Raw genomic sequence first — 507,571 nt, forward strand, 5'->3', positions numbered from 1 at the left:
GATGAATATGATTTGTTGTAAAAGAGTCCAGATGGTTTTTGTAAAGGAAAATCATGCCTCCCCAATCTACTAGAATTCTTTGAGAAGGTCAACAAGCATGTGGACAAGGGTGATCCACTGGATATAGTGTACTTAGATTTTCAGAAAGCCTTTGACTAGGTCCCTCACCAAAGGCTCTTAACCAAAGTAAGCAGCCATGGGATAAGAGGGCAGGTTCTCTCCTGCATCAGTAACTGGTTAAAAGATAGGAACTAAAGGGTAGGAATAAATGGTCAGTTTTCAGAATGGAGAGAGGTAAATAGTGGTGTCCCCCAGGTGTCTGTATGGGGACCAGTACTGTTCAACATACTCATAAATCATCTCGAAAAAGGGGTAAACAATGAGGTGTCAAAATTTGCAGATGATACAAAACTACTCAAGATAGTTAAGTCCAAAGTAGACTATGAAGAGTTACAAAGGGATCTCACAAAATTGGGTGACTGGGCAACAAAATGGCAGATGAAATTCAATGTTGATAAATGCAAAGTAGTTCACATGGGAAAACATGATCCCAACTATATATATAAAATGATGGGGTCTAAATTAGCTGTTACAACTCAAGAAAGAAATCTTGGAGTCATTGTGGATAGTTCTCTGAAAATATCTACTCACTATTCAGTAGCATTCAAAAAAACTAACAGAATGTTGGGAATCATTAGGAAAGGGATGGATAATAAGACAGAAAATATCACAATGCCTCTCTATAAATCCATGGTACACCCACGTCTTGAATACTGCTTGCAGTTCTGTTCACCCCATCTCAAAAAAGATATATTGGAATTGGAAAAGGTACAGAAAAGGGCAACTAAAATGATTAGGGTTATAGAAAAGCTTCCATAGAGAGATTAATAAGACTGGGACTTTTCAGCTTGGAAAAGAGACAGCTAAGGGAGGGATATGATGGAGGTCTATAAAATCATGACTGATGTAGAAAAAGTAAATAAGGAAGTGTTATATATTCCTTCTCATAACACAAAAACTAGGGGTTACCAAATGAAATTAATAGGCAGCAGGTTTAAAAGAAACAATAGGAAAGTATTTCTTCACACAATGCACAATCAACCTGTGGAACTCCTTGCCAGAGGATGTTATGAAGGCCAAGATTATAATGGGGTTCAAAAAAGAACTAGACAAGTTCATGAAGAATAGGTCCCTCATTGACTATTAACCAGGATAGGAATTGCTGTTTGCCAGAGGCTGGGAATGGCCGCTGGGATGAATCACTGGATGATTATATAAATTCATTCCCTCTGAAGCACCTGGCATTGGCCACTTTCGGAAGACAGGATACTGGGCTAGATGGACCATTGGTCTGACCCAGTATGGCTGTTCTTACGTTTTAGTAAATGTTTTCAGAATTGTGTACACTTCAGAGTAAGGACCTGTCTTATTTACTATCTGTAAGGCAACCTAGCAGAATTTTGGTGTTATATACATAATAATAGCACTCAAATAAAAATTCAGTAGCCACGTCCTATACACAACCCCCTTCCTCCCTCTCCCCCCCACTCCCCCCAAAAGTGGCACTAACATGACATTTGCCACTATCACAGTGTTCTCTCTGGTTTTGTGTGTTACACCTCTTTCCCTTTATCTTATGTCTGTCTTATCTATTTGATTGTAAGCTTCTTGGGGCAAGAACTGCTTGATCCTTACACAGGTTTTAACAGTACCTCACACAAAGGGGGCCGTGTTCTTAGCCAGTCCATAGCCACAACTGTGATAAACCTGATTATTAATAATAATGAGGCACTGTACACACAGCATTGCTATTTCTAAGTATAAGCGAAGTGCTCCTTTTTTATTGCTCATTAACAATTACACAAGCATACGTTGTTAAATATAATATTAATGCCTAACTGCTTTGCATTTCATTTGAATATGAGCTCTGAATGCATTTGATTTTTTTTAATCAGGAAAAACTTCTCTAATGTTACATAGAAATGTTTGGAAAGCTGAAGCCAATCTATTGATCATTTAGCAGAGCTTATTAAATGAGAGCCTTGGTGTTTGTTCCTCTATTCCAGGGGGGGTTTAAAAATGTTTTCCAAATATTATTGTGTGCCATAAGGTCTTTTCCCAGTGCCAGTTGCTTCTGTGGTTCTTGGATGAAAATAATGAATTCCTTGGCAGGCTGAATATGGAACAACCATTTCTCTCTCCTGCCACCCAACAATTGTCCTGTGTTATAAGGGAAATTGCACATGGCTTATTTGTCATTGTGACAGTAGTGCTAGCAGGCCCCAGGCAAGATGGAGGCCTCACTGTGCATACACCACCCAGCGCCACAAGAGGCAGTCCTTGCCCTGAAGAGCTCTCAGTCTGAACTGAGACTCAAGTTTATCTTCATCCCACAAAGAGCTGAGCTTGTTTCATTTTTCTCCTCCGATTATTTACAACTATAATGCTCACTCAGGAAGTTGTAGTAATAGAAAATATTATTTTTATTAAAGAAATGTCTTTAAAACATTCACTTTTTTTCTTGTGCTCTCCATTTTCAATCACTTGTCCACATTTGGGCCTATGTACATGAAGAGCCTCTCTTCCATCTCCTATACCAGTGCATTTACTTACCTTGCTACAGCTTTTCATTCTTATAATATAATTCTTCTCTTGCCAGACCATCTCCCACATCCATCTAAATATTTCCTGGGATGATACGCATTTGAGCCATATCTGTATTCTGTACAAAATTAAAAGCTTTCCCTTAGACATGTGATTTATTAATTTAACAACGAATACTTCACTCTGTTGACTGACTTCCAGTTACAAAGGGCATTAGAAGTCCTTACCTGTTTTTTTTGTTGTTGTTTTTTTTTTTTTAAAGAAATGTTGGAAATGCTCCATTGCGAGAGGAAGGATGGTCTACTGTTAAGGAGATCTGGGATCATTTGCTGGCTCAGCTCCAGACTTCCTGTGTGATGTTGGGCAAGTTTCAATCTCTCTGTGTCCCAGGTCCCAACCTGGGATTGTAACTTTCTCACCTTGGGAGTAGAGAAAAGAATTGTGAGGATAATTTAATTGTACAAATGTGATTTGCTCATCTCCAACAATGATGAGTGTCATAGAAACCCCCATAAAATCAATAATCCTTCAGCACATGAGGCGAGACTCTTTCAATATTCAGTCCTAGTGGTAGACACATGTTCCTGGGGTTTTTTTGTTTTTTGAGGAAGTGTTTGTGCTGTTAGGGGACTAGGACCATGATTCCTAGCTCCTAACTCTAGATTTGCTATTGAAGTGCTGTGGGATTCTTCCAGTTTCCCAAAGATCAGCCACCTTCTGCAGACATTATGCCCAAAGGGCCAGACCCAAAGCCCAGTCAGGTCAGTGGAAAGGTTATTGATTTGAATGATCTTAGACTCAGGCCCAGATCAAACAGTGCCCAAAGAGTTTCAGAAAATTGTGAAACCATTGATGCCAAACCCTCAGAATATTTTCCCTTCAACTCTCTTTTATCTAGACTATTGACTGGCTCCAATGCCATAGTCTTTCTACCTCCAATTATCCCTCAATTATCTTGCCTACATTCACCTCTTTTCCATGAGATGCTGTTATCACTGTGAGCTGCTCTTGCATCCCACCCTTCTGTTTTTATCCAGTTTTCACCTGCTGTAGCTTGTCTTTATTAACCTGTCATAAGTAAAGATCCCTCCTTAACCCACTTCTCCCGGTTTATTTTCTTTGGCCTGATCACTGCTCTTATGGTTGCTGACAAAGTTTCTTTGCAAATATCCGACAGCCTCTGTGTGTCTCCTTCTCTGGACTGGTCAGCAAGCCAGGCTATCAGTAGTGTGTGTCATTCACCAAAGCAAAATTACATGTGTACCAAAAAAGGACAGCATGCAGACAAATTACAGCACAAAGCAAATTGCTTAATTGTATAAAAAAACAAATAAAGCTTACAGTTTTTCTCCTCTTCCAAGGTAAGTGTTGAATTCAACGTTAGGACTAAGAAATCTAATTATAACTAAGCGGGGTAGGGGGGATGAAGTGTAGCTGCAAAGAGTAGGTAATTATTGCCCTGGATCCTGAGGTATAGTGCAGCATAATTAGGTGTGTATGAACAATTAGACACAGATGTATGTGCACAATTAGACACAGATCTGGCATAACTGGCCCTAGGAGGATCAAACCAGTGAAGGGAGAGCCTCCATAGGGCCAGCAGAACAAGCAGCTCATTTTGCTTCCCTGCTTCCAATGTATGTATACATATGATAGCCCATATACGTTAGAGCAGCCCTCATCTTGTGCTGAATTACGCCGCCAGCCAGCCCAAGGCTATAAGTGAGAAAAGGCCAACAACACATTTCAGGAGGAAGGGTTTAGATTTTTTTTTTAATTTCACATTGGTTGAACAATTATGTATTTGTCTACTGCTGCTACAATGTTCTTGGAAGTCCAAAGCCAGCCCTTTGGGCACTGTTGCCATTCCCTCGGCAAGTGACTCGCTAACTAAAGAGCCGTGACAATTCTAGAATAATGGTGACTCACTCCATGGTCCAGATCATAAGACTTTGGGACCAAAAGGGGTAAAAAGCAGCTGGTAGAGCCCGTTGACATAAGGGAATCACTGGGGTACCACAAAGCAATGCTAGCTAGCTGGCACTATATTACACCAGTTCAACTTTCCTACCCACTTAGGGGACATGCTGGGGAAGAATGCAGCAGTGTAAATTAAAGCAGCCTTGAGGATGCTCTAACTTATATAGGACCAAAATCTTACACACACATCCCTAACAAATCCCAGGAAACAGAGAGCCCCAAACTGACTTTAAGCCATCTTTGTTCCCCACCTGGGATCCCGTTCCAAGAGCAGTTTGGCATGGATCTAGCCCCATGTTTTTAGCTTTCAAGTTGCAAAAACTCCCTCTTACATAGCTAATAGCTTTTAAATAATCACAACTTCTTCATCTACTATGCTCTTCACTATTTTACCAATGTAATCTGACATCTTATTTATAGAGGTCCAAATTTAACCTTCCTTCAGTGTTTGTTTAAACATGTATTCATGTATGTTTGTGGCACATGCATTTTTATACATGGATTTCTACTTTTGGCAAGTAAACCACCCTATTGTTTTACATGTAGATGGGCTGGTTTGTGGATATGGAAGAGCACAAATGCCCAGAGGGTTATATCATTACTCCAGTTTAATAGCACCTTGCTCATAAGTGACCAGTGACCTCGGCGCTATTTGTGGAATAAGGTACTATTCATTGCTAGGGAAGAATTGTCCAGTGATTGGGGAACTAGCCTGGGTGTCAGATAATATGGGTTCAGTTCCTAGCTCTGACACAAACTTCCTTGTGAGCATTTTGTGCCCCAGTTCCTGCACAGGGAAATAGCATAAGTCCTATTTTACAATCTTACAGATTGCTTAAATACTATGGTAATGTGAGGCATATTAGTGCCATAGATAGAATACAGGTATCAGGCTTTGGCTATATAAGTACAGTATAACACATGAACTTTGTTCATCACCATCCATATTGCATGATCAAACATACAACAGCTATCTCCAGAAACAGGGTTTTTGTGTTCCTGAAACAATAGTGGACCCAACATTGGCATTTTTTCTCTTCATAGGGGAGAGTGTGTTATACTGCTGAGTACACGAGAAACAAAGCTCTGTGTCTCACGCTGTATCCAAGATTTATTACCATTTATAAAGCATCATGCAAAGAGCAAGGGTTATTCTATAGTGGTTTATATTTATTTTCATTAAAATTACAGATGGACTGAGGCAGTCCGGAAAACCTTGTCTAGCTGAACACTGGGGCATCCAAACGCATATCTGAGTATAGACCAAGCATTCCACTGGTAGTACTTGAGTGAAAACAAAAACATCACATAGCAGTTAGGCATGCCATTCATTCTGATAACAATGCAAGAGATAACAGCAGCACAGCTTTCCAGTAAGACCCTTGAAGCACTTTAATTATGTTAGCCTCAGAACACCCCCAGCATCCTGACTCCCAGATGTCCGCTCTGACCATTCAGACCACACTAAAGACTTAAAGGAAAAAAGTCAGAACCTAAAATAACCTTCATTGAATAACTGACAGAAATGGTTGCTGTCGCTTTTATACTTTCTGTGTACAATCATAGAATCATAGAATATTAGAGTTGGAAGGGACCTCAGGAGGTCATCTAGTCCAACCCCCTGCTCAAAGCAGGACTAACCTCAGCTATATCATCCCAACCAGGGCTTTGTCAAGCCTCACCTTAAAAACCTCTAAGGATGGAGATTCCACCACCTCCCTAGGTAACCCATTCCAGTGCTTCACCACCCTCCTAGTAAAAAACTTAGACCAACCTAGACCTCCCGCCCTGCAACTTGAGACCGTTGCTCCTTGTTCTGTCATCTGCCACCACCGAGAACAGCCTAGCCCCATCCTCCCTGGAACCCCCTTTCAGGTAGTTAAAGGCCGCTATCAAATCCCCCCTCACTCTTCTCTTTTGCAGACTAAACAAGCCCAGTTCCCTCAGCCGCTCCTCAAAACTCCTGTGCTCCGGCCCCCTAATCATTTTGGTTGCCCTCCGCTGGACTCTCTCCAACTTGTCCACATCCTTTTTGTAGTGGGGGGCCCAAAACTGGACACAATATTCTAAATGCGGCCTCACCAATGCCGAATAGAGGGGAATAATCACTTCCCGTGACCTGCTGGCAATGCCCCTCCTAATGCAGCCCAATATGCTATTAGCCTTCTTGACAACCAGGGCACACTGCTGACTCATATCCAGCTTTTTATCCACTGTTACCCCCAGGTCCTTTTCTGCAGAGCTGCTGCCCAGCTCGTCAGTCCCCAGTCTATAGCTGTGCATGGGATTCTTCCTTCCTAAGTGGAGGACTCTGCACTTATCTTTGTTGAACCTCATTAGATTTCTTTTGGCCCAATCCTCCAGTTTGTTTAGGTCACTCTGTATCCTATCCCTACCTTCCAGGGTATCTACCACTCCCCCCAGCTTAGTGTCATCCGCAAACTTGCTGAGGGTGCAATCTACCCCATCCTCCAGATCATTAATAAAGATGTTGAACAAAACTGGCCCCAGGACCAACCCCTGGGGAACTCCGCTTGTGACTGGTTGCCAGCTAGACATGGAGCCATTGATCACTACTCGTTGAGCCCTATGCTGTAGCCAGTTCTCTATCCATTTTATAGTCCATTCATCCAACCCATACTTCTTTAACTTGCTGATAAGAATACTGTGAGAGACAGTATCAAAAGCTTTGCTAAAGTCAAGGTATATCACATCCACCGCCTTGCCTACATCCACAGAGCCAGTCACCTCATCAATGCTCACCTGTTTTAGCTCGAACAGAAGCTAACCAGTGGAGCACACACTATGAGTGAAATTCTTGCTGGAATTTGTGTCCCTGCTTATTCCAGAACAATTTCAGATGGTAAAGTGCAACATAGAATGCTCTCCTCCCTCTCCCTCCTGGCCAAGCCTCCGTCCTTTTCAAGCCCTTCCAAAGACTGCCAACTAGAATTGGTTGGAAAATGAATTTCCCATCCCATGAAAAATACTGAGATGTAGGTGAGAAAAAAGCCCCAAATTGTGACAAAAAGCCACAATTCTGAAATATTTCATAAAACTAAATTCTGAAACAGCTTTAGTTCCAGGCCACCTGAAACATTTCATTGAGATGAATTAGAAATGTTTCATTTTGATTTTTGACCTTTTTTATTTTTACATACACTTCCTGTAAAATAAATTCAAAATGAAACCTTTTCATTCCATATATGCTGAAATGGGCCAGTCTGAGGCTATCAAAATGTCTTGCAGACTTTTTCAAAATGAAAGTTTGTTGAAATCGATATGATTCTATTAAAAACTTTGGTTCCACTGGCATGGCATTTTCGGAAGCAATTTTCAACCAGCGTTATAGCTGAGAAGTTGCTGTTTAGGCCCTATATCACTAATGTATAGGTTAAGCCTTGGAGATGTATTGTACACATCTCTTAGCATAATATCTACATGCTTCAGCATCAATGTGCTCTATGTATTCTTGAAGGAGGATCAGAAAATGCACCTGGTACCTATCCTACTTTAGAAAATGTGCCCTCAATAGAATTATTAAAAATATTTCCTATGTCATGTAAGGATCTTGTCACCGATTTGTTGCCTAAAAGTAACAGCCACATTCTCTGACCTGTTCTGCATCTGTTTTATTTTGTTAAATAGCCTCATGATAATGTATGGTTTTCTAGTCTCGCTGAATAGATGGATTCATTGAATCCACTGGTCTTTACCCATCCGGTAAATAAAATCATCATTCTGGAAACCACTAATCATCAAGTGTGTAATTTACTTGCCTAACAGGCTGACCAAGACTGAATTTGCACATTTACTATAACTATTTTTCGCATATATCCTACTAGGTCATATAAGTCACTTTCAGTTAAGTATACCAGGACAACAGCGTTTATTGAATATTCATAAATCATAAAGCCACAAGGCACCATTATGATCATCTAATTTTTTTTCAGTCAAGTTTCATGCACCACAGCCAATTGGTTCCAATGGAGAAAGAGGAAGATCCACCCTCAGAGGAAGATTCTAGTGGGCATCCAAGTCCACTCTGACCAGCCTGGGGACCATGGGAGCAGTGGCAAACTAGACTGGGTCTGAGAACAAGTGGCTTCTTCCTCTGCTCTAGTGGCTGTTTCTCCTCCCCTGGCTGGAGACTGTCTGCAGACTCAGGCAGACGTGAGTGCAACACTTCTATTCAGTTCACATCTTCAAGTTTTTCTTGCAAGCAAGAGGGGGTAGAAACATTTTTATTAAAAGAAAGCTGAGATTCTGATACCATCACTGTACCAAAAAACTGGAGAGCAGAGCATGCATTGCAGAAGGAAAAAGTTTGAAGGAGACACCAGAAGGTTACCAGACAGTTAGGAAAATGCTAAGGTGTAAGAAGAGCAGCTCTGTCAATAGTTGCCTTAATAAGGAGCCAGTTTTGTTTAATACACATGTAATGTTAATACCCAGCACTCAGTACATGACACAATCACGTCTTCAAGCTCATACCCAAGCCTTTATCCAGCTCTACCTTTGAGGGTGTCTAAACCTCACTGCGGGGAGCCCAGCAGAGCACACATACTGTGGACACCTAGTATGAGTAACTTCTCTTTTTATGTCTCTCAGGTAGGTACAGATTTGTGGGTGGAGTTGAGAATACCACTCTCTTTTTTCCCAATTCAAGCTCTGCTTTTGTGTCTACATTTGTCTACCCTTGTCTTATGTCTCATGGTCTTATTAAGCTTGACTACAGTATATAATAAGTATATAATACATTAATACCTATAAAGACAAAATCCTGAAAGAAAATGGTCATCTTTTAAAGATTTTGACTTTAGCTTCTTAGGCACACAAAATAATCCATTATTTTTTATTATCTATTGGTGGAACTTTTTATCAGGAATACATTCCTGATGTTTTTTGAGTGCCTCTGAAAAATAACCAGTTGTAAAGGGATACTTCCCTTTTCATAAAATGTTAGACACAACAATTAATATATCTCCTGCATCTTGTATTTCAGTTATCCCTTCCTCCTCTTTTTGAACACTAAGCATTAAGCACCTTATTCACCCACCACTGAAATAACATAAAGGTTCAAGAACCTTCAAGAACATGTTCATCACCAGGAATAAAAAACACCGCTCTTACAAGGGCCTTGCATAACTCTTAGAAAAATAATTATTGGCGTTCCAACATCTTTGAAAGCTATTGACGTGCAACAAGAAGAGACACTCACTATCCCAGCTACAATATACTGCATGTCCTTCAGATGATAAAGTAAAAATGAGGAAGTGAGAATTTTGACTTTGATGTGATCTAGCACTAGGGGTTTTCTCACCTTATTGCTCTCCTGAAAAGAAAAAAAAACCCAGAAGTATGGAGAATTGAATTATATCAAACCCTTGAATCAGTGAATAAGCATGTTCCATTGCAAACATTAATAAGTTTATCCTCACAACACAATCATGTAAGGTGGAGACGTTTTTATTAGATCAGATCTATGTATTACCTATTGTAATTTGTTACAGTGTAAACAGCTTGGTGTTTAAGAAAATACATTCCCATGGTTACAAAGAAAATCTTCCAAGTGTGACCCTAATATAACAAATATCTCCTTGAGTGTGTTGACAGCCTGAAACAATAGTGTGGAGTGGTGTGAACTCCCTGTCCCCCGTTAATCTTATTAGGATGTTAACTCTAATGCCTAGGGATGATACTTCAAATGTCAACATTAACTCTCACTGCTGATCATTTTACTGAGCAGGATAGGGTAGGTGAAGCCCACTGAAGTGGGAGCTGCTGGAGGGAAGGACTTATCTTTGTTTTTGTTTGTTGGTGCTACTCTTAGTGCTACTGCACTCTGTTGGTGCTACTGCAGTAATCTGAGCTTGGCGAGGCCATGCTAACTGTGAGGAGAGGCAGAGGCAAACCAACATTAAAGCGATAATGTAAAATTTTTAGAACTTTGTAAGGGAGAACCCAAAAATTGTAGCAGGAGCATAAATACTATGGACTATTACCAAGCACTGATTACTTATGAGAATAAACTATAAACTGACACCTCATTAACCTTTGCAAGCATGAGCACAGTACTCTTTGTGCAGTTTCCACTAGAGGCATCATTATTAACAAGAACAAAATTGCTCAATGGTATACTGTATAACTTCAGAGAAAAATCAGCTTTTCCTCTCCTTGATTGTAAGTCCAACTCCACTCTTGCTGTCCTATCCTTTGGTTCTCTTCGGCTTGTGGTGCTCCTTAGAGTCAACGTTTCCTTGGCTCTGCTTCTTTTCACCAAGTTCATCCATGAGCAAGATTTCTTCACCTAGTGGCCCTCACTTTTCCATTAAGTGCCTTCGAACAGTATTCCTTCAATAGATGTTCAGTCATTTGCTCTGCTCATATTCCATAGGTCCTTTTGCGGATGGGCTTCTTATTTACTCTTTTCAGGACCTGTTTGCCTGGAACGCAGCTTTTTGGTCAATTCCCTTTTTCACCAATTACATTTCCTTTCAGATTTTTCCCTTGATACTCTCCGGTATGTATGTAGATTTTGTCTCCCTCTACTTTGCTCTCTAACAGTGTCTACTAACATACCCAGGTCTACTCTTTCTGCTTCTTCTGACCTGGAACCATATCTATTTTTCTTCCTTTCACTTCCCAGTCCCCTACTTTTATTCTCCTATTCTTCTCTTATCATCTCACTTCCCACCCCACCTCTTGTTCATCCAGTAACTCAGCATCTCCATTTTTCTCCTTCTTCTCTAACAATTTTTTTTCAACTGCTCCACCTTGTCTCTCCTTCCCATGTCATTTGAGCCCTTCCCCGGCTTGAACTATTCTCCCATTGGCTACTCTCTTCACAGGACAGCATTCCATGCTGCTGGATCACAGTTGCAAGCCCTAATAGCACCTCAGCAACTCAAAACTGCAGCAGGTGTTTGTGCGAGGGCAGAGCTGCCACACAATATTTGTAGCAGCCCAATGCTGCGCTGCTGGGGTGCTAATGCATCAAGAAAAAAATTATTTCAGAAGCAAAAGATTGTTTTCACTAACATTTTTAATCGAATTTAATTTAAACGTTTCTAAGGTTAGTAAAACTTTTTTATAAAATCTATATTTTGGGCCAAAATCAACCCTCAAGAAAAACTCTGTTTAGGTGCAGCCTACAGCTAATGATTATTTTCAGACTTTGTTCAATCATTTAACTTATGAGTTCAAGCACTACCTGAAAACTTGGGACCCAATCCTGCACTTGGAAAGTGAACCTGCAAACACTTAAAGAACCTTAGAAACTTTACCAGCCTGAGTTGCTAAGTGTTTGCAAGAATGACATTTTATTGTGGCAAAGGGAATCTCGCTATTGACTTCATTGAGCCTCAGGTTTTAGGCAGAAATATATGGGCCTAAATTTTCAAAAGTGGCCTCAATTTGGAGTGGCTAACTTAAGACATCTTAAAAGGGAGTGATTTTCCAAAAATGCCGAGACCCCCCCCATTTTTACGGCTTTGAAAAATTAAGACATATATTCACAAGAGCAACAAATCATTCAGCTTTGTAAGTGCTATTAACAACCTAAATTTTCACATGCTGTTCAAAGAAAAAAGTTGCATACAACTGAATAAGCGTTTTTCTCAAATATGTGCAGAAATTTATTTAAAAAGTAAATCATGAAGCTTTCTCCCTCTACATAAAATGCATTTATACAATAACACACTAAAGAATGCAACTGTAAGAGTCACCAAGAGAATGGAAGCTGATGGTGGCTCATGAGTGCCCCCTAAAGTCCTTGTCAAATACAATGCATTTAGAAGGCTGACAGAGCCAAGCTTGAAAGCACATCAATTCAGGCAATAATAAAAGACTGGCCGGTGGCCAAACAGTAAAGATGACTGGATAGTGAAAACTGAATGTAAAATACCTTAGCTTAGAAAATGTCACCAAAGTGATTTTTAAAGGCAAAGATAAGGAAAGGCAAAAGGCTGTTTACCAGTTAAAAACAAACAGATAAAAAAGACACTTCCCATACCACTGAGGTTACAGTAAATAAAACTTCTGCATACGTTTTTATTCCACTCAGTAAGGATGAAACATTTGTCAGTAAAGTCTGATTTAGTCCTCTGACGTTCACTGAATCAATTAAAACAAAACTGCATGAAAAGTGCCAGTACTTACTGAGACGGAATAGTCTGCGTGGCATAAAGACACCAAAGACCTGTGCTTCATGCTACTGGGATCAACATTATTTGATAGGCCATAGTTGCAGATGAGCAGGAAACTGAAGTTAAAAGAATGACACTCACCGTTGGATCAAAAATCATAGTCACATCACATTAAAATTTAGCATGATGACATTTTTCAGACTGTTAGATGAGTGCTTAGGAACATATCTCTGCACTAACCTTAGTATAGTGGCATAAACCTACCAGAACTAGGCAATTCAGAGTTAAAGCTAAAATTCGGTGTTGATTGGCACCAATTTTTCCCCACAATGTTGCTATGTGCTATAGTGTTAGCTTTCCTTTTGAAATTCATGATTTGTAACACAGTATAAATATTATTTAACCATGTTTTTTTGTCTATAGATTTCTTCTCTTGTAATGTTTTCTTTTTAAACTGTACATTGTAAATGATGGCTATTAAGGCACAATATTTACTGTATCCAAGAAACGGGGGAAAGCTCCTTTAAAGTAATTTCAGTCTCTCAGGTGGTCATGTACAGACAAATCAATTTTATTCAAACCTCAACTATCCAAAATATTCATTCATTAGAAATGAAGTCATTTCCCCTGGCCTGTATCAAATCTGAGAAAGCCCCCCCACATACATGCATGCCTGCACACTACACATATTCAAAATCCAGATCATTCATCTGATTTCTTTTTGTCCTCCCACATATATATATACTTTAAGTATGACTATATTTAGCATTAGTTTAGATCAGTAAAACAGATATGTGTGTGTATGTGTGTGTGTGTCTCTTTCTCTCTAGATATATATAAAATTAAAATGATATATTTTGCCCCACAGTTTACTGTATATTTTTGTGTATGGACATTATTCACCTGAAAGTCTAATTATTCTGTTTGGCTAACTCTATATTTTGTACATTTTCAATTTAGAACTTGTTTGGTACTTATCCATTTTATGCTAATTTAGTAATTTTTTTGTTCCCTTACTATCACATTATCTACGCAATAGGTTATAATGGCTCTTTTGGAATTGTTAGCTTCACAGAAACAAATGCATGTTTTACACTTTATAAAGCAGATATTTAACCTGGTAAGTAGTAATAGTAAAATCTCTTGAAGAAGCACGTATGGTCTATCATTTCATTTCTTCTATTGGACTTAATAAATGATATCCCATGTTTACCACATATATTTAGATGCTAAAATACTTAAGATATTTTTGTTGCAAAATGAGTGTATAATAAAGCACGCTAATACATCAAACAAAGTTCTCAATAAAATAACCTGGCTGGTTATAAGAACTTGGATAGATAGAGAAATCCAAATTTTGGGGAGCATTAACTCGCATTACAGAACAATACATTGCAAAAAAAAATTAAAATAATAGTGTTTTGGTAAATCACCTAATTAAAGCATCTCAGATCCTTTTATTGGTCACTGTATGTATCTCAAAGATGTAAATGAGTTATTTGGTTAAACAATACACCTACACTGAAATCTCCAATGAAAAATTTCTGTCTAGCGCAAGCTTTAAAGGCCAAATGATAAAATTGGGTGGGGAGGGTTAGGGAAGAAGGGTTATAATGGTAGAGCTATATCAAAACCCTAACTACAGTTGTGGTGTGAATTGTGCTGTCATGTTAGAGTGTGAGGTGCTAAGCAATTGATGTCAGTTGGAATTGTGAGCACGTTTCAGGATTGGATATCTAGGGGCAAATCTTGGCCCCACTGAAATCAACAGCAAATATCTGACATCAGGTGGGATTAGTGTCACATTTTTAATGAATTATGAAGTAAAGAAGATGAAGACTACCTTAAAGAAACACATATTTTTGGTTGATGTACATTATAGGAAAGAAAATTATTAATTATATTTTTTTTCTGTGTGGAATATTTCATAGGTTATTTTGATTATCCAAAAATGCCAACATACAGAAAAAGCCCACACTTCTATAATACGTCTGTAATTCCAGTGCTACCTTTTTTTGTTCTCTTATAAAGAAAACTGAAACCACCTCATAAATTAGCAGGAAAACCATAAATACTTTCTTCTTTAACCACAAATGGCTCTTTTCACAAAGAAATAGCTCACATATGTCCTAAATATGTTCAGTTTCATTAGACAGTGAAGGCACTGTGGATTTGATAGTTTATTCAAAAAGAAAACAAAGTATACATATGCACAGTGTAAGTTTACAAGAATGGGTAGAGCTGAGACATTTGCAGATTGCAAAAAAAGAGATACTTGGGCATGCCAATTTAATGTAGTAACTTCATATATCGTTTCCACCAGAATTAATAATACCTAGTTAGTATATATCTCTTTTCTTCCATAAATCTCAAAGCACTTTACAAAACAAGTTAGTAGCATTATCCCCATTTTAAAAGCGAGGAAACTGAGGTACAGAGAGATGAAATGACTTGCCTGAAGTCACCCCTTGTGCTACAATTAGCCAGATTAATGTAAATTTTGGTCTCACCATGGAGTGCCCATCCTTCACACATAAAGGAGAGTTTTCTCCCTAGAGCAAAGGACAGGCTAGTATATTTTAAAAAAATATTGTTACAGCAACTTCATTAAATAAAATAACTTGAGTTGATAGATTTCTGCAAAATGAATGTTCATTTCAGTACCAAACATCTTGACCCACTTTTTATCCACTCTGGTGAAAATTCATCTCTGAACAGAGGTCCAGTACAAAGCTTGTGTATCACTTATGTCCACATAATAGCGTGTAGGTAGCACGTAAGTGGTGGGTAGACCTTGAATAGTCTATCTATGTAAACTCAAAAGCTTGTCTCTCTCACCACCAGAAGCTGGTCCAATAAAAGATATTACCTCACCCACCTTGTCTCTCTGATATTTGCTTTAGTGTCAATTTCACCCTCTATAAACATGGGTTTTGGTCACAAAAACATTTAGTGACTGGCTGTTCTTTGTACCAATGCCCATCTTTGCATGCAAACAAAGGTATTCCTGGAAACTAGTCAAAAAGTGTGAAATTTCAAAATTCCTCCCAAAATTGGGGTGGGGGGAAACACAGTGAATCTTTTGCAAACTTCCCCCATTTATAGAGCTGGTTGAAATGTTTCAATTGTTTGAAAATTCATGTTTTTGAATGTTGAGACATTTTTTACAAAACATTTGACCTTTCTTTTGAGCAGGTCTAGTGTTCATTATTGACTCTGTGGTGGTGTTTAAAATGTTTCAGTCATCTGAGCAGAAACAATACCATATGATGTAGCTGACACACCAGCCCCACCCTGCAGAGATTTTTAAACACTACACCTGTCCCCAGTGCAATGGCCTTGGCTTGGAGATCTAAAACAAAACTTTTAGTCCATGCTAAAAGATATTCTCAGCGAGTGAAATCCTTACAATTAACAGATCGATTTCAGTGAGGCCAAGATTTCACCCATTAGAACTAAGTTGTAGGAAAACTTTTTAGTGATCTGAAATACATTAGGCTTATTTTAATTAAATAACTGGTAGAGGTTGTGTTGTTGCTCAATTCCTGTCACTTTTCTTAAAAGACAGGTAGCATTTAGAAAATTCATACAATGATAAATGTTTGATTTCTTGCCACATACGTACTAATGATTGCATTTGAAAATACCTATATAAACTTGGTTTTTCTGCGCTACCGCCTACCATACTGCTGGAAATTGGCTGCATCTACTGGTAGCAAAGTGCGATAGTCAATATTTGATTCAAAATGCTAACGATTCAAAAATTTGCTCAATTTTGAGTACACAATTCTTCCATAAAAATGCAGCATTTCTCTTACATTTTTTATACGTGTGAATATTTTAAAGCTTTGCCAAAAAAAAAAGTTTTTGTATTATCCTGATTCCAGCAAAAAATATTAATGCAGCTTTTGGAGGTGCATTCCTGAGCTGGCCTAACTGGGTTTCCTCACATGATTGAAGTCAAATGGTATTTCTTTGGCAGCTTACATTGTAGCAGTTTGAATCTCAGCTTTGCAGCTTGAGTCCTTTTCAATGCTGAGTTGTCCTGCAATTTATTCCAGGACACATTCCATTTTACCATTTAGGATGCACTCAATATAAGTGACATTCTGAGATCAAATGCACAGCCCATGCAAGGAAATAGGTGGCACAGAGACCTTCAAGTGAGGCCCTTACAGGTCAATATTTTTAAAAGAGACGTGCTAAATTGGGCATAAAAGAATATCAAGCACATGGGTAAAATTTACATAGCAAAGTAGCCTTTCTGAATAAGGCTGGAATAATCATTTAATGGTAGTTATAATTACAGGAAGGAATCTCTTTATGAAAATATTCACGACAGTTTTTTTCGGATTATCTGTAGCATAAGTTCCTTAGTACAGAAAAGGAAACCCATTTGGAAGGATGAATAATAGGGAAATGTATTATATGGCTAAAATGTAACCAGTGAAGTATAGCAAAGAATCTTGAATCCACTATAGCTTTTTATACTGTATTATCAATAAGTTTTAATAGTGGTCGCTGAACTGTATAAATACACCCGTTGATCAAGACTGAGACACCCCACAGCTGGAGACTGGACCACTCCCACCAGCCCAATGGTCTCTAAGAAGGGGCATCCACGTCCCTACTCTTGACCAAGACTTTCAGTCTCCAACCTGAAGGAGAGAAGATCCTCAAATGCTTCATGTGGTGGAGGAACTGAGCCTGCAAGTATTCTAAGTAACACAGGGGAGTAGTTATTAAAACAATAAACTTCTTTAGCAGCGCTGGAGCACCCGTTGATCAAGACTGAGACACCCCACAGCTGGAGACTGGACCACTCCCACCAGCCCAATGGTCTCTAAGAAGGGGCATCCACGTCCCTACTCTTGACCAAGACTTTCAGTCTCCAACCTGAAGGAGAGAAGATCCTCAAATGCTTCATGTGGTGGAGGAACTGAGCCTGCAAGTATTCTAAGTAACACAGGGGAGTAGTTATTAAAACAATAAACTTCTTTAGCAGCGCTGGAGCCAGCACTCAGGGACTACATGGGGGGGTCGTAGAATTATCTACCCAGATAGACAATGTGCAGAGCCCCAATGAGTCTTTAATTGCCGGCATGATTCTGCTGATTCGCACTCATGGCACGCTGTAGGAGCTGACATGCAGGGTCAGTAGATTTGCGGAACTGGCATGTAGAGAGCTACCCACAAGAAGCCATTTGGGATGCACACCAAGAAGTTTCATTGGTCCTACAAAACACAGGAACAACATTGCATATTCTTGAATGCCATCTACTGGCACCTTATCTGTTAACTATTTATTATATGCATGAGTCTCTTTTGTAGTGAACCATGGTAAAAGACATCTGACCCACTCCAGCAACTTGCATGATACAGTAACATACTGGGTGTTATGACATGCTACATACATGTCATACTGCCGCTGTGAATTAAAAAAAACCCACATTCTTATTTAAATTTAGTATTGGGGCAAGGATTGTCCTTTCATTGTGTGTGTGTACAGTAAACACAATGGGGCTCTGATCCCCAACTGGGGCTTGTGGGTACTATACCACAATACAAATAGCATATAATATTAATGAAGCATGTCAATAGGGGAAAAGCAATTACAAAATCACATCAAAGTGCAATCCATTAAAAATCTCTTGGACACTGTTGTGAAACTAATCAACAGCGTTTGCATATTCCTGGTGACTGCTACTGAAATCAAAGGCCCCCACACCTATCCCAAATTTATTTAATTAAAAATTTTATTTAAAAGAACCTTACAGTGTGTTTTACAGTAATGTTGCAGTGCCTTTTGTCTCCACAACTTCATCGCCTCTTTAGGCCTGCAGAGACAGCCCACCAAAGCTAATGCTGCATGGGTCAGCATCAACTTAGGCAAGTTTTCTCCCCGAAGGCAAAACACCCCTGATAAAGGAGACGAGATGTGAGGTTAGCAACCAGTGGGGGCAGGGTCAAACTGCCAGAGAAGCAGGAGAAGACTGAGAGCATTGCAGAGACGCAGGACTTTAATGTAGCTGGTCTTGGCTTCCAGTGCACCCCCTGAGGTCTGTGCAGCAACCCCCCTGCCATTGCCATAGGGTAGGATAAGCCTCTCACTTCTCCCTCCCACACCTATACTCCCATCCTCTGATAAACACTTTCCAGGAAAACTCAGAGTGCAAACACATGGGATTTCTGTACACAGTCATGACAGGGTGAATACTGCCCACGGTCAACCCCAGCTGTCACATGTAGTAGATTCTTCCACAATCATAAAAACAGTGTTTTAATTTTTCTTATGAAAAATACCATTCTCTTCATACACAGTATATAATTCCAGTTTGCTTTAGTTACTGAAAGTCTCTAGTCTATTGATGTGGTCCTTCAGTTTAAGGGGAAGTACCATACATTGATGCGTCTCCCTAACATCCAGTCACAACCCCATACATTTTCAGTATGGCTGAGGGTTTAGTTCCATGACATGCTAAAGTAGGCTGACCAGACGTCCCAATTTCATAGGGCCAGTCCCGATATTCAGGGCTTTGTGATATATACATGCCTATTACCCTCCACCCCCTGTCTTGATTTTTTTCATACTTGCTATCTGGTCATCCTACACTAAAGTCAGTGGGAATTTATTAGATTGCACCCCCCGCGCACATACCCCATAAGACTTTAAAGATGTATCCTGCGTCATACATGAAACTATTCAGGTGTGACAGGGAGGAGAATTACATATCACATGCATAGAGTCTTTTTGGTTTAGTTTGGGTTTTTTGCTTTATTTTGCAAGTCAAGGGCTTATGTTGTGGTCATATTGGGCCAAATTCCTCAAGATTTACCAGGAGAACACTACCTATCTCTGGAGTTCTGAATTATGCCAAGTATGAAAAAACTGTGGAAAAAAATGTTCATCATTGTTGGTAGAGCTGTACCAGGAATTAATGTGGCCCCTGGAGTTCACGGTTTGTTTAGGCAAAGAGCTTGCTGAGTTTAGTGCTGTTGAACACATAGAAAGTTTGACTAGGACAATGCTAAAGCAGCCTGTTTATCAAATGACTTTTATCTTATGGCTTGAAGTTCTATGAATACTTTGCTGATGGTTGCTGTAGGAAGCCCTACAATAGGCAGATAGATGCTGACAAAGATATTACCGTTATATTACCTGGCTGCAAGCAAAGAAAAAAGGACTAATTATGAGTTATTCATCACAAAAGGTGGTTTCATAGACTGCATTTATTTTTAAAATGAGCATTTCAGAGGAATTAAAGCATTCCAAGAGCAGACTTACCATGAGTTGCCTTAGTTAAATCACTTATATGGAGCACATTTTTTAGAAATAAAGAAAGCGCATTCCTAAAACATACATGGAACAGTTTTCCAAAGGGCCCCAGTGAAAGGATTTGTACGAAATGAATCCATTATTATTTGTTGATAGTATAAACCCATTTATGTTTTAGACAGTTCGGAGGTTTGTGTTTAAACAGCTGATTTGTGGCAGAAAAGCAGTTGTAAAACAGAAAAGCAAATGCAATGCATAGAAATACCTCTACAAAAATAACCAAAGATCAATAACAATCACAATATATACAGCAACTCATTTTTTCTAAAAACCAGCATTATATTAACAATGCTTTTAGATGTGCATGGTTTGTCTCATAATCTTTGTGAAATGTTTCTGAGCATTCTTACCATACCAAAGAGAGTCTCAGAAAATCCAGTTCCTACTAATAAGAATTCAGGAAGCATGGAGTTAAATAAGTTTGCCATTTTCTATATCTAAACAATTGGAATCAGCAGTTTGCATTATTTTAAAAATGAATGCTTAGAATCAGCAATTTTCTTTTTCGTTTTTTTTTTTTTTTTAAAGATCTTGAGGGTTTTTTTTATTTAAAGTGGAAAACTACATTAAGTGCAAGGCACTCAACAAAGAAGCAGTCATAAAGCCTAAGTATTCTTAGAGTTATAAAATATGTCCGTTGTGGCAATTCTACTGCCAACAATGAAGTTTTAAGCATTAATATGCCTTCATTGCAGTTTTAATGCCTTAATATTGACTCTATAGCTCTTTTGGGTAATTTTGCTTTCTCTGGTACTTGAAAGGTGATGATGTCAGCGTTCTTCATACTGATTCATATGCAGGTTGATGAAGCTGAGTTATTTATTGAGTTCCATTATATTTTCTATAAACATTAGTTCTCAATAAACAGAGACATTTAGCCGAGGGTTTATTTATTAAATAGGTACTGTACAGATGGTTTTGCCACACATGATGTGCTGCAGAGGATATTACTCAGGAATAATCAGCTGTGTTATAGCTTGGCTAAATTAATAAGATGATAATGATGAAATTGATGCTTTTGAGCTAGGCTTGGTAAATGGTTTTTGCATAAACAAACTGATAAATTTGAGAAGCAATTACTTGCTTGTCAAAGATAAAAACACAACAGGGCCCATTTATAGTTAGGTCCTATTTATTTTTAAAGATTGTACCAGATTTTATGTTTAATACGCTGCAATTAAAAAATAATACTTAAATGAAGAATAATAAAAAAAAACCTAACTTTCTGAGTTCTCCTTCAAATTTGAAGATGCAGCATTGCTCGGTTAGACATCAAGTAAACTTTTTCAAGGCTTTCACTGCATCTTGAGAAAAAATAATTTGTTTATGAAAAATGCTGTCTTGAGTTGTGCTACATGTACTATAAAAATGTTTTCTTTACCAGTATGTGTTCCAAAAATAGGCTTATTTCATACAAAGAAACCCCATCTCCTATTATGTGAATTTCATTGTTGTGATCACACATGCACTTTTCACAGCAAGTCCCAGTAAAATAATTCTAATTAAATGCACATATTCTTTATGACAAGGAAGAGAGAGAATTTTACATGTCTCCTAGCAAATGAATACATTTAGTACAGCTTTATATATGGGACAGAACTGAATTGGCCCTGAGCAAACATGTTTATTCATTAAAAAGCAAGTGGACCAATTAAACATAAACATACCGTTTCCACACAGGAGACAGTAGCCCAAAGTTGTGAAAAAAATGGTTTTCTACAGCGGATAATAGTACTTTACAGTTACAGTGTATAGTAGATTCCATCTGAGGATTTAAAATCCCTTAACAAACATGAATTTAGCCTCACAACATCCCTGTGAGCTAAGTATTATTATTCTAATCTTACAGATGGGGGAAAGAAGAGCCAGAGAGAAGCTAAGCAAGTTACCTGAGGTTACACAGTCAGTCAACTGCACAGAATCTAGATCTAGAATCTAGATCAGTCCCATTTTCTAACCAAAGGTATGTATACACTGCTCTCAGAGGTGTGATTGCAGCTCGCGTAGGCATACCTGCACTAGCTCTAATGTAGCTAGTGTGAGTAAAAATAACAGTGCAGATGCAGCAGTACGGGCATCAGCATGGGCTGTACAAGCTCCCCCCCATGAATCCTGGGTGTGTGCTCAAGTTGCTAGCCCCTGCAGGAGTCTGTGCCACCATGTCTTCACCATTTTTAGCTGCACTAGCCAGATTAAAGCTCACACAGGCACGCCTGCCTACCCAGCTGCAATTCCCTCCGACTGCAGTGGAGATGTAGCCCAAGAGACTCCTTCCAGGGACGTTTTTAATTGACTCTAACCCTGTGTGGGACTGCAGTTTTCTCATTGTCACAGGCATGTCACCACTATTATATCAGTGGGAATTACACTTACACAGCAAGGCAGATGGAAGCCTGTGTGAGCTGCACACACACACACACACACACACACACACTAATGTGGAAGTATACATACATAAGGGGTAATGACATATTCTTCCACAGTGAAAGAAAGGGCCCAGCTCTTTGAGGCGGAGACTCTTCTGTGAGATGCAGCATTCCCTTAACTCCATTCAATGCAGTGAAAGGTGAGAGCACTCAGTACCTCCAAAGGGCCCAATCATGCTTACACCAAATGCCAGGCACGGTGCTTACTACCGTAAGTAGTCCTGTGGGGCTGACCCCAGTGGAACTACTGATGGTTATAAGCACTATGGCCCTGATCCAGCAAAGTACTTACGCACATGCTTACCTGGAAGCATGTGAGTAGTCCCACTCACATAAATGAGTTTACTTGCACGCTGAAAGATGTACACATACATAAGTGAGTTTCTGGATCAGAGTCTCTGCCCTCTAGCAAGTGTTTGCAGACTCGGATGCTACAAAGACCTACACATATTTAACCTGATACATGCAAGTTGTCTCCCTTCAGTGGGACTATTCACATGCATAAATGTAAGACAAGTACATGTCTTTGCAGAACTGAGGGGTGAGGTGAGGGGGTTGCGCTATTCCAATTGGGGGGTTTTTTGGATAAGCAAGAATAGATTTACTACCATTCAATTTTTTTAATATATAACTACTGTCATCTTTTGGTGAACCTGGCAGTGAAATATTAGCATCATGTATTACATTACCTTACTTATCTTGGATGAATAATTTCTCATGTTTCCCAGAGCAATCTAAAAAGAATTTAAAAAATAAAGCTGACTTCAAACTCCCATTATGCAAAGGTATCCACACTTCCCTCTGATATACTGATGTCACTGACAATGATATAATAGAAAAATGCGTAAAAAATCATAATCTGTTCAGGTGACATTGGTAATATTCACTTTTATCAATCAGACTGGTTAGTGATTTTATTTAAATTAACAGTTGCCCAAGGGATTAATTGCAGCCACAGCCTGACAAAAGTAACAAGTAGGTCTTTGGGTGACCTGCAAAATTAGAAAGCAAAGTCCCATAGAATGTTTTCACAAAATGAATTTTTGCAGTTGTATTCAATGTTGTGGTGAGATTTAATAAAATAATTCTTAGGTTTCTGCTAATATCACCTGGGAGATGGAAGAGATTAAGATACTTTTGGCTGCAATCTGGCAAAGCATTTATGCATGTAAATAATCTGTCTGCAAATGATGGAATTACACATAGGAAACACAGGAAGATAAGACCATCTAGCACACAGTCCCAATTCTGACAGTAGCCAGCAACAGATGCTTCTATGGAAGTTGCAAGCAATAAGTAGTATGAACATGCTTTAACGAGTCTACCATTGTTCACAAATGTTTGCTGGATTGGGGCCCTAGTTACTTCACCCTATCTTCTACAAAGTAACCGTCATTCATATATATACTCATTTGGTCCATAATATCACCTGCTTTACTGAAAATTACTGAATGAAATAGGTAGACAACAGTTTCTGCTGTAGTAAGATCAAATTATTTGACTGTAATTTTGGCAAATATCATGTATATATCACGAACACCTTGTCTTATGTGACTGAAAGCTCATCTTTCTCATGCACATAAGTTGGTCCAATAAAAGATATTACCTCACCCACCTTGTCTCTAACATCCCGGAACCAACACGGCTACACCCTCACTGCATAAAATTACTCACATCCGTGCTTGCAGGAGAGGGTTCCCATTTTCCATGTTGTGTGTATACAGAACTAAATGACACTGAAAAAATCTGAGGATCTTTTGTTTCCTGTTTCTTCAGTTTGAAACTTGGGCCTCTCTGTAGGTGTGCTAACAGAGCAGCCAATTGTGAATGTAATTTCTGTCACACAGAGAGCTCTCCACTGGACCGTGTCCACCAAACTGATTCACATCAGCCACCAACCAGCCATCAGATGGTAGCAGGTTCCAGTTAGCGCTCAGATGAATCAGATTAGACTAGAGCCATTCTCAGACCGAGCTATTTCAGAGTCTTGGTGACAAATGAAATTGTGTCCCTTCTGCCCCCTCATAGCTCCCCATTTTTTAAGAAATCACATATTGTAGTTCTATAGCTGTGTTCTCCTTTTCCTCTCTCTCTCCTTTTTAACTTCTTATCATTCACCCAAGAGTGGAGTGGTTTTATTGTCTACTTGCATGGACTGAAGAACAACACTAATTTGATGGCAGAAAGTGAAAGTAAACACATTCTATTTTCTATTGCACGTAGGAAAGAAAGCAGCACTCCTGTGTATATGTTCCACTCCAGCAGGCAGAAAAAATTATTTAGACATTAGGAGCCAATAAGTGCTACTTAGGTGGCTAAAAAGAAGGATTTGTACAATTAAAGGTGACTAGATACCTACCAGAGAATGTTCCTGGGATAATTCTCTTGCATCGTAAAGAAAAGAAAGCAAAAAGGGGTTAAGTGGATATTGAGAGTCGTTTTTTTGTTCACGTGCAAAATAAGTATATGCACAGTTTGAAATCTGAAAAATTCATGAGTACTAATATTACAGTAACACCTAGAGACACCAACAATGATCGGGACTCCAATGTGCTAGGCACTGTACATACACTGAGTAAGAGACAGATCCTGCCCCAAGTACTTAGAGTCTAAATAAACATGAAAGAGAGAGAGTGGGGAAAATGGAATATTATTGTCTCTATTTTTCCAATGGAGAATAGAAGCACATAGAGATTAAGTGATTTGCCTGCGATCATAAAGGAAGTCTGTGGCAGGACTGGGAATTGAACTCACAGCTCCTGAGTTTAATTCATTGTCTTAACCAGCAGCCCACCCTTTTGGAGTCTGTTTAAATCAACAACTTACAGTATATAGAGAAATTATTTGTTACTAGCAAAAAGCCTTGGCTACATTTTTGAATGTTCACAAACATTTGTGAAATGTGTTTGTTGGTTGGTGGCCATATTTGAAAATGTGTAAATACATGAAAGTCCAGATAATTATAAAATAGCATCTATCAACCTGCAGAATAATTTCCCTCATTTGGGAGACTATACAGGGGAATGGTTACTTTATTGGTTTACTTTATTTAGTCTCCTGAAGAATCCATTTAGTCTCATTAGTGTGAATTGCAAAGGCTACTGCTTAATCAATATATCATTTGCCAAAATTCTGTTTAACAGTGAAGCATTCAGCAGCTATGTTGTGTTTAACCATGTTGTAGTTAAGTGTGAAAGTCTGAGTTTAAGATAAGTTCCAGAGGGGTAGCCGTGTTAGTCTGTATACTGCAAAAACAACCAGAGTTCTGTAGCACTTTAAAGACTAACAAATTTAATTTCTTCAGGCATAAGCTTTTGTGGGCTGTAACTCACTTTGTTAGATGCAAGAAATAGAAATCAAATGGCAGGTATATACATACATCCAAGTTTAAGGAACAGCAGTGGGGAAGTAGTTGAGGCCTATTCACAACCATTATTAGGAGGTGAGAATTACTTCTTGTAATAAGATAGCCAACTGGGTTTAAACAGGGATTTGGAATGGCTATCTCATTACAAGAAGTAATTCTCACCTCCTAATAATGGTTGTGAATAGGCCTCAACTACTTCCCCATTGTTGTTCCTTAAACTTGGATGTATACCTGCCATTTGATTTCTATTTCTTGGATCTGACGAAGTGAGTTACAGCCCACGAAAGCTTATGTCTGCAGAAATTAAATTTGTTAGTCTTTAAAGTGCTACAGAACTCTGGTTGTTTTTGAGTTTAAGATAGCCACTTGTGAAAATCCTAAATGATTTAAGAATATGCATCCTATTGAAAGTCAATGGGACTTTTACTCCTAAAACATTCAGGCACTTTTGGCAATCCCACCCTTTATACTTAAGTTATCACTAGTATGGCAATAGTGAAGCTTTATTCAATAGAGATTAAGGGTAGGATTGTTCAAAGGCACTCAGCATTGGCTTAGTCTGCTCCAGTCAAAGTCAATGTTAAAACGTCTATTGACTTCAACAGGAGGAGAGTTAGTTTTGTAAGGCATTGGAGATGAGCCTGCTCAAAATTAAACTGCATATATAGAAATCTGAGTCAGTAACTACGCCCTGGTCTACACTTACCTGGAGATTCGGCGGCAGTCGATGGGAGTTACGCAAACTACGCAGAGTAGCTTGCATAACTCACGTCAACTGCTCTGCTTCCTTTCTGCGTGCTGTCTACACTGCGCTGTGCCTGTCGACGCAGCGTTACGCTACTTGAGGGGGTGGTTTACCTGCATCGACTTCCTGATCAATTGAGAGGGTCTACACTGACCGCTCAATCGATCCAGAAAGATCGATCTGGCAGCGGCGAATTTGCTGCTGTCAGTATAGACATGGCCTAAGTAAAATTTCTAGTGAAGATGCATTTGTACAGCATTTAGGCTTGGATTATTGAAGAAGTTAAGTGTACAATTCCCATTGAATTTCCCTTTGAAAATCCCATCGTTAAACTCTGAAAAATTACTTAGCAAAAGTAAATCAGACATGACTATGTTTAAAGGAAGAATCAATTTAACAATACTTGGTGAAACATAGATAAATATATTCTGAGACAGCCATGCATCAGTCACACATCAGCTAAAATTCTGTAAATCTTAAAAAAAAATGTGGTAACACTGAAACAATAAACTAGTTCATTATTAATTAATTAAAATAGAAATCCTAACAATGCACTTTGATAGATATATATCCACATCAATACCAAATAAATTCATCATAAATAATGTGATGGTAATTAATACCAAAGAAATAAGCAATTATTAGGCTTTGACAGACTGACAATAACCTGTATTATCCTGAATTGATTTTACTGAATTAAGTTAAACTTTACTGAAGCAAGGTTAATATTTGGGGTACATTGCATTGGAAATGTAAATGTTTATGTACTATTGTGAGATTGTACAGAACTTGATTAGCAAGAAAACACGATTAATGCAATCTCTGGAAGGGATGAAGAAATTCAAAGGTCTTTTTGGAACAATATGTGTGAAGTGGATTTCCTTAGGAAAAGCCTTGAAGTGAGGAGAATACAAATTCTCCCCCTCCAGAGACAACCTTTTGACAATATGACCTGGGGAGAGAAACCCTTTGTATACTAATTACCTGCTTCTGGAAACTCCAGATCAGAGACACCTGGATTTGTCTAAAAGGGTGAGCTAAACTTGTTCTGAACGGAAGCTGAGATAAACTTGTAACCACAAGGATTTCCCTAGGGTGGTTGGGGGAAGGAGGGAAGGTTTGCAGGACTTCACTGCCGGAACCCGTTAGAATTGGGGGGATCTCTGGTAAGTGTATTAGCTTGTCTGTAGGGTCTTTTATTGTTTTTATATGTTTTCTCTGTAATGCTTTTTACCTTAAAAAAACTGTGTGCTAAGTTATATCTGTAGCAATCACTCTGTTCTCTGTCTCTGGAGAGATAACAAGCAGGTCGGTTTAGATGGACTCTCTGTGCTGGGAAATACACAGTGAAGGCAGGGGAACTGGAAAAACCCATCAGGAGGTAGTAAGACGCAAGTCTCCACCCAAGAAAGGCACAAATGATGAGTCAGAAGCCTAGAGTGGATACCCTTGCTGGATCCCTGAGGGGAAATATAGGTTCAGTGCCCTGAGTGGTGACATAAGCCATTGCTGTAAAGCAGGGGTGGGGAACATCTAAGGCCCGCAAAATCATTTGGTCCGGCCCACGGGCCGTATAAGGCCCGCAAAATCATTCGGCGGCGGGGGGGAATTCGGCGGTGGCGCAGTTTCACGGCGGCGGCGCGGTTCCATGGGGGGGGGCAGTGCCCGCCGCCGAAACCCTGCCGCCGTTTGCCCCTTTTCAGCGGCGGGAGGGAATTCGGCGGCGGACACTCAGCCGTCTTCCGCAGGCCCTTGGAACAAAAAAGGTTCCCCACCCCTGCTGTAAAGTGTTAGCCTGAATTTCAGTGTGCAGCTGAATGCCCATCTCAAAGACAAAACTGTGCACCCACAGGGAAGAAAGGGTTTGCACCCGTAGTGCAATGTAGTCATAGAGAATACAATCTGTTTCCTAACCAGCTCTGGAGCTGCCATGGCTATGCACAAGATTAGCATGTGAGTTCAAGGGACACCTTACAAGTACTCTTAGTCCATCACTGAGGCTGCCACTATTAGAATACGTCAATGCAGTCACTCTGCACTGACCATCCCAACCATTAATTAGAACGAATACCAAATACACATCAGCAAATGTAAGGTTAAAAACTAAGTTAATCTTTAATGGATAATAAAAATTCAAAGGCAAAGACTTTTCCTGAAAAGAACCAAGGAGAGCCTTTCCTCACAAGTAGAGAAAAAGTTTTCCTTGCTTTATATTGAAATTTATGTAAAAGAGAAACTACTATTTCTTGCATCTGACGAAGTGGGTTGCAGCCCACGAAAGCTTATGTCTGCAGAAATTAAATTTGTTAGTCTTTAAAGTGCTACAGGACTCTCGTTGTTTTAGAAAAAATGAGACTTTCCTGAATGGCAAAAATCTCACTCTAGAGATATGCTGTCTATCACTACAGGGGTGCATGTGCCTCCCTGGGATGGGACACTTGGGATAGAGCGCTCCTCCTGTTTAATTACCAACTGTTGCCGGATATAAGAAATACATAGTTTTTGTGCTGGCTGGCTGCACAAGGGTGAATTTGACCTTTAGGAAATCATTGTAGTGGCATGCTAACGTTGCTTTACTGGGCAGATTGCTACATTGTTGTTACCCATGTACAAGTAGGGCATTATGGTATGCAATAAGTGGTTTATCCTGCTTGCTGTAATAAAATGTTCGCCTTGCTAGAGATGCCAATGCGGTTAATATTTGGGAAGGGAGTTGGTGTTGCCAATATTAAAAATACAGTATCTTTGGTTGTTCTTATTTAACATTATGAAGGAGTATTATTCCTTTATAAACACAAACAAAAGCCACAGATTATTTACTTACTGTACATGCAATATAGTACAGCTCTCAAAGTGGTTCTTGATGGGGCCCAACATAGACGTCCTCTGACAGCAAACCCAAAATCAAAGCTCAGGCAGAGATGCTGTATAACACCAGAGTTTCAAAAGAGCGCCGGACCAAATTTCCAAGTACTCAGTGCCCACAGTTGCAAACAAATTTTCAAATTAGTCAGTGCACAGTGTCTAAATGAGAGCTGAGCCCTTCAGATAATTCTGGCCATAATGTACCTGTCCAGTTGAGGGAGAGCAATTCAGAACTTCTTTATAAACAAGGCATTGGATAACAAGGAAGCTGTGTGTGATGTTATTTTTGCATCTCATGCTCTAATATATAATCAGAGCTTTTGTTCCGTGGCTTGCACATCCAAATGAATTAGAAATTGATATGACCAGAAGTTCAGTTCAGCTTGCATTTAAAGATAGAGGCCATTATTTGTCATGTATTTGCTCTCTTCATCACGGAACAATTATCTGCCCATTTAGAAAATGCAAAATTTGTTTCTATTTTAAGAGACTCTTCAAACCATAAAAATGTCAAACTGCTTCTGAGTGTAGTCTGCTTAAAAACGTCCTAGAGGAAACTAAAAAAACACAGTTCCCCACATAGTTGGAGTGACACTGTTGATTGACTTTCCAGAAGGCTACGTGGCAAGCATTAGTTTAGTTTTGCCTGCCCACACTGTCCCTAGTCTGTCACTTTTCACTAACATGGTGCTGGAAGCAACAGCATCTTTACCTGGAGTTCGAGGGCTACTTGGGACAGACAGGCACCCAGGGAACAAGAGCGAAAGTAAAAATCAAACTACTGATTATTTCTTTTTCTTTAAATTATTATTATTCATTTATATTAATGGTTCTATGCTCATGTCAGTTGGGTTCAGCTATATTTTGTTAAGGATGACTGGATGGCTTTAACCATATCCACACAGCATCCAGTGAATTCTTAACTATGTTTGCAGTTTTATTGGCTTCCTAAATTGAAAGTCAATACCATAGGCAATCTGTAGCAATGGTGATGCGTTTCTGTATTTCCTGCCAGGCCCTACAGAGGGTCAAGGACAAGGTTTTTAGTCATACAAGATCATGGCAGTCCATGTAGTTTATCGGTGACTGTTGCAGTCAAATTAGCCATCACCTTTACATCTAATACAGCCTATTCCAGCCATTCATACTGCCGCGGGGCAGAGAGGAGACTCAGTTCAGATGTGAATTTGCTTGCCAGAATTGGGCTGAGGTGTGACTGCAGGTAAAGGGGCGGTGTGTAGCCTCAGGAGCAGCCCCAGGATGGGAGGCACTATGATCGAGAGGCACATCTCTGAGTCACAATTCCCACCTGGCTTCCTTCTTGCTACCAGGGCAGTAGTAATTTGTTACACTAGCTACACATGCACCTGGCCAGAAAACAAGAGAGTGGGAGGGGTGGAGCCACGGCTATGTCCAGCCCCTGCCACTCCCCACCTACCTGCATTGGGGAGGGAGCAAGCAGCCCCACTCACTTATAGGTACTTGGACTCAAAGCCTGCGGGGGGCGGGTAGAGGGAGGATTTTCTCTCGCACACACGCCCATGCACAGGGACATAGGTTAAATCACAACCTCAGCCATGGAGCCTATAAGCCAGCTCTGGGATTTGCCCTCTTTTTTCAATATGCGTAGGCTGTTTCTTTAGTCCTAGGCCTCAATCTGTAGCCAGTTTAGTGTGTCAAGCATACCATATTGTCCTTGATTTACTAGAGGGCATTTTGTGTGCAACACAGCGCATGTGCTGCCAGATGTGAACTTACCACTGAACACCTGGACTAAAAAACTGATTTAAACTTCAAACATCCATACAGCCCCTGAGACAATGGTTCAATTCACTACTGGAACCCACACAACTCTAATATTTAATCAAACTATAAACTTTTGTACCTCATGCGCTTATGTTTATGCCAGCCCACTGTGTATATGTTTATAACAACTGTACTTCATGGCAAGATGCATTTTTTTTAAATGTATGTCATTTTCATGGCAGGATGGTGTGTAGTGATGAACATGTCCTCTTACAACCACAGGGTGACATGTGTATAAAAAAATAATGTAAACCAGGCAGACACATTTTACAGCTGGGAAACTGAGGCACAACAGTTAAGATCATTTTGGGTGCCCTGTCTGAGATGCCTGAGACCCGGTTTTCAGCATTCTTACCATTAACGAGCACATTGACGTCAGCTGGAGCTGTAAGCGCCCAGCACTGCTGCAGAGCAGCCCTTGTCAAGTCAGGCACCCAGAAAAGAAATGACAACTGTAAAATTAGTGGACACTGCGAAATAATTGGTTGAAGTGACTTGCCCAGCATCACATAGAACTCTGTGGCACAGACAGGTGTAAACTAATTCTATAGGGCAGCATTCAACTGCACTAGCCATGAGACCATGCCATCACTTCCTGCAGCCCCCCGCCTCAGTCACGACAGACTTTCCATCTTTTGTAACAAATGAAGCAGGTGGTCCTACAGACAACAGTCGGCTTCACTGCATAACTGATTCAGCCCACAGAGCTGTCCCATGCACTGAATGAGGCAGGGGGGAGGGTCCTAAGGAAAATACAGTATATGAGAAAGTAATTAAAGACTGTAACATAATGCATACACATGGTGGGGGGGGGGAGCAAGGAGGCAATTCCTGACTTAAGCTTACAAAGGCAATCTTAATTCTGGTATTTCTTAACAATTGAGTGTGTGACTTTGCAATCTTAATAACATACTTTTAATATAAGGTTTTTTCCTGTGTAATGTCCTAGGTTTTTAAAAAAGCTAACTAAAACAAAGGGGGTGGGGGGGCGGGGGGCTTTCTAACATGTGGCATCATGTTGTGGCCCACACGGGTCAGCAGCAACAGCATTGGAATTTATATCTACCACATAGACCTCGGCCACTTGAGCTAATGCAGTAATTTTGTAGCAGTAGTAGGTTGTCATCCATTGCGGGAACTAGAGGGGGCTGAGACCCTATGCTAGTGGGGTTCACAGCTGACTGCAGAGGAATGGAGACGCTCAGGAATTCCAGACTTTTCTGTCCTTTCTCCCCTCGTGTAACCCCTTCTTTCTCCCAGTCCTATCTCTTACGCACTCCAGCTCCTTGTTCCAGTCCCATTCTCACCTAGCCAGCAGCAGGCTCCACTCCATAAGCTTCTCATCCTAGTTCCAATCTCCTTGCCCAGCAAGTCATCATCTCACCCCCTCAACTACTCTTTTGATCTCTCTCTTTCTTTCTCCCCGACCCTGGCCTCAAGTCCCCACCTCCACATTCCCCATCTCCACTGGCTCCTACACTGGGAATCTCTGACCCTAGACTCCCCATCCAATCTTGGCATCTCTCTGGCTTCTTTTCCCAGTCTCTTTCTTCAGTTAGTCCCAGGTCTCCCCCTGCACCAGAACTCATCATGATCCATCTCCCCTCCCCCTTCAACTTCTTACCCCCACGCCAGTAGTTTTCATTCCCAGTCTCTTTGTCCAGCTGGTCTCAGTCTCCCCTAGCTACTCCTCCAATCTCAGTCCCGCCCCTCATCCTGCACCACCAACTGGCTACCAATTCCTCAAATGTCCCTCTCTGGTTTCCAGTCCCAGTCTCTTTGCCCAGCTAGTTTCAGTGTCCCGCCCACACCTCCCACTCCTAGTCATTTCCCCACCCACCACCACCGTAAGTCTGGCTCCGTCCTCTTTGCATTTGAACCAGGCAGCTTTCTCTGCCATGCAGCCTGGGCCCATCGGGATGGGGCGTGTTATTGAAAGGACAAAAGTGATAGGATGCCCGGATCTGGCACAACCTGCAGCAGTCATAAACTGAAATTGTTGGAAAGTCCTGCTCAATCCTGGACTGGAACATCCCCGGTATGGACATGGGGAATCTAGCTTTTAAAATAAAAAAATCTCTACTGAGCATGTGCAAGCTGTGCTTTTTCAAAGACTTGGGGCCGTTTTCACAAGGATGCCAAAAGGCGCATCTCTGACACATAGGTCACGCTCCTGCCAAATTTCAGGTCCCTGCTCCAGAGCATTGAAGTGCTGAAGCTTTTCAAAGAAAAGAGTGCCATAATTTTTAACATAGGCAAAAAACACACATTTCCCTAGTCTTGTTCTCAGAAACAGCTGAACAGATTTGGCGGAAAACCGTTTTTAAAATGTTCATCATGAAGCAGGCACCTGCCTTTAAAATGTCAGCCCAAACGGTTACAATTTGGCAAAGTTTAAGCTACTGAAAAAAGGGTTTTAAAATGGGAAGTGACCGGCAACCTTAATAGGTGGCGTTGCAGATAACACGTACGGGAAGGGAATACAAATCTGTATGAGAGGAAAACAAACTGATGGGCAAACTGAGAAGAAAATGGAGCAATGGATTAATCTCATCGCAATATGAGGAGATGGGAAACAGATATTATCCTTGGCAGAAAGGAGATCCCATATGTACAGCAACAGGGAGCCTTGGGGAGCCCTGGGTGGTCGTGTTGGCCCAGGATAGCGATGCTTAGTGATACTAATGGAGCCTTCCTCCTGCTGATGGGCACTGATGTGGATCCCTGAAAGCTTGCTCCCCATACCACGCCATGCTGTAGAACGTCCTTTAACCCTTTCGGATGAATCCGTAAGACCGGTTTTTTTCCCCTGAATGGCAGCTACTGGCTTTGTAAGATGAAGGCTTTCTCTGACTGACTTGGCAGAGCTGCTGCTATAGCTCCTCATCCAGCTAACCTGCTCCAGTGTCTCCAGAAGGTTTGGAAAACCTTACCTAAAAACACATGCATGTGACCCATCCAACCTGAGGAGAAGGCAGCACTGCACTGCAACCATACAGAGAGTGTGGAGAAAACCAATTTCACAGCTTTTGCTCGCATGTTAACCTTCTGTCAGAACTCCTTCCAGGCAATCCCTGCTGAACTAACTGAGGGAGAAAATCTGGTGGGGTATATATGTGCCAAACTTGTCTCACAGTAGAAATATTGTTTTACATTGCTCATTTTGGGCTTGGTCCCACAAGACGTTGTTTATTTGTAGGCTTCCCTATAATGCTCTTCATCAGAGTTTTTGAGTTTCACATCAATATTAATCAAACGCCTATCGTTTTATATCTCTCTTTCTGAGGTACCGGCATGGTCCCCAGGACTGAGCTACTGAACCACCTCACAATCTTTAATGTAGTCATCCTCACAACACCCCTGCAAGGTAAGGATGCATTATTATCCCTATTGTCCAGATGGATAAAGTAAAGCATAGGTGGACTAAGTGACTTGCCCAAGATGGCACAGGAAGTCTGTGGCGGAACCAAAAAAATGCCCTACGTCTCTTGAATCTCAGCCCAGTTCCTTTACCATATGTCCATCTCTTCCTAACTGATGGGTCTACTCATATGTGCAAGGAATAATTACTTGAGTAAGGGCTGCAGGATCCAGCCTCTTTGATCAGGATTTCTGTTATTTAACTTCTGGTTACCATTTGCAATGTGCAAACTAGTTAAGACCCTGATCCGCAAACACTACATGTGTGAATATGTTCAGTTCAATGGGATTATAAACATACATGAGTGTTTGCAAGGTCAGGGCCTACCTCCCTAAATTAAATATCCCAATAGAGATGCATTGTTTAAAAAAAAAGATTTCTCTCTTTTTGAAAAATGAGATAGACGTTTCCTTAGGCATTTCCCCAAAAAAGGATAATTTATGAAAAGAAATTGACTGTCCAAAAATAAAACTATTGACACCAGGATCTGGGAACTTACAATGACAGTTCCTAACCCTGCAGCTACTGCATTTATGCATGTCATCAGGAAATCACAACTTCCAGGAACAAAGAGTTAATAAAATAAAAAGCAACTCTACTTTGCATTATTAAACCTAGAAAATTAACAAAAGGGGACCTCAGACAGACATTTATTAATATGTAAATAGACTGAGTCAGCAATTAGTCAGCATGCAGTGTAATTGAATAGAATATACTAATTAGGTTGCCATTTAATTATTGCCATTTAGTTTAAGGTAAATATTTACTATCACTATATTTTTCATTTAACTTTCAAATGGAACAAGAATGTTTCCATGTAGGTTCTGGATCAGAGTTTTCCAACAGCTTTCAGAAAGTATGTTTCCACCATTATTCATCTATATTACATTTTTAAGTGAATCAGTCAAAGATAACCTTCCCTGTCTGACAGCTATATGAGGTCAGAATTGGACAAAATATATATTTTAACAATGTACATAAAAATGCACACTTTATTCCAAACGTAGCCTTGTTAAACGCCTTCATGTGTCCTATTTTATTTAATTTGTTCTACTGCTCTCAGGCACAACGGATATGTGTAATATTTTGGTTTTATAGTTTATTATGTCACATCCTTCGCTCTTTTTTCCCTCTGTTGCCTAATTCCCTTGCATTTGTTTACACTATTTTGAATCATATAAACTCCTTATCTGACCAGGCTTCTAGACTATACAGGTCTTTCTCAATTGTATTACTCAGCTCCTGACTCTATTGAACTCCACCCCAACATAGCATCACGACAAAATATTAATATCTCCATTGTACACTATGCTATTCAGACTCATGCCAGGTGAGGTGTAAATATTTAAACTGAACAAATCAGCACTAATTAGTCTAATCTTTGAAGCATTCTGTTTGTCACCTCACCACTACATCCTAAACTGTTTCCAGTTGCAGGAACAGGCGCACTCTCAGATATCCAAGGCAGCCCTTTATCCTGTCAGTTAGCACCCCCTCCTCCTAATACACACATGATGCTTACTGCCCATATAGATTAGTCTTTGTTCTTGTTGATGATTACTGTGCAGACAACACACTCATCTGGCTGCGTAAAGAAATTGCGTACAAACGAAGCTATGTGCAGATAAGTAAAATACTTTTGAATAGAGCCTTAGGAGATAGAAAAACATTATTTTAAATTATCTAGAACATAAAAACTAAGTGAGGATTTGGTGACCTTGCAGCAAAAACCTCAAAACCAGTTATTTCTTTTAAATAAAAACAAAAATGAGAAACAGTAACTATTAGAAATCCCACCTGGTGCTTTTTCTGTGTTAATGATGCTTCTTAAATTGCATGTGGGTAAATGGTAATTTTGTCTCACACCATTAAAAACTAATGGAACCCTTGATGATAAGAAATGCCATAGCTAGCTTGTTGGAAAACGTTTAATTAATAAAGTAATAAAATTATTGTAAACTAGTGCAGTTTCACAGAGAATTCAATGGGATATAAAACAGATAAAACATCCTTGAGAGTTGGTACAAGAAATAAATGCTACTATATAAAAAGATACAATATAAAGTTAAGCTGGTACATAATTCTTTCACTAGAAATTTTAGGGAAATGAATCCAGGAGTATACATCTATTACCAAAAGAAAAGTAATTTTTAAAATTTAACTTTTGATAGATGGGAAGGTAGGTGGTGTTAAGTTTACAGGAATTACCGTGCTGTAAACATATGCAAAAAGATTTATTATTATTTTATTCAGTGGGAGTCTTTCCATTACCTCAGTGGGCTTTGGATCAGGTGCTATCCACATTGGATGTTAAACAAAGCCTTTTGACTGTGGAATGTAGCATTACCTTCCATAATATAAAAGAATCAGACAAATAAGTGTTGACAGGTCTAATATAGGCCATTCCTTGCTCTGTTAGCTACAGTATGTTGCATCCAGTTCAGTTTTAAATTACACCAGGGATGGCCTGGCTTGTATCACAGTCCTTGCTATTGCTATTATTATTACTTAACGTTTGTATTCTGGTAGCGCCAAGAGGCCTCAGCCAGGTTGGGATTCATACACTTTAAGCAATGTACAAACAGCTAGAAAGAAACAGAACCTGTCCCAAAGCGTTTACTAATCCACAGTCTAACAGAGTTCACTGTGTAAGAAATGTTTACCTTATAGTTCCCCTACATTTTCCCTTGACCATTTTTATTCCGTACTTCCTAACATATACTCTTATGACCATCCTAAACAGTTCTTCTCCCTTTTTGGTCTTTATACCCTTTGAATTACTAGTAGACTTGACTTTTGATCAAACTATATGTATGTAGTACTTTTTATCTCCCCTCTATTTAATGAATAAACATTATTAATCTCTCCACACGCGCACACACGCCTCATCTCTTTAATTTGTTGGCATCTTGATGGTATTGAGGTGCCTAGCTCTGAACACACTAATTTAAGTGTTGTCTCATCAGTACTATATACAGAGAACCTATCAGCTCCAGAGAGTGGGAGGGTATGCAACAAAAACATTACATTTTGAGTTCTTTGGCCACCATTTTGAATTGTAAACTTATACCTAATTTGCTCTCCATTATGTTTCTTTTGTCATTACTGCTTTCCCAGTATCTCTTTCCGATTGAATATTTATGTTTCAGATTCTTTTCCTCCCAGATACATTTTAAGTTGAATGAACTATTGTTTCCTACCCATTACCTCTATATCTGTTTGTATTATTTCTCAGTCCCATGCTATTTTTTAATTTCGGAGTATAACAAGCATGCTCTTTACCACTCTTCCAGATCATTTATACAGCTGTTGATTAAGAACAGTCCTAACAGAGATCTTTTGTGGAATTGTTCTTGCCCATATCCATTTGTTACTATCCCTTTATTTTTTTAACAAGAGTCCTTAGCTAGATTTCAATCCCTATGACAGTGCTCAGGCCCCAGACTATTTGAATTACTTTTTCAAGTCAGAATTCACAAGATACTATGCTTTACAAATGACTTGATCCATTCCACCTACCACACTGCAAGTCAGTCAAAAATAGTGATCGGTTTTCTCTAGTGTATACGTGCACGCACACACACATTATATTAATATATTTACATAATTTCATAGATGTTAAGGCCAGAAGGGACCATTAGATCATCTAGTCTGATTCTGTGTTTAACAGACTATAGACAAAATTTCACACTGCTACCCCTGCATTGAGCCCAATAACGTGTATTTCACTAAAGCATATTGTTCATACAAAACATTTTAAAATTCCTCTGTATTGGGAAGCGATCTATAGAAATTAATGGCATAGGCTAAATTTGTACATACAGTAACTCCAGTGATTTATAAACTGAAATGAAATGATTCATATGGTAATTGTATTACCCATCAATACAACATCTGTTTAGCTGCAGCATTATCATTGTATCAGATTCCTCTTTCCATAAAATCATTTCTATTGATATTAAGTATATACTGTCCCAAATTTGTCCATGGTGTACATCCATTGAAGTCAATAGCTCCTGCAATGTATTTAATGACAATGAACTCAATGAAATTATGGTACGCCGTGGATGAATTTGGCCCAATATATCCAAAATGCAGATAAAACTTAGCTCTAATTCAACTCCTATGTTTATAGTTGATATGGTTCTCACTTTTCTGTTGGGCAGTAACCAAACCCAAGAGTGTAGTGAGGGGTGTACAGAGCATCAGTGTATATTCCCTTTTTCATTTTGGAAACATGGGTCTGTGCATAGACACTGCAGGGCAGCTGTGATTGCTGAACAAACATCCTCAGATAACAAATTCCTGCCTCCCAGATATGCAGAGATCAAAAGTGTCTTCAAAGCCATACACTGAATAGTTCACAAAATGAGTGCAATGTGCTCCCATGCAGTAAGTTACATGCCCAGAGTGTAGACAGGACCAGTATAGTATAGGTCCACTTCTGAAATGGCTGCACCACAAGCAGAGTCCAAGGTGGAATCAAACAGGTATTAATCAGTTTAGTATCAGGTTCTCCTGGTCTGGCTTCCCTGGCGAGTCATTCACTCCCTATTCTCTTTTCTTATGTTATTTCTCTGCTGTGCCTCCCCACCATGATATTTTTCCTTCTCTATTTTGTTCACTTCCACCCATGCCTTATCCTTCTCCTCTACTCTCCTTCCTCCTCTTCCCTTTTGCTCTCTGCCCTTTCTTCAGTGCTTTCCCCTTTTACTGTCTCATTTTATGACATTCTGTCCTTCTGTCTAGCCACCAACCCCCCACCACCATGACAGTCATTTGCCTCCACTTTCAGACCATCTTGTGGAAGCACCAATGGTCCAACTCCTCTGCAGAGCATGCTGCTCTGTGTATCAGGCAGTTCAGGGCATGTTTCTCTAACATTCTGCTCTGATCACTGATCTAGGCACTGAACTAGAGGACCCAGACACAACAGGTCACTATAAAGTACAATGACTGGCTCTTCCTGGCCCCACAAAACTAGAGATTGGAGGACTAAAGCAAGAGGTTAAAAAAAATCAGGCCAGTGCTTATTTTACTATTTTACATTAAGGTCCCAATCCCACATTTAGCTGCAATATGGCAGATACTTACACCCAAGCAGTGACCCATTGCAGCCACACCAATGTGTCTATGTACAGAAGCAAGGCGCAAAAAGCAACTCCTCCCAGGTAGTTACTGATTCCTAAGAAGTGCCCTGGGCCTTAGTCACTATTTCTTATGTACTACAAAATATTACTGAAACAAACAAAATGAAAGACTTCTTCAATTAGATACTTAGGGAGAACGCTGGAATTACCTTATTTTAATTACAATAGCAGCATTATGTTCTAGAAAAGAAATGCATCAAGACATTGGTAGCTGACATTAATATTCACCATATCTAGATGGCAGGTCCAGCTACATTGACCTTTTTGGTGGAAATTATTCCTTTTCTTCTCTTGACAATCCTCCCTAGTAATCAGGCTGTACATGTGTGTATGTCTGCAAGCAAGAGTTACTGACACAGGGCCAAATTCCTATCTTGTGTAAATTGGCCTAGCTCAATTGACTTCAGCAGAGTTACACCCATTTATATCATGTGGAGATGTAGCCCATACTTTTTTTTGTAAATTAAAACTTAGGTCTCTAGCCATCTTTTGACACTTTTAATGAATCTGTAAACTTGGGTTATCTGGGAAACTACAGGCTTGTTAGTTTGACCTCAATTGTATGCAAGGTCATGGAACAAACTTTGAAAGAAAACATGGTTAAAAACATAGCAGTTAATGATAATTGGGATAAAATACAACATGGTTTTACAAAAGGTAGCTTGTGCCAGACCAACCTGATCTCCTTCTTTGAGAAGATAATTGATTTTTTTAGACAAAGGAAATGCAGTATATCTAACCTACCTGGATTTCAGTAAAGCATTTGCTACAGTTCCTCATGGGAAATTATTAGTTAAATTGGAAAAGATGGGGATGAATATGAGAATGGAAAGGTAGCTAAGGGACTGTTTAAAAGGAGAGACAACAATGGGTCATACTGAAAGGTGAACTGTCAGGTTGGAGGGAAGCTACTAATGGAGTGACTCAGGGATCGGTTTTGGGACCAATCTTATTTAACATTTTTGTTACTGACCATGGCACAAAAGGTGGACATGTGCTAATAAAATCTGCAGATGACATGAAGTTCAGAGGCATTGCTAATACAGAGAAGGACTGGAATATCATACAGAAAGATCTGAATGATCTTGTAAACTGGAGTAATAGAAATTGGATGAAATTTAATAGCACAAAGTGCAAGGTTATGCATTTAGGGACTAACAACAATAATTTTTGCTCTAAGCAGGGGTTGTATCAGAAGTGATAGGGAAGGAGAAAGACTTGAGTGTATTGGTTGATCACAGGATGACTACGAGCTGCTAATGTGATGCGGCTGTGAAAAAGACTAATGCATCAGGATTTGTATTTCCAGTAGAGAGAGGGACATGTTAGTACCATTATACAAGGAACAGGGAGACCTCATCTGAAATACTGTGTGCAGTTCTGGTCTCCCATGTTTAAGAAAGATGAATTCAAACTGGAATAGGTGCAGAGAAGGACTACTAGGATGATCCGAGAAATGAAAAAGCTATCTTAGGAGAGGAGACTTAAAGAGCTTGGCTTGTTCAGCCTAACCAAAAGAAGGCTGAGGGGAGATATGATTGCTATAAATACAATAGCGGGATAGATACCGGGGAGGGAAAGGAGTTATTTGAGGTAAGCACCAATGTGACACAAGAACAAATGGATATAAACTGGCCATCAACAAGTTTAGGCTTGAAATTAGATGAAGGTTTCTAACCATCAGAGGCGTGAAATTCTGAAACAGCCTTCCAAGGGGAGCGGTGCAGGCAAAAAAACCTAAAACCTAACTGGTTTCAAAACTGAGCTTGATAATTTTATGGAGGGAATGGTATGATGAGACTGCCTACAATGGCATGTAGCTGATCTGCGACTGCTAGCAGCAAATATTCCCAATGGCTGGTGATGGGACACTAGATGGGGAGGGCTCTGAGTTACTACAGAGCGTTCTTTCCAAGGTGTCTGGCTGGTGGGTCTTGCCCACATGATCAGCGTCTATATAATCACCCTATTTGGGGTCAGGAAGGAATATCCCCAGGGTCAAACTGGCAGACACCCTGCAGATTTTTCACCTTCCTCTGCAGCACAGGTCACTTGTAGGTTTAAACTAGTGTAACTGATGGATTCTCTGTAACTTGATGTCTTTAAACCATGATTTAAGGACTTCAGTAACTCATCCAGAGGTTAGGGGTCTATTAGAGGTGGGAGAGGTTCTGTGGCCTGCAATGTACAGGAGGTCAGACTAGATGATCATGATGGTCCCTTCTGGCCTTAAAGTTTATGAGCCATCCTGCACTAAACTGGCTAGAATCCGATGTACCCTAGGAACATTACTAAAGCAAATGTCATTAATTTTGGTAAGCTGATTTTAGTTTGCTACATTTTAGTCCCAACACTATGTTTCTGCTGAGAGAGTCCAGCGAAGTAAGCATCTTCTTCCTATTTCTTTCCATAGATTTTCTGCAAAATTGCAACAAAATTTGAGAACTACATTTGGAACTTTGTTTAGCGGTTCTGTTTTTAGGATATCCTAATTAGCTATCCCCTTGTCTTACTCACTTAAAGATTTAAAGAAGAATTCTATCTTGTCCCAACATCAAACCTACTAATTTTAGGTCCAATATGACTTTGGGATGTGCATGGGGGGAGGGGAGGAGGCAAAATCAGGCTTCTAATGAAAATTCAGATGCAATCTTTGATACGGAGATACTTCTAGCACCCCAAAATAATAGCAACTGGAGGTAGTATGACATTTTGTATGTAGAATTGCAAAGTTATTTCTGCTCATGTACAATTCTTACCAAATTTGGAATGAAATAGGGGGCAAATACTGCCAGAGAATTAACGGATGAGCTGTGGACAAAAGGATCAACCAGACAGAGAGAAACAAGAGTAGGACTTTAAAAATAACAATGTGCTAAAGTTAATAAGCCATGTGGAATGACACGTAAAGTGCTTGTTTCAAAGGCAGTCTCACTCTTGAAACTTGTAGCCTGAATGAGGTGCAAGCAAAGGGCTTCATCTTAAGAATATACTCCTGTCTGTCAAAGTTATTTTATAAAAAAAATGACACGTTTTCTTTTGGCAGATGGGAACAAGGCTTGGAGAACACATTTTTGGAGGCAGACAAATTGGCTGCTTGGAAATATGTACACAGAAAGAGAGAGAGAGAGGGAGTTATAAAGAACCTGTTGAGTATCTGCATGTGCTAGCAGAAAGTGAAATGAGACTACTATACTGCCAGCACCTTGCCTCAAATACCCTTGCTCCAATCTAGCATTCAGACTCCATAGCCAATACAGCTCCCTAGCCTACATCTACTTGGTAGGAGCCAAACAACAATTCTGACCTAAGATTTATTTTCGATATCATTGAAATTGTTTTGTCTTCACCTTATAAAAGTTCCCTGGTGGCTATTTTCCAGCCATGGGCTTTTACCAAAATGGATGGCTTCACCTCCTTCCTCTTGGCTGCCAAAAACTAACTTGCTTGTAAGTGGAAATGATCATTACACTGTAGGCTCCAATTGACCAAAATCTTAATGCTCTTTACAAAGATGGGCAAATATAATTATCCCCCACGTTACAGATGGGAAAACTGAAGTGTAGAACTGTTAAGTGATTTGCCTGAGGTCACACAGTGAGTAAAGAATAGCTCACAGATCTCCTCACCCTTAAGTCAATGCCCTATCTTTTGGACAATGTTGCATTCCTTTAGACTCCTAGTTATTCCTGGTCTAGGGGATGAAAAAAATGCTAGACTCCAGCCCCATCTGTGCAACAGTTTGGGATTCTAGCCCTGTCAACTCCCCTCCACCCTCAGCTCTCTCTGTCTCTTCTCCACTCAGCAAGAAAGAATAGGTATGGGACAAACTAACTGTGCACAATGTAGCATGTAGCGCAGCTACTGCCACATTGAAAGGTAAGTGTAACTGCTCCACAGAAACACATTCTTCATCTATTTCTGAAAATCCGCCAAAAAGCAAAATTTGGCAACATGGTTTGACATGTGACATTTTTCATGCAGCTCTAGCAGAACTTTATCTCAGAGATCATGCCCCATTACTTTCACAACTGAAACTGTCAATCAGGGATGAAAAGCAACAAAACAGTCACTTGATCCCTTGTGTGCCAAGCATCAGTTCAGGTCTAGGTCATGTTATAATTCCAAAAGAAGCAACAGGATTCAAAGCATATTTCCCTGAATGAGTACAAGGTTCCCTGATATATGCTGCCCGATACATTTAAGACACTGAAGTGGTAACAGCAACTTACAGAAATACAGAGTTGAAGTCCTCCTGATACAGGAGTGCTCTCTAGATGAGATGTCTCTCTGTATACATAAATAATTAATAGATAGTCTGCCAGTAGATGGTGCTTGAGACTACATAGCATAGTTCCTGGGTTTTGAAGGACCAAACTTCTTGTTCACTGCAAATGTCTTCATCATTACCTGGAGTTCTTAGCACCTTCCTTCATTGTCAAACTAAAATATTGACCACAAAAATTCTTTATTCTATCTCTTTTCATCTTTTTTGGGGGGGGGGCCTTTGAAATTTTACTTGAGGAGAAATATCTTCTATTTTCCTTTGCATAAAGAGCCTTAATTGTAAATATTTATAAAAAGCCATAGAAAATGAAAGACAAGTGTTAGAAAATATTCATATGAAAACTTAATGTGCCCAAGCCCTCAAATACCTAATCATGACTTTGATGCAATATTTGCCTTACTGGAAAATGATAACTGGCAGTATTCCAAAGCAAACCTTTAAGAACGGAGCAATAAAACAGGAAAAATGCTAGCTGGCATTTAAAGAGAGAGGACACAAAGAGAGAACTGCCACCTGGGATAATACATAATTATCCACAAACCTTTTTCTATTATGCAAAAAAAAAAAAAAAAAAAAAAACTATATTAAAATAACCTAACTTTCCTAAATATTTAAAGAGTGGTGTCATGTTTTAGCTATGCCACATCCATGAGTGTCATTTGGAATCATACTGCTAAAGCCCCATGTAATCAGCCTTCCAAAATATATCCTGTAAGGTAAGAATGGCCCAGCTGCGCTAAGAGTCACAAAACCTGTCCACTCACGAGCCCTACAGCAGCTAGATACATGCATTGTTTTACCTGAATGAGTGCAAAGTCCTTACCCGTGCTGCAGAAGTGTGCTGGAAAAGGAAGCGCACACACACAGGTAGCTTCTCACAACACACATGGTACTGTCCACAAAAGAGCAAGGAACGCCTCCTGACTAATATTAGAGGGCTTAGAAGAGGCAAGGTCTGCTTTTTAGAGCGCATTTCCCGCATCTCGCATATGTCTGCTGCATTTGGCAGCAAGTGTGTGTCAGCAAGGAAGGCATGTCACACCTCAGCCCCCACGAGCCATCCTCCCACACAGCCAGTTCTGCTCCCCTCCTCCTCAGTGTAGCACACAAATGCAAAGGACCTATGCCTGTCCCCATTTCCCTTTGGAACTGGCAGCCACACCATGATGGTGTCTGATTGCTCAGATTTGTCAGGTGGGTGAAGGAGCGTCAAGGAAAAGCTGGCATGCTGAATAGCCGATGGGCTTCATCCTGCACTCACCAGTGGCAAAAGTCCTATGACTTTGCTGGTGCGGGATCAGGCCTAAGAGAGTTGAAGACTCTCCTCAAAACAACCTGAAAAATTAAAGGAAAGTCCTGGAAATTCCTCAGGGGATGATTTTCGGAGGGGCTGAGTACCAACAACTGCATTTGCAGTCAGTGGAAGATGCAGGTGATCAGCACCTCTATAAATTAGGCCTACAGAATCTGAAAAAAAAAACCACCCAGATCTAAGACCCCTGTAACAGGCTGTTGGTAAGACTGGCTATAAAAATAGGTTTTTGATGATGACTAACATTCATTTTTTGGTTAAAAAACCATTTCCCCCATATATACCAAGTGCTTTTCCTACTGTGATGATGTGTACATAGCTCAACTCTTGTTTCTGTAAAGCCCTCTGGGAGTCCTGCACATAGTCAGCCCATAGAACCTTATGTTAGACCTAAGAATTACTTATTTTGTAATTTTCTCTCACCTTGTGCCTGCAGTTTAAGCCTATAGGAGGGCAAGAAGGAGTCTAACATGACTGCCCTCAAACCATGCAACATTATCAAGGGGGATCATTAAGACAAACTGAGTATTGTATACACACGAAATATGAGTTATTTGGTGACAACATAATTTATTATTTTTCCCTCTAAAAAGTAAAATACCTAATTTTCCTTTTATGGATGGCCTATAGGTCTGCAGGAGCTGGCTGTGATGATACACCCCAATTGGTATTACCTCATTCCTGACTTTCATAAGCCAAGAAATTCAGAACATTGTGCCCTCAACTCATCTTGTGAGTCTTGGTATGCAAGCTGCATACATACATATACATATAATTTACTATTCTGCATGATGGATTTTTTTCACTTTAATAACCAGCAAGCCACAGACACAGTGCCATCCGTTAAGTATAGAGTAAGACTTACACTCAGTTTTCAGGTTTTAGAGGCAGAATAGCTGCACTTTTATGGTCAGATTCTTAATATGATTTTAATTATTTTGTATTTTTCCCCCGTCACTTACATAATAAATGCTCGGGAGAGCATAACTTCTGGTACCTCTACCCACGCTAGGTGGATTTGTCCAGTCATATTCAGTTTTTGGTAAATGACATAGTAGAACTGTAGGGCTGGAAAAGACCTCAAGAGCTCAGCTAGTCCATTCTCCTGCACTAAAGCTAGATCATCATGACTGAGTTCATTGAACTCTAACGTGCTTTAGAGCCAATTTTTTTTTTCTAGGGCTGCAACCATATATCTCTCTGATGAACCTTTATGAAGAACTCTCCCAGGGTCTTATGAATAAACATGGTACCTGCCAATTCTGGAAGTAAAATGCCACCTAGTACTGATGACTGGACTGATCAGGTTTGGAATACTTTTTCTATGGACAAATTAACTCTTTACCTGACAGACAAATAGAAATATATAGGTACATGGATTCTCTTCTATAACCACTATGTAAGTCTCAATACAAGAAGGCCTAGAGACTCTGGGCTTGATGCAAATCCACTGAAATCAACAGCAGTATTGAGAGCTGGATTGGAGCCTATATAATGGTTCTTTCAGTTTGATGTTGGCAAGCTTTTGCTTGTAAAGCATTTTCTAGAAACATACATATGAAAGAATTGTCCTAAGGTGTTTGTTAATATTGTGTAAAATGAAGATCACTCAGCTGTGTTGAATCTTACAACTTTCTGGTTTGTGAGATATAGAATACGAGGAACAGAATTAATTATTTAAATTTATTTTTATTATGCTGTGGTTTTTATTTTGAAAGTGTAAGTTTAAGACTTGAATACATAAAATTCAGTGCATGGTAAAATATTTAAATTCTATATTTTTAAAATTGATGTTTATAAGAGCAAAATAGAGAGAAAGAGATTGTTATACTCTAATGATGCATTTGCTGTAGTTGTTTCCTGGTAAGTCAGAGAAGCCTTTTGTTAATTTCCTCATATATGTTTTGAAATATAACAATGAACATTTAAAAAAAAATCTGGCATTGAAATAGCAATACATCTCACCCAGCTATTGTAATCTCTACTGAATTTAATATGATACTACTTCAGGCGCGAAGTACAGTCAGAATTGATCCCGGCTGCCATTAATCTTCAATCCTGGAAACGGTAGATGATGAAATCTATTATGTCAATTCATGTTTGGTGACAGTTATCCATGAACCAGTGACACAGCAAACTGCAAGGTTCTTAGAACCATAACATCTCCTTTGTTATTTCTCATACAGGGGATGAAACTGAGTCCAAAGCTGCTGGTGGGAGAACATGAGGGAATTGGAAACACAAAATAGGGATTGTACTGTAATATGAGGCATCATCGGGGGCAATATTACAGATAGTCGTATACATTCTGTTTAACTGAATGTATAGACAGTTAGATTCTGGAGAAATTCTGGTTGTGAGTTCTGATACAGTTCTTTTTAGCAGATATATTTATCATTAGTGAACGATTTTTCTATCTTCTCCAAAATGTTCCTGACTGCTCTCGAGGTTCAAAGGGCTACCCTTCAGGATATAAGTATACAAAGCAAGCAAAAACACTGCATGGTATCAAACATATTTCTGAAGTTAATGACAACTGTGAGGATTAATTTAGATTTTGTCTTCAGTGTTGAAAAAAAAAAAGGTGTGTTTTTTACCATGGGATAACCAACATGCATGAGCTACCTCACTATAAAATCCTATTGGGGACAAGACATCATTTTTATCATGATGGCAGATCAACCACAGGTGGAGGATGTAGTGTTGACCTCACATAGCTATCTTCAGGTAAAAGCTACAGGTGCCTTGTCTCCATTGGGATTTTACATTGAGAGAACTGTCGTGCATTAATCATCTCACTATTAAAACACCCTTCTTTAGGACAGTGAAGATTTAACAAGCTCCTGCCCTCTGATAGCAGAATATCTTCCATGGAGTGTGGTAGAACCAGGCACACACGCTTTAATTGGTTCAAGAATGCTGGTATTGTGGCTTGCCCATGAGTCATGTGGCCATGGGACATAGTGGACACAGGAAGCTCCTCAGAGGATCTGAACCATCATGCAGAAGAACTTGTCTTTTGAGGATGCCTCAAGAGCCACATGATTTTTACATGGCTCTCATGGCAACCATGGATTAAAAGGATCAAGCCTTTTGCCCAATTCGTGGGTGACCAAACCCCATCCTCTGAGTCTCATGATATAACAGAAACTCTGCAGCCTCTTGCCCACTGATATTTTCACCTCAATTAAATTGCACATTTCACTATGGCAATGTAGAATCTAAAAGGAGAATCTTAATCCACAAATTATGGACCCAATAGACAGACATTGCTCCTTTACTTTAAGTCAATGAGACTTTAAATCGTCTTATATTTAGAAGGTATTCTGACCTAACTTTGTTCATTAGCACAGAGGGAGATATTAATCACTTATACAGAGTAATATAATGTAACAATGCCTTTGATACTTTCTTATTATCAAGACCTTTAATACTCAGTTTGACAAGATTAAATTATAACTGCTCTGAAGGAGCTTTTATAGTTTATTGAGTCAGTGCTCATTTGTGAATTAGTAATTCGCTAAGTATCAATCAACATGCTAAACCAGAAAGGTGTCCATGTAGTAAAATAACAGATATTTTATTTTAATATGCAATTGTATTTACACATTGGGCCAATCATTCATGTTAATGAGAGCTTATTTTTAAAAAACTGGGTACAATACATATAATACACTGCACATGCCCTGTAAGCATGTGTATTATAAATCCTTAGTGAAAAATAGCAACTGCATGTGCAAGTCAAATATGGCACATTTACACCTAAATTTCTCTGTCCTTTAAACATTTTTAAAAATAAACACACAAGAACTCTACTCCACAATATTATGAACTAAGAGCCTGCAAAAGCTTTCATCTAAAATCAAAGCTGCTTTTTGAGCTATGCCAGTGCAAAATAGGAGTGTAAACACCAGCACCTTTCCCTTGATATCCTAAATTTAAAAATCCCTAAACAGAGTTAAACTAAATATTGTATAGCTGAACTCCAGCATAAGACCTTCCATGCCAAGTACCACTCAGCTCAATTTTTAAGATGATTAAAAAAATAAATAAGGATATTTTTAATAATTATTATAAGGTATAAGCCCAGATCTTTAACACATGTTGTGAACAGAGATAAACTTATATTTGGATCACATGCTCCTAAAAACTATAGTGTCATAAAAGGGGGAAAAAGAGCACTACGAATTCTGAGCTACTAAAGAATGCTAACACTTATCTTCACATTTAAATCAAATTAAATCCCTGTTCCAGTCAGGTTTATTGCTGAATTATACGTTCTTATTTGATTTATTAATCACAGTTCACATGCACATTAGAAAATATTATTTTTCTTGTGATTATTTAAAGTATCTCAAAATACTTTTAGTCTTATAGCTCTTACTGGTCTTTTCTTCATTATATTTTTTGCAGCAATTTTCCAGCAATATATTTTTCAAGACCTTACTTCCTGACTGTTATTGTAGGCTCACTTTAGCCTAGAATGAGGGCTTATGCTTGGAGGACACTATTAGTATTAGTCTCACAGTTGATCAGTAGAGAGCACGTGCACCACAGAATCATCAAAATTATCCCCTGGGTAGAAACTGTTGTTCTACTGCTTCAGATGGTGGAGATGCTTAGAGTAGTTTCCTAATTTGACTTCTTTGTACAGTTGAATGAATAATTCCCAATGAATTATTTGATTAATTTTGCAATATTTTTCTGTCTGTGAATTGTCCACAAACAGATCATCCAGCTCTTTAATTTATGTAATGTCTGAAAATATTCTGAAGTAAATCATTCTTGGCCCACAGATGTTTTGTGAAAAGTTAGTTGCAAACATATGCAATTCAAAATTCATGTTGTGTTGGCTAGTTATACAAATCATCCAATCAGGAGACAAACAATACCACATGACTTGTATACCCAGCTAATGCACTGCAGATTGAGACTTTTTTTAACAATGAAAGATATCATTTGGAATAGCTGCTGACTGCAAATGTGCTTCTCTTGAGTATTTCCAGTAGTAAAGCTTAAGTGGTTAAATATTCAGACAGATCCAGTTTCTTCACTGTACATAGACATCAAGGTTTTCACAACAGTGACAGCATAACAGTTAGAGCTGGTCAAAACTATTGTTGAATGAATAACCTGATCAGAAAATTGATTGAACAAAGTATAGGGAAAAAATGCATACAATCACTGCATTTCACCAACTCTAATTATAATTACAGACAATGACATCCAGACTCATCACTCCATATTGCCAAATGACACATTTCCATGTATATGACACACTGGATGCATCTACACTAGCCTTTTTTCCTCTGAACTTCTCACCATTGCTACCACCAGTTCAGCTCCACTAGCACATCTGAGAGCTAGCATACAGAAGATTTCTGCAGCTTCCAGCATTTTTACCACTATGTTTTCTGACCCTTTTCAGTGCAGAACTATGCAACATGAGAATCAAAATAACAGCAGCTCCCATGGATGGAGTTGAACAGTTGTAGCAACATTAGAAAATTTGAGGGAAAAGGGTAGCGAAGACAAGGTCAGAGAGTGTCAAATTCTGGTCCCATTCAAGTTTTACCATTGATTTTAAGAGGTCCAGGGTTTAGCCCAGAGGAGGGTAAAAAGGCATGGAAGAGAAAAATGTCAGAGTAGTGATGTAATGGCTGACTGCCCCTCCACTCTCCACTCAATCTATAGAAGACCACCCTATTGAATCAGATGTATCAGCACATAAAGCTTCAATGTGTGTGTGTCATCCTGTGCATACAAGCGTATGCATGCTACACTAGCCTTATGCTACCTGGAAAGGTGGGAGAAAAGTGTTAGTTTCCTTTTCTCACAAACACAATTACAGATGAAAATCCAAATGTATGAACAAAATTTAAATGCATTGAGAAATCAATCTGTACAAAGAAGCAAAAGCATTGTAACAAGTAGCGTATGTTTCTTTTAGAAAAATGTTCTGTATCTCACAGACAGAATGAAGTGTGTAGCATTCATATGGTAAGATTTTTACACACTTTCATAAAATACTAAAGAGAAAAGGAAGAAGAAAAAAGCCCATGTCACTTCTCTGGTTATGACTGCTTATGAGCTACCATAACATATGCACTTTCCCTTTTGAAAATGTATCAACGTTGTTATTTTGGAGGTGGGATAAACTTTTATTCATGCATAGCTTATGTTTTAAAGCCAAAGAATGCCTGAGATTCTACTCTGGATCTGCACATCAGATGCATAAGTGATTAGTGACAAGTGACACAGAAACAGAAAATGTTCTGTGTTATGATGAATAATAAACACACACAATTTATGCAGAAAGAGTCTGGAGATGGCATCATGTACTTTTTCTATCTAAGTAATGTGAATCTCTTAGAAATGGCTCTGGGTTGAAAGAGGACTTCTTTTAGAAAGTAGACTTTAGGAGTTACCAATTATTGGTTTAGGGTTATATTATTGATAAAACAACAGAGCTGTGAGCGAGACAGAGCTGTGGGCTCATGATTTATTTATGAACATTCTATCCTCTACTTGGTTCTCTCAGTTTTTGTTAGAAAAAAAATAATAGTAATGAATCTTCTCCTTTAGATTAAACTAAAATCAGCAGAAAAAAACAATGACTAGATTGGGTCAGAATTTTTCATTTAAATTTTTTTCTGACAAAAAAGGCTCTATTTTCAAAATGAAAATAAATTACTGAAAATGTTCATTTATTTCTAAATTTTCCGGGGTTTATGACAAGAAAAACTCTATAAACTTTTTTTGGTTTTGGTTTTTCCTTTGAAAACTGAAAAAAGTCTTATTAAAACTTTTTTAAAAAATTAAAAATGTTTTTTTCAAATTTTTCACAGAAAATACTTACCATTTTCCAACCAGCTCTAACAATGAGATGACAGAATTATTTCACCAGAGTTCCATGAGTAATCTCTGACATTTGTGACCCCTTTGGAGATGCTGCTCCTGAAATACCACACTGAGCCTCTAGGGGACTCACCCCTGGACTATAGCAGTAATGGCTACAGAGGCTCAGAATTCCATTTCCTGAATTGCCTATGGGCATGATGGAGATAGAACAGGCTCGCAACGCTATCAGGACCAATCATAGCCAGAACTTGGAGACAAAGGTTTGGTTTTACTTTCGTTTTGCCTGTAGCAGGGAGAGAAGCATCACAGCCAAGAAGGACCCGTCTATACCATCCAATTTCCTACCCAAGGGAAGACTTTGAGTCCTTTTAGGATTTCTGGGAACTGGAGCAGTGTCATTTTAGCAGATCCATAAACCCAGGAGACTGAGGAGAGTCACAGTCTCCAAGAGCCAGCCTAACTGCACATTGGAATCCAGAACAGAAAGCCACAAGGAGGAGCCTACCATCCTTGGTGTGAATACTTTGTAAGAACACCCCTTCATTTATTTTGCTATTTTGTTTTAACCCGACCACCGACTTCAGTGCTGAACCACCCATCAAAGACTGAGCCTAAATTCCCTATTTGCCAAGGCAGATGCTGGGAGGAAGCACAGGGTAGTTTGTACTGGCTATAAATGTTGAAAGGGGTAGAGTTTATGTATTGTTGTTTTTGTCTTTTATTATCTTAATCCCTTTTCCTTTATCTTTGTCCTTTATCTTGAGTTACCCATATCTAATAAAGCCCTGGTTACTATTTTATTACCCTGGTAGTTGTGATAGATATTTTATTTTGTGTGCTCTCACTGATACTCCATGATATGAGATTGTGTGTTAAATATTTTCCCAAGGGACAAGCTTTCTGTGTTCACCGCACTAGGAGGATTTTCCTTGGGTGGAGACATCAGGCGCCCTTATAGGTGAACCCAGGACCATACTCTAAGGAGAAAAGGGCGAAGGCCAAAGCCAGGCCTCAGGGTTGGGGTTACATGTTTAAAGTACAAGCTTTTAGCCCCAGATCATCAAAGGTATTTAGGCACTGATTTCAGTGGGAGTTAGGGTTAGGTGCCTAAATACCTATAAAATCTAGGCCTTACTCCATAACCAGAAATATGAAAAAAGAAGAATTTCTTACTTCATTAATGAAGGCCACAGCCAACCAAAGCTAATCCCAAATACAGAACTGCTTAAATATATTTGTATGTAATGACCAAAGCTTTATGGGATATGACCCCCTCCCATGGCTCTTCCTGCTGCTCTCCCCACCGTCCATAAGGTTTTCAGGGTCCTTTCTATGGGCAGCTCCTAGGGGAACAACCTCCTTCCCGTGTTATTGTTCTTGTGTCTGAAGGGATTTTTCTAGCACACACAGTCCTCTCTCATTTCCCAAAGCTGAAGAGAATGTTTTCTGTACCAGACTACTGTTATATGACGTTGAGAAATAAAATGATCATGAATTTGGAACTAATGAAGCCTCCTGAGTCTCCCCTAGTCTAGAAGGGAAAATAGAGGTAGCTGCAGTGCATCCAAATTGTTCTGGAAGCAAATGGCATTAAAGGAAAAGAGATAGCAACTAGTGGATCCAATCAGGATCATGGTCCCATAGAGAAAGGTCTGAGAAGAACTGAGGAAGTCGCTCAGAATTATGCTCTATAAAATATAATCTATGTAACCAGCTTTAACTGGATATATTAATTTTCCATAAATAATCCATTATGTTCAATGTAACAAATGTACCCTAAGAAAAAGTCAAGTTTTAAGTTCAGTAAACTTCCTCACCTACCCCATTCTCCTGATTCTAATCAATTCCCCCTCCCCCCATTTCTTACAGCACCTAGACTGTACACAATTCAAAGAGGGACATTTCAAGAAATTGACATATTTGGATAAAAGTTGAGCTAAGAGAGGAAAAATACATATGCTGTAAAAAGTTTGTAAAGTTTCTAAAAGATGGATGTATAAAACAATCACATTCCTACTTTAACTCCTGCACCAAGCTATATAAATTGTACTGTTGCAATTACCAAGATCTACAAGATTAATAAACAATTACCATAGAAACTGCACCATCGTCTGAAAACTATGCTCATACATTTTTAAAGGATAAATGGAAATACAAGGCGATTTGAAAAAGTCTCCTACTTATTTTATTCCTAGAAGACAAGAAAGATAGATCCATTAAAGAATCCCTTGAAGTAATTTTTTTCCTTCACCGGTTTCCACAACCATACTTAGTACATAATATATATAAGTTGTCCAAACTAGTAAGGTCCATTATTTAAAGTGCGGTTCTACTCCAGAAAACATCTGTGCAAAAATCACACCTTTTTACTCAACACTCTGCTTCCTGTGTGCATTTCGAGTCTGACCAGTTTACTATTGTGACATTTTTTTAACTCCTTTTCATTCCAGCAAGCACGGCAGAGCCACAGTGAGTGACAGTCTATATCTCCTTGTGCATCCTCAACAGACCTGTTTGTAAGTTCTAATGGTTATACTGTGCAAACCCTTTGAGGACAACCTCGGGATGAGAGGTGCATAATTTGCTGGTAGACCATTTTTATTGGCCACAACGTGTGAGAAAAGCCCCCCAGGAGATGTTTGCATGACTATAAGTTGGGCAGAGTCTTTTATTTGTGTTCTGGGTACATTTGAGAGCAAAACCGAAACCCTCCCATGCCATTTTAACCTATCACTCAGTATTATTTTCTGATCGTATTTTGACCATTTTTACTTCATAATGTATAGTAGATTCCTCTACTGCTAAAAAATATTGCTGTGTATACCACAACACATTTTCCACAAGTATTGATTTGAATTTATAAACAAATTCCCTTCAGTTATCTTTGTGTCCTTTTCCTTTCCACTTTCCATAAACATTAAAGAGGCTGACTTGTAGTTACACAAATGACCTACCTTTTCAAAAGTCACTAGTAATACTGGGTGACTATTTCTAGGAGCCTGCCCCTGAAACACCTTAACAGGGCCTGATTATCTGAAAGTGCAAAGCACTTGCCCTCTGAAAATCAGGTTCCTTTAAGGTATAGCAACGTGGGCACCAAAAGGACTAGTCATTTCTGAAAATCTGATTGTAAAGCAAATCTTAATTTCCAGCATGTCTGAGAATTCACACTAAAAGTGATGAATGATATGGGAACTTGATTTAACCCAGAAGAGGAAAAAAACCATTTGCCAGGGCCCTGACACAGAAGTACTTAAATGAGAAAGAGAAGGACCTGGCTGCCTCTTTTCAGCTAGGATCACACATGCTTATGCAGTTATCGATTGTCAACAGCTTAGTGATGGCAAAAATTAGTAAACAATCAATGCAGCTTATACATTCATAGATTGTAAATGCAGAAGGGATTAGTGTGTGATTGTCTAGTCTGACTTCCTGTATCAGACTTCCTGGAACTAATTCCTGTTTGAACTAAAATATATCTTTTAGAAAAGCATCAGATCTTGATTTAAAAATTGTTAGTGATGGAGAATTGACCACAACACTTGGTAAGTTATTTCAATGGTTAATTATTCTCACTGCTAAAAGTTTGCACATAATTGAGTTGGAATTTCTATCTTCTGCTTCCAACAATTGTATCTTATTATACCTTTGTCTGCTAAATTGAAGAGCCCTCTATTATCAAATTTTTATTCCCATGTAGATACTTACAGAGTTTGAGTAAGTCTCCCGTTAATCTATTTAGTTTACCAAACAGAAGGTTGAGCTCCTTGAGTCCACCCCGTAAGGTGTGTTTTCTAATCCTGTAATCATTCTCGTGGTTCTTCTCTGAACCCTCCCCAAGTTTTCAACATTGAATTCTGGACAGCAGAACTGGAAAAAGTATTCCAGTCACTCTTGCAATGTATTTGGTGGATTCTATGTGCTTAATTCAATTGGAATTTGCCAACTTCTTATGCTGATCTCCAACAGCCTTGTAAGAAAAAAAAAAAAAAAAAAAGGAAAAACAGAGCATAATCTTGGAGCAATATTTCTGTTCTCACACCAAACTTGTCTAACTTGTGCATGCAGTACATACCAAAACATGCCATTAGTTGCTCTCAAAAGACATAATCTATTAATTGTAAGGTATAGAGATACATTCCAAACTCATCAAACAAGAAATGGGAAAACTGTGCACTTCCCGCCAGTCACCATCAGCTCACATATTTTACTCTCTCAGTTGAAGATCTTGCTTAAAAGGTGAAGCCTTAATTTTAAGTCTTAATCTAGATCAGAACTGTACTGACTGCATCTTGCAATTGTTCCTAACTTTAAAAAAAAAATCAAATTCAAAACAACAATATTATATATCAACCTGTTGACAATTTTGACAGGAAAACTACTAAAAAAGGCACTAAGTTAAAAAAAGAGTGATATCTAACATTTGGGGCAATATTCTAAAACATTAGGTGAGCCGTCTAACTTTAAGTATGATCCACTTTTAATAATTTTCATGATCTGAAATAAATATTCCTTCTTACACTGAAGCGTTCCTTAAAGCACTCTAATACATAGGAAAGCTATTAAATTCTTGTAGATTAAAGGTAGAAAAATAAATTGTGTATATTTTAGGCCATGAATGATCTTCCTACACCAATTTTAGAAAAAAAACTATGAAGAATTCTGCAATTTTAATCTCCTCAGTAGCTTCCTATTACTAAACAAGCAGAACGCCACAGTACAAATGTAGATGTTACATGTCATCTTGATCTGCTGCTTTTTTCTTTCATTAAAGCTTTAATGCAGCAATTATGGCTACGTTACCCTATAAAAAAAAAGGAAGAGGCAGTTTACTTTAAAAAGTGAAATTGCATAGCCTACTATTTAATTATACACAAATGTAAATGGCCTATTTTTCCATAACTGGTTATTACAGCACTGTTTTACTTTCTGAGTTTTCACAATCTCTAAAACCTACAACGCTTCCTGCTATATAATTGTTTTGCTACATTATTGTTTTCATCTTATTTTTTCCTTTAATGTGAGTTCAGCAGGATAAATCTTGGTTTTAAGCCAGCCAGTACTTCATCTACTTAAGCTTTTATAGATGAAGATTGCTGTAATTATCAGAATACCCGCTTATTTCTGAAGTATTATCTTGGCAACCTGCTGGCATTTACAACCAATTAACAAGCTTTGCCCATTAGTTGCATAAGGGGTATCACAGAGTAAACCCATTGTGTGCTAATTTTCTATTTTAGATAATCAGTTTGGCCATCCAAAATGGAAAAGGGAAGAAAAGAAAGGTTGACACTCAGTGGCAGACATGTAGAAATTATTACATGCCTCCTAGAGACAAAGGTATCCAGCAACTCCATGATTGCTTCACTGTCGTCACCACTGGGCCTTAAGTATTTATTTCCTTTGTCTCTTTGGAAATATAAAATATGAAGTACAGCTTCAGCAAAGTAATCATGTCTTCTTTTTATTTTTTAAACAGACTGGCTTCTCCTCCTGTCCTCTTGTGCCTGTCATTTCACCAAATTGTACAAGTGTTACACATGATTTAAAAAAAAAAAAAAAGAAAAGAACACTGCCCCCTAGTAGGAAAGGTAGCTTTCAGTGTCCTCCTTTTGTAATTAAAGGAAATTAATAGGATGGATCCCCTCAAAATATAGCCCCTCTAAGTCATCCTACACATACAGCATTTGGTTGAATGTGTTTTGTGGAGCTTTATTATTCACATCAGTATTTTTAACTAGTCTCTGATATTCACATATAGCCATTCTGATTCGACTCTATTCTCTTCAGGTTTTCAGTCCATGTCCATCACCATGGTTTCTGATCACCTTCCAGAATTGTCTTCAGCAAAACAACTAGCATCTTTCACATGCGGATCTTTCATTTCTCCAATCCTCATCCCAGGGGGGAGGTATGTGAGGAATTTTTTTCAAATCCTTTATTGTATTTTATTTATTTATTGTATTTTATCTTGAGGTGATTGGGATTTTTCATTTGGAATTATTTTCCAATGGTAAACTTATTTTCTGCAAAATAAAAACTTTTGGTGGGAAAATTTCAGTTTTCTATTGAAAAATCATGCCCAGCTCCACCGCTCCATCACTCCTCGGCAGCTGCTGGTATTCCCAGGGCTTTACGACTCTTCACAGCCCATAAGTCCTGATGCCCTGCTACCTTAGCTGCCTGGCTCCCAGCTGGTGGGCTACGGGGGCTCCAGGCAACTTGGGGAGCCTCCTAGATATTTTGAAAAGATTGCTATGAAAATGTCATGTCAACTTTTTCCAAATTCCCATGTGGTGGGAAAGTTAGGGTGCGTGGTGATCCAGAAGGCTCTATGGGAGATAGCAGCACGCCTCATGGAACACCAGGTGAGAAGGTTCTGGCTCAGACTCTGTGGAATGGTATTCTCTGTAATAGTGAGGATTCCCCAGGAAGAAGAGTGGATGCTAGGACAGCACTGAGAGAGGTGGGGTTTATGGTTTGTAGTGGGACTCCTGGGTACTGCATGCACTGGAGTTACAGGTGAATTCCATGTGGATTCCAGGGATATTGCACATATTGGGAATGAGACCCCAGGGTTATGGAAGCTGCTAGAGCTTTTACTAGGTTGTGATTCCACAGGCAGCCTACAACCTGCCACCTACATGCACTGGTCTGGGTCCCAGGAATTGCTGCTCTAAAATAACCCTGCTATGTTAACTGATTTTCCATTCTCTTTTATTTGGGCAGAGGAAGAAAGTTACAATTTTTTAATCTCAGTCCACAATTAAGAAGGAAATACCTCACTGTTATAACATTGCTGGTCCTTCATTTTCTGCCTCGGAATATTCACTTGTGCGAGACTTTCTTACATAGCCTGCAAGACTATTCTTTTCTCAGAGCAGGGCAAGGGGTTGTGACATGGCATGTCCTATTTCCCTACTGCAAAAAATGCTCAGAGCCTACACATTTGGCCTTATCAATTTCATGTCCATTCTTTCCCAGTGTCCCATCTCAAGCATGCCTTCCATGACAGAGCCTACCAACTACCCCAACTGATCACTCAGCACCCATTCACCCCAGCAATCTAATCCCTTCTTTAATTTCCCTCCATCTCATCATCCACCCCTCCACAAATCAGAGGGCATCACACAGCCATTTCTTCTCTCCCCTTCTCAAACACACCCTTCCATAACTCCCCCAGTATCACTGTGGCCAAGTGGGTAGGGCACTGGACTGGGAGTCAAGACCCCTGTGACATATCCTGTCCGCCAACAATCTGCTGTGTGATGTTGGTGAGTCACTTCACATCTTTCTCTACTTAGACTGTAAACTCTCTATGCCACATGTTGTCTTTTGTGCGTGCGTGTGTGAAGTGCTGAACAAAATGAGCACCTCTACATAAACAACAACAACAAAATGATTATGCCAGAGACAGCAGGGCTTACAAATTTACATGTAAATAGAATTAGATTTTAGACCTGGCTACAGACTCCTCTGCTTTGTAATATGGATAGTACCTAATCAGTTTAAAGAGTTCAGCACAATCCTTAAAGCATGGTTAGATCCCATCTACGCTGCAGATTGGAATGGTTGAATGGTTCCCTCTGTAAAATGACAGGAAATGTATTTTATAAAATGTAGCCAAGTGTACAATGACGTGTTTTATTTTCCTCCTGTGGTTTGGATTCATATTTTGCCTTAGCGTAAGTTAAACACAATTAAGACTATGATTATGCTTAGAGGATGCAGCCATTAAAGGAAAAGACAGAAAATGTTGAACTCCTCAAAGTCATAAAGAATTATTAACTGTGCAATAAATAAAGACAGAGCATACACACTGAAATCTATTAAGTCATAAATGAAGGAGAAAAATGTTGTGCTTGGCAATTTGATGTGTATATTTGGTTTAATTATTTTAAATTAATTGCCATTGGCTACAATCATTAGAAAATTAAAGATTGAAGGTATGGCAATAAACCCACTCCTATAAAATGGATCTGGTTATACGGCCAAAATGTTTGTTTAATTATTTAGAATACTAAAAAGGAAATGGAATAAGGGTTGCCCAGCAGAACAGTTCAGGAGAGTGAAGACTGATCCAGCCACACTTTGGCTCTCTTGATTCAGAATCAGTGCTTGACTACTTTGAGGAATGTTAATTCTCTGCAAGGAACATTAGTCATCTCAGAACAATTCTCAGTCCCACCAGGAAAACACATGCCAGTCCAGCAGTGCCGGATACCTTGACCCCCACTGACGGCTCAGCATCTCTTCCTTCTTCTCCCCACTTTTCAAAATACTCCAGTGGATCACTGTGCTATGGTATCAGTATTTGCAGTACATAGTCAAGAATCAAGCAAAACATTTTCAGTGAAGTGCTCTCAATTTAAGGCCCTTAGCTGCTTCCTTCACTGTGGCTGGGAGAAAATTATTGTTGAAATGAGAAAACACATGATAAAATTCCTCAGTTCCTCATCCCTCCTGCACAGCACATGCACCCTTGGGAGATGGTGTTTCATCAGAGGGAGAACACTTTTTGTGAGAGTAACTCACTAGTGCATCTGTTCACCTAAGTGGTGGCTAGAGAGTTCTGTAAGTATCTGGGCACACAATGGCTGACACAGCCTGGGAGAACATGCCCTCACTTCTACCACTATTTAGGATACGTTCAGGCCCTTAATTATTCTTTCTTCCTCTATTTGACTGACCTCTGGAATGGGGATGCTCACAACTGAAGATCAACATCGTGTTGCATTAGGACATGGTCAGTCTGAGTATGGTCAGTATGGTACTTCCCAATATCATTACCAAAAACCTGATTAGTGGTAATTGGAGTGGGTGAACAGAGAGACTTTACTCTTGGGAAATAAGCAGTGCAGGAAGGCCCATTACACATTCTGCAGTTACTAGAGAGGAGGCATTTCCTTCCAAGATTCTACGCACCATGACTAGCATTATTAATTATTATTAAGTATTTACATATCACCATAATTTTGTATGACACTTTACAAAAGAATAAAAGACTCTGTCCCTGCACCAAAAAAGCTTATAACCTACATCAGACCAACAAAGAAATGGAAGATAACTGAGAGAAGAAAGGATCAAGGCTTAAAACATTTGTATAATGCTAATGACTCTTAAGCCCTGATAATATTTAAAATGAAGCATTTGGTAGGGGTAGAGCAGAAGAAGACTAGTGGAACACATTTTTGAAAGTTCAGGCCTTCAATTTGCTGTAGTGGTGTCTTAGCCACACAACCACTATTCACGACCAGGATGTTCATTGGTGCAAGTTTCCCGTCAACTTTAATCCAGTACAAATGAAATAGTGGAATAATGTATATTCCTTTAAAAAAAAAAAAAAAAAAAAGACTTCTTAAAAGAATCAGTTGCTGCTGGGACAATACAAATGCTGCTCTTTTCAACACTAGACAGACATTAGAAAGGACATCCTAATGCACTACAGGGAGGGAAATGGAAATAAGACATTGCTCTATCTTTCAATTTGGGTCAGCTCCGTTTTGCTCAATTGCTTAGTTTCATTTATTTTTTTTGACAGTACAAGTAAGGACCCTTGATTTTCTCATCTAAAATACACACCATTAGGGTATATTCTGCCTTAGAATTTGCTTTGGATATTGGCAATCCTGGCAGATGCCTGATGGCACAGAAGCAGATAGAGAAGAGTGGGAAAATGAAAAGAACTAATGCAAACCAACAAGTTTCAAGTTAACAGAGTGTTTCACTCTCTCAAACTGTTAGAATCCTACCAAAAAATTGAGGGACATGTTAAAGCATCCCATAGACAGCATCAGCTTGCCAGACTAGATCTGTCTGCAGTAGATCCCATTTGTTTGTCATTTGGCAGGTCTCATGGAATTGTCACACTGTCTGAAGTGGCTTACAGCTGTGTCTATCTTAGGACAGAGTGTCAGAAAACAAGGGCACAAACTGGTGATATATTCTATTAGACTTCATCAAGCCAGTAACAAATGTGCACTCCCGGATCACTATACCAGTCTTACCATGGACTCACAGACAGTGTCCTTAGATACTCCAGCCTATCTTGCCACCCAGACAAACTGGAGTTAGTGATAATAGTCACAAAAATCACACAACATAGTTATTCCCAATCCCAAAAGATCAGTGACTCACCCCAGATCTGTTGGTACGCTGGATCTCACACCAAAGACAATGCTGGCAGCTAATTCTCTAGTAAATAAAAGATGTACTACATAAGAAAAAAATGAGAGTTATTGAGAGGTGAAAGCAGGTAAAATAGAATAACAGGTGAGTCAAAGTTTATAAATCCAAAATGACAGAAGAGATGTAGTAATCTGCCAATTTCCTAAAAGTCTTTTCAGGGCTACCCAAAATAACTCTGGGGATCTCCATCTTCTTCTCCAGTTATTCTACCCTGTGAGAATCCAAACAGTCTGGAGATAAAGGATCATTTCTTGAAATGCATTTTATAGCTTCTTCTTACAGATAAACTGGCAAGTGTTTTCACTCACTCCCTGGCCACTTGCTTTGAAATTAGAAGTCTACTTCCTTTGTATTCACAAGATGTCTTTGATGAGTAATTTAATTACACTGATATACATAATGTAAATGCCCGCCATTACATTATACTAGAAATAGATATCTGAAAACAATACAAGTAACATTCTATTAGTTTTCATGAAGTTTTAACACCTGAATACACTCTGATATTAACACACCTTTGATTTAGGGCTATTTAATTACTGGGGCATATATAATGTAAATGTAATGTCATAGTAACAACAGGACATAGACAAGCAAACAGTACAATTAATATCTCTTTTGATCTCTATCAATGCAATTGAGTTGGCCTGAATACATATCAATACACTTAACACTTTGATATTCATACATAAGTGAATTGGCCTATGGCTTTGACTTGAGCTTATCTGTCAGCGTCACACTCGGCATATATCAGTAAGTATCATTGTATATTTGTCAATATTTGTATGTAGATTAACAATTTAATAATTCTTTCAAAATTCTCTATTAGTGCCCAATCCTGCAAATACTTGATCACATGATTAACTTTCCTCAGGTGCTTATATATTTATAAGTTTGGGCCTGTAAATATTCATTCTTAGCAAACTAGTGGGTTCCTCCAGAAACTGGCTAATTTTCTAGCTAACAACTGCTATGCCATGAAAGGAAGAAGGCTTCTTGCTATCCTTTACGGGAAAAACCCTTATAGAATTTAATATGAATGAAACCAATAGGTTTCTGTAGAAATTATTCTAAACCCCCATTACATAATACCAGAGAATGCTGGGGATAGAGGAACTCCTAGCAGGAGCGCTGGGTTTGGGAGCCAGGGTAGCTGGGCAAGATGAGGGACACTTTTTCATTTTGCGATAAGATATTGTGGGGATTGGCGGATGGGCTAGGCAGATGGGAGTATAATCATCCAGGTGCTCCAAAGTTAAAGATTTTTTTCTTCACAAAGACAGGTAGGAATGAAGAATATAAGGAAAAACTTATTTTTTGTGGTTAATTTTAAAATATACTTTTTAAAATGATGCATGGCTTTGAGCCACCACAGCAAGTAACCATGTGCCTGGGCCCAAACAATAAATATCTTTATATAGAAAACTAAAAGATTCTGATGACACAAACAATTAAGCATGCTCTACCTTAGATATTTGTACAGATCTCCTATGGAAGCAGCATGAGTGGTGGACAGAGGGCAATATATGGCTTTTATATATATGTATTCAGCTAAATTAATTTACCTTGTCTACATTAGGCTTTTACTATAGACTTTGTATAATACTTATGTACAAGGATCGGGTTAAGCATTCTGCATTAGATATGCATATTCTTACCTCAACATGGGTGCCGTGACACTTAATTAATGTTTGTAAGGTCTTTTCAGATCTGCAGAAGAAAGGTGCTATAGAAGTACAAGTATGATTATTTCACTACATACAAAGGAGGAGGTGAAAAGAAATGTCTCCTCCTTACACATAAAACTACTGACCCCAACACCTGCATTAAAAAACAAAATGTTAAGAAAGAAAAGAATTATGACCATGAACCTACTTCAGTCTTCCACTGTGCTTTTTTCCCTCTAATTTCTGGGTAAGTGAAATAATAAACTACGGCATTGCTGTAAACTCTTTGTAAGTAGATTTGACTAAGACAACTGAGTTCAGTGCCAACAGCTACTCCAATCATTCTTTTAAATGGAAATTTACCGTCTGCTGCTTCACATGGAAAATATACAGAACTATTTTTCACAGCTTGTTCACTGAACAGATTAGCAGAGGGAAGAAAAAATAAAAAGGCTTCATTTTCTACAGATCCCAAAATTTCAGTGAAGAAAATCTTGGCAATTTTCTTTTGAAGTTAGACAGATTTTAGTTTCACGTTGATATAGGTCATATAGTAATGGTATCAGCTTCCAAACGAAGGGCCCAATTCTGCAAACAGTTCTGCATATAAGTAGCTTTACTCCCATGGCTAGCCACATTTGATTCAAGGGGCTTATCCACGTGAGTAAAGCATAAGTGTTTATAAGATCTGCTCCTAATATAGAAACACTTCTTCAATTTAATACAATTTTTAAGGCATCTCTAACCACTTTTATTTTATTTAGCATGTCCTCCAAAAGCTACAGATAAAAGCTCATGAACCTAAACCTATACAATAATGAATGATAAAACAATGTTATACCAATTATGCAGGTTTGCTAAACACTACCTTGACACAATTTATATATGGATTTTACCTCAGAACTTCTGCACTCTTTTAAATTTATCAAGTGCCTATAAAATATTCAGGAAGAGCTGCCTGAGTGCAATATAAAAAAGAAAGAAACAACGTGCTGGATAAGCTAAGTCTCTTCCATACCTCTCTTCAGATGGTCTTTCCTCCTTGACTTTGCATCAGTCCTCAAGTAGAGATGCTACTTAGCTTTCCTAAAATACAAGAAGCATCATATCTCTTTCTTATCCCAACAAGATCCTGATCTGAGCATTATCATGGAAGACAGAGGGAAAAATCAGAATTCAGGATCCTGCAGGTATTTTAAACCCAAAGGGAGGTTAAAAAAAATGAAGAAAATGGTTATGTATCTAATTTACCAGCTAACTTATCTAGGGCTAGGGAGGTCCTGTGCTGAAGGCAGCGCAGAGTTTAGTATCCATGTACCTGAGCAGGTCCATGGTCTGACATTTAGAGGGGAATAGAGCCATGGCTCTGCCTCTTCCCCACCCTCAGCGGTCTTGAGAAGGCAATAAAGGGGAGGAATATTGGAGAAGCAAGCCTGACTGCCTTTTTTGAGGGCCCAAGACTGGAGTTCCCAGGTGTGGGATGGGTGGGAACGCTGCTCCCCACTCAACAGTGAGGCACTGACATGGGAAGTCCCTACCACAGCCATCCCGAGTGAATGACGACAGGAAACAAAAAGAGTGAATACAATCAATGAGTTGATTTTTAACCCTATCACCAGAAAGAAATGATGACATCAGAAAAAACGCACAGCGCGGCGGAGAAGTAATGGCAATAAGAGAAGTAGAAATGCTTCTACATAAAGTGTAGTGCATAAATGGCATAATGTGGGAGGGAACAAAATTATGTACACTGTTTGTTTTTCCTGAGTATCCAGTACAATACCTCTAGAACAACTTAACAAAATAATACAAGTAACTGCTGGCTTTTAGAAAAGTCGTCCAAAAAAAAAAAAAAAAAAAAAAATTTTCAAAGGGTTCTTGACTAGGAAAAGTGATGGAAATTAAATCAGGCTTAAGTAACACATGCTAGCAAAGCCCAACCTCAGCTCATCCTTTCTCTTAGTCTAGATCCAGGGTAACACCTTCAAGTCGAGTTTAGCTGGTAGTGTTAGCTAGAGTTCTAGCTTAAAGTAAAAAATATCTAGTTTAGGAATAAACTGTTTTAGTTTCAGGTAACACAACCAGCTAAAGTAGAGCTAAAAGCGTTACTCTGCACTTATGCTAAGGACAAGGTCAAGTTCAGGCCAGGCTTAGCTGGTATGTGTTGGCTAAATGTGACCTAAACTCAGCCACTCTTCCTAGTCTAGACAATCCCTAAGGAGCCTGATTGTGGATTCCTTATTTATAGAGAGCACACAAGTAATAAAATAATAATAATCAATAATACCTAGATCTTATATATCACTTTTCATTAGTAGATCTCAAAGCATCCACTTGAGTTTAGTGTGACTACTCATGTGAGAAATTGATCACCGGCATGAATAAGGCTTGCATAATCAGACTTGCGCTATTTGTTTAAGTGAGGTTCACTTAGCTGTGAACAACTCCCATCACTGCAGAGGAATAATGAGATCTTACCAGTGAAGCTGCTGGTAAAAGCAGTTCACTATAAGCAGTGACTGAATCTGTTGGTCATTATTCTTTGAATCTTTAGCAGGCCATTCATGGTTGCACTGCGAAACACGGAATGGGGGGAAAAAAACTTTGATGTTGTGTAACACAAACCCTGTATTATAAAACTAAAATCCAGGAGGAAAAAGCTTCTTCTGATTAAGTTGAAAAGATTCTTCAACAGAACACTTAGCTGATATCAAATTAAATTGAAATTTCCTTGATTATGAAGGTTAGTGAGCAGCAGCTAAAGAATCAGCCTGCATGTCTTCGGTAGATGATGGACTAGACTCAGGCAAGAAAGATGTCTCAGGAGTCTGACTTTCCCAACAGTCCTTGGGATTTTTTTGAGACCAAAGCAATATATCATACACACTGAAAACCCACATCGTTGAGAGTCTGAGATTCTCTCCAGCAGATAATTAAGTTCCAAAATTCGACCATCATCACCAGAAGGGAACTCAATTTTAGTGACAACGTCCCTGCCCCCTGGATATGGATGGGAATCAGAGTGTGTGCTTTTGGTAATCACTTTCCGGACAGGAAATGCTTCTGCTGTGTTTGCCAGAATATTCCTGGGGTAGAAATTCTGCCTCCAGGAGGTGACTGACAGATAATATAAGTATGTTTCAAGGTTTGATTGAGTTTGTATGTATAGTTGTTCATGGAAGAAGGCCCATCAGAAGGGGAGCAAATCAGCAAGTTTAAAGGACTATCAAGATGTCTTCCAAACCGTAGGAAAGCTAGAGTTTAACCTATGAGGCCTTGTGGTAGAGTTTTGCTAAATGCAAAAGATAAAACTGTTAGGTCGTTATCCAATGGTAATGTTTATTGCATGGTCAAATTGATCTTTTCAATGGAGCATTTAATTTCATCCCCATTTGGTTAGAATGTGTATAGTAAGGAGAAATTAGATGGGGCTATTGTCACAGGCTTCTCATTGTCATCACAGACATTTGAATACTGCTTTAAACTGACTTTGTCTATCAAACATTGCACTCCATATCTAGGAACTATTGCATTCGCTAGCTTATCAGCTGCTGCTTTTGCAGTTGTTTTGCTTCATAAGGATATAACCCTTCTGCCAGACCAAGTCGGCAGCAGCAAGGGCCGGCTTCTATATTGTCAATGATACCACACCAAACTGGCTCGAGCCCCCACCCAGTCACCTGGGAAATCACACACTATCCCCTGGGCGCCCCAAAGGGCAATACTTCTCCCCTCTCTCAAGCACAGAATCTGAGTGTAGAAAGTAAACTTTTTAATAACAGAAGGGAAGTAACACAGTGCTGGTTTGGGAAACAGAGCAAACAGAATTCATGAACTCAGTGAGCCAAACCCATCCCAGAGTACATGGGCGTGTCCTTCGCCTCTCTCTTCTTTCCGCTGTACTGACCATCGTAGTTGCAATGTCCATCTCTCGGTTGGGGCTTAGCCAGTCCTCCTCTGCAGGCTCCTGCTGGACGCAGGCTTGACCAGGCCTCCTCCGCTGCTGCCTCCTGCCACCTCTGGGCCTCACTGAGTCCCTGCTGCTGGCGCCAACCACTCCTGGCTCCCGCCGTCTGCTGGCGCCAACAGATCCCACCATCTGCTGGCATTGACCGCTGTTGCTCCTGCCATCTACTGCCACGGACCAATCCTGCTGTCTGCAGGTGCTGCCCACTGCTGGCACCTCTCTGGTGGTTGTCAGTCAAGGTTTCCCAGTCTCTCTAGTGATTCAGCTCTTAGTGAATTTCAGCTCATGAAAAAACCTTCCACTGACACAGAAGCACTGTCCCTGCTTTTAACAAACAAAAGGCTCCAAGGAGAACCCTTAATTCTACCTTTTAACAGTGGAAGGAGATCAATCTATGCCGGAGGGTAGCCCTTCGCCAGGGCTAGTCAGTCTCAACAGAAGACTTCTCACCACTCCCTCTCCCCTTGCACTGCTGAAACATCTGTCCACCACCCTTTTTGGGCTCTGTTTGGGTGAGAGTGAATTTTTTAATCAGAACAGGCTAAACTCAGACCTAATGCCATTTGTTCATATAATCGAAGGACAACATTTCATTACCCCTGCAGTTAACCCAAAAGTGACTTGTAACACAATACCAGACACATTGACCATTTCCCATCACCTAGTGTGCTTATGCAATATGCTGAGTACTTAATTGTACTCATGCAAATACAAAGTCCATGTAAATAACATGCCCCCCTTTCGGCTGCTGAGCAGGGAGAGTGCCACTCAGACCTTGCTTACAAGGAAATATAGTGGAGATCCGGGGGGGGCAGGGCACCCGTGTTTTATTCATCCAGCACAGAACAGAAGTAATTTATATCACCCAAATCAAACTTTTCTTTTTATCTGATGGTAAGCAGGGAAAATATTCTACAGTTATTTAATAGATGTACATAGAACAAATACTGCACCAGGATTTGTTTGAAACATAAGATTTCAAGGACGCGTACATGGAAGTTCTATTTTCCACCAAATAAACATGCAGGGCTAGTCTTGACACTCCACGTTATTTAGTAGCAAAGATGCAGCTACTTGGAATTTTGTAGTTTGGCAGGAATGTCTGCCTGTGCACTCTCCCTGAACAGCGTCACTTTGGATGCCGTAAATCAGACACTTGTATCTGCTTATGTTCGGAATGTATTACTCCAAGAGTCTTCTCATGACGAGATCTGGGAGAAGAACTGGTCAAAGGAAGAGACCTGTCAGAGCATTCTAAAAATCAATGGGATTACACAGGATTTCAGTCAGTACAGAATTTGGCAATCTATACTCGGACATATTGGGCAAATTTTGCTACTCACACCAAACAGAATTTAGGCTGTTGCTGTTAGCTTTCATTTCCCCCAAGTTCCCTCCAACCCTATAAAATAATATAACCACAAGAAGATTTTTGTTCAACAGAGGATGCATGGTTTTATTTGTGTATTTACCCTGATTGTTGCTAATGTCTCCATATGTGGTGGATCAATAAGTTCTAATCAGTGGGTCAGAAAACACAGGAACTAGGGTCCTCAGAACTGAGTGTATTAATCATATTGCGTACTTTGATGCCTACTTGTCAACAGACTGAGGCTGGAATTCTCCTTCGTACAGTGCATATAAAGCCTTCCATGGTTTTACATTATCCTATATGTTTATGCTTCTCTAAATATATTCCGTAGCCAACTCTTTACATTCTTACATTAATTCCTGAGGCTAGACATCAATCTGTTGCTGATCAGGTCTTTTCACATGATCATAGAATCATAGAATCATAGAATCATAGAATATTAGAGTTGGAAGGGACCTCAGGAGGTCATCTAGTCCAACCCCCTGCTCAAAGCAGGACTAACCTCAGCTATATCATCCCAACCAGGGCTTTGTCAAGCCTCAGCTTAAAAACCTGTAAGGATGGAGATTCCACCACCTCCCTAGGTAACCCATTCCAATGCTTCACCACCCTCCTAGTAAAAAACTTTTTCCTAATGTCCAACCTAGACCTCCCCCTGCAACTTGAGACCGTTGCTCCTTGTTCTGTCATCTGCCACCACCGAGAACAGCCTAGCCCCATCCTCCCTAGAACCCCCTTTCAGGTAGTTAAAAGCCGCTATCAAATCCCCCCTCACTCTTCTCTTTTGCAGACTAAACAAGCCCAGTTCCCTCAGCCTCTCCTCATAAGTCCTGTGCTCCAGCCCCCTAATCATTTTGGTTGCCCTCCGCTGCACTCTCTCCAAATTGTCCACATCTTTTTTGTAGTGGGGGGCCCAAAACTGGACACAGTATTCTAAATGCGGCCTCACCAATGCCGAATAGAGGGGAATAATCACTTCCCGTGACCTGCTGGCAATGCCCCTCCTAATGCAGCCCAATATTCCATTAGCCTTCTTGACAACCAGGGCACACTGCTGACTCATATCCAGCTTTTTATCCACCGTTACCCCCAGGTCCTTTTCTGCAGAGCTGCTGCCCAGCTCGTCGGTCCCCAGTCTATAGCTGTGCATGGGATTCTTCCTTCCTAAGTGGAGGACTCTGCACTTGTCCTTGTTGAACCTCATTAGATTTCTTTTGGCCCAATCCTCCAGTTTGTTTAGGTCACTCTGTATCCTATCCCTACCTTGCAGGGTATCTACCACTCCCCCCAGCTTAGTGTCGTCCGCAAACTTGCTGAGGGTGCAATCTACCCCATCCTCCAGATCATTAATAAAGATGTTGAACAAAACCGGCCCCAGGACCGACCCCTGGGGAACTCCGCTTGTGACCGGTTGCCAGCTAGACATGGAGCCATTGATCACTACTCGTTGAGCCCTATGCTCTAGCCAGTTCACTATCCATTTTATAGTCCATTCATCCAACCCATACTTCTTTAACTTGCTGATAAGAATACTGTGAGAAACCGTATCAAAAGCTTTGCTAAAGTCAAGGTATGCTGCTTTTATCTGGAATGCTGTTTTAGATGCTTTCAGGGAAACGCTTTCTTGGTATTTTTAAGAATGTTGGGGTTTTTTTCATTTAAGATGTCACTTGAGCACTGCTTATCTTTAAATGTATTGCTTTTTATTATAAGATCTTAGCTAGTAGTTGAGGCAAAAAAATGCTAATGCGTTGGGGCAAAAAGAAACCCCAATTTGCATCTTTGTCCTTGGATCCTGTATGAGAAGCAGAGGGGTCCTCAAGGGCAGATTGATTTTCTTTTTATTGTCCACAATAAAAAGTTTCTTCAAAGGGGAAGAAAGAGGTGCAAAAAGAAGTCCTGCATGCTTAATGAAGAAGAAAAGCCTGCTCGCACTTGATACACTGGAGACATTTCTCAAGAACACTTCATCCTCATGCAGCCATTGCCTGCACTTCTGCCAAGGTTGAATACGATGCACTGGTAACGCGTTCAACTGACTGCTTAGAAGTTTTTTCCTTTATTATTATTTCTTTTTTTCCTCTTGTGAATAAGATGCATCTTAGTAATTTGGGGCTGATTCTGGAAATGCTCAGTAAATAGAACTCCCGTATTATACACATTGCATGGTGCTTATAGAACTGGGCCCTTTGATTGTAGTCCCCTCTCCTCCCCAATCTTTTTCTGGATTTCCACAGTTATTAATTTACTCGTACTGCACTCAAACTTTAGGCTTTTTACAGAACACAGAGTGATAGCGGGGTTCCCGCCCCGTGGAGCTAACAATCCCAGCTAAAATCTGGCATGCTGGTGAGAGTGACTAAAAGATAAAGTCCAGTTCTCCAACCTTATTCACTTGGAGTAATACCTTAAAATTATCAATATTCCTGTTGATTGCAATAGGACTACTTGCGATTTAAGCTGTTACTCAACACAAGCAATGAGGGCAGAATACGGCCTTTTTTTGTCTTGGGTATTTGCTGAGAGCCAAAATGCAGGTAGTTTTTAAGAGAGATGTGCAAGCGACATCATCCGACTTTTTCCTTTAAAAAATATATGTCCGGAGTGCATGAAAATGTCCAGAATGCAAAAATGCATTGGGTCAGATCCTCAGATGGTATAAATTAGTGTTACTCCATGGACTTTGGTGGCGCAATAACAGTTTCCACCAGCGGAGAATCTGGCCCAAGTTATAAGGGCTGAAGGAAACAATGCCATTCTGGAGCTCGTTAAATATATTTGACTGAGAAAGCCAACAATGAATACTTGGCCCTTTTATTCCAGAAAGTAAGGGAGGGAAGGAAATATATCAAATACAGATACAGGCAGGAGAGACCAGATGTAAGTGTCTCCTCTGCTGGATCCCTCAGCAACCCTTGTAATAAAGATATGGCACACAGAAGGGCTGTCAGGAAAAGGGACACTATTTCCTGGCCTCAGTCATATGACCCAGGTCACAGTTCCAAAGGCAAATGCCCCTGTCACATGACAGGTGTCAATATCAACTGAATCCTCTAATCCCACTCCTCCTCCTCCGTACAGATGGGAGGTGGGAGACGTAGAGATGGGATGAAGAGAATGTAGGGAAAAGCAGGGACTTGAGAGCCCCAGCAGACAAGGGAGTATGGTCCCCGCTCCAGCCAAGACCTCCTATAAGGGAATGAGTCAGAGGCTGCTCAGAAAAATACTGCCCTGGCAACCTCTGCCAATCTGTCCAGACAAAGACCTTTCTTTTTTTTAGGGGGAGAGTCACATGAGCTAGTGAGATGCTAGTGAGTTCCTTCTTCAGGTGGACAAGGAGGAGACTCTGACCCCATCAAGCTCCAGACTGAGGAGGGACTAGTCACCCAACAACCAATGCCAGCCAGCCTCTCCAATGCATTCCTTTCCCATCACCACACACAACCTACTCTCACTTCTACTGCTAAGCCCCGCCACCACCAACCTCCAGTACATTGGCCCTTCTCCTTGAATCCTCCCTCCCCAGAAAACCTTTCCTCAGGCCTTATTGCAGCCAAATCATAATGTCAGATAGGCTCAGTCTCCATTCCCATTCCTGTCGGCCTGAGGAGGAGAAATATTAGAGAAAACAGAAGAACAATGAGTTCAATCACAATGAAACTATAACGACACTTTAACATTAAACAGAAAAAAATATGGGGCATTGTTTCTCCTGCTCCCTGTAAAAACCGGCATCACAACCAAAGGCCCAACGTATTAACGCTCCTTACCACCGCTATACCTGGCGTCAGGCTGGCATAATGCTTCAGGAGCTGTTGCAGCAGCAATTCCCACACTGACATGATGTGAAAGGAAAAGAGAAATAAACAAACTCCCAGGAATGTTACCAATTCACTAACACTGCAAGCTTCAACATTAAATCTCCATACTACCATCCCCTGATGTTCCCCAGCCCGTTCTCTCAAGGGACCACTCCTATAGGTGGGTAATGGCAGATGAAGTGGGGATCAGGTTGGTCCAGAAAGCCCTATCCCAGAGACCCACACCCTCATCTGTGTCACTGACCACTCCTTGCCCACCCTATAGCCCCATATTTTTGACTTCTTCCCCACCCCACCCCTCATCTCTCTGTATTTTGTAGTGCTGGGACTGGAATCAGGGAGGACCTTTGGGGAACTGGTCACCCCCACCTCTCACACTTCCCCAACCCCAATACCTGAAGCACTGAGGTGGGCAGGAATGGGGGGAGGGGTGCTGTTCAGCACAAAGTGGGGCAAATGGGAAGCCAGTGAACATCTCATTCTGACCCCCTTTCCAATCCCTGCTTGGGTACTAGTCTCTGGTCTGCAGAGCAGAGGAGCTTGTGCAGGGTGTGGTAGAGTCAGCCACAGGACTCCCAACCACTGTCCTCTATAACCCCTGCTGGTGGGAGGGAAATATAAGCACAGTCAGCTGCGTGGGAGCTTGTCCAGGACTTTGCAGACTGAGTTGCCAAATTTATGACAATCCTGAGCAAAAAACCAACAGCTGGCAAGTATTGACAATGGCCAAGAGCTACCATTGACCCTTTGCAGTCTCGCAAGTCTGTAACACCAGTATAAAGTCTGTGAACTAGCCTCCGCTTCATTTAACAGTGTTGCCAACTTCTGTGACTCTTGCTAATGTATTTCTTAAAGCCCCATGTCCCTGAGTCAAAGGATTAGAAGAGAATGCCATCTTTCACTTGAAACAAATTAAAAACAGCAAATTTCTGGCCCTCATAATTATGGAGAAAAGCTAGAAAACATGAAGCGAGTGTGACTAAAGCCTCAGAAACCAAAAGGCAATTAGAAAGCACACAAATGTATTATGTTTTTTTAAAAAAAAACCTCCTGATTTTTAAACTAATCTCATGATTTTTTAATCCTTGAGGTAAGCAATACCACCATTAACAATACCACCATTAACAATCACAAAGCTATATTGTTATTTTGGTGGGCAAAGAGGAGACTTGTCCCGGCTGAGCAGGGACTATTCAACCAATCACCAACGCTAGCCAGCTTCTCCAATGCATTCCTTTCCCACTTTCCTTTTTAAGGCAATGTCATGATTTTTTAATCCTTGAGGTTAGCAATACCATCACTAACAATCACAAAGGATTTAGGAAACTTTGTGGTTTCTTGCAAGGAGTTTTCCCTGATGCTTTCCTTAGAATGGAAGGAGCTTTGGAGGGTCATAGATGGGGCAGGTGGTGTGACACCGAAACCCAGTGAACTACATGGACTTCGGCTCCCATCTCCACGGATCTTTTCCAGAGGCCCAAAGGCCCTGTCTCCACGAAAAACACAGCTCCAGAACTAGAACTGCGCAAGCAGAGGCCGTTGAGATGGCTTGCCGCCAATTTGGAATGCTTGAATTCATGGTATTGTGAGGGGAGCTGGTTCCAGGGTGCCGCTGTTCTCAAGCTCCATTTTCCCCACCTCTGGCACAACAATGCAGCCTCACAAATGGGTGCAGAGGGGCCTAGCTGGGCTCCAGGAGAATACCCTGGTGTCAACATTTTCCATCTAATGTGCCTAAAGATAGGCACTTAATTCTGTATTCACTGTATTGTTAATCTGCAAAGCTGCACCCATGAACTCTTAAAAAGTGAGTTGGCTATAGCTTTCTCCCCTCAAAAACAAAAAAAACCACCAAAAAACCATAAAACAAAAAACAAAACAAACTCCTTCACCTTGTGCCAAATGAAAAAAATCTCCAGCGGTTACAAACAAAATGCCAATCAATTTTCTTCCGATAAAGCACACTATCTTTGGCACGCTCTCACCTATTCATCAAAATTCTCGTCATGAAAAGTCCACTTTTAATTTAAGGAATATTTGAATGTTGCTCATTTCGCTGTAGATTTCTAACTTGAATTTTGTTAAACTTTACCATAAATATCCGGGAATAGCTGCTGACTAGGAATTACAATGATTTCACAGTTTTAAAAATTCTTTTAGAAAAGCAGGATTTTCCCCCTTCATATATATCCTGTTTGAAAGCACAAAATCTAAGGGCTTGATCCAGAGCCCATTAAAATCAATGGAAAGGCTCATGTTGACTTCTGTGGACTAAAAGAATAGTTAGTTGTAGCTTATTAAACACATGCCAGTTATTTTTAAGCCCTCTCTATTTTAAATGTTGTCATTCCCAAATGTTTTTATTTAACTTGGAGGGAAAAAAAAGGGGGGCAGAGAAATGGAAACTATTGTATCATAAGCAGCTTATATGGCAACCAACAATATACCAAGAATAAAAAAAAAAAAACTAACTTTTTCACATTTTAGCAAACTTTTCAATTAGGATTTCTTCCTGGCTATTTAAATATGTTTAAAGTAATGATTTTCTGTAATTTGTACTTTTCCTTTGGAAACATACCATGCTATTGTCAGCTTTAAAAAAGAAGCAATTTCCTGACTTTTGAGATTGAGCAGGTCAGGGAAAAATTACTACTGTGGGAACCCTATAATTAAATAGAAAAATGCAGCTGCACTTATGAGAAACTAAAATTAAGTTTATTCTATTAATACTTGATTCTGGAATGGTATTTGGATTTTCAGGCAGAGGTTTCATTTAAAGCCACACCTCACCTGCAGCATGTTACCAGCCGCATGACTATTTTCCAAAGCAACAACATGTATGCATGATAATGGTGCATCAGAAATATTGCTAATTGCTTGCTGTCCAAGAAAATTAGATTAACTGCAGCAGGGTGGTTTATTTTTTGGGTCCTATTATTGGTATTGTCACTTTTTTTCTGTATATTTTTTAATGAAAAAAAATCTGAACAGGAATAAAATTGAAAAAGACATACATGTGAATCTAGCAATGTTTATAATAAGTGAACAAGAAAAGAGTATAAGCAATGTATAAGAAAAGAATCTAGCAATGTTTAAAATAAATGAACAAGAAAAGAACAAAATTAGACTGTACATCTGAATCAGATGAAGATTGTTTTCCAGCATTCAACAAAACTTGACATGTTGACAAAATTTTATATCATACTACAACCCAACAATGCTCAGGATGTGTATAAAACAATCATCTAAATCTGTTTGTATGTTTACAGATTAACAGAAACAGATTTTGAACAAAATCCCATTTGATCTAAGATCTAAGGAATATTTTCCTGTTCCCCAAATTAGATTAAATTAAAAAAATCTAACATATTTAGAATGAACAAAAGTATCATAAACAGAATGGATCCACTTTGAACAATTTGTGAAGTTGTAATATTAACTAGTCATTTTAATGAGATATTTTCAAAAACGGAGAGGTCTTCTAGAAAATCCATGCTTAAAAAATTTAAATAAAATGTATATAAAATTATAAAGAATTGAAAAGGATCAAATAATTTTTTAAAATGCAATATTTATCTTATTTTAATAACAGTAATAACTCACTATCTTATTTTTAAAATTGCAGCTGGATAATGGTATTTCAGGACAGCTCTTTTAAGTCTTTCCCAGTTTTGCAGAGGAAATAATGTAATATTCCACAACATTTTCTACTGCATGATATTACACAAATTATTTAATACAAATAAACCTAATATGGTATAATATGCAATTTGCAAATTTATATTTCTCCTAAAACTTCACAAATTCCTCAAGCAGCTTTTTTTTTTTTTTTTTTTTTTTTTTTTTTTTTAAAGGAACTGGATTTTTTTTTTAATTCCTTTTAGTAGTCAGTTTTCGCTTCCCACCTATTACAGAGAAAGTAAGTATACACACACGTTATATAAATATGTATATACATTACGTGTTATATATAAAGAAGCTCAACCCTAACTTTAAGAGCAAACTCAACTCAACCTTAATTAATTGTGTGTGTGTGTGCATATATATATTGTTTGTAGGCACATATATAATATCCACATACAGTATGAAGAGGTTCATGCAGCAACATTGCACAGAAAATGGAGAAGGGCTTTTCCTTTCAGAAATGAATTGTGAACTATGATACAGTTGGAGAAAGCCCACTGAATTTGAATCGTCATGTACACATCTTGAGTGATAAGACGTATGCAAGGGAGCTAAAACGGTTAGCATAATTATTTTGAATTCAGATCTACATCTTGCTTTCTCTTCTGCTTGTTTTGTCAGTGGTATGCTTATTTTTTGATGCATGCTAGAATTCTATTTTCCAGCTACATTTATTACACGGAGAAAAGGAAAACTGATCCATGAAGTTCCTATTTGCATAAAATGCAGAAACATCTGTCGCAAGCTCCTTGTTGAGGGAGTTAGGCATCAGGAGATCTTGCAGTCGATCATCTGCTCTTAATAATATTAGATTCTGTTGCTGTCAATAGGCACTTATAGTGAGTGTGTGGGGAGGTCCAGGGATACGTTTGCGCATAGATGAAATATTTACTATTATTATTTGAAATGGGCGATTACTTATCTTTCACTGCCATACACAAGCACATCAGTTCTACCCCTGAATCAGCAAATGCACTATTCTGTCTGATATACTTTCTTTGTAGATGTGGTTCTTGTAAAGGTAATAACGATCAGGCCTCCAGAACATAGCAGTTTTTTGTTAAACCTCAGTTAATGAGTGATCTGTGGCACTAGAGCTAATGTTAGGAAACATGCCTTTGCATTGCTAGATCAAGTTTTAATTTCAGTTACAGATCAAGTAAAAATGCTAAAAATGGTTTATCTGGGTTTCGAATCAGGAAATCTTTTGTTCTGTTTTTCTGTATATTATACATGTCTGTAATCATCAATATCACGTGGAGCAGCCAATCATTTATATAAATAGAATATAAACTCAATGAAAAGTAACTTCAGAAACAGAATATTTTAAAACCAGAATAACTATGTTAGCTGAATTGCCATTTTCAGAACCTACTAAAATTACTTAAGTAATACACAAGATTCATATTTCTGATGATACTATGCTCCTTTTTATATACGACATTGTTAATGATCTAACTTTGTATGATTTTTAAAAGGTAGAGCATGGGCTGAATTCTGTTCCTACTTGCACCACTGTAAATCTGAAGTAATTGTCAAAAATTAAACCAATCTATCAAGCTGCAGTATGTATTTCTAACAAGGCTCTTGTATAATCTATACTATGTAATGAAATTATATGAGTGTATGCCCAGTTTAAGGGAAAGGAGAATCAGGGCCGATATGTTTAATTGTTATCTAATTATGTCAGAGATATCTTTGAGATGATCCACTTGGCAAGATCCATTCCATCACCACCATCTACAAGAGTTCAGGCTTAATAACAATGTCATTAATATCTCATTTATTATTGTCCTTGAATGTATACTGTGCTCGTAGCTAATCTGTGGGACCAGGCGTGCCTGTTACTTTCCCTATCCCTTTCCCACTCCCTCCATCTGTTGGTTTTCACACACTTGGTATGTCTGCCATAATTCAGGGAATGTCTGACTGTGTGTTTGTAGTGTCTAGCTCAATGAGACCCCACTCCAATTAGAGCCTCTGGGTGGTACTGTGACACAAATACAAAACAATAACAGCAACAGAGGTTCTCAAGAAAATAAAATTGTATAAAAAGTTTCTCTGGCGCTGGTTCATCAGCAAGCAATAATCAGCTAAGATACTACTTTGTGATTTTTCTGTTTCATAAATAATATAGGAGTTCACTAACAGGAAGTTTGTGGGAAGCAACAGTAAACAGTCTAGTGATCCATCTGTTATTATAGAATCCAAGAAAGCTGAATCAGGATCTTTGGAAGTGGACTATTTTAGTTGTTTATGAAATCAAAGATGTTTGGGAAATGGGTATTTAAATCATTATTAACAAAAAACTATCAGAGGCCTTTTATTTCCTTGACTAGATCAGGGTTGGACCATTGTCTGTGATTTTACTCAGCAGCCCAAGTGTTTCAGTGGTTATAGAGGGTTTGTAATTAAACCAAATCCAAAACGCAGTGCGCTTTTAGCAAATATTAAATATTCAGATGATGATAAAAAAAGAGACTCTTCCTTCTTAAATATAAACACTATAAAGAACTGCTCCTAAATTTAAAAATCCCACACCTGTTAGCATATTTGTTGGAGATTTAATATTTATCAGAGAGTTGAAGGTGGGTTTTTTTGGCTGGGGAAGAAAGAGTGTGATGGGGCGAGGTTATACTGACAGTGCTTCTGTGCCACAGATAGAACAGACTCAGGGAGCTTGAAAAAGAAATATCTTTCCCAGGGACAGACTGTTATATTGGCATTCTTTTGAAATGCCTTTCTTTCACTCTTAATATGTTACTTAGAACAGAAGGCTAGAAAGAGAATGCAGGCATGTGTGTAAATCAGTCACCATTATTACAAAAGCAAGATTTCTTATGGGGAGGGAGAATAATTTGATTTCACATCTACGATTATTTATCTGTAGCATTAAAGGTATGATACACGGTAGAAGACTGTTCAAACAAGTTAACTTTTCAAAATCCAAATACGTGGCTCTATCCTCTGTCTAGGAGAAATAGTTGTGGGTTTTTTTTAACATTCTAAGAAGAAAACGCAGTTTTCTGTTTTTCAGCATTATTTTTCTGTTATTTTTCAGCATGTTCTAAGTATTATTAAAATCTACACACCACTTGGTTTGGGAAAACTATGAATTTATTGAAATACTCTATCAAAAGCAGATCAAGTAGAAAAACAGCCTGTCATTAAGAAAAATGAGATCACTTTTTAACAGAATTTATTAGCTAACCAGGTAGTAGAATGAATAAAACCATAGCCTGTAATGTAAAGAACTCCTGCTATAACAAATAACTTACAGCTCTGATACTCTTTCTTTCCATTTCATAGTCCTGCTTAAAGTCTTTACAATAATAGTATCAACTCAGATATGTTTTGAATAAATTTTGAAGAGCAGAAAAATGCTCATGTGGAGCCTGATACCAAGACACTTATGCACATTAATAGGTTTGACTTCTGTGGCTCTACTCCTGTGAGTAAGGGGACTCCATTTACATCGGCAGGATAGAGCTCACGGTTATTGCCGTTCAACCTTCTCCCCAGTGTTAGTGGTATAACTTTGAATTCTTGTCCCCTAGCCCTTACAAGAGTGCCATCTTCTGGCTGTCCATATTAAAATCACCCTGCATTTAATTGAAATTTTGTTTTACAGGAGTAAAAGTGAAAAATAGTAAATCAAAATGTGCTCAGACTGAAAAAAATCAATAAAAATTCAATAGTAGACTAATAAGGCCACAAATCAGAAAACCATCCCCATTCAGGACAGCACTTAAGCACATGCTTGAATGCTTTTCTGAACAGGGGCCTTGGTTGAATTGTTGCAAGGTTTTTTTTCTGCAGCCATAGAACTATGATGCAATGACTTGAATGTCATTATGGCAATGCTCGGAGGGTATAAAATTGTTCATCCCTCACTCCCTCAGAGACTACAAAAATGATTGTGGAATACAACAAGAAAGTTCTCTATGCTGTGCATCAGTCCAAGAGAAAATAAATAAAAAATGGGCTTGCCGCTCCCCAAAACATTACCTTTAGCAGGATCATAAAGGAGTGCCAATATTTAAACATTAAAAACATGAAGCTCAAAGTGATGTAATATCAGTATCTCAGGTTTACAAGTCTCAGTTTTCCCCTTTCTTGAAATTGTTCTCAATAGAAAGGAAACATGCCTTACTGCCATGGGAAGCTGTATGCTATACAGTGCTGTGCAAAATGTGGCTGCCATGACAATGAAACACGAGAGACAGGACAGAGGTAAATTAAATGATCTTTAAAGTCATATATAGATGGGGTCCTGGTTACCTGGGTATCTTTCTATTCCTCTGATATCTCAGTTTTTGAGATCAGCTGAGATCTTCCAGCTATTAGTCCACTGGTTTAGCTGGTATGGCGGTTTCAAGCAGGGGCCCTCAGACCTAGTACTTTCCCTCCTTCTAGATCCAGCAAATCTGGAGTCAATTGATCTTCCTGGCACACTGAAAGGTCTAGGGGGAAAGTGAAAGTGGTCTGGATAGTGGGGAGAGGATTCATAAATCCTGGCTTGTAGATGGAGTGAAAAATCCAGATTTATAATTGGATTATATTTTGATGTGTTTGGTTTTTAATGTACATGCATCTGGGGTAAAGGACTATGTACATGTTTTAAGAATGGAAACATTCTGCAGAAATCAACAGGCTGTATTGCATCTAGACTGGTGCGTTTAATAAAAGCCAGGGCATATGCAAAAATGGGAATCCTATCAAGAGATATGTACACATCCTCATCTACATGTTCCTCACTATAGCCTGCCACTGTGCCAACCACTCTGCTAGCAAACTTTGGTTATCAAGATTGATGATATCAGAGTGATGATTCCAACCATCTTCAAGGAAGCCAGGTCGGTTGCATGGCAGGTCACACACTCTTCAGTCCCTAAAAGGAATTTAGTTATTTCTACCGCAGTCTGTTTTTAAAAGCCAAACAAGTTTACTACAGGCACATCTTTAGAATAAACATAAAGTTCTTCGCAGAGAGATTTGGTGCTCTCTGGTGGCTATCTGCAGATATTACCGATCTTTGTTGGTATTTATACCACAATGTGTGTCTCACAAAAAATTCCACCAAAATAGAAAAAGTCACTAAGAAACAGATAAATCAGTAGCCTAGAACTGCCTTCCCCTGTTTTTAAAGTGTTAGGAAAAACAACCATTTTAAATTTACACATGGAGTTTTGAAAGGTCTATATGACATTCCATATTCCAGCTTCATTTTCTTTCTAAAGTAACATAGAACACAGGAAGATCTTTGTCCTTAAATTTCTCTTTTTTTAGTGAGACTTCTTTGGGAGGCACTATACTAACTAAAGGACAAAATGTGTTTTTATTATTGTATTCTATGATAATTTGTCAATCTTTAACATATTACCACAGAAAGAGATAAAGACCATAGACACAGATACTAAAAGATCTGCCACAAAGGTGACAAATAGGCTCTCACATATGAGCCTTTGTGGTTTTCCTAATTTCTTGCTAAGTGAAATAAAGAATATATCTGACCATTCTTAAAGACACAGCATAATAGCACAATATAATATTACATTATTTGAATACTTCCAAATCTATTTTTAATGAGACTACAGTACTTTAGTGACCAGATGCTTATGAGATTTAGATATATTCGACATTATTTCTTCAAGCAATAGAGGCAGCTTACCAAAAATCTATGCAATATTTTTAAATGCTCAGAATCTTCTATGGAAATGATACATAGACAAAGGGGATTTGACTAATCCACATCCTGCTAATCTGCACTCATCATTTAGGAGAAAAGTCTGAAAACATACTTCTGAATCATATATATGTGCTAACCTTTGGAATATGTAATGTCAGCTACTAGACAGAAGCTATGCTCCCCACATACATTAGAGAAAATGTGCCAATGGCACTGCCACTCTTCTTGAGGATAGTTCAGGCCTATGTGCTGGGATTGTAATGTTTATACAAATAGTCTACAAAATGGTCACCATGCAAGTTAATGTGATTAGGCATTTTCTGTTGGCTTTCTGCATTCATAGTCCTGCTGGGTGCTGTGAGTGATGTCTCCACTAGAAAAAGTGATCCCTTTCTTTGCTTTATTTTGATAGCTGTGTGTTTTGTGATTGCTACCAAAAGGTCTAATTTTGTGAGTACTTGGTTCAAAGAAGCATGGGACAGCCTTAAAGTGGAGAAAGGAATTAGAAATAGTCACATCATCTTAGTCCCTAAACAGCATTCACTGCTTTTGCCAACACTAATGTACATGTCTCGAAACCAGAAAGTCTATTGTGTTTTGATCCATATTAATGTGCGGTGTTTTTATCTGTGTGGGAATTGTTATTGTAGACCATTATCTTTGTGTCTGCGGGGAGAGGGGTCTATTTCAATTTCCTATTTACTTGTGTATCACTCTGTATTTATTTTAATACTCAATGCGATTCACTAGCTCCTCAAAAAAACCAGTCATTTCCAATCTCGGTTGATTTTATTTCCCAGTAAGGAAAACAGCCAACAACAAACCAACATAAAGTCTCCATGTGACAGAGTGAGTGAGTGAGTGCACAGTGAAATATTCACATACTGCTCACAGCCTGGTCCATCCAGTAGAAAGGCAAGGAATTAACTTGCATTTAAAGCTGCAGTTCACAGAGAGGAAAACATCATCTCCCTTATATTTACACCAGAGGAAGGGCGGATTGAGACAATGCAGTAGAATCTCATTGTGACCCCTTCAGATATCTCTCTGTCCAGAATTTCAGATGAGTTATGGGCCTGAGCTCTTAACTCTGAGGTATAGCTTATTGCTCATAAAATGTTGGTCACTCCCATACTCAGTCACAAGAAGTTTTTTGTGCATTCTCATTAGTTGATTCTGGCATATTTACCATCCTTTATTCATGGGAACCAAAAATCATGTAAAAGAAGAAAAGAAATATATTTGGTGAATTTGAAATTTGAGAAACTAATACAAATATTATTGTATTATAATACAAATATTATAAAAAGTTATTCAAACAATAATATTAAATAGGCTGGGAAATGCTGCATTTCACTACTTGATAAGAATCAACCAATGAGAAGGAAATATTATTAAGACTAGTTGGCATCATAAAGGGGACAAGGACTGGATACCTACAGGGAATGCAATTCACTTTGGCAAAAACCCACCAAATGAATCTAGAAATCAACCAGTGTGAGCTCTCATGAGTGTAAAAAGGTTGACAACCCCTGCACTGGGCCATCCAATCTCTCAGCTGTATCAGTCAACATCTTTATTAATGATCTGGAGGATGGAGTAGATTGTACCCTCAGCAAGTTTGCGGACGACACTAAGCTGGGGGGAGTGGTAGATACCCTGGAGGGTAGGGATAGGATACAGAGTGACCTAAACAAACTGGAGGATTGGGCCAAAAGAAACCTAATGAGGTTCAACAAGGACAAGTGCAGAGTCCTCCACTTAGGAAGGAAGAATCCCATGCACAGCTATAGCCTGGGGACCAACGAGCTGGGCAGCAGCTCTGCAGAAAAGGACCTGGAGGTAACAGTGGATAAAAAGCTGGATATGAGTCAGCAGTGTGCCCTGGTTGTCAAGAAGGCTAATGGCATATTGGGCTGCATTAGGAGGGGCATTGCCAGCAGGTCACGGGAAGTGATTATTCCCCTCTATTCGGCATTGGTGAGGCCGCATTTAGAATATTGTGTCCAGTTTTGGGCTCCCCACTACAAAAAGGATGCGGACAAGTTAGAGAGAGTCCAGCGGAGGGCAACAAAAATGATTAGGGGGCTGGAGCACAGGACTTATGAGGAGAGGCTGAGGGAACTGGGCTTGTTTAGTCTGCAAAAGAGAAGAATGAGGGGGGATTTGATAGCGGCCTTTAACTACCTGAAAGGGGGTTCCAGGGAGGATGGGGCTAGGCTGTTCTCGGTGGTGGCAGATGACCGAACAAGGAGCAACGGTCTCAAGTTGCAGGGCGGGAGGTCTAGGTTGGACATTAGGAAAAAGTTTTTTACTAGGAGGGTGGTGAAGCACTGGAATGGGTTACCTAGGGAGGTGGTGGAATCTCCATCCTTAGAGGTTTTTAAGGTGAGGCTTGACAAAGCCCTGGTTGGGATGATATAGCTGAGATTAGTCCTGCTTTGAGCAGGGGGTTGGACTAGATGACCTCCTGAGGTCCCTTCCAACTCTAATATTCTATGATTCTATGATTCTATGAAAATAAAATGAATTGAAATGAGAAAGTCAAAAGTATTTGTTTCAACTTTTTCACATAGAAACTTTTGTAAAAATCAATACATGCCCGCAAAACATTTTGATTTTGATTAAACCACATTTTCTGATAAAAAATTGTTCTGTCAAAAAATGTTCAGCCAGCTCTAGTTGGGATGTGCTGGCTCTAGGTCACTAATTAGCCGTTTTTAAAGATGTAAGCAAACTTGAAACCAGGTTTGATAAATAAAGGAAAAGCCATACAAATACTACAGCTGGTTTTACCTTCTGATCAGCTGGGGATCTCCAGACACAGTGTCTCACCCTAAATCTAGTGCTCAGGAGCTCAGAGGAAGGATTCACCCAGCTGTAACAGATCCATAGCTGCAGACAACAGACACAATTATTATATAAATAGCAAGCACAGGGGGAAACATGGATGAGAACTCTTTTGCTTCAGCTCCAAATCTTAATGCCAATACTACCTGGGTACATCTATTCAGACAGATGCAGCACTGCTATTTGCTGAAAGCGCTTTCCTGACTCCCATCAGCGAGCTACCACTGTCACTCTTAGGGGCCGTGGTTTTCAATCTAGTCTATTGAGTTCAGATTTAAAGGAACAAAACAAAACAGAAAAAACTAGAGGCATAAAGGGAGGTCAGTTTCAGTGACCCCCTTCAGCCCCTAGCATCTCTGGTGAGGTTGCCCATGAAGGGGCCAATGTCTGTCTCAGCTGGGATGGTAACTGAGCCCCTGGAACCTGCAGTCCATTTGAACACACTCCCAACCTCCAAGTCTTTCAGTGGGTTATGCCCATGGTGAACAAAGGTCACCACAGACTGCATCGGCTGGGGATCTATAATGGGCTATAGACAAGGGAACCCCCAAACAACCCCAGAATTCAACTAATCCATGTAAATCTGAGTCAAAGTCTTGGTTGTGGATTGCAGGCAGGGATAGGTACCTCCCTACTGCCTGAATTTAGGTGCTGAAATCCTAGAGTGGTGCTCTGGACACAATCCTGGGCTATTCACTCTGCATTAAAGCTTGATTATTACCCCTGTATTGATTGCTGTCTCCTACCATATTAATCTCTCCCAGTCGCTCCAGGTTTTGTGCCCATTCTCATTATTTGATTGAGCCTTGCTAATTCATCATCGTCTGCTTATGGCAACCAGACAGTTTGAAAATAGGAAGAAAAAAGGTGCTTGGTGGATTTGAAATTGATGAAATGGGCTGGAAAATACATCATTGCTAAGAGTCAGAATAATGACCAGCAGGTGGCAAATGTGAAACCTTGGCACTATCATTAGGATGAACAGGTGTTGCGGGGGTGTGGGCTGGAGGCCTGCTTAGGGCAAAATTTACCCTGGCTCCACATAGTCAATGAATCTGGAATCCACCAGCCAAACTGACACAGCTTCAGGAAAGTCATTCATTGCACAAGGCTGAAAAATCTTCCATATTCTCCCAATGAGATCCTGTGGCCTCCCCAGAACAACGCCTCAAGAGCTAGTGGTCAGGGGAAAATTCTCCCCCTGGACAAGACTCCAGAACACATATGTTGCCAGCTCTTCATGTTGACCCTGACAAAACAGGTGCTAGTACAGGGAAATGGGGACTTGAGGTCTTTTAGAACTTTATAGGATTGGACCCCAACTTTCAGAGAGGTCAATGGGAGTTGAAGGAACTCAGGCACTTCACAGGGTTAGGTCAGTAGAGAACCAATCTGCTCGTAATCCCAAACGGGACGGACCAGAGGGTGTCGCTTACCAAGCAGAGAGTGAGTGATAACGAAGACTGAGACATTGTGGTTGAGAAAGAAACTGACCCATTATACAGCTATGCATTTTCTCAGGCATAAGACTGATGACTTGGGGAAATGATGCAGCTGCTCAGATGTCTGCCATGTCAGCACCTGAGGACGGATGGGAAAAATCTGAAGGAGTCTGTCTAGAACCTGACCTCTGTGTGAATTTCCCACATCCAGGTATTGTATGAAGTAGAACTGCACTGGCTTCCATTGTCTGATGAACTTCATTCAACCTGAGACCAGCATGAGACAGGATCTGTTTCCCATAACAGACTCTAACCATGTCTCTGACTTGCTTTTGATTACTCTGGACTTTAGGAGTAGGAGCAAATTGTTCACTGCCCTGAATCTTGATGATTTCTTCCCCATCCAGGCTCTAATGTAGCCTTCACACACTGACCTCTGCTTTTCTCCTTTTTCACACTCCACCCTCTAACCATAGGCAAAACTTGCTAACTAATCCAAACTGAAAGGTTGTAGTATCTAAATATACAATTCCCAAGAGCATTATCACAGAGGAGATTGTTGCTGTGTTCTAAATTCCCATGATGCCTCAATCTAATACCTCTCCTTGGTTCAAAAGAAGCAACAAAATAATTAACGGTTCTAGCCTAGCTGACACATGGAAAGATCATAAGTGGAGTCACACCAGGGAAGAATTCTACCCTGCAACTTTTTTTTCCTGCAGGATATAAAGTGTGTTTCTGATGGACCCTCACCCTTTCTGATAAAGCAACTGCTAAATATAATTTAAAATGCACCAATCACCACATTAATTCTCACCTTTCTTTTTTCACTCTTTCGGGTTTTGTGTGCAAATTTAAGGCCAGTCAGTTTAGATTGTAAGGAAATGAGCTGTCCTTTCAGGAAAAATGGGTTCTTGATCCTCCAATGATGATTCCATGGGAGCACTGGCAGTTGGGAAATCAATTCCCTGAATCCAGAGGATTACATAAAACAGCAAACAGAGGCAAATTCAGAGTCTCTTCTTCAAAAACAATTTTTAAAAAATCTCTTAAAAAAAAACTCAGTTTGGCAAATTAAATTCTAGATTTAAAAAAAAAAAAAAAACCTGGTGATCTGTATATACAAGAAAATTGTACCTCTGAGAGATTGATTAGTGGAACAAAAACCTTTTAAACCGCACACAGCTCAGATCTTTCATAGATTTTATATGGAATTAAAATTATAACAGAATAACCCTACCCTAGCCAATTGAACAGGATTGGCCTAAAACTGCTGATTCATCTATTGAGGTAAATGACCTTTCAACAACAGCACTGTCTTGACCCTCTCCACAACAAGCTCCCCACAGTCATTCTTGGTGGGGCCAAGGTTTTCATATTTCATCTACTGAGCTCAGAGTTAAAACAACAAAGCTTTATTGTGATTTGTGAGACTGTCTCTAGGGTCATGAGCTCAATCTGAGGGCCCATTCAGACCTTGACCCCTGGGCTGAGGCTGACACTGAAGAGTATCAGTGAATGGAATGGCTTTTTTTGTGAGGCTGACCCTGGTCTACTAGGGCAATTGTGTTCAATGCCACTTTGCACCACTGTCCTGATGGGTTAGTGACTGGGCACAATGGCAACTTGCCCTCCCTGTCCATGGAGAGGAGAATGGGGACTGTGTGTTTTAGTCCACCGCCAGAACCAAGTTCTCCTCCCTGTCTCCAGAGTGCCTGAGAAGAGCAGGATCCGGCCCTGTGAGTTGATTTCAGCTCATTACAGAATCAGATCTTAAACTGATGATTCCACTAGCATGTATCTGGGGTTGCTGCTGACTCCCTAGTAGCAGAAAGCCCACAGAGTTACATAGCTGAAGCCGTGAAACTTCTGCTCCTTCCCAGTCATCCTCCTGCCACCGGGGAGGGGGCTGAGGATGGGGACTTTGCAGGTTACTTCTGCTAGAAATTTCCAATGTTCTCAGGTCCTTGGATGTTGGGAGCAAAGGGAGGCCTCATTCGTCTCACCAGGAAGTCCTCCCAGAAGAGCCCTGGAAATCAACCAGGTAAGTTTCCCATCTCCTTTTAGTATGTCATTATTTGTGGAGTAAAGGACTCAATACTTTAGCCGCACACAGAAAATGCATGGTCCCTGCACCAGAGAGTCCATTTCAGGATAATGTCATTCAGTGGGAAGTAATACAGACAGAAGATGGGGAAGCAGAGGAAGTCAGCAGGAACAGAGGAATGGAGAGTGGTCTGGAAGGTAGACCACAGGAGTGTGGGTCGGGTTCCTGGGTTCCTTCTGTCCCAGATCTAAGAGAGTATACAGCCCAGTGCCTATCTCTTCACAGTATGGCCTGCATCTTAATAGGGAGATTGACTCAGAGGGCATGGTCCCATCTCATCTGCTATTGCATGCATCATACCCCTTTCCTTTTGCAACCACATACCATCCCCGTGGCACTGACAGCAATTGCTTATTTAGAATAGGAATGTTAAGAAAGGACTTAGCGAATTGTCAGCTTCTTCTAATGCAAGTTAGGAGCTGGAAACAAGGAGCGAAGCAAGCACCAAACGACCTGCCTACTCTCCATGGTCCACCAGCAAGTGCAGCACGGCTTGGGAACCTTTGGGAATGTCGTGGCTAGAGCAGAGGCATGAGAGTCAGGATTCCAGGGTTCTATTCCCTGCTATGTGAGGGAGTGGTGTCTAGTGGTTAGAGCAAGGAGCTGTGCTCTGCTCCTAGCTCTCCTGCTGACTTGCTGTGTGACCATCGGCAGGTCACCTCCACTCCTCAGGTCTCAGTTTCCATCTCTATGAAATAGGGATAACAGCAACCCATCCCGACTCGAGGCTTGTGAGGCTTGATTAACGAGTGTCTGCAAAGTGCTCTGAGTACCTGGAGTGGAGGGTGCTCCACTAGGCTAAAGACTATTATCAAATGGGGCTGAAGGAAAGATTTGAAACAGAGGGGGAGGGGTCTGGGCAGATAAGAACCTGGATGCAAGAGTAGGGCAGCATGAAAGTGAGAAAGCATCGAGGTAAGAGAGGGACAGAGCAGGGGGGCTTAAGTGGCATGTAAGGAGCAATGTGAGGGGGAGGAAACCAGAGCTGGGAGGGAGGGACATGCAGTGAGGATCGTAGGAAGGGATAGTTAACATTTACCTAAATCCCATCCCGTGGCTACATACCTGGAAGAAGCAATGGCTCTTCATCTCCTCAGCATCCTGCTCCCGCCACCCCAACGCTGCTGCACGTCTCTTGTAAACATTGTGGAGAAGGTCAGGAAAAGTGCCTCCCCCAGCACAGACGATCCATCTACTGCCCCAGCCCCCACACGTGTCCCAGACTCAACAGCACAGATCATGTGGGGCGGGGAGACAGAGAAACGGCCTGATTCCAGCTGGAGAAGAAGGAGCCGTGAGACTGCAGGTCCACACACCCCAGCCTCAGTCACTGACCTCTTACATGCATCATGGCTGCAGGGCCTAGCACCAACACAACCAGTCTCCTGCTCCCCAAAAGAAAGGAGCAATTTCTGCAGCAGTGAGCAAGTAGCCGGATGTTTGAGTCATAGTGGCTCACAGGAGGGAGACCTGCCCCTGGCAACCTATCAGACTCACTTAGAAACGCCACACTCTACACCAGCCCTGGCTGGCTCCCGTGCCTCTATTTCCCCCTCCTGTTGTACTCCCCCACCTTCTCCTCAGGCCATGTTTTACAGCAATCATCCCCTGGCCAAGGAAGGGGAGCTCATCGCATACTTTGCAAATGTAAACCCAAGAGCTTACCTTGGCTCCTGGCTCTCTGTGGGCTGGTAACTTAGGGGCCAAGAGGTATTCTGTCCCTGCAAGAAGCGGGGCCCAAGGGAGACTCAGAGTGCACTAGGCAACCCTGGCGAAGAGAGAAGAGACACTATTTTGAGCTCATGGGAGCATACAGCAGGTGAGCCTAAATGGCCACCAGCACCCCTGTTCAGGGGATGAGCAGTGTCTGAGCGAAAGGAAGGGGGTAGAGTCAGCTGACTGACCAGTAAAAGCCCTGGCAGCAGAGCAGCCTGACAATAAGGAAGATCCTCAGGGAGATGCCTGTTATCAGGAGCGCTGGGCAAGGGAAAAAGCCATTTTGGAAGAGTCACGAGCAAGCCACTGAAAGGCAGAACTGGCTGCGGGTAAGCTTAAGAGTCCCAGGCCTGCATGCAGGGTCCTGCTGAGAACTGGCCTCTGGGTGCCTGGAATATCCCTAAGCTTGGTCATTTCTCTGCTCAAGGTGATTCCCAGTTTGCAAAATTTTGTTGGGAAAACATCAAGCTGAGTTAATCCTTCAGCTCCTTGGATAAATCAGTCGCCACATGGCATGTACCGCTCTGCCTGCTAGTTTAGCAGCCTGCTCTGATTGTATCTGAGCTCTAGGGCAGGAGGTTAAGAGTTGCAGGATAGTTGTAATTTGCACCTGATCTCTGCATTCCTTTATGGGGAGGGGTCATCTTGGAACAGAAGCAGCCTGATTCCTGTATGAAGAGGACACCTGCCAACTGAGATGGTCAGCCCGTCTGCAGTCACTGAGGAGTCCAGATTCATCTGTGAACCTGTCAATCGCTCAGAGTGAGTCCACCACCTTTTAGTTAGCTAGTCAGGAGAATTGTTTGGGAGACCTCCTATTCCCCGAACTGTGTCCTCAGGCTAGGGGGTAAGGGTTTGGGGATTATATTATCTAGTCTATTAAAACTATGGAGGGACTTACCATCTAATCCTACCTGAGCGTCTTTTGGGCTGTACGGAACCAAATCAGGGAAGTTGCTAATTGCTGCAAAGAAGATATTGCATCACAGATCTTCCAGGAATCCTACGAAGTACACTTACAACCAAATTTTACTCTTGCTATATCAGGTCATGTGACTGGGGAAATTCATGGGTATTATCAGTGTGGGGAGGGCACCGGTGACCCTGAGAGCTCAGTTTTACCCTGTTCTATTTCCTTCCTATTTAATACAATTACTCTGTTGAATGTTTGTGTTATTTCTTGGGAGTCTACAACTATCTGGCAAGTAACTGGGTTAGAATTTTCCATCCAAGCTGCCCTGGTGATTCTGCCAGGAAGGAACAAGGGGAGTGGTGGAACTGCCAAGTAAATTCATATGGGAAGAGAACGAGGAAGTTACCACTGCTGAACTGGAGGTGGGATCCAGATGAACCCAGGCCTGTCCATTAAAATCCGTAAGGAAATCGGCACTGAAGGAGGTAACCAGGAGATATGGAACGCTATATAAACGTAAGAAGCTAGGAAACAGACTCAGTAACACGCTCTAATGAGATTTTCAAAGCACTGAAGTGACTGAGGAGCAGAAGTGCCTCTGAAAATCATTAGCACTGAAGTTGGGGGGACTTCTCCTAGGCAACATCAATCTCACTCTTAACCCACTCTCTAGAAAACCCCTTTCTGGATTCAATATGCACTATCAAGGCACCAGAAAGCCTTCATGTAGCAGAAATTCAGATCTGATTTGAAATGAAATACACTCCCTTCCTGCGCGACTCTGTATTGTAGAGAAGTACTAAATTCCACACACGAAGTTAGTGCACTCCCACATCAGATGCAAATTTCACTCTTTTTCCACCTGAAGAAGAATAGCGCCTGTAGTTACCTCTCCAACTACAAGCTAGCGGAGAATTTCTTCAAGACCCCACTAGTCCATGACCCTGGAGCATGGTTCCTCTCTGAGGACCTCTAGAGTAATAATGTCTGGGGTGCCACAGATGCTGTTCATAGTGTTCTCAAAACCAATACCTGAAGGAATGAGAACATCCACGACAGTCGGTCATGCCCCCGGTCCATCCTCTCCCCAGAGCATTGTGCACTGGGGCTACGCTAAATGTTAAAGTTCCAGCTCCCAACTTTGAGGATGTCAGGATTACACAGAGTTCCATCATGTTTAGCTAGCGTCCTATGATCTGTGACAAAGCAACATAACCACTTGACCCCATTACAGAGGTTGCGTAGGCTGATGAGATCTAAGCAAGGGGAGGCAATACTGATACACAGAGGCATCTTCTGAGGCAATGAATCTCTGTGGGTAAATATCACGCTGTCTTTGAGACCTGAGGGAGAACTCTGAGTTGCTCAAAAGCTCCTCTTTCATCAACAGAAGTTGGTCCAATAAAAGATGTTACCTCACCCACCTTATCACACTGTATCTGACTCATTTAGTTGTCCTGCTTCATTTGGTATTTTCAAAACCTTTCCATTAGTGTCATAAGTTGAAAATGCCCAACTGGATTTTCAGCCACAATAGTGGCAAAAACAACAACATTAACTGATTGATAAAGAGGATATTTAAAGTCACACTGCAAGGCATAAATACCAAGGATTCCCCAGAGAGCAGCACCTGCCCAGAGGCTGCTGGGGGTATCTTCTTCGCCTCAGGGACCATTTTTAAAAATACTCACTAGTAGGTGCATTCCAAAGGCATGATTATTGCTCTCTCGGAGAATCTTTAGGAGACAGGAATAAAAGTCATCAGACAGGTGGCTGAAATGCATCTGCAAAGTGTCCAAGCTCTGAGAAGGCAGCTGGGTGAACCACATGAATAGTCAGCTCTCTTTGCTGAGGCCAAAATTGGTTATCTTCATGAACCCATCTATGCCCAGCAGGAAGCTGGATAATTTGAGGTCCCTGAAAACATTGTGAAATGGAACAGGACCAAGTGGGAGGTCTGCAGGAGGGTCACATCGGAGCCCAGCCCCAGAATAGAAAGATGTTGCTGTAACTGGTAGGGAAACAGTATAAGGTCCTGTCCTCAGATGGGATATTCTCCTTAAATTTGCTCCCTGACTGTTCCCAGGCCTCTGCTTCCCACCATCTGGGCAGACTGGTTTTCTTGGTGCCACAGCAAGAAGAAAGGAATCTGAAGCCTCCATGAGGTCTCCCACCTCTCCAAATTCCTTCTCTTTGATGGTGTCAGACAAGGAAATTCACATCAGAATCCTGCACTCAGCCTGCCTGTCTCACAGGACTCCCCTGTGGCTGGGACACCATATGCTCCAGCACGGAGCAGAGGGATCTGTCAAAATTCAGTCAGAAAGGGACACAGGAATTGTTTCCCCTATTTTTCATGTTCTTTTAAAGTCCCACCCCCCCAAGAAGGATAGGTCAGCCCCACACTCTGCACCCGTAGATGATCCAGTGCTTGTGAAGGTATTGGAGGCCCTGGCCCACACACGCTGCACAAAACCTGTGCAACGGGATCACAGAAAAACTGTCTTTCTAGACCCCATCCTGTTCCCACTGCTGTCAATGGCCCAGCAATAGGAGATTGGTCAATGGTATTCCTACAAGAGCAGAATCATGCCCTACAGTTTATGTAGGGGAAAGTTTGTGGCTCTGTCAAAGCCTCTCATCCTTGGAGGATCTGACATTGCCCATGGCTCACAAATGGAGATTTCATCTCAAATAGTATCTCAAGACACTCACAAGCAACTTCATATTTTAAAGAAATTCACATGAGCCAGTCAATGGCATGTTCTGTCTGCGTGTGTAAGTAAATCTCCCTTTGAAGTCAATGGGGACTATGTGAGCAGAACAACTGCCCTATGCTGATGTTATGGTATAGTCACAAAAGATATTGTGGTATAAGTGATACAATGTATTATTTTCAAACCACAACCAGGCCAATCTAGTTTCACACAGTGGTGTTATTACATATCCATCCTTTGAATAGAATAAAGCATATGACGTGTCAGCTCACATGCTCTAAAGGTCACAGATTATATTGTAGTCATAGTCCCTTCCCTGACAGTCTATGTCTCTGTCCTGGTAGAAGGGTAACAGATCCCACCAGGAGCGTATTCTAGAGAAAGCAGATATGGTTCATGGTTTGGAAGCACCCAGCGAGCTGCACCAAATACAGGTGCCTTCTCTTGACTGACCAAACTCCAGTACCTACTTGTCTGACATCAGAGCAAAATAAGATCAGAGCCAGTGCTATAGTCAAGAGTAAATTCTCTCCAGCCTTTTCCTACTCTGTGCAAATGTCAAAGCCCAGAGAAATGGATTCAAGCACTCAGGTGCTAGGGGCATCAGGAGTCACTTAAAGTTTCTGTTACACCTTGTAAAATTAGCCTTAGAAATGCCAAGCTGGGTCCTTCTGCTGCACTCATGCAACAGGAAATGTCAGACCTGTAGACTCTTTCATTAGCCATTTCTGAGAGAGCTGGAAGCTCCATTGGGCCCTATCCAATGCTCCTTTAGTGCCTAAAAATGGCATTGCCCTGAAGCCTCTGGTTTCTATTTAAGGGAAATGCCAGCACTTTTGTGCCTCACATCCCCTGCCTTGTTTCCCATTCACCTTTCCGTGAGGTCCCCATCCAGTAGCTCTGCCTTCTTCATGGTTTTCAGAGCTACCATTTTCTTCAGAGGCTTGTATCCCGCCAGGAACACCTGAAGGAGGGGATGGGCAGGGAAGATAATCCCACAGTTGAGTGACTCCTGAGTGTCTCTAGTTATGTACCTTTCTAAACCAGCCTTTTCCCAGGACAGCAGAGAAGCAGCTGAAGGGAGACACACTGAGATCTGCAAGACACAGAGTTAGCAACTAAGGGTTTAGAGGTGAGAGGGGCCAGCAATGCCAGGCAGCTCGGGGAGGGAGAGCCACCTCCATCTCCTGACTCACCTCAGTGGACCACCCAGCCTATGTGGTTTGGGGGGGCACCACAAAAAAATTGGGGGGACACGTGACCCTGAGTTCCCCCTCCCATGTGTTGCCTCTAGTAGGGGACATAAATATGCTTGCTCACCCACTCTAAAATGCCTAGTTACAGCTGTGCATTGCAGCAAACTGCAAACTGGGAAGAGAAACCATGGACCTAGCCAGAAAATCCTGCATTTCTTGTGACCGTCCATTCTGCTCAGACTCCTGGCCTAACTCTAGGGATGGTGGCTGCTCCAATGCTGCTGGAGATGGGAGAGCAAGTCACTTTGGTTCCTTACTGCCTAGGATTTGCTCTATTCCTTATAGCTGTTGGTTTGGCTCATGTGGAAGTATCTCTACTCTCAGGGTGCAGCAGGAGGGAGAAACTGGCTGCAAGCATTTCCTTATTAGACAGCTCTGGTTTGATTTTTCCAATTATAGTGATAAATGAAACAGTTCTCCCATTCTGTACATTTTAATTGGAATCTGGATACCCCCCAGTTAAACCTAGGACTCAATTCTAATTTCTCAGTGCAGCAGTTCCACCTCCAGGGGGCAGGAGAGTGATAAACTTTCTTAACAAATCCATTTCTGACATTGGCTTCCAAAATAAAGGGCAACTGGACGTTAAAGGTGAAAAGAATAACACTAAGAAAAATAACCTGTCTACTGACCCAAAGATAGACTAATCACATTTTAAGTACCAGACTCCAATCCTGCAAAGATTTATGTATGAGCTTAACTTTGAACTCAAGTGGACTACTTAAATGCATCAAGTTAAGCATGTAAATAACTCTTTGCAGATTCATGACCTATATTTGACAAAGCAGTTCCTCCTTTAAATTTAAGCTAAGAAAATACAGTTGGGATTCCACCTTTACCCTGCTATAGTTGATAATATGAGTATAAGATAGCATAAGGAGAGCAGCTCTCTCTCTGAAGGAGCAGAACTGAGAACAGTTTGCACTTTATCATCATGATATTTAAACACTGGATTACCATGTAAAAATTGCTCATAGCAATGACTAATAGTATGCAAGCATTTGATTGGCAGACACAGGGAAGGGTTGTTTAGATTTTTTTTTTCCCCTTTTTCTTTTGTTTTTGTTCTCTGTCTTCCTATCTCTTCCTCCCCGAAAGATCATTTGTGAGCAGTAAAATGTAGGAAAACATGAATGGATTAAAAATAAATAAGATACTATCATCTTTTTGTTACTATAAATAAGAGAAAATGTGCACAATATAATGAATTGCCTCACTGCTACAGGATCTTTAACCCTGCTGTTTAAGTTGGCACTCAAGTGCCAGAGAATTCCAAAGGGCCCATTTCTAGGAATGGTGGATTTAAAGAAATGGAGAAGCTTGGTTATCCTTTCAGCAGAAAGTGAGAGAGGTTGGGATCTATACCCAATGCTCTTCAATTTATTAACTCTGCTGAGGTTGGAAATATAGAATCTTTCACCTGAACTGCTATAATACAGATCCCAGAAGGAGTCATTATAACAACATGACAGAATTACTGAAAATTCTGAGGCTTGCTGGCCTGAATTTGCAAAAATGACTTGTGATTTTGGGTATCAACTTTCAGAGAGCGAGTGCTTACTTTGTGAAAATCTGGTCTCTTTCAAATGTGTCAAGCTGAGCACCTAAAACTAAAGCAGCCAAAATCACTGTATCTTTCAAGAACTACAGGTCAATCTTGGCTATATATCTATGAACTTATTTTAAACTTTCAATTTTTCCATTTATCATTAATTACAATTTACACTGCCAGTCCACCTACAAATTTTAGTTCATATAAATAAATGTTTTCCAACTAAGAAGACTGGTGCTAGCTAAGTCTCCAGACCTCTTGAAATTTAAATCTATATTATTTCCTATGAAAATAGATGGCAATAAATATATTGTAGCTTACATTTATCAGGGTATACATTTGCCTTTTCCACACACATCAATTCTCTAAAGAGATTAAAGAATTCTAAAACAGAAAGCTGTGCTGGTTATAGACTTCATAAGAACAACATATCAAATACATCTAATTAGTCCTGTTTATCACAAGGTACTCGAGAACTTTTAACCTGGTGTAAAATGCCACTTTTCAATGGTTACAATTTTTACCATGGCAACCAATTCATTAGTGAGCAGTACACTAGTGTATAATATTAGAAATAAGTTTTGGGAACTTAGGATATCAAACCATTTGAATCAGAGATTCTGTTGCTTTTATGTTTTGCTCATAAAAGTATATCTGGTGTAATTGCTCAGTTTTCAATATAGCAATAATGATGTACATTTTCTTGATAGACAGAAAATGCAGAATCAGGGTTTCCTAGTGTTATGTTTTAAGAGAAGTAACAATATTTTCTCATACACTATAGGTTTCATGGAGTCAACATAAAATTGCATCTTGTGGCAATAAAGATCATTTAAGATGGAGACATATAGAATGATTATCCCTGAACCAATACATCCGTGGACCCGCCAAGGAAAATGGTTGGTATGCTGAAGTTAGTCATACAGTATAACAATAAGGGAGCCAGACTTCCTAAGGCATGCTGAGGATTTCCCATTCGTTGTTGTCCATGGGGCTTGTTACCGGGCTGCCCTCTTTGGCCCAGCTGCTGGGGTCCTCCCTTGGGCTCTGTCTCCGGGGGAGGCCACAGCGGCTTCCTACACAAAGGGGAAATAGCTCGCTCTTGGCAAGAAAGTAGTCTATTGCTCGACCCTCAGGCAGGGCAAGCGAGAAAATAGTCAATGGCTCCAACGCTTAGGCAGGGTGAGCCAACAGTTTATCGCTCTGGCCCTCAGGCAAGGCGAGCGAGCAAGTCAGCAGTGGGTTTGCTCTCTCTGGTGCAGAAGTGCGCAGGAGGCTCTCTTCGGGGTGGCTAGGGAAAAAGGGGGAGGGGTGAGGGACGCAGGTCCACCCGTCTCCACTGTGTCCCAGCCCAGGGCCCTAGCAGTGGTGAAGGCGTTTGCCACTGTGTCAGCAGGGCTCCCACCACAACACGCAAACTAGGCCTCCGACTCAGCCACAGGCTCTGGCTGCCCCTGCGCTACTTCCTCCCAGTATCCCCTGGTACCTGCCTCCTCAGTGTCGCTGGCATACTCCGTCCAGAGTAGGCCCGTCAGTCCCTCTTCATCCACAGGCGGCAAGGTGGGGAGCTCCTCTTCAAGAGGTAGCTCCTCTAGGTCGTTTAGTGCAGGGAGGGGTCCGACTTCCGGCAGCTCCTCCAGGTCCTCTCCCAGCTCAGGGGGCCCAGCGGCCAGCAGCTCCTCCAGGTCCTGTCCGGCCTCAGGCGGCATCCTCCACCTGGGCTGCTCTGGGGCCTCTGTCCAGTCCCGGGGCTCCGGTGACTTGGTCCAGTCCCGGGGTCCGGGTACCTCGGCCCAGTCTCTCTGCCCGGGTTGCCTGGTCCAGCTCCGGGAAGGCCCTACCCAGTCTTCAGGCCTGGTTGGGCCTCGGCCGGCCGGCCGGGCAGCACTTCTGTCTCTGGCAGCAGTCTGTCCCTGACTGAGCTCTGGGGCCGGGCTTTTATACCGCCTCGTCCTGTGGGGGCTCCACCCCACTGCCACCGATTGGGCTGGCCGAGCGGTCCTATCACGACCTGTTTCCCTTGTTGCCGGGCAGACATAGCTGCTGGGCCTGATTGGGTCCATTCTGGCTGCTCGCGTCCTCCCTGGGGCTCTGACTCCGGGGGAGGCCACAGCGCCTTTCTACAGGGCTATTAACTACGTCAATGAAGGAAAATCTGACATGATTTTGAAATCACTTGAGTGACTGAGGAATAGAATTTAAAATGGGAGTGACACGGGTCAACTTCTTAGAGAGACTTCTGAGGAAAAATTTCATAGATTTTAAAAGGCCAGAAGGGACCATTATGATCACCTAGTCTGACCTCATCCTGCATAACACAGGCCATAGCATTCCAACCAGTGATTCTGGCAGTGGAATGCACTATTCTTTCCTGCTACATAAAAGATAGAGATGACAGACCGGCCATAATTATCCATTATAATCCCCTGTTTTTAGGTGCTCTGGGGATGAATCAGGCTGTGTAGTGAATGAGGCTGTCGTCTGTAGGGTCTCTATAACATTAGTTGCAGAAGCTGGAAGCTGTCTAGTGAATGAGGCATGTAATGGAAGGAAGAGAGGGGTTGGTCTCAGGATTATGGCAACTGAATGACACTATGGAGAACTGGATTCTATTCCTGCCTCTGCACAGAGTTCCTATGTGAGGTTGAAGAAGTCACTTAAACCTAACTTTTCACAGGTGGTCACTAATTGTATGTTCCTTGTTTTTCAGGTGCACAACTTGAGATCCTTTCTTGGGGGCTGATCTCCAGCAGTGCTGAGCACTCACAGCTGCAACTGAAGTCTATGGAGCTATGCTTTGAACATATAAAGGGGAAAAATGCAAAATACTCTGAAAAAATCAAACCCTTGGTGCCTCAAATTGAGCATCCAAAATTAGTGAACACTAATGTGACTCAAGATGAGCACTACTGCAGACCTTGGCTGAGTGCCTTGCATTCCCAGGACATTAGAAATAGAATTGGGCCAACTCCTCACAGCTTCCAGTTTCTATCTCAGTTCAATCTAGGCCAATTATGCATAGGCTTCATCCCCAATGAGGAGAAAGCTTATTGCAAATCACATCAGCCACCACACTACAATGAAGTACCAAAGGATTAAAATGGCTACTAGGAGCTGTAATGTACTCCCTTCTGAGCAGCTACCAGGGCTAGTTACATACTGAATAGATGGATAATTGTCACACATACCTGCCCCCAGCAGGGCCACCGTCTCTTCCACGGCACACAATAGCCTCTAGTAACACACCAGGTGTATCACTACTCAGGAAAGCTTTAAGGTGCTTCAGCTGCTCCCAGTAAGTGCTCTTCCAACTGCCTTGAATGCCACACTTTTTCCAGGGCCCCCCGACACCTTACCTCATGGTCCAACTCCACACCAACCAGCCTTCCATCTGCCTAGGATGTTCCCCTTCCCACTGCCTGATCATCCTCCCATTAGGAGATGAAGCAGCATATTCACTCCTAGCAGATCCCTCACCTGCCCTGTGATCCGCTGATTCATCAGAAACAAAATAGGAGCGGAGAGGGGAGGAAGGATGTGATATAAACACCAGCCCAGGAGAGGATGGGCGGAAATGAATCTTTTCTGACCAGGCAACCAAGAAATCAGCACTGGGGGGGTAGGGGAGGCATAGGCCTGTCTAGGCCTTTAAGCCACACTCCTCCCTATAGTATCCCAGTGCTTCTAGATGCAAGGATGGACTAAGAGAAGGAATGACATTGAGGGCCCCCCTACTACAATTCCCTTCTGTTGTGATTGAGCTGCACAGCCTGCAACCCCTAGGCCTGGCTTAGATTTTTGCACAGTAAAGGCAGTTTCCACTGTATTTACAAAAGAAAACTATGAAGTTTGTTTGTATAACTCTTCCCCCTCCCCCAGTCTTCAACAAAGCTGGAATGTAAGACTTTTATAAAAGTAAAAGCATGAGCTACATGAGCTAAAGTTGGAATTCGTTTAGCTGGCAGTGGTAGTAGAGGTTTATCCCACTATGTGGATCTGCTACTCAAGGGAAACAAAGAACTTCTCCTAACATAGGTTATATTTGCCCAACCTTATGAGCTAAAATCCCGTGTTGGGGTGTATCCTTTTAAGGATCCAAATACAAAGCTTTTTGCTGTTTACTATGTTAATCAACTTACAAACCTTCAGCCCTTTGAGTGTTCCAGTATGTTCCTGTCCTTTCAAAGCCCGAGAACAGCAGCCTGTCACAGAATGGTTGCAAGTTTTAAATTCGTAAAATTTACTACCTGAAATCTGAAACCCCATTTATAGTATTTAGATGAAATTAGAATAAGTCTGGTCAATCCTCCAACCCAAAAAACACTCAACACTTTCTGATTGAGGAGTTAAATTTTTATTCATTCCAGCACTTGGCAACGAAGCATAAAGCTCAAGTCAATAGCTGTGAGTGAGTGTATTGTGCTTACAGTGCCATTAATGAGCTCCCAAAGCCTTTCCTTTTAAAAGGCACTTTGCTTGTGGGTTACTCCCAGTCAGGGATAGCTTTAGTGTGGGTTCATAGGTTCAGTTGCACCCACTGAAATCATGAAACCAAGAACACCACACCTCAGTGGCGCTGCAGATCTATGGGTCAGGTCGCAATGCATGGAGTGGGCAGCCAGGCCTAGCCCTGAGGGACAGAAGCCACCATTGCAGGGTGAGTGAAGGGTGGGCTCACTCTCCAGGCACCCCATCCCTCTCCCAGGGCCTCCCCTGGGCTGGGATTAGGGTTGTAGTGCCAGGGAAGAAGGTGCTGCTAGAGGTGGTCTTTGCCCCCCTTGACTACAACTCAAAATCATGTCCCAAAAAGAGTGTAGTATGGTGCACCCACTCCGATGGGAGGCTACATCCCCCCCTGCTCGCACTATGGATGAGAAGTACCTCTTTTCTAGTGCAACGGGAATGCCCAAAAGAAAAAGAAATAGTGATGAAAATGATAGAAGTCCAGCGTCACATTCACAAGTTCTCTCTTCCCAATTCAGCTACTGAACTCATTTATTATAAAAATCCTATTTCCTTCTTGGCCAGTTGTCGATCCTCAGAGGCATATCGCCCCGACTTCAGGAATGACAGGTGTCACCTGCATGAACTCCACTGCCACAGTGATACACTCTGCATGACAAAAAGCTGTGAATTGCATTGAAATTTCTACGTATGTGAGTTAAAGAAGACACAGGCTAAAGCCCTGAACCATCAAGCTGAAGAACCCTGTACCTGCATGGAGCCACAATGAGGTTTAAATGATGATGAACATCAGTTCCGGAGCACTACCCACCAATAGCACACTCCACCGTGCCAGGGACTTCCTCAGCATGGGAGATGCAGTCAGTTTCTATCCCTCTGAGCCTCCAGATCCATGCACAGGAAAAAAAAAAAAAAGCAGGCGAGAGAACCTGATCACAGAGTTTCACACACACAGAGCTGCTTGCAGGAAAATATATATTATTGCGGTATATTGTATTGTATTGGGGTATATTCTACCAATCCCAAAAGACTGGATATATTGCCCACCAGGTCAATGAATACTTTCAGATCCCACCCAAATACATGCTTACAACCAATCCTTATTAAATAAATCTAGGATTTATTAATACAAAGAAAAGAGAAAGAAGAGTTAGATATGTTTAAGAGATCAATATATATACAGATATGAGTAAAATTCTAAGGTCAGTTTCATAGCAAAGATGGTGAGGGGGCTGATTTGCAAAGTCTTTCTGGAATCAGTTTAAAAGGTTATAGTCCAATAGGCAGTCCAAGTGCAGAGTTTGTTCAAATTCTTCCATGAGAATTCCAGGGTGAATCCAGAGTCACCAGGAGACCTCAGTTTTGTGGCTTAGACTTTCCCTGTCAAAGTTTACACAGATCTGAGATAAAAAAGGCTTCTCTTGTAGTTGAGCCAGCCATCTTCACAGCAGGGCCTTTCTTGGATGAAGAAAAGGTAATGTATATTATTGCTTTAAAGTTAATCTCTGTTTCCTATGCATACACAGGTAACTAGTGGTATTCATTAGCATAAGGCAATTAACCATTTAGACAGTTCACAGGTAGTTTACTCTGTGGACAATAATATTATTACACCACAAGTTCCATCTAAGTGATAACATCCCCTTAGGATCTTGAATCAATAGAATACAGTAATGCATCATTAAAGACAGAAACAGAATTTTAGCATCTACGAGCTAATTAGATCACATTGTAAAACTTCTAACAAGTTATAGGAAACAGACAAAATATATTTAGTATCTGCTCTTCGATTCTCTAACAATATAAGCAAACATATTAAACATATTAAAGTTTCTAGTCTACTTAATATGGCTTTGATAACTACCAGCAATTGCCCTGTTTACCATTTCATTTTCTCCTGTAGAGAAAGTAGACTAGAGCTTTGATATGCAAGTATATTGTTGGTAGTTATTTGATGTTGTTTACACATCTCTTGTTAGAGGTTAGCCGTGTAGATAAACTGCTTTCCTGTCTATCATTGGTCTATTGATTAAGAGTTCAATAGGAACATATGAACATTTAAATGGAACTTTGAATGTAACAATACTAGTGTTTGTATTTCTCTTTGACATTTAAGTAGTAACTACCTGTAAATGGTTGTAAATGGCCTATTACCTTGTGCCAATGTAACTAGTCACCGGTGTGCACAGGACATAGAAGATGATACTTCAGAGTCCCAAGCAATCATCTATTAATTGTTCAAGGAGGCTGTCAAGAAAAATATCAGTCAGCCTGCATGGAACTATAAAAGACTCTAGTGGACTGATCCTTTTTATCTCAAATCTGTCCAAGCTTGTCAGGGAAAGTTTGGATCTCATGATTGAGATCCCAGCACCAATGTGGAATCACCCTGCTAATTCTCATGGGAGAATTTGAACAAACTCTGCACATGGATTATTTAGTCTTCATTTCTCTGGACTGGATTTCTAACAAGGAAGCTCTAAACAAGGACTGATGACCCCCAACCTGTTTGGGTAATTTCAGAAACTTTGCAATTTAAGAACTTTACAATTCAGTTATTTCTACTTTGAAACTGACCTAAGAGCTTTATTTTCATGTGTGTATGTATACTGACCTTTTAACCATTACTCTCTTTCCTTTTTTTTAATAAATATTAGTTAAGTTAATAAGCATTGGCTTTAAGCTTATATTTGGGTAAGATCTGAACTATTCATTGACCTGTTTGGTAATGTGTCCATCCTTTGGGATTGGAAGAACTTTTTTACATACGATGGATAAAGATTTTCGGTAATCCACATCATGTTTGACTTGGCTGTCTGGGTGCTAACCTAAGGGCTGGATAGTTTTAAAGGAACTGTATTTTGTCTACTGAATGACCACTGAGGTCATCAGAACCTGTTTGTTGCTGGCTTGGTATATCTTATGGAAGAAAAAACACCAGTATTTAAGGCTTTGCCTGCCCCATTCTTTGCGGTTTGCCCTGTTTAAACTGTCTCAGCATGGCTCCCCTGGAGGCTAACGTTACACAAGGAGTTATGGAGACACTGTTATAATAACAATAACAAGTTGTCTCTACTCAGCAAGCCTTTAAAAGGACACGATCAAGTTAAATTTGTGTCAATAAAAATGTTAAAAAACTATAAAACCAATAGGAATGTGTACACAATTTTTAAAAATTGCAGTGAAGACTGTAGTTGTTAAATCAACATCCCTCTGTAGTATTTGAAACCCATACATTACAGCACTAGTAGCGTAAAAAAATAACTGACTATAAACATATCAAAACACTTTATTTTCATTTCTCTCTGTTGTGACACTAAAATATGAAGAAAAAAATAAATAGCGATGACTGAATTTCTGAAATTCTTGCACTTATAATAATCTAATGCACTATTAGTAAAGAGATGTGTTTACAACATATGGGGCTAGATCCTCGGCTGGTGTAAAGTGATGGAGCTGTGTTGATTTTTCCATCAAGGATCTGCCCTGTGACATGTTAATTGGCAGGTTCTTGTCATTTTTAGATTGTAAATTGTTCAGGGCAGGGAACTTGAGTTAAATCCTGGCCCCACTGAAGTCAATGATAAAACTTCTCTTGACTTCAGTGGGGCCAGGATTTCACCTCTTTTCTTCCTGTCTGGAAAATGACTAGCACACTTAGAATTCCATTGTATATATAATGCCATGTAGTGAGATGACTGGTCTTTCCAAGCATGCAAAAGTGCTTTTTAAGAGCAGATGACTGAGTGTTTTCTTAAGATGGAGAATTTCATCAGGGTAGCCGAGACCTGGCTGCCTCAGCCCAGCATGGGTGCTTGCTCATTTTGAAAGACACCAGGATAGCACAGATGGCCTAAGAATTAAGAATGTCTCTAATTCATTAAGGATAGGGCTGAAAATGTGGTTCTGCTCTGAAATGGGATTCTAAAAATGATACTGTGGTCTTGTTGTTACTCTCCTTTTTGAGATCAAAATTGCAAGTGGAATTATATTTCTACACTAATGGCCAGCCCATTGGAGTTTGAAAGTTAATCTGGGTTCCTTCTGACTAATGCATCAGCAACAGTAATATCCATTTGAAAAATGAAGCCATGATAACAATTCCGTTGATTGTATACACGCGGGAACAGAATCAAGTTTGGTCTCGCCTAGCAGTACTGGCTCAGCCATATTAATAGACTTGTAAAAACTTATTTTGACCCATAAAATCAGCAAATAGGATTCAAAATATACCCAGGGAACAGATCAGTGGAGTCAGAAGGTGCCATTTTTACAGTATCACTTTCTGCCCATAGCCACAACTTGGATTTTCGGAATCAGGTTACCTTTCCTTAACCATCTTTCCCGGTCTGGAATGAGTCAAAAGTAATATAGAGAAACAGGCCTGCTTCCATTTGTGGTTACTGGCATACCAACACAGTCCCAGTGAATATGTGAGCCAGATGCAATTATTTATTGCACAGATTCTTGCGCTGGGTCCCCATGCACACGAAGCCCATAGATGCATGTATAGTTTTGGTGGCCCCAGTTGCTCAGGACTCTCAGCAGTAGGTATCCAAATTGATCTGCATTTGCATCCTGAGGGAGGGAAAGAACAAAGCATGTCAGCGCTAGCTTGTTTGTTCTGTAAGGGGATTTTTCACTGTATCTGTTCTCTCCCCCTTATGTTTGTATAAATGGGCACAGGGTGTAATGGGTCTGACTGGAGGAGAGGTTTAAGAAGTATCCCACCTCTTCTGCTTTCCCCATTTACCCTATCAAACTGCTGCCAAGCCCACTCCACCACACATGTGAAGAGAGCATCGTGACAAACATGGAGCTGCCCTGTAATAATGTATTGGTACTCTCTGTTGGCTTGGTTAGTGGGATGGTTTTTCTATGGCTAGCTTGGGTTGACTCACCAAGGCAGGAAGGAAAAGAATAGCTCTGGCCTGCTCTCATCAAATACAAGAGAACAAAAAAAAGTAGCAGGGTTTAAAGAGGGCCACTCTCAAGGAGAGGGAGAGCCCACAAGGGAATGACACTGAAATCAGATCCAGATCCATAAGCACACTGGGGGGGCGGAGGGGGTCTGGAGAATTGAGGCCTGCCTAGGTTGCCGTTATGGGACAGTCGGATTCTAGGGAAGATAGACATGTGTAGGCTGGCTTTTTAAATCCTTTTCCTCTAATGCTTTGTTCCTACTGCTAAATAAATACGTTTGTTTTAAGAAGGTTGTTTGGTGTGACGTCCCTCCGCCCTGCAATCTGGACTAGTGTGTAGCTGTGTCACTCCAATTCTTCACTCTTGGGCCCCGACTTACTCCGCTTTGCTGTGTGAACCACCCACTGGGTGAACCACTCCTGGGTCAGCCCACGCTCAGCCTCCTGTGAGCAATCGGTCCCTGGCCCAGTGAAGGAGCGCTTCTGGCCAGCCACTCATGAAACTGACCCTCAGCAACACCCCCAGCCCCAGATGGCAGGAACTGCCATCTTGCAGGGTTTAGTGCTGTACACTGCACCCTGCAAGCTCATTTATATTTGTCCGTCAATGTATCAAAGAAATTGATATGCACCAGTTCTGTCACTCCAAGCGGAGTCTTTACACACACTCAATCCACATGCACTGTTTTAGATAAAACAAACAAATAAGTTTATTGATTACAGAAAGATTTTAAGTGAATATAAATCAGATTAATATAAATCAAGAGATTAATAATGCGTCAAGGAGTTGGTCACAATCAACTAAAAGGTAATTCACCTCCTAAACTTAGATTAATATTTTCGCAGTTTTTCAGTCTGCCATGTTAGCTTACCCATAGCTGGCTGCAATGCCTCTAGCAACCAGGCTCTTTCCCCCCGCCCCCCGTGTGAATAGGTGCCAGTCTTTGAAATTGCTTAGAGGATGGATTCCAAAGGAGAGCCAAGAGACAAAGACACCTCAAGTCTTAACAAGTTTCCCCAACACCCCCTGGAGTCAGGTGATTGGCCAAGTCTGGTAATGGGCATGGTTTCTTCCACTTGAGCCAAACTGCTCAAAGGTGCTTAGGCCAGTCCATTGTTCCTGTATGCATGCCTCTGTGAGGTGTGGGGTGGAACCTCAGCTTTGTGTTTGCCTGCATCTATTCAAGCCATGTGAGACACACGTTTGGGGACATGACATCACAGAGTTTCATATGCGTGACATTACAGGAAACATGCTACCACAACAATAATGTTCAGTGTGTCATGAGCATTCCAAAAACACCTGACAGGACATACTTTGCATCAGACAACACACAGTTACACTAGATGGGTGAACATGAATGATGCACAAATCACACTCTATGGGTGTACATGCAGCGTGTCACACTTGGTCACTAAATACCTCTGGGCACTGGTTTCCAAGGACAAGAACTGCAGGTGCCCAAATTCAGTCAGCCCCTCAGGGTAATAACTGTGGATCCACAGGGTACTGTAGGGTGGGATAATTGCAAAATCCCACTCTGGGATAGGTAAAGGCACGAGGCCTGACACCAGAAAGGGTGCACTCGGAGAGACCAGAGAGGGAACAAATACTTTTCAGCATCGTGACTGGATCAGATGAAGCAATACATTATTCTTCCAGTTTGAACTCTAAAGCATACCTCCAGCTTGAATGTTTGGACAGGGAGCCCATCCTGATCATAAATAAACTCCCCTAAGAAAGCTCCTCCTTTCTCTTCAAAGCCTTCTTTTAGTCCCTAAAAGAAGAAACAGGAAGGGGATGGAATTTCAACAATTCCAGGGCCAACGAGACAAACATGCTCACCAAAGGCTGCTGTAGTGTGTCACAAATCCTACCCTGTGATCCGCCCACAGTACCAGCCAGCTCTGCCATGTGAGTGAGCAGCAAGCACGCCGGGATCAGTTTCATTACAAAGGTAAGAAAGTTACTCACATAGATAGCAAAATTCTTGGGCGCACTGGATATTTCTTCTGTCTGAGAATCTTTCTTGGAAATATGATCCAGCGTGACAGCAAGTGGACGGATGACATTGGATAATTTTACCACTACGTAGCCACAAGATCCACGCAGAGCCCAGCAATGCCCTGGAGTGTTATCCCGCTGGAACCCAAACACAATATAAAACCATGAACAGCATTTCAGATATGAATGACCTGGTGACCCCTTCTAACATTAGTTTGTGGCTCTATAGTTGCATGACCCCATATAAAGAGCAAAATACTCTTTTGGCAAAGAAATTCCCGGATGTCAACATCCCTATCAAAATATTAAAATGGGGAACAGAAAGAGGGTGGGTGGGTGGGTGTGTGTGTGTGTGTGTGACAAATCAGAGTAGATGGACTGCTGGCATTTTTAATATCATGTTTTAATATCATTAGAGCTTTTCTGAAAGAGCGATGTGACAATGTTGAAAATGCCAAATCCTATGCACACCACGGCTCCCAGCACTGCTAACACTGATGGACCTGTGTTATATTCTGATACAGCCCAGAACAGCAAAGTAAACACACACACAAATGAAGCAAGACATGCAGACAGGCTATCAATCAAAATATGTAATAACCACGAACTGGTTAGCTCAGCGAAAGTCTGAACAAAACCTGGTAACAGTTCAAATATCAGGTATGTAGCAGTGGGTCCCATGTAGCTGCATACCCCCTATGCTGTTCTAACATACACAGCCTTAATCAGGAACAGGAACACTGAGTTCAGGAAGCAGGATCCAGGAATAGGAACAGGGACCAGGATGGCAACACACGCACCAATCACCACAATCTCCTTCCCTTATCCCCAAAAGTTCAGCAGTATCTGGCCAGAGGCACCAGCCATAGGTTATAGCTCTGATTCACTTCAACGGGTGGATGCTTTTTCTGTGGCACAACTTCTCCAATTAGCCACATGACACAGAAAGAGCATCTTCTTCCCAATCTGTTCCCCTTTCAGCAAGCAGTACCTCTTGGTGATTGACGCGGCTTTCTTCCCGTGGTAAAAGCATTCATTGCACTCCAGACCCTCGAGCCACATCACAAGTCTGAAAAACGCTTCCAGGCCCTCGCCTAACAGACACCGCTTGTCCAGGATAGAACACCTGGAATCTTGCATGGGTTCCACTTGTGGGAAACTCTCATATTTCCTAGTCACATCAGTCGGCGAAGGGGTGGGGTGTACCTTTTCCATCAGCATAGACACCTTGGTCCTCAGAGGCTGGCTGAAGAGCCATTGGAATGGGGTTTCTCCAACACTTTCACAAGGTGTTCTCCAAATATCATATAAAGCACAAGTTAATGCAGTATGGAAAGGTGTATCTCAACCCTCCCCCAGTAAGCAAGTTACATGTTTATCAGAGTCCCGTGCAGTCTCCCTACTCTCCCATTTCCTTGCAGATGGCGCACAGCTGATTTATAACATGTTGTACCAATACTTGTCAGAAAGCCTTCAAACTCTCTTGATGTGAAAGGTATCCCATTAACTGAAACAAGGCTCTCTGGCAGGTCAATCAAAGAGTTAGGCAAGAAATGAGCTTTTTGATGCCTGGTGAAATTTTGAATGCAAAGGATTAACATGAATAATATTCTATAATCGTCAACAGTGTGTAAGCATGCGGTGTAATTCAGGAGCCAGTAACATCCACTGCCATTTTCTGCCATGGTCTGTCTACAGCTACAGGTTTCAAAGAGGCTGAAGGAACAGTAGTTCTGTGCTGATTATTTGCCTGTTCCAAGTGCATCAGAGCATAACAACCTGAACCACTATTAGCAATGCTGGAAATTTTTAAAGCCATTTCCTTAGTGCAGATAGGCAGGGCCCAAGCATAATTTTTTCAGGCCCAGTAAAACTTGTAACACAGGCCTCCTCCCATCCACATACCACAATCCTTCATTCCATATATATAATCTTATGAGCCGTGAAAATTTTTTTCCTCATGGTAATGGGGGTTGCAGTCTGGGCCTCAGAAAGGACCTAAGGGAGTAGATCCACGTCTCTCCCCTCCCCCACCTCTCAAGGACTATCATACAAATTCCCTCAGATGTGCTGTACCTAGTGAGGTCCACTATAAAATAGAAATAATAAAAATGCTTATCCATATTTGTGATTGCTTTGAGATCTGCAGATGGAAATGCACTAAGTATTATTGGCCACATTCTCAGAGGAATTAATCAAAGCAGAGTAACATTCAGTGTTTTGGCTGGGGCAATTTAAAACCTGAGTTCCATTCTTATGTCTGATACTTAATTTTCTATGACTGTCAATGCTTTTCCCCAGCCTTCATAGTAAAGATAGTCATAAATTTACAGGTACCACAGCCTAACTCACACTATATTGAATATGGATATCTTGTGTAACATGAACTGATTGGAACAGGTCAATGCAAGGGCCCTAATTAACTTGCCCTCACCCACTCACTATTTTAATTGAATAATATGGTTGCCCATCCATCCATTTATCTAAATGATATATTATAAATGATGTAATATGATATATGATAAATGAAATATTTATTTAAATAAGTGACATCTAGCGCAATTCACAAATCAAAAGACTTCATTTACAAAACCATTAAGGTTGCTAAGTAACAAAAATGTAGCATCCATCACTTTGCAAAACTCAAGCATCTAAAAGCCAGGAAATGCATAGATAAGGACATCGCTGCCCACATACCAGTCACATTCTCACCAAACATAAAGGAACACATACTTCATCACTACAACCTTAATTCATACCCATAATAATGGAAGCGTGCCTGCATAATTTTATAATAAATCAGTCTTACAAACTTTTTTTTGTTATGCTACACATACTAAGATTCTAAACAAACTTATAACCTTGCATTACTTTGTACTTAATTAGAGCGTGTTCCTATCTGTTTTCTCACAGTAAGATTTATGACGCCCTGAACTAGAAATCTGCTGGCTTTTTAACAATTGACTTTTGTTACTGATACAATAAGTAATCATATTATCATTTTAACAACCTAAATCTTTTTTTAAAAAATGCAGGATTTGTTTTTGTTTGTTTTGGAATAAAGTAAAATATTCTTCTAAATTATTCTGATTTGATTCAACACTGGTCTAGGGTTTAAAATTTGGAATTATGTTAACTTCCTTTTGATCCCTATAAAGCAAAATATTTGAAAAGGGCCTCAACTGCTTGTCCCTTCCCTCATTCCTCTTCTGCCTTGCTGCCAAGACCTGAGTTTGTGAATTCTGTGTTTCCTTGGCAACTATGAATGACATCAAATACCCAAAGCGGTACAGAGAGATATTACATTCAGTGCTGCAGTGATATTCTAGGAGAGTTGACTGGCTGCCCCATTACAAAAGCATCTCTCCTCCTAGAAGATCTGGGATAAATTTGGAAACACTCATCTCTGCTTAAAGGTGGGTAGAGATAATTTCTGTCTTTTTTCTAATGTCCCAGTCTTGAGACAATTGTGAGCCTGGTATCTTGAGATTTTTATTTTTTTAAGAGTAATATCCTCATCTGAAACATCAGCCTTTAGCTTTGCATTTGGCGCTGCGATAGCTGACAACCTGTTTAGACCTCACAGAAGGTCTTGCTTCCATTCACATTGCTGTTGGTAATGAAGACAGCTGATCTAATCTGCAGGGGTCAATGCACTCTGCTAGAGGCTTGATATTGTGTCACAATATCATCCGAGGGCTGGTTGAGGTGGTGAGGGAAGGGAGGATCAAGCCACTAAAAGAGAACGAACAAAGCTGTCGTTTCATGGGATTCCTACCTGTAGGATCACATCTGGAGATCGTGAATATTTCCAGCAGAGTCCAAACATACAGATATGTGCACTTGTCTTGTAGCTTTCACTGTATTTCACAACAGAGGCACCTGCAGACATTACAGTGGTGTGAGAAAGTTTTACATCCAGACATGTTGCATCCAGACGGTACCATATGTGCACCAGACAGATACGCAATTCCCTCGTGTATACAGGGAATAGACTTTGAAGTCTATTCTTGTGATATAACTCTTGGCAATGCTAATAGGAAGTAGGCTTGGGCATTTATCTTCCAGTGGAATATGCAGACATCTTTCCCTATTCACCCAATTAAGAGCATCCCTCGCTGTGGAAGAGAAGAGAGACCATATTACTTGAGTTTGGCTTACCTAATGACTTCAGAGCAAAGTCCTTTCTCTGGATGTGGTCATTATCGCCCTGCACCCAACTGTCGTCTGACCCTAATGGATGCTGTAAAGGAGGCACCGAGTGAGGGAATACTGCACAGAACATCACCTAGAGATACCTGGACAAACACATCCCATCTGGGCTTAAACAGTTGTTTTCCCAGGTCTGTGCTAATGAATCAGCAACGATGCCTGCAGTCCACAAACTGTGGCACCGTGCACAAATGTGGCATTCATCAGCCATCCACAAAAGGATTCTTTGTCTTAGTCCTAGTGCACGTCTCCTAGACACCATGACTATCAGCATAATTGTGAACAGCCTCCTTGTGAACAGTTGGAGTTTTGACTGGACTTTCTTTGTCCTGGGCTGATTGGCTGTTTGTTCCAACCCTCTCCCACCCCTTTGCTTACAGTCTCTTCACCTCAGCTTCATTCCACACATGTCCCTTCTTCCCCAGCCTTGTCCCCTTTTAGCCACCTTTCCTTTCATGTCCCCTCTCCCTTTACTCGCTTTTTCCATTTCGTTTATCTCCTAACTAAAACCACCTTCCAAAAAGTAAAATAAAATTTGGCACTAACATGCCATTTGCCACCATCACATCATTCTCTCTGATTGGGTGTTCTTCCCCTTCTCCCACACTGCTGTTTATTAGCCTGTAAACTCCTTGGGGAAGGGATGGTCTACTCCTCTGTTTGTACAGGACCTAGCACAATGGGGCCCTATTCTTGGGCAGTCCTAAGGCACCACCGTAATAAACACGATTACTAATTCATAACAACAAAGAAGTACAAGACTGAATTAATCATGTAAACTACACTCCTCTGTCCAACACAGAGATCTTCTCCAATAAAAGGGTGAATTGGAAGGGTACATGTGGGGTGGATAGCACGGTCATTGCCCAGGCTATACCTCTTCTGTGGATAAATAGGACTCCAGCCTTCAGGATCTGCCCTCATGCAAAGGCCCTCTAGAATTTAACAAAGGTGAAACCAATATGGTTCTATAGAAATTATTCTAAAAACCTAGAACATTGAATAGAAAATTATATCCTTTCTATCATTGTTTGAGCCATCCTATAGAATTCAATAGCAGGGATATAATACACTATTAAATTCTATAGAATGACTCAAAGAAGCCCTAGCAATCGTATTGTTTCCTAGAGGGTAGGTCTGGTACCTTCACTTCTAAAATAAACGTAACTTAGATGAAAGCTATCGTGCAGCAGTAGGTGAAGTTATGACACTAATACAAAGAAGCTCAAAGCAGTGACATTTTGGCTGACATGAATGGGCTCTGGCTGTCCCCAGACAGTTTCCATGGGCCTAAAAGGCCTCCAACCCTCAAAGCCAGTGTAAATGTATTACCCACCTGGACTTAGGTTCATTTTCTAAGACTAAAACAAAAAGCAACTACACAGTGTCTGGTCCTCACTTTCTTTGTCCCCCGATGCTGCTGCCTGTGGATCTTTGCTAGAGTCTCTACTTGAATCTGCAGCTCAGCAACCTGCCCTTGGAAGTGGTCAATTTTCTGCTGGAGGTGTTGCTGTAGAATCTCATTCTGGTGTCTTTATAAACAGCAACAGACAGACATCAGGAAATGCCATTTCAGACTAAGCTGTAGCACAGTGAGTGTGTGAACTATCCCCACCACTGGCACAGGGAGGGGGCAGGAAGCAGATGTGGAGGCAGAGAGAGAAGGTAAGCCTCAAAGATCAGGATTTTATGTCTGAGGTTTCAGAGTTTTCTTCTTTTATTTGGAAAGTATTCCAAGGCATCTGAGCAAGAGTATCCTCTCTATGCTGCCCATCATGACAACAATGATCATAGACCCAGGGGTCCATCAAAGCTGGATAGGACAACAAAGAATGCTCTTTTGCCTTCCAGACCTCTCTGCCCCTCCCAGGCTGTTTTCTTCAATATAGACTTATGGGAAGAGCTGCCCCAATAAGGGTGTAAACCTGCTTTCTCCAGGGCTCTCATTCTAGTCCCTGAAGTGAGGGGCACAAGTAATGACCTAGTCAGCCCCATGGCAGGCAGCAGAGTATGCTTCAGAAGCTCATGGGCTCTGAAGCCTGCAACTGCACCAGATGATCCAAAGGGATACTCTTCCTGGGTCAAGCAACACAGAAGAAGAGAAGAGAGCTGGCCTCAGCTGGAGCTTACCTCTCCCAGATCTCAGCCAGAGCATATAGCTCCCCCACTGCGGAGCTTCCAGCCCGCACTCCACAGGTTAAGTATTTGAGAATTCAGAAGAGAAACTTGAACTAGGGTCTGTTGTGTTAACCTCACCACAGCACAAGCTGCCAGGAGACCAGTCTGAACACCAGTTCCTGGGACTGAAGTAACTACGTCACTGCATAACTCCTTTCCATGTTATCCCAGGTTCCAGTGAGCAAAGATCACTTCAGAGAATCCTTTTTACCTGAGCTTCAACTGCATCTGCTGTTTGCAGGTCTCAGAGGGCAAGCGAAAGCCTTGCACAAATGTTAGAGAGGAAATAGCTAGGTTAATGATTTTCTGCATGTTTCAGCAGGTTTATATATGGTGCAGGATTATATAGCTGTACATAGCACTGTTCGTGTTCTAAACAATTTACAAATATCATTACAAGACAAACAATATACATTTCATCTTTTAGATTTATAAAAGTGCTCTGAAAAATCAAATGCACGCACAGATTTTAGCTGACAGTTTCCCCCACCCTCTTCTTCTTTTCCAGGAAAACAAAAAGACTCCTCAAATAACAGCAACCCTTAGAGTCAATATAGTTCTCTCTTACAGCACAACTAAAGAATTTTAAGTTAAAAGTAAATGCCAGAGCTGCCTGAACCAGGTACTTTTGGGATGATGTTGGCCAAAGGGGAGCATTCATATTGTCTAAGGCCAGAAGGAACAATCCTGATCATCTAGTCCTGCATAAACATCAGCCATAGAATTTCATCCTGTCATCAAGCTCTTATCTTGTACATTTTTTAGAAAGACATCCAATCTTGATTTAAAGACCTCACATGATGAATATGACACAACATCCCTTGATAAATTGTTCCAATGATTAATTACCCTCAGTGTTAAAAATCTGTGCCTTATTTCTAGCTTGAATTTATCTGACTTCAGCTTCCAGCCACTGGATCTCGTTATGCCTTTGTCTGCTAAATTAAAGAGCCTTCTACTATCAGAAATCTTTTCCCCGTGTTGGCACTTACAATAAACTAAACTACTACAATAAACAATAAACTACTACAATAAACTAAATAGATTGAAATTCCTAAATCCCTCACTGGAAGGCAGGTTTTCTAAACCTTGAATTGTGCTTCTAGCTCTTTTCTGAACACTTTCCCACATCCTTTTTGAAGTGTGTACATCAGAACTAAGCACCGTATTCCAGTAATGGTCTTGCTAGTGCTGCATACATAAAGGAAGAGTCATAGTCTCTGTTTATAAATCCTAGGATAGTTTGCATTCTTAGCCAAACCATTGAGCTGTGTGCTCATGTTCAACTGGTTATCCACCACGACACCTGAGTCCTTCTCAGAGTCCCTTCTTTCCAGGATACATGGCCCATCTGTGCTCCTCGTGCTTCACTGATACCCTCCTGACTTGGATACCAGACTTACAGAAAAAGGAAAGAGGACTGGATTGCTAGTGGGTTTAGGAGAGTCTTTCACAACTAGTTTGCTCTTTTACATGTAGGTTTACCCCTATCTATAGGTTTACCATCTATCAGCTATTTGGTGGTTGGCCAGCTTCTAGTGGATAAACATATACATCACAAATACACACTCAGTAAGGAGCCAAGAACTGAACTGAACTGGCCCAGGAGACTGAAGTACCCTCTCACTTACAGAGGCAGCTCCTTTGGGTAGGTGAGGCATTTTGGAAAGACAATCTACATCACAGCTGCTGAATCTACTTTCCCTGATCTGCGGGTTAGGGGGAAAGCGGAAGAGTGCATTTTCCAGGTCTTTCATCGGCACCAAGTCCAATATACTAAAAATATTTTGAAAGCTGAGCACCCCAAAGACTCCTATTGCTAATGGCCTCAGCCAAGGGCCATGTTTTGGCATGAAACTAAAAAAAGTCCCTTGACAGATAAGAGGAATTCTGACTATAGCAAAAAAAGTTTAACCCTGACCTGAAATACTTTCAAGCACTCACCAGAAAAGATGCCCAGCAGGAATATTGTTGCTAGAAAAGCAACCATCTTCATCACTAGCCTGGACTGCTCCTCTGGGGGGGAAAATAGTCACAAATGGAAATTGGTGCAATGCATTCTTTATTAATCTTTGTCATTAAAACTGGAAACCTTAAAAACCAACCATTAATAGAAGACTGATCAGAGTGATTGTGCAGGACACCATGCCTCTTGCTTTGGTGCAGGAGAGCCATTCCTGGCATCAGAGAGGAGCCGGGGGACTCTTTTGGCATTGGTCTGGTAGCTGGGGCTGGAAGAATGGATTTCACAGTTGCTAGTGGTTGCCCAGTAGTATCTGAACAGAATAGTGCAGAACTGAATCTCAGTGTTCAGTTGCCTTAGTGGCTGCACAGCAGTATTGTCATGTTGATAATGGGACAGATGCAGCCAGACACAAAGGATAGCTACTATTCCTTGCCATTATGAGGGAAGAACAGTGTGGGGATGTCAGAGCAATGCTATGAAGAGGGTAGGGAGAAATAAAGCTTCAAAAGGAAGCCAGTAGATTTAATATTTAAGCTGACTGCTCAGACTGGGTAACTCTGAAATTAGGACTACTCAGTGATTTTGTGACGGTCCCCTTGAAACACAAGAAATATCTTACTGGAACTGATATACTGCACATACCTAAGGGGATCTGCCCTGGGTTGTGGAACACGGGGGGATTGCTGGCAGTGTCCACCAATGCGCTGGTTTCAGGAAGACATTTGCTAGAGCAGCTGCTTCCTTCATGCAACTCTGTACCTGTCAATTAGATAAATGTCACCCAAAGGGAGGTGGGAATTTAGATTGCAAACCCCTTTGGGGCATGGTCCTTGTGGTATTGTTCTGCACTCTGAAGTGCCTAGCACACTTAGGGTAATATTAAATATGTAATAGTGATAAAATAATTAATAGCTGGAAAATCCAGGGAGAGAACATGGCAAGGTACCTGGGTTATGCTATTGCTAGACACAAAATCCCAGATGCCATGTGAAGGATTAGAAACTCTGCCCCCACTTTACACCTCAGACATGTATTTAGAACTAGCAAGAAACAACTTTCCAAAGCAGGACATGTTCTACTTGAAAGGGCTTTTGTTTGCATCCACCAGATACATACTTGCATGCTGTACAGATGTTATAGCTGCTAGGGCCCTTAGCAAAGAAACAAACCCATTTGTCCACATACTTGACAAGATCTGCCCCTGGTTCTGACACATCAGGGCCCTGGCATTAGTGCCTACCAGCGTCTTGGTTTGAAGAGAATATTGGCTGATGGAGCTGTTTCCCTGCTTCATTCACTCTGCGCTTATCATTGAAACATCACTTCATTACTCAGCCTCCACTCCTGTATTTTCTTCTACATTATAGCTAGGGCTACAGGTAGCACTGGCACATCTGGCCTGCTATCTTACTTACTGCCCATAGTTTTGTTAAAAGTGCTATGTAATGGGCCAGATCCTGGAAACCAATTGTTCTACATCTGGGTTAGTTTGAGTTGAGGCACAGTTGCAAGCCATTTTGTGGCTACCTGATCCATGGCAGAGTCAGGGAGCCTGAGAACTTAATGGGGAACATCCAAGCATCTCAATGCCACTTCAGGTTAACATGCCTTTCATCTGCAAAACACCCTTGCTCTGGTTTGCCACTGGAGAGAGAGAGATGTACAAACTAACTGCATGTATGCTTCTCCGTTGAGTCTTCTGAATCACTGTCACTATGTGGGCAATTGTCCTGCTCAGGGCTGCAGTCTCGTTTCAATCGTATGGCACTAGAAGAGAGCTTACTCTTGTACGGTCTTTTGAAAACCCTAAGGAAGAGAGAAGACCATGATGACAGAGATCCTGTCCAAGGAAGGTGCAGACTGTGAAAAACTTTGCATTTTCCCTCCTTAAAGGTCAGGACTCTTTATCCATTCACACTCCTCAAGGGGAATTCTCTGAAGGAAGACATGTCACTGAGATCCCATTTATACGGTTGAATGTTGCTGCATCTGAGAGTCCATTTACCTTGCTACAGAAGTTCTAGGTCTATCCCAGCTAATACACGTCTCCTTTACTGCCCAGAATTTCAGGTGCATACTAGTTTTCCATTGATCACGATGGTATATCAGTGTATGGTACTCGGCTGTCACACTGGTCTAGCTCACCAGTAGTTTTTCTGTTACTAAATAAAAGGCCTTCAAGATGATATATAGTGATTATCATCGGCAGAAGATCTAAAATACTACAGTTAATTCCTAGTTTAAGCATAAAAACAGCGATATCTCTGGGACCACTGTATAATAACCGAGTGAATGTTGACTTTTTAATAGCAACCACTGTAAAACAAATGTAAAGCCCTTGTCGAATTGGTGCAGTGAAGTTATCCTTTTTGCCACATCCAAAAATTTCTTCCACACCAGGGAAATGGGATATAACCCTTGCTAAGAGGAGTTCAGTTTATACACAGTGATCACACTTAAAACCTATGCTGTTTTGCCTTTGGCAGCTTCACCACTATATTTGCAATACTCCTTTGGGAAGATCTAGAGAACACAGAAAATATTAAGGTAAAGTTATCTAAAAGCAAAACAAGATTTTAAACATTGCCCCTTTGGCAGCTGTGAGTATCAACACCATAGCTCTGTCTGAGTACTGCAAATGCAATAGAATTTCACTAATGATTTTCAGAAGAATTCCAAATTAGTGGGTCCTGTATGTGAACAAAAAAAGGATAATGCATCACAAAGTGCACTAATAGTAGAATCCACTAGAAAGTTAACATTTGCCAACTGTTGCTATTGGTATAGGGGGAAATCTGTGGCTCTCAGCTAGTAGCCCTCTTTGCTAACTGTTGACAGTTTTATTTATGATCATTCATGACATACTTGAAAACAGTATATTTTGTAAACATAACCAAGTCTTAGTAATATGAGATCTCACTATATCACTCTGCTATTCAGTCTGTGATAGAGGTCCAGCTTTTTGTGTGCAATATAAAGTATCACATCCTAGGCTAGCTGGCTGAATGCACTATGGCCCTTGGCTAACTGCATTAAAGGTCATGGGTTCCAGTACTGACAGGAAAATTATAATTTGGTCTAGTCTCCCACTCTATCTATACCCATCAGACTGTCTTTAAAATGTTACTGTCGTGACACTAGGATAGGTGGGGATAAGATAGAAAAGGAAATTCCTTCTCCTGGATAGGCAAGAGAAGAAAAAGTAAATGAAGTTTCAAATCCTATAAAAATCAGGGACCCAGCAAGTTGAATGCCAATGACTTTCCTTGTACATCGCATCCCCTTTCCCCTTCTCTGCACCTTGGCTTTATAGGTTGTACTCTGTCTGGCAGGGACTGTGTCTTCCTATTTGTGTCTGTATAGTGCTGAGCACTTTTGGTGTGCTACTGCACTATAAATCATAAGTGCATAGTCTATGGAGGAGGGGTTGCACAGCGTCTGCAAGACCAGTAATAGCAATGTCCTGGACTGAAATACTGAGTGCTTATGTTGAAACATTTTCTAATACTGTTCTTAAAAAACAACATATGCTGACAGCCACAAGGCCCCTCTCATACCTCCGCACCCCAGTTTCTCGGTATATATTGGGCTTCTGCTTTTGAAGGCCAGCTAGTCTTCCACTGCGTCTTTCCATTGCGTTTCCTCCAAAGAAACTGCCCACAGGAACCGCTGTGCTCAGCCTTGGAGAGAAAGATCAGGACATTTTAATTAGTTCAGTTTTCAAAGTGATCAGTAGAAACGGGCTTGGATCTATGAGGCCTGCAAAAAAATGAAGGATGACAAGAAACAGTGTTAAATGTAATCCAAATGCTATTGAGGAGGTGATAACAAATCCATTTCAAGTTAAGGAACAAAATGAGAACACTTCATCTCTACCTCAAATATTACAAGGCTCCTGGCACAGGTTAATTGTTTTACTAGTGGGTTGTGAAAAGAATCATTAACAGGTAGTGTCTGAAACAGAGCACAGGGTAGCAATGAATACTAACACACCTTTATTTATGTTCCAACAGCTGTACCCACACCAGCACTGTTGCAGGAACTTCAGTCCAGACTCTGACACTACTGAATGAAGTAAAGTAACATACTCCATAGGTAGCTCCTTTGATTTCACTGGGACTGCTCATGTTGAATAGCACCTTACACCAGGAGTAAGGACATCATGAGCTGGCCCTTTTGGGTGTATGGTGATGAATCTGGATACAGCATAAACATTAAGCACTGAGCCACGTAATTAAACAACAGATTTGTCCCTCCCAGGGAACTCCAAAGAGCACGTTCGCTTTGGGGCATCCAGGAAAATAAAGCCAAATTAACTAAAAGTATAAAGTTAAATTGCATTAGTTAAACTGCATTAAGGCCCTTGTGTGAAAGTTCTCATTCAGAAGTAAAGTGACCTTAGTTTGCTTTAGCTTAATTCAGTGAGTGCCCCTTTAGACATGTCCAAAGTTTTAAAAGGTATTAGACACTAAAGTGATAGGCCGTACAAAAAAGCCTAAGACAGATAGGTGGGAGGGTCCAATCTGATACCCACAGAGGTGAATGGGAGTCTTTCCACTGATTTCAATGGATTTGGGACCAGGCCCTGAGTGAAGCAAGTCTCTGCTGCCAATAAATTTCATTTCCTTCTGGGGACACAGTAAAAAGACTGACTTCATCCCAGAAACCTCAGGCTGGGATTTCCCAAGGAGACTAAGGGAGGGAGGCTCCCCACTCTGATTGGATTTCGATGGGACTCAGGACATTGTCCCATTACGTCTCTCTCATTACAGTCCTCAGGGACAGCTCATTTAAATTTTAAACAGTTCCCTGTCAGCAGCTCTGAAAGATCTCCAATACTGGCTTGCAGGAGACGCCTCCTCAGTGCTCTTGCCATCTGCCTTTGAAAGGCATCCCATAGGCACTGTCAGCAATAATGAATGTCACGTTGCATTACAGGGCCAGATTCCGACATCATTTACACTAATGTAAATCCAATCATTCCATTCCAGTCAAGTCCAGGAAGGCTGAAAAATCAGGCCATTTTTATTTAGATGCCTAAATAGAGATTTAACTCTCTCAATTTTGATTAATGTTTCAAGGGTTTTTGGCCTCCAGTCCAGTAAGTGTCGGATGAGAGTGTAGTCCTGACCTCTACAAATGTGCTTTCTCCTTTGGATTTTGTTCCTTGTATCTGCACCCCAAATATTTCACAACCCTCCTTTTCATCATCACAGCTGGAGTTTTGGAAATAGTGCCGCTCTCTGTCACTCTCTCTCATGTATTATCGTACTGGAAAGCAATGGAAGAGAGCAGTACCATCAGCTCTGCAATTATGCCCTCCTCTATCTTGCTCTTTATCCCGCTCCTTCCAGCTTTGTACAATTCAGTAAATTAAATAACTATTTTACATAACAATGTTGCAATGTTCTTACCTCAGAAGGCGCCCAACCCTGCTCCCACTGAGACTGGGAGTTAAACTTCCATTGAGTTCAGTGGGGCAGGATCAAGCCCTTTGGCCTTTAGATATTTCACGGTTCTTTGAGAGAAGTTATTGCATGTATTGTATGCTGTTGTAACACACTGTGCTCATTGCATGCTTAGTAGTAGTATCAGTCACTAATGAAATGGCTCAACAGTAAGAACAACTCAATGCTCTGTATGACCCATGACCTCACAAAGACTCACTAGTGTAATGACAAGCCAGTCATGAGGTCACACAGCAGCCGATCAGTTTCTAGCCCAAAGCACAATAGTAATGAGATACTGATTACAGAGATATAATTTTAAACAAAGATTTCCAGTTGTTCCGCTACAGATAGTGGTATCTTCATTCCCCAGTAGGTCTCTAGCTTATCAGAGAAGCTGTGTATATGTGATATGAGTCCGTATTGCCAATTGTGCATATTTGTTATACCTTCTTTCCAACATAGTGTTGTTAGCACCTACTAACTTGTGTAAACCCTACATAGATCAGTTTTGTAAAGCCCTTTAGAGGAAAGTTGGATGATTCTGCATTAGATACCATGTGCACCGCCTGTCATCCACCTGTCATTGAAAACCCCACTACCTCTGTGCCTACTGCCCCCAAAGAAATAGATGCATGTGGGAAGCTTGCAATCAACACTGGATCTAGAACAAGAAGTGACATTTTATGAGCTTACAAACAAATGGGGGGGCAGAAATGCCTACGGTGCACAGCTACAGCCTTTTACCCTGGAGAGAATCCGATTTTTATTTACAATGAGATAACTTGGTTATCAGGAAATCACAGTTATCAAAGTACAGTAAAATTTTCACCAATTCTCATTAATGACTGGGAAACTGAATGTTGTGAATTCGCAAGTGAAAAAACAGTTGAAATGAATAATAATACTTCATCATGCTCTAGTAAATGATTTGCAGTGTATTTTATAAAAGCTATTAAGTCTCAGTAATGTGAGACCTCATTAAAGAACTCTGGGAGGTGACTCACCACAATGTATGTCTCTGCGTATCCAGCCTTATTATCAGGTGCCAGCAGAACCCATTGTTACTCTGTCTGGGGTTATACAGGATAATAAATCTATATGGCAACAACTTTCCAGTCACATGAGTTATAAGTAGCCATCAACAATATGTGTAGCATTTTGTGCAACACTTTGCTTCCACTGAACCAGCACAAGAAGCAATGTACTCTAATACTGTACATAATGAAAGAGCCCTGTTTCTCAAAGCCCCAAGCAACAAGAGCAGAGGGACTTATACAATGCTGCAGTACAGGATTGAAGTGGAGCAAAGAGTATTATTAGGGGCTGAACACTGTGGTACGGGTCTGGCCAGATCCTCACACTAATTAGTCTTCCCTTTACTACCTCTTTTAAATCATATTTCTTTTAATCTTCCATTTAATTCTCTCAACAACAACAAAAAAGTTCTGCAATGCATCCTGTGTGAATACAGCCTGGCAGAAACTTTAAATTAGACTACATTGCTATCAACGTTTCAACCACATTAGACCTCATTTCAAGGTAAGGCACAGAAGCCTTGTACACATCTTGCACCAGTTTTACATCAAGTATGTCTGATTTACACCAATTTATGTGACAGTTGAATCAGGATCAAGCTCACCGATTTGAGTGCTTTTCCAAGCTACATGAGGAAGTCATGTGATTTCCTTGATTGTTCACCACTGATTTTGATTTTGCAGCCAAGTGTTTTTGCAGCTAAGGCCTGTACGCTGTTAACTGTCAGAAACAACCCATCACTCCACTGAGCAAAAGTTTTATACTGCTTCACTTTCAGTTAAAAGTTACTTATATGGTTTCTATAAGGATTTTGTGCACAAAACCCTTAACACTTTCTCCAGCCTTCACCATTTTTCTTCAAGTACAGCAGCAATAAGCTTTTTTATTTAGAAGTGCTAGTAATCAGCTACTGTATTCCAGATGGGGGGAAAATTCCAACAAAACAAACACTGCTGACTGAAAAACATAGATAACTCTTACCCAATGAGGAGTTGCCATGATGTACTGCCAAATTTAAAATATAATCATCCTTTACTGATATACACGCAAGTCATGAAGTATTACCTCTGGACGTATATTAAATAAGATCTGAGCAAGCCGCCCAACCATTCTGTAATGTAATCTAAACTGTAATGCTTTTATGATGTGTGTGTAGCTTTCCATTAGTGTTTTGCATGCTGAAGAAGGTAGAATGTGAAAGGGAAAACTGGGGAAGGGAATCCTCTCTAATAAATGGTTGGGGAAAATAAATTGAACTGGTCTACACTCTTCCCTACCATCCCACACAAAGCTATGTGTTGAGGTTCTTGAATACCTTATCCAGTCCTGACAAGACAGTGGTCCAGCTCACCCTTAATGATGGGAGTCATCCCTTTCTGTAAGGCAAGGCTTACACTAAGTAATGAGCAATTTTTTCTGAAGTTTCAATAACACTTCTGCCAAAATGGATTGGTTTGCACCACCTTAATAGGGTGTTTGCAAAACAGTCAGCTCACATCAATCACTTAGATTCTGTTCTTGAAGGGTTGGGCTTGTGACTGATTTTTGGCAAGACACAAACTTTTTCTTCAAAATCTCTTGCCACTCTTAGCTGCTGATTTGAATGCAGGAATGATACCAATAGTTTCCTGAACTTGTTTCAGGCTCCCAGACCATTTGTCAAAACTCTGACTGAGCTGGAGAGGCACTAAGTCTTCTCAAAATTGAGTTTCATGCTTTTGCTGGGAAACATCAAGCCAGAGGTCACATGGGAGATCTCCAGGTCCCTTTAGGTGACTCCATGTGGGAGGTTGTCAGAGACAGTTGTGTAGTTGCCTGCCACTCACCAGAATACACCCAGATTTAAAAGTGCTATAACATAACAAGAAAGAAAGAAATTTCACTCTTCAGCCAATTAATATGGAGGTATTTTAGCTCTATTTTGTATTTGGCAGGCAGAGGGCACATACAGCATAAGCCTAAAGATAGTACTTCAGTCTGCCTGGGTATTATTTATGCTATCCATCTTATGACTCTGGCACACTCAAAACTCTGTTTAAGCAGTTTGGCAGATGCTGCCTTCATACAATAATATACAACCCATTCCTGAGAAAATGGCAGTATTTCCAAGGAACCGGCCATGGGCTTAGTTCTGTAACAATGCTGATATCCACTTCCGAACAAGACAGCTTAGGTACCCTCAAAAAATCTCCAACTATGTCAGCAACATGCAACTTGGATTTGAAATCACTGACCAGGATAGACACCTGGAAACAAAATGCAAGACTAGATTTAGGGTCAGGCAACCCAGGCGACTGCCTGGGTGACGGGCTTGGGAGGCGCCATTGTTGTTAGCGACACAGGGAAAATAGAATGTTTGAAGTAAAATGTTTCAGGTATTCCATACGTGGATTCATTTTCACTAACCTCCTAGAATGTTCTGGACCTTTGTAGAATTCCGTGGAAACTTCCAGCCTTTCTGAGAACTACATTTTCCTCAAACCTCCCAGAATCTTATCAGCCAGGCCCTCACAGGTATATTTCCTTATCTATGGCATGAATAAATACAGATTTACCGATCCTAGCATGCAAATTTATCATCTTATATGACCAGGATAAATCATGCATGAAAATCATGCATCACAGTCATGAAATGAGCTACAAGTGCAATAAAAAAAAAGGTATTCAAAAATTTAACAAATGGGGGGAGGGGACACTGAAGACACTCCTTGCCTACGGCGTCATTTGATCTAGGGCCAGCCCTGACAAAATGTAAAGAGATTTGCCAATACTAATTCAGGTGATGTTACTGTGATACCTGGTGACAGTGATCAAAAAGGGACATACATTTACAATAGCTTTTTGTTTGCTATGGAAGGCCTCACAGTGCAGAACCTGAAACCCTGAGACTGTGGATTTACCCACTGAGTCATTGCATAGTTATTCTCAGCTACTTCCATTCACTGCACATGCCAACAAGCCGCATGACAAAATGCTACAACACACATTATAATGAACAAATTCTGTACCATGTCACTCAGGGAATATATTAACAACCATGCAGCCATTAGTTATTAGATCTTGCTTGCAAATCACCAAATACAAACAGTTGATCTTTGCATGTATATTAAGATTACTAGCTATGGAAATTTTTGATGAAAAACAGTTATTTTCCATGTAGAGTTTCTTCTTTCAGTGAAATATCTTAACAGCCTTATGCTCATATCATGTACTCAAAGGAGTTTCATTATATACTAAATAGGACAGAACATGTCTCATTTAATAATTATTCATCTGACTGATGGAGAATTATAAATCTTGGATTGACTACATTTAATTATTTCATACATAAGCTCTATAGCCCGTTGCTAGTACAAAAACCTCTCTTAATGGATACAGTGAAGTTAATATAAATAAACACTGTACATGACAAACACAAACATGATTTGATACTGAAGCTGGTATTCAATTAATCTCATTTTTGATTTGCAGTATGAAACTTTTCCCTCCGAATTTTAAAATAAACTTTTTCCCCCCATCAAAAAATTGATGGAAATTTTTAACCAGACTAAAGTTCATGTAAGACCCCAAAATATAACACCAGTGGCACATTGGCCTTGTGCAGGACCGCTGACATAAGCGCCTCCCTTTCAGTTTTATGATGTTCACTGTACAAAGATCTACTGGTACTCATGGCAGTCAGGAGAATGAAACATCCATTTCACTTGCTGTCTCATGACAGGGCTATAACAATCAGAATCTATTACTGGTATGAGTTCTACTGTTCCTTAATCTTTTATGGTGCAGATTTTCTGATAGCTCAGTTTACGTTCGCACAGTATAGCAGAGAATTTGCTCCATAAATAGCAAACTTTGTCTTTGTGGTCCATTTGGCTCTCTCCTCAGCCCTCAATTGTTGTAATATGTCTGTGTCCTCCTTATGAGCACTTCAAGATTTACTGATCCATGTATAAATGAGACTCTCAAGTTTCAGATTGCACAAGTCATTCAGCTAGAGTCACACTGTTTATTGCATTGCTGCTAACAGCCCCCTTATGTTACCGCTGAATGTTGTAACAGAAACTCTGTTATATGCACAAGATGCTACATGTTTCAAAGTCAGGTGAGTAATACACTCTTGGTGCACTGAAGGATCTAGCAATGGCCTTGTGGTTAAAGCACACAATAGGAGCCAGGAGAAGGAAGTTCCATTTCCAACTCAGCCAGATAGGTGTGTGGTCCATGGGCAAATTCCTGAATGGCTCTATTTTTCATCTTCCTCCTGGGCATAACAAAAAGGGTAATACCACTGCCCTCTCAGGAGTATTGCAAGCTAAATCCATGAATATCCATAAAGCACTTTGAGATCCTCACATTGAAGGTACTATATAAATGCAAAATATTATGATTCATCAGCATAATTGCTGAGTGACAGATGATTCCCTACACAGTGTATTTACAATTCCTCCACTGTGTAACTTCACAGGGTTAGAAAAATATTGTGTGTACAGGATTCACTTAATAGGCTAAGTTCCAGAAGGGATTAATCTGTCCCTGACCTTTATTTTCAACACATTTGTCCTCTAGTTATGAACATAAGTAAAATGATTTTATGACACAAGGTATCAAGGAGTCATTAGCTCTGTGTTTGATCCCTTGTTTTAGTTTTTAACTTCTAGGACAGCTACAAAGCTACAGAGCCAGTTTTTAGCTATATTCCTTTCTGAAACAGGTTGCCTACAGAGGATCTCTCATTGGCTTGTCAGCAAATCACTTTGCGAATAATGAGCTGTCTAGACAGTCATTTACAAAGTATTAGAACTCTAATACTCTAAGTAATGGAGTATTATTACAGAATGGACTAATGAACAAATGCTTGGAGGTCTTGCTAAAATGCCAAGAAAGATGCAGGATAGCACATCTGAGGTAATTTCTTTAATTAAAAGCACACATTGTTAATGTTCAACGTTCCCCAAGTATGCTATATTTAAAATTGAAGTAGAAAAGTGTGCTGAGCTCTTCTGAAACCAGTGGCTAAGTTTTCCAAAAGCCAAATCCTGGATACCTCAATTTTTGGATGCCTGGTCTGAGGCACTTTAAAGAGGACTCAGTTTTCAATATGAGCTGAGCACCCATTCTCTGAAAGTCAGGCCATTTTAAGAGGTCTTAAGTTGCACCCCCAAAACTGAGCCATCCACCATTACAAGTTGCTTTTGGAAATCTTGGCCAGTGTGTTTAAAAGAATTAAAAGCTAAATTTATTCCTGAACCCAAGCTCTGTGGCACTTTTGCACATGCACATATGTTCAGCTCTTGATTCAGGTTAATAGCAGCCCTGGGGTCTGTCCTAACTTGCACCTGACTGCCAACAGCTCCTTTGTGCTGTTCCAGTGACTGGGAATTCCCTGGCCATGCCTCCCTCCCTCCCTAGCCGTGCCCTGGGGAACACAGTGTGCACAGCTCTCTCTTTTAGTGGTCATGTAGATAAAGAAACATTTCTCAGTTAGGTCAAAAGAAAACGACATTTGTTTAAGAGCTGTCATTCGCTCTTCATTCATGCTATTCACAATTTAAAAAAAAAGTCCATTGTCTCTGCCACAGAAAGCTCATTGAGAAGTCAGGAAACCATAAATGGAGCCAGAAGTAGTGTTAGGAGTTTGGGCAGCCCCATGCGCACACCCTGCCCCACGCACCCGCCGTATAGAACATCAGCAGTATTTCAGTAAGCTAGCACCTGAAAACTGCAACTTGTGGGGTGAAGTCCTAGCATCACTGCAGCCTGTAGGAATTTGCTATTGATGGTAGGGAAGCCAGGATTTCACCCATGGCAGCAAGGTGGGTGGGGGGGGGGGGGTTGAGAAAGAAAAGGGAAAAAGAGAGAGAGAGACTCCTGTAAGTTCTGTAGTGATTTTACTTTTTACAGAGAAAAATGCAAGAAGTGGCTTCTTCATCTAAAGCTTTAAGGCTACAAACCTGACCTCTCATTTTCAGGCACACAAATGTGAACATAATTTTTCCATAATTCCTAAATCAATAACATCTAATGTAACGTGCCTGCCGTTAATGCAAGAAATGTGTGCCCAGTTCAGAAGACAAAGGACTATGCAAAGGCGGTTATATGGGTAGAGTTAGACAGGGAATATTAATCCAATACATATAAATAAATCAACTGAGATCATAGGAACATCAGGGAGCCTATGGTGAGAAGAATCAATTGTTATTTAATCAAGCACTTATTCAGCTCCTAATGCATATCTGGAGATGAGAAGGGCTAACTTTTAAAAAGAGGCATGTTATCCCACATGCAGTGACTGCATGTGAGCTTGCAAAACACTACCAGACAGGAGCATGTGTGTTTCTATGTACAATGGAAGAGATCAGTGCCATTGAAAATATGGCATTTTGTATCTTCAGTTGGATATTTAATCAGATGCACAACTCCATGCTTCGGGTCGCTATCCAGCTCAAATTTGCATTCATTATTGCTAGCTCCTTGAGTCCTGGGATTCTTCTTCAGCTGACATTTGTCAGCCAACAACTAAATTTCAAGGGGTCACATAGTCCCAAAAGTACTTCTCTCCATGCAATTCAGCTCTTAAAGAGAGTTTATATAAGGAGATGGAGATTAATCAAAATGGAGCAATTGCTATCCCTTTATTCCAGGGCCACTAGCAGCTGGGGATTCCCTCCAATCGTCCAGTAAACATCTCCCAACAATAGCACACCCCCTCAGGATGTTACCACAGATGCATGTGAAAGATCTCTTCATTCAGCAAGGGAATTGATGAGTTTGGTCCTCCATCATCCTAAAACCACCAAAGCCCCACCCAGCAGTGCCACAACTGCTCCATATGACAGCACGGCCTAGGAATGGGAATGTGTACATATACCCAGTGTGGTAAAATCAGTTAGCCTGTCATTCTTTAAAAGATTACATGAAGGTGGGGCGGGGAAGGTTGTGCCCTTTATTTTGCTTGTTTATCAGGCATAAAGGTGGCCTGAAACATTTGGGGATTTGTTTTTGAATGGTCTTTGTACCTTAGAAGCACTGTGAATATCAGATCTTGCAGTTTCTGGAGATCTGTTAGGAGTAGGGTGAAGTGAATTGGAAACATTCAAGCCCTTATTTGAAGGGTGATACTTTTTAAAGATCAAACAGAGAGCTATTTCCCTTTAACACTTAATGAAAATGACAGTCAATCAGGTTTCAGTTTCCTTGTTACGTTGCAATAATCTGCTTACAGCTCCAGTTGTCCATAGCCTTCTCGAAAGATACAGGATACGCAAGACTTGAATATCTAGAGCAAAATACAACCGGGTGAAACATAGTGCTCATTTTTATTGTTTTGTTTAGGATAATAGTTTAAACCTAAAAGTATATTCCTTCCTGAAGAATGTTCTCTCTCTCTGAGCAGGCTAACAAGTGACTTTATTCGACAAGACCAAACTCCATACCGGATCAGTATTATGCTCTGGAGGTAGTAGGCGCACTTCAAGTCATTTAGTAGCCATTCCATGCACAAGGCTTTGAGTTTTATGTACTGTTCAACAAAAACGGGCTCATTGTGTTTAAACTAGCCAAGCTGTGTTATGAAATGGCTGCACACATCTGTGGTTTACTACAGTCTGTAATGTAGTAATTATGTCTTTACAGGAATGCCCTTTATCTTTCCTTGTTTGGCATGGATCATGCTCTTCTTTTAAGGGAGTAGTTTGCACTGACTTTGCTTTGAGAATCCCTTATGCAACTGAATAAAAACAAACGTTACTGTTGTTTAAACTACATCTGAATAAACAAATGGACCATGTTCCCTCATTCAGAAGCATGCAGACGATCACATAACCTACCTGCAGCACCTACAGCAGCTGTTTACAAGGAACAGCAATATTAGGAAAGTATTTAGTGCATATCTGGCTTCTTTCAATGCCGTTAGCAGCTCTCCATGAACCACCAGCAAATACACCATAGACTTCTGATGGCTCACAGATCACTGTCTGGGAACCACTGCAGTGGTATGGTGATCTAAAATTAACTCGAGTGTAGCAAAGCAGACTCCTTAGATCTAAAAGATAGTCTTGTTTGGAGGGACACAGCCATGCAGTAGAGCAGCAGATAGTAGCACAAAGCACAGTTAGCTATTGCCCTCCAGCACCTGCCAGTGCAGAGATAAGGACCTAACTAGGAAAGCACATATTGTATATGGGATGCTTCCACCTTCCCTCCTCAGGTTACACCACAGTGTCACGCTGTGACCCATTGTTAAGTTGAGTGAAGAGGGGCAATGACAGGTCACAGTAGCAGAGGGGTGTCTGTGAGTGTTTGTGCACACAGCTCTCTAGTGTGAGGTCATAACCACATAGAGCCAGGCCTCAAGTAGTAACCAGAGAACTCCCTGACTGAGTGCCTCTTTTTGCTAAATTCCCCTGCAACACATCCTGGCCTTCTCTGGTAACTGTGGAGGACCAGGAACTCTATAGTCACTCAAACTCAAGCACCGACCACACTGCTGGACTGGTTGAGAACAAGGCGAGTGCAGATTGGACAACACCATTAACATGAAGAGCACTGAGTAATGAAAACTACGAGTTTGGTTATGGTGAAGCTGGCTTGCCCCTTCTCTCTCCTGTCTGGTCAGCCTCAGTCCACATCTGGAACACAAATTAGAATTTGTTTACAGAGGAAGGCAAGAAAAAAAGAGCGACTCTGTTCTTTATACTGGAGCAAGCACCAGCAATACCAAGCAGTTTGCCTTTCTTATGGGCAAAAAGGTGAGGTCTAAGGGGAAAAAATGAAGTGTTGGAATAGTCTGTTTCGGCTGAGTGAGAAGTTAAACGTGGCACAAACAGAGTAATTCACCCACAAATTCTAAATGTACTGAGGAAATATAAGCATGTCAACATTCTGATTTGTAATAGAATTAACCTCATTACTGCAAATGCAAAATGCATTTAAAAAGAAAGCCTTTGAAATAGAAAAGATAAAGAAAGGATTTGTTATGCTGTGCTCCTTGTAGCTGACAGGCACTGAGAACAAAGAGGTTAGGGGGTCTACATGTTGTGAAAGTCTGCCACTCACTGATATTTTGGTACATAACCGATCATTATGGGTGACAGCAGAGAAAGATTCAAACGGTGCACTGCTAGCAAGAGAACAAGACTTTTGGTTCTGCATTTTGAATGGCCATCAAAATACTGGGGCTCAATTGTTTTTGTTTTAAAGAAAATTATTTCAAACACCACTGCCATGCTTGATTTGCAAATGAAAGTCACGTCTCTTCTTTTCCAGGGGTCCCATGCCCACATAAAGAAACTGAGGATTCTGGCTCTAGAAAAAAGAAATGCAAGAAGGGAAATGCCAGTGGTTTCTACTGTAAAATACATCACATTTCTCAGCAACCTTTATTAAGTCTAAAGCCACTGTGAGAACATACTATTTACATTATAAGCATGGGACAACATGTTTATTTCTTCCCAAGACAAAGGGATTTCTGAATACTATTTCAACCATTTGTGCTGTTTAAGGGAATCAAGGCCTAAGGAGCCCAGCACGGATGTCAGAACTGGGGAATGTCTGTGCACTGAAAAGGTGGGACCATCCCATGTGAATGTAATCCATAAATAGTGAGATTACCTCTGAGTGCAAGTGATGAGAAAAGAGGCACTAATTGCTTCCTACAAAGCGGCAGCCTGGTACTGTCATTTTGCTGATCTGGATAGTGAGGTGAAAGATAAGACATTCTCTTTCTGTTGTGAAAACCCAACAGACTTTCATGACTGATTGCAATGAATACATTTCATAGGGTATGAGCAGGCAAGGTGCAGATTAATTTGGCAGTGTTGTAGTGTGCTAATTGACTTTACAGCACTGCATAGCTGGACAGGTTTTTGTTTTCTTAAAGAAACAAACAAACAAAAAAAAAAAAAAAAACAGCTATAGAGGAGATTTCCAAAAGGAATAAATGAGAGTTAAATACCCAATACCCACTGATTTCCAGTGCAAATTGTGTACCTAAGCCAAAAGTAGCAGGAATTTTAGGTTTTTTCCATGAGTTTCAATGGCGATATTTCTACCGGTATAAGAAGGCTCCCAAAACTTGACAGTTCCTACACTCCTGTAACTAACACCACATCACATTAAATTAACCAGGGATATCATTTGAATCTATTACTCATTTTAGATATAGAATGCTCTCTCTTGGCCACTGTTGAGGCAGCTAACTGTGCACCACAGAACCAAAGGTCCACTTGACCCAGCGCTTCCATGGTTCTCTCCAGCAAACTTATTTCATGTCAACACGTGTTCCTAGTCTCCCATTCCATACTGCATCACTTTCTACATCCTGGTTCACAGGTGTTTACAAAAAGTTGCTCTAATCTGATTTTCTTAATGAGAAAAAAGTTGACAATATGTTACCATGGGTGGCTCAGTGAAATGCTCTGTGATTAGACTATCTTAAATACATTAGTAAAGAGTTACACAGAGCTACAAAGATGGATGTGTGGAAAGACTTAGGCCAGCATTATTCAAAAACCATGGATGACTTGAAGCTATTATTACATTATATATTGCTATTATTACCAGAATTGCTAGGAGCCTTTGCTCAAGACCAGGACCCCATTGTGCCCGGCACTGAACATACACAGAACAAAAAGCTAGGCACCTAATCCACATTTAAGCAGCAGCAGCATTTGTCCTGGTTTTGTCTCTGATCCAGGAAAGTGCTTAAGCATGTGTTAAAATCCACCCCTTTTCAAGACAGCTCTTAAGCATGTGTTCACGTATGTGCTTACGTTACATTGACATTTAAATAGTGAAGTGCTTTTCTGATTAGAGAATCTGGTCTTTTCAGAGATTCTAAGAACCCATCATTCATACTGAATGAATGTAAATCAAATATATCTAACTGATTGGGAACTGTGGACGCTCAGCACCTTTGAAAATCAGGGCATACATCGAGGTGCCTAAATGTGGATTTAGATGTCTAGCTTTAGACACCCCCCATTTTATCTTATAGATCCTGATCCAGCAAAGCACTTGCACATGCTTAAATGGTTGAACAGGGATGAAGTTGCTCACTTACACAAAGTTACTGACATGCTTAAGTGCTCTGCTGCCCTGTGGCCATAAAGTTTGAAATGTGTGTTAAAGCTGGTGTTGAGAGCAAGGACAACGCTCCATGCTGCTGTCCCTACTTTTTACCTTAGTTCGTCACTCTTCTCTGTGCCGTGTGCATCACTTGAAGGAGCTGACGGAGGGGTGTAGATTAAAGGCATCCCAGCAGGACAGGCCCCTCAGGCATTAGGTAACTACTGTACCAAAAGTACGGATTAGGGATTTTAGCCTGCAAAGCAACAGCACCATAGGAACAAAGGAAAACCATCCAGACCCCATAAACAGCAGCCTTGCACAAGGTATTTGTCCTTTATGAACAAATCCTCCAGCATTTAATAGAATAGGGTTTCGATACAATTCAATATAATTCAATTATATCCCTGCTACAGAATGTTGCAGAGTGGTAAAAAAGAACTCCACGGAAAGAATTTTATTCACAATTAGATTTCCTTAATTTTTAGAGTAATTCCTATCAAACACCACTGGTTTCTTTCCTGTTATATTTTATAGGAATATTCCTCAAGCGATGGAAAATTCCCCTCCCACAACAGCCCCCAGATGCTCACTTCCCTCCTACGCCAAGCAGTGAACCAGAGAGTCTGGCCCATCCTTAGTAAAGGCCAAGTCTACCAGGCCCCTGCAGCCACATTTTGTTGTTTCACATTTACACCCACTTGTCTCGTGTCCCCAAAAACATTATCAATCTCAGACTAAGGTAATTTGGACATAACTGCCTTTGAAACTTTTGCCCTTCAGAAGACTGGAAAAAGACTGGATCTCTGCAATATTGTTTGGTCTTCTGTTAGTTAGGTTTATTGGGGTGTCTTCATCTTAACTCGCATCTGTTGAGCCATCTCCATTGCATACCAGATGTGCGAACAATGGCACACTGATCCATAGCATAGTTTGAAATTGTTGGCTTTTGCTTTTCTATTCAAAATTCATTAAGAAAAAGATGCAGTGATGACAAAAGCTTCACAAAAGCTTTTATAGAGATAGCATTGGTGGCTGCAAATTTTATCTGGGTTGCAATGACTTTATCTATCTTTAATATAGGCCATCCTGATGCCCTTACTTTGCCAGTCTGTCCATTGAAGTTATAGCTGTTGCACCATTGGCAGTAGTTCCCTATAGACAGCAAATTCTTTAATAAAATAAAAAAAAAAAAAAAAAAGCCACCAGACATCCTGCCTGGATTATTTATATCATCCTGCAGATCGAGTTTCCCCAACAGATTTACTACAAATGATTATCAATAATGTTTCAGTATGAATGACCTCAAGCATCAACTATAGTATCTTCTGAACAATTTCCTTAACAGAACGTGGTAAATTCTTCTGCTAAGTTCAGGGCTGTGTTACAAATACACTCGTGATGCTAAAAACATGTTCAGTTTCACATCTTGCTACCACAGGTTCATATTCCAAGCAAACCTGCTGTGTTCTACCTGGCTGAGAGGGTTCCAAAAATGCTTAACTAGCCAAAGTCTGGCAGCCCTACTTCAGCTAAGACTCTTAGATAAATCACATACATTCATTATAATTTTGTATTTCAGGTGCCTATGGTCACCAGAATTGGGATTCCTTAAAAGAAACTAAGAGTAAAATGATAGCAGTAAAATAGCATAGCTATAAATATAGCCAAGAACTTGGGAAGCAGAAGAGACACCTACATTTCACCAAATAAATATAAAACCTTAAAAATAAATATTCTCACTAAAAATGTATTTATCTGCATTGTGATAGTGCCTAGAAGCCCCACATATGGACCAGGACCCCATTGTGCTAGGTGCTGTACAAACACAGACCAAAAAGACAGAACCTGCTCCAAAGAGTTAATCTAAGTATAAGACATGAGACAGAAAGATAGATGGGGAGCAAAAAGAAACAATGAGGCAATACTGATCAGCATGATGGGTAGTTCTCAGCCAACCAGTTGCCTAACCATTGTTAAATTTATTATATAAATACATACCCTACTCCCATTTCTTAAGAGGGATGCAATCTGTTTAGCCTCCAAAATGTACAGTACAATGAAAGCAAGTCCCAAACACTGGATGATTTTTTTTAATCTACATTGTTGGTTTAAAAATCTAAAAACTATTATAATACATACAACTATTGCTTTCTTTCACAACAGCCTACCAGTAATTTAGTTAAAATATATATGGGCACCACGGATGGGATTTAAAAAGACTTATGCTTATTGATTTTAAAACATAAACAAGATAATCACCATCAAAATGGAAAAGTAATACAAAGAGTGGCCAGAAAAATACTTACAGATGATTGGCCTAGCTTAAACCTGGTACAGTTCAGTATGAAAAGCCTCAACATGCATAGGATTAAATTCTTTCGAGGAAGATAAAGTTGGCCATCTCTTACCATCTGTTTTTAAATGACAAATTGCAAGAAAATCTTTATAGAAATATAGTCGTTCATTAGCCAAATTTTACAATGTACTGAGCACCTCAACTGACACTCAGGACACTGAGTTGTGTCTCATAGGATCATGGTCTCCTATTTTAATAAAGTAATTCTTCTCCCCCACAACCATGACTTTTGATTCCCTATGTACTGCCCACCACAAGACAGAGAAATCTACCACCATAATAGCAGCACACAGCGTAAAGGTTGCCGCTCTGAAACTCAGATGTCTGGGTTGGAGATATTTTTTTCTACTGGCAGCATCTTGCTTCTTTAAATGCTCCACAGGCATGACTACTCCTATCAGGGGTGTCAAACATGCGGGTTTACTACATGCTTGTGTTACTGTGGGATTGGCTTGTTCATCAGAAATCCAGTTTAATTGCACTCAATACTGGGCTGAGAACCAATTCCCTGTGCAAATTCCTCAGAAGATGCATGGACCCTTTTATAGTGTTTATTTAAAAAAAAAAAAAAAAAAAAAGTGTCTCATGATTAATCTAGAAAGCATTTAAATAGTTTGAACATAGCTTGCCTCAAGACTTGGCCCCCACATGACTGTAATGCAGTGTCATAACTATAGTTGGAATTTCTCTCTTACCATGTGATTTTTAATTATGGATTCAATAATAATGAGACGGTACCTGGTGTACCATGAAAATTATGACTCACAAAAACCAAGAACGTTTTAACCTTCCAGGGAAAATGCAGTACCTACATACTTGGTATTAATCTTCACATAGTGATTAAAGACTTTGCCCTGTAACTTTAATTATAGCACTGCTCTTGGAAATGAGAAATTGGACAGCAGTGGTGGCACGGAGAAGTCTGGTGCTGAAGTGCTGCATCACTTTTGATAGAATAAGAACATAAGTTCTGTTTACGAAAACTATATTACAGTGCAAGGCAAAAATGTAGCTGGGCTCATTCCTTTTCTAAAATGAGAGTTCGAGTGTTTATTAGAAGTCCATTAAAAGTTGTTTTAGAAAACTTAGTCCCACGCTTTCAGAGGGCCGAGTGCAAAGTAAATTTGGTAGCGGCCACAGGTTGCACTCTGCAGCCTGCATAGCATATGGGGAAGAAGGGACGGGGAACTACGACAACTTTAGAAGAGAGGATAGGGACTGAGGAGATGAGGAAGGATTTAAGCATTAGAGTGGGAGGGGATTGATTGGTTCAGGGTACGTGTCACTAGGTGATTGGGGAGCCGGATTCTTTAGAAGGGTGGGGTGGGAGGTCATGGTGAGCAGCCAGGCTGGCATGATCCTAGCTAGGTCTTGAGACGGGGCTGCCAAGAGAGGAGTCTCCCCAAAAGAACAGGGTCAACACCACACTGGCACAGGCTAGTGGTTGTACTGACCAATACAAGTCCTGCTACAAGGTAATTAATTGGTACCCCTCTGGCCCTGCAGAAAACCGATTCTCTCCCACCAGCTTCGAAACCCGAAGACACAGTATTCAGGACAGCTGTGCTTTTCTGAGAGTCTCACCAACAACTACTAGTAATAAAAAGGGAACAATCTTTTTTCCATAACGACTTGAAAAGGGCCATTTCCATATGACTGACTGCAACACGACATCTCTTCTACACAAATATGCAAGTTCCACTGGGGCAGCCCATGATATATACAGCTCCACACCAACTTGCCCTGGGCAGTGTATACAGGATTAGAAATGGGGGCTGGGGACTGGGGAAAAGAGCAATTACATTTAAAGATCCTTCTGAGGCCATATATCTTCTGGTCCCATTGACTTCAGTCAGAAAGAATATTCAGCCCCTCATGGCTCAGGAAAACTACAGTCACATAATCCTTTCAGAGCCTGTCTGAGATTTTGGGGGATGGTTCCTGTTGACTTGGAGGGCCACAAAATGTATATTGCATTACACTGAGGTGCAGCTGACACCCATTAGAAAGTCACTTGTTTCTGCAGTGAGCTACATTGAGTTTACAGAGTCTTTCACAAGTTATTCTGGCTTTTCCCAGACTATGAACTCCGCTTTGGGTGGGATTATCGCGTAACATCTCAACAGTAGAAATTCAGTATGGCATCGTGCCAAATGAAGGACAGTTTTAGAGCAAGTTAGCATGATTTCCTGCGCCCGGCGGTATTCAAACCCAACGGAATATGTGGTGAATAGCTCTTCCATGGGCATCAAAGGGAATAAGTGAGGGATGAAGACTAAGTCAGTCGTCTGTTTAGTCCCACGGAAAAGCCAGTTCGCTCATGGTGCTGTGCTGCAAGAGTTAGTTTTGCCAGACATTTTTAAGGCTCAAATGCGTACTCCACACCCATGCAGCAGTCACCATACAAAGGGAAAAGAGCTAGGGTGGGGACTATAGCCAGTTAGCTCACAAGCTACAAGGACCCAGTCATCAAGCCCCCTACATGACAGCAGCATGGCTGTGGGTCCTAGAGTCACACTGATATTGCATAGCTGCTTTGCTCTCTGACTCCGGCGGAGAGAAGAAGAGCATTCCATGTACCTGACTGATGAGAATTTTGCCCTATTTATGGTAAAAACAAAGATTTTGAGAGCCAGAACTGTAGAGAATAATGCAGCAAAGGAGATCTATCTAACTATGCCCCTATACCGCATTCATTGCCACAACATCCAAGTGCCTGAGAAATCAGGAAACTAGAAAGCATGTGTGACAGGGGAATAATGTAACACAGGGCTATAGTTTTCTCTTTGGGCTTTTAAAAAGGACATGCACATTGTTCATCCCACACATGGGGATGAACAGTTCTTAAATGGGAGATAAAACCAGTCAATTTTTAAATCAGGAACTCAAGGATGACAAGTAGTATGAACCTACATTATAGGCTCCCCTCTATAACAGAGTATATGTGTACATGGTATGTACACAAATATGATGGGAAAATACACGACTTGCCAATGCTGTATGGAAATGCTAAGGATGGTCATGTTACCCAGCAAATGTTATGTTGGGTTCTCTTTTTCAAGTTTAATACTGACAAATAAAAAAAAAAAACATGTGCTCTGTCCAGTTTTCATCACACACACAAAAACAGTACAACATTCGATTGCTTTTTATAGTGTTCAACATTTGGAAGGACACCAGTAGTTTGTGCTCTAAATTTTAGCTTTTATTTTTTTAAAGCAGGTTTCATACAAACTATGTTTATAAAAATGCTTTGATATTTTTAGTTTTAATTTCAGTAAAAGATCATTTTCTGGATTTTAAAAATCTACAGGGGTTTACAGTTATAGCCTGGGGCTAGAAAACCTAAATGTAAAATGAACTAGAAACTGGGCAGTCTACGGGCCTGGTCCAATGGCAGTCTTTCCACTGATTTCAATAGCAGTTGCAGTAGGCCATAGATGCATTGTCAAAGCGGAGAAAACTGCAAAAAGTAAATAAACCACAAGATGCAAAGAACACATGGGGTTTATTTTAAGTCTTTCCATTTCAATAATCAGAGATGTTAGCATCGCAAGGAGGTCTTTACATTCTGAAATCATAACAAAAACCACTCTAGTCTGCCTGTAGCTCTTCCCAAGGTCACTCAGACCCAACCCTTTCTGCCTCTCTCTCTCAAGGCTGTTTTAAAAATAATTTTCCATATTTCTTCCCTAAAGGGCTAGCCACTTCTATTGTGTTAACCCTATGAAATGGGGGTTTTGATTGCCTCCTGTCAGTTATGTACTTCTCTCTTTCTCTCCTCCCAGCCATCCCTTCCCTGAGCATTTAGGACATCAGACAGACTGCTTCAGACACCCTTCACTAAGCAGTAGCTGAATTCCCTCCAAAAAGTTGAATAATTAGTCTGCTGGAAGGTAGAACATGCACACAGTTCACTTCTTCGGGATTTCTACGCAGAGTGTGTGGCAGACACTCTGAGCCCCTTTATTTCATAACCATATATAAGTCATTAAAAAGAGATTGGTTAGCAAAAGAGGAAGTTTGCTTTCCTACCAATCCCTATCACCACTTCTGCTGATTTATGAGGGAGCTTTAATATGGACAAATATATCTACTTGGAGAAATCAAATAAAGAATAACTGTGTAAGTATTAAAATCCATGCTCTCAAGACCCAGCCCTGCAAAGGGTTGACCATTCAAATTCCATTGGCCTCAATAGAAGTTGAAGGCATTCAATGCTTTACAGGACACAGCCCAAATAGAGGTGGAGGAGAAGACAAGAGAAGAAGCAATGCTGTTGGCTAGCTGAAGGCAGATTGGCACGTGCCCTCCCTTGGAACACATGGAATGATGCCAATTATGGTGCCTGAAAAGCAAGAAGTTTGCTCTTCTGAACTATCTTTAAAGCAGAAAGAAACAGCCTGGGCAAGGATGTTTTTGCAATATCCCTAGAGAGAGATGAATTCCAGAGGCTGACAATTCAAAACCTGCTGTTTTGCACTACAGCTCTGGTGTACAATTTACAAAGTGCCAAACATATGAAAGTGAAAGGATTTCCCATCACTAGGTGTTAAAAACATGCACACACTTCGTTAGTTTGACTGAGAACATAGACAGGCTGAGTTCTTTAGTTTAATTTAATTTTATACACCTGGCAATGCTCCCCCCTCCCTTTTTTTTAAAAGCAATTAAAGCCTCTGTTACAGAATGCACTCACTGCTAGCTCACCTCCTCCTGGCAGCTCTACCAGGTGCTGCGCTCGCCTCTGGCAGTCTCTCCACCCTGCAGCCCCTAACTCCAGCCAGGTCACTATGGGCCTCTCCTTCCCAGGCAGTTCACTCTCCATTGCCTGGTCTCTGCCACTTCCCCAGAGACCAAGAGGGGAACGCAGACTCACCCTCTACTCCAGGCTCCATCTCACATGCCTTCTCTTTAGCAGCCAAGGTGCACAACATCCCATGCCTTGCTGCTTTTCCCCTAAGCCTGTCCAGCTCTCCCCCACTCTCTGGGATTGCCAGCCCAAACTCACTGCTGCCAGGAGATAAGTGTAGGGTTCTTACTGCTATAGCCCCAAACACACCAACCTTCTCCTAAGGAGTGACTGTAAACTACTACCATGCAGGTGCCTACTGCCCTCAGCTTTATATAGGCCCCTCCTGTTCCCATCCAGCTGAGCCTCATCTAATTAATCCCTGCTCCTTGACTGCTCCTCCAGGTGCACCCTCAGTAGTAAATTGGCCTACCTAACCACCTTAACCCCCTGAGGCCTTGTGTGGGGTGGACACCGCATCACATCCTCCCATATGGGTCCCAGGTAGAGCTGGGCAAACACTGCCATACATTATTTCCATACCCTCATTTACACTCTTTTAAAGCTTGTACTTTGGCAACATTTATGCAGCCATTGACCTGAGTGAAATTCATCCTCCTGCAGAGGCCCAGCACATAGCCTATGCATCAATTAAGACCTCCATTTTCCACCTGTGGAGTGTTCTAGTGTAAGATTTTTGCCTGAAACGTTCATTGAAACAGTGAACATTAAACAAACATTGCAGATTTGTTGCTGAATGCAAAATTTAAATTCATAGTCACAAGTATTCACATGGGCAACAGTAATTGTCACTGTTCACACATTCTCACCTCCTAATCAATGGTTGTGAATAGGCCTCAACTACTCTCACTGAATGGACTTTGCGTTTATCTACCTTCCCCATTGTTGTTACTTACCCTGGGATATGTATATATATATGCCTCCTATGTGATTTCTATTCCTTACATCTGACGAAGTGGGTTACAGCCCATGAAAGCTTATGCCTACAGAAATTAAATTTGTTAGTCTTTAAAGTGCTACAGGACTCTCGTTGTTTTTGCTGTATACAGACTAACACAGCTACCACTCTGGAACAGATTATGAGAGACACTTATCAATCAAAGAGAAACTGATCAAGTGACATCTGCATCCAGACAGAACAGTTTGACTTAAATATTGACTATTCAAAGCAATATGCACTGCTAACCATTTTCAAGCAATCCAGAGGCTAACATAGTTTTGCATTTTAATAGTTTTAAACAGAAATCATGATCTGTTCACAAATTATCTGTGACCAAGAAAAGTAATTCAGAATACATGGTTCACTATGAATGCCCAAGGCACCAAGTAGCACATGCAATCATGGCAGTGATATAAGAGGTCAAGCTAGGACATGTTTAATGGATTTCCTGTTTTAACTAAAACAGAAGCCATTTTAAGTCACTAGTCTAGGAAGTGCCAAAAAAAGGCATCTTTTTTTTAAATGCATACAAGCGTATGAAATCTTCATATTAGGCTCTTATAAATTAATAGTAATAGGCCTGAGTCTGCAATGAGATCCATGCAGACAGCCCTCTGGGAAATGCAGTTCTTTCAAAACTTCTATCCTTTTCTCTGTCTTTTTATATTCAGCCCCCTCAAGCATCTCTTCATTCCTTTCCCTTATTCACAATCACCAGAGATTGTTCATCAATTCTTTCCCCTTTAAATACCTCACTGTCTTTTCTGCTTCTAAATCCCTACTTTGTATTGCATGCCTTACTGAACTCTTTCCTGGATCATTTCCCATTTTCCTTTTTACTTCTATGTCCTGCCATTTCAGAGTCTTCCGTAGCATACCTGTTTACTAGTCAGTTTGTATTTCTGTTGAGCCAGCAGAAACCCCAGTATTGCCACTTTATGTGAATTTATTACCAGTCTTATTTGATTTTTTTTTAAACTAAAAAGTCCCAGCTTCTGGAGTCATGTGATTTCATGAAAATCTCCATTATTTTTAATGCAACTTTCTAGCCCTCATGGTTGTGGAGAAAAGCTTAAAAATGTGAACCATGGAGGCTCCAAAAACCAACAGCAAATAAAAACTCCACATTCTCCTTTTTTTTTTTTTTATTTAAAGTATCATGATTTTTAAGACAATCTAATGATATTTCGGGGCGTGACGCATGAGTTTGGGATGCTTGAAGTTGGAACGCTGACACGGCCACCCTAGCAGATCCATCTTTAGGTAACAACAGGAAAGAGTTTGTTAAGCTATATCAAAGAGGAGGAGGGACTTCCTGCTTATCTCATGGCTGCCCAGAAGGAACTGCCTGACCTCAGAGAGAGAGAGAGGGATGCACACAGAAAAGTCAGAGACCCCAGACTCTGAAAGAGAAAAGACACCCCAAATAGTACACACAAAGGGGCATAGATGAGATCCTCAGCCCTGAGCCAGCCCTCTTATGCCAGGTAAAAGGCACAGAGTGGCATAAAGGGGCTCTAAAAGCCCTGCTTCCAGCTTGGGAAGAACTCTTCCCATGCAGAAACTGCTGGACACAGCCATAAGGCCGCCTTCCAAGGATCTCCTTGCAATCCATGGCGGGGTGGGGAGGTACAAGGGGCCAGGGCCACACCGTGCAGCACTGCTGAGATTCTGCCCCCAGAGCAGCTAAGAGAGGCTGCCATCACTTAGACAAGCCCCCAGGGCCATCTAGGTTCACTGGAGGCCTCTCCAACGTGCAGAGAAGCCCAGAATTGGGAGGGTGGATAGGCAGCTTTAAATCAGTCTTGTCTTGTCCCCAACTTCACCTAGGCTGAGTGCTACGCTCCAAGAGGCACAGCACAGAATTTCACCCCAGATTCTCAACGGTGCTTGGCACCCAACAGCCCCCTTTGTGACACTGATGGCTGGATTTTCAAAAGAGGTTTAATGCCGTGTGCACAGCAATTCTGAAAACCTGGCCACGTATGCTGGGACCTAAACAGGAGCAGAATCAGGGGCGTGCGCAAGAGGGGTAAGCAGGGGCATCCCCCCCCCTCAATCAACAGGGGCACGGAACTCCTCTTGGGCCAGGGCAGGGAGAAAGAGCTTCTCCAGCCCCTGCTGGGGCAGGAGATGACAGCTTCTCTGGCCCACCCCGGGACCGGGGGCCAGCTCCTCTGGCTGCTGGGGGAGAATGAGCTCCACCAGCTGCAGCGGGGGGGGGGGCTGGAGTGAGAGAGCCAGCTCTATTGGCCACGGGGGAGGGGGAGAGATGGGCAGCGAGGGGGAGAATCAGCTCCTCCAGATGCGAGGGGAGGAAAGGGAGAGAGCCAGTTCCACTGGCCCTAAGCCATGGGGGTTGTGGAAGGGAGCCAGCTCTTTTTGGCCCCTGGGAGAGGGGGGAGAGCCAGCTCCGGCCACAAGGGGCACAGAAAGTGCCCCTCCAAAAGTGGCCAATTTTTTATTCCTGTGCATGCCCCCTGAGGGGAATTCTTTTGAAAAACTGGCCCAGATACACTTCTGCTACAATTTCTTGTCAAATATTTCTACAGAAGACAGTTGAGAACACGGCCTGTATCTCCTGGCATGAAATTTTAGCAGTAAGCGAGCATAGAATGTGTTACAAATTAAGGACTAGAACTTCCAAACGCTTATGCACCTCAGTCATTTTTCTCACGTGGGCAATCTCATTGACCTGAATGAGACTTCACATGGAAGCAAAGTTGTCAGTATTTGCAGATCGGGGCCTAAACGATTTGAGTTACTCTGCAGCCAAGTTAAAATGTGGCCCATTTTCTCTCATTCTGCCATCCCTTTAAAAAAAATATATGAGTGAGGTAAAAGCATTACCCAAAAGACTAATTGCAAAGAAATCTCTTTCCATACAGTTTCAGCATGTTAGACTGGGATCTGGCAGTGAGTTCAGAAGTGAAGCATCCAAATTCTTTTCCGGTTTGTCTGAAAAATTTGATCCATGACATGTTTTGCTTGTGTCACTTCATTTTTGTTTGGCAGGCAAGACAAAAGGTTTCCTTCATTTTCAACTAAAGCTTTTATGCAGAAATAGCCAGGAAATCAATGCAAGCAGAAAAAGGGCAAGCTTCTACAACCCCAAGGCAAGACACAGTTTATGCTTACAAACCAACTATTTCATTTCATGAAGGACAACTTGGCCCGAGGAAAGCAAGGAAGAAAGCGGCACATTTTGCTCTGCTTAAGAACTTCCCAATGTGCACACCATGAGGTTTCCTTGTATTTTTTTCGTTTTTGGTTTCGGGTTTTGTTGTCTTCATTAATCTGTGGACATCTATCTGCTGTTTTGCTTCCTGAAATATTTTTAATTTAAACCAATTGTACACATACCTGCAGTACTAGTACGAGTCTACTGTAGAAAATTGAGTTTAACCCTATGATAAACACAGCAGGGAGAGAGTAATTAGAGCTTGGAAGTACCCTGATGTTCTTTTCACAGAGAGGGTTCAGCACAAGTGCATGTCCTTCGTGATGCTAGCACTCAGGCTGCTATCAAGGCCTGACTCCTTTCATGTCAGCTCTCCTGAAGAGACAATTAACAATGCTGTGATGCCCAGTCAATGGAGAGGCACTATGGAGAGGCAGGAAACTCAACTCAGACAACAAAATAAAAAAACCCTTAAGTTTATTAGACAAGTTTTCCCCGGGGGATGGGGGCTGAACTCCCCATGACTCTCTCTCCCGGGCTGTTGGCCTACAGTGTTTCTTTTAGCAAGCAGAGCAGCACTAGCACCACAGAGCATGCTTGGAAGGATGAGCAAAGCGAAAGCTCTTTGGAAACTACTAAATGGCCATTAAAGCTGGAAGAACCAACCCAAGCCAATAAACCTTCTGGCTGCAGCTATCTGTAGCTTTAGTTCTGGCTCCAGCAACATCCTTCAGCACAAAAGTGACAGTATTAAACCTGTCATCCCAGGTCAGAGCTGCCACAGCAGTAAGGTCACCAGGTAACAGGCGCCTCTTGGACGCAGCTGTTCATTCCATGAGATACCATGCTCAGTAATACTAGAGAGAACATGAACAAACAGCTGTTTGCACCATAAACATAGACAAGCCCTCCAGAGCAGGGGGATCCCATCATTGCTATGTCAGAGAGAGAGAGAGAGAGAGAGCGTTTGATGTCAGTTCTATTTCAAGAGTAAATATGAGAAGAATGTCTAGGTTTTTCCATTTTGATGCCATGCTCACAGTGAGCCAGCAGCACTGCTGGGACAGCAGAGGCCAGGCTAGGGAAGACATCTGTAGGACTTGAATCACATACTAAACCATCTCACAGAATCAGGGCAAGGAGCAAGACAATCTTTAAAACCATAAGGGCCAGCCCCACAGTTGGTGCAGATCAGCTTAACTCTATAGACTTTCAGCACATAAACCAAGGTATCTGACACTGATATTACTGTGTATCCATCTAAAGTAGTGGAGTTCTCTTTTCTGGAGGGCAGTTTTTTTCCTTTACTATATTGTATTCTAATTCTTTATTTTGTATTTCAGTAGTGCCTAGAGGCTCCGACCAAGATCAGAGTGCCAGTGTGCTAGGTTCTCCACATACACCAGCAATACACAGTCACTGCCAGAAATTTACATCTCAATAGACAAGACAGATTAAGGAAATATTATTATTCTCCCCATTTAAGAGCGGTACCGGGAGATTAAGTGGTTTACCCAAAGTCACACCGGAAGTCTGTGGCAGAACTGGGAACTGAACGTAGGCCTCTTGAGTAGCAATCCAGTGCCTTAACAGCAAGACAATCCTTCGTCTCTGGAAATTGTGTTGGGTGAGAATATTGTCCCCCAAATGACCAGTTGGCAGTTTCAGTCTTATTGGATCTCTTAATACTATAGTGTAGGGGACAGGAGGGAATAGGAAGCCTCAGAACCATTTTAAAAACCTGAAAGTGTATCCAAAGGGAAGGTGAGACCCATGTGCAACTCCATTGTGAGACCCCTGTGCAACTTTCAGCTACTCCATTGGAATATGGGGCATTGGAGTCAGACTTCAATCCATCGTTGCTCTTCGCAGAACTTTCCAATCCAAATACGCCTACTAAAGTCAGCTGTGATCACAGCTTCTCTTTCCTGCTTCTGCCTCATCTTTTCAAAGTATATCTTCCATTTGACTCCCTGCAGAGCGGAGAAATCATCCCCCTGCAATTCTACCCTTAGCTGAATTCATTGTACTCATTTGGAGGTGACAGTGGTAATTTTTTTTTAACATCTAACCTATTGAGTGATACTGCACAGTAGGCTCAGTGTAATTTCACCTTCAGTTTTTTACCTCTTTTATCCCTGTTCATTAGCCCTGTCAAATTCCTTTTTCTCTTTCCTCATTTCTTGAAGTTTTAAGATTTTCCCCCCATTATGGTAATTTTTGCAATATGAAAACAAGGTTTATCATGGCAGAAAATGTCTGTTATTCAAATACTTCTGCCTGGTTTGCTGCCTGCTTATCCGATGTGGTCTAAAATCCTGGTGCTGTGGTGCTGTTATTTCCATAGCATTTCAAAAAAAGGCGGAGGCATCTCTCCACTCAGAAAATTCTTTTAACAGATGTGCAGAGCAAATTAATGTTTTGCCTACTGTATTTTCAGCAGATAAGTCTTTGAACAGTAAAAAGTCTGGGGTTTCACAATAGCTCGACTGCTCAGATTACTTCTGCTAATAATTCTTTAAAAGGATTTAGGACAGACTTCTGAAAGGCATTATTGATCACTTTGAATCAGCAGCCTATCATCCAAGATAATAACCCTGGAACAGCTAGTCTGAAGCTGCCAAGTAAAAGTAATTCTTTCAAATAATCACATTCACAGGTCAGGAAAGGACACTTAAACCTTCAGATTTCTGTTATTTTCCACATTATCACTTCCCCTGGGAAATGCAAATAAGTTGAGATGGGAAAAGCTATTCTCTCTCCCCAAACAATAGTTAACCGTGCATAAGATATCACTGATCTCCAGGCACATACAGATAGTGGCAAACTGACACCAAAGTCAAGGCTGGGTGATGCAATGTGGAAAAGAGCTTTTTTTAAAAAAAAAGATTTAGCTATGTACACTACTCCTCTCCAACCCTCTGCCCCCTGCAGATATCCTGTAATGTCCATCATATGTTCTAAGCAGCGCTGGCAGTCCTCACATGGTTAGCTGTAACCTTCAGATTTCATGCATTGTGGAGCTTCCACAGGATGCAAAGCTTGTAGAATGTTTTCAAGGAAGCCCTAGAGCAAGAAAGATTTGAAGACAGAAGGTAGATCAGGACTCCGTTCCTTCTTTCATTGTGTTAAGACTAGAGTTGGGCAAAAAAATTTCAGCGAATGGTAAATTTGCCAAAAAATGCATTTTCCAGAGCACCGAAACTATTTCTGGCTCGAGGTCAAATTCAATGAATAGTTTCAGTGGAAAAGAAAATTCAGAAAAGTAAAAACTTTCCAAACCGTCTTCACATTTAATTTCAAATGAACTTTTTCAAAATGAAATGTGGTTTCAAAACGATATTGGAAATGTTTCCTTTGATCCAAATCAATTGTTTTCATTTTGGTTAGAAAAAAAAGTATTTTTATTAGAAGTGAACTGATTATTTTTTCCAGATTTTCCAGTTCTGCCACCAAACAGATGAATCAATTATTCACTCAGCTCTAATTAAGAATTGTAAGAGTAGCAGAGGATACACAAAGCTCTTTTGTTTACCCACCCTATCAGCACGAGTAAGGATTGTGCACATACCTGATGAGTCAGCAGGGTTGACTCATTCTGGGCGATGCATTTTGCTAACTCCAACCAGGATATATTGGATTAGGAATGTCTCGCTCAGAGGGAGAGGAAACTCTAAGTAGAGTTATGGAATTCTTGCTGGAAACCTTTTGCAGTATTACCAATCCCAAGTGCTCAAAAAACATCACTCAGGGCCCCAAAACTTATTTGTAAGACAAATAATATATTTTGGGTTTTTTTCTATTTGCTGTTTGCTTTTCAACTTTTCAGGCACACTTGCGTCACATTTGCAAGCTTTTCTCGACAACCATAAGGGCATTTTTAAAATGAAAAATAAGTCTCATGGGACTAGAGGCTGGGGTTTTGAGAAAAACACAAAATGTCACAAAACTCACAATCAAATCACAAGTGTTGGTTGCCCTGGAATGGCCACGCTTCGGGAGGAATCTTAGGTTGAGGTTTATGTTCTCTTGTTCTGTTTAGGGTTACCAGTAAAGTCAGACCCCAGGAAAAGGGGGAAGAGTGTGTGCAGAGGCTGATAGGCGTGTGCTGGGAACTCAGCATCCATTCATAGATAGTCAGTGGAGAGTTGTTCCTTTGGTTGCAGAGCTTCTTCTTCTGACTGAATCAGAGAAAGTGATTGTCCTAGCCTGACCCAGTGTCCAGTGTATTGCGAGTGGCTCCAAAGGCCACGTGCACCATGTTTCCAAACCAACTGATCCTAGTCACTGTGTCTAGCCCTGCCATTTTGGAGTGCACACTCCTGACTCAAACCTCTTGCCTGAGCCCTTCCTTGGGACACAAGATTCTGCAGTCCAGCTGGCCCTCCCTTAGTCTGATTTCAATCCTTCAGGTTCTCAGACTGGGCAGAGTCCTGCCCGCTCTCTCCCCTGCATGTCCTACTTCCATGAAGCAACAGTGAGCACTCCCGGCTTACAGAAGCAACTTTCCTTCAATACATTTGCCAGACTGGCATCCCTGTGTAGAAAATCTATTGTTCCTCGGGTTAGGCCATCTGTTGGGAGACGATGGATGGTTCCCAATTGCTCTGACATGGCATCTCAGTGACGGTCCTTCAGTGAGGTGTCATGTGTCTTTCCTGAGCAGGGCACCTGTTTGGAACACATTAACCTATCTTGGGCATGGATAAACGTGTGTTCACCGCACAATACAAAATGGAGACTACAATTTGGTACAGACATATCCCACTCTGTCACAGTGGTATGAGCACTGTCCAGAACGTTTTGCTGAAGGAGAAGAGAGTGAACAGTTGCCATTTCTTCTTGACTTTAGCAGCCACTGAAAGGTTTCCATGCACGTTAGCTAATCTTTCCATAGCAAAGGAAGCAAATATCTGTCAAGTTAATATCTGGATTAAGTACGATTGAGTCGGATCTCACAGGGAGTTTGTAGTGTGCTCTACCTCCAGTAGGCTCTCACACGACCCCTCTTGTTTACACTTAGCTTTCTCCTCCCACTTGCACCAGTTTCACATCTCAGTGAAGTTCTTTCTGATTTACACAGGTTTAAGTGAGTGCACAAAAAGTCTGTGATGATGGGGCAAGCCCATGGGGTTGGCACTTGCTATGATTTGGGATGGAGTGGGGGTACAAAGGTGGCCACCACCTTTCTGGATCTCTCATCCTGCAGCCTCAGGGTTGTTGTAAGTTGTCTTCACTGGGAACAGTGCTCCAGGGACAATTGTGGTAGCTGGGATTGGGTACAGGCAGCAGGCCCAATGAATTGATCAGACCCATTGGCTCTAGGATTCTCAGCCTATGGAGCACACCATATCCCCTCTTGTCCTCCTGTGTCCTGTCAAAGAAGCTATTGGCTGCTTTAATCTGTCCATCTTTCTGCTGCTGACAGTCCTGTGTTCCCTCCTCTATGTGGCACTATCTTGCACTGCTCCCTGCCATCTCTGTGGCAAATGGCAGGGAGCAGCCCCTTGTAATAGAACGGAGGGTGGGAGAAAGGAGGGGAAAGAACTAAAAGAGAAAGGCAAAGAGAGAAAAATACTGATAGGAGAAAAGCCCATGAGCAGGCAAATAATAGCTGAGGTGGGGGAGATAGAAATGGATACAAAGAGGTGTGGCACAGTGTCAAGGAGTTACCAGTCTCATGGGAGTGACCCCTTTAGTGTGCTGGGCTCCAAGGACCAGCACATTTCCACAGGGGCAGACACATAGCTTCCAAGACTCAGCCGTCGCACCAGCATTCTCTGTCTCTCTCCATGGCTCCCTGCAGCAAATCCAGCCAAGCCAAACGCCTGCAGTAGGCTTGTTCAGTATCCCTTCAGGGTGCCATGCTCTCAGTTAGTATTCACAGCAACACAGGCAGCCTTTGCAAAACAAGGTGACCATTAATGAGTCACCTGGCTCCAGCATCTGAAAGTCCTGAGGTTAGCACAGAGAGGCAAAAGTTAAACCATGGTCCACTCAGGTCAAACCAGTGCCCTGATGGACCTGTGATGGACTCCATCTGTGTCTCTCTCTCTTCCCCTCTTCCAGTCATCTGACACCTTGCTTTTCAGCTCAGTTCACAAGTCGCACCTGCTGGGGTTTCCTGCTGTTAGGTGTTGATTGTTCAGTTGTTGGGGCATCCAGCTGTTGTCTTGCTAGAGTCTCTGTAGTTTTGGGCCAGTTTCAGCAAGCTCTTTAATGACTATTTTCCTTCCTCCTGGACAGCAAGGTGAGGCACACACCCCTTCTGTCTCCTTTGCTGTTCCAGAAGAAGTGGTAACTTTTTGGCACCCATTTGTTTATCAGTGTCACATGCAGAGGGAAACTGAAGTATGCCTCAGATTTATAAAAATATTACAGAAAATTCAGACTTTGTCACATACAGCAACCACATAGCGGATGATAGGAAATAAGAGAAGGCCTCAGGACCTGATCTAGCACAAAAGCAGGAGCTGCTACCAAAACCAGCTTTGGAACAACTGTGTCAGTCTAAATATTCAGTAACTACACACAGCGTCGGAGGGAAATTCAGTTGTTCTGAAGGATAAAAAATTTCCTTGTGTTCTAGACGAGTCAGAAAATGAAAGAGGATAGAATAACTTCACAAAGGTCTTTGTCAGAGAGTCTCTGAGAAGCTAACAGCTCCACAACACATACATAATTTAAAATCTGAAATATTAATTTTACTCATACTGCAGATGAATCTTAAACTGAAACAAAAGATTTGAAATGGGCGCCAACAAATGATAATTTAACCCAACTAAAGTAAGTCATAATGTAAAAGATGGCCCATTATCACGAGGAAAAATGCAGAAGGAAAGTACATTACAAAACAGAGTCCCAGAAGATTTCAGAAGTTGTACAATTGTTTATTCATATTTGCATCTGAGTGCGAGAAAAATTCCACTTTGATTGATGGCAGCCTTCTTAACTGAGCTTTCCAGTACCCAGGAAAGCTCCACTCTACAAGATGCTGGGGGTTGAGAAGAAAAATCCTCTTTGCTTCCTGCACAGAAACTACATAAGATTTGACAATTCTGTGTTCCATTCGGCCTGGTCAAACAAGAGACCCCCACCATCAGCTCTCTAGCCATCTCTCGTTTTGCTTCACTGGTTACAGGCCATTTGTGACTCAAGGTGATCTGAGGGAGCTAAGCCAGGGGATAGTGTATCCTAATAATAGAAAATGTCAAAAGTTCATTATAAAATTCCTACCATGACATACAAAACCTCTAGCCTGCCTGGAAATGTCTCTCAATCATTGTGAAGAGAGGCGGTCCAAGCCACATAATTCTGCTCTTCCAAAGAAGTGATGCTAACCCAGACAAATTAACACAAATAAAAAATCTGATACTCAACTTCCCATAAAAGGGAACTATTAAAAGCGTGGTCTCCTCCCAACGAGGAGATCAGTCACATGTTTTGTGAAATGTCACAGTACAGTTGTCCCTCGACTTTGGTTTGTATTTTCCAATGACAAATCTACTAGTGACAAATCTAGTCTCAGTGATGGGGGAAAAGGGATAGCTCAAGGCTAAGGAGAAAGAGTCAAATTCTGACTGGCCCTTCCACATATGCTCATGCAGAAAGAACAGACCAGAGGAATTACAGGGCACAATTGTTTGCCTTCCAGTCCTGGCTCCAGCAAAACCCTATTTGATCCTAGGCAGAGTCTCCATATACCATGCTGCACAGGGGCAGTCCTAGATGGGGATTAAAGATGCAGGGGACATGCTTTGTGTATTGCAGTGTGTATTCCTCTGACTCACCAAAAGCCACAACCATTCTCCCCTGATAGGATTGCACTTGCCATGAGCGGAAATAACATGCAAAAAGGAAGCTAGAGGGGCCCATAAGTGACCTAGAAAACAGATACAAATTAGTGCTGTGAAAGCAGGGCCAAATATTCTCTCACCTGCACTGTGGATGTTTTGCTCCAAGCTATTGGTGCAAAGTGGCCAGAAAGCCGGGGTTGCTGGCCATGGGACTATCACACCCCTTATGTGCGGGGACTCTCTGGGGGCAAAGGATGTATTAGGCTGGCTCTACATTAGAGCAGCCTGCACTGGGAAGCCAGCCAAACACAGTCAGCACAGGACTGGGGGGAGTGGAAAGGAGGCTTAAAGCTATCTCCACACCATGCTGCACTGTCCACAACTCAGCTGCCACAAAGAATCTGGCCCATAGTGTTTCCTTGTCCTTATTTGAGGGAAAGTTGGAGCAGAGCCAGCCGTGAGCCCCAAAGAGCTAAGGAGTTGAGTACTGACTGTGTGTATTGTGCTGCTGCACACCCGCTTCTCCCTGAACACAGATGGATATTTTACTTTTGGCACGGTGATGAATGATGAAGCCATGATACCACATTTGTCTCTGGGGAATAATTATGGGCTAATCTGCTGTAGCTCACATTACCATCCAATTTATCAACATACCAGCTGATTTATGAGCTAAAGAGTGGATGCCTTGCATCAGCTGTGCCCCAGAATGATTTGTTCCAAAACTTATTGCCATACTCTACCACACAATATAGCCAACTCCGTAACAAGCACTTAGATTTGTAAAACTTACTCTAGCAGGTTTTTTTATTTTGTTTTTAATGCAAGCCTCTTTTGTTCACACTCCTACCATGCTCCTAGCTTTCCAGTATCTAAAGAGATACACTGCTTTAACGACAAATTAGCTGAACCAGTGGACTGTAATTGTAGCCTTAGCTTAGAGAGTAGAGAAACTGTGCTTTGGTGGTGTGGGTCTGACATTCAACCCCTATTGTCTTCAAATAAACCTGTTCAAAGGGCTCTTCTATACAAGAAAGTTGTGCTTGTATAACTTAAAGTGTGAATTAAACCAGATCCAAAGGGCTGTGTGGAGACTCTTCTTTCAGTTTAGCTTAAATCAGTTAGGAATAGATTTAACTAAACGGAAATAAGCCACTCATACCAAAAAAAGAGTGTCCACAAGGCCTTTGGCTTAACTATATCTGCCTGAAAGCTGATACAAGTTACACCAATGCAACTTTCTCATACAGACAAACCCTAAGCATTTTTTAGTAATCTAACAATGGTATCGGTCCATTATGAGACAAAAATGGTAGAATTATTAATACAGAAAAGGCAGAAGTGTTCAATACATATTTATGTTCTGTATTTGGGGGAAAACCAGATGATATAGTCTCATCATAGGTAATAGATAAAATAATACTAGTTCCACATTCTACTAGTATCTCTGGAGGAAGTTAAACAGAAGATACCAAAGTTAGACATTTTTAAATCAGCAAGTGCAGATAACTTGCGTCAAAGAGTTTTTAAAAAGCTGTCCGAGGAGCTCACTGCACCATTAATGTTGATTTTCAGTAAATCTTGGAGCACTACGGAAGTTCCAGAAAACTATTGTTGTACCAGTTTTTTCAAAGGGCAAACAGGATGACCTGGGTAATTATAGGCCTATCAGCCTGTTCTTGATTCCAGGCAAGGTAAAGGAGTAGCTGATATGGGACTCAATTAATAGAGAATTAAAGGAAGGTAATGTAATTAATGCAAATCAACATGGGTTTATGGGAAATAGATCCTGTCAAACTAACATAATATTTTCTTTTGATGAGATTACAAATTTGGTTGATAAAGGTAATAGTGTTCACATAATATAGACTTCTGTAAGGCATTGACTTGGTACCCCATAACATTTTGATTAAAAAACTTGAACAATATAAAATTAACATGATTAACAATAGATTAAAAACTGGCTAACTGATGTAATTATATATACATGGGGAATCACTTAATTATAAACAGGGAATTGTTTATATGGAGAATAGCCCCCAAAGTATTATTTTAGATGTATGCACCTATGTCATGCGGATACAGAGACAATGTCATTAAATTCCCATCTTTCACCACGTTGGATTCTGTTATAGACAATTTGCTATTTAACATCACATTTTGCTGGGATGTTTAATCACATTCGTTGTTTCAGCTTCACCCTACGGAGGCTTCCCTCTGAAGCTGCTATTGTTCACGTACATTTGTTTCCACTGTCACCTTTTCATTACATTCACTCTCCCTATTCCCCCTCTTACAGACAGGCAGGTAGCTCAGCTAAGTAGTTCTTGCGAAGAAAACCATAACCAAGCGACTTGCTTGTTCAGCTTCACATGCACTGATATATTTTAGAGAGATCTGCACCCCTAAGATCTGCACCACCATTGTCAGTGGAGGATGGGGAAATGCACTTGTGCAAGAGCCCAGCAGTACATGAGACACGCTATAGCATGGACAGCCAGGAAAAGGCAAGCAGCTGTTGACCATTCTTTGCTGAAAGGGATTGGAACCTGTAATGTGGAGGCTAAGGGTCTATCCTGCTCAGCAAGGCTTGGTCTTTAGGGCTGTGCTATGAATGTCTTCCTGGATTTTATAACAACTTCACCCAGACACATGGTTCAACCTTGGCAAGATCTCCTGCATATTCTCAGAGCTACAGGCTGCTTATGTTGTCAATGTATGAATAAAGTTGTCGCAATTTAGCTTCCCAAAACATCTGTTACTTTGGCTCTTGGCAAAAAAAACACTGGTCCTTTTGATGACCTCCTGCTTCTAGGTATGTATGTCTCACTTGCTTTGATTTACCATGCTCAGCAAAGAACTAAACTGCTTTTCTTCAGCTTCACAGAGCTGAGGAAGGAACTCCTGCCCTCAGCACCAGCTCTGTCTTAAGCCTGGAGTCTGTTATCGATGACTTCCGTAACATGATAGCTTCTCTGAGAGCAGCAGTTGATTGGTTAATCTGCACAGGGCCGGATTAAGGTTATAAGGCTAATGGGAGGGAAGGGTCTAAGTATGAATTACATATTGCGAAAAAAATTATGAAGTCATCAAACATTTATTTACATACATGTTATTTATTTATGTAAATTCACAAGTTTATTCTACTCCCACTACACTCAATTCTTCAAACAAACACATTCTTTTCCCTAGCTTTAGCTGTGGCAAAGTCATAAATGATGTCATTGTAATTCATTCCCAGTGCTCAAAAGGGACAAAGCACTGAGATGCTTTTGGGTGATGGTGGATCAGAGGACATTTTTTTACCCTTGTTAGAAGAAAGAAGGAGCATTCTCTGCTACAGTTAGTGATTATTAGTGACAAATATAGCCATGATAGAGTTTCAACGTTTGGGAAACGTTCTATCACATTGGATTCCGTGATAACTCAGTACATCCAAAGAGATTTGCTTTCATCATCTTTTCTCTGAGAGTGATGTGAATTCAACAAATTGAAGAAATCCTTTTGTAAAAATCTACTGGGAGATCGTCTGGGTACTTCTGACACAGACATTTGATACCTTCACTGACTTCAGAACTTGAAATGTTAGGCGAAAAATTTGTCTATACACTAAAGATTTTGTAAATATTTTAGTAAGTCTTGATCCGATGTTTTAATGAACTCTTCAGTTTGTCGATGATTGTGGTAAGGGTTGTCATGCTGGCTGTATTGGGGGTGGAGCATTTATTATATTATGTGACATCAGTATGTCAAAATCATAATAATTCATGTGCCATGTCAGGTACTGTTAGAAAAGCTATGATATGCTAAGTAAGATGATAATACTTATGTTCATGTGTTATATGTGTAATGGAAGTTATGGATATATTTGATATATCTGTATTTCAAATTGTGCTATCTGAGACACACCCTAGACAAGGTGATGGCAGGACAATAGCCTGCTTAATGGCCCATTGAGGCATCCACAGATGCAAGGGGCCCAGGGGGAGAAGCCAGGGATATACCTGATGAGTCACCAGGACTTGCTCATGTGACTCTGGACTTCATTTGGGTTCTTGTGAAATTCCACAAGCAGCATGGAAAGGACAAGAGGGTATATAAGGCAAAGCCTGGAATCCATTTTGTTCGTCAATCCTGTTCAGCTTTCAGCACCTATCTACCTCTGGATCAAGCCATCTGCAACTGAAGCTGTGCAACAAAGGACTGAGACCCATCCAATTACTGGATTTATTCCAGAGGGACTATACAAGCCTGCAAACTCCACAATTCTTCTAGAAACCTGATGTATATGGACTTTCAAATCATTTGTATGTATCTGATTACTTTAATCCTTCAACATTTCTCTTACAGTTTCTTTTTATAATAAACCTTTAGTTTTAGTTACTAAAGGATTGGCTGGCAGCATGGTATTTTGGGTAAGATCCAAATTTATATTGATCTGGTACTGTGGCTGACCCTTTGGGGTCAGAGGGAACCCTTTTGGTAAAGAGCATAGAGTTTTAAATAACTGGTCTCTTTAATGGAATTTGTGGCTGATTGGGAGCCGGAGACTGGAATGCAGTAAAGTGGGCTGTGTGTATTTGTATGCTGGCTTCTTGATAACCAGTGTGGCAAATCAAAAGCACAGTTTGTGGCTGGTTGGGAAGTCTGGCTGAGTGCCTCCCACCAATGCAGGGAGAATCTGCTCCCTTTTTACAGCCTGCCCTGACCTTGGCATTCTCAGGTGACTGCCCTAGGCATGGAAGGGTCACAAGGGTATTAACTCTGAAGTCAATCGTTGCATGTCTTCTGTCTTTTGCATCATTTGGCTGACTTATACTCCTTGTAGTCCCTGAATTTCATACTCATCAAAACTATCCCGCATTTGTTGAAGAGTAGTTCCAAGACTCCTCATTAGGTTTACACCAGTGGAAAAGTCAATTTGAGCACTTTGCAAGCTTAGACTGCACTTGCTGAATGGCTGAAGCATAATATTCCAGACCTCACACAAAATACCAGTTTCCAAAGTGCACATTGCATGATTCAGGATCTTCACATCTTTTCTTGTTGCTGATTTTTTAGATTCATGATCCTTGATGCTCTCTAGTGCATCAAAGATGTTGGGGTATCCCAGAACAACTGCATTCCCAGCTTCAGTGCTGGTACTCCACCGTGTCACTGAGAGTGATCTGGGCATCCCTTTGGTAGTGAATCTCTAAGAATCAACCAATGACTGGTTGATACACTATGCATCTGAGAACGTTCTTCCAATAAGCATGAACTTCCAAAAACTGATTTTCCATTTGGTCTCAATTCTGCCTCTAACTTTCTTTCAAGCATGGTGGCTGCTAACTGAGAATGCATGCTGCTCACTTATTGCATGATTGGTAATATATGCAGTGTTCTTCCAACCATTGAAGCTTTCACAGAACATTCCCCACTTTTTGGATCAGAAAACAGGATGCAATAAAACCAATTTCTTCTTAGAAGGAGAATAATTGAACCATTTTCGCTTGCCAATCTGTTTGTTAGACTTCACATATTCAAGAACTGATTTGCTCAGGTAATGATTCTGATTGGTGTACTCTCACTTTATCAGTGAAAAGCCAGCATCTAGATTCTGGCATTTCTGTGGGCCCTTCTCAGTCCAATATGCAATGAGATCTTCAGAAGATATGTCCCACTCACCTGGATTGTTGGAGAAGGATATTTTTGTATGACTATCACTGGGAAAGTCTTCAGAGGAGTGGGGTGAGACTGCAGCTAAAGAAGTCACAGGAGGCTGCTCCTTTTCATCAGGCACAGCAGATTCACTTGGGCTGGTATTTGCCTGGACTTCCTCACCGCCAGGCTTAGTAGAAGGAAAAAAACTTTAGGAGAGAAGGAGTACCTTTCAGCACTACATCTTGTCTTTGCCCTCTTTCTTTGGCCTCCTTCAATTTCTGCCATCTTCCTTTCTGCAACATGATTTGTATTGTCCAGTGTAGTAAAGTTCAATATTGCGTGGGCCCACAAACACTTACTTAGTCCACAAAGACAAAATCACAACCATCATAAACTGAATTAACAGTTTTGATGGATTAATTTGTACAAAGCAATATCTAACGAGACAAAACATTTCCAATAGCCCTGCTACTGTCACTCAGCTGTTACTTCAATATGGAATGGAGGGCCTAAAGTAGGGCCTAAAAATAGGAGGGCTTAAGGCTATAGCCTTATTAGCCTATAGGATAATCCGGCCCTGAGTCTGCAGGATCCTGAACGTCTATTTGCGATCACATCTGTGTCAGTGGGAATGGGAACACTGAAGTTAGAGATGCCAGCATGCCTCCTGAAAAACACACACACCCCCGTTACAGGTCCAAATGTTCCCTGACCATATGCTTGTTTAGTGACAGGATCACACCTGTGCTAGGGAATAGGATGGGAGAACCAGACTCTGTGCATCATTCGTGAGCTAGGATTTAAACCTGGATCTTTTGTGATCAAAGGTTCATCTGCTGTGTTCCTCAGTCTCTCTCATTACAAAGCTTCTTGGGATTTTCAGCCAGTTAGAGGATTGCTTAATATAACAGGTAGATCCAGTGCACTGATCTGGTGGGAAGATGATATATGTAAGATGTGTGTGTATACACACACACACTTTTATATATACAAATGTGTGCTGGTCACTCCTTGTCTTTGCCACCCTCTAACCTGGGGAACTAGGACACATTCTGTGGACAAACCAATGTTCACCTTGCTCTGACAGCTCTCAGCTGGGTTGGGGACCCGCAGTGCACGTGAGAGCCTAATATAACAATACTCTATTTCCAAGAGCCCTCTCTGACCTTCACTTTTGAACAATGCACTGCAGATTGCTCTGATTCTCGAGATGGGGACACACGGGGCTGCTCACTGACAATATCCAGGCAGCTCACCCAGAACGTTTTACAATACTTACAAGAAACAGACCAGTAACTTTGACTTAATTTTCTCCCTCTCCTTTTCTTTCTGGGCTTTAAATAATATCTGTTTGGATATATCTGCTGCCTGGGCTCCGGGACTGATCTAATCTAATGCTTGCATTTCTTTCATTGGACAAGTGTGGGGTTTAGAGGATTCATTCTATAAGCTAAGGAAATAGCTCTTCTACTGGGCCCTGTATGCCTAAGCCCCTGGCTTTTTCGAATATACACCATTATCAAGTGCCGGTTAATGAAGTTTTGTGTCCAATCCATGGGAAGAGTTGAACCTGGTGCCATTCTGTCTTCATTAATGATGTCATCCAGCTGTAGATTAATGACTTACATCTGTCCTCAATTTGCTGCATGGTAGATATACTTTCCTGGAGAGACTGGTGTTCATTAGCTGTGAAGTATGACCTTCAAGCATTAACAATCTCCCTATTATAATTGATGTACAGAGAGAGAGAGAGAGAGAGAGAGAGAGTCTGTGATTTTAGCTTCCAGTTAACACCAATCTCCATAAAAATAGGAGAGAAAATCCTGATTTAATTATGTTTACAAGTATATTTAAATTTCACTGTTATGTGATACAAAACCAAAGTCAAAATGAGAGTTTTTTTATAATAAAATTCTGTTTCATTGTGCAATTAACACGTTTAATACATTGAAACGCTCAAATGAATTGAACAAACATACCAGTACAGTTCTATTGCATTACTCAGGGTATATCTACACTGCAGAGTGAAGTTGACTTACTTAAAGTCGCCTTTCACCTGCCAATTTTTAGAAGTCGCTGGAGCGTGTACACCCCACGGTCTTTGTGCCAGTCTCATGCGTCCACACAACGCTTGTGTTGACATTCAAAGCAGTGCACTGTGGGTTGCTATCCCACAGTGCAACTAGCTGCGGTGGCTGTTGGGATGAGTTTCTTCCCCCAAACAAACAGGAAACCGATTTTCGTGCTGTTTGCTTATGCCGCGCGCTTGCCATTGCTGCGGAGCCATGGAGCCAGCTCAACTCTGCACTATTATTGTGAGCATCACAAATACATCGCAGCTTATCATTGAGCATTTTTGAAATAGAGCAAGAAGCCGAAGCACAGGCAACTGCGATGCCACTGAGGCTGCCTTGCTACAAGCCATCGAGTGGAACAATTCCCGATTGCTGCAGGCTGTAACGAGTCATCTGCAGTCTGTGGAGCGCCGGTTCCGGCCCCGGGAAACAAGCACAGCCTGGTGGGACTGCAACGTTATGCAGCTGTGGGATAATGACCAGGGGCTGCAAAACTTTCATATGCGAAACGCAACTTTCCTGGAACTGTGCTCGGAGCTGGCCCTATCCCTGAAGCACATGAATATGCACTTGAGACAAGCTCTGACGGGGAGAAGAGAGTCACCATCACTCTCTGGAAGCTGGCAACCCCTGACTGTTACCGCTCGGTTGGGAATCGATTCGGAGTTGGTAAATCTACAGTGGGCGCTGCCGTGATTCAAGTGTGCAGAGCCATCAATAGACTTCTGCTACGAAGGATAGCGACTTTAGGAAATGTGCAGGACATAGTGGACAGGTTTGCCACAATGGGGTTCCCAAACTGCGGAGGGGCCATTGATGGGATGCACATCTCTATCTTAGCGCCTGCCCACGTAACAACCAAGTACATAAACCATAACGGATACTTTTCCATGGTCCTGCAGGGCCTTGTGGATCACAGGAGTCGTTTCATCTATGTGGGGTGGTCTGTGAAGGTACATGACGCGCTCATATTTCGGAATTCGGGGCTGTTCTCTAACATGCAGGTGGGCACTTTCTTCCCTGACCAAAATATTCACATCAGGGGTTTGGAAATGCCATAGTGATCCTGGGGGATCCTGCTTACCCCTTGCTCCCTTGGCACCTTGACAGCGACAAGGAGTGTTTTAATAACAGGTTAAGCACTTGCAGAATGGTTGTTGGATGTGTGTTTGGGTATTTAAAGGCCAGATGGAGGAGTCTGCTCAGTAGGCTGGACATGAGTGAAAAGAACCTCCCATCAGTGATATCTGCATGCTGGATTCTTCATAATGTGTGCGAAGAGAAGGGGGAGAGGTTCCCCCAGCGTTGGGCTGTGGAGGCTGCCAATTATGAGCAGCCAGTTCATTCACAGTCTCAAGCGATAGTATGGTTGCTTGCAGGCCAGCTGTCAGCGAGGCCACTGCTGCTTTCTGCTCGACTCCACCAGGGTGGAGTGCATCACAGATTGCAGCCTGGCCATTCTCCTCCGAGACCTCTTCGGGGTGGGGGAGCGGCAGAGCAGCAAAGCCACAGGCGGAGGAGCATTATGGAGGGGCTGCAGCGGGACTCTGTCCAGCCTCCGCTCCTCCTGAAGCTCCACAAGCCGCCGGAGCATGTCTGCCTGGTCGCGCATGATTCGCAGCATCTCCTGCGATCATGCTCCTGCATTTCTCTGCGACTCTCCCTGTCCACGTCCATATTCTGGGAAAAGGTCAGCCGCCACGCTCTGAGCTCTGTCTCTGTGGCAGCAGAGGCGCTCATGAGCTCGCCAAACATGTCGTCTCTTGATTTTTTTTTCCTCTTTCTAATCTGCAATAGTCTTTCCGCAGCATTTCTAGAGGGTTGGGCCAAGGCCGAGGTGTCTACAGAACAAAAAAAAATGCACAAGGCTATCATTGTTAGCAGGCCTAAGAAAATGAAACAACTGCAAGAATGTATAAAATACTCCCCTTGCAGTGCACACGGTAAACCCAGACTGTCATTCCATTCCTAACATCCCAGAAGGGTCGTCTCGCTGTGCCGTTACAGAGATGGTAAGCCAGGGGCACTTTACTGTGCTATAGAGAGGATTAATGATCTTTAAAAAGCTCATTTCAAATGCCCTGTATTAGAGGGGTGCCAGGGCAACATTGTTTAATTTGGATGACCGTTTTGTCACGAGGCAGCCACAGGGGATCGGAGGACAGCGCGGGGGGTTAACAGTCTCTTCTGAAACTAAATCAAAATAATTAAAGTGACTTGGTAGGACACTACAATGGGGAATACAGAGGTACAGGGTATCTGCTGTACAGTTCGGATATTTTAAACATGTGCCATCTTCCTTAGGCGACCATGAGCAATATCAGTCTCCTGAGGGTAATGCACGAGGAAAGGGAAGATTTGCTGCACGCGGCGGGGTACCAGCCTGGCCCTTATGCTCCTATGCTGTGTTCCGCCATGATGCCGGCTCCCTTGATTGCAGCGTGGCATGGCAAAGTATCCTATCGCGGAGGAAGGAACAAGGCTGCCCTCCCCCGAAACCTTGTGCAAAGGATAACAGATTACCTACATGAAAGTTTCCTTGAGATATCAACTGATGATTCTCAGAGCATATATCTGCACATAAATAATCTGTTCCAGGGGTAACCCCCCAGTAAAGTCCGCTGAACGCCTGAAATCCCTTTCCTCTCCCGCCCCCACCCTCCCCCCCCCCCATTTAGAAGGACAGAACTCCTAAAAAGAAAAAAAACTCACCAGATGTGCCTTCCCCGGGATCATTGTTGCTGCTGGACTGTTCTGGGGTCAGGAATATGTCCTGGCTATCTGGGAGAACGGACACCCCGCTCTCCTGCACCCTGCTCTCCTCAGCCTCCTCCTCCTCCTCCTCATCCACGAAGTCCTCATCATTTGTCCATGGACTGTGACATAGTGGAGGTATCGATGCTGTGGGGCAGCACCATGGTGGGGTCACCGCCGAGAATTGCATGCACCTCCTCATAGATGTGGCATGTTTTTGGCAAGGAGCCAGAACAGCTGTTAGCTTCCCTAGCTTTCTGATCTGACTGCTGCAGGTCCTTGATTTTCACGCGGCACTGTTGCGTGTCCCTGTTGTGTCCCTTCTCCAGCATGCCCTGGGATATCTTCCTGTAAATGTCCAAATTCCTTTTGCTGGCTCTGAGCTGAGCCATAACGGACTCCTCGCCCCACAGCCCGATGAGATCTAAGACCTCTGGTCGACTCCATGCTGGAGCATGTTTGGGCCTTGCAGTAGCCATGAAGAGTCCATCGACAAAGCTCTCTCCACGCTGGCTGCACAGGAAATGAAAATTCAAATTTTCCCGGGGCATAAGAGGAGGGGACATTTCCAGGTAGCGTGACCACATAACAGCAGAGCGCGAATATCACAACGGGGCATTGTGGGATACCTCCTGGAGACCATTAACATCAAATTACATTACGCTCTGTCTACACTGACACAAAATTGACCCAATAAAATTGAATTAGGCGCTACACCACTTGCAGAAGTGGTTTTATTATGTCGACGTTTGCCGTGGGTTTAAGTCGACGGAACGGCCATACCAGTGTAGACGCAGGCTTTTGGAGATCGACATAAGTGATGTTACGTCGACCTCCGTCGCCAGTGTAGACCAGGCCTTATATGCAGTCTTTGCAGCTCTCTTCCACATACATTCATTGCATTTCCCAGGCGAGGAGAAGATTCACAGTGAGGTCGGATGTTCGAATGCGAGGGGACGGTGGGGAGCATGTGTACTAAATACGTTGATAAATTTCCATGTGAACCTAAATATGTCTGGCCTTATTTCTGCTGCAAGGGTGCTGAAGAGTTCTGTTAACAAATGGCACCCGTCTTGCAGTCAAATAGTTCAGGGGAACACCTCTGTCTCAGCACATTGAGCCCTACCATGTGGAACAGTAGAAAAGAGTAACTAGCAAACTGTTTTTTCAGAGTTCTTTCCATTGTCAGCCATATTGTACTTTAAAGGGTGATACCAGTGTTTGGCCAGAGTTTTAGCTCTGCAGACAGTTTTAGCTTTGTAAATGGTGTCCCTTTGCAAGAGAATATTTAATATGGAGTGATTCTGAAATAAGGAAAAGAGAACTGAACTGTGGAGTGTTCTCTGGAACAGACTGCTATCCTCTTTCTTTCTACATTATCCTTCATCCTGCCACTCTTAGAGAATGTACTGTATATGGAAACCTCTCTGTATTTCTTCCTGACTGCATTTTCTGGAGTCTGGAGTCTCATCAGTCAACAGGGAGTTCATTTTAGTGCTAATTTGGGCTAATAAGGGCTATGCATCCTTAGGTGAAAGATCCTTTTGTGTGCAAAATGAAGGAGGATGGCCTTATGGTTAAAGCACATACTGGAAATCAACAGATTTGGGCTGTCTCTCTCAGGTCTGCCACAGACACCCTCTTTATAGACAGCAACTAATTTAATCCCCTGGAACCTCAGCTCCCCATCTGTGAAATGGGGTTAATAACACCCACCTACTTTGTGGGATGTTGAGAGGGTAAAATCATTAATATTTTAAAGAGCTATAGGATCTTCAATTAGGGGATTTTAAAGAAGTGCAAAGTTAGGGCTCAGTTCAGTGGCGTTACACCAAAGATAAATTTAGTCCATTACATAGTTTTTTTACTTTTGTGAACAAAGCTGTGGCCAGCCCCGAATGTAAAAGTACCAAGCAGGAAGCATCAGCCATGTGGTAATTCTGACTGAATCAGGAATAGTGAAGAGCAGAAAAGATTCAAAACAAACAAAAGTTCTCCATGAAAGTTTTCATTTCTAAATCCCTCCCACTCCTCCACCCCCTCCCCACTTTTCAGCTCACCAAATGTGGACACACAGGCCTCTCCAAGGAACGCCCTCTGAAGCAACCACTGCAGAATGCCAGAAGTACGGATAACCTGCCTTATTTGATAGCATCCCCGCTCTACCCACACTCAAGAAGCAGGCCAGCTCCACTACATCTGAAGCCCTTTGTGGCTCTGGAGGAGAGGCAAGATCTGTCCCTCACTATTAATGGTAGCCAAAAATAGACTGCCCTTGCTCCTCTTGAATCCTAATTAAAGCAGTGGCCTTTTCAGAAGCACAGTATAAACTCTTGTTTACACTAGATGATGAATGTCTGAAGGCTGGTCTTAGCTGACATCCAACACTATTTGCAAGTCAAAATGCAATAGTATTGAACAATGCCTGAGATTAAATGCACACCTCTAGGTAAACACAGCATGTACATTTTTATCAGCTTTACAAACAGGCAATTGCAATTGGTTGTGGCAAAATGCCATAAGCAAGGAGCTGAGCCCCGAGAGCTCCCACAGCTTTCAGTGGCAGTTGAGGGCGCTCAGCATCGTATAGGATCAGACCCTATATGCTGAAATCCTCTGGCAGCTCTACAAAGGTATAGAGCTGCTTTCTGAAGTGTATCATGCAACCATCTTACTACATGGGTTATTACAGTATGTCACAAAAGAAATGCAGTGTCAGTGGATTATTTTCTTTATAAATAAGAATGCAACTTGACAATACTTCATCACTTATCAGCTATTTTGAGAAACTGGCCCAAACTCAGTCCATAACAGGAGGCTTACATGTAGGAACTCAAGCCAATCATTGCCACATCTGGAAATTTAAAATAAATAAAACAAGTAACTAGCAGGGCCACTGTGCAACTTGCAGTGAGTCTTGGGGTTTAATTTTGTTGGTTTGTCTTAAATGTATGTATCCATTGTGGCTGATGGCCGGCTTCCCCCTAGTGGGTCTCGCGCTCTCCTGCTTGTAGTGGGCCGGGAAGTTGCCCATCACCCCGTCTTCCCAGGGGATGGGGGAGGGACCCAGCCCAGGGGCCCTATGAGGAGCAGCTATGTGCTGCTGATACTGTTCTCCAGACTGCACACTCTTCCCCTGGGCTAATTTTCCCCCTCCTTTGGTCCTTCTGGCTTCTTGAGCCGGTACCTTCCTCCTGGCCGCTCCACGACAAGACTCTGCTCTCCAGTTCTCTACACAGCTCCGCACTCCTAGCACAGCACAGCACAGCACAGCACAGCACAGCACAGCACAGCACAGCACAGCACAGCACAGCACAGCACAGCACAGCACAGCACAGCACAGCACAGCACTCCTACTTCCTCCAGCTCATGCCCTGACTGTTTGGAGCAGAGGGCTTTTATGGAACACCTGGCTAGTCCCTAATCAGCCTCAGCTGCTCCTAATTGCCCCTTAATGGCTCTGAGTTAGGCAGTAGGAAACAAGGCCCTGAGCATTCTGGGACTCACATATCTCCCATCCACCACTCTCCTACTGCCCTCTGCCTTCGCTATCTCACACCATCAAAAGATTAGTTTGCAAAATAAATATACGGGGGCAGTCCTCAAATGGAGAGCTTCACTAAATATGAGCCCATTATCAAGGAACATTAGGTCACATTTTTGGCTTTCTTGTATTGACATCATGGGTCACATCTTTACCTGGTGTAAATGAAGTCAATGATGTTATGTCCATTTACACCAGCTGAGGACCTGGTCTTACCCCCTTAAGAAGCTCTTGTACACTATTTATTTAAGTTTCTCTGTAGTCTTCGCAGAGGTCTCAATACTGCTGCTACTCTCTTTGAAGAGGAAGCAGCATTGATTGCAATATTTATTGCAGTGCGGCTAAGAGTCAATTTCAATTGGTACAGGTCTAAAAGAAACTTGCATTCAGATTAATTTTTTTCTGTTGCTATCCCTCACCTGCTATTATGATGATGGTCTGAGAGCATACATCTGGATTTCATTAGGATAAGAAATCTAGATGATCAAACCTGATTTAGAAAGAGAAGGGTACTAGAAAAAGGGGCCGATGGATGATTTTAGTCTTAGGCTCTGTCTATACTGCAAAGAAGGGATGGGACTGCCCTGTTCATGGAGCCAGAACAAGTATAAATAACAGCGTAACCATGGTAGCACAGGTGCTGGTGGCAGAACCCTGGCTAAGCCAGGCTGAGTATGTACCCACTGCTTTCCAGCAGGTTTGTACTCAGCATGGCTCAGTCACGCCTCCACTGTCACTACCAGCCCTACCGTGGTGACACTGCTTTTCAGACATGCACTAGTGCCAGGTCATGTACACAAGCAGGGGAAATCACACCCTAGTTCGTAAATCTACACACAGCATGTGACCCTATTCCATGGGGGATCCTTATGCAGACCCCTTGGGGGGGTGAGACCAGAGGTTCTGTCACTGTGCAGATCCTTCAGCTCAATTGCCCCTCCCCCCCAGGGGTACAAAGCACTCGGACATCAGGGGGCTTTGCCAACCACATGGTACGCCATAGTTCCCTAGTGCGCTTTAAACAGCACGACGTGAAAGTACGTCAGGGAACCTCAGCGCACACCGACAGGGTCTACGCAGACCAATGAATGTGCAATCCATTAGTGCACTTGAGAACTCACCCCCTAGTACAGAACACTGCTGTAGCTTAGTCAGTACTGTGCACCTTCCTGCATGGTGCAGACATGAGCATCAAAGGTGAAAGTTACATGCCTCGTCAGTTAGTCTCAGTGGTTTGATTCAGGGAGTTCTCAGTAATCTGGGACGTAACACAAGGCTGCATCTAGAGGCCATATATGCTGCTCCTTGAGTCTGTGGCCCCTTAGGACTCCATGATGTGACCTGTCGCCATAGCACTGCCAGATTCTGAAAAATCTGGGGCCTCAATCTCCAAACTCTCATTCCTTACAGTTGCAGTCCATTGTGCTAACACTAGACCAATTGGTTAGACTTCCTGGTGCTGGGTATGTATAAAGGATCAGTTATTTGGGGGACGTTCCATCTTTGGTTGTTCCCAAAATCCACGTCAGGAGTGGATCTTCCCAGAATGTGAAATCATATCTAGATCTTGTAAGGCCCAGCGGATCTTGAACTCAGACCTGAAGCGTTGCCAGGAAGCAAACACTGCCACGCTGCGACTCAGCAGCCCCTGTATCTAGCTCGCACTCCACTACCCTGGACTCACTGCAGACACAGACCACAGGCAGCTTCACCTCAAGAGGTTCAACAGGCAGAAGCTTCCTGGCTCCTGATTGGTTCTCCATCATACATAAACCCAAGGGGTCTTTTGGGAAGTGTCCAGACAACAGTATGGATCTCCTATATCTCTCCTGAACATTTCTGCTCTTGATCTCCTGGTATTGACCCCAGCCTGGAACTTGACTATGAACTCCTTCAGTGCGCTCAGCCTCAGGTTGGACCCTGCTCTGACCCTAGTTCCTGACCTAGTTCCTTGTCAGGATCCTGACAGGCCTCCTTGCTGGATTGAAGCTTGCTAGAGTAAGTTGCATAACCTTTTGGGAAGTTTGGATGGGAAGAAAGATGAGAGGGATCCCTGAGGCCCCTAAAGAGTCTATAAATCCTCAGGGGAGAACTTTGTTTCCTTGTCTGTGATTTCTGGCCTTGGTGGTCACGTCTGCTATGTCCAAGTTGAAGCTGACAGCAGCAATTACACAGCTTTGCTTATGTTCTCTCTGCACAGAGCAGGGATCTTTCACTTTGCTCATCATTTCCTTCTTACTGCCTGAATTCCATAAAGTCAGTACACACCCTTGCCACAAAGAAAAGAAAAGAAGAAAGCAAAACAGATTTCTTCATTGCTGGTGACATAGCAGCATACAATGGAGTGATCCGGTGTGGCTGGCTGTGCAGGCTTTAGAGATACTTAGTGCTGGAAGCACAGTGCAAAGCAGCCAGAATGTCACTGGGAACCAGAACCCCAAACTCTTGTACTGGGATCAAAAGGAGAACACATCACAATCAATGAGAAATAGACTTACCAACGTCAATACGTTCCATGGCAAATTGTTTCTCTGCCTCTCTTGCAGTCGTTGATGCTTCAGTGTTCACATCTGTGGAACACCATCTGGACATTGTTGCTGTGGCTGTTACTGAGACAGATTACTTTTTGTTTATAGGATACCAATATTGCCTCTCTTTGTTACTGCTATGACTAGAGGATATGAAACCAATACTGCTCTTCCTGCAGACACCCTCCTCAAATAAGCACAATAAGCTTCATCGCCAACTGCCCGAACCATAATTTTTAACTCATTTCTATTTGTATTAAGTGTAGCTGGTGCACCAGGGCTCCTCTGAGCAAGCATACAAATACTTCATTTATAGCCCCTAGTTTTCTCCATGTGCACCTCCAAACGAGCAGAAATAATACAGTTTTTTTTTCTTTCCAACCTCATCCAAATACTATATATCAAGTATCTTATTTTAGCCACATCTTCAGCTGCCTTCTGAAATTAATTCTTGACCTGGTATATTCAATCTCTTCCAGTGTTCTAAAGTCTTTGACATTCAATTAGGGACTTAGGTTGAACCACAGCAGGTCAATCAGGTTGATTTTGAGGACTAGTACTTTGTGCAAAAATAATCATGGGCTTTGTCTTAGAAAGATAATATCTAGATGCATTTTAAGTGTAAGTGTCTATGATGCTCTTAGCGGCATATTATATTCTTTAACTAACAGCAGTTTTGGGACTACAGATACCAGAGCTGAAGCAGAGGATTAGTTAATGTGTCTCAACATTGATCAGTTTCTACTGCCAGAAATTCCAACAACATTGTCTTGAACAGTATTCTGCCCCCAGCCAAATGACAAGCTTCTTCTACACTCAGAGCCACATCCCCAGCTCGAGTAAATGAGTGTAACTCCTCTGCCTTCAATGGAACTGGGCTCATTTACACCAGCTGAGGATCTGACCCTCAGACTGGTCAAGAGCCCAGTAACAGTTTGTCTTTACCCTCTGAAGTATGTCTAGATGGTCGGCATTCCACTAGCTCAATGCTTTTGTACGCCTCTCTTCCTATTCCAGATGGTCCATAGTCTATCTACAAGATACCCAATTTCACTGGAAAAATCAATCTAGGAAGACACAGAACTGAAACTACGGTCATGACTGCCACTCAGGAAGAATTGTTCTCAATCTCCTAGGAAACCCATTCAAACTTTTGTTGAAGTGCTCTTTACAGTGAGAATATGTATGCAAAACCCATCTTTTTCCAATTCATTGTCAATGCAACCTTCCCCAATGCTATAGAGGGGGTAATATCTGGTGACAACATTTCCTCCATTTGGTATTCAGTTAGATCCCTACATGTTCCCTAGCATATTGTGTCTCAAGGATGCTTTTTCCTAGTCAGGACTTTAACCTGTACAGAAGAATTCCAGAGGGGTAGCCGTGTTAGTCTGTATACAGCAAAAACAACAAGAGTTCTGTAGCACTTTAAAGACTAACAAATTTAATTTCAGCAGGCATAAGCTTTTGTGGGCTTCAGCCCATTTCCCCAGATGCAGTTGGTAGAAATAATACAGCAAATATTGTACAGAGTATCTCAAATCACACATTTCCCCGGTATATAATATACCCTCATACACCATCCTTTCCCTCAGTGCATTTTTCTGATTTTGAATCACTATTACTCAACCCAAAGGATCCTGTCTGCTACCAGAGTCTTATTTTGTTGTGTCTTAGTATATTAATGGGTCCCCATGCAAGATTTTACGGGGGCGGGGGGAAGGGAGCGAGCTTCCAGCACTACTACTAATTTAAACTTGGCTTTATAATAATTAATTTTCCTTTTGGTGCCCAAAGAGCAACTAACTAACTATTGTCAGCAAACCATGTATCAGTCACATATAGCTCTTGATTCTGTCTGTGAATTATCTGAACAGAGAATGATTTTCACAAATTTGTTTGAAATTATCCCATGAATGTTTTTTAGTGCACATATTTTAGCCTATTTCTTGCTCACAAACTGTTTGCTGAGTATCTGAAATTCATAGTTTTTTAACATAAGCTGTTTGGTGGGGCACGTAATTCATAGGAATTTTCAGTTGCTCAGCTGAGAGCATATAACAGAATGAGGTGAGCTATGTTCACCTCCATATAGATTTTGCAACATTAATTTAAAAAGCAAATAATCCTGTTTGGAAAAAGACTTACTAGACAAACACAAAAAAACAAAATCTGAATCTAAGGAAACTCGTTTAAAAATTCAAATGACTGGTCCTGAATAGCCTCTCGTGATATTCACCCACTTCTGATCCTGAAATCCTTCCATACGTGTGACTTCAGCAATACTCCCCAAACCACTTTGGAGAGCAGTTTCCACATGTTGGATTTGGTGGTTGTAGGAAACATTATGAGGTGACCTTACAACTACCCATCTCATTATATCATTCACTGCCTCACTTCCCCTGCCAGTGACCCATACACACTGTGATATGGAGGGACACAAACAACAGAGTGCAGCTTTTCTCCTTGTCTGTCTCTGCAAAAAGCCTTACCTCATTGTCTTTGCGTGTAGCAACCCTTTCTTCAGAAGCCAGGAGGAGCTCGCTGGTAATCTCCTCATCACTAGCCTGTCCAGTCTGCTTTGCCCTGGTTGCCATATAATTCAAAAGGGGTGACAAGGAACTTCAAGAAAGTTACTGTGAAACTTGGGCCAGGGTGGGACACTAAACAACTGCTGAGCTGCTGGGATGGGAGAGGCATGAGTCCATATAACTTAATCAGCACTTGCATTCCCACTGCTGCTTCCCCACTGCTCCGGCTCAGCCCCTGACCTAGACAGACTCCATCTACACACAGCCTACATCTACACTTCCAGCTGAGATGTACTTTGCAGCTCAAGGAAACATACCGTTGTTGCTTCTGATCGAGCTAGTGTGCTAAAAACAGTACACAGCCATGGCAGTACAAGTGACAGGAGGGGCTAGCTGCTCCTAGGGTCTCAGACGGGGTGAGCTCAGAACCACCAGCCTGTCCCGCCACCTTCATTTTGGTCAGATGTCCTGTGCTGGTCCAGCCAGGGGAAAAACCTTCAGATAAATCTCACCATGGTTAACAGAATACAAAAGCTGTCTCTCCTCAGAACTAAGACACAAGGAGAGCTGACGAGGATTCAGCTCACATCACCCTGAGCCCAGGGCGTATTCCAGTCTGCTGCCTTCCTGCGGATTAGCTTGAAAAGAATAATGAAAGTTCCAGATACTTTTTTTTTTTAACATAATCCTGCTTTATTGATTCTCTGTACAAAAACACTGCAAAGTTCTTCACTGATTTATTATACAGTCTCCCCCAGCCAGGCACACCGTCCAGCATGGTTGGGGTGCGCAAGGAGATAGCAAGGAGAAGCCCCTCCAGGGAGAGCCCTTCCATCCCCCGAGGGCAGGCTTCCCCCACCTGCACACAGAAGGCTAAGACTGACTGAAGGATCCCTAACAGATCCCTCCCCCCTCCTGCTAGGGATGGATTATTGATGGGAGCTGGCTAACAGACCCTCCTTCCTTTTCAGCTTCGCCAGTCATACCTGGGGCGCCCAAACTTCAGTCCATCCTGGGCCACCCCAGAACCAGCCAACGCGGCCCTCACCAATGCAGAAGTGCCACCTGCAGCGACTAGTGCAATGGGCAGGAGAGAGCACTTCATCCTGGGATCTGACTGCAGCAGACTGCACCCCCGCTCAGAGAGGCATGTTTGTTGCCCTTCCACACCTAGCTCAATCCATGAACACACAGGCTCTCTCCCAGCACTCAAAAACCCCAAACCAAAGTACTGGGATGTATTTCAACCACTAGGTGGCTCACTGCCACTATCATACCTCCCTACAGAGAGAGTGAGAACTCACCCCAGGAGTACCAAACAAAGGCACTTTTAGCATCTCAAATAAAATCCGTTTACACTCAGGTGTGGCACAACAGATCCAGGGAAAGTGTTGTAGGCGATGACAAAGTCAGAGACACTGCCTGTTTGGCAGCTTTGATTCGGCTCTTTCAGATGGATTCGAGCGTCTGTCTTCCACAGGCCCACGCACAGTAAAACACGACCACATGAGAAGAAATGGTCATCATCTGGATTTATCTCCGAAAGGCTAAAGCCTTCTATACTTGCTCAGGTAGAACACCCATTGGCTTCAGTGAACAAACCTTCTGGAAGGGACACTATGTATCTCACATATAGCAATGAACTACTTCACTTGCTTTGCTGCCCTTTTTTTCTTGTTTTGCTTTTATGGCCACAGCTTTAAGCTCGTCAGATACCTTCATTTTGTTACAAAACATCAGGCATCAGATACTTTTCGCACCTTGAGCACTCAGATTTTAGGAGAAAGCTGTAACCTGTGAAAATCTTAGCATTTCAAAGCGATTCCTGAGCATCTTGGATTTGAGGGGAGCTGTGAGGGGATCTAGGATGAACCTCTTAGGAGACATTGCTTCTTATTTATTCCCAAGCCTCTCAGTCACAATCTCTCTACCACGTTAATTGTCTTTTTTCACCATTCCTTCCCTCCAATGTCTCTCTTCTGCAATAGGAACCCTCTGACTAGATTTTTCACCCTCAAATTCAGCTCCCTCCCACACTGAAACATACTGCACACAATAGATTACAAACCGACTTGTGGGAGCAGCAACATGTACAGAAACAGAGGGACAAATAGCACACTTCCTTATAAATGTTCTCACTGGAACGAGAATGTGCTGGGTAAGACTAGCACTGAGTCTCGTGCTTTTATGTCTTGATGATTCATCTTCTGATCAATTTTTTCCTTTTTCCCATAACGTCTCTAAAGGAGCAATGGTCCAGAGCTCTCCCTTCTTTTCCCATCTATTCCAACTGCTTTTTGCACCCACCCCACTACCTACTTGTGACTCTTGTTCATATATTTTTTGTGTTTTAAAATCAAGAGTCAGATGGATGAGGAAGTATAGCCCAGTGCTTAGGGGACTAGTCTGGGTGCCCAATATCAATTCCCTGCTCCACCACAGACTTCCTGTGTGAGCAGGGGTAAGTCATTTAGTCTTTCTGTGCCTCAGTTTCCCATCTGTAAATGGGATAATAGCACTTCACTACCTCACTAGGGTGCTTTGAGGATAAATACATTAAAGATGGTCAGATACTAGGGTAATGAGGGCCATCTATGTAACTTAGGTAGATACCTCAAATAAATTGCTCTGAATATTCTTTAGCTTCTTTGATGACATTTCACTACTTTTATATGAACTTTCTTTCTAATGCTCTGGCAGAAATGTTTGCCAAAGTAGATTATTTTAAAGAAATATGGCAGAATATTTACTGAATGTGAACTTCACATTTGTAACCACAAGTATGCACCCCAGAAACCTCATGCTAGGAGTTACACTTGTAAGCCAGGTCTGAGTGTCTCAGTGGCACTCTCCCTGCTCAGCAGCTGAAAGGGGGGGCACTTTATTTGCACGGGCTTTGTATCTGCATGAGTACAATTAAGTGTTTAGCATAACTTACCTAGGTGCTGAGCATAATGGGAAATGGTTGGCAGGGCTGGTTTTGGGCTACAAACCACTTTTGTGTTAACTGCTGGGTTACTGAAATGTTGTCCTTCAATTGTATAAATAGATGTCAGCAAAACTGTGCTTAATCTGTTATGATAGAATCTGCACCCTAAACTAAACAGAGCTCCACAAGGGTGGCGGACAGATGTTTCAGCCTAGAAACAGGGGGGGGAGGTGGAGCAGTCTCCTATTGGGATGGCACTGGCACTGGCACTGGCACAGGGCTGCCCCCAGGCATGGAGTGATTCTCTCTTCCCCCTTGTTAAAAGGTAGAATTAATTACTCATCTTGGAGTCTTTTGTTTCTTGAAAGCAGGGACATTGCCTGTATGTCAGCAGAAGGTTTACCCATGAGCTGAAATCACTAAGATCTGAACCAGTAGAGGATCTGGGAAACCTTGCCTGGCAACTAACAGAGCTGAGTGAGCACCAGGCAACTCTGGTGAGAGGCTGGGACAGTCGGTGCCAGCCTGGTACGGTCGGCAGAGAGGTCAGCGGTCAGCAGAGAGGCCGACACAGTCGGTGTTGTTGCGGTCAGTGGTTGACAGAGGGGCCGGCACAGTCGGTGCCAGCCCGGTGCGGTCGGTGCCAGTGGTCGGTGGGAAACAGGCGTGGTCGCTGCCAGTGGTCGGGGACTCAGCAAGGCCCGGAGATGGTAGGAGACAGCAGCAGAGGGGGCCTGGTCAAGCCTGTGTCAGACAGGAGCGGCATAGGGGGTTGAGCCACACCCAAAAGGTGGACATTGCAACTATGGCGGTCAGTACAGGGGGAAAAAGGAAGGGGGAGGCGAAGGACACGCCCCGTACTCTGGGATGGGTTTGGCTCATTGAGTTCATGAACTCTGTTTGCACTGTTCCCCAAACCAGTGCTGTGTTACCTCTCTTTTGCTATTAAAAGGTTTCTTTCTACACTCAGACTCTGTGCTTGCAAGAGGGGAAGTATTGCCCTTTGGGGGGTGCCCAGGGGATAGTGTGTAATTTCCCAGGTGACTGGGTGGGGGCTTGAGCCAGTTTGGTGTTGTATCATTGAAAGGGACCCCTAGATATAGAACCCAGCCTTTGCTGCTGCCAACTCAGTCTGGCAGAAGGGTTACTCATCCAATCAGGGAAGATAAACCTACTGTGTAAACTTCACATCCAATTAAAGTTGCCTATTGAATATTGACTACTCTCATTTAACTGCTTGTGAACAGGACACAGATCAGAAATCATTAGGGAGAGAAATTCAAGTAACAAACTGAAGAAAACAACGGTCTGTGTTTGACAATTCACAAAGAGAAAAAGAACTAAAATTTGTCCTTATTTTTTATGAATTGATTTACAGAGCTCTATTTAAAATGATTATTTCCTTCACTCAATAAACTGAGTCCAAAGTGTGCTTCTACTTTACCAATGTTCAGTTCCAGTATCTCAGTGACTTCCACTTTACATTTGCTCAGTTCACAAGTAAAAAGATGGAGTTTTGTTCCAGGGTTCTGTCAGCCCTGCAGCGTCAAGCCGGGGTCTTCAGCTCATGAGTCATCCCCAGCAATAAAAGTTCTGCTGGCCAAATTAATTGTCTTCAAGAGGGTTCAACAGTTTAACTATGGGCAGGATTTTGCCTTGCAGTTGGAGTTTAATTAACAATTTTATTAAAGATCCACAAACCAGAAACAATCCAGCTCACTCCCGCATAGCTATTTTGTCTCTATTGTACTATCACTAGGTAGTAAAATGTTATTTTAGTCGGTTGGAAGTCAACAACTCAAGTATGGCTACTTCTGGTCCATGCCGGTGCACAGTCCTCAGCTACAGAATGCACAAGGGCTATTGCTGATGTCTGTCGCACTGAGACTGATGCCTCTCAGCTCGTGCTTGCCAGTTTCTGAACCAGATTGACCGTGTTTTCATCTTGGCAGCTACTTTCTTCAGATGGTCGTAGAAGGTTAGTGTGAAATCCACTTTCGCTTTGAGATAGGTCGGAGTGGGATCCTGTTGCACAGTGTTGCCACAGAAGGTCACTTTCAGGGTGTGCTGAAACACAGTGTTCCTGTTAGAATCATAGATGATTAGAGTTGGAAGGGACCTCAGAAGGTGATCTAGTCCAACCCCCTGCTCAAAGCAGGACTAACCTCAGCTAAATCAGCCCAGCCAGGGCTTTGTCAAGCCGCAGCTTAAAAACTTCTAAAGATGGAGATTCCACCACCTCCCTAGGTAACCCATTCCAGTGCTTCACCACCTTCCTAGTGAAAAACTTTTTCCTAATATCCAACCTCGACCTTCCCACTGCAACTTGAGACCATTGCTCCTTGTTCTGTCACCTACCACCATTGAGAACAGCCTAGCTCCATCCTCCCTGGAACCCCCTTTCAGGTAGTTAAAGGCTGTTATCAAATCCCCTCTCATTCTTCTCTTTTTGTTATCAAGGTGGAATGTAGTGATTGTTGTTTTGATGTCCAACTGAACACTGCAATGTGTTGCATCCCTGGAACCCTCAAGTCAACCCCAACAACTTGGCTGCCGGTGCTGCCAACAACATTGCTCCCCCCTCTATTTGCCGCAGTGCTGCAACCCCTTCTTTTCCAGTTAGGCTCTTCCTAAACAGAGAACAATGACTAGCTGCAGATTGGTTTGGAAATATAAGCACAGCCATTCCATTAGAAATGTTTTTTTCCCTATCATATTTATTTCTCATTCCGCCTAAGAGATAAAAATCAAGATCTCTAGAAGTGAGAGTCTGATGCATGAAACCATTATGAAACCTTTAGTGCCCAAGCACTTAGACGGATTTCACTCTCTGCTTTTATTTGTTCCTCCTATATACCTAATTTTAAAAGAAATAAGCCTGAGATATAGTAGTGACAAGTTAATTACTGTTGTGACATCTTGTGATGGGTATATTGTACATGTCTGTAGCAGTAAGATATGGTACTGTTATGCTGAATCCTTTTAATTGCTTGTATTCAGAGAGAAACCAGCACAAGAACACAGAGATGCAACACAGCGAACGTCTTTATTGAACTAACACTAAAACCAGTCAGGACTGGCTGAGCTATCCCTAATAGTCTAACTCTATTGCTATAGCAACAAGCTAAGCTCTGTTGCTATGGCAACCTAGGCAATTAGGCAAGATGCAAAATACACAACAGGTACCATCACATCCTAAAATAAATACTGGTGAAGAGAGCTCTCCTCCAAAACCTCTGCCTTCATCTTCTTTTATAAAACATTCTAGCTTTCAGTGTTTTGTGTGATGACATTGTCTTGCTCTCGGAATGGGAATGATTCCAAAGAGGCTATGACCTAATGTTTTAGTCTGAAGAGATAAAACGAAGACATTGGTTATTATACAGGCAAGCTCTCTCTGTGCATGCAATTATCTGATAACTATCTATTTAGGGAAATGAGACTAAAAAGAGGAGGGACATGCAAGGATCTGACATTTGGAGTGAGATGCGTTCGTATTTGGGAGCTGCAAGTTTATTTAAAATAGCATAAAAATGGGCAAGTAATATAGAAAAAGGTAACAGGGCCACATGAGGCTTTCATGAGTGTTAACCTAGTCATGTCATGAGAGCACGTGTCAATTTCCATTGGCTGAGCCCCCGTGTATGAAACTTGGTAAAAAATGATTTTGATTGAGACAGAGAGAGAGAGAGAGAGAGAGAGAGAGAAGCTGCAAGCTCAGCATCAGAATGCATTAGCAGATGTGCATCCAGCAACAGGTTTGGATGGACTATACAGACTTTGGTTTTACAAACTAGCCAGAATTAATTGCACATACTGATAAATTACTATCTTTAGTATATCAGAAAGACAAGGTGAGTGAGGTCACATCTTTTATTGGACCAACTTCTGTTGGTGAGAGAGACAAGCTTTCGAGTTTACACAGAGCTCTTCTTTAGAAAGCTTGTCTCATATGTATTGTCTCACCTCTAGTGAGGTGGGGCATGATCACGCCACATCCCCTTCTCCAAGGAAGAGTTTTATTATGTTGAGTGGCACAAGCTTTTAGGAGGCTGCATTAATGAGCCGAGGCAGATGAGAGAAGGGTCTGGGCAGGCCTGGGGATGAATCTCTGCTACGTAGGTCCTATCCCTATGGGAGAGGGAGCATGGAGGCTATTCCAGCCACGTGAGGCAGCTCCCCAACTGTTCTACATCCTGAAGAGGTGAGAGGATTTCTCTTTCCCAAGCCACTGCCCAGAACCAAGCCTGGCTACTTGAGCTGGGTTTATAATTTGCAATACAATTTATGCACACTAAAACTGTTATGAAAGGTGGATGTGTATGTGACTAGAGTTCTTTCCAGCCAATCTTCTGTCCCCGCACAGTATATACAGAGGGAGTTCAACATTGTTGTATAGTACCCGCTTTTGCCATTTTCAACCTGTGAGCTAAGCTCTTGTCTATATTTTACCCCCCATGTAATTTATAAAACCAGAGAGGGGGGAAAACTTCAGTTCTCAAAGGTGTTTTGCACAGAAATAATTGACTTTCAAAGTGAAAAACTCAGGCTGTTTTCATTTTAAAAGAAAATAGCGCAGGGTTCGCTTCCCTTTACATCGATTACATACACTGTGTTCATAATCAGCATAAAGTTAGTTTACCAATTTCTGTTCCAGTCAACAGTAACCACTGAGGGCCAATTTCTGTTTGCACGCATACATGATTCCTGTTGAAATTGACAGGACAGAATCCGAGAACAGAATTTGTCCATGCATGCTTATAACATTAATTTGGGCGAGGGTTATTCCTTGAACTGAACCCAAAAGAGACCCCCCCCACCTGAAGCCACACAAGGAAACTGTAATACCAATCAAAGACCTAAATGACTGGTTAACATAGAGTGTGTGGGGGAAAAATGATACCTGTTCTTGCCATTTATAATCAAGTGTTGGTAATCAAGGCAGCTGAGTTATAACTCTATATCTAATGGGCTTCATGACAGAACAGAATCTTATCATGTACAACTCACCCAAATTCTAACCCATGCTCTTAATCAGCTTTCAGTGTTTGCCTTCTGTGTAAAATCACTTACAAAGATGGGTCAAAGTTGTTTCATAGCTTTACTCTCTCAGTAATGTGCAACATGATCATAATAGTGTTATTAAGAAGTCAAAAATAACTTAACACAGTAGCTATATAAGATTTTCAGATGGTCAAACTTTCCACAATTACCTTTTGTTAAGTTCAGAAAATTAGCACATTTGTTAATCAAATTAATTTAAAAAGTAGCTTTTCAAAATAAAAGCAATGCTTTTAATAAATATAGTCTTTTATAACCATAGAACACTCAGTTCTGTTAGAGGTAACACAAATACTACACTTAAGCACAGTATGAAAAGACTGAAATGAACACCATGAGAATACATGAGCGGGACCCTGTTAAGGATGATAGGATAAGAATTCATTTGTTCTGCATCATCTCTGTGTACATTAAATGACAGTATATTAGCATAATTGAGTTAATTCTCAAAACTATCATAAGGATTTGTTGGGTCATGACATTTATAACTGAACACAAGAATGCTGGTACCCTCTTATTTCAAGCCATTTCTCGGTCTGTATTTTTAGCAATTCTGCAGCTTTACTTCCAATTTCTAGAACAGCATACTTCTTAAAACTGACAAACTATGGCCAAACCATACTTACTTTACTCATCTGACTTAAATTGGATTGCTGGTATGAGAAAGGCAGACAGAAATCGACCCATTCTCTCAACTTGCTATAAAGCTCACAGATTCTGAAGCCTATAACCTTTCTTCAAATACTGGCGCTGATGAATATTTCAGAATTACTGAAAATCACTTTCATGTTATTTTATTACTGATGAATACTCACAACTCTCGCTTCATAACTAGAGGGCAGAAGCTGTGATTATTATTACTACACAAGTTAAATGCATTTTTGCAAGGATCTTAGCTGTTCTGCAGAGCTAAAATGTAACACTAACCTTCTTGAATGAAAGAAATTAGCTATTTCTTACATTACTATATATTATCTGTATTTCAAAGAGTGAGTAGCTAAAATTCAATGAAATGTCCACCTGAAATCCAATCAGGAACTATTCAGAAATTCTGACTGTTTAATATTTCATTTACTTATTTTTAATTGATCATTAAAAATGATATTGAGGATTTGTAGCAATCCATTAATTTCACCCTTACAACAAATGGTTATTTGTTAGTGAAATCTGTTTTGTTTAATTTAAACAGAACAATATATTAAAAGTTGTAAATTAAATGACAAAGGCAGGAAAGTCAAACAAAGCACAAAACTGATACAATAAGTATTCTGTTTGTTTTAATCTTCAGAATTAACATGTCTGTTCAAAGATGACAAAAGAATAAATTAGTAAATGGATAATGCAACTCTTAAACGGCTTTTCTAGGATTCCACACACAGGTTCTCTCTCTCTCATTCACACTCCCGCCCCACCACCCACTCCTCAGATTTATTAGAAATTTCACTACTAGAGTTTAACTTAGATAAATTAACTGAATTAAAATACTGTCAATGTGAGGATTTTAATACTTCCCATACCCTGCAAAAGGCATTCCTGTGTGAATTTTTAAATGCTTTAAAAAAAATAGTTTAAAGTTATTGAAATATATGACAAATATGACAGCTATGCCTTCTCTCACAGCCTGCCATTCTCATCCCCAGTATCCTTCTCCTCGATTGCCTCAAGGCATCGTTTAGATTTTGCATCCACATTTCCACTTCCAGTTTTGCTCAGTCCACATGACAAGCAGGCCAGCTGGATCTGCTTCATATTTTCTATGGCTTCATTCTTGGCATTCTTCAACAGATCTCCTTGTCCCTAAGAGTATATATAAACACATGAAGAAAAAAGTCATGAATAATATAGATCGTTAAGAACTTAAAGAGGAGCTGCTGTTCTCATGTCCTCGTTAAAATTATTTTTGATAATGGAACATGGTTCAAATTCATCCTGCTCTGTTTCAATCCTCTCTGGGGCATACTATTAATTTCAGCACAGACAGAAGAGAATAAAATCATCTGGCAGCTTTTTAAAAGCACTGTACCTTTAGCCAACATAAAAGGCAACCGAAACAGTCATAGCAGAGAAAGCTTGGTGGGCTGGGCCTTCAGATTCAATGTCTAATAAACTATTAATTAGAGAGACAAGGGGGAGAGGTAATATCTTTTTATAGGACTATCTTCTGTCGGTGAGAGAGACAAGCTTTTGAGCTTACAAAGAGCTCATTCGTCAGGTCTGGGAACAGAAGGCGGCCACATAAAAGATACCTCAGTCACCTTGTCTCCCTAATATCATGGGTCCAACGTAGCTACAACAACACCGCATATAACAATGAAAAATATTTATTAGTCCGTAGAGGGATTTTATATGCCTTTTCTAGCTAGTTCATTGTTCTGTGGACAACTTTCCAATCTGGCTGATGGTGCAAATGCTAAGGCAAAGTCTTTGGGGGTGCAGAACCCAAGGGGCCATCAAACCACTACAGCAATTTGTGAAGCTGATCTCAAGGCAGCAGCATCAGTAGAAAGACCCTTCTCTCTATTAAGTAAAATATAAAGTTGATTTACTAATAATGAGCTAGGAGTTCTCTCAAATAGATGACAAGTCAATAAGTTATAGTAGGCCGGCCTGTTTATACCCAGAGCAGTGACAACCCTAATTGAATCAAGAGAAGATTGTTTTCCTCAGATACATCACCAACATATGTGCTGGAACAGTGATTCTACAGAGCCACTACCACCACTGACAGTGGCTAGTACCTAGTAGCCGCTACCACCACTGTGGCTAGTAGCTAGTAGCCACTACCACCACTGACAACGGCTCCATTAATCCACTCCTTGAAACATTAGGTCTTAAATAAAAATTATTAATTATCCCAAATCTTTTGACTGGGATAAATTGGGGGGAATTTTAGTACTAATGAAAGCCTTCTCACATAGCCCAGTTAGTACTTCTTAGTTGTTGCTGGCTATCCAGTCCTAAGCCTCTCGTGGGTAGAGGTGTTTTTATGGGATGTGCAAACATTTCTATATACCCTGTTGAGTCCATTAAACCCATTTCAACTTTGACCTTCCAGCAGGCTAATATGAATCCAGGATTTGATACACAAAAATCTTCTTGTATATCATGTCAAAACATTTTAAAGGTGAAGTCTCCTAAGTTAACTCAACCCAGTTATTAAACATCAGAGAAAATGCTGAACTTCAAATATAATAAATTGTATGTCTCATTCCTCATCACAAACATGATGATAAATATTTTTGTAAGATTTCAAATGAAAATAAAAGCACCCATGTTACTCACTCCTACACCAAAACATCGAGAGGTCACTGAGAAATGAGAGTTAGGGAAGTTACTAATATATAAAATGAGTTTACTCTTTGATTTATACAGGATCATCTGACCATGTCAATTTGTTTTAAATAAAAACTATGAAGCATTTAAAAAAAAAAAACAACCAACAATCTTGCCACCAGAGTGACATCTTTTGACTGTTTAGTGGACTTAAAATTGCCTCCCTGTGAACATTAACAACAAGAGGGTCATCTACCAGGAAGAATGCCTACGTATCTATAGTTTTTATTATTTGTTTGCTTGCTACAAATGCAAAGTATTGATACCCATAACATTTGGAAAATGTTTATCCCCCTCTGAAAGTTTATAAATACATAATCTCAACTAGATAGCTGTTTTTAATTTGAGAACAAGGAGAATTACGATACCAAAAAAAGTGCACTTAACACGGTCAGTGTTACAGAGTCTAGGACACACAGACATGTAACATCTTTACTTCCTTCAAATAGTTTTGTCCAAAAGGGAGTGGGAATGCTTTGAGTTGGGGGTGTTATATGGGAGTTCCATTAATATGTTAATGTTTAGAAGGTCTGGAATTAATATTGATATTTTAAATTGTGTGAAGTGACAAGAATGTGAGATTGGTGCTGCAAAAATAAATAAATAAAAGCTGGAGATTCTGCTAGATATTAAAATGAAGTGTTGTCAAAGAGCTTGAGTTGATCTTCTTAATGTCAACATCAAACCAAGTACAGCTTTAAGTACATCATTCCATACAGCTGTTTATATTTGCATTCAAAATGAAAAGATTTCCACTTGCTTTTCTTGTAAATCCATTTTAATAGTTACACACTTTTCTAAAATCATTACGCAGGAGTTATGTCAGATTGCAAAAAGTTCCTTTAAAATATAAGGAAAAACTGTAAACATTTATGAACATGTCCTAGAATGGTGCATAATGATACTTCAAGCTCCCAGTTTTCTAAAGCATCACTCACACAAAGGGCCACATCATTTTCCACCGCAACTCTGGCATTCTTCAAGACACAAAGATGCTATTCTGCAGGTCTTCCACAGATAGAACTATGGATGATTTCTCTGGGGCGGGGGTTAAAAAGTGTTGTCCCATGGGTGAAATCAAAGTCGTACTGAAGTTAATGAGAGTTTTGCCATTGACTTCAATGAGGTCAGGATTTCACCTTATGAGTTTCAGTGTGTACGCACCTTGATCCAGATCCAGTCATATACAAACTTTCCAATGCAGATTTTTACTGTCATGCATAATTAGCATCTGTATGGGTCACATGGTAACCGGAATATACTGATGCTGCTTTTCCTGCATTACTGTGCGCCCATGAAAAGCTAATTATGCCCTTTTGTATGTGAGACCATAAATTTAGTCCATAATACATTAGTTACTGGACAACAAGAACAAGAATTGGATGACATGTTTAAAAGCAGAGCAGACAGTAACAAGGAAGCTCCTGGAATACTGTTCAGGTGTGTATAAGTGAGCCCTAAACAATGTGTTTTTCAGCTTCACATATTGCCCATTCGCATGCATGTAACACAGAATCTCAGGGCAGGAGATATTCCAATGAAGATTTACGGCCAGATTTTTAAAGATAGTTAGATATGTAAATATGCAGATAGGTGCCTGCCAGGGTTTTCAAAAGCTCCAAACTCCACTTGAAATAAATAGGATTTAGATTTCTAAGCATCTTGGAACATCTCACTAAGTGACTATTTGCACTTCAAGTGCTTAAACACCTTTTAAAAATCTGGCCCTTACTGACTATAAATACCATCTCTACATCTATGCAATCTAATCTAATATCTTGTATGCCATATATGTTTTGTGAGTTCTTACAAGACAAATCATATGTAATGGGCAGGAACTCATGGTCAGGGTCCTGCATATGTTCAAAGGATGAAGACCCCAGCATCCCTTTTGGAATTCTAAAACCACTTGATAGATCGGGGGTGGGTGAGGGGGGAGTAAAAGGCTGTCATGAGAGTGATACATCATAATAATGGGAAGCACTGCACAGCTAATATTGCTCTGCTTCTCCCATTCTCCAGCCACATAACAGGCAGGATTTAGCCCACTGCAGTGACCAAGTTATCTTCCCTTCCAATGAAACATGGCACATAACTTTGCAGACTCTATTGTTTCAAACCTGGTAAACAAAAGCAAGAAACAATGGTAGCTGTCAGGATTCTGCACGGGTAAACAATGTGTGGGAAACAATGGCAGTTGAAGATGTCATCTTAGGCCAGTGAACAAGAGCTTGATTGCCTCATTTCCTGATGACATGGACTTGTCCCTGCTGTACAGTGTAAATTACTAAACAGATGCTAAGAATCAGATTTAATAAATAGTCCCACAAAATACAGGGACTAGGAGTAGCTGTGTGATATTCCTTATGAAGCACCAAACTATAAAGAGAGAAGAGAGAGCGCTCAGTCTGACAGTTATGGGAATATACAGATGGATATACTTAAAAGACTGGAATCTGGGGAGCAGCTAAGGTTTACAGAAGTCAGTAAATAAATTCTGCACCACATACATTCCAGAGAGGTGTGATTACGCTTTTAGGATGAATGTTTATCTTGCAGTTAAAGGCACTAGGATTGGGATTCAAGAGATCAGGGTCCATTTCACGACACCGCTACAGACATTCTGCATGACTTGAGGCTAACTCACGTCATCTATCTGTGCCTCAGTTACCCCATCTGTGATAGGGAGTGTTGTGGGGCTAAATTCATGAATATTTACAGAGCACTAAGTTACTACCATGACTGGATCATATACTGGTGCAAACCTAGAGAGATGGAATTGTGGCATCATCTGAGACATAACGTAATGATTTCTTGTTACCTAATAATTGTACTGAAGTTGATGTCAGAATTCAGGAACATAAATGTAATTTTTAAACGTCTGTTTTGCAGAGTATGAAACATCTGGGCTCTACAATCTTCCGTGTCCCTACAATACAGCCCCATCTAATGCTGAGACTTGGCATTATCAGTAATATGTTGTTACAGATTCAGCCATAATGGCGTCAGTCTGCCTGATGTCACTGCTGTGTACTAAAACTACAATTCCTGACATAACAGTTTAAAATATGTATTCATTCTTCACCCTTACCATTTTTGACAACGTTTGTGTTTGACTATTGCAATTTGCCAATAAGACTAGACCTCAGTTTTAAACAGAGCCAGGCAATGCCTTGAAGTTTATAATTTGATTTGTATCTAATGCAATTGTGTGTATATGTGTATATACAAAAAAGATGTTAATTAGTCCAAAATTAATTTAGTGATTTGGTTTTTTTACCACCTTTAGGCTAAATTTTTATACAATGTCTGATCTGAGGTTTCTTTCTGAGTAAAGAGGGGCATCCCAAACTGCTAATTGTTTAACTCTAGGACCAGTTTTGTTAAATTAAATGATTTCCATACAGTAGGTTAAACATGTGCTGTTTGTACCCACCAAAGGCAAAGGGAGTTTTGCCATGGACTTCAGTGAATTCAGGTCCTATGTCCATGCAAGACCCCTAAGCAAATATCCCTAATAGTGCAACTTTTCCATAATGCTTTTCTCAACATATGACAAACCTTTCACTATTACCAGATTTATTACAAACTTGCAAAAATTAAATCAGTCTTAGCTTTCCTAATATATGCTATGATGAAATTACATAGACATTACATGTCTCACATCTGCTTGAAGACATATAGGACAACATTTCCCAAAGGCTTGACTGGCTGGGGAGTGGTGTGGAAAAGCAGCCGGCCGCAACAAAGATGTCAGGGCCAGGAATCTACAGGAAAATGCTGGCCCAAATCCTGCAGTTTCATAACCTGACTATTAGAGTCCAGGCTCATGCAGTTCTAACCACTATTGTGGATCTTCTGAGCTCCACAGGAATACTGGCCCAAGAGCTCTTTACTTACAATGGGGTTCATAAACTTTGAAGATTCATTGGTGTATGCAAATAAGACAAGCAAATATGTAGCTAACATGAAATGAAACCATTCTACAGTACATGGCATCCCAATGATCTGAGTCAATGTCAACATTAGTTTGCAAGATTAATACAGAATAAAAGAACATGCTTATTTGGGAAGGGATCCAGGCCCTACCCTGACTGAAAAAATACCTTTAGTTATGAGAGGGAAGATCTCGTCCATGTAGTGCTGCAGCAGGTGGACCATCATCCTTCACTTCCCTTGCTATTGGGAGGAGATCCATCAGCCATTCCAAGATTAAGGGAATTTTCAGCCAGACTGGAGTTATCAACCCAGCAAGATGGCTTTGACCGAAAGAGGCCAACCCAGCCCCCTTTTAAACAATTCCCCTGGCTGTATCAATCTACTGCCTCCTTCTCATGGTATGGCCCTGAGGTCTGAATTGAGTTGGCATCTTTCCCATGAGCTTGACTGCCATGGTGACCAAGTTGGGTGGGGCCCAGGCTCCACCTGGGAATTGGTGTTATTTTTTTCCATCTGCATAAGACTAAAGGCTTTGAAATTCTATGGCCTGTGGTGTGCAGGAGGTCAGCCTACATCATCATAATAGCCCTTCTAGCTTTAAAATGTACAAGTCTAAAACTGGCATTACGTTAACCACATACAAGAATGGAAATACCACATAGAATAATGAGTAGCCCTGAAGCAGGGGCTATGTCATCCCATGTGTTTTTATAGCACCTAGCACAATGAAGCCCCGCTCCTGACTGGCTTCTGGGTGCTGCCGGAATATAAATAATATAATAATAATAATAATTAACAACAGTATGGTGCCCAGAAAGCTCCTCATGTCCTTCTAGCCTGTGTGTTCGTTGAGACAATTTTAGCTGTTTAGTCTTATGAACCCATATTGCGCACAGTTCCAAATCGTAGTCATAACAGTTCACACTTGCTGTGAGTGGGGGGTGAATATTTCCCATCAAGCAGGAGCAACACAGGATAGATGAACTTCAATAGCTAATAAAAACTAAGCTTAACCTGATGGTCTGTGCTGTCTTTTTTATTTTTCCTTTTCTTTTTAGGGCGAAAGGCAGGTTTGGAAATCCTTCTCATGTCTCATTGTAAATTAGGCCTTGGTTCGCGTCTCATCTAAAAGATCCACTCATGGTACTCCACTTGGTATTCAATTTATCTACGTTGGGAGAATGACATGATGTCAAGATTTGTATCTGTGGTCCTAGGAAATCCAACTACTTCACATCTGATAGTTCATTGGTCTATTCCTTAAGTATATTTAAATAATCAAGCCATTAAAACTGAGTATGGCTTAAACGTTTATCTTAAGGCATTGCTTTAAAATTTCTTTTGGATCCAAGAGCTAAAATATACTTCCATTAAAGGTTTTTGAGATTCTGGCGATAATCTAGTTTTACATTCCTTCTAGAAATGGAAATGTACCCATCAACATTGAGTATATATTGCATTCATGTATGTACCGATTGATCTCTGTCTGAGTTTCCTTGGAATATTTTTTTAAACAGCTGGTTCATTTGAGCAAGCTGAGGAAGCAAAAATTATTCTGAATCATCTGTCACAAGAAAATTAATGACAAACTTATCCTTGTGACACTGTTGTCATAATTCTAAAGATACCATACAAAAAATTCTGTGGGCATGCTCTGTTTGAGAAGCCATCTGTTTGCTTTGAAAAACTGACTGTGAGCATAATCCACTTATGAAAAATGTCAGCAAAATTGTGTCAACACTTTAACAAACTAAATACTGGAAAGAATCTGGAGTAAACTTTAAAAATATAATTAAACGGAAGTGACCTTTATAAATCAAAGTCATTGTGATAATCTCAGTGCACAGAACAATCCTCTTTACTCTCTCAAACAAAGGAACCATTCTCCCTGTCAGACAAAGAGAAGTTGCATTTGTCCATTTTTGGCATCTATCTATCTTCCTTCTGCTACTGCTATCAGCAGCCTCTCTGAAAATAAATATAATAAGTGGGAAAAAGTTAAATTCAACATTTGGTAGGATACTAAATAAAGCTAAAGGTGATTAATCAAAATTTTAGTTGGAAATTTAATGAAGACTTGAATTTTTCTTCTTCACAAAATATTAAATGTGATGTTTCATATGCCTAACTACAACTAACTATGGAATTTCAACATGAATTAGTACTACTGTATAAATAGTATAGTATAGTATCAAACAAAAAGCATTTATTTTGATGGACTAATACTATTTAAAATGCAGAGAGATCATTTTACATAGCTTTAAATGTTACTCAGTTTCAATGTCTTTATACAAAAGGCTTTAAGTAGTGTATTAACAGGACTAGAAAGATCATGGTAATAACTAGAGATGGGCAAAACTGTAGGTTTCTGTTTTGTAAAGCCTTGGCCTTTTATGTAGTCAGACTAAATCAGGTCAGGATCAAATCCAAGATCTATCATATTTAAAGCCTACAATTTGACAGTGTGGTGGGAGGAAGAGTTTAAGATAGAATGGGTTCAAACTGAAATCATTTAACAAACACTTTGGTTCAGATCCTTTTAAAGAAATAATCTTTGACATTTATTTAATGGTGCTTTACCATTCTTTGAGCAACCACTATTACTGAACATTCAGACTCTCACAGACTGATTACCTGAAGACCCCCCACCACTGTACTGTCAACAAAGAATGTTACTGTCAATATGCCAGTAACTCTCTACAATAATCATAAGCAGACCGCAAAGCAGTCTTAGCAGCCCATACCTTACCCTGTTAAAAAGTGCATTGAGATTTGAAAGGCAAAGATCGTAAAGATGAATCTGTTTATTACCATTAAAATGGAAAATCTTGATCAGCGGCATATTGAACATTAGGATCTCTATGTCTTCCAAAACTGACGCTATTACTAAGCAGGCTAAGTTGTTGTCTGCCAAGGCCATTATTGTTAAAGCAGACATTCGCTTATCTACTAGTGAACACATTCTTTGACAATGCATTAGGGGAGCTTTAAACAAATCAATTTTTAAGGGCCTGAGTAAACAAACAATAAGTGATTTGATTTCCCCCATACCGCCTGTCTCACAGCATGTTAATATCTTAACATAAGGAAAAAATTGCCTTCATACTGCTATTTAATCAGACAATAAAATCACCATCCCAGAACCCAACATGGGTTGGCTGAAGAAGCTCCACTGTTAAAAACCTAAGCATGACAGACAAACCATCAATAAAGTACTGTCACTTTATACTGCCAGATGTATGCTTAAAAAGAGCAATTCAGTTAAAATAGTGGTACAGACAATGGTGAGTGAGAGTTGAAAACAAAAATCCTACAGAAGCATTTGTGAGATACTTATAGATTCTGTGTGGCCCCTGAATTTACAGCTCGGATTCCATTTTCAAAGTGTTGTGCTGTGGATTTAAATGTGTTTAATATTAATGGTAGTTAAATCACCAAACACTGTTTTGAAAATTTACACCTAAACAGTAAAGCCCTTAATAGAATGCTTAGGCCACTATTTTAAATTGCTATCAAAACCAGATATTATTCCACTACTTTTTTCAAAATAAAATGTGGAAAGGTATTTGTATGAATTTGATTTTAATGAATTCCAGTTTTAAAACTGAGCACACAATTTATTCAGAACTTCTGTGGAGCATTTCTATGTTTGTGCAGATATTATAGAAAGAACCTTTCATTATTATTTTAAACACTTTGTTAAGATATTTACTTCATTCTCTGTGATACAGATTGTGCTGTGCTTTTTAAAACAAAGGAAAAATCTTTAGGCAGAAAGAGCACGTTTGTCTTACAAAGATTTGATATCTAGAAAGAGGTTGAGCATGGATTATTCCTGTGAATGAGGGTTGCAGGATCATAGCCGATCTGTTGGTTTTCTGTTACGTAAGAGTGACTAGGTTCTTGCAAAAAATAAAAAGGCAAAACTGATTTATAAGCATTTCTATGACTCTCATCACCACAATATCTAACACATAGTATTATATAGCCAGTAGCCAAGATTCCTCTTTAATATCAGAACGTAACAGTAGTGCTTTTCATTTAGGTCTTACTCCTATACCATTGATTTCAGTGAGAGTTTTGCCATTGACTAAAACGGGTGCAGGACTGAACTGCCACTTCAACTTGTGTATAATTTTGCATGCCAAACTGAGCAGCACAAACTTGTTACATTAGGTTCAGTATGGTATTGAGAGCAATAGACAAAGGTGGCTCTTTCAAATATTTGCAAATATAAGACTCAGTGATATTAATGACTTGAAGGAGTTTGCAATTTTTTCTCAGCTACTGGGAGTTGAGATACACATCTGCTTGCCTATTTCTTTCCTAATCTTTCAGAGTTTTAGAAAATAAACAATCAGGAGACTGGAGGACACAGGATTGATCAAACTGATTAAAACAAAAATAACCTGAAACATTAGGATGTGCACATTCGTATAGTAATGTGAGCTAATGGTAATTCCCATGCATGGAAGGGCTTAACCAATTGAGATAATTGCATAAATCATATGATGTGTAGTATAATCTCAAGAGAATGAACCTGTAAAGCTTATCATAGAGAAAATCCAGCCAGTGAAGGGCAGTTAGCATTGTATGAAGTGTTATATCTCTGGAACCAAAGGCAGGAAAGAGAAACCATACATGGAATATATGTTTTGACCTGAGGGTTTTGATTGCAATCAGCTTGTAAAAGTATGGTCAGCACAAAGTTTTTTTGTACAAGCTCTCAAAATGAGTGCAAGGTTATAACAAACAAAGGAGCTGAATGATATAGCAAGCAAGTAGGATGCTATTTCTGTGCATTTTTTAAATACAGCTGTGGTTTCCAGCTCTGCTTCCCTGAAAAGATGTAAGAGAAAATGGCAAATGGAAAGCATGATTATAACATGGGAGCATTCATATATGACACCAGTACAGGCCACTATTTGCATTAATGAAACAGACAATGATCACTGTTTTTTAAATACATGGTAGGTTATAAAAGTGGGATTGATTATGCTTCATATTTGAAAAGGTGGGTTTGGGCTTTTTAAAAAAGTATAAAAATTGCTGAGTAAGTGTAGATTACAGAAGAAGTGGAATAGAGGGAGAGGAAGTGAAAAATACTAAATTCACACAGTTACACAGGATGATTATAGACACAAACTGCTGATTCTGGATGATTTGCATGGTATTTTAATTATATATGGAAATAAATCAAATCAGTGATCCCCCAAATCTCTCTTGATCTGGATTTCATTAGCTGACTGATTTCTTATAGGTACCTCTACAGGGATGGATCTGAAGCAGGCCTAGCAAAAGATCTCTGATTTGATAAGATGCAGGCTTGTCCATTGTGAGTATAAATTATTAGAACGATAACATCCAGAGATGAATTTGTCATCACCCTGGCAACAGGATACCATGTTAAGGATTTGTTTGTTTTTTACCTTTTCTCATTTGTTTGCAAGTAACATACCTGAGAACAAGAGTCTTGGGGGACTTCTTTCATCCCCCCATCAAAAAAAAGAGACTGTGGCTGCACAAACATTTGTGTTCCACTCTAGGTTTTTTTAATTGTAGTTTAGTTTTGGATTTTTTTTTTATTGATCTGTTGTTATTATTTTTAAATAACACTCATTTCCATTTAAATAATACTCAATTCCATACTTCATTATTTGTCTCCCCTAACACCAAGCATGTGTGTGCACGTGTGCATGCGTTCATACACATGCATAGTTGAACACGGGAGGTGTTCAGAAAGAGAAACCAAACTGATTGTCATTCCCAGAGGAGAAAAAAAAAGCACAGAACCTCAGAGATCTGATCTCACCACACTACCTGCCACTTTAAACCTCACAAGAGAAGGTCACTGAAAATCAAGTACACCAGCAATGCTATTGTCCTGGTGCATTAATTTAATGCCCTACACAATAGTAAAATTAACCTGTCTCAGCCATCACCCTCTGTTCTTCCCTGTTAATGGCCACCTAATTTGGGATACCTGTTAGCTGAAAAGCTAACAATTAACCATCTTTTAAAATAAGGTGTTCTCCATTTGTACTTTTCTTTTCTGTTACAATGAACGAAACAGACAGTAGAAATTCTAAGAGTGGCATCTTATGTCAGGTCTAGTACCTGCAATAGTTTTGGGTGATGGATGCCCATAAAATGTGTGTCATTTGCAAGAGAGCTGCCCAGTAACATGCATGAGAGTTCCATCTCCAAAGATATAAAATGACTCTCAATGCCCAACTATAGTTTAAATGAAACCAAATCAGGAGTTTGAGTTAAGATCAAGTCAGCTCCTCCCATCCAGTCCACACAGTCTGTGATCTGCTTAACAAAACCTCCTATTTACTAACACCTTAATTAACCCACTCTTCAGCGGGACGTGTATTTATGCATTTTTGGAAGCTGCTCAAATACCCGAGTGATAACCATGGCATATATCAATTTCTTAGAACAAGGCTGTACAAAGTAGGTTACAGCATGTGGCTAATTTGTAACTCAAACCAGATTTAATCTTCTACATGTTCCTGGCGTTAGCCTGTTTACAGAACACAGTTAAGGTTGCATCTGCACTACAAATTGGGACATTGCTTTAGCCAGGTCAGGGTACAACAATAGTGTAACATGGTCCTTCAACTCAGTCTTAATCATAGTGTTAAAACTCTAACTACAGGTGCAGTGATAGCATTAATAATAGGCCTTCATAATACCTGAAAAGCAGCTTTTGTTCAGTTTTAGCTTTGACAGCTATTTAAATTTAAACCTAAAAAATTGGACATCTGTGTCAGAAATAAAGCCTAAAAGTTTTAAGAATAAAGCGTTGGTGTATCTATAGTTTTGATTTCACATAAAGATCTGGATTGGCAATCATGATTAAAGAAATCTATTAAAGTAGACAGGATTAGTTTGGAGAGACAAGGTGGGTGAGGTAATATCTTTTATTGAACCAATTTCTGTTGGTGAAAGAGAGAAGCTTTTGAACTTTCACACAGCTCTTCTAGCAAAGAAATTTTCAGGTATGGGAAAATTATTCAGACTGTAAGCTTACTGTGTGTAAGCTCGAAAGCTTGTTTCTCTTACCAATAGAAATTGGTTCAATAAAACATATTACCTCACCCACCTTGTCTCTCTAATATCCTGGGATAGACATGGCTGCAACAATACTGCACACATCAATGAAAGATGAGTTTGGCTAATTTTCGCAGCAGTCTGGTGATAGTTCATTGTACTGCTGGCCGTCCCAAGACCCCAGCAGTGAAAGGTGCAGAAAGAGAAAATGCCAGCTCTCTCTCCTGGTGCAGCACCTCCAATTAACTTCTTAGTGGCATCTTTCACCTCCTTGTCCAGCTGTTGGAAAGCTTCAGTAAAAATAAATGACTGCCTGGATAGTGGGAGAGACAACCCCATCCGAACTACACTAGAAAGGGATATACAGTTCCCCCCCTTCCACCCCCGCAAAACTGCTGGTCATCATTTTTATCTTCCAGAAGAATGGAGAAAGCCAGTGGTAGACTTTTGATGAGATTTGGGGAAGTGGAAATTGGCAAAATGCCAATGTAGTATAAACAGGCTCTATAGCAGTCATAAAATGACTTCAGAAATACCCTAAAATCTCAAATATAAATCACTGATCTCTTTAAGAAAAAGTAGGAAATAAAAGAAAATTATTTTCCTTATAAAATCCACAATAAACAAATAACTATTTGTAATCAGGAACACAGGAATTGCCTACTAGATTAGATATGTGGTCCATCTCATCAATTATTCTCTCTCTCTGACGGGCTAGTACTAGATGTTGCCAAAAAAAGAAAGAAAAGAAACTTTACAGCAGGGAATCACAGAATGAAGGTTTACACCAAACATCCAATAGTTATAGGTTTGCTTATGCCCTAAAGCATGAGGGTTTATATGTCCCTTCCTCTACTTCATTCATTTATTTAATATTTAATACTACTATTATAGATGGATATTGCTCTTATCCATATAAAGGTCTAATAGTCCTCTGATTCCACCTAAGGTTTTAATCACAAAGATATCTTGTGGCAATGAATTCCACAGCCTAATTGTTCATTGTGTGAAAAATTATTTCCTTTTATCAGTTTTGAACTTGCCGCTACAATTTCATTGAATGTTTCCTTATTCTTGTAGTATGAAAAAAGGAAAACAGACATTTGCTTTCTGCCTTCTCTATACCATTCACTATTTTGTATGCTTTTATCATGAATAAACAAGAAAATTCTTGTTTTGTTCATGGACCTCTAAAAAAATTCTATTTAAAGATCTCAAAAATGTTGCATTTCTTTCCAACTCAGACTCTTTAGAGCTGTAAAAGATTAAAATATATTTCAAAACAAAGATTTCTCAAATTTTTGGATACTGTGGACAGAATTTTAATAGAGAGGTTTTCTCAAGGGCCACCTGCCTTTCCATTCATGATCATATCACTTCCCTGTTTCAACTACAACAATTGCCTACTTGGAAAAGTAACATTAAGAAAGTCAGTCTGTCTTTAGCATCTTTCAACGTGATTTCTCTACTGGAATCAAGCAGAGAAGCAGCTCCACGTGACTAGCCAGCTTCTCTGTGGAGTGCCAGCCAGCGTTTTGCTGACCACCAGTGGTCTCAGACCACAGTTTGAGAAACATTTAATTAATGCAAAGTATTTCCTGAATGCTAAAGGGTAAAAATAAATTTAAAATCTCATGTTGTAGTAGTGCGCCATTGATTTTAAAATGGAGCTCTACTGAAATCGATAGGGAGTTCTTATAAATCAATGGTACTATATAGCTCCTAATCTGCTCTCTCAAGCAGCTTATTTATTTATTTATTTATTTATTAGGTATAAGAAGAGCTGGCTTTTTTAAAAATGCCTCTTGTTTCTCTTTCATCTGGGTGTTTAAATTAAATTACCTCATATCAGACTGTCAAGAGCAATGAATGTGAACATCTACCATCTGTAAAGTGCTACAGCAGGAATTTTCTTTCTGAAATAACAGCATTCATTTGATATTTTCAATATGCCATGCAGATCAGCTCTGTGGAGGCACAGGGGGAGCATTAGGCCTATAGTTCTGGACAGTTTGCAGACACGAAGATATATTTGGACTATCTCTGTTAACCCTTCCAAGCTGGAAGTCTGGCTGTCCTGGGATGAAAAGTTTGAGACAAAGAAGGTATGGCTGGAGACCACCAGTGCCCCAATCAATAACAAAGACACCTCAAATCAGTGCAGAAAGTGAGGGACTGTTTATTATTAATACTGTGCTGTGCAGTGTAATTTAAAACTATGAGGCTGGAGGTGTGTTCAGCCCAAATGAAGTCATGGGGTCTGATTCTCTCACCTACACCAGTGCAAATAAGGAATAAGGCTATTAAAGTCGAGGGAGTTATACCAATGTAAAAGCACAGTAAGTGACAGGAAAATCAGGCAGAAAGGGTGTAATTTTCAATATTCTTGCACTCTGCTTCTCTGAGCAAAAGTACTTATGCAGGAGAAGACAAATATGCATTATAGCTGAAAAAAAATAGGTGACTGGAGTTTTTAAAGTTCCCTAGACTGAACCCTTTGGCTCTTTGTTTATAACAAGTTAGACAGCACACCACATTGTTAACTTGGTCGACTCAAGACTCTAACTCACAAATGAGTGGTATTTGGACAGTATCTTGCTCCCACTGAAGTCAAGGACAAAATTCCTACTGACTTTAATGGCAATGGGATCAGATTCTTAATGGTGATGCAGTATTCGATCTAGGACCTGATTCTGCTCCAGTTGAGGTAAATGGGAATTTTGTCACACTGCAACAGATGCCTGCTTAGTCTCCTAATATGCCTGGATATATCCCTAATATGGAGAGGGAATGCTCACTAGGGAGTTTATAACCTGTTAGTGTATCAGTCTAACTTTAATTGCACAAAACTATGGATGTACTTACTGAATGTTAGCTGCATGGAACAGAGACTGTGTAAAGTTACAGTCATGCAAATAAAGACTTAATTCCTACTTAAAGCAATGGTTAAAATATTTACAGCTGTGCTTACATTTTAGTGTTAAGTGAAATAACCTAATTATACTGAAATACAATTACGTCAGCCAGAGTGCTGGACAAGTAATGGAGCATACTCAGATGATGCTTGCTCATATGTACAGTTCTCTCTATCCACTGACTGAGTCCTCAGTCTGGTGTCTGGTTTGCACAATTATTGCAGAGTTATTTCTGAATAACCATACAGTCTGCAATTCATTGAACTCTGATTGGCTGACAGCCATCACCAACTAATTAGAGTGCAGAAGTTTGCAGAACTACTATTTATACTGCAAAGAGTTTTCAGTAACTATGCAGTGGATGTGCAAATCTCCCTTCTTTGGCCACCGTAACCTTTCTGATTTCACTGCTTCCATGCTCAATTTTCAAACTATTTCCAGCAAGAAAAGTGTGACCTCATCTTTGTATTCCCTTCAGCTAAAGCAGAAAACTCCAAAATTTACATGAAGGAAAAGGGGAAAAGAAAGTAAAGCTGTCAAACTGCTGGAAAGGGAAATGTTTTTAAAAGACGTTTGAATAAATGCCTTTGAGTCATTTCCTTCCTTTGGGTTAAATCCTGTTCCCACTGATTTCAATGGGAGTTTTGCCAATGACCTCAATGGGAACAGAATTGAGCCCTTTTCTCTGATTACTTTCCTTCTCCAGAGGTCAGCAAGGCTTTGGGCTCCACAATAATTTTTAGCTGTGTGTGTTAACATTGCTAGTTTGCATCGGGAGAACTCCAGCCTCTCTTTCCCAATGCAAGTGTGAAACAAAATACAAATAACTATGAACAACCCAAATTCACTGAAGAGGCTTGTTGACCATTAGGGAGGGAGCAACTGAAAGGAAACAGTGAGGGAAGAAGGAAAACTTAAAGGGTCAGAAGTAGGCCTGACAGAAGAAGAGAATTCACAATGAAAACTGAAAATAGTAACAGAGTAACTGAATTTAACACAAAAATAAACATGACCCAGGGGGCTCCTGTATTGATTGTATTATTTATTTCATATTTATTTCAATAAAATCTCAATTGTTTAAAATGAACTAACTCAAATTTCCAATCTGTCATAACAGAGTGCCACAAAAAAACAGGGGCTATGCAGCAGAATTCAGCTCAATCTTGCTTCAGAGTACAGAGGGCCTTGGTAATAACCCTTAACAGTAATTTGTGGGTGTTGGAGAATGTATGCTCTTTCCACCACTTGTTAAAAGTCCAATTCCAAGGCTGGCATAAATGAACTCCTCAGCTCAATGGTGTCGTACCCATATACACCCATATACACCAGGTCTGACTTTTGATCAATGCCTTTAACAAGGAACAGAATTATGTGACCTCGTATGGACTAAAAGTATACAATGCCATGCATGTGAAACACTTTTCTTTAGATTAACTAATGGCAGATAACAGGGATCTTCCTGGACATTTCTGGAAAAGGAAGTCTTCATTATCTAATTCTTTCTGAGGTTAGTGGAGTCCATCTGGATTTGTACCCCGTTAGCTATGATATGAATCGGTTCTCTGAATATAAATACTTTATGAAGTCCTCAAAAAGGAGACTGCAACTGTCTGTCAGAGTGTAAGTATTTTTCTGGTTCTGTAAGGTGTTCATGTCTTTCTTGTTTGCTAGTGCAATACATTATCATGCACACCAACACATCACCAACACATCACATTAGTAAGGTTCTGCCTGTCAAAGTGGGACTTCTATCCACTTGAGGTATATGTAATTGAAAACTCAAGAAGAAAACAGACTATTGTACAACCCTGTTTTATTCACTTCTATGACCCTTCTTGCTTGTGTCTTTTTGTTCTGCTCTCTTGACTCTTTCACAGACAGCATATCTGACTAAGTAATACCACCTTTTCCCTCCCCCCTCCCTTTTTTTGTGGTCTAAAATAAACAGATGCTGCCACGTCAATACTGCATGTTTGTTTACATAGACTTCTTTTCTGCCAAAATACTCATCCTGAAAAATGACCTATTAGGAAAAGAACGAACCGAGGGCTCGTGTTCATTCATCTTCATGTACCTTATTTCATTTGACCTAATTTAAGAAAAACAGTAGTTGTCAAGGATCCGATGTGTAAGACTGGAGTTTCCTACCACTGCTTAATTGTTTTTAGTGTACACAGCATACTTCAAACAGAGATGTGTAATCTTTTGATCCAGTTAGCTACTCTGACAACTCCTTTACAAATTCTCCTGAACACTCCCATCTTTAGGGCTTACAGCAGCTGCCAAAGTAATGGGTAGCTCAGGAACAGTAATTGTAAAATAAAACCTGCTTTTCCCTGAACATTCAGAGCTTTTTAAAAGCAGTACGTGGATCTTCCTTTGACACAGCAAACTAATTCTCTTCCTAAATCTTACCTGGGAAATCCATGATGCTGCCAATCACATATGGCACAAGCAAACTTTTATTTTTGAGTCACAATGGTTGGTGACTCATTACTGTATGAATACATAAATATTAGCCTGCAGTTAAACAGCATTTTTTTCATCCATAGATCTCAATGCACTTCACAAATGCAGGTGAGTACTGTTACCCCTACTTTACATACAGACTAAATGCAACCTCTCTAGCCTAGATGTTTGCCTGTTCTTTCAAAAGCAGTTACACCACCCATCTCTTTATAAAACTGGAGATAATTTTTTGCAACTTTTGTCATTTTATGTATTATTCTGGACTTCAGTTTTCACTCTGATGGTCTGAGCATTGAAGAGCCTTGATTTGCTGTTTGACCATTCACTTGATCTCTTCTGGTTCAGTTTTTCATTCTGATGAAATTCAGTGAAACAGATTTCCCCCCGCCCCCCAGTAGAAAACAGGCAAAAATTCAGATTTTTAACTTCTAATTTGGAAGTCATCTTTTGCTCAGAATCAGACCCTTTTTGAGTGAAAAGTTCAGAATTCATTAATCCATTTTCAAATTTGAAATGTGAAAAAAACCCTCAAATTCTGTAAGAAATATCTTTATTCAACTCCTTACTAACAGTGTTTTGGCATGCATTGATTTCCAGAAATAGACTTTCTTCCAGAAAAGATAGAGAGAGAAAATGGTCTGGTGGTTAAGGCACCGGGCCAAGGATTCAGGAGATCTGAATTTAACTCCCAGCTCTACCATCGACTTCCTGTGTGACTTTAGGCAAGTCACTTAAATTGCCATTAAAATCAGTCAGTTGTGGCCCTCTGTGCCTAAGAAGGAGATGATAAAATGGGGATGATAATGCCCCTGCCCTCATCTATCTTCAAGGCAAGAACTGTCTATTACGGCGTTTTTGTACAACACCTAACACAATGAGGCCCTGATCTCAGCTGTGACCTGTAGATGATACTGGAATACGAATAATAAGTACAAAATATAAAAATGGATTCCTTCTGTCAGTGCACTAAACAGACAACTACTTGGATAACGTGTGGTGAATTTTAGACGATAACTCCTACGTTTTCAAAGTGAAATGTGGAAATACTTAGATAAATGGATGATGAGCATGTTATGAACACCAGGCTGGTGAGATATATACTAGTCACATTAGTCCTATTCATTTTTAACTGAAGCTGCACGTGATGCTTTGGAAACAGAGTTGGCGGTTAGGAGAGACTTTCATGCATTGAGAGATCTAATATGATTTATTTTAGTGCTTAAAAAAAACCAAAAACCACACCACAGCACACAGGTGAGGAACTTGTAGAGCCTTCCATTGAGTTAACTTCAGTTGTTGTCATTTTGTTAAGCTGCAGGGCTTGTTCCTTCATGGGACTGAATCCAATTAGTGAACACTTGTTTCCCACCCTCAGGGAGCAGTTTATTTTGTTGGCATTGATAGAGTACTTGCATAACAAAGGAGGGGCAGCTGGCCTTACATAATGTATAAGAGCTCTGACACTGTTCATTTTCTGTTGACAATGGAAGGAGTAGTTGTAATCAGCACAAAATGTGCAACAAAGATTATTTTTATGAAAACAAACTTTCTGATGGGCAGCAGAGCTTCCATTCAGACATAACTGAAGACCTCACCCAACAGTTTCAGACTGGTAACATGAAATTTCTGGATATGCACCCAATTAGATTTTACAAGAGAGCTTGCATAAGTTAAATAAATGCACAGGATACTGATGTGTAAATAACACCCCAACGAGGTCTCTGTGAGTACTGTAGTACACCAAGCCCTCTTGAACACTTTGGTAGCATGAAAAAGGAGAGGGCAGTTCAACAGTTTGGTGAAAGGGGCTTTGTTACAATACCTGAGTCATGGGTTGCACAGAGCACTGGAACCATTTCTAGGAGAAAAGGGTCTGATCAGGGCATTGTTGTGTTCCAGAATTGTGGGAGAATATCTTGGTAAAAGGCTTGAATTACACAAACTGCAAGGAGTGCAATCATGGCCAGCCCTCACACGGGCCACACAAGGTGCCTTACTCCCTCTCCATCAACACGTAGTCACGTAAGGGACAGCTATGATCTAGCTCTATGGGAGCACTATGAAAGGATCAATGGATAATATATAGATGGGCTTTCCCTTCATATTCACTCCAAAAAGTAGCTGTAGACCATTATCCTCTAACATGTTTGAATCCACTTACTGTATATTGTCTCTTAACTAGACTCAGTTCTCCAGCAGACTGGCGCCTCATACTGTATTAATATACAATAGGTTATGTCAGAAGGCTTGAGGGATGTGGTTGTTGGTTTGAGTAGGGTTCTCTTGGAAGTAGTCTTTCACTGATTTTCCATTTGTATAACTGTGGAAAAATGGCTGCCTTTCTGGGCACGCAGCTATTCCTTATGGAGTGGGCTATTCTCCATCAAATATGCATCACCTCCAGGTCATGCCCTGTGAATGCACTTTTCCCAAAATGAAGATAGAGGGAATCGTTGCTGCTTTGAAAGGGAGCATAATCATGAACAAACCAAAAGGATCATTGCCTTGCTAGAGGGCAGGAACAATCACTCATTCTATTTTTATATAGTTTAACCACAAAAACCCCCCCAACAAATGGCATCAATCTAACTCTACACTATGAAAAGTGCTTCTTTACAGGGTACACTTTGGGATAATTCCTCCTCCCTCTTTATGGGTAAAAAGGCCCTCTTGCAGTAAAGGCTGGTGGGGATCTACTGAGTATCAGAAGCACACCACACTGCATGATAATGAACATAAGTACAGCCATACTGGATCAGACCAATGGTTTATCTAGCCCGGTATCCTGTCTTCCAACAGTGGCCAATGCCTTGTGCTTCAGAGGGAATGAACAGAACAGGTCATCATCAACTGATCCATCTCATCGCTTATTCCCAGCTTCTGACACAGAGGCAAAGGACACTTCAGAGCATGCTTTGAAACCCAGCCCATCCTGGCCAATAGCTATTGATGGACCTATCCTCTATGAACCTATCTAGTTCTTTTTTTAACCCTGTTATAGTCTTGGCCTTCACAACATCCTCTGACAAAGAGTTTCACAGGTTGACTGTGTGTTATGTGAAGAAATACTTCCTGTTGTTCATTTTGAATCTGCTGCCTATTAATTTCATTTGGTGACCCCTAGTTCTTGTGTTATGAGAAGGAGTAAATAATACTTCCTTATTGACTTTCCCCACACCAGTCATGATTTTCATATCCCTTCTTAGTTGTCTCTTTTCCAAACTGAAAAGTCCCAGTCTTATTAATCTCTCCTCATATGGAGGCTGCTCATAACCCTTAATCATTTTAGTTGCCCTTTTCTGTACCTTTTCCAATTCCAATATATCTTTTTCGAGATGGGGCAATCTGCACGCAGTATTCAAACATGGATATATATAGAGAGGCAATATATTTTATGTCTTATTATCTATCCCTTTCCTAATGATTCCCAACATTCTCTTAGCTTTTTAGACTGCCGCTGCACATTGAGTGGATGTTTTCAGTGAACTATCCACAATGACTCCAAGATCTCTTTCTTGAGTGGTAACAGCTAATTTAGACCCCCTCATTTTATTTGTATAGTTGGTATTATGTTTTCCACTGTGCATTACTTTGCATTTATCAACATTGAATTTCCTCTGCCATTTCGTTGTCCAGTCATCCAGTTTTGTGAGATCCCTTTGTAACTCTGCACAGTCTGCTTTGGAATTAACTATCTTTAGTAATTTTGTATCATCTGCAAATTTTTACCCATTCTTCCAGATCATCTATGAATACATTGAACAGTATTGGTCCCAGTACAGACCACTGGGAGACACCATTTACCTCCCTCCATTCTGAAAGCTGACGATTTATTCCCACTCTTTGTTTCATATCTTTTAATCAGTTACTGATCCAGGAGAGGAGCTTCATTCTTATCCCATGACTACTCACTTTGCTTAAGAGCCATTGGAGAGGGACCTTGTTGAAGGCTTTCTAAAATGCTAAGTACACTACATCCACTGGATCACCCTTGTCCCCATGCTTGTTGACCTAAAAAAATTCTAGTAGGTTAGTGAGGCATGATTTCCCTTTACAAAAATCATCTTGACTGTTCCCCAACAAATCGTGTTCATCTATGTATCTGATAATTCTGTTCTTTACTATAGTTTAAATCAATTTTCCTGGTACTGAAGTTAGGTTTACCAGCCAATAATTGACAGGATCACCTGTGGAGCTTTTTTAAAAAATTGGCATCATATTAGCTATCCTCCAGTCATCTGGTAAAGAAGCTGATTTAAATGATAGGTTACATACTACTGCTAGTAGTTCTGCAATTTCTGCATTTGAGTTCCTTCAGAACTCTTGGGTGGATATTGTCTAGTCCTGGTGACATATTACTGTTCAATTCATCAATTTGTTCCAAAACCTTCTCTAATGCCACCTCAATCTGGGACAGTTCCTCAGATTCGTTACCAAAAAAGAACGGCTCAAGTTTGGGAATCTCCCTCACATCCTTAGCCATGAACATGGATGCAAAGAATTAATTTAGGTACTCCATAATGGCCTTATAATTGTTCTTCAAATTCTTTTTTGGCCTTCCTAATTATATTTTTACACTTCACTGCCAGAGTTTGTGCTCCTTTCCATTTTCCTGAATAGGATTTAACTTCCACTTTTAAAGGATGCCTTTTTGTCTCCAACTACTTCCTTTACTTTGTTGTTTAGCCACAGTGGCACTTTTTGATCCTCTTCTTATGTTTTTTAACTTGGGGTATACATTTAATTTGAGCTTCTATTATAGGGTCTTCAAAAAGTTTCCATGCAGCTTGCAGGAATTTCACTTTTGGCACTGTACCTTTTAATTTCTGTTTAACTAACTTCCTCATTTTTGTGTTATTCTCCTTTCTGAAATTAAATGCTACCGTGGTGGGTTGCTTTGGTGATCGCCTCCCCTCCCCCAACATGGATGTTAAATTTTATTATGTTACGGTCACTATTACCAACCAGTTCAGCTATATTCACCTCTTGGACCAGATCCTGTGCTCCACTTCGGACTAAATCAAGAATTGTCTCTCCTTTTGTGGGTTCCAGGACTAGCTGCTCCAACAGGCAGCCATTTAAGGCGTCAAGAAACTTGATCTCTGCATCCCATCCTAAGGTGACTTGTACCCAGTCAATATGGGGATATTTGAGTTATTTATTATTATTATTATTATTATTATTGAGTTTTTTATTTTTATAGCCTCTCTAACTTCCCTGAGTATTTCAGAGTCACTATCACCATCCTGGTCAGGTGGTCGGTAATATATCCCTGCTGCTATATTCTTATTACTCAAGCATGGAATTACTATCCAGAGAGATTCTATGGCACAGTTTGGTTCATTTAAGATTTACTTCATTTGACTCTATGCTTTCGTTCACATATAGTGCCGCTGCCCCGCAGTATGACCTATTCTGTCCTTCCAATGTATTTTGTACCCTGATATTACTGTGTCCCATTGACTATCCTCATTTTACCAAGTTTCTGTGATTCCTATTATATCAATATCCTCATTTAATATGAGGCACTCAAGTTCACCCATCTTAGTATTTAGACTTCTAGCATTTGTAAATAAGCACTTAAAAATTGTCACTTTTTAGCTGTATGACATTATGTGATTTAATTGAATGTCACTCTTTTTCATTTGACTGTTCCTCATCAGATCATACTGTATTTTAGCATCTTCCATCCTCTCCTCCTTACTAGGATATAGAGAATCCCCATTAATACATCCTCCCCTAAGGGATGTCTCTGTTCAAACCATGTGCTCCTCTGTACCTGGCAGCTTTCCCCCAGCCTTTAGTTTAAAAAGCACTCTACAATCTTTTTAATTTTACGTGCCAGCAATTCAGTTCTATTTTGGTTTAGGTGGAGCCCATAATGGAGTCTTGCTTCAGAGGGTCTCTCTGTGCGCTGCTCAACATCAGCCTTTTGGAGCTAGTGGACCTACTGCTATTCACATCTATCAGCCATTCCCACCCACATAGTGGGGAAAGTGCAAGCAGCATCAAGGATATTCTAGATCTCAGGCTGGAGCAGGTACATTGTTTCTACCAATCCACAGGCTAGGAGGGAAGTCAGAACAGATTATTCCTTCCTCTCAATACCATACCCTGGTTGCTCAAGCTCTGCATTAGGGCCAGGATTTTGGGGTGAAGCAATGAGGTTTGTGGTGAAATCTTTATGATTCCATAGAGGAGGTTGCTCTTTTTCCTCTTCTACATTTTAATACACCTATTGACAGATAAAAGCAAGATTTTGCTGTACCTTATACCTTCATTACAACCCTTTAAACTCATCTGGATGAGGTAGTTGCTGCCAGATTGGCACAAATAAAATTCCTGACTCTCAAACTTCTAAGCATCCTTTAATTAACACACTGCAGGTGTACAAGAGTCTTTGATGTCCATGTCCCAGATGAAAATGTCACTATTTTAAAAGGGAGAATTAAGGCAGAAGCTGTTGATGTTTTTCCGACACACACAGTTAGTATATTCATAACCTCCTTCATAATAGAGATGGAAAAATGATAATGACCTAGTTTTTATACCCAACTAATTCTCTTTTCTCAGGGAACCATCTATATATTATTGCATTCTCTCCTCATTTTCTCTTCCTACCCCTACCAATTTTCAAGCACAGTTCTACTCTGGCAAATATGTATGTAAAAATAGCACCTTTTTACTCAAAAGCTCTGCTTCCTCTGTGTACTCAGAACATATCCGCTGACTTTTCAGATAAACTCTTAGTACTTTATAGACATGTTACTGCTGCAGAGTTAACACAGCACTGGGAGCTGGGTTCATCCACACCGGGTTCATCCACACTCATCATCACACTGGCAAAGACTGTGCAACCAACGTAGGACCACCTGGAACTGAGCCAGCAGCAGAACCACCTCCTCCACAGTTACAACCTAGAACTCAGGGATAGTCAATTGGGCATATGCAGGAAATGTCATGGAGAAGCAGCAAGAAAATCAGGAGAGCAACATGGAACTATGGATTGTGGGTAATTAATATAATACACAGAAGAGGAAAACAGGAGGGCACAATTTGGGTGTTTCTTTGAGGAAAGGGGAAGAGAAGGTATGTTACACAGTTCCAATACCCTGAGCTCTGGTATGGGAATCCTACATAAAGTTACAGAGTAGCTGTGGCTGACTCGTGTCAGCAGGTAGATCTTATTAACTTCCACCAGACTTATGAAAAGGTTTGGAGAATCTCTCTGGTGTGGATATTTGGTAAGAACACTCCTGTTTGTTTATTTTGCTATTTTGTTTTAAGCCGGCCAATGTCTTCAGCACTGCACCACCATTCAAAGACTGAACCTAAACTCACCATTTGCATAGTCAGGTACTGGGAGGGAGCACAGACAGTTTATACTGGCTGCACGTTTGGGAGGGGTAGAGTTTATGTATTGTGGTTATTATTTTTTATTATTCTAATCTCTTCCTCGATTGTCCCCTATCCTGAGTTCCCCATGCCTAATAAAGCCCCAGTTACTGTTCTGTTACCCTGGGAAATGAGACAGATACTTTATTTTCTGTGCTCTGATTGACACTCCTCTGTATGTGACTGTGTTAAATATTTTCCCAAGGGACAAGCCTTCTCCATTCTCTGCACTAGGAGAGTTTCCTTCAGTTGAGGGACCAGGTGTCTTGAAGGGAGAACACAGGACTCATAACACAGGACCCTGAGGAGAAAAGGGAGGAGTCTGTAGCCATGCCTCAGGGCTGGGGTTACAAAACTAGGGGTGATTTTTAGATAAGCAAAATGTAGTTAATTGGTAGGAATTTAGCCAGGACACCAAAGCTACTCATGCAGAGTGTTCTAGTGGTCATTGGTTCTCAGCAATTCAGTTATACTTTTCATCGAAAACCAGATCATCCCAGGCTACCTTGTAGCATCATGCTGAGACAATGGTTCACCACAAACTCAGAGTTCTACCCACTGAATCTTAAATCACTTCGTGCAGCACCTAGGTTCTTTGAGATTCTTCCATCCAAATACGGACCAGAATGGTCAAAATGGGAGCTGCTGACCCATGTCATGTGTATTTTGAGGTTAACTTTTAAAATGCATAGGATAGTTTTGCCAATGGTTTGTTGATTCCTCTATGTTTTCTTGGTTTTTAAAGCTATAAAATTAGACATCTATTTAGGCAGGTTGGTGATGTTTAAAAATCTCAACCGCTCATTTGTGAGCTGATCCTAAAATTTGTATCTCCATTCCACAGCTTAACACCACAATAATCTGACATGTTCTAAGCATATATTTTAAAGATGGCCTCATGTGAAGAGTTTTTTTTGCAAAGTACTGAATATATATATACTGAATATAGCTATCTAGTTAATTTTACCAGGTACTTACTTATGAAACAGAAAATACTATATTCAATACATCTGTTCCCCATTTCTCAGTCTATTCATGACTGTTATCATTGTAACCCCCCAGGAGATTACCTAGATTCCTCAGGCTCTGTGTACTGGTAGCTCAGGGAGGGGGAATCAAGGCAGACACAGAGTCTGCTCGGCAATCAATAGGGATTGAGATGCCCCTCCCAGGGAGCTCAGGAGAGGCCATTTTGAGGCAGTCTGGAGGCAGGGGGGAAAAGGGGCAGGACTGGCTGTGTGGGGACAGGAGCTGGTGAGCCCAGGCCTGCATGCAGGGTTCATCCTGAGAACTGGCCTCTGGGGACTGGAAAGCAAGATCACTCATCTCGAGCCCTTCCCTCTCTAAGGTGTTTCCCAGTTTGCAGAGCGTTAATGGGAAAACTTCCCCCAGCAGGCTGTTAGCCTTCCAGCTCCCTAGATGGGAGAGGCACCACATGGCAAGCTCTGTTCTGGCTGTTAGTCTAGGGCTGTGGCCTGCTGTGAGTGTGACGGGGAGTTGGAGTGGGAGACTGAAGTGTGGATTTTTGGTGTAGTTTTGTCATCTGCACTTTGAGCACTGCACCCCTTGGTGTTGAGGGGAAATCCTGGAACCAGAAGCAGCCTCACGCCTGCATGAAGAGGATCCCTGCCAGAAGAGACCAGCCCTTCTGCAGGGACTGAGGAGTCCAGAGTCATCTCTGAACCTAAGGATCATTCCCGGCACTTGTGAGTGCACCGTCTTTTAATTAGTCAGTCAGGGAAATTGTTTGGGGAACCCCTACTCCCTGAACAATGTCCTCAAGATAGGGAATAAGGATTTTGGGGATTTTAATAATTTGCTGCCTATTAAACCTGCAGAGGGACTGAACATCTTATCCCAATTGTGAGTCTTTGACCTGTGCTGAACCCAGTCAGCCACACTGCTAAAACGCTGCCCAGAAGATAGTGTGGTCACAGGTCATCAAGGGCCCCAACAAAGTACGCGTACCAATGGGACACTAATTTTACAATTGCTACATCAGGTCATGTGACTGGGGAAATTCACAGGTATTATCAGCATGGGCACTGGTGATCCTAAGAATAGTGTTTTACCCTGTCATGTTATATTTATCTCCTGTTTACTAGAATGGCTGTGTGGAACATATTTTATGTGTTTGCGTTATTTCTTGGGAGTCTCCAACTATCTGGCAAGTAAGTAGGAGTTATCCTGTGGTTAGAATTTTGGAGGCACCACCAATTACAGTGATAGAAAAAAAATAAAGCAGATACACCCTGCTAAGTGGGTGGCGGGAATCCATAAGAACCCAGGTCTGTCCATCTAAACCTATAAGCAGATCGGTATTAAAAAAGGTTAACAGGGTGGAGAGGGGCACTACATCATAATATATATATTACTATGTACCTGGCCAACATATATTGTGATATAAGATCTATAGTCTTTTGTAATGTGGCATACCATGCAAAGAAAAAGGTACATCTTAAGATTTCTAATCAGCTCTGGCTTATTTCAGTCAAAGAAAGCCAAGCTGAGAGAAGGTATTTAACTTCATGGAATGGTATTTCACAATATGCCACTGTCTTTTCATGGTCCCCTAGTTCTCAAATGTCTCCCTTATTAGACCCAAAATTACCAATGTTCCACACACGTTCAGCACTCCTTCAACTTAGGTTGTTGAAAATTATTTACATAAAAAAACCAGAATCATGGAACTGAGGCTAAATAAACTGTCATTTGCACTAAAGAAGGAGTCGTCAGAGGATGACATTGGCCCTTTAAAAGGAAGTAGGGCCAGAGCACCTGTGCCTTATCAGTACATCGGACAATTTTGGCCAAATGGAGAGCACCTTAAAAGAGGACACTGGGGCCCTAAGGGAAGAGAACCAGTGAGCCAAGAGGGGTCTGGAGGAGAAAACTGAGTAAAAGATGAGAGGTGCTGGAAACTGCATGTAGTTCCTGTAGGGAGATGGCTGAAGCCAGGAGAGCAGTGGAGGAACTTACCAACTGACATTTCCATGGCCGGACAGTTGAACCCAGAGGAACTGGGAGAGAGCCAGGGGGTGGTCAGGGATGCTTCCCTGGCAAGGATGCTCCCAGCCTAGAGCCTTTGGGGGACCCAGTGGGGAACAGCAAGGCTGCACTCCAGCTGGAAGGACTGGGATAGCTGTAGAGGGCTTGAGGGACAGAAGAGGACTGACAGAGAATCCAAGCATGGGCGAAGGCACCGGTATATGGTATGTGGGGCATTGAGGGACAAGGTGTTGGCAGATCATAATAACTGTTTGAACTGGGGGTTAGAAATGGATTTTATTTGGGGACTTTTGTTATGGACAATTTTGTACAAGGTTTTAATAATAAATCAACCCTAAAAAGGGGTATTATTCAGAGAGAAGAGGTTGCGTGAAGTTATTGGGTTATATCAGGGGGAATCAAAGGCAGGGTGCTGCAGAGCAACTCTGGGCTAGGAGGAGGTTGGCCCTGTTACAGAGTCCCACCACATTTTAAGTTTCCTGCATACGTTTCTGTGTCTCTCTCACTTAGGGTCTTCCTGTCCTGCATTTGAGTCTGGACAGGTTGATCCTCCACCATGCCCCACACTCAAGGTGATTTGCTGCCTGAATTGACGCTTATGGTGTCAGTGTTGAACTTACTCCCTAACATAGCCTGGGAGGATCCCTCAGAGAAGCATCTAAAGGCAGCAGCTGGTGGGGGATGTCCTGAGTAGCACAGCTCAAGAGCCGAGGAAGCATGAAGGAGTCAAGAGGAAATGCAGTCACAGGAGCTGAGCTCTGATGGCTCTAGCCTGCACCCTTTCCCCTGAGAACCATGTGAAACTGAGGAAAGCTGCAGGCTTTGGGGAATGAACTTCCTATTCCCTACTCCGTGCCCAAGGGAATGACTCAGAACAAACTCTGCAAGAGGAATCTCATGAAGTTTACTGTGCCAAAACACTGATCTTTTTTTTCTTGAAAAAATTTTGATCAGGCCTGTATTTGCAATACCTACAGATATCTGTCAAAGATAGGGAGGGGACATACCACTTACTGCATGAATAAATAAAACCCATTCATTATTTTAGGGATCTAAAATCCTTCGGAGGGTGTGTCAGATCCATTTAAGCGAATAATAACCACTATTTTTCCACTGAAGTCAGTAGAATTGCACCCAGTTACACAAGGGCTGAATTTGGCCCAGTGTTTGAGAGCTGCATTTTCTATCTGAACCCCTGTGTATGCAAAATCACTTCCAGCTAGTCACTGAAATGTGCTCCAGTTTCAGACAAATATGTGAATGACTGATTAATAAGGGATAAAGTCTCCCCTTTTTTCTCAAACTATGCCTAATTTGTGTAACCTCAGGACACAGCCACATAAATAGTATGTGACCTAAGATATCCTTTTGGAATATTAAAGTATCATGATGTTGCAAGAGCTTTGAATGTGTGCAGCTGTTGCCTGCCCCACAAACATAAATTGTTCCTCTTTTCAACACTCTCTACATGTGGATCCAAGATCAGATGAAGTTCTTCATACATATTTTAAATACATGTGAAAATTTAATTTACTCCAAATCTAATTCATGTCTTGAAAATGTCCTTGTCTAAAATAATGGAGACATTGTATAAAACACCACTTGGCATTTAAACCACTTGGCTTTAAGATCTCACATTAAGAGTATACCTCGATTGACACTATCTTGCTTGTTTGAGAATGCTAACTACATCCTCCCTGGAGCAACTTTCCTGCAGAATGGCTGGCAGCCAGGAGATACAGGATATTCCAACTGATTAACTAGTACCTCAGAGAGATTGGGACTACAATAACTTTTATCCTGAAATATATTGTTAAAGTAACTTGAGAACTTTCCATGGCTAGATACAATTGACTCCAAACCCACTGAGAAAAATGTCTTTTAAGGAAATAGAATCCTGCAGGAGTGCTCTCCTATTTTTAGCCTTGTTCAAGAAGTGCAAGAACAAGAAGCTTAATGCTGTCAACAACAGAAAGGGAGAGCTTGTGGAAGCATTTACAAGCTTAATTAACAAAAAGCAGTTACTTTAGAGAATACAACAGGACTCTATTGATCTAGTTACATTTGTTATGGTAGATTTATAACATACACTCATTAAAATCCCTGTGCATGTGTATAACTGAAGGTTGGTTACTTGTAACCAGAGTTCTTTGAGATGGTTCTGCATGTTCACGCACTTACGAGTATGGTGCCATGTTGTGATGCCTTATGGTAGGGGTAGAACCTTCTCCGAGCAACGTTCATTAGAGTGCTCTCACGCCCCCAACCCCTCCTTCAGTGTCTCCAAATGTCCTGACAGCAAGGCTATACAAGGGACAGTGCGTCCCCCACCACCTCAGTTCCTTCCATCACAATGCCAGAGAAAAATAAGCAACTAGGACCCTGACAGAGAGGGAAAGATGAGTGGGGAGGGTGAATTAGGGATACAAAATACTAAACAGTTAAACAGTTAACCAATTAGTATTAGTCTTACCATTAAGACTAAAACTTATCTGTTAACCAGTGGCACGGAGGTTAACCAGTGGCACGGACTCTCTGTCTCCATGGTGACAGCGTTGGGCTATGGTGGAGGCGGCCGCGCTGCTGCTGCTCCAGCTGCCCAGGGAGGCTGAGGCTCTGCTGCAGGTGATGCAGAGCGTTCCACTGCAGAACACCAGACACCATGGGTCCGAGATGGGGGGTTCCCCATGGAATCAGGCTGGGGCCACTACCCGGGGGTTGAAGGGAGGGGGTAAGGTGTGGGAGGGACACAAAATTATATCGGTTAAATCGTTAACAGCTTACTCACCCTTCTGGCAGATGTTACACCAATAAAAAGCCATTTTAATAGATAAACAGTGTAAAAAACACTCAGGAAAAGGTTCAAAGGATGGTTTCCTCAGCATGGCTAGAACCAAACTGAGATCCCCCAGGAGGAACAAGCTTTCTCAAAAGGAGGATACATGTTAGATAAGCCCTTCATAAACTTCATAAACTATCATCCCTTAAAATCTGTGGCCTAGTATTTTACAAGAAGGATGTCACAGAGGTGGCAGGCTGTTTGGATTTAGACCACAACTTAAAAGGACTTTTCTTATGCTGACTCTGATGCCTTCTGAAGAAGGCTGCTGGTACATTTTGTGCCTTTGAGTAGCTGAAAAACAAGACAATGACTGAGGGTAAAACTGCCTTTGGTAACGAAATTATGCGGTAGGAGAAATCAAACCCATTAATCCCATAACCTTAAACTTTTCAGCAACTCATCAGTTTTTTCACTGAAAAGGCCATCCCCTTCAGATAGAATATCCTCTCATTTCAGGATGGTGTCCCAAGCCAGAGACAAAGAAAGAAGTCACACAAATTTCCTCATAGTCACCACAGACACCATTGCTCTAACAATAGAGTCTGGGGTGTCAGAAGAGGCTCTGAGTAAAATCTTAAGCCACATTTTAGGCCTTCAGCAAAATGGCAATCACCTTCTGTCTTCAGGCAAGTCATGAACAAACTTCTCCCAGAAGTGGAATTGATTGCATGCCATAAGCACTTGACAAATGGCCCCTCTAGTATCTAGCAATGAGGAAGAAAACACCTTCCTAGCCAAGGAGTCAATTTTCTTCCCCTCTCTATTGGCAGGGATGGAGTGAGGTTGTCCAGAGGCTGAGTGAGGTTGTCCAGGGGTGGAGTGGGGTTGCCCTGCTACTGGTAGCAGCCGCCAGCAGTGAATTAGGAATTAGGATGTGTATCTAAGTATGATAAATCCTCTGATGGTATATGAGCTGTCAACCTTCTTAGCAATAGGCTGACAAGAGGCAGGAGTATACCACACTGCTCTCACCGGTTCAATCAAGCGATCCAGAAAAGGAAGGGAAATCCTGTGCTTAATGGTAGCAACAAAGATGTCAAATACTGAGTGAGACGCCTCTTCTAGACACACTGATGGCAGATTTAAAGTGGACACCATATGCTCCACCAAGTCATAAAACTGTACATCATACTCTGAAGGCTAGGAGGCAAATGCCATCCCCACATGCTCACCAGGTGATAAACCAGGATCATAGTCCATGTCCATATGTTCCTGGTCAAAGACAGGAGCTCTCTCTTCATTTTCACCCTCAGACATTGTATCAGGTACCACAGTCTATTTCTTCGACAGATCTGGTGGGATCAGAGCCACTGGTTTTCCCACCAGAAGATCTCTAGCAAAGGAAACATCACCTCTCCATCTATACAAAGGATAACTGTAAAAATCCTGAGGTGGCCCCAATTAAGGCCATGAAGTCCATGACTGCCAATCTCCCCAACAACTGGGGTATGGAAACATACCCACTGGAGGAAGACCAAAGGGAGGAACAAATTGAGAAGAAACATGTTCCTTTATTCTTCCTCTATCATCCTCCTGAACTAGATCCAGCTGCAGATTGGAACATACTGGAGACAACAGTGAGGCTAGAGAGAGGTAAGTTGAAAAAGCCCTTTGTGGGGACCCTGTAGGGATCTTGGTGAAAGACTAAAGGTGTCCTCCTCTCTTCTCCTTCTATCCTTCTGGGATAAGAGGAAAGGTCCTCTCCTGGATCAGTAACTAATTAAAAGATAGGAAACAAAGGGTAGGAATAAATGATCAGTTTTCAGAATGGAGAGAGGTAAGTAGTGGTGTTCCCCCAGAGGTCTGTACTAGGATCAGTGCTATTCAACATATTCATAAATGATCTGGAAAAAGGGGTAAACATTGAGCTGTCAAAATTTGCAGATGATACAAAACTACTCACGATACTTAAGTCCAAAGCAGACTGGGAAGAGTTACAGAGGGATCTCACAAAACTGAGTGACTGGGCAACAAAATGGCAGATGAAATTCAATGCTGATAAATGCAATTTAATGCACAGTGGAAAACGTAATCCCAATTTTAGATTATGACAGGGTCAGACTAGATGGCTACCGGAGAGTGCTAGAAGGCCAATATATCAGCTCCAGGATCAGCAAGTCTCTTTTCCCCTGGTAACTGAGCAGGGGATTACTACAGGGTAAACAACACACCTGGAGCCAATCAAGGCCCCGCCTCGGTCTTGTTAAAATCTTCCCCTCCAGATAAAGGGTGTGGCTGGAGTTGAGAGAGTGAGGCAAGCTACCAGTGTGTGTGAGCAGGCAAGACACTGTCAAGACCCAGAGGGTTTAGGAGAAGCAGAACGCTGGCAAGAGAGGGCCCTGCAGGTACAAAGATGGGGGAGGGAAAAACCCTGCCCGAAGAGGGCAAAGGACCTTTCCCAGGCCTGGAGGCCTCAGGGAAGAGACCCTGCCAGAAGGGGAAGATTGAACTTGACATTTGGTTTGGGCACTACCATGCCCAGTGGAGCTGCCAGGGGTCAAGAGCCTTCCCTGACAAGGAGGCCAGGAAGGACCCCTCTCTGAGCAGGGTGCAGACATTAAGTCAAGGGGCAGGGGGAAGTAACCCAGGGAAGCTAGCAACTTTCCTGAAGCCACAGCACGAGGCTGCTACTTGTAGGGTCCCTGGGTCAGGGCCTGGAGTTGAAGGTGGGATGGGGCGCCCCCATAACCCTACCGGCCATTCACTGGAGAGGCAAGAGCCCCAGTAAAGAGGCAAGGGCGTGTGAGAACCAGAGACAGGACCAGGAGCCAGCAGGGAGTGGCCATCTTAGAAAGGCTATATTACCCTCACCCACCATTAGAGGGTGGAAGAACACTAAAGGGTGAAGCAGTTCCCTGACTTACCGCTAGAAGAAAGTGCTGGACCCACCGAGGTAGAGGAAGAGCTTTGTCACAAGATATAAAACGATGGGGTCTAAATTAGCTGTTACCACTCAAGAAAGATCTTGGAGTCATTATGGATAGTTCTCTGAAAACATCCACTCCATGTGAAGCAGCAGTCAAAAAAGCTAACAGAATGTTGGGAATCATTAGGAAAGGGATAGATAATAAGACAGAAAATATCATATTGCCCCTATATAAATCCATGGTATGCCTATACCTTGAATACTGTGTGCAGATCTGGTTGTCCCATCTCAAAAAAGATATATTGGAATTGGAAAAGGTACAGAAAAGGGCAACTAAAATGATTAGGGCTACTGAGCAGCTTCCATATGAGGAGAGATTAATAAGACTGGGACTTTTCAGGTTGAAAAAGAGACGACTAAGGGTTGATATGATAGAGTTCTATAAAATCGTGAATGGTGTGGAGAAAATAAATAAGGAAGTGTTATTTACTCCTTACTCCTTCTCATAACACAAGAACTAATGAAATTAATAGGCAGCAGGTTTAAAATGAACTAACGGAAGTATTTCTTCACACAACATACAGTCAGCCTATGAAACTGTCAGAGGATGTTATAAAGGCCAAGATTATTAAATGGCTCAAAAATAATTAGATAATTCATGGAGAATAGGTCCATCAATGGCTATTAGACAGGATAGGCAGAGATGCAAAACCATGCTCTGTAGTGTTCCTAGCCTCTGTTTGCCAGAATCTGGGAATAGGCAACAGGGGGATGGATCAGTTGATGATGACCTCTTCTGTTCATTCCATCTGGCATTGGCCACTGTCAGAAAACAGGATACTGGGCTGACCCAGTATGGCCATTTTTATGTTCTTTTGTTATGTTCTTATCAGGTGACGGAAAAAAAAAACCATCAGAACTTGTGAAGCCTGCCTCTTCTTGGAGGCCTTGCATTTTGTGTTCAGATCCAATGAACAATCAGGAATGGGGCAGTGCAACTCAGCTGCAACAGAAATAGTTCTTTTCAGAATCAAAGAAGGACTGGGAACCAAAAGAGGAACCGAAGGTGGCACTGAGGATTTCCACAGAACCAGATCTGAAATGACAGTCATATCCATGTCTCCAGCAGCAGAGACTGCAGGTGGGAGAGATCTGAACCTTGGAACCAATGAGGTTCTGCCAGAGTCAGAGGGATCCAAGAGGTCCAACATGCAGGATCCTGCACTGCTAACCATGGCTATTTTATCTCTAGATTTATTTTTCTTTAGTGCCGATAAAGCAGGGACTGAAGACATAGACAGCCCCAGATCCAACATTCCATTCAAATCCATGCTCCTGCATCCCAAAATGGAAGCTGCAATCAACTGTACCCTTGGAACAGAAGATGCTCTGTCAGAATCAGGTGGATCCAAAAGCCATGACGCTTGAGAAATGACACCACTGAGACTGGCTGTGTTACTCCACAGCTTCTTTCTTGGAACCGAGGCAGTCAATGCGGACCGTGAGGCCATTGGATCAAAACTAGCAGGCTTCAGAAGCCTAACAGGAGCAGAAGGAACCAAAGCCAGATCTGGGGAAGACTCTGGCTTTCTGGAACCCTGCACCTGCTTGGACTTACAGGAAGTCACTGGATCCAAAACTGGCCTCTTGGACCCCGGATTTGAAGACCATCCCATTCCAGAGGGTCTACCCTCAAGGGCATCCTTACGTAGCAGGACCTGTAATCAAGTCTGCCTATCCTTGTGGGCCCTGGATGTAAAGACAGAAAACCTAGTAGGAGAGTGGCCTCTTCCCACCATGCACATGGTTGTCAGATGCCAGGAAGATAGCTGAGCATGATGCACATCGTTTATACCTGACTTGCTCTTTGGCTTCACCATAACCCAGAACCTACCCAAAAAAAACCTAACAACCAACCAACAAGGAACACTCAAGGAAAAAAGACTCTGGATCTGAAGATACTGGAGTAGGTCAAGTCTTTCCAGTCATGCGGTTGAAGGATGTGAGGTGGTAGAGGGTGCTCTGCCCTTTATATAGCCTCACTCTCAGGATGTTCCGAGATGCTAATGGGAAGGAAGGAGATGGGGGCATGAAATCTCTCTAACAGACACTGCAGGGAGAAGGTTCCATCATAAGGCACCACAAGACAGTGCAGTACCTGTACGTATGAATATGCAAAATCACTTGAACACATAATTACACAATGAATATAAACTCCCTATCACTTTAAGCATTCTGAATCCCTAAACCAAAGGGAAAGAGAACCTGGAAACACACCTCCTTAGGCAAAAGCCTGTTTGAACAGATGAACCTTGCAGCATGCCCTGAAGGTCAACTAACACAGACTATCAGACTAGATAGAATGAATTCCAGAGTCATGGATCCTCCCTTGAAAATGCCCTGCCACCATCCCCACACCTGTAAATCTTGGAAAGAATGTAAGCAAAATGAGTCCTCATGTCGTTCTTCCAAACTCCCCCCCACCCCAAACTGTCCAAAAACTAACTCCCTTACTGGTATTTTCTTTGAATAAAGTAGCCAACTCTAAACAGATCAGTATCTACAAAAAAAAATATGGATTTTTGCTTTGCTGGACTTCCTAACCATTTCTCGCTCTCTCCCGTTTCCTCACTTCCTTTAGTTGAAGCTAAAGAAACTTACCTGAGTTGGCTACAAGAATGCGTCATTCTGACCCTCAGTCACAGATCTGTTAGCTCAAGAGCCTCAGCTGATTTCAATTGTCAGATTAGGTCACAAGAAGTTTCTAAAAGCCAGGACTAAAAGCAAGGACAGCTTTCTAGATTAAAACCAAAATTTTAACTGTACCTGGAAATAATGTGGGAGACAATGCAGACTATAGGACATAGGTGGTATTTATTCTCCCTTCAAGAAACAAACTTCAAGTGGAGTCATAATCACAGCACACTGCAGTGATGCAAGGTGGAGGTGGCAAAAACATGGATAACTGCAGTAAGGCCTACATTAAAAGAAAAGGTTGAAATCTCTATGCCAAACAAAGGATTCTTGGCTACTGCTGATGCTAGGCTATCCAATTATTATATCATTATAAAATGACAGCAAATCAAAGAAGTTTGTAATTAAGCCAAAATAATTTCTTTTTTTATTTTGTGGCTTCACAGGTTGAGTGTCTAGATAGCTGTGTTTAAGGGATACTTTTCTAGTGGATGACAAGAACCGGCAGGACAGAGGGTGTACAAGTACTTTGAGGATGAAGAAAAAGGATAAACGAGTTAGAGGGTAAATATATATCGGTTTTATGGAAAAAAGCAGCTTTGGTGTTGCTCATCAAATGGCTGGTGTTTTTACTTAAGATCCAGATAAGAGGTCACCTAAATTCCTTGGCAACAATGGGGGGACAAGATGTAACCTAGGATAGAATTTATTCTTGTAATCATGCTTCATTATACAGAAAGTCCCCCTGACGGTATTCTCTGCTTTTTTCCATTGTCCACTCAGTAGCTTGCTAAACAGCACAGTCCTGCTTCCTGCCTATCAGTGAGAATAAGACTTTATATGGAAATAAATACAAAAAGAAAAACATGCTAGAATAATGCCCAACATATTTCTATTTTTGCTACATCTGATAAATCCTAGAGAATTGTTGTAAAATAAATACTAATTCAGATTAAGATGGTTTTGCTATAGTGCAAAATACCCATTAAAAACATCCACTCTGCATATTATAGAACTTGGAATAAGGGTATGAATGCCCGTATTGCTTCCCAGGGATCTGTGGAGACTCCCTGGCTGTGTGATACAACTATTCAGTAGGATCCAGCTGCTTCTGAATTATTCAATCATCATTGTCAGATATGCCTCTTTTTTTCTGAAAGAAAAGTTATACCTCAGAGAGATGCTAAATTTAGTTTAGTCTGAATGAAGGAAGAGGAAGTACATGGCTGTCTGTGGTTCCATATTCATTTAAAAAACCTAGCTTTTATCTCGGCAAGTAGCCTGGGACTGCACAGCTGGGGTTCTGCCACCTAAGACAGAAAGCTGGACGCTGCTGTACTTCCAAGCAACAGAAGGCTGATTACTCAGGGCTTCGCTGTCACAGATGATAGAGTATAATTAAGAGAAAGGTAATTCATGGGTGACGTTCTCTAGACTAGCCATTTGAGCACTATTTAATTTCATTAAAAATACTTTCCCCAGAAGCTCATGTTAATTATTTCACATCGTAAAAGCTTCCCCCCTACTCCAACACTCACATCACAAAAATGTAAACCAAGAACAAGAGCAGATTTCTGAGACACAATGGGAAGGCTACAGATAAGATGCATAGATGCGTGCATCTGATGAGATGACACCGTGGATTCCTTTCTCACAGAGAATGAATTGCATTTGCAATTTAATAATTCTATGCCTTCTGTCTTCAACAATTTTTCTCTTTAATATGTCTAATCATTTAAATACAAGCCAATTAGGAGATTCACTGATGAATTGTTCCCTGAAAATCTAACCATCCAACATACCGATCCCTGCTTTGAGAAATACATAAACCAGGAGCAAGGAGGAGAGACGCACAAATTAACATATGGAAACCTGAATATGACAGCATAATCTTTTGGCAGCAGCAGTAAAATATTAAGGTGGGTGGCAGCATGGGTCTATGAAAATTGAAAACATTTTAGTGCACAGCTTGGTTTCAAACAATTTGGTTTTCTTCTGGATAAAAAAGGTAAATACCACTTTATCTTCATATTCAGAATGCTTCATTTACAAAATAAGTCAGTATTTGGATATACAAAATACTTGCCTATTTAATCATTAATAAGCAGGCAAGTGTTTGATATTGCTGTTATTGGGCTTCATATTACCCATCAACAGAGGAGCAGATATACCCTAATAAAGTATGATAGGTAGAGGGAGACAAATGCATCCCAGGTATAATTGTTGACTTCAACAGGGTTACACTAGGAATGAATTTGGACCAGCACAAACAATTCTGAGCTTTGCTTGTATGGCTTAACAACCCCTGCGGATAGTGGGCCTGATCCTGCAGCTCTTTCTTAGGTAAAAATCTCACTGAAAAGGAGCACAGGTTCAGGGCCACCGTTTGTGGTGTTTTCTGTCGAGCAGGCTATGTCAGGAAGGTACTCAAACTTTGTCCAGAACACACAGTATAGTCCTCCTTTTTTAAAACATTCTCAAAATTCACCGGTGTGACAACTCAACTATTAATTCTGATAAAATGAACAATTCTATACAGTGGGTCTGGTGAGTGTTGTTTACTCTGTGTAGGCATTGGAATCCTCCATGAAATTCTGAACTCATAATTTGCAATTAACTGTTTATTTTGTTAGAACTCAGATAAGTACAGAAAGAGAAATATATACACAGAGAAGCTAAGTGTTTTGCCCCAAGTGACACAGGAAGCATAGTGAGGGAGTCCGGATTAAAAACCAGAACACCTGTCAAATATTTCTGTGCTTCAGCTCCAAGTACATCTGTCACTTATTTATTTTGTGTACATTCACCATCTAAATATTTCTGACATGTCTCTGACATTATTTTGCATGACGTGAAACTAGATAAGAAGCAACTTCTTTGAATACATGCATCAATGTGGGTACATCCGTACAAGTTGCAAATAAGGCTCTCTCTCTACTTATTAGGCTGGCACTGGGATAAGCAGCCTATTTCTACAAACAATCTTATGTTATAGCCAATAGTTTGTCTTCCTACAGGGTATTATTCATATGTAAATACTTTATATAAACTTAAGAAAGAAAATGGTGTATTACTTTGGTTCATTCTTATTAAATACCTCCTAGAAGAACCCCAGGGCATTTTTAAACAAGAATAATGCCCACAGTGGTAATTTTTATAAAATACACTTTAATCTTAAACTCTAACTATTCAATGATTTTGCTAAAGGTGATTCTTTTAACGCATCCCCTCTTGCCTCTTTGCATTCAAAGCTTATTTATTCCAATAAGTATTTTTGAATAAATATATTAATTCAATATGCCTTCACTTTACTAGTATAGGAAAGGGCAATTAATCATCTGACACACACAAGAATACAAACAACACCAGCTACTTCCTATGGGTAATCCATGAAAACCTACAGGCAGAGCAGACTACTGCTGAGTATACCAGTGTTCCTAACAACAGACAGATCCTAAGAAGTATCCTTACACTGATGTTTTAACATACATTCTCTAGGTCAGCTCATCCAGTTTAAAGAAACTCTGATTTTTTGTTAGATACCGTACAGTATTTTTTTTAGTTTTAAATGATTATATTCATATCTAATCAAAGATCTTTTTATGGAACACCATTAAGAACAGACAGATGGATGAGGCTTCTGATTTGGGTGGGGGAAGGGTTTCTGGTCTCTTTCTAAATAGACCCTTAAATGATGCTTGCATAGAAGCATGAAGAAATGAGTCAGTACTGAACAAAAGATACAAGCAGTAACGAATGAATAGTTTTGTTATTTGCAGGGTCACTGATTTCCAGTGCTCAGCAGAAAAAAAAAATCAAAATGACAATTGACTGCCTGAAATTTGACATCTGGTGCAGAGCAGAAAATAGCCAAGTCTTCCAGGACATGACTTAATTGCTGAACCTGACCTACCTCAGAATGAAAAAGGTTTTTCCCACTCACTTGCACCACTGGGTCTTAAGCCTCAGATCAGTTTACACTGTTCATCTTTTAAGCACATTACCAACTGTGTCCCTATGTTTTGCACTTTCAGAAATGAAAAGCAGCTTTGGTGTTTAAAGAAAGAAAGAAAGAAAGAAGAAAAGCAGCATGGTAATTAGTCCATAACATGGATTAAATGATTTCGTTATTCTTTAAAAATAAACCATACACCCCAGCTGGTTTACTTTGAAAGACAGCTACTGGACATGCAAGGCAATTACATTTTGTAGGGAATTTCTCTCTCATACTTTAAATCTGTCTTTATTGATCCTGGTTGATCCTTAAGAGTTTGAAGGTTCAGTTTTGATAAGTATTTAAAAGTTGAAATGTATATAGGAGCACAGGAACTGCCATTCTGGGTCAGAACAGCAGTTCATCTAGTGCAGTATCCTATCTCCATCAGTGGCCAATACCAGCTGCTTCAGAGGTAGCTTTGGAGGTGCAAGTCAATAACTTCCCTTTAAATCCAATCTTTACTACTTACCTTCAGCACAGTGATATTCCACGCAAAACTTTCAATGGCTTTGCTTAGTTTTCTTCCTTTCAAGCCTTCCTTTGCCCCAAGGTTATGAAGTTCTTCGTGGAATTCCATGCCTAAAACATAGATTGGTACATGATTCAGTATGTGATTCAGTTACACTGTGATTTAATTTACTCAAAATATTCACTGAGAATCCCCAGACCGCCTCACACCTGGTACTTCCTGAATTTTCATTTTATTTCTTCCCATCCCTGCCTCTCAAGGTCCTGACGACCACCTTTCAGCTGCAGAGGACTGGGGGTGCAAAAATATATTTTTAAAGCCCAATTGAGAAAAGAAGTTTTTCCATCTATCTAAAACATTATAGTTCTGTTTATTTTTAATCCTCTCCTTCCAATAATCACCTTCCCCTTTAGAGCTACATGTTTGTCCCTTTATTCTGCTGTGTGCTGTCATGATCATTGATAGACAGCATGAAGCAAGGTTATGAACCCACATTTCTCTAATGGCTCTGCCTTTTTTCTGCTTTGCTGGTAGTATCACTGCAGAATTCAGACACTGGTCTCTGTCTCGCCTCCCCCTTTTTCTCTGTCTTCAACAGACATCTTCATGTCTTGGAGGGAAACCCAACAGACACGACAGGTATCTGTTTAGCACAGTGCACCAGGATTCAGACTCAGAGCTTCTCATTAATCTTAATGAACCCTTGCACTTCACACTGATAAATTATTTCATAAACTCTATACTGCCTATCACAGGATACTATTATTGCAGTCTGTGGAACTGACCCACAGCACTTGGAATCCTGTTACATTTCACTGTTTCTGTGGCAGATATTTGTCAGATCTATTGCTGTCTATAACAGGTCAAGAAGTCTGAACACATACATCACCCTTCAAATGCATATTTAGTAATGGAAGTTGGAGATGGAAGAACCTCTTCATGGGACCATTTCAGCCTGTGGTTCTCAAGGATTTTCAGACTGTGTGACATTTCCATAGTGCCAGGCAAGGGTTAAGGGACAAAATGAAAACAAACTCACCTTAAGACAGAAGGTGTGACTGCATGATTACAGCCCCTCAATTTGTACCTGTGTTGTTAACTTCCTCTCCTAAGAAATTTTACTTTCATTAGCAAATCACCCCATAATGCCTGAGGCCGCCCCTCCCCCACTACTCTAACATAGCAAGCTCAGTTTGCAGTTGTTTGATTCATCTTCCAGTATGTTTCCTACCTCTCCAATTCTGGTGTCACTCACCAACCTGAACTCTGCTGAATTTACACCAAAGAAGCATTCAACAAGGAATGGCAGAAAACTTTGCAGAGAGTGCAAAGAGGAGCTAATGTTACTTTTGCTGATTAAAAAAGCCTTTTGAAATCCTGAGAAACTCCTGGAATGGACTCAAGCTCACAGAAAGAATCATTGCCAGAAGATCGACAGATGCTTCCCCCTAAGACTGAAGAGGTTTTGCAGAGCACCAAGAAGAGTTATAGATGATAGTTTGGGAGACTGATCCTGGCTGGGCAAGGAGACTGGAAGCCAGGGATAGACACTGAGAAAAGGAGGAGGTACGGGTTGGAGGGGAGAAGACAGAAAAGGTCAAGTTTGGGAGGAATGGGCAGAAGAGTCTGTATGCACTAGAGAATATTCCCCTCCAGAGCCTGGAGTAGAAACCATGATTTCTGAATCTCACCTGTGAAACCCACTGGCAAAGTGTCTCATCCCCTGTTAGGGCTGGTCCCCATAGAGCATTACGACGTACTACTGTTATCAGTTACTGTTAGCTATCAGAGGTCTGTGCAGTGGATCTAAAGATTCCATCCGTGTTGATGGCCAATGTAGGTGCTAACATGATGCCAAATGATGCTATTTCTTTTATTTAGTTTGCTTTTTAGCAAATTACACATACAAAACAAAAACTCCTCTATTAAAAGAGCATCAAGATTGCAAAAGTCAAGCACTCAGAAGTTAGGAAGTGCCTATGCAACCTTAATTTGGCCCCCTTGTATTCATTATGGTAGTTTTTAATTATATGATCAAATACTATTTTTCTACAGGAGCCAGCCTCATTCAGGACATAGGATGGACCTGCTCTGGGGATGTATTTGGGATTTCGTAGGCGGAGATTTGCCTGTAGCACTTATACTTCATTTGTTGCAGAAGTTGTGTGTAGTAAATGACACAGGCAATTGCAGGAATATAAAAGATGGTCTCATGGTGAAGGCATTTGTATGATGCTCTGGAGAATTGGATTCTATTCCTACCTGTGCCATAGGGTTCCTGTGTGATGCTGGACATGTCACTGAAACCAAACTTTTCGCAGGTGTCCACTCACTGTGTATTTCTCATTTTCTGAGTGTCTGACTTGAGACTCCGGGGTCTGATTTGCAGAAGTGCTGAGCACTCATAGCTGCAGCCGTAGTCAATGGGAACTGTGCTTTGAATATGTAAAGTGCTATACAAAGCTAAGAACTCTAAAAAACCAGGTCCTAGATCTCTCAAATTGGGCACCAAAATGAATGAATACTTTTGGCCTTAAACTGCCTATGCCTCAGCTCTCCAGCTGTAAAATAGGCATACTATCCCCTCACCTCATCAGGATAATTAAAAAAGTAATTAATGTTTGTGAAGCATTCAGATGCTAAAGTGATGAGCGCCATAGAAACACCCATCAGGAAATTAATAATTCTGTCTTCAGAGCAGGGCTTGAAGAGTGTGTAGTAAATAAAGCCTGGGGCCACACAGTGAATGAGGAGAAAACTAAATATTGAACAGCTGCTCATTCAATGAGCACCATCCAGTCTGTGTACAGAATGAGGCAAGGGTCCTGTGGAAAAAATGGTAGGTGATCATGTAATTAAAGCCTGTATCATAATGTAAACATGGAGGGGGGTTGCCCTGGAGAGGTGAAAAAGGGACTTGGGCAGGGTGGAGGATCAGATCCATGGAATGCGGTAGCAAATAAGGGTATGTCTACATTGCAGTTAAACAGCTACAGCTGGCCCACATCAGCTGCTTCAGACTCACAGGGTTCAGGGTAAGGGGCTATTTCATTGCAGTGTACATGTTTGGGCTTGGTCTGGAGCCCAAGCTCTGGGTCCGTGGGGTCTCGGAGCCCTGGCTCCAGTCCAAGCCCAAACATATACACTGCAATTAAATAGCCCCTTAGCTCAATCCCAAATCAGCTGACCCCTCCTGTTTTACATACAGAATTCACAATTATAAACTCAGCACTAACTTCCACGTTCTTTCTTTGATGTGCACAAGTAGCTCCCACCTCTTTCAGAGTAAAGCACAGGCACATAGAGAGGGGATGGATCCTAAGTAGCAGTAGAATAGTCAATGCAGAATCCATTCATAAATCACAACTGATAACACCAACAAAAATATCAGCTGTAAGCATTACTCCAGAACAGACCTGCTAATTTCCACTTAATTCTCATTAATTTTAAGGCTATTTTCGAAGTCTCTGGGCCCCATTCTGTTTTTGGTTATACTTTTGTAGGTCTGGAGTAACACTGTTTCAATAGAGTTACTCCAAATCAACATCACTGTAAGTGAGAGAGCATCATTTCACAACTCTGACTTTGCTATTAAAGATTTTACTGTGTGTGTATTTTTATGAGATACTGGAAATATTCAGTAATTATTTTCTGCAGTCTCCTTTATTCAAGTTGTCCTAGCTTGACAGATCAGCTCAAGTAATGATTTTGGCTAAAGTATATATTTAAATAAACAAATCTCATGCCCGTCTGACAGAGACAATAATTCAGAAAGTTCACACGGGGGGAAGGATTTTCTTTATGCTCTGTGGAAATAATTAAATATATCTGGATTTAAAGATGTTAATGAAAATTAATATTTGTTAGGGATTTGTTTGAAAAACAAGAGTCTCACTGTTGGTTCTAAATGGCTGAAATAGGCTACAACCTTAGAATGGCAACCAGTTCTGAGCCTCAGTTCTGGTGACTAGCCACAAGAGTCCTGAAAAGTGATATGATTGTCACTATAATGACGCTCTACCGTAGAGGCCTGGAAAAAGTTGTCTGGATTTCAAGCATGGGTAAAAAGCAAAAATCAATTTCCACCTTGCTCTTATATTAGATGAACAAATCAGTAGATTATTATTGTTAAACCATTCTGTGAAATTCTTCTCTACTAAAGATGGATGAATTAAAGGAATTTATTACAAGGCATTAATTATATTGTTTATTTAAGAAGTGTGATAAAATGTACATGGCTCTGGCCTCAGTAGTTTACCAAGACAAAGGCTCCTTCCTGCAAACACTTATTACAGACAGTAGTGTTAACTGCAGTATCTAGTTTCATTGAAGACTACTTATGAGACTCCAGCTGAAAGCAAAGACTACATTCAGTAGTGAGTGTTTGCGGAAGTGGTCTTTAATGTCTTGTCCATATTAGAAAAATTGCAATGGTGGAACTAAATTGATTTGAAATTGATCTAACCACACCAGTGGAAACTTCTAAGGTAGACACACTTAAACCACTAAGATTTGCTTATATGGGTTTACCTTAATACAATAGTGTACCAAATGAAAGTAAACCAATTTAAGCAAGTTTGAATCTGGTTTTAAGCATCTACATTAGGGATTTTCACCCGTATAATTAGATAGGTTTAAAACCTATCTAGTTACCCTGATGCAGCTTTCTGATACAGACAAGCCCAAAGAGAGACATGAAAAAATTAAGGTAAAAAGTTTATATAACATGGGCTCAGTCATACTATGTGTTGAGTACTCTGCACAGATTATGTGCTTAAGTACTTTACTGGATTGCAGCTGAAGTACTCAGTATCTGTGGGATGGTGCTCTATAAAATCACTGGGTTAATCTTTTTGTTAATTCCTTTGAATTAAATTGTTTCTGGTTTCATTTTAGTAACTTCAGTGTTTTATAACTTCAGAGCTAGTAAGATAACTGAAGAAAGATTGTTTTGGGAGCAAACTGAAGAATCCTCTCTAACACAGCTGCCATTGTCAAAAATATTTTTCAGCAGGCTGAAATCTACCAGTTAAAGACTGATTAAAAGGAGCATTCAATTGAAGACCAAAGATGCTTCTCCTCTTGTGAACTGCACTCTAAGAATAACTATGGCATGCTGTTTCCACCACCTTAAAAAAGTGTATAGAGGTACAACAAGATATAGAGTTAGCAACAATGTGCATAGAGAATACAACAAGATTACCTGCTTTCTGACACTGAACAATCTTGTCATAAATGGTGTCTGCTGTTTCAATAAGAAACCTGCTCTCCTGAATCATCTGTCAGAAAACAAATGAAAAACAGGTTGCTATTACCAGGCTTTAGTTAAACATCTAGCTCTCAGACAAGTATTAAGAAAGAAAGTTCAATTTAAAAAGAGCTCTGCTCTGTTAGTAAGACTTAAAAGATTATATCAGTCATTCATATCAGATCTCCCAATTCTGTGTCAAGGTAAATGACAGTTGCTCAGGAAATGTTTTGTCGCAGAAGTCAGAGAACAGCTGTTTTACATCACTTAGACATAATATTAAGCAACATAAAGGAAACAAAAGTAGTGTCAATAGAAAACAGAACTAGCAGACTAACACTAACTTAAATCCATGATCATATGTGAAGCCTTTCTGTGTTTACTAGGTTCCAGAGGGGTAGCTGTGTTAGTCTGTATATAGAAAAAACAGGACTGCTACAGGACTCTCATTGTGTTTAGTAGGGTTTTTTTTTCTTTGAATGATATCAAATAATTAGAATATGGCCCTTCAAAGTAAATACCTAGCAAAAAAACATGTACTGAGCCAGTAAGGGCCCTGAGTCAGGAAGGTATTTAAATCCATGCATAAATTTAAGCACTTCAGTAGTCCAAATAACTTCCTTATTTGTGGTTCTCTTTGGAGGAATTCAGATAAACTCTGCAGCTCAGGCCCAAATATAGTTCCCAGGTGTTGAAAAGGTGTATTAAACAAACAGAACAGAAGTCGCTGACTTCAATGGGACTACTCACATGTTTAAAGTTATACACATTTAAGAACCTTCCTGGATCTGGGCTGTTAAAAGGAAAATACATATAGCAATATCCATCAATCATGTAGGAATTGTCCTGAGCCTCTCTTCTTGCCATCTTCAGTGAAAACAAATTTCTTCTTTCATGCTTGCAAACCTTCCAAAAACCTTCAAAAGCCCAGTCAAGCTACTGAACTGTTGCAATGCTAACTTTTGCAAAATTGTGTGATGTGGCACATATATCTGTTACAGGAAGGAAGAACATGTAAAAAGATAAAATACATATGCTTGAATATAATCTTACTTTTGCTGGTATAAATCAGGAGTAACAGTCCACTGATGCCAATGGAGTTAAAATAGCACAAAAGAGTATAAATGAGATAAAAATCAAGCTGAAAATTTCATAGCTTTACATCCTGCAGTTATATAAATTGTGATATGCAAACCTGGCCAAAAGGCTGCAACTGTTTTTTTTAAATGTCTGTGTTCAACTGCTTCAAATATGAAAGCATTTATGTCCTGATCCTGCACCACTGACATCAACGAGGACCTTGCTTCTGATTTCAGTGGGCGTAGGATCAGGACTTTACAGATAGGCTCAACTATCAAACATTCCCGTTCCCCTCATTCTAGACTATCTAGCCCATGCAGCACAAAATATCACTTTCACTGCATATGTGAAGCATTTGGGCATACCAGGCATTTTAGAGCTGCACAGAGCACTGAGTATGAGGCAACATATGTGAGCAACTCACAAGTATGACTTAAGGAAGTAATTCTATCAAATAAAGCCTGCAATGTACATGAAACTAGCACTGTCTAGACATGAGAGAATACAGTTATCCTTACACTCCTTTAGAATTAATAGTATGCTGACTACGACTAAAGGTATCATTAAATTTAGTATCCCTAAAACAGGTGACAAAAAGGCTGGGGAGAAACCAGGTTAAGTTTCTTTTAGAAATAACAACAACAAATACTAATTTATACTACAGTCTTGCCTCACGGCTCAAATCAGGAGGGCGCCCAGTTGTGCTAGGCAATGTACAAATGTACAAGACAGTATGACAGTCCTTGCCTTGAAGAGTTTATAATCTAATTTAAGAGAAGACACAGCAAGTGGGTGTAACAAACAGTAGGAAGCACTGGAGAGAGGAGAACAAGAGAAACAATAAGAGTTTACATTAACATAGGCCCGATAGATGCACAACTAGATTTTGCCAGGAGGGGAGTTTGGGCTAAATTCATCCTTGATTTAACTTCTTGACAACGGATAAATTCAGCCACAATGGTGTTAAAATACAATGTAGCTCATTTCACTAACAGAGGAATGTTTAAAAAAGTATTTAAAAGATATTGGTAATTCATTGTGCGTTAATGTTCCAATTAGAGACGAATCTGAATTAATGTCCCAAACTTCACAGCTAGCTCCTGTCTACAATGTACTGTGCCAAAACCCTGGATGTGTAAGTTCCAAATTTATTTATATATGTCAAATTCAACAGAAAAAAAGCTATATTTAATAAAAAATATAGCTCCGCTTTGAAATACACAGGATGCCAAGGAAACAAAATCCATTAACCCCTGTATTCATTTAGAAAAATAAAGCTTAATACAACAACACGGGGTAAAATAGTTTTGTGACAAAATATTCCTACTGGACGTTTCCTGAACAGAAACTAGTTTCAATAGTATCTGATGCCTTTCATTCTTTATTACTTGTTTGTTTGTGCATCGTGTTGACTTTCTCTCTTTGATTTTTTCTCTTTTCTTCTGGGAGAAAATGACAATTTCTACCAACCCTCTGGCTTTTGTACACCATTGCACACGTAAATCCTGCATTAAAGGAACCTTTCTACTGCCAGCTATGAATCCCAAAGTGTGGTCTCAACAATAAAGAGAGCAAGAATCTTTCAAAAAATTGCATCTTACCACAGGCACAAGATACAAAAGAAGATTTTCATGTATTTTCAAGGATGGCAAAGAAACATAGTAAAATTGCATCAATAATACTCAGCACTTATATAGGCCTCATTCAGTAAGGGGCTGAGTGCCTCCTGTAAGGTGCTGAGTGCCCTCAACTTCCATGTGATTTCAGCAAATGGGATTGAGGACGTTCAACACCCCGACTGGGCTGCCAACACACTGCTTTACAAATGATTGGCCTGTCCTCCAACTCTTACTTGGCATTAATTTACTAATCCTTACAACACCTCTTTGAGACAAGTGTTAGATTAAGTACTGATATGCCCAATTTAAAATGGGGACACAGCAGCAGACAAGCTAAGAGACCTGCCCAAGGCAAGAGAGTCAATGTCAGATTAGGATTGGAAGTCCAGAGTTCTTGGCTCCTGGTCATCTGCTCTGATCTCTTAACTATACCTATGAGGCCTTCATATAGCTCAGCATCTCCTACGTGAATAAATCCTACTATCAGTAAGACCTCAGGAAATTACACTGATATGAATGTTTTGCAAACCTTCAATTTCTATATAAAATTATGTAAACTATGAAAATTAATCACCTTTCCTTCTGCCAATGACTGCAGCTCTTCCTAGGAGTTTTTGGCAGGGTTATGCTGAGACTATCCAACATAGATATCAAATAACAATTATATCTGTTTTCATGGGGAAAGCTACAATGAAAGGTCAACTCTCCTTTACTAAAAAACCATATAGAGCAGTCCCCAGCTCTCTTGATGCTGACAGTTGAGTCTTGCTGCTGTCAACACCCCAAGTATAAACAATGAAAACAGGATTGCATAGTAGAATTGAGCCTGTTAATGTCTGCAATCCTGCTGTAATTTTCATGTAAAATTAAGCAGCCTTTGTCCCAGTGGAACAAACATGAGAAGGTAATTTAGATTTGAGAGCTTCTCCAATACACTTGGTAGGAGGCAAAGGAGTTACTCCTCTGACATTGCACTGGAGTACAGAAGAAATAATCTTTGGTCTATAAAGTGACGTTCCTTTTCAATGGTGGTTGTTTTCCAGAAAATATAAAGTATAACCCATTGGGTATTTGCATGAGTTGACCAATTTAAAATATATTTTTAAAATAGTCTTTCATGAACAATGATGTTTGTTTTTTTAATTTTTTTTAATAAAAAATTTCTTATTGTGAACCTACCAGGGTACAATCCAAACTAATGAGCAACAGTGTCCTCCCTGCACTGCAACCGTGGGCGCCTTACAATGCCTTGCTTCCCACCTGGACTGCTCACAAACAGCCTTCCAGCATGCAAGCCACAACCTGACTGGCTGTGTTTAACTTCAGTCTGCTAGCCACATCTGGATTACACTCTGGCTCACACCAGCCGTGGTTATACTGCTGGGTGACCCCAACACACCACTATTCTCACATTTCTCCCCAGGAACATATGTCCTGTACTTCCCAGCCCTCTCCTGGACAGTATAAATCTCTTGAGTCCGTTATTCCTGTAAGGGAATAATATGCACATAACTTGTCACCCCCAAATGGAGTTACCCAGACACTTCAACTTGAACACACTGGATTAGATACAAGTTTATTAACTACAAAGAGATAGATTTTAAGTGAATACAGGTAATGAGGCATCAAAGTCAGAAATTGCTATAAGAAAAATAAAGATAAAATGTTTACTAAAAACCTAACTTATCAAATTATGTCAGATTCAAGCACAGTTTCTCACCACATGCTTTCCATAGTAGGTCAAACCCTGTAGGTTAGGACTCTTCCCTCAGAGTCCAACGCTTGCTTCTTTTGTCACTTCAGGTGCCGTTAATGTAATGGGCAGGGAGAGAAAGAAGGGGGTGTCTTAGAGTGTCTGTCCCTTTTTTTTTATAGTCCTGTCCCCCCATGAGAAGCATTTCCAGCTGGGAGCAAGGACACAGGCAGTCTGTGTGGAAGGGAACTTCATGCTCTTTCTTTGCTAAGATGCAGATTTTTTTGCCCCTGCCCCCTTTCCTTTCCTTATCTGCCACTTAGCAGATAATAGTCTATCAGCCTTGTTTACACCTGGCTGAGGCTTCAGCTTACCCTTTTTATCTCTGAGGAACAGGTTTAGCCACTCCCCAGACTTATCTGAAGAACATACTTTTAGTCATAATCTCAGTTTATGTTTATAATGTCATATATAATACTGTTATATATCATTTTAAACAATATTACTGATCATGACTAAATTATGAGTTTTTAAATGATATCTCACAAGGCATACTTTGTACAAAGATTATTACAATAATGTGTAGGGTGTGAACACAGGAGTACATTCTGTCACACTTATATCTTAAGAGAAACTGCCACAGCCATAATGGCATTGCCCTTCCCACCTCCATTTGGTCCTGTTCAAGTGCAACTCAAAACTGGACCAGAGGATCTGGCAATATTGTTCCAATGAAAATAGCCCCCAGGTTGAAAATTTCTATAGGAACAGATTCTGAGAGAAAGATACAAGTCCTCTGGTAAAACGCTTTTAATGGGAAAACCTCCCCATATGGAAAAATAGTACAGAAAACACTTTGATAACTAAAGACATTAATGACATTAATGATGTATTTATAATATGATTAGTAAGATTTGGCTCAAACATAACAGCACTGTGGAATGTAGTAAATGACAAGCATGACCTGTCTCATTTCACTGTCTAAACTGAATGGAGAACAAGTTTAAAATCTAATCCACTTCTAGCTATTTATGTCAGTTAACTTTCCTTCTCTTTTAATAAACTAAAGTGTCAGTAACACAGGTTAGTACATTTAATTGAAATAGGTATTTATGTTAACAATAACAATAACCTGAATTTTTTGCCCATATAAATATTATGTCTTATATGTACTATGAGACAATTAATTGGAGGATCAATAAAAACAAAGTATTTCATTTCAGTTAACTAAACTACACTGGTACAAATTATTTCCTTGTTCTTTATAAGCTTTTCTGTAAATTGAAAAAGGGAGAAGAAATTATTGCGAGACCCTCACCAAAAAAAAAAAAAAGTGAAAAATTAGAACACTACTCTCTCTGGGAAGATAAATGATGCAGAAGAATAGTTCAAAGAATCAAATAATAATTATTACAGATATTAAGAATAGAAATCTACTACATTAAAAAGGAAGAAGTTTTTCTCTCTCTCTCTCTCTCACATTGGTGCCATCCAGAGACAATTTTGAAGAAAAAGCCCTGTAAACTCTGTATTCTTGAACGCGCCTTAGTCAATGGGGAGTTTTGCCTGAGGAGTGCAAGTGGTATCTGGCCCTCTCTCTTCAAAAATATAAACTATTGGTAGAACAACTGAAGTGCAAATTGAGTTAATGAAAATTTTAAAAGGATTCTCTCTTTAACATCAAGCATTTTTGCAGACATTTAGGGGAAAAAAACAGCCAGACAAGTCATGTGTGCCAGCAAGCCATGTAAAAAGTGGGAATATTTAGATGCTGACAGGGCTAGAAAAGATATACTGGCCACATACCATATCCTGATATCTATTCCAAGGTATAGGAAATTCAGTTTTGTATATGTTGAGCATATGCACAACACACTGTGATAGTAAGAATGCCTATCAACAATGCTGACATCATTTGGGGGTTTGAAATATAACAGATTACAGTAGGACTTCAACAGGTCTGCATACAGTTATCTTGAATTTTAGTTTGATGTTGCTCTTTGATTTTTCATTTGATGTTTCTTTACAAATATTTATGGAAAACATATTGTGCCTGAACTGTGTTATATTTGGGCTTGAAAATGAATACAAACAGGCTACAAATCAGCAGAAATATTTGCTTTTTTTGTACTTTGAGCATGTCTACGCTACAAAAAAAGCAACCTAATGGTACTTCATATTAAGAACTCTAATTTCATTCAGGCCCTATTTTGGAGGGAACTAATGGATGTGACTGGGAGGGGAAGAGAAACCAAAATAAGACTGGAGGAAGGAAAGAGAAAGATACACAGATGGAGAAAAATGTACACACAGATGGAGAGAAAAAATATTGAGAGGAAAATACAATAAGAAATTTTAAAATTGCTTTAATATGCTACACCCATATCTGGAAACAAATATGTAACTAAACTCTAAAATCAAATATCAATATCAGTTTCCATACAAAGTTAATTTTCACAAGTTGAACCAAATTCCGCTTTAAGTTATGTTTGACATCAATGTATTACAACATTTGCTTGGCAGTGAATACTATAGTGAAGTTAGCCACCCCTCTAATTTTTACTTGTCTAGAGCTGTCTGAAAAATGATCCTTTGGTGATGAAATTGTCTCAGCTGAAAGATGAATTTTGTTGGGAAAGTCTGGAAAATCTGTTCAGCCATTTTTGATTTATGCAAGTGAAAAAAAAATGTACTTTTCCCACTGGAATAAAAGACTATCACATGTGTGTCCATATATATCATTCAAAAAGGGCTGAAATTTGACACGTGGCACATATACAGGGGCAGATCCCCAGCTGGTATAGATCAGCAGTTCTCCACCGACTTTAATAATTGATGCTGATCTGTGCCAGCTGAGGATCTGGCTTACGATATCCATTTAGAAGTGTGTCGGTGGCTAAGAGTCTGAATCTACAAAAAAGACTTGTGCATTTCCTGGCTTTTAAAAGAAATGTTTAACATTAAAATTGCATTAATATAATCAGGGCCAGATTTACACCTTATGCACCCATAGGTACAGCATCTTCAGTGCCCACCTGCCTATAGCTGACCTTCATGTTTTCCGCACCAGAGGAGGGAGGTGGGGTGCATGGGGAGAAAGGAACTGGCCAGGCCAGCTCCACCTGCGGAGAAGGGGGGCAGCTGGGGTGACCAACTCAGCCAGCTCTACGCAGGTAATCTAGTCCTGAATATAATAGTTGCATATAAATTGTGTGCAATCTACTTACTGTTCCCTAACATTTTCTCTGACATTATCCCCTTTCTCAAAAAACCCTAATCCCCCTCTCTTGAAACTTGCTCCTATACTACTGCCCGTCTCCCCTTTCTGAGCAATATCTTGAAAAAAGTTGCCTTTTTTCAGCTGTGTCCCAAAATAATTTTCTTCATTTCCCATATAGATGTCTGAATGCTGCTGTTCCTCAGCATTCAAAACATTTGTACAAATTCCAAAACAGCTTTTCAGTTGAACCATTTTTGTACCCTTTATTGGTTATTCGCAAATATTTGCACAAATGTTTGAGGAATGGGATTTTTGATGGAAGTATTTGTATCTGCACAGAACCTGGGGTATTTGTTTGAAAACAAGAGGATACATTTATTTATTATTATCTAAATATAATTTTCATGTTCAAAAAGCTTCAGTCTTCCAATCAGGGAGGAAAAACAATACCATGTGACTTAGGGGAATGTTTACTAGAAACAGTTAATAGTTTAAATGAACTATTCACAAGCACCCAGAAACTCAACTAAGTTTGCATAAGCAATTAGCTTATTAATTAGCATGTGACTATTGAATGCAGAAACAAAAATCAGACTCTTTTTGAGAACAATTCACAACTTAAAAAGTTCTAAATTAATTCTATAGTGATTTGCAATGAATAATTCAGCCATCTCTACTTTCCAACTTAGCATCTGCCGCTTTCACCACGCTAAATATTTCCATTTTAAATGTGATCAATGAACTTTTTAATGAATTTGACAGATTCTAAAGTGAGCTGCATGCTACCCACCTCAAAGGAAGGATTGCTGTGACACCATGCCTTGGAAGAAAGTGAGCAAGTACAAGTGAAAGGGAAAAAGAAGAAACCCTGGAAGATTCCTAATACATGAAAAAATCTGATTTGTAGCTTTACAAATGAAACATTACACCACTGTTGGCGTGTGAGAATTAATGATAACAGTGAGATCAATTGATCATACAACGTATATGGTAATAACCAAATCTATGAGTAAACGGGGAAAACAAACTGCTGTAAACCATGCTCCTGCATTTTCATATATTCTTCAAAAAGGGATAAACTACCTTTTCTGCCAATATTTCATCTAAATTTATTGGTTTTCAATTGATACTATCCCATTTTCTATTCTGTAGATCTCTTACACACCCTGATTTCTTCAGAGGGTTCTTTTTCTTCATGAAATGTAGAATTAAAAATAAAACTATTGCAGAGAGACCATTTTTGTTTAATAACAGAGTCTTGAAAAATAGTTAAGCTCTTGAAACAAACATGAGATTTTTCTGAGAGATTCTCTCTCAAACAAAATGTTAAGGCAGCACAAAACAGCAAAATTTGAAACATTTCATATGCTTTGTTTCTGGAACTGTAACTACTTTTCAAGGCTCTATACTAATTTAAAAAATAATTGTCCAGGAAAGAGCAAACAAGCCACACAAAATGATCTTTGTCTAGCATATCTGCTGACAAAAGAACAATCCAATATAACAGACAGCTAATTGTTTTCAAGATCATTGCTACAGGTCTCAGAGTATCTGCAGCTTCATTCACGTGGAATAGTCGAGTTGTCTATGCCTCATTAAACACTCTGACAGAGTTTACCATTTTCATGCAAACAAGATATGTTCAGATGACAGGTTTCATCACAGAAAAATACAACACAGCATTTTTTTTTAAATCAGAGATTAATTGTCATAACTCTCTTTTTAAAATTTGAAATGTACTATGTCTCAAAGAAAAAATGGTCTCTCTTTCTTCAGTGGTCAAGCTGACCTTTTGATTTCAGACTGTGAAGCAGGTGCAATTATACTTATTCAATTCTCTGCTGTGAGATTAAAAACTGAACTTTGACAATTCTACTGTTAAAGGAATTAAGAATTACACTTCAAACACAAGCGATGTGCTACATGAAGGTATTTAGTAGACTACTCAGTGTAAATATGAAAAACATGTAATGTAAACATGTAAATATGAAACAACTTTTTTTTGTTATAGTTAACAAGGCCCCAACTGCATAAACCCAAGAGTAGTCCTTTGAGGTCAATGGCTATTCAGGTGAGTAAAGGAATAGAGAAAATGTCTGCAGAATCAGTCCCTAAGATTTGAAATCTTCTCCACTAAAAACTTATCAGGTAGACTTTCAGCATATCTTTTCTTAAAAACATACACAAAATATTTTACATAGTATTCTACCAAAGTCTCCCTTTGTTTTCAGTTTTATGAATATAAGTCTTTTCGTTTGAGAAACATTGGACAACAACAACAAAAAAGATGGCCCCTTTCTGCTCTATTAATCTCCTTATCTTTTAATTTATCCCCACATGTTCCTTGCTTAACAGTTAAAGTCAGAGTTCACTGAAGCTTTCTAGTTCAGGTTCACTTTTACCATCATAAACATATACTGGCTCCCATTTTTCACCTAACTGACCGTGGACTGACATTTCTTATAGTAGAAAGAAGTTTCTTAAGGACAACAACCACTTCCCTATTAAAAAGAAGAACCACCTGAGTCATTACAAATGCCACAATAAGGAGCGGGTGCATTTTCACTATCTTTTCAATAAACACTTAAATACCTTCTTTCAACAGTGTAATTCCATGAGCAGATACCTTAATTCTCTAAGAACCAATATATTACACTAGGAATTATAGTCTCAAAAATAAAATATATATATAGCCCAAACAGCTGTTTTCACCGAAATGGTTTGAGCATAGCCCTTCACTTATTGTAAACTGGTAGTTCTATACAACAGCTCTCCAATCCTTTAAAACATGTGAATGTGGAAATTTAAAAAAAAACAACTTACTTTCCAACTTTTTCACACCCCTCCAGAGAACCACCTCATTTGCCTTGGCATAAGCTTCAAACTCAGTTAACAATTAATATACACCAGTTAACAATATTATTTACCATAACTGACCTGAACCACTCAGCTCTAGTTCCGAACATTTCACATTCTACTTCTCTGTCTAACGCGCTTACCCTCTAGTGTTGAAGTCAGCAAAGAGCATCATACAAGTAATACTACTTTTGATGATTCCTGTCAATATGCTTGGAGTTCAAGCGGTATTTCAAGTTGTACTGCTAAACACACTCTATAATCCAGCCTCAGACGATGCTAGCCTCGGTTATGTTCAAAAGCATAAACAAGCTCCATCCTTCTGTGTAAGTGGTATGCAAGAAAAGCTCATGTTGGACATAACCTTAGAGCTGATTCTTGTTTGAACTAAGGCCACTTTACACTGGTCTAGCAGAGCACAGGGTTCTTACAGTGGATGTAAATATAATTTACTTCTCCTGTACATTGTCAGAACAGTGTGAACAACCAGTAGTGTAAAGAAGAATCAAGGCTTATTTATTTCATTCTATCCCTTTTGTATGCTTTTAGTCAATTTTCTGTCATTTTGAATTTTGAAGAATTTTGAGACCAATTTTCAAGTGGTTTATTCTAATATTATTTGAAACATACCTTAAAACAAAAAAACGTGAGCAAAAATATTGTCTGTTAGCGTATCGTGCAATTTTATCTATTTACTGCAAAATCTAAGCTTTTATTAGAAATAATTTGAGTTGTATAGTCCTTTCCACTACTAAAATAATGCTCCATATACGTCAATATCTTGCTACCCTCTAACTCAAGCTTTGCAGAATTTTATCTCCAGTTATATAATTCACTACAACCATACTATAGATAAGTGAACACAGACAAATCTATTGCATGATTAAAGGTCAAATCTTGCGTATTTTATGCATGTGAATAGCCCCACTAACCTGAATGGACTACTCAGATAAGTAAGAGAAGCATGAATTGACCCACCATATTTCTAAATTACAACAACAGACCAGTAATAAAAATACAGATATAAAAAGCTCATACCAAATCATATGCAGCCATAAGCTTTTTCTGCACGTCAGGCATGGTCCCCAGAGGCTCCAGGTAAGGGAATGTATCCTTCATATAGACAGAAGCAGAGGGAGTATTGTCACTGTTTATGAGCCGTGAGGACAAAGTCAAGATGCACTGCTTCAGACTGGCAATTGGAGGGAGTCCACAAAGCTCTTTAACAGACACTATTGCATTCTGTGGGGAAAAAATGGATTTGTATTTACTGTTGCCCATCATCCCATTTTGGTTTATAAAAGTAAGTCAACTAATGTCTGCTTGTCTCTTTTTCACACACACAAACCTGCCTGTAAGTCCAAAGGGTTTCATGAGTGTTTGGAAAACTTTAAGAATAAGTTTGTCTCTGTGATCATACTGTCCCAAGTACATTCACAATAAGGTGTCAGTGAGGATAAGAAACTCATAAGAATTAAAAGATAATCTACAAAGAGTAAAATTAAAAAATGGGGCTGTGACCTTTGCTGCTGCTTTATGATTTTTAAAGAAGGCCTGAAAAAAATTTATCTGCTTATTTTTTAAATTTAGGAATATCAGAAACTCATTTTCACTGATTTTGCTGAAGAGTTCATCAGAGGGCTGGAGAAGTGGAGTGAAGTACTCAACCCCTAGCTGACTGATGGGAGGTGTTTACTTTTCCCCCAAAGACAACTTTTATCCCAAAACTTTGTCAGCAGTTTGCATTAGGGCTTGTCCACACCGTGAGTTACTGCACGGCAAGCCAGTGTGAGTATCTTCAGTGCACCAGCTCGCCTCACATTAATATCCCATGTGGACACTGTAACAGTGCAGTGAAATTTCTAAGCTACACTCTGGAACTTTCACTGCACTGTACCGTGTCCATACAGTGAGCTATTGTGTGGCAAACTGCTGCATTGTAGATTCATACCCTGGCTTCCTTATCAGTAACTGGCTGTCCAGCACCCCAACAGGATGGTCCAGCAGTTGGAGATGTGCATGTCTAGAGATACCCAGCCTCAATCCCTTTAGCCCAGATCTATGCCACCTGCAGATTTCCCCATGGTAGCGGAATGCTAAAACAGTCCATCTGCCATGCCATCTGCTTTGTTCTGGCAGGCCAGCTACAGTGCGGCCAGAATATGGCTGAAAGAATTTTAAATAGTCTGACTAAAAAGCTCTTCCCCTCTCAAATTCTCAGATTGCAATCTCTGATTTCATAATCACACCAGTTCTCTAATTGCCCATTGTCCTCCAGCAAATGGGAAAATCAAGCAAGAGAACATAAGAACAGCCATATTGGGTCAGACCAATGGTCCATATAGCTCAGTATCCTGTCTTGCAAGAGTCGCCAATGCCAGGTGCTTCAGAGGGAATGAATAGAACAAGTGATCAATCCCATCGGCCATTCCCAGCTTCTGGCAAACGGCAATCTCTGCCTATCCTGGTTGATAGCCATTGATGGATTTATCCTCTATGAACCTATCTAGTTCTTTTTTGAACCCCGTTATAGTCTTGGCCTTCACAACATCCTCTGGCAAAGAGTTCCACAGGTTGACTGTGTGTTGTGTGAAGAAATACTTCCTTTTGTTTGTTTTAAACCTGCTGCCTATTAATTTCATTTGGTGACTCCTAGTTTTTGTGTTATGAGAAGGAGTCAATTACACTTCCTTATTTACTTTCTCTATACCAGTCATGATTGTATAGTCTTCTATCATACCCCCCTTAGTCATCTCTTTTCCAAACTTAAGAGTCTGAGTCCTATTAATCTCTCCTCATACGGAAGCTCCTTGGTAATCCTAATCATTTTAGTTGCCCTTTTCTAATTCCAATATATCTTTTTTGAGATGGGGCAACCAGATCTGCACACAGTATTCAAGATGTGGGCATACCATGGATTTATAAAGAGGCAATAAAATATTTTCTGTCTTATTATCTATTCCTTTCCTAATGATTCCCAACATTCTGTTAGCTTTTTTGACTGCTGCTGCACATTGAGTGGATGTTTTCAGAGAACTATCCACAATGACTCCAAGATCTCTTTCTTGAGTGGTAACGGATAATTTAAACCCCATCATTTTATATGTGTAGTTGGGATTATGTTTTCCAATGAGCATTATTTTACATTTATCAACACTGAATTTGCAGTTTTTGCAGTCTGATTTGGACTTAACCATCTTGAATAATTTTGTAACATCTGCAAATGTTGACTCCTTACTGTTTACCCCTTTTTCCAGATCATTTATAAATATGTTGAATAGTACTGGTCCCATTGCAGACCCCTGGGGAACACCACTATTTATCTCTCTGCATTCTGAAAACTGACAGTTTATTCCAACCCTGTGTTTCCTATCTTTTAAACAGTTATTATCCAGGAGACGACCTTCCCTCTTATCCCATGACCAAGACTTTGATGAGGCTTTCTGAAAATCTAAGTATACTATATCCACTTGATCATCCTTGTCCTCATGCTTGCTGACCCCCTCAAAAAATTCTAGTAGATTAGTAAGGCATGATTTCCCTTTACAAAAAACATCTTGACTCTTCCCCAACAAATCGTATTCATTTATGTGTCTAATAATTCTGTTCCTTACTATAGTTTCAGCCATTTTGCTTCGTACTGAAGTTAGGTTTACTGGCTTGTAATCCCAGGATTGCCTCTGGAGCCTTTTTTTTTAAATTGGCATTACATTAGTTATCCTCCTGTCATCTGGTACAGAATCTTATTTAAATGATAGGTTACATACCACAGTTAGTAGTTCTGTAATTTCACATTTGAGTTCCTTCAGAACTCTTGGGTGGATACCATCTGGTCCTGGTGACTTATTACTGTTTAATGTATCAGTTTGTTCCATAACCTCCTCTAATGCCACCTCAATCTGGGACAGTTCCTCAGATTTGTCACCTAAAAAGAATGGCTAGAGTTTGGGAATCTCCCTCACATCCTCAGCCATAAAGACTGATACAAAGAATTAATTTAGTTTCTCCGCAATAGCCTTATCTTCCTTGAGTTCTCCATTAGCATCTCGATCGTCCAGTGGCCCCACTGTTTTTTTAGCAGGCTTCCTGCTTCCGATGTACTTAAAAAAAAAAGTTCCTGTTACTTTTTGAATCTTTGACTATTCTTCAAATTCATTTTTGGCCTTCCTAATTATATTTTTACACTTCACTTGCCACAGTTTATGCTCCTTTCTATTGTCCTCAGTAGGATTTAACTTCCACTTTTTAAAGGATGCCTCCAACGGCTTCTTTCACACCATTGTTTAGCCATGGTGGCACTTTTTTGGTCCTCTTACCATGTTTTTTAGTTTAGGGTATACATTTAAATTGAGCCTCTATTATTTTGTCTTTAAAAAGTTTCTTGCAGGGATTTCATTTTTGTATCTTTTTATGTATATCTTTTAATTTCTGTTTAACTAACTGCCTCATTTTTTGTCTAGTTTCCCTTTCTGAAATTAAACACTACCATGGTGAGATGTTTTGGTGCCCCCCTTGCCAATAGGAATGTTAAATTTTATTATGTTATGGTCAGTATTACCAAGTGGTTCAGCTATATTCACATCTTGGAGCAGATCCTGTGCTCCAGTTAGGACTAAATCAAGAATTCCCTCTCCTCTTGTGAGTTCCAGGACTAGCTGCTCCAACAAAAGCAGTCATTTAAGGTTTTAAGAAACTTGAACTCAGCATCCTGTCCGGAGGTGAGATGTACCTAATCAATGAGGGACATTTGAAATCCCCCATTATTATTGAGATTTTATTTTATAGCCTCTCTAATCTCCCTGAGCATTTCATAGTCACTATCATCATCCTGGTCCGGTGGTCAGTAGTATACCCCATCTGTTTTATTCTTATTATTCAAGCATGGAATTACTATCCATAGAGATTCTATGGCACAGTTTGGTTCATTTAAAAGGTTTATTTCATTTGACTCTATGCTTTCTTTCACATATAGTGCCATTCCCCCACCTGTACAACCTATTCTGTCTTTCCGATATATTTTGTACCCTGGTATTACTGTGTCCCATTGATTATCCTCATTCCACCAAGTTTCTGTGATGCCTATTATATCGATATCCTCATTTAATATGAGGCACCCAAGTTCACCCATCTTAGTATTTAGAATTCTAGCATTTGTATATAAGCAGTGAAAAAAATGTCACTCTAGCTGTATGCCATTATGTGATGCAATTGAATGGGAGTCTTTTTCATTTGACTGTTTCTCATCTGTATTTTATTCTCTTTCATCCTCTCCTCCTTATTAGGATATAGATAATCTCCATTAATAGCTCCTCCCCAAGAGATGTCTCTGTCCGAACCACGTGTTCTTCTGCACCTGTTGGCTTTGCCCCAGCCTTTAGTTTAAAAACCGCTCTATGACCTTTTAAATTTTACGTACCAGCAATCCGATTCCATTTTGGTTTAGACGGAGCTCATCTTTCTGTATAGGCTCCCCCTTTTCCAAAAGGTTCCCCAGTTCCTAATAAATCTAAACCCCTCCTCCCTACACCATCATCTCATCCACACATTGAGACCCTGCAGTTCTGCCCATCTAACTGGCCCATAGAGGTTCTGGATTCAATCTCTTACCTAACAGCCTAAATTTGGTCTCCAGGATCTCTCTCCTATCCTTCTCTATGTAAAATGAAAAATCATTGTCTTTCAGGCCTGCACTGCACATCAGAAAAAGTAAAAAAGGGCGCACACATTTTTTCCCTTTCATGGGTCACCTGTAAGAAAACTAGGTGACTCAGATCAAACCTAATTAAAACTCCAGAATTTATGCAGAAATCAGTGGACACGTGGCTGACTTGCCCTCATGATTTACCTTCTGCCAAGTCATAGTCCATAGTTGCAAAAATCCACAAAAATCACAGAAAGAGAACACTGTAGCAACCAACAAAACACAACTGTTCTAATACTACATTATCCTAGCAGGTCAGGCACCAGAAAATGTTCAACTAATTAACTGAGGCTCTTCTATTAACCAAATATATTTGAATGGTGTATTAGAAAATTAAATCTGTTGTCTGGTTCTTCTACAAAGCATTTTTGAGAACAAGATCTAGAACCAAAATTCAGTTTTTGAACACACACTAATACTATTTTTGGGTCAGGTTTACAAATTATTTTTTGGTTATACTACTTACTGTACACAGCTGTAACCTAATATTTATTGTTACAGAATAAAGGAATGTAAGGGAACAGAAAATGGAGTCAGAGGTTCAGACTAGTTATTTTCAAGGCCTGCAAGGAAGAAAAGCCTGGGAAGAGTTTCCCATTCTTAAAAATATGCTTAAGATATTCCTCTGAGAGTGATTTATAACTCATGTCATTTTGTAAACCCTTCCAGCTGCCAGAAATAAATTTATTTTAGACTCTGTCCAGAATTGCAGGGTCAGTGAAGTAATATAAAATGTGTTTTTGCCCTGTCTTCCAGGAATAAATACACTGTTTCCTTTGCTTTACCAAGGCAACAGCTATTTGTACATTGCCCTATATTAATTAAATTTTTATTGTTTAATGTTATTCAGTTTGGTTTCTCTTTGGCAGCATCTGCACCACAGGTCTGATTTTATCCTAACTGAACCAGTGAGAATGCAACGAATTAAGGACAAAGAGCGCAAACTAGCCGTGCTGGCTCTCATTCCTGAACCATTGCCGTTTCCCCCCATCCATACTAGCACTGCATTAAACTTTTTCAACTATAATGCATTCAGGGTGCTTATCACACAGTTCCTGATGCATTTAGAAGCACTGGATTCTGGGACTATGGTACAGTAGCCAGAGGTTTGTCTGAACCATTTCAGCCCAAACTGTGTTAATGCTGTCCACACTGCATTAACCAGTTCAGACTAAACCAGCATTTAGCTAAAAAGCAAAATGTAATCCAAATGGTATTTGGTTCACACGTTAAATGTATAGAGCACTTGCGGGTGGGAAGGAATGTGTTTTAGGTAGAATCACATAGTTCTTAGCAGGATAAACTTAATGACTCATACGGTTGGGTGTTCTCTCTCTCTCTCTCCCTCACACACACACACACACACACAGAGAGAGAGAGAGAGAGAGAGAGAGAGAGAGAGCGTCTCTCTCCACTAGTTAGCAAGACAAAGGCAAGCTGACATTCTCCAAAAAGAAGACATGATGGGATCTCTCTCTAGTCCTATGACCTGGAGACACAAGCTAGTCCTCAGCTCAAATCTCCCAATTAGCTAAAGTCAGCAGAGTGAATTTTGATTTATTTTTTTCTTTTTAAATATTTTTCAAAAATTAAACAGTTGCTTAGCCTGATATCTATGTTAATTAACCTCAGTAAATATCAGGCTTTTTCTCCTTAACACTTTATGTATTTAAACGGTAAGGGCTAAATACTCCTTTTAGTTATACAGGCATAATTTTGAAACAAGTCCATTGACTTCAATGGAGTTACACTGCTGTGACTGAGCTCAGAATCTTTACCCAAGTGTTCAGTACAAAGCAATAATGAAGTAAAAAGTTCCATACCTGCATGTTTTCCTTCATGTCAGTGGCTTCTCGTAATGGATGCACTGCTAGTTTAAAGATGTCATCTATAATCTTAAGGCTTGTGTTCCTCAGCATGGTATACTCGCTTCCTTTCTTTCCTATTCTCACTGACAGACTGCGCTTTTGGGCTTTTCCTCCTCCACTTCGATTAGTTATTGCAATGTGAACAAAAAGTGTAACATGCTCCATGATATCTCCAACAAAGGAGCGCAAGGGTATATGTCGATATCCAGGCTGTAAACATTCAAGTGGTATGGTATACTGGCCTATAAACTCATCACCAATATAGTCATCATCCAAAACAACAAAACGGATCATGGCAAGTTCTGGTAGATTTATTTGGAACTCAAAGCTTTCATCAAAAATTGGATTGTCACTGTTTTGCTGAACAGTTTTAGTTCTTTGTTCTGCACAGTCTGCAGGAATTCCATGAATTTCTATGCAAACATATGGGTCTATGACATCCCCTTTTGCACAAGCTCCCTTGGGCTTTGGAAAGTTCTGACCACTGATAATTTTGACATGCAGAACTTGAGGAGAGACCCCTGGAACAATTCCCTTTGTATTTGCACTAAAGTAAGACACTTCATCACGCATCACAGAAGGTCTAAGAACATATCCACATCCCCCATTCTGTAGAAACCAGCCAGTATGTAGATCCATCATTGGTCCTGGAGTCTGATAGTTCATTGCCACTATCTGACAACCACAATTCCAAAAATCTTGGGGATTTAAGTTACTAGAGTCTATCCTCATAGCACTTGGGTATATCCTAGATAAAAATTTCTTGTTGTAATTGACAAAGTCCTCTGGATACTCATTTGCTATTCTACTGGCCTCTGCCTCACTGAAAGAGCAGATTTCCCAATAATTCTGACTTTTCATAGATACCTCAAAATCTTTGTACTGGACAGATTTGCATATTGATACCAAATCGGACAGCTCTCTGCACAGCCAGATTAGCCTTGGTTCATTCACAATATCTTCAGACATCCTTCGAGATATTTCAGCCTCTTCGTCTTCATCAGTGACTTCTCCTTCTAATAAATCCTGGTCAGAGGGAAACTTCTTCCCTTTCACAATGATCTTCATTTTCAGTTTCTCAGGTGATGGAAGATAGGCTTCTGAGGGTAAAGGTGCTTCTGTGTAGAGTTTGTTTCCAAAAATCTTCTTCATGTGTTGAACCATTACTTTTTGTTGTTGTATTGAGCAGTGGTTACCCAAGCAGAGAATGAGAGGATATTCTGAAGTAATGAAGGCTAATTTGTTTATTACCTCAATAACATTTCGAAAGGCAAGTGGTGATGTCATGCTATTACGGTTACAAATGATGGGCTCATTATCTGGACCATCACAAACATCAAGTTCAATGCTCCTACAATTCATTTTTAAAGCCCTGACATAACCATTGATATCGGCTGGTCCTCTGAACTGGTCTTCTATTAGATAGGTATTGTGAGATGCATTGATATAGTAATGTGATAGAGGCTGGGTCATGTCCTGGACAACTTTTCTATGCTCAGGGTCAAAAATGTCACATTCTGGGGACACCAAATACTGAGTAAATCCATCAATTGCAAGAAATCCCTTCAACCGTCCTTCTTGAGAAAGTTCATACCTGCGGATAATATCTAGACACATTTCTTCAGTTATATGAGCAACTCCTTGCTCAGCTTCTAAAAAAAGCATGAGGTCATTGGCATCTAAATATTCTTTGTTTTTAGATATCTGCACTAGTAAGAAATAAACTTCAGGTCTTGTGCAAAGTTCACTGAATGCTTCACAAAATTCCTCTTTAGTTACTCGAGTTGTTAGTTTTTCTTTGCTTTTCTGGATTTCCTTAAATTTTAACCTAATCTTTGATTCCTTTAGGGTAGGATTAAGCTGTTTGATTAACTCTACAGATGTATCTTCTAACATTATGCCATTACCATCAACATCTGCAGCTTCAAATACAGTTTTTAGCCACACAAACCGTGGGGTATTCTGGCTGCTTTCCATCAAATCCAGAGGTTGTTTGCTACGAGAAACCAAGTAGCGTAAACCTGAGACCCAAATGTTAGCCACATCAGCTGAATTGGCAACCAGGTCAAGAGACTCATAGTTCTCCCCATGAATTACAGAGAATGCACAGTCTTCACTAATCTGGTCTGCAAGTCCATTGTTCCTGAATGTTTCAGTGTTCTTCCCTAGTCTTATCTCTTTTACAGCAGAAATATCGAGCTTAGCCTTGTCAAGGTCTTTCTTGGAAGGTTCCCAGCGAAGAGCTTGCAAGTCAGGGTCTAGAGTAAAAAAACGATTATAAATGCGGGAATTTGGACGGACTTTCTTCAGTTCACACCCCGCCTGCATAAAGCTGATACAGTCACTAGCACTGCTTATTTTCTTCTCTGATGGCATGCTGCTGAAGGACACAGTTTTCTTCCTTCCACATTTTTGGTTAGAAGGATCCTGTAAAATAATTTAAAAATAATTAAGTAAATTTTCTTTGGCCATTTGACAAGGGTATATGTAACATACAACACACAGCTCTATATGTTTGTTTGATCATCAAAATGTAAAGCATTACCCCTTCCCATAATTCAATTCCCTACTTGGCTATAGAATATAACTACACAGTGCCTTGACTGGCTGCAACAACATAGCTGCCAAATTTCCTCACAGAGGTCCCCTCACCAAGTGGACACAGATATGAGGAGAGGTGGCTTATGTCATGTCATACACCCCCTCAGAAGCATATTGAGAGGAGATGGGTTATGGACAGTCAAGGTAACTGGACGAGTTGGGACTTGGGGAGGCTTAGCTGAGCAGTGAGAAGCTTGACAGTTATGGAATTAACATGGATTGTTGCTACAGGGAGCCTGGGGGTAAAGGGAAGAGAGCCTGGAACAGGCTGGACGATTGCTGGGGATGGGGGAAGCCTGGTATACCTTGGAGGGTTGGGGTGGGAGGGAAAGTCTGGGTGTGTGGGAGATGGCCCTGCCCTCATTCTGACCCACTCTCCATCCTCTCCCCCGCCCACTCTCGGGATTTGATCCCCACTCTCGCCATATCTGGTGTTTCCATAAAGCCCCAGCCACTGATGTCAGGGGAACACAGGAGACTCTGAGAGGTCACGGAGAGAAAAGAAGTTTCCAGCCCTGTGGACTGCAGAGAACAGCCTGAGGGTGCGAGCCGAGCACTCCCTGTCGGCTCAGCAACCAGAAGGGAAAGAACAACAGACCCCACGGGCTGAGTTCAGGGTAACTCCCATCACCCAAAGCCAGCCTGGTCATTCGGGCTGGCAATGCTGCGTTCTGTCCCAGCCCCCAACATGGGCTCCCACCAGCTCCTGTGGCCCCTAACCCCCATCTCAGCTCCCGCCCTACACACCAGGAGGGCGCCAACCTTCCCTCCCGGCTCCATGCTGCCTGGTAATGGGCAGGGGGAGGAGAGAAAGCAGCCAGATGGGAGGCAGCAAAACTGCCTGGTTACCTGCTCAGCAGGCGCCACCGTAGCCCCAGTGGCCAGGAGGAGCAACTGCAGCTCAAAAACCTACTGCCTGCCCAGAGCCCCCCGGAGCATGAGAATTAGTACAGAAAATATAACCTCCCTAAAATCCTTGAAGGCTACAGGGCTGGATTTTAAATAAAGCCTCCATCTTTGTGTGTGCAATTCTGTGCCCACAATGACTTGTCAGTAAGAGCATGAATGAAACGCAGGCATAAAACTGTGATTCAATTCTACATGGTTGCAAAAGTGTGCCTTCCAAAACAGTGACCTAGTTTGAAAGCCAGGTCTTTATTTTTTCTACTATAGATCTGTCCAGAAAACCAAATCCTCAATAACAGAGTATCTTAAGGATCCCACCATGGGTCTGGATGACATTACCTGTTAAATTAAATCCCAGCATATACTGCTCTGCATAAAACCTAAGTATAAATGTTTGCATTCCTGGGATAGCTATTTTGAGAAGGTAGGTCATTGTTAAGTGCCTTATGTCCATCTTACAAACAGCACTCTCTACATTAGCCCATTCCAAAACATCTAAAGTGTTATCAAAGAAATGCAACAACAGTATTAAAGCCAACAGGTTCTATTGGGAACAATAACAAAACCTCTAAACTTTAGTATTCAAGGTCTTTAACTCATCTGTCAAGGCAATGAATTAAAACTTTTAATGACAGGCAAAATTACTCTAGCAATTTATTGTAGCACTTAGTATGCTAATTAGGATTAAAATAGGGAGAAAGTCAACGAACCCAGCACATTAGGTCAGACTTTTTTTATTGTTATTATTATTTCACCAGCACATTTTTATGTTCCAGAGTCATCATGCTGCAATTTAATATATTGCTAGTATGAAAATCTTTAAGCAACAGATACTAATGAGTATAAATGAATGCAGCGAATTATGCAATAGTTTGTATGAGAGCATTTTCTTTCCCACTTTTAGATTTTTAAACAAAAAGTTACTTAAATTTAAAACAAAAACATGTTTGTGGTTTTTAGCCATATCCATTTTAAATTCCATATCTAGCTTTTAGTGGAATACTGCAAATCCAAAAACCAGGATCCTGAAACTACTTCTAATTATTTCCCTGTAAGCTACTCTGCAGTTTTATGGTGACTCTTGTGATATTTGGTACCTTTCACCCAATTATATTTATAGGCAGCAGGTTTAAAACAAGCAAAAGGAAGTACTTCTTCACACAATACACAGTCAACTTGTGAAATTTGTTGTCAGCGGATGTTGTGAAGGCCAAAACTACAACTGGTTTTTAAAAAAAAAAAAAAGATAAATTCATGGAAGATTAGGTCCATCAATGTCTATTCGCTAAGATGATCAGGGATGCAACCTCATGCTCAGGTGTCCCTAAGCCTCTGACTGCCAGATGCTGGGACTGCAGGTCAGGGGATGGATCACTTGATTGCCCTCTTCTGTTTATTCCCTGTGAAACATCTGGCATTGGCCACTGTCAGAAGACATGATACAAGGCTAGATGAACCATTGGTCTGACCCAATGTGGCCATTCTTACATTATGTTCTTAAAGCCCCAGCTGCTATAATCAGAAAATTGAATGAGAATCTCAGCTTTCAATTAAAATAAAAAGTAAGTTTCTAGCCCTCATAGTTGTGGGGAAATGCTAAAAACATTAAACAAATGCACCCTAAAAGGCTCAGAAACTAGAAGGCAAATGAAAAGAACACAATGTGTATTTTTTTAAAAATATCTCAGGATTTTTAAGCTCATCTCATATTTTTGGTAATGACACAGGATTTTTGAATGTTTGGGGTTGGCAATACTGCTAAAGGCTTCTTAAATAAATACAGTAAGACAGACATTTTTGGACCTTGAATCTACAGTAATCCTTACAATGATATAGGTACTCTGGGCCAGATCCTCAACTGGGATAAATCATCATAGTCCCACTGACTTAAATGAAGCCACTCTGATTTACACTAGCTAAGGATCTGTCATTTTGTCTTTGTCAGAGAGGGCAGCAAGATTTGTTATACAACATGCTCAGCAATTGGTGTCTGGAAAGAGCACAAGTTTTTTATTTTTAGTTGTGAAATGGTTTCACAGTTTTTGATGAAAACAATACACTGAATCAGACTATCCTTGTAGATGGCAAAAATAATTGGCCTTCCTGGGGCCATTAAGTGCTGCTGCCTTTTAATGTTCACTCTTAAGCTTTTGGGCTTCTTGCAAGGAGTTTTTAGTTGGTGTCTTATAGGCAATGTAAAAATTATAGAAAAATAGTGTTTCTTCTCCATGAAGGACTTTTTCATATCTATCAAGTCAATCAATTCAAACCTAATCCTGGGGACTAATTATGTAAAATGAACAGGATGTGGATGTTATTGCAATGGATATGATTGTTTTAATTGGCATTAACGACTAATCACTATAATCTACAATATAATACACGGAGGAGAAAATTATACAATTTACAATTGTAAATTGATCCAAGAATGAGCTCATAACCCTCCCCTCTCCCCAGGTGGTCCTCATTTGCTCATTATTGCATGAGTTCTTTGTAAAGCTTTTAAAATGAACCCTGCCAAATTTGTATACAATTTTGATTTAATAAGACTGTTTTCATATCCAAAAACACATTTGTGCAAGTTTTGCAAACTTTAAATGCTCAAACAATGTGCCCTTAATCTTTTTAAAACTAAATCTCAGGGAGAGAACATATTTTCTTCTAGATCTTATCTTACATTAAGAAAAGAATCTAATTTACACTCCTCAGTTAATGGTGGAGTGGGTGCCACTAAGGACATTTCGGTGATCTATCCATTTTGTTGTTCCATAATTTGTTTATTAAAAATAAAAAAGCAAGATTTACTAACAAATCAGCCTGCTTCCATCTGTAAATAAGCATCAAACACAAAGATTCTCCTGATAAATTCAGCTGGGTGAAAAAAATCTAACTATTTAAACAAAATTAAGGAAAAAAACCCCAAAAAACATGTTTCTTTTCAGAACAAGCCATACCCAGGTCTCTGCTCTGGCACCTTTATACTGCTCTAGGGAGGCAGCTAAGGATTCTATCAGTATTGTGCAGCCAGCTCGATGTCCCCCGCCACCCAACAACCCAAAAGGGATGTTGCAAGATGGCACAATTTAGAGAAGCCTCTGGACTGCTCTTAGTTACACAAGGCATCCATCCAGTCCTGCCTGCCCCAGAGACTGGAGAAGAGCAAAGGGGATTTAAAGCCATCTTTGTCTCTGATCAGGTCCAATGTTGAGCTTAGCTCAGCTAGATCCGTGGTTCAGAGCCAATATGAGTTACTTTCTTTCTTTATGTCTTTAATAAATCCAATTCCTATGTTTTATTCTTCTAACAAATGACATTAAACTAAAAATACTTTTATGCTGCAATGTCTCTAGTGGCTATAATTCCTGATCTATGTCACCTTTCACTTGGAACGACATGCAGGAATGATTACAGACACCTAACAAGCTAAAAGATGAGTTTGTGTGAATAAATAACAAAACTGCTTTCTTGTCCTAAATGCCAAAGGTATTCACATTGCACACCATCAAGAAACTCTACAATGTATTCACCCACAGAAGACCAATTCTTCTCTTTTATTAATCCAAAACATGCAGTTAGAAAGCACAATGTGATGTTCCACTGCATCCTTGAGATTTAAAGTGTGTCTCTGTCAGAGACCCCAGGTAAAGCAAAATAGATCTTCACAGGTAGTAAACACAGAAGACTTCTATTCATCCCTCACCTGTGCCATCTCAACTGCTGACATTGATTGTATTATGACAAAAATAAATGCAAAAAAAGAAAAGGTTTGCCTTGTCAGAAACCTACACCAAAATCCAATATAAACAAACCACCTTTTGGCCAACCAACCTTATTGTTTCAGAACTTAGCCTGAAGTTCTTGCTTATACTTCAAAATCAACAGCTGATAAAGAAGAAATGCTTAATTTCCAACAAGTTCTCCATGATTCCTTAGTAGTTATTTTATTCCTTGATTCCTGGGTTGATATAGCATCCACACTGTGGGTGAAATTCACCCTTACATGCACAAGGCTCTATGTACTTCTTAAATCCTGTACTGGGTTGTGCATGGGGAGCTGCTGGAGGACAGCTGTGCAGAAAGACCTCTCCACTCCTTGCATGCCACAAAAGGGTGTCTGCACCAGTTCCACATAAGCCAGTGTGGAGGGAGCTAATGGGAGCAGGTCAGAGTACCTGCTACGGGATCTTCAATGGCCCTAACACAACCAACCAGTGCACGGAGAGGTTGCAACCACTTGGAATCCTTAGAGCAAGAACAACAGTGATGGAGGGGGAATGCTGTCCCCAGCTCGGGGACAAATTTAATCCCCAAATCCCTGTCCTCTTTGCCCACATCTAATCTAATCACTCTGGCTTTATCCAATGAAATGAATTGCATCCTATGAGAGCACAGAAACAGCACATCTTGAATAAATCTACTACAAAAGCTCTGTATAGCAGTGATCTCCTACAGTTATTTCAATGCACCAGTGTCAGCTTTTTCCTTCAAACAGTTCACTGAGTCAAGTTTGACCTATTACCACAAAGGTCAGCGTTAATTCTAGCTTTACCAGCTCAACCACAACAACAGCGTCTAGTTTCCATAACATACACAGTTAGAGTTACATGACTTCTCAAAAAAATGTATTTTTTCCCTAACACTTCCTCTACGTTTTTCCCATTATTGATCCAAACTCACCTTAGTCCCACACAAACACAGTGTCCTCTCTTTTCTTCCTGGAAAGAGATCACAAAACTGAGGGGAATTAAATCTCATTACTCCAGGTGTAAACTGACTTCTACAGTGTCACGCAATACTGTATTTTTCCCCCCTGTGTACAGCAATGCACACTAGATGAGGCAGATGTATTTTGTTAGGGGTGGGGAGTTACAATTTCCTCCAAAGGATCAGGTATTGGCTACTACCAAATGAAGAATTCTGGATTTGATGGTCCAGAGATCTGGTCTAGTATGTCAACTTTTAAAATGTCATGCACAAACAATGAATCTTGAATATGAGCCTATAACTAATAATAGTTATGCTTAAACAAATTAATCGTCATAGTTTAACGCTTGTCGAGCTGTTTTTCTTGTGTCCCTGATTAGAAGTGTTTGTCTCCACACTGCATCCAGGTTTGAATTTGATCTATACAGCACTATGTCACTAGGAATATATTTAAGATAATTGCCTGGGAGCTCAAAAGGAATTATAGGATCCACATATATTTGACTACAGAAATTGTGATTACATTCTTACATAACTTTTTCTGTCTTGACATGTTTTGAAATAAAAAAAGAGAATACTGCAAAGCTTCTTTCTATTTAAAACACACAGTCTCCAAGAATGGGAGCCAAAACACCAGCTGTAAAGTAGTGTTTATAAACATTGCTGTTTTTCCATGGTTAAGAAAACTCCATAAATAAATTCAGATCAACTGAACTGATTCATCTTAGGGCCTGATTTTCAGAAGTGAGGCGTTCCCACAATTCCAGCAGCAACCAACATGAGCTGCATGTGCTCAGAACCTCTGAAAATCACACTACAGGCACCTCAAGTTGGGCGCCCAAAGACTGAGGCACCCAAATGAAAGGGTATTTTTGAATATGTTGGTCTATACCTTCTATTACAAAACAAATGGATTAAAACACATGGGTCGGAGTATATCATGTATAATTGTTTACTTACAAATGAAATAATGGTTTACTGTATCCTGATGCATCATTATCCCTTGTGGCTATGAAATGGGACCTGGTCCATTTATGACCTCTCTCTGTGGTGTTCTCTTTTGTGGACTTATCTGAGCAGGGAATGTTATCTTTTCTTCTGTAGCAAATATTGAATACTACTGAACTCCCAATTTGTCTTTTGATAGAATCATTATCTATAATTATTCCAAAGGCTTACAAATACATTTAAAAATGCATCTCCCTATTAAATGTTTGTATAATTTCATTAAAAAGTGACACAATATGGCTCTATTGTTGAAAATATCTATGTGAGAACATTGCCCTTAGAATTTGCTTCACATCTGACTGAGAATGATAGCCAACGGAAAAGGTAGGGGGACAAACGTTGTAACTTCATAACACCTGCCCAGAAGAGGGCAACTAATCTGGTACTCCATTCCGAAGAAAAGAGAACAGAGCTTGGGTTATGCTCCTGTTTTGATCCAAGTTTTGCTCAGGGCTACAAAAAAAGAAGCATAGTTTTTCTGAGATGGGAAAGTTCTATTATATAATTGAATCTATCCTCAAGGGCAGGATTTAAAAGTTAATAATAAGATTAAGTGATTCAGCTTCTTACTACTGCAGCGAAGTAGATATGTCAAGTTATCAAAATACAATAGAAGGAGAAACTGATTCACACAAGGTGACTTGTCTATTAGAGCTGAGATTTAGAACCTTAGTCTGCTCATTCCCAGGTCTGCACGAGAACCATTAAACAATGATACCATAGGTCCCAATCCTGCTAACACTTATGCACATGTTTACCTTTAAGCAGGTGAATAGTCCTACTGAATTCAGTGAAAGCTGAATACATGTGTAAATGTTAGTAGGATCAGGGCCTTAGTTTGCAACTGATTGTCTCAGAGGAAAAGAGCTGTGTCAAAACTCAGATTTAAGCAGGTTACCAGATTTGAAGAAATTCTATCATCAAATGTATCCTTCTCATCAAAAGCAGCTGTTAAAGAGCTTGACCGCACCCATCCTAACCTCTGACCAACCTATCTTTTGCCACTTAAATCATAGTGCTAATAGAAATAACACACACACACGCACAATGTTTTTCTCCCCTCTGCTGAAAGTGATAAAACTCAAATTGTCAAGTCAGAAGTCAAGAACTAGTGCAGTGATAATGATCAGACAATGACCCTACATATGTGAATCCCGAGCTCATATGCTGCTTTGGCCAGAAATTAAACTACATCACATTTATCTAACATGTCTATAGTAATGAAACTTCCTTTAAGAAATACAGAAGAACAAAAGCATCACTAATGGCAAGCATCTAAAGTCCTTACAGAGCGGTAGGGCCTCTGCGGGGAGATCTGAAATTTACTGCTAAATGCTGAGAGCTAAACTTGGTAAGTACACTTAAGACCAGTCTGCAAATCCACATATCTCTTTCAGAAACTAGTAGCATTTTCACTGAGTGATATCGCTGTTAAAAGAAAAGCCTTATTCTAATCTCTCCAACTTCCCATGAACACAGAATCTAAAATAATTCAAAAGCAGTCTCCTCTGTCTTTCAAGCATATGGTGATAAACTGAGCATCCTGAGTCATACATCTGTTATGGAATGCCATGTGATTTATTTAATCAGCAAACTGGTTAAATAAAGTCCTTCCAGGGGAAGCAAACTAAGTCTATTGATACTTTAAGACAAAGGAGTACCACTGTATAGGGATGGTAATTCTGCTTATTTGGGACTCCTGCAGGTGCTTAAGTAGTATTCAAGATCCAATTCTGGTCTTTGCAATGCTTAGAAGCTTAGAGTATTTGGTCTCTCCCCAAAGAACCTTGCACACTTCTGTCCCTCTTCTCCATCAGATTGTTGATTGAGAATTTTCAAGGAAGATCCCATGGCACAATGCAATGAGGCTCGGCCATTCGGGCTATCATGAGCAACGTATACATCTGCAAAGAATAAAAGTGCTCCTCATCATGATGCTTAGATTCTTAAGTATCCCTTCTAAGCTTCAGCATGATAGAGCAACTCACACTGAATATTGTTATGTCAAGTACTTTTGAGTGCTGTGAATGCTTGGGAATGATCATCTTCATCCTGGCGTATAAAGATCCAGAACACACTCCTCACTCAATATCTCAAGCATGTTACGTTGGTCATTTTTCTCATGTAACAGAGGTAACTGCATCAGAAATACTGACGTATTTATATGGACTTTAGATAGTTCTGCCAGACAACAGTTTGGGCCAATTTTGACAAACACTATCACTGCAGATTTTAATATCAGATACCTACTACAGTAACAACAAGGAAAGCAAAGGAAAAAAGACACAAAACCAACTGATCCATTCTTATGATTGTAATGAGACTGAGAAACAGCACAAATCAGCCACCTTCAAATTCAGGGTAAGGAACAGAATGATAGAACTCCCACAGTCATTCTCAGATAAGCTGTCAAATCACACTCCTGGACTAACCTGGAGAATTCAATAGTTTGTGAGAACAGATGTTAATGTTGAAGGGCCAGATACAGTCATCCCTACTGATGCAAAATTCCTTCTGTCTTCAGAGGTTTGCCTGAGTACAAACTGAATAAGGACTGCAGAATTTGGTCCAAAATTTAACATACTGGGTCATGACAAAATACAAAAGTTCTCTTTATCAAAATAGTTTGGCACATAACTTTATGGTTTTCTAACATAAAATAAACAAATCAAGAGTATCAGATGGGCAGACATACAAAAAACTCCTGGGGCAGATTTTCAAAGGTATTTATGTGCCTAAAGATGCAGATAGGTTCCTATTGAGATTTTCTGAAGCAACTAAGCACCTATTTCCCATTGAAATTAAGGGGAGTTAGGCAGCTAGGTGCCTTTCAAAAATCCCACTAGGCTGCTATCTGCATTTTTAGGTGCCTCAATGCCATTGAAAATTGGCCTTTAGCTAATTTAATTGTTCACACAGTTCCACAGATTCCCTAGCACAGTCATCGTTTGTGAGAAAGCAAGGATCCTAGACAGACCATCATATTATGTATGAATTAATGGGAGGGGAAGAATATCCTCAGGAGCAACAGCAGCATTTACAGTGGGCTTCTCAGCACACCTAGGAGCCAGCTAGACACAAAAGAAGAAAAGACAGAGGAAGGAGTGTCATTAGGAGCTGTAAAAATGGCTTTGTAGTGAGCTGCTCATCAAAAGCGGAGGAAATGTCATTCCCCAAAATGGCCATTCTGAGGGAACAGAAGAATGCAGGCAGGATGTAGACAATGACCTAACAATTCTGAGATGCTGAATAGTTCCAGCTGGAGAAATTCAACAGGAGGCAAGATTATAATAGCTTGTCTGCTTTCCTCTGCAGCACCAGCACTAAAACGCCTTTGAATATCATCAGAGCACTAGAATTTAGGGTGGGGAGAGAAGCGAGGGGGGGGGGGGGGGGCGGGACTCAAGAGCGAAATATTTGACAGAATTCATTTGCTGTGCCAAAAAAAGGTCGAATGCCAATGTTGTTCAACATACTCAGTTCTGCCTCAAGGAAAGTTAGAAATATTGTTGGATAAATTATGGAGAAATAAAAAAAGCAGCACTTTAAAATTCCAACTGGCAATACTTTCTGGAAATGAGGTTTCAATAAGGCAAGCCCTGTTTATTTTCCTGGGTGTTATAATACTAAAACTAATCATTTCATTTAGACCCAAACCTGCAATCAGATCTCTGTAGCTGATGTCAATGAGCTCCATACAGGCACAAAGGTCCGCAGAGCTTTCAATTATAAATATTTTTTCATTGTTCTTTCATTTGGTGAATAGGTTGCAGGCCTGCCAACAGGGGGGTGGAGGTGAGCAAGGAGGCCAATTGCCCTGGGGTCCAGCGATTTAAAAGGGCCCGGGCGGATGGGAGGATAGATACATATCGTCCTCCTCTCCTCCACATACCCTCCTTCATCCAAGGCCCCTGCCACTTGCACCCTCCCCACCCCTTCCCTAAGCTGAGCTTATTTATTATGTGCCATGCAAGTTCCCAGGCGCTGAGGAGGTAGTAACTGCTACTCAGCTTCCCAGGTTCATTAGTAATCTCCTGGGGAATCCAAGGGACCCAGGAAGCTGTGTAGCAGATACCGTTTCCTCAGCCACCGGGAAATTGCATGGTGCATAATAAGTAAGTACAAATTTCCAGTGGAAGCCCACTCGGACCTCAGCCATCCTTTTCTAGGGGGACCATTAACTGTTCTGCCCTGGGGCCTGGATTTGCTGTCGATGGCGCTGATAGGTTGGAACTGTCTGTAATAATTATATCACCTCAGGTCTCATTCTATCACCCATATTCACGTTAGCAGCACTTGATGCTGCAAGAAGTCTCATTGAGTCCCGTGGGGTCCATGACGCAAGATACTGTTCAGGGCAGGTAAGGGTAGCACAATCTAGCCCTTACATATTAGGTAATTCAACAAAGATCTACAGCGAGACAACAGACATAGCCTCTCTGTGCATGTGCACATGCACACCCCTGTACTGTCCCACAAAGGGGCTTACATGGTGCAGAGGATTTAGCGTGGCTCCTCAGATTTTCACTTCTGCTGCATAACAAGCCCTTTATTTCACGTCTAGTGCTAGAGTTCCTATTAGCTATATTTAAATATAGGCTTTTTGTTTGGAAGGCACTACATTGGAAGGCAAAGATATTTACAAAGTCTAAGAGAACAGGCATGGTAGAAAACTCTGTGTGATTGGGTGAAGTCAAATCTACCAAATCCAACCAGGGGACAGGCCATGCAGCCCTGGGGAGATTTTGGACCACTGGAGACACTCTAGTATGGATTCAAGTCTCTCCCTGTAAACCTCCCTTCACATCAGTCTCCTCAAGGCAAGCCGAGAACCTTCCTTTGCAGAACCTTGCCCCATTACAAACCCACTCTGCACGGGCAGTGTCAGCATTAAGCACTAAGTGCAAGCATTAAGCCTTCAATGGACCCTCCCCTCTTGGGTCAATTTCTCCTTAAAAATGCACACAGCAGAGAGTCTCATGCAGAATCAATGCTCCTCTGGTAACAAATAATTACTTCCCCATGCTGCTCCGCAGTGCTCTATTATTCTAAGTACTTCGTTTGCTCCCATTTGTAATTCTTAAAAATCTTCCAAGGCCAGCTTATCAGGCCATCTTCTCGATGACTGGAGTCCTGGGAAATGGACCAAAGAGCTCCAGATACTCTAACAGAATATAAAACGAAGACAAGGTCATTCTGATTTTTCAAGTGTCCAAGAAAAAGCAGTACGGGGAGGCTGTGGAAATGAGAGAGATCTCAGGCTAGCGTCCTCATACCAAAGGTCTCCATACCAAAAATCTTCTTTCTTTTATAGTTCTTATGTCTTTTGATTGATACTAAAATAAAAAGGTACCTCCATTCAAAGCCCAAGGGGCCCTGACATAAACCACAAGAAGAAAAAAATACTAATTAGCAGCTAGCCCAGGAATAGCTACAAAATTCAGCAGGGTTTCTCAACCTTTTTGATACCATGGATCGGCTTCCTATATTGTGTCAGGGAGATCTCAGGGACCAGTGCCAGTCCATGGACCGGTCATTGAGAAACACTGCCCTAAAGAATTCCTATCCCTCAACACGGACCACCTGCTACCAATCCCTTCTCCTGCAAAAACCCAAGCAGACAGCTATACCTTGCAGCACGGCCTTAAGGCAGGGGTTCTCAAACCTTTTTTTCCTGGGACCCCCTTTGAAAATGTTTCAGGGTGTGACAATTCCCCCACCCAAAAGTGATGATCCCCCCTCATACCATGCCATCCTTACCAGCATGCACGGGGGCTGACAGCTCATGACCATCCGCTCCATAATAACCTCGCAATCTCCTGAGGGGGTCATGTCGCCCAGTTTGAGAACTCCGGCCTTAAGGTCAATTTACAGCGAGGGGGGAGTAGGGGAGGAAGGGGGCTTGGTTCAGATGCTGAGGGCTCCTTGGGGAGAATACTGTATCCCTTCCCCTCTCTTTTAAATGACAGGGTTTCCAGCTCAAGCACTGCCATGTGGCATAGGCAGAGAAATGGCCTTTCAAGCAGGAAGGTCCCAAGTTATTTAGGGCTTTATAGGTCAAAACTAACATCTTAAATTCAATCTGGAAACTAGCAGGCAGCCACAGTAGCTCATGGAGCTTCGATGATGAGTTTCCCGCGGGAAGCATGGCTTAACAGGCTAGCCACTGCATTCTGCACCTGATTAAATTTCCAGATTGATTTAAGGCATAAACTCCAGATAAGTGCAGCGGTCCTGACTTGAGTCAACAAAGGCCTGGATCATGGTAGCAAGTTCTGCACCTGAAAGAGTTTGTCAGAATCTGCTAACCAGGCACAAACAGTAAGAAGCATTCCTGCCTCTACTACTATGTTGTTTAACAACATTTATTGGAAAGAGATATCTAATCTGAAGTTTATTTATGAAATTGAAAAAGGGAATGTTCCCTGAAGCTTGGTGACCTTAATTCCGTTGCTAGATTTGTAAACCAGCATTGCTAGGTACTTAAATTTGTTTTATTAATGTACTAAGTTCACAAATCTAATCTAAATAAACAGCTGGTCAAGTCCTTCTCTAGGAATAATAAGCAAGGCGTGTTTTGAAATGTGTAGCTTTTTTATTTTAAAATATCTATCTGTTTTCGGTACAGCCATAAAGCAGGAGTGTTATAACATTTAAACCTCAACAAGGTCGCCTGAATAGTCGGCAGATAAAATAAAGAAGATCAAAGATCAGGAGTTGAAAAACACAGAAGAATCAAGGTTTCGGAGCCATTCTGATGGTACAGGGCCACACTGCTCAGGAGCTCTACCCGGAACAAAGCCTGGCTATAACTGTAAAGTATTGCTAGAAAACACAGTGCTTGTTCACTCAGGGTATGTTCACACTTTGAACTGGGGGAATCAAGTTAGTGGGCTAAAAATAGAGCGAGCGTAGCTGCGGCAGTATTAACAATGGAAGGGGCTGGCTGCTCCAAACAAGTACCTGTCCGAGATCCTACACATGTATCTGGGGCAGCTAGCCTCTCCTGCCATGGGAAGGGCACTACACTCAGTCAGAGCCAGCCTGGGTTCCTCAAACTGGGAATCACACTTGAAGCATAGACATTCCCTTAGAACTTTCAGTTCTGGTGTTACCCTTGATGTAAAACCCATTGTGCTCTGGGGAATGCGAAAATGAGCACTACAATAACTGCGCATTTCAGCATAATGTTATTGCTTTTTCCCTTGCTAATCAGAGATCCAAAAATGTGCACAGTGAACACAAAAGGAGATCGCAGTAATGTCCTGAAGAGAGGGACTGGGAAACTTCCCACCATCACTAGCTGTAATCAGATTTGAAAGCAGTCTGCTATATCAGCACTGAATGTGCTGTAGAAATAATCCTAGCTACTTGCAAGAGTTGAAGAATATCAGTGTAAAAATGTCATTTGTAATCCTCACAGAAATCTACGGGACTGAAGATGTAAATACTATGGACAGGAGTGCCTTATATTTTTTTAATTCTCTTTTTATGTATTGAAATGAATAATATTGTGTCACAGCCACTCTGAGACAAAAACCCAAATATACATAGACTAGATTATGTCCACATCTTCTTTTGTAGATTTTACCTATAATAATCTTGTTCTTGGAAGCAGCATTTACCGTTCCTTGGCATTCTTCGTACATCTCTTAGAAACAGGACCTATTTTCAGGCAATCATTCATTCAGATATGGGCATCCAATCAGATTAAAGCCTTTCTCTGGGTCTGATCCTGCATTCCTTGCTCAGGCAAAGCTGCCACTAAAATCAAAGGGAAATTTGACTAAGTAAGGTTTGTGGGAATATGACCTTATGGTAAAGGGGAGGTTCTCTTCTTCTGATGAGGCCTTCTTATGTATTAAACTGTAACTAAAAAAACCCCAGAAACAATTGATATGAACAGAGGATTTTTGCTTAAAAATTTATGGCACAAGATGGCCTAAAGGAGGCAGATAACCAAGAATCTGTTCATACATGACCTACAGTCCACTCATGTATGACAATCACTCTCTAAGATTAAAGGTGATTCAGGGCAGTAAGTAGACAGAATTCTACTCAACCAAACAAATGGAGTTGGAAAGAAGACTACAGTGGTTTAAAAAACCCAGGTTAAAAGGGAAGCAAAAGCACCTCTAAACATCGATAAATAACAAATGGAAAGCTGGCCAAAGGCTACATGGACCATTAATGTTGATTTTCAACAAGTCTTAGAACATTGGGAGAATTTTCAAAGAACCAGAAGAAAGCTAATGTGCCAATATTTAAAATGGGTAAATGGAATGACCTGGATAATTATAGGTCTGTCAGCCTGCCATCAATCCTGGGGAAAATAATGGAGCAGCTGATAAGGGGCTCGGATTAATAAAGAATTAAATGAAGGCAATATAACTAATGCTAATCAACAAAGGTTAATGGAAAATAGATCTTGTCAAACTAACTTCATATCTTTTTTTATGAGATTACAAGTTTGGTTGACAAAGGTAATAATGTTGATGTAATAAACTTCTGTAAGGCACGAGGAACAAATATTCGAAAATTGAGGGCTCTTCAATCTAGCAGACAAAGCTGTAACATGATGCAATGGCTGGAAGTTGACGCTACATAAATTCAGACTGAAATAAGGCACAATTTTTAAATGGCTAATTAAACATTGGAACAATTTACCAATTGGCAATTTTCATCAAGATTGGATGTTTTTCTAAAAGTTCTGCTTTATTTTAAGCAGGAATTAATTCAGGGGACACTGTTTTATACAGGAGGTCAGACCAGATGATCGGCACAAGGGTTCCTTCTGACTTTATAATCTAGAACTCTGTTCTACACTTTTCAGATTAAAGTGTTAAATATGATTGTGCTTGGTGCTTTTGTTGTCATGATCTTGGTGATTATTATTCAATTGGGCCTGAAATCGGATGGCCAATTTACTTCACTTGGATTCTTACAACAATTCACCATGAATAAAGCACATAATCCAATAAAGCACCCAATTTCCATAGCATATTATTTTAAATTCTTTTTAATCAAGTTAGCATAAAAATGACTAATGAATAAATAAACTGAGGTCATTCCCAGCCCTTAAAGTTATCAATGATATACCAAAACCCAGTGAAATCATGTAATCAAAATAATTTAGTAATTCTTATGTAATTTATAATTGAAGAGGAACTGTAAATTATTCAACAGGCTTTAAAAACAGATGATATAATAGCAAATTAAATATTTGAGCAAGCAGACTTTGGTTGTTTTAGCTTGGCTATAATGCATGTAAGAAGTGAAATCTTGCCTCAAGCATGGCATTTTAAAAAGTCACAGATTTACATCAGAAAGAAAACTTTCAACATATCTGATTTCAGCAATTGGAGGCATTAAATCCACCTTTAAGAAAAATATTGATCAATTCAGGACTGTGTCTTTGAGGTATAGGAGTTTTTATAGCTGGATGATGAAGACCTTCCAGAGCAGTACACATAACATCGCCATGGAAACACATGGATACAGATCCTCTTGCATCACTTATCTGAGAGATTAACAGCTCTTATGCTCAGCGTGAAGAAGAAAGCCATAATGAGTGGGGGTGTGGCTTATTCACATGGAGCATCTGGCAGCATTGGGGCCTGACATTTTTCAGCATACCCTTTTACTGCATCCGCCACCCACTATTAATGAGATTTCTTACAGAAATAGGTTTAGGGAAAGACTGCTAATTGTTTTCAAGCAATAAAAAGATATCCCCTGTATATGCTATTTTCTTTCTGTTATGTGTTCTGTGTATTCAATACATTCAGTCCATTTATACTTTCAACCTCTGTGTTTGTAATATATACTTGGCTGAAGTGTTGTGTTAACATTACATGGAGACTTGTGTCCCCCATTTATAACCACAGGATGAAGGGTAGTAAAGGAGTCAGGGAAGCAGGTTTGCAGGTCGACCTTTGAAACATGCGACTGTACCATGATAAAGGGACTAAGAACTGACACCTTAAGCCTAAAATACAAATGACAGAGCGATAGCATAATTCATTTAAGCTTCTCTCCCACAGGCGAACTCTGAATTTCCTTGCAACAGTGAGCTGATGAGTCTTCAGGAGTCAGTTGTGGCAGCCCTCACTAAATGTGAATCTAAGAGATAGGCAGATATATGCATAGTTCTTACCAGCGTGAGCTCAAGATAGCAGCTTTATTCATAACCATGAATGAGTTATCCAGGTTATCCCAAATGGGTGCCAGTAAACCTCCATGACAAACCACACCATCTATATCCCATTTCCTTAAAGAAAAACGTTTTTGCAAATACTTTAGTGAGATGTAAAAAAAAAGCTTCTGGAGCATTTATTTGTATACATGCCCCAGTAAAACCAGGCTTCCCTTAGAGGCAGTGTTGCCTAGTGGCTAGAGTATTGGCCTAAGACTCTGGAGATCTGGATTCTATTCCTGGCTCTATCACTGGCCTGCTGGTTGGCAGTGAGCAAATCACATCTCTGCTCTGTGCCTCAGTTTTCCAATCTATAAAAATGGGGATAATGATACGAACCCTCCTTTGCAAAGCACTTTGAAATCTACTGGTGAAAAGCACTATATGGATAGTAGGTAGCGGTAGCATCATGAGTTCAACTGTGCAGGTCTCAAGGGAAGAAAAATTGGTTCCATTTTATAAAAATAGAGTGACTGATTACACTGTTATTAGATTCCTTTTCAATTATATAAATTAGTGGTATAACAGGTATTAACAAGCATAAATGCTACCTGCAGTGTAATAACAATGTAATTAGTCAGTCTATTGTCAAATATAAACAAAAAATAAGATATTTAAAATAAATCTAAAAGCAAACAAATAGATTTTATATAGATAAAAATACTAGGACTGTGACATCCAATATTGTGAAGCCTTCCTGGACTAGAAACAAGTGCTGTGTGGCCTAGTAGCAAGTTGGGAATCTTCCACTCCTACTTCCAGCTCTAAAAGGCTGCTAGATTATCAGATCATAAAGCTGTCAGTAAAATTGCCTGTGCTGGGCTTTGAACCTGTCATATCAATGGGCCTAAGGCATGTCCTTAAAGCACAAACCTTGGTATCTATGCTTGCGAGGTTTTCTCAGCCAGGATCCATTCCATCATCTTTTAGGATGTTTATCTATGAGCTAGATACTTTCCCTGCTCATTATAAATAAATAAATAAACAAACAAACAAATCTAATGCACAATGAAGTACTGTGATGAGATACCATTTACATTCTTGTATGCTATGCCATCAGTTGAGTCGGTGCAACTGAGTAGCATCTATCCATTATACTTGTGTTCACAAATGAATGCTTTGAAGCATTCAGCTAAACACCACCATCATTAGAGAACTACTCCTTTCTGTTTAACATGTGTAGCAAGAGTACACAGATGGTGAACTGATTATATGAGACAGAAAAAAACCTGTGTTATGATGGTACTTATCTTCTGCTAGCTGCATACTATTTTCTAAATGTTTTGCTCTTTTTCCTGAAGAAATTATTTACAGAGACTCGTTTATATTTTTGTCAGACAATCAGAATACTATTAAAGGACACACTAGCAAAATGGTTAGGACGTTGGCTTTGTTGTTTTCTTTCTCCTTTTCAGATCATAATGTAACCAGTGAACGCAAGCCTACTAGCTAAATTATGGGCCTGCCTCAGCCCTCCTTGGATTCAATGGAAAGCCATTGACACCAGTAAGAGTAGCATCACACTTTAAGGCTTCAATCCTGCAAAACACTTACAACGCTTAATTTTATAAATGTATGTAAGCCTAAATCAGCTAAGATTAAAACAGGGAGTAAATGAGGTACTACAAAATATAATTATGAATTAGAAAGCAAAGCAAAAGATGCTAAGGAGGCATTACAATGTATAATTTACTATGTGGCAATGACCAGAGAGGCAGTTATTTGAAGGCACCACAGCAGAACTGAAGCAAAGGTGTTTATAGAAAATTGCTTTTTAATCAACGTAAACCGTTTTTCTATGCACAAAAAACAAAAGAGAACTCAATCTCCATTCATCAGGTCATTTAAAATAGATTATGATTTGCATCAGCTATATAATTTAGTGGTTGCTCATTTAGGCCCTAATCTTGCAAACACTTACACACGCAAGTAGTCCCAATGGACGCGGCGCTAGTTTACTAATATCTATTTCAGCTTAAAAGTATATTTGTTGTTTTAAAGACTTCATAATTTTTTTTAAAAATCAATGCAGTTTCCTGGTCTGTGTGAATTTTATCACTCATACCGCAAGAGGAAACACTGAAAAACTTTGAGCCACTTTATTTGGTTTCTTTTAGGGGACAGTGGGGAAAGGTGAATGTATTTATTTATTTATTTATTTAAATGGGAGATTTTTTTTTTTACTAACTATAAAAACTGAATTCATAGTGCTAACTTTTTGTATTTTGTCATCAGTTTGTGTTGGTGCTTTTAGTCTTATTAATTACACCATCCTCAAATATGTCATGTGCAGTAATATATTGTGATTAAAAGAGTGCCTTAGGACCAGAGTTACAGTAAAATATTTTCATGGAAATGTGACTTATTTCAGAGACATTTAAATTCTAGATATTTTCTTTTGAGGTTCAAAATTTTAAAGTTTTAGCCATTAATTCTCATTGTGGGCCTGATCCAAAAATCCATTGAAGTCAGCGATACGACTCCCATTAACTTCAGTGTGCTTTGGATCAAGCACTGTCTGAGCTGCATTTTATAGAATTATACACTTGTTTTCTATACAAAACTCAAAGGGAAAATCCTATGACTGTAAATGTCATGTCACCATATTTTGGATGCGTCTCTTTTTGCTGGAAGGCTAGCAGAGGCAGAGATTTAAAAAACAATTTTCTAAAAACTCTGTCATCTGCTTTACTTTGTGTATTATTTTTAATTTTTCAGGCTCTGAAATTTCTGACAGTCATTTTCCAGCCTTAACCTAAAGCAAAGCTTTTGTGTAAGCTAAGGGCAGTAAACCTTTATATCTTATTAATTATATTGGTGCAGTCATTGGCAATGCATTTAATTAAATTTCAATATAACAATACTGTACTGAGAAAATGGTCTTGTCTTGCCCAAGAGAATTTATTTGCTTGTCTTAATTAAGTCTTTTTGCTCAGATGTAGAAAGTGGTGACTACAGTATCTGAACTGCCTTATATAACAGCACAACATTCCCCTGGGTTATTTAGGTTAATTTAATAAGTCATACAATGCTTCTTTTTAATGCCGTTTCTAGCATTTTCTGCATAATTATAAAATCAAAACTAAAAAAATATGTAGACAGTTTGTTGATTTACATTGTGCGATGTGCATATGTTTCAGTCTTGTAGTTCAGCAACTGGGACAACAGGAACAACCGAGGGCCAAACTCTGCACTCGGCATGAATCAGGATGAATTCTGTTCAATTCAATAGAGTTGCTCTTTATTCACCTCAGTCTTAACACAAGCAGAATCTGACCCCAAATATCTAGATATTTGATACATGGAAACCGACATAACTGAATGCATCAAGTTTTCTGCTAAGGCCATTGTAATTTAGAAATTAGTAGGCAGGAGAAAGGGACAAGACAATAAGGTAAAACCAGATCATTTATACACAGAAGTAAAATTAAAAAAAAATCTATGCAGAACATGATAGACAACAAATTTCATAACTTATTAATTTCATTGGTTTCACCGCTGCTGTTTTAGAATTTTTAAATCAATATCAAAGCTAATGGAAACTATTTTCATTATTATTTATGCTTTACATATCTAAAATGTATTAGAGTTTCTTCTGACTATTTAATCAGAAAGATGATATTGATTGAGGGAAGATAAACACCAACTCTTCCTAAGCAATTATGGCTACAATATTTTTGAATTAGTAGTAAACAAAATAGTACATTTCTAACTCATTTTCCAAATTTTCTAACTTTTCAATGTATCTGTCAATGAATTTTTCCTATTTTATCTGAGCTACTTTAACTCTTTAATGAAAAATGAATACCTAGCCCCAACGATAGTTTACAATCCTTCCATCTACCTTCATCCTAAAATATCTGATGTGTGTGCTGTTTTAACTCCAGCCACATATATAGTACACTAACACATACACACATTTGCAGATTTCAGTTCTGCAATTCAGCTTCTACATTAAAATTACTAGCAAATTTAGAACACAATGCCAATACACATCACACATGCTTTCCCAAACTGACAGAAAACATACGTTCTTGCCACCATTGATAATCTGACGCTGCATACACACCCCAACACAAACCCATATACAACACTGCATGCAATGCAATTTAAGAAAGCCACTCCAACCCACTATCAATCAAAACATAAACATACCAACGATAATGTAATGATTAGCATATGTCACAGTTTCAGGACAACTACATCTGTATCCCCCCTCTGTGGTCCACCAAGGGCACCCACTTTAGGCTTTCTGGCTCAGTTCTCCTGAGCTCTCTTGCCTTACCCTGCAATATCCCAGCAAGCCAGTCTGCCCAAAAAGGCTAGTGCCTGCTCTTGACTTTTCTCAAAGGGCTATAACTAGTGTATTACCCACAGTGCTAAGTTACCACACAGCTCCTCCGAAGCAAGCACATTTATTTTTAAGATAAAAGCATCAAGAAAAAATATTAAAACAATAAAGAACCTATACGCATATTAAAAAGCTTACCAAAGGTCTCTCCCCAACTCCAACCTAGGGCTTTGGTAGGCTTCAGTCCTTCAAAACTCACCACTGGGTTTTCCCAGTGGTTACAAATTCATTTGTTTTAGACACAGAACCAGAACAGAGATTGAGCAGATCAGCTACTTCTTTATACAGTTTGGGCCTTTGCTCTTGGCCTTCTGTAACAGGTAATCAGCAGACAATGACCCTCTTCTCACGGTGCAGCTTTGAAAGGCTGGGGTTTTGCATAACTAGAATAGGGGAATTTGCATTAACCTCTCCCTAGAGATTCCCCAGGAAATCCTCTTCACACTTATTGTACAAGAGTACATATTCATCTGGCACATTTTCAGTATAATCTTTTGAACTCCCAAGTTTCATGTCTGTCATCTATTGCCCCTAGTGAGGTTACATATAATCCTAGCCCACAATAAAACATAAATTTAATACAGTAAGTTCTTCTACGCATATTTCAGGAAATTGCCATATCTGTCACTGTGTAGACAGCACCTCCCCTAATAGGTGGTGCTGTATCATTAGCTTCGTGCTAAACTTAGCATCTTATTTTAATATTATGTTGTTGTATCTGACAAGGGGTGGGGGTTAGCAAGACGTTTTACTGGTGTGATGGAGTTATTACTTGCAGTGTCCTGATAAATTCTTTGATTTCTATACACGAGTACTATAATAAATACAGCTGGAGTTCAGGTGGCAGAAGGGAAGTAGTTGAGGCTCAGAAGGGGAGCTGATAAGTGCAGTTAAGATGTGGTGTTTACTAACTTCACTGCTAATTTCCTTGCTTTTTAATGGTTTCTTTGGTGGAATATACAATCTGACAAGCTTAACTCAAAGTTCAAGTTTTTTGTGGGGATATATATATTTTTTTATTAAGGAAAGTACCAGTCATGACTCCATAATAAGACCCAGATGAGTTTTTATACTTAAAGCAGAAATTTGACCTCTTTGCTTTGTATGAAAAATGTAGTGTGTCTTTTTCTCAAATTTACCACTCTTACTTTTTGAGGCCCTGATTCAGCAAAGCATTTAGATACAGACATTCCCTGAACTCAGTGAGATTTAAACACATGCTGATCACACCTGGAAAGATATGTGGGCCTAAATGACTTGCCCAAGGTCACAAAGGGAGGCTGTGCCAGAACTGGAGGTTGAGTCCAGATCTGCTGGCTGCCAGCCCAGTGCCTTACCCACAAGACAGTACTTTCTTTCTAACACCTTATTATACCTGGATGTTATGTCATATACGTTTTGTGAATCAGATCTGAACCGGGGAAACATCTATCATCCATACAGTAGAAATAAGACAAGTGGCTTTGTATTAGTAAAACAAGACTTTTCTTTGGATGTGGCAGAACTACAACTGCACATATCACTCCTGTACACCTGTTCAGCTGGATTGCTTGCAAAGAGGTATCTTAAGAGTGAACACCTACAAGGATGGTGATGGATCACATTTTGAACCACAAAGAGGATTTGGAGCAGATAAAAGGAGCTAATATAGACTACTCCTTTTTTGAAGCCTACTAAACTCTTGGCCTCGACAATATAATTTGGCAATGAGTTTCACAGGTTAATTACACAAAATGTGATAACTTTCTATCAGTTTTTCACCTTTTGCTTTTTAATTTCATTGGCTGTCCCTTTGCTCTTGCATTGTGAAAGAAGGTAGATAGAAAAGGTTGATTTACCTTTGCTACACCATTCATTATTTTATATTCGTCTATTACGATGATATGAAAAGTGTTTACTTTAGTAAGGTTTGCTAATTAACTGGTACAATACAACAATAAAATTAGCTTCACAAGCATACCATGCAAAGTACATTAAGGCAATGTTATTCTGCCAATATTTTAACCAGAGTCCCTCACGTAAGAAAAAATCCCTCAACCTGCAATAAAACCTATATCATACAGGTACAGGTGCAGCAGAATGGAGGGGACCGGGCCTGGTGAATCTATTCACTTGTTTTCCTGTTTAAACAACAAGGCTCTTTCATAACCAAGTAGGAGGATTATGCTTGACAGATAAGTGCATTTTAAGTGCACATCCTGGAAATGTTTTTACTTTGTTCCTGGAAAATGTAAGGAGAGAATATTGAGAGCATAACGCAGTGTCCAAACTGTAATTTGAAAGAGAGAGAGAGTGTGTTTGTGTGTGTGTGTAATAGAGAAAATATCTATATACAAACACACACTTTTTTAGGGAACTCTATTTTATCCTTCCAAGGGGCATTTTTTAACCAGAGACAAACCATTCCAAAGGCAAACATTGTCCTCTACACAAATATTTTCTCGAGCCCCAGAGAGAAGTCATCTCTGTTAGGGATGATCAGGAGTTGGGGGTGGGAGAGGGTGAATTCTATCCAATATATGGAAATCAGCTCAAACTTCCCTTTAGTTTGGTGGCGGAATTATAAAAAAAAAGAAGTATGCATGAGCCCTTTCCAGCATACTGCTGCTGTAAGGATTAATCAGACGACAGTTTTCTTGAAATTGAAATGTACATTTACATTAGTTCAGACTGCATGTGCAATTTCAGTTCACTTTCATTTTTCATGCCAAATGATATCAGCTTTTAATTAAAATGTTTTAACTGAAAATTAAAATGTCAACAGTGATGCACAGATGCTGCTGAACAGATTTATCATGTCACTAACGTAAATAAAAAACAAAAGAAATGGGAAAAAGCCAAAAGAGCAAAAGTTTCAATTGATATTCTATTCAGTTATTATCAGTGATTGACCAGAACACCGGTTGAGTTTAATGGGCTTTGGATCAGGCCCTTGGTGCATATTTCCATTGCATATCCCCCTTGGTGCCAGAAATGGGCTTGCAGAATCAAATCTATGACTGGCTGAATTATAGAGTTCAACCAGGGCAGGGAAATGTAGAATGGAAGAGATTCTAATTGCTGTATGTTACTCTCGGTCTACTATACACTTCTGGAGAAATTGCATGGCTTACCTTACTGATCAGATAAAGGTGGCCTCTTAGCAATACTGAAACCTTGAATTCTGGTTTTAATACTCAACTGGGTCACTAGCTAATGAAAAGAAGCTCTTGGCAGCAATGTTTGCTGTCCTCATTCAGCCTCTAAGGAATCCTTTAATCAATGGATGATGCATTGGTTTAGTCATCCCAGCCCCTTTGATGGCTGAAATCAAGCCTCTGGTGAATTACACTGTGCTAACCTTTTGCAGCCAAATATATTTTCCTGTCACTAAAGCCCTTCTCCTTCTTCTGCACATTTGCTTCCAGCTCCACAAAGAATTAAACCAGGATGTTAAAGGGAAGTTCATTATGCTTTACGATCAGTAAAAAAAACTGCTCCCAGGAGAGCACCGGCTTCTAACATTTTCCTGTATGTGTCTGAGTTCACAGAGAACATTTCCCACTACGCTTCACACAGAGCCAATAGGTTCTACCAACATTTCATGTAAGATTTTCAATTACTAGTGGATGCTGCTTCAGATCTTCTGGAATTTTCTTCTCTGGTCCCAGAAAGCAGTTCATTAATGATAAGGATCATGTCTATGTCAATGTTCTTCCTAAGAGAAGGGCTATTTCACAGTAGCTATTATGTCCTAATTATTTTAATATCTGCAGGTGACAGATTTTCACCACCACCACCTTTCCCTACACTTCATTCCAGCCATTATCATTAAATTCTGGGCTTGTGGGAGAAGACCTCAATGTAATTTTTGTTTGCTACATTTAACCTCTCCAAAAACTAACTAAATAAATAAGTCAGTAGGTTTCAACCCCAAAAGTGATAAAATGATAAAATATGCAGCAGGGTGTGCATTTTCAGGAGGCTGACCCCTGCCTCATTATGGTCCGCATAGCCTATTCCAGCTGTAAATTGTTCTCAACAGATTCCAAATAGTTTTTGCAGTTCTGAAGCATAAACCCCTACATACTTCTTAACTTTCAAGATACATCCCTCAAGGTCAATTCTGGCCTTATTATTACCATCTAAACTTACAATTTTAAAAAAATCTGTAATGGTACAGACTCTCCAGTCTATGTTAAAAGGCAGGGGGTCATCAACATGAAGTGAAACATTTAGTTCCTCTCCTCTAAACCTAATATTTCTGATGCCTCCAGAGGCCTTTCAGTGTGATTATAAAGGAGTCTGGATGAAAGAACTCTATCTTAGGCCCAATCCTATGTGGTCCTAAGCTCCCCCAAATAGTCTCTGAAATGAATTTGTATTGAGGGAGCTCAATACCACATAGGATCAGGTCTTATTTATATGGTTGGCTGTTTAAGGAGAGGCCTTTTCTGCATCCATGTCCTATATGGCTTCTTATACCAACAAGGGCTTCGTCGTTACTTAACTTTTCAGTGGCACATTAAGTAAAATATATAATAAAAGTACAGTACTCACGAAATTCTCCAACGACCTACCATATGATTGTGAGTCCTTGAGTAGCCAGAATGAGGTGATCAGATAGCAAGTGTGAAAAATCAGGACAGGGGGCAGAGGGTAATAGGTGCCTATATAAGGAAAACCCCCAAATATCAGGACTATCCTTATAAAATTGGGACATCTGGTCACCCTAAGCCAGAAGAAAATATGACTAGCTACTGAAAAAATTAAATTACACAGGATAAGACACAGTAAAGAATGAAAATAACACTTAGACATATAAGATAAGAGTAAAAAAATACAGATAAAGGAAAAAAAATCATTGAAACATGGACTATCCAAAGATGAGCCTAATGTACAGATATTATATTCCAAAAAGGGACAAGCTAAATAGCCTTTGGCCTTAGAGATCCATTTTAACTTGTCCCTTGTTACTAAGAAAGAGAACCAGGAAAGGGGAACTTCATTTTCCAGAGAATACTTTGAAACATTTCTGGAGGATGAAGGGAGGGTGGTTCACCATCAATTCTCATTCTGGGATGCCCTCTGACTTGATGCAGATCTACTGTTCAGGAATTAATGGTTCAAGCACAACGTCAGGTAGTCTGTTTCAGTGTTCTCAGTTACTAGATTTACCATACTTCCCACCATTCCTATGGTATTTTAACATTATTTTACCTGTCAGTTTTTGGGAACAGAAATTATTTCTTTGCAATATGAAAAATATTAAGAGAAAAAAGAATATAAACCAGTGCTATGGTCAATACTATATGATATGGAAATTTCAAGGAGCTGAACTAGAATATATATTTGCACACAGTGATTTGCCTGAGGCAAGACACTATGATGAGAACCACTTCTCATCCTTAACTGCACCTTGCTGCTACAATATAAATGGATCCGCTGTATAAAAGGACACAGCATAACCTGATTGCCTTCTATGATGAGATGACTAGCTCTGTGGATGTGGGGAATGTGGTGGACATGATATACCTTGACTTTAACAAAGCTTTTGATACAGTCTCCCACAGTATTCTAGCCAGCAAGTTACAGAAGTATGGGCTGGATGAATGGACTACAAAGTAGATAGAAAGCTGGCTAGATCATTGAGCTTAATGGGTAGTGATCAACACTCGATGGCCAGTTAGCAGCTGGTATCAAGCAGAGTGCCCCAGGGGTTAGTCCTGGAGCCGTTTTTGTTCAACATCTTCATTAATGATTGGGAGGATGGAGTGGATTGCAACCTCAGCAAGTTTGTGGAAGACACTAAGCTGGGGGGAGTGGAAGATATGCTCGAGGATAGGGATAGGATAGAGTGACCTAGACGAATGAGAGGATTGGGCCAAAAGAAATCTGATGAGGTTCAACAAGGACAAGTGCAGAGTCCTGCACTTACGACAGAAGAATCCCGTGCACTGCTACAGATTGGGGACCAACTGACTAGGCAGAAGTTTGGCAGAAAAGGACCTAGGGGTTACAGTGGATAAGAAGCTGGATATGAGTCAGCAGCATGCCCTTGTTGCCAAGACGGCTAATGGAATATTGGGCTCCATTAGCAGGAGCATTGCCAGCAGATCGAGGGAAGTGATTATTTCCCTCTATTCGGCACTGGTGAGGCCACATTTGCAGTACTGTGTCCAGTTTTGGGCCCCCCACTACAGGAAGGATGTGGACAAATTGGAGAGAGTCCAGCGGAGGGCAACGAAAATTATCAGGGGGCTGGGGCACATGACTTATGGGGAGAGGCTGAGGGAACTGGGCTTGTTTAGTCTGCAGAAGAGAAGAATGATAGCAGCCTTCAACTACCTGAAGGGGGGTTCCAGGAAGGATGGAGCTAGGCTGTTCTCAGGAGTGGCAGATGACAGAACAACGAGCAATGGTTTCAACTTGCAGTGGGGGAGGTCTAAGTTGGATATTAGGAATAATTTTTTCACTAGGAGGGTGGTGAAGCACTGCAATGGGTTACCTAGGGAAGTGGTGGAATCTCCATCTTTAGAAGTTTTTAAGGCCCAGTTTGACAAAGAACTGGCTGGGATGATTTAGTTGCTTTGGGCAGGTGATTAGATTAGATGACCTCCTGGGGTCCCTTCCATCCCTAATCTTCTAGGATTCTTCTATTGTCTCCCGTATGCTGGCATCTATCCATTTGCCATTCCAGGCCAGTGGATAGAGCTCCCGCCAGCCTCCCTATAGGCCAGCAGAGTCACTGACAACCATTAGAAGAGGCTGCCAGCTGCCCCACAAAAAGGAAAATGGAGAGACCCGATGTGCAGCCATTTCACTAGCAATGCCAATATTGCCAACACATATTGGGTCCCAAAGTTCAAAGAAAAAAACCCTAAAACCAGTGAATGTTCATTTTATAACAGGGACAAGGGCCCTCGGTTACCAGTTTTTAATGCACCCAGTACTGATGTAGCACAGCAGTACCAAGTATCTGTATGCATTCAATGACACTGGGTATCCCTACTGGGGTTCAGTAGGATGATAAAAGGCTGGCAAATCCATTTAATCGTATTTAAACCGTTCAGCACTCCAGTGTAAATGGGATAATTTGTGTTATAAGTTTCAGTTGTCAAAACTTTTAACAGAATATTAAACAACTCTCCAATTTGTTTTTAATTGCTTAATAAGCTGTTAGTCAATTCTTTGCTTTGGTACTTAAAGTTCCAAGGACATTTGGAGACTAAGAAGAACAAGCACAATCACAGACTTCTCATTAAAATAAAATTGGTCCTCTTCACATTTTTCTTGCCATTAACATGAGACCTGCCCCCGCATGCTACTCATAGCTACTTTTTGCAAACGATATAATTGCATCAGCCTCTCAGCATATTGCTGCTGTGACTATGTGAGAACACGATAAACAAACAAGAAAACTTTTGGACCATTATCCAAGGAAGAATGAATGGACTTGGGGTTAAAGCACAGGGTTGAGAGTGGAGTGATCTGAGTTACATTCCAGGTTCTACAAAGGATGTGACGTTGGCCTATGTGATAGGAGCACAGAGCTCACCACTGCAGGCACATGTTGTGGCCCGGCACACTGCTGAGTACCCTGGAGGTTGACCACAAGACAAAGTGGTTGACAAGGCACCAGCTTGGGACTCAGAAGATCTGATTAAATGTCCAGCCCTGCCACAGACTTCCTGAGAAACGCTGGACAAAGTCACATGATCTCTTTGCCTCAGTTCCTCATCTATAAAACAGGAGTGATGGTCTTCTACATAGTGTTGTAAGAATAAATTCATTGATGTAATGAAGCGATGGGGGCCCCAAGGACATGCAGACAGGGCCTGATTTTCAGGAGTGCAGAGCACCTTAAACTAACTAAAGCCTATGGGAGTTGCAGAATACATCCATATACATGCACCTCTTGGAGAGGTGACTGCAGAGCTGACATGTCCTGGAGGCCTTTGCACCAGCCCTCCACACTATGGTGGATTTCACCATATATGATTAGCTGACTTCTGACTTCCAAGTGGATCCTCTTCACACCAGTCCATTTAACACAGTAAATATTGGTGGCTGCATATTCAAAATAATACGCTAACTAATAGACCTGACACACAATACATTGAAGTCTACCACTTCTGCCTGATCAGTTAGAATTCAATCAGCTGTAACAGATGTTGAGAGCATGGGCAATTTCAGCTAAGTGTTAGTCCTCATGCAATTCAGAAACATTTCTGGAAACAGATCAAACATTTGCATTTAGAGTTGTCTATGGTCTGGCTTCTTAAAATTCATCTATTCTCCCTTTAGACAAATACTACCTAACTCTGCCTTCTGTTCATGCCTTCATGTTAAATAATTCAATCACCACTGTAGGAGGCCATTTATTCCATTCACCTTGCAACAGAAAACCCTTTTCTCCACTCAAGTTGCAGATTCTGGGTGGTTATTTCCTTCTTTGCACCTTCTTCATTTCAAGGCACAGTGCAGGGTTTAACCAAGAAAAGATGGGAGACAACTGTCCTTGCTTAAGGGAAGGTCGTAAGGAAAAGCCAGTTATTCATAGAGGGCCTGACTGTGATCTAACACTAGCTCTATATCAGTGTAATTCCACTCACTTCACCTGTTACTGTAGATTTACCCCAAGGTGGGGGAGAGATATGAAACTGGCCCAGTCTGTTGAGTGGTTGTGCACTGTTCTACAGCAGTGCAATAGGTCTAAACATGAAAATGTTAAAACCATGTTTTCTGATAAACTTGACAAATCATGGGAAGCCATTACAGTTTTATTAGGGTAAACATTTTCAATTGTATCATGACTAATGACTTGGACCTACAGACATAAATCTCAAATCCTATTCTCACGAATGACCTCCCAAAATAGGAGGGAGGAAGTCAGCATCTTAGGGAGGAGAAATAAACAAAACACTGAAGCCCTTTTCATCAGCCTCATTGTACAGGGAAAACCAAACATGGAAACAAAAAGATCGCTACAAGCAAAGCCGCAATGTGCACATTAAATTATTTAAACCACCTTTTGTTTTAACCATCCCTTAATCATTGAGCTTCTAAGTGCCAATAACTTTCAGTCACTTATTTTGAATCAAGAACCATCTTATGTAAAACCATTATCCGACATTCTGCGTAGCCACAGGGAAATGTATTGAAAGCTGAAACTATTCAACCTATAATCATCTTCCTAAAAAAAGCAGCTAGCACTGAGGACCTTCCAACTTGTAAGTAGCTTATGAATGGCCTGCAGACCAAGCTATTAAAAGTATAGCAATGGCAGCTTCGACTGTGTTGTGACAGCTAGTTGTGTTTCTGGACAGCTGATTTATGAGGATGTATTCAGCTCCCAGGCCTATTGTGAACATCATACTTTTCTCTCCTTTTCCCCACCTCTTTCCCTGAAGAGGGTACTGCACTCCCTGCAGAGCACTACCATGTGGGAGAGAGAGAACCAGGGATGACAGAAGGAAAAAACATACATTATTTGCAGGTAGAGATTTATGAGGCAGTACTGGGGATCTGATTTCCCCTCACATCTGTGCTCCTGAATGGCTGAGAGTGGATGTCTTCAGCTGGATAGGCCTAATCCATCCCCAGCTGACAAACTCTGTTTCAAAATACCAGAGGAATGACCGCTGGAACCTTGCTCAGCAGGCAATTGGGGAGGGAAATGGGCTGTGCATCACTTGAGAGGCCTACTGGATTCTGGAGGTGGCCAGAGACTGTTCTGTTCCGAGGCATAATTTAGAGATGCCCCACGGGCTGGTACAATTTAAACTCAGCTACAGAAGTGCTCTGTGGTCCTTTGCATGAGTCCAGTATAGTCAGAACACAGTGCACTCCAGTGCCACCCCCTAAGACTCTCAGCCATGCCCCATGCAAAGGGCTGTCATACCGTCCCTGCACAATCTCTCTCAATTTTTCCTTGACAAGCCTTTTTTGGTCACAGATTGTGCCTGAGCAAGGGTGGGCAGCAGAGTTAGCTTTCTGAATGCTTCTTCCCCTCTTATTTCTTTTAAATGTTTGTGGATTTATGTACTTCCCAGTCTAATAGGGACTGTGCCGCATTGTAGTGCATGCCTCATTCATTAACTAAACATCGTAAAGTTTTATCTATCAAGTTAAATAGGGAAAATACACAAAGTAATGATTTCCATTAATCGCAGCAGGCTTCTTCTCCTCACTTAAAAAACCAGATAACATATTCCATACCAACTGGAAGCAAAGGCCACCGCTTTACTTATAACAAAACACCAAATTAACGCAGTTCCATCACAAGGATGTTACTTACATGCCATTAACCAGCATCCCAAAGGAGCTCCCTAATCAGTCAGGGAAAAAATTTCACTTCACGCTAGCATCTTCTGAGTAGTAATAGCAGCCCCTTTGCCAGAAAAGATTCCACCAGATATATCTAAATGGGAATGCCCCCTAAATGATTCCTTTCGAGGCCAATATCAATTAATGTATACAAAACCAAAGCCCTTTCTCAGAAAAAAAAAAAAAAACATCAGTCATGTAAGTGTCCTCTGGCAAGGTCCTTTGTCTTCTTTCTTGCTGATTTAATCCTCTGTGTTTAAAAAACCACATTATACCTGCAAATTTCAAAACCTCTTTTACACAAGAATGTATATGTATTGGGTCTATTTATGCTATAAAAACACATGGGGCCGGACTCTGACACTTACTCATATTGAGTGAAATCCTCTCCCACTGAAGTCAATGGCAAAACTCCCAGTGATTTCAGCAGGGCCAGGATTTCACCCATTGAGTACTACTTACTCGACATTTATTCCCATTGTGTTCTACTTATGGAGTAATTAATTTGCAATGAGAAGTGGGCATTTAAATCCTTTAGGATGCTTTGAAAATCTCACCTATAGTATTTAGAGAGCTTGGAAACATGAACCTTAGAGTACAGAATGGTCCATTTTACCATCCTGACAGAACAAGCAAAATCCAAGAAACAAACCTGACCTCAATATAGATTTTTAACACTTCAGTGACTCTGAAAACTGAGATGTCACCTAACTACTTTAATCTTGATCAACTGACTGTACATTGCTGTAGCATTTAAACTTTACATCACTGTTGCAAATTGCACCTGCCTTCTTTCCAGCCACCTTCAGACACAAAAAAGGACAGACTTTTACATGTCTTTACCCACTAGACTCAAGTATTTACCCACTAGACAAAGGAAGTCCACTTAGTAGTTTTAAGATGTCTGCAGCCATAGACTATGAACTTCTTAAGGTTCTTAACAGTACTGCCTATGTCAAAATGTCTCCATCTGACATGGGAGGTATGATGGATGTGAAAGAGGGAAGGCTGGCAAGGGGAGACACAGAGTAAAGGTTATTTGGGTGACTTCTGGTGGGTATTTCTAGATTTTCTAGTGCTTGTTTATAAATATAACCTGAACAGCCATGTCCTGACTAATGTTTGTTTTACTTTATAAATATTGCATTCTCTTAACAGATCTTTTCTTAACCATAACTCCAATTTAAAGTTTGCTTTTGACCCTGGGAATAAACTTTATGCTCTAACAAGCTGGTGTCTGTCATTAAGCTTCAAACTGGTGCAAACACTGATTGTGTTTTTTGGTGTTTATATTTTATAAGTCAGAAATGTTGTATTATAAATATATTACATGGATTAAGTACTGGGAATAAACAGGGAAAAAAGTATCCACCCACATGTGGTAATAAAATGAAAACCATAGATTCATGGATTTTAAGGCCATCAGGGACCATTCTGATGAGATAATCTAGCCTCCTGCAGAACACAGCCATAGACTTTCACCTAGACCCTGTCTACACTTAGCTCCGGGATTTGGAGGCAGTCGACAGGAGTTACGTAAGTTACGCAAAAATCTTGCGTAACTCCTGTCGACTTCTCTGATTCTCTTCTGCGCGCTGTCTTCACTGCACTGTGCCGACGGGAACCACGTTCCCGTTGATACAGCACTACGCCACTTGTGAAGGTGGTCTTAGTACTCGATTTCTGGATCAGCTGAGCGGGTCTTCACTGACCGCTCAGTCGATCCAGAGAAATCGATCTGACGGTGGTGACTTTGCTGCCGTCAGTGTAGCCGTAGCCCTAGAATTGGTTCCTGTATGCCCTGGTTCTTTTTATCTCCCCCCACCCCCTTTTTTTAAAAATAAATAAGAAGAAAGGGCTTAGAAATTAGGCCTGGCTTTATTTATTCCTGGTACTCACCTTTCAGTGCCATAATGAAGACAGAAAGTTGTTCAGGGAATACATTTTATTTCTCATTTGGAGGGACAAAAATCACAGAACCATAGACACGTAGGGCTGGAAGATAACTTCTTGGGGTTATCCAGTCCAGTCACCTGCACTCAGGCAGCACCAAGTAAGCCCAGACTATCCCTGACAAGTGTTTGTCCAACCTGTTCTTAAAAACCTCCAGTGATGGGCCTCTCCCTTGGAAGCCTATTCCACAGTTTAACTATCTTTTTAGTTAAAAAGTGTTTCCTAATTTCTAAACTAAATCTCCCTTGTTGCAGATTAAGCCCATTGCATCTTGTTCTACCTTAAAGTGGACATGGAGACAGTTGATCACCATCCTCTTTATAACAGCCCTTAACATATTTTAAGATTGTTATCAGATGACCCCTCAGTCTTCTTTTCTCAAGACTAAACATGCCCAGTTTGTTTAATAGTGTGCCTCATAGGTCAGGTGTTCTAAACCTTTTATAATTTTTGTTGCTGTCATCTGGACTCTTTCCAATTTATCCACACGTTTAATTCTTTATTCTTAAAGTGTGGCACACAGAACTGGACAAAGTACTCCAGCTAATGCCTCACCACTGCTGAGAACTGTGAGACAATTACTCTCCGTGTCTTACATACAGCATTGCTAAATGGTATTAGCCCAGAACATTAGCCTTTTTCACAACAGCATCACACTGATGATTCATATTCAATTTCTGATCCACTATAACCCCCTCCTGCCTTTCAGCAGTAATCCCACCTAGCCAATTAGCTCCATTTTGTAATTGTGCATTTGATTTTTCCTTCCTTTGTACTTGTCTTTACTGAAATTAATCTCATTGATTTCAGCTTAATTCTCTAATTTGTCCAGGTCATTTTGAGTTCCAATCCTGTCCTCCAAAGTGCTTGCAACCCCTCCCAGCTTCGTGTCATCTGCAGGTTTTATACACATATGCTCCACTCCATTATCCAAGTTATTAATGAAAATATTGAATAGTACTGGATGCAGGACTGTTCCCTGCAGGACCCCACTAGATTTGCCCTCTTAGTTTGCACCATTGGTAACTAGTGAACCATTGATAATTACTCTCGGAGTAGTCTTTCAACTAGTTGTGCACCCCTCCTTATTGTCATTTCACATTTTCCTAGTTTGCTTATGAGAATGTCATGTGAGACGCTGTCAAAAGCCTTATGTTTTTGGCAAACTCTCTTTGGAGACAAGATGTTTCCTTTTTATAACAACTCATTTTGTTTTACAAAGATATGAACAATTTAATGACGGAAAAAGACGAACATGAGACCAGTGGACCCAGGAACAGGCCAATTCACAAATTTAAATGCATAATTGTTACAGATTTCTAGGATGGCCCAGTCTGACTCAGATCTCTGGCCGGCATAAATTGGCATAGCCCCATTTCAATTTAAACCAACTGAGGGTGTGCTCCATTGTCCCGTTGAAGATCCTTTTGGACCATTTGATGTCTAAGGATGACCCTTATTCACATGGCGTAGTATCTTATTCCACAAGTAGTCCCATGGATATCAATGAGCTTGCTGTCAGAGTAAGGCACGACTAAGGGTGGCTAGCTAAGAAGCTAAGTTTTGATGACCAGTTCCATTCCCATCTTTCAGTTTTTTTAAAGTGATGGTACCTTTTTAATGCATAATTGCATGTAACATTGAGAAAAACAACACGCACACACCATACAACATTAATGATATAACTAGTTGAAGTTAAATATCTTGGCTGTTTTAATATGATGGTCATACCAAAATACCCATTAAAGCATATGTATATCCTGCTAGTTTACATTTCATAAATCAAAGATGGTTTTGAGTGGCCATATGCAATTACCCTTTTATATTAGTAAGGAGGCAACTTTTTTTGGTTTATGAACATAGAGTCTTGTCCTGCTCACGGTGAAGATAATCAAAACTCCCCATTGCCTTCAATGGACTAATCAAAAGTGGTGATAGTTTCTAAGGGTTAAAAAACTGCTTTCATTCACAGACTTCATGTGCCAAGTTCCAGCCTGCAGCAAACTTTTGTGGATGAATGGATAACCTATTGAAAAGCAAGTTCTTGAAAATAGCTCATAAAACCATAACGGTACTGTAGCTGCATAACTCAGCACTAATATAATGAAGTGTATAATTTTGAATGTTGAGATTTTAAAATGACCAAATGGAAGGAAATCATCAATTTAGATACATTAATCATACATCAAGCTCATGCTTTGGTAGTGAGGTGCTGCCTGCTCTCCCCAATGGATGTCATGTGAGGTAATAATTCATTTGAGGGATTTTGTTTACTTAGATTATAGAACTCAAAAGTCTAAATATCAGCCAAAGCACAGAACTCAAGTACTGTATAAGTGTGAGGCTCAATAATCATCTTTTTGTAATTTTTTTTTAAAATGAATACCCGAACAAAAGAGGTCACTGTCCACTCAAGGCCAAAGTCTGCCCTTCACTAGAGCTGCACAACCTTTTTGACACCGGTGTGTTTGCAAGAGTCTGAGAGCAGAATTTGGCCCTATATAGGTAGCACAACTACACCAGACATCTCAGTCTGTCTTTGCAGATCTCTGTTTGCATATCTGGCTGTGGGTGCAGGTTCCATATCCATGCTTCTGCCAGATATGGTCAGTGTTCAGACCAAAACCTATATCCATTTATGGGCCGCTATTTACATATATTTGTCTCTCCTGGAGCTATTCAATTCAAAATGAACTCCGAGCCATTTCTTTCCCAACATAACATAAACCAGAGATTAACATTATGTGAGAAATAAGCTTGACTGAACACATTAGGGTCTGAATTTAGCTAGCATGCATGTGCTAGGTAGCAAAATGTACAGTATATTTGTCCGCATTTTTCACAGGCTATTTTTAGCTTAAGCGATCTTAATTTACAGGTATTCTAACAATGTGGAATCAAATTTTGCTCTTAGTTACACCCATGCAACGCCAAATGTCTGAGTACAAATTTAGCCAAATATATATGTATTATCCACAACAGATAAGTTTTGCAACGAAGATCACAAATGCAATGATACCCCAGGGAGCTAGATTTTATCCAGTTAACTGAAAGGAGTGTCAAAATCACACGAAGGCAGCCAGCTGCCTGGCAGAGCCTGCAGCTAATACTTGAAACACATCAGGTCTAATTGGGCTGCATAGAGTAGGAGTGCCTAAGCTATTAGTTGAGCAACTATTTCATGGAAAATATTATTAGCCAGATAACTTAGAGTAGTTATTTATCCTCAACAAATACTGTGGGCCCTCTTAACAAGTTTCTTTTTCATTATTTACTGCTATGATTAATAGTAGCAAATATTTGTTATGGTAGTGCATAAAGGTTCAGTTGAGACCTGCAGGCCTCGATTTCTCTGTAATGGGCACATACCAACCCTCGAGTCTCTGGAGCACCAAGCCCTGATCCACGGAACTCTGGCAGAACTCTCAGATTCACTACTCCCAAAGGGAAGAGTCCACACCAGCTTACTAGTTTGAATGTAGGATCACCACTCTGCATAACACAAAGCCCTGAGATAAACTTATTCCTGTTTTCACTATAAATGTATTATCAAAGAACAGGGATTCAAATGATAGTAAGTAAGAATATCAGAAACATGATTACATATCAAACAAAATCATAACGCTTTCTAGAGCCTAATCTTTATGCACAAGACATCCCCATTTCCTACATGGTAGCTTATCCCATGTCCTTTCTCCAGTTCCCTAGTTCCCCAGTTCCCTATTGTCCTTACAAACTGAAGGAATGGGGGTGGGGGGCGGGTGTTCATCTGTTTATGTTTTTAACTCCAACCTTCACAATCTATTGATTAGCATTTTGCTCAGACTGTAAATGGTCATCCATTGTGAACCATACAATCCCTAATTTGCACATGACCAGCCAGAGCAAAACAAACTTCTCTTTCCCCATGCCTGCCAGGAGTATGTGGATCACATTTCAGTGACTTGCGTCAACTCACAGATCTAGAGAATATATTTTTAGTATGCATTCATAACTTCACATATTTTCCATACATACATCTCATAATAATTATGATGAAAGCCTGTGTGACACAGGCTTTCATTAGAAACTTTCCATGGCATTCTTTGGTGGACAAGTATATAGATACCAGATAGAGGGGATCTCTGTAACCTTTATGTATCCCTGAGCCCTCTGCCAGTTGGCATCAAGAGGTCTTGGGTAACAATCCCATTGTGCTGTGTGTTGTCTCCTTTCAGTTTGCACTATCCCTGTCCTGGAGGGCTTACTATTGATCATATCAGTAGTAGTCCTATAAAAATCACACTTAATAAAAGGAAATATCTGAGGTCACTCACTGTATACATTTGCTCATCTGTTTTGTTACCAACCCATAGTAATTTATGGTTAAATATAAATTCAGTACATTATTATCATCATTTATTATTTAAATCACAATTTAATTTAAAATTAAGTTTTTATAATAACAGTAGTTTTCTTGTCCCTACTACCAGAAGGATAGTTTATTTGTTTTAGACATTTGCAGTCTCAGCCCAGGGTCATTTTCACATTGAACTACAGAAACATTGTAAAAATGAAAGTAAATGTAATTTCAAAATTGAGTCCATCAAGATGTGCATTATTCTGGCTAATCTTATTAAACTCCATTCAGCTGTAATCTCCCTGGAAGCAAAGCAAAAAAAAAAAATTGTTTAAAGTTCTTTTAAGTTTTCCACTCTCATGTATTCTAAACAAAAGGTTCAAGGTCCCAACAGAAAGAGCAACAAAGCCATCAAGACTTCATCAAGGAGTGTGTGTGTCCTGCATTTTCCCATGAATCCACTCTTCTTAAACAAACTAGCCTTATGATGATGAACTGTGGGAGTGAAATGTCCTGGCTCATTTGTAACGATGGCTGTAGCCAATGGGAATGTGCAGCTGAGACTCTCTCTCAGCAAGCTGATAATCTGAGGAGGAGGAGTGTGTTTAACATTACCATTCTCAGCAGTCTCCATACACAGTGCGCAGCATTTGTGCTAAATTTAACATCTGTAGTAGATCATCCAGAAACTTTTTAAACTGACAGATATATGCAACCTTTTATTTAATTCACAAGATAAAAATACTAACTGAACCTGCATTTGGTCCTTAGCTTCTGATGACATTCCACCCTGTCATTTTAACCCTTGCCAGCACCAGGTAATTTATATGCTTAGGTTTAATCATTGAAACAAGACTAGTGATACCAAAGCAAATCTCCAGGAGAGCAGAAAGACCTCACCCAATAACTCAGACTGTCTTACTATGGTCTGAGGCCAACTGGCATCATTTATTCAAGTGCTGTTGTTTCAAGTAAATGGCTGTGGTCAATGACGTGTTGTGAATATTTTAACAAGGGACTCCCACACTCCTTAGCCTGCAATAAAATCCACTTGTCAAAAAGATGGGTGAGGATCTGCAGAGTTTCTTTCTTTTTTCCTCCATTTAGGTAAAAAATGTTTTCTAAATATCATAACCAAGGAAGGAGAGAGTGACAGTTGCCAGGCATACACATCAGGGGTCCCACACTGAATGCCCGATTGACAGATACACACACTGAGCACGTTGACAACACAGCACAGAGTTCGAGTTGTGCAACTTGGCAGAGGATGGGTGAAGACTTCAGAGGGAAACATGAGATCTGCAGCAGGTCAAAGAACAAACATGCAGGCTAGAGTACCTGAGGGATGTAAGGGAGAACACCACTATTCATGTCCTCCTCCTCCATGATTAAGTTTAGCCCCTCAGTCAAGGACGGAATCTGTCAGGCCCTAATGTAGGTGTATAACAAGGGGAGGAAAGAACTCTGTCTGATGTATATAAGGGCTCTGCTCTGAGAAGTGCAGGATTGCTCCCTTCCCATCTGCTGGGAGGCACACAGTATCTCAAAGGGGGCAGGTAAAAAGGCGGGGCCGTGGCTCCTTCTCTTTGCAGTCAGCCAGCAGAGCTGCTATCGAAGACAGGCCTACCAACAGGAGGAGGCAAAGGGGGCAATTGCCCAGGGGTCCAGCAATTTTAAAAGGGACTTGGGCCATGGGTGGCAGGGTGAAAGCTTCCACTCAGGGAGATTAGCTCCCCGACCCACCTCTTCCGCCCATGGCCCCAGCCCACCACTGCATCCCTCCCCACTAGCCCACCTTCCTACTTGGCTCTCCTCTCCTCCATACCCCACTTTCCCCGTTTGGCTGCCCCGCAGCCACGTCCCCCGCCCCCATCACTCACCATATGCATCCCTCCTCTCCTCCCCAGCTCGCCCCCCATCACTGGTCACCGCATCCCTCCTCCCCCCCATCCCCCACTCAGCCTCCCCCAGCTTGTCGTCCAGAGGAAGAGGGAGCATGGAAGAGAGGAGGGGGATTGAGTGATTGGGGGGGGAGGGACACAGCAGCGAGTGGGCCGAGCGGGGGTGGGGGGAGGGCCTAGGGTGGAGTTGGGGCAGACAGTGGCCGTGGGTGGAAGAGGTGGAGAGGGACTGTTTTTCCCTGTGGCCCGGAATTCTTGTCGGCAGGCCTTATCTATGGGCTACATCTAGTTGGCATAATCAAGCCATTGGATTGGGTTGAGCCAGTGGGGAGAATTACAGAATGGAAGGCAGATTGAAAAGAGCTGGTGGGTCTTACATTGCTAGGAGACACCTCAGAGATAAATTGTACTTCCAGGAAAGGGGTACACATATGGCCCTATACAGTAGTCTGACTTTTCTATTACTGTACAGTCTTCTTATCTAAAGTGGCTTTATGCAACTACCGTTTACTATACTGTAGGTGCTGTCCTTTGATTGCATTTAGTTTGCATTTACTGTACATTCTAAACACAGAATGCTTTTGAACACTGCTTCCTGCTGAGGAAACTTATCATTTAGATGGAATCTAGCTTCTTAGGACATGAAAGTTAAATACAGCATCTGAGCTCAGATAACTAAAATCTGTGACAAGATCCTGTACCACAGAGAGAAACAGCCCATGGAAGGGACCTATATGGGCAATTTAAAAATAGACAGGTATTTCTCAGATAGCTATTCATGTTTATTTACTCAGTTAAGCATGTGCTGCTGGGCATCCAACTTGAAACTGATAGAAACAAAATGTGTTAATTAACCTATTTGGAAGTGTTTATAAAAACTGATTTCAATTACATTGCACAGGTGTGGCAGAGTGGAATTTGGCTCACTGTCATTTAGGTTTTACAAGGGCTCTGCAACTCCAAGGGCTGTTTTACAGTAAATGCCCATGGCTTTCCTCTCCTTTTATAAATTCACCTTCCTTTCCTTCTTCTGGACATATGCTTGGATCCTTTGCGCCTGGCAGTACTGGACATTTGAGGATGCCATCTAGGCAAAGGAATACTGGTTGATGTACAGCCACCATAGCAGCTTTGCCAGCATCCGCGTCGTGAGTATGGCCAAGGAAAAAGAGGCATGGAAAGGCCATCCCTTCACCAACCTGCTCCCCTGCTGTTCCAGTGGCCCCTGGGACCATGAATCACCAGTGCTAGATGGAGAAGCCTTCAGGCTGGTCTAGGTCATGCTGAGTGGACAAGTGTTGGGATGGCCCTACAATCAGACAAGCCTTCCTCCCCTCCAGTCTTGTGCTACGAAGCCTGGAGGATCTGTCCCAATATCTGTAAATATTCTTATTCACGTGAACACAGATGATTTTTGCATGGATTCAATGGGAATGGAAACAGGCTCCTTATCTTTAAGAAATCCTTTGCATAGAACCCTGAAACTGCATCCTGCATTTTTAAAGAAGTCGAGAGGTTCCTTCTCACAAAAGAAAAGTCTTTTTTTTTTATTAAAAAAAGTAACATAACCTTCTTAGTATTGTGCAGTAGAAGCAATTAGGAATACATTGGGGAAACAGTGTGGCTCAGTTTTCCAGCTTTGGCAAAATTTAATTGATTTATAACTAACAAAATAAAGAGAGGTAGCAAAAGACAATTTTTTAAAACATTTACAAAATATTTATTTGAAATAAAATATTTGAAGTTTGGGAGAGAACATCTCTTTCCCCACCTAAGCCTCCACGCTTCTCAATTCTGATTTTCAAACAAGGGTCAACAAGAAAAAAGCCAATGCCAGTGAAATCTCCAGTGAATTATTCCTTTCATTGCTAGCTGAAATAAAATTTACAAGCTCCGCTCTTGTAACAGCTACTGTGGTTTCTCTTCCGTTGATCCAATACCACTTTTTAATTAATTGTAGTAAAAACAAGAGACATTTTTCATGTTTAAATGTGTAAAGTAAGAGGCAAGGAATAAATATTTCAGCAACTACATGGCCACTTCTTGATAACCTGATATATTACAAGACTCCTTGGAGATGGAGAAACCTACAATCCATCTTTGACTGAACATTTTTCTAATAAACTGTTTCATGATACTCAGAACAGTGGAGTAACAACAGGAAAATCTTGAAGAATATCAAATCAAAACAGGAAGAGTTTTCTTTACCACGAACTACCTTACCACAAAGGCTGTTCAAAAAGAAAAAAGAGATTAGAAGTACTTCACTTATTTAAGAGAAACATTAATCTGTCAACATCAGAAAGAGTAAATTCAACTCCATAGCAATTTTGTGAAAGAAGGGTTTAAAATGTTCTGAGACCCAGTGGCGTAACTACGGGGGGGCCTGGGTGGGCTATGGCCCACCCACTTTAAAAGCAGGCCCACCCAATCGGTTGTGGAAGTTCTGCTACTGATGCTCCACTTATGCTACCTTGGCAAATGGAGCATCGGACAGCTTAGTTTCTCGGCCAGTCGCTTCCCGAACTTTCTGGCTTCCAGTCACATAGCCAGAAGTGGAAGTTCAGGAAGCACTTGTTTTTCATGCCCACCTATGTCAACCACGGGCCCCGCCAAAAATTCAGTTCTGGCTACACCTCTGCTGTGACCCTTGAACGAGTGGCTGTCACAGTAACAAAATATTTTTTATAGATATACTGAGCTTCAGCAAGGGCTAGACTCCTCTACCCATAGTCATGTTGAGTAAGACCTTATTCCATACATAGTCCCACTGATTTCAACAAGACTAGTCACCTGGCTTAAGAATGCATCTCTCTTTATTTGTAACTCCAAAACAACAACACAACATAAGCCTAAAATTCATCTCCCATCTTGGGCATTCCTGAGATTCCCTTCTAGCGGCATCCTCTGTCCTAGCTATCTAGTCCCATCTAGCTCAAAAAGACACTTCCACCTCTTTCTATCACAACTGGAGCTAATGGGACACATTAGTGAACATGACTCAGCCGTCATTGCCATTAATATTAATGCAGAGTTTTACCACTTGACCAGAGGATATGGAAGAAAGCTGCACATTCCTATAGAGTTCTCAAGACTGCCTTCTTGTTCTAGGCCCTATGGTAGTTTAAAGCACACATTTTATAAATAATATGATTATTTTTAAGATGACAGATTCTGTAATTTCTAACTGAACATATTTATCTGAGCTCCCTTGCACTGTACTTCCATCTGGAGAGACACAGGCATCCCAGTACATGCTCTCCTGCTACCAAGGCAAAGTGACCCACATACACATTCAAAATGTGCCCAGTGAGTTTTCTCCACACCACTCTTTTTTTCCCCTCAGTCAGAGCCCATTTCCCACTTCATCAATGTGCCATGCGAGAGGCAGCCCGGCAGTTATCAGTTATTCACCATACAAGCTAGCAAGGGTCCTCAGACATGACACATGACTGACCCTCATCACCAGGTACTGAAACCTCCTTGCCACACACAGCAGTTATTTAGTGACTCTGTGACTCATCCTGAAGGCCGGATGCCCTGCAGGGAAGCATAATGAGCTAGTGGCAGAACACAAAGCCGGATTAGTTCTGAGCCTCAAAAGATTATATATGTAAAAAAAATTAAGAATATCCCCAAGCAAATTGATGCTATAACCAAGTTATTTGTGATCAGTTATTTTCCTAATGGAAACATTATGAACAGATTCTCAGATAGTATTAATTGTCAGAGACAACTGTCTGACCATTGACACCATCTGAGGCGCTGGCTCCGAAACCCTAATTCCACTTTATGTAAAAGGATGATACATTACATTAGGAAGCATCCACTTTTCATACTGCAAGCTATTATTTTAATATGATATCACCTCAAGGCCTCTCTGAAACACTGTGCACTCACAGAATCAGAGTAGTCTCTGCCCCAAAGAGTTGTTGATGAAATGGCTAAATTTATAAGTGAAATCACATCAAAAAGCATTACACAAGTATACTGCATGAGGCTGCATTATAACTGGTGTAGGGCATACGATCGTAATTCCATTCTCACCATTCCATGCACACAGCTGATGCTCTAAGCTTTTGATTTTTTTCCCAATGAGACTGACCCTTTCACAAGAAACAACTTCTAAGAATGATATAATCTCTGTTACAAACTGGAAAAGGAGCAATGATCACCCCGTAAAATTCAACTGTTAATTGCTACTACTCTTATGTCAGTCAGATCACTAGAACAGCTCTGATATTCAGTAGCAGAGAGATTATCCTGAAGTCTCAGATCCCAATATACTTTCAGTACCTTTAGCTGTCAGAGAGCTGGCACAAAGCACCTTCATTTTACCCCAGAGTCCTTGTGGCTGTGTCTATGTTAAGGGTTTAAAGTAATTAACCAAATTGATATGTGCATCTCTCAGCCATAAGTCTCTCACTAATCTCAGAATCAGGAAATTAAATAAGAGCATTCAAATAAATTGTATTAAGCCACTGGTCAAAGTACTGGACATTTCTTCCCAGAACCTCTGACCTTGATTCAGCATCTCAGGAAAACATGTTTGGGGGCTTTGGGTATTCTTTCCCCTTAGGATCAGGTTTTCTCTCCCCTCTGACCCATAACATCCTTGACCTCCACTGTCACAGAAACTTTCCCAGTAGCCAAAAAACAAGAGAATGCAATTCCCTCTAAAGCTCAATTCATCAGTACCACTCCTGCCTAAAGTGAGCTGTGTTCTCGTCTCAGAAACTGATTGCAATACATCTAGCTCTTAGAAAGAATGCTCAGGACCCAAACTTGGAATTACACATGACAACGCAATGCACTTCCATTAAACCACCTGACCAGCCTGTTTGAGTGTTTGCACTGGAGTGGCCAGGTCCCACAAGCATCCAGTATAAACTCTCCTTTTACAATGCCTGTCCCATGGATGGGACCTGAAATTTCCTCTTATTCTGGGAGGTGCACCATTCTCTTTATGCTCCTCTGTCCAACAGTCAGACAAAAGGGGCAAGCAGCCACATCTTAGGGCGTCTCTTCATGTACAGCGCTAAGGCCGTAATGCTGTAGTGCTTAGCAAAGATGCTACACTATACAGACAAAAGAACATCTCCCATCAGCAATGTTCATCTATCACTCCAAGAGGCAGTAGCTATGTCGATGGGAGACACAATCCCATTAACATAGTACTGTCCACATGGGGGGTTAGGTCATTATAACTCTGTCACCCAGCGACGTTATTTATACAGATATATGTCGGTAGTGTAGCAAAGCAAGACTAAAGCAAAGGCTATTCAGTGTAGAGCTTCTGTTCAGCCTCTGAGGAATTCCATTAGAGCGGATAGCCATTATTCCCACTCCACTAATGATGCTGCGAGGGAAGAAGAGTACAAAGGTCACTCCCAAATCCCAGTCTTATGTAAAGTTCATGTTAAGCTGCTCCAAAACCACAGGGAAGATGAAAGACAGACAATTTTAAAATCTGTAATATTTGACAAAAATATTAAACTACCATTTCATTCTTACAGCTGTCTGCACTGTGGAAAAAAAATATCACCCCACATTCCTTCTTATAAACAAATATTTTAGAGAATGGTTTTCCAGGCTTTCTGTGTTGAAAACAAAATTTGCTCCTGGTCTCTTCGCTTTCTCAGAGAAAGAAGCCACCCCATTAGAAGTGATATTACTGAATCTAAAAAGCACTAGAAAGCAAAGACTAAGTATGTATCAAGGCTTCTGTAGAAGAAATTTCAATTAAATGCAGTTTGAGATTCTTTTTTTCTATTCCCACTTCACATTTTCCCTCCATTTTTCATTTTTAAAAGTCAACAATGAAATATTTTGCCCCTGCCAGAACCATTTCCCTATGTTTTATTAACACTGCAGGTTTCTTTTGTTCACCAAGCACATCCTCCGGGTGCATTTGTAGTTTAGCCTTGATGGAGTTACTTTTTCTTCATTCTACTGGCATTAGCATCAGTTTCTAATACCATCAGTTGTTCAGATATACTCCTAATAGAATCATCTTTATTGTTCTTTTATTCCTTCTCATGCTTGCTCTCTTTGATACGTTCAGCTATTTAATTTCTGGTTCTCAGAATTAAAATTAACTTACAAGGAAAGGAACATTTACTGAGGCCTGGTTTATATTGATAATGTAGGTTGACGGAACACAACTTCCGTTGACCACATAAAGTATGCGTTTCCCCTGGCATGTCAGTTCCGCCAACCTAAATCATGGTAAAATTCAACTTAATAAAACCACCTCTGCAAGTGGCGTAGCGCTGAAGTCAAATTCTGTGGGTTGAATGAATGTCAGTGCAGGCAGAGAGCAATGTAAAATCGACGTTATTGGCCTCCGGGAGGTATCCCATTATGTTCTGTTGTGACCGCTCCACACATTCGCAGTCTGCTGCACTGTGGCCATGTAAACAGGATATAACTTCTCCCCTCAAGCCCTGGGAAATTTTGAATTCCTGTTTCCTGTTTGGTCAGTGTGGAGTGAGCTTGCCAGCACAACCGATCATGGCGACTGCATGCCCCAAACACGCTCCAACCTGGAGTCAACCTGAGGTCTTGGATCTCATTGGTCTGTGGGGCAAAGAGTCTGTTCTGGCTCAGCTCTGACAAAGCAAAAGGAATTTGAATATCTACGAGAAGGTATCTCGCGGCATGTTGGAGAAGGGGCACAACAAGAACACACAGCAGTGCCACGTTAAGAACAAAGAGCAGAGGCAGGCTTATCAGGAAACTAGGGAAGCTAACAGTCGTTCTGGCTCCTCACCAAAAACATGTCGCTTTTACAAGGAGCTGCATGCGATTCTCAGCAGAGACCCCACCACTGTGCCACCATGCAGCGTTGATACCTTGGTGGAATCCGAGGCCAGAATGAATGAGGACGAGTCTGTGGACAAGGAGAAGGAGAATGATGAGGAGAACAGGAGGCAGGTGAGTGGGGTATCCCTTCTCCCCAAAAGCCAGGAGCTGTTTGAAACACAGGAACAGCCCACCCAAATACAGGAAACCATGACTGATCGGGATACTGGGGAAGGCACATCTGGTGCACATGTACTGCAAATTGCATGTCTTTGGTTATATCTCCAGTCCATAATTTTGTACCAATGGGAAAAAGCAGTGTGTGTGTCAGTGGGTTGTGCTTCCTCATACTTGGTGTGCTTAAGCATTGGTTTCACCCCAGAAAAGGGGTGCTCCAAGACGCTCCATGCATATCTCTAGGAAGTTCTGCAATCCTTTGCAGAATGTTTCTTGGGAGGGCAGCCTTATTTCTTCCATTCTGATAGGACACTTTCCCCTGCCACTCTGTTATTAGTTGTGCAGGCATTATCACAGTATACAGCATAGCAGCATAAGGGCTAGGCCTGTAGCCAGATGCTTGCAGCAAATCCTCCCTTTCTGCCTGTGTGACCCTCAGCAGGCTGATATCACTCATGGTTACCTAGGGAAGATGGCACACGTTTACAGTACCCTCCCAAGAAAGTTTTTTAAAGTGTGTGTTATTCCACAGCAGGGGCTGGTTTCTTAGTTCAACACACTGCAAGTCCCTAAGCAGGACGTTGTTGCTATGGGCCTTGAGCATCCACAAATGGGTTCCCATATTTTTCCTCCAGAGACGGTTAACCCATACCCACCCCTCACCCTTTCTCCTGCCTGATAAAAGCCTGATCAATGAGAGCCCAACATCCATGCTGCTCTAGGGAGCATGGATTTGTGCAGCATAGGCACTGGGGACTTCCCTAATATAGATGCACTATCCCCTTACTTACCATGGCTGGAATGGCACTCTGACCCATGCAATAGTTAGGCAAAGGTATGTGGCTCTAGCCTTCCCTTGGGAAGGCTAAGGGTTTGTTTTTTTTGCTTTTTGGTTTTTTTTTTTTTTTTTTATAAATTGTAACCTTGATTTTCATCCATGGGACGAGTTTACAATGGGTACCTTGTGCTTTGCTTCCCTTACAGTGGACAACATGGCCTTCAACACACCATCCCATACTCCTGCAGAGCACCTGTCGCAGATAAGAAAGTGGGGAAAAAAACCTTGGGATGACATGTTTAATGAGATAATGAACACCTCCGCGACTGCTGACACAGAGCTAAGAGCATGGAGGATTTCATTATCTGACAGGCTGAACATGGACAACAGAAAGGCAGCACAGGAGTATGAGCGTTCAACACAAGATGAGATGCTGCGTATAATGCGTAATCAGTCGGACATGTTGAGGCATCTGGTTGAGCTTCAGGAAGCTCAGTGGCAAGAGAGACTCCCTCTGCAGCCCCTGCAAAACTCTGAGCTAACGCACTCTTTTCTAGACCCCACCCGCAAGCGGTCTAGGAGGCGGTTGAGCAGGGTGCAGTACGTGCTGTAGTCCTCGCCAGTTGAGGGGAGCATAAAGAGGCGATGGCCCCTTTAAGGAGCGGGAATGTGTTATTCCTTCATGTGTGCACAGCGAAAATGGGCTCTGTATCCCCTCTCAGGTCCCACACAATGCATGTGGGGCATTCAGTTATCTTCCTTTTCCCCCCCTGTGAAGGATCACCAATAAAAAAAAGGACTGCTTCACAATTCATTATTGTTTATTTATTGATAACAAGGGAATGTGGGGAGGGGAAGTTGCTGGGGGAAATGGATCAGTGGGGGAGAGGGAAGGTTGAGGGGGGAAAACATACTGCTTCACAATTCATTACTGTTTATTTATTGATAAGAAGGGAATAAAGGGAGGGAAAAGGTAGGGGGGGGGACTGGAACAGTGGGTGAGGGGGAAGGGAAGAAACTGGATCAGTGAGGGATGAGTAGGAGATGGGAAGTGAGGCCTGGTCTACACTGGTGGCTTAATTCCAATTAAAGTCCCTTAATTCGAATTAATTACTCCCACGTCTACACTTGCGCATTGTTAATTCGAATTAAGGAGCCTTTAAAATCGAATTAATAAAACCACCTCTGCAAGTGGATTAGCGCCTGAAGCGCATCAGTTAATTCGCATTAGTCTGAGTGTGGATGCAATGGGACTTAATTCGAATTAATTGGTCTCCAACTGTATCCCATGATGCCCCATTTCAGTACCCTCCCCCAAAGCAGCCCCGGGAAGATTTAAATGTTCATTTCCTGCGGTGAATGGGTTTAAAATCCAAGCTGCGATCACCCCCCCACCACACACACACACACACACACACACACACACACACACACACACAAGCCCTTTGCAGTTTGTCTCTTTAAGGGTTTGAAAGATTTCACCACCCACCCCCCTCTCCGTGTGGTGAATGCGTTTTAACTGCCCAGCAAGCTCTTTGCAGTTTGTCCCTTTAAGATTTGTCCCTTTGAAAGTTTAGCCCTTTAAAGTTTGTCCCTTTGAAAGATTTCACCACCTACCCCACTCCCGGCATGGTGAATGCGTTTTAAATGCCAGCAGTAAAAGGAAATTCTTTGCTACATTGTTTCAGTGGCCAATCATGGAAATTGATACTTTCTTAAGCATTGTATCCACTTGTAGCACTGTGAATAATTATATCATGCTTTCCATCAGTGAAATGGAAACATTTGTATCACTGTATTAATATACTAACTGACTCCGTTGTTATTTATCTTACATTCTACAGACACTTGTAGAATCAAAATCAAAGGCAAGCAATATACAGGGGGTGCTGGAGTGGAGCATAAAAGGCAAACAGCATACAGTTCTAAAGTAATCCAGGGTAAACTGTGATGTATTTGTCACTGTCAAAATGAGAGCATAGTTCAGCTGGCTCCATGTGCCGGCAGCAATGGCGATCGGGGGAGTAAAAAAACAGCATGAAAATCCTTTTCCTGTTTGTTTGGGGGTGGGGGAAGAGGGTGGGGGAAGCAGCGCTGCATCCTGGGATGATGACACACGTCACAACAGTCTCTATGGTTAGTTACACTGTGGGATAGCTTCCCACATTGCACTGCTTTCTAATTCGAATTAAGGCTGGCCAGTGTGGATGCAAGAAACCAGCACAAACACTGTAGTGTGGACAGTCTGCAGCGCATTCTATAAATCGCTTTCTGTAATTCGAATTAAGCTAATTTGAATTACTGCTGCAGTGTAGACACAGCCTGAGATAAGCGACTCACATTACTGTTGTGTCTCATTGCAAAAGTGGTTTTTCAATACTTCTCTAAAGCGCAGCACTCCACGATTAGCTCTCAGCATTGCCGTGGCATCGGCTGCTCAAAATTTGCAGCCAGCCTATCTGCCTCCACAACCCAAACCAATGGGAACTTCTCCCCCTTTGTCTCACCGACATTATGAACCACAAAGCAGGCAGAGATAACTATTGGGATGTTATTTTCAAAGTCTAACCTAGTGAGCAGACTGCACCAGCACACCTTTAAATGGCCAAATGCACATTCCACCACTTTTCTGCACTTGCTGAGCCTAATATTAAAACACTCCTTGTTGCTGTCCAGGTGTCCGGTGTATGGCTTCATTAGCCAGGGGAGCAAGGGATAGGCAGGATCCCCCAAGATCACTATTGGCATTTCAATATCGCCAATATTTAGTTTTTGGTCAGGGAAGAAAGTGCCCACCTGCATCTTTTTGAACAGACCTGAGTTCCTAAAGATGTACGCATCATGCACCTTTTCAGACCACCCCACACTGATATTGGTGAAGCGTCCCCTGTGATCCACAAGGGCCTGGAACACCATTGAGAAGTATCCCTTTTGGTTTATGGACTGCGTGGCAAGCCTTCCACTATGTCCTCCATATTTCCCAAAGTCACTACCCTTCCTAGCAGAAGTCTATTAATGGCCTGGCCCACTTGCATCACAGCTGCTCCCATGGTGGATTTACTGACTCTGAATTGATTCCCAACTGACTGGTAGCAGTCTGCCATTGCTAGCTTCCACAGAGTGATGGCCATTCTCTTCTCCACTGTCAGAGCTGGTCCCAAGCGAGTATTCATGCATTTCAGGGCTGGGGAGACCTCTCCGCAAAGTTCAAAGAAAGTGGTCTTTCGCATTTGAAAGTTCTGCAGTCACTGCTCATCATCCCACGCCTTCAAAATGATGTGATCCCACCAGTCACTGCTTGTTTCCCGGGACCAGAAGTGGTGCTCCACTGACTGCAGATGGTGCGTGACAGCCTGCAGCAAATAGGAATTGTTTTGTTCTATGGCTTGTAGCAAGGCGGCCTCTATAACATCGCAATTTTCAGTGCTGTGGCTCCTGTCTGACCCCTGAAAATACTGCAGAATAAGTCATGAGGTATTTGTGATGTTCACAAATAATAGTGCAGAGCTGAGTGGGCTCCATTCCTCTCAGGCAATGGCGTACATACTGCAGAGTGGAGGGTTTGAAAAAATGGCACGAAAAGGCTATCGTCTGTTTCTTTGTACTGGGACAAGAAGGGAGGGGGGGAGGGAGTATGTTGCATCATGGGAGGACGACAACCTTCCCAAAAGCCTCTGCAGTTAGTTGCACTGTGGGATAGCTATTCACTGTGCATTGCTTTGATTGTTGACCCAAGCACGGCTAGCGGGGACGCAATCCCCCAAGGCAGTGAGCATGGTGTGATCATACTCCTCCAACTTCTAAAATTCAGCGGGTGAAAGTCAATTTAAAATAAATCGACTTCACTCCACAGTGTAGACATACTCTGAGTCTAATCTAATCTCTTTCTCTCACACACACGCGTGCATGTGCGTTATTGCCTCATTGAGATTCCTTTTCATTACATCCCACTTGCAAAAGTAGCGGCCAGGTGCTTAGCAGCAATCTATATGAAACTGTGACAAGTGTTTGATGAAGGCTGGGTGAATGATCACAACCGCAAGAGGCCATAAAGAGCTTGCACGCCAACACATGTAGACAAGCCTCATACAAAATAAACTCAAAAACCAGAATAGCCTCCGGGCACATGTAATAGGTGTTTTCAAGGCTCTGAACATACTAAAGTCCACTTAAAAAACAGTGGGTTCCAACCAGCTTATTAAAAAAATCAGTACTGCCCTAGGCAACGCAATGTTACCTCCAGCACTATGAAGGAACCTTAGGCAGCTGCAAGTTTTATTTTAAGCAACAGAGCAGATAATGGAAAATGCTCCATTATATAGCTGACTGTATTAAAACAGATTTAACAACATCAGAGTTCATCAGAATCTTTTCTCCCATAATTGTTCATGTGAATTTTGATCTGGAAATTAGTCTCTTGACCCATCCTCTCTGAAGTAGCAAGGATTGAAAAGCAATGTTCAGTAAGAAGACATTGAGCTTATATCCCTAATGCTTCCTATGCTTAGTCCGTTTCATAGGATTCTGTGTTTAGACATGTTACGTATTTCACAGCAGTAAATGCTAAAGAAAACATTTAGCATCTCCAAACATTTTACAAACATTAGTTGATGTTTCATTTTACAGATGGGGAAACTGCGGAACAGAGACATTAAGAGGGACATTTGAAAATTTGGGTGACTAACTTTAACCACATAAATCCATATTTGATGTCAATGGGAGTTGTGGGTACTCAGCACTTTTTGAAAAGCAGACCACTTATTTATGTGCCAACTTTGGACACTTGAGTTTGAAAACTGTGCCTTACACAACTTGCCCGCAGCCACACAACAAATCAGTATCTGAGCCAGGATTAGAATTTAGCTCCAGTCCCATGATCACACCTCTAGACGTCGTAGCTAGTCAAGATTAAACTGTAATACATTAACTAGATCAGGGAAGTTGTAGATATTTGTAAACTGAAATGAATAAATAGGAACATATGATCTGACATTCTCGTGCCTTCGCTGATATAGCACTATGATTGATGCTTGTGTGTATGATTTCATCCAGACTTAAACAGTTTTATTTTAAATATCATTTGAACATATGCAAAAAGTGTTGATTTATTCTAGTTGCAACATGAAGCTGACATTTATGAAATGTCAAAGGACTACTTTCTATTTTTTGGCTAAGCAAAGATTGCCAATATTTCTTTGCTTTTTTTCATCATTCCTAAATTTTGTCTATCATCATTTTGAAAGAGTGGGCCTATCTTCCACTCCATAGTAACCCTGCATCCCTGATTCAACAACAACTGACTTCTGTACTGCACAGCCATGAGAATTGAGTTTCTGCCCTCCTACACAGGAGAAGACTAGAGACATTTTAAAACTGCGTAAAATCTAGATATGTTTAAAAATGTAGTTAGGCCCCAAGATAGCACAGGAGCCAAAATTTGAGTGCAGTCAGGAACTATTCACCCCACTTCAAAAATACTAAGCGTATCACTGTATCCTTGACCTAGAACACAGAGCGAATCCAATAACACTCTTACATTGCTTCCACTCTGAGGATGGGCTTCACTTGTTGTTATTCATGGAAAGCAACAGCTACACTCAGCTGAATTACATTTCAATATAGGGATGGAGGATTGTAGTCTAGTGATTAAAGCAGACGACTCTTGAGTCAGGCCTCCTGGATCTATTCTCAGCTCTTCTGCTGACTGATTGTGTGACCTTGAGCCAGGCACTTAAACTCTCTGTTTCTCACTCCAGCCCTCTATATAAAAAACTTACTTATTAGTACATCATCAGTAATAACAGGGGTGTTTATGAGCCTTAATTAATGCATAACTGCAAGGACCTTAGAGGAAAAGTGCTACAGAAGTGCAATGGGGTTTTATCATTGTAGATTGTAGATGTAAGCCACAAAAAAAGAAATCATGCCTTGGCAATCTCTCAGCACTCTGTCTCTCTCCCTCCCTCTCCATCTGTGAAATCTTTTCAAACCACTTTTAATCGGCCATTAAACTGTACATCAGTCCATAGCCTTTCACCGATACAGTACTCTAGCTATTAATATTTCTGAAGTTTGTGACTGTAACATCTCAAAACAGTAACCTGCAAAGCCAGTTCTCCGTTGAGTGGCATGAAGATAATTTAAATTTATAGTCTTAACCAGCCAGTGATGCTGAGCTTCCATCTACTGCTGGAGCTGCTGCTAAAGAAAACAAAATCACTCTAAATAGAGGGGAGAAATGTTACTGGGAAATGATTAAAAATGTGTCTCCTTTTTGTAGTGATTTACTATCTTGCACCTCTAGGTAAACAAAAGTTTGCTCTTAAAAATTCAGTGCTAATTATATCTTCATGCCTAAAAGGGACTCTCTTGCTATGTCAATAAGATATTTTTCAGCAAGATGACAAAATAATAATGAATGAAACTGTAGAGTCAAATTTTGCCACCACTTATACTGTGCAACCACACCAAAGAGAAGGAGGGTGTAACTGGGAGCAGAAATTGGACCTTAACATTTAAAAATATTCACAAATATTGTGCCACTTCATCAAAGAAAATTCCATTAGTATTAAGGTAAATTCTAGTCCCATTGAAATCAATGGGAGTTTTGCCATGGACTTCCGAGGGAACAGGATGCGGCCTTTAACTATATAGTAGAAGTGGTGACCTCCAGTTCCTCTCTCAACATGTTCCTTGGAACAGGTGAGCTCATTAGTTGCTTCTCATCAATAAACATTTATTCCCTGTTGATAAATATCACGGAGCCTTTATGATCAGAGCTATAATGAAGGCAATTGTTCATTGCTGAGCCCATAGAAAACAAAAGAAGAGCAAACAATGACAGTATTACCCTGAAATGCCCATTATACTGTCAGAAGCCAGAATGAATTTGATCAAATCATTGCGTTAGGGTCTATAAGTAACAAAATCAGAACAACAGGGGAAGCAGCACTTTGTCATGCTGCTGAAATCCTCAAGTTTTCAAAAATACAGCATGGACCATTTATAAATACATTCGTTTTACCCAAAAAGGAGATAAACAAATTAAGCTAACTCTACAGCCCATGAAAGCTTATGCCTGCGGAAATTAAATTTGTTAGTCTTTAAAGTGCTACAGGACTCGTCATTTTTTCAGTATTCTCTGTACTTCTCTAATCTTACTACACATAATACCCTGAGTTGTCCACATACTGATGCCAACTAATTGCACATACTTAACTACTAAGGCAATCAGCAAGTTTTTAAAACAGCCACTACTGTACAATGGCCTCACTTAAGTTTTTTGCTGCTCTGGGAAATAGAACAGTCCCAGCGGTTCCCAGTGAAGTATAGGAAATCTGTCTCAAACCCAGCTGAATCTTTCAGAAGAAATGTTTTAAGCCCAACCACTGTAGATCAGCAAGTAAAGAATACGTGAGCTAAGTGTCAGATTCACCAAGGGCTAAGGCAGGATAAACTCTCCCCTAGGTCCCAGGGGCAGATAACATACAAAGAGACAATGCTGAGCTACAACTTCAGTTACATCATGACATGACGGATGTGGTGGCCAGTATAGCCTAAAGAAATCAGATGTGCTGATGCAGCAGCTCCTGCCAATGGAGTTCCTATGGAACTTTAGCACAGAAGAATGACGGCACGACACCTTTAAGCGTGGGGGAATTTGTCTGTGGCAGAATGAAGGAAACCATGCTTTATGGCTGAGGGGTGGGAGGGAGGTCAAACAGCTGCAATAGGGGACAAGAGATGGAACTGACTCATCCCCTGGAATCCGGAAGGGCGGAAGAGTTTAAAAGGGGTAGCCCGTGCGCTGAAGCCCCCTTTCACAAGGAGCAGGCTGAGGCTGCATGCACCTTCCCTCCCCATTAGGTGGTGAAATACCAGGTTTGGTCTAGACCTGCTGTGGGCATTGTGCTAGCTACCCCTTTTTAGAGGGGCTGGGAAGAAATTTTTCCGTTATTACCAAATTGGCCTAGGTGGAATCGAATTTTTTTCATCTTCCCCATAGTGGGTTCGGGTAGGGCTTTGTTGACATGTGGCATGAAGGAAGGTAGGTTATATGTCCCAACTCATTATATAAGTGGGGTGGATGTCCAGTGCAGGTACTCTATAGGAAAGATATACAGTTACTGGATAAATGGCTTGGTAAAGGACTTAAAAAGGTGGTGTTGGTTAAAGGAATGGAACTGGGGTGAGGAGTTTGGAGCACCTATGATTGGTATGGCAAGGAACCAACCCCCCCATTTCTTATAGCCCACCTTAACCCTCCTACAAGGGGGAGGGTAAGGTTCCAGCAATGGGTTGCCTGGGATGGAAAAAGAGAGGGGCTGGTGGAAGCCCCCCCGGGAAGTTATTGAATGAACATGGGGTTTCTGCACTGTACATGTTTATCTGATGGGTAATTAATCCCAGGCATCTAATAATAAAGTTGAGGCCTGATCAGAAACACATGTAACATCTCTTATCCTTCTTTTGGTGTAGCTGGACAGTTAAACCAGGCCACTTCCAAGCAGAAAACCCAAGAGAGGAAAATAGCAATAAAACCACTGCTGTCCATAAGGTCTTCCCTGACAGGTAATTCATACACCTATGCATCAGCAATAGTAATTTCCATCCAACATATATAAAATTAAAGTGCATATAAATGTCAAGCACAAAAGGGTCCAAATTCTGCCCTACCAGCCTTTGTGAGTAATTCAGTGGGATTGCATGGTTCTGTCTACACTAAATGCCGCTGTTTCAGCAATCAGATGTCAAACCACTACGTTAGCTGAATTGGTGCTGACCTTGGTTTAGCTGTAAGCATACACAAGGACAAACCATGAACAGAACTGGATCAGCTAATTGTGGGTAACCACTGGCTGGGGCAAGGAACTTCTGTGATCAAAAAGGGGGCAGAGCAGTGAGAGCAATGCAACCCTTTGTTTTTACAGCTGTTCCTGCAGTGGCAATTAAATTGGCACATTAAAGTCAAACACTTTTGTTTGGAAAAGACAGTTTCCAGCTGAGATTTGAAAATAGATGGCAGAAGATGCACAGAAGAGGGTCTTGCCTTAACAGATGGCAAGACTGTATGAAGGGACAGAGAAAGAAAAAAGTAGAAAAAGCAGTGGTAAATGACTGGAAGGGGCCCGGGTCTGGTAAGGCAGCCTGAAATAAGCCCACAGACAATTTTAAGAACAAGGCAGGCAATTTTGATCCAGATATTGGAATGAATGGGAAGCCCACTGTGAATATCATGGCGTAACATACATTATTCTTTTCTAAGTGCAAAAGTGTAAAACAACAGGAAATCCCAATCTGTCTAAGCCAGAGACTAAGTGAAATTGCACCATGCAGAAGAAGAAAAAACTTCTGAGTAGGGTTAGGAGTATCCAAATCAAATTTTCTGATTAATACTGAGTTGCATTAGGCACTGATGTGTTTTAAGAAGATTAAAAGCATGAGCTTTTCAATCAAGAGAACCAAAATAATTAAAGACTACTAATATCATCATATGATACAATACACAATTATAAAAATGGAATTTTCTGTCATGAAATCATACCACTCTCTGAGTATGTACTTTCTAACAATAACAAACGTTATATGACAGAGTCACATTCTATACGCAGCACTGAATATATGCTAGCCTCTTCTGCAAAACAGACTGACGGACACTGGATAAACTAACTATAGAGCAAATCAAACTTTAAGCCATTTTTCTTGATGGTTTCTTCTTAATCTTTCAGGGAATATTAAAACATGTGCATTGATTATCTCATTGCTATGTCAACACAATTCCACATATAGTACTGCAATAATAGATCAATGTATTATACAGCAGTATCTGTTACAGTATTCTAAGGAACCTTGGACTAACTCCAAGCTAAAACCCAAGGCTAAGTAAAAGTGAATCTCCTATCTTTGCACATTTTAGTGAATTTCATCCAGTATTAAAGCTAGTATGGGAAAGACCTGCTATTAATAGATACTATGGAAACAAAACTAAGGTAAATTAAAAAGGGAGACTCACTCTATTGGAGGTTTATTATTATTTATATTGTGAAAACACTCCAAAGCCCCAGCCACGACTGGAGGCCCAGTGTATTATGTGCTGTAGAAGAAATATATAAGAAGATACAGACCCCAACCCAAAGAGGTTGTAATCTATAAAAGATGAACCTTCAAAGCAGAGTGAGCATGGTCATGGCAAGCACATGGCATGCTAGTTTCATGCCTTTTTATAAAATAAGTATTTGTACTTGTTTATATATTTGTTTTATTCATACATTAAAACCAAATCTTGGTGGCTTGGGGAACACTTGAAGTTCAAGTGGAGGAGAGGGTTGGTTGGAATAAGGAATAGGAGAGTGTGTGGATTAAAGGAGAGGGAAAGTGAGGTATGGAAGTAGGAAAAAGAGGGGAGGAGGAGTGTGAGAAGCATAATGGGAAAGGGAGAGAGAGGTGGGGTAGCGGACGGGTAGCAGTAGGAGGCGCGGGGGGGGGAAAAGAGAAGAAGTCGATAAGTTACAGCAATACAACAAGTGAGAAAAAAAATCCAAGATTCAGAGCTGAATGAACAATGCTGTGCAGGCTCCGCCCAGCAACTTATTCCATTGTTGTTCCCCACGTAGAGGTTGGCAGATCTGGTTCCCTGGGAAGGTCCCTCTGGGTTCAGTGGAAAGGATCATGTGGGTTGGAAGGTCTTGACTTACCCCTGGACTAGCTGAAGCCCTGCATTTCTAGGGCTCACCATAATCCAGCCCTTAGGAGCTTCTCCTGGCTGTGGATGTTGTTCCAATATAATGGGCAGGGGACGGAAGGAGGCTTTGGTTTCTGAAAATAATAAAAGTAGAGGACTTCTTCCCTACAGCACAAAATATATCTCATTAATAGACGTCCCCTGTCAGCCTGGAGAGATAGCAGCATCTCATTTAATATCTTCTGCAGTACAACTGCAGACACATTGCTTGTTTGAATCAGTGATGTTAACCTTCAACTCCTATGAGGCCTGTTATCGCTGTAGCTTTATTTCTCAGGCTTCCAGGCTAAAACTCATGCCAGGTTGTTTACCTGATATTTTATTTACTCCTAATGAGTCTAATATGGAAATTACAATTCTTACAGCCATGAACACAACTCGCAATCAAAAACAAAGCCTGCTTCATAAGTCAAGTTCTCTATATGTATGAGTTGTCAGGGGAGATCTATTTATCCAGAGAACACTGGAACTGAGAATGAATTTAAACCTATTTGAGTTCACTAAACACCTAATGAGAAAATTGTAGCCTGGGGTAATAAATGGTAACTTGTTATTACAGATGAAGAAGGCTGGGCTCGTTCTTAAATGCAATAAATGTTATTTCAGTTGCTTTGGCCCTGGTACAGACGACTTGAATGCTATTTATTTAGAAGGGAAAATGATGGGATTTGTATGCTCTGCAAGTGTGTAAATGCCATTCCTATCCCACTTATTAAAATACAGTGCCATATAGGGCAGGATCTTTTTCCCACTGAAGTCAATGGAAGCTTTGCTATTGATTTTAATGGGAGCAGAAGCAGATTCAAAACCAACTCTCCCCCAATCTCTTTTAGGCAAAAAGGGCAAAATGATCAATCAAAAGGGTGGGGCATTCTATTCTTTAACAACTAACCAATTGTGTGTCCTTTCAAAAAGAGGAAGTACACCGTCTCTTTCATATCCTGGGACCAACACAGCTACACTACCACTGCAAAACAACTTTGAAAAATGTAGCGATTAGTATGGAACTACAGTCATGACTCCATAGTTTGGGTTACAAACAGGCCTCATTTTAAGCCCTATTATTTTTAGCCCCCTATATATCCTTATGCTATTGAGTATTCAAGCCAACCAAACTCCAAAAAGACAATATGAAAATGATCCAGTTTATTTGGTTTGGAAACCAAAAACTTACTCTGTGCCATTGTATCATCACATCTTAGCACAACTGAATGCAGGATAGAGTCTTGATCTTGGAAACACATGACGACACAGGAGACCATTGATCAACTAAGGTAATGGGGGGAATTTAATCACATCAAGCTTCCAAATTAAGTTGTAATAAGTTCTTTTTGTCTTTACCTCACCACGTAAGATGTATGTACATATACACAATCCCAGCAATTGGTACCTATACAAGCATTTATTATTAAGCAAACAATCTGTTTATTATTGCATTCAGTTTTTTAAAATTAATACATAACAACATATGCAACGTCATCTTCATTCAGACCAGGGCATTGCATTACAAAATTGACGTCACTAAGGTTAAAAAGGTATTTATGTCTAGTTCTGTTTTTGAATGTAAGTATTTTTGTGACAATTCATTATAAAAACCTTATAGGTGCGAACTGACAAATGCCTATAATTCATCAAAATGCAACAAAATGCAAGTTCTGATGTGTATTTCTATTAATCTGAACCAGAACTGATTTAAAGCGTCTTTTTAAAATTATTATTTCCCTGTGCCTTGTTTAAATGTGCATTTCTCCTATTAAATTAAATAAAGGAAAGGCACAACCCCATGCTCATGAGATTGGTATTTTGGTATTATGCATTGTGAACAAGTCAAATGAGAGAATCTCCAGTGAGAGGACTACACAGACTGAGGCATTGGCCATTCACTCTGAAATACCAGTCAAAAATCTGTTATCAGTCCAAAGTCAATCATTCTGATGGCCTCCATTTGGTCCCTAATGTCCATTTGTTGGTCTCTCAAAAACTACTGCACACTTTGGTAGAAAATTTCATCACAATGATTGGTTTCTGCTCAAGACCATCCCTAAATAACCACAGACAGAATGTAAGAGGGTGAGGAATGAAGTGCATTTGCATATCTGTGAAGGGATTCTTGACTGATCCACTGATTTCTCTCTCTCTTTTTCAAGAAGAATGCAATTTCATGTATCGTGATAAAAACAAACAAATAAATAAAAGCACCCAGTATTCTCTCTAGTTGGGAGAGACAGGATCACTTCAGCAACCATTTGCAAATCAAGAGTGTATACATGAAAGTTTTTAAAGGCATGAAAACCATGAAGCCCCCAATTTAATAAGGGATTTGCCTTGGCACCAAGCAGGAGTATACAGCATCGACATGCTAAAGACTGAAATTTTGTTCCCAGACTTTCTCTCTTTTTCTTGCTGAACCTAGGATGCTGCGGAGGCCTCATGTGACTCAGAGGCAACCTTCTGTTGGCTAAATTAGGACTAATTTAGAGGCAATATTGACAGGCTGCCAAGAGAAGCATGGCTAGTCTTCCACAAAACGCTGGCAGACCAGGAGGACTTCACTGGAGGGGGAGGCAAGGAGTAAAAATATTAACTCTTAGCACAAATATAGCTATTTCCCTACTTCCACAATGATGAAAGCATCGTTTTTATTTCACATAAAGGCTTTAAATCCTATTGGTCCTTCACTTCCTGTGATTTCCTTTTTTTAATCAAACCACAGAATCCTGAGAACAGAGCAATTTTTGTAACATGGAAAAGTTTATCAAGAAAAACAATAGCAAAAAGGTAGGCTTAAATTGCAGTGAACAATCATGATAGGCAAGGACTACATGAAAACAAACAGAAAAACAACTGTAATCAAACAGAGATGTGAACGCATGTGTGACCACCCACAGATGTAATTATAGCAGAGTTCCATTCCCAAAGAGAAAGAACCTCTACCAGGTGGAGTCACTGGGGGATTTTGTTGAGGACTGGTTCTTAAAAGCCTCCGAAAGCTGCCTACTTTCAGCCTTCCCCCCCATTGACCCCACTTCCAGCTCCAGCTCTCCCTCCCCAAAAGCATTCCTAGACCGCTACATTTCTCATATCAACTTTGCACCTGCACATATTTTATCAATAGCGTGCTATCAGCTACTAGCTTTCCCAGTACTCAGGTGTAACCTCCTATTGCCTGAGGACTCTTCTAACTACAGCGTTCCCCAACAGTCCAAGAACCACTCCCTTCCTGTCCAGCTGCAGGCTTCTCCAGAAACCTTCTTGCGTAGTTCAGGAACTCTACTAGACAAAGTCATTTCAGTTTCCATGATTTATGCTAACCTACAATGAAAATGCAAGGAAAATTTAGGGCATAAATAAATGGCAGTAGCCTTCTGTAGGATGAAGTTAAACTATTAAACACATTCTAACCGGGGGCAATAAGTTAGAGTCACGATAGATTCCTGGGGTTTAACTCCATTCTTTAGCACGGTATTCGCTGCAGCCAAAAGATGGCTTTCTAATTCACAGAAATTGAACTGCTGCTGTTAGGCCTGAAAACATCTGCTTCTTTGGCACAGCATATGCACATTTAATTAACAAAACGTAAATGCAACCAATAACAGTACAGTAGCCTTTCACATTCTGCCCCAAGTTATGCCATGGAACAGAATGACTGTAGAGAGTATGAACAACGAGAGTCCAACAAATTTCTGTTAGTCTTTAAGGTGCTACAGGACCCTCGTTGTTTTTGCTGTATACAGACTAACACGGCTACCGCCCTGGAACTTTTCACCATGTAGAGAGAGTATGATTATAGATGTTGTGCATGACAACAGGTAGATTACAGAGGCATAACACAGTGCCTAACACAGTGCCAGCCAAATGGCTCAAATAGCCAAATGCCATTAATCACCGACATGCAACCTGACTCTAAATGATTCCTACTGAAATTTTCTGAGCCTTTTACTTTTCAGTTTATTGTAAACAGAGCTTTGATTCAGGATCTAGGGCTTGTCTACATAGCACCAGCAAAGCACACCTGAGAGGGGTTATTTGTAAAGTGCACTATCATGCTGTGCTCTAACTGCCATGTGTAGAAGTAGACCCTGCTGGTGTTAATGTGAACCAGGTTCCTTTTAGCATTAGAGTGCAGCACCTCAGTGTGCTGTACAAATCACACCTTCTGGTGCACATTGCCGGCACTGTGGAGAAAAACCCTAAACAATCCCCCATGCATAGCTGCATTTTCAAATTGCCATCCTTACAAGTTTCAGGCTTTTCTGAATATTCACACACATGCATGTTTTACTGCCCTTAATTGTACTCAGGGGCTTGGGCTCAGATCCTCAAAGGTATTTAGGCACCCAATTCCCATTGATTTCATCAGGAGTTCGGTGCCTAAATAACTTTGAGGATCTGGGGCCTTGGTGCATTACACATAACAACAGCCATACTGGGTCAGACCAATAATCCATCTAGCCCAGTATCCTGTCTTCTGACAGTGGCCAATGCCAGGTGCTTCAGAAGGAATGAATAGAACAGGTAATCATCAACACATGTAAACAAGTGCTGTTTAGTTTTCTTCTTTTCCAACACGGAAACTTAACTGATTATTTTGATCTTGTCACTGTATTTCCATGTAGCACACTGATGCTGCTTTAGAATTCTGTACTACAAGTGAAGAGTGGGCTATTTTTATTTTTAGCATGCATGTGACAAAGCTTTTCAGAACAGTCAGTCACAGGAGAAGAACTTTTTGCTCTTCACTCAACATTGTTCCTGAGGGTCCAGGAGCTGTACTTTTCAAGATGTCGCCTTCAGTCCACCTGTGAATAGCAATACAAAGTAACCGGTCTCTCCTACTGAACCCCACCATGTTAAAGAGAGCATCTATTCCTCATTGCAACTGATAAGGCTGTCAGTCCATATAAGTTTGTCAGTGTACTGGAAAAGCAGTATTTTACTGGATGGCAGAATCCTTTCCGTATATTCAAATATCATCTATCCTGTGAGTTGACTCCAATTAATCTAATGACTCACCTTCTTGTGGCAGTGCAAAATAATAGTTATTACATATTTTTACATTGATCAAAGAGCACAGAAAAGAGGTCTTTGGTTTTCTAAACAACCTCAGCTTCACAAAGGCATCAGATACTTTTTGTCACTGCTCTTCCTTCCCCCACCACATCACATACCGCAGGCTCTCTCTTAGGTCTTGTCCCACAGGCACTTCATCAGTTTGTTTCCCGGTCTTTCCCAAACTACATATAGCTTTGTGTTCCTCTTCCTTTCCCACATCTGTTGTTCCACAATCATGTTGTAGGGGTTCTTAAAAGTTTTCATAGCATGGACTACATCTCACATAGACCACTTCCCCTTCCACCTGCAAGTTTATAACATCCGTGTGGTAATGTCAGCAATTGCTTACAAGTAAAAGCAATGTTTAGGAAAGCCCTTCATGTATTTTTAGCTGTCTTTAATGTTTCACGTCAACTAGAAACAAGGAGAAGTGCCAGCATCAAGGAACCACTGCCGGTTCACAGCCCACAGTTTGGAAATCACTGAAGCTGGAAATACAGATCCCCAATACAACAAAACCAGGCAGTATTCAGCCCATTTTCATTAAAGGGGTTGAGACTACAGTACCACTTTAAACAATATACTATTAATAATTAAAACCTGGTGTAAGCAAGACAATTCCTCTGAAGTACCATACTATCCCTTCCCCCAGAATGTAAGTCTTTTTATTACTATTATCAATTTCTACTACATATCGGAACTGTCCCTATAAAACCTGGACATCTGGTCACCCTACTTCCAGGAGAAGCTTACTACATAAATTAAACATAACAGGCCAAATTCTTCCTTGGTGTTAGTCCACTTAAACCGGTGGAGTCACACTACAGATTAATTTGTAGTGAAGTTCCCTGCTGAATGCAGTTTAAGTTCAGCACCTTTGCTTTGATCATATGAGATTTTCAGTCTAAGGGAATTAGGCACTCAAATCCCACTGAATTTCCATGAAAGTTCGGCACCTAACACCTGTAGGCTCCTTAGAAAATCTCAGTCTTGAAATACAGGAGGGTTTTTGTTTGTTTCCAGTAGTATTTGTTTGTCTGCTTATTTTATTTTTTATAACACTCAGATACTTTCAAATTAGACCAACATAGATTTCTTTGCAGCACAAACTGGAAGCTACCAATGTAGCAGTCATGAAGAAATACATGGTATGCTTTACCCATATTCACCAAAAAATAAATGTAAAAAGTTAAAATTCCTAAATTCAAGGAACCAAAAAAAAAAAAAAGAACAAATTTTAAATAAAATTAATGATAATGGATGTTGAACAAAATGTTTTCTGCATATTGTGTTTTTAAAAATCTACTGTAACGTTTTTTTTATAAAATAAATTTTTGGAATCATACCATCGGCTATTTGAATGAAGTCGGTGAAAGAGCAATGCAGTCTTTATCTCCTCCCCCCATCCCACTTATTTTAGGGTTTTATAATCCCAGAGCACATACCAAGTACATTCAATAGCAGTAGTGAAGTCCCCTGAAACTTTGGACAAACTGATTAATTTTTCTGTACCTCAGTTTACCCAGCTTGAAGAGGAGTGTGAGAAGGTTTACCTTAAAGATGTGGTTTCATTAGAGGGAGGTCCCCTCTGGTAGGTATTACTGGAAAATTGGTGCCATCCAGTTGCAAACTGTTTTTAAAGTCCAAATCCAGAAGAGTACTTAAACACGTGCTTAACATTTTAATTCAGTGGGGCTACTCAGTCTTATAGGTAAGCACAGCTTAAGTGCTTTGCTAGATCGGGCATTACACTTCAAGAGTGAGAGCCTCAGCCTTGCTCTAATCCATTTACATTGAGTTACAGGAGTGGAGCAATGTAGAGGAGCCCTAAAAATCCCATTTCTGACCAGAGGAAGCTTCCCCCAGCACAGGCACTGAGGTAGGCAGCCAACAACCTGCCTCCCCTGAAGATGCCCTCACAAACCCTGGCACAGAAGAGGCATGCCTGGGGCAGAACTGGAGGTGGTAGAGCTCTGCTGGGGGCAGGGTCATAGCACACAGTGCTGCAGCCCACAGGGTAGGCCATGGAGGCTGCCATAACTTAGACAGGTCTCTGGGGTGGTCTAAATTACGCTGGTCACTCCAGCAGACCAGACCAGGTTCAGATCAGAAGGGTGCAAAGATGACTTAAAGTTACCATAGCACCTCCTCGTTGGGCTGAGAGTCCTGAGGTGCACCTCCTAGATCCTACTGGCTGTCCTGGAACACACATTTCTGTAAAAGCATTTGGGGCCCATCCCTGTATTCTTTATGCAACACTCCCCCGGAAATCCATGGGAGCTGTGCTAAGTAAGAGCTGCAAGGCTGGGATCTTTATTTTTTTGTCTAATGAATTAAAAATATCTCTGGCTTTTTCTTACGGTAAAATAAACCTTACCAGGCATGTCTCTGTTACACTTCAACAAAATGCCAACTGGTATATTAAATGTCTGTAAAGATCAATCTGCCTCTTCAAGATGCTAAATGTTTATTAAGGCTTGAACTTCAATGCCTGTAGTAACAGGCTGTAAAAACATGTCAGCAGAATTTGTGCTGGAGTTGCTAAGTGTAAAAATAGCATAGCCATTTAGTATCTGCAAATTTTGCTTATAATATAGAAGCACAAGGCAAATACACTATTAGCATTTCAAAAATAGGTACAGAATGAAAGAGAGGTTTAAAAATAACATCATTTTGTTGCATCCCAGCATCCCTATGCTAATAGCCTTTGTTTTTGATTAAAAAGAGTCAGTGTGCAGGCGCGAGGCATTAGTTTCTGCTTAGGTAATCTAAATTGCTTTAATCAAATTAAGCAGGCCTTGGTCCACTACTCTTTTATGTTGCTTATAAATTCAAGAGTACAACTGCCTGAGGAGTCTCTCAAAGTTTGTGTCTGGATAAATAACATCCACAGCCTGAGCTCTGAAGCACCATCTAAATAAAGAAACCGTGTCTCCTATAGACCTAAACGTCCCTGAGTTAAAAATTGAATTTGCAATTGGGTGGCACCAGCTTCCCAGTAATACCTCCCAGGCATGTCTACATAGGGATAAAAAACCCACAGCTAAGCCGGATTAGCTCACAGGGCTCACACTCGCAGGACCAAAATATTGCTGTGGAGCCTGAGCTCTGGGACCTTGCAAAGATGGAGGGTCCAACCTAGTGCATTATACACTGCAGCACTGTATATTTACACCACTGTTTCCCCCTCAGTAAGTGTTGGTGTGGACATGCCCATCGTGTTCTGTTTCAGCTGTTTTACAGTAAATGCTTTTTTTTCCTGATCCGCGTACTATCTAGACCTGTGGCTCTGTCAATACTGTTGCTAATTCAGGTAATATCTGCCCTAGAAACTCTTTCAACTGAACTATAAAGCATTACTAAAACAGATACACAAAAAAAGACTATGTCTATTGCAGAGCTGAGAACAAGAGCACTTTTCAGGAGAAAGACTTGAAAAATGACTGAAGATCCAAAATTAGATGCTTGAAATGAAACACCACAAGGCATGAACCTGGCACCACACCAAAAAGCTTTGAGGAATTCTAAATATAAGGTTCTTTAAAAAGTAATTATCCCACTTTTTATCTGTCTAGCCAATTTCTTCATTGTAATTTCACAAATTCTGAACAATATATTATACCTGTCTGTCTAAATTAGAGATTCCTATAGAGCTCTAATTCTATTTCTCAGCATTTTATTACTAATTTATTATTGTTTTAAAGGATTCCATTTCATGATATGGCCTCTACCCATACCCAAAATAGTTTAGAACAAAGTTTTGGTCCATAACTAGGAAGAGGTTACAGCAGTTACAAACAGAAAAAGGTTTCAAAGGTGTAGGAATATTTTTAGACTCCCATTTTTTTATGGGATCTCTATGCCACAAGTGCTTTTTAACCTAATGTTGCTAAAAATGATAGTGCGGGGCATGCTTGTAAAAAGAGTTTTTACTACTGCTTTCTTTTTCTCAGTGTAACAGGCTAAGTAACATAACACATAGTTCTTGTGTAGGGCTCTTTAACTTCTTTGACCGTGAAGATTATCAAATTAATCTTCACAGCAGCCTTATCTAGGCTTGTATGTAAAGTCCACTGAAGTCCATGGGACCCTCTTTGCTGACTTCAACAGGCTTTGAATCAGATCAGTCCTATAGTAGGTAAGTATTATCATTCCCTTCCCTGCCTCTCCCATCAGAGATGCTGAGACAGAGAAGTTAAGTGACTTTCCCAAAATGACAGAGTCAGTCACTGGTGGAACTGGGATTAAAAAGTAGATTATCCCTCATTTCCAGTCCTGTGCTCAAACCACACCTCACTAACATATCATCAGGGAATCTAATTGTTCATTTAAAAAAAAATAAGGTCTCAATTCTGAAAATACACATGCTTAACTTTAGTACTGTGGGTAGTCCCATTAGGGCATCTCAAATAGCAGAGTTAAGCATGTGCATAAGTGTTTGCATTACCAGGTCCTGAGTTAATATAAATTGACTAAGTCCTACCTTTTCAAAAGTGACTAGCAATTGTGGGTCTCTCAATTTTAAGGAACCCAGACACCTTAAAGGAGGCTAATTGTGAATCTGTGCTGAGTACCTGCTCTCTGAACATCCTGCCTCTTTAAGAGGTCTCAAATTGGCCACCCAAAATCCCTAGTCATTTTGGAAAACTTATGTACAAGGCCCAGCTCCTAAATAAATGGAAATGAAATGAATGGAAGTGAGGATCTTAAATGACTTTCAGGATCTGGATGTGAGTCTTTATAGGTGACAACATATATCTTATTTGTGTAAATTGGGCAAAAGTCAGCGCTCAGATACACAGCTCCAAGTACTGCTGATTTGATTTGCAATTGTGTTTATCTGACAGTAGAATCTGGCTCACTGTGCAGAACTATAAGCATATTTTATGTTCCAAAGAGTGATATCTTGACAGTTTTTCCTTGTTTTTTCCATTTTAACCAGAGCTCAGATGCTGAATCTTCAGTGCTCTAAAAGGAGAGTCAATTTCTAGCCCACTATTATTTATTAGATATGCCAGGCTAGCATGCTGTACTCTGATCTACAACTCATCCATGTTTCCGATGGCACTGAGGGTCTAGTCTCCATGTAGTGAGTGTATGCTGTACTTATCAGTGCTAAAACAAATTGAACGTGTAGATTTGTAATGCACTTGCTTATACTGCAGCTTTTGATTTTTTGGGGGGTTCAAAGCAAGAGAGAGAAGCAGCAGGGAGGAGACATGGATTTTTGTTGAATCCTCTGCATGTCCGCAAACATACAGAGAACAGAGCAGGACAATTAAAGCCATGTCTATGCTATTATAACTATACCAGGAAACCCTTCCAGTACAGAGACAGCTTATACTGGCTAGAGTGTTTTTGATACTACAGTTTATACCAGTTCCCTGAACAAAGTAAGTTATACTGGCAAAGGCAGCTTTTTGCTGGTATAAGAGTGTCTACGCTATGGCTTTTCCTGATATAAAAATGTAAAAATATAATCTGCAATATACCAGCAATAGTTTGTCACGTAGACCAGTTTTCCAACAGAAGAGCCTTGAAAAAACCAGACGTTGTGTGGGGTAGATACTAGCTGTGCTCAGTAGTTATTTCTGAAGCTGTGCAGAGTCCAGGCCACAAGTCTTGCAGGTTCCACACATTCACCCTCTGAGAGCTGAGCCAATCAGAGCTCTGAGGAGGGGAAAGGTTAAAGATCGGCATTAAAGACAGACCTGCAGACTCGGTAGCTAATTGAGGCAGGACCAAGGATGTGGCTGCGGCGGGGGGGACTGGGTTCAAATACCTGTACCACTTTCACTACAAGTGAGTGTTATTGCAGCTTTACTGGCTTGGGAAGTCTTCTATCAGGATAATGTTTGTTCCACCACTATGTGTTTGATGGACCTGGGACGGCAGCATTTTTCACTCGCCGGGGCTACAAAGCTTACCTTTAGGTATTACCTAACTGCTCTAAACTGGAATTTAATTTCACTTGAAGAGGGAACAGGGACAGAGCTCAGGGAGGAGAGTCCTGATCTGATTTAGCTGGGTTTATGGGGAAAAGATATTGTCCGGTAGCAAAAGCCTGGCAGAAATCCAGGGAATCGATATTTTATACATTGATCCCAATGTCCATACCACTTTGGAAACAGCCTGCAGCTATCCTATTTTACCAGCAACTGAAGAGATCAGTCAACTGCTAACCCAAGGACTGAATACTGCTAACCATAAAGATCTCCAGATTCTGTCCACTGCCAAGACTCTGAGGTGTTTGGTGTTGACCCTATGATCTTTCTCCAGCATCTACTGTTTGTGTTAAGTGTAATGATACACCAACGGATATGAAATTGACATTGACATTGTGTTTATTAGCATGAACAATACATTGCGGGGGGGGCCAAACTAGGTGAACATAAGTAATTGGGTTATCAGGGTTGCTATGTCAAGGATTTGGTGTAGTAGCATGAAGCCTACTGGAGGTAGTCATGCTAAAGCCTGGGTTTTAGTTAAAATATAGGCCTGAAGAGATAACAATAACCTTAGGTCGTAATTTTGCCCTCTCATTTGAAAAAGGCAAACAAGTGACCACAAAAGGGATAGAGCACTACGCTCCATAAAAAGGGACTTTTGGGGAATGGGGATTGCAATTAATTTGCTAGGCCATAGCAAAGTAGCTGGACCCCATTCATCATCATAATTTATTACAAAATGATTGAAAAAGAATTGATGAAAATGGTTAATATTGATTATGATTAATTATAGACACCCAGACTGCCACAGATGGAATAGGGGCAGGGATTGACCTAATAATTGGGATACCCGGCTGAATAGGTATACACATGAGACATCTGCATAAAATAGGCATAGTGTCTTAAATTCTAATTCCCTTTTCTCAGGTTCTCTTGGGTTCTGGACTGATGTTAACTGGCTCCATGGCCTTCTGAGATGTTCCCCTCACTAATTCTTCATCTGTGTATTTTTCTCATCCTTTAGAATCTAAGTATGAAATGCATTTATTATCCTGGCCCTATTGTGTACGAGAGTTGCTTATTTGAATAGATTGATGCTGTTTAATGATTATAGTAGCACAATCCTTTCGTTTCTTTGTCAAGCTATAGTTGAATCTATACCACTCTACTTCCAGTCACTTTAATCCCAGAGAAAAGGAGAGAAGTTTCTAAGGGAAATTCACATATAGCCGATTTTGGGAAAGAACCTGTAACTGATTATTTATAATAAACATTGTAAATGTGGTAAATAAGATGTGTCATTATTTGTAAGGGCTACATTAGAAAACAACTGAGATGCAGCCATATTTCTCAAGCTCTGAAGAATCTACGTACCACACAACATAGTGTAGAGTTATACATAAATAGCGTATTGACATCCCCACACGTCATTACCAATTGAGGGGAAAAGACTGGACCACTTTTTTTTTTTTTTTTGGTGGGGGGCGTCATTCATTGGGTGGACAAAGGAGATGACTACTTTGGAAAACAGCACAAAGTAATACTAAAGCCACCTCATTTTTCATTGTAAGACTATGTCAAAGATCAATTATTGCAATATTTTATTGAATAAAGATGATCCATATACAGAGCTAGATCATATCATTCAACCCAGCCAGAACTGCAGTGTTTGTGGAGACATACTATCCGTAACAGCAGCTCCTAGAGGCATTGTGCCTGAGAAAGACAGGGGGAGAGCAATAACAAGAACATACAGGTGTGAGTGCTGTTTCACCCTCTGGCTTGTCAACTTCTTGCCAGTCAGGGAACCAGGATATGGCCCTGCCCTCACTCCTCATCCTCACTCCTCAACACTGGGAGGTTTATCACTGTTGCCAGTACTTCAGTCCCCTCGTCCCAGTGCCGACGGAGGTTACTTTTGCCTGACTTCAGTACAGGCATACAAGGCAAGGAAGACTTCTTGCACTCTTCCTATTCCCATCTCTCAGGCATTCTTTGCTGGTGACACAGGAACAATTTTTATAGTGGAGGTGCTGCAAGCCCTTGAACAAAGCGGTAAACCCTGCCTATGTTGGAAACCACTTCAAGCCCAGGGGTGCTGTTGCACGCCCAGCATCCCTAGGGTCCAGCATCCCTATCCTTTGCACACCCTCAGGGCTGGGCACAATCTAGGCCGAAGTAAATACCATTGTACAATATATCAGATTCTGTTTGAGGATTTCCAGACTGCTTTCATGTCCAGCTTTTCAAATGGCCCTCTAAACAATGACTACGCAAAGTTCTGAATTAAGCCTCAGACACATATGCTGTTGAATGTTTTTGTGAGTAACTTCCAGGGCTTTTCAAAACAATGCATTATGTCAAAATAGTATATGAATGAAATGGTCTCTCGAACCCGCCCAAAGGCTATGTTTAACGTGCTACATTCCAGGAAAGAGAGCTCATAGTGATTTTTATCTACATATTTGGCAGACCAGGATTTTTTCTCATCCCTTTTGTAAAAATTTAGCTATTATGATACAACACTAGAAAACAGTATTTTTCCTCCATTTACGATATATATCTGAGAAGTAAAAACAATATTAAAAAGAAAGTGTCAGGCAAATTTTTCTTATGCCAAGCATCCTGCCTTGCCTCTCTCATTTTTCTGCTAGCCTCATGCAAGTGTCCTTTCTTGTGTCACCTACAGCTGCCATCACATCTGAGTTAATCTTCCTAATTCACATAAAAGATACTCTAACGAGTATCTAACAAAGCAAATCATGTTTTTTTCTGATGTATCCTTTTCCACTTCTATTACCTGCACAATACCTAATTTTGAGCCTAACCCTTACTCATAAGAGCAGTCCTTATTCATACACTACTCCCCTTGAAGTCAATGGGATAACTCACAAAAGTAAGGTATATGGCCCCAATCCTGCACATGTCCTTAAATTTACAGATGTCTTCAAATTTACTCATGTGCATGGCCCCTTAAAGGCAACAGGACTACATGCATTCAGCACGTGCAGAAATTTTTGCAATAGCAGGAGCTGCTTGTGTAAAGGTCCCAGGACTGAGCTGTTACATTGTAAGATACTAAAGGCAAAGACCTTGTTCGCCTATGTTTGAAAAAGAATGGTGCACACCAATGGAGCTTTAAAAATGCTAAACAATAATTCTAATACATTTTAAAACTTTTCTTGCAAGTTAGCTACTTTTCTTGAGCCCAAAGAAGTTACATAGTTTATATATATATTATATATATATATATATTTTTTTTTTTTTTTTTGACCATCTGTATTAGATACAAAAGTGTGGCAGTTCTTCATTTTCAATCATTACATCTTATATAGTATATCCTGAGGAGAATACACTACAGGACCGGGTCCAAGATCCTATTTAGTTTTCCAGGACCATAGTAAGAAGAGTTTTTGTATCCTACATTCACTGTAATCGCCAATTCCTTGTATTGGCTACTAGTAATTTAGGGTGGGAAGCCCTTAGTTTCAAGGCCTGCAGATGCCTTCAACTGGACCTGAATCAATAGGTATAAAGCTCATATCAGCTGTTAATGTAAGTAATTGCATCATTTCCCTAGAGAGTCTTTGTCTCACAAGTGGCTGTTGGATTAATTTATCACCAATCAAAGAACGTCACTGGAATGCCTCAGCAGTCTGGCGGATTTGAAAGCGCAACGTTCAATGAATACTGAAGCCACCCTCTAAAATAAAGAGACGACGACAACTTGTTTCACATCCCTCAGAGCCTCCCTCAGCAAATGCATCATTGCAAGTGTTGGGAGCCTTGTTTAGCAGATCAGAAGCAGACTGCATCTTACCCTGGATGGGGCAAATTCACTCAATGTAAAACTCCGCTTACTCCATTAACAGAGTGACACCAGGAATCAATGTGGCTGTTCTGCTCAATGATCTTTTTAATAGTACTGACTAACTCTTAGTGCCTGGAGAGCATATGGAATCACAGCAACATTCACATATCACAAACACCCACTTTTGTGCACAATTCAGCTGTCATGGAGTGGGGGAGCTTCCACTTTTTTCTTCTCAATTTTATTGAGTGCAACACAAAGATTTCACTTGTCAACTGTGCACTTTGCATTAGCTTCCTATTAAGCTTTAACTGCATTCATCGCTTCTGTACACAATGGGCCTGATTCTCCACTGATAGACTGGTTTTATGTTATTCAAACTCCATTGACATCAACAGCATTACACGGATGTAAAAGCAGTGTAATAGAGTGGTAAATCAGACCTAACAGCTTACCACTTCCTCACTAGTCTGTGCACATTGCATGGTGCTGACATATGCTCTTTACTGCCCAAGTATATCGACAGCTTTGGAAGTTTAAAAAAAATGGTGACCACTTTGCTCCAGTGTATCAGTCTGACATTTCAGAACTTGAGAAGCATTTCTCACCATGTATAAAGTAATGTAGCAAGGGGAGAGGACGTTTAATGAAAAATGGTGCAAAATATGTCACCTTTCATGATGATCATGGCCAGGAGACGACGCAGGAATAATTATTTCAACATAAAACTTTATTTTCAAGCAACTTTCACAGACTGTACATAGTGAGAAGTGTGCCTACCACGTGAGACCAGACTGCTGTGCTAAGTAAAAAACAGCTTGAGACCTATGTTAAAGCTATTCACAAAGCACTAGCTGTCTCATCGACATGTCTTTAAAGCAAAAGTAGAAGGACAAACCAATGCTTACCTACTTAACCACTACAACACTACCTACTTACACCTTTTTCACAATGTTTTCTCCCATAAACTATGCTGCTGTGATATTTACATTTAGCTAATCAGAGGTGCATTAGAATTCAATCCTCCACACAAACAGAATTAGGCCTTCTCCAATAATATTGGCTTTGATGGTTACCCACAATCTCCTGTTTCAGTAAATTTCTGAGGTACGTGCTGTTCTACTTCTGCATCTTTTTCATTGCATTTGTGTTTGCACTCCTGGTTTCTGTTGTTTTATTTCAGATTGCCTAGAATGGCTTCTTGACACTTTGAAATGCATCTGAAACAGGATGGCACAGTCTTGAATTGTTTGGGATGCAAGCCTCTTTCTTGTATAGTGTTTGTTTATTAATGTTTACAAGAAAATACATACACAATTATATCATATGCACATGTAAACAGTTTTTACAACTACATTTTACAATATAATAGATTCTCTCTAATCTCTTGTTTTTGTAAAATATAATGCGGTAAAAACTGTTTATGTGATCTATAACTTTTATTATATATGTGCATGTAAATATATACATGTGTATATAATATAATTGCACGTGTGTGTATTTTCTTGTACATTAGTTAGCACTGTATACAAGAAAAAAGTTTGTATCCCAAACAATTCAAGACTGTTCCATCCTGTTTCGGACAGATAGAGGATTTAATATGTAAAAAAAACCTTCCATCTTTCCAAAAACAAAAAGAAAATAACCCTCAGATTACTTTTTTCTTCTTATTCTTCCAGGACTTAAATATATCACAGTAACTTATACAAGCTTCTTTCTTGATGTACCAAAATAAGACATGTTTCTGATGAGTATGACTCAGTCTCTACACTGAGGAAAAGGACAGTACTTTTTCCATGAAAATCCATTTCCTATAGTGTCAATTTCTGAGGTTATTTAGGGGACATATTACAGATGGCTACTTTTGGGTGGGAGGGAGTTTACAGTGGAATGGTAATTTTATAACCTGCAGTCTTACACTACAGTTTATAGCCTCAGCATTCAACCCTGCACTGTAATCTTGATCAGATCTCAAAAGCTCAGCAGAGTTGGTCCAGGTCAGCTGAAGTGTAAAACCGAATACCTGACCATTGAAGAGCTCTTGGAACTTTCTACATGAGTATGGATGCTAAGCCCATTAGCCATGCAAAATCCAGCTCAGCTCCTGCAATTGCATTTTGCTCACTTAAATTCCTCTTGCAATTTCCTCTGGGAAATGTAATTTTCCCTACTTACCCGAACATATTGTGTGGGATTGTTGAGTGCCATTAAACAGCTGCTGTGTCATCTTTTGGGTGCCAAATGAAGAGATTTCCCATGACCAACTACTTATATTTTAAGTACTGTTGGGTGAGAGATCTCTGAATTCCAGATCATAATCATCATCCAACGAGTTAAGAGAGGGACCAGCAGTGGGATACCGTGCCCAGAGCTGCATGGTGCTTCATAATCAATGCCCATGGAGGAATACTACAGATAAAACATTTTTCAATCTCTGTGCATGCCCACCTTCCAGCACTCCCAGGACAGGAACACCTCCCATCAGCCTTTAACAGCTTCAATCTGCAAGTTTCACCCTCCAAATCAGATGTATATTGTGTACGGGGAGCCACAGGCAGGCAAAGCTGGCTGTCTTCAACAGAGAGAGATAGCCAACAAGAGCTCAGTCCCCAGGGGAGAAAAGAAGGGATGCCATAGAAAGCCAGGGACTATAAAAGGGAGAAAGCCATGGGGATTTGAAGAGGAAAGGAGGAGCAGTAACATTTTTTAAGCAATAGCTTCTCAAGCATCCTGGTGGGGAGGGGCACGATGTGCCTTATCATTAATTGGGGGGGGGAAGGTGGCATTCCCTCTGGCACGTCTAAGAAGAAAATAACCTAAAAGCCACCCCAACTGTACACAGAACCATCCACTCGGTGACCTCCAGACACCCAGCTTATTTGAGAACTGTCCCTTGCAAAATCGTTCATGTTGGCAACAATATTGCATGGACTCTGTTCAGATGGAGGGAATCCAAACTGACAGCCAAAAGCAGGCGTGTGACGCAAAGGGAACCGCTGAGGAAGAGACGGTGAGATTTCACAGGGCCTAGAGTGCCATATCTTGGGAGGACTCAAAGGGAGGGGGAAGAAGGATCTGTGGATTCCCCACTATTTTAGCCTGACAACATTACCAGTCATCAAACTCCTGGATCAGTGAAACATAAGAAGGATTTGCTTTACAACATTGCTTGATCCATGTTTCCATGGCAGAAATAACATAATGAGCTAACCTCTGCCCTGATTTACCCTCCATGCAACCTCATTAGTTTAAGATCACTGAACAAGATGTAAGTCAGAGTGAAATCTGGCCCATTATATCCACTTTGTGCAACCACACAGTAAATATTGCTCCAGGTCTAGCAAAAACCACATTCATGGGCCTGCTCTATTACTGGCTTTAGTTCAGCATAGAATTACAAGGGTTGAAAGAGATGTTTTTTCTTTCATATTATGTCAGTGCTGCTGAGTGGTGATACAGTAGCTCAATTCCACTGATTTCTGGGGTTACAAACATGACTTTCAATTCTACTATTTCCATGATACAGGAAGAGTTAATGCAGCATGCGTGGCTGTTACAATGATGCCACAGGTACCCTGAAGAAAGTGTTTATACCTTATATTTTGATAAATGTTTCTTTATGCATACACACCTGCACATATAGATTATATGTACACTACAGTATGTAAATATTCATTTTCAGATATGAATATAATTATAAAGAAATGGTATGCTCTTCAGGAAAAGGACAGTGTTTTTATGTGTGTTTGTTTAGTACCTACCAGAGAGCAGCTCAATCATGACTGGGGTCTCTAGATGCTAACATAATTGAAACAATAAATAATATTGATAATAACGATATAGGGAATTATAACATGCAGTGCAAAAAGAAAAAGCAAAGGGCTCACCAGTGTTCTAACTAAATGATTTGGCCTTTAATTTTTCTAAACTGTGACATTTAAATGATTATTTCCATGCATCACTTCCTTAAGTCATTGCACCACAGCAAGCTGTTTTCTGCATGAAATAGCTTTAACCTACGAGTCACATATTTATGTCCTATAGAATGCTTTGCACACACTAGTCAGCTAACTTTAGAGAGTTTTAAGAAACTCAACACTATTTCTGAATAGCTATTTCCAAATAATGAACAGCTATATACTTGCCAAGTCTTAGTTGAGTATTATTTTTTTAACTTAATAATGCATGAATCCTAGCATAGTTATCCAGACAGGAAAAATTATTCAAATAATATGGAGATGCAATAGAGTGTGAGCAATATTAATACCTGGAGGGTTTATAAAATGATGCAGCTTGGTACCAACTCCCCTACCTCCATAAAGGACAAAAGAATTCTCTTTCTAGAGCATCTAACCCCTTGGAATTGCTAGCTTCTAGAAGTATAACCTAGTTCTGTGTTTGAAGACAGAGTGGGCAATTCAGCTGATAAAAATAAAAATCACTGTTTTTATGCAATTTATCAAGGGCAAAATTCAAATAACCTGAATCAATTCCAGCTTATGTAGAAGGGATCAGGAAGATAAAATCTGCCCCCCCCCCCCCTCCTCCCATCCCAGCTGCCATTTCAGACATACGAGCTGAGAGTTAGGGCCAGTTGGTCTGCACCAACGCCAACCCAGCCGCCTGTTCTCGAAAGGTACCCTTTGAACCTATCTGGTATAAATCCCCTCTGCAGTACAAATGCAGCAGTGTGGAGATCCACCCTCATCTGGCAGCTACTCATCTGGTAGTTCACACCATAGAGCTTAAATGAGGGCCTTAAGCAGGCTCTCTGCATGCGGGTGGATTTCTCCATTTGAATAGGCATTGTGCTTGCTCAGTTTAAACATTCCAAATAGTAGCGTGGGAATGGATGCTTAAGAGATGCCACCCCGCTCCCTGCAACCCCTCTGGCTTGCCATACCTCCTGCAACTGAGAATCAGCAGGGGTGCTCAACCTGGAGTTCCCCCAATCTAAAAGAAAGGGAACTGATGCAAGGCCATTCAGCAGAAGTGCTTCGCAACTTTGGAACATAGTCCAAAACAATTCATGTGTGTTAACCTTCGAGACACACTGGCTTTAGAGGGCCTTTTGGGAAGGGGGGTTTTCAGTCAGGTGTCATTATGAGGGGAGAGCATCCCGTATCACCCATCCCTTCCCTCTCCCTCCTCCTCCCGCCCACCACGTCACCCCCCACTTATAAGACTGAACTAGCAGTTGCTATATATGGTTGAGAATGTTGCTGGCTGTTGCCTTTATATTCATTTGTAATTTTAAATATTTGTTTAAAGGCGCCTGGAGCATACAATAGGCGCCTTTGTGTTAGTTTTCTAGATCCACAGAAATAAATAAAGTGTCCAACCCATCTTTCACAGCATGCAAGCAGCAAGAATCCCTCTTGCACCATAAAACTTCCCATTTCACTCCTACATTACAAGAATAGTGGAGAATATCCAGTTAATTTAAATAGGTAAAATGCAAACCTTGTTCATTCTTCTCAGTCTTCAATCTCACCTACAACATTAGAAATGTTTGCATCTCTGTCATTTACAAAACTGCAAGCAGGCTGCACTTACTGATATCATTAGGGTAATCTGTTCCTTCCAACGCTTACAGCCTTTTATCCCCATCTATCCTCTTTATTTTTCTTATGCTTGCTTTCAGGAGCATGCACAAACCCAGGGGGATGCAGAAGTAAAACTGAACAGCGTTCTTTGGTTAATAGGTGAAAATCATGCTCACTGTACTCACATAAGCAGTCCCACTGAAGCCAATGGGATTACTCATGTGTAAGCCTAGCAGGATTTGACATTTATACCAATAAACTTATCTGTACCACCTGAAACTAGAGAAGAGAACCTTTCTAAATGATAACTGGTATTTCATGAAAACCATGCTGTTTGGGAGCTATTCTGTTCAGAGTGATGTCTCCCTTGTTTCCCTTCCCTTGTTCTTTAGTAATAAAGATATTTGCAGATAAAAGGATCATTGCTTCTTAAGAGTATATCTGCTTTTGTTGCCAGTCCTGCTACTGGGACAAATTCTGCATCCTTCAGTCACAAAGTCTTATTGACTATTATTTGTGTAAGGCAAGCAGTATTTGACCTCTGCTCATACTCCTCGGCGGGTACGTCTACACGGCAATAAAAAATCCACAGCCCCAAGTCTCAGAGCTCTGATCAACTGACTCTGGCCTGGCCTGCAGGGCTAAAAGATGCAGTGTAGCCGGTCAGGCTCAGGCTGGAGTCTGGGTACTGAGACCAACCCCCACCGCCTTGTGGGGTTTCAGAGCCTGGGAGGGCTCCAGCCCACGCCATCGACTCTACAATTTTTAGTGCCTCAGCCCAACCCCACGCCACTTAATCTGGATCCACCACAGCCATGCCACCGGTCTTCTATGGAGTCACGCACACTTCATCATTCGTGGCTGTTGATATTACTGTGATGTCATAAACTGAAGATCAACAGTCCAAACAGAAAAATTCTTAAGAAACCAAATTTCTACTTTCATAGAACTCCTTAGGAATAAAGAAGGAGACACGATAAAGAACTGAAGACAAAAGGAGAACTTTTTCCTCAACCAAATGTTTTCCATGTGTTTCCAGATTTCAATTGCTTTTTAAATTGTCTGAAAAATCTTGTCTTTTCTCTGATATGTCCTTTTCCTAATGCACAGAATAACCTTAGTAATATCTTGGCAGTTGAAACCTAAACATGTGCTGCACTCTAATTCTGTTTTCCAATAACATCGCCATGATTCTAACTCGGAGCTTGTGAGCATTAGCCGCTGTTCTGTTGCACATTCAACTGGCTCAATGTAACTAATACCTAGTGGGAAGATAATACACAGGCTAAACTAGTATGTCAAATCAATCACACCAGATGGCAAATATGGAATCTCTTAAGGGATGTTACTAAAAAAAAATAAAAATAAGACTTCATACTGAAACCTAATGCCATACGGCTGGAACCCTCATACACAATGATTTATATGGGAGGTAAACCTTGAAAGTTACTCAGGTGTTTTCCAGTTTATAAGAACCGTGAGATATTAAAAATATTATTTCTAAAAATAAATCTGTTTTCTGCTACTGGTTTAGATTGTAACAAATTGGCAAATTAATCATTTTCTCTCTGCTTCCTTTTCATTTATATAACTTGTAAGAGATCAATCTAGTGCTAATATAAATAAAGAGATTAACAGTACAGTAGGGAATGCTAAACTCCTCTTTTTAGCCTTAAACCACACAAGTTCTACATTTACAACTCTAACTCTGTTATAATACTGCATCAAGTCTGAAGGGCAGGCTCTCTTTCTGTGTGTACTTCAGTCTGGGCCCCTTTTGAACAAATATTGGAAAGTAGCCCAAATTTGGACAGCTGGGTATAGCAATATGGTGTACACTTCAGGCCCCAAAGCACTTAGGCTGTGTCTACACTGACAGCAGCAAAGTCGCCGCTATCAGATCAACTTATTTGGATCGACTGAGCGGTCAGTGAAGACCCGCTCAGTCGATCCAGAAGTCGACATACTAAAACCACCTCCTCAAGTGGCATAGCACTGCATCAACAGGAACACAGTTCCCGTCGGCGCAGTGCAATGAAGACAGCATGCAAAAGAGAAGCACAGAAGGTGACAGGAGTTACACAAGTTTTTTGCATACTCAGCGTAACTCCCGTCGACTGCTGCCGAATCGCCGAGGTAAGTGTAGACCAAGCCTCACACGGCCAATTCATTCTGAATTTTTTTTTTTTTTTAAAATGAGCAAAATGTTTTCCTGTCCCAGCTAGAATGGGCTAATTCTTCAAGAAGTGACGGACTAATCCACTGGACTACCCTGGTGTCCCTGCTCTGTCTTTCTTGAAAGTAAAGTAAGAGTTAAATTTGCTATTAATCTTTTTAACATTGTCATTACTAAACTAACAGGATGTGGACTAACGCCACAAGAAAGAAAACTGATGTCTCCCCTTTCAACATAGGAGTTGCTTCATTGTATAAATTTATGACACAACGAAGATGAACACGATTTTTAACACAAACTGTAGTTTAAAATGTTTAGACATTTAAAATACTTTGAGGTTTTATTTTCTTTTTAACTATGAAATTTGACATTTATTTTAGAGCTTTGTTATTTCTGCTAACCAGAGATATGCTGTATAGTTTTCTTAATACAAGCATGTTGTCAAATAGGGTAGTTTAGGTCACATTTTCACCTTGGAAGTTGCTCATTCTTTTGTGTTATTTTTAATTAATATCATTCTGACAGCCTATTTAAAGCTTTAAACATTGCAGCACAGATTTAATTAGGCATGACTATTTACAGTAATTTATTAATCATTTTATTATTTACAGGACATATGGTGGCTTTACATTTCTAGAAGTGACATCTTCAACTTAAAGCCCCTCCATGATCTCCAAGGTTTCAGACAAGCTTTTGGCAGGGTTGCCAAGCAAAACACAACTCACAAGACACTCGAGCATTGGGCAGCCCTCTCCTGCATTCACAGCACCCTTTGCTATTGCAGGGGCTGCAATTCATTCCCTGGCCGCTGAGGCACCTAGATATAGGTTGTCAGGTGACCTCTCTGCTTAACTTCTCCCTGATTGTGCAAGGGCCCTGGGGAGGCGGCAGTGGCAGCAGATGGTTAGAATGGGATGACTGGAGTATAGAGGGGAATCTGAGAAATGTGGGGAGCTGAGAAGGGAGACAAAATGGCTGACATGAGAACGAAGACATTAAGGGGCTGAGAAGAGGAACAGAATGGGGCTTAGTCTGAAAAGAGAGACTAGGAGTCAGTGCTGAAAAGAATGGCGACAGAATGTGGAAGGCTGATGGGGGGAGGAGGAGAAATTATTCGGAGATATTCAGGTTCTCATTGATAATTTGCCTATAATGAAGCTGCATGAAACAGCAGCTATGCTAGGGATTATCTAGCAGTGAAATCAGAAAATACTTGGTCTGAGTTCATCTGAAATAACTGAAAAACAAAACACTGTCTAATTAATGTAACGTTACCAGCTACCTGATCTGAGTGATTTCCTTATATGCCAGCAGTGAATTACCAAGATGGGTATGAGACCCTTAAGGTGCTGTTATCCAGTCCATTAAGGAAAAATAATTTGTTCACATATTTTCTCCTTCTCCCTCACCTCTTGCCCTCTTCCCCCCATCTTTTTTTTTTTTTGTGTGTGTGTGCGCGCGCACGTGCGCGCACTGCTGCAGGAAACAATCTTAGAAGTTTATTTGTTGCTCCTACTGTTTATTTCCTATATGAAGTCATATTCCTTAAGATACGATGTCAGCCATTTCCATAGCTGACAAATATGATGTCAGAGGACTTGTGAGCAATACAAAAATACCAGAAGAAATAAAAAGTTGTCAAAGTTTTCAAAGTGTACCCAGTTTCTCTTTTAAAACATGGAAAGCAGAGCAGTTGTTCCAATAATTTTACATATGGATGGATAAAAATCATTATTTTTAAAATAAATTAAAAATCAGATTTTTAAATCTCATTTTTTTTTATTTAAATTAAACTTTAAAAAAAAATCAAATTTGATTTCAAATATGGCAACTTATGTTAAAGCCTAAACCCACGATAAGCTACCAAAATCATTTAAATTAATTTTTTTTTTTTAAATTATATCAAGCAGTACATTTCCTGATGAAATTTTAGAGAAAGTCAGACCACTAAATTGTTGGAAGTCACTGGCTAAGCATATGGAACCAGAGTTGTTGAAGTGCTAACCCAGCTTTTGACAGCAGTAGTTTCTTCTGCAGGTGTAACGTGAATATTTTCTTCATTTCAGTTTATTCAACTAGTTCAGTTCAATAACTTATTCACTCAAAGTTGAGAAACTGATTGAGAGTGGGGAAAAACCAAGTAAGCTTGTTTTCTCCTTCCAACCTATTAATAAAAACTAGGTGTAAGAGGATGAGATCTACCACTTCTATAAAATGTGAAGGACATGGTAACCAGAAAGCAGTTCAGTTCACTAACTAGAGAGAACACTGCTTTTGTTTAATAAATCAGTTAGTACTAAATGAAAAACATGTTTTAATAAATACATTTGAAAAGGTGGGTTTAAGTTAATTAAAAACAAAACATTTTAAATGTTTTTGTGCATTTTGAAACTGAATTCCAATTCCCATCCAAATGCAGCTTGACACAAACCACTAGTAAATAAATATCATTCATCGTTTTCTAACAATGAAAATGTAAAACTTAAGAGTCTGAATAACGGTCTGGTAAGCTATTTAATTGCTCAAATAAAAGAGTACAGATATAGTGTATCCTTCTGGTTAGCAAAAAGAAGCATTAAATTAAACCAATAAATGAGTCAGTTATTTCCCTAAAGAGAGGCTAACATAGCAATGCAAAACAAGATTAAAAACAATTATTTAAATCAAGGTTTCTGATTTTGAAGGGGGTGCAGATTAAATAAAGCACACCAGAGAACTTTTAGTGTGCAGCAGAAGGGTTCACACAGACACTCAGTGCGTGGAAAGCTAGCACTGGGTGGATTTGCATCCCTCCTTACCGCACACTCATTGTTCATATCAGAGTTCCACAATAAATTGTTAATATAATTGATACAGTATACATTTAAGTAACTAGAGTTGATGAAGCTTCCTCCACAATCACTGGATTCTGATAGTCATAAATTCTATTACTGTCAACTGAGAAATTCCTCTCTCATCAAAAAGTTCAATACTAAAGGAAACAGCTATCTATGCTGTGGTATTTTTTAATCAATGCTGATTAACGATCTCAATCAGGGGAAAAAAAGCGATTACTGCTTTGTATGAAGTAAAACACTGAAAAAACCCACTTTAGACAATAAATGAAAACAAAACAATAGTAAAAATAATTACTATGAATCTTATTTTCCTCTCTGACTCGAGCAAAAGATAACCACTTTAATTCGGGTGTGCCAAGCATATCTCCCTAACACAACAAAGGCACAAGGCAGATATATAGTTTTCTATTTAGCAGGTTGTCATGTCTGTTATCAGAGGTCCTTAATGTGACTTTAGTCCATATTAGAAAAGCAGAAATTGGGACCTTTGTTCAGAATAGGCTACAAACTGCAATGACAGGAAGCTAGAATTCCTTCTTCTTTTCCTCCTAACAGAATAGCAAAGGAATGAAAACTATCAATTTGGAGAAAAATACGGTTGAAATTTATCTTGGTCAATTAACGTTTAATTAAATAAGCAGTATTTTCTTCTTTAAGAAATATTCAGAATTCACAGATATAGAAAGGAGAAAGTTACTTACAACCCCCCATTTTTCCCCCCTTCTATGTACTAAACTCAACACACAAAACTTCTTTCAATGTTAAGGCAGAAGTATGTCCCCCATAACAGTGCACAAGTTCAAATGACTTTCTCCTAATAATTTTCCATACCTATACTTACTGTGTTCAGAAAAGTTCTTTGCCTTATAATTCCATTATCTAACTCGCACTCAGTTCTATCCAATGTGTGAAATTCTTGTAAGCCATCATTTCATTTACCTCTTTACTAATACCACTTTCCTTGTCTTGCACTTTCCCCATCTGTACAACAGTAATAATGATACCAACCTCCTTTGTAAAGTGCTTTGAGACCTACTGATGAAAAGCACTATACAAGATCTAGATATTATTATTTCAGTGTGTGCAGTTATTCAGTGACTTCCCTCTAACTGCCTATGCTTTTCCACCAACACAATCTTCTTACAAGTCAAGCATCTGGTTCTCTTCTTCCTTTGTTTAACTCCTTCCATGTCTAAAAACAGTCATGCATTACCAGTGGACCTCCCACATTCACTAATATTAAAGAGCGTACCAACTAGTCCATAACCATGTCATCCAGTCTTTACCTGCACTGCCAAATCTCTCCCTCCCTCCCCCAATCATCTCGTCATACCTGTCAAAACACTTCCCGTTATGCCTTTACCTTCTAGTCAGCAGCTTTTTCCCCTCCCTGTTTTGAATTAGGGCAGGAAATCATTTTCTAGTGTGTATGACAATGAGCTGCTGTCTACACTCATGGAACCCCAGCAATGTAGCTGGACACATGCATCAAGTGTGCCTAGAACAGATATGAATGTAAATGAAATGTGAACTTCTTTATTCCTCTTGTACTATTCCCATTGAAAGACATGAGCGCTTCCTTGGCTTGTAACTAAGCTCACCACCAGTATTTTAACTAACGGACGGGTGTGCGCTGAAACTACCACCACCATAATTCATGGTAGGGCCCCAGGGACAGAATCTGCACCAGGGACTTGGTTTCTGTGATGGAAAGCTGTCCACTTCACTTGAAGAGCAGGGGAAAAGATAAAAGCCAGCAAAGCCCACCACACAGTTAAGCCCAGCACACAAAAAGGGAACGTACTGGGTGCCCTGCTGAGAAGTGACTCTCTTCCCCTTTGACTGAGTGTCCTTATGGCATAATCTATATTGATAACTAAGGTGCCTTGAATGACCATTCCCTGCATCACCTTTGCCAAGTTTAGCCTGCTAAATGCAAACACATCTGAAGAGCTGACATCACAGAAGCACATTTCAGAGTGACACAGTCTCACCAGAACAGCCTGGGTCAACTCCCAAGCCATGATATGGTCAATGGCAGCAAGACTCTATTCTTTAACCATTTCTCACTAGGCACAGCCACAAGGAAGACACAGCATGTCTAAATTGTGGTATCTGGCCATGCCACGCCTGTTTAGTGGGTAAACAACATCCCCAGCTCTGCTTAGGGAGTTAAATAAAACTTTTTCTTGTGTATTCTTTCTTGTGTATTCAAACAACAGACGGCTGCACCTACAATGCTGAACAGGAGGTGCTTAGCCTGTGCTGTATTATCCTCTCCCATCCACAATGATTTAAATTGTAGCCACTAAACTACCTACAAATACCAATTTCCAAGGAAAGCCAAAGTTGTCATGCCAAAGGCCCAGATTGTCCCCCTAACTGCATGCAGAGAGGGAACCCCCTGCATGGAGAAGGGGTCTGGGCTGCCTCCATTGCATTCCAGGCCCTGCGGAGTTGCTTTCCATATTACCTAAGGTATAGGCTGGGGAAAAGAGCGGGTGGGCGGGGCAGGGAGAATCACATTTTCCCCTTTGTGGCCCAGGGAAAATTAGTCAGGAACACAGCCAGAGGGTTATTTCTCACAAACCTGAGGCTGTGGGTATGTCTACACTGCAATGTAAGCCTACGTTAGCGGGACTCAAATCAGTAGACCCTGGGTTAGAGAACTGAGGGCTTAAGCGTCTACACCGATTGTCAACCCTAAATTAAATATCTTCTGACCTGAGACTCTGGCATCCATACTGCAGCATGCAGACCTGAGTCAAACCAACCATATCCCAGACTCCCCAGCAGCCTCCTGAAATGTGGCCACTGTAGTCCTTTGGTTTTTCACCACTTGGGATTCATGGACAGGCTGGGACACTGTTCCCACCAAATGACACAGATCATAAATGGAGTTTATCCCCACCATTATTCTAAGGGACCCAGGGTGTCCCTTTTCCCTTGGCTTATGAAACCATACCCTGATATCAGAAGATATTTGGCTCTAGCAAAATGATGTTTCATTACACTCACCAGGTGTTGACTGATTGTTGGATGTGCTTTTGACAGATTGAAATCCTATTGAAGATGTCTACAGACCTGTTTGGAAGCTAGTGTCATCAATGCTGTGTGCATTACTGGCTAGCTGCACTCTTCACAATCTTTGTGAAGCCTGAATGAGCCATTTCCCCTTGAAAAGGACTGTTGGATTGGTGCATTCAGCCAGAACCTGCAGCTACCATAGCTGGAACTGGATGCACTCGGGCAACAGAAGTTAGGGCTGATTTGTGCTCTCACTTTGTGGGCTTGCATGGCTCAACGGAAAAGGGATAATAGTACCTCTATGAATGTGCTGGGGATGGGAGACTGATTGCTTGCAGAGGATTTCACTGCTTGAGGAGGGATGGGGGCTGATTATTCATAACTACATTGCATGGCAATCAAGTTATGAATGATCAGACTGCTTATCAAGTAGTGGGGGAAGAAGATTGAGCCACAGCATGGATAAACATAAGGAAGAGACTGATGTCACTAACTATATTGAGAAACAGTGTTTTGCATTCAAATTCCAATTGTCCCTGATCATGTAGTTACCTTTATTATTTGACATATACACATTGTATGATGTGACGCACAGAGCAACAAAAACCTTCTTGAAAAAAAGAGGGGGTTTTTTGTGTTGTTTTTTTTAAAATAAACAAACACTTATTAGAAAAATACATTAACCCATTGCCAGGAAGGCCAGCTGCCATTGCCACACCAAAATGGCATTAAACAAAACATTAAAATAAAAGTGCAAGAACAAGTACAGTGAAACGTTGTACAAGACAGAACCCCCCTTCAGCATCAGATCCCTTGGTCCCCCATTCTCTTTTTCCTTCCCACCACATTTGACATGTACCTGGCACCAGGGGAGAGGCTCAATGTGGAGAACTAGATGGGGCAAAGGTGCCCTGCCCCAGCTACTCATGGGGCACAACTGCATGGGCCACCCAACCATGGAGTTCTCCAAGCTGTTCCTGGACTAAGTCATAGGGTACTGGAGAAGGGACTTGGCTATGGTGCAGCTGTTCAAAAGGTTCTCTCTGCTGAGCTTTGTCCTCCTCCCTTAGCTTCAGTTACTCTTCCAGGAACTGCAAAGCAAGTGCCTGCTCCCACGCTGACACCCTGTCCTCAAGCTGTGCAGCCAGCTTCAGCCTTTCCTCTTGCCTTGCGCCATGCCTTTTCTCTTGCTGTCTTTGGTACTGGACCTGCTTGGTGGCCCTGTCCAAAACTCCAACTGTAAGTTCATCACGGAAACGCTTCTTCTTGGAACTAGCCGTGAAGGTACGTTGCTGCAGTGTGGGCGAACTGTGGAGGTACTGCAGCTCTGGAGGTCACGGGGCCTGGAAGAGGACAAGACACAAAGGATTCTTGTCTCAAACAGCTCAGTGCAGGAGCACAAAAAAAATCTTTGTGGAATTTCAAGGACATTTTACTTTTCCAAACTAAACTTCAGTATATGTGGGAGGGTTGCTTCAGAGCACAGAAGCTCTCTGGACACAACTGGGAGAATTGCAGTGAAAGAAGTGCAGAGACAACAGTAAGTTAAAAAATAATAGCTGCTTTTTTAAAAAAAAAATTGCAGAACAACTTTGGCTTGGGGACGCAGTTGGTGGCCATGCTACAAAAGATTTTTCTAACATTTCAAGCCTTCCACATTTTGAGGGACATAACAGTTCTTGTACTGCCTGACTGGCAAAGGCAGATGTTACTTCAAGCTGCCAATGGGAGACCTGCAGCATATGCAATCAAATGTTCAAACGTATAGTGACTGAACAGCACAGCTACAAATGGAGCAGACTGGTCAGCTACCAAGGTGGCCCTGGAAAATATGCCCGTCCTCGAAATGTAACCATCTAGAGTTCCTGCTACAGGAAATGTCTGCAGCTATTGGCACCCAGAATTGGGCCAGAATTCATGAGGGACTCAAGAGGATTCTGCATTAGCTTCCACACAGCTCACTCTGTTATGACTGCATGCAAACAAGCAGAACTCCACAGCCATCCCCCTTCACTCCTGCCCTCTCCCTCCCCTCACGTTTCTGGACAAAATTTCAAACCCCTGTCAAATTTGGTGCAAAAGATTTTGATGCCTGCAGACTATATTTAACTGAAAGGGACGAGACTGGTGAAAGGAAGTAATTTCCACTCCCCCTCCCACACACACACAGTTCACTGTTTCCAGGTGGCTCATTACACCACTGAGTAATTACAGAGAGGTGTACTTACACGTATGGCAGTGTAAGGATATTATTTTTAAGGAACAGGAATGGCCCTAGCAAAAAAGTCTCTGTCTCTCCAGTAAAAATTCACTTTCAAGGCATTTTTACTGTTCTTTCCTGGTTGCCATTTTGAACTCCACACAGAGGCGTGGGGAGGGGTGAGTGGGGACAGAGGGATGCCAAGGCGCTGGCGTACAATCCACCATTGGTGGATACACACTGCTAGCCGGGACTCCTGGTAACTTTTCCATTGATTCATAGAGTGGAAATCACTCCCATTCCTGTATTAACAAACATTAAAATAGTCAAACTTACCAGGCTTTGGGGCAGCTTCTGTCCCTTCTGTGTCTGCTTCCAGTTTTGGTGTCTACTGCCAGTTCTATAGCAGGCTGTTCCGCGGGAGCGGGAGGCATCTAAAAGCTCCTCCATGTACAGTCCCAGGATGAGCTGCTGCTGCTCCAGTAGCAAAAAACCAGTTTCAGCAACAGTCACTTCTCTGGTCTCACTCAGCCTACGGCTGGCTTCCATCAGTCCCCATGCTGAATTCTGGGACCCGCAGGGTGCCCCACTGGCTGACCAGGTCATTAGGCCCCACTGTTGTCTCCATGCTCAGCGCTTTACCTAGCGCTTGGGCAAACTCCTCATAAAAAAGGTGCGATGTCAGCGAGTCGCCCAAGGTGCAGTTCTGCTGCCTGCATTTCTAGTACTACATCTACACTGCAAAGCAATAGGACTTGAACCCTGGATCCTGGCTTGAGTCAGGACCCTGGGTCTGAGCCAGATTGAGATGTGTATATATGGAAGGGGGGTTGGGGCTCAAGCCTGAGTCTGAACCCAGTCTTACATTGCAGTGTAGACGCACCCTGTATTATATTTTCCATGGAGCCACCTCTTGGGTGCCTGGGCGAGATCCTGCAGTACAGCTCCAGAGGAGGGGCAGTGACTAGGAGCCAGCACGAAGACACAGAACCTGTGTACAGATCCCTAGCCTTCCATGAATTCCTGGAGATGGCCTAGGTATGGGGCTGGCCAGGCAGCATTTTCTGCAGAGGGACATGCACCGCTCCATTCTCCTCGCTATCATTTGCGAGAGAGCTCTGCAATGGGATCCTTGAAGCTTTCTTCCTTGATACCCTTCAGTAAGAGGGGGATGATGTGAACCAAAATTACTACTAAAAACAACAACATTTCACCAGCTGAAAGGCTGCAACTGCCATCAGCCTGGACTAATTTCCATTTCCTCCTCCTCTTCAAATGCCATACCTGAAAACCCATCCAGCTTCCACTGCATTTGAAAGCCAAGCTGTAATTTGGGAAGAGAGCTATTAATAATGATACTCAGTATGATGGTATTCATGTAGCTAATGGCACTCTATTCATTTAGATAATTTTTTTTCCTTTAGAGAATTATTTCCCCCCTGATAGTCTGATGTGCTTAAAGGCCACGATTTTAAAACCCAGGAGCCTAACATTAGGCACAGCTATGGGGCCACATTTTTATAAGTGCTCAGCGCTAAACTTTGGGCTCGATCCTGCAAGGTGCTGAGAACTCTGGTCCTGATCCAGTACAGCTCTTAAGCACATGCTCAACTTTGAACAGGTGAGCAACCCCACTGATATCAATGATTACTCACAGGTTTAAAGTTAAGCAGGTGCTGAAGTGCTGTGCTGGATTGGGGCCTTGAAGAAAGCTGCTGGGTGCACAACACTTCCGGAAACAAGACTACTTATTTAGGTGCCCAAATATGGATTTAGGCTCCTTTTTTGAAAACGGTGTCCATACTCACAAATCACTACACAAAGGAACATTTCATAGAACAAGCAAGAAAACCTTCAACCTTTGGAAATGAGGAAAAAATTAAATATTTCCACTTGTTCCCAACCATTATCCCACTTTCATACATAACAATATACACACAAGCCATGTTCTATCCTGACCTACATAAGTTTATATCCCAAGTAATCTTATGAATTTAACAGAGCTACTCCAGATATTCTGGGAACAGAATGAGATTTGTGCGGTTTGACAAAATGTACTGATCCAAGATGGAAAAGAGAAAAAAGGTTCAGAAGTATTTATAGTTCTCCTCCATTTAAAGTTAAAATATGAGAAATTATTTTCATTTGTGCAATTAGCAGCAACCTCTAAGTATTTTTTTCCCTGTTGTGGGCAACAGCTACAACTCAGCCAATGAAACAACAGAAACAAAACAAGTTGAAACAACTGTTTGGTTTGCTCCTTTGCATTTTGAGAGCAAGGAGAGTTCCATAAGATGGACAGTTACCAGCCTCTTGAAATCAAATCAATTTTTTCCAAGCATGTTTGTGTTTTGTTGGCCAATCAAACTTGCATGCAGTGCACAGACTTGAATAGGCTTTTGTTTTATTCACATTAAGATTATTCTATTTTGAGAGGATGCAAGCAGATATGACTTTCAGCTCATACGGACAAAATATATAACAAAAGGGGATAGGTGCACAACAGAAATATTTGGAGTGAAGGAGGATTTAGCTGCATGCTTGTATGACAAAGTTTGGGGTGGGGAGGTTATAGTTAAAGATTCCCACTCTTTCTCTGCATCCTAAATATATTCTGAACAATCAGCAAGTTAGTCTAGACATATTGCTTGATAGCAGAGTTTAATTTTATTTAGATTCATTCAAGCCTTTAATTTTAATAAAAGTAAGAAAACAGTTGCAAGGAACCAACCACGAAATAAAAATATTCATTTGATCAAAATGGGGCCTAATTCTGCCATGCTCCTCTAAAGGAAAAGTCATACAGAATTCAACAGAGAATGAGAACCCTTTCATAGACTGTTTAAACCAGTCCGGAGATGAATATCTGTTAAATAGGATGGTTTAAAGGATAATACTCTATTCAATTCTATAGGTGTTTAAGTAATGTCTATAGAACACTTTCATTTCTCTGGCCCATGTCTTATCAGTTTTTAAGTAGAACTCCCTATTGAAACCAGTGAGGCGATCTGCCCAAACACTGACAACACGATATGACCCTCAAGAACTTTATTGTGTTCATCCTTATTAATGTCGTAAGGACTTTTCCATAAACATAGAACCATAGGGTTGGAAGGGGCCACAAGGGTCATCTAGTTTAACCCCCAAGATGCAGAATTGGTTGTATCTAAACCATCCAAGATAGATGGCTATCCAGCCTCCTTTTGAAAACCTCCAGTGAAGGTGCTTCACAACCTTCCCAGGCAGTCTGTTCCATTGTCCTGCTGTTATTACAGTTAGGAAGTTTTTCCTGAGATTGAAAAGTCCTATCAGGTCTCCCCTTCATCTCCTCTTTTCCAAACTAAACATACCCAGTTCCTTCAGCCTTTGCCCATGTGGTTTGTGTTCCATCCCTTTCATCGTCTTTGTCGCTCGCCTCTGGATCCTTTCCAGTTTCTCTACATCCTTTCTATACACTAGTGACCAAAAGTGGACGGAGTACGCCAGCTGAGACCTAATTAGTGCTGAGTAGAGCAGTACTGTCTCCTCCCATGATTTGCATGCGATGCCTCTGTTAATGCAACCTAAAATTGCATTTGCTTCTTTTGCAACAGCATTGCTTTGTTGACTCACGTTGAGGTTGGGATCTACCACAATTCTCAGATTCTTCTCAGCAGGGCTGCTGCCAAGTCAGTTCTCTCCCCTTCTGTGTTTGGGCATTTGGTTTTTCTCCTGTAAATTTAGCACCTTGCATTTGTCTTCTTTTAATTTCATTTTGTGGTCTATCACCCAGATCTCCAGTTTATCAAGATCCCTTTGAATTTTAGCTCTATCCTCCAAAGTGCTGGCAAGCCCCCTAGCAGCTGTGTGTCATCTGACGATTTGATCAGTATGCTCTCTATTACTACATCCAGTCATTAATAAAGATGTCAAACACCACCAGACCCAGAACAGACCCCTGTGGAACCCACTTGAGACTTCCCTCCAATCTGAGATCCTTCCATGAATAGCTATTCTTCGTTTGCAGTTGTTTAACCATTTATGTATCCACTTAATGGTAGGGCTGTCGAGCCCACATTTCTCCAGCTTACTCATCAGAATGTCATGTGAGACTGTCAAAAACCTTGCTGAAGTCCAGATAATATTATGGTATTAATATATTATGTCCACCACATTCCCCCTATCCACCAAACCAGTTATCCTGTCAAAAGTTATACTCGGCAAAAATTCCATGAATTCATTCCCATTCAATTTTGTCTGAGTTCAATGGGAGTTTTGACTTGAGTTAAAAAGAAAACAAACCTCAAAGTCTGACTTGCAAATATTTATGAATGACAGTAACTTTTCTCATGTGCATAAAGACTTCTTGTCTGAGCCACAAATAAGGACTTCACACTTCATGGCCTAATCCAATTCCCACTGAAATCAACAGAAGATTTTCTTGTTGATTTCACTGGGAGTTGGATTAGGATCTTAATCCATGGTAGGCACAAAACATTTACCAATAAAACTCTTGCTGTGGTCTATACCAAATTATAGATAAGTACACTTTGTAATTTAATTAAATGTGGATAGATCTAGACTTTCCAGCTAATAAAAGCAGAGAACAGAAAAACAAATCAAAGTAGTGACCAAGTCTGATAAAAAGAAACAGAAAACATCTGCCCCTTTCAACTGAAGAAAAAGAAGAGACAGAGGACATTTGTACTTTAAGAATATTGATTTTTTTTCCCCCCTCACCCTCTCTGCCACCCTTGGTAATTCAATCACTGCATTCCCATTTGTATAGAATATCCGCTTATATAAAGCAATCTTACAAAGCTAACTCTACATCTAAACAAAAAGTGTATTTTGTACAGTGCCGGTACAGTTTCCTGTACTGTGCAGAAGACAAAAGAAATGTTTCCTGCCCAATTTTGAAAAACATACATCCCATCCTGCCTATGACTGTCCACCCATGTGCTGGTAAGGCTAAAAAAAAATCTAATTCTGTGATGTGTCAAGTGCCTCTTTTTTACTGACTGAACACCCTAACACCCAACGATGTCCATCAGCAACCCACAAAACTGTGTCTTAAATGAGACAAAATAATACAGACAGATTGCTCTTATTAGAAGGATATAAACTTAGGACTTTGTACACTTTTTCTTACTTGTATATTGCACATGAGGTACACAGAAAGCAATTGCCTGCACCAATATTGTTTGAATACCAAATTAACTCAATGAAAAAAGTTACATTAAAATAACATCCAAAATTTAAAGTGAATAAAAATAAAGGCCTACAGCGTCTCTATTGTTGGTGAAAACACTTGAGTCAATTTAACAAAACAAAAAACCCAGCTTGATTTACAGGTGGAATTTGCAGGTCTGACAGTTAGGCAAGCCACCTTTTTACTGGAAAATTGTACAAATTTAATCCAGAAGCCACTGAAGGACAACAAACATGGATCTCCACAATGCCACTTTCACAAAATCACCTAAAGAGCCCTTCTAGAACTAACTCTAGCCATTTGGCCTAGATATAGCAGTAGCCTCAGAACTGCAGTATATCAGGCGTGCTGCAATTAATATATAGGCATATTGGAATAAATGAAAGCATGTTGAAGTGAATTACAGTGAGCGATGGCCATATACAAAGCGAAGATTCTGCTTTTATACCAACTTCTCTAATATTAAACTCAAGAATTAAAATAACTGAGGATTTGGCCCAATACATTTAAAGAGACCATTCATTTGAAAAAACTTCAACATCTTGGCTTCTTGGATTCACAGTAGAAGTTCATGGGATGGGGTATATGGGATATTTCCTTAAAAACTTACACTGGATCCCATGGATCCAACTTATTATAATGTGACAAATTCAAGCATGTGCAGAGATGCTATGTCAGAAGAGCCACAACAGTTAGAGAATCTATTAAAAAACCACTGGCTCCTCTGTGATTCATTCTATTGACTTCAATACATCTCCTTCATGGATTGTAACTATCCCAGTATTCCCTGTGTCGGTTGCACCTAAATCCTACTCCTTTCAGCAAGAATTACTGCATGGGCAAGGGAAAGACATGAGGCTAGGCAACAGCCAACATGTTTATAGCAGTGTCCAAGCTAAAAGTTCTTAGGATCCAAACTTGGCCTACTGATGTTGCTTAGGACACTGACATTGAAAAAATAACAGTCTTTAAAAAAAATGCAAAAGATTCAAATCCATAGTAAAATTGAAGTTCCTAAAATGTAAGTTTTTCTATATTTATTTTTAGCTGGAACTGATGATATGTAGAGTAAAACATACATCAGGAAGAATATCATCCACTATTAAAGGAAAATTCTCACTACCAGTCATTTCACTGGAGAGTGAATATAATATTGTGGCAGACATAGTAAGCACAATTTAGTACAATGTTCCCACAGCAAGACATTCATTTAATCTGTACACAATTATTTTTTCCTATTGCAACTATAAATATTTAAGAAGTATTAAAGTCACTGTTCTCTATTTCATTCATCTGAAGGCATGCCAACACTGCAGAGTTTAAACTTGCAGGACTATTTATACTCTGAGATATTTCTATGTTTAATGTAGGTAAACTAGTATTGCCAACCTCAAACATTCAAAAACCATAGGTCATACTCCAAAATATCATGAGTGGGGGTTAAAAATGAGACTTTAGGTTCTTTTAATTTGCCTTCTGGTTTCTGAGCCTTCAGGTTGCACTTGTTTCACATTTGCAAACTTTTTTCTGAAACCATGAAACTTTTTAAAATGCAAACTGAGATTCTCATGCAATCTCTTGATTCCAAGAGCTAGGTCTTTAAGAAACACACAGAGTCACAATAAAATTGTAAGAGTTGCAACACTGAGAATTGTTGAAACGATTTTCTTTGTCTGCACATACGAGGGCAAAACTGAGTTCAAAAACAGAGTAAGGAAAATTGGTTACTCTGTTTTAGAGGGGAAAATGAGAAAACATGTATATTTGTATTGATTATTTGTGTGATCGGGTAGTCTAGGCCCAGAGGCTCCCTCTAGAGACCTCAGGGTCCTGCCCAGGGCCCCCACATGGGGGGGGGGAAGGGGAAGGGTACACTTTACCAGGACCCAGAGACCCTGGGGGGGCCCGGGCCAGGATACAACCCCCATTACCATGAGGAAAACATTTTTCATGGCTCATGAGATTGCATGTATGGGATGAGGGATTGTGGTATGTCTATGGGAGGGAGCCCATGTTACAAGTTTGTACTGGGCCTGAAAAAATTATGCTTGGGCCCTGGTCCTGCCACAACCCATCCAAGAGAGGAGCAAGAGGAAGCTCCTGGCTGGCTGCTGGGACTGAGTAAGGACTGAGCCAGGTAGGGCTGCAGGAAGAGCCAACAGAGGAGCACTGGGATAGGCCCCCGATGGACTGTATACCCTGGAAGGGATCTGTTCCATTTCACACACAGACAGACAGACTTTGCCGGGGAGCTGAGTCATTGAAAACCTGCTTGAAAAACCACGGACAGAGGTCACCGCAGACTAAGAATGCAGGCACATGTACTGACCAGGGGGCGCTTGTGAGAGGTAGGTGTGACTCCATTACATTTTGTCACTACTTTAGCTGATCCTGATTTTTATGCGAATGGACTTCTAAAGATAAGTGTTGTAAGTGTATCTGCAAACAAGTATACATGTGTCATATTACAGTACACAAGAGAATGGTTTTGTAGTTAATTTGCATGAGATCTACCTGCGAAAAGTTACCCAAAGCCCCAAAAGTATGTGGTTCTCAGATACGTAGTTAATTAATGTATGCAAGGGGGAAGGTACAAGATCGGGGAAAAAAGACCCAACAAGTCCACATAATGGTGTAGCAGATCTGCTGCATGAAGACAGGGTATGGGCTTAGTATTTCTCATTCAACACAACTCCGTATCTCCAAGGTCTGCTCCTCTTCTCTCTCCTCCTCTTAGCCCTCTGGAGGCATCCAACTCATGAATGTTCTTATAACCCTAGGGTGAAATCCTGGCCCCATTGATGTCAATAGAACCAACATGTGATTCTCTTTTTTTGGGGTGGGGAGATGGAATTTTGCCAGAGTGCTTCAGGATTGGTCTAGAAAGAGCAAATATTATTTTGTTAATAGCTATACTCTTATCGCTAATAATTTTTCATAATTTTTGCATGGCAAGATTTTTTTCTAATGCCATTCATTAGAAATGTTCTCTGGAGGTTGAATATTATTATCTCAACAAAATGGTCTCTAGAGTATTTTCAGAATAAAATGGCCTAAGGGCCTCCAAACAGCTTGTGTATAAAATTCTATACTTGGCACTGCTTTAGCATAATTCGGCAATATTTCCCTCAGACAAGAAAATTACACAGCAAGTGTTGTTGTGACGTCTGACCTTCTTCACTCCTTCAAAATAAAAGTGTCTTTTCTTGGGATGAGGCTACTGACTATCAAAGGACAGTTCTATGATGGCAATATTCTTAATAATAATAGGCACTCATAGGACTTCCCTCTCAAACTGTTTCACAAACATTCATTAATTAAACCTCAAAACACCCCTCTGAACCAGGTATGTATTCTCACCCCTGTGTTTAGAGACTAGAAAAGACAGTGCGTCTGTCTACACTGCAATTAAACACCCGCAGCTGGACTGTGCCAGCTAACTGGGGCTTGGACCAATGGGCAGTTTACCTGCAGTGTAGACATTTGGGCTTGACCTTGAGCCGGGCTCCAGGCCCCCATGGGAGGAGGGGAGCGTCCCAGGGCCCGTGCTTCAGCTGAAGCCCAAACAGCTACACCACAGTTGAACAGCCCCTTAGCCCGGGCAGGGTGGCAGAGGCCAGGCGTGGGATTTTATTTGCAATGTAGACATACTTTAGGCAAGCAATTTAATCTCACTGGGTAACATCTTTAGCAGACTGGAGAACAGAACCCACGCGTCCTGAGTCCCAGTCTTGTGCTTTAGCCTCTAAACGAAGTTATGAGCTTAATCACATGCTTAGGTGCTCCCTGCATAGGAAGCTTTCCTAAATTGGGAAGAAAGTACTGTAGCCTGGGGAGAACCCATTTTGTAACCATATGCAAATAAGACCTTTCATCAGCACCCATGTTAGTTGGATATATTTTATTGAGATATACCCAGTGTTTACAATACTACAGGGGAGTTCTAGCCTCCAGCTGGTTTTTTCCTGCACAATGATTTGTTAGCTAAATACATACAGAGAATGCTACCTACTTTTTATAGTAAAATTCAAATGGACATTGATGTTCGATCTCTCCCATAGGCTAGGCCCAAATCTACCATTCACACATAAAGATGGAGATTTGAAACTAACATCTTCTTGAGCTTATCATGCTATAGGTCTTTCCAATATCTGATATTTTATTGTTGCTTTGTTTTTTCACAATGATGGGCCATTTTATGGGTCTGCTGCATTCTTATCCTGAGGCCAGTTAGTTGGCCCATCTATATCTTCCTCTCCTCCACTAAGTTACATTTTTTGTGGCACATAAATTTCAGCATGCACAATCCTCATTAAAAAGGCACATGGTGCAAATGTTTCTGTAAAGGCACAGACGGTGGAAGCCTGCAGGAGAGAGATAGTAGATGGAAAATTTTACAAAGGCCAACCAACTGGTGATCAAGGACTTATTTGTTAAAGCACTGGATACCATACAAGACATTCATGGACAACTCATGATATGACTAACGTATGGACAGAAGTGTACACATATCAACTCAACGCCAAACCCAAGAATGATTGCAATACACTGGTCAGGGCCAACACGAGAACAGAAGCCACTGCACTCTTCCTTCAATGAATGCCATTCAAAGATCTCCCGGACAGGTTTCCAAAAATTGTATCACAGGTGGGCTGCCAAAAAAATGCTACATTGCGCTGGAGGCTCACAAGAAGCTGATCCAATACATCTGAAGACTAAGTGTTGAACAAAATCAGTTATTTCTGACACTTCTCTCAGATCAGCCCAGAGGAATTGATGGGAAGGTTCTGTTTCAAGTGTTTCAGAAGTCCTACTAGTAATAAAAGGTTTACCTTCATAAAGCTCAATATCTCTGAACAGCTTTCACCCTACTGATTTTATGACTCTTTGCCAAAGCAAAACATAAATTAAAAAAAATAAAGGCAGCCCATTTGAAATGTTGAATGGCAGAATACAAATGGCCATTGATTCCTCAATAATTTTAAGAAGCACAGAATTGTGAAGTGGTGTTAGGCACAGTTTGATGGAATGAAATCCAGCAGCATGTTAGAAGATGAAGTTTTGGTCGGTTGCTCTGATCAGTCATAAAATGAAATTAAAGGAATCCTGGCCAAAATTACACTGAAAAGGATGTATGCTTAAGAGAGCGAGTCCGATTGCTTTCTTAGAGGCAGAGATAAAAGTTGTCTGGCTTCTCTTTGGTAAAGACCTAATTTACTTTTTATTTTGTTAAAACTTCCCTGCTGCTATGCCATACACCTGAACTGAAAATATTGGAACAGCTGATAGATGTCCAGTTGTGTATGTGTATTTCCATTGCCACAATACTGTTAACTTCTACATTAATATATTGCCTCTCACTTTCATAATTTCACAGAGAAACTGCAAACAAACAATCAGAAAAATCTAAGACTCTGCACGCTTTGTAAAGATCATAAATCAAATACTCGTTTTCCTCATGTCAGCCAGCACTTGCATACCCCTAAGAAAAAAAAGATGTCAAATATGGGCATGATCCAAAGCCAATAGAAGGATTACCTGGGTCTTTAATGAGCTTTGGTTTAAGACCCCATAGCAGCATACTTGTTACAAAGGGAAGGCCCTCTACACCTATAAGGCCCACTACACCGTGGTGTAAAAACAAAATCTTATTCTTTCTTTAGGCTACAGTGTGCTGCAAGCCATGCCATTAGAATATAGGAGTTGAGTGTCACACATGTATCCTCACATTTTAGAGTAAAATTAGACTTGTGCTTCAAAAATGTGAGCCAATACCTTTCTCTGATGACCTCACAGTGTAGTTTATATGGCACCAGACTAAGAATTATGAGATAATAGTTTAAACATTTAGGAGACGTGTATACAAAGCTTGCTGTACTTGGAATCCAATTTGATTTCTGATCGTTAATGAATGTAAAACCAAAAATCAATGAGTTTCATGGGACAGAGTGTGTATTTCAGAGTAATTTACCTCTGGGATGGAGATATCACCAGTACTAGAGCAGCAGAGGAATTGCAGTTTAGGAATGACGCGCATTGGTGAAGCTGATGAGAAGTTTGCAAAGCACTTGTCAAAACATTATTTGGTTCTAAACTATACTATTTGTTTTAGTTCATGAACATCAAATCAAACCACATCTTTCAAAAGAAAAGGGGGAGAGAGAGAGAGAGAGAGAGAGAGAGAGACTGTACTTGAAGCAAAAGGAGGAGGGGAAATATGTCCACCTCTTTACCTACTGAAACTCTTGCAGCATGAGAGGAAGCCTGTTTCCTGATTAAAGATCTTTTAATTCTAGAATAAAAAGTCAAGAACTTAGTTGTTGACACCCTACCTGCAGAAAATTTCATGTTCTATACATGAAAGACAAAGCAGAGATAATTAGGTGGCAAAGCAGATAAATCTGTTAAACAGTTTAAAATATCAGAATCTTCTATAGTTTGGCTACAAAAGACTTCCTTCAATTTACCTAAAGGCATTATCCATTAAGTGCTTTTTACATTTACTTTTATGCTTTCATAAAAGCAAAAGTAAATTATACTGCAACAAAAATGTAATCAGTTCTTTCTAGTGACAGCTTCAAAGCCTTGAAAAACATGAATGTAAGCAGCAGTGAGGCTGGAAACTATGGAAGTATCAGGCAACCTATTACACTCCATTACATTGTTAATCATGGCAAGTAGTCTGTATTTAAGATAATTAAATCAACATTGTGGTCTAAATGTTAATATATTTGTTTTTATGATAAAGTTTCTGATTTATCCTGGGTTACTAGCAATATTTCTTTAAGAAAGGTTTCCAAAAATAGGTTTTCATTTAAAGTATGAATGAAGCATAACATTTTTGTGGATATCAGCCAACCAACAAAAATTTTGAGGTGTGTGTATTAGAAAAAAATTATTGAAATGCTATAGTTGAATATGAATAAGCTCTGTGTTTTTGATTTCTCACCATTCCCATTATAGATCTATTCAACTGACAAAAAAATCACATCTATGCTAAAATTGCTCTAATTGTGTAATAAATCAATATAACACAATCAGAACATTTACTTTTTCACATAATTGTGAAACCCTGCACATTAGATGGCATTAACATTGTCCAGATGAAGTGTTACATTTAAATTCCTGCAGTTAGCTTACCTTTGACTTTTCTAAAACTTTTTGGCACCAGTCCTACATTCTTATAAACCCTTGAATAGATTATTGATGATTAAATCAACAACGGGCTTGATCCTGTACCATGCAAGTTAGTGGAAGGTTTTTCCATTGATTAGATGGGATCAGGATCAAACGCTATGTGCATGACAGGACATATTAGTCCCAGGCAGCTTCCCTCAGCTCCCGGTGGGGAACGGGGGGGAAGGGGGGACAGCCTGCCGGAAGCCCAGGTAATTAATGAGGTGGTTGTAAGTCTACCTAACATAGGTCAACTTATCTTTGTACTGTAAACAAGGCCTTAGTTGCTGTTCAGTTCAAAAAGCCTGTTTCCTGAAATGTTAGAAACTCTAATTTCTTTATTCTACAGGTGAAGTAAGTCTGTGTCCTTGATCCTAAGAATAATTAACAATCGTAATTTTATCGAAGCATCCCACTGAAGCACTAGCAATGTTTCACAAGCTGGGGCAGTGTCATACACAGGGAGGAGAGTTTAATCATTAGATTATAAAGCTCTAATAATATTTTAACTTTTACCCTCTGAAAACTGAAAAACTGCAGTACAGTTCTGCAAAGTCAGAAATGGACTAAAGATATTCCATTGTCAATTTGCACCTTGGGTATTTCCTTCTGACCCTTGAAAGGATCATAACTGTTAAATCCCTAGTGGCATCTTAAGTAATACGGGCAAGACATTCATGCTGTATTTATTAGTTTTGATGCTATCTCAGCTCTCTTTCAGATGTCTTCCATCCTCAAAAGTCCTCAGCAAATTCAATTTGCATGCCTAATTAGTAGTTCGGGCCTCACTCCACACTTTTTAGAGGGAGCAGACCTAATCACACACTGCTTTGCATCTATATTTTCTCAACCTTGAACATACTCTGTGCAGCTAAGTTCTTGAGAGGGAGCCATAATGAGAGTCTGTTACCATTTCGGGATGCATGACAGCCACATCACAACACTTTGTATATCTACCCTTCGATGTTCACATCCTTTTTGCTTAAGAAATAAAATGCTGATTTTAAAGCCCAAAATAGTTCTCCATTGTAACAATTTCTCTTTTCTAGAGTACCTGAAATTAACTATTAAATGAACTCTCTGGCTTCTACTATGCAACTGTGGCAAGCCAAAATGGAAGTTCATTTGACCTCGAAAGATAACTTAGTAAAGTAATGTGCTTCAGTCTGGGTGTTGTATTAATACAAGACTGCAGTTTCATAACCATTCATGCCTATTTCCAGGATTTCTTACGAATGTAAAGCAAAAGGCATACATAACATCCAACCCAAGTAGGAAGAGCCACTGTAATCATAAGCACCTCCTCTCCCCTTGACTGCCTGCTCTTCTGTTCAGGCTTTATCACTTCCTTCTCCCTTCGGAGGTGGAAAGGTACACCTCTTCTGCAAGGGGGAAATGAAGGAAGAAAAGGCAATATAATCTGCTGTGGAGCCCAATGGAACTACTAATGTCAAGCAGAATAGGATTTCTGGCTGATATGGCCTGGCTTTGGCCTCCTGGAAGTGGGAAGGCATATGCAGCCACATTGACAGTTCTGTCTACAGTGAGAAATAATACTGTTACTTGATAATAATGACAAAATATTGGGAGACAGCATGCAGAATCACCATCACGTTTTGATCATTAGTCCCCTTCAGACATACTGATTGGATGAGTTGTGCTGACGGTATAGTGTGGAGGCTACAGAGTTGTCACCATACAACCCATAACTTGGGGTAGACGCTCTTCTGCTTACTCGTAGCATTCAGCTCACTCTGCTGTATCCTCTCATCCTCCTACCCACAATGGGTCCCAGAAGAAAACTCAGTCTAAGACTTCAGGTCTCTCCTTTTCCTGTAGGCCCAAGGTTCACCTGCAAAATCCCATCTCTTTTCATTCTGGGCATTGGTCCTTTTGGCCTTTTCTCCACACTAGATAGGGCCAGAAGTTGAGATGAATTAAGCATTCATACCAAATTATAACATTAATTTCCAAGTCTAACTCCTATTTAACCTAAGTGTGACTCCAAGATGCTGCAAGGAAGGCGAAGAAAACCTACAAAGCCTCTGCTAATGTGGCCTTCACAGAAAAAAATTCCTTCTTGCCCCCAAACAAGCAATTGGTCAGACCCACAGCATCTTAAAGAACACAATTTATATATATCACAAAAACAAAGAGGGGAGGGTGGGGCAGCGAAATGGAGCTAAAGGTGCCAAAAGACCTGAGCAAGGGTTTAAATTAATGCAGAGGGGAGGGAGTCAATCCACTCCAATCTCCCTTTGGCTAATCAATAGCAGGCTGAGAACTCATGGGAGAAGAGCCACCCTTGCATCTCTTGGGCATGCACTCCCCCCATTTCATTCCCCTCCCTCCTCCAGGCAGTCCAATAAAGTTTTCCAGCTATTGAGCCAGGTGGGAAGGCAGTGTAATCATGGAGAGCTAGTTGTAGGATTAACATTAAGAATCCTGTTATTTATATTGCCTCTCTAGGTTCTTGTGCTGCACTCATCAACATAATATATGAGCATCAAGAGTGGTATACGAAGCACTATATGGACAAATGAGACCGTGCCTTCCCCAAGTAGTTTACAGTGTAGGTTAGATAAACATCATGGAATAGGGAGAGATAGCAAAACGCAAGGAAGAGGAACAGGAGAGTTTACACAGTATAAGGCCATGAGGTTACTTGCTTTCATGTTGCAAGTACCATGCTATTTCCTATTCTTAAAAGGGTTGGCACAAGATTGAGGGCCACTCCCATCCTGTTATCATTACTGTATTAGTATGGGAATCCCAGTTCCCATTTCAATCCATTTCCTTTTTTAAGCAGCTTTACAAAAGCTATTTTTACCAAAATGTCTCTCTCATTAGTTACTGATAAACATTCGTTCTGAGTTCTGATGGGAAACTGCAGTTCTAAGAGGAACACTAGATTTGCTCTAGAATGAGACTTTGTTCACGGGTTTTAACAGCTCATCCATTTTACCAATTTCAGTAGTTTCTAGGATCAAGGAAGAACAAGAAGGCTGGCACACAGCCATATTAACAATCTGCTTGATTTACTCCATGATTGCAGTCTAATTTTATATATGCTTAGATTAACCAAGGGCTTTAACTCTTCCATTGTCACCTCACCACTATGACAACTACTTTCTTCAGCCAATTACTTTTTTTTGACAATAAAGTTATATACAAGAAGCACAGTGTGACTTTACTATACTGCAGCACTTTATGATTAACAGTCAAAGTAAATACAAGAAGGACCAGCTGATATGAATCACACATGTAAAAATTTTACTTTTTAAAGCCTGTGGTATTTAAAACCTATTCAGCATCTCTCAGGAAAATATAATAGGCCACATTCAACCTTGCTGTATAACTTATAACTTAAATCAATTGGCTTATATCAGAGATGAATTTGCTTCATTGTAATTTTTCAAAATACTTCCTCCTTCCTTCATTGTCATCAGCATCCATCATGATCCTCACAGTCAGTCAGTGAAAACCACCAACATTTAAACTGTCAGCTCTTTGGAGCAGGGACCATCTTTTTGTTATGCATTTGTACAGCACCTAGCACAATGGGGCCTTGATCTCAAAGAGACATCCCTAGGCATAGCTGCAATATAAATAAATAATTACATTATATATAGCTAACAAATTCAACCTAGTCCCTGTAAAAGTATATCTGTATAATTATAAATCAGTATCTTTCACATGGAATGTTAATTTATCCATGGGTTTCTGGGAAAGATTTATTCAAAGACTACAAAGCCTAAATAAATTATGCCTTCTAGAGAAATTGCCCTCTTTCACTGCAAATGCTACCCATCTCTTTGATATATCTCAACATTTAGCTGTACTGTGCCAACTGACTAACAGCTAAATTATATGAAACTACTGGAAGACTACAGTGTGCCAAAAAAAGGAATGTCACTGTAGACATAGGAGTTCAACTACTGGGGCAAGGTGGGCCTGTTTGGCCCCGTGGTTCTGCGCTCCCTACGGCTATGCCGGTGGTGTGACTGGGTGGGAGCGGGGGGGGCCTGGTCCCGCCTTCTACCCCGGGTCCCAACCCACAGACCCTGCAAGGAGTAGCCTCAAACAGCTTAGTCCATGGGCTACTACCTTCCCTGGGTCGCTTGTCTGCAGCCCCCCTGCTTGTGGTCCTCCTTCAGGCTTTTGGGGCTGGCGTCGCCTGGCCTGGACGAGCTTCTCCTTGACTCCCGTGGCTGGGTGCTGTCGCCACACCCCACTAGCTCCAAGCCTTGTAGCAGCTTTGCTTCGCTCTTCCACTAGCTCCACACCTTGTAGCAGCTCTGCTCCACACTGCTCTGCTCAACTCCCTCTCAGCTGCCCCTGCCTGCCTGAAACAGAGGCTTTTACCTGCTATGGCCAGCTCCCTAACTGGCTTCAGGTGCCCCAATTAACCTGGAGTAACCCTGGCTGTGTTACCCAGGGAACAGGGATTTGCTAAGCCTGGGGCTAATATACATGCCTACCAGCACCCTCCTATAGCCGTCAGGGCTGGCCCCGTCACACTACTTTTCCAAGTTTTTCCATACAAATAGTTTACACCAAGTGTTTCAAAGAAATTTTCTGCTGAGCTTACAGTTATAATAGCAAACATGAACTGGAGATTACATTTTTAGGTGAACGATTTGAGGAGCAGTTAAAGGCGTTGGTTTCAACCTATAAGGCTGTAAATAGTTTGGGACCAGGTTACCTGACGGATCATCTCTCTCTTCATGAGATACATAATCAGTTGCATCAGTGGAGATGAAAAAGAGAAATGACAAATGGAAGCACAATAGGGTTTGTATAAGTGTGATCAAATTCACACATTTTCTTCCCCGCCAGTCCATTCTTGTGAGTACATAACAGGCAGTCTCTCTTTCTTTCTATGTAACTATATCTGCAATCTAAAAAGCCCATCTCTTTTATACCCACACAGACAAACTCAAAACCCCCCAAAACAACTCTCACATAGGAAATTCAGAGTTAAGGTCAAAATGACATCCTTAATTCAGCCAGTTGTGCACATGTAATACAGCTCCTGGGTACAGAGGGGAACATCTCTGAATTTACATAGCATATCTTTGTGTAAAGACAAGGGAGAATGGTGTCAGATAAAGACTGATGAGTATTAAGCTCTACACGTCCAAGCATTAGGGAAGGTTTTCGGTTCTTTTTTATGTGGTCACAAAAGATGCGTAAACCCCAGGAAGCTGCGTACACGCCACATCCCAACTAGTGCTTACATCAACCAGGGCTTGCATATAGGTGGGTGCACCAGGGCTCATCTGCTCCAAGGAAGCAAGCAATTGATCCTGGCTCTCTTCGTCCCTAGGCTAGGTCATGGAGGTTAATACAACGCCACTGCAGAGGGCCAAAGATCAAGATTGGGTCCTTAACATCAAAGCAAAATAATGATGCCTTGAGGGGACTGCCCCCAGGAAGTACCAGTTTTTGCTCCCCAAAACAAAAGAGATTCCCTCTTAAATTGGGCCAGGTTCCAAGAATGCAAGCGGGGCATACTGGAGGAGGAGCACCTCTACTACCGTTTTGATGATATAGTCATGTGCTGTGCATTGGAGGTTCTCCCAAAAACTCCACTTCTGCACTCATCGCTCAGCCACGGTATCTGATTTCTAGACAAACACTTCGCATCTCAGGTTACAGCTTGACCTATACTTACATGTTGAAACAGGTGGTGGCTCAGTAATCTGAGAACCAGTGAGGCTCATTAAGTTTTCCCTGCTCATTATCTTCTGACCAGGACAACCAAAAAGCTCTCTCTAGGCTGCTTTCTGAGTCTTTTTTGTTTTTCTTTATGGCCTTGATTTAGCAAAGCACTTTCGCACATGCTCAGTTTTAAGTATGTGCATAAATTCATCCCTATCCAGCAAACCACTTAAGAACATGAGATTTAAACAAGTACCCAACGTTCAGTTGAATCAGGGACGACATGCTAATGATCCAGCAAACTCTATGGATCTGCTTCCCATAATCACGGTGTCTCAGTGGGCTGCACTATCTGAGCAGCACAGGGTGCACTTGAGAGACACTCAACCCCAGCACCATTTCCTGGCAGTGAGAAGTTATCCTGGACTGTCTTCCAGATTTTCAACGACGTATTTGTTCTGGCTTATAAAATATGAAATTCACATTTCTGAGTAGCATGAGAGTGGGATTTTCACAAGCATTCAGTATTGGCCTGCCTTTGACGTCATTGACTGCAGGGGGCCACAAGGTGAAACGCACTTTGTGGAGCGGGTAATATTTATAGTTCAAGTTTTGTATGTCTTTTTTGTGCTCTCTAAACTGCATTAGTGTTATTTTCTGATTTTCAAAACTGGCATAAAAGCTAGTGGACTGATACTTTATTACTCATTCTCCAATTTCAGAGAGAATTCATTCATATTATCATCCTCAATCATCAATTGAATCCAGAGTTAACAGAGTAGTCTCCAGCTACTGGTCCTAGTAACTTCACATCATTGTACCATGTCAAATGGAAAGCTATTTTGTAAAAAAATTATAGTAAGCAAAGATTTTCACCATAAAGGATCTGTCTAAAACTACAATTTAAACCAGCCATTTATTCCTTTGACTCTCATTTGTGGATTGAAACAGCAATCCCTTTTAGTATCCTCAATCTGAATTAACTATTTTAGGGACTGTATGAGAGCAGAAATAAATTTAGCAAAATCATCATTCACAAGTCTCTCTCTCTGAAAGAGCTAAAAGGCATTGCAGAATATGTATTGCATACCACTTTCACTATTGTCAGAAGAGTTACTCTTTGCAGAACATTCCTATGCACAACCCTCTACTATAATTTACATTTCACCCCTCCTCCCTTTCAAATGAGAACAGAATAGAATTAGATACCAATGTCTCTTTCAAGACGCACTGAATCTAGGTATCAAAAAGTCACACCCAGAACTAATCCCAAAACCGGAGTTTGAGTATATCTTTCATAGGCATGTTTAATTTTGCTAACTGAAGTTTTCAGAGCTGGTTTGTTTAATGGACATTAAAAAACTTGCCAACTGCAATATAGCAAAATAATTCTGCAGTTGCATTGCCTCAGGAGTAAGCACAAAGGCGGCCTCTGGCCTCAGATTCCTGCCCTTCTCCTCCCCCCTCACTTCAGCAGCTGGAATATTAATCTGCTACTGGCTCTTAACATCCCACCAACTCAGCTGTGCTGCATACTGAGGGCCAAAAGAGTCAAGGTCCGTCCACTCCTGGCCTATTTGCTGGGTGCATAGCACTTGCTTACCCTGTATGCTTTGATCCTAGATCTGGGGAGGCCACACAGAGTAGTAGTGGCCCAGGACATAATCTGACCCTTAATAAGGTTATTTCAAATATCTGCTATATCCTCCATTGAAAACAGAGAAATATAGGGAACGCTACATACGGAGGTAACTTTATCTAAACATTTGTAAGTTTTTGAAGGACAACCACTGTATATCAACTCACTCATGCAGAGTGATAGAGAAACTCTTTATGGGAAAGATTGCACAGACAGATACTCCTCTGTTCTAAGAAAGAAAGAGACCAGTTCTCCCCAGTGCCAAATTCTACAGCCTACCATAACATGGGACTAGAATGGGGAATTCCACTCACAATGTGTCTAGTAGGCCCATTATGGCAGGGCAGCTGGATTAAATCTACAAAGATGCTAACTCTTTGATAGACAATTCCAGCAAGTCAAGTATTTCAACACCCTACAAGTAAAGATTAAATATGAAAAACATAAACCATTAAGGTAAGAAATTTGGATCTAGTCCATCAGGAGTCTCTGATCGTAAGTAACACCATGCCCAGAAAGTGCAATTCCCAACACAGGCCACAGTGCACCGAACTAAATACCTGCCAAACCATAAATCTTTAATCCTGTGTGTTTAAAATCAGGCATATGCTTAAGTACTTGCTGAAACTGGGCCATAACTAGGGCAAATGTCACAGAGCATCCAGTCCAGCACTTTGCCAGTAATCTCATCCCACCACCAGTAGAGAGAACCACTGGGGAAAAGGTACCATGGCAAACAATAGGCAGTTAGCTGTTATTCAGATACAGCCTGATCCTGTGCCCATTAAAATCAACGGTGAAGTTTCCACTAAATTCACTGGTGTAGGATCAAGCCCATAGAGCCAAATCCTCTCTGCCTTTCACAGGTGAAACCCCCACTGAAGTCATTTTCAATGAATGGTTAGATTCTGTTCCTCAGAAATTGATCACCCAACACCCATGCTGCATGAAAATCCTGCATTCAAATCCTATACTGAAATGAGCACAGAAAACTAGCTGATTGAGAACGACCAAACAGAGTGAGAACTGGGAATAATCCAGACATCTTTAAACACTGTATTACAAACATATAGCCAGTCATCATCACTTTACTTGTATGTAGTACTTTTTTCCTCTACTCTTCATGCATCTGTCTATTTATGCTGTAAGCTCTTCAAGGCAAGATCAATGCGCTCTTAAGTTCTGTACAGTGCCTAGCACATATTGAGCAATACCAGAAGCAAGTTAGATAATAGTAGTAACAAAAATACCATACTACACACCAATTTCAGAGAAACCACTGTAAGTAGATTGTCCCTCCATTAACACAACAGAATAACAGAGGGAATATTTTTCCCATAAACAAAAAAACAGTATTTCTTGCATATAACTGTGTTTGAGTGTCTATATCACAGCACAGTTTGTGAAAACTACTGCTGTACTGAATTGATCTTCATGGCATTTGAACCTCAATTGAGCATTTTTTAAAAACATTTAGAATATCCTTTTAATTCCTTTTTTAAAAATAAAAACTTTATTTGGTGGCTAAAGCAGAATTATAGTCTACTGCTGTCATAATAAATGTTGTGTTGCACTTTTTTCCCCCAGTGTTGATGCTCCCTATTGGCTCCATCCCCCTCTGTGCAAGTGCTTTCATAAAGGAAATAATTTCTCCATTCCCTGACCTGAGAGAGCTGGGATATGGGCCAACCATTTTCCCAAGGCTATTGGGGGAGGAGGAGGGCAGAGCTAGGGTATTCTATATAGGGAGCAATTATTTAAGGATTCATTGGTAGATATATGGTAATATTAATGGCAATCCCATAACTATTGTAAGATAACAGCTATTGGTGTCTGAATATTGTTTTTCTAATTAATGTATATTTATTTACTATGGATCCAATCCTGCTATATTAATACAAAACCAGATTCACATGGATCTCAGGAAGGGATCTGCCTGACAAGAATTTCAGTTTGTAACTCATGACTAATAAATAATGTGTGCTTTGTTTATTCTATACACCCTCACAATATTTCAACTCAGAAAAACCCTTTTTTAGTTTCACATCAGTCAGGTTATGAGCAATTATGATGAAAACTGAAGAATCTGATCCTGAAGCATTTGATACGCCCTGCACAAGCTAGAGTGATATGAATGTCTAAAGAATCCTACCAGGTGACCTGCATCAAGGCCTCCAACTAATGTGATAAATGAGTACTCTAAATGAAGGTCAAAATTGCAGAAGTTTATGCTTGTGGGAAGCTCTAGCACTGTTGTATTACTTCTCTATGCTGCATTCTCATTATACGAAAAGGATAACACTGAAAATAAAACAGCGAGAGTCCTAAAAACAGACAAACATGGCTACCCCTCTGGAACTGAAAATAAAGAATTTCACACCATTCTTTTATGCAGTGTTGTTGTAGCCACGTCAGTCCCAGGATATTAGAGAGACAAGGTGGGTTAGGTAATATCTTTTATTGGACCAGCCTTTGAGCTATACAGAGCTCTTCCTCGGGTCTGAGAAAGGTACTCAGGCTTGGTCTATACTGCAGAATTAGGTCGATGTAAGGCAGCTTACATTGTCTTAACTATCTAAGTGTCTATAGTACAGTGTAGCTCCTACCAATGTAAGTCACCCACTACATTAACCTATTAGCTCCACCTCCACAAGAGACCTAGCGCTTCAGCCAGTGTAGTTAAGTGTGGTGCAGTCTGTTTAGAGTAGACAATGTGTTACCCACATTGCTTGTTGGTGGGCAGTCCCGAGGCAGGAGCGGGGGGCTCCAGCTGTCAGTAATTACTGCAGTGGCTGTACCTCTCCCTAATTTAGGTTGACAATTTTGTAGTGTAGACAAGGCCTCAGAATGCCAGAGCTAAATACAAGATCAAACAGATAGTTTAACATAAGTAGTTAGCATGTATGCTAAGGGACCATTCAGAAGAATGGCCATACTGGGTCACATGGTCCATCTAGTCCAGTGTCCAACAGTGGCCAATGCCAGGTGCTTCAGAAGGAATGAATAGAACAGGTATCATCAAGTGATCCCGTCACCCATTCCCAGCTTCTGGCAAACGGCAATCTCTGCCTATCCTGGCTAATAGCCATTGATGGACCTATCCTCTATAAACTTATCTAGTTCTTTTTTGAATCCTGTTATAGTCTTGGCCTTCACAACCCTGCCAAGGAGTTCCACAGTTGATTCTGCATTGTGTGAAGAAATACTTCCTTTTGTTCATTTTAAACCTGCTACCGATTAATTTAATTTGATGACCTCTAGAGTTTGTGTTATAAGAAGGAGTAAATAACATTTCCTTATTTATTTTCTTCACACCAGTCATGATTTTATAGACCTTTATCATATCCCTCCTTAGTTGCCTCTTTTCCAACCTGAAAAGTCCCAGTCTTATTAATCTCTCCTCATATGGAAGCTTTTCCATACCCCTAGTCATTTTAGTTGCCCTTTTCTGTACCTTTTCCAATTCCAAAATATCTTTTTTGAAATGGGGCAATCAGATCTGCATGCAGTATTCAAGATGTGGGCGTACCATTGATTTATAAAGAAGCAATACAATATCTATCCCTTTCCTAATAATTCCCAACATTCTGTAAGATTTTTTTTTTTTTTTTTTTTGAGTGCCGCAGTACATTGAGTGGATGGTTTCAGACAACTATCCACGACTCCAACATTTCTTTCTTCAGTAGTAACAGCTAATTTAGACCCCATCATTAAGCAAAACATTAGGTAATTAATGTTTAAAAATCTAATATTTAATGTAAACGTTAGGTAAGTAATGTGCATTACTTTGCATTTATCATCATTCAATTTCATCTGACATTTTGTTGCCCAGTCACCTAGGTTTGTGAGATCCCTTTGTAACTCTTCACAGTCTGCTTTGGACTTAACTATCTTGAGGATTTTGTATCATCTGCAAATTTTGACACCTCACTATTTACCCCTTTTTCCAAATCATTAATAAATATGTTGAACAGTATTGGTCCCAGTCTAGACCCTTGGGGGACATCACTATTTACCTCTCTCCATTCTGAAAACTGACCATTTATTCCTACTCTTTGTTTCCTATAATTTAACCAGTAACTGATCAAGGAGAGGACCTTCCCTCTTACCACATGACCTCTTATTTTTATTAAGAGCCTTTGGGGAGGGGACTCTGTCAAAGGTTGTCTGAAATCCTATATCCACTGGATCACCCTTCTCCACATATTTGTTGATCCCCTCAAAGAATTCTAGTAGATTGGTGAGGCATGATTTCCCTTTACAGAAAGGATCTGGACTCCTCCCCAATAAATCATATTCATCTATGTATCTGATAATTCTGTTCTTTACTATAGTTTCAACCAATTTGCCTGTACTGAAGATAGATTTACCAGCCTATAAATGCTGGGAATCGCCCCTGGAGCCTTCTTTAAAAAATTGGCATCACATTAGCTATCTTTCAGTCATCTGTTACAGAAGCTGATTTAATACATACCACAGTTAGTAGTTTTGCAGTTTCACATTTGGGTGAATACCATCTGATTCTGGTGACTTATTCCGGTTTAATTTATCAATTTGTTCCAAAACCTCCTCTAAAGCCACTTCAATCTGGGACAGTTCCTCAGATTTGTCACCTAAAAAAAAATGGCTCAGGTTTGGGAATCTCCCTCACATCCTCAGTCATGAAGCCCATTGCAAAGTATTAATTCAGTTTCTCTGCAATAGCCTTATCTACCTTGAGTGCTCTTTTAGCATCTCCATCATTCAGTGTTCCCACTGGTTGCTTAGCAGACTTCCTGCTTCTGATGTACTTAAAATAAAAATTTGCTGTTATTTTTTGAGTCTTTGGCTAGGTGTTCTTCAAATTCTTTTTTGGCCTTCCTAATTATATTTTTACACTTCACTTCCCAGAGTTTATGCTCCTTTCTGTTTTCCTCAATAGAGTTTAATTTCCACTTTTTAAAGGATGCCTTTTTGTCTCTAACTGCTTCTTTGACTTTGTTGTTTAGCCATTGTGGCACTTTTTTGGTCCACTCACTACTATGTTTTTTTTTAAATTTGGGGTATACATTTAAATTGAGTCTCTATTACGGTGTCTTTTAAAAGTTTCCATGCCGCTTGCAGGTATTTCACTTTTGGCACTGTATCTTAATTTCTGTTCTGTTTAACTAACTTTGTCATTTTAGTTTTCCTTTCAGAAATTAAACGCTACTGTGGTGAGATGCTTTGGTGTTCCCCTTTACACCCACAGGGATGTTAAATTTTATTATGTTATGGTCACTATTACCAAGCGATTCAGCTATATTCGCCTCTTGGACCAGATCCTGTGCTCCACTTAGAACTAAATCAAATTGCCTCTCCTCTTGAGGGTTCCAGGACTAGCAGCTCCAACAAACAGTCATTTAAGGTGTCAAGAAACTTGATCTCTGCATCCTGTCCTAAGGTGACATGTATCCAGTCAAAATGGGGATAGTTGGAAACCCCCCATTATTATTGATTTTTTTAATTTTTATAGCCTCTCTAATCTCCCTGAGTATTTCACAATCACTATCACCATCCTGGTCAGATGGTCGGTAGTATCTCTAATCCTCTATTCTTATTATAGAACCATGGAATTACTATTCATAGAGATTTTGTGGTACAGTTTGGTTCATTTAAGATATTTATTTCATTTGACTCTATGCTTTCTTTCACATATAACACCACTTGCCCACCAGTATGACCTGTTTTGTCCTTCTCATATATTTTGTATCCTGATATTAGTGTCCTATTGATTATCCTCATTCCACCAAGTTTCTGTGATGCCTGTGTGATTATGGGAGACTAACTTCCCAGATAAAAACCAGAAGACAAGTGCTAGTAGTAATAATAGTGCCCAGATTTTCCCTTCACCAAATAGTTACTGAACCAACAAGAGGGGATGCCAGTTTAGATTCAGTATTGGTGAGTAGTGAGGATCTCATAAAAGGACTGGCTTTACGTGACAACCTGGGTTCGAGCAACCATAAGCTAATTCAGTTCAAACTAAATGGAAGAACAAACAAAAATAGATCTGTGACTAGGATCTTTGACTTCAAAAGGGCTAACTTTAAAAAATTATGGGAATTAGTTGGGGAAGTGAACTGGACTGGAGAAGTCATGGATCCAAAGGTGAAGGAGGCTTGGAATTACTTCAAGTCAAAATTGCAGGAAGCATCTGAAGCCTGAATCCCATGGAAGTGAAAAAAAATTCATAGGCAAGAGTTGTAGACCAAGCTGGATGAGTAAGCATCTCAGACAGGTGATTAAGAGAAAGCAGAAAGCCTACAAGGAGTGGAAGATGGGAGGCATCAGCAAGGAAAGCTACTTCTTGGAGGTCAGAACATGTAGAGATAAAGTGAGAAAGGCCAAAAGCCAAGCAGAGTTGGACTTTGGTTTTAATTCCCTTTGCAACAGTAAAAGGTTCTATAGCCATATAAATAGAAAGAAAAGAAAGAAAGAAGAAGTGGGACAGCTAAGCACTAAGGATGGGGTGGAGGTTAAGGGTAATCTAGGCGTGGCTGAATATCTAAACAAATACTTGGCCTCCATTTTTAATGAGGCTAATGATGAGCTTGGGGATAGTGATAGGATGGCTAATAGGAATGAGGATATGAAGTTAGAAATTACCACATCTGAGACAGAAGCCAAACTTGAACACCTTAATGGGACTAAATTGGGAGAGGGGAGCAGGGGTGTGGGGGAGGAAATAATCTCCATCCAAGAAAATTAAAAGGAACTAGCACATGAAATTGCAAGACCATTAGCAAGGATTTTTATGAAGCTGTAAACTCAGGGGTTGTACCATATGATTGGAGAATTGCTAACATAGTTCTTATTTTTAAGAAAGTGGGAAAAAATGATCTGGGTAACTACAGGCCTGTTAGTTTGACCTCATTATTACACAAGGTCTTGGAAAAAAATTTGAAAGAGAAAGCAGTTAAGAACATTGAGGTTAACACTAATTGGGATAAAATACAACATGGCTTTACAAAAGATAGCTCCTGCCAGACCAACCTGATCTTTTTTGAGAAGATAACAGACTTTTTAGACAAAGGGAATGCAGTGGATCTAATTTACCTAGATTTCAGTAAGGCATTTGATACGGTTCCACATGGGGAATTATTAGTTAAATTGGAAAAAATGAGGAGTAATATGAAAATTGAAAGGTGGATAAAAAACTGGTTAAAGGGGTCATACTGAAAGGTGAACTATCAGGCTGGATGAAGGTTACCAGTGGAGTTCCTCAGGGATAGGTCTTGGAACTGATCTTATTTAACCTTTTTATTACTGACCTTGACAGAAGAAGTGCTAATAAAGTTTGCAGATAACACAGAGTTGGGAGGTATTGCCAATACAGAGAAGGATCAGGATATCATACAGGAAGATCTGGATGACCTTATAAACTGGAGTAATAGAAATAGGATGAAATTTAATAGTGGAAAGTCATGCATTTAGGGACTAATAGCAAGAATTTCTGCTATAAACTGGGGATGCATCAGTTGGAAGTGACAAAGGAAGAGAAGGACCTGGGCGTATTGGTTGATCATAGGATGAGTATGAGCCAACAATGTGCTGTGGCTGTGAAAACAGCTAATGTGGTCCTTGAATGCATCACATGAGGTATTTCCAGTAGAGATAGGGAGGTGTTAGTACCATTATACAAGGCGCTGGTGAGACCTTATCTAGAATACTGTATGCAGTTCTGGTCTCCCATGTTTAAGGAAGATTAATTCAAACTGGAACAGGTGCAGGTAAGGGTTACTAGCATGATCTGAGGAATGGAAAATCTGCCCTACAGGAGGAGACTCAAGGAGCTTGGCTTGTTTAGCCTAACCAAAAGAAGGTTGAGGGGATATATGATTGCTCTCTATAAATACATCAGAGGGATAAATACCAGGGAGGGAGAGTAATTATTTAAGTTCAGCGCCAGTGTGGACACAAGAACTAATGGATATAAACTGGCCTTCAGGAAGTTGAGACTTGAAATTAGACACAGGTTTCTAACCAGAGGAGTGAAGTTCTGGAATAGCCTTCCCAGAGGTACAGTGGGGGCAAAACATTTAGCTGGCTTCAAAACTGAACTTGATAAATTTATGGAGGGGATGGTATGATGGGACAACCTAATTTGGCAATTGACTGATCTTTGACTACTGGTCGTAGATATGCCGATAGCCTGTGATGGGATGTTAGAGGGACGGGTTCTGAGTTATTACAGAGAATTCTTTCTTGGGTTCTGGCTGGTGAGTCTTGCCCACATGCTCAGGGTTTAACTGATCACCATATTTGGGGTTGGGAAGGAATTTTCCCTCTGGGCAGATTGGCAAAGGCTCTGGGTTTGTTTGTTTTTTTTGGCCTTCCTCTGTAGCATGTGGCATGGCTCACTTGCTGGTGGATTCTCTTTACCTTAAAGTCTTTAAACCATGATCTGAGGACTTCAATAACTCAGTCATAGGTCAAGGGTTTATTACAAGAGTGGGTGGGTGAGATTCGGTGGCCTGAATTGTGCAGAAGGTCAGACTAGATGATTATATTGGTCCCTTCTGACCTTAGAGTCTATGACTCTATAATATCCTCATTTAATACAAGGCACTGAAGTTCATACATCTTAGCATTTAGACTTCCAGCATTTATTTATAGACAATTTTTTAAATTGTCACTTTTTAGCTGCCTGCTATTATGTGATATCAGATCCTACCCATATTATATCTTCTTCTATCCTCTCCTCCTTACTTACTAGGATATAGATCAGGGGTTCTCAAACTGGGGGTCGCGAGGTTATTATGGGGGGAGTCGCAAGCTGTCAGCCCCTGCACATGCCGTGCATGGCTGACAACTAGAACCTGCAGAGATGGGTGGCCGGAGAGCAGCGGCTGCTAACCAGGTGCTCTGAAGGCAGCGCCGCCCCAGCAGCAGCACAGAAGGAAGGGTGGCTTGACATGGTGGAGTCGTCACTTTTTTTTTTTTTTTTTTTTTTGGGGGGGGGGGGGGGGGGAGGTCATCACAGCCTGAAATATTTTCAAAGGGGGTCCCAGAAAAAAGTTTGAGACCCCCTGATATAGATAATCTCCATTAATAGATCCTGCCCTAAAGGATGTCTCTGTCCACATCATGTGTTCCTCCACACCTGTCAGCTTTCCCACAGCCCTTAGTTTAAAAACCACTCTATGACCTTTATAATTTTACCTGCCAGCAGTCTGGTTCTATTTTGGTTTAAGTGGAGCCCATTCTTCCTGTATAGGCTCCTCAATTCCAAAAAGGTTCCCCAGTTCCTAATAAAGCTAAACCCCTCCTCCTTATACCATTGTCTCATCTACGCATTGAGACCCTGCAGTGGAACTAGAAGCATTTCAGAGAATGCTACCATGGAGGTCCTGGACTTCAATTTCTTACCTATGTTTTCCAGTTTTATGTGATTCCCTCCTCCCCACAAATCCTCAAAACCTTGTCAAAAACGGAAGTTCTCTCTCAAAAAATTCCATTTAAACAAAAACATGAATTTTTGTCAAGAAAACTTTCAACCAGCTTGTCTCATGAGCCTCATTGAGCTCTTCAGTTTTATGATGACACTGCTTCTACTAATGCCTATCAAGTGCCTATTTGGTTTGAAAAACTAATTAGGTTTTTTGGGTTTTTTTTAAAGAATCTTCATTTCTTTCTAATCTGTGTTTTGTTTCCTTTCTAATTAATTCTCTCATTTACCATGCTTCATTTTGTCCACTCTCCTGAACCCCTTTTGTATCCTATTAGTAAACTTCTACCTGCCATACGTACCTACCATATTTAATGAGGTTGATGTTCACTGAATACTGCATCATAGTTCTCTAGAAGTTGAAATGGTTTCTGTCCTACCACAAGTTCATAAGATACTAAAACTCTTCTATAAAGAAACAACTTTTGTTTTCAATGTGTGATTCACACCACTCAGTACCAATTGTCAGAAATTGAAGTACTATCCCTAGATAACATACATTACTCTCACCTCCTTTTTGTACCTTCAAATTCTAAATAAAAAATAAAGCATTTGAGAAAAACAGACAACCTAACTCCCCTTTTGAATACACACAGAGACAGACATATTATGGCCTATATTATTTTTAAATTGCTTTTCAAAGACAAGCTAACCATATTAATGTAATTTATAAAAGCTTGAGTCATATTGTCACACACCATTCATCATGACCTATCAGTACAAATAAAAATCACTTTTAAACTACTCTTAGCTCTCTTATTCCTGAGCCAAGCTCTCTTCTTCCTGAGAATTAGCTCTTATTCCTGAGCCAAGAAACTTTGTTCAATTCTTAAAGTAACTCACCTCAAATATAGTCAATTGCTCTAGGCTAAAATATAGCCATTCTTTTGTCTCACTGTTACCTAATTTTTCCTGACTGATCACGAAGATCTTTAAATGTACATTTGAACACTATAAAAGAAAAGAAATATTTTATCTAATGAGTAAAACATACCAATTATCAAGATTGAGCCGTAGTTTCAGTAATTGCAAGATTAAACACCATGAGCTAAATTCCGTTCTCATTTATACCCGGCCAACCCAACTGAAGCCACAGATTTTGCATAAGGGTAACAGAGATTCTGTACCCCCTAACTTTAGAATAAAATTGTTTTTTAAAATATGAATTTAAAGAAGCTTCAGAACCACCAACTCAAGTTTGCCTTTCAAGAATGCAGTTCTTTAAAGCAGTGGTTCTCAACCAGGCCTGGGGGTACGCAGAAGTCTTTCAGAGGGTACATTAACTCATCTTGATATTGGCTTAGTTTTACAACAGGCTACATAAAAAGCACTAGCGAAGTCCGTACAAACTAAAATTTCATAAAGACATTATTTATACTGCTCTGTATACCATACACTGAAATGGAAGTACAATACTTATATTCCAATTGATTTATTTTATAATTGTATGGTAAAAACAACAAAGTAAGCAATTTTTCAGTAATAGTGTGCTGTGATACTTATGTATTTTTATGTCTGCTTTTGTAAGCAAGTAGTTTTTAGGTGAGGTGAAACTTAGGCGTACACATGATAAATCAGACTCCTGAAAGGGGTACTAGTCTGGAAAGGTTGAGCGCCTCTGTTTTAAAGAGTTAGCACCACATTCATTTCTTAGGTCTGAGAGAATGTATCAATGAGAGTTTCAAGAGCACTTTTAGTCACTTCCGTGAACCTCTTTCCAGTAAGTCACTCTTCATGAACAGCTGCACCTTCAAGACTCTTATTCCTCTCACAAGACTACATTACTCCCTAGCAGCCATGGGGATAACTGACCTACATCCTTCAAAGTTTAAAATGCAATCAACTGACAAATCAAAGATCCTGTTGGGATTAACAGACACCAGAAATCTTATAAACAGTGTGACAACTAACCAATGTTCCGCAACAGAAAAGCTATTAAACACATTTCAATATATTATATCCCATTAGTCTACATGTTTTCAGGTGCTTCTATTGGTTGGCACACGTCAACCATAGAGATGCATAATTTTTTTTTTAAAGTACAAATTCTATCTTTTAATGTCCATTATTTCATACCAAATATCAATCACGGCTCAAGTTCCATGACCAACAAAGTATACCCCCATGATTGCCTGTCACCCACTCAACTGTACAATTGTCCAGACTGGTGTCACAATCCATAGGCATTCCTCAGGCATTGAAGAGATGCAAGTTCAGGATTAATATTGTGGTCTCCACTCTCTGAAGACCATGATAGGATTTATGAGAATCTCTCAAGGAAGGAATGTGATAACTGCATTTCTAGATAAACCCACCCCACTGAATTATCAGAATCAAGAAATAGAAAAGACCTTCAGTCATGACCATTGACAAACACTGCAGTATTCCCTTACACTTGAAAAGGAAATAACAGGATTCCCCTTATGACAGGTACATCTCCTTGGGGCTCAGTCTGGAAATTAGTTTTTCCCCTCTCTGGCGCCACATTTTGTCAATTGCTCACACTGTGGCTCCTTTACTAGGGCTGCTCTCAGCCCCCTGGCCAGGTCACAAAGCCTTCCGAGGTAAAGTCCCACCAAACAAGCTGACCAGATGCCACCTCACACAGTCTTCCATTCCATGTCTCCAGGTTCTGTGCTACTTTCCCAGTGGCCGGTAGTAGAACCCAAGCCCTCACTCTATATTGGGTTCCAACCTAAAGGTCCCTATACCCAGCGGCCAAGGACTGTACAGTCCCACTCCTTGCTGCTGTTTCCCTGGATTTCTTCCTACCCAGCTTCTCTCAGGCTTTCCTCCTCATAACTTCTCTGGGTTTACCCTGATTGCAGGAGTAGGATCCCAGGGCTTATTCTTCCCAGTGGGTTTCCTCCACACCACCGTTCCTAGAGAATGACTGCAGACTCCCTTCCTGAAACCACCTTCCTGCTCTCACTTGCTGGCTTTAATTCTTTCCCAGCTCCTTGTCCAGCTAGGCTTCATCTGCCATTAGGCCTTATCAAACCCTGGCTCCCCTCCAGCTGCAGTATGTAAAGTTAATTGGCCCCTTCTGGCCCTCACTAGCCCGCTCAGGGCTTGTAGGGGGGTGAGCACTGCATCACACCATTCTATCACAGATACTGCAGTGTGTTATCTATTGGTATGGCAGACACTGACTTTCTAATGGCAATCACTGTATTAGTTTATCCAGCCCAGCCACCTACCAATACTGGATTGATACCTACAGTACTATTTTCAAATATTTATCTAGTAGTAAATGTCCCAAATCATTGATCTGAGGCTACTTCCCTAGAGAGAGAATTCCAAAGTCCAATAATTCTCAGTTCCTAAAAGGAAATTAAGCTCCCTCGTCCAAAAAAATTTAATTTGGATTTTCCCTTTTAATTTCATCCATTTGGCTTCGTCACAGCCCTATGTAAGTATAGACTGCTTGCTGAGGGATTACAGACTTTATGATGAAAGTATTGATTATAATCAATCAGTGATCACCACATTCAATTTATTTATGACCTAATGTAGACATCTGATCAAAATTATTCTCAGCCACTTTGGTTAAAGTTGGGCTTGACCTACAGTCTGAAAAAGCCCAATAAGTGATAAACTAAACACCACATCCTGATGTACTTCTATACCAAAAAAATCAATTTGTTTTCCATCCCATGTGAATCACAAACAGAACAGATTTTATCTGTCACTGCAATTTGCTTTAGAAATCTTGGCATCATGTGGCAGCCCCAGAATAATGTGACCGTAGAACCCTAGCTCTATTAGACTACTCATCACAGTAAATATGTGGGGGGTGGCAGAAATCAAACTCCTCTCCTCCTTGTTTAGTCCTGTATGACTCAACATGATGCATGGAAGAAACAGTGGTAGGGTAGCACATGGCAATCTAACTGACCAAGTAAAGCACAATATAATAATGCAAAGAATTCATGGCAGCTTACTGCCTTCCTTATCAAAAAGATACACTATAGCATTTGGCCTCTTCATTTATGGTGTTTTTACACTCAGATGAAATATGCCAGACGGATCAATTACTGAGTTATACTGTCAGATTAAGTTTTCCAGAGGATCTACATAGTTTTGTAACAGTCTAATAGCAATCTTTTTACAGTAAAAACAATTGATTTCATATAACTCTTCCAGTACTATCACACAGTTATTCTTAACAGTCTTGCTTACAAATGAACAAATTTTGCTTTCAGTTACACCTACAAAACTCAGGACTTCTGTGGAGTTTCACAGGTGTAAAAAAGGTGAGAATTTGGCCCAACAAATTATTTTTTCTTAACAAGGCTCCCCTGCTGAAAGACAAATTCTGAAATATAATAATGAAATTATAGCACGTCTTTGGAAACCAATCACTGGAACATACGTCCAGATTAAAGGCCTCATGAAAACTGTTGCAAGGAGAGTTATATTTTGTGTTGCATTGGTGTGAAATATTACAGTCACATGTATCAAATAATAATAAAGTTCACACAATGACTAAAAACATTACAGGGCAATAGCACCATGCAAAGCAAGCTGCTTTTACTGGAATTGATACCCATGAATCAGTTACTACAAAGGTTAATTCCCTTCGCATTAAACAATTCTATAATGACTGTGTGTTAACACTGAATACATTATATGTAGTAGTACACAATTTGTCTTTGCTTTTAACTAGAAATGGGCCAAAAACAGAAACAATGTGAACCACTTCAGATTTTAGGGGTGAAGGATTCTGTTTGATTGCCAGGATCCAAACCCACCCTTGCCCTTTGGATTTCAATTTTGAATTCACACCCAGAAGGGGCTTAGTTTTCCTGTTCAAATTCAGATGGGCCAAAATCTTGCTTAGAACACACAATCATGCAGGATTTCTGCTCTCTCTAAAAGGGCACTAGTACAACCAAACTGAACCCTAGCCTAGATCCAGCCTCACCCCTGAATCTTAAACAAAAAACCTAATCCCAATCCAAACTCAATCCCTTCAACCATTTCAGTTTACAACAAACATCTGGGGAACGCAGATTATAATACATTAACATTTAATGTGTTATACCAGTCTTTCCCAATTCAATCAGCCTGGCTTGTTTACACTGTCCTTGTGAGATACATTAAGAAAAACAGAGAGAGAAATATTCAAAACCCCAAATGAGAGTTAGCCACAAAACTTCCATTGAAAGTCCCATTTCTCCCACCCTCCTAGTCTCCTCCCCACACAGACTTACTTTAAATGATATCTAAAGCTGAAAATGGCAAAAGACATTAAAGGAATTGTGAATGCCACATAGGAGATTTCATGACTCTCTGGTCACCGACCAAGAATCTTTATGTGGTGTCTGCCTTTTGCTTGAAAAGGATAGCTTCATAAAACAGATTTACATGGGCTTTTAAAAAACAAAAAACACAGATCTTTGTTTAATTGTTTGCACAAACAGAACTGAACTTCACATAAGGGACAGGCTGGAAAGAACCTTCACTTGACAGGAGCAAACAACAATGGGAGTGGGGCAAAACTGAAAAAGAAACATATCAAGTTTCCATTTGGTCCCAATGGCTCACGTTATTTAGGGCTAAGCAGTGACTTTGCCATGGGCTTTGTGCAGAAGGCAGCACTGAAGGCAGACTGTTCCCCCTCCCTCCAGTGGAGAAGATGGGGAGAACCCAGCAGTAAGTCTTCCCTGGCACAGGCACAGCCTATTTCTCCCTGTTGTGCCAGCGCAGCTATTCTGGCTGGTGTACTGGAGGCAGCAGAGCCATTCACTGCCTTTTCCTGCCCACACCCTCAGGGGTGAAGAATTTAATGGCTCAGCAGAAGCTATGTCTTCCCCTGTGTTTTACTAGAGCATGGGTAGCTCAGGGGCCTCTTACATCCTGTTGCTCTCCTGCATGACCACACACACCAGGACACAATTTGCCCTTGGGAAACAAAAATAGATTTCTTAAGTGAATAACATGGCATTGCAGCACAGGTTACCGATACACAACGAACACCCAGCTGAGTCACGCGAAATGAAAACTGAAGGAGAAGAAATAAAAGAGAAATGCAGAAGAGAGGGACAGAATGGAAAAGAAGCAGGAAAGGAAAAAAGGCCAGGATGATAAGGAGAGGGAATTTACATTTGCTTAATTTCTGAAAAAGTCAGACAAGTTGAATGAAGAAAAGTGTAATATCGGTCTTCTGAAATCAGAATGTTCTCTCCGACCTGCTTAGGGAGCTACTCCCACTGACCACAGAACTGAAAGTACGGATTTCTTCTATGTAATTACCACCAACAGGCATCTGCTACTGTTTGCATTTTCACTCTAATGAACACGGAGCAGCCAGAACTGGGTGTAGCTGAACAAGAGGAATATGACTGAGAAGAGAGGATTGATTCCTTGGAAATTCCTTGAAAACAGCTATTGCAGAAGATATCTGCTGCAAAAGGAGTTACAGACCCACTCCGTAAATGGGAATCAAGATGGAAAAGTTCAGCCAAGAACCAAGAAGAAACTAGACCCCATTCAGCAGAAAGGAGAAAAAAAGTGAGAACAAGAAATCAGAGGAAGATGTGACATCACTGAATATATTCAGGGCTAAATTCTGGTGTTTGTTGCCAGAGGAGCAATGGGAAAGAGTTGGTGGGAATGCAGCTGCGTAGACATTCCTGTTGCCATACTACCTTTGAGATGTAGACTCAGGAAAAATGGTTCAGTGGGTTCTGGGGGAAGTGCAATCAGAAACTCTCCTTATAGCTGTTCCAATAGATGCAGACACACAGACAGACTATAATGCTCCAATGCAAAATGTATCTGACCGGAGACATTTCTGGCCTATCAGCATTGACAAAGCCCCTTTAAGGAAGATGAACTTTTCTGAGGGCTGCGTGAATTGGCCAATGCAGATGCTCCCTAAGATCACCTTTTTTTTTTTTTTTTTTTTTTTTTTTTTTTTAATTAAGAAAAGTTTTAGACCACCCCCACCCCCACAAGAAGTGTTAGAAATAAGTTTAAACTTCTGCGTAAAACTTAATAAGAGCACTGTAATATTGTCCAAAGGGTGCATTAACAAATTTGTTAACATCACTGCTCTCTCTCAGAGTCTGACAAATAAATAACTAGGAAAAGGATATTACTGACTGTGACAAAAAGAGATTGGAACTGAATCAACCATCCTAAGACTGATAAAATGCTACACAGAGTCAACAGGTTGAATAATTCCTTTTCATGTCTTGTCCATTTCACATAATACAGACCTTGAACCCAGATGACAGATGTAAAACATTTATTTCAAAAGACTTGTAATATTCACTAGTAGGAAAATATGATCGAGTCTTTAAATGAAACAAAAAGCATAGGATTTTCTTCATTATTAAATAAGGCATAAACCTTTATTATTTGAGGCTTTTCCCTTGAGCATTTTGATAGACACACATAGGTCCTGATTCAGTAAGGTATTTAAGCAGGTGTGTAACTTGAACAGTCCCACTACCCTTCAGTAGGATTACAAATATGCTTAAAATTAAGCATGTGTTAAGGATCTTGCTGAATCAGGGCCTTAATCCATAAAAGCGGACGTATTACCCTACCTGTATTTATTTGGGGGTGTTTGGGGTTTTGTTCTTTGATTTTTGTCATTAACATACACAAAAAGAAAATATAACTATTTAAATTATACAGTATTTACCCTTCTTAATATTCACCTAATAAATTCACCTTTCCAATCACGTATGATGAATTTTACCGATAACTATAAAACAACATTTTCCATTAATATAGCTCCTCATCTTCTGAAACCAATATTTAACCTGCAAAGAATCATACGGGCCTCAGACCTCTAGACAGCAACACAAGTACCAACTTAGTACACTTTCCCTGTATTTATTCCTCCCCTCTTACAGTCTTACATGTCCAACAGAATCACAGCCCCCAAATCATGTCCAACCGAGGGCCCTATTATCAACTTGCCAGGTTGCATAACATCTGATTTGCATAAAATGTGAGAGGTTGCAGCTATCTTATTGACACAGATGTAGCTTATAAAGACTGCAAATCCTGGATGCAAAGGCATCAAAATGGAGCATTGCACACTGGGATTTGTAGTCTCTGACGGCCACATCTCTCTATTAAAGGAAAAGTCAGCCATTGACTCCATGGTAGAATTATGCGGCCTGAACTTGGGCCCCCGTTCTGGAAACAATGACGCATGTGCTGAACTTTACTACCATGGAGTAGTACTGTAATAAAATTAAGCATGAGCATAATTGGTTGCAGGATCAGAGCATTGGCCGGCAAACCAACCTCTCTACTCTAGGGTTAGAGCTGGCTTCAGTCTTTCAGTAATGCAAAATAAAGGCAATTGAAACTTTCTCCAAGACCATTTTTTAATTTATCTGGATGGCAGGTGATATGGTAAATACTAATTTCAAGCATCAGACATTCCAACCCTGTTCTCCATAAACCACATTTACACAAAATGAGGCTCCCCCTCTTCTCCCTCCCACTGCTCGCTCACCCCCGCAGTGGCCATTTCTGAGAATATAGCTTGAAAGTGTTTCATATCTTGATGTTTGCATAATGTTCCACTATAAAGGGCTCTCAAAATGCATGCATGCTGAGAATAGTGTGAACAGATGCTGAAACTGTTTTAAGTAACAATGCTAAAACTGTTCAGGGATTGTACTGTTCAGGTTAAAATCTCTTTACTTTCTGAAAGTAGCCCATTTGCAGGAGATGGGCTCTTTGTTTATTTGAGAAAACAGCAGGAAGAGTAGGAGTGGAAATGTATGTAATTCATCTTCCTGTCCTCCAGAACTAATGTGTTTAGAAAAAGAGGTCTCTGAACATCACGTTCAGCCTTTTAGCTATGGAGAATGCCCATTTGGCATTTGCGTGACCTCGGCACTCTGAGACCATAATGGAGAGTGGGCACATTATGGAGGTCCACATTTGACCGTAGGTGTCTGACCTGCAGTGGCATTTACAACGTATTTATCGGTCCTTTTCCATTGTGACTAAGGACGTGAAGTGGTCAAGAGAGTATATTAGGGGAAATCCACTACATTTAAAAAGATAGGTGCTTCACCTCAAAACCCTGTTACATTTAAGATTTATATATAGTAGCATGGGTAATTTTTACATAACATGGGTTTACTTGTTTCATACATTTTTGTGGTTCGGGAACCATGTAGCAGAGTACAAAGGCCAAGAGTTATCCCTGCATCCTGCACAGGGAACCTGGGTAAAGTCAGCATCATTCCTCCAACCTTTGAGTGCCTGATAACTTTATTCCTATAGGTGAATTATGCCTGTATGTGTTTGCAGAAACTTGCCCTTGTGTTATTTACGTGCTTAGTCATCATAGAATGAAGTTCCCAGATCTGGATCAACTCTTCGAATCCCCAAATCGCTGAGGTGGCACCATGGGTGACACCAGGAAAGATCAAAGCGCACACCCCTTTCTGTTTCGAAGGAGAGAGTTTGGATGCAAACCTTGGCTTCAAAAACAATATCAGCTCTTACCATTTGTGATTTATAAAAACAAAGGAAATGTTTAATTAATTACCTCCCTGCCTCACCCATAGTGCAAGATTGTTTCCTGAAGTCCTGTGTATTATATGTCATCTAGTCTAGTTTTAAAATATCAGCTTATAACTGTTCTTACCTGCTCTCTTCAGACACTACCCCCAGTCTAACAGATCTCATCTCTGGCGCCCCAATTCAGCAAAGTGCTTAACGGAGCTGGTTGAAATTTTTCTAACAATGTTTTTCCCTAGAAAAATAACCTTTTTTTAAAAGAAAAAAGAAAACTTGCGTGAAAAATTTTCTTCCCCAAAATGTTCATTTTTCATTAACTTGTGACTAACAGATTTTTGTCAAAATTTCAAACATTTTAAAAATGTTTGTCTAAGAATCCGCAGAAACAGGGATCTCTTTCCAACCTTATAAAGTGAGAGAAATGTCGAAATATCAAAGATTTTTTGCAATACTGTTTGCCATTCTTCAGCCAGCTCTAGTACACAAGCACAAGAGGAATTCCATTGCAGCCTGTGGAACTAGTCATTCTTCAAGGTAGGCACGTGTTTAAGTAGCTTGCTAAAGCAGGGCCTAGTACATTGTTTTCTGATATTTACACCCTATGTTTTCCACTCTTTAATTTCATGTTATTACTCTTAAGTACAACCACCATAATCCCATGCTTTCAAGTACCCAAAATAGTCCCCCTCTCACACCTTAGTTTTTATATCATTCAGATAACTAAATCATCATACCTACCTTCCTCCTCTTAGACCCCATCCTCTGACTAACTCACAGTATGGGAAGGCCCCTGCGTTTTAGTAACCATTTGGCCAAAATACTGAAAGCATATTTAATCCTTTTAATTTTAATCCATAAATTAACCTAACCATTTTATTCACTGTTCTCTGCCTCCATTTTTTTTTTTTTTTTTTTTTTGTCTTTCTGGTACTGAGCGGGAATTCTGCCTTTAAAAGTCCTTCCTTCCTTCCACCCCCCTCAAAGAAGGATGTATTCCTGAGGTGGGAGCACTGGAGATTATAGCGGAACAGCAGCCTCTATGAAGCCCTATAGCCACAGAAGGGTAGCCTGCTCTTAAGACTATATTTGTCCCCACCTCAAGAAGTAGGACCAAGGCAGGAGAAGGGAGTAGCAGCAGCCCCTGGAGAGCCCTGAAGGGGTTTTGCCAGTTACTTTGGCTTATTTCCCCTGCCCCCATCCCATATCACATATTGATTTCCTACCCAGGATCCCCCCAGGAGCCATTTCAGCATTACTTCCTCCCAAGTATCTCACTTCTCATTTCATCTGTGTTTCGAGTTATTTCCCACCAGGTATGCTAGCATCTATTTCCCCCCCCACTTTGAATCTCATCTTATTTCTTGAGCATATTTTTAACCTCTCCAGTTTCCTTTCCTATGTAGTGTTTGCAATGGGACCAATTTAGCACCATCACCAAATTTAACTAAGAGTGCAGTTCACCTCTTTCTTTCAAAGCATTAGTAACTATGTGAAATAATAAGTGGCCTATTGTGTAGTCTGTAGTCCATTCCATGAACAGTTACTCCAGGCCAAGACATAAGGACACCCTTTGTAGCGATAACAGGCAGCACAAGCTATGTCATGTCAGTCAGTCTGGAAGTTGGAGAACCAGGAAGAACTCCAGGATCTGTGCCTGAAGCCTCAATAAAGAATCATTATTATCTTCTTCGCAGCTGTCTTGTTTGCAGTCTCAGCCCATGCTTGTACAAGCCACTGCAGGGCCTCACGCTGATCCTATGGGCATCTCACTGCATACCTCCCTCATTCTATAGACTGGGATTTGTCTTTTCTTTTTCTTCCCTTGAACAGGTATTCAGCCAGTTTTTAATCCCTCGTCATAGTGCTTATTGCCCATGCTACTTTGAATTAGTTACTCCAAAAGGATTCTGCAAAACAATCATACGTTTTACTGAAGTCCAGTTATATTAGATCCTAATGCACACCCTTCAACTTCTACTTTTGTAATTCGAGCCAAAAAGAGTGATCAAGTCTGTCAGGCACAATTTGTTCTTTATAAACTCAGCCTGTTTATTGCCTCTTGATATTCTGCAGACCTCATCTCTTGGCTTAAGGGCAAAGTGCCAAAACACCGCCTTTCCACAGAAGAGGTATTAGTATTTCTGAGCACTCTAAGAGGCCTGTTGATTTTCCAAGCCCTTCAATCTGACCATCTTTCTCTCTTTTTTTTTTTTTTTTTTGGGGGGTGGGGTGGGGGGGGGGAGTGCATGGGACATGTGGGGGAGGGGGAGAAATCTGACATGTTTAGTACCATAACTGTTTTGCCATGTATTTTAATTTTAAAATCATGGTCTTTGTATTTTTATTTTATATATATATATATATATATATAGCTGTATAGATGGTCATGTATATAGATAATTAGTAGCACCAGCTCCTCAAAAACAGCATATAAGGAAAACAACAAGAGTCCTGTAGCACCTTAAAGACTAACATTTATTTGGGCATAAGCTTTTGTGGGTAGAAGCCCACTTTATCAGCATATAAGGAGAAATTCTTGGGTGTGATTAAAAGATGAAAGTGAAAAACTATCCTTCTTCCTATCCTGGTGCCCTGACTATTATATTGTTTGATTCTCTGCATCTTCTCATTAATGGGCATGTCTACAGAGGGTTTCAAGTTCTTCTACATTTTTCAATTTGGCAATAAATATCAAGGGTAAACTTGTCCCTTATCCCACATGCCTGTGCAGAGCAGCAAGTGGGTGTAGGGTGCCCCACAAATTGCATTATGCGAGCTAGGTTCCTGTCAGACCACCATGTGTAAAGACAACAGCATCTACAGGGTTGCGAATCACTGTCCAACTCATGTGGGTGGGGAACGGGTGGCCGGAGACCTTGCCTCTATGCAAAGAGGGGTCAGATCAGTAGCAAATTACTTCCCTCTTGGAAAAAAGGGGAGAGCCAAGGAGAGAATTCATCGTTTCCTCGCTGTTCTGCTCTTGCTATGCACTATCCCTCAGGCCTTTAAAACTTTTGCTGGTAAAGCAATATAGGCCAGCATTTTAATTTTCTTTTTCCACATTTCTATACCAGCAAAAGCCCTAGTGCAGATGCAGCAAAAGAAGAAAAAAAAATCTTTCTCTGCTATAGATTTAGGTTGGGGAAATGGTATAAGCTATACCAGCAAAAGCACTCTTTAGCTGATATAAACTGTGTCTATACTAGGAGGGTTTGCCAGTATTGCTACACTTGTATAGTGATATTGGTGAGCATTTTCTAGTGTAGACTAGGTCCCACTTTACAAGGTAATCTCAAATTGGAAAAAAAAACAATAACCTTTTACTAATTGGGGGAGGAGGTATGAGTTGGAAACAAGTCTTTTCATTTAGGCAATTTTTTTTCTAAAATATAGGTAAAATTTTAAACAAAAAGGGGTATTCTCCTCTCACTGTACACAGAACTCATTGATACTAATGAATATCACTGTTCATGTGTTGAAGTGAGAAAGGCCTACTCAGAATGTTAACAATACTCTTAAAAAAATAGATACAATAATCCACTAGAGAAGTTAAAAGTACTACAAATTACATCTTTGGCACTAATATCAGCATGTATGCTCAGCACCTTTAATACTAACTAAGGGCATCCAAGTCTGAGGCTGGCTTAGTACTTTATTTATGTTGGGGTTTTGCTTTCATGATTAATAGGGTCAGGAAAGATTGTTCAGTGCCAATAATGGTTTGTGTTCACCACAGGGCTCCAACTCAACTCTTTTCCTCACAGCCATGGCTACGCTAAAAAACAAGCACCATTTACAGTGTTTGAGTGCAGAGCCCATGATAGCTCTTCTTGCCAGAAGCCGGCTAAGCAGAGTAAGGAAGTGATCATGTAATTTTAAAACAAAATGCTTGTTCAAAACTAAGAGAAGATAGACTATTCTCCGCGTTTATCCGGCAGCACATTTTACAGTTCAAAATTAATCCAGAAAGGTATTTTTATTACAGCTATGCCTATTTGATTTACTGTAAGATTACTGACTAGATTCTCTGATGGTGCAAATGGGTACACCTCCAGTAAAGCCAGCGGAGCTATGCTGATTTATACCTGCTGATAATCTGGCCTGTAGAATTTGCACCTGTTTTATATGGTTAAATGGTTAGCTGTAAATTTTTGTACTAGTAACACTTCTAGATAGCACATTTCTCCATGCTAACTGCGTCAAAAGGAAATACATGTGCTGTATATACTGTTTCCTCTTCTTCCTCTAATATGGTCCTATTCACTATATCTTTCTTTGAGCTAACTGCCAACATCTGCTACTGCCAATTTCTCCTGAACATATATGAAGACTACGGCAATTGCTGCAACATACTGTAAACTGATGTTGATCACAGTAAACATTATGATTTGCATAGAAATAAATCCATTTCATCTCTTTCCTTGAAGCTGTATTAACATCTCCTCACCCATGCATATCTGAATCATGAGACTCGATCCAACAGGCATTCTTTCCTTCCAGACACAATTCATCAAATCAAGCCAGCAAAATCACTAAACCAGAAACAATCCTATAGCTGGCTCTTCCCTTCAGTAACCCAGTAAAGATGCACAATCAACATACTATCAAGTTTACCCAGTCAGGCAACCTTTAATAACTACAGGCCATTGTTGTTCTCTTAAGGGAAAGAACCAAACCGGCATTTACTCATTCCCAGTGCGTGAACACTGAGGACCAAATTCAGCCATCGAGATAAGCAGATGCAGCTCCTGTTGATTTCAATGGTATTTGTAAATGCTCATGCCAGTACTGAATGTGGTCCCAAGCATCTCTTAATAGTCCATATTCAATGCCCAGTTGCAAAGCAGCTTACCCAAAAGTTAGTTTAAGATAACATTTGTGCCTGCTCTGTGAAAAGAGACGAAATATACAAAGTTATATAGCAGCACAGCAAAAACCCACTTCATAAAATTTGTTTCATGGGCATAAATATTTTGCCATTCTTTGCTGCACACAGCAGCTGCAGAAGCGCCTGATGTCTGTGCTTTTACAATATTCACCAATTCGCAAATCTCACTTTATTTTAATGTGAAACTCTGAGTTCTTCTAGGAAATCATGTTCTCTACCAACAATTTAAGTGGCTCGTTTTCAGTCAAACTGCTTAAGGTTAAGGAAGTTCAAATAGATTCTGCATACTCAAAACCATTCCCGTGTGAGTGAGATTGGTTTTTAGAAGTGTCAGAAGAGCCAGATCCTCCACTCAACTTCAATGGAGCTACATCCATCTACACTAGTCGAAGATCTGGACCATCATATTCAATTACGATTTCCAGTGGGAACCTATTTCTATAGGTTCCTACAGCCTCACTTAGCTCAGAGCCTTCTGAATCCTTATTTGTTTTTTTGGTTGGGGGGTGGGGGTGTGTTTTGGTTTTTAGTGATTCAAAGCCTTCATTATTTTCCTAAGGAGAAAAAAAGCAACACCCAGTGCTTCTCTCTCCAAGAGTTAGTCACAATAGGCTGCTAATTTTGGCATGTTTTCTGAATATTTTTCAGCACATTCTAAACTTCATTATGCAATCATTTCATTGGTTTCAACTGTTTCCCTCAGCAGTCAGACACGTTATGAAATGATGTAATCTCTTGGTAAAAACTGAAACTAGAACAGGGCTAGACTTTCGGGGGGTACCTAACCCTAAAATCAGTGGCAATGTGAAAACAAATCTTTGTTTTGGAAATCTGTTCCCTCTGCTTCTCCCTCACAGACTGCGTCACGAACACTGTGATATCAAACTTGCACATGCTTTCTAAAAGAAAATCACTCAATGGCAAGAACTGAATTTTATTTACTGAAGAATTTTATACAGTCGTGAGGCAAGTTAGCATCCAAATTACTTTGTGTACAGCACAAGATGTTAGTGCATGACACATTTAAGTCCCTTTGTTTCTAAAGGAAGCTTGTAGTAGGACTAATCCGGTGGCAAGAGTCAAACAACATACAGTGATGACAATTTTCTTTGTTACCTTGTTATAAATCATGGTCTAGATGCGTGGTTCCCAACCTTTTTGGCACGAGGGCCACAAATATGATTTTTATAATACTAAAAGGCCACCAGTCTTTGCTAGCAGTCCTCTTGCCTCCCCCACTCCAGTCACAGTTCAGCAAGGAGGATCTCCTGTCCCCCTGGCTGCATCAGGGAACCCTGCACTCCACCTGGGTCCCTAGGCAGTGGCTCCTTCTGCAGCAAGGGGGATGGAAGATCAGTGTTCTCCTCCCTCTGGCTCCAGCAGGGACCCAGCATTTAGGAACTCAGGGGAGGGGAGTGCTGCTCTCTCATCCAGCTGGCTGCAGCAAGGAAACTCACCTTGATCCCTAGGCAGCGGTTTCCTTCTGCAGCCAGGGAAACGGAGGATCAGTGCTCCCCTCCCTCTGACTCCAGAAGGAGTGCCTAGGGACCCAGGCAGAGTGCTTTGCTGTACTGCCTGCTACAGCCGAGGGGAGGGGAGTGCTGATCACCCCTCCCCTTGGCTGCAGCAAGGAACCTACATAGTCTTTCAGCCCCGCAGCAACGCACTCGGCCCGGGTCCTCAGGCAGCAGTGGCTCCCTTCTACAGCCAGCAGGAGGGGAGTACTGGCCATTTGAAAGCCCCTATGGGCCACTTTTGGCCGCAGACCCCTTGTTGGGTACCACTGATCTAAATAATACTTAGTCCTACCAGAAGTGCAAGGGACTAGATGACCTCTTGAGGTCCCTTCCAGTCCTATGATCATTGTGCTGCAACAGAGTGGAGTAAGAAGAGTCCAAGTTTACAGAACTATTTTTCAATCTCTAATTTACAGAGACTAAATATGCCATTAGTTTTGCTGTAACAGGCGTGATTATACAGGAAACTAAATCAGAAAAAGGAACTTTATGCTGTATTTAACACATTCAAACATACAAGCTGTGTGTATATATATATATATTCAGTGCCTTTTGCAGTCTTTCCTTGATTATTTTCCTAAAAATCAAGGCCACAAACTTCAAAAGTTATACTCTATTATCACGGTCAGTCCTCTTAATATTTAGGCCTGGTAGAATTTGGGGTTTTTTTTGTTTTGTTTTTTTTAATATATAATTTTGACAGGTAATATTGATATTCATTTTTAAGCATTTTTTCTATATTTATCTATTTAAATTTTCACAGCTGCACAAAATTATGCATTTTAAACATTTTTTTATTTGTATTAATGTATATTTTCATTTATTTTTATTTGGGGAAATTATAGGGGCAGACAATTATTTAATGACAGTGAACACTAACATTCAAAATGTTAAAGCTTTATAACTATTAAAACACAAATAGTCAACATCACATGTCAAAATATACAAAGCAAATATCCCTAAATCAACCTCTAATTAGTTCTCAAGCAGCATTTTTCTTACTTTGCCTATCATCGATGGAAAGTTCCACCCGCCACCAATCAGTTTGTATGTGTACAGTGAAATCAAAATGTACCTACATTTACTGATAAAAACCTAATTTTTCCAAGCCTATTTATATTTAATATGGCCATGATCATAGCTTAGTGTTTTTCTTTTTAAAAAAAACATTAGTGTAGCCAGCGTAGCCTTAGTAACATGCCTGAAGTCAAATATATGTTGCATTTTCCTTAGCTTAATCAAATGGTTCTTGGACACCTAAACATTTTTCATTAAGCAGAAAACTGAGAGCACAAGAATGGCTCATTTTTGCTGGCTGCATGGATGTATCTGAGCTGAGTGCACTCCTCCCCCACTGTTCCAATCAACATTACATGCCAGGCGGGCTATGATGTCCCCGGGGTAGTGATCTAGGATACTAGGCGGTTTTGAATAGAAGGCACACCTTTCAAATTAACAGGGACATTTGTCAATCAAATTTTCCTGTGTGTTCTAAGCCTCTCAGCAGATCTCCTTTATGAGAGCAGTATGCTGTAAATGATTAGAGCACAGAAGTGGGAATGAAGACCGCTGGCATTCAGTCCTGGTTCCACCCCACCCTTCTATATGAAATTGACAGTTATTTACCTCTTTTTTGCTGTAAAATGTGTTTAATAATAATACCCATATTTGTAAAGTGCTTTAATATTTTCTGATGAACACTATGGAAGTGTAAAATATTATCTATTACTTAAAGCAACATGTGATAGATTGGACTTAAATAGGCAAAGAATACATTGAAATATCAAAGCCAAGCCAATTTGTATACCTTCATCTTTCCTACCCAGAGAGATACTCATGACCAGATAGTGAATTTTTCAATAAACCTTTAATATCAGTAGATGTGTAATAGTGATCTTCTATCTCACCATTTTCCACCCTGCACATTCAATCCAATGCGTCATCCTGAAGCAGACGCTATAAACTATAGAATCAAAGAAACACAGGACTGGAGGAAAGATCAAGAGGTCTTCCAGCACAGCCTTCCCACACTAAGGTAGGTCCCAAGACAGAACCCATCCTACTGAATTTTACTCAGTAGTCCTTAAGTAAGTAAATATCTGGAAAAATTTTACATAATGTAAACTCATTCCATGAATAACACATCCTGATCCTTTGCTAATTCTTGGATAGTCTTCACTTAAACTATTTCCCCGTCTTCTTCTATAGAAGGGCAAATTTGTAATTTGTATTCCACCTGGCCTCTGATCTTTGGGCACCCTAATTGGATATCTCTTGGTAAAAACTGAAACTAGAACAAGGCTAGACTTTCGGGGTGCCCCCAAACTCAGTTTGCATGTGTAGAAGACCAGATAAGTTAGACAGCTAACCTGATGTGTTCACAGCTGCATTTTGAATACACAAATAAAATTTGCAGGGAGGAGGGTCTAAGTGTGCGTGCACAGAATTATAGTGTTATGTTTAAAAAGTTGTGAATTTCACCCACGGCTATTGACACTAAAATGATCTAACACATTACCTACCTCTCCTACCTGTAGTTGCAGAAGTGAGTTTGTACATCATCCTTATGTCCTGACACACCTAAAAAAATCAAACTAGTAAAGAAATCCTGACTTGTATATAGACCTCTTCAAGGATCTAATATTACTATTATTTTAGCAACACAGGCTATTTTAAATAACTTGAATCTTCTCTCCTCTCCACAGCAGCTGGCACCCATGGGCAGTCTAAGGAGGTCATTACCTCTGCTGGCTTTGGGACTTGTTCACAACAGCTTCTAACACATCAAAGGGGAGAGGCTAATCTTACACCTCTGCTTTCTAACAGCCACCTAGATGGGTGGGAGAAAACCTTCAACAACTCTTTTCTCCTTAGTCCAGCCTAATATTATGCATCCCCCCAGTCATGAGTGGAAGGGTGAGGTAAAAGCCCACTATTAGAGAAATATTCCCACTAAACACACATACAAAATAACTAGTACTTCTTAATACACTGGAGCATGTGATTTTCTGAGTAAAGAGCAATTAGAAACAGAGCTATTATGACGCACTAGAGCAAAGAATGGTGGACAATGGCTATTCCACCTATATATGGTCATATTTTTCTCTACTGCCAAATACCTAGGGAAGTAATTGTAAGTCTCCTATGACAGAATGAAGCATGATTTAAATAGTAGCAAATTCCATCTTTAAAACAATGTAGTTGAGGTGTTAAGAAAAAGGGGGGGACTTAACATAGCCCTGGGCAGCTGAATAAGACTGCAGATAATATCTACAGTATAACAGCAGAGCAATCAAAATTACCATCTCATTTTTGGAACTAAATGAAACTATTGTTCTCTTTTCAATGGCTGCATTCCATTTTTAGCAGGTTAATTTTTTAAAAAAAATAAATGCTCCAGAAAGCCTCTTAAAAATAAAATTGAGCTAATTTTTAGACTGTGCTTCAAGACCTTTCCCTGCAAGCATTTATACATGTACTTAAGTGTATTCTCACAGATAGGCTCATTGAAATCAATGGGAATATGCAGAGAAGGAAAGTTAAACATGTCTGTAAAGTGTTTGGAAGAATCAGGCCTATATGTTAGCAACATTTCAATAGTTCAATTCATATTTTAAAGAGTGCCTCTAAAATGCTCTAAATATATATACACAAATTAAATTTTTTAAATATTAAATTTTAAAAAGATAAAATTGGAAGTTCAAACAAATTACTGAGGTTGTTTAAACAAAAAGCTGTACTGGGTGAGGGATCTGCAATGCTATAAGGGGCATTTTTAAAAAATATTGATCCATAATTTTTAATCAACTGTCATATGGGTCTCAAACCGTACTTAGGCATATACTTTTTTTTTTAATTCCTTCAGACTATTAGTATGTATGATACTAGACGTGTTAGTGACAAAACCCACATCGTGATACATTCAGTGTTACTTATACTATCCTAGATTTTCTGCAAATCTTTTTTCAAATCAGACCTTCATAGCATTTCAACTCATTCACTCAAACATTCTTTAAAGAAACCACTGAACTCAGGTAAGAATCTTTTCCCTGAATTTTGCATAACAACCAACCCAGAGGAAAGATAATTAGGACCATGAGCAGACAGACAGACTACTTGTACAGAAATGGTCAAGTACCTCCAAACACTAAGGTTAACCACGGAATCGAGCTACTTGCTGAGTTGAGTGCTTTGGACCCCAGAAGACCATGCAGCATTAATGCGCATACACCCTAGTCCCAAAGCACACAGAATCCAGTGGTTTCATCCCACTTTTCAGCAGAAATTTAATAAAGCAGACTACTGTAGTGACCCCAGTTATTACTAAAACTTCACTGTTGTGCTATGTTACTATGTATGCTACAGAAGAATTACTGCTCTAGTATGAGGAATGATCGTATCTAAATTTAAAATTACACTTGTTCATATAAATGAGAAAAGTACAATTTGTGATCCATCAGTCTGGCTTTTTTTTTTCCGTGTGTTTGTCAATATGCTCTTTAATTCAGAAAATGCAAAACATTTGCCACAGGTCTCCCAATCTTTATTCCGAATTAGGAAGGTTTTATTGTTCATTTTATGCCTCATACCCCCTGAAAAGAATGGAACATGTCAGATAGAAAAAGACTTGTTAACCTCAAAACCAAAACCAATGACAGGCCAGTCCGGTAGCAGTCTGAGCTGTGCTGCAAGAGATCTGGGTTTGATTTCTGGGCCTGGGTAACTGGAGCCATATATGATCGAAATACAGGATGCTCAGTTCCAGTGCAGATGGGAAGAAGATGTTCCCTCCTAATACTTAATTGCTCATCTCCCAGACACTAAAAGACAATGTTGTGGGAATTACTTCCAATCCTCCTTGGTCCTGAGGAGAATGATCACAAAGAAGGGCCTTGAACCCACTTACAGTATGAATTCTGTACAAAATTCATCACTCTTACTAGTAAGTTGCTCAGTGAAGTAACACGGAAGGTACTTTAAAAAATATTCCTCATTCACTACACAGCACATGTCTCTGGGGATGAATGTATTAAGGGAAAAAAAATCCAAGTCTAAGATGGTTGTTAACCTGTCCCTTCCCATGTAAACATATTTATTGTTTTTAAAAGCAAAGACAAGGTATTTTCACCATACACTACATTACAGTACTTGTGTGCCATTAGGATGACGCAATATCCAGAAACTTTCAATATTTCTTCCCTTTAAGGAGATCACATCCATGACATATGTCCTATTAAAGGAAAGCTGGGAAGCTTAAAATTAGACACAACAGCTTTGTATTGTGGGCATGTGTGTGCACTCCACATCACACCAGCTCACCCACTCTGCCTGCCTGCCCTGTTCCTGTGAACAAGCAAGGTACTGGCCTTGCTAAAAATCTAGCATAGCAGCCTCTTTGTTGGAGTATTAATAGCTCTTCCAAGATCTGAAGGAAAAGATTAGTAAGGGTATATTAAATGTTTTTCCCCGTCATCCTCAGGTAACATTCTCTCAAGGAAAATGGAGGTTCTCCAGGATGGCCCACTGTGACAATTACAGCATTAGCTGCATCTCTGGCCCCACCTCAGGCTCTCATGTGCACCTTTTCAAGTGACAGGCCCCACACCTTCAACACCTCTCAGGGTGGAATTCTACTTTTCCTCCCACTCACATGCAGGGTCCCCAGGCTACAGCACCACTGTTCACTCCACTGCAGCCAGTTCTAGATGCAGGCAGGCAGGGCGGTTGCCCTCAGTCAGCACCTTCTTCCAGGGTACACCAGACCACTGCTCAACTAGGGTTTTTGTTTTTCCTTCACTCTGATTGATCAGTTGTTTTTGCTTCTCTGCTTGGGCAAGTGTGTTTTTTCCCTTTTGCTCTGCTGATTGATCAGCTGGGTTATTTTATTGTATTTCATTTCAGCTTAACACTGGAGGGAGGGGGAAGAGAGAGAATATTTTCTGCCCTTGCCAGCAAAACAGCTAGGGCTGGTCCTGCACAAATGGTGATTCCTCAGCAGGTCCAACTGAGTTTAGCACATGCAAGAGACTTCCCTTCAGGAACGATGACCAGTAGGTATATGTAGCGACTCAGTACAGCTTCTTTAAAACAAAGTATTATTTATATATCCACATGAATACAGCATTCAGAGAAACCAGTTAAAACAATAAAGAAGCCTATATACATCTTGTTTCGTCTTAGTATTTTGTTCAGGCAGGCCCAGTTTACCCCAGGTACCCTCACTTCCAGGAATCGAGATTCCATCTACTTCTCTGCAGATATAGCCTTCTTTTTTTCTTCTAGGGTCTCCTTTTTATCACTTTCCAAGTTCCTTTGTCTGCCTGGGTCTCCTGAAATCTGGTCAAACTGATTTATGCGTACCACCAAGGTGTGGGAGGGAATTAGGATTAGGCTTCAAAGCAATTGACTCTCTGCATTGTCTATTAGGTACCAGAGAGTGGGTTATCTAAAGCCATTGACTAGTTCCTGTGAAAGTGAGATGAGCTCCTTCAGGTGTTAACCCTTTGAACCTATGTAGCAAGCACCATAACCAAAGAAACAGAGGTCCACATAGTACTCACAAAAATAATAGATATCCCTCACATCCTTCATACACTCATCAGTACTGTTTTGAACATCAACCAAAACACATCTGCTCAAGGATGACATTAAGTGTTCTTCCTAGGGCTCAAAGTGCCACCTCTGCAGCAAGCTTACAGGCCCTGCAAACTTGGTGTCCTCAAAGTTTGAATTCAAGCATCATGTATGGCAGCACACTGCATTGCTAAAAACCATGTGGAGGTAGCTCAATGATAGCCCAACTATTCTTTTAAGAGGGGTGAACTTCATCCAGCATATTACAACAAACACTTCACTAAACAAACAACTCTTTCGTTGGTTGTTAGGTTTTAATTAATTAATTTAAGAGGATCTCAATGTCTTTACAAGGCTAAGTACTGCTCTCAGTTATAGCAATGTAACTTTGGACCAGATCCTCAGATGGTTTAAGTCAACAGAACTCCAATGAAGTCAATGGAGCTGTGCCAGTTTAAACCAGCTGAAGATCTGACCCATTGTCTTCAACATTAACTCATTTGAAGACAGTGAGTCATCCCACATTTAACTGAGCAGAATTTGGCCCTCGTATTTTGATTTGGTGCAAATGAAAAATTAAGTAAATATATTCTTACAAAATCAGCTATTGGATCTTTTAAATGATTTCCTTTGCACTTTATCAAACCTTTAGTTTGTGCCACTGTGTGATATCCTCAAGATTGAGATAAAGGAGGAACTAACTTTCTTTTCTTAAGCCCTTTAATGATGTGTTGTGGAAAACTGAAGAAAAATGTAATGATACTGAAAGTTTGTAGAATGGCTTAACGAGCCAAGGGAATTAGTTATAGATCCTGCCGCAGGCAAGCAGCCACAAGAATAACTCCCCACAGATGTTAGTAAAGATTTTTTTTAAATCACAACCAGGCTATTAAACAGATCTTGACATACCTAGAGAATGCCTAGATTCACCACAACAGTATCCCTGTGAAAAGAGAGGGGAGTTCTAAAACCTTTATCTATATAGCTCCCATTAAAATGGAAGATTGTGTGAAACCACATGATTTCTTTTACTCATTATACCTTCTAGAGGGGCACCGCCACATTCCTGTTGGCAAGAGACGGGCCTGTAAATCTCTCAGTACAAAGATGACGTGTGCCTATGAAACAGTGTTTGCTAGACACAACAAGAGAGTAATTGTGACATCTCTCTGAACTATGATGGTGACTAACTTTCATGAAATGAACTGGCTGAACTGCAGGTTTTTTAAATGACTTGTTACCAGCAACGAGTTACTGGAACTTTATTATATTTTCCAGTGGTGAGTAATTAAAAGCAATTAAGTTAACTAATTATATGCTCACCTAGAAAGTAACACAGTTGCATTTAATAAAGTATCACTATTAATTTTCTTGGTTGACTGCTAACCAGAACTTAAATATTACCAAAAGAAACATGAGTCTGAAATGCCAGAGCTGCCTAGACTATATGAACCCTTTGACTTTTTTTAAAGGGACTTGCAAAAGAAATCCAGTACATTCCTGCAACACATAGAAAACTGAATTCTTTCTGGAAAAAAAAATCACTAATGAAATTAAATGGCTGTCATTTATTCTTAACAGTTTTTCAAAAGACAACACAAAGGTGAAGTAACTGTTACTGCTGCCAGGCAACCAGATTCCCATTACAGCTCATACATCACACTGTTGCATTGAAAACAAATCTACATTGTTGCAGATTTCCCACCAAACAACCTCCATATAATCACTTGAAAAACAATGTGAATTTCTGCTAAGAAGATCCTCCTTTCAACATAGCACTGCACTTAAGGGTTCAAGCGTGGCTTTTTATGCCAAAAGCACATTAGAGGATGGGGAGGGATTCAGTGCAGCAGCAAGACCTGGAGGCATTCTTTCTGACTGCCTCTGTGCTGAGACAGCTCAAATGCCCCCAGGGAGCGCTAGGGGAGCACACACCTGAATGGTCACAGTGACACCCGTTCTTAGAGTGCAACATGCTTTGCTTGCATCACTATGCTTACTTTAATCCAGTCCCTGGAGCTGCAGCCTCATTTCTTTTTAAGAATCTTGCCCTTCAGATGCTCCCCCTTTTTCTCCGCCCCTCCTTTCTTTTTTTACACTCTGGCATGTGAGAAAATTCACGTTTAAGTAATTTGCTGGATCAAGGCATAAATGTCTATGCCCTCCATGAAAAATAGAGAGCTGGCAAACTTTGAGAGAGAATTTCTTTTGGCAAAAGTCTAAGGCTTTACATCTGACTTCCCCCACCCCACACTGTCTAATAACCATGCAACAGGCTTGTAAAATGTATTGTATGAACCAACCAGATCAGTTAGCCATTTTTTTGTTCTCCCACACAATGGCTGAGCATAAACTGGACCTACATGTGCAGGGAAAGGGGTTGTTGGTTCTTTGTACAAACATTTAGGCAGGCAGTCAATCCAGATTTAGTATAATTCTGATGTTATATAATCCTGTTCGCTTGTGGTCTCTGGCAACATTTTCCTCTGATATTTCATTTCCACAGAACAGAGGCATAGCCAGAACTGATTTTTTGGTAGGGCCTGTGGTTGACACAGGTGGGCACAAGCTTTGTGTCACAAGCGAAACAGATGGTTTTACAGAGGCTGATAGAAACGCGGGATGAATTGCTTAAAATCTGATTGGGTGGGCCTGCTTTCAAAGTGGGTGGGCCATGGCCCACCTAGGCCCACCCATAGCTACACCACTGCCACAGTAGAAAGTGTTTAAATAGAGGAGCATACTGATCAGCTATAAACTCCTAATCTTTCAAGAAAAACACACTCTGCAAGCTCAACACCCACGCTCCCCCACCATCTAGGATTTCTCCTTTACAACGTACAGCATAACAAAAAGAACTAATCTAAACTGACCATAGGAAACAATAGCAAACTATTAAATATTTCCAAAGTCTCTAGAATGCATTTCCAGTAATTTCATTAGTTTGAACTTTTTATACCTATTGAACATTCAGAGGTTGCCAAAATGGTGACATTCACTTAGAAGTACTGGCAAATGTTTTCAGAGTGGAAAGCAGCATCCATATGGCATGTAGCAGTTCCATTTTGCTCATCACATTTTTTCTTCATACACCTAAAAAAAAGCTTCTGTACTGCCTGTCTGAAGCCTCCTTGTACCGCCAAATGTAACTTTGGGCATGAACAGGGCTCTGTTAGCCCTGTCTGTCCTGTGCTGCATGTCCCATATGTTCTCCCTCTCTAAGTGCTATTTGATGGAAGGATTCTGTTGGTCAGTGCTATCACAATTCCAGGGCAACTGCATGTGTGTTCCTCTTCCACGGTCCTTTGAGGGCACCCGCCTCAGGTTTCTGGCTCCCAAACATCACCCATCTTAGGCAAAGACGCGTCTCTTTCTCCTTCCTAACCAGGATATTAAGAATGCACAACTCTCAGCATTACACTGTGGATATCCCCAGCAAGTCAGTCTACCTAAAAGCCTGTGCTTTGCTTTCTCTCTGAGAGCTATAAACTGTATTGCCAGCAGTTACAAAATTACCACACCACTCTTTCTAAGCAAGCACATTTATTCTTAAGTCAAAAGCATTATAGAGAAAATATATAAAACAAACAGATTTAAACACACCCAAAACAGACTAGCAATCACCCATCAGTCTTCTGGATTTGCCCTAATACGGCAAAAAAGTATTTCCAACCCTTCTGCAAAGGTTAGGTCTTCCCTTGGAAAGGAGGGCCTGTCCATTTGCTGGATGAGAAAGAAAGGCCTATAAATTCAAGCTCATCTCTTATACCAAAAGCCCTTTCTTTGTCTGCTAGTCTCTGGAAAACCCAGTTTGAACAACATGCAAGCCACGCCAGGTGTAGTACCTCTCTAAGGTGAATCACTGAGACCAAATAATTCTAATCACCAGTCACTGTTTATAGTTCCTGTAGTAGCTGTGGAAACCCCCCCTCACAGAGAAGAATAGAATCACACAAACCATTCAGAGATTTAATACAATATGGTCCTTGAAGATATTGCATAGAACTGCAGTCTGTCTCACAGGCCCCTTTTGCATGTTCCTCCAGCAGCCCAACAGCACACCCACCATGGCAGATGCTCTGGTTTCATTCTTAACAAAATGTCCCAAATATTTCCATTATTTCTGGATAACTGTAGAGGATATGGGGTTGTTGAATTCTGATTAATCTTGGCATTTGTTATAGATTAATTCCATTTAATACCTAGTAGTTTTCTAAGGCATTTGCTTTCAAAGGCATTTAGATGTTTTAAGAGAAATGGCACCTACATGCTTGTTATCTATGATATACAGGATGTACAACATATGTTAGGGTGGGAACAGTATTTGTTGTACCTCCTGTATACCATATATAAAATCATGTATGTGACATTTCTCTTAAACAGAGCACAGAATGACTAATTTGAAAAAAAATTAGTGGAAAATACAGGATGAGGCAATGATAACTAGCAATTTAAAAACTGTTTAACCCAAACAATTACTCTATATGATAATTTTGCAAATTCCCTGTGACCAAAACGTCATATATATAAGGGTTCATAGAGTACAACATTTATTTTTATTTCAAAATAGATGTGAGTATACATGGCAGTGCTATCTCTAAAGATCAAAAGGCCTAGAAAATGTAAAAAAAAACCTGAACATAAAATGACATTACAAATTACAACATAAAGGACAAATAAAAAGTCAAATAAACCTTATGGGATGGATGGATCCTCATCTGTTGTTATAAATCAGTGTGGTTGTATTGACTACATCAGGTGAGCCAGTTTTCTCTTTCCTGTATTACAGCTTTGGATGTCTACACAATGGGACTGTTGCTTTAAAAGGAAGGGGCCATGTGACTTTAAACCACCTAACTGAAAGGCAGCTTTCCTTCAGGCAGTGTCCAGTGAGTGTTGGCTGCTGACTGGGACAGGTCCCATGGGAGAGAATGAGGAGAATCCTGCACAGCTTCCCAAAAGCAGAACAGAGAACGATTGATATGTACCTAGGGTAGAGCTTGTACAGTCTCTGTAGAGTATTGGAGTTGGCTGAAAAATTTGTTTGCTCTGGTGTTTGATTTTTTTCTCTGTTTTGTTGTGAAACAAGTAAAAATCTTACTGGAAGGAAATGCTGGGCAAAGCAAAGAACCCCTCTTAGTTTGCCTAAGGACTTGCAGTCTCCAGAGCAGGATGGATTGCTGTAAATAAGAGATTATTCACATCACTGATTTTAATCAAGATTTCTTGTAAACCAACAGTACTTTTTTTTTTTTTTTTTTTTTTTTTAATATAAAGACACACCTTGATTTATATTTCAACATCTTTCTTTTTGTAATTAATTACTTTCCTAAAGAAAAGTTCATTCTGATTGTAGGGGAACTAGGATACGTTCAAAATTTGTTCACATAATGGGTTGGCTTGACTTAATAGGCTGTAAGTTCATGCAACTTTTTCATTTTTGCATGACAAAAACAGCAATGTTTAACAGACACAATGGGCCAAATTGTCAAATGACCACCCCTCCCCCCACACACACTAACAAGTGAATAACTCACATGAATAAGAGGACAGGATATGGTCCTCAATTATTTTTCCATCTCTGTTGGGTTATCTAGCTTTCTCCTACTAATGCAGGTTTCTGTATACTGTATATTTTCTAGTGCTCTCTCTAGTCTAGTTCTAAAATATCTGAAACAGTGGGGCTTCTACCCTTTTCACACTTCACTCTCTAGCTCTTCTCTTTCTGATGTCAGCCAAAATTTTACATTTTCTTCATTTTATCTTTACACTCCTGCAGTCTTGTACCTCACTAAGGCCCCAGTCCTGCAATCTGATCTGCTTGGACAGACCCTACAGTCACAAAGCCCCACTGACATCAATATAATGAATTGACTGGGGCTCTGGATGGGCACAGAGGTACACGCACATATATCTCAGTGCAGGCCTATTGAGTCTCTCCTTCTTTGGAAGAACTCTTTAAATGGGCATAGAGTTATACCTCCCATAGTCATAGCTAAGCCAAACTACCCATTATTTCAATCTTCCTTCACCATTCCCTCCAGCCTTTTAATTTTTTTCCCCTTGCTGCTCTTTTCTAAATTCCTTCCCCTTTGTCTACATCTTTCTGACAGTGAGTGCCCAGAAGTGAAACAGTATTTTGAATGGAGTCACCAGAGCTTTATAGCGCAGAGCTATGGTCTACAGCCAAAGTCTTGTTTAATTTGTTGTCTAAGATTCACCTAGATCTCCTTTGCTAATATTGCTTGACAAATGTCTCGCCCTAATTAAATGTCTGCTTTGATTATTTGTGCCAAACACATTAGCCTTGATTTGCCCAAGTTTGATGTCATTCTGTTATTTCCTATTCATGTTTTTAACTTCTCACAATCCCTCTCTTTCTTATTTCTCTGTCCTCAATGGTGTAGGCAACGCCTCTCTATTTAGTGTTGTCTGTAAATTCCTCCAAGCTGATCCACAGGCACAGATCTCTGTGCATGTGGTGCCTTGTGGAGCTCAATGAGTCCAGAAGTCTGCCCACAGGGATCAGCTTGCTGGATCAGGGCTTAGTTAGCAAGTTGCTTACTGACTTTCCCAGGTCATTAGTAAATATGTCGAATAAGACTGGATTGAACACCAGTTTCCATGGCACCCCTCTATACATATCCCACTCAGCTTGCAGTATCACACTTCGTCCTGTGACAATATCTGCAGAAATATGCAGCATGTGACATGAGGAGCTATGGAAAGTTCAGACAGAAGTTCCACCCTCCCCACCCCCCAAAGAAAAATGCAGATTCTGATCAACCAAGATATGGTGTAAATTCACCACATTTTTCTGGTAAAAAAATCGTAATAATAATAATAAGTGTTTTAGTATTTTCCAAAATGAAACTTTCTAGTTTGCCAAAACATTGAGAAATTTCTTTTGGGTTGATTTTTGGTTCAGCCAGAAAACTGAAAACCTCAGTTATTCACTCAGCTCTTGTGACAGGGTGATTCAGCATATTCAAAACATTTCTTCCAGTGTAGTTGACATGATTACTGTGCACCCTGTTCTAGTGCAGCACTGGCTGGCTTAAAAAAAAAGTAGTAAATTTTCCACACCCCAGTAGCATCTGGAGAGTTTATACAGTCCTCAGGGATCATCACTGGAACGCTCGTCGTGTTTTTATGGGCTTCCTCTGGTTAAAATGGCTCCGATTCTCATCTCCCACCAGTGTAATCCATTTCATTCAGGGGAGATGTCAGTGTATCATTAGTGAGTGTGAGAAATGGGTCTATGGTTTCCATTGTCTCTGAATGGACACAGATCTTGTAGATACAGCACTTCCAGTAGAGATCTTGTAACTTCTCTTCTGGTTTCATTTGAAGGTATCTTATTTTTCCCAGTTTCCAGAGCATGTAATTCTGGAGTCGTCTGACTCAGAGGCTCATACCAACAGAATTGCGAAGTTATCTTGCTATCATCTCCAGAGTCTTTCAATGTTACCCATGCTACCTTGGCAGGATGCAGAGACACTTGTAGCATGAAAGATAGCATAGGCTCTATCTATTGATTCTTTACCACCAACCATCATACCAACCATGTGGTATCTTGAGCACCTTCCACATAGAAAGTCTATAGCAATAGCAAAGTAGACTTCGCTGGGTCTCTGTCACTTCTCCCTTTTTGAGATAAAAACTCTGCTTGGGGTAAGGGTTTTCTTGGACTAAGTTTTGCTCTTTATTTTAAAAAAAGATGTTATTAATTTCCTTTTGTTTTTCAGGAGGGGCTTAGGAGTAGCAGGGGCAGTGTTGTCTCTAAAGGACTAATAATGATTGTTTCTCAAATTCTGACCACATTTTACATTTGTTTGCTTCTCACCTATTGAGCTCTCTTCCTTCATAGCTTACATGGTGACAGCATTATTTATTTCTAGCTGAACTATTCCCAAGTCTTTAAATCAAGTCTGAAAACTCAGGTATATATGGTTGCCTTTTAATAATCTCTTAATTATTACTGAGGTTTCTTAAGTGCCTCTAGGTGCTGCTGTGATGGATGCTACACTGAATATGTGAACATGAGCAATTAGATCAATTATTTCCCAGGAGCAAAATCCAAAGAGCCACTGAAAACGCATACACAAAAACAACAACTTCAAGCCACATGAACCGTGCCACTGTACTGAATTATATCAGAACTACATATCCTGTTTAATGACAATAAAATATGCCTTGAGAAGAAATTTGTTTTCTTGATTGCTCCAGAAGACTATTCAGGCAACAGTATGTCAACTATGAAACATTCAGAGGATTAGAACACATTAATTATAGTCTGTTTTTTTTAAACCACCGTGTTTTTAATACAGCCTGTGAAATGCAAACAGCAGAACCAAGGGAGGAGCTAGACCTTCAAAACCCAAGGATTAGTGTGTTAACAGAAGAGATGCTTTGTGCTAAATTTGTGTGGGGTGTACAGTAAAATATAATATGAACTGGCCACAACATATTTACTACTCTTCCGCCCCCATCCCGCCACCAAGCATCAGTTCCATGGAGCGCATTAACTAGGTGTCTGCAAAATTACTTCCTTCGGACCCAAGCCTCTTGTTTCAAACTGTCATGAGACAATAATCAAAGGAGGAAAGCAGGAGAAGTAAAACCCACACCACCACAGAGTAACAGAGCCTACTGTATATTTTCAAACCTTTGCTTTTGTCTCCTCTATCATGAGTAATTTTTCTGCCAACACTCAGTTGCATATCATGATGCAATGGGTTTTTTTAAAAATGAAAGGCAAACCATTATTACAACAAAGTAAAATTGGACTGGGATCATCCTAGCTTATTCTACTTTCAATATAAACATTCAGATAGCAAAAAATCCAAACTGACAGGAATATGAGAAAGCTACACAAACAAGAAGTAATTGTACACTAACCACTTGAAGAAAGGAACCATGATTCCTCTCTTGGTTTTGCTCTCTTTTTTAACCTGCTGAGAGAACCTATAGATTATCCATGACTGTCATAACACGTAACACTCATCTGAAGAAAGTCTGTCATTACAGGAATCAGGAAAATCATTCAGAATAAAGGTCAAGATCTCTTCTCCTTATGTCCTTTTGTTCTCAGTATCTGAGTTTTGTGCTGAGTGTGCATATTTCCCCTCTTTTTACCCTCCCCTTCTGCTATTAATTTAACACCCTCCTGACTACTCTAGCCAGACTGTCCCGAAGGAGTTTGGCTCTCCTTCTATGCAAACTATACAGCCCCTTTTCCCCATAGAAAGTAGACCAATATTCCACAAAACAAAGATTTTCCATCCTACCGAACTTACCTAACCAGCAGTTCACTTTCAGAACCTTTGGCTTTCTGTCTTCCTTAGCTCGCGGAACAGCAAGGATCTCGGAGATTGTTTGGACATTCTTCAGCACACTTCCAAGCTATCTGAAGTCTGTGAGGTATCCTGTGATGCAGTGTCATTAATGCCAATATCAACCATCACCAATGGATCCTTGTTTGTTGACTTCAGAAGTCTATCCAATCAGAGTGAAATTTCAGATCTTGGCTCCTGGAAGGCAGGACACCATTCTGTTTTCAGCCTGTCCCTTGCAGAGTGGTATTTCAATTTTCCCCCGACTACTGAGTCTCCAGCAAGGATCATCTGTCTTCCTTGGAAGGTCGGAGAAACTCTTTGTGGGCAAGCCTGATTTTCATATAGATTGGGCTGAGCTGCTATCCACACGTCCCATACATCTCTCCATTCCCTTACACTTGTTGGAACTTGAGCAATATCTTCCATAGTTTCCACACTGAGGCTCTAATATCTATTTGAAACTTCTAGCTGTATGGAATTTGTCCTACTTCTCTTTTCTGATGGTCACAGCCTGCCCATCCTCATTGGTCCCCAGACATATAGAATGCTACCATGATCTCTTGCCTGAATTCAGTCTCCTAAATCCTAATTTAGAATCCTAAATAAGCATAAGCAGATTTTCCAAAGTGGTAAGCACCCAACTGCTCCCAGTCGATTTCAATGGGTCTATTCAGGGAGTCAGGCACTACTCAACTTGAACAACAGTACCAAAATCTGACCGTTAGCAAACTATGGTAGAGTTTTGAAGTGGAACATGCATTGATTTCAGTGGTACTACCTGTATGAGTACATGCCAGGCAATGTGTATAAGGTGTTCCAAAATCTAGTCTTTAAATAATGAATTCTAGAAAAACTGGGCTCTCAAGGGAAAAATAAATCAGAAAATAGCTTTCTTACCTCTGCTCATCTTTTAATATAACATTTGAACACACTATACAGTAAAACAAATGCACTGCCAACAACCACAACCACATATAAAAGCCTATCATTTTTAGACTGTGGCTCTAGTTAATTTGCCATTTAAAAATACGTTTGAACACTCTTGTCAAACATGAAATTAACAAACATTGAGGTGAATTTTAAATGGTAGCTATCATGTTACTGTGAGTGTACACCACATGCTTGGAGCAAGGGGAAGAGAGTAGGAATGTCATTAAAAAGAAAAAATGCTGAGTCAGATTTAAGTCTCTTTCTTCCAGTGAAGCCAAGCTGCAATCAAGTTTTGCATCTGCCAGGCTCAGCCCCTCAGTAAAGAAAACAGATTTTATTCAAATACCAAGAAGGAAGGAGCATGTAAAAATAATATATGCCCTGCTCCCCCCAGAGGGGCATGTCTAATTAAAGTGCAAGAGGAGAACTTTCTGGATATAGGTACAAAAGTTACCAGCAAAATCTACTCTGTATAAATAGGAGTGCAAGCTTCTGCCTAGCAGCAATTCAGAGCCACAGTAGCAAGAGGTCCAAAGAAATTGCTAATCTTCAGCTTGTTTTTGCCCATCTTACTCAGTGTGGGTATGTTTTCACTGCAGAGTTAGCTGTGATAATTGGTACCTGAGTTACCCTATCTGGTGTAGGCAGATACACTGCAAAGCTCTACGCAGGTCACTGCATCACCACTGGTGCAGCATTCACCCGTGTGTGTTGCCAAGAGTCCTGGGCACACATCCTATGATTCTTTGTGCTACAGTAAACTGAAACACTCTAGGATTCTTTCCCAGTGAATTGTGGGAGAATTTGTCCATTCTCCTGGAAGCATGGAGGGAATTGTAAGTAGGCATTGGAGGATTATCAGCACATAAGTAATTTAGCCTGCATCCTCATGGCAAAGTAGAAGGATTACCAGCCCAAGTGAAAACAAAATCAGGGCTCTAAGCCACATCCCCAGATGAGCCAGCTACCTTGGGTTGAAAGCACCTGTGTTGGTGAAGGGGCAAGTTGTGCCTTAAGCCTCTTTTCAGTCCCCCTTAGCAGCAAAACCCATTACCAGAGAGGTGCGCTCTTCTCCCTCTCTGGTTAGAACAACGTATAACTGGGTTTCTGTGCTGCAGGCCTCCTGTGATGCTATGAGAAGCCAAACTGTGTTTAGCACCTATTAGCCCTCTTAGCCTAGGACTTATCAGAGTTACTCAAAAACAGATTATTCAAAACAAAGCATTATTTATTCACCCAAAAGGTACTACACAGCATGTGGAGCAAAGTTATACAACAAGAGAGGCCTATTCACTTGGGTGTCACCTAAATTTTATTCTTTCCTGGAGAGAGTCAGGTAAATCCCTCTCATTCTAGACCCCCGGCTCCTGCAGCATTCTTTTAGTATCTCTTTCTCAGAAACTCATCTCCAGGTGCTGCTACCTGCTCACCCCCTTTCTCATTAAGCCAAGGTCTTTAATTGTTTAGTGCCCTTCCATCCTAGGCTCAGGCATGGGAAAAATTAACTTGCTAGCCTGGCTGGAGACAGACAGGTAGGCATTTCCCAATTAATAGCTCTCCCATTGTTTCCTTAAGGACCCTTGGTATGCTCTCTGGCAGTACATTACTTCTGTCATTTTGTCCACTTTGTCCTCATTTCATTTCCTCTTCGGTTCCCTTTAACAGCCTCCTTTGATTTAACTCTAGGCAGTCAGGCAGGCTAATATCAAGCAGGTAGACTTAGGTTCATATGATGATATGAAAACAACATAGATAATTCCCCCATTCTCTATAGTACCACTACACTTGGAGGTTTTTGAGGACATCATCAAAATAAGAGCCTGGGCTAACTCTGAAGTGAAGACACATCCTTTGAGAAGCACCACACTCTGTGAGTAAGCATATCAACAAGCTTACTGTGCCAATCTGCTTGGGTTTGCCAAACTCAGTTACTGTGTTATCCCTCTCAGTCTCAGCAAGTGACAGTTTTGCTACTGCTAAGCAATGTGACAATTCCCTGACATACCAGCTTGTCTACCTTGCCAGCAAACTCTTCAGGACTCTGCCAATGCAAATCTTGCCTTGCAGGTAACAAAGAAGAATAAACCCCAACTCCGGAGTTCCCCAGATTTGTGGCCCTCTGACTGAACACTCACAGAAGTTGTTTGTTGCCCCCCCCCTTTTTTTTTTTTTTTTTTTTTTTTTAAAGAGACAATACACTGCAGCCTGTTAGTTTAGTTAGGGTTAATACACCTTTCCCCTCAATCAGTGCACTGAACTGGTTTATAGTAAAAGTAAAACAAGCTTATTAAACAAAAGGAAACAGTTTACTCCTTATATTTGATATCACAAAGACAAACTGTTACAAGCAAACAAAAGTAAAGATATGTTTCTAAGACTAAAACTTAACTTCAACAAGTTACCATCTTTGCTTAAGCAGGTTTCTCACTTATATTCACTTCCCAGAGACTTCAGCCCCCTTCTCTTCTTGTTGATTTCCCATCCCCTTGCTGAGTCATATATTAATGGAACTTCCATTGTTTTGATTCCATAATACTTAATGTACATTGAAGACAGACAGGAAATTCCTTCCTTCCTGTCTGGAGCAAACCTCTTTCTCCCTGTGTTTGGTCACAGATATTAAAGCATATCAGTGAGTATTTGTAATTCCTCATACAGTGATAATGCATAAATTTCACAGCTAAATTAATCACCAGTGTGTCACCAGCTTTCATAAAAGACCTTACGCTACACTTTTATAACACAATAATATTACATGCAATCAGTTGATTCAATTGATCATTTGAGGTTCAGATCCCTATCTTTATAGCCCAGTAAACCTTTGAAAGCTATTATTTGAAAAATAAGCACATATCACATCTCTCTCTCCTGCTGGGATGCAGACACCATGCTGTCTTCCAAAGTTCACTGACCCTGCTTCAAGAGGCAGGAAGGCTTCTGCTGCTCTAACCCTGAACTACAAAGCCGGGGGGGGGGGGGGGGGGGGGCCCAGTCAAGAGTGTTAAGTATTCATCTTTCCCTGTTTGCTCTCCTGATGGCTTTGTTTACCTTGCATGTAAATGTAAATTCCTCAGGCTTTAGTCATACCTGGCCTAATTTACATTGGAGACACATTCATGCTGGTGCAACCACATTCCTTTGTCTAGGGTTGGGTACCTTATGTCCAGCCTGGCATACATTTTAAGAACATAATTTCAGCATATGTCTGTAATTTTGCATATCTCACCTGCAATGATATCAATGATCAGTGAGTTAGGCGTTTTCCAAGGATATATTACATGCCACCTTTCAGGCATAGATCATGACAACAGCACGTTAGGTACAGTGAGTACATCAGGCCTGACAAGCACTGCAGACAGAGGAGAGAACCACCAATGGGCCTCTGTCACAATTACTCACTTACAATGCAAATGGTGGCACAATCAACCTGTATTTGTTCCTTGTGCATATAAGTTAATATTTTAAAATGAGGTGCCAAAACCTGCTCTCACTTCCTTCCAGCAGATTTAGCACATTCACTCACATTTACTCCTGGTTTACACCAGTGTAAAGCAGAATTTCACCCTATATTTCTAGCCTTTCTTGGGACAATATATTTCCCAATGCACACTGATACAGTGTTGTCTGGCTGAGCATATAGCCACCAGCCTGAAGCCATTAGGCCAGGATAAGTGTAAACACTTCTATTGATTTTAATGGGGTGATACCTTAAACCTATCAATAGCCACTGATAACAAATCTTGCTTGTCTGGTGCAGCTGGGCACACCTGGAATGTTCCAACATCCCCTTTCTCTGAATGGAACGTTCCCGAACAAATGAACATTGCAGCAGAAGCAAAGACAGCAAAACAACAAGTTGGGTCCAGTTTTGATCTGACCCAGACAGCTCATGCAAAGAAGGAAAAAATGCATTGCCAGCTAAAGCTCAGTGACCAGTAATAAAAGTTTTTAACACACAATTGCCATCTCTGTTTAACGCGCATCTTATTCACATAGGCATGGCATTTAGCAGCCTGTAGCAAACAGCTTTTATATGGACTCGGATTTATTTTTCCTGTTGAAAAAAAGACAACAAATGACCGATTTTACTCATTCTGGCTCCCCTTTGAATTGGTGGCATCCCATTATGCAAGGCAAACACTAACAAACCCCTAGCTCATTGTTAAAAAGAGGGTATAACCTAGCTGGGTTCAGCATGTTACATAAAAGACTGATTGTTTCAATTTTATTAGAGATGTTTTGCAGAAAAGCTTTGTATGATTGCTTATCTACTAATCTTCCAAATCTTTCATTTTCATTTCATAGAACATCAGCTTTGCATCACTGTTATTAGTGGGGAAGGAAGGGGAGGGAGGGAAGAAGTAAAATAAAGCTGACGAGAGATGCACAGTGTAATACAATACAGACCTATTTGCAACGTTTCTTTCCGAGTGACATTCTAAAATAGTTTTTAAGGAACAGTGGACCTTCCTTCAGAGAAAACCTAAGTTAAATAAGCTCTTGAGAAAATAAAGTAGTGGAATCTAATAAATTTTTTGTTAAAACTCAGGTCATAGCAAAGAATCCATTTGTGAGAGAGGAACAGTTGTGTTTTCCTCCAAACACAGTGCTCTTAGGGTCTCACCTAAAGCCTGCTAAGTCAATGGGAGTTTTTCCCAACTGTGAATCAGTGCTTCCTCCTCCCCTCCCACACACACACACCCCTTTCTTCAGGGTGAGAGAAGAAATGAGGGTACATGCCTGTGACGGTCTATCCATAAAAAGCCCCCCCCCCCCCTTTTCCTTCAGTCCCTGCTTCATGGCCACTATTGTAGTGGAGGAGGAGGGGAGCCCTTTGGAGCCCTTATATGCCACTGCCTAACTAGCTAGAAGGGTTTGCAGTTGAGTGAGGAAGGACTCGCTTCCCTTTAGTCTCAGTGTTCCCTTCTTCGTGCTGTCTAATAAATCACAAAATAAGGCATGGTCTTCTCAGGGTCAAACTCAGCCCTGGTGTAAGCAGACTTCTTTGGGAGTTACATCCACTGGCATTCGGGAGTTACAGGCTGGCATTCGGTCTGATAGCTGAGGATCAGTGGATTATGAACAGAACTGAATATGGCTCTCATGTTTGTGAAAAATGTCATTGCTACAATAAGTCTGAGGTACCATAAGGCCTTACTTTCACCCATGATTTGACATCAGACAGCACTTTTGCCCACACTTCAAAACGTTTGGCAGGCCTAGTCGTTACACTGATTTCAGACCTATACCCATTCAACTGGGGAACTGGGCTCAAGTTTGTGCAACTGGAGTACCGATGGCTGGAGCCAGCATCCCTCTGATTTTTTTTGTATACTTGTTTCACTATAAGTCATGTTTTTAAAAAGTCAACTGCCAGCCACTAGAATTATACACCACTCCCCAAAAAGCCCAATTATACCTTACATCTATTTACACTGCAGATGTAGAATGACAGAATGTGGTAGAAAAGAGTTATTTTTGGCACTACGAAGTATTTTATGTTGCAAAGTAAGAAAGATGATAAATATTTAAAATCCTATAAAATATTTTCACTGTCTCCTCTAGGTTATTAAACAAATGCAGCCAAACCTTAGTGAATGAAGTGTTCAGTGATGCCAGTTAAAATATAAATAGCTCATCTCACATGACCACATGTTGTCTTGTGCATTAGGTAGCACAGCATTTTCCAAACTATGGGTCACACACCCCCAAGACATTGGGGGGGGGAGGGAATGCAAGAATGCATCCCAGTGTCCCTCAGAGCTGGTGGGGCTCGGCTCCAGGCATTGTAACCTGGCCCCAAGTGCATGGGGTCGCAGGGCCACCCACTGAAATTTGACTACCTGCCCCACCCTATGAGAAGGGCCAAATCAAACCTGGGTGGCACTGCAATACAACCCCATGCACCAGGGGTCTGGTCACAATGCCCAGAGCAGGGAGCTGAACCCAGCCAGCCCCCATGGGGGCAGAAGCCACTGCTGCACGATGAGTGCAGGACAGGCTCTCTTTGCAGTAACTGCCACCCCCACGCCTCCTGCACCCACTTTTTTCATGCTTTTAATTTTCAAACCCCCCACATCTCAGCTCCCTGGAGGTTGCATTAACAGAGGTAAGCCCAAAGATGGCTGCGGCATGAGAGCTGGGAACCACAGATGTAGCACATCTGAAATTCTATAGATGAAGACAAATGTTTCACAGTATCAGCTTACATGTTTCATTGCTTATTCGGCTTGTGATGTTGGCTACATAAAATCAGGGAGAGAAGAAAGTAATAGACAATAAGGGCATGCAATGGAAGCACAGCTTCTTTGTTACTATCTTCACCCTAAAACACGCTTTGGAAAACTATAGTTTGATCACTTCAGGGTCTTCTTCTGACCTCAACCAACCCATGTTCAGACTACAAGGACAGGCTCTATTCAAGAGACCAGATTCTATTCTGATAAGGTTAATTCAGTCCCATGACCAGGAGCAGTATTTAGCTTAGTGTGCACTTTTCCCACAAAGCTGACTAATTTCTAACTGATAAAAGGAATTTAACTTGAGCTTGGGAGGACCACAGTCTTTTAAGGATAGGGGAAAGGAGGGAGGGAGAGAGTGTGTGTTTTCAATGTTCAATCTGGAAAAGGGAAAGAGCTAATAGACAACATGGGCAGTAGTTTAAAGTTACAGTCCATGTAGTTCTTCACACTAGGAAGTTATTTCATTATCCAGAATCTTTTTAGAAACTAAAGATCTGTAGGACTCAGAAGTCTGGGCACACATGATGATTCCAGACACCAGACCCAATTCTTTAAAGCTCTGATTCATGAGATTCTATTCAGTAAATATCTTGAGCTATTTAGTTTCATTTGAGAACGTCCAAATAGCAATTATTTAAATAACACTTGCTTAACAGAAAGGCTATGGTTACTCGGAGAGCTACACTTCTGCTCCATTTGTTTTTATGATATTATGTCAACTTATGGGCTAAACTGCATCTCAAAGGCACGGCTATGCAGTATGAAGGGTATATGAAGGGCGTTGCCCAGGAGAAGGGAGAGTGGGGGGGAGTGAGGTGTTTTTAGAGGAGCCTGGATCTTGCTCCGTACTTTCTGCCCTTTTGCCACCCAGGAATCCTGGTCTGGCAAATAAGTCAAAGCATAAAAATCATCTGATGCCCGAAAAGGTTAAATATAGGGTGGGACACTAAAACTCAGCTTCTCTCTCACACACCCACAACTCAATATCATCACTGAGCTTTTGGTTTTCCCCCATATGCCACCTGTGAAGAAAGATAAAATATTCCCAGGCAAAAGAGCTGTACATCTTCAAGGACAGGCTAAACCAAGTGGCAGTATGAAGATGTTATTTTCACAGATGTCTTTTCAAGCACAGTCCCAAGGAGTTAATATTATCTTGTTCCTATTCCCACACTGTGCAATCTTCTGTTTTTCAGTCTGGGCTAAATTTCAGAGCAAATAGCTGCTCTCATTAACATCTTGTTGCCACATAGAAAAGTCAACAATATTTACAGTCCACTTCAAGTATTGTACAGACTGAACTAAAATAGTTACAGAACAAGTATGTTATTGAAAATATTCTTTGATTATTTTGTTTCTTTTTAAGGAGATTCAAAACAGCAAATATTCTAATTCATCACTTCAAAAGCATTTTAGATTGAATACACAAGGCCCAGATGAAGGCATAGGAAATACAGTTCTGTGTCTAAGGCCCCAGCTTCTGGAGTCATGTCAGTGGTGACTTCAGAATCTCTCAGCTTTCACTTTTTCTTATGTTTTCACTTTTTTTTTTGTTTTAAATGTTTCTAGCCCTCATGGTGGCAAAGAAAATCTTGAAAAGGTGGCCTGAGTGTAACTGACGCAGCAATGTCTGCCCGAGCCTGCAGACCACCTGAAACAACAGCTCTGAGAAGAGTTAAGGCCCTCATTCCTCACAGAGGGCTGTTAATTCTGCAACTCACTGCTGGGGATAAGAGGTTCAGGTCCCACCAACACCATGCCTAGAAAGAATTATATGGCAGGGACGGGTGTGCTCCATTCTGAGCGTGCCCCATTCTGAGCTCTCAAACGCAACAGATTTTATGGGACTTCCTACGTTTCAGCTGAATCAGTTTTTGGTTTGGTTACATCTGGTTTCTAGAAGAGTTTGCAAAAGTGGACCCTGTTTATAGCCTCTCCTACTGCAAAGATTTAAGGTAAGACCAATGCCATAAATTTGGCTTATACCAGACCCATAAAAAACAAGGTTACTTACCAATAACTGTTGTTCTTCGAGATGTGTTGCCCATATCCATTCCAAAATAGGTGTGTGCGTGCCCCATGCACAGATTCCCGGAACTTTTTTCCCTTAGCAAGCCCCTTAGGGTCGGCTCAGGCGCCCCCTGGAGTGCTGCACTCATGCTGCAGTACATAGGGCGCTGCCGACCCTGCAGGCCCTCAGTCCCTTCTTTCTGCCGACTCCGACAGCGGGGATGGAGGGTGGGTGTAGAATGGATATGAGCAACACATCTCGAAGAACAACAGTTACTGGTAAGTAACCTTGTTTTCTCTCTTCAAGTGATTGCTTATATCCATTCCAATATAGGTGATTCAATAGCCATACCTTGGAGGTGGGTAGGAGTTACCAGCGAGCTGCTCTCATCAGCACGGCCCTGCCAAAGCCCGTGTCCTCTCCCGCCTGCTGCATGATGGCGTAGTAGGACATGAAGGTGTGGACCGACGACCAGGTCGCTGCTCTGCAGATGTCCTGCAGGGGCACTCGCTCCAGGAAAGACGTGGATGAGGCCTGGACTCAGGTTGAGTGCGCTGTCCCAGCTCCTGGAAGCGGCACCTTCGCCCGCTCATAACAGATCCTGATACAAGCGGTGATCCAGGTGGAGATGCACTGGGTGGAGACGGGTGAGCCTTTCATCCGGACCGCCACTGCCACGAACAGCTGCGTTGACTTCCGGAACAGCCTGCTCCACTCGATGTAGAAGGCCAAGGCTCGTCTGAAATCCAGCGAATGCCATCTCCGCTCCTCCTCCGAACCGTGTGGTTTAGGAAAGAACACGGGGAGGAAGATATCCTGGTTATAGTGAAACTGAGACACCACCTTAGGCAAGAACGCCAGGTGGGGTCTCAGGTGGACCTTATCCTTATAGAAGACCGTGTAGGGGGGCTCCGAGATCAATGCTCTTATCTTGGAGACCCTCCTAGCCGATGTAATGGGCACCAGGAAGGCTCGAAGGGGGGTCCTGTCAACATGGCGAGGACCAGGTTCAAATCCCAGGGAGGCACCGGGTCACGGACTTGCGGATACAGCCTCTCCACCCCTTTGAGGAACCTGACTGACATGGTATGGGAGAACAGGGATCGCCCTTCCATTGGCTGGTGGAAGGCCGAAATAGCTGCCAGGTGCACCTTCAGGGAGCTTGAGATGGAGCAGATACTCCAGAATCGCCTGTATGGGCAAACAGCTCGGTGGGATACCCTGGGACACCGCCCAACAGGTAAAACACTTCCACTTGGCCCAGTACACCACTACTATCACTGTGTAGGCACCCTGTACTTCAGGGGCCTTGAAACTTGATTGGGAGTTTACAGTTGGGAAGATCCTGGGAGACTACAACTCCCATGATGCCTTGGGGAAAAAGAGAGAGACTCTTCCCCTTCCAGAGAGACAGGGTATAGCATGTGGGGGACTCCATTTTGGGGCTAGGGTGGAGTGCAGCCGAGGCTGGAAGCTGCTGGCTACTGCCTGCTGCCAGAGTCCCAAAGCTGCTGCCTGCTGCTGCTGCTGCCGGGGTTCCAAAGCTGCTGCTAAGAGCAGGGAGCTTCGGAGGTTGGTGGCATTGCCCAAGCCAGGGCAGGGACTGAGCCTGGAGCTGCCTGAGGTGGGCCTGCAGTGAAGGTGGTGTGAGTGCTCCCCCCCCCCCTATTGTTTGGGGCAGGGCGTGTAAGGGAAGGAGCACTGCACAGAGACTTTCACTGGGCCCGAGAAGAGGCAGAGGGAGAATCCTTTCAAGCAGGGCCAGGACTGCAGACATTTGATTGGGCCAGCTCCAAACCTCCAGCGTGACAACTGGGCTGAACTGGAACACCGAACCCACAGAGTGCGGTCTGCTTCTTCAGATCTTCAAGCGTGCCCACGCAAGCAAGGGGTTAGGGCTCTGAACTCTTGGGGAGTGTACACTGCAGGTGGGGTAAACAGTGGCAGTGTAAATGCAAGTTTAGACAAGTTTCATTTGTTTTCATACTAATTTTATTAATTGATGTATTCAGCTGCCCTGTGGAGTTAACATAATAGTGATGTTTAGTTTCAGTCTGTTATGCCATATTTCTTTAATTTGTTAAGTAAAGTAGTGTTAACTCTAATTTAAGTATATTGGATGTTTAGTTTGCATAAGTGCAATTGTTAAGTTAGACCTGTCTCAGATTATTATTATTATCAGACTAGGTTTAGTCCTGGAAGCTCCCAAGGCCCGCTCTTAAGCGTGTGCAGGGGCCAGCCAGGTAGAGGCACTGCCAAGTTTAAATTTCTTTAAAAGTAAAGGGACTGCAGCAGGGGGGTGGATAGAGGATTCCCACCTATCCTACATCACCGCTGGGATACTCAGGATCTCCTTTGTTGTTAACAACCTTAGCGCCCTTGCACACAGGTGAGTGTTGCCGGCTCCCAAGTAACCCAGAAATAGAAGGGGGTTACAACTGTAATCTATCAACAATCAACTGAACAAAGAAACGCACTAGAATGCTAAGGGAGGCTACTTGCGATATGCAAAAGGCAGACGTTCCAGCAACCGTCACAGGCGGAAAGAAGAAACTGAGGGCCCGCAAGGTTGGCAGCGCCCTATGTACCGCGGCATGAGCGCGGCACTCCAGGGGGCGCCTGAGCCGACCCTACGGGGCTTGCTAAGGGAAAAAAGTTCCGGGAATCTGTGCACGGGGCGCGCACACACCTATATTAGAATGGATATGAGCAATCACTCGAAGAGAGAATGATTACTCTCTTTTTGAATTTATGAACATTACGACAAGGTCTTTGTTATCTTTGGGAAACTGAAATGTCCAGTCCCTCACCTACTAGTGCAAAATATTTAATTTATTGTTTGTATTACTATAGGACCCCACTGTAATAGGTACAAAGGCAGAACAAAAACACAGCCCAAGAGAGAAGAGACAGACAGACAGACGGAGTACAAGGAAACAATGTGGCAATATTGGTTAGAGTCCCACCCACTGTCAAGTTTTTTGGAGTCATGACAGAAGAGAGTTTTGAGGATAATGAGGTAGCTTTACAGATGTTTATGAGGAGCTCCTCCCAGGTATGAGGAGCAGCAGGGAGAAAACACAAAGGCGCTTGTTTGAAAATTTAACAAATGGGTAATGGAGGCTGGCATCAGGGGCCACTCGGAGGCCAGAACTGACATTTTGATAGTGAATAAAAAGGGCAGCAAGAGTGTGGATTGGCTGTGAAAAGCTTGGAAAGTGAAGACAAATAGCTTCTGTTTGATGTAAAGAGAAGTAGCGATCAATGGAAGGATTCAAAGAAAGGGGTATCATGATCCAAGCGATGAGCTAGGAAAATAATCTTTGCAACAGCATTCTGAATGGATATGAGCAGAGCAGGATGGTCTGTGTCAAGGCACAAGAGAAGGACATTGCAGTAATCAAGACGTGATGAAAGTTTAACTGTGTGTACCTTAGAGATTTTATATATAAAAAAATCTGCAAGATTTAGATGTAGGCTGAATGTGAGGAGTTGGAGAGGTTCAAGTGGAAGACGACACCCAGGTGGAATACCACACTGGTAAAGTAAAGTGACTCCAATGTTTCTCCCTAAGTTTGTTTGTAACATTTTTAAGTCGTAACGTATTTAAATTAGAGACTATAGTGTTCAATTGTTAGGGATGAAGCTCTGAAAAGGAAGCAGGATTTTAGCTGAGCGACTTATTATAAATGATACCGATGTGATTACAGTTCCTGACAAAAACGCTTTGAAGCTCATCATTTAATTATCTGAGCAGCTCCATTGTTCCAGAGTCTACTGATGTGTCACAGCATTTTTACTGGTAATTACAATAAAAACAGTTCCCCACCCACTGCAAAAAAAATTGTGCGTACACACACACACACACAGCAATTAATTGTTGCACGCATGAGAATAAAAATAACTTGTACATCTGGAGATCAAAGAAGAAAGCCACAGCTCTAACTTCAAAGTGATTTTAACGGCAGAATTTTTGTCAAAGGACATTTCCTCTCACTTCTAATCCCTAATTAAATGTGCACCAAACTGTTCAGCAGAAACTTCAGTGCCAAACAATGAAAAATAATTTTGTGTAGGTCAATGCTTGCATGTGAGTATAAATGGGTAAGTACACATCTATGTTTCTAAAAGTTTCTCAGCTCCATCTTATCCTATCCCAGGGTTACGGAGGCCAGATCTACACTAGAAACTCTTTCTGGTATAGTAAGATCAGTTAGGGGTGTGATTTTTTTCGACATTTTTATATTGTCAAAATCAGTGTAGATGCCGAAAAGTCCTTTTGCTAGCATAATATTTCATTCAAGGAACTAGAACAAACTATACCAGCAAAAGCACTCTTCAGTAACTATATGCTACACCTGTAGTAGGAGGGTTTGCCAATATAGTTATGCTAGCAAAGCTATGCACAACTGTCTCAGTCTTTGAATCTTTTCTTTCAGACGTATAAAGAAAGTTTTTGAAAACAACATACCACACTTTTAACAGGGACACCATTTGCCTGGCTCCCTCTCACGGCCAGACATGTTTTCCCAGTGCCTTCCGTCTGTCCCTTCTCTTTGAGGCCTCTTAGGAGTGCTATATAGCCTTTTTCAGAATAATCAGCCCTCCCTGGTACTTGGTTAGTATCCCAAAATAATTCAAGACAGTCCTCAGTGTCCCAAAACACAAGGTCCATCATAGTAACCCCACAGTTTGTACCCATCTCCAATGCTCCTGCTGACTGCAGAGCCTTTATTATGCCCAGCAGAAGCCTTGCCTTCTGGCTCCGCTTTCTTTCCTCTGTCAGCCCACACCTGTTCTGAGAGGGAAGGCTGTATATATTACTATCCTCCTCCTGAAAGCTCCTCCCAACTGACTGGGAGAGAGGGAAGCCCTGTCCAATCTACGCTACAGGGCTCCTGATCCCAGGCCCTTAAGATAAGCATCCTGGTATCTTCCCATCCACCTGCTTTCTCCCTAGGACCACCTTCTTTCTTCAGGTTTTGGCCAGTTTCTGAGCCTGTGCTCACACCAATGTCCCTGATATGGGGTCTTCTGTCCCACCTAAACTTAAAGGGCCAGTAAATTCCATTACAGTACTGTTTGTGACAAAGTCCTCCTGAAAACATGCTGGTAAGAGGTTTAGACAAAGTCTTATCTATTAAACTAAAAAACAATGGGGGAAGAGGGTGGGGAGGAGGGAATCTATAGAAAGTTAGAAAATGTTGAAAACTAGAATACCAGAAGTAGCTCAGGCATCTCCAAGGTTTATTATAAGAGTTTTCTCTTTTGCCCTAAAGCTATGAGAGATGGCTCCAATGTTTAATATCCAAATCACTGTGCTGGTGGTCCAGCACCTTTGCTGCTTCACAAACTCTTTCTGGGACATGTAACTAAACAAGTGTCAATCCCCAGCTGCTCTCAAAGTTCACCTACTTGGTCAAGACAAAATCCCACTGCCTTTCTGGTGTTTGGAGTATTATTGGCAGGATTGCCCCAGGGTTAACCATCCTCTGGACATCTGTTCCTGAAATGGTCTATTCTGTTCCAGTTGTTCCATAACCCAGAATCCATAATTCTGTTCCTGGAATTGTCACTGCTGCTCCCAATGGCCCTTAACCTGGATCTGCAGCAGTTCCTGTCACGCTGCTGCCTCAACCTCCTGCTCTTAGCAACTGGACAATTCTACTAGGCGAGGCTATTTTCATCAAGAAGCCTTCAACTCTAATACCTCAAGGCCTTTCCATTTAGCAGGCATTTTGATGTCTATAGCTTCTGTTTCTTAGGTCTTCACAATGTCCATAAACATTTTCAGATAAGGTAATAAATGCAGAGAAGCAAAACAGATTAGCTAGGTCTTTACACACACAAGGCCGGAGTCATAACATGTTGTTCTTTCCATCAATCTGACTATTAAACCAGGGAAGAGAGATTTTTAAAAGTCAATAAAACTAACCTTTTCACTCCATATTACAAGTAGGAGAAGACCAAGACTGTCTGCCACCAGCATTGGCATCCAATATCAGACCAACAGCAACCTTTTCAACCTCTCTCACCTCCGTGCCAGCACTGAAGTAATATTGGCAATAATAACTGAACTCCAGTACACAGATGATTGTGCTGTAGTGGCACACTTAGAGGATTTACAAACAGCCCTTAATTACTACTTTGAAGCTTACAAAAACCTAAGGCTAACTCTGATCAGCAAAACAAAAAATCCTCCACCAGCCTGCCCCTGGTCAGTCATCAGACCAAGCAAGGAAGTTCTACATTTCCCAGTTCCTCTCTGTCAATGTAGAACATTTTGCCTATCTTGAGAGCCATTTCTCACAGGAGGGCAAATATAGATGTTGAAATTCAGCACAGAATCCACTGTGCCAACCTTGCCTTTGAACACCTGATGTGAGAGCCTGCCAATAACCACGATGTTAGAATACACAATATACCCTTAGTTCACAATGCGGGTGGTAATTCCAACTCTCCTCTACAGCTGCGAGACTCGGGTGACTTACAGAAAACATTTGCAAAACCTGGAATGCCTGCACCAGCACTTTCTCCAGAAGATCCTCAACATAAAGTGGGAGGATCGCCGCACTAACATCAGTACCCTCACAGAGGCCAACATCTTTAGTGTTGAGGTACTGATTATTCAGCACCAGCTTAGGTGGAGTGGGCACTGTGTGTATGTATGTCTAATGCACCCCTACCAAAACAATTGTTGTATGCCCAACTCACCAAAGGAGAAAGGAAACAGGGAAGCCAAAAGAAATGCTTTAAAGACACTCTCAAGATAAACATCAAGAGATGTGGCATCAACATCACACACTGGGAGACAGTCGCCCAAGACAGGGTAAACTGGTGAAGACTGGTCAGAGAACGAATGACCACTTTTGAGGAAAAATCACCTCACCTTGGTCACAGAAAAACATCAGAAAAAGGATAGGCAACTGTCAGGTAGCCATCACAGCCCAACCCTGTCTTCCAACACTATCTGCAATGTCTGCCAAAGACTCTGCAGCGCAAGTATCAGAATTTTCAGTCACTAAAAGGCCCACTAAAACAAACCTGTGAAAGAGATTATCCTTGACCACAAAGGATCACCGATGACAAGTAGGGTACATAAAAAAAGACCTCTTGTTCCTTCTGCACTTGCCTGGTCTCATCTCTATACCCAAACAGGAGAGTAATTCTTCAAGATCTGTGTTGTCTGACACTTTTACAATTTCTTGTGTGTCTCCACACATGAATGCAGCAGGCACGCATGAAGGAGAAAAGCACTTTGCATGATTATGCATATTCCTATAAGGTTTTTTACAGCACACACCTCAAGCTTTATCATTTTGAGTTTTAATGTGCATATAGGCCAAAGGATTTTTAATGTGTATTCTTGATGTTTTGGTCTTCATCTCACCAGAGATCTGTTCTTGCCACATAGCAAACTCCTCTAGTATAACTTATTTTAAACAGGACATACAGTGATATGAATCCATTATTTTACAATAAGAATCAAATCCTTGGTATACCTGACTGACCAAAATAACAAACAAAAAAACAAAAACCATGCAACTGATCTCAGCCACTACGTTTAGTAATGGCACAACAAAGCATCTATTGATTAGCATCTGCAATTTATTTCCACTATACAGCTTTGTTCCCAGAGAGCTGTATTTGCAAAAATAAAAAAAATTAATTGCGCATTTGTTGCCAATATTTTTGACAGCACCCCTAGAAGAATGACCAGAGATTAAAATCTAACATATGGAGAATCAAACTAAGTAATAACAGGGTCTTCTCCTGATGAGTGTTTAAAATGTGGGAAAGCAGTACGAGTTATTATTAAACGTTATAATTTACCAGAAGCTGACCATTATCAGTGTTCCTTATAAACATGCTCCATCCACAAAAAGAAATATAAAACTGGTATGATTTCCCCCCAAGCATTTTAAAATCCCATTCTGGGAAAACACAAAGTATTAGACTTGGAAACAGCACTAATATCAATTAACTGAAAAAGTTTTTTTAGAAGAAGAGAATTAGTGTCCTTTTAAATTAATAATCTACCATAAAAAAAAGTAAACCCTGGAAACAAATACTATGTAAAGCATCCCCGATTATAATAAAACCTTCACAAAACCCTTTCAGATCTATCAAAAAAAAAAAAAAAAAAAACAGGACCAGATGGATAGATTTAAACTTTCAAAAAATGTCAACGTCGTGTTGATGAAGGTGTCAGGTTCTGACCCTGTGGATGGATATCCACACAACACAGGTCCAGCAGAGGGAGTATGAGCTTCCCATATCCTACCTCAACCTCCATATCCCCCAGTCTCATTCTGAAGGGGACATCTCCAAAAGGAAAATGGGGAATTCCATTTCTAGGCCCATTCAATCATTTGGCTCCCTTCTGGCACTGACTGGGAACTTTGCTGGCAGTCTCAGCAATAGATGTGCCCTGCGATGTGGATTACTTGTCCCTTAGAAACTGGATTGTGACCAGCAACTAATTTACCTTACACTATGGTCTGGTCTACACTTACCTAGCGATTCAGTGGCAGTCAACGGGAGTTACGCAAGCTACATAGCTTGCGTAACTCCCATCGACTGCTGTGCTTCTGTTCTGTGCGTGGTCTTCACTGCACTGAGCTAACAGGAACCGCGTTCCCATCGACGCAGTGCTACGCTACTTGAGGGGAGTGTGTTTACTGTGTCAACTTCTGATGACTTCTGGATCGATTGAGCAGGTCTTCACTGACCACTCAATCGATCCAGATAGGTCGATCTGACGGTGGCGACTTTACCGCCGTCAGTGTAGATGTACCCTAACAATCCACCTTCTGAACAGGTATTAAACTGAACCTTCACCCTACAGATAAAAGCTCCATCAATGAAACAAGCAGTCCCCAGGGTTCTCCCATTTTGAATAATTCAAGTATGTTCACACTGAGATGCTCTTGAAAAGGACAGTATAAACAACTGTCATTTAGTAGCAAAATTAAACATACGAGCTTACAGTTGTGGATGTTTTTGTACCTTACTAAGAGATCTTAAACAAGAAATTACCCAAGTGTACTGTAAGCTCCCACCTATGACCAGACCATATGAACAAAAGCTACCAATTACATTTATTGCCTCCATATTCCTGTCAGGTTTTAATATTCTTTCCTCCTCCACCCTCTGAATTAATGGTAGCAGATTAACATTTGAATGCCCATGTTATGAAAGGAATGAATAGTTAACTGATGGCACCAACATCTCCAAGGACATACAAGCATGCTTACCACTTCACTTTATCTGCATCTATCTCCAGGCAGTCTTATAGTCATTTTTGTGCTCATCTAATACTCAGAGGAAAAAATTACACAGGGCTGAGCCTATCTGAACCAAGACTTTAGAAAAAGCATACACTACTACAGCAGAACACATATGAATTAAATGTGCATTCAAATGGAAGAATATGCTGGTAAAGAAATGGGGGTAAATAGATATTCTACAATGCAGCTTGTTTAAATTCATACAAAGCTTTTATCGTATCAAATACTTTCTCGTTAGTTAAAGATGGCCCAAACAAAATCACTGGGGTTTCTGATCCCACAGTGAGTGGTGCCCTGCAGTGCTTTGACCTAGCTGTTGTATACTAATAACTTCTGAAATTTCAATCAACTGCTGTTTCAAGACAATAATTAATAGAGAAGGAAAATTGGCCAGCAGCAGAGATACAACTCACATTTCTAAGACCCTTTAAATGATACGACAAGGTTATTAAGCCCCCTAAAAAATGCAAATTGTACAATACCATTTTCTGTTGTAACTAAAAGCAGCCCTCAGAATTGTGATTTTTTTTTAAAACCACTACCAATAGAGACTCAACTGTTCAAATTACCTGAGGGAAGTTGAAACCCCCTGAGCAGAGAGCCCCACAACCTCTGCAGCAGAAACTGACCACTGAATCACTTGGGGCTCATCTCCACCATGTTTTTACTGAGGGATAACAAATGCAAGAGGGAACATGAGGAAATCAAACTGGTATCTTAGATGTCTGTATCCAAAGGCAAGAAATATGGAGAATAAACATAAAACTAGAAATACTAGTGAATAAATGCAACTAAGACATAACTGGCATCACAGAGACTTGGTGGGATAATACACAGGACTGGAATATAGAAGGGTACTGCTTGCTCAGGAAGGACAAGCAGATAAAAAAGGGAAGAGGTGTTGCCTTCTCTATCAAAGATGTATACACTTGGACTGAGGTGGAGATGAAAATAGAAGACAGTTGTTGAAAGTCTCTGGGTAAGGAGAAAAGGGGTAAAAACAAGGAAGGGATAGGTGGGGGGTCTACTATAGATCACCTATAATGGTGGGGGGTCTACTATAGACCACCTAACCAGGAAGATGTGGATGAGGCTTTTTTTTAAACAAAAATCATCCAAAACACAGGACTTGGTGGTGACCGGTGACTTCAACTACCCAGACGTGTTCAGAAAATAATATGGCAGAGCACAGACTATCCAACAAGTTCTTGGAATGTATTGGAGACAATTTTTTATTTCAGACGGTGGAGAAAGCAATGAAGGGAGATGCTATTCTAGATTTTATTTTGACAAATAGGGAAGCACTGGTTGAGAATTTGAAAGTGGAAGGCAGCTTGGGTGAAAGTGATCATGAAATTAAACAGTCTAAGGAATGATAAGAAAAACAGCAAAATAAAGATAATGGATTTCAAGAAGGCAGACTTTAGCAAACGTAGGGACTTGGTAGGTAAGACCAACAATTTGAGGGAGTTTGCAGGTTTTCCAAGGAGATATTATTAAGGGCATAAGAGCAAACTAGCTCACGGCACAGGAAAGATAGGAAGTATGGCAAGAGAGATCTTCAGTGATCTGAAACTCAAAAAAAGTACAACAAGTGGAAACTAGACCAAATGACAAAGGGTGAATAGAAAAACACCACAAGCATGTAGACAAAATTATAAAAGGCCAAGACACAAAATGAGATTAAACTAGCTAGAGCATAAAGGGTAACAAGAAAACATTCTACAAAAACATCAGTAGCAAGAGGAAGATTACTAAACGTGGAGGGGAAAGACAATAACAGAAAATGTGGAAATGGCAGAAGCGCTAAATGATGTTTGTGTTTCAGTTTTCACCAAAAAAATTAGTAGCAATTGGACATCTAATATGACGAATGCCAGTGAAAATGAGGTAGGATCTGAGGCTAAAATTAATAGAATCATAGAATATTAGAATTGGAAGGGACCTCAGGAGGTCATCTAGTTCAACCCCCTGCTCAAAACACGACTAACCTCAGCTAAATCATCCCAGCCAGGGCTTTGTCAAGCCGCAGCTTAAAAACCTCTAAAGATGGAGATTCCACCACCTCCACAGGTAACTCATTCCACTGCTTCACCACCCTCCTAGAAAAAACTTTTTCCTAATATCCAACCTAGACCTCCCCCGCTGCAACTTGAGACCATTTCTCCTTGTTCTGTCATCTACTACCATTGAGAACAGCCTAGCTCCATCCTCCCTGGAACCTCCTTTCAGGTAGTTAAAGGCTGCTATCAAATCCCCCCTCATTCTTCTCTTTTGCAGACTAAACAAGCCTAGTTCCCTCAGCTTCTCCTCATAAGTATTGTGCTCCAGCCCCCTAATCATTTTTGTTGCCCTCTGCTGGACTCTCTTCAACTTGTCCACATCCTTTTTGTAGTGGGGGGCCCAAAACTGGACACAATACTCCAAATGCAGCCTCACCAATGCCAAATAGAGGGGAATAATCACTTCCCTTGATCTGATGGCAATGCTCCTACTAATGCAGCCCAATATGCTATTAGCCTTCTTGGCAACCAGGGCACACTGCTGACTCATATCCAGCTTCTTATCCACTGTAACCCCCAGGTCCTTTTCTGCAGAACTGCTGCCTAGCTTATCGGTCCCCAGTCTATAGCTGTGCATGGGATTCTTCCTTCCTAAGTGGAGGACTCTGCACTTGTCCTTGTTGAACCTCATCAGATTTCTTTTGGCCCAATTCTCCAATTTGTCTAGGTCCCTCTGTATCCTATCCCTACCTTCCACGGTATCTACCACTCCACCTAGCTTCGTGTCATCTGCAAACTTGCTGAGGGTGCAATCTACTCCATCCTCCAGATCATTAAAAATAGAGAAAGAACAAGTTAAAAATTACTTAGACAAGTTAGACGTTTTCAAGTCAGCAGGGCCTGATGAAATGCATCCTAGAAGACTCAAAGAGTTGACTAAGACTATATCTGAGCCATTAGAAACTCATGGAAGACGGGATTGATTCCAGAGAATTGGAAGATGTCAAATATATTGTTAATCTATAAAAAGGGAAATAAGGACAATCCAGGGAATTACAAACCAGTCAACTTGACTTCATTTTGTAATTGTCATCCTATGGATGCGGATATCTGCAGATTTGCAGGGCTACATTTATCAGTGGTTCACTGTCAAGCTGGAAGGGCGGTCCCACAGAGATCAGTTCTGAGTCCGTTTCTGATCCATATTTTCATCAATGATTTAGATAATGGCATAGAAAGCACACTTATAAAGTTTGCGATAGGGGTTGCAAGTGCTTTGGGGGATAGGATTAAAATTCAAAATGATCTGGACCAACTGGTCTTAAGTAAATATGATAAAATTCAATAAGGACAAATGCAAAGTATTCCACTTAGGAAGGAACAATCAACAGCACACATACAAAATGGGAAATGACTGTGGAAAGGAATCTGTGGGTCAGAGTTTCTCAACAAAATGATTTTAAGAATTTTTTTAAACATTAGGCAAAATATATTCTGCCTAATTTCATTCTCAGAAAATCTAATCCATTTTTATAAGAAACGCTCTGAAAAACTTCAATTGGAAGTAGACACCTGTTATGAAAAATTTGAGCCAAAAAGAAAGTTTGGCAAAGTTATAAGTAACTAAAAAAAAATTATGTATATATACACACATATATACACACACATACATATATGCACAGCAGTAAAAATATATTGATTTATGTTGGAAAGAGTGGTGCAGATTGAATTGCATCAGGGCATTTCATGGGAGATATGGACAAATCCTTTTTAAATAGAAAATGAGGCAAACACCTGTATGCAACTGTGGTCACCAGTCACAAACAGTGGAGCACATCAAATCTGAGTGCCCCCTTTGTTTTTTTGCCAGGGTCCTGAAGGACATTCACCAGCTCACTGCTGCAGCAGTGTGCTGACTATCAGATCTAGATATAAATTTGTAATCGTCGCTAGCTACCAAGCCATATGAAAGAAGAGGCCTTGTACTGGGAAGTGTCAGGTAACCTTAACTACATGTGGCACTACCATCTCTGCCTATAACGTACAATAAATACATACACACACCATAAGAACAAATATTTTAAAAACGGGACTGGATATACTCTACAATAGAAACCATTACAGGCTAGCATTGGCTATTTTCACAGAATGTCTGTGCATAGTCAAAATAACCAGTTCTTGGAACACACTATATACATCCGTATACCAAACCAATATGTCCCTGAACTCTCTAATTGGATATCGGGAATCTCAGCTTTAATTAAAAATATAGGACTCTATCAGTTATGGTATGTAAGAAAAACTTAAGACATATAACCCCAGTGTATTTAATGCAGAGATATCTATGTGAGTGTTAACTATTTCATGCCTCCCTGTAAGGGGGGAAAACAAATGGAGGGTCACAGGTTTGCACATTTAATGCAAGTGACGTCCCATTTTGGTGGTGCCAAAAAGCTAAGAAGAGCTCATAGGCCTGTGGAACCCCAAGTGAGCGGGGGCGAAGCACAAGGAGCCCAGCGTAGCTCAGAGAGCACACACATGCTCTGCTGTGAGCAGCAAGTCATTCTGGTGACTTGCATGGGCAGAGTTTATTTTGCAGGCAGTGCTACATGGAGTTCCACCACCTTTCCCCTCCCTCAATCTAAACCATGAAAATCACTAATATTTGAAAGACAAGTCTAAAGAATGCATCAGCATGATCTTCATTCTTATTTCCTACAGTACAGCTAAACCGAGATTGCAGAGCTGAATATAGTAAATTTGCAGAAATGCCAACTCTAATATTGCCAAATCCTGACCCACTTGTTTGTCTCACCCATCTGCTGTATCTTGTCTTTTAGATTGTAAGCTTTTGGGGGCTGGGATTGTCATTTATTATATATTTATACAAGCACACACTGGGCACTCAATCTGGTGGCTTGAAGCCTTTAGATGCTGCTGAAATCAAAACGTTAAAATAATCATCGTAATTACTGAGATCTTACAGTTTGGGAACAAGATAAAACACACTTTTATGTCAACTACCGTATTTTTCCAAGATGCTGTTCTTGATTATTTTAAAGGGTATTATTATATCATTTAAAAGTGGAAGATACTATTCCAGTGAACAATCTTGAAAGAGAGAAAGAGAATCCTTAACTTTAAATAAGCTAAAGCTTAGATAATAAACACCATGCACAGACAGAAACCTGTTTTATGCTAAGGGGCCCTTTATCCATACTACTTCTCTGCCTAGAATATCTGTTTATGAGATTGAGTATCAACAAGTTGATTACTTTCCTTTCCTGCTTTAAAAAAAAGTCATTTTATTATGGTGGGAAGATCAGAATCTGTGACCTATATAATACTTTAAAACACCATGGCAAGAAAAAGCAACAGAAGGAAAAGAGGAATGAAGAAGAAAAATTCTGGAAGCTTTCAAGTCTCTTTGCACATTGCGTTTTTAGGACTTGATTTAGGAAATGAGCAACTGCACAGAATTTGCACAATATTGCCCCTGCATGGCTCTGGGAGCCAGGGATTAATCCTAACCCTATTAAAGTCAATAGTTAAACTCCCACTGACTTCAAATGGGGCCAGGATTTCATCCCACATCACCTTTGCACTTCTCAGGCAGTGCAAAGCAACAGAAAAGCAATCTTAAAAGGGCCAGCTGCTATTTCTGCTGGCACAGGGGATTCCATCAGCAGTGAAGAGTCACATATGCAGCCACAACAACACATGAAGCTTGCAGTGGAAGTGGGTTGTTGAGAAGGTAGCAATACATCAACAGGACCTGTCCATCTGATTCTCCATTATGGAGAATGTATGCATGACGTGGGTTCTGTTAGAGTGATAATGGCTTCTAATAAGAGAAGAAAAACAGAACAACAGAAAGGAAAAAATTTGAAAATAACCCCCAAATGCTGAAAACTATACTTAAGCCACATTCACATTTGTCATTCACCCTCATTTAGATAGTATTTTCCACCTTCAGTTCCTAGCTGTTCTTCTAGTTTGAAAAAGAAATAAGGCATTTGACAACTTCTGTATGTGAACTTTAATACAGAAACACATTTCTACTGCTAAGGTCATTGACCATGTTTGTTTACTTTTTTCTTTGTATATTTACAGGTCTCTGTCTAAAATAGGACATACTGGTCCAATTTCATCCACTTCAGATTAATCTGACTGATTGTGCTCATGTAAATAAAATTTGTCAAAGAGTTTAAAACAGTTCTGTCATTACAGAGAATATAAAGTAGCCCAACTACTCTTTCTGCAAAGATTCTCACACTGGAGCTGAATACACAGCACACTGGGTAGCATTTAATATTGTTATGATCAGAAAATTTAAATGTTCAGAAAACCAGCCAAAAAAGTTACATATAGATACAGTAAGTATAGCAAATGTAATATATAAGGTAGTTTGCTAATGTGTGGGGAAAAAATGTACATCAGTTTTGTATGTAATTTATACCACAATAGGTTTTCCCTTTTTGTACCCGACTCCTTTTGCATGGCAGATCAAAAGGTTTCCAATTCTCACAAAGCCTGATTCTGCAATGTTTACTCACGAGTGAAATTTATGCAAATAATCCCATTAATTTCAGTTGCACTACTCAATGTGAGTAAGCCTGTGAGTAATAAATAATAATACACTACTAGTATTGATCTATTTGTATTATTACAAGAGCACCTAGAGGTAACAACTGAGATCAGAGGCCCATTGTGCTAGGCACTGTACAGAACACCCAGTAAGAGGCAGTCCCTGTCCCAAATTGCTTAAATCTTAATAGACAAGAGGTGGTAGAAGAAACAGAAGCACAGAAAGCAGAAGTGTCTTGCTCCAAGTAACACAGCAGACCAGCTAAAATAGAAATATAGTTCAGGTCTTTTGACTCCCACTCCAGCATCCTATCTGGTAAACCATATTGCTTCTCACTCATTTATAATATGATGCAGAAAAACAAAGAGGCACTGGTTGCCAAAATCACAAACTAAATTATAATCTTTTCCGTAAAAGCATTGCCTTGTACATGTCAGGAGGATTGTTATGACAGTGATTGTATTATGCAAAAACATCTACTTATTTAACTATTCATTTAAGATTAAAAACACATGTAAAAGCTTTTAATCATCTCTGATCTGTTGTATAATAGAAAGCTACAATTCCATTTCCGTAGGGTGCTAGGCGTGCTCCGTGGGACCTGATATTGCTCAGCACCTTCCAAAACAGCCAAGAACTAATGTTCTGCACAGACATGTGGGAAATAGGATTCCATTCCTAGCCTCAGCCAATCACTCCATGAGCCCTATCAGGGACAGAGGGGCGTGGAGGCTAAATAAATTCAGCACATGAAGGAGCAGAAGGGCCTAATATCATTCAACAGCGACTTCTTTAGGCGTTTAAGCGCACTGTTGAGGGGTCTCAAGACAACTGTCCAGTACTCAGCTGGAAGGATGGTGCCTTCTATGCAGGGCTTTGTAAGATGGCTAGGACAGGGGAACATGCTGCAACACCATCCTCTTAGAAAAAGCTTTCCACCATAACCGAAGTGATATATATGTACAACACCAACCCCATCCCATTCACACACCCAGTCGAAGCAATAACCTCCTACAATCAGCCCATTGCTTTTGGATTATGTTAATGAAGGAAGGAGAACAGAAGATTCTATGAATTCCACTAGGGATTTTGCCATGTCAAGCTAATTTACCCACGATACAATAAACTGACAGATACTCAGAGGACTGGTGAAAATAAGGGAGAACGGCTCTAGTATCTATAATCAAGTTCAGGAGGATAATTTGTGCATTGTGCAACTAATAAAAATCCAGTAGGCACACATGAAGTCAAGTTTAGAGGATCATGAAGACATTCTCTTAAGACAGAAATGCACATCGTATTTTCATTTTACTAAACAAGCCAACCTACACACTTATCCACCACCATTCTCCCTCTCAGTGCCAGAAAAGTCAGCAAGATTTATACTTGGTTCCAAGTTTACTGAAAACCAAAAAGGTTTAAAAATGTTCTACTAGTCTCACCATTAGTTTAATCTGAGAATCATTCTCCATGCTCATTAGTTCATATGCATTATTTCATCATTGACCCATTTGGATTTATATTTACTTTCATTAGATTGAGACACGGGTTATGTCTTCACTGACGGCGGCAAATTTGCCGCCGTCAGATCAACTTCTCTGGATCGACTGAGCAGTCAGTGAAGACCTGCTCAGTCGATCCAGAAACTGACATATTAAGATCACCTCCTCAAGTAGCGTAGGGCTGCGTCGATGGGAACAGCGCAGTGCAGTGAAGATGGCGCGCAGAAGAGAAGCAGAGAAGTCGACGGAGTTACGCAAGTTTTTTGCGTAGCTTGTGTAACTCGGGTCGACTGCCACCAAATCTCAGAGGTAAATGAAGACAAGCCCACGGAGTGACATTAAAGGGAGCCCTCTCCAACCCTATCATCTATGACTCTGACATAATATTAACATACACTGCATTGAACAATGGCACTAATATACCATACATTACGGGCCAATTAGTGATTTTGCTATTCAGAGCAAGGGAATAAGAAGGTTGTCCATGCATGTAACTGGCAACCAGAGACTCCCAAATTCTATTCCCTCCTCTGAAACCCATTCCCTTTGGGACCTTGACAAGTCATTTCATTTCTATGCCTCAATTTCCCTATTTTCACAAAAATCAGGAGAATGCTTGCTTGCTTACCTCACCTCTCAGGATATTATGAAGATTTATGTTCATGAAATGCTTTCAATATAGAAAGCCAAATAATAAGAATACGTCTCCCTTCCATGTTCTTTTTTGTTTTGATCATTTTCTCTGGATCTCCTAAGGCTCTCATGTTTGCAGAATTCACATGAATGGATTATTTTGCACAAAAAAATAATTTAAAAAAGACACAAAAGTGGATCAGTTGAACCCTGCCTAAATACTCTTAGGATTTCTTTCAGTAACACATTAGTATTAGTGACAGCTAATCTGCCCGCCAGCAGGTAGCAAAGTAATATCACTTACTACAGTAACAAGCCACATTGGTTAAAGAACTCCAACACCACAAAATGACTAACTGTTTTGACTGCACGCGGTGACATTAACATAATCCAAAAGCAAAAGGCTAGAGAGTAACTTCCTTTTACAGCAGTCAAGAATTGAAAAGGCTGCCTCTGAATCATGCTGTTCTTTCAAGATGCACTAAAACATTGATAATAAGATGTGAAGTTGAACCAAAACAAATTGTGCTCCACCAGCGTCCCAATGTTAGTGATAATGCAAATACATTCAAGCTGGCATACTCGAAGATTTTATACAGCAGATTTGCAGGGCAGCAGTGCCCTACCAGTAACAGTGGTGTGAAGATGTTTTGACAAGAAGGCACACAAAATAAAAGCAAAAGTAAAGATGATGCTCTCCTTTCAATTACACCGGCATAGCCCATTTAAGTCAATGGAGAGGAGAATTTGGCCCCACTTGTTTATTATATTGCAATACACAACTTACTCAGTGTTCTAGCCCCTTCTAGATTCTGTAGCAGGAAGTTTGCGAGTAAAGTAACATGGAACATTCTAGTTTAGCAAACAGATGGGCTAACATCTGCTTTGCTACATAGCTAAAAGGATCATACAGGTATAACTAAGCACCGAATTTATACCAATTTATACCGAAGCTAAATTGTGGGCATTCTGGCCCAGATTCAAGAACACACTTAAGCACATGCTTTTAAATCCATCCTTTCGCAAGGAAGCACATAAGCACATGCTTAACTTTAACATGGTTATGTGCTTTCCTGAACAGGGAAGTTCTCCTAAGTCAAGGCGTAGAGGATGTTACTTCAGATGCAGATAGCACAGCAAGTCAGGGTGTTTTTTTAAAGTTTGCTATTTTTAAAGAGACATGTAGAAGGAAGCCAGAAACAGTTATCAAAAGACATCCATCATTACTGAAGCTAATATCACAATGGGAAAAGCTTTTCATATGGGATTGATTGTGTGCCCACACACAGCAATTTAGGCATATGCCTGCAAAAAAAAAATTATAAATCCAAGAATCAAGCTATAACTGGCATTAAATTTACCTCATCTGATAGATGGTCTCCCTCAGTGCCTCATCCTGTTATTCAATAAACATAGCATGAATTTCCCCCCAGTCAGTTATTCTCACACCCCATTCATTCGCCAAATCAGAAAAGCTTTCAAAAATGAAGAGTAGCATGTATTTGGGGCCTGTTCCAAAGGGCAGTGAAATTCTTTCCATGGACTGAATGGGCTTTGAATCATGCCCAGGAAGGAGAGTTCAGGATGGCCTCAACTTACATTTCTTAGTCAGACAAGACTCCCATTGGCTTGTCTGAATGTGAAACAAAACTGGTTTGAAACTAGAAAAATTTAGAGAACTTTACTGCAATTCAGAACAAAATGTCAATTAATATTTCACAGTCAGGTATGTACTTTTAACCTTTATTTCAATTGGCTAGTTTAAAATAAATTGACTAGATGCCTTTAAAAGCTCTTGAGGTTTGTTATATATACAAAATATACTGGGTATACTTTGGTATATGGATGTGGCGTTACAGTGAACATTTTGATCAATAATACTTATTAAACTCCTAAAACAATGCTACGCTAGAATTTATGAGTGTCTGCATTCAAGCACTATTACACTAATAATGTCATCACAGCACCACAATTCCAGCTACTATTCTAGCTCTACTATTCTAGGGATCTCAATTAATTCACTATTCTTACCAAATTTGTTTAATACATCCACACCGATGAAATGAAAACATGTAGAAGGAATAGATGGTAGCACAAAGATTCATGCTGACATGTTATCTTGCGTTATCAATTTATGTATTCATTGCTTCAATTTATAGAATACCTATGGAATTAACAAAGCAGCTAGATCGTTATTACAACTTAAATTGATTAAAAACACATAGTGAAGGGCTTTTAAAAAAAAAAGGAAAATGGGAAGAGCTCAATTAATTAGCAGTTAAAATGAAAAGGAAATGCAGAAATTAAGTTAAATTCCACAGCTGTTGATCTGCACCAAGAAAGATGAACCATCTTTATTGTGGGTGTATGGGTATTATGGGTCAATAGGGGGTAGTGCCCCCAAGTCAATAGAAATCATCACTCTCCTACATACCACTATGCCCAGTCAAGCGAGACTTTTAGCAGTAGCATCCAACACCAGAACAGATACACGGGTGGTTACCTGTATGGAAATTAAACTGATACTGCTAAAATAATACATCAAGCCTGTAATGATGCGGAATGGTATGCAAGGATAGCCAGCTGGCTGCCTTACACCGTTTTGAAGGGATAATGTGACTTGACTAAGGGCAGTCTTTTACCTACGGCAGTCTCCCACATGCAGTCTCGAACTCAACACGCTGAAGCCTTAGAGATCCTTAAACCTTTTTCAGGCCATTGAAAAGAACAAAATCCTGTCCTCCTTAGCAAAGCCAGATGTGTCTGGAGATGCCAAATATGTCAGGGACACAAGTATGTCTTAAATAGTGATAGAAACAAGCAAACAATATTGCCTTCATCACAGCCTCTCTTTTTTGCACAAGTGTTTTGATTTTTAGGTACATTAAACAAAATCCCCAGTTACCTTGCACAGTTTCAATTTTATTTTGACTGTTGAAAAGACAGCTTTGGAAATTTGATACAAAACATTTCAATTTCTTTAATTCTATGTTGTAGAAACCAAGAATAAAAACTTCTTCTACAGAATACAGGACTTTGTGTCATGCAGATAAAGCACAGAACAGAACAACCTGTATTTCTGCCACTTCTAAGTGATCTGAACAAAAATTAAATTTCTGTGGTATTTTGACAAACAGATGCAGAGCAAAAAAATCTATGTGATAGACAAAACACTACAGTATGGACCAAAAAGTTTGTCTTTTATTAAAGATTAGTAAAGCACTTGTGAGCTCTTTATGTCTAAGTACCATGAACTCAAATACAACTTTTTAATTCTAATTTTCATACAAATGCAATATGGATGAGAAAACATTACAATTAAACCAAATTAAAATTCAGTTTTGGAAATTAAGAGAATGAGACTACAGGGAAAAATTACAGCTTTTCTTTCAGCACTATTTACTCTACTTTACTTTTGTAAAGTGTGTTATTGGCAACTTCTCAAATTTTAATGTTGGTTTTACAACGCAAACTAAACCTTAGCTAGGAATAAATTATAGTGTTGACTGATGCAGCATCAACTGATATTTAGCAGGAAGAAACCAATTCTCTCACCACCACCAAACTGTTTCACACCCATTAACTTTTTCATAAATATATAGATGTTGCTACTGAAACATTAATCACTAATGGCATTAATTGCCAATTTGTCAAAGCATTAGCATTCACTTACATGAGCAAAAGCCTCATTTGTTGTAGTTTGCAGGCACTGATTCCACTGATGGTTACTGCATGTATTTTCTATAAGTGACATGAGCACTGTCATGGCCTTCCATTGATAAGTGCCACTTCTCTACAATAGATACCACACAGGTCTCGTTTTTCTTCCGAAAGAAAATTGGTTAGAGTATGTCATGTGCATTCTTGCATGCTCCTTGATATAACAATCAATCATTTACATGGCTCTGGATTTCTATTTTACCAGACTTGTACAATTTAAAAGGTTCGTTATTTGAATTAAGGGTTTCTGCAGCAATAAATGACGGGATATTTGAGTACTTTACATTCAGAAGTTCAATTAATTTCTCAACTAATGGAGTGAGTCATCCTTCCAAACGGAGAAGAGAGAATTCCAAAATCCCCTTCACCATGTCCCACATTGAATTCTTTTCCCCAGAACCCCTTATTCCTACTGGTCTCTCTCTCGTCCATTCTTGTTTCTGCACATCCTCACACCATTCTGTATTTCACTTTCCCTCACACTTTAGGTCTGAGTCTCTCCTTTTCCCCTCCCCCCCTTTTTGTTGTTTAATGGGTCCAGGGGTAAGGGGGGGCGGCAGAAGAAGGCTCATCCAGAATTCTCACATTTTCCTCCCTTTACTTTGCCTCTCAACAAAGAACCAGCATCAGACTAATCCTCTATCAAACAAACAGCTCCCTCCCTACAGTGTCTATCAAAACTGCTCCTTAATTCATATAAACAAGGTATCTCACTACACAGCTCTCTATTCACTCTCACCCAAAAGCAGTACACATTGCCTTGCCTGGCCATATCCTGAATTCTGGTGAATAACCACTAGACCCGTGAGCCAACCTCCTTTTTATTTGTTTGTCTCTCTCTAATCTCTCCCCTCCTAAATTCCCATAGGGTACGCCCAAGCAGCAGTGGAAGATTATGCCCATTCTCTGGCATAATGTACATACCCTGAAGCACCACCAGGAGAGGAGAAGAATTGTCAAGGTCAGTTTGATTTTGGGCCACCCCACATGACTAGGTAGATGCTACATGCACAAGCAAGAGAATCCTTCCCCCATACCTATACTTTTAAAAAGGATGTGGCTATATAGGAGCCTGTGGGATATTTTTGATCCTACACCAAAATGTATATTTTAATTGATACTTCTCAGAATCAAATGATTGATCATAGTGTAACAAAGAAGTGATGAAGAAATATGCAGTACAATCTTACTAGTAAGATTTGTACATTAATAAAAGTTTGAATGACCACCAGGGCAATAATTACTTAAGTATATGGAGCAGCTTCTCACCTTCCACAATGATGAACGATAATTTCAGAAATTATTAATAATGGATACCCATGCAGCTACATGCTCTTGGTTAACTTAACTGAGTGCAAAGTAAAGCATATCACATAACTGGAAATAGGTTGAACAGTGACCTGCTCTATTTTTCCCCAAGAGAATCACTATAGGAAATCAGATCAATTATACCCAAAAGATTCTTACAAATCACCACCACCAGAACAGCAGGTCAGGCACTTCAGTGTATAAATGGGACATTTTAGAAACGGGAGGTGAAGGAAAAAACACATCAGTTACACTCTAATTTCATGGAAAAAAAATGGAGCAGGCACAAGAAAAATAGTTTTTGCAACTGGAAAGAAAGGTGAGAGCACAATTCCCAACCTATCTAGTTTACATGCAACCATCAGGTAGCCAAATGATACACTGGCTGACCTGCTTCCCGGTCATCTCTGGAGTGCTTTCAAAAAATCAAGCTTAGGTCACAAATGGAAATTAAGGGTCCCAATGTAATTTGTAGAGAATATCTGTCCATATCACAAAACCACTGCCTGGCCAGTCAGAATTAACTAATTATTTGAATTAAAGTAGTTCCCAGAAACCCAAAATGAGATTGGAGCCTTACTGAGTTAGGTGCTGTACACACAGAGTAAGAGACAATCTCTACACCAAAGAGTTTAAATCTCAACAGACAAGGCAGATGAGAAACAGAGGTACTGAGAGATGGAGTGACTTGGCCAACATCACACTGCAGGTGAGTGACAGAGCCAGGACTAGAACCCCCATCTCATGGCTCCCAATCCAGTGCCCCATCCAAGGAAGCCTGCAGCCTCTCTACTTTGTATTCAAATAAGTCTGTGCCAGTGAGGTTCACTGCCTGAGCAGAAGGGGATTTTCATGACCAGACTGAAGCACACGCGTGCAGCTGCATGTATTTTGATTATGATTTTTATGGCTGCCTCTAGCCAATACTGTCAGTCTCATATTGCCCATGAACAGCAAAACTAAAACGAAATGTATGTATGCATGTATAAAAATGAAGAGATCAAGCCTATCATTGGCCTTTAACTAAGCTGACTAAAACATAGGAAGACCAAGCAAGAGAGCTAGTTATTCCTTATTAGAACCACTTTTCCTTTCAAAACTTCAGAAGACTCAGAAAAAAGATTTTTGTATTAGTATCCATTAAAGCAACTATATTCACATAGCATCTATAAAGCTAAGTACATGTCAAAGTATTGTTCTGAATAAAGGGGTCCATGAGCCCAGACTTAAGTGCTTTTCTGAACTGGGGCCCTGGTAGCATTGTAACCTTGGGACTCTTTTCTTTTAAAGACCCAAACTTAAAATATATACTCACAGGACCAGAGGCTGCAGAAGTAGATTTTGTTTTATTTTCATATATACATATTTGTGATCAATGCATTTTTTCCTCAGCTTCCTACAAAGAAGCTGCTCATGTGAGATGGAGCTCCAACTATCTGTATTTAGTGAACAGCTTTACTCTTGCTAGGAAGCAAGGTACCATACAATGAAATGAAAATGAATAGGGTCACAAAAGGAGCAAAACGAGCTCTCCGAAGTGTCGCATAGCCCAAAACTTCAAAAAACGCCACTTGCACCCCATGTTCAGCATGCTAAGCATTTCAGTGAAGAGCCACCATTGGAATCAGGGAAAGACTTTCAACCTCACCTGCAATGAAGTGTCATACCTTTCCAAGCAACAACGTGAGGAAGAGAAGGAACCGTAGCATCCAGTGACACCACAGCCTAGTTCAGGAGAGTGAGGGAAAGGTAGCTCTAAGCAATGCAGTGGCTCTACACCATCCAGCACTCCCACTTTGCTGAAGGAGTCCAACCAAGCTCAACTACCCAAGCATTAGGGTTGCTGTGTGCCAGAAGTGTAGTGCAAAATGGCTCAAGTTTAGGAGTGATTCAGGGCCCAGGCAGAGGGCTAAACTGCGTCAGGGCAAGCATGCTTCAATTGTGAATTCTGTACTGTGAATATAACTCAGGGTCAACAAAACAATCACAACAAAAGACATTTACATTTATCAGTTGATTTGCGATATAAGTTTCCCCCCCACAAACCTAGTATAAATAAAGCTCTTGACCTTCTGGCTGCTTCCACAATACTTTGTGGGTTGTTACCAGGTTAACAAAGATTGTATTTTGAAGGTATCAGGCTTCTGCAGCCAACATGATATTTGGATGATTTGGAAGTCCAAGTATGGAGACCATTCTTGGGGCTTCTCTTGCTTTCTGTCCCATGAAAGCATCAAATATATTTTTATTGACTATACCCTAAGATTGGCTTTTCAGCCTTTAGTGATTTTCCATCTCTTCTTTTCAAGCTGCAGGGGAAGGAAGGGAGCTTAACAGGTCTAAATTAAATTCATGGTGTAAAAAGAGTATCTAATTAACACAATATTCAATTTACACTATTTACCCTGTTAGAAAATCCATTTTAATTAACCTGTTTGAAGATAATTTAAATCACTTTAGGGGAAGAGCAAACACCTGACAGATTCCAGTGCTAGACCTAAATTAGATTAACTCATTACTCTGATTACAGTCAGTCAATCTATCAAACCATCTCAGAATGGACACGTAAATACACTACAGTTCTCATCAATGGCTATGTGGCTTTGCAACAAAATAGATATTAACAGGATTAAATCCTATTTCATACACACTTTTTACACTCTGGCTAGACTGTGTCTTTAAGCACAGCCTGGAGCGATAGGCCACTGGGGAGGTACACCACTCCACAAGGATTACTAGGAGGCACTGTGCTCATTCAGTGCTCCTCTGTTGCATGGGGGAGCATAGGAGGGTGGCTATGGGGGCTGTAAAATGCGGCATCTTTTAAAACCCCTGCAGGTCCAGCTTCCACACTGTTCAAAAACTCTCAAACCACAGCCCCAGTTCATACAAACTCAAACTCCTGTACTTCCACTGAGTGGATGGGCCACAAAAGATCTCAGTGCCACACAGGGGCTGTGGAGTGCACCTGAATAATCTCTTCCTGACTCATTGGCAGCAGAATTACAGTAATTCTGCTCTGTTTTGGCCCTTCTCCAACTGCCAGGGATGCATTCAGGATTCCACCCTTTCATAGCGGAACATGAAATAAGACGAATAGAGCTATGGCCACACTTGTGTCTTGGGTAGTATCACCTGACATTTTTAAGTATAGGGACACAACAGAGATAGGACTGTACTCAGTGAAAAGAAGAAAAAAGAAATCTACAGACATCAGTACATCCAAAAGCATGGTTTTTTTTAGCTGCAACATGTTCTCCTTTCTTGCAGTTCATTTAGTCATGGCAGGGAAGGGTGACTGTGCTGTTTAACAGCAGTAACTAGCTTTAACATGCTTTCCACTAACACTTGCTCTTTGTCCAAGACATTCCTTTAATAGCAGGAACCTCAGTCATATGGAAGAGACAAGCATGGCTTGCCTCTAAGTCAGAGCTGGATGACAAGAGTGGAAAAACATGAGACCCCGTGAGTGTATAACCCAGACAACTGGCTGTGCTTGTCATTTTTCTTAAAGATTTTTACATTTCTTTAAAATTAGGATTTTCCTCAGTTTAACTTCTTATATATCAGCTGCCTACAACAAAGGGATGGGAATATGAAAACGCCAACAAGTTGATGAAAATGCACCCAATAAAGAAAAAAAGATATGAAATGTGTGCAAGTTGGTTGTGTAGGTACAGATGCAAAACCTTGGTGGGCTACAGTTCAGCCAAAGGAAGTGAACAATGAGCTCAGACAGAACAATCAAATAATTTATCCTTAGCTTGTTGTTTTTTGTTTTTGTTGCTTTTTAAATCCTTCAGGAAGCAGCCTTCCCTTCCCCACTCAGCATAGAAAATTAAGTTTACACAGATTACACTGCATATGTAGCCCAGTGATTTACGGCATGGTTTGTGTCTAATTTATTAATAACTAAACACCATGTAACTGCACGTAAATCATACATGATGGACTTAATCTCTCAATTTACTTGTTAGGGCAAATGTTAATATAACCCAGACACGCACACTAGCTTCCACAACTTGACTCATCAGGGAAACAGTGATTTACCCTCCTTGCATAGGAGCTTGAACTGTGTTTAGGAAAAAAGGCACATGTATACACTGGAGATCTACATCACATTGGGCCTGATTCCCATTTACATTAAGGCCTTTTACACTACTCTAGTGGTGGAAAGCAGCCTTAAAGTGGATGTAAATATAACCAAGTCCATTGACAATAGTTCACATTCATGTGGAAAATTCCATTTTCACACAGTGCCAAAATTAGATGGCTAGAAGATTTGAGAGAGCCTTCAGAACACTTTCAAATAGGCAATACATTCAAGGGTAATTATTATTTTCCTCTAGTTCCCAGGAAAACAATGCAGCCAAATTCAAACCCAGACTGCTAAGGCTGATAAAACAGGAAAGTCAGCATGAGTACGTAGGGTTAAATAGTACCTGTTGAGCAATGTCCTTTGTCAGCATGGCTCAGAGGAGCACTGTGCCATGAAGCAAAATGCCTCCTGGAGTCCTCAGGTTGAGGTGGGCATAAAAAGTAATTTGCCACTTCATTTTAAAAGGTGCAGTTTAATTACACACCACACACAGAGTTAGCTAGCATTACTGGTGGGCTTGACCTTGCAGGGGGCAAAGATGTGACAGTTCTACAACTCACACTCCCAGCCCCATTCCAACAAGTTACTTTCAGAAGGGGGAAGGAGGGAAAGCAATTGGGTAGCAACATGCTATAATAAGCACCTGACAGGAACCTATGGACTTACTCTGGGGTGAATCAGGGCTGTGCAATGAAGGAGACTGTTGTCTGTAGGATCTCTGCCTCATCTGATGGAGGCTGAAAGGTGCATGGTGTGAATGAGGCACGGGATTGCAGAAAGAGAAAGAATGATTTCATGGTTAAGGCAGTTGAATGCTGCCTGGAGAACTGGATTCTATCCCTGTCCTGCTTTAGTTTATTTAATGCCAGTGAAACCACTTCAACTACGTTTTTCACAGGTGGACGCTAATTGTGTGTTCCTCATTTTCTGGGTTTCTGACTTGAAACCCTGGGCAGGGTCTGATTTGAAGAAGGGCTGAGCACTCACAGCTGCAAACAGAGGTTGGAAGCACAGCTGCTACTGACAAGTGCTACATTCTGCTAACTAGTCTGAAAAAATCAGGTACTACATGTCTCAGATTGGGCACCCAAAATTAATGGAAATTTTTTTATCTTCATCTCTGTGCCTCAGTTCCCCAATACATCCTCACCTCAAAGAGTGGTTGTGAAAATAAATTAATGTTTGTGAAGCACTCAGATACTATAGTGATGAGCACTACAAAAAAGCCCATGAGGAAATTAATAGTTCTGCCTTCAGAACAAGGTTTGAATAATGTGCAGTAAATAAGGCCTGGGGCCACACATTGAACAATGAGGAGAAAACACCACACTGAATAGCTGCTCATCAAATGAGCACCTCCTGTGTGCTGAATGAGGTAGAGGTCCTATGGAAAAAAATAGTATGTGATCATGTAATTGAATATTATCAGAATGCATACATACCAGGGTACTGAATTAAGTCTGCACAGGCAATGTTAATACTGGTATTTCCTAATTTTTAAATGCTTGTTCTTTTAATGGGGATTTTGTGTGGTGGGTGGGTGTGTGTTTGAGAGAGACTACAATAAAAACTTTATATTTCCCCATTAGAGGTTTAAACTAAAGAAAATGTCAAAATATATTCGTGCAAAACACGGTAGGTCTGATTCTGCCACCCATATTCTGACTGAGTACTGCCTTACTATGACAGTAGACCCACCAGGGTGCAACCGGGGCAGTGCTCTCCTTGCTGCCTGATATATGCAAGGCTGATGGGAAAGAATACAGCAAATAGGATGGAACTACAAGGTTTCTTTCACTGCCACTTCAAAGCAGACAGAAAATAAGTGGAAAAGGATAAGGAAGACACATCCTCCATACCTATTCAGTTTTCAGAATGGGGAGAAACAGCCTTCCTGCTCCTCATGATGCTGCTATTGCAATGCTGTGTATATACATGTTGATGCTGAGTCTCAAATGTTTCAGTGTCATGATGCAAATATTATAAGTCAGGCAATTCTATTCAATGGCAAAAAATATCTCTGCAAGCTTGAGTACCTCTTCTCTAAAATATATTTACTATAGCAGGAGTGATGGAATATAATCAACTGCTTTAATCTGTATTGTATGATTGTGTAGCAAACAAACAGCTCAAAGTTTTACTGCATTAGCCTTTAATCTCTGAAAACAGGTGAAATATAATCTTAGGCCAGATGTGAAATTAATTTAGTGAACCGTTGATAATCTTGCCTAAGCAAAAACAAACCATGCACAGCAATGTCAACTTTTTTTTTTTTAAACTCCTCCCAGATTTTCTCTTTCAAAACTTTAGAGAAAATGTGTTCAATAAGCCTGGATGTCAGTATAAGAAATTCAGACTTTTCAAAGACTCTTGTGGTTAATTTATCCCTTTACTTACAGGGGTGTGATATCTTTCTCCAGAGCTTTGATTAATCAATGGTCAGATATGAGCTTAATTGTTCAATTCACCTAATTGTTATTGAAAAATACCACACCAGACATGTTTGTGAAAAATCTGTGAGGAAAAAACTGGCATACATTTTCAATGAGTTTAAACCAAAAAAAAAAAAATTAAAAGAAATTCATTAAAAGGACTGATCTAAAGTCCCTTGAAGTCAGTGAGATTCCTTCCATGGAATTTGGACACAGACCTAATTTACTATGCTCTGATAAAACATCAATGAACCTGAAGTAGTTTGTACTTTTCAATCTATATTATTCTCAGTTTTAGTAAAAAAGCATTTAGGTGCATGGTTCAACTCCACTGCAGTTTCCCCACTCATACTTAGTCAGTTTTACACCTCAATTTACCAACAATCAATATTCTTCCACCTAAACACAATTTTAAACCAGACTCTTGGGGCAAATTCAATGTTTTAAATCTCAGCATAAGGCAGAAGACAAAAGGCAGGATGCAGTAATACAACAGGCATTCTAATTTCAGGAAGTAGGTAAAGTGCTTTTAGTCCGTTCAGGCTGCTTAGCACTAGAGCTGTCCATTTCAGCCATTGAGGACTACTTTCCACAGTAATTTATAAAGCAATACAGGCTGAATTCCGCCCTTTGTTACACCTGTGCATTCCCAATGACATCGCCCCATATAACCTCACTTTCTGATCAGTAGTATTTAATGGAACAGAAATGTTTACAACCCCTTTTCCTTTATCCAAAAGGGAAAGCAAACAAAGCTTTCTTCTTCCTGCTCTGTCAAATGCAAGTTGGAGGGGAAAAAAGATGTGTACCAGATAAGGTGCTCACCATCACACATCTAGTCCTGAAGCACTGTGTAAGGGTGAGACAACTACAGATACTTCTTTAGAGGTTTTATCTCAAGAAGCTCTTTGGATAAAATATTCTCAGTACATAACTGAGTTACCACTACATACAATTATAGGAAGTGCATAGCACTACCACACTATGAAAACTCCTAAACTGTTATTTGGCCAGCAATCCATAGACATAACAGAATGCCTTTTGTTGCTTCCACCAATAGCATGGAAATACACAGTTCAGTTCAAATGTTATTTTAATGTTATTCTTTGCATCAATACCTAGATGCATTTAATTGGCCTCATGGACACAGACTAAATGATGAAGCACTGAAGCCTAAGATTCAGGTGATCCAATAAATCTTTACTTTCTCCAGCCATATCGTGGCTCAAGCGTGCAACGAAGGAGAATGATCATTTGGTCCATGAGTGCTTGTTCCCCGTTGATCCAAAGAAGAGCAGTGGAAGCAAACCCAGAAAAAAAGTTAACATTCTGGCCAGCAGAGTCGGTAAAGTGGTTCTATTTATAGTTCTCTAGAAAGGAGGAGATAAAGTTGGAGTTCTAGGGAATAAACTGATTCCCAGAAAGAAAGAATTGGGAAAGTCTCCTGAAGATCTTTAATTGGGATCAACCAAAGCCTTACTCAAATGTCTCACGTTGCGTCCCAATAAATAAAGGATTTCAGATCAGGTCCTAAAACAACCTGGCCTCAATCCTCAGACATTCCATCTGGTAGCAATTTTTTTTTTTTTTTTAAATTCAAAGAGCCAACTTCAGCACTATAGAAAAAAAAAATCAAAATATAAAACCACAAGAGTCCCTTCTCCTCCACCACATACATAACCACATCCCATCTATAGTTCGATCTCCCAATCCTCTTCATCTGACAGAATCACACTCCCTCACACATGCTGCCATTATTGCTGTGCCTTTGACTAAGTATGTCTTGTGGACCAGAGTTAAACCTCTTAATTGGAGTGTGTAAGGTGAATTTTCACATGTCAATATTGTCATTAACAGAATTTACGAGCTTCAAGGGTAATAGAACATTTATGGAAATTGCCCATATTATTTCCAGTCTTTTAACACTTAGGGGTTTGGGTTTTTTAAATGGTAATGGAGTAGTAATGCATCTTGCATAACTGTTGCATTAAATCACCTCAGCATCCTTATCACCAAGTTAATTAATTCTTAGTAAGGGAATTTTTTTTTGTTTCTGAAAAACTTAGGAGCCCTGAAAGTTTAAATCAGCATCAAAATCTTAGGAATTTTGTGAAGGAAACTTTATGCCCTAGATAAAATGCTTTTTCTGCCATGCCTGAGTCTCCCTTCCTGTGCACCTCCTATGGTAACCAAAGGGCAAGAGATCAGTTAAGTTCCTCTAGTGGCAACTATTACAGTGTGCAGTAGAGGAGCTCCTCACCTGCAGATGCCTTCCTCTTCAGCATGGGGTGCAGGTCGCTTGCTAGGACCATCCAGGTATATCTCCTTTGACCAATTCCCTGTCATTGCATTGGTGCCCTCAGTCCCTCCTACTCTCGGACACATAATAGCCTAGTCTCCTGTGAGGTGTAATACTTGGGTCTAATTTCAGTGGTCAGGTTTAGGGTGCAGGTGCGGGGTGGTGCTGGGGACTGGTAGTGTGCAGAGGGTTGAACTGGATGGTCTGGTGGTTTCTTCAGGCCCTAAACGCTAACTCTGGGAGGTCAGCAGGAATCATGCAGGAGATGATCCCTACTGGCAAAGAACTCCTATGGTCCACAGAAGGGTGCACTTCTCTCTGGTGCTCTGAAGTGCAGAGGGCTGGGTGAATAAAAATACAAAACACAATTAAAATTGATTTAAAAACCAAGCCTTGCCATTTACCAATTTAAATAACTGAAACGGGTGATTTAAAATCACTTTGATGTATATCAATCCACCCCGGCAGAAGGAGCAAACACCCTGCTTCTGAAGAACTTTGGGGTCTGCTGACAAGGCATCTTTTCTTCTTTCACAAGAAAGCAAACATCTAAAAACTTCTGCACCAACAGTTTGATGTGTAAAATTTTAGAGCTCTGCTTTCCCCTCCTGAGGACCGCTCATCACAAATGAAACAGCAATTCTGTGTTTATGTTAAAGAAGGCACAAGTAATCTACTGGATTTACACAGTTAGCATGGTAAGATTATTAATTATTATTATTCATTATTTGTATTTCTGAGGTGCATAATGCCCCGTTCTTAATCCTAACATCTTCCAGTTCATGTTGCAGGCTACTCATAATATCTATGAAATTAAAATAAAATAAAGAAATAGATGGATAAATAAGTAATCAGTAGATACTTTAGCAAGGCATTTTATTCCAGCATTAAAGGCAGACAATGCTATAGCTAGAAGGACATGCTCATTTTAAAACTCATGTTGCTGTCTGAAAACTTTTTAGCATCTATTCACACAAGTAACTCCTAAGATTATTACCAAAGGAAGAGATTAGGGATTTTTACCCCCCGGTTTTTCAGTTTGTTTACTTTGTGAATTTAACAGCACTTTGCTTGCAATCAGGATCACTCTTGCCACTGTGGAGTATGTCAGTTTCCCTCATTTTGGGTAGGTCTTTTACACAGCTTCAAGAAAGGAAAAATATTTTAGAACTGGCTAAAGTGACTGCAGAAATACAAAAACTGACAGGGTGGCTCACATGTGGATTTAGTGACTGAAATAACTTTTAATTCTGTCTTTTATTCTACTCAATAAAGAAACACTAGAAACATCAATTTCTATTAGCTAATTTTCTTTGCCAAAGTATATTTAAAAGATAAGATCTAAATAATGAAGGCTAAGAATAATGAAATATAGGTAGGTTTCTTATTCTTTACACATTGTGTGTGGGATGTGTCATTTTTCATTTCAGACATTTGAAAAATTTAAAATCAAAATGTTTTTCTTGGAAAGCACAGAGATTTTTACCATGTATGTACAGTACACATGCCTTAGCAGCACGAATGTTTCAAAGACACTGGCTTTCTGCCACTTCAGCACTTAATCTGCTATAATAATTTCCTAATTAAATTATGCTATAATTGTGATACATTTCAGAACGCTCTTGAAAATATGTTATTGAACTTTCAATATCTGCTCCAAAATAATTAGTCACATTTCTCCCCCAAGCAAATCAAATTATTTTTTAAATTTACATTTTTGGGACAATTATTTTAAATGTCTAATTTTGCTAATTTCTCCATATTATTCTACACATCTTTTGGCAGACCTACTGAAGGAACAGTTCCCTGCCACTGGAAATGTATTCTTCATAGCTTGTAATACAAGAAACACACCTGCAACTGATGGAAACCACTGCCTGAATCTGCCGCCCCGCTCATCAAGATCCATGGCTCAACCTCCCCAAAAACAATCCTCCAGGTCAGTGATGTGAATCTATTTTACCAAGCTCCATTTGATTTAGCTGACGGGAACAAAGCAGACATCTCTAATAGAAAGATCTTCAGGGTAGCGTCATATAAGAGAGAAGTAATTAGCTAGAATGTTTTTGTTGTGTTATGGATACTGAATGGAGGCATTTTCCTGCCTTGTTATAGTGTTTAACAGTAAGTCAGATTTAGAAGGCATTGGTTATAACTTGCATGTGTCTCTCAAAATAGCCAGGTCTTGGACCACTACTTTAAGAAGTCGGTGTACCTTTGGTACTTACATGGCTCCAATTACCACAGTACCTGAGCACACCAGTCTTTAAAGTATTTATCGTCACAACAGGTAGGGAATTGATATTAGCCCCATTTTACTGGTGAGGAACTGAGGCACAGAAAGACTAAGTGACTTGCCCAATGTCAAACAGGATGTAAGTGGCACAGCAAAGAACTGAACCCAGCTTTCTGACTCCCAAGTGAGTGGTTTGAGCACTGGGCCATTCTTCCTCTCCTGGTATGCTTCAGCTCTGCAAGTGCGGTTACTTTGTGAAGGTTTGCAATACTAGAGTCATATCCTGCAAGATACTGAACTCCCTGAGCTCCCTTTGACTTTACACTCTTGTTTTTCTGTACACCTGAAGCAATATTGTATTCCAAGCTCATTCAATCTTCTGTATTAGTTGCTGAATAATCTAATTAGCTGCATTAAACCAAAAAGAGCATGAACATATGAAACTAGAATTCTGTATTAATCAGAGACTGCATAATAACTTTTACTTAATTAAAGAAGAAATAACTAAACAGCACTCAGATATGCTAATTTGGAAAATAAACCATTCACCTGAAGTTTCCCTAATCTTTTACGGACATGGAGCATGGAGGTTTCGATTAAAAAAAAAAAAAAAACACCACTGATTAATCTTGTGCTGCTAGATTTAAAAAAAAAATTCCCCCACATAGTTATGCATAGCTGCGGGACCAAAACACTATCAAAATTGTGACTGACATTTTTCACTGTTTTACTATGGCAGGCTATTTCTGCCCTCTCTTAAAAATAGCATGTAACACAAGGATAGAAAACTAGGTGCTGATTACTTTATCCCTGAACAAACGAACAAACTGACAAAATGCAACATATTCTGCCTAACATTAAGAAAGGAAAGATGAGGATTTTTTAAAAATTCATTTTTTCTCATTTTTAATCAATATTGCTTAAGCTCCTACAATGGACATATTAAAGAGACTCACTCTCGTCATGATAAATGTATCTAGTTAAATTCAGAGGGTTTCAAGAATGTTTAAGAAGTGCACCTTAATTTGCCTTTTTAAATGTTATATACACAGGAAAGACCCAACAGTCTTGCAAAGGTATTCTGTGCTGCTGGGTAGGTGAGCCAGGTTTGGAAACCACCTTCTTATTTGATCTCCCCACGCATTATGAAGGAAGCATCCTAGCCCTATGATAGAAAGGTTGGTAAGACAGCTCTGCTCTTAGGATGAAGTTCTCCTATGTGAGCAGAGGAGCAACATAAGGCCTATGCATCACTTATATTTTATTTCAGATCACAAAATAAGGCCACCAGAGCAACCCTGCCAGCAGCTTTGATGGACATCATTCATTCGATCCTCTAGGAGAAATGATCCTGGGTGGTAGGGCCCTGGTAAGAGACAAGGACTATAAGTGAAAGAACAACAGCTGATGGAAGCTTGAGAGTTGTTTCCTGTGCATTCTGCACAGGAAAAAAAGCCATCACCTCACTCCATCCTGCTGTCTCTATGGAACAGGAACGTAATAGAAAAGCAGACTGATTTACAAGGGCCAAGTTACTGCACTTCATAGTTCCAGATCTCCTTGTATAGAGGTGTTCAAAGATGAAAGAACATGCAGAGTTGCATATTTCCCCCAGTGATGAGAGCATGGAGTCAATGGCCTTTTCAGCTAGCTTTAGATACATTTTGCTTCATATCCTTGTCATTTTTAAGCTTTACAAATTAAACAAAATACTTATGAAAGTGAAGGTCTAAGGCACCAGCTTGGCCCAGGCAGATTGTGAGCAAACTGAAATGGAGAACAAACAGACACTGCCTTCTATCAAGTTTGTCATCAAGATTTCTTCAGCTGATTAGGCCTCCCTTAAGAAATGATGACTAAATATAGATTTGCTGAGATGTTATTTGCTCTCTGAACTGTATTTTTTGAAATCACGCTTATCATAGGTGGGGCTGGCTTATCATCAAGGCTGCTCAAGACTTCATTATAAGACTGTGTCTTTTCAGTTGCTTATTACATTGCAAACCTTTAACCGTTTGGGCTGAAATTTTCCATGCTGGGTGTCTGTCTCAGGTGGATACTATTTAAGAAGCTTTCAGCCAAAATAGTTCAGCCATTTCTGAGAATGAGGCAAAGGAAAAATACATTGAGTTTGTCCCATGTTAAAAAATTCTCAACTTTTTTATTTTGAAAAACATGCACGAGGGAACCCTAATTCTGGCATTTTCTAACTTTTGAGTGTTTTATTCTGCAATCTTAGCCATGTTCTTCTACTGTCAGTCTTTATGCAGGTGTGTAATATACTGTTAGATGTGCACTTATTTTCTATTAGAACTCATCTCACCCCACAGTTTAGGGGCGAACAGCACTATCTTGCTATACTTGTAAGTTGCCCTTACTCATAAAGCTAACCAGTGGGTATAATCATTAGAGGATGGCTTGCAGAATCAGGCCCTAGGACCTCTGTAGTCTATTTTGGGATTTTCTTTTTAATCAATGAATCTATTTTATGTCTGCTTCAGAGATGCAGAGGGCCAAGAGGTTCTTTGTCTATTAAAGCCATGCAGTTTTAAGGTTTGCCTGCTTCCAGAACACACAACACCAGGCCTCATTCTCCACTGCCATGCCCTTTGTACATGGGTGTAAAAAGGCAACAGAAGGGACAAAGCAGTGGAGAGTTCATTTATCTTCTTTATATTGCAGAACAAAACAAAAACAGAAGCTGATTCTGGCAAGAAATAGAATTAGTAAGTAATAGGTGGGTGGATCAATATGCTCATTTTCCTCCACTATTTCCATTTCAAGTATCAGCTTCCCAAAATGTATTTAATTTGTACTATAAATTTTTATTCCAAAACCGCTACCATGCTGTTCAACAAGACAGTCTGCATATACACGTTTAACAGGAAATATTGCACAAAACCCTGCTGAAAGCAGGGGCCCTGCATAAAAATCTGTTGCATCTACATTGGCTTCTGGATCTGAAATAAAGTGGTAAGTATTTGGCTGCCTGGGTCCAATGATAAATCAGATGCAATCACCTTATTATTTATTTTCAGCCACCAAGTCTACATCAGCCTTTATCCAGCAGCATCAGCATGCTGACAGCAATCACTGACGGTTTGTGTGGGCTATTTATCACTTATGATAATATCCCTAAGGCCCATATTCAAAGCCCATTAAATGGAGAAATCCCACTCTGCCATTCCTTAAAGAAAAACAAAACTGATATTTTCTGTAAATGCGAAGGAAATAAAATTATTCCTATCAAGAATGGAAGCAGCCCTTTGTTTGTAACATGCAGAATAGGAGCATCGATGGAGGCAAAGAAGGAATTAGATTACAGGACTTTTTGTTTTGGGCGCTAGATTGGAACTAGTTCTACACAGATGCACAAGGAGTGTGACATGATGTATGAAACTTTCTGCCCTTTGTATCTCTGCCTGGTGCTACTCACAAACCCAGTCTGAGAACCAAAAATGCCACACTGTTAATACTAACTAGATTCCCCCAAAGGAGAGGGCAAGTGCTGGGCCATAACTGCAAACCCTTTCTACACCAGCAACTAAGCTGCACCAGAGCTGTGGGGTGCAGGGGGAGATGCACTGCACACTGCATCCAGTAAAAAGATGCAGTAGGGGAACGTTCTGGCCAATGCTCCTGCAGGTATCGTGTCCAATCAGCACATTGCTCACAGGGCAGAACAGTCCACAGTCTTACCTTACTTAGAAGTACATGCACAATCTTCTCCTGCATCTGTAAACCAGAACTATCTGCCTAGCACACTGTGATCCTGCATGAAATACTGTACACACTGTTGATCTAGTGCAGCAGGTCCCTTGTAGAAAACCCCAGAAGCTGAGGATTTTCATCAGCTTCTTAAGGTTCAGCCTGCCATGTTCGCCCAGCCTTTCATCTTCTAAGTTTGTTAATAAAACTATATTGTTTCCTAATATTTCAATATGAGACACTGACCCTGATTCTCCACTACCTTACACCTCTGCCAAGAGAGTGGAAAGTAGCTGTCAAATGCTACCATTCTGATCTGGTAGCTTTCTGCAGAGAAGGAACATACAGGCTCACTGACTTTAAAAAGCAGACAAGGAAAAGAAAGCTTTTCAGAATAGAAATTCAGAATACTACATGGTAAAGAAAAATAAGAAAGTTATAATTAGCAAAATGGAATGGTTCATCTGTGATAAACACATAAGTTGTCATAACAGTAAAACAGCCTTAAAAGAAACAGTCCAGGCTCAAAAAAAATAAATCTACTTTCTGCCCTTACCATGATAATAAAGAAAAGACCTCCAAATAATACATTACCCATCAATCAAAGACCATTACTCGCCCCAGGTGAGCAGAGTTTTGCAGGGTTGTCAGAAAGCAGGGTTTACTGCCAGGGTTCTATTTCTAATTGTCACTTTGATTGCTCTGGGAATGTGATAAAAATGACAAATATTCAATGGATTGAAGAATTTAATGTTATAGTTACACAAACTGTTAAAACTGTAAACTAATCTGAAGACTGTAAAACTATGCCAACATTCTTCGACCGCGTCCAAATACTGACATAAGGCTACATGAAAAATTTTCCTCATTTGGAGTACATGTGTATGAAGTAAATAGATCAACCTCGGCTGCACTCCACACCTGCTCTCTTACCCTCTTCTCCCCTTGTCTTTTCCCCCTCACCCCTTTCCCTTCACCATCCTCTCTCCCTTCACTTTTCCTTCCATTTATCTTATCTCCAACTAAACCCATGAAAAATAAAAGCATAGCGCTAACATAACATTTGCCTCCACCACCATCTACTCTGTGTGTGTTCTACTACTTCCCCTACTCTGTGGCTGTCTTTAAAACTATCAGCTCTTCAGCCTTGAGACTTTACTACTTGCACTTGTACAGCACCTAGCACCATGGGGCCTGCAGGCGCTACCATAATACAGACAATACATCATAAGAATTGTAGAATTTTGTAATGGGCTTTATCTAATATTAAAATAGATAAAACTCATTGCAAAAAAAAAATCTACAATTCCTATTATTTATTATCTGTATTATGGTAGCATCTACCAGCCCATTGTGCTGGGCACTCTATAGACTAGATTCCCCCCCCACACACACACACACACACCCCCAAAGATCTTACGGTCTAAACAGAAAAGACAGACAAAGGGCTGGGATGGGAAGGGAAACAGAGTGACCAATGGATCCAATTCAGCAGTCCATGGGCAGGACCAAGACTTTCCTTAACTTCAGACTCCAGCTGTGTAAAAGCTGCACATCTTTATGAGCAGGGTCCTTTGTTTTGATGACTTTTCTATTTTAGCACGTTACAGATCAGCTGGAGAAGGACAAAGAAAACCCCCCGATTTTGCTCACAAAAACATGGACACACAGTCAGGAGATGAGGAGGCTAATTTGTTTCCAGCAGATAATGCAGAAACCTAGCCTGAGGGATAGAACTATTAGAATTAACTAGATGTTCAATAATTAAAGCGTTTAATAGGCGTAAGCTTTGTAACATGCCAGTCATTCATAAAAACTTTAACTCTCCTCTGAACTAGTAACAATAGCTCTCACCTGCTCCCATTATAAAGTAATGGTAAATTTAATATTGGATTATAGTAGAATTCCTGCATAAAGTCCCAATTACTTTAATAACACTATCTTACAAATCCTAATGTGTGATAGTACCTGTATTTTGACTCCTATTAAACATAGACCACATAATTATCCTTGAAATTAACGTATGGTGAAGATTAACGTTCTTAAATATTTGTACTATGTTCACCACCGTTGTATCTGCTTAAGACTGATGATTGTTTAAGATTGACCGTTTGACTGGAGATGAGTGATCCTCAAAAGTTTGAAGATCATGTTTTATTTCAGGTGTGCATCAAAGCTCTTGTTGCTTAGCTGAACTCTCTGAAACTCATGAGACTGAAAAATGTTATAAATGGCTCATATAAAACAGCTCACCTGCTGTGAAACATTGTACTTCCTGTCAGGCTGGAAAAAAGCTTGGTAATAGACGCCAAAATGCTGTGTACTTCTAGTTCCAGACGAAACATGGGCAAAGCTACAGAAAAAGCAGTATCTATGTGGGTAGGACAAAAGTTCTTCAGAACCTTCACACAGGTCTGGGTTTTACTGCATAATTTGGTAGATGTTCAGGAGAGGTGGAATACTTATAGGCAAACTGCTTTGGAAAGAATTTCTAGTTAAGAGATGTTATTTCTTCACAAAACTAGGCTGCTGCTCAAGTAACCATAAACCTTTTTCAGAGCTGTAGAAGAGCTCTGTGAAGCTCAAAAGCTTGTCTCTTCCACCAACAGAAGTTGATCCAATAAAGATATTGCCTCACCCACCTCATCCATCATAAAAAAATGTAAAAATACTTTTTCCTATCCAAGGCTGATCTTACCTTTTCCAGTACAACACAGCACAATCAGTGTATGAAGTCTCTTAAGGCTTCAAAATGGCCAGCGAAGCAGTTTAAATGATTTTGGCATGGCATGGGGGAGGGAAGGAAGAGAGCAAGGTAACTTTCAGTTATTGTTTCTGAATTGTTACCAACCTGTATTTCCCTTTCACATGCAGCCACCTTCCAAAGCTTAAAAGGACCAAAATGCCATGGAAAAGTAGCTTAACATAAAAACAATTGATGAAATGTTTTAAAAAAATTTAAAGTCAAATTATTTCTCTAATAATTTTTCACTGCTTATAACAACTTCTAGGAAGTTTGAGAATAAAAATCTTTCTTCAAAAGGTCCCATCCTGTATTGTACTGAGCACCTTCTACTTCCACTTAACACAATGGCCACATGTGGGACTGCACATCTCTCAGGAGCACGTCCTAAACATCGTGTCCATATATCCCCTTGTTTTTGTAGGGCTACTCATCAATTTTGTAATCCTGGCATTAATTTGTTTGTAAACAGAAAACTGAAGCATTTATTCTGGGACTGAAGAAACCCAAATATATCATCAGTTATACATGGACATTTCAAACCTATGAATGGGGGAAAGCAGATCAAATTCTAAGCCCACCCAGCCTAGCCAATACTCTTAAATATTTAGAAATATTGAGAGAAAATTTAAATGAGCATTAATACCCAGAAATCTCACTTCTAATCTTAAGAACAATTATAGAGACTTGGATTAAAATCCTGGTCCCAATGACTTGAATGGGAATTTTCCTATTGATGATAACCGGACCAGGAATTCACTTTTAGACTATGCTAGATAAAGCTTTTATTGTCTGTTAAATAGTTTGTTTACATGCAGCTATAGGAGAATAGCTAAACAAATGCAGCTGCTGACAATTAGACACATTGATTTAAAAATGTATGCTCGTTTGCATATTTTCTCCAGATTTTCTGTAACCCTTGCCTCATTCACCATACTGCTCAATCATCCACATAAGTACAGTGCATCCTTACACAGCTACACATTTTAGTAACTTAACTCTACAAAAAATGCACTGCAAGAGCACAAATAAATGATTTTTTAATGAGTTCATTCATTCAAACAAAAACCAATTTTCAACAGAACAATCCAAGGCACTTTTCACCTCCATGAGAACTAGTTCCTTGCCAAGTTTCAGTTTTCTACCATTATTTGTTTTGACACTGCACCTGTTTGGGGATTTTTGGTTTGGTTGTTTTTTGGGTGGAGGAAGGGGTTGAAGTAACAAAATTCATATGTATAATTTTTTTAAATAATTAATTATTCTTCCCCGTCCTCCCGCCCACTCTCCTCATCCTCAAATAGTGCTTAATTTACATTTGTTCAGCTTTTTTCCTTTCTTTCTTTTTTTTCCTTTCTTTTATTTTTTTTTTAAATAAAATCACATTTTTGGGCATAGATCAAGCCAAAATAGCCAAAATTTCAGTGCAAAAGGTGAGCGTTTCAGAAAGTGATATATAACTTAGATCAGGATTACAATAGAAACATTTACACCCCACACCTAAAATGATAATTACTATTATAATGAGTGTGAAAGCATCAGTGCCATCTCTGCTATTGCCATGTTCTGAGGAAGATGCATACAACACATGGGGGTTAACGTGACTTTATGTTCATACACAGACTTCGTTTTAAAGTGACTCTATACATAGTATGGTGGATGGGTACTGCATATAAAATTCAGCAACACACAGGGGTACACTGAGTTCATATTGTGTGTTTGTTGCTGGCTGCCTATGTTAAAAGCTGAGTTCACTGGTATAGTGGGAATAGTAAGTTATGTGAGAGGTTTTATAGATTTAACTGTAGTACCCTCATGATTACAGAGGGAGTATGCTCTGCAGACAGCTCCAGCCAAGAGAGAGCACGTGCAGAAATGCAGCAGGGAAACTCCCTTCCATGCTGGGGCACCTCTTCCAAACCCCCAGAGTGAAGACACAGACACAGACACACACGAATAGTACAATTAATATAGGAAAGGGAAATATTTATTCAGAGGGATTAACAGAAAAAACAGGAGGGAAGATGGGAGCATGGTAAAATGGGTTATTACACTCAACATAAGACCCCACAGGCCCCCTGATATCACAATAGGAAAGGGCAGACACCAAGCAATGCGCCTGCACTCAGAGTTCAGAAATCCTGGGCACAGCTCCAGTCCAGCAGTGACTCTTGGGTGCTCCTGCTTGTCTTCAGTGCCAGGAAACTTTCCCCAACAAACCCACACAGAGGAATAACCTCCCCACTTAGCCTCCCTCATTATTCCCAGTGCAAGGTCAATCCCCAGTACTCATGGCCCCATGCAGCTCTGGGCCACAGTGATACTGGATTCAGCTCCCATTTGTCCTTCTCAGGAGATTCCTCCCTGGCATGGTGCTCCTCCTGCACTTGGGCATCCCTGAATCGGCTGCTCCATCCCTCCCAGGCTTCAGGCTGGTTCTCCGCTGCTTCACTATGTGAGGACCTGCTCACTGTAGCCGTTTTGTCTGGATGGACGGACACGGACCCACCCGTCGTTCTTCCTCTCAACATGCCCTTGCAACAATCAGCACTTCCTCTCCCTCAAGAGAAAGCCTGAAAGGGGACATGCTCTCTAAACCCAAAGGGGGTTACATAGAGGTATGAATTCTATCCAAGATGTAGAATTTCTACATTTTGACAGAAGATGCAACTACTGGACTTGTTTTTCTACCGTCTGCCTTCAAACAAAGTAGAGTCTCAAAGTCAAACCATGAAAATATTTTATTTTAATCTTATTCATCTTATCCATTGGGGAAAAATTATTTACATTATGCTATTGAATGTTCTCATTAGCAGAATGCCACCACAGTTGCTGCAGTGATGTCAGTAAATGCTGTAGGGCTGCAAAGTAATGATTTTAGTTGTGGCTTGAATATTTACAGACAATCATTACACACTTTTATGTTTTGATACTTCAGGAATTCCCATCCCTGCCCCCTTCATCATCTTGGGAAATTCCATTAGGAATTCACAATCTTGAGTGAGTACAGAGGAAGCATAAAAAAGGTTAACCTATTAAAATTACACCATATTGAGTGACAGATTCATTCCAAATTGGCCCTACACACAGCTACTTTGCCTGTAAGCTGTCATTGTAGGAACTTAGATAGGTATTTGTTTAACTAATAACACAATTAGCAAAAGTCCATTTAAAAAGCGATTTAACCGTTTTATTTCCTGCCTACATTTAATTTCTGTTAAGGTGTCCTAGACTAACACTATTCCTACTCTGCTCTATCCAGTCTCCCCTAGCTAAGAGAAAGTAAAGAAACTAACAAACTTTGGACATAACCACTTTTTTCCTAAACAACTCCTTTATGCTCTCCCTACTCAGTTGCAATATGAATGCATATTATTATACAGGTCTGATTCAAAGCTCATGAAAATCAATGGGAATCTATACATCTATACATGGGCACTGGATCAGGTCTTCAGTCAGGAGATGGAGATTACACCAGTGTTTTTCTGTGGCCTACAGCAACTCTAGCAGGAAACACCAAACAAATGCATTTGGCCCTTCCTCTCCATTGAATATTGACAGCAAAATGCCTAGAAATCTGAACCTGCTCCAAAGCACAGATACATGAGTGTTCCCATTTAGGCAAACGTTAAGACAAGTTAAGACTAATTAGCTTAATACTCTCACACTTTTTGTTAAAGTGAACTAAGAACTCTTTATTTTGAATAAGATCATGAATACAGAACTTAAGGCACTTCAACTTCACACCTTTAGTTAATGCATCTTATCTTTCCTGAATGTCCCTATGTAGGCAAGCCTTCATAGTGGGGCTTCACCAAAAGTGACTGAACAGTGGAAAGGGATTGTACAAAAAACTCCAAAATGACCTGCAAAGGAGAAAAAAATTGTCTACTTTTTTGCTCCTGTGTCTGAAAGGTTTAGGGAAGGAGTTAAAGAAAAATATTAAAGCACCCCCAAAATATTAACTTTAGAAACAGCACGAATAGCAAATCTCCTCTCTACTTTTTTTCCCTAGTGGACTCAGTTTAACAACCCACATTATGAACTAAGGCTTTTGTTGATCTAATGGCGGTGTAGAACCTTCAACAAAGATGGTTTCTTCCAACAGTTTGAGTGTGCTTAAATTAAATAGGTTTAACTGAACATAAACTGGGGGTGGGAGGAGAACCAAAAGAGTTCCAATAGTCTTAATTTAAAAAAAAAAACAAAAAACAAACAAACAAAAAAAAACACACTAGCTCTTCAGATACAGGGAAATCTGAGTAATTTAATGTCAAATGCCTGTAAATTCTCTAATCAGCCATAAACCACCACAGGAAAAAAAAGGTAGGTCAGATCTGAATTTCCAACAAACTCAAACTGAAGAAATCATTTAAAAAACAAAATATCAGGCTTTCTTTGCACAACATCAAGATCCAAGACAGGACACAATCTCAGTTTTTAATTCCCTCTGCATGTCCTCTTCATAAAGTAGTTCTACTTAAAATAAATTTTTATTTTAAGTAGAATTTCCTTAGCCCTTTTACAGGTTTCTCAAAATTCCATTCATGCAGTCATTTTTCCCTCCTAAAAGCTTCCCAGTAATCATTCTGGCCTGTTGTTCTGGCCAGCTGAATGTGGATTCTGGAGAAAAGAACAAACTGTAAAAAGGAAAATGAAACAATGATGGAAATTAGAAATATAAAATCCTCTGTTAGGTCGCCTAATCCATTCCCTGAGGGCCTTTAGGGATTAGTTCTTTTACTAGAACTTTATTTAGTTTCCCAAACAATGGGGTTTTTGCCCCTTCCTTTGGGAGATTATTTCACAATGCAATAGATCTAAATGTCAGGAAGTTTCTTCTGGTGGTCAGCCTACATTTTCAAGCTCTTAGATTTATCCCAGAATTGTGTTGTGTTTAATGATTTAGAATGCATTGCTGTGAGTTGGAAAATGCCCAACAACTCGCTATCAAAACTACACTACAGGTACTAAGGACCAGATCCTGCAATGAGCTCTGCACAGGGGGGATAAAAACTGTTCTTCTCAATAATAGTAATAGATTTCAAAAAAAAAAAAAAAAAAAAAAAAAGCCTTCAGGAGTCTAAAATGCCCTCAGAATAAAGTTTCTTTGGTCCCAGAAGTTAATCATGATTATCTGACATGACATTTCACATCGTTTTCAGTGTTACCCTGAGAAAGTTGGCATCTGGTATTCTTATTAATGCTCCAGATCCTGGGGTCAAGTAATTATGTGAGAATCCCAGTTTTCACTTAAAAAGTTAAGTTTCTAGTCCTTATGGTTGTGGAGAAAAGCATGAAAACATGACCAGAGCATAAAGGTCCAAAACCCAGAGGGCAAACAAATAAACCCCACATTTATTGTTTAAAATCTCACAGTTTTTAAGCCAGACTCACGATTAAGTACTTTATATTGGCAGTATTGGTTTTGCCCTGGTCTGAACTGACCAGCCTCACGTCAGCTAATCCAGCACTTCACCTGTGTGTCTGGACACAGTGTACCATTCTGTAATATAGACAAGCCCTCAGATGGCGTTCTGCCTTCCTGCTATCACTTGAGGCCTCCTGCATGTGATGTAATGGAGCAGAAGCCCTTGCTTCAAACCAGGAAATGAAGGTAGAGTCTGGACGGCAAGGGGGCAAAAATGTAAGAATTAATCAAAGCTTTCATTTGCAGTGATTTATAAAACCCAGGTTGGAAATTTAAAAATAGACCAAATTTTACATTTTGAAATCCGATTCTAGTGATTTAAAAAAACCTGGCACTGGATTCCCAGGTGGTGTAAATCAGCTTAGTTCTCTGGCCCACAGAGCTTTGAACAGGGCTAACCTCTGCAGCAAGTACCCGATTGCAGTAGTAGGCATGACAGTGATGCCCATTCAGCAGGACATAAGGCCCAGCAACCAAGCAGAGTCTGAAGATCAGTGGCACAATCACAGGCGGGAGTAGAAGAAGAGACTTTTTCCTGAGGTTTTTAAGCATTTTGTTGATGACGGCTGAAGAACAAAGTAATTTTCATTAATGGTCAGCCCAACTTTCATATGGGTTTGTCCCACTGACTCAAGGGGAAATTTCACTCAAATCCCAAAATTCATCTGTTCAGAGGAGCTTCCTACACTCCCTGCTCCATAACCCCCACAAAAAAGCAGCATGACATGTATCCTATGTTGCCATTAATGGCCCACCCATCCAATCGCCACACGCTCAGTCACAGAAAGAGAGTAGTGTTGCTCAGAGAAATTTTAATTCACAATGAAAATTGCATTATAACTTGTGCAGTAGCATGCCACATAGAACAGCAGCCCTCCAAACTTCTCCACACCCTCTACTTACCACACCCCAACCATGCATAATTAAGAGGCAGCTACACATTGGGGAAGATGTCACTGCTCAATTATTTTTCCTGTCTATATGCCAACACCCTCCATTTCCACAACATACTCATAGTTTTGCTCCTCTCCAGACCACCAGCAGAAGAGGCCTATATTTGTAACATAAACCACCACAAGATTAGACTCACTGGCCTACCACAATCTGCCGTCAATTGCACTTGTGCAGCCCCAAGTTGCATGGGAGTAAGTGAGGGCAGAATTCAGCTCAGTGAATCTAGTTTTGTGATGATTTACATTCCCAATGCAGTGGGGATTGTATGGGTGTAACCAAGGACAGAGAATGGCCCCAGATATACAGCAGTCATGTTCTTAAAAATCCATTACCATGATTAGACTGTCTAATCCAAGAGCAAAGCAGTCTATTTTTCGAAGCATTCTAGTGCATATCATGTCATTGTGTAGCAGGATATACTAAGCTTCTGTTTACATTACATAAACTGTTTGGCTGGGAACAAAAAAACAGTGCAAAAAATGTTCCCAAGAGTTATTTTTGTTCTGTATTTACAGATTAGCACAATTCAGTGTCAATGACAATACTGTTCCCCTCCCACTCCTGCTGCACAAAAAAATGACAAACCCTGGATCTACAGTACCCACATTTCTCTGAGAAATATCACTGGAGGGAGTGGGGGGATTGAGGGAAGTTAGACATGCTTCTTTTTATTAGCAGGTGGCTTCCAAATAAAGCCTATGTAAGGTCAAATTTAACACAGATTTTGGCTTTAATAGTATTTCATATAACAATACATAAACCTCAATCTAAGTTCTACCTCCAACCCTAGCTGTTGTTATTACAGTAGCACTAAGAGGCCCCTACCATAAGAGTGGCCCTATCATGCGAGGCATTATACAGAGTAAGACAGCTCCTGCTCAGAAAAGCTTACTGTCTAAACAGACAAGACAGCCAAAAGTTAGGCAGGGAAGAGGCTCAGAAGTGACAGCTTTCTCAAGGTCACACAGCATGTCAGTGGTTGAGCAGGGACTGTTATTCAGGTCTCAAGTCCTAGCCCAGTGACCTATCCATTGCAATACAGTACTTCTTAACCTAGCTATTCCTAGAGGTTTCTTCAGAACGTCCCTGTTTCTACCCTACTTCCCACTGACAGGTGTCATGCTCACCTCTCACATCCTAGAGGAAGCCACACCTGCCACAATGAGTCCACAAAATTTACTCAGGCCTACTCTATATCCTTCTAGTGTAGATGTAGTTTATACCAACAAGAGTGCTTTTGCTTGTACAGTTTATACCAGTTCCCCAGTATAACTGGGTCTACACTAAGGCTTCTGCTAGTATAGTTATGGCATGAAAAACCACCAAAACACCCCTAACTATACTGACAAACTTTATAGTACAGACCTGGCCTCAGTAGCTTTATGCAGTAGCTTTTTTAGTGCTGCAGCCAGAACATCCATAAATGCGTTGTAAATCCTGCCATCTTGTCACACTCTTATTCTACACCTTTTTAGAAAATATATATTTTTTTGGGAAGGGAGATTAAAAATTAAACACATTAACATTAAAAATTAGGGAATCTAGTGGTTTCTTTTGCAAAGAGTTATCACCTTCTTTCAGTAAAGTATCTAACAGTGGAATTTCAATATTCATCTTGTACATTACCAGGAAAACACATCCTTTAAACCCAATCTGTGATTTAGCTTGACTGAAATATTTAACAGCATTTTCAAAGCACTCAAGATGCACTATAATGTCAACTGACTTTTTTTTAATTGATAGACCAAATAAAGCACATTGGGTTAACAAAAGCTTCTAATACAAACAATATCAAAGACTGCAAGTCTGATATAAACAATACTATCCTTGAGGCGTCCAAAGTTGCTCCACTCTACGCAAATGCCGGAACTGTACTGACACGATAAAGGAAAAGAGGAGAAAACATTAAAACTTCCCCTCAGCTTTAGGGACTGACTATGACCCTAACTCTTACAGCAAGTAATAGCCATTGGGACGGTTAGAAGAGCAAGGTCCTACACTTGCCATGAGAAAAGATAGCACATTCAAGTCCTCAATGAATAAATGAACTAAAATAATGATTTCTCCATTGTTGATTTGATCAATATTTACAAGATAATTTTTACAATGTTTACAAGAGAGTTTCTTTTTACCAATTTAGACAAAATTAGTTAAGTTGGTACGATAAACATCAATGATTTAAGTTAAAAAAAAACAAAACACACCTCCTTGAATGTTCTCATGGGATACAAAGACTTCGGAGGCTAGAGTAGGTCACTGATTCAAATGCAGCCAAATAAAGTAAAATAGCTAAACTGACTGATCGCTGTTTGATGTCCTACGTGAAATGGATTTGTGGTCTCAATCCAGGTACTAATGGACACATGTCCACATATGTAAATCAACTTCTAAAGCTGTTATTTATAGGCACTCGTTGGAAATCTTGGAACGGAGACCAAGGACTGATGGGATTGGAGAGTGAATTAGCTCTTCTATGCATAGAGGGTGGGTTTTCCCAGATAAAGGTCAAGGCTCATTGGTGGAGCAACAGGAGAAGCTTGCACTGCTGCTGCTCTTGCTGTACCCGTTTCATAGTTAAAGGACTACAGTTTCCAGGGCTATCAATTGCATAAGTAGAATAAAAGCTTGCTAAAGAATTTCATTAGTGGTCACTAAAGAAGGATATTTTTGTTTGGTAACAGAAGTGATTTGTCTGAAATTCCATTTCAATTGGTATCCTTATTAAATCTGCTGAAAACAATAGTCACCAAGATAAAATGGTTAATTTTTTGCATTGGCAAATTATTCAAATAATTTGTTACATTATACAATCAGCTCCAGTCTTCCCACTTCTTCCAAAACAATGGTGAAGAATTTGTCTTTGAATCCAAAACACTTGCGTTTCAATCGTTTTCTACCCGTAGTGTGATATTATGGTCTATCCCAGGACTTCAGAATAGTGTTCTGCACCTGTACACCAGAACTTGGTATTGACTGGGGGGTGTGTGTCTGTCTGTCGGTCGGTCTCTATCCATCAAGTTGGAGACTGGTTTCCTCAATTACTTCCAAAGTCTATGACACAATCTCTCTTATAAAGAATGCATGTGAACCACTGCCATCTCTAAGCCACGCGTGTGGGGTGAGCCATGTACTCCCAACATTACAACAACAAGTTCTGACAAGTTTCCTTCAGAACGGGTGCATGTGCTTGCAGGGAGGAATGAAGGACTAGAGGATTTATTCATTCATTTTCCCCATTTGAAGAAAATGGCTGCTCTTGCTGGAAATGTTTATGTTTTCAACTTGACCAGCACCGCCAGAGGGATGTGTATGCATTCTGCTGAATTTAGGTTATTTTCAGTAGTTATCTTAATTATCAAGCACTCAGAATAGTCAGTCATGAGAGAACCTCAGAAAAGGTTTGGAATTCAGAGAAGCATCCTGAAATTCAGGTACTCAACTGAGCCAATCTCTCTTCCATGACCCTCACAATCCTCCAGCCCAATACAAACCTACCTCAACAAGCTCCCCACTTCCTGTAACTGCCTTCCTGGGGAATTTCTTCCAGTGGCTTTCTTCCAGTCCTCCGGAGTGCTCAGAAGGCATACACCTAACCTGCACAGAACTTTTAGGGAGGACAGCAGGCCCATTCCTCCCCTCAGGGAAACATTCCTTTCCTTTTTGCTTTCCTTGGATGGCCCCCATTTCTCTGAATGGGTCTCCTCACCTCCTTGAATTCCTCTCATTTTTCGTCCCACCACTGTCTTCACTGACCTCTGCCTGCAAATGCGTGATTCTCTCTACCCCAAAGTCCTAAGAGTCATGAATAAGAAAGTGTGGAGAAGAGACAAAAGGCCCCCACCACTCCAATATCCCTGTAATAATAGCAGGGGTAGCATTAGAGACTGCCCCATGGTGGAAAGCTAGCAGCTGCCTATTCCCTGGCTCAAGCTTCCTCCTATTAACTACAGCTGGCCATAGGGCAATAGTTCTATTTTGGGACAGCTTTAGATGTTATGAAGTTTGCTTTCATTCTGGAAAAAAAAAAATTCAGAAAACAGATTTGTGTTGGTTTCCTCTCTCTCTCAAGCAACTAGAGAGTCCTGGACATCAGTAATCCTCCAATCAAAAACTTTTTCAAGATCCATACATCACTGCAGTTTTGATTAAACAGATTATTTTGACAAAAATACATTAAGTCAAAAGTGTTCCAACTACCTCTTCTCTCAGCCTTCGTGTCCTTAAGCAGTGGGAGGCTAGTTTTTAAACTCTCGGCACCTGTGTCCAACAGTCCCCAACACATTGATCTGGACTGTCAAAACCCAGGAGAGATTTAAGAAACCCAAGATCTATCAGTCCCAATGTGGCCTAAAATATTTAAATCAATATACTGCAGTAACATGTCTTGATCTGAGGGAAGTTAACCTCAAGGTTATAGCTACTAAAATAGGTTAAAAAGTGACATGTGCTTGTCGAAGACCCAAGAACTCAGGAAAACAAACCAAATATCAAAAGACCCATTTGATTTGATTTGCTAAAGTGAATGCTTCCGAGAAGTCAGGAAATGAAGATTCTAGCAGGGGATTTAAAAGATTCCCTTTATGACGCAGCTGCATAATCCCACTGCACAATAAAAATTCTAGAGTTGAGAAAAAGGAGTCCAAAAACCAGTGAGAACAAAAATTCCAAAGTTGACAGAATCAAAGGATGGAATCATTTTGGCTTTGCCAAAAAAAGGTTATTTCTAGTAATTGACTTCCTTGAAGCGGTACAAAATAACTCAAGAAGTCATTCCACTGAAAAAAGGAAGGAATCAGATGAGAATAACGAAAATCCCAAATATTCCAAGTTTTAATACACACTCCATGGAGATATGGCTGCCATCACTGAATACTGATCAGAAGCACCATCCAATCCTCCTTCCCTTTCTTGTATTAATCATGTTGGAGGGAAAAAATAATCTCCTTTCAAAACAAAAGTATCACTCAGACACACAACATCCAAACACTCTACGTTTTGAAACCATTTGTTGCTATTGTAACGGTTATATTTGTCACACTTTTGATCAGTACGTAAACATTCCAGTAACTTCACTAAATGGAAAACCAGCCACAGGGTTTTGCAGACAGGATTTTCATGTCACACTGTAAAATAGACTATACAGAATGTAGCTGCAGATACTGAGCTAGAACCAGGGGGGCGGGGAGAACAAAAAACAAAACAAGACTTAGGAGATCCAGCACAGAATCTCACCCAAAGAAAGAACCTGACATCCTGGATGCTAGGAGGGAAAAAAAAAAAACCACTAGAAAGAAAATGATTATTCAAATTAAAATGTATGGGTGCAGGAGTCTTCTCTGAAGGTTCTGCCATCTGTCTTACAGACCCCCTTTTCTCTCAGCTGAAGAGATCTCTGCCGCTTTGCCCGCACCAGTTATTTTGTCACTCCCTCTATTTTTTTTTATTTGAGCTCTGCAACTATGCCATCTTTTGAGAGACAGTTTGTACAAAAAACATTAATGCTATTCTGTGTTGCATACTGGCCCTTTACATTCTTCAATTAGTATGTTCAGAAGCACTCGGTCTAACTTTTCCATATTTTACTATTCACTTCAAAGGGAACAATCAGGCCAACGCTGAGCACTTCCGAAAATCCCATTCTTTGTACATATTTTTCAAAAGAGACATCAGAGTGTCAAAGATACTGTAGGAACTTTGAGTCTGGATTTCCTTTTATGGACTTAAAATCTTAAACCTTAAACACTGCATTAACAACTTGCTTGCATTTGTTTTTAATGAGATACTTGTATTATTGATTTAGTTACTGTAAGTCCTTTAAACACTAACTCCTCCAGGCTATTAATCATACAACTATCCTATGGATTAAAGCTGCAGAGTGGAGTTTATGCATACTGTAGCCGGGAGGTGTAGCCTCCCTCGGAGATTTACAGCAGGGGAGAACCAACACCACCCCCAACCCTCAGGGTTGGGGCCCAGGAGTATACCACGTGACCGGAAGCAGGTAGGCAGGGCTAGGAGTATAAAAGCCAAGCCTGCCCGCTCAGTCAGGGCCCAGCGGCTGAGGGAGAAGGATGCCTCTGCCTTGGTGTCTGAGCCTAGGGCCGCACCATGGAGAAGAGGCTGCCGGAGCTCCCCACTGCCTGGGGCCCTGGAGGAGCTACCCAAGCTGCCAGCCGCCGGTGAGCCAGAGGGGACTCCTGGACCCTGTGACCTAGAGGAGCTGCCCTCCACATACAACTCTGAACAGTTACCGGACCTGCTGTCAAGCGACGAGGCCAAGGGCTTCTGGAGCATCCCTCAGGCAGAGTGCCCCAAGGAACCAGGGTACAGCTTGGGAGACCAGGTACTATAGGGAGATGGTGGGAGGAAGTAGCCCAGGGGAGCCAACTACAGTCCAGTTGAGCTTGCACTTGCTCTGAGTCGGCATGTTTCAGCTGGAGCCCTGCTGACCCAGTGATGGGACACCCCATCACTGACAGGGCCCTGGGCTGGGATGCAGTAGATATGGGTGGGCCTGAGTCCCCCTCCCCTCTTCCTACCCCGACCTAGGGGTGATCCCCTGCTGAGGGTCAGAGCCTGTTCCTTGCTGCCAGCCACGCCCTGCCAAGGGGCTGGGGTGGAATTAGCAACTCACCTTGCTGAGGGCTAGAGAGCTTCCCTTCTGCATGCCTCGCCCTGCCTAAGGACCAGGGCTTTGGACCATTTCCTGACCCCTCTGGAGGCTAGAGACTGCTTCCCCCCCATTGCCAGCCTGCCCTGCCAAGGGCTAGGCCTGAGACTATTGCCTCACCCTGCTGAGGGCTGTTCCCCACTGCCTGCCTATCCCACTGAGGGCCAGGCCATAGACAGTCTCCAGCCCTCACAGGGTGAGTAACAGCCTGTGGTGATGCCCATCCTGCCTAAGGGCCAGGGCCTCAGAACTGTCTACTCACCCTACGTAGGGCTCATGACAGTTCCCAATGGCTAGCCTGCCCTGCCTAAGGGTTGGGACCCTGAGCTATGTGATAGCCCTACTAAAGGGCCAGAGACTACTATCCCTAAGGGGCGGAATCTAAAACTAAGGCTCGCCCTGCATAGGGCCAGAGGCAGCCCCTTTATTTTATACTTCCTGCAGGGTGCAGGTGTGGCCTCCCTCGGAGACTGACAGCAAGGGAAAGCCACCAGTGCCGCCCAAAACAGGAGATCCTCTACATATACAAATTAAGATTAGGGAAAAATGATCCAAGCCCTTTATTTTAAAAACCCTCTGCATTATATTTGCTGCACTGCAATTCAGAAATCTTTTGGAAACAAGTCTGAGATTACACACTGTCCCTTTTACCAGTCCAGAAATGATGAACTAGAGGAGTTCAGGGGCACAAGCCTTCATACTTCAGTCAGCCATTTCCATTTTTTATTATTGGCCAAGCTTAAGAGGATTTACATGCAATTTAGCAGCATATAGAATCGTAGGACTGGAATTAACCTTATGAGGTCATCTAGTCTAGTCCCCTGCACTAATGGAAGGACTAGGCATTATCTAGACTGTTCCTGACAGGTGTCTGTCTAACCAGTTCTTAAAAATCTCCAATGATGAAGATTTCACAGCCTCCCTAGGCAATTTGTTCCAGTGCTTAACTACCCCAACCGTTAAGAAGCTTTTCCTAATGTCCAGTCTAAACCGCCCTTGCTGCAATTTAAGTCCATTGCTTCTTGTTCTGTCCTCAGAGGTTAATGAGAACAATTTTTCTCCCTCCTCCTTGTAACAAACCTTTTATGTACTTGAAAACTATTCTATCCCCCCTCAGTTTTCTCCTCTCCAGACCAAACTAACCCAGTTCTTTTTCAATCTTTCCTCAGAACTCATGTTCTCTAGCCCTTTAAATCATTTTTGTTGCTGTTCTTGGGACTGTCTCCAATTTGTCCAGATCTTTCCTGAAATAGGACTCCCAGGACTGGATACAATACTCCACTTGAGGCTGTATCAGCATGGAGTAAAATGGAAGAATTACTTCTGATGTCTTGCTTACAACACTTCTTACAAACTTCACAGAATGATGTTTGGTTTTTTGCAACAACGTTACACTGACTCATATTTAGCTTGTGATCCACTCTGACCCCCAGATCCCTTTCTGCAGAACTCATTCCTAGGGAGTCATTTCCTATTTTGTAGGTGTGCAACTGATTGTTCCTTCCTAAGTGGAGTACTTCAATTTGTTCTCATTGAATTTTATCCTATTTACTTCAAACCATTTCTCCAGATCATTTTGAATTTTAATCCTATCCTCCAAAGCATTTGCAACCCCTCCCAGTTTGGTATTGTCCAAACTTTATAAGTGTATTTTCTATGCCATTATCTAAATCATTGATGAAGATATTGAACAGACTCAGACCCAGAACTGATCCCTGCAGGACTCCACTCAATATGCCCTTCCAACTTGACTATGAACCACTGAACTATGAACTGTCTAGGTTGTATTTCCTAGCTTGTGAGAAGGTCATGTGAGACAGTATCAAAAGACTCACTAAAGTTAAGATATACCACATCTATTGCTTCCCTCCATCCGCAAAGTCTGTTCAACCTGATAGCTTTCTTTGACAGGGTGTTTGACACAATTTATTCTTGACAAATCCATGCTGACTGTTACTTATCACCTTTTCTTCTAGTTGTTTGCATGTCTCTAGTTGTCTGTATGTAACATGATACCTTTTGAACATCACATCTGATAAATTTCCAAAATTTCAGGGACTGTTCCAGGCATCAGTGGCCAGAACTCAATTGATTTTGGAGGCAAATCGGCACATTGAAAAAGGGAAAATGGGAGACAGATGGAGCCATTATCATCTATTGATAACACCCATAACACCTTGCATCATAACAATACCTCTGCTCATTGCTCCAGTTGGGAGAAGAAAGCATCAGCTGTCCATCCCTCCTTTCTAATCTAGGGGGAAGAAATTTAATTTGGGTTGTGGGGAAGGGAAACAAAACAGAGCATTTGGTATGGTGCAGAAATGAGAAACCCTGGTATGGGAAAAGGAACAGAATCCTTGATTATAAATGACACTAGCTGAGGATCTGCCCTATGGCCCACATCTCAGAGACCCAATAAACAACCTGGGGTAAAATCCTGGCCCCACTGAAGTCAATGAGAGTTTTGCCATTAGCTTCAATGGAGCCAGGATTTCATCCCACCATAAGAGCTATGTCAGTGTGTGTACAACACATTTTAAGACATTGTATTTCTCTTTACAAAATAATTAATAATCCTCATAATTGACTACTGACTCCTATAATTTCAGCAAAAATGAGATGTGCTACTTGGATGTCAAGATAATAATGTTAAAACAGACCAGAGTAGGAGTATTTGTAAAATGAGGTAAAAGCAGCTATTTAAAGAACTTCTGGCAAAGATTAGAAACATTTAAGCAAAGCCCCATTAAATCAACATGCAAGTTCTCTCCCATTATTCCTGATCATTGGGATAGCTGGTACACAGACAGAAGTGTCAGCCTGCATACTCAACCTAGTCAGACATTGGGGCAGATCAGTGATGTCACTTTCCTGTGTTTGTGACTTTACCACTGGATGGTGTCTTCACTGAATGGACAAGACAGGAGGAGAGAATGAGACTTTGATTAACATGCAAATACTGTGGGCTTACATCACCCCCCACTATGGAAAAGTTATGGGAGGATAAGAGTTGCTCAGCAAAGTCCCAAGTTTAAACTCAGTTTCAGGATTATAACATCCCTGCTAAGAGAGATTTGGGGCGGGGAGGAGGATCATGGCCCCTCTAAATGTACAGATGTCCCAAGATCCACAGAGAAATCCACACATCTCTGGGCATTTACCAAGCCCTCTGCTCTACCACTTTGGTCCTCTTTTCTTCAAAGATAACCCATACTCCCCAAGCAGTCATGCTGCTACTAAGTGCCCACCCCCACGCATCTGCCTTACTTATTATTACTGCATCCCCATGCAGACGCTACAAGAGTTAATAGTGACAGCATTATGTCCAACAGAAGTTTCCACAGGGCTGATGGGGGAATGCTACTGCCTAGACCAGCTGTCTACCAGCTCCGCTCTTCCCTCTGGTCAAACAGATCACTGCCACCACCACTGCCTGTGAAGTCTCAAGCAGGCTGGTAACAAACAGGGGCTACACAACCCGTGTGTGGGAATGATGGTAGAGACTCCACTCCACCACCTCCTTGAATGCTTGCTAGTCATTTGTCTGATCATTCCCACTTTTTCCTTCCCTCCACATCTCATCGCAGAGTGTGATGTAGCCTTAAGTATAAATGACAGTTCTCTTGGAGTGAGATATAAATCCCTTGTCATATCTAATCATCTAATAAATCAATAAGGCATGGGATAAAGTAGCTTTCTGGGAGAAAGTTGCAAACCTCTGATGCATTACACAGCACAAATCAGACTAAAAGTAATACAGAGCAATCAAAGGAAAACATCAATCACTATTATCATAAAACACATTATGAAGCTTATCTTTAAAGCTAAACCATCACTTGAGAAGGGCAGTAATCATCCATGAATGCAGTGCCTGGATTATTTTATTACTATTGATCACTAAATCATTGCTTAATTTAAAAAAGAAAAAAAAAAGGGGGGGGAAAGGGGGGAAGAAGGGGGAGAAAAATCCTTCAGCATTCACTATTTATTACTGGCATGTCTGACATCATTAACAGCCAGTTTAAAAGCCCTGTAATGTGCCCAGCCATTTAAAGTTATTTCACAAGGATATTTAGCACATTTAACAGACTCCAAAACAGCAGAAAGGTTGATCAAATGGACTGCTGTTGCCTTCTTCTAAAAGAGATTTATGATACTTGCAACTGAGGCAAAGCATTAAAAAAATTTTAAAACTCTATCTTTCCCACATAAAAATGTATATTACCTCACCCATCTTGTCTCTCCAGACTATTGGCTATGCCCCACTGCAACTATAAATCTAGTCTTAGGCAACTCAAATTTTGAATGTTACCATGACATGAATTTCCTAAACAAGGTGTTAAGCCTTAGTTAGCAGCCAACATACTGTGGAAAAACACCAAAAGCAGCAGTATTAAACCACACTTGGGAGGAGGAGGAAACCACCATTCCATCTGCAACACTGTTGTTACCAAAGTAAAATCTGGTCTATAGACTAATTAAGCAAAGAGGCAAAGATACCTAAATATAGGAAGAATAGTCAGCAGTATAAAGACCCATGAACTGCATAGCACATGGAAATTAGTCTACAGTTTTATCCTCTTTCATATCATCCCTCCTCCAGATTCACATTCATCTATTATTTTATTGAAGCATAATAATCACAGAGGTATGCAAAATTAGTGCCAAACCACAATTCACAGCCTCAGCTAACACAGCCAATAATAGGGGGAAAACAAAATTCTCTGTAAATGAAGTGCACTACAAATTAACCCCACAAGAATGTTTTAAGACCTATAATTGCAAAACACTGCATTAATTTAATGGTGTAGCTGAGATTTTACAACACACACCAAATCAGGAAGTTTAAAGCTGAAGTTCTCACAGACATTGCATGCACTGATACATGTGGTATTTTTTAATGCCCCAAACCCTGAAGTTCTTACTCTATGGATCCAGAGGTGCTGATTGTTTCCATCTCTCATGGAAGACTGTGGGAATTGCAGGTATACAACATCCCTAAGGAGGTTGTCCTTTTTTAAGACAACTGGAGTTTTGCCAAAGTAAAGACCTGAAGGATTTTGAATAACTTTTCTGCCTTAATATAGTATGGGTCAAATTCTACTCTGATGCAACAAGCCAACATAGTGAAGCTAAACAGAGATGCTTGCCTGCAAAGAAACATATTGGCATAAGACAGAATTCTGCATTGTGGGTTACCACAACAGCATAGAGTGCACTTGTTTGCTCCTTTGAACAGGAGCAAAGCGCATGCTGACCTGTTGGCTAGGTCTTGCTGCTAACTGCAAAACCTGCCTGGGGGCTACATGCATGCCTCTTTTCCAGCAGACTAAATTCCATGGGATGTAGTGTGGGCTCCTGTGCATTAGCTAGGCACAGTTCCTGACTTTTTTTTTTTCTGGGGAAAAAGATAAAGAGGTACTTCCCATGACTGCTTATGCATAGAGAAGGCCTCTGCTCTCTTTCCTCCTCTTAGTATCTGTCCACAGACAGACAGTTAAACTGGTGCAAATCCCTATGTGGACACACTTATAATGGCTTAAAACTGTTTGTCCATTTAGCTTGCTCCTATCAATATAAGCCAGGTTTAAAAACAATTCAAGATTATCCAAAACAAATTTGTACACTGATTTAACTAGAGCAGTTTAAAATGATACCTTTAATTAAAACTATTGCAGCTTTGTACTTAGACCAGACCGGACATCAGTACAGTCAAGAGGAAGGGTTAACTCTATAAAGTACATGCAATGTTGGCAAGTTACTTCAGTGAAAACCATAAGCTTGTATTTTTCCATTTTTGTGCATGCAGAATTTCCACCATAATCTTGAATTACCATAGTTTATTATAAGTTTCATTTCCTAGGTTTTCGGGGTGTGTTTGGTTTTGGGGGTTTTGTTTTTTCGTTGGGTTTGTGTGTGTTATCTTTAAATAAATAAATAAAAAAGCAAACAAGTCGTTTCACTTTGAAATAAACATTGAAAGATGGAGTTAAATTTGGTAACTATTAGCCTTAAATAAATGGAGTTATGCTCCAGATTTAAAAAGTACATTAAATTCAAAATGTGATGTGAATTTCAACATATATGTATCACATATACAAATACGTGTGCTATGGTTTTTGAACATATAATCATTTAAATAAATGGAACTGTTAGTTTTCAACATAAGGCTATCCGGATATACTATGCATCTACTGTTATCCTTGCATACATCTGGAGAACTGTATGTTTATGCTGTGGACTGTGATATGCCATTTCTGCTCTACTGTGTCACTGCCAGCTTGAGACACAAATGGATTACAGACCTGCTGCAGTCCATGTCACAGACACATGAATTACAGCACACCTGGGCTATGACGCAGGCCAGCAGTGGCACTGCACAGCATAAATGGTATTTCACAGTGGGCCATTTCTTTTCCTTAGCTACCACTTAGGCAACATACTACAAAATGCTGCAATGCCCTCAGAGAGTTAGAAAAGCAATTTTTATTCTTGTCATCTCTAGCACATAATGGACCAAGCCAGTGAATAGAACATTGACTCTCTCTCCTTCCACAATTTGACATTTCTAAACAAGATGCCAAATGCATTTCCATTACAACATGGTTCTGAGTTTATACAAGCTGAGAGGTGCTTATCTTTTGAGATGTCAGAATGTTGTTCTGAGGAAAATAGGTGGTTCTCTCTTTATATAGCAGGACATGTGGAAGCGGGAATAATTTCTCCTATACTGCCAATTTCCTTTTGGAAATTGAGCAACTTGAGCAACTAAAGTTCTTGTAATGGATGTTCTCTCACAACAGTGTCTCCTTTGCCAAGTAGCAGCAGATTTCAAGTGCCTTGCAGGAAAATTTCCTGTTTGGAGGAGAAATCTGTGACTCAGTGTCAGGATATTTTCTTAGTGTAATTTGTTTATTTTACAAACTGTACACCACATTTGTTTCCTTGAACAGAGATGGTCATACATTGCGCACAAGCAACTCTCTTTTGCAGAACCTTCAATAAAGCACCACAGCCCCATCACCTAGAAGCAGCTCTCTTGAGCCTCGGTCTCTCCCACATACTTCTGGGATCTCACTGCTTAACTACCCTGCTCCCTGTTGAGGGAGGAACATCAGGGCCTTTCACCTGGAAAACCCTGGGGCCAAAGCAGTCTAAAAAAATGTCACAAAAGGCCATAAAAGGTGAGCCTGGGCATCAACCCTGCTTTTGCCCAGGTGCTTTGCAATACAAAGGAATCTTAGAAGAGGTTAAACTGCGCAGGCAAAGGGAATCTACACAATCCCCTGAACAAGTCTCTGGTTACAGAAAAAAATTTCATTCCAAGTACTTCTACATCAACAACTCAAATGGCATTAGCAACTGTCACTATAACACTATCCTTTACACTTTGACTTATGGTGGGATCATCACTTTAATGGATTAACTATTTTTGCATATGAACACAGTCTAGTAGAATTAATCTAAATAGAAGTCCTCATCACATGTAGAGCAAATTCTAGCCTGAGAAGCTTTAAATTAGCAACTATGTGCAAGTAATATTTCACATCACATGGAAAAACCCATCAGAAGGGAAACATGGAGGGCAAGCTACTCCTTCCAAGGCCAGCTGCAAATTCACACCTCTACCTATGGAACAATCCGTAAGAAATTCTGCACATTTAAATGTAATGTTTCCTGGCCCTTACATAGGCTTTTCTCAAGTAAGGGCAATATAGCCCCTGAGTTGTTTCATCCAATACACATCCTGGGGACTGGATTCTGATATCCTTACTCATACTAAGTAATCCCTTACTCCACAAACATTCCCACTGAAGTCAATGGGAATTCTTGCAGAGTCAGATACTACTCAGTGTCATTAAGGATATCACAATACAGACCGAAATTAGGATTTGACCCACAGCCCATTGAAGTCAAAGGAAAGACTCCATTAACTTTAATGGGTTTTTGGATCAGCCCCTTACCACCTCATTGAGCCAAAGGTCATCCTGGCATATATGGAGTTAAATGGACAAAAATAAACCCCATATTAGGTGTGCAAGTGTCTCCACCTCATCCATAAAAACATGGCTAAAGCAATGCAATTGTTTTGCATAAAAATGGGATTGTAAATTGCAGTCCTTGTAAAACCTGAAGCACATAGCCAAATAGTAAATGTGTGTTTTCTAAATGCTACCATTTATTGAACGGTTACATTTTTCCTTCAGTACGATAGCAACACATTTTTCTTCTAAGTTATTGTTTAGTAATCCATTTCCTGAAAACAATCCTAAAAAAAGCCATTATTTTTTAATCAATGTTCAAACTAAATAGGTTTAAATCAATACAAGTCAGTCAAACTAATCTTGCACAGCTCGAAACAGGTAATTTTACAGCAAAATTAAGGCATTTTAAACTTTTAGACGGTATTGTGGAAAAATTTTATCACTGAACCTGTTAATTTTGCCTATTGTATTCATGTTGCAAAATATTAACCAAATCCTCAACCCACTGACATCAGTGTAAAGTTTGCCATTGTTCAATGGGTGAAGAATCTGACCTTTTGTGATACTGCTGAAAATTTGCATTTGCTTTTGGAAACGACAGACCCTGTGAATTATAATGCTGTGGTATAAATGGCACATCCTGGCTGCATACATTTTCTAATGATCCATTTTTAATGCCATTAAAATATTGCTTGTCATTTGAAAATGTGACTTTTTCCAGGATGCATGGGTAAACATTTTCTGCAGCAAACATATTTACAGTGACATAAAGATTCAGGTGTTGCATACAGTGTAAGGTCCCAATCCTATAAACTTTCCACATACAAAACTCCCATTGTAGTCAACAAGATTTGTGGACATCTTTCAGGATTGGGCCCCAACTATCACAAACACAAATACTTTTCAGAAATATTTTTCATAAGTTTATTAAAATTTCTCCAGCCAATGCACATGTAATTTTGATAAAACTAAGGATTTATATTGAACAACATGGAGTGTCATGCTCCCACGCAATATAATTATTTTATTAAACTATTACATTAGTTAAATTAATTTAATAAGGCTTCTATATAATTACATTTGGAGAAAGAAAAGATGTTACATAGTATTTCTTTTGTGGAGCTCTCTCAATAGCTCCAGAGATCAGCAGTCACTTTAGCTGAATAAAATGGAATTTCTAATCCAATTTCTATGAAGATCACTACAAAAATTAAATGAAAAGAACTAAGAAAACCAAATCACATGGTCCTCACAACTCTCCTCTCCCCCCCCCCCCAAAAAAAAATTAGCTTCTTTTAAAAACAGAATTAAATTAAATAATTTTGAACCCATCTGTATTCCATTGTACAAGTAGCTGGAGGAAAAATTAATAGTCAATGCTAAATATAGTACAATGATTAAACTACATATTGATATATAGAAAACAATTTAGGCTGGAAAACTGCAAGAGTCCACCTGGCTTATTCTCTCTGCCTCTCAGGCAGAGATCCTGATTTCTTGCGTAGTATGAAATAGCCTTGTGATACTATTCCATGGGGCTGAAATTGCCCCAGAGGACCAGCAGCCACAGAAAGCTCCTAGTGGATGGATGGGCAGACTTAGATAAATTCCCCCTGCTTTGTACTTGCTCCAACACTAGTGAAGAGCCTAGTACTGGGAGAGAGGAGTGGGTGGGAGGGGGCTTAGGTCTGACCTTAGAGCAGATTAGAGCAGTTTACAAGCTACCATAATTTGCACCCACCCTTCCCCACACTGCCAGAAGCACTACACACCCATGCCCATGAACCACTAGGGCACAGCCCTGCCCCAGGCACTCTTCCTTCTACTCTCCTCTAGCCCACTCCACCCTCAACATACCCCAGAACACCCCCATACAAGTGACAGTACAACCCTGGCTCTGCACCTGACAGGGTACTGTACCAAGGGAATTCACCAAGAGGGGTTTGCAGTCAGTCACTTTGTGCCATGAGTAAATTCCCTGAGTTCAACACCAGTTCTGCATAAATTCATCACTGGGGTTGAAGCAGGCCACAAGTGCAGCTCAAGTAGGGGGGCCATGGATCAAGATTCACGTCACACTTCCCATCAGTACCCAACCCGGGGAAGCTAATAATCCAACTAGCAGACCAAAGTCAGTGACGAATCCTGGTCACATGCCATCTGAGACGCATTGCGCATATACTAAGTAGTGCAGCCAGTAGGCCGGATTACATGGATTCAGTGGCCTCAGACACCAGCATACTCCTTGCAGCCTTGCTATAGGACAGGGATTGAAATAGTAGCTAGGGAGAGGCTGTGGAATAGTCTCAACTACTGCTATGGAGGCTAAATATTTTCTTAAACAAAGTACCTCTCTGGGGGGGGAAAAAAATCCTCAACCCCTATATTGCATAGGGGTCTGAATTCTATCTGAAGAAAAAGAAAAAAACAAAAACAAAAACAAAAACAAAAAAACAGCCAGTCTGAAGTTTTCTCTGCACCGCATGATCTTGGCTATCCACATATCAATGAGCACACTAAGGAAAAATCTTCATGTTATTGCATTGATCTGCAATCTTTAGAAGCCATAAGCCATCTATGGGCTAATTTAATATTAAAATCAGTTGTATTGTGCAAAGCAGATGCAGACTTATAGAATTGAGTATAGAATTGGAATGCCTTATTCTCTATTCACAATGAAAAATTGCCCTGGATTCTCAGAGTGATACTCACAGCTGCCTGGCTATCTTTGACTTCTAAGATCAACAAGAGGCTTCACATTCTGCTCTCTCAATAAAGAGTGTTTCCTGATTGAACAAGATACCCGGAGGATTGAGAATCAAGTCTTCATGATTTAAAAACCCTGGCTGACCTTTTAAAATATATATAATCCCCCCCCCCAGTTCTTCAAGGACACATCCCTACTTTTTACATCCCCTTTATAAATAGCTTTCTGTATATCTCTGTTGTGTGTAGTAGCTTGCATTAGAGTTAGTCATGGCTGAATTTAGTCCAGGTGCTTTAATCAGAACTTCATCTAATCACATTTGGGATGAATTTGGCCCACTTTGTGCAACAGCAGGTCTTCCTTCAGAGAGTTCATTAACTTCAATAGGATTACCTGAAGTATATATCATCTTAGAATTGGCACCATTGGTAAATTATGGGGGTGGGGAAGGAAAAATCTTCTGTAAGAGGACCTTCTATAAAAATCTTGGGGACAGTGGTACAACTGATCGATTTGTACATAGTCTTCAGAGTGCTGGCTATCCCCTTGCCCATAGGAACTCAGGATGGTCAGTGTACACACAAAATTCTGCAGGAATTCTTCATTTATTGATCGGTCTTCTGTCCACTGAGCCAATTTTGTCCATTTGAGTTACTGAAAATAGCATAATTTGAAGTACACTTACATGTGTAACAAAACCAGATTCCCAATGGATAATCTAATGTCTTATTCCATGATGGCTCATCACCAGAAACACACACCAAAATGTCCACTTTAAGGCCAAATACTACAGAACTCTGTCAAGTCACACTTTCTATCACCAAAACATTAGGCTTAAGATAACTTCTAAAAAACCAGTTGTATTTGATGGCATGTAGCATGCACATCAGTACAAAGAAAAGCATGCCAGACAGGCAATAAACAGGTCACAGCCATTTTTTCTTCACTGCAAGGTCTGTTAATGCATAAAAATGCTGCAGCCCCTCCTCATTTTGTGCAAGCAATTTCCATTTTGTTGTGTTTTCTCACAACCTGAAAATGTTAAATAAAATTAAGACTATTTGTAATTTCTAATCAAAACAAGTTACAAATGTATTGGAATGGCTTAATGAATTTCCAACAACGTAACTGCCACAGATACTTGCATTACCGCTACCTATATATATTTATGGAATTTATATATTCAAATTGACACAAGAAAGATCACAGATCTGTGCACCTTGGTAGAAATTGGGTCTACAAACTAATAAAATCCCCGAGTTAGCTGAAAGTTGCATAAAAGTAAACAGATAGCTCCTTATTGGTTTGGGATCTAAGGACTGTTCAAGACACTCATTTGAGATGGGTATGAATCCAATACATAGATGCCAAACCTCACATGCAGCCCAGGGAAAGGAGTCTTTGGTCCGGATTGTCCTTTGCCCTGAACCTTGGGTAATCATTTACACCTGTGCAGGGCAAAGCCAGTATGGAAGCATTTTAAATGACTACACAAGGTGCAGAGCTATAATGAATCAGGCATCTAGAGACTCTGGTCCTTAGGCCCTTGAAGGTGATACCAAAGAGGTAGTACACAGGGTATGGCCGAGTCCAAAGGAGGAGTTCCTAACTACAGCTTTATGTTGGAGCTTTCAGTCAGGTATGATACTAGATCCAAGAGGGTGAAGAGCTCCTTGGGTAGCTGGGGTGAAGGGAACAGACCTCTCAAAATATACATTTTAAAAAAAAAAGATATTAAGTGTTTTCAGGGAGTGGGAATGTGACAGTTCAGGTGTTAGTTCAAGGACCCTTTCCTTTTCTTCTGTACCAGTTCAGCAGGGGTCATCACAGACCTGGGGTGCAGTAATCCTATGGACTCTGTGTAGGGGAGAGCATTGCTGGATGTGAACAGCTATTTCAGGGACATGGAGTTCATCCACTTTTCCCTTGAGTAGCTCTATACCACCAGCATGTAGAGCTACTCCACACCACTGAATGACTAGGCCTAATCTGCAGAGAATCAGCTGGCCCACTGTGGCGCAATCTTAGGTGGGATTGGATGTGTTTACATGGGAATAAGTGACCATGAGTCAGGATTTGGCCCTAAGGATGATCTATTTCTTGGACCTTCTGCAATCTGATCAACTACTAAACTTTTAGAATTAAACAATTAAAGACTCTTAAAATTTTATACAGCAAGCAAACTGGCTTCAATAGAGCTACTCCTGACCTACACTGGTGTAACTGGGAGGAGACTCAAGCCCACAGAGTACATATTTATAACTGTTTAAAACAAAACTCTCAATACAGGTCACTAGAGTCAGATGGCTTTCAAAACTGATGCACATTATTCAACACATATAGGCCAGATTTATCCCCAGTCCAACAGGAATGATTTAAAAGGCATTACACCAGGAATAAATTTAGCCTATTTTATCTAGTCAGTCATTTAAATAAGAACCTGTTGTTAAGAGCTTTGAGAATCATAGCAATGAGCCTTTTAACTTCATAAATTTACAAGCTAAACATAAACTAAGATCACAGTTATTCCACTTGATCATCTCAATACTTCTGAGGGGGAAATCAGGAGTTTTCTATGATTAGCAGTAATTTCCAATTTCTGAAATTAAAAAGGTCTAAAGAAACTAAATTCTGTCTGCCTTAGAATGTACTGTTCCTGAAAAAAAAGTGATCCACATTATTACATATAGAGAGTTCAATGTTATTAATAATACCAAGCTTTTACACAACATTTTTTCCAGTCAGTAGATTTCAAAGTCCTTTACAAAGGAAATTAGTATCATTATCCTCATTTTACAGCTGGAGAAACTTAAGCACAAAGAGATGAAGTGACTTGTGCAAGGTCACCCAGCAGGCCTGCAGCAGAACCACAAACTGAACCCAGGTCCCCCGAGTCCCAATCTAATGCCCTATCCACTCAGGGCAACTATTTGCTAGACTGAAAGATTTAACAAGACTTATTCTAAACACCAATATTTATAATAGCAATAAATGGGGAGTAGAATGCCTTTTAAAATGTTTCTTACTTTAAAGAATTTAGTCTTTTGCAGAAGTTATCTTAACCTTTAGACCCAGCTGGAATAGTGCCTAAAACTATTTTTTTTCCATGTCAAAAATTCCAGTAAGCTGGTCATATGGGAATGAATGTTGTAGTGCCAAAAGAGTATGCTATTAAACATGTGTTTGAAACATTTATAGCAATCGTCTTCCTCTATTTCTTTGCAAAAATCATCAAGATGTTTTCAAAATTTAAGCCTACCAGGTGCATACAGAAAAATAAAAACGTTATGCTAATCTGGTGTGCGAACTTGATTAGCAAGATGTTTCACCACAAAGAATGTATTACTGGCTCCGTGGTAATTGCCTGCATTTTCTCATTTCCAACAGAGAATAAAAAAAATTTCCATTAACTCAAAAGAAATATCTGTTGCAGATGGACTTAATCTCATTGGAGCTACAAAATGCATAAAACCTTGCTCTAGAAAACACTTTGCAGTTCCACTCAAATGTAAACAATTGCAGCTTTATTAACTGCTATTTAATGTATTTGGTAAGCAGAATAAAAGCATGCCTCTGCTGATGCCCTATCTATCAATGCCAACATCCAAATGAAACATTATTAAATAATGTACTATGCACCTATTGCCTTTGGGCCCATTACATACATGAAAAATGAATCAACCAGTACTGACAACACTGATTTTATTATTGGGAGAAACAACAGCTATCTCTTACCAGACAATCCATCAAACGGGAAAGCCTACATAGTCTTCACCCAAGGTGAAACAGGCGCTTGGTTAAAAAGATGAGGACCTGCAAATTCAAGTTCTGGCACAAGACCAAATGGACAGAGCTCCATTGCTTGGGTCCCTACACAGAGGACATCCTTCCTTCAGTTCTTAAGAGATGAAATTTAGGGATGGTCAATGGGACAGCTTCATCTGATCTCAGTTACGACGTTTCATAGATAAGTACTTCAAAGAACAATGTTATGACCCATTTCAGCACAAAAGCTACAGTGGAGACCACCAGCGAAAGTGTTGCTATCCATAGCCAATTAACATTACAAATACTTAACCAACTAATGCAATACAAACACATTTATTATAAAACTCTTATACCATTCAGACAACCCTTGAAAGCCCTGACAGCTCACTCAAGCTAGTGGAATGGCTCCCATTTACTTTGGTGATATTTGGATCAGGCCCCACACAGTCTGTGGTGCCACAAAGAAGGAGAAATTTAGAGTTAGATCATTATAGTACGAGTTAATTCAGGGAATTTATTACTTCAGGGAAGAACTGGTCAGGAATCAGATTTTCTGTTCTGAGGGAAATTCCAACTTTTTTGGGGGGTAGGAAGAGGCATCATTCTGAACCTGAAAAGTTAGTTTTGTGGAGAATGAAAATTTAAAAAATTATTAGGCCTATTGAAACATTTCATTTGAATAACGTCAGAATGTTTTGATATGGTAAAAACACTTCATTTTGACTATCATTTTGTTTAGACTTTTCTAGTAATATTTTAATACAAGTCAAAATTAAATGAATCAAAACGTTTCATTGTCTTTATCAAAATATCTCAACACCCCATTAAACATTTTGTCGAAGTCAACACGTTACAGGAACTATTCTGATTTTAATGAAACTGCATTTTTTGACAGAAAACTATTCTATCTAAAAAAAAATGTTGACCAGCTCTATTTCAGAGTGAGTTTGACCTCAGTGAGGGCTGCAGGATTTGTTCTTTAGTGTATGTGCTCTGATGCGACCCTAAATTAGCCAAATACTGGACATAAGTGGTAAGATGTATCCCATACCCCTCTGAGCATGTATACCATGCCCGCTACTGTAGGATCTGAGACTCAAGTCATCAAGGGTATTTCAGTGCATAATATCCATTGAAATCAATAGGAGTTAGGCACCTAAATACCTTTGAGGATCTGGATTCAAGTGCCTTTAAAAAAAAAGAGAAAAAAAATTCCACCACACACACCACACCACCACTATGCAATTTGGCATGAGAATTCTTTGGAACCAAACTACTACTCACTGCAAACAATGTTATTATCACAAACAGATAAACACAGCATTTATCTACATAGGCTGGTTTTTAGGAAAATATCAAAATTACCCTTATCTGGAATTACCAGCCAAGTGCCTGGTTGAAGAATCATATAGAACAACAACAACAAAAAGCCAGAGAAAGCCTACTAACTTTCAGGGGCATTACTGTCTGTATATACATTAGCAAGTCATATGCCAAAAGCAAATCTTGAGCCAAGATGGGTCCTATAAAGAGGGACAAGAAGTCAAACACAGAACTATATAAGGTGCTAACCCACTTACTTCAAGAATGCTGTACTGCTTACAAATTCTGAATGTGGCCTAGCTCCCAAGGAATTCAAGCTCATCAATTCAGGTTGCTGGGACATATGGATTAAAGGTGCAACATCCCAGATATTAGGAATAAAGTAAACAAATATTCACAAATTTACCATAGCAACCCAAAAGGTTTATGTGAAGACTTTTCTTTTTATAATAATGTTTAAAGAATTCTTATTGAGAATCTAAAATAAAATAATCATATATACTAAATAGTGCATAAATGGCATGAGAGTCAGCCATGGACTAATTCTCTGGGGTCCAATAGGAGCAAATTTGATAAACATCCTTATTCTTCAAAGAGAATTGTATTGACCATTCTGGAAGACTGTCTTTTGACATTCTCCCCCAGTTGTTCATGGTCCAATGTGAGACATTTATGATACAATCACTATATGGCTATCAAAATTTACTTTGACAAACTTTTTCATATTTAGACTTTTAGCAAAAGGCATCTAAATCTAAAAGTTACTGTACAAGCAGCACAATAAGTTACTAAATAATTCCAGTGACAAGCAGTCCTGAGAAATGTAGCTCTCCTTTTTCACTAGAAGTTTTTCCTTCTGACATCCTCATGTTGCAAAGAAAGACGTGCCAAATATCTCAGTTGCCTCACCACACTATCTTCATAGTGCAAACTGAAAGAAATTAAAACCTTACATTATTTTATCAGAGGTTTAAGAGCTAAAAATGTCAGTTGGACAAATATAGCTTCTTGAAGTAAAATCACCATATTGGCCAGCCACTTGAATGGTTTTCCTGGATTTGAAAATTGCCTGTAAACTACTTAAGGCAGAATAGGTATCTTGCCATACTGAAGCTATGGGGTCTAACAGGCAAGAGAGATCAGTCCTGCATTATATCTGTGTAAGGACTGTCAGACTGAACCTTAAAGAAACATCTGTAAGCATGAAACAGACCAAGGCAAGGTTTGAAAACGTTACATTGAAGTTAGGAGTGGTCTTATAGTAGTACCACAATGACTAAGGAACTCTGACAATGTTGTCCCATCTTTGCTTTATATGTATTGTCCATTGTTATCAATATAAAAAGGATCTATATCTTAGAGTAGGACATCATTGGACAAAGATGTTCTTCAACTATGGGGAGAGGGAAGAAATACAGTTTCAAAAGTTAATGTGAGACATTCCTCTGAGAAATGTCTTTGCAAAATGTTGCATAATATTCCAGGAAAAGATTACTGGGGATTAGGTAAGGTGGACAATCATCCTATCAATTTAGTAAACTGGTGATCCTTCCCATTTCCAGAAGGAAAATAATAAGAATAGCTCACCTCACAAAGTTCTATGCGAAGAAGCCTTACAGGCTAGAGCACTAAATACTAAGAAAGAAGGAACCTGATCCTTTAAAAACTCCATCTTTTATCCTCCTTACTGAGAAAGGGTAGGAAAATGGCAATTATATATTTTCATTCTGCAAACAATTTTGATAACTGCAAACAATAAATAAATTAGCCCTAGATAATTCACCAGAAAGGATACAAATTATTGAACATTTGAGAGTAATTTAACCAACGTGACCCTGAGCAAGTCCCTCAGCCTGTGTGCCTCATTTCTCTTACAGTAAAATGAGAATAATAATACTTCTCTTATACCATGCGGTGTCTTTTGTGGATTTAGACTGTAAGCTCTTCAGGGCAGGGATTAGTTCTTATTATATATGGTTGTCCAACATCTATTGTAGTGGGAAGTTAATCTCAGTGAGAGACCCCTAGGAGTTACTGTTTTTACAAATAATAAATAATCAAGACTTTTAACCAGTACTGAAATTAGTAAAAAATATTTCTCTTGTGCTCCAAATAATACCTCATTTGTCATCTATGTACACTTACTAAATCATAAAATTAGTCATGTTTAGACAAAAACTTTTGTTTATACTTCTAATTATGACTATTTTTAAAGCTTTTTGAGACTTTAAAATCATAATGGAATTTGAAATATACACACACACACACACACACACACACACACATTCAATGGAGTCGTCTGCTTTGCAGCATCTGACCTTAAATATAGGACACAGTATTTCACACTTGTTTTTTGTCAAAGGTTATATAGAAGCAGTATAGAAACATAGGTCCTTATTACTCCTTTTACACTGGTTGTTTTTTTGTTGTTTTTTTTTGGGGGGGGGGGGGGTGAGGGGGAAGGGTTGGGTAGTGAAGAGATTCTTGGGAACTCCTTGCTTTATTTCAGCTGTGTCTTTCCTTGTTGAAATTCAGGAAAGCAAATTCCCTGGCTATGGACCTGGTCATATCAGGATTACAATTCTTATTTAAGTTAATTGTGAAGTAGAGTGGCTGAATACAAATAAGCCTCTTAAAGTGGTGCCTCTTGACCTGCCTACAAAGTTTGAACTTGCATAAAATTCTCCCAAATAAGCTTTGATAATGATTTATGAGGTCTATGGGTGAAATCTGATAAAAAGAAAAGAAAATAATCTTTTATAAGAGACAAATCAGAACTGATTTAAATGAAAGGACTCCTGAAAATGTAGGGGGAGATGTTGAAAAGTACAAAGTCAATTATGAATATTTCCCAATTATGAATATGCCTTTTAAAATTTCCCCCATCTAAAATATTGTGACGAGGTTAACGTTAAAAACTATTTTATAATCCCTCTCACTCTCATTTAGAAAGGGGGGGGGGGGGAGAGAGAGAGAGAGAGACTGTCCAAGGACAAATATAGAGAGCTTATACACAGGGATCATATTTTATTTACAGTACAAGTCAAATTTGCTACAGATCTCTTTTTAAAAAATTTAAGACTACTCAGTTCTTTAAAGCAAATAGTCTCTGGAGGTTAAACACTCCACTGACGCAAGGAACTCCACTAGTTTAATGGAGATGCATCCTATTATGCTATGTCTGAATTTGACAGAGATCCAAAAGGTGGCTACTAAAATGATTTTTTTTTAAATGTACTTTGACTAAAATGAAGCTGGATGACTTGTACACTCCTAGTTCATTCAGATTATACATATGCTTACAGTTAAGCAGGTGTTTAAATGCTTTGGGGTATTGGGGCTAAAGTGCTGAACCCCTGAAGAATTAAGTCTAAAGAAAGTACTGAGATTCTTCTGCAGTTTAGTTTTCACTTCCACACTGAAGCCTTGATCCCACACCACTGAACTCAATCGGAACTTTGCTATTAACTTCAACAGGTACAGCCATTAAAAAAAATGTCTCTAATATTTCACATAGGCTACAAAATAGGCAGCAAAGAAGCAAGATTTTTGGTCACAATCACCTGTGCCGATTTAAAACCACTGTAGCAGTTTCACGCAGGGTCCCCCCTGCGCTCTACGTCTGTTCCCAAACACCATTCAGAGACCTCTGCTCTGGGCTCATAATTTTCAGCATGCCCCCAGCTTCAGGATAGACAGCGGCCGGCATGCAGATGCAGACAAATGAATTCTTACTCCAAAATAAATTAAAAGCACCCTTAGAATCACACACTGGAACAATACCAAAGGAAAACTGAGTTTCAAATTGCCCTTCTATAAACACTAAGGCAACCTGTGGAAAAACAAACAATTTTCATATCTAGTCTCAATAGCACATTAAGTCAAAACAGAGGATTACTCCAGTATCAGTTTTCTGCAATTTTGCATGTCATCAACCTGAAGTGAAAGTTACATGAAATCAACCAACCAACCATGATGTGACACTTTACAGAGCAGAAGATTTAGATTTAAATTTCAAAGTTGCAAGGTCAGTGATGTTTTCTTTACTTTAGGTCAAGATCATATATCTTGTGAAGCCTTTACACAAGCTTCCAAAGCAAAAGGAAAATGTCCATGTTACAGTATATATTCAAAGAACTCTGAGCCCAGTCAATCAAAGAATTTAGGCATGTGTGTAATTTTAAACACCTGAATAGTCTCATTGAATTAAATTTATTGCTTTAGCTAATGCTTACAGAAAGGTACAAACATACTTAAATGCTTTGCTGGATTGGGACCAATTTGATGCAGATTAGAAGTTTACACTGAGATATTCAAAGAAGTTTAAGGGAGTTCAATACCAAACACCCTTAAAATGCCTTTGGAAATCAGAGCCTTAAAATACAATCCTGAATGCTTCATAGAAAAGAATGGACATATAAAGTACCTAGAGCAGGGGTGGGCAAACTATGGCCCATCTGAGCTTTTCATCAGGCCCTCCAGCTCAACCGGTGGTTCATGAGCTCCATTCAGGTGGTCTGCAGAAAAACTGTAGAACAAGCTGTGCGATGCGGTGGCAGCCGCTCCCCTTCCCAGCCCCGCCCATCTCACACCCCGTGGGCCCAGCCTTGCCCTGGCTGAAAAGCGGTGGCTACTCCTCCCACCCATCTCCCACCCCATGAGCCCAGCAGTGCCCTGGCTGGTGCGCGACAGCTACGGCCCACTCCTGGCCTCGCCCCTTACCCCCCTTCTTCCATCATATGGGCCCAGTGGCATCCTGACTGGAACCATTCCCAGAGCATTAATGGCCCGCCATACAATTTCTATACCCAGATGTGGCCCTCAGGCCAAAAATGTTTGCCCACCCCTGACCTAGAGCGAAGCATACATTTTTTTTATTGCTCTACCTTGGGCCACTCTTTGCTCAAGCACACAAGAATGAAAGGTGCAAGGATCTTCCCTCTGCACAGTTAAACCACAGTTTAAGTCTTTTTTGTCACCCAAGTGCAAGGTCTACTTCACACTCCTCAAGTACTAACCAGGCCAAAAGAACCAAGGAAATAAGATTTGTCAGTGATATCCATATACTAGCCTTTAGTGTGTTCCTTCGACTGTTTCATCTGAACTCGACCTACAAATTCATCTTTCCAGGATTCATTGTGTAACTAAAATCTTTACCATGAGGGACCCCTTAGTTCAGTCTATAAAAAATAGCAACTCTATTTCCTTGAGTTTTCTTTAAAAGCTAATCTTAATATATAAATGAAATCTGGAAGACTTCCCTACCAAATTACAACAGATAGATAGCCAAGGATTTTAGGGTCAAAACTGAATCTGTTAAATTAACTGTAACAATGAGGATGCAAAGCACACAGTATTGCCTAGCAATCTGGAATGCATTCAGCTTTCAAACATAATTTAATTTCTTTGTATCACTACAATTTTTCTGTGCAAGAATGACAGAACTATCAAAGTTAAAGCTATTTATTCTGCCTTCAAGTTCTTCACAAATGCTACCCAACAAATGAGTTGCTAAACACAATTTTATTGCTATTTCAAAGCCTGCATCATTGTGAAGTTAAACATTATCAAGTGCCATACCAAAAAAAAATGCAGTTTCAAACAAAAAGTTTAAATCTTACACCTACTTACAAAAACATTGCATTCAACTAAATAAATGAAGTTTAAACATCCTTTCTATTGCAATCAATGTAAAATTTTCATTGTCTTCTGTAGGTTGAGGACTGGGCCCTTCATCACTATGAAATTACAAATCATGTGTATTTTTCAAACAAAAAGTTTACGTTATTTGGTGGTAACTGTTTTTGGTCACATAAGTGATCGGAATTCCCCATATTCCATTATATCCCATACTTTCACTCCTGCGTTAATTACCGTTTATTAACAGCATTACTGCCTTAGGCGCAATCCCGCCACCCATAATCAGATTTCAATGAATACACATACATTTGGCTTCAATGGGACTGCTCATGTAAATAAGCACAGCATCAAGTCCATACTATTTCCAATGTATCTTGAAGAGGTCCACTTTCATGTGAGCATTAACAAAATTAGTAAAAACAAATTTAATCATTTTAAATATGTACCCATATCCCACCCTATGAAGTCTTCCTTATCAGATAAAATATTTGCATCTTTGTTTCTAAGCAGCTGTTTTCCTGCTACTTTTGCAACAAACAACTGAGGTCTTTTCTTTTCATCCAGGTTTACGCCCTGAAAACAGTCTTCGTGAAATCCACAAACCACAAAACATACTACTGCAAGGTATTTGTAGCCCAGATACACCACCTGGTGTTTTTCAATACAGCAAACTCCTCTTTAGTCTTCACCCTTAACATTTAGATGGTTTGGGGGGAAAATAAACAAACAAGTATGTGTGTGTATTTACACAAGACATTACACACCTGTGCTGAAGAAGCCAGTTTGGAGCACCAAAAAACAATGTATGTACTTCAGAGATCGATTGTGAATATATGTAGTGTGTACTATCTATGCCCAAATCTGTTATATGTGAATGGTTTGTGCTGTACCTTCCTTCCCTCCTTTCTAGATGCTAACAGGAGGTGAGGAGAAGCTGTTGCTGCTGGTAACATGGGAAGAGGATGGCCATTGTATATCATTCCCAGCTATCTCAGCTGCCACCCTGACCCATCCCCCATTTTTCTCCCCCACTCCCAGACTCTTGCCTATTCAGCCACTCAGGACAACAGCAACAGATCAGCAGCTGGCAGCAACAGAGGAGAGCATCAATTGAGCCTTGCTGCACAAACTAAGAGCTTAAATTGGTCCCTAATCATCTCTCTGTTGCTTCCCCTCCAGTTGGATAAAATTTTGGGTGAGTGGGGAGGGGCGGGGGAAACAAAGGCAATATTCTGCAGGCTTAAAGCGGGAGGGACAGGTCCCCTCCCCAATGCTTCACCCCTCATTAGTATATTTATGCTCATCATTTTTCTGCATCTATAAATTTTTCATTCTTACCTGAAATCCCCTAATTCTGCAGAGTAATTTAACCTACCAGTTAAAAACACCTTAAAGAAATGAGAAGTTGAAAGTTTTCATATAGGCTCTCAAACTTTTTCATAGCACAGACCATATTTTAATATAGAGATGGTCTTAGGGGCCATCTCTTCCCCTTTTGGTTTGTGCGGAGCATCTATCATCCTCTGCGCAACCATCTCTAACCATTCACATATCTGTGGCAACTGTATCAGCTAGAACATGGAAGAGGCATATTAAGAGAGTGTGTTCAATGTATGTTTGGCTTCTTTTAATGCTATGTAGCAGAAAAAAGGAAAGAAGAGACAGTATTATGTGACCAAATAGCACTCCACAGGCCACCACCAAGTGATGTGCAAACCATCCGTGGTACGCAGACCACTAGGAAAGGGAGCAATAGACACTGCTGAGACAGAGCATCTTCCCCGTAGTTCCTCCAGCGGAGTCCTAATACACCGATGTTCCCCGCAAGTTTCTGGCTATTAATTGGGCAAAAACATCCTACCAAACCATGAGCTGGGGTGACTGACTAGCTGAAGCCGGGTGCTTTCTGTGCTCCCCATTAATAACTGCTCCCAACAAGGCATCATATGCTCGCACCGCCCTTTCCAAAGAAGGGAGATTGGCGTGGGAAGAGAAACGTCCCTGTGGCTCTAGGTGACCGTGCACCCCCCGGCTCAGATTCGAGGCAGATTCCTAACACAGGGGGCCCGTGCCCAGAAGTCCAAACGCGAGCCGGTCACACGCGTGCCCCCTCCCCAGAGGCGCAGGGGAGGCTGTCTGCCTTACCTTAATAATACTGCTCCTGCGAGGAGTCGCCTTGGCAGCTTCCAAGAGACTGGCTTCGGGGTCCGCCGCCGCGGTTCCCAGGCTGCCAGGAAAGCGCTCGGCGGCTCCTGCCATGGCCAGTCCGGCCCGACGCTCCCGTCTCCTGCCTGGAGCCACCGCAGGGATTTCCAAGGACACCGGCTCTAGCCACATCTCCGATTCCTCCTCGCCCCTGTGAGGAGCCTCGGGCAGGGCACGACCCGCCGCCGGCTGCTCCCGGCTGCCTGCGCGTTCTGCCATCCGGCACCCTCCCGAACGGGCTCCGCTGCTCTCGGGGCACGGACAGAGCTGGGGGGAGGCAAGAGGGTGGGGATCACAGAGCTCCAGCCTCTCCCCTTATTGCACCGCGGGGGCGGCGGCAGCAACTTTCTCAGGAGGCGTCATGATGAGCCCGGCTTCTTCTGCAGCGGGGAGGGCTTGGCCATGCAGCCCCGCGAAGCCAGCAGCACGGAGCGCTGCAGGGAGGGTCTGACTTGTACAACGAGGGGGCTTTGCAGCCGTAGGGCAACGCCAGGCGCACGCCACGCTTGTGTCAGGCAGAAAAACCCAAGTTACAGGCTCAGCGGGCGCGCGCGCGCGCGTGTGTGTGTGTGTGTGTGTGTGTGTGTGTGTCTGTCTGTCTGTCTGCGCGCGCAAGGCAAAAAGAGGAGCGCTCCCAGCACTCTGCAGCCCGCCAGCGAGCAGGAAGTGCCCCGGCGCTACTCCTCTGTTGTGACAGAGCCGGGGCTGTTTTGACAGGCCAGGCTGACAGACAGGGAGCCGGCCCACTGAGCACCGCAGCAGCTTTTCAGCTGGGGCCGGGGGCGCCCAATAGTAAGCGCAGGGGGGCGTGGTCACGGGCCAGCCTGGAACGTGGGCTCTGCGGGGAACCGCACCGAATGGTTACATACGAGGGTACAGCTCGCTCTCTCTGGCGCGCGCGCGCGCTCTCACGCACACAGCAAGTTTTGAAATGTAATCCTGGGCGGTTAAAGAGGGGAGTGAAGAAGGCGGAGGGAAGAAGTCCAGTTGCCCCTGCCAACCAGAAATCCAGGAAGTGCAGCTTTGCTTTCCAAAGCAGAGCGCGCATTTGTGCTGGACCAGTCCTGTAAAGAGGTACAGAGCGTGCCAAAGAGGCGCGTGGTTCAGGGAAGTGCTGGAGCGTGACTATGTCAAGTCGAGAGAAGGTGGACAAGTTAATGTCCCTGCAAACCGTCTGAGCGCCGCACTTCTTTCCAAGGGGTACTTGGATTAGAGCTGTGGTCATCAAAGCGTCAATGGTCAAAACTATAAATAGAGACACTTTTATGGGATGCTTTGAAATTTGATCACGTCAAACTACAGTTAAGCTAGGCGGGGGGGGGGGGGGGAGGAGAGAAGAGGGAAACGAAACAAAAGTTTCAAAATCCTGCCAACTACCACTCTCAGCAAGCGCACATTTAGATGAGTGGGGAGGGGGTTATGTTTACTGAGTATAGGGTGATCAGGACTGGTGAAAGATCTGGGAAAGAGCTAGATTAAAAGAGAGACAGTTCATTCGTTTAAAACTATCACACAATAACGGGGTGTATGGAAACGGACGAAGCTACCGCTAGCTGATGCTTAACTTGATGAGTGGAAGGGGAGGCCTGAGTCACCACTCAGTTTTGCAGTGTAAAGGCAAAGGAAGGGACGGATTCTCACCCTCTTTTGTGATGTGCCAGCCTCACCTGTTTTCAGACATATTTGCCCATATGTCACATATTTATACAACAAAACAGACGGTGCAAATTCAATCCATGTTGCCCAGGCCATTCACACGGGCGATAGAGGTGGTTGGAGGGGGGATTCTGATGCGAATCTAATTCATTTCCGTTTACTTCCTACCGATTAAGTGTTTTGAGCAGCTGAGAGACAAGAGACACGGGAACGAAAGCCCCGCGCTGCGGCATTACAACGTGAGCGTGGAAAGGGTCTTGATGCTGCCAGATCCGTTCCAATCGCCTGTACCAGAGCAGAAAACCGGCAGAAGCCTCACGGGTGTGATGTGTTTCAGCAACAACAGCACCCTCTAGCGCCCATCCACAAGACATTCAGACAGCAGAGTGTCCTGCATTAACCAGCCACTTACTTGTCCCAAGAGCCAAACGCTGCTGCCCTACTCCATAGACGAGCAGCCTGAGTATAGGAGACAGGAGCTGGCCCGGGTTGAGTCTATGAACTGTGATTAAAAAAATCTAGGAAATAATTCAGAGCGGGGCTCTGATTTCCTCTGGTTTACTTCAGCTGTTGGCAGAAGGTGCAGACCTTGAAGCCTGTCTCTACGTGGTTACTGAGGCACAAGGTCCAGCCAAACTACTCCCTTGTCTCCACAGAAAGTCCCACTGTATTTTAAAGCTGCCCTTCACCTCCATAGTCCAGAAGGAAAGCAAGCAGTGCCAACACCTATCCTCCTGTCAGAGAGAACCAATAGGGCAGACCCTGCCTCCTAATGCAAACAGTTCAAAGGGCCCCTCCCAGCACCAAGGAGGAGTTAGTTAACTGAGGCCCTAGTGTAAGTAATTGCAATTTCCATGACCTCATGAGTGTTGCACTCATACCTGCTTCTCTAAATTTGGTCCATAAAATAATGCTGAGGATGAAAGTAGACTGATGAATTTCTGTACTATCAGATTAGGATTTTGTCCTAAATAAATGCAATCTGAAAGCAGAGCATAGTCCAATATATAAACCAGTTCTCTCATGTACAAAAGCTGTATTTTTTCTGTTTGATGATATTTTATTAGAGTAGTGCTCAAGGGTCAACTGAAAATGAGATTCCACTGTGCTAGGCATTGTACAGACAGGAGGATTTAGTCCCTGCCCTAAGAAGCTAAAAGACAGAGCAAGGGAAAGGGGTATAACATACAAGCAGGGTGGTGTCATGTTAGTTCCAAGTTGCTGTTTTTATTAAATCTTTGGGTGGGATTTAGTTTTGGTAGGATTTTAACAGAAGGGGAAAGAAAAAAGGGGATGATTCAGGGCAGCTGGAGTGAGGAGATGAAGAGACAGAGAGGAAGTGGGAGCAGATGGCTAGCCAGCACCAGAGAAAGCAACACCCAGAGTCCAAACTCTAGACATAAGCATGGCTGTCACTGAACCTAGCTGAAAGCTCCATTTCTCTCCAGCTTCCTAAACTCATTTCATAATTAATCAGGTGCTGGGGTCAGGCATTTCCTAGCAATTAATGATTAAGTGGAGATGTGTGAGGGTTGAACACCTTTACACCAGCCAGTTACTAATTACCATTAAAAGGGTGATCTTATTACATATAGAAAATAGAAGATAGACCAAAGTAAAAGGCCCTATGTGGAAGTCATAAAATATACTAATTTAAGGCCAGATGCAATTCCAGCAGAGGTTTCCACAGACTACAATTGGATCAGACCCTCACTCAGCTAACAACCCCCTTCTATGTTGTCTTTGCACATGCAACAAATTTAAATGAGAAATCTTATCAAAGAGAAAAAAACTTCAAATACATAAAAGCTTTTTTATATTTATTAGAATGTAAAATGCTGAAGGCTAGGAGAAAGATGGTGACAATATATGTCCCAAGTTGCAATGGTACTATTTGAGTTCCAGAATGTGGGGAGGGCTAAAAGCCCTGGCCCCCCAAGTTGCAATGGTGTTAGCCATACTGGAATGGATATTTCTTCTTTTGTGAGTAACTCTAACAGCCTGTGTTTGTGCTGTGGTAGATAGTACAAGATGCCTCTTTCCCCCTTACCCATGCAAGCAACAGATCACAATTTCAATTTAGCAGTCAATAGAGAGTCATTGTTTAGTATTCTGAGCAGATGACTTGGAACCAGAAGCTCCTTCCATGGCACTTTGGGTGCAAGGGTTATGGAAAAGGTTAAGTATCACAGATAACTTTTCATTTTGTTAATTTGTTTTGCAAATAAAATGAAAATTCACTGTTTCCAATTAGGAACAAGTTCCTTTACTGCAGTGTCTCAAGATAGATATTTAGTATTTACTTTAGAGCAAAAAGAAGAATCAGTTCACCAACTTCCAGCTGCCATGCTTTTCTGGAACCTAGTCTCTGGGAAACTGGGCCATTACTGTCTGTTGTATTCCAAGCGTCTCCCCCCACTAAAACGTCTTAATACTGTTATGCTAGAAGGTGCTAGTAGCTGCCAACAAATAGGTGGTTGAGCAATAAACCACCACCTGCCTGGTCAAAGCTGATGCTAACCATCTTTCATTCAGATGAAATGGAAGGAGCCAATTAAATGCCCCCTTATATAATAACTGGAATCAATAGGAAATCATTGCCCAAGTCACTAGGCTGCATGGTGAAGCTAAAGGGAACTAAACCATGTGGGGTGAGTGGTTACCCTAGGGCTCATTGTAACTGCAGGGGCCAGAGGGATTAATTGGTTACAGCTAAATGATAGAAGCAGTAGTGAATATGACCCTGGAAGGAAGCCAAGAGATAGCGCTTCTTTTTGGACACAGTACTCACTGAAAAGTCAGACTTGGATTTCTGAACAAGAAAACTGCCTGTTTGTCTCTATTGTGTCTAGAGGAACAGGGCATTGTGCATATTCTCTGTAAATAAAAAATAACACTAAAAAAAACCTTGACTCCTATCATCAATTTCTCCTCCTACTAGAAACAACCAGCAAAGCCTCAAAAGTTGGCTAATGGCTCCAGCCAAGAGGAACAACAATACTTTTATAAGAGAGACATTTCATAGACAATGTTCATCTTTGTATATTGTGTTATGCATAGATTGTACATGTCTGTGTGTTTGCAAAGGAAGGGGCACGTATAGAGCTATCACTAGCATTGCCACTAATCTAAAGTTTTTCCATGATCATCACATTGTCAGTGGATGAATCTGACTGACATCCTGCACCATGATAATGCTATAGAACAATTAAATTGTTACCATATTGTGATACTGTATTGTAATGTGCCACAACAAACCATAACATGATCACGTTCGTCTAGCAGGACCCTTAACAGTAACAAGCCGACCCCATTGTCTAAACAATCATCCTTACATACCCATAGACATGAATCCAGTTTAATTAGTATAGAAACCAGTTTAATTAGTGCTGCTGCACCATCATTTGTTTTCAATGGAAGTGTATGGTTATCAAGAGTCATTGGGTAATTTATAGAAGACAGTTATAAAACTGAAGAGGAGACACCCATCCCTCTTAGTAGGAGCTGTTGTGCGCTGAGCTCTTTTGAAAAATCTGACCCATATAAGAGTATCAGGTTTCAGATAAGATAGGGAATTCTTTCAAGCTAAGATAGGCCAGCTGATAGACCAAAAATCTACCTGTTGTGTTTTGAACTGCACGTGTGTATGCATGAACAGAACACAAGTCTGCATGTGTGCATACAATGTTTTATTGCATCCTTCTACTTACTGCATGCTTGAAACAGAAGGTCAGATCCTTAGCTTGTGTAAGTTAGCTGTTTTTTAAATCAGCTGAGGATCTCTCCCCACAGATGGCAGAACTATAGATCTACATTGGAACTTAGTTTCTATAATCAAATACTTTCATATTTAGATATTTACTTTAAAATTCTTTTATAATGAAGCCCCTAAAATGAAAAGAGTTCTGCTGTCAATATGGTGCCCTTATGGTGATTGATTGAGAGTGATAAAAGCTGACAAGAACCTTTTTCTCTTATGGCACCGCTGTCGGCAAAAGCATCTTTTTTTCTACATGGAGGAAGAGGACATAGAATATTTTTCAAGTACTGATTTGCCATCAGTGTTAATGCATAACTCACTTTAATGTTGACTAGAGTTTTACAAGTTTATTTATGAGAGAAAATGTTCTTATCCATGTCATTCTTATGGTAACAGAGGACTAGTTATTGTGTGTTTGTAATATGTTGCATATGAAAACATTTTTAAAAGGAAATTGTTTATTTGTATGAAAATCTTTAAATGTCACTTTATTGTAGTAAGCTTTCAGGCAAATGAGATGCTTTCAGCCCCTAAGCGGTCTCACAAAGTTATGCCTTGACATATTTTTCTAAATATTGATCTAACTCCCAGAAGTTAAAAAAACAGCAAGTTTTGAGTCAACCTTGAAAGTAAATATCAAAAGGTCATATGATTTAATACATTTAAACAAAAACTGTACTACCCCATTTTCTTAAAGATAAAAAAATTAGTCAATGCTTGCTCAATTGTTTGGTGGGAACATTTAACTTATTGGTGACTTCTTACTTGTTTAGTTTTCTAGTTTTAGAGGGAAAAAACTAGCTTGAATAATAATAGAAACCATGACAAAAAACTTTCTAGAACTTTTACTTATAAAATTTTGTTACCCTCTAAGTTTTCCACAAAGGTACTTTGACATGTGTCTTATGACTATCTAGCTCCCACTGAAATAAATTGTAGAAATTGTTTGTTCTTCAACAGGTGCAGAATCAGACTCTAGGATGTGCAGTTTTGAAAAAGCAAATTGATACACTCCAGTTACGGTTTGACGCTGCCAATTCTTATTTTCACAAGTAGTCCTTGACAATGGTATTATTTGCATAATTTAAATGCTACTCATGTGAGTAAATGAGCATGCCAACAACTGGAGCATGATTGATAGGGTATAGTTATTCTTACATTACAGCAGTGTTCAGAATCAGGACACCATTGTACTAAGCATGTACAAACTTAGGCCTGACTCCTTGAAATAGGAATATGCAGATGGACCGTGTCCACATGGAACCACGTTGAAATCATGATTCCATAAATGTATTACACACAAAAACCTAATGTTAAAAGAATGTTGATTGTAAAGTCGAGCACTCAATCTTAATTATGGCATTTTTTAACACTTGTGTCATAATATATATATAAAAAGGCTGAATTAACAGCCAGTAGTCTGCCACAGATCCTAGTGAGCTCACCTTCCTAGGCAGCCATTAGCATTGCTGTGAGGAGATTCCCAGCAATGTTTTAAGCTCCCTGAGCCTGAACAAAGTCCAGCCGCTGCCCTAATTGCAGGGTCCTCAGGCACATACTCAGGCCACAGACCTGTCTGGCACCCCCTTAGTAATGCCACTTCAGACTCCACAGTACTTAAACACATCCCTCTCCCAGAACTCAGAGCACAGGAGATTACAGACCATACAAAGCAATAAGATGTCCTAAATGCAACATCCCTCACAAGCTCACCCTTCCTTGGTTCCTGTGTTCCATCAGACAAGCAGGGTCCTCTGCCCCCTTGCCTACCCTGCAGCATCTTAATCTGATGAAAAAGTGTCTCCCCTTCTTCCCTCATAGCTCTCCCTTTACAGACTTCTGCTGGGATCACCTGCTTCCTTTGGTCTGCCTTTTGATAATTTTCCATTACTTCCATCTCCTATTTCAGACAAAAGGAAGTGTCTTCTCCCAGCTAGAGCAAGACTATTGTACCAGCATGTCTCACTTTAACTAGATGATTGGTGAATGATCAGCACTCAACAGTTTTTGGCCAAGCAGAGACATGATAACCCTGCTAACTCATGGGGGATCCACATACATATAGGCTTTACATGACAGTAATTTCATGGTACATTTTCATAAAATAATCCCAAAGCAGGGCAGACAAACCACCCCACTTTGTCACAGTCCAGTTACATGATCATATAGTTTTTTCTCCCCCCACAGCACCACTACCTCATTTAGCACACAGACTGGGTCTGCTCTGGGAATGAATTCGAGGCATGTAGTGATGGAGCCTATCTGTATAAGCCTGCTTTTCCTGTTTCTATCCCCAATTCCCAGTTCCAATCTCCTAGCCCATATAATTTCTCAACCTGCGGTACACATACCCCTGGGGGTACACGAGATACAGGCAGGGAGTACCTGGGGAAAAACAGAGTGAAGGGGAGGCAGGCGGCAGCTGCCGACTTCTGGGGAAGCTGGGCAGCAGCAGCCCGCTTCCCACCCGGTCCCAGCTCCCAGATGGGAGGCGTGTGGCAACCCCCAGCTTCCGGGGAAAGCAGGTAGCAGCCCCCCACTTCCCACCCAATCACAGCTCCCAACTGGGAGGCCGGCGGCAGCCACCATAGTCCCGGGAAGCTGGGCTGCAGCTGCCCACTTCCCACCCTGTCACAGCTCCCAGCTGCAATGCAATTGGCAGCCCTCAGTTTCTGGGGGAGACGGGCAACAGGCCCCCACTTCCAGCCAGGTCCCAGCTCCCAGGTTGAAGCCCAGTGGCAGCCTCCTGTGTCTCATGAGCTGGCTTCACAGCTGGGTGGCAGCACCCTGGCTCCGAGCCGAGGGACAGCCTCCAGCACCCTGGCTTGAAGACGGGCAGCAGCCGCCTACCCACATCCCAGGGTCCCAGCCAGCATGGAAGCCTCCTCTGCCCCAGCTCAGATTGGGTGGCAGTCACCTATCTTTGGAGCTGGCAGCCAGGTGGCAGCCGCCCTCCCTGGCTCAAAGCCCAGTACGCAGAAAACTTGTCAGTTTCACTGATCAGCTAGAGCAGTGAAATGGACAACTATGACAGCCCCAGATTTCACCACTCTCTATCTCCCCCCTCCCTCCTCTCAAATCTAGGTCATAAAATTTGGTGCTGTGCTTTATATTCCCCAGCATTGGTATGCCACTCAGAGCCTCCTAGCTTTAGCTAACATCCCCTTTATCCCAGGTACATACTTGAGTTGCGCACCCCTGGTGTAAAGGTGGTAACTCTACCCACACAAGATCTGACATATGTCCTATCATAGCCTTATATACTCAGCCCTTCTTCCAACATATGGCTCACATTAGTCTGTAAATATAAAATCCCATGGAAAATTGAGTGTTGAGGTACCTATTCAAATCTTCAAAAGTTAGGGTAATTGCTACTTGAAAGATTGAGAAACACTGTCCTAGCCCATCCACATGCAGTATGTCACTGTCAACTCTCAGAGCTGTTTTGGTAATGCCCACAGATTTAGACGCAGACAAATTCATCACAGGCTACACATGCTGTCCTAAGCACTGACAGGCACATTAGAGCATATGCACAATAGACATTGTCCCCAAGAAAGATTTTTGCCTAGCCAAAATTCCTTCTGGGAGCTCTCAGGCAGTCCACACCAGTTTCCCCTGTAAAACATCTTTAAAGAGAGCACAGTGTATTTCCCTCTCCCTGCCCAGTATAGCTACACTACACATTGATGTGGGGTGGGGAGCTATGGCTCTTTCCTTAGCATCCTCTGCCCCTTTTCAGGCACCCGGCATCCCGACAGGCACAAAGACGGGTAAGGGTTAGGGTGACCACGTCCCGATTTATAGGGACAGTCCCAATATTCAGGGCTTTGTGTTATATGGGCGCCTATTACCTCCCATTCCCTGTCCCCATTTTTCACACTTGCAATCTGGTAACCCTAGTTAGAACTATACATGCCATCAGCGTTCTGGAGAGCTCCTGCACAGGAATACAAAGGGAAGGAACTCCTTGCAGCCTCGCCTTGTGCACCAGTACTGAGGCTGGCCAGACTTTGGCCCTGTCTTCGATACCAGATCCAAGTGTGACCCTATGTCTTTAGGCAGATGGAAGCCATGTATGTATTTTATTGTAAATATGTTTTAAGATGTGTACAAAATGTTCATGCCTAATTGTTTCTCAGAGATAAACATTGAGCCCATGTCCCCTAATTCCTCACAGAAAGCATCCTAGGGAGAGAATAAAAGAATTTATCATATAACTGCGATCAGAGCATAAAGTCCCCAAAACAATTTAACTCCCCTGGAGGTAATTGTACAAGAGAGGAGGGATTATAAAGAGATTTTTTAAAATTGCCAGCAAAGATTAAATATATATATAAGCCCGAAGGTTAGTGGGGAAGAGGGACACCGCAAGGAAGCAGAAGTAGGAGGGTGCAGCAGGGGAGGCCTCCCGATTCATACTGTGAAAGTAGGCCACTCGGCTACTTATCTCAAGTGCCTGTACACAAATGCAAGAAGCCTGGGAAACAAGCAGGAAGAACTGGAAGTCCTGGCACAGTCAAGAAACTACGACATGATTGGAATAACTGAGACTTGGTGGAATAACTCTCATGATTGGAGCGCTGTCATGGATGGGTATAAACTGTCAGGAAGGACAGGCAGGGGCGAAAGGGGGAGGAGTTGCACTGTATGTAAGAGAGCACTATGACTGCTCTGAGCTCCAGTATGAAACTGGAGATAAGTCAGTTGAGTGTCTCTGGGTTAAGCTTAGAAGCAAGAACAATACGGGTGATATTGTGGTGGGTGTCTGTTACAGACCACCAGACCAGGAGGATGAGGTAGATGAGGCTTTCTTCAGTCAACTAGGGAAAGTTTCCAGTTCACAGGACCTGATTCTCCTGTGGGACTTCAATCATCCTGACATCTGCTGGAAGAGCAATACAGCAGAGCACAAACAATCCAGGAAGTTTTTGGAGAGTGTTGCAGACAATTTCCTGGTGCAAGTGCTGGAGCAACCAACTAGGGGCCGTGCTTTTCTTGACCTGCTGCTCACAAACAGGGAAGATTTGGTAGGGGAAGTAGAAGTGGGTGGCAACCTAGGCAGCAGTGACCATGAGATGGTCGAGTTCAGGATCCTGACGAAAGGAAGAAAGGAGAGCAGCAGGATACGGACCATGGACTTCAGAAAAGCGGACTTTGAATCCCTTAGGGAACTGATGGGCAGGATTCCCTGGGAGGCTAATATGAGGGGGAAAGGAACCCAAGAGAGCTGGCTGTATTTTAAAGAGGCCTTATTGACGGCACAAGAGCAAACCATCCCGATGTGCAGAAAGAATAGCAAATATGGTAGGCGTCCAGCTTGGCTTAACAAAGATGTCCTTGGCGAACTTAAACACAAAAAAGAAGCTTACAAGAAGTGGAAGCTTGGTCAGATGACTAGGGAGGATTATATAAACACTGCTCGAATGTGCAGGAATGAAATCAGGAAGGCCAAAGCACAATTGGAGTTGCAGCTAGCAAGGGACGTGAAGGGGAACAAGAAGGGTTTCTACAGGCATGTTGCCAACAAGAGAAAGATTAGAGAAAGTGTGGGCCCCTTAGAGAATGAGGGAGGCGACCTAGTGATGGAGGATGTGGAGAAAGCTGAGGTACTCAATGCCTTTTTTGCCTCTGTCTTCACAGACAAGATCAGCTCTCAGACTGCTGCACTGGGTGGCACAGAATGGGAAGGAGGCGAACATCCCGCAGTGCGGAAGGAACGGGTCCAAGACTATTTAGAAGGATTGGACATTCACAAGTCCATGGGGCCAGATGCAATGCACCCGAGGGTGCTGAGGGAGTTGGCTGAGGTGATTTCAGAGCCATTGGCTATTATTTTTGAAAGCTCGTGGCAACAGGGGGAGGTCCCTGAGGACTGGAAAAAAGCAAATATAGTGCCCATCTTCAAAAAAGGGAGGAAAGAGGATCCAGGGAACTACAGACCGGTCAGCCTCACCTCAATCCCTGGAAAAATCATGGAGCAGGTCCTTAAGGAATCCATTTTAAGGCACTTGGAGGAGAGGAAGGTGATCAGGAACAGTCAACACGGATTCACTAAGGGAAAGTCATGCCTGACCAACCTGATTGCTTTCTATGATGAGGTGACTGGCTCTGTGGATGTAGGGAAGGCGGTGGATGTGATATACCTTGACTTTAGCAAAGCTTTTGATACAGTCTCACACAGTATTCTTATCAGCAAGTTAAAGAAGTATGGGTTGGATGAATGGACTATAAAATGGATAGAGAACTGGCTAGAGCATAGGGCTCAACGAGTAGTGATCAATGGCTCCATGTCTAGCTGGCAACCGGTCACAAGCGGAGTTCCCCAGGGGTCGGTGCTGGGGCCGGTTTTGTTCAACATCTTCATCAATGATCTGGAGGATGGGGTAGATTGTACCGTCAGCAAGTTTGCGGACGACACTAAGCTGGGGGGAGTGGTAGATACCCTGGAGGGTAGGGATAGGATACAGAGTGACCTAAACAAACTGGAGGATTGGGCCAAAAGAAACCTAATGAGGTTCAACAAGGACAAGTGCAGAGTCCTCCACTTAGGAAGGAAAAATCCCATGTACAGCTATAGACTGGGGACCGACGAGCTGGGCAGCAGCTCTGCAGAAAAGGACCTGGGGGTAACGGTGGATAAAAAGCTGGATATGAGTCAGCAGTGTGCCCTGGTTGTCAAGAAGGCTAATGGCATATTGGGCTGCATTAGGAGGGGCACTGCCAGCAGGTCACGGGAAGTGATTATTCCCCTCTATTCGGCATTGGTGAGGCCGCATTTAGAATATTGTGTCCAGTTTTGGGCCCCCCATTACAAAAAGGATGTGGACAAGTTAGAGAGAGTGCAGCGGAGGGCAACAAAAATGATTAGGGGGCTGGAGCACAGGACTTATGAGGAGAGGCTGAGGGAACTGGGCTTGTTTAGTCTGCAAAAGAGAAGAATGAGGGGGATTTGATAGCAGCCTTTAACTACCTGAAAGGGGGTTCCAGGGAGGATGGGGCTAGGCTGTTCTCGGTGGTGGCAGATGACAGAACAAGGAGCAACGGTCTCAAGTTGCAGGGCGGGAGGTCTAGGTTGGACATTAGGAAAAAGTTTTTTTACTACGAGGGTGGTGAAGCACTGGAATGGGTTACCTAGGGAGGTGGTGGAATCTCCATCCTTAGAGGTTTTTAAGCTGAGGCTTGACAAAGCCCTTGTTGGGATGATATAGCTGAGGTTAGTCCTGCTTTGAGCAGGGGGTTGGACTAGATGACCTCCTGAGGTCCCTTCCAACTCTAATATTCTATGATTCTATGATTCTATATTTAATATCTTTTATTTCAAATGTCTTGTTGCTTTAATGCCTGGGGAAGAGGAGATTGTTAGAACAGGTGAAAAGAAAGGCTAAGGTCTTGTCTAAACTAAATTTATTTTCCTACAATATACTACCACTCATGCAGTTTTACTGATGGTAGCCATTGTGGGAGTGCTCATTTAAACAAGATGTCAGCATTTTGACCACTGTTATCTAGATCTTTTCTGAGTAGGGTTGATTAGCATAGTGTTAAAATGCTAGCGGGCAGTTTATATTAACACTCTCACTATTGCTGGAGTTAATACCAAGTAAGAAATTTTAGCAATAAAAGGCTAAAATAGATTCTCCCTAAATCCAGGGGAATCTACCTAGATCCAAGGTAAAACAGAAAAGTAAACTTCCCTGAGTAGGCTTAATTTATTATGCCTATTTTAGTCTGTTTATTTGCATGTTAAGGGGAGTCCTATTTTTATGCACTTTCACCCTCTCCTTCTTGTATTAGTTTTGTACATAAATTCAAACTCACTGGCAGATTTAGATAGATTGGGATGCAAGGACTATATATACTCTGATTAGGGCCAATAGCTAATTAACTAAATACTCTGATTAGGGCCCAATACCTAATTAACTAAATAATTAACAATAAGACTCTCAAAATTTGTTATCAAACATACATGTTTGAGCAGATATATAACATCTTGTTTATAGTGAGATCCTTCTCTACCCAGTTTTTAGCTAGAATTGCTGAAGCACTAGGACGTGGAATGAAATTCATACAATCCCACACTAAAACATGTGTTGAGCTGGGATTAGAATGCAGAATCATTTTGTTCGTAGATCATTATATCAATCTCTGAACATGGGTGTCTGATTTTCATTTACAATAAGGCATCTTTACACCGCTTTGGAAGAATAAAGTCGCCTTAAACTGAGTTTAAATTACAGTTACACTCATTTTAAGGCCTCTTTAGTCTGCCAGTTTAAGTGACAATAGAGTCTTATATTTTTCTAAATATAGCTATCTTGAAAATATTAATCCTTTTTCCACTTACGTTTCATAAGTCATGTTGTTAAGTTTCTTATTCAGTGAGCCATAGAAAATGCATTATGACAATTTACTGTATAAGAATCTCTAAAAATGAGTGAATCACAATCAGATTCAATATCAAAGGTCTTGTAGAATAAAGTAAACATAATAGGGTCCAATGAAAGGAAGATTCAACCAATCAGTTTTGCATTTTGACAATTAATATAAACGAGGAGCCTAATTGTAAGCACATTTTCACCCATCTAGTTGTCAACTTAGGGCCAGATCCTCAGATGGTGTACACTAGTGGTTCCCATCCCATGGCCTATGGGCCAAAAGTAGCCCGTGGGGTCTTTCAAAGTGGCCCACTGCTCTCCTCCCGCTGGCTGCAGAAGGGAGCTGCTGCCTAAGGATCCAGGTGGAGCGCGTTGCCGCATGGCTACAAGACCGGTGCAGGCTCCTTGCTGCAGCCAAGGGGATGGGAGATCAGTGCTCCCCTCCCCCTGGCTGTAGCAGGAAGAACGGCAAAGTGTTCCACCTGGGTCCCTAGGCCCTCGGGTCCCTACTGAAGCCAGAGGGAGGGGAGACAGCAAAGCACTCTGCCTGGGTACCTAGGCGCTGGGGTTCCTGCTGGAGTCAGAGGGAGGGGAGCACTGATTTCCCATCCCCCTGGTTGCAGAAGGGAGCCACTGTCTAGGAACCCAGGTGGAGCGCATGGGGCTACAGGACGTGCAGTTTCCCTGCTGCAGCCATGGGGACAGGAGATCAGCAAGGATTCCTTCCATCTTGGGGTGGAGGGGTTGCTGGTGGAGACTGGTGGCCCTTCAGGGTTATAAAAATGTTATCTGTGGTCCTTGAACCAAAAAGGTTGGGCACCACTGGTGTATGCTGATATAGCTCCATTGAAGTCAATGTAACTATACTTATTTATAACCTTTAAGGATCTGGTTCTCTGCCTGTGTGTTTAAGATTGACCTCACCTCTTTTTAATCCACATATCCTCTTATTTTGGAGATGGGTCCATACTTTAAGTGCAGGTTTTATTGCTTTTGGTATAAGAAGGGCAATGCCCTTTCTAACATGGCTTTTGCTAAAGGTAATTGGGAAAGAACTGATGGCCTTTGTAACTTTTGTCCTAACTGGTGATAATGCAGGTGCTATTTTACTTATTCATATGTCTCTCTTTCCTCTTTTGGATCTTACTAAATATTTGCTTCAATATCTTCCTGTGCCAATTAATTCCACAGTTTAATTCCTTATTGCATAAAGCAGTTTCCAAGAGGCTTCTTAAGATATTGGTCCCCAAGAAAGATAAAAAACTTCCCATCTGGAGCAGAACATTCTTTGAAATCGTGAGTGGGATTAGAGGTAGGCCAATGACGGTGTCATAGTCTGTGCCACATTGATCATTACTCTTAGGGTATGTCTACACTTAAAATGCTACAGTGGCAGAGCTACGCTGCTGTAGCACTTCGCTGTAGACACTATCTATGCTGACAGGAGGGATTCTTCCATCGGCATAAATAATTCACCTCCCTTAGAGGTGGTTGCTAGGTCGAAGGAAGAATTCTTCCATCGACCTAGTGCAGTCTATGTGGGGATTTAGGTTGACTTAAATGCACTGTTCAGGGTTGTGGATTTTTCACACCCCTGACCAATGCTGTTAAATCGACCTAATTTTCTAGTGTAGGCCAGGATTTAGAAAATAAAATATTTGTAAACTCCAAATTTTTAAATCTAATCTCTGGCAATCTTGGACAGGCTTGTATTATAAATCAGTTATCATTCTGGCATGGTTTGCAGAGGTGGTCTGAACCAGAATGTTTGGATGCTAAATTCACTTTGGACCATCTTGCAAAACACAGCAAGTCAACAGCTGCCCCTAAGCACTGATCATTCAGATAGGGTGACCAGATGTCCCAATTTTATACGGACAGTCCCGATATTCGGGGCTTTTTCTTATATAGGCACCTATTACACCCCGACCCCTTGTCCCAATTTTTTACACTTGCTATCTGGTCACCCTACATTCAGATCAAGGGACCTTGTGTTCCTTTCAATCATCTGTTGAGTAAACATAGCTGCTAGGCAGGAACAAGGTGGGATGGGAGACCACTGAGTAACTAGACTGCACTGAGCAGAATGATTGGTTAATGTGGACTGACCCATCAGAAGGTGGCTGAAGTAGAGCCCTCTCCTCACTTGATGATTGAAGTCTAAATGAAGGAACAGAGCAGAGGATTTTAAAAGAAAGGGTGGTGAGGAAAGGGACACAAAGCTCAAACACAGATAGACAAAAATGAATGGGAGGCAAAGGAGAAAGGAGGACTAGAAGTGAAAGGAAACAAGGTGACAAACAGAGGAGGAGGACAACCACAGATAAGGGGAAGAGAGTAGGACACATATGGGACAAGGGGACATAATAGAGGGTAATGGGACCAAAGAGAGAGGGACAAGAAAATAAAAAAGAGTAGGAAAAAGACTTCAAATGTGACAGACTAAGGACAAAGAAATATGAGAAGGAGGGAAAGGAAGAAGTGGTAGAGACAGCATCAAGAAGAGTGGGGAAGAGGAAGATAATGAATTACTAAAGTTCTTTAAAAAATAACCAGCATAAACTGGGAGAACTCCCAGAAAATGTTATAATTTTCTGCAGTTTTCCACTGATCCTGGTCACATTTCCCCCCCTTCTTTAGATGGCAGTACATGGATAACAATCAAAACATGCTGCTAAATAGTAAAACTATTACTTTTAAAGGCAAGATCCCAAATTGTTTGCACATCTAGAACTCTGGGCTTTCTGACCATGCAAAGAACACTGGACAAGACCCCCAAATTGAGAAAAACCCCTGCAAAGTTCCCACAAAAGGAAAGTCATGACAAAATATCTTTAAAATTAGAGAAAGTATTGTAGTTTTCCAAAAATTTAACATTTTTTCCACACACATTTATTTTGTCCCCATTTCATAGAGCTCAATCTCTAAGTAGCATCCTGAGTTACATTTTTGTGGATGTGACTGTGTGACATGAGAAGTCTTTTTCAGATTCAGCCTATCTCCCCCATCTAATGATAATACATTAATGCTAATATTTCCATGTGGGGATCTTACGATGCTTTCAATTACTAGGTAGATAGGTCAATAGCTGCATTTTCTTCTTCTTCAATGCTTAGCTGAATAGTCAGCCATAGCAATCATTCACCATTTGGTCCATTCCTGTGCAGCCACAAGGGCATGACAGGTCGAAAGTCCAATGTTGGACCAGACTTGATAAACCCATGTAATGGGGGATTTACCTCTGGGCTGCCTCCACCCCTCAGCCGGAATTTTATCTCAGTTATTATGATTATTTGTATTTTACAGATGGGAAACTGAAGCAAAAAATGTGGTGTGACTTTGTCAAGGTCACACAATAAATCAATAGCAGAATTGAGAATAGAAGGCAGGAGTCCTGAATTTCAGCCCAGTGTCTTAATCGTAAAAATCAAGCTTCCCCTTTTTGTTCCTGGAGTATTTCTTTTCTTCCCTTTCCATCACTCACTCCCAAATCTCTCATCTCTCTTATTTTCTTCACTATTATCTTTAACTTTACTTACCCCTGGGTCTTCCTCCCCCACTCACTGGAAAAAAAATGCCTTGCAAGCACAAGTCCATAAAACAAAGAACCATATCTTCTTATTTCTGGAAAATACACAGGGAGCTCACCCATCCATCAGCAGAAGGGAATTAAAAACAGACATTCCTGACTTCCTCTCAGAATGAATACTTAGTCGAAGGTATATTTCTCATTTTGGAGGAAACATTCACAAGGCAGCCAGCACAGTAAATGTTACAATATTTAAATCGTGTTAATGATTAATAAGTTTTAATAGTTAATAGAGACTAAAATATTACCAACTCTATTTAATTAATATTATGAACTTTTACTATATGTTTCTTGACTTTCCAGGATTTCAGATTTTAAATGATCAAAATCAAAAATAAGTCAACCTCTCCCATCTGTTCTCAAAAGCCCTGTTTTCATCATGATTTTTAGTGTTAAACATAAGATGTCAAAGATATAGATTTCAAAATAGATGCATCAGGCCTAGCATAAAAAAATCCAGCAGTTAAAAATATGCCATACAATCTTTCATATCTCAGATTGCTTTAAATGCTACGTAAGACAGAACAGGAAGACAAGTCTTTCATGTGCCTTCATATTCCGAGTTGGAGATTACAAAGGCATATCAGCTAAAAGCATGTAGAAACAACATGCTGTTATTAGGTATTCATAAAAATTAGGTCAGTGATTTTAATTCAGCAAGTCTTTATAAAATAACCATTAATCCTTCTGAATCTTCATCAGCTCCGCTAATGCTACTCTTTTGATGTAGTTTTATTTTCTCAGCGAGTTTAAAAGTTTCACCACTAAGAGTTAACCCTCACATGATCATGTGCTAAAGACACAGGATCCCACAAATTTCATTTACTGAGTTTCCATGTTCAGCATGCTAACACTAATGACCACAACAATACTGTTATGGCAACCAGCTGATGAAGGAGCACTGTAGCTATCTCAATTAAACTAGTGCAGCACCTCCTCCGAGATGAAAGAAATATGGAAATGTTATACAATAATCAATTAATCAAAAGCAATTTAGAGAGAGGATTTCTCCGGTGCTTGTTTATAGGCCACACATCCTTTCATTTTTAAGGCACTAACTAGAATCTGGTTGATGATGACCATGTAGTCATTGACAAGTTATTGGTGGCTTGTGTCAAATGAGTAAATTTCAGGTTCACCTCCTAGTGTAGGTATCTATATCACAAAAAATACCATGATAATTGACACTAAATGGATCTGTTTGTAGTCTCAGCTAAATAGTAACTAAATGGGCAAGGATACTGGTTCTCAAGTAGCTGGTCCAGTTCCACATATAGACTATATCAGTTACTACCATTAGCTAATGGAGTTTAAAAGGTTAAAAAGGTTCAATCCCACACACAGAGAGGTTGACAGAAGTTTACTTTGTATGACTGTGACTGAAATATTTCAAGGTTATTTATTTTTTAATGTTAAGATATTGGCCTGCAGTGAAGATCAACGTGAAGATTTGGAGAAACTGAAAGAACAATGGTGACTGTGAGTTGAAAGTGGAATTGAGGATATAATAGCCCCAAAGGCCTCACTAGAGTTACTTTTTGTAAATGGAAACCGTTTTGCTTTGTATTAAAGGTTTGTATTTCAGTCAGAGGTACTACCAATCAGGGAGCATATAGAGAGGTCACTTTTGTTACAGTAACTCAAATTCTTTGAGAAGCCTTTGTCCATACAGATCCCATTGTAGGTACATGTGCTTCATACACATGAGTCTGGAAGCTTTTAGCCATCAGTGTCTGTTGAGATGAAGTGAAATGAAATGAAGTGATTCATTGTGGAAAATCTTTCACGCAGAGTCCTATGAACACTATAAACTGCGTAGGCATGAGAACAGATTTGGCCCAGTTGATCTTGACACCTAACTTGGAAGAGTTGTGTGACTATCCCTGTTAACTTGTTCAGTTAAGTGACTCCAGATCAGCCAGTCATTGAGGTAGGGATACACATGAAGGCCTTGTCTCCTTCAGTGAGTCACGATCAGAGGCAGGCATTTGGTAAATGCCCATGGAACTGCTGACAGTCCAGATGGTAGAACTCTGAACTGGTAATGAAGACTGACCACAAAATTTAGATACTTCCTGTGAGCTGAATGGATTGACACATGGAAGTAAGCATCCCGAAGTCAAGAGTTGTGAACCAATTCATGGGATCCATGAAAGGTATTATAAAACAAAGGATGACAGTTTGAAAAGCTTAGTGATGGACAAGCTTGTTGAAACTCCTGAGATTTAAAATCAACCTGCATCCACCTTTCTTCTTTCATATGAGAAAATAGTGAGAACAGAACCTTTTGCACCTTCGTCACTGCACTCAGCTGAAGCAAAGAGTCTATCTTAGAACACAACAGCCATATCATGAGAAGGATCCCTGAAAAGGGTTGGCATAGCTGTAGGAGGATACAGAGTTGGCAGTGACTGAAATTGGATCAAGTATCCTCTTCGGACAATTTCTAATATCTACTGGTCATAATTGTAGCTCATGCACCCAAAAAAAAAACAAAAAACCCAACCATTGCCAAAGGGAGGAGAGAAAATCCTCTAAAATTGGTCCAGGATTTTCGACTTGTTGTATCAAAATGTCTTTAAAATTAACATGGTTCTCCAGCCTCACCACTCATTCCAGTTCTTGCTCTCAGCAGTTTTGTACAGAACCATATTAAAATCAGCTAATTTTGATTGGACTGTGTCAGGTAAACCCTTTGACAAATTGACCTCAAATCTGCACCACTAACTTATCCAAGTCTCTCCTGGCAGAGCATTTTCAGGTTAATATGGGGGTGTGTGTGCGTGTGCGTGTGTGCGCACGCGCAACCAGAATGCAAGTGTAATAGCTTTTAAAATATTGTGTTGTACAGCTGGTTCTTGGCAGTGTTCATTAGGTGAGATAACGGGTTGTCTGTTGATGTCAGTTTCATGCGAATCCTAAACATATTTTTTTCTCAGCTCTGAGCAAAAAACATTTAAAGTGTTAGAAAATTTAAAAAACTGGCAATTTGGGGGGAACTGTAACTCCCAACCCTCTGGACAAAAGGATCCAAATTTGTATCACTATCTCTACCCAGCCCCTAATGTGCCTCAGCAACTTTCAAGACAATTTGCCTGTGTATATCCATGTTAAAGCACTTTGAAAAAAAATTAGCTCTAAAACAGAATGCTTCTCAAGCTTAACTATGGAGTCATTGCCACTTTTTTATAATGACAAAGTGCCTGAGCTCTGTCTATATATACTACAGCATCCATTATTGCTTCCATCAGTAGCAAATTATGGGTCAACTTTTGGGAATGAAGGATTTTACTCTGTTCATTTCAGTCTCTCCCTTTGGGGATGAGGTATATTATAGTTTCTCTCAGGTTGTGTGTTAAGTCTTTCTTGCTCTACAAATGGAGAATGCAATTGACAGGATTTTTGTTGTGTGTTAGGACTTCGATAATAATGGGGATGGAAGAGGACTTTGATGTATGTTTGACAATCTCTCCCCTTCTTGGGATTGTGTGGAGACTTTGCTATGTGTTTCAATGAGAAATCTAGCTCATTCAGAGTGTCCTCCCAGAACTGCAGCTTGCAATACTGACACCACTCTTCCTGCTACTATTCTTGTAAGTTTGTGTGCCAGCCAGCCTGTGATCAGTGTTTTGTGAGTGTGTGTGATGAGGGTTTGTTGGTGAAATGATACTCAGTGAGGGGGAGGGGGAGAAGGAATGTGCATGAGTGTCAGAAACCCAGAAGCACATAGGGAATGGAGGAGCAGCCAGCAGCCAAAAGCTTTGTGCTGCCTTCTCCTGCTGCTCCAGGCCTGGAAGTCAGAAACCAACCCAGCTGCTGCTAGTGGTGGCGCCCCAGAGTCTAGTAACTCACCCTGTGGAGGTGAGTGAGCAGCCCTCCCACTCCCTGTGCTTTAGGGTGTATAAAGATCTGTAAAGGGGTTTGTGTGTGGTGCTTGGGAGTTGTATATGCCTGTCCTACAGCAGCAGTCTGAGCGCTCAGGGTGAGTGACAGCACCAACAGGTGCAAGGCATGGTGGCGGAGGGGGGAGTTCCACTTCCCAGGCATGGTCCCTAAACACTGATCTCTTATAACTCAATGAAAGAGCTCTTTTACTGGGGTGTGGAGTGAAAACTGCCTAAGTTGCAGGGAAGGGATGATTATAGTGAACTGCAGAGGATTTGGGGGTGGGGTGGGGGGAATGGAAGTGCTAAAGGGCATAGCAGGGAGAATGGGGGGTTAGCAGATAGGATATATTTTGCAGAAGATGGAAGGATAGTAACTGAACACACTGCAAGGGAGATAGAAGATGACTGAATGGGCTGAAGCAGGTGGCAGAGGGGATATGGGGAGATACTGAGTGGGACTCAGTGAGGCACTGGAGGAGGGGATATCTGTTGAGGTCACAGGGTGCTGATAAGGGATAGGAGTTTAATAATTCTGTGGAGGTTAGAAATTTCTCCTCATGGGTCTCCCCAAGGAG

General features: G+C 40.7%; 1 protein-coding gene and 1 long non-coding RNA gene across 3 annotated transcripts; both read right to left on the reverse strand.

The window, feature by feature from the left end:
- Positions 1–129,786: 129,786 nt before the first annotated feature.
- Positions 129,787–141,982, reverse strand: LOC137154111 (uncharacterized). Of its 2 annotated transcripts, XR_010920077.1 has the most exons (3): positions 141,615–141,982; positions 133,091–133,168; positions 132,695–132,784 (listed from the first exon to the last, which is right to left on the reverse strand). It is a non-coding gene; the product is annotated as an uncharacterized lncRNA (long non-coding RNA). The 2 variants fall into 2 exon arrangements; XR_010920076.1 differs by lacking the exons at positions 132,695–132,784; positions 133,091–133,168 and adding an exon at positions 129,787–130,757.
- A 38,743-nt stretch (positions 141,983–180,725) lies between these two features.
- Positions 180,726–486,309, reverse strand: PLCL1 (phospholipase C like 1 (inactive)). The gene is made up of 6 exons (XM_067548964.1): positions 485,667–486,309; positions 246,927–249,398; positions 240,441–240,644; positions 228,890–228,965; positions 223,687–223,796; positions 180,726–182,496 (listed from the first exon to the last, which is right to left on the reverse strand). Exons 1-6 carry the CDS (start codon positions 485,943–485,945, stop codon positions 182,314–182,316), a joined length of 3,324 nt encoding a protein of 1,107 aa, XP_067405065.1. The 5' UTR covers positions 485,946–486,309; the 3' UTR covers positions 180,726–182,313.
- Between the last annotated feature and the right edge of the window lie 21,262 nt (positions 486,310–507,571).

This window comes from Emydura macquarii, unplaced genomic scaffold (genome assembly GCF_026122565.2).
Source record: "Emydura macquarii macquarii isolate MOO-44397 ecotype Brisbane River unplaced genomic scaffold, CSIRO-AGI_Emac_v2 contig_1253, whole genome shotgun sequence".
NCBI classification, from domain to species: Eukaryota; Metazoa; Chordata; order Testudines; family Chelidae; genus Emydura; species Emydura macquarii.

What these genes read in the sequence shown, in the direction of transcription:
- PLCL1 (XM_067548964.1), bottom strand. Translation starts at nt 485,945, where the DNA reads ATGGCAGAACGCGCAGGCAGCCGGGAGCAGCCGGCGGCGGGTCGTGCC. An exon ending in ACATGAAGGAAAACATGCAG is followed by an intron (nt 240,645 to 246,926) that starts GTATGGAACTTT and finishes TTTTCCCCACAG; the next exon opens with AATGCAATAGTGTCTGTTAA. An exon ending in GGAATATCACTGTGCTGAAG is followed by an intron (nt 182,497 to 223,686) that starts GTAAGTAGTAAA and finishes ATATACTCTTAG; the next exon opens with GGACAAGGAGATCTGTTGAA.